General features: G+C 44.6%; 2 protein-coding genes across 3 annotated transcripts; both read right to left on the bottom strand.

Annotated features, from left to right (window-relative positions):
- Positions 1-44836: 44836 nt before the first annotated feature.
- Positions 44837-155560, bottom strand: GPC4 (glypican 4). Of its 2 annotated transcripts, none has more exons than XM_050964412.1 (9): positions 155386-155560; positions 101479-101637; positions 78432-78823; positions 61534-61699; positions 53023-53153; positions 52238-52384; positions 51567-51703; positions 47939-48114; positions 44837-47555 (listed from the first exon to the last, which is right to left on the bottom strand). In XM_050964412.1, exons 1-9 carry the CDS (start codon positions 155552-155554, stop codon positions 47347-47349), a joined length of 1686 nt encoding a protein of 561 aa, XP_050820369.1. In that variant the 5' UTR covers positions 155555-155560; the 3' UTR covers positions 44837-47346. The 2 variants fall into 2 exon arrangements, with proteins under 2 accessions (XP_050820369.1, XP_050820370.1); XM_050964413.1 differs by lacking the exon at positions 155386-155560 and adding an exon at positions 154238-154456.
- A 39586-nt stretch (positions 155561-195146) lies between these two features.
- GPC3 (glypican 3) lies at positions 195147-466125 on the bottom strand. Its single transcript, XM_050964411.1, has 8 exons — positions 465978-466125; positions 451222-451383; positions 341660-342354; positions 290040-290173; positions 283501-283626; positions 269773-269893; positions 236308-236464; positions 195147-195484 (listed from the first exon to the last, which is right to left on the bottom strand). The coding sequence occupies exons 1-8, from the start codon at positions 466123-466125 to the stop codon at positions 195315-195317; spliced, it is 1713 nt and encodes a 570-aa protein (XP_050820368.1). The 3' UTR covers positions 195147-195314.
- Between the last annotated feature and the right edge of the window lie 95931 nt (positions 466126-562056).

The raw sequence follows: 562056 nt of genomic DNA on the forward strand, positions 1-562056 counted from the left end.
ATGGACACAAATCAGATATTAGGAATGGCAATATACAAAAACCTGTAGGAGAACACTTCAACCTCCCTGGCCACACTATAGCAGACCTCAAGGTGGCCATCCTGCAGCAAAAAAACTTCAGGACCAGACTTCAAAGAGAAACTGCTGAGCTTCAGTTCATCTGCAAATTTGACACCATCAGCTCAGGATTAAACAAAGACTGTGAATGGCTTGCCAACTACAAAACCAGTTTCTCCTCCCTTGGTTTTCACACCTCAACTGCTAGAACAGGGCCTCATCCTCCCTGATTGAACTAACCTTGTTATCTCTAGATTGCTTGCATATATATACCTGCCCCTGGAAATTTCTACTACATGCATCTGACGAAGTGAGTATTCACCCACGAAAGCTCATGCTCCAAAACGTCTGTTAGTCTATAAGGTGTCACAGAATTCTTTGCTGCTTTTACAGATTCAGACTAACACGGCTACCCCTCTGATACAAGGGAAAACTTATGTCTAAATCTGAGCATGAAAAGAAGCAATAAAAGACAAATAGCTTTCTTTCTAATACAGTGTTTCTGCTCAAACCCAGGAATGGCTGCTGTGAATATAGCTATTCTGGGACGTAGTACAGAAGTAATCTGTATGAAAACAAAGAGATTCCAGAATGCAGCCTAGGAGGAGCTTGGTATCTCAGTAAATAAAAACAAAACATCTCACATGTCAATGGAAAGCAGCTGAGCTACAGCAGGGGGAAGCCATTCGACAGCACCTGGCTCAGGTATTATGAGTGCCTACCAAAGGATGGCCTTGTGTAAAGGTTCTGAATTGGGCCTCGTGAGACCCAGGCTCAGCGCTTGGCTTGACCACAGATTCTTTAGCAGAGCTTGGGCAAATCACTCGCCGTCTCGGAGACTCATTCCTCATCTGTAAAATGGGAATAATACTTCCTCAGTCCATCCTGTCTATTTAAACTGGAGGCTCTTTGAGGCAGGGCCTGTCTCTTGCTACGGGCTATTACAAAGCCCTAGTACAACAGGACCCTGGTTTTGGCCAGGGCCACAACCTCCCTAGTGTAATCCAAACAATGAATAACACCATAGAATGTAGAGCAGAACCTGGAGCCTGTGTGACCTGAAGCAGATGCTAGCCAAGCCCTGGACACTGCAATCCATTGCAGCACCCCTGGGTAACTAGAAGACACAAATGTGCGCACTGGAAATATCCAGTCCAAGGAGAAAATGGTGCTTTAAATCATCTGGAGTTCTGACTGTCCCTTTTAATGGCACACAGAGACCATGGTACATAATCCTGCTCATACAGATGAACACATCTTATGCATTCCACAGAGCTTTTCTAGTGCATTATTTAACCTCTCCAAAACTATAATATTCAGAAGGGAGCTAAAAAATATAAATATCAAAGTTTAAGTAATTACGGTGGTGGCAATGAACTGTCTTAGAGCTGAAAACATGGTCGCTGGGTGTGACCTTTATAAAAGCCATCACAAGAAATAGCAGACGAGGGAGAATTTGAAACGCCTGTCCTCATTTTGCCTGTTTATAGATCTTATTTAATACAGAAAAAATGCCCTTGTGGAATCATAATGATGTGTGTATGATTTACATACATGAAACGAGACACAGCATGAAGAATGGGGGGCAGAGAGGGAAATGAATGAATATTGATTCAATGATGAGTGATTAAGATTAGTTGGTAAGTGCAGATCTTGCATTTAATCTTTTACTACCAGCCCCGAGGAGCAAGGTTAACATATACAATTTCTGAGAGGGCAGCCAGGCAGAGCAGAAGGTTGGGCCTTAGACATTTTAGCACCTCTAACTGTCAACATGCCAATCCCCCTAGGAAACCCTTGGGAGGAGAAAAACCTTAGAGAAAATCTGTACTTCTAGAGACTTCCCCCGTCCTCAGACACACACACACAGCCAATGGAAAGAGAGCGCCATATCAAGGAAGAGGTCTACAGAAAAGGCAAGAGAGTTTTGGCTGCTTTTACCTTCCCTAGGGAATTTCCAAAAGGCACCATGTTAAGGAGTGGGTCTCATATTTTCTTCTTCATGCTCTGTCTGTGAGCTGAATGCAGACAAGGGCATTACTTAGTTTAACCCCCTGGCTGCTTCTGTTTGGTTGTCACCCGTTGAAATTATCCAAAGATCCAGCTCTGGGGTGGGGGATGGCTATTGCGATGGTGGATGTGACATTAATAAGAACTTCACACGTATATTAACTATAGTATGTCATGGTACTCATCCAATGATCTGAAAGCACTTTATGAAGGAGGGAAAGTGTCATCTCTTTTTTTTTTTTAAATTGAGAACCTCTACACACTGGAGTTCCCTTGAGCTACATGCCCATGCCTAAACCCTGCAGACTCCTAGCCCCCTCTTCAAAGCACAAGACCACAGTTCTAGCCTTAGCCGTGGAAGGCTCCAATTATTGCAGTGAAAAGCCCCACACAGGACTGGGCACTGTGTTCAAAAGTGTGATTAAATGATGGCTCGTAGGATAACTTAACATAGGCAGAGAAGTCTTAAAAAAGCAGTAAAGCTCGCAGTTAGAACCCCCTCCAGTAGACAATCTCTTCCCTCCAAGGTGCCCAATACAATTTTTGTGTGACCTTCAGTTAAAATCCTTTTTACTGGTGCCAGATTTTTTTGCTGACTCTTCCGCTGGTTGCTGAAAACATGTTCCACTGCACTTTGTAAGAGGTCCCTTGAAAATCATCTTTATTGACTACTGTTTGCCTTACCTTTAAAAAAAATGTTGTCTCAAGAGTCTCCTAACCATTAAAATTTATGTCACCTTGTTCAAATATTTTAAAATATTCTAAATATGAGGATCTTGGCTGCATGCCTAGGATCATGAATTTTAGGATAAAAGTTTAGGATAAATGACACTTCCAATTATAATTTCTCCCTGAAGAGGTCATCTCCAATTCAGCTCAATAGTACAGCAGGATAGTTACCTGAAGCGTGAAGTCCTAGAATTTCACAAAAGGTTAAAAATGTGCACAGTTGCTAATTAAAGCCAACAATCTCTATGTCTGACCTAGATCTTTTTTCTGGGTTTCAGGACATTTTTTCCCAGAGTTGCATTTGACCATTTAAAACCAAAAGGAAAAAAAATAAAGATTAATAAAATCATCAGAACCAAATGCTACCAGAGTCCTTTCTAGGTAAAGCTTTGTTTGTGGACAGCACATGCTCCATCGTTGCAGTGGGAACTGGGACATAACTTTAGAATGTCATCCAAGTAGTTGGTTTGTTCCCCTCATTTATCACATAAATGTGCCCTAAATCTATAGCACATTGGTCAGTTTAGGCTAATAAGGTGGCAGAATGTGATTTAGCTGCATCACTCATATGATCTGCACCAATAATAAAGACAGTACGAGATTTTTATGGCGTTATTAAAGGAACCTGAATTATCATGACCTCTCCCCTAGCCCCTTAAAGTTTTCAGTAGGTAAACCAGCAGGTTTGCAGCATTTAAGATCTGGCACAGGAACTTTGTTTTGATGCTTAACTTTGTGTTGACATTGTTAAGTAAACGCTTATTCAAGGAACATTTCATTGTAGGATAATTTTTACTTGACTGCCACTTAGTGGCTATTTAGAGCAATAGTCTGCAGTAAGTCACTAGCAGCCCATCAGTTAAAAGCAAGCTGATATTTCAACACCATTTCGAGCTGTATGGGGAGGAGGGAGGTTCTGTTAAATGTTTTTGCACAATTATTTTAAGAAAATGCATCACCTGAAGACTTTGAAATTCCATCTCATGTTTGTTTAGAAGCCTGCGAGCCAGCCAGGGTGGATGGTCTTGCGAGTTAAAGCACCGGATGGTGTCCCAGAAGATCTGGGTTTAGTTTCCAACTCTGCTACAGAATTCCTGTGTGGCCTGGGGTGCAAGTCACTTCACCCCATGTGCCTCAGTTTCCCCATCTGTAAAATGGAGATAATAAATTCCTCCCTTCCAGCAGTATGGCCAAGATACTGAGGTGCTCTGGGCACGATCAACAGTCATGATTTAAGCACCTCTGTAGATGCCTAAGGAACTCTACTGACCCTGGATAATCCCGTTAATTCTGGTGTTTACGTCTTCAGAATAACTCACCTGGAAAAAGTCTTGTAAACTTCAAACCCATTCACCAAGGTAACTCACACTGCTAAAGTGCCTTTAATTCAGAACAAGGCCCATATTTTTTATAACTGCACACAATGAGTCGCTTTTGCCTGCCACCGGGATAGAAGGTGACAAAATTGTTTAAACCGGGAAGCGGAGCTGGTACCTTAGCTACTGCAGGGACAGCAAAGGCAGGCAGAATATAAATTCCCAGATGGGAATCTTGCCAGGACATTAGATCCAATAGAGTTAACTGGGTGCAGGAGAGAAGCCAACTGTTGACTCTTTGAGGACAATAAAAGGTCAGGTCTAGGGTTGCTTGAAAATTTTCCATCAAAACTGGTTTAAGGGAAACTTCGGTTTTCAACAGCACAATTCATGTTTTGCAAAGTGTCTGCTTTCAGTGGGAAACTTCTATTTTTTGTTGGAAAAACAAACTCACCAAAACCAAAATATTGTAACTTGCATGGCCTACTGGGTGACCATGGGAGTTGTAGTTCTGTTCCTTTATGCCCCTATTCCCCTTTATGGACCAGCTCCCCCGCTGGGCTAGGTTTCCCATGATGCACTTCAGCCAAACTCCTCTTACGCTCTACCCACCTCAATATATCTGAGAGATGCCAGAGATCAACGGTACCCTCTGAAAGACTCTGTACAGCCAGAAAGAGAGAAAGGAAGTGTTAACATGGAGGTTTACTGGAATCTTTGAATTTTCAATGTTTTAAGAGTTTCTTCTGTTCAATGTATATTTGATAAATGTCAAGAAGAATTTTTCTTTAGTGGGGTAAAATAAACAAAGCTAAGTCCCTGTAACCAGACCCTAAACCAAAATTAACCTTCATGTTGTTGCAATAATGTACAAAAGAATAACTTTAATCCTTTAATCCAGTTTTTTCCTGTCTTCCTAACAACTCCTCCTCCCAAAGCACAGAGGCCTTCAACACATTGCAAAGCTACCCTCTCAAAGGGCAGACTGCCATCTAATGACGCTTGCTGATTTTCCTTGCACACTAATGCTTTGACATCTGAAAACAATCACAGCTCAATGGGTTTCCCAAAATTGTACTGGGAACCTTGGAGTTAATTTTCTTTTTGCTTTAATATTTGAGGACTAGGTACCCAGGGCAACACTTGCATGAATTCATTCACAAAGCAGGTACTGCTGATAACTGTTCCTAGACAAATGATCTTCGCTTCAAGTGGTTCAAAATGGCATCCCTATTAACATTAAAAAATGCAGATGCATTCAATACCTGCATGAGGCTGAGTTTTATCCAGGCACATGGTGGAATCCAGAGCTGATTGTCTTGACTACAAGGAGGATAGCACTGTGACGCAGTGAACTCAGAAACATGCCCAAAGAAGCAATTCCTTATGCTGTGGTTTTCTATATATGAATTTTAATGGTACTTCAGATTAGCTCGGCTGCTGAGCGTGCTTTGCATTCTATTCAAACAGATCTACCTGCTCCAGTATAAAGATGAAATGTTTACTTTTCGTATGTCTGCACTTTAAGCTGCGCTACAAGAACCCTGCTATTCAAAGCTGAACCTGACTAAGAATTTAGATTTCATTTCAGTCCCTTTATCATCACTTGTCTCCTTTAGGAAACATTTTGCAGATGATTGGAACCTTTTGCCAACTCTGCAGCTTTTTGAAGGCATGAGAAGTGTTTATTGTAAGGCACTCCTGGATGGAAGAGGTCTCAACATTACCTAGCCCTGGGCGTAAAGCAACGGGGATTTGAGAGTGGGGGGCTCTCACCTGGTTGACCTCTAGACACTGCTTCTGGAAATAACAATAAAGATGCTGACATATCTGTACTTTTATTGTGGGCCAGCCAGGGATTCCTGGATACAGCATAGATGTGGCCCTTACAGAGTTGCAGCCTGCAGACTATTATTATGAGTAAGAGAGAGAGGCATCCTACCTGGGTCAGGCAAGAGGGAAGAGAGGAGTTCAGGTTTTAAGTGAAGGGAGCATTCAGAAGCGATTCAGAGCGCATTTTAAAGGCTCAATCTTGCTTCCTTTGAATTCATGACAAAACATTTGTTACTTTCAGAGGAGCAGAATTGGGGTCAAAGTCAATTTCCCCAGTACACAGCTACAGTACCACCCACCTGGACTTTGGGATAGCCCAGTGATTCATCCAAGATCTTTCATAGTTTTAATAAAAATCTCAGATCCCATCCTCAGTCAGCAGTGACGTGGAGTCAATAGAGTTGCACCTGCTCAAGCCAGGATCTGGGATTGGTTGCTGTGGAGTTCAGACAGAGGTAGAGGAGGACTCCAGAGTATATTCTGGTGAGCGTTCCTCCCTCCCCTCGCCCCCTCCCCCAAGTCAAGGAAGCCCTCCAATAGAGCACCTAGCATTCTGCTAATAAAGTTGGCAAGAGAAGTATTTTCAACACCTCCTGAATTGTGACTTCACTCAACCTCTTTCCAATAACCACTTTTGTACATGGCACAACAGGGAAAGGTAAATTGGGGCAAACTGCAGATGACCCACAGGGTGTAAATCAGCGATACCCCACAGGATGTAATAGCTAAAGGACAGAGAAAACAGGACAGTTCCAAATACAGTACTGAGTGAAAAAATCAGAGTACGTGAAAGAGTCAAGTCCAACAGGAAACATCTCCTAAGCCAGGCCGCAGGGCGCCCTTAGGATTTATGGGGCCCTGTGCAGTATTATTAAACTGGTGCTCCTATGCTGCATTCGGCTCTGTGAATACTGGTGCCCCCATGCCGGTGAATTCAGTTCCTGACTAATAAGCAGACTACAGCGCACACTGGGTGTGCGGGAGCCAACCTGCTGTCCGGTCATAGGCGCAGACTGCGTGAGTGGGTGCTCCAGCACCCATGGGGAAAATTTAGTGGGTGTGGAGCACTCATCGGCGCCAAGCTCCCCCTCTCCGCGCACCTCCCCCCATGCTTTTCACTCGCTGGCAGTCCCGTGCTTACCAATTCCTCCCCCTCCCTCCCAGGGCTTCCGGAGCACCATGAACAACTGATTTGTGGCGCTCAAGCTCTGGGAGGGAGCGAGAGGAGCAGGGACGGGGCACATTCAGTGGAGGAGGTGGGGAAGAGGCGGGGTGGGGGTGGAGAAGGGGCAGGAAGAGGCAGGGGCAAGGGTTTGGGGGAAGGGGTGGAGTGGGGGCAGGGCCTGGAGTGGAGCGGGGGGGTCAAGCACCCCCCCGGCAAGATGAGAAGTCAGCACCTATGGTCCTGGTGGTGCCCCATGCAGCCGTGTATGCTGCGTATGCCTAAGGACGGCCCTGCCAGGCCGCTGCAGACGAAGGCAGCATCTGATTACTTATTGAGGTGACAGAGAGCAACAGTAATAACGTGAAATAAACAATCTCAAATACATCCGATTAAATAAAGGCACTCACACATGCCCTTCATCTGTGTTAAAGTGATTAAACTCGTTTTCCTTGATGGAGACGTTACTAGTTTCAAACTAACCATTGGCTCAAGGCACCACAGGTGACATGGGATTTTTCTGTTTGAAGGATGCCTTACTCTGCCTAGTAACGCTGTTGCCTGTTTTGGTAGGATCTGGGGACTGCTGGAGTGTGGGGTTTGTGAGGAGAAAGAGTAGTGGGAATCCTTGCAAATACATGTCTCACCTCCAAATTACACAGGCCAAAAGGGAACATTTTAGATGGATGATTTTCAAGCGGTCAGCCTCCTGGGGTGTGGGCAGGCCTGTTAGGAGACATTTGGGGTCCGGGCAGGCCTGTCAGGAGACATTTGGGGTTCCATTCCCTGCCATTTCACTTTATTTACACAGACGTTACAGACATTTTGGAGTGGGGGAAGGGAATAATTGTCTCCCCTCCCCCTGCCCCCCATCGCTTCAGCCCTGCAGAACTCAACAGAAGAACAAATATTTAAATTTTTGTAAATACTATTTTCAGGGAAAAGGGATGATTCCACAAAAAGCAGTGTTACAATAGCGTCGCATTAGCCCAGTCTTGCCAGGGCAAGTAATTTTTTTGACAGGTGAATAAAATATCATTAGTTTCTCCACTGTCATCAATCATCAAAGTGAAGACGGGGTGAGTAAACTGTCATGACAGTCTTAGCTCCTGGGTTTCTAAAGAAGCATTGAGGACTCCGCCATGTAGGTCCCATTGCATCTGAACGTGTTGACGGCAGGCAGCTAAAAGCTCTCCCATGTCTAACGTTGTCCCAAAGCGCTGGAAGTCAACAATAGCATAGAAATACAGCATTAATGTTGTCCCTCTGCCTTAGTGCTGATAATTGTGCCCAGGTATCCCAGCAGTCCACACTCAGTACGGTATGTATTGTGTTGCCTGCCTTTCTTGGACTCCGAGGCCAAAGTCAAGGAGAGTGAATGACAAATCTGAATCTGTGCGCTTTTGTCTAAAGGTCACACTCCCAAAGCTTCTTTCCCATCTGAGAGAGTTAATTTACTTTAAAAGAAAAATCTTCACAACAAAGAAAAATGAACAGGAATCTGTGGCTGAGTCTGACGTGGCAGTGAACTTTCAAAGCTCTTGTGATCTCAACAGAAGAAAAGGAGACAGGGCATTGAAAACGCCATTGATATTGTAACAGCTCATTGACTAAATAGACCATAACAGCTCTCATTTCAACGGGGACTGAGAAGCGTCTTAACCCTTTCACTACTGAACGAGAGTATAACCTGTGTGTGACACTTCAAAGGAGTTTTCATGCCCTTTTTCTGTCTCCACCAGCTGCCCTGAGCCTGACTGTCCGCCTCCTTCTCCACTCTGAAAATCAGAACGGTCTGAAACAGCAAATCCTCAGTCAGACAAAGAAAACCCAGGGTTCGATTCATGAGCTCACATACACAAACTATACACCCTGAATAACAACAGCCTGCTCCAAAAGGTATAGCCACATCTGGTATCGCAGCTTCACTGGCAACACTCCATGTTTAAAACCTCTTCCAGGGAGAACTGGTGGCTCCGTCAGTCAAATTTCAATTCTCTATTCCTTTTTTGGATATAAATGGGACAGATCCAAAAACTCTCAAACTTTGGAGGGGCTCATAAAAGGGAGACAATGTTTGCAACACCTCTCTAATTCCCCAAGCTAGGGCCCATTTCTAGTTTTAACAAGTATTGCGTCACCCAGGTGCTATTTAAAAAAAACAGCACTAAATAAATTAAATCTTACACAACCTGTGGCTCCAAGGGGCGAAAAGTCTCGGTCCCAATCCCACATTGAGAACCAGCCCCCACATGGCTCATAGGTTCATAGAGTTTAAATCCAGACGGGACCATTGGATCATCTATTTTGACCTCCTGTATAACACAGGTCATTAAATTTTACCCAATTAGTCATGTATTGAGCCCAATAATTTGTGTTGGACTAAAACCTGTCTTTGAGAAAGACCTCCAGTCTGGATCAGAAGATACCAAGAGATGGAGAATCCAACATTTCCCTTGGAAATTGGTGCCAATGGTTAATCACCATTACTGTTAAAAATTTGTGTCTTATTTCTAATGTGAATCTGTGTGGCACTAGCCAGACAATGGTTCTTGTTCCGCCGGAGTAAAGAGTCCTGCAGCACCTGGTGTTTTCTCTCTGTGAAGGTGCCTGTAAACTGTGATCAACTCACCGCTCAGTCTTCTGTTTAGCTGATCAAAATAGAACAAGCTCTTTGGTTTTCTCACTATAAGGCATTTTCCCCAGCCTCGTTTTTGTGGTTCTCTTCTACCTCCTTTCCATTTTTTCCAACTTCCTTTTTAAGCCGTGGACAGCAGAGCTGTAGAAGTATCCAAGTATCAGTTTTTCCAGCAGTTTATACAGAGGTAAATCACCTCCCTGTTCCTATACCTCACTACTCCAAAGGACCACATTAGCCCTTCTCGCCATCACATCCCTCTGGGAGCTGTTGCCTGACCCTTTTTTAAGGTTAATAATGATTTGATGAATGGCCAATTGATCTCACTGTAAGATGGTTCTTCCCTCACACGGCGGCTTTCAATAACTTGTAGGGTATCTCGGGGTCAATGAAAAGGACACTGACGCTGAGGGCAAAGTAAACCTTAGATACTTGTATTCCAATCATGAATAGAGCTAGCAGACACCTAACCCGCATAAGATACAGATAACACAGGATCATGGTAACCTGTGGTCTCATTCTATGCATAAGCTTTAAGAATTGCATACTTACACCCTTAGTTGAGGACCTGGTGGTGGGAACCCTGCCTCTGGCATGCCACAGTGTTCGATGGTTCAGGTCCCCCAGTGAGCTGAAAGGTCAAGTAGAAAAGAAGCAGACAGCAATGGACAAGGCCCAGGAAAGAACAGCCTCCATCCACATGGTGACTGCCCTAGTATAGGGCCTGAACATCATCTGCTCGTGCTCAGTCCTCCCTGCCCATATTGAGCCTTTTCACCAGTGCAATACTGAGGTGTACTAATTCAGCAGGGTAATATATTGCTATGTGTAACTCCCATTTCAGAGTACAATCATACCATCGCCCCTTGCTTACTCGGATTTGTGGTTTTTACCTCCATGTTCCTTGCAGTAGCACTTACTGGAACATTCTAACTCCTACCACAGAGCAAGATCTTCTTAGTTCCCAAAATCTGATGGTAACCATTGATGTGTGCCAAGGGTTACAGCCTATTTAATCACACTTGTGCTCCAGTGAATATCTTACAGGATACAGGCCTGTAGGTTTCTTGCATTACAACTGAATATAATAGAAGGCAAGTCAGTAAATATCATGGGGACAAACTTATGGGCTACCGAGCTCATGTTCAGTTGTTTGTCCCATATGACCCCTAAATCCAGTTGCCTGGACTCCAAGTAGGGTGGATATTTCACTGTGAAGCAGTGTGTCTCTGGCCCTTGCTTGAGACAATCAGACCTGCTCTGTCCGTGTGACGGACTGAATTAATGAATCCCCATGTTAGGATCACAGAGCAGCCACATTGCTGTTATTGCTCCTCCTCCTCACTAACTTATTTTCTGTGATTTAGGAGCAGGGCCGTCCCCAGGCACCAGCCGACCAAGCACATGCTTGTGGCGGTACCTTGTAAGGGGCAGCCAATCTTGGGGTGGTGGGGGGCACTCAGGTTTTTGGGGGGGAGGTTGGTTCGGTGGAGCAGCGCTCAAGGTTTTTTTTGTTGTTGTTTTTGTTTCAGCGGCATGGCGCTCGGGGGTGTGTGTTATGGCGGTGTGGCGCTCGGGGGGGGGGTTTCTAGGGCAAGTCTTTCAAGTCCCTGTTTAAGAATTTTCTTTTAAAAAACAATTGAGGAACCAATCAGCTTCAGTGACCTTCACTCTACTGTCTCAGACATTGCTAGACAGCTGCAAATTAGGAGATGACGGCAAGAGGGGAAAAAATATTTTGTAGGGCTGTCTGTTAATTTCAGTTAACTCACGTGATTAACTCAAAAAAAATTAATGGTGATTAATTTTTAAAATCACAATTAATCTCTGTTTTAATTTCACTTTTAAACAATAGAATACCTATTGAAATTTATTACATATTTTTGGATATTTTAGTACATTTTCAAATATATCGATTTCAGTTACAACAGAATACAAAGTGTACAGTGCTCACTTAATATTTTTTGTATCACAGATTTTGCACTGAAAAATGATAAAACAGTATTTTTCAATTCACCTCATACAAGTACTATAGTGCAGTCTCTTTATCATGAAAATGCAACTTACAAACAGATATTTTTGGTTACATAATTGCGCTCAAAAACAAAAGAATATAAAACTTTAGAGCCTAAAAGTCCACCCAGTCCTACTTCTTGTTCAGTCAATCGCTGAATAAGTTTGTTTACATTTATGGGAGATAATGCTGCCCACTTCTTATTTACAGCGTCACCAGAAAGTGAGAACAGGTGTTCAGATGGCACTTTCGTAGCTGAAAATGGAAGGCATTTACATGCCAAATATGCTAAACATTTATATGCCCCTTCATGATTCAGCCACCATTCCAAAGGACATGCTTCCATGCTGATGATGATCATTAAAAAATGCGTTAACTGAATTTGTGACTCAACTCCTTGGGGGAGAATTTTGTCTCCTACTGTTTTACCCACATTCTTCCATATATTTCGTGTTATAGCAGTCTCAGATGATGACCCAGCACATGTTGTTTATTTTAAGAACACTTGCACTGCAGATTTGACAAAATGCAAAGAAGGTACTAATGTGAGATTTCTAAAGATAGCTACAGCACTCAACCCAAGGTTTAAGAATCTGAAATGCAGTCCAAAATCTGAGAGGGATGAGGTGTGGAGAATGCTTTCAGAACTCATAAAAGAGCAGCACTCCAATGCGGAATCTACAGTACCCGAACCACCAAAAAATAAAATTAATCTTCTGCTGGTGGCATCTGACTCAGATGATGAAAGTGAACATACATCAGTCCACACTGCTTTAGATCGTAATCGAGCAGAACCCATCATCAGCATGGATGCATGTCCCCTGGAATGGTGGATGAAGCATGAAGGGACATATGAATCTATGGCGTACGTAAATATCTTGCAACACCGACTACAAAAGTGCCATGCAAAAGCCTGTTCTCACTTTCAGGTGACACTATAAACAAGAAGCAAGCAGCATTATCACCTGCAAACATAAATAAACTTGTTCGTCTGAGCGATTGGCTGAACAAGAAATAGGACTGAGTGAACTCATAGGCTCTAAAGTTTTACATTGTTTTGTTTTGGTTTTTTTTTTTTTTTTTTACATAATTCTACATTTGCAAGTTCAACTGCCACAATAAAGAGATTGCACTACAGTACTTATATTAGGTGAATTGAAAAATACTATTTTTATTTTTACAGTGCAAATATTTATAATAAAAAATAAATATAAAGTGACCACTGTACATTGTATATTTGGTGTTGTAACTGAAGTCAATATATTTGAAAATGTAGAAAACATCCAAAAATATTGAAATAGATGGTATTCTATTATTGCTTAACAGAACGATTAATCGCAATTAATTTTTTTTTATCTCTTGACAGCCCTAATATTTTGTTTCATGGAAGATGGAGGTTCCAGTGAGGATAACCCTTTGACCTTGATCTCTGATTAGTCCACAGGGCCAGGGTTTGAGCTACACTGGCCTACTGGGGTGCTTTTCCTGCCCGATTCTGTCCCTCTATCCATTGTCGGAAGGAGAAATCCCACCTCACAATGAAAGGGAAGAACAGCCTGCCAGGAAGCCATAGGAGAGTCCCTAGATTGCCCAGAAGAGGGTGCTGTGAGACTGGAGCAGTTTATAACCCCCTCATCTCCCCAGACAGGTTCAGCTCAGCTCACCAATTTCAGACGTTGGGAAGATGATTCTCCAGATGAGCGGTTGCGTCTGGGCCTTGCTGCTCACCATGCTGCAAAGCTGCTTTTGCCACCTGGAGTGAACGGACAGAATATAAACATCAGTTTGTTTTGCTGCTGTATTATGAGTAAGCAGTCTCCAGCTAAAACACTGATTAGAACATGGTGCTTCCTGACTTTGCTTATTTGCCATTGCCAGAGGGTGTATTTTAATTTTAATACCATTGCGTTTGGATCACAACGATGTTACTTTTCCCAAGGCTCCAAAGGAAACTATAAATAATGGCTTGCTCTCCTTGGCCAACAAGAAGGCAATTGATTCTCACAATTGCTCCAAGATTGATCCCTCTCCTATTTCATGTAGGGCTACGTGAGGGTCTAGTGTAATGAGCAATAAAAACTATATTTTTCAAGGCTTTAATGTCAATTTCCTTCCCATGTGTTTCTCAAGACACTCTCCTCATTTTAGTTTGCCTATAATGAATTGTGACACAATTCCAAACATCTATTCTCATGACCCAATGTTACATATATCACTATAGAGTATCTTTTTTGGCTGCAAAATCTTCTTAGGGAATTGAAAATTGTCCTCCTCTGTGGTACAAACTATGCTGGGAAGCAGCCTGCAAAACAGATGCAAAGAGGAATAACCTGGGGTGAGTCATTTAAACCCATTTGTGTTGAAGTTGACATTTGCCCAGATGCCGGCTCAGATCACATTACATGCAACAGGCCATGTTAATCTGGATTTCATTCAGGGTTTGGAGCTGAGGGATTGAGAGAAAAGCTGCCCCGGTTGCTTTGCTTTCACCTCTTTATAAATGCATTGTGTCAGATTGGGATGGGAGGGTGCTAACCGCAGCCAGGTGAGACATGGAGACATTTGCTTCTCGCCTGTGTTCTGCTCTCACAAGATCTGAGCTGCTTGGATTCCATTCAAACCCAGCAGAAGCCAAAAGTAATAGCAGTCAGCCTGGGAGAAGACAGGAAGGAAGCGTATCTGGTGTCCAAATTGCAGGGGAGGTGCATTCCAGGGAAGTGACATGGGAGTAATCCAAGGGACCAACCAATTGGACCGAGAAATGCAGAAACAGACGTTGAAAAATGTTTCAGCTACACTCCTACCGTGACGGCTGCCGTGGCGGTTCTGGGCCATGACGAATGCCAAAGGCTGCCAATGACAGAGGGACTTTCTCTAGCTACTGCTTGCCTGCTCTGCTTTTACCTGAGCCTGTATTAGTCAGGAAACAATCTTTGCATCCAGCCATTACTCACCCCCACGCCCCCCCCCCACATACAGAAGGTCTTTTTCTTCCTCCCCTTCCACTCCACTCCGTTCTTTTTGTTCAGGGAAGGCGAGCGGGAGTCTCTTCTGCAAGGCTGGCACTGTCAGCAGGCTGCAGGTCAGTCAGCAGCAGACGTCTGCCAACAGAAAAAGCAGGGTACACAGCACCCTGCTCCTGGGAGTCAAGTGTGGTGTTCCTGCCACGTGCCTGCCCACCAGCTGTCTAGGGAACTAGAGTTCTGAGACAACCAGGACAACAGACAATACCCCACTCAAAACTTGTGAAAAGGGGAGTCTACTTCTGTCAGTCTCTCTCTTATTCCGTCCTTGAATTTCTGTGGTCTCTGCATTGCCCTTATTTGTCTATACGGTAGCCCCAGTCACAACTGTGCCCAGGGGAACGCCACACGATGCAGGTGCTCTCTCCTAGTTTTATGCATGCTGTAACACAACCCCCTCTCCTGGAAAAACACAATTATGGATTGTGCTGCAAAACCTCAGGGTTTGCCTGTCCTCAGAAAGTGTTCTGGCTACGCCGCAGCCCATGCTTGCAAACTTCAGGGGGTACTTTCCTCTGGGAAGCATCAGATGTTCTGCCAATGTTGCTCTTTAAAGAGAAAGTGAGAACAACAGTGCATTGTCGATAGCATCAGGGCTTAGGCTGAGTACAACCAGAGGTGAAAGGAAGCCAGTACCCCCCGCTATGGCCTACTGGCAAGAGCTGGTATGCCGGGCCGGGCTGGACCGGATTCCCCAGGAGGCAATTTAAAGGTCTTGGGGCTCCTAGCAGCGGCTTTTGCCCTGGCCCTTTAAATCACTGCCTGAGCCCCACTGCCGGAGCCCTGGGGTCTATCAACAATTTGAAGGGCCCAGGGCTCTGCTGCGGTGGCTGGGAGCCCCCGTCTCTGCTGCTACCCTGGGGCTCCAGCAGCAGGGCTCAGGCGGCGATTTAAAAGGCCCTGGACTTTGCTGTGGTAGTGGCAGCTGGAGCCCCGGGCCCTTTAAATCGCCCCCGAACCCCCAGCCGCCTCTGCAGCTGGTAGCTCCAGCAGTGATTTAAAGGGCCACAGGCTCCAAGCCGCCACTACTCTAGCCAGATCCCAGGGCCTGTTAAATCTCGATGTAAAGGGCCCGGGGCATCTAAAGGCCCCGCCCCCTGCTCAGGACTCCGGCGTACCTGTAAGTCCTTTCAGTTACTTTCACCCTGAGTACAATTGTATAAATGAATCAGCAGCATTACATGGGTGTCTCTCATCTGACTTCAGAGGCAGCCCAAGGCACTGATTCACCTCGAAAGCCGTTACAACAAGGGATTAGGAAAGAAGCTGGGGCTGTGGGGGGGAACTTCACACATTGCAACTCCCAATTCTGAAAACTTCAACTTGGTCCCAAGCTTTTAGAGCAGGACGTCAGCTTAGGAGGTGTTTGGTTTTATTTGTACTGGTATGTTTAATGGGGCTTCTTACCCTCTCGGAGCTTCTGCTGGTCTGCTGAAGGCCACGCAAACGCATAGGTCACTCTGTCAAACGACAGCGTGCCCACCACTCCAACCCTACGCTGTGGCTGCAAGACTGGTCTCTTGTTCAGCTAGCCTTCTTCACATGAAATCTCTGTGGCACACTCATAGTTTAATTCAAGCAGTGTCACAGGCATTCAAGTTAAACATGTGGTCTGAGAGTTCCCCCAGCAATGATGGAACCCAAATGGCTATTATGGGCCGGAGCACACCCGTCACTCCTAGTAAAGACCCCTGGGTGACAGAAGAATCACATCTCCTGCTCTTCTCCAGTTTCAGTGTAGGCCAGGCTGGTGGCAAATCATTCTTATATAATAACCGTTCAATGGCCTTCGTGGGCAGGAGCAAGTCCAGTCCCTAGTGTCCATGTCACATTTGACACCTCCTCCTCCAGGGAGGCCCAGGGCTGAATAATAACTACAGAGTGTTAGACCTCCCCACTTCCTTGCCAGGAGGGCTGATGTGGGGAAGCTTATGGAACAACCCCTCATGTAGGTCACCTGTGGGGAGAGACCCCAGGACTGCTGGGTCTAAAGGCATGAATCTCTACCACTTGAACTAAAGGACTAGGTCCACCAGCCGGGAGGAAGAAGCAGTCCAGAGACCTCTATCTATGACAAAGGCCCAGGGTGGCACCCATGCTGGTTTCACCTGCCTCGTCGCTGCCCATGCTGTGCCTGTTATTTGGAGTGAGAACTTCAGTCTCCAGAGCTGAAAATCCAGCACCTTTCCCAAGAACAGTGTTCAGCTAAAAGACTTTGAATACATGATATATTCAAAGCACCCACAGACAAATTGCCAGCTCAGAAGAGCTAAAATGGAGAGAATATCATAAATCAAGGCAATTCATGTCACCGAAGTGAGATACAACATATCCTTTATAAATCGATATGGCATCTTAGCCAAATAAGACACTAACCTTTTATCTACCTAGCTAAAGCAATACATTCTGTGTTTACTATATATTTCACAGATCTTAAAAGGTATCTATTTGGCTTTTAAATAATGTTCCGTGTGATACATCACATGGAGAGGAATACCCAAGGAGTTCTTTCTTCCACTTTATAAAACAGAATTTGCTCCTCACTACAATCTGAATTCTATATAACCCTTAGATGTGATGGGCTATAGAAGGGGTAGTCAACAGGCAGACCGTGGACTGCCAGCCACTTCTGACCAGACCCCAAAATCTTCTTATTTAGTTATTATGATTATAGTTATTTTGTTCTTTTAGGAAAAAATATTTTTTCTGGTGTTTGGACCTTGACTATACCTTGACCAAAAAATTTGGACCTTGAAAAAAATAATTGACTACCCTGGGCTATAGTGAGCAGCATACTGCTATAGCAGGAGCCACTAGATAGCGCAGTTACAATAGCGTTACAAACTCTTTATCTTAGCTTGCAAGCAGTAAGTCTCTGAAGAAGTGCTGTATTGTTGTTAGTTTTGGGATGCGAAGTCTTTGGCAGGAGCTGTGACAAACAGCAAAAGGCTGCTTTCTGCCCATCTCTCTCCACTTGGAGTCCATTCTAGGAGCAGAGTTGCTCCCTGAGAACCTGGTATTGTTTTTTTTGTTTTTTGCCTGGCATCCCTGAAAGAGGGAATGCCCTGTGTGCTGTTTGCGACCATCTCTATCCAAGGACATGTGTTTTATTTACACAATATACAACTTACACTAAGAAGATATCCTAACTCTGTCTGCTCCTGTGGAAATCCAACCTGCAAGGCCCCACTATGTGCTACTGCTCAGTAGGAGAGGGACAGTACGTTGCCCTAGCATTGTAGCTGATTCGCCTAGAGACATTCAGTTCATTTATTCTGGAGACATATCAGTGCTGCGATCAGCAAGTTTGGATATTGTGCTGCATCTGTTAACTAACCTAAAATGACAGTAGGTTTGGGCAATGGAGATTTACATGTAACAAACCAAAATGGCTGTATGGAGTAACAGTAATACTTTGCATGGCTGTAGCACCATCTCAACACACTGAATTAATTCTCAGGGCTTGTCCACTTAAAACGCTGCGCCGCTCTAGTGCTTCAGCGTAGATGCTACTCACACCAAAGAGAGGGATTCTTCTGTCAGTGTAGGTAATCCACTGTCCTTTAGAGGTGGTAGCCAGCCAACAGAAAAATTCTGCCATGGACCTACCATTGTCTACCATTGAACAACATAGCTGAAGTTGAGGTATTTAGATCTACTCACCATGGTGTCTTCACTGCAGTAAGTCGACGGCTGACGCTCTCCCATCGACTCCGCCTGCACCTCTCATCATGGTGGAGTACCAGAGTCGATGGGAAAGCATTCAGCGGTCGATTTATCACGTCTAGATTAGATGTGATAAATTGACCCCCGTCCATCAATCCAGCGAGTAATGTAGACCAAGTCCTAGGACAGCTTAACTATGCTGCTTGGGGGGCAGCAAAGAGGTGGATTTTTCCCACTCCTGCCTGATGTAGTTAAACCAAACTAATTTTCTAGTATAAACCAAGCCTTGGAAACTTCCAGTATGGAAGGGAACAAATGGTTCCTCTTTCACAAAAGGGAAAAGAGAAGTTAAATAACTTGGCCAATGTTGCACTGGAGTCTGTGGTAGAATCCTATATCTCTGTAAGCATTCTCTGTGTGAGACTCCTATATTATATATATTTAATATAGGAGTCTTACATAATTTTATATATATATGCTTTCCAACAGATGATTATTCCTTATGAAAATTTTAAACAAAATCAGCAGCATTTGGTACCTTTTTATTCTGGTCACTTTCAACCTGAGGAACTCACACTAGTAAAGCCAGGCTTAGAAGAGTTTTTACTTGAGTTTTACGTGTTAAATTTTATATTTGGTATAACAACAATAATGGAACATAGGTTTGTACCTGAGTGGCAGTCCTACTGCTGCTAGAACAAAGATTTCTGCCTCAATATTTTTCTGTCCTCTGATACTCTCTGCTGCTGACATACTCAGATATACCTTAAAATTAGCACTGAAATAAAAAACCTCACTCAGAAGCCACACTTCTACTCTGCATCTATCTTGTCTGTTGAGATTAGAAGCTCTTTGAGGCTCGCTATTTGTTTGTACAGCCCCTAGCACGATGGGGCTCCAATCATTGTTGGTTATCTTTAAGCACTGCCCTAGGACGGACAGACAAAATAAGAATTTTGAACAACAACAGAGACATACAGACAAACATTTTTGTGGCTCACTGACTGAGAGTTACCAAAATATTTTACAATAAAAATAAGTTTGATTTCTTTTGTGTGCAAAAGTAATAAAAGCAAGTTTGGCCTGGTTCTTGAAAGCCCAAGCAAAGGTTCCCAATCAGCTACACAGAGCTGTTTTTCAACCAATCAAGATAGATTGGTGCATGCAGTACGTTGAGCCCAAAGCAGGAAAATATCTTAAGAATGCCAGTAAATGCTTCTCTCTTTGAACTGGTAAATTGTTCATTAAAATCAATGAGAGGTGATTGATTCCTACTTGAGAGAAAAGTTTCAAATCAAACTGATTTCTGGCTGGGTAAAAATGAGTCTCCAGTCTCACAAGTGGTCTTGAGAGAAGAGAGGAATTCAAAATGTTCAGCTTGCAAGATAAACCAAAGTCTTAAGTGGAAAACAGAATCCATGGGAGGTATTTAGAACTGCTTAAGTAATCTCCCTTCCTAGGTTTTGTAAAACAGAACAAGAAGTTACTATCAGAGATTGGTCTGGGCAAGGAAACAGAGCTTTCCTGCTGAAAAGCTACATTTGCTTACATGGCACAAACTATGTTTACAACTTTGGAGTTCCATTGTCGCAATAAACAATCGTTCGCTCTTGAGCGGACTCTCTCAGTGTCTCAAGTTCACGTCTGAGTTTACATCTGATTCTTAACATTTCCCTATGCAAAATTCTTATCTCATGTGCCAATATCCATTTAGGTTTATAAAACAGGCGTGCAACACATTCGGAAGAAAAATTGCACTTGTCAAATACTATACTCTATGAAATACCTGTGCAATTTCACTTTTCACCTAGTAAATATCCAATCATTTTCCAGAATAGCCCTTTCCAGTATTCAAATCTGTTTCCATTAATATTAGAAGTTAGGAGGGCTTGGGAGAAAAGGAAGGAATTGATTAAAAGCAGATGGTGTTCATTATCTTGCTAATCACAATTCTGCCGTTTGTGTGTGCGTATTTCTTTAAGAAAATGCAACATCAAGCAAAAGTCCCACCAGGGCTTTTCAAATAAAACATTCGCTAATAACACTTCCAATGTTTTATTCCCCTCTCATGAGAAAATCAGCTTGTTTCACATCACCGTTCAGCGGTGCTGGGAAAATGTCTTCGTGATCCAGGCGTCAGTTTCACACTTGGAGCTATGACTGCGAGCTTTTGTGGAATGTTTGAGAAAAAGGCAGAAAGGGCCAATGGCAGAATTGCTGCCTTTTCCCCACCTCAGGCCCCTCTGACATTCCTTGAGGGAATCTGGTTAATATTATTGTACCCCAAGTGCATTTCCAATGGGAAATCAAAAAGGGACACTTTAATGGTCCAAGCTGCGCCTAGCAGGGAAGTATGAGGACATGTTAAGTTCAAGCCTCCTGGTCACAGTTGACTTTGAATTTCTTTCTAGTTAGGATTGTCACTATTAGGGTCTGACCCAGCTCTCATTAGGGTCAATAGGAGTTTTGCTATTAATTGCCTGTGGAGAAGAAGAAGGAGAAGGGGAAGCACTGTTACATTTCAGGCCTTGACACTTATTTTTAGAGAGTTCTCACTCAACTTCATTCCACTATGGGCTTGGTGTTGTTCAGAGGACCAAAACTATTTGCAAATTCAGGTCAAACTCAGCAGAGTTTCAGCCCCTTCCCCCTCTTAAAAAAAAACGAACATTGTTTTGACATTTCCAAACATTTTGTTTCGAATCATTGATTCAAATCAACATCAAAGCCTTTCGTTCAACCCCAAATCAGGGTGGTGGGGTTTTTTTTGTTTTGTTTTGTTTTTCTTTTCATTTTGGCAAGAAAAACATAAAACCCTCAGTTTTGGTTTGAAACAATATTTTTTTTGGCTGATTTTTTGATTCAGCCACCAAATCCAAAAATGAATTATCCACTCAACTACTTGCCAAATGAAGAGAGAGCAAGAGAAGATGGTTTATAAAAAGAAATTAATTAGGCCATATTTAAATTTCAGGAATGAAAACGCCCTTTTCATTTATGGTGTTGGAGGCTCTGTGGCTCTTTCTAATTTACAAAATCCAGAAGTCTTTGGTAAAATCCAAGATGTTTCATTGGTGCTGCTGTGCTCTGTTAAACAACGGCCAACAGGCAGCTGCACTTCAGTGGTAGAGGAAGTGATTGCTACCATTTTATAGGTCCCAGTCCTGCATTCAGATCTAAGCAGGTGGACTTGTACCTGCAGGGAGCTCCACTGCAGGATAAAGGCCACCTTTTGTAAAATCAATTTAGAAAATACTTCAGAGCTATTTGAATAATAGGGCCCATAAAAATGTCAATTGTCATTAAAATTGATTTTAAATGAGTCAAATGTGGATACTTTTTCTTTTAAATGATTTAGGAAAAGGTTTTATGGAATGTGGTCGACATTTTCTGCAAGTAGATTCAGTTCAACTGAAGTCAAAAAACCCCCAAACCACCGATAGAGTCCCCAAGCATTCACCAGCACGACACTGTGGTGCTTGGGGTCAGGTTTCTAAGCAGCTATTTATGAGATAAATGTTTTGACCACAGTGACTCAAGACTAGAAGATTCATTGTTAACCGTCTTTCTGTGCCAATTTACATGGCACTCAAATAGCTCAGAAGCCATTCAGTTCCTAAATATGCCTTTACACCAGAGCTAGAAGAGGACTCTATAGAACCGTAATGATCTAGCAGGCCTCCAAATTTGACTCCTTTCAGGCAAACCCCTCTCGATCCTGGATCCCCCTTGATTTCCGTTTGGAGTCATATTGCAGGACTGGGGGGACCTAAGCGAGAAAGCACTTGGTTTTGGCGTGGGGTTAAGGGTGAGTGTAAGGGAAGCAGAGGAGGAAAGTGTGTCTGTACCTTGTCTATAGAGGGGAATTTGGGGGAAAAAATCCTATTGATTCAGTTGTATGCGTGAATAACGCAATCCCTGGGCTGTACCACACATGCCAGAGGGCTTCAGAAATATACCCAGTGCACCACACACTCAATTCTATTTTAACTTGCTGTTTTATGTGGGGGAACTAAACAGCTTAGGCAATCGCTAACAGACTCCGAGCCAGCCCGAATCAGGAAGGATTGAACATTGGTACCATTGCAGTTGGTCCTGCCTCATCTCCACAGTTGGCACTGATTTTATCCAGAGCTTTCAGGATCCCAGCCACATGCTGAAAGAGAAGCCGAAACAAACCAGGAGAGTAATGATGAGAAGGATGTTGGGAAGAAAATATGCTCTGACTATGCAGATGTAGTCATGGGCCAGCTGCATACACGGTAATAAAAAAGCCCTCTAAAGGCACCTATTGACTAGCTCTGTTTTCCTGGGTGTTGCCATGTCAACAGAGAGACACAAATTAGTTGTATTTCATGGTATGGACACATTCATCTGGCTCCAGAGTGTTTAACAGGCTGGTTGCAGCATGGGCCATAGATTATTCGGGTTGGAAGGGACCTCAGGAGGTCATCTTGTCCAATCCTCTGCTCAAAGGGGGGCTAATCCCCAAATGGCCCCCTCAAGGATTGAACTCACAACCCTGGGTTTAGCAGGCCAATTCTCAAACCACTGAGCTATCCCTCCCCCCTGGATTCCCCAGCCCGTTGACCTGAATGAAAGCGGCATGCACTTTGGAGGCAACAGGCTCTGGCATCCATGCCACTGTACGTATCCCTGAGGTGTGTGGTTCTTGTATTTGCATCAGTGGGCAAGTAAAATTAGATTGTCCTGAATACACAGTTGCAGGTCATGCCCGCTCCTTCTGCAGGAGTGCTTGCAACTGTAGGCCAGTCACTGGGTTTCAGTTCCCAGCCCTTTCATTTTGTGCAAGAGGGAAAACAAAAGGCCAGTAACATTAAGCACTGTTTTTCCTTTCAAAGATTCTAAAAAGGGGAGAGAGAACGTGGTTGTGTGTGCGTTAATTACAGTGAAGGAGAATACATGACAGTTTGGAGTCATCTCAGGCTGTGAAAGATGTAATTAAATGAAGAGCAGAGACTAAAGCTATCCCTCCACGACATGCAGTTGTGGTGGATACCCAATGCTGAGCTCACACAGAGATTCAGCCAGCATTTTTTCCTAGTCGGCAACCGCTCAGAGAATCTGGCCTCCATCACCCAAAACTCTCAGCCAGAAGCCTCTTGACTACTTTTTGGTAAAAATACATCACAAGACATTTTCCATTTAGTCAACATCTCATGCAGCTATGGAAGAGCACGGTGAAACACGTGCTTGTGGCTAGGAAATAAACAGCACTGCTATGCATTTACATTATTCCACAGCCCTGTGCGGTAACTGACTAGTCAGTGAACATGTTATATTGTGACTATGCAAAACCAACCTGTCACTTACCATTTGGTGCTTTGGAGAGGAGTTGCAAACAGGTTAGACTCCAGATGAGTTGTCATAGTTTCTCAAATGCAGACAAATCTGTTGCCCTGTCTCTAAAACACACAAGCCAGCTGTGCTGATCTGTTCAGTATCCATGCATCAGCAGTAAGATGACAGGGAGATTGAAAACCAGAGCCAATTATGGGATGGAACTGGAGGAACTGTGGGAAATTCACCACACAATGTTCTGAGAATAGTGCTGGTATCCCACAATGCACTGCAAAAACCCTCCTAGAAGGCAGTGAGTCGAGACTCCAGATTAGTTCAGAGAGAAAGACCCTTCCCTGGAAAAAGTGAGCATGTAAATTCCAGGGGAGGTTGAGTTCTCCCTGGGCAGAAATGTCTTACGCTGGGGTGTTCAAAGGAGTTAGGTGCTCAAACACCACAAATTTAATGGGAGATGGGTGCCTAATTCACTTAGTCTCCTTTGAAAACTGAAGCCTTAATTTTTATTTCTTTTTTTACAGCAGAAACAGCATTTTTCTTTCTCCGTCACATCACTCACAGGGTTAGATTCTCATTCAACCTTTTTAAAATGAGACCGAACATGGAAAAGTTCAGCCAAAAAAAAGACAACTTTTCATAGGAAAAAGCTCCTTCTCTCCGATGGGTGTGGGTGTTTTTGCGGAAAGAGGCAGGACTCCAGCTGTTATTAACAATAGAGAGAGGTGGTGATATTTATTACAGCTAATGTAAACACAGTTCATAGTGGACCACAAGCTTAATATGAGTCAACTGTGTGATACTGTTGCAAAAAAAGCAAACGTGATTCTGGGATCCATTAACAAGTGTGTTGTAAACAAGACACGAGATGTCATTCTCCCGCTGCACTCTGCACTGGTTAGGCCTCAACTGGAGTATTGTGTCCAGGTCTGGGCACCGCATTTCAAGAAAGATGTGGAGAAATTGGAGAGGGTTCAGAGAAGAGCAACGAGAATGATTAAAGGTCTTGAGAACATGACCTATGAAGGAAGGCTGAAAGAATTGGGTTTGTTTAGTTTGGAAAAGAGAAGACTGAGAGGGGACATAAGAGCAGTTTTCAGGTATCTAAAAGGGTGTCATCAGGAGGAGGGAGAAAACTTGTTCACCTTAGCCTCCAATGATAGAACAAGAAGCAATGGGCTTAAACTGCAGCAAGTGAGATTTAGGTTGGACATTAGGAAAAAGTTCCTAACTGTCAGGGTAGTTAAACACTGGAATAAATAGCCTAGGGAAGTTGTGGAATCTCCATCTCTGGAGATATTCAAGAGTAGGTTCGATAAATGTCTATTAGGGATGGTCTAGACAGTATTTGGTCCTGCCATGAGGGCAGGGGACTGGACTCGATGACCTCTCAAGGTCCCTTCCAGTCCTAGAGTCTATGAGTCTAACATCTACATTATGAGAAACAAGAAGTAAGTAAATATTAATTCTTGCATGACTGTAGTTATCAGGCACAGCTGAGCCATATAAACTTAGCCGGGGATTGCTTCTTAGGCTGGGAAGAAAAGAGTAACCAAACAAATGATTAAAAATAATAAGGGAAAATAAGTTTAACTTTGTTTCTTTTTTTCACCTCAAGTCATTTGGGTGTGGTGGTTTTTTTCCTGTCTGAATCTCCTGGTGAGTTCAACACTGGGTGTCCACCACTAAAGCATTCTGCAGAATCTGAACTATTCCCTGTCACTGAGAGGGGTGTGTTCTATATACACACACATAAAATGTTGTGGTGGACCAGTCACTGCTCTCCAACCCTCCTGAACTTGGGGGGAATCAGATCATTGGAAACTGGGGCCAAACCACCAGATGAGGTTTTCCACATCAAAACGTATTAGAGATGTTTCAGCCTCTGACTGTATTAGAGATATGCCAAAATGGGAAATGTTCCTAATGGAAAAGTCTTAAGGAATTTAATAAGGATGAAATAACAACATTCTATGGAAATTACTCTAAAACCAATAGAATTCAATAGAAAATAAGATATTTTCAACAGAGCTTTTTTAAAAAACCTGTCCTTAAGAAGTCAGTAGCAGGGATCGAATTCTCTATTAAATTCTAAAGGAAGGCTACAATAAAAAAAAACAATAGAAAGCTTATTATTTTGTATTCAGTTCTATAGGGCTCTTTCCTATGGGCTTCATTTGAAAATTTCATCCCGAACATCACAATGTGGGAATTCAGCTATAATTTAACAGATCAAGATACATTAAATAGATTTCATACATACAAATGTAATCTCTCAAGCACATACTAAAAATATGCATGTGTATTACATACATTCTGGAAGCATTATTCACAATTCCCTAGTTTAAGGCTGAGATGAATTTTTCACTCAAAGCAGGAATTCAACCCCTTTGTTACATGTGAAGAATACAGTATATGTCCTCCTCCTTACCACCATGCACACTTCCTGAGGACTGAGGCAGTTCCTGAAAATTTACAAGCAGTTCAGTTAGTTGATGTATTAATATGGATTTTTTAGGGAAAGAATCCTTTAGGAAGATTTGCATTCAGGGTCAGACTATTTTTTGACCCAAATGTTATTAGTAATGGAATAACATAGACCCCTCAAACTTCCTAGAGAGTTACAGCCCACTGAAATCCTGTTCTTAGGCTACATTTAAGGAATGTTCTTTATTAGGATTAATTGTCTCTCTCTTCTCCCACTCCTCCACCACCATCATTCTTCATAACAGAGTTTACTCTTCAACCTCTGCTGAAGGAAAATTCCATAGAGCAGCGGTTCTCCAACTGGGCTTCGCGAGGGTACTCCAGGGGGTCCACAAGTCATGTCCAGGGCCGCCAGCCCCGCTGATCAACTCCTCCCACTCCTTTGCAGTGCCTCCTGCATGCTATGGAACAGCTGTTCAGCGGTGTGCAGGAGGTGCTGGGAGGGAGGGGGAGGAGAGGCAGCAGGCCGCGCTCAGGGGAGAGAGTGGAAAGAGGCAGGGAAGAGGAGGGGCAGGGACAGAGTGGGGGTGGGAAGAGGTGGAGTGGGGTGAGGCCCTGTGGGCAGGGGTGGAGTGGGGGGCAGGGCCTGAGGCTGAGTGGGGATTGAGCACCCCCGGGAAAATTAGAAGCTGGCTTGGAGGTTCATGAAAATTTTTAAATCGAAATAGGGGTCCTCAGATTGTGGAAGTTTGAGAACCGCTGCCATAGAGAACTGTCGTCTTTCAAAATGGCTGTCATAGTCCATCCCAACACTATGAGAAGACAAAAAAAAAAATCTAATGCATCTTGAAAAATCAGTTTAACTTGGGACCACAAACACCAGAATGCTGTATCTTGGTTAGTGCAGAGTGGCCACAGGGAAGAGCTAATGTTGTTCGGTTGCCCTGTGCATTTCCAGACTTTAACAAGTTTAGATTTACAAAATTCCTGTACACGTGTTTTCCCTACATTACTAATATGGACACTCAACTCAATTTTAATCTGGGGGAAAAAATTGTGTCTACACACCGCTATCTACAAAACATCCAAGCAAATGTGTTTTTCTGCAGTTTCAAAGAACCACTCCATACTCTCAGTTTAGAGTCTCTTAGTAACTAATGATTCATGTAAGATGAGGCTATAAAAAATATATTTGCTTTTTTCCGTTTCCACACAGCCCCGAGCAATTCAGCCCTGAGATAACCCTTGAGCTAGTGTATTGCATAGACATGCAAGTCTCCACCTCTGGCTATAGGACTCAGCTTCAACTGCTGAATTAATATTTATCCTTGTATGGTTGTAGTTGCCTCTTGTCTGTCACCATAGATAGTATATGCGATCCGTTAAATTTCATAAATGTCACAAAATGTGTTTGCCAAAGTAATTGCATCCAGGCCTGGAAAATCAAAAATGGAACATGTGGATAAATTTAGATTGTTCAAAGGCAGTATATGCTGATGTTGCATTAAGACACTGACAGCATTGTAAAGTAATCAGAAGTGCATGCACTGCATTTACAAATAGCTTAGCAGAGATTAAAAAAAGTGTAATTAAAGTGTATTTCAGAATTTATAATCACAGTGCACACTTTTGGTTAATTATTCAAATTCTAATCACTAGCTTGTGGATGAACAGACACCCTGCATTAGGGTCTGCTATACTCCAAAGGCAAATGCTCATCTTCAGCCTAGCGCTGCTCCCATTGAAGTCAGTAGGAAAACTCCCATTGATTTCAGCAGGAACAGATCTGGGCCAACACTATGTGCTTTGAAATTCCCATCCTGGTTGGATAGGCATAACTGCTATTGACAACAACAATGGGGGGATTGCATTGTTAATGCAAGGCTTCCAGACCCGGTGAATCAGGTTACCTCTGAAGTTCATGGAAAAACTTCAATTGCTTAACTGCCCTGATAGTTAGGCAGTTTTTTCAATCTTCTCTCATAGGTCTTTTTTTTAAAACAACCTTTAATCATTTTTGTTGCTCTTCTCTGGACTTTCTCCAATTTGTCCACATCTTTCCAGTCCTGGGCATCACAATTCTGGACACAATACTCCAGTTGAGGCCTAATCAGCACAGAGTAGAGTGGAAGAATTACTTCTTGTGTCTTGCTCACAACACTCCTGCTATTACATCCCAGAATGATGTTCACCTTTTTTTTTTTTGGAAGTGTTAACATTGACGACTCATATTTAGCTTGTGATCCGCTATGACCCCTAGATCCCTTTCTGCAGTATTCCTTCTTAGGCAGCATTTTGTGTGTGTGTAACTGATTGTCCCTTCTTAAAATGGAGCACTTTGCATTTGTCCTTATTGAATTTCATCCTATTTACTTCAGACCATTTCTCCAGTTTCTCCAGATCATTTTGAATTCTCCAAAGCTCTTGCAACCCCTCCCAGCTCAGTATCACCTGAAAACTTGACAAATGTCCTCTCTATGCTATTAGCTAAATCATTGATGAAGATATCCTTCCTCATACCATGATGCACGATGTTGAATAAGGGGCAGTTCCCAGAACAGGTTGCACTGTGGGGTGCAGAACATTCATCAGACTGACACACATTTTCATACACACCATTTTGAGATGGACCATGCTGGGTATGTTTGTAAATGAATAGATGTAGATCCATCCACTGTGTCTTTATCGCTCATACTCTCCCCTAAACTTTTACACAACAAGGAGAAACTACTGCAAAATCTGGTGTTCATCCAGAAAATCCTGCTCCTACCCACACACTCATGTTCAGCTGCAATTTTTAAATTGCTAACATCTCCCAACCCTCTTCCCATCTTCAATGCCTGACACCAAACTCATAACCAAGACCCACCAAATCATAGGTCTCCTGCTGTAGAAGACGGGAAGCATTCCCTGAGATGTGGTTGAACACCAGCAGGTTTGGGGAAACATAAGAATGGTCATACTGGGTCACACCAATGGTCCACCTAGCCCAGTATCCTGTCTTCTGACAGTGGCCAATGCCAGGTGCTTCAGAGGGAATGAACAGAACAGGGCAATTATTGAGTGATCCATCCCCTGTTGTTCAGTCCCAGCATCTGGCAATTGAAGGTTTAGGGACACCTGCAACGTGAGGTTGAATCCCCAACTATTTTGAGCAATAGCCCTTGATGGACCTATCCTCCATGGATTTATCTAATTCTTCTTTGAAAGCAGTTATATTTTTGCTCTTCACATCGACTGGCAATAAGTTCCTCAGGTTAACTGTGCATTGTCTGAAGAAGTACTGCCTTTTGTTTGTTTTGAACCTACCGCCTATGAATTTCATGGGGTGTTCCCTGTTTCTTGTGTTATGTGAACAGGTAAATAACACTTCCTTATTCTGGGTTTTATCATCATTATCTATCACAGCATCCCCCTCTCCCCGCCCCACTTGTTGTCTCTTTTCTAAGATGAACAGTCCCAGTCATTTTAATCTCTCCGCTGATAGAAGCTATTCTATACACCTATTCATTTTTGTTGCACTTTTCTCAATTCTAAGAGATCTTTATTAAGATGGGGTGACCAGAACTGCATTGTATTCAAGGTGTGGGCATACCAGGGATTTATGTAGTGGTGTTACATTTTTGTCTTATTATCTATTCCTTTCCTAATGGTTCCCAACATTCTGTTAGGGTTTTTGTTTGTCTGTTTGTTTTTTGACTGCCACTGCACATACAGTGTATGTTTTCAGGGAACAGGAGCACTGAGGTCTATCTTACTCTTCTGTCTCCCCCCCTGTAGAAATGTATTAGTTTTCCTATCAAAGCATGGCTTAGCTGTATTATATTGTTGCCCCTTCTTCTGACACTTCACAGGGCCCTGAAGATCGGCTCCCTGGAGGAGGAGAAATCAGTGATGCAAAGTCCGGGTATACTGTAAGTGTAACTTATTTTATTTACATATCCACCAGTCCTGGAACAAAGGTAGCCAAACAGCATGTGCAACAATCACTTCTTCTAGGAATCTCAGACTAGCACCAATGCCCAGTTTCCAAACAGCAATTCTGCTTCATAAATTGAATGTAATCACAGACAAAGGCAGAGAACAAATTTTCCTGTTGGCTGCACAGCTCCCTCTCCAGAAACCTTGCAGAACAAAATTACCACCACATTATGTCTTCCCAAGACTGAACACTTTCTCACAAAGTTAAGAAAAGACTGTGTGTCACAGCTCCACCTGGTGACAACTACTACCATATTTTTTTAAACAGACTATTGGAAGTTTGCACGTTTATGAGGATTGCACCAATATGGGCCATAGCTATGGATTTATGTAAATTTGCCAATGAATGTACAAGTGCATGGAGCAGGACGCTCCTTTCTCTGATCTATGTAAAGTATAGAATAGAGTAAATGCTTCCAAATTAAAAACAAACACATTCCAAAGGCCATGAATGGATGGGGCTGGGATTTTTTCCATAGACCTGACATGAGTGTAAAAGCTATCATAACCTTCTCCAAAATAAAATTGTGCATGTGTATATTGCACACGCCTCTTGCTGAACAGATTCTCTCAGTATCAGGGATACTGGCACAGCCTACATGCTATTATTTGTCTAGAACAATATCAAAACTATAAGCAACGTACATAAAACTGGAAATATGTGAAATACGGTGACCTCAAAATACAGATCATTCATTGCTCCGCTCATCTAGTAGAAATGAATGCATACCGCACGTGAGACGCAACATTATTCTCTGCCCCACACCAACACGTGAACAGCAACTGTGAGAGAAAGCAATGGAGTGTCATGTCACATGATTCACGGAGGGAGGAAAGAAATCAGTGCCAGATGTGCTGGTCAGCACAGGATGCTAACAACAAGACATGCAAGTTTGTTGTATTCACATGAAACTTCTTTTTCAAACTTCCCACTAGTTTTCCTCAAAAAGCAATTACTGAAGATCTAAGTAAACGGTGCCATCTAGCTTATTTGTACTCCCTCGCAGTTTGCCTTTGCACGTCTTCTCCTGTGTGCTGTTGGAAGTGTTTTCACAAGCAAGGCCAGTGACCAACTCCTCCTCACACCTCATCAGTTACTTTCCTCTGGAGAATGGTTACTTATAGTGAAACTCTTTTCGCTAGAGGCTCAGGGGGCTAATCCAAAGCCCATTGAGACAGAATAGTTCACGGGATGACTCCCATTAACGTCAGTGAACGTGAACTACTTCAGATGGGGTCAACTGGGAGCAATTAACTGTGGGGCTATTTCTAATAAAGGCCGAAACCAGCGTGTGTTTGTTTTTAAATGACATGTGGACCATGCCCCAAATTCTGCTTGCTTTACTCACACGATCAGTCATGCTGACCTCACTGGAGTAAAGTGAGCAGGATTTGAGCCATCATCCATCAGACAGGATCATTCAACTGCTGGTCTTAGCTTGTAGCCAATACAGGAGCACCAGACTCATGACTGTATATTCCTGGCTTTTACATTTATATCTATCATAAACCACAATCCTATTATTCTAGCATGGAAGACGTCTATTCAGTAATGAAACTGCAGATTGTTTCATTACTTCTTATGAATGCAATCCAGGAAAAATGAAGCCAAGATTCATTAACCTTCTACTACAGCAGCTTGGAATGTTTGGAGGCTGGGAGACGCTAGGCGCTAACAATACAAAAAACAATATTAATATTGATAACCAGTGGACCTTTTAGCAGGCACAAGATGTTGCTCCCCAAATGCACCTCAAATCAGATTTACATTCCAGCCTGAGAAAGGAAGCTTGAATAAAGAATCTATTTGATCCAGATTTGTACCTAACATCCAGAATCCTTCATTAAAATGACATAAAAGTTTGTCCTTCTCAAAATATGCAATATTTGCAGTGGAATGTCTAGCACTTGTTGCTGGCCAGCTCCATTATATTGCTCAGTTTTAACCAAATTTCATTTTTGAGAGGAACTCTCTAAGCAGTGGTAGAAATTACAACACATTGGTCAGACTGAAGCTTCCTGTTTTTTTCTAAAAGGCATGAAGATCTTAAGAGCTGAATTCTTGCTAAATTTCCAATGTCAAGTGCCGAAATTTATAGAACCATACATATGTATTTAAGCTTCTAACTCTATTCATGACAGATGTTTGGATTTCTGATAAACATTCAAACATTTAGATGTTATTCAGCCTCTTGGATCTCTGAAATTGGGCTGACACTCAGAAGAACAGGCTCTCAGGGGAAATTTCACATGGGGTTCTGTGCTGTTGAACGACAAATCCCACCCAAGAAAAGCTTTTCCTTCCAGGATTTCAGCCTCTTGTTTCCCCACTACACAAATGGATCTGGGAGGCACAGGAGCATGAGAAAATGTCAACAGTTAATGGGATGATTTTGAAGTAACCAAGAGGCTCAGAATCCAAATGAATCCATCTATATTGATAAAAATATATTCCTAGATAGTCAGCCATCCACTGCAGTAGTTTCCTTATTTCTTCTTCGTTACAATCACAATGTATGTCCAGCTCATGCTTTTCCTAACCTTGTTTTTAAAACTTGCTTGGTGAACCCAAACAGACCATCCTCGCCCCACCACTTTGCACCATACCCTGGTGTCTGGTCATTGACTGCCATGACATATATGAGCACTAGGAGAAAGAGGTTGGTATAAATTTCTCTCATGTGGTCCGGGGGTGGAGGGAGAAGAGGAGGAGGAGGAGAGAGAAAGGAAATGGCTTGGCCTGGGGCTCAAATCCTGCCTCTACCATGGATTGCTTGTGTGACTGGCTGAGGCCCCTCCTCTCTGTGCCTCAGTTCCCAGCTCTTAAAATGGGGATAATAAATACTCTCTCCACACACACCCCCACTTTTGTCTGGCTTGTCTCTGTCTCTTGCTACGTCTTTGTGCTTACTTATTTGTAACTATTGCTTAATTTATCGATCTAGTCTATATAAGTAGCAGCTTGGGAATTCACGCACATCTGTGCTCTGCCAGCAAATCTGCACCATTGCAAACTGTGGTGCTTGCTGTGTTTAATACATCACTTGTCTTCAAATTCTCTCCAGTAACAGGAGGTTTTTAAAAAAACGCAGAAACAGTCAGTGTTTAGGACTCTGGCCCTCAGTAATTATCCTTTTTTTGATGCTTGTCAAAGGTTACTCAGGAAGATATTCCCAAAGAGGATGTCAGCGTTTAAAGGCTCCAGCATTCAGACTGTCACAAAGCAGTTAACTGCTTCTAGCTCCTGCTTTGGATCAAGCTTTTTGAGACAGCAGCAGTTTTCAGCTTCTGTTCAAGATCTGATCTGAGACAACAGTGTTTTCTCTTTAACTAAATTGGCAATGCCACCTAGTGCACATCTGGGGAAACAGCAGATTATTAAATGAGTGACGAGCCCGTAAGAAATCAAATGTGGAATGCCAGGGTGTTCACAACACTGGGGGAGGGGGGGCCTCCTACACCTAACATGTTCAAGACCCCGCCGCAGATTCCTGTAGAGTTGTTAATTTTCACAAGAAATTATGTTCCTAGCTCTTTCTGCCAGTGGAAATGTCCTTCTGAGTGTGACCCAATTCGAGTCTGCAGCTGAAACACACACCCCAGCTTGCCCATGGCTGATCAGCTGGAGGATTTGGTAAATAAGCCTGTTGCATGAAGACAGATGCTAGATTTATTTGAAGGGACACCCCTTCTATTAAATATGCAATAAATGTTACATAGATTGGATGTTTGTTTTACCTCAACAGAGGACTTTTTTCCCCCACACAGCCCGTCCCTAACTCTACTCCTTGAGACAGCACATCCTGGATTTCTTGGGAGGAAGGGGAATGCCTTGCTTCCCCAAATGAATCTTCTGAAATGTAGGTCAGTTTAATTGGCTAGTAGCCTTCCTCTGCTCTGAGCTCCTTGGCATCAGTCCCTGCAGTGTGACTAGAGAGGGTAAAAATTCTCTCTTCTAAATATTTTTCTAACAGAATTTATTTTCAAGAAACTGGCAATTTTCACAAAAAATGGCTTTTTTCTACAAAAACTGGAAAAGTCCTTATGAAACTAAATTTTGCACATATATATATATATATGACTGACTTTATCTTTTACTAAAACCTCAGCTTTTAGTAAGTGTGGGTTTTGCAATCAAACTATTTCAATAGTAATTTACATTTAAACTGACATTTTGATTTAAATATATTGATAAAAATATTACAATTTTGTTTTGCAAAAACAATGGGTTCATTTTGACCTCTGCAAAGTGGACGCAGCTTTGAAATATCTCGGCAAGTCATTTTCTGACCCGTTTTAAAAACAATTAACTTTTTGCTGATTGTTTAAAAAATGACATTATAATCAGAATAAAACCCAAAGCCATTTACACAAACTGTGCTCAGTTCTCCAGTATAGCTCAGACAGTAACCAGCACCTTTTAGCTATTTCATAACTATAGGAAACTGAGGAAACATTTAATCTATCTAAACATTAGTCTCACTTTCCTACAGAAATGGGTTTTAATTCATGGGCCTGTATCTGAATGTGTTATACCTTCCCCTGCCGAAATCAATGGGTGTAACAGAGTGGGAGTATTAGGGCTGAAATGGTCATTATAGCAGGATTTATTAATTTGGGGACGGAACAGAGGAGATATTTTACTTTGGCACCAATGTGTTCATTAAGGGTTAAATTCATCCCAGCATGAAGAAATCACACAAGAGCCACATTGAATCCCTGCTCTGAAGCTGCATGAAATGGGCCATGGTAAAGCCTTAATTCAGCTGTCATTGAAATCAGTGGGAGTCATTCCATTTACTTTAATTGGAGTTGGATCAGTCCCCAAATAGGAACTGGATGAACCTAAACTGGCAGGATCAGGCCCTAAACTAACAGCTCCTGACATAGCGCAGAGTTTTAAAACATTTAAATAACTAATATTGTTCCAGGGCCTGTACTTTAAAATAAATTAAAACTAATAATTTTTAATAGACATTAATTCACACCAATGGAATCACTGCTTCAAAAGCTAAAGTTAATAAGCCCAGCTGAAGCACTACATATTCTGTACATTAAAAGATCCAAATACACTAAAATATTGACCACATTCCTTTGAAATTAAATCATATTTCTTTTGAATTACTCACTGATCTTGGCTGAGCAGCGCTTGACATCTGGTGCAGTTAAACTGCAACCTGGATGGCCAAAGTCTGCCACTAATTTTGAAAGAAGAAAACCAATTTAAACTGATGTGTTCTCATAAACACACTCAGACGTGTTATGCAAATATTGCCTGGCTTGGAAGAGGACAGAAATGAAACGACTGCCACAAATTAGAGGCTTAACTAGAACCTTGTCCTCGCTCAATGGATGAGTGCACCATCAAGGTTACACCTTAACAGGAGAGCAACTGTTTGCAGTTATTTGCTTGGGGAGCTATTTAGAAGAGGTTTCTGCTATTCATGTCTACACTCACCTGAGGAAACCTGCATACAGCAGGAGCCCCGCTTCTTATTCTCATTATGGAGATCCCAAGATTCATCCTAGTGGTCTTAATTGCATTCACTTAACACTCATGTCTACATGAGGCCAAGTCTGCAGGAAAAAGGCCTACCCATGGTCTCCCCTGCATCAGTGCCTCCTCGGTGACGTCAGCGGTGTTACCCAATAACCTGTGTCTTTAGTGGGATTTCTCAAGCTCCCAAAGCCCCTGGACTTCCTTTACTGCTGCAGCAAAAGTGACATTAAAGAGACCCAAAGGGAAGAAAGTCCACAGAAGAGCCTTAACATGGTCTGGAATCAGTTAGAGCAGGGGTTTGGGGTTGGGTCATTTGGTTTGTCATGACTTTGAAAATATATGGAAATTTATTTCGTGTCAATATTTTTCCCCCAAAAAAGAAACCGAGTCAGGGAAAGGACTAGAAGAGAACAGGCGCGCCAAGAGGGCACCTAACTGAAGCCAAGTGTAGCCAAGCAGGGTAGCTGAAGATAGTGCTTGTCCCAAAGTGTTCTGCTGATTTTCTGTAGTCTGACTCCAAGATCTCTAACTCGAGATAAAAGAACAAGGATCAGCAGAAATATTAAGATGAGCACATCAATGACACGGAGAAGAATGCTGGTCTTTGAATGATTAGATCTCTTGTTGTTAGTGAGCAGGGAATTCCCTATCATCACCTGTCTGTTCTGGGCCCCAAAGAACCAAGTGCTCCCACTCTCATTCATCCCTGGGGAAATAAATGCTTTTGGAGAAATCAGCAGGAAAGGAAAAAATTAACAAGGCCCACATGCAGGTTTTCAGGCTTACTCAGCCAGAATACCCACGGAACACTATCCTAGCCATGCAAATGGGGTTCGTTGCCTTATGGCTAATGAAACACACATCTTCTTAAGAGCACCAGAAATTAATCCCACCACATCATTTTTAATTCATTCTTGGGCAGCTGGGTTTGAAGGTACTTCAATCTTCATAGCGTTTAAGGCAAGAAGTCTTACTTCCTGCACAACACAGGCCATAGATTCTCAGCCAATGATTCCTGTGCCAGACCAGAGCATAGCTTTTTAGCTCCTATCATTTAATGTTTGTTAATGATTTGAAGGGCAGGAAATAGACAGCATTCAAAATCTGTTAGAGTTAATCCTGGGGGCAACATTTGGGTGAACATTTGTTATGACAGGGTGCCTCAAACCCACTTCAGTTCCTTGCATACTATTCTGACGCAGCCGGAAACCTTTCATGGACACCCAGGTTTATAACCCCGTGGCGCAGACCCCTCCCCCCTCTCTCCCGGTTTATTCTTAAAATCCAAACTGTGATTCAATGGCTCTCCCACTTTGCAATGATGATTGTCAGACCAGCTCAGAATGGGCACGCGTCAGTAATGTGCTTTAGAGAAACATGCCAAGAGAAAACACCCTTGAAACAAAAAGCATAGTCCAAAAAGGATTGTAGCTATAACATTTGTGCTATTTACAAGGTCAGCACCCAGTAGAGGAAACATGAAATAAAATGGATGATGCATATATGGGGCATTACTGCAAAACTCACTAGTAGATTGGCAACGCTAGAAGAAAACCTGCTGCTGCAATTGAAAAATAAATGAGCTCAGCAAAATTTGCCAACATCCATTCACAGAACAGGGAGGCTTTGGTCCTTTAAAACCATGTGCCTCCAACACAGCATGCATGAGTGGGCTAGAGAGAACCGCTGACTTTGTTCTCTGCTTCCTTGCATCTCTCTTGCTGAGAAGTCAGGAGATACCGGTCAGGATTTCAGTTTTGGTTAAATTTAAAATGACATTGTCTTTGGATCCATGCCATGGGTGGAGTGCAGTAAGGGAGGATGGTCACACAGTGAGATTAAAGACTTTGCACAAGGAACAGGAGTTAAACATTCTCAGTGTGTTTTCCCTTCCTGGTCCTTATTTTTTGGTTTACTTCAATCCTCAATGTATGAAAACTACAGCATGCAATTGTATCAACTTCCCTTAGTCCATATAAGGGTATCACCTATTGAGCCTTTCAGAAAGTTAACCTAGGAGCAAGTGTTTACTGGAAAAGAATAGTACATTTTTTTCATGTACAGACCGCAGGTCGGTCCGCCGGACTCTTGGCCAACAGCACCTGATCACTCTGCAGATTGTTCAGCCGCATCAGGTTTCTGTGGCAAAGCAAGACGAAGCATTTATGGGCTCCGAAGGAGACCAAGCCAGCCCATCTCAGCAGAGGAGTTTCTCACACCAAATAAATACCTGCATATTTATTTCAAGGTCCGTTTCCACTGAACGGTAGTGAAAGGCAGTGTGTTGTAGTACACAGGGCAAATGTATCCTTGGACAAGTCACTTCCTCTCGGCATCTCTTTTTCACTTCCAACCTGTCTCTTTAGATGGAAACTCTTGCAGGCAGGGAATGGTCTCTTACTAGGGTTTGCACAGTGCTTCGCTGAACGAGCCCCCCCCCCCATCTCAGCTGGGACCTCGAGGTGCTGCCGACCACTTACCCACGTGCACAGCTTTACACCCAGCCACTTGCCCCACTGAAGACAAGCTACTAGAAGATGCAAGAGCAGCACAGGCTTAGAGAGGTGAGGACAACAGTGGCTGCATTGTCTAGCCACCTACCATATTCCTACAGCTGTAATACCCACTGTCCAACGTTACTTTTTTGCATCAGATTTTAGGGTGAGGGGAAAACTCATGCTGAAGTGTTTCTCTCTATTTGTATTAAATGAAAGCAGCACCGTTAAGGCCAGGAAATCACCAGTCCTATTTGTAATGAAAGAGCCCTTTTATATCGCCATGCGCACCGTTGAAGTGAACCGCAGTTCCGGACACAGTCCCTTTAGCTGTTGATACAAATCGGATTATATACTTCAAGCTGACAATCTATGAAAGCTAGGAGGAAAATACCCCCATGTTTGTAGCATGGGAATATTCTACACTTCTGGGAACACTTATTTGAAGAACACCAAGTACTTTAAAAAACCCACCCGGGTGAAATAATCCTAGCCCCAATTAAGTCAATGGCAAAATTCCCATTGACCTCAATGGAGCCAGGATTTCTTCCCAAGTCTCAATGCAGCACTGATGTCAGTACTGGTCTTATTTTACAAGCAGGTAAACTGAGGCACAGAGCAGTGGGCTTACTTTCCCTAGGTCTCATACAGGAAAACAGCAGCGGAGTCCGTGAAGAGAACCCAAGCATCCCAGCCTTCAGTCCCCAACTCCAACAGTCACTTGAGGCAATGTACTGAGGTTGTGCAGTCCTAAGGCAGTGAAGAAAATGGCCAGTTGTTTCCAGTAATGTATGTCCCTCCTTACACAAACACATTTTCACTTTTGCCTCAAAGTCATCTGAGAGGCTGAATGAGCCTCTGTCTACCCAGCAGCATAGTGCAGCACAAACGAATGACACCGGCTATCTACTTAGCCTGGTGGGGTCAGAGTGCTGGCTTGGCCACTATCCACAGTTTTATGGATTTGCTGCAAGGTCTTTGGTGCCCAAACAGTATGATCTATCATGTCAGCATAGGACTAATTGTACTCTTCTCACCAGATAGCTTCTGCTGCCTGACCTCTGTAGGGAGCAAGCATAGTACTCCTTAATTCTTACATAGCTCTTGTCTTTTCCTGTTTGTATACATAAGGTCTTCGCGATTCTGCTGAAGGAAAACTTCCATTGTCTGTTCTGTCCTCGTTGGAGCACTTGTATCCTTCCATCTGCTGGAAACATGAAATCAGTCTGTCCAGTGGAAGTTTACTGTATCTTGGCATTTAAAGAAAAGGTATAGCTTGTGTGCCAACAGTATCGCCTTCAACAGGAAGTCTAGAGTCAGAGTTTTGCTGTATGTAACATCCAGGGCATTTAATGCATCACATTTTTTTAATGGTAAAAAAACTTTCAGCTAACTAGAGTAGTGATACTTAGACTGAGGCTCCCAAGCCACAAGTGGCTCTTCAATGGGTCTCCTTTGCAGCACAGGGTATTAAATCACGCAGTGTTTTAATTATTAACCAGTCTAAGCTATTAACCAATCAGGATGCTTTTATTCTGTTATTAACCAACTGCAGTTGATAAAATAATACTTGAGCAGTCGTTTTGCTGTGAGAATGAGAGAGAAAATTAAACAATGAATTTACACTACTTTTGGGTAATGCTGATTGCTAATTTGGCTCCTAAATCACTGAGGTCTGAGTATCACTGAACTGGAACACGTAAGGTTTATCCAAAGACAATGCATTTTTGTAATACTTTCTTATTGCCTTGGCCTCTGGCTTAATGCAACACTCCACATACTGACTAACCCTATCAAGGTTACGCTTGCATATCAGAGAATATAATCCACAATTGTTCAGAATCACATGCAATTCAGTGTTGTATCACCCCGTGATGAACTATATTCTCATTGAGCACTGTAGTTTAGTTTCATATTTTTGAAGTCTGCCAATGGGCCAAAATAAACAAACATGTTTTGATATCACAGAAATGTAGGCCTGGAAGGGACGTCAAGATGTTATTTTAGTCCATATCCCATTCTGAAGTATTTCCCCCAAAGGCGGACAATTTAGCCAAATTTGGGCATTTTATCACAGGAACACAAAAGGCTCATTCCTGAACACAAAGGCATCCCTTCAGCCAAATTTGAAGCCCCTGCTCCAAAGTAAGGAGGCACTAGAGTGTCTCAAAGAAATGTTTGGAAGATTTTTTTTTTCTCAACATGGGCTAAAGAATGTATTTTCTCCCTAGGGAGGAATTTGAAACAAGCAGGAAGTTACTGAATACCCTGCGCTCAACCAGCCCACACAACCTCCGTGTTTGTTTTTAATTCCACGAGAGCTGTGGTATCCCCACCTCCTACTACATTCTGGCTTCAGGTGCATCCTTCCTTGGCCTTTGGAGCTCATCAGCTGGTTGCTCTCTGTCTTCAAGGAGGGCTACTGGGCAGGACTTATATGCTCCATCCCATCTCTTCAGAGAACGGGGAGCAGGGAAACAGGCCAGTGGCCCTACCTCTTTTCCTTTAAATGGCTCTTGCTACACTTTTGGATCAGTAAGTATAAAAAGGAGTCTTGATTGATTTAATCCTGTTCAGTCATTTAAGCACAGGTGACCAAACGCTAAAGCATGCCCATGAAGAGTGACATTTATCTCTGCAAGTTACACATCCTTCAACCATCTATGCCAGAGATATTTGTTCAATATGCGGCACAATATGCTGCCATTGTCTTATATGTATGTAGTCCTCACTGATGTCATCTCAGAATGATTTATAAATGATACACAAGGATCGTTTCAAGTCACTGAAGTGCAGCCACTGCTGGGGTAGGACATGGCAGAGGTTCAACAGTGCAGGGCAACACTAACACAACAGCTTAGGGCAGAAAGTGAAAAATACCACACGACACTGAAACAGTAAGAATAGTTTTTGGAGTGAGGAGAATTACTTGAGTTTGGGCAGAACTCGGGGAGATTTATGGATACAGCTGGTCAAAGCTGCCCATATTTTGATGGGGAGAAATGGACATTTTTTAAGAATTCTGTTTTTCATGGAGCCATGCTTACAAAGAACACTGTGACTCATTAATAACCACAAGTCTTTCACTCCCCTTGACAGCTGATGGGAGCAACAGAATTGTCTCTCGCTCCTTTTCCTAGGGTGACAAGGATCCAGAGGACTGAACCCAGGGTTAGGAATCTGCTGATTCTGAATCCTAATCCTCTATTTCTGGGTGATTGCTTCTGTATCCTTGGGAAAGCAAACCATATCTCAAGCACTTCAATACTAGAGTGCTGATTAGGGTATAAGAATCTGTATAGAATGAAGGTGGTATAAGAACCTGCACAAATAGAATTCTTGGTGACTGACCCAGGACTTTAAAACTGCCCTCTGAAAAGGTGCAGGGATCTCACCAACATTAGCACATATTGCAAGACTCACCTTTTTGACATAGCTTTCCTCCTAGGAAATTTTTGGACATCCCTCAGAGGCACCCAGGAAGAGAAGATCACCAGCGGTAAGTCCTTTTGTCTGCTGTGTACCTTGGTCAGACCATGAAATGAGCACAGTACAGCACCCTATACAATTACATGCAGACGGACAAGCAGTCAGAACATCTGTTACTTCACCCCAAAAGTGAGACTTTGGGCACGCTCTGCAATGCTTCGACTATCCGCTAGGACAGCTTAATGTGATCCTGCCATATATAAGATAAAACACCACAGAACAAATTGTAAATGGATACGAGTGAATTTTCCTCACCTCTGGAGGTGGCTATGTGAATGCTCAGATTCGATATAACATTAATTTCCAAAGGCAGGTGCCCAAGCAGTTTGCTCTGTAAGTATGTGACAAAAAAGCACATAGAAAGTGGCATTTAAGTGGCAAACAGGTAGCCTTAAAATAATGGAAAATGCAGTAGTTTTATTAGTAGGGCCCTACCAAATTCATGGTCGATTTTGGTCAATTTCATGGTCACAAGATTTTAAAATTCATAAATTTCACGGTTTCAGATACTTAAATCTGAGATTTCCGGGTGGTGTAGCCATGTGGGGTCTCGACTCAAACGGGTTGGGGGGGGAGGTCACAAGGCTATCGTAGGGGCCTTGCACTATTGCCACCCTCACTTCTGCACTGCTGCTGCCAACAGTGCTGCCCTCAGAGCTGGGCGGCTGCTGCTGACCAGGCACCCAGCTCTGAAGGTAGCAACGCCACCAGCAACAACACAGGAGTGAGGGTAGCATAGTATGGAGGGTGGGTGGGGGCTGGGTTATCCTTGGGGGTGGGCGACGTGGATGACTGTCCAGGGTGCCGTGGTTGCGGGGGGAGATTTCTGTGGTCATTCCCCCCCCCACAGCCAGCCCAAGGCCCCTTTAGCGCTGGGCCTGGAGTTGGGGAGGGGCAGGGCCGGGGTCACCCTGGCTGAAGGCTCCTACGGTATGTTGGGCTCCTGGCCAGGCTGGTGTGAGATGGGACTTGCTCTTCCCCTGCAGGGGCCGCTCCCAGCGCTGGGTCAGACCCACCTCCAGAAACCTCCCCCAGCTGCAGGAAGCTGTGGGGCTGCTGGCTGGGAGCCATTTCCAGCAGTAGTGCCAAAATAAGGGTGTCATGGTATGGTATTGCCACCTTTACTTCCGTGCTGCTGCTGGCTGCAGTGCTGCCTTCAGAGCTGGGCGCCCAACCAGCAGCTGCTGGTCTCCAGCCAGGTAAAAGTACACAAAAGACCAGACTTCATGGGGAAACCAAATTTCATGGCCCACAATGTGCTTTTCATGGCCACGGATTTGGTAGGGCTCTATTTATTAGGCCTCAGGGCTGCAACTACCAACCTCAGGGTATGCCACTGCAGTCAACTTTAACTCATGACCTCTTTACCTCCCATACAGACTGCACCTCACTCCAGGAGGACAGCATAAGGCTTTGTCTACACTGGCAACTGAATGACAAAATTGTTGTCTTTCAGGGGTGTTAAAAAAACACCGCACCCCCCAAAAGTTTTGCCAACGATGAGCGCTGGTGTGAACCTGCCGACAAAGCACTGTCCTGCCAATAACGCAAACACCACTCATGGGGGGTGGAAGTTTTTGTCGGCAGGAGAGCTCTCTCCTGACGACATACAGCTCCCTTTAGTGGCACAGCCGTGTCGCTAAAAGCCACATAGTGTAGACAGCCTAATAAAAGCTAAAGATGACAAATTCACATTGGTAATGAAACAGCCTGCTTTTCACATTCCCTTACAGGGCAGTGCTCTCTGCGGCACCTGGACACAAATTACAGCTGCTAGATCTTTCGATAACAGCAATGTGCCACTGACGCAGAGCAGAACTCCATGACTATTTCCTTTAGATTTAAAAATTCAGGATTTTCCTGAACTCTGAATATGAATAATACAACCAGGACAATAGTCCGTGTTGTTCATTTGGACAACATTTCGTTTATTTACATTGCCAGCACACTGAATTTTCCATCCGCCAGAGATATTTATTTATTTAATAGACAGCACATGACCGTAGAAGTGGTCAAGCAGAAAGCAGACAGCTTTGGTAGCTGGGTAGTGGAGACGTGAGGCAGCTTGGGACATGTTATAAATATCCAACTGATTGCAAGGGTATTTTTGCACCTTGTTCTGAAAACATCTGGTAGTGGTCACTGTCAGGGTCTCTCAGTCAATTAATCACTGGTCTTATCCGGTATGGCAATTCCCATGTTCCTGCTAAAACAATCATTTCAGAAAATGCTGACATTAAATATGGCATCTTCAGGTTTCAGAGTTAACAACCTATCAAGACAACTAGGGGCAGTTCACACCTCTCAGAGGTATTGTTCCAGATCATCTGCAAACTCGGAAGGGCACACGCTGTACTAGTTTGCACTCATGTTTACAATTTTCAGGCTCTCTTTGCAACCACGAAAGCTAGAATTTTCAGTTTTTAAAAGAGAGCTTTGATTCTGGAGCACCAGAAGAGGTGTAAATTGCAACAAACCTTGCGGTCACTTTATCAAAGAATAGAGAGGACTCTATTAGCAGCTTTTGCTGTTTGTCACTAAATGACAGACTGGTCATCACAATACAAAATGACAAACTGATTGTTCTCAAATTAGCCAGTGATTTTGTCTTTTTCCATATTACTTTAATAAATGTAAAGATGGGAGCTGCCTTAAAAAGCCGAGAGAAACAAAGAGGATTCCGAATGCATGTTTCATTCAAAAGGATGCCATCTCACAGTATCACTTTTCCATTTCTCAAACATCTTAAGGCCAGAAGGGACTATTACGATCATCGAGTCTAACCTCCCACATAACACGTCATAGAACCTCACCCGCCAATTTTGGCATCAAGCCCATAATTTCTGTTTGAGCTAAAGCAGACCTTTTAGAAAACTATAGAATCTTGAGCCAAACACTTCGAGTGATTGAGACTCTACCATAGATCTAGATAAGTTGTTCCAATGGTTAAAATTTGAAGTTGATTATTGTGGAGGTGAGAATTTATTCTCAAAAACTCAAGTTATGTTTTAAAGGCCCTAATGTTTACATAAAAATAATTGGGACAAATGGAAAACAAGTGTCTTCGGTTGCTAGCGGTCTCTCAATTTGTATATCTACACATTAAGAGGCCTTCCGAATTTGTACCTAGGGCTGTAAACCGATTCCACACGCAACACAAAATCAAAGCAGAAACACAACTTTCTATCATTCTACAGTTACGTTTACTCTGGTTTCTGTGGCTCCAGATGACAATTTGTCATTTTATATAGTGGAGGTTTGTTAACAAAATCAGTCACTAGACAAGTTTAAAACTCATGTCAGTTCTTTGCATTGTTCGTTTTTACAAAACTAATGAATAATAATTAGTAAGCAATTAGTTGTAAAATGATAAATATCAATTCAGAAACATTTTTTCTTTGTTAGGTACATAGTGGGCAAACTGTTCAAAAGCAGGAGAATTTACAAGTAACTTTCTTACATATGAACACTTGTATGCCAAAAACTGAGATCTTGGAAAAGTCAGCTGTTCTGAATACAAAGGCTTTTGTTCCATCTCATTCTCTGAAAGAATTTAATTTTTTTCTTAGTTTAATTTTCTGATCTGCCAGCTGGGTATAAGCCAGAAGGGTTATCCAGTCAGACCTTACTGTGATAGATTTACAATGGTAGTGTATCTCAGGTTTGTTTATTTCATAATTAAAATTCAAATGGATACGACCATTTAAATAATTAAAGGGCAACAGAAAATATGCCATGAAACCAAACAAATCAGTAGAAGTCATGGAAACCATCAGCAATATTTAATTCAGAAATTCTCTTTGTTCGGGAACTTAGCTGAAAGAAAACAGCTGGCCTTCGTTCAGTGCTCTAAATTAAAAACAATGTAACAAGGTCTACAGGGATAACTCTTTTAGCTACATATTGGAGACCAGATTCATTTCTACCAAGTACATGTAATAGCACTCAAAGTTAGAAAGGAAATTCCTCAGAACTGAGGTAGTTTCTAAGTATCAGCACATTTTCCAATTCCTCACAAGGCAACTTAGCTATTTACAATCCATTTTTTCCCACACATAAATTTATAACCTTTTCAATTTTATGCTTCCGTGATTTGTTTTCTAAAGAAAAAATATAGCCAGAATGTGCATATTCTACTAACATCATGTTTTAATAAATAACTGGCTACTTCTAGTAAAATTAAGCCTCCAGGATTGTTCATATCAGCTAAGAATATTCGATCTTTATAGTATTGCAGAAATTTTGGTGTGAAAATAAAGTTGAATAAAATGCTGACCCTGAGCTAACAAGTAGTTAATGTTTCAATATAAAAATAGAAAATTATCCTTGCAACACAAGGCTGGAATATAACAAAACCCCCTCTCTGTAGATTATTCTCATGGCTAGAAGCATCCAGCCAGATTCTAATGGCTGTCCAAAAGCAGGAAGAGATTTGCAGAATAATTTTTAGTCTTTCTGCAGACTTTTAGTAACTTTTAAAGTGATATCATTCCTTTTAAAAATATATATTTCTTTTATTTATGAGTTGTCACTTACCACAAAACCGTTCCAGCTGGGAACGTGGAAAGGCGGGACTTCCTGCACAGCCAACACTATGGTCACTTGGTGCCTTGGCCAGCAGAATTGTGTGATCTCTGCCAATCCTCTGAAGTGACTGTATGGGACTCTCAGGTGGAATCTGTCAGGCCCACCCATCCAATTCCATTCCTAAACTCAGGCCTGTCAGATGCAATGTGCTACTGCCACGCTACTTTGCCAGTCTTAACCCTTGACCTTCTGATCAGAGGGAAACTAACTCTCACACAAACGCACCTTATATAAAAAAAGATTCCTAAACACTCTCAACGTCCAACTAAACACATTTGCAGACAGAACACATGTTGGCATTGGCATCAGCAACAACATGAGTTGCATCCAACTGAACACTACCTACTGAAGACTGTGTGCACGTGGTTTACAGCTAATCGCCAGGGCCGTGGGGAACAACTGACAGCTCTTCTTAGCTTATATGAAACTGGAACTCCCTGTAGTCCCTTCCAATTTAACCAAACACCCTGTAAAGGAAGTATAACCTGCTCCTGGTATTAATGCTTTATGCAAATAGGGCATATGGTTTATAGACCAATTATGCCTTCACATTCTGTTCTATTGAATAAAGACAAATTACCTCCACTTCTCTCCAGATAAGGCAACTAACATAACATGAATAAATGGGAAGTTAATTACATGAAACGTATCTTTTGCTTGATGGGTTATTAATTTTCCCCCGTAACATAACATGATAAATAAAACTTGCTTTTGTACAGATATTTCATATTTCAGAAACACATACTTGTTACATGCCGAGATAGGACCCTGTTTTTCTTGTAAGAAATGTGGTAAAATAAAAATTTTTTAAAAGGCAAGTGATAACACAAATGCATAGCTAACTACAGGTCTGTATATACACTTTGTTAGCCACCGTTAACATGGATTCTCGTGAACAGGACAAACTAACAGTCCACGTCAGCGTTATTTCCAGAACAGCAAGTGGAAAAAAAAAATCAATACTTTAAACCCAGTGGCCACATAGTAAAAACTGTACACTGTTGTCCATTAACTTAAAAAGCAAAGTCACTAGATGGTATAAAAGTGAAAACAGGTGCCTTTTAATTCTGATGATAAAGTCTTTTCCCCCCTAAGTTGCACAGTTATCTCCATTGTCTTTGCATGGCCAAGAATAAGATGCTGAAGAACAAGGCTGCTTGTGACAGACCAATACTGGCAGCAGCAGAAGTGTTTGTGTTTTTATCAATCTTGTTAGTTTTCCCAGTAACTTCGGTTACATTGAACTCAAACTCGGGAGAACATTGCTGAAATTCACAGCCACTTCCACTTCCTTCCCCGCTGCTTTCATCACCTACAAGAAACAAACAGATTTTGCTTGTATTCCTCTCCAAGGCCCTGAACCAGAACTCCAGCCCCAAAGAGCAGAAAAACCAAGTCCAGTGACTCCTTCCCCCATGTGTTTAATTTTAGGCACTTGCTTCAACTCTGAAATGCTCTAGTGCCTACAGAATATAAGCATGGGACTCCAGCCACTGAAACAAACACTCCAAAAGTTAAGCCTGTGCTTAAGTGCTGTCCCGGAGAGGGATGGATTCTAAGTATTAGGGAAGTTCAGATTGAAATAGTATTACACGGGCTTCATTCCCCGTCCCCATACACTTATATTCTCAGTAGCGCATCTGAAATGTAATTCGCTCCCTCTGCGGAAACAACTCGGTTAAAACCCACACGTACTTATATCAAGGAAGTCAACATCATTTCCATTGTAAGCATTCTTCATTTTATTGGTCATCACCCGAAGGGCCATGATTTGCTGACGAATCACCATATCCGGTTTTGTAATGTCAACTTCTACCTCAGGATTATTCACCTGATTGGCTAACCCATTTCCGGTCACTGCAAAGACATACCTAAAAAGGAAAACTTTCCATTATAAAGATGCACATTGTGTTATAAAGTGTTTTAAGATGTTCAGAGCGTTCTCTTCTTACACCCTTTGAATATAGGCCTGCGTTCACTCAGGATTTTGGAGAAACAGGATTTTCCTTCCTGTATAAAAAGAGAAAAAGACCAGGCCCCCCTGCAGTAAAATGGCTTGTGAGGACAGAAAAGGATTTTCCATCATTTTGGGCAATGAAGAGTCTCTCCATTATCATCTTCATGGCTATATGACACATCAGCTAAGTGTAGTTTGAGCTCAGTGTCAGTCTGGATCAAAGGCAAACTGTTACTCTGCATTTGCACCAGCATAACTGAGATCAGAATTTGCCTGCATGAGTGTTATTTCTCAGGATATGAAAGCAAAGACTTCAGTTTCCTCAATAAACAAAGTATTAGTGATTTATAGGGGAGATCGACAGAGATGTAGTGACTGAAGGACCGAACATCCAACTTACTCAACTCTAGCAGAAAGATGACGCATGTAATCAGATTTATAAGATCAGATGTCGTGAAACAATATTACTTATTCATTTTAAAGGGCGAGATTGGAGAAGAATTTATATTGGTCTTTCCCAAGCACTGGGGTGGCCAGAATCAGTCTAACAAGTGGCTAGAGGGAACATGCTGGTTGGGAGCATGACGATGTACAGCGGAGATGCACTCTAGATCTTTTGTTTTTAAAAGTGCAGAATTAGCATCAATAAAATTAGAATTTATCATTTGCATGAGAATCCTCATCTGAAGAGAAGGACGACTGTATAGCTTATTTAGGAGTCTAGAGCCAATGCTAAGAGAGACTCGTTACTTTAAATCAAAACAAAAGTGAAGAATTTGAGAAAAGTAACTTTTTAAACCTAATTTGGTTGATGATTGTTCATTCATGTCTGTAAGTATCACAAGTTAGATCCTGATTCAGGAAAGCATCTTTATTTAGGCACTTGCTTGACTGCCACTGAAGTAAATGTTCCATTGCCTATAGACTGTGAACATGGGAGGCCAGTCAATTCGACTTAACCACATGCCTAAAATTAAGAGCTGTACTTAAGTGCTGTTCTAAATCGGAATGGATTTTAAGTGTATGCTTAAGCACTGTCCTGAATTTGGGCCTTGATGTTCAGTGTTTACTATCATTGTTGTGGTTAGATGTTCTGAAAAAATTTGGAGGGAGATTTAAGTGAGAGAGTTTATGGATCGTTCCATCCTTTCAGAGCAGTGTCGTATAGGAGGGTAGTGACACAGGATTTGAAACATCCACACACTAAGGTTACAGAATACAGGGGGTGCAAACGGGGGCGGGGGGGATCCTCTACTCTCCCTAGCTGGGGCGAGCAGTGCTCCCCCAACATGCCCCCTCCTCCTCAGCTGATGCAGCAAAAACGCCATCTCTTTCAGATGCTATACTGGCCTACTCACCAGTGACAAGTCAGAACAGGGGTGGGCAAACTTTTTGGCCCTAGGGCCACATCTGGGTATGGAAATTGTAAGGTGGGCCTCTGCTCACGAAATTGAGGATTGGAGTGTGGGAGGGGGTGCGGGCTCTGGAGTGGGGCTAGAAATGAGGAGTTCAGGGTGCAGGAGGTGGCTCTGGGCTGGGGCAGGGGCATAGTGGGGGGGAGGAAGGGGAGAACTCTGGCTCAGGTTCGAACTCTAGGGTGGGGCTGGGGATGAGGGGTTGAGGGTGCAGAAGGATGCTCCAGGCTGGGACCAAGGGTTTTGGAGGGGGATGAGGGCTGGGGTGCAGGAAGGGAAGGGGTCATGGATGCAGGCCCTGAGTGGCGCTTACCTCAAGCAGCTCCCAGAAGCAGCAGCATGTCCTTCCTCCGGCTCTTATGCAGAGGTGTGGCCAGGTGGCTCTACGCGTTGCCCTGTCCACAGGCACCACCCCTTCAGCTCCCATTGGCCGTGGTTCCCAGCCAATGGGAGCTGCGGGGGCACTGAGCAGAGCCCCTTGGCTGCCCCTATACATAGGAGCCAGAGGAGGGAACATGCCACTGTTTCTGGGAGCCACGCAGAGCGAGGCAAACCCTGGACCCCACTCCCCATCTGGAGCATGACAAGCCCCGGACTCCACTTCCCATCAGGAGCTCAAGGGCCGAATTAAAATGTCTGGAGGGCCAGATGCAGCCCCTGGGCTGTAGTTTGCCTACCCCTGAGTTAGAAGGTTTCCCTGGTGAGTAGAGGATCGATAGCATCAAATGCCTGGGATAAGCTACCAGCAGAGGCAGATACTGACACTGTTTATTGAGAAGACAACCCAAAACGCAGAGAAGCAGAGTTTTAGAGGTCCACGAAATTTAAATTATGCATAAAGGGCCTGTTCCTGCTTTCATAGAAGTAAATCGCAAAACTCCCATTGGTTGAGGAAAAGCCAAAACAAACCCCGATAACCATTCCAGAAACATTTCCAAGCTGTTTTCATTTCACAGGGTTCAAAATTGGTCCTTTTTCCACAAAACTTTCAGCAACTTTTTCCTCTGTTTTTAAAAAAAGTTCTTCTTTTGCTTGGGGTTTCATAAACAAAATGCTTTGATACAGGATTTCAAAAAAGTCAATTACAAAATTGGGGAAAGTTCTGAGGGAAAAGAGAAAACATTTCTACCACACTGATAATTTCCCAAAAATTTCTCTTTTCAAAAAGAGAGGTCATTTTAAAAAAAAAAAGTGTGTGAAAAATTTCAGCTGGTTCTTCTGCTAACCTCAGGAGTGTAAGGTCAGACCTAAAACACTGCTAGCGCCATCCAGATTCACTTGTCTCTCTTTCCTGCTCTCTGATTTCTGTTCCTACAATAACCCTCATGAAGGTTCCCAACCCTAGAGGAGACATGTCACTTAAGAAAAACAGGCGGGCATCATCGCGGCTTTCTGGCAGGTTTGATTCTCAGCAGCAATCCCACCTTGGCCTACCTGCTAGAAGTGTTCCATGATCCCTGGAACAGACCCAACACCCCCGAACCTGGATGACCAGCAGGAATCTAGAGGTCAGCCAGATGCGAATCAGGGCGGTCCTGTGAGTAGGGCATCACCCCAAGACTTGAGACACCTGGGTTCAATTGCCATCTCTGCCACAGACTTTGCATGACCCTGGTCAAGTCATTTAGGTACAAAAAAGTTTTTTAAAGCAACTAGGGTGCTTAAATCTTATTGACTTTCAGTGAAACTAAGTTACTAAGGAAATTTTGAAAACATTTCCCTCAGAGAGACTTTGCCTCAGTTGCCAGCTATAAAATGGCACCGTCGTACCTCAAAGGAGGTTGTGAAGATAAATACATTCAAGAGCGAGAGGCGCTCCAATATTCTGGCAACACGCACCACATAAGACCCTGAGCTAGATAAATAGCCAACCCACAAACAGACAGGCTCTGAAGGTCTGAATTACAATGTCAGACACAAAGGAAGTTAGCTCAGTTAAGCTTATCCAGACCTGCTCTTGCCACTTCCGTTCCAACACTCATCCTCAATGACACGCCCGGCAGCCATCTTCTCATCATTACAGATGTTGCCAGGGAGAGATGACCAAAACTTTTTGGCTTGCTTCAGTTTTTCCTTCACATCAGTAACCTATATTAAAAAGGGAACACAGTATAGAATATCAACATGAACCAAATTTATTTCTCAAAAGTAAAGCTGAAAATGGATTTGTATCACAAGAGACAGGTTTAGGCCAGATCCCGAGTTGGTGCAAATCAATGGTGTTTCATCAGAATCAATGACCTCTGGGGAGTTGTTAAATGCAAAATTAAAAACAGATTTTCAAACACTGCATTATTCATATGTGAAACCACTAAGAGAGGCACGTACCTGAAATACAAGTGCTGAGCTAGCTCATGTCTAGCGTGGTAAGTAGATTACACCCTTTAAAGAAAGTTGCAAGTTGCCTCAACTACTTTTAAAAAGACTATCAGGTTATGGACTGGCAAAGATTCAGACTGGGGTATATGCACGCACGCCCCTACCCTCAATTTACTTGCGCCGCTCACCTACACAATCTGCCTTTTAAGCTTGCCAAATCTAGCTGCGAGGGTGACAAAGCACAATATGTTTATTATGAACAGCCTTGTTCTGTATCAGTGAGACAGGTCAATAGGCACTCACCAGTCTATCCAAACTCGTGCCAGCAGCTGTAGTTGGCCGCTCCTCTGGGTTGTAGGGTCTAAAGCGAGCACTGAAGCCACTTTCAGAGACTGAGCGAGAGGCCCGGCCCTGCGTCAGCGTTTTAGGCTGTCCGCATCCTTGGAAAACCTAGGTGATTTGATTAAGTCGCTTTAGAGGACGGATTTCACACCAGACATTTAACACCCCTCAGTGTTCCTATCCAAATAGTCCTTACCCAGACAGAGATGATAAAACAGCACTAAAATACACATGAATTGCAGCTAAGGCCTGGTCTACACTACAGTTAGGTTGATGTAAGGCAGCTTACATTGACCTAACTCTGTAAACATCTACACCAAAATGTAGCTCCCCCGATGTAACTCAGCCACTACCCTGACGTAATAACTCCACCTCCAGGAGAGGCGTGGATCTTAGGTCGACGTAGTTAGGTTGAGGCAGTGCCAGTGTAGACACTGTGTTGCTTACATCGACTGTTGCTGCCTTTCAGAAGCTGTCCCACAATGCCCCATGCTGACAGTTAATTCGGTACTAGCGCTCCTGGGGAGGCCACGCACCCGCCAACACATGGAGCATAGCGTGGAGATGCAAAAGCGATTTAATGACTGCAGTAGCTGTGCGCCGACGTAACTCAGGTCAACTTAATTCTGCAGTGTAGACTTGCCTGAGACAGTTATTTTAATAGGAGTAGATAAATATAAATAGTGGAAGAATTAAAAAGAAAAAAGCTAAAAAGAAAGTTTTGTTTTTTAGTGCTGATGATATACCTTTTGAGACACTTGCACGCTGTTCTCCTGCATGTTCATGATTGCATCCGAAATTTTCACATCGATTGGGTCCATGACTGACTCAATGTTAAAAGGACCCTCTAGCCTCTCAGCCACCATCAACATAGAATCTAATACAGAAAAAGAGATGTTAAGTGCCTTAACATCTTGGAGGGACTTCAAATATGGCACAACTGCACAGAGCAGACTAGGTTTACTCTGCTTTAAGCAGCCCACTTAAATCCTACTCCAAAGTGAAGGAAAATCTCATACACCTTTCTCAGGTATCTTTAGTTTAACACTCTTAATAAACCAACTGCTAGTTGCATTTTGAAACTTCAAATGAATGTTTTGCTCTGTCACAAGATCTTTTATAACAGGTATCACTTGATTCAGTTTGTCAATTGCTGTCAAGGATTAGAGACCCACCTTGTCTGACAAAGCGGAAGGCCTAGGCAAGGACAACAGACCACGCCACATAAGTGCAAAATTTAGCCATTGAAATTCTACCGCTGCATGGTAGGCATCTTTTTTTTAAAGATGTTCTACTTCTGGGTTTTAGTTATTCCAGCTAGAAAAGGGACTGAGATAGAAGCTTGTTGGACCAGTTACAATAAACCTGTATACGGCAAAAACTATGTTTAATGAGGGAGAATAAACATCACAATTTCCTTGAATTCAATCTGCAAATAGCCATTAGCACTAATCTCCACTTATAGAGAGGATATTACAAGTACTTCTATTTTAAACAGGCCTCCATTGTATCTTTTTAAAATATCTCCACAGTTAAGACAAAGAAAAATATCAGCTTCGTTATATTTACTATGAATGAAGAAAGCAAAGGAGATGGTGATTAAAATCTACAGCACTAAAGTTTGTATTTTTTTTATATTAAAGAGAACTTTTCATATCTGAAAAAAAATCAAAAGGTTACACTCAATAGCATTATGCAGTCAGCACAAGGTGAACAGTAAAACTCCATGAGACCATCACTAAAGGCTCTAGACTAAAAATTAACTTTGACATTTCACTTACGAGTGAGGAGATGGAAGAGATCTGTGGCAACCATCAACCCAGTTTTCCTCCCACTCTAGTAAATGTACAGCAGGGAATGATTCTAGTCAAATGTAGCACTAACTGCGCCAAGCTATGGGGCTTCCACCACTTCCTTTGGGAATATTATTAGCAAGAAACTTTTGTAATGTTAAGTTTGAATGTTCTCTTTACTTCCCCCTGTAACGGGTATGCCCTATTATACTATTCTTAATTACTAATCTCCCTTCTTAGTGTTTACTCCATTCAAATATTTGAAGATGTTACCAAACAGTTATATCCTAGCCAAATTATAGTTAACTCTCTCCTCATTTTGTCAGGATACAGCAACAAACTTGTAATTTTTCATTTGTTTTTGGTTTTTAATTCTCATAATCCTAAGGCCTGGGTCATGCAGGAGGTCAGACTACATGATAATCATAATGGTCCCTTCGGACCGTAAAAATCTGTGAATGGGTTCCCTCTTAATTCTGATGATGTGCCTGCTCAGCTTCAGGAAGAGGAAATGGGCGTTTCTCATTCAAAGACCTCAAATCTGCTGAATTCAAGTATTTTGCGTGATACTCAGTCCCCCGTCAGAAGTGGAATATTCCTGTGGATTTATACATGTTTATAAAAAGACTCCATTTAACAGATTTATTTTTGGCTTTGCCCTGACGCTCAATTAATTTTCAACTAAATTAAAATATACCAATAAAAATGCAAACTACAATTAAGCTACCTGTACATTTAAAAACACCAGTGTACTGTATGCAGCAGCAGCATACTGATCAGATAAACCCACTTATTAAAAATGCAAATCAGTATTTAAAAGTATTTTCTGTGGGCTGGCTGATCAGACATTAGCAATCACATATCAAAAATTATCGAAAAAAGACTATAATACTTGAGCGCATAATTAATTTAGACCACAATTAACACCAACCTTGAGAATCACGGCATCATTGAGTATATGCTTTCTCTCAATTAAGCCAAGATGCCAACATTTAAGAACCAAAATCTGATGAAAGCTACAATCCATAGGAACCACACTAGCACAAACAGCAGCAGCATTAATGACAGAACTGCTGCAACGGTGTGGCTGGAATTTAACCGTCAGGGACTACAAACAGGTCTCCACTAAACGCATATATATAGTAGTAACAAATGAAATAAAGAGTCTTAGACTGTATTGTGGTGGCCTCCAATAAGTGATGCTTCAAATCTCTGAGTAATGACTGCTAGCATGAATATACCATTGTGCCAGAGGAGAGAAAAATGCTTTTGATGTGCTAGCAAATAGAGACTTTTGTAAACAAGTGGAGCACAACTTAAATATGTTCATCATTGTCAAAGCTTTTGGGGGTTTTCACGCACATAAAGAACATCCCATCATAGTTTGGAGGAAGCCGCTCATTTCAAATAAAAATATTATGAATAGACAGATAAAAAACACACAAAATGTATAGTTTTTAACAAGAAAAATCTTCCATTTTGTAACTACTTAATACGCCAAATGGCCAGGAAAGGCCCCAGATCAATAAGGTGTTTGTGAAAGACTGAATGGAAACATAAACCCTAATTCTTCTGGCTGTTTGGCGTCTTTGTAAACTTTGAGCTGGGCTGGCCATACACAAGAGCATGGGAATGTAGAGCGAATTGGGGTCTTTGTTACTCATGGTGCCATGGCGTTACATGTATCACAGCTAAGGAATGCAGTCTCTGCTTTGACTGCTGATATAGAAAATGCATTTGGTCTCCAGCAGAGCTGCCAAAGCTGGCTATAAAAGATAAGGAAAGTAATAATTGGCCTTGGAGAATATATTCAACTGTAGCTCTTCAGCAGCAGTGATGGCTGCTGACAAGAAGCACTAAATGAAAATAAACTTTCATTAAAAAAAAAAAGAAAAAAGTGCATCTAGGCCACAGTTTTTATTTGGGGGATATCCGACTGGCTCCAACCTCCTGCCAGGAACTGGCTGGTGTACCCACCAGCAATCATAACTTAACAGTAAAGTCCCTCTGGCAGCAACGGTTGACATTAATAAGGTTGGCTATGATTCAAGCTAATGTTAGCACTGCTACACGATGTGATGGGGAGCAAGCTGCACCTAAGCATAATTTATGGTCTTATTGCAACATGCCTCCTGAAAAAGTTTTCCCCCGAAGTTTCAGGTTCAAAATAATTGATATTTGTACAAATGACTGCAAGGTGGTTCAGAGCGCCTGATCTGTCTCACAAAAAGTTTGGCATAATGCAAAATTTACTCCAGCTCTATTCATTTGTTACAAACGCACTGAGGACAACAAAGAACTTTGGGAAGACAGAAGTGGGTTTGAAAAATATATAGTTCCGTCCCTTGAAGAGCATTTTCCTCCTGCATACATTTGTCCTCGCGTCTGGCATTGAGACGATCCTCAGCAACAAAGCAACTCGATCTCACTAAGGAAAGCAATTCTTGTGCATTGTGCCACCAATAATCAGAAACTCACATCTTCAGCTTCAGGGTCTAACTCAGAGAACAAAAAGGCAGTTTTCAGACTTAACCCCAAGATTTGATTTAAGGGCAGGGAAACCTTGACCATTCATTAACAGCAATCATTTAAAAAAGGAACAAATTCCTTTCACACAAAATAAGAGAGAGATGTATATGGAGACTGAATTCTACAATCTTAGAGTAGATTAAACCCCTGTGAAAAAATCATGAAAAGGCGCTGGAGATTAACATTGTTCATTCATAGGGGGGTTTTCCAATAGCTCATTTGAAACAAAGCATACCCTGTATAACTGTGTCAAGAACACATTTCAAAACTGGCGACATGATTTATAGTTAATTAGCAGCGGAGATGACAATTAAAACATTATTGAACATGTTACAACTTTTGCATGGTGCTTTACAGTCATAAGAGAGAAAAATTCTCTGCCTTGAAGAGTTTACAAATCTCAGGCCCCATCCTGCACAGACTTACATAAATGCTAGACTTAAGTCACTTCATCTCCTCTTGCACTTGAAGGGAAGCATGTGGAGGTTGTTTTTTTTTTTAGAAACTTCGACAGAAAGCACATCTTAATGTTTTCAATTCCTATATTCCAGGCAAAAATAAGCAAACAACGTAAAAAAGTAACTAGCACCCAGTGTGGCCAGCAAATATATATTTCCAAGTGTAGCACTGAATACCTAAGTAACGAGTGGGCAGGTGACATTCTGGGGAGAAAACATTTAGAGAGTTATGTCACCTTTCCTCCTGGGAAATATTTACTTATTTTGTCTCGTTTAATAATCTTCATTATTGTATGCAATTACTGAACATCACTGTGTAGATGGCTTTCCCCAAGTTTCATTTTCACTTGCATATAACCCGCAGCAATTAGCTGCTTACTCTTTTGTCTGCTTTCTAGCATTATGCTTTCCCTTTCATGGGATTCCTCTTTCCTACTTGGACTAGACCTTTGCAAGTCTTCCACTCTTCAAGCCATTTCAGCTACTACTGGGGCTGAAATACTTAATATTCACATCTGTGTGAGCACATGCAAAAGTCAGTATTCTAGAGGATCTCTTGAAAGCCTAATTTAGTGCTGCACTTTCAAACAGTGTTAAAGTGGTAATTAGCTCCCTCCACGGAATGAGCAGGCAAAATTTTCATCTGAAAATATTATGCACACGCACTGTTAATGTAGACAAGTAACATGTGCGTGTGTGTATCAAACTCTAGCTTAAAATATGGTAATTATCAGCAATTCCTTTTTTTAAACATGTGAAATTTAAAGAGTGGAAAACCTTTACGAGCCAAATACTTTTTAAAAATGTGCTATTACTGCATGCAAATGCACCACTGTCTTGTCAATGGCACTCAAGCACCATTTGTGCGCATCAGCACACATTGAATGAAGAGAGAGGGCTGCACCTGAAGGATCCTTTTACAGACACAACAAGACTCCTTTAAAACATATTCTTCATCTTATTCTTAAGAATCATCACTTACTGAGCACCCCAAAATATGCCAGACACCTCACAAAGAGAGAATTTGGTCCCACTCCAGACTGAAAATTAAAATGTCAAACTCAAGTTTGGTATCACTACTAGCAAGGGTCGATAAACAAGAGGGAGAAGCAAGGAACAGGAGGGACTGTGTAACAGTAATAACTTTGCATAGTTACCAAGTAAGGCAACCTGAATGAAATGGAGAGGAAGCAGGTTTGAGTCAAACATATCAGAGATGGGGAGGTTGCACAAGCTGGCTTGAGTCAGTGTGCGGATCGCTGATTTAGCAACAAGGACAGATAGGAAGTGAGACGGGGCTTGGGCACACCATGTACACGGATTGTAGGACAAAAGGATGGCAGTGGCTCCTGGAGGAAGGCGTGATTGCCAGTATCCCAGACAGCAGAAGGTCAAGGGAGACGAGGATGGAACCAAGGGCTTGAGTCTGAGCCAGGAAAAGATCACTTGAGACTGGTAAAGAATGGTTTCCATGCAGCGGAGAGGGTGGAAGCCAGTCTAGTGTGGATCCAGCGGTGGGTATGAATCCTTATCTCCTCAAGGTTTCAATGGCACCCTCTGCTCTCAGGTTCTCATAGATTCATAGATTCTAAGACTGGAAGGAACCTCGAGAAGTCATCGAGTCCAGTCCCCTGACCTCATGGCAGGACCAAATACTGTCTAGACCATCCCACACAGACATTTATCTAACCTACTCTTAAATATCTCCAGAGATGGAGATTCCGCAACCTCCCTCAGCAATTTATTCCAGTATTTAACCATCCTGACAGTTAGGAACTTTTTCCTAATGTCCAATCTAAACCTCCCTTGTGGCAGTTTAAGCCCACTGCTTCTTGCTCTATCATTAGAGGCTAAGATGAACAAGTTTTCTCCCACCTCTTGATGACACCCTTTCAGATACCTGAAAACTGCTATCATGTCCCCTCTCAGTCTTCTTTTTTCCAAACTAAACAAATCAAATTCTTTCAGCCTTCCTTCATAGGACATGTTCTCTAGACCTTTAATCACTCTTGCTGCTCTTCTCTGGACCCTTTCCAATTTTCTCCACATCTTTCTTGAAATACGGTGCCCAGAACTGGACACAATACTCCAGTTGATGTTTTAAGCGCCCTGTATATGCCTGACTAACAAAATGTCGAAGGCCTGGTCTATACCTAAAACTAGCTATGTTGCTCAGTGGAATGAAAAAACAGCTGCTAGGCTGGCAGAAGATTTCTTCCATTGATCCAGCTACTAGTTCTTGAGGGGGCAGATTAACTACAGTGACTTCAGAAGCTGTGAGATATTGTAGGACTGGTACCTCCCTCCATTGATCTGAGAGCAAACTCAAAGCGATGATCACAGAGTTACATTCTGCACAGACCCTACAATTCCTAACCACTTCCAAAGTGAATCTAAGGTTCTGCACTTCAGACACATGAACGATTTCCATGCTCTCTATCACATCTGCATCTACTAGTGTGCATCTGTGACTTGCTGGCAATGCATTTGGCTGTAATGTGGGGATTCCCATGGTTAGATGCTAACTTTGGAACTTTGTCCTCTTGTTAGAGCTTTTCTTCCTAGTATTTAAAGAGCTTTGGTATATTCTTACTGACCTTATAGTATTTTTAAAAAAATCTGTTGCCTTTATTGTGTAGATTGAGAAAGGAAACGCAGGTACAAAACACGCTATTACAGAGGATGTTTAATGCCAGTTCTTGTCTAACCTGGTCATTCATTTATCCCAACCTCTACATATGTTATAAAAGCACAAGTATTATATCATTTTCTTGTGACAGAGATAATTTAGGAGACATTGGAAAGGAGAGGAATAAATGGTCAGTTTTCACAATGGAGAGATGTATACAGCAGGGTCCCCCAAGGATCTGTGTTGGGAGCAGTGCTGTTCTACATATTCATAAATAATCTGAAAAAGGGGTTAAGCAGCAAAGTGGCAAAATTTGCAGATGACACAATTACCCAAGATAGTTAAATCCAAAGCTGGCTGACAAGAGTCACAAAGGGATCTCACCAAACTGGATGACTGACCAACAAAATGGCAGATTAAATTTTAAGGTTGATATGTGCAAAGTAATGCACGTTGGGAAAAAAATCCCAACTATATAACCAATATGATGGGGTCTAAATTAGCTGTTACCACTCAAGAAAGAGAACTTGAAGAATTTACTATGGGTGGTTCTCTGAAAACATCCACTCAATGTGCAGCAGCAGTCAAAAAAGCAAACAGAATGTTAGGAACCATTAGGAAAGGGACAGAAAATATCCTAATGCCACTACATGAATCTATGGGACGCTCACACCTTGAACACTGCATGTGGTTCTGATGACCCCATCCCAAAAAAAGATACATTAGAACTGGGAAATGTACAGAGAAGGGCAATAAAAATTATTAGGGGTGTGGAACAGCTTCCATATGAGAAAGAAGTAAAAAGACTGAGAGATGACTAAGGGGGAATATGATACAGGTCTATAAAATCACGACTAGTGTGGAGAAAGTCAAGAAGGAAGTATTACTCACTCCTCCACATAATACGAGAACCAAGGGTCACCCAATCAAATTAATAGGCAGCAGGTTTAAAAAAAACAAAAGGAAGTATTTCTTCACACACACACAGAGCAAATCTGTGGAACTCATTGCCAGGGGACGTTGTGAAGAACAAAAGTATAACTGGGATACAACCCTATGCTCCAGGTGTCCTAAGCCTCCAACTGTCAGAAGCTGGGACTGGACAACAGTGGATGGATCACTCAAAGTGCCCTGTTTTGTTCATTCTCTCTGAAGGATAGTGGGCTAGATGGACCACTGTGGCTGTTCTTTTGTTAAATAGATGAAAGAGCTGCAAGGTTGTAATAGCAGAGCAATGTGTGATACCAGTGAATGGTCAGCAGCATAAGATGTATGTGTTTTGGGGCACAGAGTCTTAAGAGGTATCAGACCTCTATCACAGACAATCCCCATTACTGCAGTGGAGAATTCCCTGAGGCCGACACCACTTTCACTTTCTTGGATACTGTGTTGGGTTCAGGCTACCCACCTACAAAGCAAATAGAAGAAAGGGTAGAATTGTGATGGCCCAGAGATGAAGTGCTAGCCAGATGAAACGTGTGTGCCATATGTGCACCCTTTTTTTTACCTTCCATTATGAAAAAGATTGGCCTATTGCAGTAACCTTCAAGAGACATAAAAGACACAACACACACCGTTTTGCTCTAAGGAGGTTACTTGTATGCTGTAGGTCAAATTTATTCTGAAAATTGTAGGAACTGGAGAATGGTTTTGATAGAGACACATGGAAGGTCATGAGGTAAAAGTTCCATGTTGGCACCTAGCAGACCCACAGAGAGGAATATAAAGATGTCTGCACTTAGATGAGAAGCAAGAAGCATCTTCAGTACCACACAAATGCAGTGCAAATGGAAACACGCCATGCCAGACACATACTTACACGCACAGTTATAATCCACATTGTCTCACCTATAAAGTTATTCCACTCTGTGTCCAGATCCCCTTGATTGGCTAAACAGCCTCTCATGACATTAAAGCAGTAGTTGTAACACGGCCTCACAGTAACCAGGCCTCGACAATATGGACAATACATCATCTTCAGCAGTGCTCGCTCACCCTGAGGTGTTGGGTTTACCTTTAAAAAGAAGAAGGGGGAAGGAGAAGAAAATTACATGTCAGTCACAAAAGAAAACACACACCCCCTCACCCACCCCCACACACCTACAACAGCATGGGAAAGAACAGTGATGAACAGGAGTAGAAATACCAGTCGGCTGTGGCTCGGAGCTGTAGTTCTACCTGGAACACAGCATAATGGCAGACAGACAATCGATTTATTCTCTGTCTCACACACAAGCACACGCACCCTTACCCACCATATTGGGTGTGCATGGCTCTTTGCAGGACAAGACAGAGTGATGCGTTGCTTCCCTGCATACCTTAATCTAAACTGGATATCACATCTAAATATGTTATTTAGGTTGCAAAGACAAACACTCTGAAGTGAGGAAATGCCAGATTTATAGTTGCTCAGGCAATCTTAATTCCGTCCCCTTGTGCCTCTCTCCTGTGCACTGAAGGAGGCAGGAGTTCTGTGGGAAAGATAGCATGTGACCATGTAAGTAAGGACTATCATAATGAATATGCATATACCTAACTTCAGCTACAAACTGTAAACAATGCAACCTCTGCTGAAAATTATGTCAGAGCTTCTTGGCTGCAGGAGTCTTTCAAAAAAATGGAAAGTACTAGGCAACCTAAGTAGAGCTCCGTGTTTTTCACAGAGGTCACAGATTCCGTGATATTCTGTGACTTGTATGGCTGGCCCAAGAGCCGCCTTAGCAGCTCGGGCAGCTCCTGGGTCAGTCGCACTGGCTGCTGCTGGGGCAGTCTCGGGGCCCCTCACCTCCCAGCAGCAGGAGTTTGGGTGTGGTGGGGGATCACGGCTTGGGGCCGCTGTTTACCAGGAGGAGGGACTCCTCTCCCTCAGCTCCACATGCTGTCCCTGCAGCTCCCATTGGCTTGGGACGGAGCGGAGGCAGCACATGGAGCTAGGGCCGCTGCTTCGCAGGAGCTGGGTAAGGAGCCTGCACCAGCCCCACCACCCGTGCCCCCATCCCCAGCACCTGCGGTGCCCCCAAATCCCCCCTACATCCCCCCTCCCCCAGTTTTAGTCAGGGAGGGGCATTTTTAGTAAAAGTCATGGACAGGTCGCGGGCCTGTGAATTTTTGTTTATTGTCCACAACTTGTACTACAAATACCCGTGACTAAAACGTAGCCTTACCTAGGATTAACCAGCAAGAAACACCACTAACACTGGCAGAAGGTTAAATCTGCTCCTTCCCTCCAGCCGGTGCTGTTTTCATTTCTACTTGCCCGCAAGCACCATTGGGCTTGGCTCTCTCTGGTAGCCTCACCCTTTTACCTCACAGCCCAACCTTCGAACACAATAACTCTACGACAGATACCTCGGGTTAGTCTAGATCTAGTACCTATCTGTGTTAAATAATAGCCTCTCTCTCCTGGAGCCATCCCTATTTGAACGAGGTTTGCAGCTACATGTTTTTCAATAGTGCACAGCAGAGATAAGAGGGAATGAATCTTCAAACTGACTCATCCCAGGTTTTTCACTTATGTTCATCCAAAGGGAGCTCTCTGAAGTAGGCGATGGTAATCCCAGATATCCTTTATAGTTCTGTTTTCAAAAACGGCTCATGATCATTCACATTTTAGTCACTCCTCTTTGGCAAAGTTTCAGATCATTACATGACACAATTTTCATATATAAAGCAAGTCTTAAAAGCCATGATCAAGAGGTACATTACCATGATGCATTTATGCCAATGGAGTTGTATGGTTAAGTGCTACACACCAAACCGAAAATATATCTCTCAAAGAATAAATAAGCATTGATTAACCATGTGAATTATGTAGATGGGAAAACAAAGCAAGATCAGAGTAATACATTTGCACTAAAGGATCCTTCATTGCCTGTACAAATAACACTGACTGAGTATTATCCAGGAAAAGATTGGATTATTACTTTTTTCACCCAGGAGTGAACATTACATACACTGGAAGAGGACTGTAGTGGTTAGAAGTAGCATAACCAGTATCAGCTACTGGAGGACTGGGGTGGGGGGAGAGGGGGCTCAGAAAACAGAACAGAGAAGAAATTGTTTATTGTTGTTTATTTAAACCCTGGAGCCATTGGAAATGACAGTCTAAATCTCTATGCCTGAAATAGATACTACAACATGTAGGAACTGGAAAATTTATCTGTGCCTTACCTGAAATTTTTCCTTTCTGGAGTAATGAGGTGAATAGATTGATGACACTAGATTTCTGCTCTATGAAGCAATGGATGCAGGAGGAGAGTTTTGGCTCCATGTCTGATGATAGCCTAGGAAAACTCTAAATACTCCATATTCGTAAGGAAAATTAAGCCTTAAGACTAAACAGAGCAAATCTCCTGCTAAGCAAGGAATTTGATGAACAACCAAACTGTCAGTGCCAATTAATAATCCCATAGCTTTTCCCAATTAGCAGCCCATTCAAGGTAGGCTGGGTCTGTGGCTCTCATGACTCCAAGAAAGAAAATTTTCAGGTAAGGCAGAGATAAATTTTCCTACTCTTATTCATAAGGTCTACAGAGCCGTGACATTGGGATTTACATAGGGGAGGAATGGGCGAACCATACACAGTTACATACCGATGCAAAAAGGGGCTTATCCTTTCCTAATAATTACTGGAATCCTACAGTAAGGAGCACCCCTCTCTGGAAATCAGAAGCAAATGCCTGGACGTCCAACTTGGAGAATATGGAGAACATATGAACAGATGAGCAGGTGACTGTTCTACACATTTACTCATATGACGCATATGATCTTTCTACTCATGAAGTTGCCATAGCTCAACGAGTGCCCCTTATTTTGGAAGATGGAGTTACACTTTCTGACTTCTATGCTATGAGGTACACTAGCTTAGCCACCTGGAAAATGGAAATTGTTGAAGCTTTCTTTCCTTTTGACACCGGAATAGAAAACACGAACAACGCATGAACCTTTCTGAACTGAGCAGTGCGGTGGATATTCTTTTGAGAGCTCTGTGCACGTCCAAAGTATGCCACAGTTTCAATATGGGGAGCGTCAGAACTGGGCAGAATGCTAGAATGACAATTTCCAAGTCATTTCCTGTGCTCTATGAAGCCTGGGACTAATCTTTGCTATGAACATGGTGTCTGTTCTGAGTACCCACTTGATCTTTAAGAAAGGTGCAATATTGATTGAAATTCCAGGAAAAACAGCTTCAAGTCAGACACTATGTATGCTGACAGAACTGCTATCGAAAGGGCCATTTTAATGGTTAGAAAGTAATGAAACACCTTTGGGAGTGGTTCAAATGGAGATCCTGTAATGGCATTGGGAACCAGGCTAAGATCCCAGGAAAGAACTCCGTGAACTTCAGGACAATGTAGCAGAGATGCTGCCAGCAAAAAAACCAACCAACCAACCAAAAAATGCTTGACATCTGCGCAAGAGGAAATGCACTACTTTCCCACTGCATTCAGAATGCTGGACACAGCAGCAACTTGGCCTTTAAGTGTCTGAATTGCCAGGCCCAGCCTGAGTCCAACTTGTAGAAATTCAAGAATCCATGATACTGATGTAGACATACGGTGAGACCTTTGTCTCGATACCAATGGGCCTTTGAATATACTCTTAACAGATTTATTTCTGGAAGCTAAAAGCACGGATATTCCCTCTTCTGAACACTTTCTTTGGATTAAGATGCTTCGTTCCAGAGCAAGGCTCAGCTGGACTGGATTCTGATACATGATTCTTAATGGGTTAGAAGGAGAAGACTGAGATGATGCTGGTCAGGACCTGACTGTCTGTAGGACCTGTATGTGATAAACATCTCCCCTGGTTAGAAACGCTGAGTCCCTGACCACCTGGAAAAAGTAGCCAAATTTATCTGTGGCAGTGATAAATGGGGCACACTGAGGATCCTTCTGGCCTTATAAATGGAGGTTGGGGTGGGGGGGTTAGAAAGAAAGGGTGCACCACAAGGCCTCTTCTTCCATTAGGCAAACAATAACTTGGACATTAGGACATGGTGACTGACAACGAGATCCCGATACTTTCCTTGTCTTTTCAGCATGGTGGAAAACATCTATCCCACCACTTACACCTTCCCAGGGTGCATGAGGAGGGATACACATTATCCTCATGCATGCATGCATATATAGCTTGGCTAGAGCATATGTAGTCCTCATAACCCGTAAGTTTACAATACTCTGAATACTCTTGCCTGAAAGAGTCTATTTTCTGGGCAGGTCTTTTAGTATATCTTACTATACGAGTCTCTGAGCACTGACCTCCTTCCCTCCCCTAAGGAGGACATATTTCCTCTGTGAGGTAGGAGTGGGAGGTGGTGTACGCATACCTACAGGAATCTGCACAGGCCTATAGCCATGTCTTCCATGCTGCAATCCAGACAAATGAGCTGGGGAACTCTGCACTGATTATTATCCCCCAGGCAGCACTCCATGAAGATGAGCAGAGGAACCAGGCCCTGAGGGTTACACCTGCACTCCACAGATGCACCTGTCTCGAGCTAAACAGATTTCATCCTTTCTGCTTCTCAGAGGAATCTCCTGAATCAGAGTCTTTATAAGACAAAAGTAAGGATCTGTCAGAGAGCACGACTCAATACTGGCAAGTGTTGGATGCACAGCACAAACAGAGTTCTTCAGACGCCTCTTCTGCACTTATGGACAACTGGTGGCCTTCAGGGGACTGACTTGTATACAGTCCTCACCCAGAAGACTTCCTCCCTCCACCCTTGCAAAACTCTGATAAAGGCCCAGCTTTCACAAGGTATTTGGGGGGTTCTGCACTCAGCAGTGCAATGCCTAACTGATTCAGGAGCCTAAGTCATTTTCAAAAAGGATTTAGGCACTTCACAATCAAAATCCCATTGACTGTCAGTATGATTTTGGCTTCCAAGTGCCTAAATCCCTTCTGAAAATAAACTTAAGACATGGTAATGCTAATGCAGAAACCCCAAATACCTTATAAAATTTGGGTCTTAGTCTAATTTGGCAGAGCACAATGCGAAGAGAGGATGGCAGAAAAACAAAAACTCGGTTCTGATGCTTCAAAATATCTAGCCTTAAAGTTTTAGCATGAGAAGACGATCTTCCACAAGAAAGCTTCTCTTGGGCAAGCAGCAGTGCCTCTATATACTGGGAAGTGGTAGAGCAACACAGAAGAACCAGATCAGATGATTTATGGTAAGAAAACTAACAACAGGCAACAGTAAAGGTGTCATCTGCTAGTCAGATGGTTTCTACTTCCATAAAGTTATTCTGGGGAGAACTCAACTTCCCAAATCCAGAGAAGGGGAATTTAAACATGACCAAGTTCAGTTTTTCGTTTCGCAAAAAATTCCTTGTTTCATTCCGTTCAGGGGTAAGCACCAGTGCCATCTCACTGCCTGTCAAAGATCAGTCACAAGATACCATTAAGCCTCAAACCACTTACAAACCTCTTTCCTTCAAGACTGCATTTCATCTGTTTCAGTACCTACGCCTGAGAGTTCTTGCACTTCCCAATCAACCACTCGAGCACCATGCGGCTGTGATATGAATTTGACTGCCGTTCTCACACACACTTCACTTGATCTCATTTCTCTCTTGATGTTTCATGTGTTTGGTAGATTTTTGCATACAGCTTTCCACGTTTCAGCAGAAGACTCAGTAGGATAGACGTCAACACGCTTTTGCATCCTTCCTTCCCTATCTTTGCAAACAGTAGGTCTGACTAATATAGAAGGGAGGAGATCTGTTTAATTTGTGAAAACCAGCACAAAACCAGTGCTATATTTAAACCTCAACCTGTAGTGATCTCTTTGGAAGTCATGACAAAATAGTTACTCACCTTCTGGTAACTGTTGTTCTTCGAGATGTGTTGTTCATGTCCACTCCAACCAGGTGAGTGCGCGCCGTGTGCACGCCAGCTGGAAGATTTTGCCCTTAGCTGTGTCCGTAGGGTTGGCCTGGGCGCCCCCTAGAGTCGCACCTTAATGGTGCCCAATATTGCGCCCTGTTGACCCCCATCCCTTCAGTTCCTTCTTGCCGGCTGCTCCGATAGAGGGGTAAGGAGGGCAGGTAGGTATTGGAATGGACATGAACAACAGATCTCGAAGAACAACAGTTACGAGAAGGTGAGTAACTCTTTTCTTCTTCCAGTGCTTGTTCATGTCCATTCCAATCAGGTGACTCACAAGCCAAAGTTCAGAAGGTGGGATCGGAGTCATCTACTGATTGGAGCACGTCTCATCTACATCGTCTCTGGCCTGTTGTGTGATGTCATAGTGCGTCATGAAAGTGTGTATCGAGGACCGCATTGCCATTCTGCAGATTTCCTGTGTCCAAAGCGCTTGCAGCTAAGAGCGAGGGATGTTCCAGCTAGCCGTCACCAGTCGTGTGAAGGAACTGAAGGGGTGGGGAGTCGGTAGGGCACTATATTGGGCGCCATGAAGAAGTGACTCCAGGGGGCGCCCATGCTGACCCTCTGGATGCTGCTAAGGGAAAAATCTTCTGGCAGGCATGCACACAAACAAGCATTCGAAAAAGAAGGTATTACAGAACTATCAGAAGAGAGACTGCTTTTAGAGTTGCCACTACAGGGGTGTGGGTGGGGGTAGAATCTGTCTATCCAAATTATGGCATTTTGTTACCTTTTGAAAGTGTACAGAAACAAGCAGGGATAATTTATAAGAGACTGTTAGGATGCAGATTTTAAATAATTACACCTCACTGCCACAACAACAAATGCTTAAGTGCTGGGTAGCACTGCAAAGAAAAGCTTATCAAACTGCTGGCAAAAGGCCAGTACCAAGTCCAGCCCAACAGTCCAGTCTACAGGATGTGCCAAATGCCGTCACGGCAATTCTTCACAAGCTTTTAATGCTCACTCGGCAATGCCAGGTGCAAGCCCCGAAAACACAATTGTATGTAACAGTAAACCCAGATATTCCGTGCTGAGTCTGTGTTTATCTTGGAAAGAAATTCCAGTTCATTCAAACTCTGCTCCAGAGTGACCCTCAAAACCAAATAATCTCTTATCTAATAAAACTGAGTTCCCAAAGAAAGCTTTATTTGCTGAAGACGATTTCCTTTAGCCGATCTGAGCTCAGGTGGTACACTGTGCTGCATACACTTTGTAAAAGCTGACAATGGGAGTCACTCCACTCCAAGCCCTTTCTTTAATCCCGTGAAATTTATTTACTCTCTTATGCTGTTTCATGCCACAACAGCAACCCGTCGCACTGTGGGTTCAGCATGTAAATTACAATTTCGCCTGTTTCTACACTTCAAACGTGAGGATTAAAAAAGTTAACAACAGATGTGTCTTGTCACCCATCTAAGCATTGGTCACAAGCTTGCATCTTGTGAACTGATTCTCACTCACTCACACACACACACTTGACAAGTAAACAATTCAATTACTCAAAAACATTTAATCTATTCTCTGTATCAACACTAAGGTGGATAAATTAATGTTTGTTGGGGGGGGTGTTTGAACCGATGTCTTTTTAAGACAATTAAAAAAAATTAAAACACTTATTTATACATTGCTAGTTTCTTTCTTTCCGCTTTATAGTCTTAAATTGCTAAAGCAGGTATTTTATATTTGCTTCTTTAATTTATTGCCTAATTATTAGTGACATTTCTGATTTTACATGGAAATTTCTTCTGCTAAGAAGCTTCACATTAAAATGCTCACGTAGGTTGGAAAGAGACAAGCATTAACACCCTTACTGTGAACACCACAACTCAAACACAAAGCTGATAGGCAAATAGCCCATGCTATATTTGCAGCCACCACCACCTTCTGATAGATTGAGCTTCCACAAGTCAAGAAAGCTACAATTCTTCAACCAGGCTATACTACTCCATCAGGGCTTGCAGTCTGAAGTCTTTGGGACTTGTGATTTATCCCTTAAATGCTTTTGAAAAATCCCACCTTTAGATGGCTAAATATGGGGTTAGCAACCTAACTTGATTGCCTGTGTATTTTTTAAAAAGGGGCTCAATCTACATTACCTTGCATTCCTAACACTGAAACAATTGTCTTTTGTACTGACCTTCGTCACAATAAAGATCCAGTTTTAGTCCTGATGTTGTAAACACTTATGCACATGCGTCACTTTAACCCAAGTAATCCCACTAGAGTCAATCACGTATGTTGCTTTACTTACATAATCTGATTAAGCGTTTGCAGGATCAAGACATTATTTTTCAATATTTTGTTTTTTACCCATAGCAGTTTTGTCAAATTCATAAGACACCTTACCCATCGTAGCATTTTAAAAAAACCAAACGGCATTTATAATTCAGTTCCTTATAAATTCTAATCTGAAATTTTAATTGCACAAATTTTCATATTGGCTTTATACCACTTCAATCTGATTTAAGTCAACAATTTACCATCACTCCACTCTGTCACACTGAATAGCACTTTACTCAGCAAGTAGTCGCAATGCAACTACTTGCAGAGTAGGATACTATTCAATAGGGAGTAAGAGTGGAAGAATCTGACACTACACCAATCTGTAAGAAAGTTAAAAAGGACAGTGTAATATGAAGCAGATTTTTAACAAATTCTCTTATCTGTTACTGACACCTTGTTTTATAAAAGTGACAGGACTTAAAAAAATCTTTCCACATTAATGCTGATTGTTTCTTTTTGGATTTCATTTAAACCTGTGCAAGGAGAATAGATCTGTCAAGTTTAATCTTCAGTTGCTTCTCATAGAGCTGCCATTCTGGGGGCAGAGACCGCAGGAGAATATTTAAAATCAAACATTTTAAAATAAATCCAATGAAAATATTGCACTTAATCTTCAGGGTTCCTCAACCAGTTCTTTTACAAAAACTAAATTTGGCCTCCCATTAAATTATGATCTACTCTGAGAAAAGCTAGGAAAGTGAAACACCTTTCTCTACGAAACGAATAACTGTTTTGTTTAAAAAAAAATCATGAAATTAAGTCATATAAACTCCAAACCCATTTTGTTTAAAGTAGAATCCAACAGTCATTACTTATACAAGCAGACAAAAAATAAGATGTTCTTCATTTTGTAGACAGGAATGTGGTTTCACTTTTACAATTTTTCCTTGTCCCAGTGCGAGTATAGAACCACTGTCCTGTCAAACATTGGTTCCAAAGTTAAGTACATTAACAAAAGAGAAGATTGAGATGTTTCCATTAAAAAAAAAAAAAAAAAACCATTCCAGTAAAAGTATTTTGGAATTAAACCTTCCTTTGCAATATTTAACTAACACTACTGCCCCTGTTAGTACAGGTGTAGTTACGAAGGAAGCTGACTTCATCGCAGGATTCAGACCCCTGGGGTCTGGTGCAGCTATAGAAGTTAAAGGAATTACTTTGCATCTCCTCATCATTTTTTGCCTGTGATAAGGTTTTGTGTAGTTTTTTGAGGTTATACTCACTAACACGGAAGTGACAGTTCAATACTGCACATCAGGCCCAATTCCTTACCTATAGGTTTCCATTTTCTATGCAGGCAGATGTCAAACTGACAGAGAAATAGCAAAACTCTTGGGATTCAACACATTATTTGTTCTACCCACCTAGTTTAGTATTATTTCATCCTATGTAAAGCAGCATGCTATCTTAATGGACAGTTAGCTTGATATGCCTCCATCGTCTTAGCCTGCCTCACATAAAACTATTAAAGTCAAGGCAAGGTATTTTTTTGTCTAATGGTAATCATGTGATGTGAGCAAGTGAGGCTAGAAAATTTGATAGTGCGCATCCCTCCTCTCCCCGTTTAATTTCTGGCAACTACTGATGGAACCCGAGAATCCATGTGAAAGCATATCAGAGCTCATAACTCAGATTCAGAATACGAAGCAGATGGCATTTCAGCAAAGGCTTCTGACCGGCTAGAAAAGGGAATCTCTCCACAGAGATGAAGTTATTTCATTAATGCTTTTGCAAACCTATAAGGAAAGCCAACGCCTACTTCTTGCACCACTAAAATAGAATGTCACTGTTCTGGATGATGTTTTCTTCAACAACAACAAAGCATTCTTTTAAATAAATACTCCCCCACGTCTAAGTACAGTGACTAGACAATATTCCCTTTTAATTTCATCATGAACAATTAGTGCTTTAAAATAGAATTCTGTTTTAGAGACCAAGCTTAACATTTGCCTTCCTTTTGCCCATTGGAGAGAGAAAACTTGGGTCTTCAAAATATCTCAGTACAAACATAAAAACGCAAACCAAAGCAAGCCACGTACATGCAGACTCACATGTAGCCTAGTAAATCCGCAATGACTACTGCTACAACATACTTTGAAAGTTATGCCTCGTATGGTCCCTCAGATGGTCTATTGGGCCGGTACAAGAGGCACAGATGCGACCACATTCTTGGCAGGACCAGTCAGGGTCATCTTTGATGTGGAGTCCTGGCTTGGTATTGTTTTCTACATTGATGTCTGCCCTTGGCACACAAATACAATGCCTTGTGCACGGCTGCCCTCCATTTCGCGCTGTTGCTTGCAACTTGCTCCAAGGATGACATGGCAATGCCCTTGCGTTGAGACCCTGCCCTTCACAACATCGGCAGATTTCTTCCAGTCCCTTCAGCTGGGTTTTCTGGAGCTCAGTTGCCCACGAAGTATCAGCTTTTGCTAGTCTCTTCTAAAAGCAGCCAAGTGACAAGGCCAGATCATTTAATTTCAATTGTGATTTTCACGGCGAACGTTTGCTCAGAGATCTCAATGTCCAGTGTATGGGTCTGTCTGTCAAGCTATCTGGGGCGAATACGTTTTGGACATACTCTCCATAATCCACAGCAGAATCCCAACCAAAGTTACTGGGAGGTCTGCACAAAGGAAGGTACAACCATTCAGTAATCGAGCTCTCAGTTCCTGTTTACTCAGCACCTTTTGATCACATTCAGCATCATGAAGTGGGAAATATGGTTGCCTTTAGCAGCACTTTTATTTCTGCCTTTTCCTACCCTCCTTTCATGTGCGAATACCTGGTCCACCTTCAGCTGTCAGGAGGGAGATGGGGAAGTACAGCCAGCAAAATGGCTCTTTGGAGCCCTATTCATTCCAAACCCTGTGTCTGGGGAGGTCCAAGGAGCAGCTGTCTTTCCAAGTGTAACACGTCACCTCATGATTCACGGATACCTCATTAAAGATGCTGCAGTTTGTGACAGAGGAGTTTGGAGAAAGAATCCAGCAGATTATCTACAATGAAAATGGCTAGCACTTTAACAACTATTTTAGATGGATGTTTTAAAGAAAATTTACTCCATGCTCCCCTACACACTTCATCAGTTATTGTTGCAAGTTACAAACCCATTCCACCAACAAAGCATTGTGGGAGTTTCTTCTTCACTTGTAATTTCCTTGTATGTATTAGCTGATGTCACAAGGTAGGCATGTCATTAAAAGAAACACTGTGCCCATTCCATACATCTCATCTGGACTTCAAATTCTAATGCAATTTCTGATATAAGATTTTGACGTAAAGTTCTCCATCTACAAATTCAAACTGCTATGTTTTTAAAATAAAACAAACACGATTTCCTAAGAGTTGAATAAGCCTATTTCAAGAAAAAAACCTGCTTTTATTGACATATAACTCTTGCTGCTCCAAGAGCATGTACATGTGCAGCTGAAACGTTATATGAGCATGTATTCCATTTTCATAATTCACCACAAGCATTGGAAAGGTCGAATACCATGGCGGCGGACAAATGCTGAAAAACTGACTTATCAATGAAAAATTTCAGAGGGTTGCAGTAGCACGGCTCAGAAAAACAGTTTACTGCATGTGAACATTAATATAAAAGATACTAATATACAACATTTGATCAGCCATTTCTCTTGTAAAACAAAAACTGAAAATCCAAACTAGCAAATTACTAAATTGCTTCTATGATTACCAAGAAAGAAGAAAAACATTTTTTCCACAGGTACAATGCAAAGAAGAGATACTATAAATCAAAAACCTGCTCAGGATACCATGTCTTTACTGAAGCAACTTCCTAACTCATTTTGAATTCATTGTTAAAAAAAATAATGGAAAGAGATAGCTTGGATGAAACGTATGCAAGAGCATCCCTCAAGTATCTTTTAAAAGAAATTGCGACATATCCAACAGATCAGTTCTTTTAAACTCTTCAGCGTTATTTGTTTAAAGTTTATATCATATTTCTGAATGACACACAGCTGTTGTTTCCCTATTTGTGAGACAGAGCAACTTTAAAACCTCACACTGTAGCGCCATAGGGAATTCAGCTCTTCGGAGCTCTGCAAACAATGATTTTGCTACCAACCGCTCATTTAGCTTTAGCCTCAGGTCTCTAATACACACTCATTTCTGACTCTCAGGGTATGTCTTCACTACTTGCTGGATTGGCGGGTAGCGATCAATCCAGCGGGTACTGATTTATCGCGTCTAGTCTAGACGTGATTAAATCGACTCCCGAGCGTTCTCCCGTTGACTCCTGTACTCCAGCGCCACCAGAGGGGCAGGCAGAGTCTACGGGGGAGAGGCAGCAGTCGACTCACCATGGTGAAGACACCACAGTGAGTCGATCTAAGTATGTTGACTTCAGCTATGTTATTCACATAGCTGAAGCTGCGTAACTTAGACTGATTCCCTCCCCCCCGCCAGTGTAGACCAGGACTCAGTCTCAAACCATTTTTTATATTTCAGTCTTCGGGTTCAACTGACCCCTCATCATGCCAGCATGAACTCAAAACACATACACTGAATTCTCTCTGGTTAACTCTCTGTTCATTTGCACAGTGCATGTAACCACTAGAGAAGTGTTAAAATCCCTCTGTGCACTTTGCCCTTGAAGGCAACGTTGCACAAGCAAACTGATAAATAAGCAAAGTATCATGAACCATGCCAAGAAGAGTGGGATAACAGAAAGATATTTAGTACAGCACTGAGAGAGTGAGTGAGTGAGTGTGTGTCTGTGTGTCTCAGTCATATGTTATTAATTAAGGGAACATTTCTTAAGTTTACAAATTGCAAAATATCAAGTTCTAGTCCTCCTTAGTCACACACTGCTCTGGCTTATATTTTTTCCCCCTCTTCCCTTAAATAAAAAAAAAGGACCTCATGGTTATGGCAGGAAATGTCAGTATTCGGCAGCAATTTAACCCTGTTGATTTCAATGTTTGTCAAGGGCTCAATAATAGACACGCAATTGCATGATGGCCAGATTTTCCTCCCTCAGCTGCTAAGGGGGATTGAGGATAGAGAAGCACATTCCAGTCTTCAAGAGATGATCAAAAGATCAGAAGCCTAATTTAATAATTGTTAATAGCCAAACTGGTAAAAGTCAACTGCAGAGTAAAACAGCTGCCTATGCCTAGAAATGTTTTTTTCCTTCAGCTAATATTCTTTCTTGCTATTGTTCAGAACCTATTTAGGGAATTTTGTACTTTAGGCCCAAAGGATGAAATCCTTTGACTCTACAGGAAGTATCAGCAGCATTTCCTACGTACGGTTTGGAGATTATTTTACAGTTCCTCTCTAAATTACACATGTTACAAACAGGAATGAAACATGTTCCTGTGAAAATGGACACAGTCACTATCATAGCTATATTAGAACAGCAGCAGCATGTGGCTTTTCAGTGCATTCGGTTCAGGAAAAATGTTTTCACTAATTGTCTTCATTTGCAGAATTTTAGCTTCAAAAATTAATGTATTTTGCCCCTTCCAGTGTTACCTCTCTTTTCCCTCACCCAAGACAATCACATTCCAAATTCATGTTTCTTCCTTAGAAAAGATGTGAGAATATATAGAGTATTTAAACAGTAATCCAGTCCACACTACAATAAAGGTCTCTCTGCTCTCGTCTACAGCACTATGCGGAAGCGAAAACAGCTGAGCTTCACAACAGTGATTCTCTCTTATCTGGAGAATTCTCAACTAAGCATTTTTCCAATGTCTTGGTTACACAAAAAGAGCATAAAGACTGCATTAATTTTCACTACTCTGGCCATTTTTGTTCAGCAAAAATAGGAGATTTAACCCTCAGGTATCAAGTTAATTCACATTATGAACAAATGCCCCATCTTTTCTTGAGTTAGTAAAACACTAGGCAAACAACAAAAGTTAACGGAGCAATTACATAGAGCTCAGTAATGTTGAATTAAGCTGTAAATAACGTGGAAAACAAAAAAAACCTCACCAAATGTTGTGAAAATATTTCACAAAAATATTTTATTTCATAGACTTTTCTACCACATATTGCAGAAACAAGTTATGTTTCCACTGAAAAAAGACCAAAATATTATAGAAAGGTATTACACCTTGAATCACTGCAAGTAACTATACGACTCTGGAGTTAACTGTAAGGCATTCATCAGCATGCACTGCTATCATTGCTTATGAAAGGAAATCTGCTGTACAATTTGCAATGGGAAATTCTAAAATGTAACCCAACGGTGATTCTCTGGAGAGAACTATTTTTGCAGCTGAATATTTTCCTGCTTAACCTTGTAAACTTAAGCAATTAATTCTAGAATCCAGTGCAATTCTATACTCAAGGAGCTTCAAAGGCAAAAATTCATGATGCCACCTCGAGTTCATGAGTTTGATTCACAACAGATGCAGGAACTGTAGCCGTGGTTACAGTGTTGAGTCACAAGACATTCCAATCAATTCTGATCAGACAGAATATAAAAGGTAAACAACATCTCTCACTCAGACACATTTACTGTCAATCAAGTCAGGGTGTGATCCTGAACTCCTTATCCAGATATACTACACTGGTTAGCTCATAGGTTAATTCCAGTGAGACGTCTAAGTATGCAATGCCAATAGTCTTCATTACAGAACACGGAAATTGCTCTCCATCATTTCCCGCATACCTAAATAATATTCACAGTGAATTTAGTGACACTGAAAGATGCCAGCATGAAAGCAATTGAAACTTAAGCCCTTGGCCAACAAAGCACGCTCAGCAGACTTTGCAAGCTTCCCCCATCCTACCTGGTCAAGTTCCCTTAACCTTGACCTGAAGTAGAGAAAGAACCTCAGTCTCCCTCCTACCACCACCACCCACACCACCACCCGCCATCCAGTCCTTGGACTTTCCATTTGAAGTTATGGGAGACCTTGAACAGGCCTTGAATATCATCAGCTGAAGTGTCTACATATTGTAGAGTTATGTACAGCGAAGTATCACTCCATGAAAGAAAAGTATAAGCCATGGGGAAATTTCTATATAGTATTAATCTTGTTGTAAAAAGACAGACAGACACTTTCAAGATGTCCAAATAAGTAAAACTGCTTGTAATTTATTTATATCCTTCCTCTGAAACTTGGAAAACAAGATGTTCCCTTATTAACATTTTTTCCCTCTCTCTTTCTCTCTCTCTCACACAGGTTTATCAAAGGGTGGAATATATTTAAGGGAGTTTTGGTTGTTTAGTTTTTGCTTAAGAAAAATGAGAGTCTAGAAGCAAATTTTAGGGTTGCTGTATCTTAATATTGTCCTTGTAAGTAAAAGCAATTGGAATGATTACTTCCCTTACAGAATACTATTTGTGTTGCTTCCAATATTATATTTGCAGTTTTAAGCACATCTACAGGATATTTCAAGAGGATATTTAAGCACATCTACAGGATATTTAAACACTTCTGTCACTTGTAGCGTGATTCAAACTTGTCTACCTTGCTTTATAGCTTAACTAGCTTTCAGTATGGTTTAGCAGACACTTTGTAACCAGGTAGATGAGAAGAGAATTCCCCTATGTGATTAAGTGTTGATATTAGATTTTCCAGTCTCTGGGAAATACATTTACATTTAACTTGAAATCACTGGTATTTGTTACTATACACGATCGCCTTACAAGGTTCCTCTAACAAGTCAGATTTAATAAAAAAGCATCTTTAACCATTTCCAAGTGTTTTATGTAAGGCAATGGAAGCAATCATTGAACTGTTTTAGTCATTTAACATTTGAAAGTAATGCACAAATCTAATTTAAAAATTCTTATACAAGATAAGATATTCAAATAAGAGATTGTTGAAGAAATTCTTCAAAGACTATACTTGAGGAGTTCGAAGTAACAAATACATTGTTTGCACAGCATCTACCATGGTGGAGTCCTGGTCCACCACTGGGATTCTTAGGTGCTATCACAATATAAATAGCTAGTAGTGAAAGTCCGACTTTCACACAGTGAAGTCACACAGGTAAAAATGCTTAAAATGGCTGAAAGTTAAACATTGAACTGGAAAAGACTGCAAAACCCAGTGACAACTGAACCAGAGGCTAACTACACAAAAGAGAGTTCTCAGCCATGCTGGTAGTTGGTTCCATCACTTCAGACTGACTCAACAGACATTTTAGGCTTCAGAGTAATGCAAGGAGTGGTCATTCGGAAATCATCTTATACAAATAATTTTGTTTCAATTAGTCATTTTAATTGCCACTTGTGCCTGTTAAATGGAACCTAAGTCAGGAGTTCAGAAGAAATACAAGAAGCTGACTGAACATCATCAGTTATTTGAATTTGAATTACCAGGCAACGGACACTCTACTGCCATGCAGCCAATATCCTTATAATATGACACCGTTCAACTCAGACTCATTCAACCTCCACCTTCCATTTTCAGACATGTAGGACCTGAGCCAGCAAAGTATTTAAGCACGGGCTTAACCTGAAGTTCGTGCCTAAGTGCTCTGCCGAACTGGGGCCGTTGTGAGCAATGTCACTCCAACACCTGCCAACCAGGCTCCCCCTGGTAGGAGAGTAAGTATCAAACTTAGCTCACCGCAGACACTTTGGTAACGACATCTCTTGCCACTGCCAGGCCTTGTGCAAAAGTGCGGGCAGCCACAAATGCGCGTGTCACTTGTAGTTTTAGTTTCCGCGGTACGTCTCCAAATGGCTTCAACTGCTCTGTGTACTTGCTCACGCATTCGAGGTATTCGTCGGTGAAATGGTACTGTGGGTTCACTAATCGAAACATACGTTCCAGGAGACGCGCCCAGAAGTCATTGAGCATCTCTTCCAGGTTTACGTTTCCACCCACATAGTAGCGCTTCAGCTCTATGAAGAGATCCTTAAAAAGTTCAGAGTTCTGCATGTATAAACGACCATATGTCCGCAAAAACATGTCATTCAAGGATTTCTCTGCATTTTCAAGCAGTTCTTTGAAGAATTCTGGAAAAAAGATAAATGAAAATATAAAATAAACAATTTCAGGTTACTCATTTTCACAGTTCTACAAGCTTTTCAAATATTTCCTTCAATAATTCAACAACAGTAACCGCAAATGAAATTGAAAGCCAAGAACTCTTACTGGAACACCACTTAAGTGTTGAAAGGTCTCCCTTAGAGATGTTCTTATTTTTCATTTCTGTTCATATCTGATAAATGAAAAGGACAGATCCTAAGATATGGATGACTAAAATTCCTTTCTATGCACAACTGAATAGCAAGAGGAAAAAAAACTGGAAAAAGACTGCAGTTTCCTTTTTAAAAGTTATTTTGAAACATGGATCATCATGAAGCGGACACACACACACACACACACACACTTAAAATGGATGTCCATAATATCTGGTTCTTACATTTCAGTATTGCTAACCCCAAATGTTTAAAACAAAATCACAAGTTAGGCTGCAAAAATAATGAGATTCTTTAAGTAAGGCTCTCTTAAACTAAATTCATTTGGGGCTCTTTCACTGCCGGCTGACTCTGAGGCTGTACGCTCTTTAAGGTCCTGATTTTGATTGTGGCTTTTACATGCTACCGAAATGCAAAAATAATGCATTTACACAAGTTGGAATTGGCATAAGAGTTAACGGCTACACCCTCGACATTTACAAAGAGTGCCAGGGGATTTTTAACCGCAACAAATGGATAGGATCTTTTGTTTCATCTCATCCAAAAGCCAGCCTCTCCAACAGTTCAGAGTGTCTAGGCAGCATATAGATCTACTTGCTGGGGGAGGGATAGCTCAGTAGTTTGAGCATTGGCCTGCTAAACCCAGGGTTGTGAGTTCAATCCCTGAGGGGCCATTTAGGGAACTGGGATAAAAATCTGTCTGGGAATTGGTCCTGCTTTGAACAGGGGGTTGGACTAGATGACTTTATGAGGTCCCTTCCAACCCTGACATTCTATGATTCTATGAAAAGAGAGCATGTCATCTACTGAATCACAATAATCACTTCCTAGGTGTTCTGTACAGGCCTCTCATTCAAGTCTTGTTCAGGCCAATGCTGCTTAGCATGTGAGACGTACTGGGATGCCTGTACTGCTGAACCCGTTATCTACTCTTTGGAGAGCTTCAATTCTCCTCTTTTTTTATACCAAGCTCCGCACCAGAGTATCCGAGAACCTGTAATTTGCTGTAAGCCTTACAGTGTGTGTGTTCTCTTCCCAACTCTAACTTGGATTGAGTGGAGGGGTGCCCCTCACACTTGGTGACACTAACCTCAGAATGCATGTAGAAGCCTTCATTTCACTTGATTAAGAGTTACATAAAAATATATACAAATTATATCGTATGGTATATGGCACATGGCCTAATTACACATTTAGCTATTGCAACCACCCAAAAGAAAATCTGTTCCTGCATAAGTGGCGAGACAGTTCGAAGCAAAGGAAAACATGGTATTTATTAGGTCTGATCAAAGAGTGACATCATTGCAAACTGTTTGCCTCCAAGGTCTGAACAGGATACGTGGGGGGCGGGGGGAAGGGGGTGAACATCTATTGGGTTTTGGCCATTATGGGACAATATTGCATTTTACATGGAGTCTGATAATTTGATAGGGGTCAAAAATTTACTTTTCCTCTCCTTACTACAGGGACTGAGTATAATGAAGACTCAGTGATATTTTACTTATCTGCCAAAAATAATTTTATTCACCCCAAGCAAATGGGTGAAGGAGTTTGCAAAGCTGATGAAAAGAACTTCAAATCTCTACTAAAAATAGCAAAATATGGGACAATGAGTTTGAGTCCTAACTTCAAGATGGACTCTGGCTGCACTGACTTTTGCCCTAAACTCAAACAGTATCAAAGAGCATGTCTTCTCTAGCAACATTAAAGCGCTGCCTAGTCGTGCACCAGAGCTCTCCCAGTGCTATTAAAAACCACACACACACACACACACACACACAGCCCTCCATGAGGGGAGTGGCTACCAGCGCTGGTGTACTGTCTACAGTGCCACTTTACAGCGCTGAACCTTGCAGTGCTCAGGGGGGGTGTTTTTTTCACACCCCCAAGCGAGAAAGTTGCAGCGCTATAAAGTGCCAGTGCAGACAATGCCTTAGGCACCTTTGGAACTCTTGGGTGTGGTTCAACCAGTCTCCCTTAACACTGTATGTAAAAAGCACAAAGAAACTTATTCTGTAACACATGACACTAGATATTTGCAATACTGACCTATGCTTTTTGGTGACTCACATTCAATAAATAATTTTAATAAAAACACGCCTCTGCGTTTTAATCCCCAAAGGAGTCATGTTTAGAGCCAGAAGTTGTTAGAAGGAGAAAAAAAATCTTTGGCCCAGTTTGAATTTAAACGCTGTTAAAATGTATCAAGTATGTTGAAGTTCAAATTTTAGTCTTCAAAGTGCTCCAATACAAACAAAGACTAACACACAGAGAACATTTTCTGGGAAAACTGAAACATTCTTTGAGTTCCTTATTAGCAAAGTCATGGGGCTTGGTGGTTGACATAGCTGTATATAATGTAGCCTCTTAGGAGTACAAGAGAAATGATCCAGCAAAGAGGAGATTGATTTCAAAAACCCGACATGTCCTCTGTCCAATATCAGCAGGACTCTCTACTTTAATTCCCATGACTGGCATTTCCTGTCTAGGAAGATTTTTCAGTTGAGTTTATACTATAGAGATTAGCTTGGTGGTTTATATTAATTTCTAATTCACTTAATCATTCTGAAAGCTCACTTCCTCCTTTCCTTCAGATTTTTTCAGAGCCTTTAAAAAAAACACCAGATAGGTTGTATATTCAAATGCACTTGAACTGTGCACATAGCTAACATTGATCAAGAAATACTTCGGGAAGGATTTGATTCTGAAATGACACTTCTGTTAGAAACCATTAAATGTTTCCAACTGTCAATCAAATGAGCATGTAGAGGATTGTTCTGAGCCAGAAAAAAAAAATCCTAAGTGATGAATTCATACCAACTTGGCCTACTTATTCTCCTGCTCAAACTCATTTTATTTCTCACACTCCAAATTGACACCAGGTTTCTTTAGAATTTTTTCACGTCTTGTTTTATCAGGGCATATGGCAGTTCGGCTCCCTAGAAACAGGCAATGATTTCCACTTGGGGAAGAACCTGAGAGATTTTGTTTCCAGCTATATCCATTAGAATGAGAATCACCACCACAGTTAGCAGCAAATGTCTACATATTTGCAATCTTCCAAATAGTAACAGGCAAAGGAAGGAAATGAGAGCATCCCAACACTAAAAGTAGTAAATTTCCAAATACCAACCAGTCCCATCACTCAGTGGCTGCCTGAGTCTCTAGCACAAGACCATGGCCACGTTACTTCACCTCCCGAAAAAGTCCTCACAATTATCATCTTGGGATATACTCAGTGACCTTAAAACAAGATGACAGCTCTGGAAAAAAATGGCCTTGAAATTTCAACAGATACTTGGGATGCTAGGTTGCCCATGTAAAGTTAATGGAGTCCCTCACAATTAAAAGGCATTAACAAGAAAAAAGATCAAAGCAACAGATGTCATATATTAAGATATGTGAATCCCTGATTAAGTGGCTAGTCCTGAAAAACAAAGGGCTCTGCAGCCAAAAATAATAAATCCCAGGCATGCTGCAGTATCTGGTTACATATATATTTAGAGTGCTGGTTGCACATTAGAAATTTGGGCAGCATAAGCTGGTTTAAGGGCATTGGGGCTCATACAAGCAGCTTTGATGACACTGGACTAGTTAGATATTAATCCTGCCTCTTGTAGAAACAAGCTATTCACTGATTAACAAACTACAACATAACCTAGAGTTAACCTTGCAACCCTGAGAAAAGAAATGGCAGGTTCCTCTCTTCAATCTTGACTGTTTGCTCGGGAAAATAAATTACCACCTTTCGTTTGGGTTAGAAATTGACTTGTTCTCAAACAAAACCTACATACAAAGGATTACTCTCTCATTTTACAGCATTGTAAACGCATGTTTTACAGTTGTGGTGCAAGCAATCTGTACTCATTAAATTATCACATTGACAGACTTCCTGTGAAATGCTGTCAAATGCAAACATTTTTCATGAACAACAAATCATTCTTTGCTGCTCTCTCAGAAGGTCTGCTATTCAGTGAGATCTTGGGCTCTCTCTACCCCCCAAAGGATCTCTCTTTTTTTTTTGTAAATTAAATAAAAGAGTTTATCCCTCTCCACCTATAAACTGGCAAAAATGGAGAATACAATATTGGTGGGAATTTTAGAAGTGAAGCGGCAACGTCCCCTGTTTCTACCCAAACTCATTGCTTCAAGGGGAGAGGAAGAGTAGAATTTTACATTGCTAACTCTTACATTACTCTAACAGTCTTTTTACGGAATAAACCCACATCCTGTCTCAGCAATCCAGGAGCTAGTTTGCCGTCTCCCTGTGCAATGCTTTGAGAGATGGCTGGGTTTCACTCTGTTTTCAGTTAAGGGAGTTACCACTTCCAACCTGCTCTTTTTATTCTTTATCCACTTCACTACAGTTCCGCTTCTCCTCCCTCAAGTCCTGTTGCGTGCACAGCTTGGGCATAGATCCACTCTGGAATAGGGTATTAGCCACTGGAGTAGCTCCACCAGCGCAAACATCTAATATAGATGCACCGCACTAGTGTGAACTGCATCTTACACATGTGCAGCTCAGAACAGAGGTGAGTTGTTCTAGTGAAAACAAGTTACATCAGTGCAATGCATCTACACTAGGGCTTAGCACCTGCACAGCTGTATCAGTCGCTACAGCCCTACTGCAGACAAGACATTACTTTGAAACAGTTCTTTAGACGCAATGTCACCACACACCAAGGTTAGCCCAGGCAAGCGAAGTCCAGCCCAACCCCGAATTCCCAGAAGCTACAAAAGACATTGTGCATGTTCTCTTTGATTTAACGGATGTCTACAGATTTAAGGACACATGGTGATTTGATTTCAATGTTACAACTCACTCCCTCTGGTAGCGAAACACAGTGCCAGAAAGTTTGCAGAACGTAATGCTGCATGAGGCTCAAATCCTGGTATAGCTAATAGTGCCTCAAGATGCTGCCTTGTTACCATGGCAATTGACCACACTGAAGAGGCTGAGGGAACCCCTGCTCAGTGAGGCCACGGCAGGATTGCAGCAGTTAAGCCCAAGCTGCGGGTGGCAGGAATGGGGCCTGCGCCCTGTGCCTTCCAGGCCCCCTCCCTTGCTTGCCAGGCCCCCTGGAGTGTGCATCGGTAGCCACCGACGAGACCCAGGCCCAATTCATACTCTATCCCGTGCTGGCCTGGGCAGCAGCAGCGCTGGCAGTAGGGTCTCTAGCTCAAAGTCTACCTGCTGCGACTTCATTATCAAGAAGGTAATAGCTTTTTAATTAAACATTGGGCAGGGGTGGAAATAACTATTCTGCAATTTGTGCCTCACCTGTCAAAAAGGTCATGAGCTGCCATTGTTGCAAACCTACTAAAATATGAATGAACAGCAGTCCTGGTCACTATACACATATTCACTATGGCTTTTAAAACACTCACCTATAGATTTATTTCAGGCTCAATTCTTCTAGCTGCACAATTTACCTAACAAATCAATTTAGTTGTTCCCTCCTGATGCAAATACTGCTTTAAAAATTAAATAAGATAAGATAAGATAAGATAGTGAAGCGAAAGGGTATTTGGTTTGAAGGAACTGTAGCATCACGGCCAAGCAGGCACTGATATAATGCTACCCGAACATTGTCTGACATACCGCAGCTGTGCTGGAGGCGGCCAGCGGGGATTTGTTTGTGATGGGCAAAAGGCTGTCGTCTTTAAAAAATAAATAAATAAAATCCTTTTGTTTTTAAATAAACCATTAGAAAAGTAAGACATCAATCCTGGATAACCAGAGAAATGATGACATCTCAAAAGTCAATAGACTAAAAGTTTAGAAAGAGAATGGATTTACAGATTGTTTAGAACTCTGGCTTCTGTTTATTTTTGTTAGTCACAGAAATTTAAATAGATGCTAATTTCAGTGACTAACATTTGGGAAAAGTTCTCAGAGACATCCTGAAGCAGCAGGGAAGACAAGACTTAACATTTCTGAAGTAAAAAATAAATTGTGTTTTTAAACCAGCCTTTCAAATCTGCCTTTATACACCATAAGGAAAATGTCTCCATGTATTTGAAAATGTCTTTCTTCAACGAATAAGGTCCACAGATCCATTACAATGGGTATGGCAGCCCACTTGCAACTTGGGGGCAGAACCAGACCTGGCAGAAGGAAATGCCTCATCTCCTGAAGTTCCCTCCAAATGAGAACTTTCACTGCCAGGGTATTTCAAATCTACTCTCCTGAATTACAGATTGTGTTAAATATACTTGGGGCAGTGGGAACGGAGAAAACAGGATCTCCCACTGTGAGCATGCTAAATTCTACCTAAGCAATCAACTCAACTCCTTTGATGTCGTCAATTTCCACATCTATTTTTGGATGATCCATTTGTCTCCAGGGTGGGCAGTATCTGTGGATCTCATTAATGAAAGAAAGGAAGTTTTTAGGTAAGCATGGATACATATTCTTAGATCCGTTACTATGGGATGGGATTTTCATTGTGATGTGCCTCCAGGGTGAGAAACACGATTATCCTTAAAATTGGGACGTCCAAAACAAGGTAGATTATATATAAATATTAGTGCCCAGAGGAAGATGGAAGACAGACATAGAGAAGACTTCTGCCAAGACAAAGAAAGCAGCATTGGCTAAAACTGGATGACCAGTATGCAGAATCTAGAACTAAAGGCCATTGAGCAGATGCTCAATACAGGAGAAAAGCTTGCTCTGCCTTACTCTCATCAGTTCAAAGGAGGAATATTCCAGTATAATAAATTCTATTTGTTGATCTGCCTTTTGGGGTCCATGGAAGCAACAATGACTTCACCCAATCTAGTGAGGTGCACACTGGGCTGCTCTGGTTTCGGCCTCTGTTGCCCTCTCCAATCAGTCAGGAACCCCTCAGCTTGATGCAACACCAGTGTTCTTTATTTACAGTTGTTTTCCCGCCACCACTTTCCACCTATATACAGGTTTCGCAGCCAACTTTCCCAAGCGCAGGCCTGGCCAGCAACAGACCAGAAGGCTTCCACCTCCCTCTGTGCCTAGCCTCTCTTACTCCCTTCCTCTGGCTAGCTCCCAGCCTTTATAGCCCTGGCTAATGAGGCTGGCAGGTGCTGCCCATGACCAGGAGGACATAGGGCTAACGAATCAGCCCCAATCCATTCCCCTTGATTGGGGCCGGAGTGGCAGAGGCTGATTAAGTGCTGGGGGCTTCAGCCCCGTGATGTGCCAGAGCTCCTGGGAGTTAGAAAATATTTACCAGAGCTCCACTCCAGTCAGCTCCAGCTGGATTTAAGCCCTGTGGCCTTCCTCCCCTGAGGAGGACTAAGCAAACCTAGGGTACATCTACATCTACAGCACCACGTAGAGTACAGACCTATTTACCACTGTAAATGCCCCTCTCTGTGTGTTACGTGGGCCACATGCACAAAATATATATACTACCTGTATGGCTCTGAGGATGTTGTATGGGCCGCAGCTGTGCGGTGATTGGGCCGCAAGCAGACCAGGGGTTGAGAACCACTGATACAGACACTGTATGCCCAGCTAGCAGGGGTATAAAGAGCAGTGGAGCACGGCTTAGGCGAGTGCCCTATGCAGCTGAACCTCCAGGATGTATACTCTACACATCCAAGCAGTCCTTCCCGTTTTTAGCCATGAAGCGTCCTACTGCTGGAGCCTTTCATCACAGCACATAGCTACACACTGCAGGGACAAGTGTGAACACAGCCTGCCTTTCACTGCGGCACGTAGATACCCGTTTAGCGCCTGTCCGATATGCATAGCCCTAGGGCAGTGGTCCCCTACCTTTTCTGGGTGGCGGGTGCCGGGCAACGAGCCACCGAGGACCATGGCTGGCGGACGAGCATCCGCCGAAATGCCACCGAGAAGCGGCAACAACAAGAGGTGTCACCGAAGTAGCGTCATCAAGAGGTGTCACCACTAAAATGCCGCCGAAAACCAGCAGCATTTCAGCGGCGGCGCCTCTTGGTGATGCCGCTTTTTGGCAGCATTTTGGCGGTGATGCCTCTTGATGACACTGCTTTTCGGCAGCATTTCGGGGGATGCTTGTCCTCCGGCCAGTACACGGGCGCACACAGATGCCCCGCTGGCACCGTGTTGGGGACCACTGCCCTAGGGGAATCAGCACATCTACAGCCTGGTCTGTTCTCCATAGATCTGCCATGCTACACCCAGGGCTGGCCAAAGGAGCCAGAAAAAAAACTGGTAGGAACCTTCAGAAGGAAGGGCATTCCCCACCTCTAATGACCGACAGCTCTGGATCTGCACCTAAGCTGTTAGCAGGCCAAATTACTCATCATAATGGATTTGTGGATCTTAATATAAAAAAGAAACCCCCCATCTTATGGAAAATCCTTTGCAGGTCATTGTTAATTAGAATACTCTAAATTCTGATGATCCACTGCTTTGGAATAGTTATGACCTATAAAAGCAATATTTTATTTAAGCAGTGTGTTCTGGGTCCACCTGCTACACTGGAATATATTTTTTTTAAGTTATGTTTGATTTAATCACTTACAAAGAAAACATGATGCAGTGGGATCTACTATCTGTCTAAAGCCATGTGGGAAAAAGTTGTGCTCTCAATGATCTTTCGGGCTGACAAATTACCCCACATCACTCTTCTATGTGACCAAGGCAGAATCCAGACTAAACCTGCATCTGAAGACCACTTCACATTGCAACACTTCTGGCATGGGAAGTCACATACTGCTCTGTGGTTCTGTGAAAGAGCTGCTGATAGGTAAAATGTACACGTTAAGGACCAATCTTCTGCTATGGATACTTAGTGGTTGTCACTTTCAGCTACTGCTAACTTTTAAACATCCTTTCCTTTCCGAAGGCCTGTTAAAGCCTATTGCTGAATCCAAGCACCAAAAACACAAGCAGTCCAGTTTTACACATTTCCTCACACGAGTAATCCCCTTGACACCAAGGGGACTAACTCAATAGATTTGCAGAATTGACCCAAAGGAGAGAGAAATAGTGCTCAGAAGGGCTCACTCAAATGGACTGGTGTATGATACAACAGCAGAAGAAAAACAGAAGAATTAACATCCTTCCAGTGAGAGAGTTTAAATGGGACAGATCCAGTTCCCCAGAAGAGGATTTTCTTCTTCTTAAAAAGCCCCATTTATAGCCTAGGAACTTAAGAGTGCAATACAAAATCAAACGTTTTGCCTTCAACGTTCTAATCATCAGGAATAAATCTGTTACGGAAACCACCTTCTATTTCAGTTACAGGAGCCTACCTCTGCATGGCAGAGAGTAGTTCTTGCGTTTGAACCACACTTTCCAGGCAAGGATTTCAAATCACTTTAAAATCCATTAACAAATTAGATTTCACCACACCTGAGGAAGGTCTTACCTCCATTTTATGTAGGGGAAATTGAGGCACCAAAAGTGAAGTGTCTTGCCCAAGGTCACAGAGGGACTGATAAGCATCTGTGGGGAGGGTGTAGGCAAGTTCATTCATTGGTTGTGTGCTTTGTTCAACTTGTGTTACTCCAAAGAAGGACAAAAAGCCAACACACTGCACTTTTATATTTGCAAAGACCTTTGAACATGCTGAGTTTTATATACACCAGATACTATGGACTGTGTGTTTTAGGGCCATGTTTTCAACTGGCCTTCTTTGCATGTTCAAGAAATACAAGCAAGACATGTAATTAACCAATGCACATTAAAAAAATAGGGCTTGAGCATGCAAAGTGGATACACTCCATTTTTATAGGCACAATTAATGAATGCTTTAGACAATTGGGCACCGAGTGCTTAGGGTGTATTTTTAACATGCTATACCAAGTACCATGAATTAAGGATGTAATGTCATCTCTAAACCCTTAATTTTCTGGCTTTTATGGATGATTATATTTTCTACTGTGTATAGAATAGCATTGCCACATTTTTTTAATATATATAGACAACCTGTGCTCTTATTTTGAGTGCGTGCATGCGTCTCTCTCTCTAAGATGAAGCATGGATTTTCAAATGCACTCTCTTAGCCTAACTGCTCCCATGAAAGTCACCCTTATGTTCTATTTCACTGCTAAGGGTTTTTTATTATTTTATTTTTTAACCACACAATGTCTTTGTGCTGTTCTCAAAAGGTGCATTTGGGGGATCAGGCTCCACCCTGCAGCTGGTTCTACAAAACGAAATAACGATGCGGAGTTTGAGCCAGACAGATAAAAGGAATTTGGAGAAAAGACACAAACCCTCCACAGCTCTGGTTTCATCTCTCAAGCAAACAATCCACAGCTATGCCACATTCTCACCTTCCTCAAAAAAAAAGCCTCATTACTTCTAATATGCATTCACTTCCTTTATTGCATCTACTACATTTGTAATTTCCACTAGGGACAAAAACTGTAGTTTAATGACCTTTTGCCAAAAGTGTTGAGAATGTGATGAATACATAGTGTTAACACATGTACTGAATATGAAGTCGGGAAGGGAGGGCAAGGCAGAGAGCTGTTTCTCTGTCCCATTTTCAAACATGTGTTAGCACTTACCAACAGGGGAAGAGCTCTTCCACAGAGTTCGAAGAAATTTAGGCTTAAATCATACCAGTATCACAGCAACAACCCTCGTGATGGGAAAACCTCAAAGACCAGGGAGGCGGAGTTTAGAAAAGCACCCAGAAGTTCACTTGATTATCAAAAGGTCACAGGGCAATGAAAATTGTGCCAGAAACCTCGTAAGGAAAGGCCCTCATGAGATTTCTGGCACTTCCTGTTTCTGGTGGGTCCAGCGTTTGGGTACATCTGCCTCCAGCTGAAACCCGAGCGAGCACAGAAGAGCTGAAGAGCCGTTCACAATTACAAGAGTCAAGCAAGACCCAGCTCGTTGAAGGTTTGGTGGAAAAGGAGGAGAAAGCACAGAGCAGAGTTACATGGGGCTGCTGTCTACGGCAACATCCTGATTTGAGGAGCAATTGTGACGCAGCAGTTGCTGGGATGAGAACATGATGGGATTAAACATTAGGCCTTAAAGTTATGAGACAAGTACCAGTGAAAGTGCTGCGGTGGGGGGAAGGAGGTTAACTCCACTCTAGATCTGTCTCCTTTTGTACAAACAACAATCTAAACCTGCCTCTCCAGTCAGCTTCAGGGCAACGCAGCTGAAACAGAGCTCTGAACACCCACTTCCCACCAACCATCCTCTCTTAATCACTGTGGGCAACATCAACGCTGAGCTTCTCGCTCAGGCCAGTAACCCGGGCCTCCTCTTCAACTCCGACCTCTCTTCTCTAGCTCCTCCCATCCCCGCTGTAGCTAAATCTTTCAGATTCTTTCCACACAATCTCTCTGGATATGGCCTTTTCTACCTAGTCACACAGCTAACATTCAGCCAGGTTCTCCTCTTGCAACTCCATCACTGCAACACCCTTTTCTCCAGCCTTGACAAATGCCAGCATTTCCCACTCTCAGCCATTCAGAATGCTGCTGCAAAGATCCTTCTTCTGGCCCGTTGTCCGACTCCTCTCTTTTCCTCTCTCCACTGGCTCTATCACATCAAATGTAAGCTCCATGTCTGCACTTCTGCCGCCCTTCAGAGCCTATCCCTCACACTTCTGATCATCTCTCATTCAGTATCGAGACGAGGACTCCGGCCTTCAATTGACCCGTGAGGCCAGCTTCCATCATCCACTTGTTATAGTTTCAAACAAGCCCCTTCGTACTTTCTCCCTGGATGCCCCATACTTGGCAGGAACTCCCCGTACTCATCCACAAAGCGAACTCATTATCCACCTTCAAATCTGTCCTCAAAACTGTCCTTTGCTAGGACTCCTACAGAAAATTAGACAATGGTTAGGCAGCTGGTATGCAGACACCATGCTGCCAGTCATGCTGACCAATATGGCTTCCTTATACTCCCCCACCAACTGGCAGTCTAGCCATCTTCCTGCCTCTTGTGTTGTACTTAGATCGTTAGCAATTTGGGCACAGACCTTCATTTAGTTGTGTTTACACAGCACCTTACACAATAGAGTCCTGGTTCCTGCCTGGGGCTTCCAGGAGTTAATAAGGGATGGATTATTAAGCCATTGAGTTCACAAGCTCTGCGTGGGATTTGTTCAACCAACATGCAGGGATGCTGATTCCAGTATAGACAACATACTTGTGTGCATAAATATTACCAAATTCTAGCCTTGTTTCTTCTGAGAAAAGGAGGGGTGGGGGGCGGCAGAGAGAAAGGAAAGTTAATTTTAAACAGACAAACAATGACTCATTGACTGGCTTGTATCAATCAGTAACTAAAAAACCTCACATTTCCCGGTGTGTGTAAGATTGCTGCCCACGTTTCAAACAACAAAAATAGGTAAAAGCTATGCGATGTGAAGAGCAGGTAATTCTATTACTTGGAGGGAAATAAAGGCAGTGTGAGATTGTTCAAAGCCCTACACGGAAGTTAGCTGTGGCTAAATCCCCAGCATGATATGAAATTCACAACCATATTTTTCTTCCTGTGGATGGGACATTCATTTTGCCCTTGGAGATGATACTGTGCAGCGACTATCTCAGTCCCTAACACCACAGAGTCAGGATCCCTTTTACTCTCAGAAAGGATTCACTCACCGCAGGGAATGATTTGGCACCAAACAAATTCAGAAAAGACCACAATGTGCCTCTAAAGCACAAATGTTTTGGTTCTTTTTAAATAACCTCAGATGGGGAGAAGATAGTGAGAAATGTATTGAGAATAAATATAAGCTCGACTTAGAAACAGGGAAAACAAAGAAGGAAAACAATTTTCATTCATGAAACATGTAAATGTAGGAGAAAAGCATCTCTCTCAGGTATGTAGGAACCTTAGCTAAGAGACGCTTTTGAAAAATTCCACTCAGTCTAAGCAATTTTGGGGTCCTATGAACTCCTATGTGACTGTGAAAATCCCACCCTAAATACGTACAGGTCCAAACTGAAGTCCTAAAGACAATTCCACAGTAGGAGACGGCTGCCTAGGTTAATGAAAGTCTGAGGGATCTAGGCCTTTTTCTATCCTGGTTGCTAGGGCCTGAGATGCCACCTTCTTTTTGAAAGAGAAGAAAGATGGAAACCTGCCTTCATCAGGACAAAACAGAAGGCAGGGCTACATGTGTTCAGGGTTTGAAGAGAAACAAGCCACATACTTCATTTTCTAATGCTCTATTATTAGAACACTCACATACCCTTTCTATTCCCTTAGACATGTAACCGAGTGGTAAAAGTAGCACTCTCCCCAAAGAAACAATTACCGCCAAGACCTACAATTACCGCAAAGTCCTACACTGAGGACTAATGATCCATTTTTTTCTCTACCTTTGGGATTTAGTGTTCTCTAGCTCCCGAGACTTGCTATAGAGGAAGGAGTCCAGTCATACTTATCCTTATTTTTGGAGGGCCCTGAGAAGCAACTTTTCTTTCCCTATCTCCTCCTAACTAAGAACAGTTTCTCATACAATGATGCACAGGGACAGACACAGGATTTCTAGGAGCTGATTGTTTTGGAAACCTTCTTAATTGGCATTAGTTAAAAAACCAGTTGAGAGAGACTGGGAGACTGGAACTAAAGCTAGCATACTGCTAGTTTAGCAGATCCTGCACCTCTTGCTTGTGCCATTAGACCCACTGACACTTATGGGGGTCACACGTACAAGTATGGATTTGCAGGATTCAGCCTTGGATCTCTGATACTGCAGCCAGAGCTGTCGATCAAAGTTCAATTGTCTGATACGACATTCATGTCCCAAAAGGAGAATTACTTTGGCAAGGGAAAGAGGCCTGATTGGTATGCACACTCTCTGGTTACTCCTAGGAAGGGAGGCTGGAACATAGCTGGAATAGTGGCAAAAGAATCTACCTCATTTTACTTTAGTGGACGGAGAGTTAATAATTAGGGGCTGCAGTCCCCAAAAGGAATTTTTACTTCTTGGTTCAGATTCTGCTCACGGAAGAGGTCCTATAAACTCCAGCTGATGATTAATGGGTTGTAGTTCTCCAGCCTGAAAACAAGAGCTTAACAGCTTGCTCCTGAAACTCTCCATTTTGCAGAGATTTTCTCTCAGAAAATTTGCAATTTGAGAATCTCTAACAGAGGCATATGCTCCCCCTTCCTTTGGGGCCCTGTTTCCAGTTTACCCAGGAGAACTACCATGGAACCTCGGCCCTCGTTTGGCTTGTGTTTCTTTGCCTTCCCGGAGAAGCCTGAGGGTCAGGAATAACCCTCAGCATTCTCTGGCCTAATACGGAATGCACAACCGACATGGCCCACTCCTTCTATCTCCCAGTGGATAATGAGCTATGCCCTGTACTATCACTTATTATAGGTACTAGATCCTTGAAATTACCAAAGGACCTGAAATAACTGTGCACCACCATAGAAACTCCCATCTTCTGCAGAAATCCTCAACTGACTCCCCTCAGATACTGCAATTCTGCCCTTGGCAGTGGGGTTCTCTCCCTTATGGCCAGTTTGGCTACCAGAGAACGCAGTCTGCAATTCTTCCAGGGGGCTTCAAGACAGAAAAATATGCCTCCAAGTCACTAAATAGCTTGAATGACCTTTAGCAAGAAGAAAAGAAATAATCCTCAGTAAAATAAATCTATCTAGCCAAGAGACTTGAAAAATAAGGCTGTAATGACTGTTAGATTGCTGGATCCCCCTGGCTCCCAGCTGGCGCTCTTCCCGCCAAGTCTTCGAACTTCAAAGGGGCGTGAGGCACCTGAGAATTCTCAGCTGCGAGCCGACATCTCCGCTTGCACTTTAGAGCTAGCATTACTGTGACCACTGGGAGGAGTCCATTTGCTTGGCTTCACCTCTCAAAGGCTTTCGTTTTACTCTTTTCATATTTGTCTTATCTTAAATGTTAATGGAAAGCTTGGGGTGGGGGCGGCCGGAAGGAGAGCTTCTCAACATTTAATAGTTTTCCAGATGCCGGCTAATGCTGGGCAGTTCTACAGAAATTATTTTATCTCTTGGGCATTGGACTCACCCAATCTACTGCCAGTCCAGCCTGTGAATTGATCATTTCATGTTTGCCCTGATGTATGTATTATCTGAATACAGCATCTGAAGCTCAGCAGAGATTTGAGTCTTGATTTCCCATTATATATCATGGCGAAGGCTAAGTCAAGAGGCAAGCATTTAACGGCACTAAAAACACTCGTAAGGGAAATCATTAGCTGCCTAATTGAACTCACTATCTTTAATACGATTTACTTGTATTGTTGCAGCACCCAGATGCCCCAAACATGATCAGGGCCCCATTGTGCTCAGCTAGATCTCTGCCCTGAGCATCTTACAAATGACAAACAGACCAAGAAATTTTTCTATCAGGACAGTTCAGAACTGGACTAGGCTTCCAAGGGAGGTTGTAGAATCCCCATCACGGGAGGTTTTTAAGAACAGGTTGGACAAACATTTGTCAGGGATGGTCTAAGTCTCCTCCAAGAAATGTATGTAGTAAAACAAGCCTCATCTAAGGAGCAACAGAACAGCGGAGGAAGAATAATTTACGTGAGGCCACCTTCCCATATAAGTATTTCCCACCCCATCCTCATTCTCACAAAAGACTGGACCATTTTTGCTCCAGTCCTGTCTTCATCCCCCTCAAATATTTATCTTTGAGAAGAGACCAAAGCATGGAAAATTTCAGCCTGAAAGATGGAAACTTATGAAAGCTGTAAGCAACTGAAAACAAGGTTAAATGCTTTATGCAACCTCAAATCACAGCAATTACTGTTGCTGCTGCTATGATTCATAGACTTTAAGGCCAGAAGGGACCACTAATCATCTAGTCTGACTTCCAGCATAACAGAATCTCACCCAATAATTTCTGCATCAAGCTGGTAAAGCTTGTCTGAGGTACAGCATAAATTTTAGCAAGGCAACCAGTCTTGACTGTACAGACTTCCAAAGATAAGGAATCCATTGCCCCACTAGATTAAGTTGTTCCGGTGGTTAATAATCCCCACTTTTCAAAATATGTACCTTATTTCTATGTTTTATTACATGCAGAAGTGTTGTTAAAGTGATTTATATTACAAAAGAAATGGTCTGTGGGGAGCATAGTCAGTCACGCTGTCATGTTATACGAGCATGTTTAAATAGGAGATAAAGATATTCGGTTACAAGATCTCCATGTTTTTCCTCCCCCCGCCAACATTCAGAATTTACACAGCTTGATCCCAATTTATAATGTAGATTACAAGGAGCTGAAGTAACTTCTGGTTGGTCATTTACAGATACTAGACATCAGAAGTTTGTTTTGTTTTCCTGACTAAGAAAGATACAGATAGAGTATGAAACCACCCCCTGACATGTGTCACTCTGGAGCCAGATCAATGCAATTCCGATGATCAGACTGTCATTCCAACCACGTACAGTATCAGAGTGTCAGTTTAACAGAAAAATTCCAACAGCCACCATACATTTCATCCTCCATCTCAAGGACACTGCTGCTTCTTGCTACTTACATTTCATTATGGCAACTGTTACAAAGGTCAAAAACACGGCAGTACTTTACATTCGTTGGTCTCTTTTTTCAAATTTGAATGTCAAGGCTAACAGATTAGCAGCTTGACCCACAATGGTTTTTCCAAAGACCCAAAAGGGTTTGAGTCAAGGACACAGGCAGCCGTTCAAAACAAGAAAGCTTCTGCTCACTACTACGAGCCCTTCGGCATGGCTGACTGGAAATGCTTGATCCACAGATGTGACCTGGGAGCTAGTTTTGTTATGGGAATCTAGATTCTTTGCAGTAACCCATTTGCCTCCTCAGTCAATAGAACTGTTGTTATCCAGACTATTTTACATTAGGCACAGAAAAATGCAAGGTTGTTTTCTGTCAACCTTATTTTCATTTGAATTAGTTGACCTCTACCAATTTCTATGAGGCAGCCTAAAGGAATTCCTGCATAATCAAAATAAGAGCAAGGACCCATGGCAAGAACACCAAACTTTGGCAAGGGAGACCCTGCTTTTCAAATCTTACCCTACATAACAGACAGTACATATCTTTGGGCCAGGATTTGTTCATTTTGTGTTCTGGGCCAATTACGTCATATCTGAGAACATGGGAATGCCAACCAAGTCTGAATGACAAGAAATGTTCAGTTTTCCTTTTTAAATGGACTTTATTGGTTTTACTTATTTAGGCCAACATCTGTTAAAAAGGGCACTAAAGTTAAGCATTACAAGGTCATAATTCAGGCAAGTAAGTGGTTGCAAGCTGCTGGCTGCTCAGCAAATTTTGAAAAATCAGTCCATTCAGTTAGGCCAGGGGCGGGCAAACTTTTTCATCTGAGGGCTGCACTGGGTTTCCAAAATTGTATGGAGGGCTGGTTAATGGAGGTTGTACCTCCCCAAACAACCAGGTGTGGCCCAGCCCCGCCACCTATCTGAGCCCTCCTGCTTCTCGCCCCCTGACGGCCCCCCCGGGACTCCTGCCCCATCCAATCCCCCCTGTTCCCTGACTGCCCCCCCACCTCATCCAACCCCTCCTCTCATTCCTGACTGCCCCCCAGGGACCCCTGCCACCATTCAGCCCCCTGTTCCCCACCCTCTGACTGCCCCGAACCCTATCCACATCCCCTGACCACCACCCTGAACTCCCCTACTCTCTATCCAACCCCCCTTGCCCCTGCCCCCTTACCACGCTGCCTGGAGCACTGGTGGCACTACAGCCACGCCGCCCAGAGCACCAGGACAGGCGGCCGGAGCCAGCCACGCCACCGCGCAGCACAGAGCACCAGGACAGGCGGCCGGAGCCAGCCACGCCACCGCGCAGCACAGAGCACCAGGACAGGCGGCCGGAGCCAGCCACGCCACCGCGCAGCACAGAGCACCGGGTCAGGCCACGGATCTGCAGCTGTGCCGCCCCAGGAGCTCACAGCCCCACCGCCCAGAGCATTGCGCCGGCAGCAGGGCGATCTGAGGGTGCGGGGGAGGGGAGACAGCAGGGGAGCGGCTGGGGCGAGCCTCCCAGGGCAGGAGCTCAGGGACCAGCCAGGAGAGTCCCGTGGGCTGGATGTGGCCTGCAGGCCGTAGTTTGCCCACCTCTGAGTTAGGCCCTTAAGTATGGGCTATGGGGCTCCTCTTTAGTCAGCCAGGTTTGAGAGACTTGGCCTTAGATTTTAGCACAGTTTCCTATCATTTACTGTACAGCAAATGTTTCTTCATCCATCAATGAAAGAGTTAAGGATGATCTGTCTCCTACAACAGTTCTTCCCCTGCTTTATCATCAGCTCAAGTTCACATAGTTAAGAAGGATGATTCTTCTTCTTAGACTCTTAATTATCCTGAAGGTTAGAACTTCAGTGGGCATAAAATAAGGACTCTTGTTTAAGCACATTCTCTTGTACTAAAGTTCGTACTTTGAAGATTCCAACTATATTAATTTTTTCCAAAGAGCACTGCAGCACCTCACATCATAAAAACAGGCAGATACACCTAACTGTGCTCATGACAATAGGTGTGCCTGCACCAGATTATATGATAAATTGCATATGCACATATGTTTTCAGCTACAACATTGTTTTACAAAAAGTCTCATCGGTCATCTGAGGTGAAGCTGATGCTATTCCTCTGGTCCCCTTTTAGGGGCTTATCTATGGATTGGATTCTGTTTCATGTCTGGTCCTGCATTTAGTAAGTCTAAGTCTAGACACTTCGGTTGTGTGTTTATCACTCCCTCTGTGCGGCATCAGATAGAGAGAGAAAACAGTGGAAACCTCAAATGAGGTTATATGAGGGAAATGTTTAGCTGGAGCCCGTTTGTGCAATTTCACATCAACTTTCTGACAATTTTAACACCCCTTAACTTTTTTAAATCATCCAAGTTCTGGTGTATTTTGAAAGCAAGGTGCTCCTGCCTCTTTAGTGTTTTAGAAGTGCACACAGTAACTCCCTTATATCTTTAATAAGTAGAAATATGTAAGTTAAAAAAAAATTGTACTGTAAGGAGGCGCCCTGGCTCCCCGCCGCACCTGAGGGGGACGAGCCAGAGCAGGCGCCTCAGTGGGCGGAGTCAGCACGGCCTGTCCCCGCCCCCCGGAAGTCAAGGGGCGGGACAGGAAGTATAAAAGCCCGGCCCCAGCACTCAGTTGGGCGCAGGCTGCCGGAGAGGATAGACGCTGGTGCCCGAGCTCCCACCGGGCCGGACCTGCCCCGCGCCCACTACCCAGAGGAGCGCTGGCCGGACCTGCCCCGCGCCCACTACCCAGAGGAGCGCTGGCCGGACCTGCCCCGCGCCCACTACCCAGAGGAGCGCTGGCCGGACCTGCCCCGCGCCCACTACCCAGAGGAGCGCTGGCCGGACCTGCCCCGCGCCCACTACCCAGAGGAGCGCTGGCCGGACCTGCCCCGCGCCCACTACCCAGAGGAGCGCTGGCCGGACCTGCCCCGCGCCCACTACCCAGAGGAGCGCTGGCCGGACCTGCCCCGCGCCCACTACCCAGAGGAGCGCTGGCCGGACCTGCCTCGCGCCCACTACCCAGAGGAGCGCTGCCCGGACCTGCCTCGCGCCCACTACCCAGAGGAGCGCTGCCCGGACCTGCCTCGCGCCCACTACCCAGAGGAGCGCTGCCCGGACCTGCCTCGCGCCCACTACCCAGAGGAGCGCTGCCCGGACCTGCCTCGCGCCCACTACCCAGAGGAGCGCTGCCCGGACCTGCCTCGCGCCCACTACCCAGAGGAGCGCTGCCCGGACCTGCCTCGCGCCCACTACCCAGAGGAGCGCTGCCCGGACCTGCCTCGCGCCCACTACCCAGAGGAGCGCTGCCCGGACCTGCCTCGCGCCCACTACCCAGAGGAGCGCTGCCCGGACCTGCCTCGCGCCCACTACCCAGAGGAGCGCTGGCTGGACTTGCCTCAGACCCGGTACCCGGAGGAACGTCGGCCTGACCTGCCGTGTGCCCGATACCCGGAGGAGTGGCCTGAGCTTCCCCACGACCGGCACCCGGAGGAGCCCATGGTCTGGGACCCCCCAGACGACGCCAGCAAGGACCAAGTACCCAGAGAGGGGGAGGTTGGAAGTGGCCCGGGGATAGCCGACCCTGGTTCGGCTCCTGAAGAGCCCGAACCCATGTCAGTGTGTTGCGGCCAGGATCCCCACTGACCGCAGCGGGTCTTGACCGCTGCTAGGGCCCCGGGCGGGAACGCAGTGGAGTGGGAGGGCCTGCGTTCCCCCTGCCACCCGTAACCGGGTGGCAGACTCCCCCTCTTCCCACCTATTGCCACTGCTCTGCCCGATCCAAAGGGCCAGACCTAATTAGACTTGTGTTTGGTGCCCCGCCCGGACCAAGGGCTGGGCCCCGTTGACTTTGCCACTGCTCTGCCCTGACCCAAAGGGCCAGAGCTAATTAGACTTGTGTTTGGTGCCCCGCCCGAACCAAGGGCTGGGCCCCGTTGACTTTGCCATTGCTCTGTCCTGACCCAGAGGGCCAGCGCTAAACTAGACTTGTGTTTGGTGCCCCGCCCGGACCAAGGGCTGTGCCCCGTTGACTTTGCCACTGCTCTGCCCTGACCCAAAGGGCCAGAGCTAATTAGACTTGTGTTTGGTGCCCCGCCCGAACCAAGGGCTGGGCCCCATTGACTTTGCCATTGCTCTGTCCTGACCCAGAGGGCCAGCGCTAAACTAGACTTGTGTTTGGTGCCCTGCCCGGACCAAGGGCTGGGCCCCTTTGACTTTGCCACTGCGCTGCCCTGACCCAGAGGGCCAGAGCGAACTAGACTTGTGTTTGGTGCCCCGCCCGAGCCAAGGGCCTGGGCTGATACTGTGTTTGCTCAGCCCCGCTAGAGGCCTGAGCCTGAACTATTGCTGCCCGCCCTGTCCAAGGGCCGGGGCTTATTGACTTTGAGAGCCCCAACCCCGGCTAGAGGGCCGGGGCTCTACCCTGTTTACAGGCCCTGTACCCCGCTCAACACCTGCCGAGGGCTAAGCCTACCTGGACTGCAGAGCGTAAGGAGGCGCCCTGGCTCCCCGCCGCGCCTGAAGGGGACGAGCCCCGACACAATTGGCTTACATGTACCCATTCCAACTTCTGAGCAGACATACAAGATATTCACAGAAAAATCCATGCACATTGGAACAGTGATTGAATGAAAGTCCTGGAAAAAAGTTCTGAGGAACTTCAAAATAAGTGGAATCAGCATTTAGGGATACCCTGCTCCAAAGAATAAACAAACAAAACCAGTGGAATAAAATTTGATATTATAAAACAAAAATACTCAACAGATCTCTGTCTAACCCATCAGAAGATTATTGTTTTCATGATTTGGGCTCCAGCTCATGTGTCCAAAGCACACATTTGAGATAAGTGTCGGAGCCAGAGGATCCCCCAGCTCATCATCAAAACATCCTGGGAGAGGCCCAAGGGGCTTCTCCTGGGCTCCAACCAGAGTGGGGCTCACCAATGTAGAGCTCTCTCACAAGAAAGCTGGCTCCTAATGAGCCTGACGAGTAGAAAGCTCTTATATTACAAAACCGGTTCAGTAGATTAACTGGCACGGCAGCTAGCAGCAAATTCCACGCATTTGAGGCTATTTGGACCTCTTCTGTGGATTGTTTAAATCAACAGAAGACAACGGAACAGCGACGCACCCAGGAATTCTATTGGTGAGCCTCAGTGAAGAGGGGCTGCGACAGGTGTACATTGATTTCTTTGATGTACAAGAGTTTTCTGGCTCTGGATGGTACTTCCTCCATTTGACACACAATACCTGAAGTGATGTCTTTCTTTTGTGTCCTATGACTTTTATCTGCCCCTACTTAGATCAGTCGGAAGAGACACTACACCGCATTTCATGCGGACTATAATACAAATGACATCTTCCACACAGGAACACTTATTATCGAGCACTTTCATTTAGTGTCAGTTTGGCAGCAATTTCAGTTCTTCCTCAGCTTCCTTATCAACTCAAGTTCACATAGCTAAGATGGGTGATTATTCTTCTTAGATCCTTAATTATCCTGAAGGTTAAAACATCAGTGGGCACAAAATAAAGACCCAATTCATTTCACCTGTGACCCACCTCATACCTGAATCCAGGTCTCCATATGTAGGAGTAGTGTATTTTACTCACTGCTCTGCTTAGCCCTGATGACTAAGTTCAATGAATACAAATCCTTTTAGCTCTTACCACACTGGGCGAGTGTCAGCATTCACGTAGATCAATGCTGAGATACATGCATATTGCGATGATACATTTTGCAGAGAGACAGAAACAAAACTGGCTGTGGTCTACATTTATAGCACATTGGATTTTATAAAAATGAATCAGACAGAAAGATATATTGCTATGGGAGACTAACAGCCATAATCAGCAAATATTTCTATTACACTGGATTGCAAAACAAGCAATGTTCTAACCTCACCACCACCAGTCATGAGTCATGATCTTCCCAAGTCAATAGTGAAAGATACAGTGCAAGCAGACTGCATATAAAGGAACATCGATATTATTTGGAATTTGCTGTCATATTGATGAAACTTAAAACTCCAGTACTTACCATCAAACTTTTTGTAACGGGAACTAAACGTTGTCTGTAAGTGATTGCTAAATTCTACAACAGCATTTTTGAAGTCGTGTTTACTCTGCTGACTGTACTTCTCTTCCATTTCTTGAGAGCAACACGTGTAACCTTGTGGACATACTTTCAAATGGTCACCTGAAAAATTAAGAGTAAATAATTTAAAGTTACTTAAAGAATATTTAAAAAAAAAAACACACAAGAAAGTTGCTCTGTAACAGTTATAATGTGCATGCCCTCCTCCCCACACATACCCAGCCTAGACTCCTTATTCTGGCAATACCACTTAAAACTAATGGGATTTTGAATCAATTAAGCATGCAGGATCAAGTCCTCACCCACGAAAACACACTTTGGAGAAACTCAGCAGTACCCATGTAAAGACCCTAATTTTGTCCATTGCTGAGAATGATACAAAGCCTGTCCTCAGTTTTTATTTATTCAGCACATAAATTGAGTTAATACGCAGAAATTCATTTTAGACAGAAATTTACACCAAAATGGCCTCTCTCCACACACACACACACACACACACTTCTTGGTATGCACTTCAATTGCTACTTTCAGTTCATTCAGTTAAAAAAAAAAAAAAAAAAAAAAAGGTATGGATGCAGCACTGACCACCAATGTCTTTTTTGTATACTGGAACCCCACATTCTCAGAATTAAGACTGCCCAGGGTTTTAAAATGCAGAGTAGTTTGATTACATGCTTTGGCCAACTCATTAAGTTTCCCACCCCTCTGATTTTACACAATTTGCTAGCATCATCATAGGTAAGGTCATGACAACACTGTGACTGAGTAAACTTCTAGCTGTGACTTCTGCCTTCAGAGCCATACAGCAACCTGTATCTCCCTTAAACTCTTTCTAAAATTTAAATAGCTTTTTCTTGTTTCATTTTGTTTGTTCAGAACTAATTCAATAATAGAAGGCAATTGATACCTCCCTCTCTCCAGCAACACAGTTTTGAAAGCCTATTGCAACCTTTGATATTCACCCCTGTGACCAGCTCATGTGTTTTTCCAGTAATTTAAATAGCCAGCTAACACTTTTTTTCAATTATTACAGGCACAAGATACTTACTTAAATACTTAAAACATTATTGCTTGCAGTAGGGAAGCTGTTTAAAAGGTCTGCAGAACTTCAGGGACAGACTAAGCTGGCCAGATGTTTTCCCATGTGATCAGCAAGTTGAGTGCCTGAAATGTCAACTAACAGCCAAATGTTGTTCTCAGTTAATTTCAGCCAAGTGACTCCAGTTTTTCAAGTGTATCTGAGCACTGAATCTGGCCCTGCATAATTAGCGGTTAACGATGACATCCTCACACTTCGCAAGATTTCATACAATTTTAGTAAATTGCTTCTTTTCTATAGCTTCATGGACCCAGATACCAGCTTCATATTGTGCTCTGTCACTCCACCTTACTCAAATGATGTGTCTGAAGCAACCTGGGATGTGGCATCCAGGAATACTGAAGTGTGGGAATCTCTATAAAGGGTTGCAGAGGTGATCAGATGAACCCATCACCATGGGAAATTCAGACATCTAAATCCATGAAGTCACCTCCTCTCTTTATTTGAGAATTCTGATTGCACACTGAAGAGCAGCGCTGTACCTCTCCTGTCCGGGCGCTGCAGGCGTGAACTAAAGGAAATTTTAGTTCGCAGCACTTTGGTGGACATTGCTATTCACACTCCACTAGTCCGAAAATCAGGGCAGTGTAGACAAAGCCTTAGGGTCGGTCTCCCCTGATTTTTGGCTTAAAGCATCATATGGAAAAGAAAGGAAGACAACTTTCTAGCGTCAGACTGCAAGTCGGAACGTGGTACAGGCAGACAGCAACCTTAAGTCAAGGATTATTAGAGAGGTTTATAAAGTTATGTTAATCATGGCTGTCATGTTTGCGTGACTGTGTGTACGTGGCCTCTAAAATAGGCCTTGGATTATAAGCATTGCGTTTTCTGTGATCATAACCATTTATAGCGGGGAAAACGGCTCATCTGTTACAGCATTAAAAAATGTTAAAAAATAAGTTACGTATGCTTAACGCAGAATGGAGCTGGCACATCCTTGGCTGACACAAACTCTTCTTCATTTTATGTTCCTTCTGCCAGTGTCTGACAATGTTTATATACAATTTATCTAACTGTGGGCAATTTGGGTCATCTTTCCTGCCAGACTAAGTGTGTTAACGTCTCCCTTTCAGACAGTTATAAAATGCCTTTTTAAATAAATATCATCCTTAGGGATCTCTTTTCCAACATCTATTTTTCTTTTGCACTGCAGGGTTTGTTTGTTTGTTTTCTTTGGCATTATAGCAGTCCTTGGCCAACAGATAATTCTGCAGCAAATGATCTATTGCACAATGCTGCCTACCAAGCTTGAATTATGGAAAGCTCAGGGTCTTGTTAGTACAGTACTCTTAGTTACTAAGAGTCCGTTTTCGGGAAACAAACATCACCAGCCTTATTCAGGAATATTTCCTCTACTTGCTGCAATATACAACTTTCACCGATTTGACAGGGCCAAGGGTACCTTCCATGGTAAATATTCCATTAAAAGAGAAGTAAATGGTGAATGCTGAACTACAGTGAAAGAAGAATATGAGCGAACAGTCTTTATTTACTTGCTCCCCCATTTGCAGCTCTCTCTCTCAACGTACAGGAACTGAATTTAAAGGCATTGCATGTCAGTTACTTTTCAAAAAATGGTGGATTTTCAGACTCCGGCCCCGCTCTTCCCCCCATGCCTCTTCATAATTTAGGAACATACTTAATTTCCAAACAAAGTATAATTCGCCGAAGCATTTCACAGTTAGACCGGTCTTGAAAAGTGCTGATATAGCTATATAAACAAATATCAGCTTGAGTGTTGCACTGTATTGAGGTGTTAAACTCCGGCTAACCATACAATATATTGGCACGAAAAACATTTAACAAGTTAAAACAGCAATACAGTGATGGGACAGAACATCATGCTAAAAGATGTGACTGGGAACTTCTAAATATATCTGTCTTATTAATATACAAAGAACAAAGTAATGATAGGGGTTGTTTGTTTTGCAACAGATGCTGCTGTTATGGCACTTAAGAGCTAGTGAAAAAAAATGAAAATCAGTTTTTGTGAGATGTTCTACAATTTAAATGTTTCATTTCAAAGTGTTCAAAATAGTCCCATTTTTCATTTATTTTAATTTTTTATTATTTAAAAACAATTCAGAAGCAGTACTGAAAAAGTCTATCAACATTTTCCTTACTGAATTATGGTAAGCAAAAAATGTCAATACACTTCCAAGATATTTTCAATTTTAATTGGGGGAAAAAAGGAGCACCAATTTTTTTGTTTAAAAATTTTCATTTAAAAAAAGCAATTTTACAAGTAAACTGGCAAATGCTGATCAGTTCTAATATTCACTCAGTGAAGCAGTTTTGGATCCTTTTATGAAATTACAAGTATTATAATGCTACTTTTTAAAATGTCCATTTCCATTATCTTATTCTATTTTGCATTTTAGAATATTTTATCAGAAATACTATTCTCTTCAGCACCAGGTATAATATGAAAATACTTTTCTGTGATCGCTTTTGTCTCAGACTTGCAAATGGTGTCACAACAGCACATGTGAAAATTTAAATAATAACTTCTTTGTTATGGTTCATAGAGTTTTGATTTATTACTTGGTTCATTGTTACCAAATCATGCTCCCAACCTAAACTCAGACAGTCAAAAATGACCGACCAGCAATCTAATTATGGAAGATATTTCTCAGCCATGTCAGCACTATGCAATCTTGGCTTATGACCAGATATCAGGTCTGTCTGGAGCTTGGGAGATTCCAAAATTAAGTGTTAATGCAGGGGAGGATACAGCCTCTTACTCCATGGTATAGAAAAATACTTTGAGATTGGGTGCTGTTTTTCCAAATAAAAGTATTCTGTCAAAGGGAAAGTGAGACTCATTAAAACATTTTGAGCCATTGTTGTAATGTTGAAAGTCTATGTTTAGCATCTCCATGTTCCAAATTCAAGTACATTTTCACATTCTTGCTTCCCGCTGCTCTAAGAAGGGCATCCAGATCTAAAGCATTCGGGAGGAATTTCATTCCAACCCATTTTGGATAAATCAGCCATTAAAGCATGGGGCATGCCTTACTTCTGGAAACAAATGATTACAAATACAGTTTCTGTTAGGCATTCGCCTGTGATTTATGTTCACACAAATTAATTTCTGGGAAAAGAAACCAAGGGGGGTGGAGACAAAGCGCACACAAACAAAACATGGGAATACTACACCTCTACCTCAATATAACGTTGTCCTCGGGAGCAAAAAAATTCGTACTGCATTATAGGTGAAACCGCGTGATATTGAACTTGCTTTGATCCACTAGAGTGCGCTGCCCCGCCCCTACGGAGCGCTGTTTTATCGCGTTATATCCGAATTCGTGTTATATCGAGGTAGAGGTGCATACAGTTTTCCTAGGAGTCCATAAAATTTTTAGTTATACTTCTCACACCAATCAGGGCTAAAAAGCCATATTTATAGCTACTAAACAACTCTTTTGTAGATGGGACACTGAAAACAATGTATTGGTAAACAAAAGGTGTCACGTGGAACTGTATTAAAATTGTTGTTGCATGCAATGTAATTAAAATACGAAGCTCGGAAAAGCTATAGGCAGAGGTAATACATAATGTGGACGAGTCAGAGCTGTCTACAGGAGATTTAAGTACAGATCAGATGAGGGATCGCTTGTGATGTGGGAAATTAAAATAGTTACTTCATGAAAGTAAAATTAATGAACCATACCAGCTTTTCGATGCACTTATATCTAGAAAAAATGGACAAATATATGTACATTGCCTGTTTAGACCCAAATTAATAAAGATGAGTAGTGATTTCCTACATTATGACTGAAGCACATTCTGCAGTAATCCCTTCTAAGTTAACACTCAGCAAACAAGACCTAGGTAAGAGAACACTTCATGTTGTATGCGGTTTTAAGTTAAACCTCTTTGCGTTTTTTATTATCATTATTTTTACTATCCTACAATACTTTCCCTGCAGTCACACCAGTTCTGCAGTGGCTTCCATTCAAGTTAAACATACCAAGCAATACAACAAAATGCATTACAATAACCACTTGGGTTAATTGTATTGCAAAATCAATTTAAGAAAAAAGTTACAACTATAGCTATTGTCACATGGAATTTTTATATATATTTTTTCCATTGGAATTGCTTGCATCCTACATATCTGTCTATATGATGGACTGGAATGGCTAACAAAGCCTTCCTTGGGGCTAATTAGCAACATCTCTCTTCAAAACATGTATTTTTATATTACTCAAGTTAAAGAAGTCAAGTGGCAGAGTTTAGAATATTGCCTATTCTTACACCCAAGAGAAAGCTCAGAAAATGAAAGTCAAATGAACTTAGGCTTTAAACAATTACAAGAGTACTACGTTTAGATAATGGTATAATGGTGCCACAAACTACACAGATTTTTGCAGTGTGTTGGAAAACTTGTTCCTTCAATCTAATTAACTTGCTACTGAAACCCAAAAAAGGGCCCAGTTATCCTAAAAACAGCTCCCTTCACCAAAATCTGGATTGACAGGCTAGCCTGCCATCCAAACTATCCTGCCTTTTACTTCCAGTCCGGTTTTTGTTTCTGATCAGTGGGAAAGTTGCTTTGGCACACTCAACTGAGACCATACTTTTCAGCAAAAGAACCAAAAAACTGCCAGACAATCTAAGTTTTCAGGGTCTGGTTAATTAGGCTCTTCAACTGGACACAATTTCCATTTGAAACAGCTGTTCCACTGTAACAGGTTAGCTAAGTATCCAGGAGACAATATTGTTCCAGGACCAGGCAAGCAGAGCCAGTATTTCAGACCCATAATATTGTCAGTCTCTCTCCTCTAATACAGTGGTTTTCAAACATCTTAGGCTGCGTACCCCTTTCCAAATCACCTAATCTACTGCATACCCCCAATTAGCAGAGGTGACATGTGGGGGGCACGTGGGGTCACCTTCCCTCCCCGGATTTCTGTCAGGGTTTATCTGAGAGGTTCCCACACTATGGGGTGCATTAAGGTCATAGGGGGACATGAAGACCTGATGAGTCCCCTCTGTATGGCAGGAAAAGCAGTCAGGGCTCAGTGCAGGTGGTCTCGGCTGCCAGGATCAGGCTCCCTGCCCACCTTGCACCCCCACTGCTGCAGCTACAGTGCACCCTAACCAGCAGATACGCTCCTCCGTGGGGGATGTTGGCAGAGACTCTGTGAGCGGGGAATGGAGGCTACACCCCAGGAGTACTGACCCTGGCCCTTCAGCACAGCTCCAGGGCATGCAGCCCTGTCCACTTGCCATGCCAGACAGAGCCTGCACAGGGAACGCAGATAGGGCCACCCTCAAGGGCTGGAATCAGCAACGGGCCTTATCCAGTACTCACTGGTGCATCTTTCCACTCCTCTCCCACCCCTGGCCCTTCAGCACCCACTCAGGGCCGGCCTTTGGGAAAATGGCACCCTGGGCAAACTTGTATTTTGGCACCTCCCAGGCTCCCGCTGTTTCCAGGGGCTCCTTCCATCACCCCCAGACCCTGCTGCCTCCCCAGGCGCCTCCGCCATCACCTCCAGGCCCCGTTACCTCCCCGCCGGTGCTTAAGTTCTAACGAAAGAGGTGCCAGGCTCAAGGTATACACATACCAGGCCACCCTTACTTCTGTGTTGCTGCTGGTGGCGGCGCTGCCTTCAGAGCTGGGCGGCCAGCTCCTCTAGGGTCCCAGCCAGCAGCCGCTGCTCTCCAGCCACCCTGGAACACAAATTTAAGCACTGCCTCCCCCAGGCTCCCTTTCGTGTCCTCACAACCCAGGCATCACACCTCTGCTTCTTACCTCTTGACTACAGCACCTTAGGCAGTCACCCATCTGCTCCACCTATAAGGCCAGCCCTGTATCCTCTTGTCCTGCCTGACAGAGCCGGCACTAGCATGGATCTTTCCACTCCCCTGCCAACCCCGGCCTGTCAGTCGTTAAAGGATTTTTCTCCCATACCCCATTGCGGAGAGTGGAGGTACCCCACAGGTACCCGTACCCTAGTATGAAAACCACAGCTCTACACAGAGCAGCTTGTATTACTACTCAAAATTTTATCACTTCCTCCAAAATCAACTATCAAAAGAATCCAGGACTGTCATGCTGGATTCTAATCCAATTTCACACTAAGCTTGTATTCAAGTTATCACCAAATATTAGGCATCCACTCATCATAGATAATGGACATATTCCAAATCTGAAGATGGCAAAACACATTAGAAAGACAATACCCTTCTCTTTCTCACCCAGGAATGAGAGGAATCAAGAAAACCTGGGATCATACAATACTTGCTCTGACACTGATCTGCTGAGAGACTTTGGACACATCACTAAAGCCAGACATTTTAGTGTCCCCTGAATTTTATCGATGCCAATTTTGGTGGACTGGCCTTGAAGGATTTGGGGTCTTTGAAGTGCCGAGCATCTTCCCTGGATTTGGAATACCATGTCTGATTTGACCCACAACCTCACTACCATGGTAATTTGGATAGTCTAACCCAGTGAAACTTACCTGAAGCAGCAACTTCAATAGGCAACACCCCTTCCTCCCCTTGTCCCAAGAGGCCACATTTCAGACTGACCCCAAAGCTTCCAGTACAAGCTGTTCATCTGTTAAAGGACACCTTTACCAAGCCACTGATTTCTATCCATTGAATGATGACTGTAATTCAGTTCTTCAACACAGATACATCATTCTCCCTTTCTTTATACAAAAAATATTTAGTTTTTAATAGTGCATATAAATCCAAACACAAAGGTGCCAAAAGATACACCTCAGCAGATACCTAAGCTGCTTATCCTTAGCTTTTCTGCTCTGTGAGGCCCCAAGTCAGCAAATTATTTATGCATGTGCGGAACCTTAAGCTACTGACTTTAATGGGACTAATTTCCATGGTTAAAAGTAGACCTCTGTTTAAAAACCTTGTTGCATGGGGGCTCAGTTCTCTGCTCTCCCTATGACTGTTCTCTTGTTCAGTTATTTGCACATGTCAGCTGGCTTAGTAAGTACATACAAACAGTCAGCTTGCAAAGCTAAACCAGACCTGTTATTAGATCGGATTTGAAAAAGAGATGCAATCCCCACTTCTCTCAGGAACTCAGCAGAAGCAATTCCCAAGCAGTCCACACATGCTGAGGTCTAATTACGTTGGCATGATATGCTAATAAGCTCACTGACAGAAGGGCCACCACAAGCTTAAGAGGGCAGTCAGATTGTTCCCTCTTTGGGAGACAAATTAGCGACCTGACAAAGAAACACACTGCTCTGATTATCTTCCTAGCCCCTTCTCGTTCTTCCTCTCTGTGAGCATCCCCTTTGTTCCCTCCCTCACCATCCCGCCCCCCCTTTCTCTTAGCCATATTCCACACTGTCCTTTAAGAGAAGAGTCCCCCTTTTGTGCATCAAATGATCACCACGTCATCAAATTCCTCTTTTGCACACAGGGTCACTGGTACTCCCCTACCCCGTGCAGAGGTGCATTGCTAACAGCATTGCTGGTATTTCAGTCCAACAACAACACGCTTCCCCACCCCGCCCCCGTTCAGAATGCTTTGCGGCCACTTGAGAATGGTGAGAGACCACTTGCATGTAAGTGGCAGCTCACTGCTATTTCTTCCATACCTGATCTCTTTCAATGCACCATTGTTACGCAGAGACTCCACAAGCATGTTCAACTGAAAGCTATGCTGAATACACAGGGGATGCGGCTCCACTGCACAACATGACAGACCTCACTCAGAGCCAGATCATCTGCTGCTATGAATCAGCTCCGACGAGGGTCAGTTCACACCAGCTGATAATCTAGCCCTTCAATTCCAGGGTTCTGTGATTTTACTGTGGGCTAATTCTTCTCTTCTCGCTTTCCTAGCTAACCAGTTGTTTTTAAGACAAAAGACATCCCGTGCAATTCATTCAGGAAGTTTATCATTAGGGCTGTTCATCAAATCATTGGTTTACGGGGGCTTCCCCCCCAAAACACACTTCTTTGTTTAAAAATAAATACATAAAACAAAGTGCAGCCTATAAAGTATCCCATTCAATTAGCATCATCTGTGTATTTGTTTGTTTGCTTTATTAATGTGTAGGCTGCTGGTTTGTACCATTTTTTATTTTAGTTATTAATCAAAATACTTTTCATTTATTTTTGCCGATTACCCAGATGGCACATGACAATTCCCCACACACATTAAAGCCAGTAATATTGCAATGACTTTCTGCAGACATGCCAAGCAGTTAAAAACATACCCTTTGATGCCAAAACCAAAGGCCTTTCAGCCTTGCTTAACAATGGTGACTATGGTCAGTCATGCTTTACTGCAACTGTTAACACAGCTGCTAATGTACCTTGCAGTCCTGGAGAACTGCAGTGCATACAATGCTCCAGTGACATATCTCCCTTCAACACAACAAGCAATCCTAATTATTTCCGTAGTGTGTACCTACAGCTACTAAAAATACCCTATACAACCAAGGTCTGTCTGGTTTTTATTTTTCTATTTTGCTTTGTCGACAGCTTTGGGTCCAGGAATTTACTGCCAGGAGGGTTAGAGAACAAGAGAGATTTATATCCACGTGTATGTTAAGCCAAATGCACATTAGGAACCTAAATTCTGTTCTGGGAAGAACAATTTAGGATGAAGAGAAAAATCCTTCCTGCTCACTCATTGAAGGCCAAAATCCCATGGCAAAGTTCATTTTATAGCCCCTTAGCCCTGCCAATGCACACGGCACGTACTCATGCCAGCAGGCCCCACTAAAGTCAGTGCTACCCACTTGAGCAGGGTGAAGTTATGTCTACAGATCAGGCCCTCGGTCAGAGACAAACCAGCAGGGCATTTACTCTAGTCTGCAGCCCAGCTCACCAGGTCACAAACAACCAAGGAAACATTGACCCCTGCATCACCTCAGCTTTCATTAGCATCGACAATTAATACTGGACTGGCTTTCTCTGCTACAAATGTTCCATAGCAGGAACTATTCTAAAGCGGACTATAAGAACTACAGTTCTCAGTCTCACTTTCAGACTTACGCCAAAAGCTGCCCCAGGCAACCTGCATAAGGCACTACGCGCAGCTTAAGCCGCAGCTACGCTAGGAATGTGAATTGGCAGCTAGCTAATGTAATACTGACTTTTTAAAAAGGCTCCAGAGGCCATTCTGGCAATTACAGGCCAGCAAATCTACCTTCAGTGCCAGGCAAATTGGTTGAAACTATAGTAAAGAATATAATTATCTGACACACAGAAGAACACAATTTGTTGGGGGAGAGTAAACACGTCTTTCGTAAAGGGAACTCGTGCCTCACCAATCTATTGGAATTCTTTGAGGGGGTCAACAATCATGTGAACAAGGGTGATCCAGGAGATACAGTGCACTCGGAGTTTCAGGAAGTCTTTGACAAAGTCCCTCATCAAAAGCTCTTAAGCAAAAGTAGGCAATCGTGGGATAAGAGGGAAGGTTCTCTCAAGGATCAGTAACTGGTTAAAAGATAGGAAACAAAAGGGTAGGAATAAATGGTCAGTTTTCAGAATGGAAAGAGGTAACGAACAGGGTCCCCAAAAGATCTGTACTGGGACCAGGGCTGTTCAACAATCATAAATGATCTGGGAAAATGGGTCAACAGCGAGGTGGCAAAATGTGCAAATGAAACAAAATTACTCAAGATCGTTGAGTCCAAACCAGACTGCAAAAAGTTACAAAATGGATCTCACAGAACTGGGTGGCTAGGCAACAAAATGGCAGATGAAATTCAATGCTGATAAATGCAAAGTAATGCACACTGGAAAGCATGATCTCAACTATACATATAAAATGATGGGTCTAAATTAGCCGTTGCCACTCAAGAAAGAGCCATCGTGGATAGTTCTCTGAAAACACCTGCTTAATGTGCAGCACAGTCAAAAACTGTTAACAATTTTAGGAACCATCAGGAAAGGGACAGAAAACATCTTAATGCCACTATATAAATCCATGGTACACTCACACCTTGAATACCACATGCGGCTCTGATCATCTCATCTCAAAAATGATATATTAGAATTGGGACACGTATAGAGAAGGGCAAGAAAAATGATCAGATTAGGGACCAGTTCCATATGAGGAGAGATTAAAAAATTCTGGAGCTGTTCAGATTAGAAAAGAGACAGCTAAGGGGGGATAGGACAGAGGTCCATATTATCATGAATGTTGTATAGAAAGCGGATAAGGAAGTGTTACTTAACCCTTCACATAACACAAAAGCCAAGGTCACCTGATGAAATGAATAGGCAGTAGGTTTTAAACTAACATGAGAAAGTACTTTTTCACACAACACAGTAACCTTTGTTGCCACGGGTGCTGTGATGGCCAAAAGCGTAAGTGTGTGCAAAAAAGAATTAGATAACTTCAGGTGAGGATAGGTCCAACAATGGCTATTAGCTCAAATGGTCAGGGAGGCAACCTCATGCTCTGCATGTCCCTAAACCTCTGATTGCCAGATGCTGGAACTGGAGACTGAGGATGGATCATTCAATAAATTGCCCTGTTGTGTTCATTCCCAGGCATCTGGCACGGGCCACAGTCAGAGGCTAATGAACCATCAGTCTGACCCAGTATGGCCATTCCTATGTCCTAAACTTACACTGGTTAAAAGTATTAACACCTATGTTTGGGGGAAACTCAAATTAAAGAAATTACATCCATCTCCCTGCACTTTCAGCTGGAAACAACAATCTCCTCTACCCTCCTTTACTTAGAGGGCGTGAGGGTGGGTGTTATCCTGCTGCCCATCACTGGAGTCTCTGAGCACCTTCCAGGTAAAATAGCAATAGCAAAGAGTCTAGTGGATTTCATGCAGTCTCTGGTCATCCTCACTTTTGGGGGTGAAACTTCAGGGGGTATTTTGTTTGTTACAGGTTTTGTTAATTTATTTTTCTTTATCTAAGATGTCATGCAAATATTCCACCAACACACCAAAAAACAACAGGCAGAGACCATGGGTCCCATTAAAGTCAATGGGAAATTTCCCATTGACTTTAGTAGGGCCAGGATTTCACTCCAAAGCAAGGAAAGATTTTGGAAAGTTCCGACTGTGAAGTCAGGAAAGGGAGAATCTAAATGGTTTTGCAATCAGAGATTAAGATAAATGCCTTTTTTGGTTTGTTCTTACAAATCCAAACCATCGATCTGTCCCTACCGGACTGACCATTATGTTCCACTGATCCCCCGGAGATATTCTTATAAGTAAAACTGCTGCTGAATGAAATTTGCCACCAACTTAGGGAGCCTTCCACAGAAGAGGTACAAACAGAAAAAAGACACATAATATCGAGGTTAATTTGGGTTCCTTTCCCAACACAACCAAGTTAGTGTTGGGTAGGAAAAACACAAGTGTTTAGTTTAACACATTAGTAATGACTGAGAAAAGTGGAAAAAATACTTAAAGCTGGTATTTAAAGATCTGTTTAAGCAAAGCTAAAGGAGAATTCAAGTAAAACTGTCACTGCAATCCAACACATTTAACCAAAGCGCTTGGACTGAGAAAATTACAGGCTAGTACTACCTTGGCTTTGCAGAGCTCACCATCCATCATGGTCAAAACAAGTTAGCTTCGCACCTCCCTGTGAGAATAGCTATGACTGGCTATATGGTTTGACAGTTTGAAATCAAAGACCCAATATGCTGTGCACTTTATTCTTCAACTCAGTAAGAACTTGCATCTCAAAGGTTGTTAGAGAGTATTAGTAAAAACAGAAACCTATTTTCAAAAGTCATATCTGATTTCAGATTCAAGTGTATATATTTCTATCTAATCTCCTGCATTTTATTTTTATACTTATTGTTCTGTTCCCATATGAAACTATAAATGACAATCTAAGAAGGGATAGAGAGCTCTCATTATCTTTTGCAAGTTTTTAAAAGATCTTGTGTAGTTAAAAGCTACATTCCTGGGAAATATACTGTTAGTTTTGTATTTTCTCAGTACAACAATCATTTCTTTTGCAATGGGGGAAAAATCCTTGATAAATATGTTACAATAAGGTGCTCTTTCATTTCAAGACAGATGATATTAACTCAGTTAGTGGAACACCAAATGTAAACCAGAGATGAGATTAAAGTAGTTCATTCCTGATAACATCAAGAGAGATAACCAGGACAAGAAGAAATGGACATACAAACAGAACAATAGAAGAGTGAATTCTAGGTGATTAGAACTTCTGAACATTCTCCATCTGTTATGGTAGCTGCGATACTAAACCAACGTTCTGCATTGTGTAACTAACAGCGCCTTCCTTATCCTACTTATGGCTAGATCAGAATATTGCTAACTGCCACTGAAACCTGCGAAGTAAAATCTGCACTGTCAAGTGAACACACACAGAAGGAAGGTTTTGTCCCTGTCACTGCTGAATTTGAAAGATATCGAAGAGCTTTCATAACATACCTCTGAATACATATCTAACCTGGGATGTGTTACGGAATGGATAATTCACATAAAAAAAAATCGTATGTTGGATTTCACTCATCTCCCATGTACAGTGGATGGAGACAGACAGAGCTCACAACAAAAGTTACATATCCAGGATTATTTTGGGAGGCAGGAGCGTTTCCGTTCTTCTCCCATGAGCCACTCAGTGGCAGAAGTTCAGTGTGAAAATCGAAGACAAACTGTTGGTCAGTAAATCTGGCAACATGTGAAAGAATGTCTCCAAAATACCCAAGAGCATATATAATGGCATTTCCACACTTGGAGTTATTACAGAAACACTATTCTAGAAGAGCTGTTCCTGAGTAACTCCATATACGGAAAAATGAGGAGTATGGCACCTTAGAGACTAACAAATTTATTTGGACATAAGTTTTTGTGGGATAAAACACACTTCTCAGTCCACGAAAGCTTATGCCCAAATAAATGTGTTAGTCTCTACGGTGCCACAAGGACTCCTCGTTGTTTTTGCTCATACAGACTAACACAGCTACCGCTCTGAAACCTGTCTCCATATACAGACACAGTTATTCCAGAATAAGTGTGCCTTGTTCCTGTTTGGCTTAAACCTTCTTTGAAAGTGGAGTAAGCTAAACAGAAACAAGGCGCTCATTCCATAATAACCAGTGTCCACACAAGGAGTTATTGAGGAATAGCTATCACACTTTCATTTGATCTGAATTAATTTTCAAAGTGTAGACAAGGACCCTAAATCAGACAAAGATAGACTCTTTACAGGTGTGTGCTATCAGTGACCAGACATTCGAATTTTAAAAAGATAGTCTTTGCCCTGAAGTACTGTAAAGGGAGTCCAAGATAGCATGCAAATAGTGGAGTCAGTAGATGTTGATGGGGAGAGAGAAGACAGAATAATTCGAGTCACCATTTGAAAGACAGTTAGGAAATTAGAGCTGGTCAAAAAAACCCTCATTTTTTCAAAATTCCCCACAAAACAATAAAACCAGAACCTGAAATTTAATTACAAATTTTCTTTTTGTCCAAAAAAAACCCAGAAACATTGATCTACAAATGAAAGTTTGGCATGAAAATTTTCATTTTGATCAAAAACCCATTTTTCAATTAAAAAAAAAAAGTGTTGACCAACTCTATTTCCTCAGAACACAATTTCAGTCTCCTTATTTTTGTCATCTTTAAAATCCATCTACAATGAACATACCTGTAATTTTCTGAGATAAAGTGACAGATCAGATCAGAAAACACACTACACAAAGTGTGGGCAGAAAAAACAGGAACCAGCTTGTCTAACTTTTTTACATGGCTGATTCTGAAGTACCTGGGTCCTAGCTGTTGGTTTGCTTTTAGACTGAATGGCCAGTAGCCAAGATCTTTATTTCATATTGAAAATAGGAATAATAGACGTCAAAGGATGGTGTAGAGAGTGTGTCTGCAGCAGCTAGGAGTGTACTCTCCAGTGCAAGCAGATCAGTGGTTCTCAACCTATTTACAACTGTGGGCTGCATATGCAGCTCTCTGTGAACTATGTGGGCCACATCCACCTAATATATATATATATTATATATATATATACACACACACACACACACATATATATACACACACACACACACACACACACCCCCCCCCTGTATGGCCCTGAGGCCATCACACGAGCCGCAGCTGTGTGCTGATTGGGCCGCAAGTGGCCCACGGGCTGCAGGTTGAGAACCACTGGAGTAGACAGATATACACTAGCTCGAGCAGAACTAGTGTGCTAAAAACGGCAGCGTAGCTGCGGCCACCCAGGCTAGCCACTTGCGTACATAACCGGGTGCTCTGTAAGGATTCTATCTTTGTGACTAGCCCGATTTTTAGCACTATTTCTGGCAGAGCTGGTGCCAGTGCATCTACCTGGACCAAGAAGCCCCAACCCAGCGGCTGTGAAAACATACCCTCAGTTCATCTGACCTACTCCTCTCTTTTCTCAAGCAGTTCAGCTCTTGGCCTAAGGCACCCTAACGCCGTGACATTCCCGGAAGAGGACAACAGTGACTGTAAAGGAGGTAAAGGAGCAAATGAAGAAGGCAGGACTGAACAGAGGAACAAATAAGCAGGGCCAAGCCTTCAAGGGTAAGAGGGACAGAAACCACAGAGGTGGAATCTGGGAGAAATCTGGAGCAGTAGAAGTGGGCAGAGCAGATCAAGTAGAGTCACAGAATCCTGTGTTTTGTTCTTAAAAACCATCCCCCTAGCTGTGGTGCACCTATGCACTACCAACTATATAGAGACCCACATGAGCTCGGCCAGAAGGGTCAACATAGATTTCAATATTCACATGTTGGTCAGTTTAGGAAAACGCACTCTGTTCCCCAAATAATTTTTGGTGCACAGCTACATGTTTTTCTATTACAGGGCTTAGTTTCTTCTGAAACACTTCTCCCATTCGACTCACACAGAGTCCACTGAATTCACTGGCCTGTGTCAGAAGACTAAGGCCATGTCTACATCTAAAATTTTGCAGCGCTGGTTGTTAAAGCTGTATTAGTACAGCTGTATAGGGCCAGCGCTGCAGAGTGGCCACACTTACAGCAACCAGCGCTGCAAGTGGTGTTAGATGTGGCCACACTGCAGCGCTGTTGGGCGGCTTCAAGGGAGGTTCGGGGAACGCGAGAGCAAACCGCGGCGAAGCTGGTCTCCTTTCCCGGTTTGCTCTCTCGTTCCCCGAACCCCCGAACAAGCAGGTCTCCTTCCCTGCGGTTTGCTGGGTGGTTCGGGGAACGCGAGAGCAAACCCGGGAAAGGAGACCAGCTTCGCCCCGGTTTGCTCTCGCGTTCCCCGAACCCCGAGCAAGCAGGTCTCCTTCCCTGCGGTTTGCTGGGTGGTTCCGGGAGACGCGAGAGCAAACCGCGGCGAAGCTGGTCTCCTTCCCCGGTTTGCTCTCGCGTTCCCGGAACCACCCAGCAAACCTCAGGGAAGGAGACCTGCTTGCTCGGGGTTCGGGGAACGCGAGAGCAAACCGGGGCGAAGCTGGTCTCCTTTCCCGGTTTGCTCTCGCGTTCCCGGAACCACCCAGCAAACCGCAGGGAAGGAGACCTGCTTGTTCGGGGAACGCGAGAGCAAACCGCGGCGAAGCTGGTCTCCTTTCCCGGTTTGCTCTCGCGTTCCCGGAACCACCCAGCAAACCGCAGGGAAGGAGACCTGCTTGCTCGGGGTTCGGGGAACGCGAGAGCAAACCGGGGAAGGAGACCAGCTTGATTACCAGAGGCTTCCTCAGGTATGCTGGGATACCTGCTTATTCCACGGAGGTCAAGAAAAGCGCTGGTAAGTGTCTATATTTGATTACCAGCGCTGGATCACCAGCGCTGGATCCTCTACACCCGAGACAAAACGGGAGTACGGCCAGCGCTGCAAACAGGGAGTTGCAGCGCTGGTGGTGCCCTGCAGATGTGTACACCTCCTAAGTTGCAGCGCTGTAACTCCCTCACCAGCGCTGCAACTTTCTGATGTAGACAAGCCCTAAAAGCTATCGACTGAACTAAAACTCAACACTCCTGCAGTGAAGAGAACGTCAAAGATTCACAGCCACTGCCAAAATCCGATTCCAGCCTACCACAGTCTCGGAGATCTGCTTCATGCTCACAGAATCCACAGATTTCATACAGATGTATGAATACAATGCATGGATACAAGTTTGCTTTTGCAGTTAATGCTTTTATAAAGACATTCTTTCTGGTGAATATTTTTCTAGCTGAGATCTGAACAGTTTCATTTATTTCAAGCACTCATAACGGAGTAACCAGTAAACTTCAGTAAAAGGACTGAAGAACTGAAAATACATACAAATCAAATGTCACCATATGCTTACTCAGCCTACTTTCTGGATGTACAGCATTGAAGGCAAGTTAAGATGGAGCTTTTCTATTTGTAAAAGCAAAGCGGGCACAAGCTATTTCACCTAATGAAGCAAACGTTTCTTTGCATTAAAACCACAAAAATTTGATGGCTTTTAAATTGGGAGTGATGACCTAAATGATGACAAAAAAATCCCAAAGATGGTTTTGAATTCCTTAAATAGGAAACAAAGCACACAAAAATTAGCCACAATTTCCTGTTTTCAACTAAACATAATAATAAATAATAATAATAATAATAAAAGATAATCTGGACTTTACACAAGAACCAAACCTATTCTATAAACTGGAATGCAAAAGAAATCAAAAGTTAATTAACTTTCACAGAGAATAATTCTCTGTTTAATAAAGCACATAAATGGCAAGCATAGAGCATGCTGCAAAACTAAGGAAATTGATTCACTGAAAAAATATATAGACTTAAAGATTTTAAAGTCAGAAGGGATCATTATGATCATCTAGTTGGACCTCCTGCACAATGCAGGCCACAGAATCTCACCCACCCACTCCCGTAACAAACCCCTAACCTATGTCTGAGTTACTCAAGTCCTCAAATCGTGGTTTGAAGACCTCAAGCTGCAGAGAATCCTCTAGCAAGTGACCCGTGCCCCACACTGCAGAGGAAGGCGAAAAACCCCCAGGGCCTCTGCCAATCTGCCCTGGAGGAAAATTCTTTCCCGACCCCAAATATGGCCATCAGTTAAACCCTGAGCATGTGGGCAAGACTCACCAGCCAGCACCCAGGAAGGAATTCTCTGTAGTAACACAGATCCCACCCTATCTAACATCCCATCACAGACCACTGGGCATACTTACCTGCTAATAATCAAAGATCAATTAATTGCCAAAATTAGGCTATCCCATCATACCATCCCCTCCATAAACTTATCAAGCTTAGTCTCGAAGCCAGATTTGTCTTTTGCCCCCACTACTCCCCTTGGAAGGCTGTTCCAGAACTTCACTCCTCTAATGGTTAGAAACTTTCATCTAATTTCAAGTCTAAACTTCCTAATGTCCAATATATATCCATTTGTTCTTGTGTCCACATTGGTACTAGGCTTAAATAATTCCTCTCCCTCCCTGATATTTATCCCTCTGATATATTTATAAAGAGCAAGCATATCTCCCCTCAGCCTTCTTTTGGTTAGGCTAAACAAGTCAAGCTCTTTGAGTCTCCTTTCATAAGACAGGTTTTCCATTCCTCAGATCAACCTAGTAGCCCTTCTCTGTACCTGTTCCAGTTTGAATTCATCCTTCTTAAACATGGGAGACCAGAACTGCACACAATATTCCAGATGAGGTCCCACCAGTGCCTTGTATAACGGTACTAAGACCTCCTTATCTTTACTGGAAATAACTCGCCTGCTGCATCCCAAAATCGCATTAGCTTTTTTAACAGCCATATCACATTGGCAGCTCATAGTCATCCTGTGATCAACCAGTACTCTGAGGTCCTTCTCCTCCTCTGTTACTTCCAACTGATGTGTCCCCAATTTATAACTAAAATTCTTGTTATTAATCCCTAAATGCATGACTGTGCACTTTTCACGATTAAATGTCATCCTATTACTATTACTCCTGTTTACAAGGTCATCCAGATCTTCCTGTATGATATCCCAGTTCTTCTCTGTGTTAGCAATACCTCCCAGCTTTGTGTCATCCGCAAACTTTATTAGCACATTCCCACTTTTTGTGCCAAGGTCAGTAATAAAAAGATTGGTCCCCAAAAACCGATCCCTGAGGAACTCCACTAGTAACGTCCTTCCAGCCTGACAGTTCACCTTCAGTATGACCCGTTGTAGTCTCCCCTTTAACCGGTTCCTTATTCACCTTTCAATTTTCATACTGATCCCCATCTTCTCCAATTTAACTAATAATTCCTCATGTGGAACTGTATCAAATGCCTTACTGAAATCAAGGTAAATTAGGTCCACTGTGTTTCCTTTGTCTAAAAAAATCTGTTACCTTCTTTGAGAAGGTGATCAGGTTAGTTTGGCATGATCTACCTTTTGTAAAACCATGTTGTATTTTGTCCCAATTACCATTGACTTCAATGTCCTTGACTACTTTCTCCCTCAAAAATTTTTCGAAGACCTTACATACTACAGACGTCAAACTAACAGGCCTATAGTTACTCGGATCACTTTTTTTGCCTCTCTTAAAAATAGGAACTATGGTAGCAATTCTCCAGTCATATGGTACAACCTCTGAGTTTACATGCAACAAGCTATACTAAAAAAAATGTATAAGTACACAGGAACCAGGACATTTAAAAGATGAATATTAATTCACCCACGCTGAACCTACATTTTTATTAGGCTTAAAATGGACTTGTAAATATAGACACATACAGGCGGTGAAAGGCATGCAAGTTAGCATTACTGAGACTCTTTACTTCTTCCTTGACTTAGGTGTTTAGATTTTCATATTAGATTAAAACAAGATTTTTGCATTTAATTTCTGTGTGGATTTTTATTTATTTATTTGGAGGTTCCTCAGAGAGAAACGTAGATTGCCTGTGTTAACATTAACTTGGTCCCAAGGAACAAGCTCCCAGGCATTCCTTGCCTGACAGTTTTCATTTTGGAATGGAGACCATGCAAACTGAGGAGACAGCATGGCTCTTGCCACTGTATGGAAGCACTTTACAAATCCTAAGCATCCAAGAGTTTTCTGTCAATAGTTGCCTGGGCTGAGCCCTTCCATCTTTGAACAGATTTGTAAGCCCAGCTTCATGGAAAACAGATAATCACCATTAGCAGCATGTTCCTACATAACCATCTTTAAGTCTAGAAGGAGCAGAGTGTAGATCTATGTTGATTTCTCCTGATACAGCAGCTGTGGCTCGTATCCTGCCATCCTCAGGGGGCACACGGCTCAGGTCTCAGCACATTCAGAAGTCAGCGTTCAATACAACTGCCCCTAAATAAGGCAAAACATGCTTTCCACCTGGCTATTGTTCTGCACCTCATGGGTAGTTAATTCAGGAAACGTTTAGGCTCTAGAACAGTGCACCTTTCTACAGTGCACTGCTTCTCCCCAACACACCTATCCACACAACTCTGAGTGCACCACACAACATCTGTGACCCAACTGCACTTCATCACCAAGATCAATGCATTCCTAGAGGGTTGGGGGGGGTTGGTTTTGGTTTTTTAAAACAAAGTGCCAATCTGACAAACTGGGGAGATGAACTACTTCTGATCAGCACAAACTGTTCATTTTATTTAGGTTTGTTTAATAAGGAAAAGATTCTCTGCCATATTTAAGAGCATATTCATATTATGCAAACCCCAGAGTGTCACCCTTAACAAAAAATCCAGCGATAATCTAAACAATCCACTCATCCCATCAGACTAATACCCAACTCCACCTCGAACCCTGCCTCTCCACACTCCCACCCCCTCTCCAAGGGCTCCAGATAAACAAGACAGACCTCGTAGCACATGATGTGACACATTAAAGGTGACAAGATTTGGGCTACTTTGGTGAAATCTAGAGGCCAGGGAAGAATTGATTCACTACTCCCAGAAATAGCCACAGGTTAGTCAGCAACACCTTCTAATCTCCAGCAGTGAAGACAGCAGACTGATCTCGTCAATGAATCACCTCGATTGCTAGAGGCTCACCGAACAAAGTGACAAGGGGAGTTTCTACATCATCACCAGGCCTGCAACCAGACTGATAAGGGTCAAGGAGAACTGAGGCGGCTAGAAATTCTCTAACCACAACTATGGCAATCCCCCACCTCCAAAAAACATAGAAGAGATTAGAAACCAACTATTAATTGGCCAGGTTGTCAATTTAAAGAGCTGATTTCTTGAGCAAAGGGTGCATGCAAACCTCTCTTAGGACCCATAGCATCTAACCCTCTCCAACAGACACAATGATCACCTCCACCTATAAGAGACCTGCACCTTCCCATTGGACTCCACCAGCCAGAAGGAACATAAGCCTCAACATACTGGTTGTTGGCCAAAGATTACCTAGCACCACATGCCGAAACTTGAGTACAGAAGCTGCTGCCTTTGTCCCCTTAGGATATTGCTCCACTTCCACAGCTGCAGATAACTTGCCCCAGCTACTGATAAGTGCTGACCTTTAACTGGACACAATCATATACCGTTATTTTTGAGCCCTGATTTGGAAAAAGATCAATTTCCACTCTGCCTTCAGACAGTCATTCACAAAATTCTGAGCTGCCTCCCATCCCGTTTTTGGAAGGCATCTTGACTGTACTAAGGAAATGCAAAGAAGATTCACATTCCTTCAGTTCAGTTCACTTAATGTCCCTCCCTTACATAGGAGGCAAATCTTGAAAGACAAGGTGGGTGAGGGAATACCTTCCATTTGACCAACTTCGGGAGGCGAAAGAGCTTTTGAGCTTACACAGAGCTCTTCTCCTAGGTCAGGGGAAGAAGACTTCTGTTGGTGACAAAGACAAGCTTCTGAGCTTAAACAGAAGTTGGTCCAACAGAAGATATTACTTCATTCACTTTTCTCTCTAATATCCTGGGACCAACCTGGCTCCAACACTGTAAACAAGCCTTGAAAGAACCCTCCAATCGAATAGTAAATTGGATTGTGGCATCTTAGCATGTCTTACTCAGTTTTCACTAGCTGTATAACTGGAACTTACAGTCTTGGGGTGCCAAGCAAAGTGACTTAAACAAGAAGAATTCCATTTATCTTGACATTTTGTTTTACTGTCGTTCCCAGAATCCTTTCCCAGCTGCACCATTTTCTGCATGCATCCTGCAGACTTGTCTATAGCAAGTTCTACACAATAAATAAAGCCTAAATGTTTACAAATAACTAGTGATTCTAGGAACCTCAGTTTTGGCCAATTTGAGGCTCTTTACAAAGGGCCCCCATTTTCAGCAGGTGATTGGTCAGCCCTTTCTGGAAGCACTTGGAAGGATGTCATAGCTCAAATCTTTGTGTCTTTGGGGCAACAGAAAACAAGGCCATTTTACTTATTTTTGTGCAGCTGATCACCTCTTCTCCATTAGTGAAATTTGCTGTATAAGCGTTGAAAATCCACAGAAGTCAGTTTAGACTGTAAGGACAAGATTTTCAAAAGGAACAAAGGGTAGGTAGGCACCTAACTTGTCTTGGTAATTCTAAGATGCTGACTTAGAGAGGAGCTTTGTTTTCCCACCCTGACATGGGAAGTGGGCCTTAGATGGATTAGTCTAATACATTCCTAAACCAATTTCTAATTAAATTTTTTAAAGGAAAATAAAATATTGCATTTTTTAAAAAAAGAGAAAAACAGCTCACCTACAGTGCACATTTGTAATTTGATTCAGAATCTTCACAGTTCAAATAAAATTTGCAGCCAAACAGAGAATTTGCTTAACAAGTTTCAGATCTGTAGATAAAATAATTCTTAAAGTATGGTTATTTGGTGATGAAATGCTACATTCCACATAACATAAAATCAGTCCCAAACTACATTATCCAATGTGAAAAGACTTAAATACTTTATTTTTGCCCTTTCACAAAGTGGAATAATTCCATATATATCCACATCCTGACATTTCTCCTCGAATCAGGGCAAACAATTAGCCTTAATCCTTGTTAGTGCTGTATGTTTCCTTTAAATCCTGTTACCACATTCCTTCATGCAATCAACTGCCTTTTAAAAAACCAGTATCAGTTAAGTCTGCCTCTTCCAAGAAAGGTCACGACCTCCCTTTGCCCCCAGGCTCCTGACCTCTAGTTCCTGTCTGTGCTGTATCATTCTGTAAAGTTACAACTCTCACAAACTAATCTATTTCAGCTGATAATTAATTCATCCGAAAGTCAGACATGAACTCAAAGTCTGTCCCAACACATGGGAAAAAAGAAGAGGAAAAAGCAAAACAAATATTACCCTCTTCTGCTTTAGGAAATATCTATGAACATTTTGTCCAGAGCACAGAAGGTTTCAAATTGAGCTACTTGAATATTTATAATATTTGAGCCACACCAGAAAATCTTTTTTAAAAAAACAGAGTTGAACTGATGTATTCATTTATTTTGGAAGTTTACCCAAGCCTTTGGCTGGAGATAAACAATCCCTTTTGAACGCAATATGAACATTCAAACCGGGATGCTTGAGCAGTTGGAAACTCCCAGAGGCCTTTGATGTCAATAACTGGCTAGATAATATCAGCAACATGCACAGTATGCGCTGTTTATTCCAAAACGGGAGAGGAAAAACCTTGAGGAATTCATGTTTTCCCTTAAGAGATGTTCTTGCAACATGTGAATGTTACATAAAATATTTGGATTAGAAATTCCAGAATACAATCAGCATGTTAAAGCCCAAATAAATTAGAGAGAGACAGACAGTTGTCAGTTATAGGTGAAATTCTGGCTCCATTAAAATCCAAGCCGGTTCGAAAGGGTCTGTCTTTCACCCAACCTTGGGGAACATATTGATGTTTTATTGTGAGGGGGGAAACTCCATGTAAAATCATCTCTGAGTTTGCAATACCTTCAAGACATTCCCAGACCTCAACATAAAAAAAGATTTTGTTTTAAGCACCTGTAAGATCTCTGGATGTACTTAATAGAGCCAAAAAATATATGTATTGAAACATATTTCGAGTCCATCTCCAACAGAGGATCGTGGAAGAAACATTTCAACAGCAGCAAAACTCAATGGCTCTTTTGGAGCACTCTATTCCTGCTAAAATTCAGCAAAAGCAGCAACATCGCCAGGTGCATAGTCTTTCCGAGAACAGTACATGCAATTGGAGAATGCAAATCCAGCCTTGCAGGGCATCCTTTACCATGCTCTTCTGAGTTGGCGGTATGGGGGGCGGGGGGGGGGGGGGACAGAAACCAAATACTCTTACAATATTCTTTTGGTTACTGATTGTCTAGAATAGTCACAAACAATTAACACATCACCAATACAGAGAAACACCAAATCACATGGCTCTGTTGGTTTTTGGTAGCCTATTTTAAACAAAATTGAGCCAATCGATCTGGAAAATCTGATCCATGTTTGTCATTGTTGCTGCTTTTATGTTTGCTTTCAATTTTCTAGCCCCTCCTCACTCTGTCACCTCTAAATCCAAGATGCCATGTTTAACAGGAAGACAATTACTTAACGATGCCCAACAGTCACACTATTAGCAGATTACATTCTACAGACTGCCTGCGGTAAACACAAGTCAAATGCCTTTCCCAGTGTTCAGCCACTTAACTAAGGCTATGTCTGCACTGGCAATTAAATGACAAAACTTTTGTCTTCTAGACACCCCCGCCGCCCCGAAAGACAAACGTTTTGCCAGCGACAAGCGCAGGGGTGAACAGCACTTTGTCGGCAGGAGCGCTCCCCTCCAATAAGGCAAATGCCGCTCGTTGGGGGTGAAAGTTTTTTGTTGGCAGGTGAGCAGACAAACAGCAGCTATACTGCCTGACTTTTAGCGGCACGGCTGCAGAAAGACAGCCACCTTGCTAAAAGCTATGTAGTGTAGACACCGCCTGGGGCTGTAAGCTTGTTTATTTACGGTCCAACGCGACAATGTCTGGTTTTGTCCACTAATCAGAAATAGTCATCTTAGTCTTCAATATGCATTAGATGCTAATTTGTGAGCAGAGTGCTTGATTTCTGTAGGCCCTTGATCAAATACTGTACTGGCTAACCCCCACTGAACTCAGCGCAGTTCAGAATCCGGCACCATCGCTCTTCAGAAAGGGAATTATTTGTCCATTTCACAGGACACCAGGATGTAGCAAGCAAAGTTTACCAGACGTGGTTTTAATCACCTCAACTTGAACTACTATTTATTTTATAGGAACCCTATTTTTTTTAAAAAAGGTTATCAGATCCCAGTGATTACAAGAGCTTCACTTACATGCCCAAGAGTCCCTATAAAACCTCACATTCAGGGCTTATTAAATCTAAATGTTTTTCAACTTAGAGAAACAAGTTGCAGATGTAACTAATTTTCCCTGTAAAGCTCTGACTGACCACTCACCTGGTAAACTCATTTTGGAACTTTCTCTGCATTTTGAACCAAGTTCCACAAACCCACTGACCAAAAGATATTCTTTTAAGAACAGTTCATTTGGGGAAGGTGGGGGGGAGGAACTTGCAGCAAAAAGGAAGTTTCAATTACTTTGCGAAGTGAAGCAGAACAATTAAGATCCAAGCAAACGTTATTAGCTATGACATGCATGCTGATGCTTTTGTTTCCTGTGTGCAAAAACCTTTTATAGGATTTTTTCACCCCAACAAAATATTTTCCCTTTGTACAAAACCCTGTACTCCACTTGGTTTTACTAAAGTAGTTTATATAAGTATCAACAAATTTACTCAAAACTCCCTCACATTTTGTCTTTTACACAAGAACAAGGAATAATTTAATATAAGAACGGCCATATTGGTTCAGACCAAAGGTCCATCTAGCCCAGTATCCTGTCTGCCAACAGTGGCCAATGTCAGGTGTCCCAGAGGGAATGAACCTAACAGGTAATGATCAAGTGATCTCTCTCCTGCCATCCATCTCCACCAGCTGACAAACAGAGGCTAGGGACACGATTCCTTACCCATCCTGGCTAACAGCCATTTATGGACTTAACCTCCATGAATTTATCTAGTTCTCTTTTAAACCCTGGTACAGTCCTAGCCTTCACAACCTCAATTTACATTCAGTTACTGCTTGCTGTTTTACCAATATCCACAGATAATGTTATTAGTATACACTAATTCTACTGTATTTGTTTATGAGAAAAAAATTAAACCATGAGCTGCCTTCATAGCTTGTGATGGAGGAAGCTACAGCAAGTCAAGAAATACCAGCAACAAGCATATACAAAGTGCCAGATTTTCAGAAATGTTTAACACACACAACTAGGGGAGAGATTTTCAAAAAGGCTTGCTCCCATTGGGCACCGAGATAATGTGACCTAATTTTCAAAAGTTCTCATCACACTACAGTTTCATTAAAAAAAATCTTTCCCTACATGCCTTGCCTCATTGCAATGTAGTGACCTCCAAAGAATCCAATGAGACAACTTCAGAACAGAGAGTTAACAATCTACAAGTACACTGAGTAGCTGTTTGCTTATAAAACAAATTACAGTTTAAATAAGAGTTCTGTCCCCAAGCAGGGGAGAGTAAGAAATAGACACAGGATTACAAGAAAGTAGATAACTTTCTACAAAACATTTTTGTAGCAATAAGAAACAATGTAAGCATTAATGAGAAGAATGTAGTAATCAGTGTCTCTTCCACAGCTGTAGCTCCCCAGTTGTTTCACCTATGTACCAGGCTAAGTTTAGCTCAGTAGAAGAGCCGTTTCAACCGTGAGATTGGCAAAAGCCCTCTCAAAAGGAAGCAAGTTCCTCTTTTAGTCTGAGGTTAGAGTTAGTGTCTGTGGCCAGGGTGATAATGCGATGTTTTCTGTTGCAGACGGGGGTAATGTTTTCAAAAGTACCTAACTGGTGGTGTATTAATTTAGACAGAATAAATTTGCCAAAGGTGTTAACATCACCCATTTAACACTGTTTAATGTTGGACACTGACATTTGGATTTGGCATACAGAGACCTCAGTGGCAAAAGACACTATTAATCCTTTTATTAAAGGAAAACCAGTTAAAGTATTAACATATTAAATGAGGATTTCATTTTAACCACATCCCTTGTTGGCTGGAGAGCGTTTTTAGAAGGAAAAAACCCATCTAATAGTCTCTGAGATGGTATCAAAGATGATGATTTTCCTTTTTGGTGAAAGAGAGGAAGTTAGTTGAAATGGGCTGGAGCTGTCAATGATGCGGAAGCCTGATCTCACGTCATCTTAGATGCATTTGGAATTCAGCTGTAGCTAACAAAGTTGGCGATGGCATCTGAGTGCCTTTCTCTGTGCCCACTGGGTCAGGACGGCTCCCAGGATTAGTACAAATAAGGCCCGAGACTGCAGGAGATGGCGGAAGGGGAGCCATGATTGTGAAGCTCACTCCAGCCGCCTCCAGCTGTTCTTCCCTATTTCCCCCTCCAAAGTCTCTCTTTTCAAAGGACCCAAAAAAGGAGTGAGGGTTGGAACAGCCTTTCCCCTCATTATTTTGAGACTCAATTAGGCCTCGTTTCCAAAACACCAATTTTGGTTCACTGATTTCCAGACCCCCATTCTCTTATTTACCAAGCATGAGCTAGACCTGGAGGCCTTTTCGTTAGACTAATGCAGTCTGTCTCCTTTTAGTACCTTTTCCCCATTAACATTTGTTATTGCAGATTACTGTGACATCTTCTGAACTTTCATGTACTTTTTCCAACTGAGCTCACAATTAGAGTAAATGTGTAGGCCTGACTATCACAAGTGACATAGGAATCCATAGGAATCCAGTGTCACTAGCATTTACCCCAGAAAGGGACAGAATTACAACTCTTGCACTTCTAGGGTCTGCCACTGGAGCGTCTAGAGGACATTTTGTTGTCTTCTTCAATACGTATCTGATCTCTTCAGCACCTAATGCCCCAATTCAGCAAAACTTTTAAGCACAGGAATAACTTTAAGCATGAGTGGCGCCATTCAAAGAGACTTTTCATATCCTTAAATTCTTTCCTGGTTTACCAGCAAACTAAGTCAGCCAGCCTTAAGTTAGTGGCACACTTGATTTTCCATGCTGTACTCTCAGGCTTTATGGGCTGAATAAAGTAACACAACCAACTTGTTATTTTTGTTTCAAATACGAGTCCATTAGCAGTAACTGACTCTCCACAGAGCCCACCTAGTTTGCTGACTTCTTAACCTGAGACATTACTTGGTAGCATTTTGCATCCACAGATGATGCCATTTCTTCCAGAACTCTTCCAGCGGAACTTGTGGGCTCCATGGGGCAAGGCATAGTGCTCAGAGCTCACCGGCCAGCTTGAAGGCATTGCCACTGGAGCTGGAACACTTTTTACAGTAGGGGGGTGCTGAAAGCCAGTTGTCTCCAACACTTTTTACTTCACACCCCCCTTACCTCTCTCTAGGTCCACTTTCCCCAGAGCTGGGGCCAGGACCAGGCTGAGGGTTCAGGAGGGTGGGGGGACACAGACAGAGGTAAGGGGGCTGAGGCTGGGACCACAACTGGGGCAGTCGCAGAGCCCCAGGGCCAATGGCAGCTGGGACTCTGAGCACAGGGCCAGGAGAGGAGCTCCGAGAGCACTGGGACCCTCGGCATGGAGTCGGCAGCTGGGACCTCCCACAAAACCCTGGGGGTGCTACAACACCGTACGCACACCTAGTTCCCACACCGCTGGGCTTCGCTGCTGAATCCGTTTTTACCAACCTTAAAAAACGTCAAACCGCTAATGTTTGCTCCTAGAATTTGGCAAACCTCACACAGTGGGAAGAGACTAGCAAGACAGTGAATGTCTAAATCTATTTGAAAGAGGATCTTAATCCAAAAAAGAGTATATGGTTTCCGTGAGCAACCAGCAGCCCCATCAGATACTCCAACTATGCTATGTTGGGAAGACCCACACCCCAAATTAGTTCAATGACACACAACTAGCTGCTAGGAAGTCTCACATATACTGTTAATTCCAGAAGGAAACAGAGGATCATATGCAGTTTTCTTCCTGTCCATCTTAGGAACGATGGAATAAATCAGCAAACTGACCTTTTGACTTCCTAGCTTTCCCGAAAAACAACCTAAACCACCAACAGAATTCTTTATACGAGTTCCCTCAATGTCTAACCTCAGAACCACAACTACACTGCCCCTTTGCAAACACAGTTTGCCACAACCATTGAGAGAAATGGGATAGGCAATCTGTGTTCTGTAATGTTCTGAGGAAACGCATATGCCTCTTTTCAAATCATAACACCATAATTTAAAATCGCTTTCCAATTTCAAAGCTATGAACTCATGCAAATTATTACTGCAAGACGGGGGGGGCGGGGAGGGAGCAGATTGTTTTCCTTTTGCAAAAATCAGCAACAAAAAATGTTGAAATGCATAAGATATAAATCTAACCAGGGTCATCATAAATTTGCCCCAAAGCCACTGTTTATAAATAAAGGCAGGCAACTTTATACACAAAGCTTGTAGGTTAATGGTGACTAATTTTTCTGGAGGAAAAAGTGTTCTTTTAAGCTGAACTTTCTGAGACTGTTAGTGTAAATATGACAACCCTTTGAGAAGGCGCATGTCTGAACCTGAAATTTCAGACGGGAAAAGGCAAATAAGCAGTGGAATAAGAGACATGGGAAAGAGGGGAACAAAAATTAAGCTGCTACATTCCCAGGACCTTTGAAACACTGGCCTGAAATTCAGTCATTGCACATAACTAGAGGCGGAAGGAAAGGAATTGCCAGCTTCATCCTCGGTCGCAACAAACAAAATTATGCCCAGCCAGAGTAACAATACAACTTCTTCATTCATACTAGTACCTGTGATCCCTAGCAAACGACTGAGTTTTGCATGTTACTGAGTAAGGGAATAACCACCAAAGAACCACTGAGCAGGCATCACAATCTGCAGTTTGATTCTCAAGTGCAGTTTAGTGCTTTATAAAATAGACTTGCAATGAATATCTCTTGCAAGAATTATTAATATTGCAACAACGCACAGAGCCCCCAGCTGAAGTCAAGGCCTCGTGCTGTAATAGCCTGGACAAATGCAGAGCAAGATCCAGTCCCTGCCCTGACAGGCTTAACAGACAAGACAAAGGAAGAATTTGTCCATTGTACAGATGCGGACCTAAGGCACAGAGATATTAAGGTACTGTTCCAGCAAAGCACGTAAAAGCATGTGCTTGACTCTAAGGATGTGACTATATCTATTGTATCTCAGATCACATTCGTTAAGAGCCATTTGAGCGTCCTGTATACCACCATGTCAAGATGTACAGAGCACCCGGAACAGCAGTAGCTTGGGGAGTCCAAAGAAACACACAGTCGCCTTTATTCTCCTCTCATTTCTTAAAAGGAGCCTTAAAGTTCCGGCTGGCAACAAATTAACCAAGCAAGTCTCGAGGGGGCGTTCGCCTCTGCCCACTGCCTGTTTCTTTGGAGGATCACATTGTGCTGCTCAGGGAGCTGGCTCCTTCCCAAGTGTCCAGCATGGAACCAGACAGCAGATGTCTCCACAAATAGGCCTCTGCTGTTTTGTGTCGTCTTTTTCTTGCTGTTAGCGTCTGCCCCGATGACCTCCGGGTTCCTCACAGTTTTTTTTTTTTTTTTAAAGGGCAGTTAGCATCCAAGACCACACTGGGACTCTCAGAATCTGCTGTGGAGGTCCCCCGCTGCGTAACTTCCTTACCAAGGCCAGCACTCAAAACTGACTAAAATGCAGGCCGAGCTGTACTTCCAAGGCCTCCCTTCAGCCCAGATCCATCCATAAAATCTACAGGAGTAGGCTCAGGAGGCAGCCGATTCCCCTCTACATTTTCTGACCAGGATCAAGGTCCACACACGCACACTAAATTAGGGGGTTTAAACATCAGTGTGAAACATTCTAGCTTTGTCTACACACAGAGTTGCATCACTTAAAACCATTTTAAAGGCCAATTTAGTGAAAGGACTGCAAGCCCCTGCGTGGACACACTTACATTTATTTCATAGAATCATAAACTTTAAGGTCAGAAGGGACCATTATGATCATCTAGTGTGACCTCCTGCACAATGCAGGCCAAAGAATCTCACCCACCCTCTCCCATAACAAACCTATGTCTGAGCCATTGAAGTCCTCAAATCGTAGTTTAAAGACTTCAAGGTGCAGAGAATCTTCCAGCAAGTGACCCATGCCCCACGCTGCAGAGGAAGGCGAAAAACCTCCAGGGCCTCTGCTAATCTGCCCTGGAGGAAAATTCCTTCCAGACGCCAAATACGGCGATCAGTTAAACCCTGAGCATGTGGGCAAGACTCACCAGCCAGCACCCAGGAAAGAATTCTCTGTAGTAACTCAGATCCCACCCCATCTAACATCCCATCACAGACCATTGGGCATATTTACCTGCTAAAAATCAAAGATCTATTAATTGCCAAAACTAGGCTATCCCATCATACCATCCCCTCCATTAACTTATCAAGCTTAGTCTTCAAGCCAGATATGTCTTTTGCCCCCACTACTGCCCTTGGGAGGCTGTTCCAGAACTTCACTCCTCTGTCTTAAACGTCATTGAGTAAGGACTAGACAAGGCACTTGTAGCCACATGCTCAGCAGCTCTGAGGCATTCCAGCACATTGTCCTCACCCATGCGAGGCAAGAGACACCCAACTCCAGTTCACATGCACCACCACCATGCACAGTTGCCAACTTTCACGCGGTAAATAAGCACCCTGACTTTCACAATAAGCCAATCATCAGGCTAATCCCATTGCAAAACAAGCCAATCCCTAAGAACCCCAACAATCTATGCGACTAGATCCCCTCGGCATGCAGTCCAGGACTGTGGTGGGCCCGCTGTTCACCTGACTCTCCCTCCTCCTTGCCCCTACCCTTGCTTGCCTCTACCCTTTCCGGGAGCCGATCAAAAAGGAACAAGCTACAAGCCAAACAAGCAACAAGCCAAAAACTAGCCAACAAACAACTCAAGCCAATTAAGCCAAAAACAAGCCCAATTTCTGCATTTTGTTCATGGGTTTTGCATGTCTGCCACCAAGTGTCCTCAGCATACCAGCACACAAACTGCACCATAGCTAAGTCTCAACAACCTACTGGCAGAAAGGGAATATTTGCGGGTTGTTTCACTTTTTCATTTCTAGAGAACTACAATGTTCTCTTAAGGCCTTTCCCCACAGGTAATAGCTTGCGCAGCTACAGTTAAAAGTTTTTTTTACCTGGGAAATGTGCTCAAATTCCTGCCAGTTACTCCCAGCAGGCATTGCTTCTCTAACTGCCAGGGCATCAGTTATATAAGCAATCCAACTTTTACACAAGTAGTTTACTGTACTTACCAGGATAACGTAACCTATGTCAGAAAAACCAACTTTCCTTTGGGACAGGCCTGTAATATTCTCTGGTGCTAATCTAAAAGGATTATAGTATTTCTAGTCAAACATAAGGCAGTGTTGCTTAATCTAATTTAAGGAAGAGGGAAAAAAGAAAAAACTGACTAAAATATTGCAAAATTAACCTTTCTGCTGGATCTAAGCAGTCTGTGCCTTACCCTCAAGAGCTCTATCAGGCATTCTATTACTGCACTGTCTCTTGCTCCAGGCTGGAGCTGTCTGTTAGGTTAGCATGCACCATGAATACTCCTTGTCATATCAGCACACAAATCGTAGCAGAGAAATCTCAACATCTTTACAACAATTAAGAAGTCATTTCTCAGCCCCAAAATTTGCTTTAAAAAGTTTTCCCAAGGGCAGACACTGCAGTGCTCAAGCAAAGCATTCGACTGCGTATGGATAGTTCTTCCCTTCACATAAACTAAAACTGACCAGCCCTACAGAGCGGACTGAGAGTGAGAGTCCAAGGTTCAGTCCTCATCTCAAAGCGGGTAGGCACTGGTGCTCTTCAGAACCAGAATGGAAGTCATTTTTGCCTCACCCCGCTCATCTGACTTGGGAGCGCCACTGACAGGCCAAACAAAAAGAACAGATCAGGCAAATAGGGAGGAGCAGAATACTGGGAATCAGTCTGATTGCATCTGCTGCAGGTATCGAGGACGAGATGGCATTTTCCCACCATTGCTCCCAGCCCCTTGGTATAGAAACAAAATAAATTAAACGCAGATTTGCTATATGAAGGATAGCAGCAGGGCAGCTCGGAGGGCGCGCACACGCTTTCTGATCAGTCACCATTCAACATGGGGACAATCACCGCAAACATCTTTTGGCCCACATAGGAACAGCTGTGGAGTATCTGTTTAAGATAAAGAGTCTTCTCATCTCTTCTCCCGCCTCCCTCCCAAATGTGTGTTACTGCACACTTACCGAATGAAAAGGCTAGGGTTTAATTTTGGGGGGGAGAGAAGAGAAAATCACAGCTGTTGCTCTGCGACTACCCAGAAGAGGAAATATTTCTTCTTGGCAACCACAGTTCAAGGTGGCTTTATGGCGTTCACACGCTAAGTGGATCTCGCAACAAACCCCAAGCCTCACAGGGCCCATACAGTTGCAGGACAGCATGAAAACACTTCCCCTTACTAGGAGAAACAGAGAGTCAAAGATTACATCTGCCTTCCAACCACAGAAAAGCCACAAACCCTGTAGTCCAGGCACTCCATCTTCTTGGCAACTTTTGAAAGAATAAACCTGGGAGAGCCTAATACAAGAAGGTAGCTTTCAAAAAGCAGGCAGAGAGATGGGGCAGTATTCATGACTGCTTCCTACACATCTGGAAACCCATACTTTGGCCTTGTCTACACTTAAAACAGTGCCTCTAAGTATGCCTGCATAGTTAAAGCAGTAAACCTACATGACAGTAGGTGCAGTAAGACACCATGCTCTTGCAAAGAGCACTAAATGCCCAGTACAAAGGTTAACAGCCTTTGCTGCACTGCAGCCCACCTTTGCCAGGGTTTGAACAGCTCCAGTACGTCTATTTCTACCCCAGAAAAGGTGGAGTTATAATTGGACAATGCTCCCTTCCCAGCAATAAAAGGGACTGGGATTCTTAACCTGCCTGTTTACATGACACTGCGGGAACAGTATATTAATTTATTATGACTCAGACCTTTACCACTAATTCGCTTAATCTCACCCTAGTCTTGAATCACACATGGATCCACTGAACTGCCACAAGGAGTAAACTCAAACACCCACAGCCAGTCTGAATTACAAAAAAATCGTTTCTTTTTTTTAGGCCCAGTCTACACTGGGGGATGGGCAGTGTCGGGGGGAGCGGTGTCGATGTAAAATATGCAACTTCAGCTATGGGAATAGTATAGATGAAGTCGATCTATCTTATTTTGACTTACCTCCCGTCCTCATGGCGTGGGATCGATGGCCGCGGTTCCCCCATCGACTCCGCTACCGTCACTCGCCCTGGTGGAGTTCTGGAGTCGACAGGAGCATGTTCGGGGATCGATATATCGCATCTAGACGAGACACGATATATCGATCCCCGATAGGTTGATCGCAACCGGCCGATCCGGCGGGTAGTCTGGACGTACCCTTAGTCTCAAGTTAAAGGAAACACAGTAAGAATGAGCTCATCTGTACGTCTTTCAGGACACAAATGCTCGAAGATCAGTTACACAAGAGGTCTATGCACTCCAAGGCCTCCCACTGCACCAGAACAGAATTCAACGGGGCTCCATGCCAGTCCAACAGTAAAATCCTTCAGACAGGGTCACATCTTCCTATACATCTATACAGCACCTAGCCATCATCCTGATCTGAGCACATGGGAACTGCCACAATACAAACTAATCGCAGACAATGCTGAAAGGCACCTGAGGACACGGAGAAATAGGACACCCAAAAAAGAAAGTCACTGATCATCTTCTGGGTTTTTGTTTTTTTAAACTGCAAGTTGAGCCTCACCCCACTTCTGCCCCCAAAACACAAGCCCTTTTCCTCTTCCTACCATCCGTGACCTGCTCAACATACAGTCTGTCTCGGGATCAGCCTTGAATTTCAGTTTCCAAGGCCTTGCTACTCAGCTAGAGTTGGAAACTCAGGAAGGAGGCAAAGAATGTGTGCGCGCGCACAGGGGGTGGGGGAGTCTGCTCCTTTCTCAGGGCACTGTGAAGGGGAGGCTGTCTAAAAGGTCAATTGCTTGTAGCAGTTACAGTACTGTATTTATCGCTAGTCCTGGCCAATAGGCAGAGGAGGACCACCCAGCATGCTAGTATCTGTGCTCCTACACACTAGTGCTTTTGTAATGTTGTCAGTGCTACCAGCCACCGAGGAGGGTGACCCTAATCACTTTCATGGTGCTGGTGGGGTTTCATTGAACGCAGGGTCGGAGGAGATCTGCAGGATTGACCAGCTTGAATGACTGATCGTAAGCACCATATTTTCGACTTTTACAACATGTTTCCATTGGGGAGGGGGGAAGGTTTATATACAATATAGTCTCTCCAAATCACTTTGCTCTCCCTACAATGCCTCTGCCCACTTGGGAAGACACAGATTATCATCACACAAAAGTGAGCTCCTCATTAACACAAGAACTCTATCTGGGCACTGCTGGGTCTAACCATGGTAAATACTGATAGTTAATGGGAGCATGTTTACTTAAATGAGGCAGAGAGTATGACAGTCCAGCTACACAGTTCCTGTGAAACAGTTATACACCTGCTAAAATCAATTTTTTCCACTTATTAAGTAAAGCCAATGCCAAGTTTCAGCCCAGTGAGTTTTTATAGCAGAGTTATAAACCCTGGACAACAGAGGCTTATAATGGAAATTCTACTGCTGTGGCATTACCAGTCACTGCAACAACTTTTCCTTCTTTTGTCTGAATGACAGAAGTTGTTCTTGCCATTTGCTGTTGCAGTTAAAAGCCTGAAACAGTTACTACTTCTTAATTATCTTACAGCGTCACTGGAGCAAGCCAAACAATTGGGAGGAGAGGGGGGCAAGGAGCTCTCAATTTCATTTCATGTGAATCCAAATGCTGACCACTAGTACATTTTGGGAGGGATAAAACACAAAATTGCTGTGAGAAGTGCACAGAAAATTCATTTTTATCAGTTTCTCCATTCCCCTACCCAGCAGGGGGAAGAGAATGATTTCTTGGCCCTGACACTTTATGACAAGAAGCGTGTATATTTGCAGTAAGAATAAAAAGAGTTGAAGCACAGATAAGAACTGACCCGGGCCCTTCAGGTAAGCAAACAATTTAAGCTCGTTCCTGCTACTAGTACATAACAGGAGACCCTAAGTTGTTCCACGCTGTTTTCACACCTCAGTATTTTCCAGCACACAAAGCATCATCCAATTCCTAAACAGACATACTTTAAAAAAAGAAAAAAAGAAAAAAAAAGGTGCAGTTCTCCTCAGTCAGTCATGAAGCGTAATAACCAAAATAACCACCAGCACAAGACAACACATTCACTTACCCCACTATTTATGTGCTCCTGAAAAGGAGAGACTAGAACCTCTCTATTGCCTCAAGTTCTGGATTACTACATAGCAAAATTTGCACGTCCAGTAACAGTTACTCAGTGAGAATTTTGGAAATTCACTGAAGCTACAGCGTTCACCCTTGAACATTACCAGCTTGGGGGTAAGTGATACTTAGCTTGATTTGGGTCTACCAGACCTATCTCCTTCAATTCACTGATCCATAACAGTGACTCTATTTATCTATTTAACTTTAAAAAGAAATGTTCTCATGTTTCATCTGTTTTTCTATATGTGGATAGCTTACGATATCAGAACAGAATCTCAATTAAAAAAAAAATACAGCAGAGCTTAGCATGTGTTTTCTGTGATTAAACTGTTCTGCATTAGACAGTGTAAGATGCTCCAATTATTTAAAAGAAATCCAGTTGTTTCCAGGTACTACTAAAAGCAAAAAAACAGGCCTATGTCAAAATGTAACTGAAGTCAATAAACCACTCTGCTCGGAGGGGCGAAGGGGAGGGAGTAACGAATGTGAATCAAAGCGCAGGGAAGTTGATTTCATACCACAAAACTCCTATTTTAAACTGCCCAGCAGCCTCCCTAACCACCAGTCCAAAGGCAACATGCAGCAAAATTTACATTGTGTGGCCGTACACCCAGACATCTGGAGCAAAGACTTGCTCTTTAAAATATAAACCCTTAAAATGGTTCTGGAAAGGACACACACACACACACACACACACACGCCAAACCACTGTCTGAGGCAGAACAGCTGAATCACAGAAAACACATTAAACTCTGCTGTACAGGCCTATTAACAGTATTTGCGGACAGCACGAAGGGTTGTTGCATGCATATACAGCTAGAGAATGAAAGGCCTATATAAAAAGAATCAGAATGAGGAATTTTGTCAGGTTTTGCCCCTGATAAATCTGCATTCCAGTCTGTCAGCTATCTTGTTATCCCCAGAGCTGCTGAAGTGTCTCTGGCTGTAACTAAGCATGACTCCTACTTTGGGTAATGGAAATAAAACGTGTGTACTGAGCCTATTCAGTGTTCCTGGTCTCAGACTTGAAAACCACAGTAGAAAAATATCCCAGGGTAGCACAAGGGAGCTCACACAATACAAGGCAGAACCCAGCTCCATGTATTTCACTCAGGTAGTTAACGATTCATGGCAAAGTACAGGAAAGGATAACTTGGAGCAGTCGACAAAAGGCTGTCCAGTGCGAAGTTTTGGACACTAAAAACTGCTGTTAGGCTACACAAAATAATGTCTCAAATTCACAGGCCCAATTTACTTGACAGCCCCTCACCAGCACACATTTTGAAGCAGTGTTATAAAATTAAACAAAGCTATCATTCACAGGAAACGCGGCCTCCAGTACAAATTATAGTGTTATTAAGTTTATCTGGCAATGCCTGGCTTTTAAGTGCTGTATAATTATTTCTAAATCTTTCAGGAAATAATGTGAATATTTTAAAGCTATAACTCACTAACAAGGAGGAAATCTCATTTAGCCTTTGGTGCATATTTTGTTCTTCAGAAATTAACCTTTACTCATCAGAACTATTTTTTTCAGTTTCCTGTTAGGTTTTCACTCTTGCAAAAACACTATAAAGACAAGGAATTAATGATCATACTCACGTCTAAAATGCTTTGAACACTGGACACTCAGTTTCTAGTCACACAAGACAGCCTGAGCTACTTCCATACTGCATTATAGGAACTGATCCGAGAATAGATAAGAAAGTATAAAAGCAGTTCCACCTCCTCTGAGGTATTACTGGCAGCTCTTCTGGTAGCTACCTTGAGTTTCAGATCTCTGGAAAGCTGGCTGTTCTCATAAGCCAGGATGTGTGTGTGATGACGTCTGCCTTATAATGGAAAAGGAGCCTTTAAAGAAGTAGAGGAATGAGTTCAACTAATTTTATTAGCTATATCCCTGCAAGATCACTGCATGTATCCATTCAGTCGGGCTCTGTGACAAAGCATTAGGACTTCAGTGGGGGCTCCCTCATGGGAAACAGCCTGCAGGATCAGGGCCTGTATTAGGAGAGAATATTCTCCCTGTTTGGCAGCTTCAAGTCCTGTGCAGGGTTCTCACCACCCACCCCATGAAGGATTTCACAAATCACCCCTAATATTCACCAATAAGCTTGTTTTAGGCTCAGGGTATGAGTGACCAAAGAGACAATTAGTGCTCTCCATTACCCTGTTTATATGCAGAGTCACTGGACTTGAGTGACTCCGGATGCGCCCAGTGGGGAGGCCTGCAATTTCCCCTGGGGCAACAAAGCAGATTTTGGGCCAAAGATTCTATATAACTGTTAAATTCTCCTTCCCTGCCAGTGGATTTCTGCCGTCCCTTATGTTTGCAGTTCCTTTCCTTATTGATCAGCATTTTCAAGAATGGGCTGATGGCCAGTCAGCAGCAGAACAAGACACCACACCATACTCCATAGGATCTCGGTGCTTCTCAGATTTCAACTGTCATTATTAGATTGTTCGGAACCAAATGGGGCTCTGCTTAAAGTAATCAACCCAGAGAGAAAAATGGAACATGCATGTGAGGTCCCAAACTTGCACTGTGCTCTGTAGAAGCGGGGTTTTTTTGCGGGCTTGGGACCTGGGTTACTAATTTTTTATTAAACATTAACAGAACTGCGGACAGTAAGTTACTTACATAAGTAAGAAGAGAGACTGTGGCAGACACAAGAGATAAGACAAGAGAGTAGAGTTGAAGCAACAGATGAGGTACATTATAGATATACAAAGTGTTCAAAAGAAAAAAAAAAAAGCCCCATTCATCCCAGTTGGCCCATCTTCCCTTTAGTAGTTGAGCTGTTAATCTGCCACGGGCAACAAGTTGTTCCAAATATATTTATAAAAGATAATTTGATGCCAAAGGGAGGAAGATGCATGGCTGCTGTGATTCAGGCCAGCAATAATTTAAAAACTGACATTTAAGTACTTCCAGTATTGCATCTGCTTTTCCAACAACATGCATTATGTTAGCAGCCTCCACCACCCCACAAGTGATTCATGCCACCCCAAGGCACAGTACAGAGCACCTTGATAAGACTCCCACTCATTGATACTAGTTTACCGGCATTTTAAAACCTTGCAAGAGAAAGAAATAAAACTGGAGTTAAAAATCTCATTTTCCCAACTCCCTGCAACTCTGCACTTCTATTAGCTTCACATCATAAAGGCCTTTTATGATTTAAACCAGTAGGTAGGGGGGAAAAGCCAGTGTTTGAAGGGTTTTCACTTACCATTATTTTGTTGCTGTTCTTAGCCTCTAAACATTCGGTATGAAGAAACCTATCTTCCACAGTATGACTCCAGATACCGTAAAGTGAGTGAGTTATTAGATAAAATAATAAATGAGCTATTTTAGGTTTTTACCCAACCCCTGTCTGTCTAAGTGCTATTATTGTTTACACTTACTGGCTGCAGGTCACCAATCGTAACCTATAGTGTAATACCTCCACCATTCAGAAATCTTCAGATACAGCAAGCATCCAAGTATTAGATCAAGGCCAAGCTGTAAAAGCTAATCCAGCAGTCATGCTGTACTGTCAAAGATTAGTGTTTCTGGAATTGTGGATCTCAGAGATAATGTTACCAGACTATCCTCCTACATGCTGATGAAATTTGTCAGTGGATTTCCTCTCGACTGACAGGAGCTAAAACCAAGTTTATTATAAAGGGATTAGAACTGTACTGAAAAATTACGCAAAGTGGATTTAACACTAAACTCACTATTCCCTGCAATTATAGAAATTGCTTAAAGTTGTGCTTCCCAACCTTTCCAGCCTACTGTAACCCTTTCAGCAGTCTAAGGCCCAATCCCTGCCACCCAGGGCTGAAGCATGCAATTTAGTTTTATGGGGCACCCTTACTTGCCACCGTCGAATGCCAGCCCTGCACTTGCAACCCCCCTAAACCCGTCCCATGACCCCCAGGTTGAAAAACACTGATCTAGATGAGGTGACCTATCCTCTGGAAGACCTCTGCATACCCCCGGGGTTCGCATACCACTGGTGGAGAACCACTGGCTTAAAACAATATCAAACTCATTTCCTCTCCCGCAGTTAAAAGTTTTGAGCTTTTAGCCAGGGTCTTTTGGAAGTTAGGGAGGGAGGTTAAGACTCAAAAGCACTTACAGATTGTCTGACCAGCAAGCAAAAAGTAACGTCCTTTCACTTGAGACACCAAAGTTTCAGAGCAGAGAGAGGAGATGGGAGTATGCAGAACTGAATCAACAAATGACTGTGCTAAGGGAAAGTGATCTTATTATGAGAGCTACTGTAAGTAAACCAGAATTGTAATGTAAATAGAACTGAATCTGGAACTGGATCAGTACTGAAAATGCTGCTGGAGCATTTCTTTTTCCACTGGGCAAATAAAAAAAAGAAAAATGTAGGGTCTTAACGGTGCCAACAATTTTATATCAGAACCACACACTAAACAGTGGGGAGTTTGGATTAAGGAAAAATAAATAAATAAAAATCAGTGGCATACAGCGCTTACTCCTCACATGTACGCTGGTTTCTGCCCGTTTCATACACCATGTGTTTCTTCTCTCTTCCCTTCCTAACATGGATCCCCCTTAGGATTCCACTGTTGGACCCCTACTGTAGTTTAACAGCTTTTATTTGGTTGAGATGAACTTGAAGTGGTGCCCAGGGTTCACGCCCAACTAACCCTACAATTCGCCCTGTCTCCAATAGGATTTTAAAACCCAATAGCCACCACATTTTAAAAGCACACCTTTCACCCGAGTGTGGACAGGTCCTTGGCTGCTCTAGCCCTGCCCCATTCAATCATTACCTTCTTTCAGGCAAACACCTATGAAACAAGTAATAAATTAAGGACAGTCATCTCCCACAAAATAAACCCAAAGGGAGAAAACCCTTGGAGATCTGTAATGGTGGCTCCAGTTACCCAACCCCCTGGATTAAGTTGCTGGGTAGGAAGAAGCCCAGAGTAGGACTGTGGAGACCTTGGTTGCTGGTTACAGGATCCCTGGGATTGAACTCAAAGATACAGCTGTTTCCTCTCCTGCAGTTATAAATGGAGTTATAAATGCAGGAGGCTTTATGCCACTTTGCCACTCGGACCCTCCCTCTACAGTAGAGGGAGGGTCTGGGTGGCAAAGTGGCATAAAGCCTCCTGATCAAAGGGGACAAGGACATGCCAAGAGGGTGCCTAGATCATGGGTCCCAGAGTTGATGCTAAAGACCTGTTGTAAGGGCATTAGATTATTTGTCAAACTTTGTTACCTCAAAAGGGGAAGACAAATACTGCAACCTGGCCGGAGGGCCGAGTTATGGGAGAGAGACCTGGCCACAACAAGATGCTGTCACAGTGAATAAACCTCTTTTTACACAAGTTTTTTCTGATCTCACAGTCTCTCCTCTGCAATGAACTTCCCATAGCTGTCTTGCACAGTGACAATTCCCCTAAAGATGGCCTGAGTTTGTAGACTGGAACAATTGGCTTAAAACAAATTCAGCGTTCTTCTTGTATGAAGTTTAGGCTTAACCTCAGACAGACCTTTCGAGGAGCGAGGGGGGAGCGCAAATCTCTGTGGTAGCCGAAATACACACTAAGACAAAAGGCACTGTTGTAACCACTTTACTGTACAATTTAGTGTGTGTTTGCACAGTTTATGAAGAATTATTTTGTAACAAGTTCACAACTGCTCCAGTCTCCCTGACTGAATAACTTCTCACCTTCTTCGTTGTATTGGAATGGCCCAAGACAACTCAAAGTGTTGAAGAGTTTGCATTTATAACTGCAGGAGAGGAAACAGCTGTATCTTTAATTTACCAAATGGCCAAATTTATAGCCAAATTTAGCTCCTTTTAACAATGCTCATTTTGAGTAGAGGGCATCTACTTACCCTTTACTCTTCTATGGATAACACCTCCTTTTAAAAAAAAAGTATTCATAGTAAAAAGACTATTTCTGGCCAATTGGTTATAAAGACATTCAAACAAGAGTCTCACGTTTTCACGAGGACTAGTAACTTCACTCCAGCCAGTAAAACCCTAACACGGTCATTATGTTCCAAGAATGCTGCACTGAACCAGGTTCATTAAAAAAAAAAAAAAAAAAAAAAAAAAAAAAAAAAAAAAAAAGAAGCCCACAAAGGACAGTGTAAAGAAGTGAAACATTCGAACTGAAATCCATGTACTCTTTTAAAATGCCATTATTAGAACCTGCAGCATCCGCTGCGTATGATTTACAACCTCTGGCTGAGACCTGGAACATGGAATTTTCTATATCGATTTGTCGATGCCACCAAGTGAAGAGTTCAACTTATACTTTCGTAAAGTTAGATTCCTCTGCTAGCATATCCCTTGAACTCCTAGGGTACGTGGAGCTGGGGGGATTGCTGCCTTTCTAGGAGAACATTAAATCAATTCCATTCAAACACACACACTAAAGACAAGTAATTGACATTTGAAACTAGGAGAAGTAGAGCGGTGCCTTTAGCTGTCTTTGGACCTTTGCTTTAGATGCCTTTTTGGTTTTGGCTCCATAAAAAATCCTCTCTTCTTATCCCCCTTCTAAAACGCTGCCATCAATTCAAGTTCTCACCCACGCTCAGCTGTGTGTGCACGATGTTCGACAGCAGCTAGTCCAGTTCCGTTCCAGAAGGGAAGAAGCGTAGGTACTCACTACAGTGAGCTCTCACAAGCAAAGTATCTGGGGGCGTCAGTTACATGGAGGACAAGCAGCACTACTCTTCTCTACTGTTCATATTTAATCATCACTCACCTCCGTTCTTGTTCTTCCAAGAGTGAAACAATAACCCATCCTTGGGCCTGCCTACCTTCAGAACACCTCCAGCATATGTCAGGTCATTAAGGTGTACTCAGTGGGACACCACTAATTCCCCCACACAAAAAACACGCAGATATCATGTTTTGGAGGCTTAAAGAAAACCAGACATACCACTGTTCCTACAGAACCAGACACACAGAGACATCACAGAACTGTGCGAAGACAATACTGGCAGGGCACAAAGGTGTTGTGATGGGGTAAGTCAGCGTAGTGGAACAAGTAGACATTTGATTTCACCTCCATTCAAAAGAATTGGTAAAGCCTTTATGGACCAACTTTTCATGAGTAGGTGCATCAATTTTTGAGGGCACAGACACACCAGGAAGAGCCTGTTTTTTATAAAATGTGACTCAGTGCTTTCTGCAAAATCAGGTCCCTTTCAGGTTCATTCGTCACTTTTGAAAATTTAGGCCAACATTTCTGGAAGAGCAATACAAACTATGAGGAGTTAAATACAGTACTTACTATATTCACTAACCCAACAGTGACCTTTAGAAGAAAATAGCTATTGGTTACTGTGGTTCTTTACAAATTCAATTTCCTATGAATATGCGAAAAACCAACAGCATTAAAATGAACACGCAATGTTGACAATGTGGAAGTCTCACAGACTTTTTGCTTTCTGAATACTTCAGGATATTCTCTATAAAAAGAACCCTTAGTCCCACAAACTGCTAGAAAACATTTTACACATTTTGTCATTGTTTGCACCCATCTGCATTTGCTTAAAAAAAACAGACAATTCTCATTTTCTAAACTGGTCAATGTGAAGAGAAATACTTGCTCAAAATGTTTCATTCTGGAGCAACTTCTTTTGTCTGAATGCATTCCCTTATCTAAAGTGATAAAGCGCACATTCAAGAAAGTCAAAGTCAGTTATTATGAACACAAATACGATTTATTCTTTCTGGTTTGCAAATTCAACAGTAGATAAAATTTCTATCAAGGTTGAAGGGACATATTTTGCACACCTTAACCAAAAAAAAAAAAAAAAAAAAAGCCAAAGTATTTCATTTCCTACAACCTTCCTGAGTCCAGAAAAAATTGATTTTACTTTGAAAAGTTAGTTAGGTACCAAAATATTGTTTTTTTAGTAAAATCAGTATTGGGGAACCCTAAAAAAATACATTACATACATGCTCACAATATATATTTAAAGAGATGCATGCATGCTGCCATCTCCACAATTAGACAGTACTAGGACAGTGCATTCCTTCTCACTTCTTTTAAACGTAGAGATGGAGAAGTCCTTTGAGGGCATCTGGTCCATTCCAGAGCCAGTGCAGGATTGTTCCCTAATTTGCTCTCATACTTTGCTTTTTCCAGTCTGGCTTTAAGATTCTCAGGACCTGGAATTTTCCCATTTCTCTTTGGGGACTCCAATTGCATAGATCTCACTGTGCAGCCTTGCTAGTTAGCCTAATTTCACCCCTCCCTCCTTGTTATACTCCATCCTGCTTGGGGTCTTTTGTGGCCAGTGCTTATGCTGCCACGCAGGCACAAAACCCCCCTCCCACCCACCTGTGCAAAGGCTGCTCACAATACAAACGTACACACGTCGATTACAGTGAACTGCACATGGTCGTCTCCCAGGCAATGGGCTGAACGCCGCAAGGGAACCTGGCAAAGTACAATGGATATTTTAGGGATTTGGGTAAGAAAAAAAAAAAAACAGTTACCTTCATAATCCCAAGAGAAAAGCACAAAGAATGTGAAAAATGTTGAGAGAGATTACTGACTAACATTAACAAAATCAAAGTCCTCATAAAAGAAGTTCTCAACCCAACTGTACCTAGTTGAGTTCTTTTCTCTGCACCCAAGGAAGTGGGACCCATTAACATACCTGTCATCCTTTTTGCTCAAGCAAATGTCATTGCTTGTGAAAGGTGCTGGGTTAACAAATGTTAGACAGAGAAGTTATGTATTAAAAAAAAATCACAGAAGTTGTTAGATGTTAAGATTCAAGGCCCTTGTGATCATCTAGATGGACTTCCTGCGTAACACAAGTCAGAGAACGTCACCCTGAGATTCCTGCCTCCAACCCAACAACTTGCAACTGAACTAGTGTCTCTCTTTTAGAAAGACATCCAAGCTCTATCTGAAGACATCAAGTGATGGAGAACGTAACGCATCCCTCCATAATCCGTTCCACTGGTCAGTTACCTGACTGTGCAAAGGGTGTACTTCGTTTCCATTTGCACTGTATTGGGAACAGGCTTCCCGAAGTTACTCTGCCCTCAAGGAATGAGAAGGCAACTTAGCCGCACGTCCCTTCAAACCTGGCCTCTCTACCCATCCTACTGCTGACCAAGATATCAACTGTTAAAGGCCGTTTCTCCCTGCATGTGAACTCCAGTGTGCTATGGAAACCAACAACTCACTTTACATGAACTGGGCTCCAGAAAATTTACCAAACACCTGCTAGCCACAGGTGGAGATGTACATCCAACCAGAGCTCTATTAGGGCAATGCCAGGTGCGCTCAATGTTGCTGGGAAGGAGAAAGGCCCTGGGATTCCTACCAGGCTGTGCGTCTGGGCTCTGCTATGGGATGCTCTTTTTTGTATTAGTCTCTTGTTCAGATGTGACTGATAACCTTGAAGCCCCTTCCCGGATCTAGCTGCAGGAAGGGAGGAGAACCTCTCACCTACCATTCTGAACCCTAAAACCTACTGGCCGCTGTGACTGGTACAGTAGAAGGAAGTGGGTCTCCCACGACTAACACTTGGCCGCTGTGTCGGATGGAGGTCTCTGCTATTCTTCCACCCACCCCCAGCCTCTTTTGGTGAGAAAGAGGGGGTGCTTCTCCCAAGGGTATTTCCAGCACTGCCATCGGCTGCTGCTCATGCACTGACAGTCTTGTGTTGACTTCATTTCCCTCTTCAGTTATAACGGATAAGCCACCAAAAATGCAAAATCGTTTCACGTGCAGCCACCGTGGGTCTGAAATTTCAATGGAAAGCACTACTTCTGTCCTCCACTGCCCAAGAAGTACCCCTTCCTTCCACTGGCGCATGCAAGCGGAATCCCAAGGCTGCGTGCAAACCTGCTTCTGCAGTAATATGCCCGGTGCTTAGCCACTGCCCTGGTCTTGTTGTAGTTCACTTTCAGTGGAAAATAAAAAAGCCTCTCGACATATGAAAGCCACAGAAAGTCTCCCAGAAATTACAAGACAATATTAAAAAACACTGTTTGTGTAGATGAGGCCTCATGCACACGGTCATTCAGTCTTAACCAAGGTTACATATCTAAGGACACATCTGATCATTTCAGGCAATTTTAACCATAGATAATAATTTGACTATAAATTGCATGGAATGTAATAACTGCTTATTCTGGCACAAGAAACAGTACTTTCTACAAAGTGCCTGCCAAGGAAAACGATACTCCCACTCAGACCGGACCATTGCAAGCAGTTCCTGTGAACCACATGCTTAACATTGCAGTTTGCGAAGGCGCACACTGCTGCAGTCTAACAAAACACTGCTCCAAAAACTTGAAGTGGAGAAAGTACAGTTCAGTGCAAACAACAGTCAGAGAAATTAGTCATGTTATATCAGTGACTTCCTAAAATTAAAAAGATGAAGGGCAGAAAAGTTTTACATCCTGACCTGACAACTCGGGGCAGAGGGAATAGAACTCTTATAACAAAAAAAAAAAAAAGAAAAAAAGTAATTTTCCATCACAGTCACTAACACGCATCTTGGGACTAGTCTTATCACCCCTACCCCAACCACGAGCAGTGACTTACTCTGGGAGCAAGAAGAACCTCTCCTTACTCTAAAGCGATGCCATGCTAACCAGTTTAAAGTAGCAATGGCATCATCTAGAACCACACGGATTCAATACTGAATGATACTTTCAGTGTCTGAACTTGGAGATTTGCAACGTGCTATGGGAACAGAATCGTAACAAAGTATCCTTTCTTAAGGAAACAAAGAAAAATATATATCATTTGGTCAAATAGAAAAAAAAAGGCATCGTACTTCAACAGCATTTTATGAGCCATGTACAGGAAAGGTGGCATCCCTGCCAGAGTCGATTTAGTAATAATCACAGGAGGTAAAAACTACAACCAGAGGCTGGAAAATCCCACTCGTGGATTCACAGACTGCTTCTGGGAGAGGAGAAGGTCTCTAGAGCACGAGACTCAGAACCCATCCCAGGGACATGTTACAAGAATTCTATCCCTGACAACCTTCAGGCCATGGCTTTACTTTTTCAGAAATGTATCATTGCTGGACTGCACCGCCAACAAAATACAAGCCAGAACTGATTTGTGCAGAGTGTCCCTAGACCTGACATCGCCATAAGCCTCAAAACATGCATCCATCATTCCTATTTCTCACACTGAACATTACATAATGAACCACCTTCAGCAGTTTCTCTGTGAACCAGAAAATACAGTGGTGGCCATTAGTAGCAGTATAAAAAGGAAAAGGCAAAGCTAAGAATATGTATGGGAATTTTAGGTTTTTTGGTTTGTTTAATATATGAAAAGGTACATATTATAAACACATGCCCGCAGGCTGTGCACAGGGCTGCATTGGCTCTCAGGGCGCCCCATCGATTCCCAATATACTCAAACTGCACTCTTGTGATATGTGTCATCACTAGAGCCACGAGTGAATTACAGCCTGTGTTCTCTCCCAGCCACCTATTATTTTATATGTAAAGAACAAGTTTCAGAAACTGACAATCTGTCAGTATCAAAGGGAGACTCCTAATCCCACAATTCCTGGGATGTCCAGTAACAGACTAGATGTGTTACTTATTACTCCTATCATAAGCTTCAAGACAGCAACAACATTGTTGGGGCTACAGGTGGGATCTGGAATAGGGTGTATCTCATTGATACAATTCCACAGAGCAAAGCCATCTGCAGAGGGAATTATAGAATGCCTCCATAAATATTTGTATGTCACATTTTGTTACATCTGAAGGAGGTACTTAACATAAAAAGAAAAGTTTCATATATTCTACTCTACAAGTAAATGTATCAGACTTTTACTGATCACTAAGCAAATATGAATTGGTCAGCAGCATAGCTGTTCTTAGTAATACTTCTTATTACCTACTGAAAGGAAATGACCATTTACATTAGCAAGAAAGATTACAGCATGTTCATAGATAATAACCTGCCATTTATGGATACTGTAATTAGGTTCTAAACTTGGTCTAAACCAATTTTAGATCTGACTCCTAGGTGACTATGAACAGGCAATCCCCAGTGAATATTAATATTGTGGAGAATAAAACACCGAATATTTTTTTAAAATTGTCTGGTAGAATTTGACTGTTTTAGTTAGAAGAAGTGAAGAAAAAGGAGAGTTATGCATACCTAGTTCTCCTATGGGAAATAAATATGGTCATAATATATACATCAGGTATGGAGATATACCTGTCTCACAGAGCTGGAAGGGACCCTGAGAGGTCATTGAGTCCAGCCCCCTGCCTTTACTAGCAGGACCAAGTACTGATTTTTGCCCCAGATCCCTAAGTGGCCCCCTCAAGGACTGAGCTCACCACCTTGGGTTTAGCAGGCCAATGCTCAAACCACTGAGCTATCCCCCCTACTAAGTTAGAGAGTCATTTTATATCCACTTCTATTAAGAATGTGAGTGTCATGTGCTTAATTAGACAGAATTATATTAATTTAATAACTGCTAACTGTTCATCCTTAATTTTAACAATTGCTGAAAGTGCAAATTAGGTGCTCAGCCAGATGAGCTGAGAAGAATATCAAACCACCTAAACAAACCTAGACAAGCTTCATAATCCAATGTTTCCTTCCTCCAAGGCACCCATCTACCTAAGGCAGTGGTGGGCAACCTGCAGCCCATCAGGTTAATCTGATTGCGGGCCAGGAGACATTTTGCTGACATTGACCATCTGCAGGCACAGCCCCCCACAGCTCCCAGAGGTGGCAGTTCACTGTTGTGACTGTAGAGATGGCACGACCGGGGGGGGAGGAGGGGAAAACCCCACAACCAACACACACGCCACAACTTTCAGGAAACGTTTCAGAGGCTTAGTCTATACTACTACAGCAAGAAGTTTACAAGTGACTGAAGAATGAAGCAAAATCTGATTGTCAAACTGGCAAAAATAACCTAACTGATTTCAATAATAAAAATTCAGTGTGGCAATAAACTGCCCTATTTCTGTGTTTTGTATACCACCACCACCACATCACAATTGCTCCCTGAAGCATCCCCTTTTAAATCCCTTCCTCCACGTACATGTTTTAGTGAGTTGTTAAATTCAGGCAGACAACACTCTTAGTAGTTTGCATAAATGCCCCAATGGGATACAGGTTAAAAGATTTATATATAAAAATTACCGTGTTGCTGAAACTTGGTTCTTGCCACGCAGCCAAGATTTTGCATATGGCGTTTTCAATTCCCTTTGCTTACTACACTTATGAGTGGACGAAAATATGCACCCTGCACATTCTAAAGCAAGCAAATTAATATCAGGGGCTTGGCAAATTGACTTACTCTTAAAGAGTTACAAAAAACTAAAACAACTTGCCCCCATCTGAAAACGTAACAAGTAGTATCTAAGATTACTGCAACCTCTATTTTTATCCACTGTATTCATATGAGAACGCTTTGCATCACATTCACTATTTTCTATGTAATTATCACCTAGGCCCAATCCTACATCAGATCCACGCAGACAGATGCTTAACCAGCATGGAGACCCAATGACGACGATAGTGGATAGAGCTCCAAGGGGTCATATAAAGATATGTTTGTGTGGTTCTGACTGCAAGATCGGGACTTCAGTTTCCCCTGTTCATGTGGGATGCTGAAACAGCAACAGGGGAGACAAAATTGGTGAGGGGGGTTAAATACGAAGATTAGGCAAGTGTAGTATCTAAAACTAGTTTTAACTTTAAAACTAACTGGATTTTAACGTGAACTTTCCCTTTAAGGCAATACAGTATTCACAGACCACTCAATTTTTTTTTTTTTAAAAGATTCTTGGTTGCCTCTTCTAAATAGGCTTAAACCATAGATGTCATCTTAATGCTAAGTTTCCAAGACTTGTCACTTTGCGAATAAGGCCTGATGCCATGCTTTCATTTATCCCTGGGGAGACAGGGACATAACCTAATTAACACTTTCGATGAGCAAGCTGAACAAGGGGACCCTCTTTTTGTTAAATAATCTCTTGTGATTATCACATTTCTCTGACGTCTTATTTCAAAAGCACAGGGTCAAGCTGACAGCCCCGTTAGGACCTCAAATGGAAGTCCTGTCAGCATGATGTACTCCTGACACCCTCCAAAGCACATCAAATCATCTTAATGATAATACAGAAACGAAGACGAGGTCAAATCCTCAAGATACAGTGGCTTCTGGGAAGCCTGCGCAAATCCTTAGTGTTACACTGACCCAAGTGCTGATCTTAAATCAACACAACCATTTTAAAAAGCACAGGGGTGAGGCGGTAGCAGAGTATTTTAGCTCAAAGCATTCGGGTGTTTCTCATTAAAACATTTCTTGAAGAAGCAAAAAGACCCATGCTTTGATTCCAACAGCTGTATGCTAAATGCATCTCATGACGCTGACAACATAAAAGTACAACTGACTGAAATCATTTCAGTTTGTGTCAGTGAAGGGGATAATATATGCATATTTGGAGGGCACAGCAATGGTAAAGATTACCCCTGCTTCTCTATTAGCAGTCTAAAGGTATTTACTTGGGTCTGTCTGTGTTGTGACAGTGTCCTAGACTCAAATGAATGCCTCTAACACTCCACATTTTTGAGCCATTCAGTCATGCATTTTTGTTATTGTTGAAAGTAGTGCCAAATTGCAGAGCATGAGCTGGAGTCTTTGGTGGTCTCCCAAGGATTCCAGCTAAAAAAGCACTTCCTTTGTTCCTCAGGAGAATGCAGTCCAGTAGGTCATTCAAAAGGGGAAATAAAAGCAGCAGCCCTGGGAGGGAGATGAAGGATGAAACAAAAAGAATAAAATGTTTTGGGTGTGAGCACATTAACTACCATTTCCTACTGCTGGCTACTAATAACACTCCTGTCCCTTCAATGGGCAAATATTTGTGGACCAATGTGCAAAATTGTTTCTCGAGACGTCATTTTGCAAAAAAAAGGGCAGTTTGACTTCATATGATGTCACTGAAATCTTAGTCTATATACTCAAAAGAGCCATTTCTTGCATATTGATTTGTTTTAAGGACTCCTGCCTAGACAAAACACCACAGATACATTCACCACCAGCAGCTGAGCAACAATTCACATTTTTCTCATGAATAATAGTCAAGGATTCAAAACCCACTCTTGTTGGCATCATGCAACTCTAACAGAATCGCCTCTTTGAAGTATGACAATGAGACACAAACTTAAAGACAATACTGTTCATAAATGCATCAAGGGTAAAAATGCATTCCCTATTTTCCAGGGTGAATCTTGGCTAACTCCACTTTTGCCAGGGGAGGGCTGAAAACGGCCTTTAGGACTAAGTAATTTTTTCACATCTTAGTACTAAATTGTTGCAACATCAGCATCTAACTGAGTTTGCTAAAAGAAAGACAGCTTAAGGGCAAACAGTGCCTTATCAGTTATGTACAAATCATTTGGTAACTGCAAAGGTAGAGCAAAGTGACATAATTTGGGGAAAAGAGGCCTGGGTCACTCACATTTTAAAAAGTCATCCTGTTGTCTAATAAATAGACAGCTAGCTCAGTGGTTTGAGCATTGGCCTGCTAAACCCAGTGTTGTGAGTTCAATCCTTGAGGGGGGGCCACTTAGGGATCTGGGGCAAAAATCTGTCAGGGATGGTACTTAGTCCTGGGACTGGACTCAATTCAATAAATAGACAGCTAGTCCAAGTCACCAAAGAACTTCATTAAGTAGAGGAAACTGTGACTGCTAAGTAAAAATGGTGGAATTTAGCATTCTGAAGGCACAAAATTCCCCTCCATTATTTGCTTTCTGAAACCACTCCAGGAACTCTTCATTTCTTTTCTCTCCTCCGTCCTCACCACTTTAACCGGGAAAGGCTCTTACTAACTGTAAGGAAGTGTAGTTCTCAAAACTCCTGAGATGTTTCTTAAACCTGTTACTCTGTCAGAACCAAGATTAAGGATTTTCTGGAGCTCCTCAGAGTCAAGAACCCAAACCCAGTGTGGAGTGGACACGGTTTTATGGCATCAGTTATCGCGGATTCCATCCATAAATTCATCCTCACAGTTTGCTTTAGATCATGCAGTAAGCTAGGAGGAGATTTGGGAATTCCTCACAAAATGTCCCTGTGCAAAAAAAGTCATCGCAAATACCCACCAGCAAAAAGGTTCTCTCTAAACACCTCAAGTGCAAAACCGTGAGCAGGACTAGCCTTTCCTCATTTGCATGACCATCTCCAAACAAAGATTAAGATTTCCTGCAATCCGTCTTTTCAAATGCCCGTAATTGCATGTGCAATTAACCCGAAGGTCAGGAGAAAAATCTTTCAAAATACCTTCCTGAATTCTGTCCACATTCTTCAAGCTTTTTCCACTGGCTGGTTTTGACTCAGCTTTCAAACCACTCTGCAGGCAGAGAAGCGCCCCCCCGCTTTTTTCCCTCCCCTGGCGTGGGTTTCCCTGCCTTTGCAGAGGGGAATTATAACCACACATTTTAGAGCTACAAACTCATTTGCCACCGCCGAGTATTCCCCGAATGCAAAGAGCTGGGGCCTGATTACGCCCCTTGGACAAAAACACACCCCGCCACTTAAGAACATGGTAAAACTTAAACGGGAAGGGGGTGGGGGGCCCTACATTCCCAAGGGACTTTCTTCCTGCCCGGCTCTCCTGGAGGAGCAGGGTGCGGGGGGAGGCAACGTCTGCCCGGGAGCCTCCCCCCGTCGCTCGGCGGCTGGCTGGGATCGCTCCCGAGCCAGGGCAGAGGAATCCCAAGCCCAAAGGATCCCAGCCCGGGCTGACAAAGGGAAGGAGCCCGGAGACACGGGAACGCCACCCGCCCGGACCCCTGCCCCAGCCTGCGCGTCCCACAACGCGTATCGCCCTGCGCCCCCTGCAAACCCCCCCGCCGCAAACCAGCCCCGCGCCCCCCTGCAAACCCCCCCGCCGCAAACCAGCCCGGCGCCCCCCTGCAAACCCCCGTCCCATGCAACCCCCCTGCAAACCAGCCCCGCGCCCCCCTGCAAACCCCCCCGCCGCAAACCAGCCCGGCGCCCCCTGCAAACCCCCCCGCCGCAAACCAGCCCGGCGCCCCCTGCAAACCCCCGTCCCATGCAACCCCCCTGCAAACCAGCCCCGCGCCCCCCTGCAAACCCCCCCCGCAAACCAGCCCTGCACCCCCTGCAAACCCCCCGCCGCAAACCAGCCCCGCGCCCCCCTGCAAACCCCCCCCGCAAACCAGCCCTGCACCCCCTGCAAACCCCCCCCCCGCAAACCAGCCCTGCACCCCCTGCAAACCCCCGTCCCATGCAACCCCCCTGCAAACCAGCCCCGCGCCCCCTGCAAACCCCCCCCCGCAAACCAGCCCTGCACCCCCTGCAAACCCCCGTCCCATGCAACCCCCCTGCAAACCCGTCCTGCGCCCCCATGCAACCCCCGGTCCCATGCAAACCAGCCCCGCGCCCCCACGCGCCCCCCGCCTCACCGCTGATCTCGTGGCTGGGCGCATCGCCCTGGCTGAAGCCCTTGGCGACGTAGAGCCGCCTGACTTCGGAGCAGTTCTGGGACGCGGGCTCGGCGGCCAGCAGCAGCGGCAGGCTGCAGGCGGCTAAAGTGCACAGCAGCGGGGGCAGGCAGGCGCTCCGCCGGGGCATGGTGGCGCGGGGGCGGCAGCGGGGCGCGCTCGGGGCTCACTGAGCGGCGCCGCGGGCTGGCCGAAGTTGGGGCCGGGCGGGCGGCAGGGGGTGGGGAGAGGGGAGGGCGCGTAGGGCCGGGACCGGCCCCCAGGAAAATCAGGAGCCGGGATCGCCCGCCTGGCAGGGCGGAGCCGGAGCTGGAGCCGGAGCCGGCCCCTCCCACGGCCCGGGGACGGCGGCTCCCTACGGGAGAGGAGCCTGCCCGCGGCGTGACTCCGGAGTAGCCTGGGGGGCAGGGAAGGGGCCAGCTAAGGGGGGTGGGCGCCCCCCGGGACGTGGGCAGCTGGCCCTGCGCTGCACGGGGCTCCCTCCTGAGGCGGGGGCAGGACCAGACCCAAAGCAAAATCCCTTATTGCTGGAGGAGGGGCAGATCCACAGGGGAACCTGCAGCTGGGGCCCAGCCCCCGGCAGCTCTGGCTCTGGATCAGACCTTCCCAGCTCTCACCTGGCTCTAGGCAAGATGGAGCTAGTCCAGCCCCCTGGCGCCAAGCTCCCTCAAGCTTGGGGGAGGTTCACACCCAGCTGGGAACTCCCTGCTCACCCTAAAACAAAGCAAAGTCACAAGGTTTAAGGTGGAAAATGCTGGTTTTCTACCTCCAACTATAAATTGGCTCAGCCCTGCTTCGAGGCTGGACCAGGAGCACTGCCAGATGGCGAGCCTCAGTACATCCAGTTGCATGCTTGCACTGAAAATTTTTTGTTCAGGACTAATCAAAACTGACTTTATTGATAGGGACCCTCCTCTGGGAGGTGGAAGTGGGCTCTGAACATTGACACCCCTCTGCTTTGATACTCCCCAGCTCCCCTCCTAACCACTGGCAGTTTATATCCCTGTATTTGCTGCTTGCTTTGATTTACTAAAAGAAACGTAAAACACGTCATGCTACTGCAAAGATCATGTGAAGTATAAGGGTCTCAACCTAAAAAAAGCATTTACACGCTGGTGTTGTTCAAAAGGTAACGCTCTGGTTAGAGCAAAGGCTAAAATAGTCTAGTAACGAAGAGAAATCCTAAAAGGACCAAAAAACCAATTCTCTTACAAGAATACCCAGCCTCATAGAAATTTTGCATTCCTCTGGTGAAAGGTACAATATATGCAAAACATTTCCACCAACATGATATTTATGACAATACATATAGACAAGGGGGTACAAAGCCATAGGCTTGTGCTAGGTCCAGTTCACAGCTCTGCCAGGGTCTTTCTGTGTGACCTTGGGCAAGTCACTTAGTCTTTGAACTCCTCAGTTTCTCATCTGTAAAATGGCAATAAGGTGCCTTCCTTCCTCCCACCCTTTATTTGTCTTATCTAGATGGCAGGTGCTTCAGGGCAGTGCCTGTTCCTTACTATAAGTCTGTACAATGCCTAGCACATCCAGGCTTTGCTCACTGAACCTATCAGCCCAGGCTAGGAGGCTTGTTACTGCAGGCTGTGTAAATACAGCCTTAGTGCTACTGCATTACATAATAATAGATTGCCATACAGGCAAGTAACACCTTCCTTCACCCCACCGTACAGTTGGAAGCTGCGTATTTCAGTATGTCCAGGAGTGAATTTCCTGCCCCATTAAGATGCAATGGCTCACGGGTGTCATTTGTTAAACAAGCGTAGTGTTTTGTACAACATACATAACAGTATGGCTCTAACTCACATACATCAGGGATTTCCTTTTCTTCTCCCTGCCTCTTTTTCTCTGTCCTTCTCGCTCTAACATCTTTTTACACTGGAAACCGCGCACAGGCTGAAAAACAACAGCAAAAAAAAAAAAAAAAGAAAAAGAAAAGAAAGTTCTCTTTTGTTAGGTGAAATGTAATGCCCGTGAAAGGTTAAGAGACTGTCAGAATTGGAAGATGAAGTCCTCTATTCATTTCCCTGCCTGGGGCCACTCGTACAGTAAAGGCACTGCCTTTTTGCCCTATCAGTGACCCCCTATGGGAACAAGATACTTGTTCAGCTCCAAGCTTTTCATGCGGGCAGAGTGCACATCCCACAAACGTATGTGGGGCACGGTGTGTAACGCGGACTATTGTAAACTAGGAATTAAACCCAAAGCAGCAGAAAGCCCTTCTACCCCCACCAGCTTCTACTGGGATAACAGGGGTAAGGAGACCCCTTCTTTTGTCATCCAAGGCCTGGCATTCTGTTTGGAATGGACCAGGTACGCTGAGCTGCCCCCAACCTGCTGCACTGTTCGCATAGTAAAGAATAAAGATTCTTCAGCTGGCTAGCGTGTGTTAATGGCCTGAGCAACTCTGCCCCAGCCCTCCAGGGACGCGATGCTTTATTTTTAGTGCAGATGAAGTTTCTTCAAACATTTGGGGGAAATCCTCCAGTCCTCACAGAGTCACCAAGGCCTTCAGGTTGCCATGAGCAGTTCAAGGGATCTCATTGGAGGCCCAGGCCCCAAGTCCTCACTCAGCCCAGGCTTCCCTTTCAATCAGTTGAAATCTGCATTGCAGGTGGATGGGCATCTCACCCTTATTTGCATGGAAGTTGCTCTCTCACATGTGGGCTGACAAACTGGGCCACAAATTCTCCTGAAGTTAGTCTTGTAAGAGTATAATCCTCTAGCATCTGCTCCTTGCAAAGTATGAGCAAGTTCTGTTTTTCATAGCTCTACCTCATCACCATTCCAGCCTTCCTTTGGAGAGACAATGCAAGTTTTAAAGAGAACTCAAAAGGGAGCTGTGTACTTTTTATCCCAAAGTGAGAGAGAAAATGAGGGTGAGAGTGCAGGATCTGAGCCAGTTTGCCATTTGCTGCTTCCTAAATCTGGGAGAGAGGGGCACAGTATTACAAGAAACCGCCTGAAAAACAGGGGAGTGAAGCAAGTACCTATGTCAAAGGTAGAAGTGAAACAATAAAGCTGAACAACATTTTTTATTCAAAACTGTTTTTTTCTGAAATTTGTGGTTTTTTTCCCCCAAAAAATTTCTGATTTCTTAAAAAAAACACTCCCCAAACTCCCAAAATGTCCACCTTTCTGTTCTGGGTTTTCCTTGTTCCCCAACCCAGTCCTCCCTTTTTCAGTGTCAAAAGGGCAGAGGACACAAAAATTGGGGTTTGGGTTTTAAAAAAATAATAATAATTGGAGATATACCAATCTCCTAGAATTGGAAGGGATTTTGCAAGGTCATTGAGTCCAGGCCCCTGCCTTCACTAGCAGGACCAATTTTTGCCCCAGATCCCTAAGCGGCCCCCTCAAGGATTGAGCTCACAACCCTGGGTTTAGCAGGCCAATGCTCAAACCACTGAGCTATCCCTCCCCCACCACTGAATAACCATGGCTTTTTTTTTTCAGCTTGAAATTTTCTGATTTTAATATGGGAAAAGCTCCTCAACATTTGTCCACAAGCCAGACCTTCCCACTGCTCAACCAGCTCTATGAAACATATCCTGGACATGGAGGGCCTGAGTGTCAGAGATTCTGAGTACCAGCAGCTCCCAATGATTTCAGTTAGTTGCGGATGCTCTGCACATTAAAAAAAATAAAAATCAGGCTCTAAGTCTTGCTTTACTAATTAGAATGATTACTAATGCTCCTGTCATGAGGAGGACTGGACTAGATGACCTCTTGAGGTCCCTTCCAGTCCTATGATTAGGGGATGATACCCCAGACCAAGACACACTTGGACCTTTTGAAAGTTTGGATACAGCTCCAGATCTGCTGGCTCAAGCCTATCTTTAGTTATGGTGCCAGAAAGTGTAGACAAGGTGACATCATTCACATGGCACCTTCAAGGAACCTCTTCCAGCAAATGCCATGCTCTTTGCACAACTTGGCATTTCAAATGTCCATTGTCTGAGTGGGCTGATCTGCAATTTTTCCTTTCTTCCCACTGAAATGCTGGTGAAAAGATGAGAAGCAAGGTTCCTCCTCCTCCACCACTTTTTTTATTCATGTTTTCCCATCCTGGCTTGCATCCCAACAACCTGCTTTCTTCTCACTCATCAGCTTATGTCCTCTCCTCTCCCTCCCCTGCATTTAATGATTCCACTGGATTTAAAAAGCCTAATCACTGCTGCCACCAGTAAGCCAATGGTCCCTACTGTTCTGCAACAAAGACCTTGTCTATATTAGAAAGTTGCAACAGTTTAGTTAAAAATTAATCTAGATGAACTGGTGCACACCCCTCATGTAGATCCTCCTAAATTGGTGGAAATCTTGTTGATACCAATTTAGTTTGCATGGGAAATGCATCAGATTAAGCTGAAATTGATAACAGATTTGTGCATCTATATGAGAGATTTGCATGGGGAAATTGCAGCAATTTTCTAATATAGACAGTGTGTTTACAGCAGGGACCAAACCAACAGAAGAGCAACAGTACCAGTTGGGCCAAGTATGTACTTAGGCATCCATCCCACACACCCCTTCCACCAGGTGTTTTGCTGGGCTCAGCCTCAAATTTCAAAGTTCTTTCTTGCTCTGATTTCAGAGCACAGCCTGCCAGGATTCCCCCTGGCTCAAGCCTCCCCATAGTTCTGACTCCAAGCCTCCTAGGCATCTCTCAGCCTTTAGCCCAAGACAGGAAGCTCTGATCTACCTTCCTCCTCCTACTGCTCTGTGCTCCTTTCTTTATGAAGCTCCAGCTCCTCCACAGTTGGGTTTGATCATCAGCTAGCCCTAACATCCCTCCAGGTGCCAGTCAGGAGCCTAATTTGCTCAGGCTCCTGCTTGACCCACAGTTAACCGGTGTGGGGTTTGTATGTCCCATCGCTAGCCCCAGTGTTTGGGGGTGAGAAGGTCTGGAGGTGTTGAACTAATTAATTTCTATTGCAGTACTGAGTGTTAGATTGTGAATCCTTTAGCCCCACGGTGAGCAGAAGCATCATGCAAGTAACTACTCCTCACTCGGGTAAGGGGTGTACTATCCGGCCCTTATTCATTATTTGCTTTGAACACCCACCTGCTCATAATTGAAGCCCCACTGCGCTAGGTGCTGTACAAACACATAGGAAGGCAGAGCCCCTTTCCCAAAAAAGTTTTGCCATCTAAAATGAGACAAGATGCAACAAGCGAGGAGGACGAACCAGAGCAGGAGAGAGCAAGGCTGGGTGAGGCTTGTAATAATAAGATTACACGGTTATGTTGGTTACACCCAGCTTGCTGGGCCCAAATTATCTTTTATTTTACGTTAATGAATGAGGGTAACTTGGTTTGCTGCCATGGATGCAGGCTCCCTCTGTCCATTTTAGGAAATGCTCTGACTCGTCTCCCCACCAAGTTGCATTAGTCTGCAGACCCAATGCAGCAGAGACCCAGGGATGTACTTCTTTAGCAGGTACAAAAATGTATTCACTTTCCCAGATTTACATTCCTGTGCTCGTCAGCTCTCACAAAATGATGGTGGCAGATGGTTTTGACATGCGTCGTGCTTACACCCAGCAGGCAGGAAGCTGATTGAACAGATCCTCTGCCAGCTAATGTCAGCCAGTGCCACTTCATAACCGACCGCTTCTCTCCCTGCTCCCCTACACAGCCAGCTTTCTGAGTGCTGCTGGCAAAAACAACAGATGAAACCCCCATGGATCCCTGTTCCCCAGAGTGCTCCTCCCCAGCGTTAGCAGCACACCTCACTAGTTCTAAGAGGGTGGCTGCGCCCCCCTCTGATGGGGTTCAGAGAACGTGCAGCGGGAAATAACGCTGACTCAGTCAGCAGGAACCTCCATGGCCACTTGCAGCACCATTTTCTCAGGGGATTATGCCATGCACGGCAGCTGCTCAAGGGCCTCCTCCCCATTCTGGGTGGCCTTGTGTCTCTTGGCTGTATGATCTTCCCGACGCATCCAGCTGATGCACAGGAGGCCAGGTGGGCTGCGTAGCTGCATGTGCCCTGGAAAGCCCACCCAGGCCTTTCTCTATAGGAATTACAGCTGGGAATGTTGATTCTCCATCCAAATTCATAGAAGAGCACAAGGTGTGTGGGGGGAACGGTTTATATGGCATGAGTTAAGATTTGTTGCATAGCTCAGGAACGACTGGGAAAAGCAGACCCACAAGTCATTTCTGCATTTTCCTCCCTTCAATTGCAATCCTTTGTTTAAGCCTCCCCCTTGTCTTCTGTGGTTTATTTATAGCAGGTGCCACCACCTTTTCCTTCTTAAGTGAACGCTTGCACTGCTTTCATAGCTGCAGAAAGCAAAGTTCTGCAGTCAGAACAGGCACAGCACAAGGAGGGCAGGGCAAGTTTCCCCTCATGCCGCCACCTGCCCTTTGGAAGGACCTTTGTGTTGGGTAAAAGGCACTTTGGACTCCATGGTGCATTCCAGCTTTGGACTCTGGGCTACAAATGCCAGCTTAGTACCAGCTATTAATTTATGGGGTGTTTGTCTTATATATAATATTTTAATGCACGCAGAATAAACAGAAGCGTGGAGAAGAGCACGAAAGTTGGAAATAGTAGCCAAACCCCTGTCAGAGGAATCCATGCAAATGCAAACTCCAGAGAAGAGCTGGTGTACAGCTCTGTTAGCTCATCATGCTAGGGGTGAGGAGCATCAACCTTGCAGAAGGCCAGCCCTTAGCATGGCTGGGACTAGCCCAATAAGAGGGCCATCAAAGCTCCACATTTTCTTAGTTTGTTTCTTCTCTAAAATGCAGGATTTCTTCCATAAAAGCCGAGTGAGACCCGTCATCGTTTGCTCATGAACATGTCAGGCAAGCAGCATACCTCTCTAGTGCTAGACAAGGCCTCACTTCAGCCTGAAAGGAGGAGGAGAATGGATGACTGGGATGTATGCAGCCAAGGGGATGGAATACAGAAGATGTCGTCGGGGGTACGTGTTCCTTTTCAGAGATGTAGACATGGGTGTCCAATGTGAGACCATCACAATATATTTCAAGTGAACCCCAATAACTAAACCGTAATGACTTTTAATCACTACTGAGCTAGGCTGTACAAGAACTGACCACTTAGAAGTGAAAAATTCCAATCACCAGCGGTGAGCAGTAGATAAGAAACTACTGAGGTGGCTAGACAGATTAGATACATTAATATGCAGGATGAGAGATAGATTAAATAGATATGTATGGTGATAGCAAAATGGATTGGGTAAGGTAAGACCTCCTTATTAATCACTGATCTCCCCCATGCCATAATGTAGAGAGCCACTCTGCAGAGGCTGGGAATAAGGTAGGAAGATTGTGGCTCTGCAGACACAGCCAGCAGTTGCTAGAATGACAATCTCAAGGAAGCAGCTGGGGAAATCAGGGGTCTCTTAGGCACAACCTCCCGGTCATCACTTACACAAATTGATGCAGTCACCCTGTTGTCACATTTCAATGGCACTTTTCTTCCTTCTTGCTGGAACGTGCCAATTCTAAAGGGGTGGACGCAGTTTGTAAAGCTGCCATTTTGATTTATTATCCACACCAGATGAAACCGTTTGAAATTGATTTTGGTTTTCCTTGCCCAGCGATGGAGCGACGTTCAGAAGAGAAGTAGAAATTTGTTTATGACCTGAAAAATCAATAAAATGAAAAGTATTGAGACACTAGTTACATCAGACACTTATATAATCTCCCTTCAAAGTGTTTTACAAGCTCAGACCCCGATGCAGCAATAAGAACCTCATATATGGACCCCTGGAACTTGTGGGTGCATAGAACTGTCTTGAGGTTTTCTCTGCAGTTGGGGAAACTGAGGCAGAAGGCTAAACAACTTAGTCAAGGTCACAGAGGGAATTTCTGGCAGCGAATATAGAAGTTACTGGTACTCAGTTCTGTGCATTATGTTTGAAAAAATCTTTTAAGCATGAATAGTCTGCTCAGCACTTTCCTCACACTTGGTATGATGATTCTTTCAGACAATATCCTCGGACTGATTGGTTTAAAGGTTATTTCAAAGGAATTTGTAACCATCAAGTGAAAACTCCTAGTGCCAGTAAAGCTGTCAGAAAAAAAATCCACATAAAATGGTGACCATTTTAAGCATCACATATTTTCAATGCCATGCACCTATTGTGAGTCACCTCAGGCTGCTTGGGTTTGTGGAAAGAGCTCAGAGAAAGCACAAGTATGGGCCTTTTTGTGATTTTTGCCGTATTCTCTCTCTCTACTGTGAGCTCATTTGGAATATTTTAAGAGCTAGATCTAGCCTGATGCCATGATACTCCGGGGGTGCAGGGATATTGCAGAAAGACTGCAAGAGGCAGATGCTGTCATCAGCTGTCCAGAGCAGCACTGAAAGATGTGGAACACAGAGTGTTTATCTTAGCTAAACTCTTGTGTACACTGAGGTTTTTTGCACCCTGTACCCGCACAAACCACTAAGGTGCAGGCGATGCTCTGGGACCTGGCACTGATCCATCTCATCTCAGTTTCAAAGCGAGGTTAGCTGCATGTGTGGAAGTTGTATTTTACCCCAGGGCAGCACAACTATGTGACACTCTCTGAGGCACCTCACCACTACCTGCCCTCAGCATGAAGGAGTCTTGCCTGTGCCTGCTGAGGATCAACTCTCTGAAACTGCCAGCCCCAGGCTGCACTAGCCCTGCCTTCCAGGCTCTCACAGGCCTCACTCTCCCTGGACAGGTAGTGAGAGGCACACACCCACTCCCCCTAGCCCTCAGAGCGTTCCCTGCAGTGTCCACCCCTCCTGATTGCATTGAGAATTACCAGCCCTGCTGTTCCCAAAGGAGAAGGATGCACCAGCTTGTAAGAGTCAACTCCAGACCAGCATTCAACTTAGCACCACAGCACTGAGATACATTTATAGTGAAAAACAGAATAAGTTTATTCTTAAACAACAGAGATTCAAATGACAGTGAATAAGGGTATTGGAAACAAATGGCTACATGTAAAACAAAATCATAACTCATTTTCTCAAGACTAAAAATAACTAACGGGTTAACCTTTGGTGTAAAGAAGCTTCTCACCCAAAGATCTCGCCAGTGTTTTCTGCCAAGCCTGGCTGAGACCCCTGCTTTCATGAAGCAAAACTGCTGTCCTATTACATCCTCAGTGAAGGGTGTCAGGGCATGTGCGTGCATACACACGCACACACACTCGTACACGCGCACATGCAGACACACACATATGCGCGCACACAGTTTTTCCTTTCCTGTTAGTTTATTTCTGAAGTCCCATAATCCTTCATTTGCATTCAGTTCAGACTGGGCGTGGGAGACCCACTGTGAATGAGACAATACTCAGTTTACATGTAAATAGATACACATTTCCTGAAGATAGGAAACCTGCTTTTCACCTTTCCTAGTGACCTAGACACAGACTTTAAGAAGTGTCAGTATACACACACATAAATTCCTTACACAGTATCTGTACAGATATTTCACAAGGATATTGATGATCAGAGCGGCACAGGTGTTTATTCAAGACCTCATGTGACACACTTTGTGGGAGCTAAAATGTAAATCCCAGAGTCAGAATAAGGAGGGATATTTCCCAGGGAATCCCTTACTGACAAACGATGGACTAGCACTCGGCTGAGCACTCAAGGGTTAACACATTGTTGTTAATGTAGCCTCACACTCTACAAGGCAGCACAAATGGAGGGAGGGGAGACAGCATGGCAGTCAGAGACAGAGACACACACCCCGTGTGTGTGTGTGAGAGAGAGAGACGTGCATTGCCCCTTTAAGTATGCTGACCCCACTCTAAGTACATTGCCTTTTTAAGTAGATCAGCAAGTTGAGAGAGCAGCTGCTGCCAGCAAGCTCCCTCCGTCCTGAGCCCTGTCACGTCCCCCCTCCCCTGCTCTGTGGAGATGGGGTACAGGAGTGAGGAGCATGAGCTGGGGGAGGGGTCACCCTGACATTAGCACCCGTCTTCCCTTGCACAGCAAGCAGGAGGCTCCCGGGAGCAGCTCCACGGCAGAGGACAGGAGCAGTGCACGGCAGTGGTGGGAGGGACACCTGAACTGCCTGGCAATTGATAGCCTGCTGGGTGGCTGCTACACAGGGAACTTAAGGGTGTGGGGAGCTGGTACGGGGACTTCCACCCCACCCTGGTTCCAAGCCCCCACCAGCTATCTCCAATGGGCTGCTCTTCCTGCAAGCAGTGGACAAAGCAGGCGGCTGCCAAACAACTTTATAAGGGAGCATTGCGCAACTTTAAACAAGCATGTTCCCTAATTGATCAGCAACGTAACACCAAAACAATGTTAACCGGGACAACGTTAAGTGAGGAGTTACTGCAATTTATTTATGTAGGGTTGGTTTTTTCCAGACTCAATAACAAAGATAATGCTGTGAAAAGTGATATTTGTACGTTTAATATCACTTTTCTCAGCACACTTGTTAGCTAGCTGTGATAAGTGATATTTGTATGTTTAATATCACTTTTCTCAGCACACTTGTTAGCTAGCTGTGATAAGTGATATTTGTATGTTTAATATCACTTTTCTCAGCACACTTGTTAGCTAGCTGTGATAAGTGATATTAACAAACATACATCATTTACAGCAGACTTACTAGCTAGTTGGGAGGCTGTGATGAATAATGATACTTGCAAGTTTGTTAATATCACTTTTCTCAGCAAGCGGGTTGGAGTGGGAGGTAGCAGGGGCCAGGGGTGAGGGAGCGGTGGCAGTGAGCCCCAGTGCCGTGCGGTTGGACTCAGGGGTCAGTGCCTGGTGCCGTGTGGTCAGGGCCAGCTCCTGCCAGCTGAAGTTGAAACCCACTGCTGTGCAGCTAGGCCTGAGCGTTGGTACCTGGGGCTGCAGCCCTGGACCAGAGTGGCTGGAGCTGGGGGCCAGAGCCTGAATCCCTGCAGCTGGAGGCCAGAGCCACATGGTCAGAGCTGGGGTCAGCACCCACTGCCATGCGGCTGGAGTCAGGAGTCGGTGCCCGAAGCCCCGTGGCCAGGCTCCTGAAGTCCTGCTGCTGTAGTCTGCCCCCTGCAACCACCTCTGGGCTCAAGTCCAAGCCCCACTGCTCCTCTCCTCCCCCCCACAAGGTGGGTCAAGAGCTCATTTTGCTGCTGCAGCGTTGTGCCCCAGCTGTCTGCAGAGGTGGTGCAGAGCAGCTCATCCAGGAGAAACAGGGAGGGAGGGGGCAGGACCTACCTTGAAAACCTGTAGCACTTGAACCTGCATCAAAATGTTTCTCGGGTGGTTTATTATTTTCATACACCCGTGGGCTTCCCCCGGGCCACTGCCCTGGAGCCTCACACAGGATGGGGGTTCACCATAGGGCAGTGTGATGAGGTGCTCTACTCACTGCAGGTAGAGCGCCTCCTCCTGGCCATTCTGGGGAATAGCTCACCAGGTCAACACCTCTCCCTGTGCTTGTCTCTTTGTCTGCAGCCTCTCTAATGCTCCAGGAGCTGCTGCAGCCTCTTCATGACTCAGCCCTCAGGCTAGGTCATTATCCCCCCTTTGAGGGGAGAGGAAAGTGTCTCCTCCCAAACAGACTCAGGCAGTCTGCCTATGCACTGCCCTGCCAGTGCCACTTCCCTGGTGACTGGTTGGGGAACCTGGACATAGGCACTGACTCCGTGGGTGCTCCAGGGCTAGAGCACCCCTGGGGAAAAATTGGTGGGTGCTCAGCACCCAAGCTCTCCGCCCCAGCTCACCTCACCTCCGCCTCCTTCTCACTTCTCCTCCCAGCGCTTGCAGCTGCAAAATAGCTATTTTGCACCGTAACAAGCTGTGGGAGGGAGGGGGGAGGAGGGGAATGTGGCGTGCTCAGGGGAGGAGGCAGGGAAGAGGCAGGGATTTGGGGGAAGGAATCCAATAGGGGCAGGGAGGGGGCAGAGTTGGGACAGGATCTTTGGGGAAGGGGTTGGAATGGGGGCAGGATGGGTGGAGTCAGGGTGGGGGGGTGGAGCCTACGAACCTGGGCTCACTCTCTCCTCTGGGTTCTGGCTCGGGGACAATCTAGTCAACAGCCAAGACCCTTTCCCTCCCAGACCTTGATTCAGTTCCCTGAATCCTGTCCCAGCCTTCTGGCTCTCCCTCCCTTCTCTGCACTCCTCCATCTTTCCAAGGAGGGACTGCAGCCTTTCCCAGCAGCCCCTTCAGTTGCCAGTTTCCTGGCCTATATAGGCTCCACCTGTTCCGCACAGGTGAGCTTCCTCTAATTAAGGCTTCTCTCTGTTTTAATTCCTCCCAGCTTGCCGCCTAATAGGTTAATTGGCCCCACTGGCCTGCCTTAAGCTCTTCAGGGCAAGTGTGGGGAAGACACCCCATCGCAGGCAGCCACATTCCTGGCACTGTGTTACACTATGTTGCCCTGAGTCGGTTTGGGGATGAGAACAGGGCACAGATTCCTTTCCCAACCTGGCCTGGACCAGCCCTTCCAGAAACCCCCTGGAGCTCCAGGGAATCTCTACAGTGTGAGGGAAAGTGGGTGGAGAAGTGTACCCCTGTCTCCAGCGCCCCAGAGTGAAGGGGTGCTGGATCGGACTCCCCAGCCCAGGGGCAGAAGCAGAGGGGACTCCACAGCTTACAGAATTCAACAGCAATTGTACTGCCGCTACAAATCTTTTTTTTTTTTGTTTTTAACCTTGTTTTCATTTCTCCCAGTGGTTTCAAGGTTTTCAGAGAAAAGTCTGCGAGTCTTGACTTGTGGGTAACCAGTTAGGGCTTGTAGGGAAAGCGAGAGGGGAGGAGAGGAAGAGAGAGATCTGCTAGACGTGCCAACAATTGCTTTTATCCCTTCCAGATGAAGGGGAAGATCATGTTATTTGTACAGCACAAAGTTCCAGATTTTCAGGAATGAAATCTGAGAGCAACATGTCGACATACTGCTTGAACTGTCTTGAAATCTACAGTAGATGTTGTTCTTTGTGCCAGGAAACATTCGAGAGGCCAGTACACTCAGCTAAGAAAAAGGCCTCATTCGCACACTCCCAAGTGCTGGCATTAGATATCCTGCCGATAATAGGCTCCATGGCTGCCCCGAATTCTCTTTCCCACAGACTGCCCCAGGGTGCACGACTCTGATGTGCTCACTCACTTGTTCTTTATTTTCACGGATAATGCTTTTTACCCAATATTCTGGTTTGGGCAGAGCGGAAGGGAGGAAGAGGGAGAAAACAAAACGGCCATTTACGGCAACTGATGATGAAAAAAGTCAGTGGCTTGTTACCCAGTGGCTTCCGAGGCTGCAGAATTCACAGGAAATACCCCAGTCCTGGGAATTATTTGTGAGTGCTAAACATCTGCAGGCTGAACATTGTAGAAATGGTAAGGTCTGTATCATTAGTGGTGTTGCAGAAGCTCCTACAGGGCACAACAGAGATCAGGGCTCTGGTGTGCTAGGTACTGTACATACATTGTAGTACCAGAGAGTCCCTGCTCTGAAAAGTTTACAATCCAATGTGAGGAACCAGAGGCACATGCCCACAGTCAGCCAATGGCAGGGCTCGGATTGGACCTTGGTCTCTGTAGTCCTAGCCCACTAAACCACACCTTAGCAGCCCTCTCCAAGAGAGGACATGCCGGGGCCTAGCAGATGTGCCTCTCAGTGCAGGTTTCACCAGATGTGGAAAGGAGCAAGCCAGAGAACCAAACAAACGAGGCTGGCAGGCGCTTGAAGAAGGCACCTGCCGGCCTTCACAGCCACAGCCTGGAATCTGCTTCGGTGCTTCTGAAATCCATGCCAGGTGTAAGAGAAACCAACCCCTCCAAAAACATCCAGGAGAGGAGGGAACCTCCTCCCCTAATCGCCTCCTTCAGCTTTGCAGGCAGAGCCCCACTGAAGAGAGTGCACCTGGGAATAGCCCTCAGCAGCCCATGCACCTCGGCAGGGAGCATTTGCCCAAGTTCCCTTTTGTTCCATCTCTGCCCAGCCTGCAGCTGCGGAAGGAGAAGGAAAAAGTCTCTCAGACACTGGCCACATAGACCCCGCAGGGATGGAGTCAATGCTGGGAGGAGGGTGGTTGAGGGAAAGAAGATGCCCCTGTGCCAAGCTGGGCGGAGGCCTCTCCGGCTGCTCCGCCACCACATGGTTACGAGTGCTTTCAGGGCTGTGGCAGTCTGGACAAGCAAGACTTCAACTGTCTCTGTGAAACACAGAGCAAAATCCCTCACTGGATGGGGGAAGATATTGAATCCTCAAATCGGCAACAAGCGACTAAGAGGAGTTCTTTCAGCTCGACCACGAGGAGTTCTGTCAGCCCCTCCAAGTCTCGTTCGGTAGGATCAACAGCTGATGTTCATCTAAGAGGGATCATCCTCCGGATTCTATTGGGGAGGCCCCACACCCCTGAAGCGTATTCACAAGCCTCAAAGTCGTCTTTGGCGCACGTGGAATATATCAGCATCTATCGCAATGGGAGGGCAGCTTGACCCATGTCGCAGGATGAGAACAATCAAGTTTGCCCCTTATTCAGAATGTGGAAGCTCTAGGAGCAACTCCCTCAGTTTGAATTAGCATCCAGGCAGATTCCAAAGTGTCTCGTTATTGTTCCTTGCTGTTTTCTTGAGCTGTTGCAATTTTCATTCCTCATTGTTTTGGAATATGGCCCATTAAAACCATCACAGCTTGACAGCCTTTCTCCACCCAACAGCCGCACACAGTTTTGTTGGATATTGTTCACACAGAGTTTCTTGGACATCATTCATCTGCTGTTGAATGTTGAGTGTGAAAGTACCAGAAAGAAAATTCTTATCCAATAGCTTTTGGTCTGAACAATTGGGTAAAGGTTATCGATGGATAATTTTTTTAGTGACACACCAACATGTTTATTTGTTGAAATGCACCCAGCACTGGTAAAGCATCATATCCTTCTTCTATACATCTTGCTTTCTCATGACAGAGGTCTAAAAGTTGCAGTCATTGTTGCCAACTCTCACAATTTTATTACAAGCCTCCTGATATTTAATGTTTTCCTTGAAGTCCCAGCTCATAAAGTTACACGAGAATCTCAGCTATTCCTGATTGCAGAGAAAAGCTTGAGAACATGAACCCTAAAGGTGAAAAAAACCAAAAAGCAAAAGTGAAATCACCCAATGAATGAGTTTTGAAAATGTCATGATTGTTATGCTAGTCTCATGATGTGTTGGGGCCTAACTCATGGTTTGAGAATGTGCCGGGGTGACAATGCTGAGACATTTATTTGCAACACCGAGTGCAATAAGTACTTAGGAGCATGAATTCCAGTGACTTGCAGTGTGCTTCTAAGTCACTCCATGAGCTTTTGCAAATGCCAGTTTTGATCACAGATAGGAAAGCCCTTTCATTTTAACCCCTTTTTCCTGTGGTTTGTAATTTCCTCATATGCTCCTGTTGGGCTGAAAGAAACACAGCAGAATTCACACTTCACTGAATCCTCATTTCTCTTTGCAGACTTGCGCTCCTCCAGCCTCTCAGGGAAGATGCAATAGCAGATGCTGCCATGAGGCCCCCCATTACCTAACAGTTATTCTGTTCCCCAAATAGACTGCAGTTGAATGACTATAATTGTATGAACCGTGACCATAGGTAAACTAAGCCAGCGTTTCTCAATGATCAGTCCATGGACCAGCGCCGGTCCCGGAGATCTCTCTGACCCAGTTTAGGAAGGCAGCAAGCCAGTCCCTGCTATCAAAAAGGTTGAGAAAAATGGAACTAAGCTACAATTAAAATGTACAAACAAAGTACATTTTGTGATCCTCACTTTATTGCTTTGCGCTCACTTATTTGCCAATTTGCACCATTTGGTAATTCACTCAGGTCCCTCGGTCACTGGTGGAATGCAGAGATGGATCCTGCACTACTGAAGTCACTGGGAGCTTTGCCATTGACTTGAATAGGTGCAGAATTGATCCCTGAGTGAGGTTCTGCTCCTTGGCTAGCAAATTCTCTCTGCATTGTTGTGCACTTTCTGACGGTCTATGAGCTTTTGAACATAAGAAACACGGAGGTAAGAAAGTGAGGTTTTAATGAGCCTCTTTATACATACAAAAATGCAAGGATAGGACAGCCAGTTTTGCCAATGCTTGCAATTTTACTGTGAGCCATGCACTACTTAATGCTTTTCTTAAAACTCCATCTCCCAGAGTCCTGCAATCACATGACAATCTCGGCTTTCTTTAAAAAAAAAAAATTCCTACCTCTCATGGTTGCAGAGAAAAGGTTGAAAACATGGCCAGATTGTGGCTCAGAAACCAAAAGGCAAATAAAAAGCTCCTCCCCCCTTTTTTTTAAAACACTGCAGGATTTTTAAATCAATCTCATGATATTTCGAGTCCTGACTCATGATTTTTGAGCACTTGGGTTTGAAATTCATCCCTGTGCACCTTGACTGATACAGGATCCTTCACAAGAGAAAAGCTGGGTTTTGGCTGGTACTTTTGAGCATTATTCTTTGTGAAAGTTGTAATCAAGTCTTTCTAGCTATGTTACTCGATACCCACATTGTGCTGAACCATCAGCTCCCGCCTGGTTCGCCTGAATCTTCCTCTTTACTAGCTTTTGCCAATTATTGAGTCTTGTAAGGGTTTCTTCTTCCGAACCCTAATGAAGCTGATATTGAGCTCTGCAGCACAGCTGTTTAAACTGAGCAGGAGCGGATGGAACTCTCTGCAAAGTCAATCAGTGCCACTTCTTCATCAGTTAGGGGATTCACTCCTTGCTGCATAAGAATGTAAGGCTCTAACATGGCTGCTGTTAGGCTAAGGGATAAGAAAATTGGATTGAAAGTAATTAAGTCATCTACACAGCAGCAAAGCACAATTAAGCCATAAGGAATAGACTAGGAGTTCAGTCATAGAGCTGAGTGCTAGCGACTCCTGAGATCTGATATTGATGCCCACTGTGGCGTTGGTCACACCACCTTTGCCTCTCTGCCTCAGTGTCTTTATCTGTTAAAAGTACTAAGCTGTTCAACAGATTGTTTTCTTGCTGCAGCAATAATTCCCCAGCAATGGGAGTATTTGCTCAATCCCCAAAACATAACGAAAACATTTTAAAAAGAGAAGCATCCGGGATATTTGTGTTGATCTCCAACTAAACCTTTCAAAAGATGCTCTAGAAAATGTAAAAACCAAAGTTCAAATTAGCTTGGAAAAAAGTCCTGGTACGTATTTGCACTGGGTTAATCCATCCCCATGGAAGGACAGAACATTGATTACCAAGCAAGAACTGAAAAACAACAGGGGGAGGGGAGAGAAACCTTTGCAATTCCTGCAAAGGCTTAGAACCGCAGAGCTAATTGCACCCAGGGATGCTTAACAAATTAACTTTTGATTAGCACTTAGTATAATTAAAATACGTAGCAGAAATGGAAAAGGAATGCTGCTTATCATACAGATCCTTTTGCTAAACATCACATTTATCTGAGTAACCTTTGCTTCATTTATCAAGGTAATTAGCACCCTGGGCTCTGGTGAGCAGAACGAAGAGGCCCTGGCAGGAGCGGTTGTCGGACTGCTGTGCTGGACTAGCAGAGATATAAGGAAGTAGCTCTCATGTAAACACACAACACCCGTTGAAAAAGCTCAGGGCCTCATTTCTCTCTCCCTTACACTGGGAGGCATTGCAGTCCATGCAGTTATAACAGTGCAAAGAGCAGAAGAAGTGAGGTCAAAAGCAACCTGTAAATATTTACACTAGATTTCCTGATCTACCTTGAAAACCTGTAGCACCTGAACCTGCATCAAAATGTTTCTCGAGTGGTTTATTATTTTGTGTAGTATATTTAGGCCTGAAGTGATTCGCTCACAGCAGAAGATTTTTAAGTAACTTCTCACTGTCAATGATTTTTTTTCCCCAACTAGAATCAATCAATTTCTTAGCTCTCAGAAAAAAAAAAATACCCAACAACAACAGGGCTTAGGGAAGAGTTTTCCAACCCAGCTATGATGGGCTTCTTTAACTACAATGGAGTTGTGCCAGTTTGTACCAGCTGAGGATCTGGCCCCCAGGTTTCATGATACTATTAAGAAGCAGCTTTAGAGAGATTTTTTAACAGAAGCAAACCTCTTCCTAATGGACTGTACCCAGGTGTGATTGCCAGGCAATTTTGCCAGCCCTAGAAAACATGGTAGCTACGTTTTTATCTCACACTATCAAAAAAAGGTCAAGACCAAACTGCAAAAAGTTGAACAAAATATCAAGCGAAACAATGTAAAAGACCTCATTAAAATGCACTCAGATCCATTTGAACAGTGTCTGGGGAATGTACCTATCTCTCACAATCAGACACTAGAGTCACAGAAAGGCGTTAAATTGGATTAGTAGATTGAAATCACAATAAGTAGATGCTTCTATCAAATATTTGCCAACTGTTAATTCTGGCAGCCCATCCCGCCATATGCCGTTAGGGTAAATCACAGTCTCTATAAGACACTCACCATTTAAAAAAAAATTTAAATGATCATTTTTAAAGTTTTGGAGGAGCGTCAGCAAACAAGAACATTTCAGTCTGGCAGCCATGGGGGCTGCATTTGCCAGATCATGCAGAGGATATGAGAGATGGTATATACAATAGTACATAGTCATATTATAATGCCACGTATGTTTCTCATCAGAAGTGCCCCTCACCCCAATCTTCAAGGCTGGAACATGGATTTGGCTGGATGACAACACGGTACGTTTCACAAATGGCCCTCACGTGGGAAAAATCCTGCCCTTCTTCAGAGTTGTAGCCAGGGACACTGGAGAGGCCAAACTGCTGGCACTGGAGGAGTCAGAACTCCAAGGGCTCATAATTCAGATGAGACCTGTTTGCACTGACTTCAATAGGAGCTGAATCAGGTCCCAAGTGAACATGCAGGGCTAGAGTTGAGGTTAACCCCCTACAAATGGCACAGGCTCAAAAAGCCCTACTTGCAGGTTGGGACAGTTAGGTCTCTGTATACTCCCTTTTAGAGCCGCTTGTCTCCATGCAACCACAGGGTTAAATCCTGCCTGGGCTGACTCAGCCTTCGGAGGTAGAAACACTGAGAAGCACTGAGATGTAGCATCACCTCCCCCGGAAGCATCTGCCAAAAATCTCTGTCCTGTACAGAAGAGACATTGTGTTCGGGACCCAATCCTGCCGTTTGCTGGTCCTCAGCCATTGGGAGTAGAAGGTGCTTAGTTATTCTTCAGCTTTGGGGCCCTTCCTTTCTTTCCAGGAATTCAATCACAAACCACACGTTGTGGTGCCTGGGGGCCATTGGTGCTACTGGTTGTTGGCCTACACGGATCGTTAGCATACAAACCTCAGCCTCATGATTCAGCAACAGTGGTAGAGGAAGTGAGCCTTAGACAATAGCTTCCCCTTGGCCATCACCACGGATGCTGGGGGAGGTGAACTGCTGGCTAGAGGAAGTCCCTGCTTTAGTTCCTTCCTTTGCAGTCAGGCGTTTGTTGTTTGCCGGGCAACTTCAGTAAAGGTGCCGCAGCTTATATAACACTAAACAGCACAGCGGGCCAATGCCAGACCACACTTCACCATTCTGCAGCGTGTGAGGTTTCACAGCTGACACACCTTGTGCTCACGTTTATTTCTTTGACGACCGCAATGTGGTCGTTTCAACTTCAGCTGCCAGCTGAACCCATAACCCAGGCTGAGTTATTTTCCCAATCGATCCTTCTGTAGGTCTATGGGAAAAGTCTAGGATGCTCATGCATTTTTTTCCCTTTGATTGGATCCTTTCATGGTGGGCCACTTAAAGTAACTGGTGAGAGCACAAACCCTTTTATATTCAAATGGAAATGACCAGTGCTCCGGCAAGATCCAGCTAAGCATGTGGTCAAGGTTCTCAAGCTGGCTGCATCCCCAGTCTAGGTGTTTGCCTTTCAGTGGTTCATTATAAAGCTTAAATCGAAAAGGGGAAGGTGGGAGGCAATGTTCAGTTATCCCTCTGCTCGGCACTAGAACTGATCAAAGGCCTGGCAGCCTTTTCTCTGCAGCCACATAGCAGATGGCTCCATTGGTAACGTGGGATGTAACATGCAAGAAGGCACCATTGTTAAGGTGACATCCACAGAACTGGTTGTAAGACCTTAGGTCTGACTCTGTGCTTTACGCCTCCCCCTCAGATTCTAGGCTGCTCTAAAACAGCCCCTGGTGTAAGTTAGAGGAGTGCTTCTGGCAGCACATGCTACAGGCCAGGCCCATCCCACCCCAGTCGGCTCTGACATCCACCGTACCGTGGCGGCGCTTGCAGGGAGAGGCAGAGTAGGGCCACTTGCAGTGGTTCTAGGCTCAGAGTTCATGGCCAGAAGGAACCACCAGATCATCTAGCCTGGCCTCCTGTGTATCACAGGCCACCGACACCACGCAGCGCCCCCCACACACACACACACTAAACCCAACTACCAAAATCAGACCGTAGTATCACAGCTCACAGGAGACCAGCCAGCCATGGCCATAGGCAGAGCCCTGGGGGGACCAAGGTGCACCTGCACCCAAGGCCCCAGCAATAGAAGCGAAACGATTAAGTGAGACACACCCAGAGAATCCTGGCAAGTGACCCGCGCCCACATGCTGCAAAGGAAGGTGAAACCCCCACCAGAGCTTTACCCCATGCCCGCCCCACAGGCGTTCTCCCCTGGCTTGTCGTGGTGCGCTAATGGCCCCTTACTCTGCCAGCTAGGAGAATCCCCAGTTGGCATAAGAGCAGCACAGCGGCTCCCAGGAGCACCACCCCCGGGCACAGGAGGCAATGCCAGCGTCTGGCTGCTCTCCATCTGCTGGAGCCAGCCCCAGGGCACACAGGCAGCTAGGGACTGGACAGATTCCTGGGTGGCCCCGGGAACTGGGAGGGCATACAGGTGACTGACAGCCGCTTTTGTCCATCACCTCTCAAAGGGCTGTGCCAAGCCCAGCTCTCGACGCTTTGAAGTGCACAAAATTGATTTCTTTTAGATTGCAGACAATATAGTTAACCAAGGAGGGGCACTCTGATGGGTCACACAAATCAAGCCTGGTTCAGAACCAAAGCTCTGCTCGCACATCCAAAAGCCTGCATGTTAAAAATGCACCTGGCTTGGTTTTAGATCTAGACGCTAGGTATGAGCCATATGCCTCACAAAGCACGTCTCCTAGCTGAGCGTTACGCCGCACGGACAACCTGATCCACTGCTACTAAGGATACTACAGAGGAAAAAGCTCACACCCCACACCAATCCCATCATGCTGCTTAACGTGGAGATTAGGCACAGTCTCTGCGGCGGCCGCAGAATGTGCTCCTAGTGCTGAAATCGAGAGCTGGTCTGTAACAAACGCAGCTGTCAATTTAAGTATTCTGGAGGCACAAGTTGCTACATTTTACATTGCCCTAAATCACTCAGTGGCTGGTCTCTGCCTTTAGACAGTGGATGCAGGGAAGTTATAAATTAATCTGTACTCCCCCCTCAACTCCCACGTTTGACCTTAAAGAATGATTCCCATCTTGTTTTTAACGGGATGGCAAATTTGCTTCATCCTCTTTCTGATGGTTCCCTCAGGATTCCTGCAGCTCAATAGTCTGAAATAATGAATCCCAGCCATGCTCCTAGTGCAGTCATTACACACAGCGTTGACATTTACATGTTGTGCTGAAGATGTTTCCACAAACCGGAGGACTCCAAGAGAGAGCATCCGTACACTGCTCCATGAACAGCATATCTCACGATCTTCGGCCCGGAGCGGTAAGGTTATTTAGTTAGTGCTCTGCTCAGTCTTGCAAAGCCTCAAAGGTATTTAAGCACCTGAATACCTCTGAGGCTCGGGTCCCAAGTGACTAAGGAACCTATGCTTAGGAACCTACATTCCATAGACTCTTAGTGAGACGTGGGTACTTAAGTGCCCTTCGGAATTAAGACCTTGGTCTTGCAGCATTAAATGGATCAATGCTTAAATACTGTGACAGACCCAGACCAGTGGCGTACAGGGGTCTGGTAGAGGGCAAATATACTGGTCACTGGATGAGTAGCTTTCTGTTCCCTGAGTGACCAGAGCAGGGGCTGCACTAGAGTAATCAGGAACCTGCTAGAACCAATTAAGACAGGCAGGATAATTAAGACACCTGGAGTCAATTAAGAAACTGCTAGAATCAGTTAGGACAGGCTAGCTAATCAGGGCGCCTAAGTTTAAAAAGGACCTCACTTCAGTTTGTGGTGTGCATGCGAGGAGCTGGGAGCAAGAGGCACGAGGAGCTGAAAGTGAGAAGACATATTGTGGGAGGACTGAGGAGGACAAGCATTATCAGGCACCAGGAGAAAGGTCTGGTGGTGAGGACAAAAAAGGTGTTGGGAGGAGGCCACGGGGAAGTAACCCAGGAAGTTGTAGCTGTCGCACGGCTGTACCAGGAGGCACTCTAGACAGCTGCAGTTCACAGGGCCCTGGGCTGGAACCCGGAGTAGAGGGCAGGCCCAGGTTCCCCCCAAACCTCTCAACTCCTGATCAGACACAGGAGGAATTGACCTGGACTGTGGGTTCCACCAGAGGTGAAGGTCTCTGGGCTGTTTCCCAACCCACATGGTGAATCTGTGAGGCGAGCAAATCCAATAAGTGCAGGACCCACCAAGGAGGAGGAACTTTGTCACAATACAGGTAAAATCTGGGCCTTGGTCTCTGAGGACTGGGGTCTGTCAGGGATCTGCCAATACAGCGCCTAGGGGAACAGGTCGGAAAATTTCTGTCAAAACAAAATTTTGGCCAAAAAAAAAAAATGAAAAAAAATCATGATTATTTTAGCCAAAGCTGCTTTCTGTGCTCCCACAAGCTCTAGTCCCTGCACGTGTGATAGCACCATGCAGTGTAGACTAGCATAGTGGGCTCTAGCCAGTCTCCAAAGCATCACCTGAGACACCTGGACATGACACGTTGGTGGCAGTGCAAGGAGCTGCTTTGCATTCATAGCTGAGTGTCCCCAGACTTCCAGCTTTGACACAGTTTCTGAAGCTGCGGCACCCTCCCTTCCGGAGCTTTGCGAGTAGTGGCCCTGGTTTTCAATGTCAAAACACTTTTTATGGCAACAAGGCCACAAGATACTGATGCACCTTGCATCCCAACTCCTTTCCTCGATCTGGAGCAGCAGAACAGATGAAGTACTGAGCTCTGCCTCTGGTCCCCTCTTCCTCCCATCCTCTGGTGACCAAACCTACCCACCCCAATGGCTGTGTGCTGACTAGGCCAGCAATCAGACTCATACTGAGCTGCTGTCTCCCGCCACATGAGGACAAGCTTTCGCCTTAAACAAGGACTGGCTACTTGGTGAGCATGAAACAGGGGCATTCAAAACATTTCATCCTGGAACAGCAATACGTGTGGAACATCATGTCGTTATAACACCCCAGCATTCTGACTGTTGACACAAAAAGTGGGGTCATTCTAGGCATCCTGAGGACTTAAAAGCTAGTGCATTGATGAGCAGACCCACCCCTCTGAAGTGCTCTGTCACAAGGCCTACCACCAAATCAACACAGGTACATACCAGAGGGAGAAGCCGATGATAAGCCTGCCAAAACTCAGGGTACTTCTTCCAGCGCAATAACTTGATAACTACCAACAATCAGGGGAAGTGCGGCACGCTCTTTGCCATCATCTGTGAGGAAATTAGCCTTCATAAATGGCTTCTGGCCAGCCCTTTAAATATGTTGTGCAGGTACAGTAGCGTGATTGCTCAGCAGTGAGCTACTTCCTTTCTGATCCTCTGTGCCACGCTGAAGCTGGGTCTTAGCACAATGAACATCAGCTGGAAACTACTGCCCAAGGTTAGGCAGGGCTTCCGGTTTGGTGTTCAGACACATGCTAAATCTGCCTGTGCCGTCTCTCTTTCTTCTTTTGCATACTGTGAGTTATAAGGGATTGGATCTCCCTTGGCGGGAAGCATATCCTGATAGCGCTGGAGTCCCCTCTCGAACGGTCACTGTCATGCTTCGTAACAAAGGCGATTAACGGCTGCTGATAGCCATGCAGCGACGCACTGGAGGGCGCGATATTCAGCACAGTGGTTAAAGCAAGGGGATCTTTACAAGGATTAGAAGGAAGTGAGAAGTCCCAAGCTTCGATGCACTAGACACGCCGTCCGTCTCAGTATTATGCAGCCTTGGTAGCTGTTATGTGCTAGGGCTGGTCCTGTGGCTCTGTGTGAACTTGTGAAGAGCAGCGTAGATCTCGACAGCGCTTGCAGCTCTCAGGGCCCCGTGGCTGCTTGTGCTGGTGCTGCTCGCCCGCGCCTGGGGAAAACGGCATTGGGAGCCAATTGGCAGTGATGAAACGGTGCCATGGAGGCTGCTCGGGGGGGGAGGGCACATCCTACTGTCCTATTGCAGTCTTGTAGGCAATAGGTTCCTGATCCAAAGCCCACTAAAGTCCATAGCAGCCTCAGGGATGTGCTGGTAGCAACCCCAAGACCATTATGCCAGCCCAGGGTAAAGGGGCTGCAGCAGCCTCAGGCCATACACCATTCCCAGACGCCCCCTGCACCGGGGGAGGGGAGCCCTGCTAGGGCAGTTCCATAGCCCCTGTGTACTGCTGCAGCAGAGCCGAGCAATGGCCCCCACCTGGCCCGAGGCGTTTCATGCAATGCCAGCAGAAAGCACATGAAGCGGGACGGGCCTGAGTCAAAGCCCATTATCATTCATTGACTCCAGTGGGCCTTGGATCAGGCACTATATCACTGCATAGTCACAGAGCTGAAGGCCAGAAGGGGCCAACAGAGCATCTGGCCCGACCTCCTGTATAGAACAGGCCACCAACACCCTCCAGTGCCCGCACACTAACCCAGCCACCAAAGCCAGACCTAAGTCTCAGCTCTCAGGAGACTAGCCTGCTCCGTGCCACAGGCAGAGCACTGGAGCGGCCGAGGGCCCCCAGTGCCTGAGGCCTCTTGCAGTGGCAGGAAATCATGAAGTGAGATGTACCCAGAGAATCTTGGCAAGTGACCCCCCCCCCCCCCCCCGCTGCAGAGCACAGCAGAAATCCAGCGAGGTCCTGCCAATCTGACCTGGGGGAAAACTCCTCCTCAGCCCCACACAGGGCGATCAGTTAGACCCTGAGCAAGAACCAGCCAGAAGAAGCACTTGAGAGAGAGAGAATGCTCAGTACCACCTCAGAGTCCTGGCCCTCCCCATCCAATGGCCCAGCACTGTCCTTTAGCTTAACTACCTCTTCATCCTTCCTGGTGTTTACCTCCGGAGCAATCAGCCCCTCTTAACCCATTTTTTGATTAAGGCTACACAAGCCAAGATCTTCCAGTCTCCTCTCATAAAGTAGGCCTTCCATTCCCCTGATCATCCTAGTAACTCTTCTCTGCACCTGTTCCAGTTTGAATTAGCCTTTCTTGAACATGGGTGACCAGAATTGCACACACTGTTCCAGCTGAGGTCTTATCAGAGCCTTGCACAATGGCATGAATACTTCTCTCTCTCTCCTGGAAATGCTCGGTTTGATACAGCCTAGGATCGCATTTGCCTTTTTTGCAGCCACATCACAGTAGAGGCTCATCACCCTCTGTGATCAACCCACACACAATGCTTGTAATCACCCTCATCTGCTGCAATTTAACTAATTATTTCCCATGTGGTATCATGTCAAATGCTTTACTGAAGTCCAAGACTATTAGATCTGCTGCATTTCCTTTATCTAACAAAATCAGTTATTTTCTCAAAGAAGAAAATTGGGTTGGTTGGGAACAATCTATTTTTGGCAAACCCGTGTTGCATTATGTCCCCTTTTCCACTTACCTCCATGATTTTAATTATTCTTCCTTCATAATTTGTTCTAAAGCCTTGCATACTACTCCGGTCAGACAAATAGGTTTGTAATTGTTTGGATCATGTTTTTTCCCTTGCTTACATATAAGTCTGACATTAGCTATTCTCCAGTACTACCCCCACATAGATTGACTAAAAGTCCTTGCTACTCGACTAACAATCTCTCTCATGTGCCCCTTCTTTCAGTGTTCTGGGATGGAAATTATCCAGTTCCCCTGATTTGAATGCATTAAGATCTTAAATTTGTCTTCCATCGGATGTGGTAATTTCCATTTCTGTACAGTCATTTCCATCATGCCCATGTTCCATATTATCATCCATACTGAAAACTGACACACAGCTTTCATTTAGTTTTGGGGCCAGACCTGGATTATCTTTAAGCTCCTTCCCATCCGTACTGCATAGCAGCCCAACCACATCCTTTCTTATTTCTTCCTTATTTATATATATCTAAAAAAACCTCTTTCAAGTTCCTTGACATGAGCTAATTCAACTTGACTTTTAGCAATTTTCACTTTATTCCTACATTTTCTAAACACCAAGATGTAGCTTATCCATCCCTTTCCCCATTCACTTTGGCTTTGCTTACTCCTAAGAATAGAGAAGCTGGGTCTGGAGACTCTCTCTTCAAGCTTTTTGCTTGGGATACAAATTGCAGGTAGTAGTTTTTGTGTAGATGAGTTAAAGAAATTCAAGTTTACTCCACATTTAAGTCTTTGAGCTCTCCAGTCCAGCTGACTTCTTTAACTAATTCCCTTCATTTCCCACACTCAGCCCTTTTGAAATCAAAATCACAGTTGATGACCTGGTTTTAAGGATTCAGTTTAAATTAAATGGAAGAATCAGTTTGTGATCACTCGATCCACGGTTATTTCCCGCAACCAGTTTTTCTGTGATGGCCTCACTACGTTCCAAAGCCACATCTAAAATTGCATTTCCCCTTGTTGGTTCAGTGATGATTTGACAAAGAAACTATCCAGGAATAACTTGGCCTTACTAATATCCGTAGCATTTATTCTCCGATCTATAGCTGGGAAGTTAAAGGCTCCCATTACGACACAATTGCCAATAGTATTCCTCTCACTAATAGTATAAAAGAGACCTCTATTCATAGCCAAGTCCAAGGGGAGGGAGGTTCTGTAGCAAACCCTTAACACTACTCCAGTAGAACCTCAGTTACCATCCCTCCCAAAAGTGGTTTTGGCCCAAACATTCAGTTTTGCCCATACTGCTCCATCTTATTTCTTTCAGGTCAGAGTATCACTGATCTACAAGGCTACCCCACCACCTCTCTCCTAACCAGCACATCCACTCCAGCGTCTGTATTCCAGCACTGAGTGCTATTCCCCCATGGCTCTGGGATCCCTATAACAGCCAGTTTGACCTCCTGTACCCATAGCTCCTGCACTATGTTTTTGGCTTCACTCAACCTTATTTGAAACCCAAGGGCAGCCTGGAGAGTTTCTGCACACCAAGAAAAACAGCAATTTGTGAGCCAGGTGGTTAGCAGCAATCAGTCTATGATCATATCAGGAGGAGCAGCATTGTCTATGGATAGAGCACTGGATTGGGAGTCAAAGACCTGAGTGAGTTACATTCCCAGCTCTGCCACTGACATAGGATGGCCTGGGGCACGTCCTTGCCCTGCTCCCTGCCTCAGTTTCCCCTCCCACCATTTGTCTGTCTTGTCTATATGACTCTTCATTTTCATTTGGAGCCTTGAGGACCTATCATACTAATGCAGATTAATAATGACATGTCAGATCTACATACATGTGACATGTCTACACATCTGTCTCTGCTCTAGCTACAGTGGCAATTAGCTACTTGTCGTAAAAGCCCTGACACGTCTGGTATTCTACTACAAAAAAAATAATAAATCAACATTCTGAGTCATTTATGCTGCTACTTTCATTTTTTTCCAGCTGTCCTTCCCACTGGAACAAACACCCCAAATGGTGAGAACTACAGGCCAGGAATGGCAAGTTTATCAGATAAAGTCCAGATGAGGCTTGCTCAGAAAACAGCCTCGGCCATTAAGATTTAGCTTCCACAGACATCATCCAATATTAAACATAAACATTGAAGGCAACAAAATGTCTGGCAGATCTTGACCTGACATGGCTGTCTGCACCGCACAACAAACTCGTTTCACAGCGAGTGAAAGGTCACGGCTTTAATCCACTTCCTTGTGGAATGTACACAGATGTCACTCTGCTTAACATATGTAATTAAACAGCCCCTCTGTTTGGTATTCATTCCATGTTTATTTTCCCATTTGTAACAAAGTGGATTTTAATATAATATGACACTGAAGGAATACAGGCTGCTGCCGACAGTCTAGATGTTTCAGTAATTCACAAAATCTGTGGCCTATAAGGCTGCGGACTCTAAGTCTGTCGTGGTTCAGTTCAAATCCATCAATTCTTTCTTTCTAGGGGGTGACAAAGAGAGGAGAGGTGGGGTGCGGTGGCATGAGGGGTCTTAAATACCCAAATAACTGGGAAATGACCTTGGAAAACGCAAACCAGTCCCAGAGTTATTAAATGTGTTGGAGATACTATGAAAATAATCAGTCCCCGAGGCCCCTATTGTAATGGTAATTGCCACAAACCTGGAGGTCTGTGGGAGATTTGGATCAGTACTTCTGCTACAAAAGGCTCTGTTTCTGGGCGCTGCGAATGCAGTGCAGTGTAAAGCCCGGATAGTCCTTCTGGCTTCTAACGGAGCTACTGTAACTCTGAGAGAGCAAGGAGCTGGTGGGCAAACGTGTTGAAAAGATAGCAGCTATTCAACAGTGAAAGAAACGCAGCTGCAGACAGGGCTCCGCTTGAAGAAAGACAGAGGGTACAGATAGGGGCTGGTCAAAAAAAGCCTCTTGAAACTGAAAGGCCTGTGGTTTAGGCTGACAGGAAACATCAGTGCGTGAAGTCTGACAGAGCCTTCACCACTGCCACAGAAGCCACTCTGCAAGCGGCAGTCTGAAAATCTCTGCTCCAAAATGACACTGAAGTTATCTGAGGCACTAAGTTGATTGTGTTCCTCAGACATTTGTTTTCATTAACATTAAAACTGGTTTATAATTTGACCATGACCTCTAAATAACCCAGTTTCCCATCACATTCTGCCATATCTTATTTCTCTTTGACTCATAAAATGCTCACAAGCCAAGAATCGCTTAAAGGAGTCCTCTCAGCTTAAAACAAAACCCAAAAGCTAAAAGGATTTTCTGATAATGCACCTGCCAATAGTTGTGATTTCACAGTCACGTCCTCCAGTTTTCACGTTTTCCCTCACTTGTGTAAAACAGAGAAGAAAGTGACTGGCTGACCATACAGAAGAAACTGGAAATTGACACTACACGAAGTGTACAAAGGGAACAAACCGAAAAAGACAATGGAAAATGTTTTTTAAGTCTGATCTCTTTAAGTTACAGCCATCTTAGGAGTTACTTGTAAGAAACATAGATAACAATCTTTCAAAGAGAATGTCAAGTGTTTTTAAAGGTGAGAACAACACACATTTTTTCAAGGGATGTTTTTAAAATTGTAATGAACAATGTGTGACATGGCACCTGGCGGCCTAAAACGCATAACTCTGTCCCTAGGGCTCCAGCAAACATAGAGCAAAACAACATCAAGAGGTTTATTTTCAAAGGGACCCAATGTTTAACAAAATAAACCACGTTTGATTCACACAGACTATTTTATTTAAACATAGTAAAATCACTAGCTATATAAACACACCACGAGCTCTTCGTCTGCTTAGAGCAAAATCTCAATGACCTCATCTTTGGGGAATGTCCTCATTGTCACTGGCTGGTCAGAATTTGCTTATTGAGTCAATTTTTGCTTTTACTTATTAATCAGGTTTGCCACAATGAAGAATAAGTCTCAGTCTTCAGTGTAGAATAAGGATCATGGAGCCAACACACTAACCGTACAAAACCAACTATCCCTCCTAAACCATAGAGCCTGAATATTTTGTTAGGTGCCATATTTGCTTTATGCCAGTTGGCTTCCTAATAGTCTAATGTTTGTGAACAAAAAAAACAAAGCAGACCAAAAAACCCAGTGTCCTTCCTTGGACTTTATGGTTCAAAATTTCTGATGGCTTCAGTCCAGCTTCTGATTTTGCCCCATGAAAAATCCTTGCATTGGTGTTTTTGCCAATGCACTGGCACAAGAGTCAGTATGTTTGTGCAAAATGGATACACACACCAGACTTCACCCCTTGCACGTGCCATTTTATGAGCAAAATGGGAGTTTACAGTTGAAGATTTGGACCAAATTTTCTACACTGCCAATGCTTTTCTCCCTCCTCTTTGAACATCTATGCTTGAAATTTCTGCTTCTTCTCTCAGTTTTATTTCTTGTTCTTTCAGGAATCTATCCCACAAATACAGAGAGATTTTGTGTCCCTAAACATTCCAGGCAACCTCATCCACTCATCCCACTGCACCCACCCACAGGAGAACGGCTCAGGCCTGTTATTACTAGCTAAAACAACAAACAAAACACAAGTATGATTTTTACTTACATTGGCAGTGCACATAGTTACTTTAAGGATCTATCACAGCTTGCATTACAAAGCACCGGTTTTCAGGCTTACAATTTGGTACTTGACCATTCTGCACATATTAGGCTGCAATTTGGTAACACTTTCGTCAATCACTAAGCTGCAGTTTAACGCTAAGGCCAAAGAAATGGTTTTCTGTAAATGGAGGTACTTTGGGAACAAACTTTTATGTTTAAAAAAATAACTTACCCTAGATGTTGAGCTCCTTGAAGCGCGGATTGTGCATTGTGTCCTGCGCATAATATGAATTAATCACCGAACTGGAAGTGGCAGAGGAAAGACTGAGAAAACGACATTAGTCTAAGGAAAAGGCTGATGCAGCCCGCACAGTTTGAGAACAGCTGAGCAAGGCAGGGGTTATTCATAGGTTCATAGACTCTAGGACTGGAAGGGACCTTGAGAGGTCATCGAGTCCATTCCCCTGCCCTCATGGCAGGACCAAATACTGTCTAGACCATCCCTGATAGACATTTATCTAACCTACTCTTAAATATCTCCAGAGATGGAGATTCCACAACCTCCCTAGGCAATTTATTGATGCAACAGACCCTTTTGTACTAGAATGGAACAGGAGGAGACCAGGAGGAGCTTAGCTGAGGATGTTACTCTGCAACCCTGAAGAATTGACTAGGGGATGAGTAGAATTGTCTATTCAGTGCTCTCAGCAGGTGCAAAAATCATCTTGCCAGTCTGTTCTGGGGGTCTTTTCTGTAAGGGTAGGTGCGTTAGTTTATTTCAGCACATGCTGGGCTGGACTGGAGTCAATGAGAGCAAACCTGGCCCCTTAGTGCTAGTGTCCAGTTGAATGGAGCAAGAGGAAGAAGAATGGGCTTGCTGAACACAGGCTCTGGCAAGCAGGGAGGATGGGCTTTGGCGAGGTTCGAAACAGGCACAAGGCACAGTGGGGGCAAACACTGACTATTCCCCCTCTTGGAGCAAATGACAATTACACTGGAAACAAATCAGCTCCTTCCATTGTGCAACAGTTTTAAATTGCATGAAAAACAACCCACCTGCGACGGAGTGGCCGACTCTGCGCCCCTAGCTGGGCAATGCAGGACTCCCTCGCCGAACAGTCTGTCAGGACGCAGGGTAATTATACCACATCAAAGTGGAATGAGCATCTTTTTAACTCCAATCAGGTTACACGAAGGGCCGTCACAGCCTCTCTGTAGGCAGAGGAGGTTTAGAAGGGGACCAGGCAAGCCTGTGGCAACAGTCGAGCTGAGGGCTGTTTTGCTGAGTTAGCCATAAAGCCCAGCAAGGGGTAAGGTGGGGAATATGAAGGGCAGGATTTTCAGAAGCACTTACACCCAGAGCCACAAAGAACATAAGTGTCTAAATCCCAGAGAGGTGGGGCGTAGGCCACACCCCCTCATTGGCATCTGCTATTGACTCACTTAAGCAGCTCCACCCCCCCTCCCCAGAGTGCTGGTTTTTGTGAATCCCATTCATAGGAGCCTAGGCACCTAACTCAGAGCCTATGGATTTCACCTGGGTGGCACTGCAACGCTGCAGTCCCTTGGCAGATCTGGGCCTTAGCATTGGGCCTGTACTGAGTGCTTCTGAAAATCCTAGGTCCTGTTCAGAGCAGGCCTCCGCCTGCCTCCATTGCTCCATTAGGCAACGAACAGCAACTCTGGTCGTGTTCCTCTCCCTGGGCCCTGAGCCCCTGGGCCCATCTCGTGGTTGGTCACAGTGGTGATGTGGCTGCTTTGTTTGTAACATTTGAACAGGATCTCTGAACTTCTCACATTGGGCATGTTGGCAGCATTACTCTGGGGACAGGCTTTAAAGGACCTACGTGACCCAAGGCAGTAAGAAAGCCCATTGGTCTATTTCAAGCAAGTCTGGTACTGTAAAGTTTCATCTGTGTGCGCGTTGGGAACTGGTGACAGCCCGTGTTCACTCGCCATCCTCTTCTCTCCCAAATGTCATTCTGCCTTCTTCAGGCTGCCCTATCTGCATGGAACAGTCCTTCCAAACTCTGTGGGGTCGGCCAGCTGCACCTGCTGAAACATTCCTCAGATCTCATGGTGTTTGCACACTTTTTTCTTTCCCCTCCTTTTCTTCAAAGCAAGAAAGAAACCAAGTCAGTCTCCCGGGGTGTGGGCCTAAACTGAGTACCCAGAGTCAGGCAGGGCTGCCCGGAGGATTCAGGGGACCTGGGGCAAAGCGGGGGAGCTGCGGCACTTGTACTCACCTGGCGGTGATCCAGGTCTTCAGCGGCATTTTGGCGGCAGGGGTCCCTTCGGTTGCTCCATGTCTTTGGCAGCACTGAAGGGCCCCCCGCCGCCAAAATGCTGCCGAAGATCCGGATCGCCGCTGAGCCAGGGCTTGCAGGGCCTCTGCAGGGCCCAGGCCCTGGGGCAAATTGCCTAACTTGCCCCTCTCCCCCCGCCCCCCGCCCAGGCACTCCTGGAGTCAGGTCTGCACCTGGTCACCTTCCCATAGGTTGGGACATTCGCTCACATCTGGCAAGTCCATCACTAAAGACCCCATCTTACAAACATCTCAGCACATGCCTCGTGGCCGTATGAGGAGTCCTACTGAGCAGTATAACAGAGCAGGATTTGGCCTGTAATTTCACTTTATCCTTAGATTTAATGAGGCCATCGGCTATAATGTGATTGCTGTTTCTAATCAGATTTCAAAGACAGTTACTTTCAGCAATTTGAAAAATGTCTGTCGGATCAAAAGGAAACAGAACAACTAACACTGGCTTGTATTGTGCAGGATAATAATGACCATTTCTGGGCTAAAATCGACAAATGCCTTCTGTATACCTCTTCTGCTCTGGCTACTCTGGGCCACTCCAGCGACACAAAGCAGCCGTGCCACGTTACACCACTGCAGTGGTGCAAACCAGCTAGTGCACACTAGTGAATTTAGCCTTACATGTCATCGCCCTTTTAAACCTACTAAGACACTGGATGCTGCTTGATTTGGTTCTTTCAGCGTGTGAAGCCCTTAGCAAGGCACAATAAACACAACTTTTGAAAAACAGAACAGAAGCACTGAGATTTTAAATCTCAAAAACAAGAGCTGTATGCACCAGCTGTTTCAAGCAGCTGTTAAATTTGTTAGATTAGGAAGTCTCTAGCATTAGAAAATTAGCCAATTGATTAATGGACTAGGATTTCCCTTCCAACAAAAATGTTTTGTTTTTAAATTCTAATTGATGCCTGCTAGTACATAGACAGCTTGCACGTTTGGTTCAAATAACGGCCATCAGGTGGAAAAGATGCTGGATCCTTCAACTTTTTTTAAGGAAGCTTGCAAACCTGCGTGGAGAAATGATGCATGTGCATAGGGTGCTTTGCTATTTATTTATGGCCCTTTACATCAAATGCAGATATTGGGCCAGATGCTCAGCTGGTGTACACTGACGTAGCTCCATTGGCTGCCATTAAACTGCTACACCCATTTACCCCAGCCAAAGTTCTGGCTCACTGTAGTTTAACAAGAACTAAACAGGGCACCATCATTTAAATAGACAATGAAGCCATGCTGGGTGGCTCTGGGATGCTGCAATATGGAATAGAGCCCTTTTCAGCAAGGTCAGCAGTTCAATAACCAGATGTTAGATCGAATGCCAGTTCTGCAGCATGTCCCCTTAGATAAGGACCAATCAGAAAGCAGGAAATGGGATGTGACTAACTGGTGGAGGCTCTGGAAATGGAGAATTAAGAGGTAAAAATCAACTCTGCTTTTTTGCAGGAGATGAGAACATTTCATTCTAGATCTGGCACTTATTTAAGGTAAAATGTTCAAAAAGCACCTAAGTCCCATTGACTTCCATTGAGACTGAGGCTCGTAGGTGACTTAGGCACTTTTAAAAACAGGATTTAGGCTCCTAGCCACCTGGGTGCTTTGAAAATTTTACACAGTCTTTAAGAAATACGGTCCAAACGTATCCCAAACACAACCCCACTCCAGAGAATCTCTGTTGCATGCCGTTGTGGATGAATTTGGCACCTGGAGTCCGTTCATCAGTGGGAGCACGGAAGATATTTGTACCTCAACCCCAGTGACATTAGAAAGAGTTGAAAGAATAATTCCTGCGAACTAATAGGAGAGTGGGACCCTATATACACATAAGCAGGCAAAGATATAACACAGTTCAGATGGGAAGTAATACACTTTAAAGAGTGAGGGGAGTTAACTATTGGAACAACCTACCAAAGGTCCTGGTGGCTTCTCCATCACTGACTGTTTTAAAATCAGGATTGGATGCTTTTCTACAAGCTCTGCTCTGGGAATTATTTTAAGAAAGGTCTCTGGCCTGTGCTGTACAGAAGTTCAGACTAGATGATCACAACAGTCCCTTCTGGCCTTGGAATCTATGAATGTTTCTTAGAGGCCAGGCTTTTTGGGGCAGTTGGCTGTTACTCAGTGATCTGTAGCTGGGACGTTATTTGGATGTATTCTCCAAGGAAGCCCTGCTTCACTTACTCCCATCTACTTGATTTTATCTCCCTGTAGATTTGTGTGTCTGTTGTAATAACGCAGTTGCTGCTCGGCGAAAGGAGAGGGGTGGTTACTTAGAAAAACAATTTTCTTCCTTCTTACCGTAGCTTTTGCAGAAGCTGTAATTGTAACGCCTAGGAACTGGGTTATACATGAGTTCATAACTTTTAAAGAAAGAAAAACAAACCCAACAGAGATTATCTTCTGCTTACTAAATTTGTGAGCTCTGGGGCAGGAATGGGTCTTTGTGTTTACATGTGTGTGAGACAAATACCAGAACAATGGGGCCCAGATCCAGCGTGGTGCCTGTGTGCTCTATTGTTAAAGACGTAACAATAAACAGCGAATTCCAACCAGGTTGCTAGTAACCAAACATGACCCACTGCTGGCTATTGAATAGCTTTATTGCACTATTATTTATATTACACGGTGCTGGGTGCTGATGAAATCTTGGTGGTCTCAAGGCAGTTCTTACTGGATAAAAAGTACTATCATAAACCATCCCATTTGCACCTTTCTTGGGAATCTTTAGCAACAAGAGCAAAGACTGAAAGGGCACGACAATTACGCTCAATGTTAGAATTTGCCCATTCAAAGTCAGGATAGCAACACATTCACAGGGCAGAAGGGAGAGACTGCGTAACTCAGCCCAATATGGCCCCTGCCACCAGCACGACGTTCACTGCAAAAATGTAACAAAATCAAAAAAGCCCGAACGCGTCTGTTTTCTGACTTCCTCTCAATGGCTAGGCATTGCAAAGAGCCAATGGAGCAGGAAGGGAGTCATACTGCAGAGTCGGTGATCGGGAAGTTTAGAGGGTAATATGAAGGAGTGTTATAATGGTTCCAGAGACTATTTTTGACAATAGCAAGAAGTTTTTGTTAAAAAGAAAAATCCACAAGAAACATTCCAAAATCACTGTTAACACACACACACACAAAAACACCACAGGGGAGAATTCAACAGGCTTTCTAAGGTTATAATGTGTTGTTTTAGAACCTTGGCAGATACAGGATTCAAGGACTGGGTTTTGTGATCTATTATCATAACAAGGTTTCAGAAAAGATGGCTTTGCTTAACAGCATGTCCGTACAAAGGGAAAACAGGATCAGCATGCTACAGAAGAGACTGTCAACAAGTATTACTATCACATTGCAGCTTGGGATGACTAGCCAGGTGTTACGGAATACAGAGAAAGGTACAGTAGGTATCATTTTATCAAGCGATATATTACATTAGAGTCTCATCAGTGAAAAGCTGACGTCACACACCATACTGCCTGACTACTTAGCTACAGAACATTTCAGTCAGGACAGAAAAGCCCGGGACAATCCCCTGCTTTGGTACACACCATCATTATTCGGCAGCCGGCAGGTTCCAACACACAGTGTCCAACCCAAGAGAATGGTCCATTTCCAGGCTCCAAACCCCCAAAGCCAAAAGGAGCGCTCGGAGACGGAGGAACAGAGGGAGAATTGGATTGCCCACTGGTAGCCTGAAGGCTCTGGCAGCCAACCCCCTTGAGAGAGGCAGGGCTGTGCGCCACAAGGCACGCCCTTCGCACGGGGTCTGTTTCAGTGTCAGTTCCAGGTGAGAAAGAGCAGGGGGCAGCAAGAGGGTTAGAAAAAAATCTGTTTAAAAATATGGCTGAACATGGCTGGTTCCCTCCCGGCCCCACCTCCTGCCACTGCTGAAGCCAACGGGAGCTCTGCTGAAAAGTGGACTAGATTGTGGTTTGCCCTTATGTGGCTTTGGGCCTAGGGTGTGGGAAGGGAATAAGAACTCCCCTCCCATCACCCCCATTGCAAAGCTCAAGTAAGGGCCGGACAGAACCGCAGGCCCTGCTACCCAACCGCTCCCCCCGGGAGCAGCTCAGCAGAAGGGGGGCAGGGAAAAGGGGGGGTAGTTGCTGCACTCTTTACAAAGGCCGTAGCAAATTAACCCCTCATGCAACCACGGAGCTCTGGCTGTCACCAGCCCTGAGACACACCATGGCTCCCGGTGCTCTCCCTGTGGCAAGGGCCTTTGTGCAGCCCTTCCTACATGCTGTGCTTAGCAACACAGCTGAGTCCAGCATCGGTGCTTAGCTCTGCTCCTGCACGTCAAAACCCAGGGCTGGGGCTCCTCAGCCCTCACAGTGCTCCGCTGACCTTGGGCGGGCTCTGTGCTGCCACTGGGGCCTGTCCATGCAGAGTAACATGCAGGGTTGGGGCCTTTATAAGAGCGGCCTTGGAAACCGGGAAGAAATTTGCGCTCTGGAGTGAGCCTTAGGGGTATGGTTTAAAAAAACAAGCAAGCAGGAGGAGGCTGACTGGAAAAAGGCAATCCTCTTTCTTGTGCCTAGAACTAACTGCGCTTCTTAAACAGCTGTGAGAAATAAAGACCAACCAGTATTTGATGTGTGTTTAAGGCAGAATCCGGCATCCTTGCTTCCTCCCCAGGCCAGTTAATCTGAATAGGAACCCAAGACCACCAGTAAAATGAGATGAGAAAGAAGCTTCAGGGTCAGAAAATGAGTCAGAACACTGCTGTTGGAAGGGTTATCTCTGGATTGGTTGATATTATGGAATTTGTCTTCCACCTGGAAGATGTAAATACTGAGGGATAGATGCCGTCATCCATTCTCACACTGAGCAGCTGAGTCCTATTGATTTGGATGTTTAAGAAGAGTAGGGGGTGGCAGCATCAGACCCTCACTCATAAGACATTGCTTGCACCACAAAACCTCAGTTTTGAAAGTCCTTAACGTTCTGGAGGTGAACCGCAAAGATGTTGCTGATAATTAAAAGCTTTGTAAAAATTAAAAGCTGCTTTGTAATAGTTCCAAAATGGGGGAGGACAGACAGGGACCAAGAGAATGATTTGAAAAGGTCACCTTTAAACAAATGTTTATGTGCAATGAATTTCTGTACAAGCATCCCCAAAGTTCACTTGAGCATGCTAAGGGGAATTTTTTGGGAAAGTTCTGCAGGAGGGAACCTGCCAGTTCAGGACAGAATGGATCTTCTATAGCACAAACACCATAACCATGGGCTGACTCACCCAGGCAGAGAAACCATGAGATTGATGCTAACAACCTGATGCTCCTATCCCCCTGGTACAAATATGGAATAATTCCATTGCAGTCAGTGAGTTTTAGTCAGGCCCATCAGTTTAAAATAACAGCTGGATATTTTTCACCTTTTGAAGTTATCCTTTTAAAAAACCTTTGCAGTTCACTTTTCAGACAGATATTTACTTAGTAGCTTTTTAAAGCATTTAAGCTCTGAGACACAAAGTATTTAAAGCACACAGATAATACAGCGCTAGGGCTACCAACACCTTCAGCTGAAATATACAGCTGTTTTGGCCAGGAACCAAGACAAACTTTCCTTGCCCCAACCCAAAAATGACATTAAGTTCTAGTCCAAAAGCATATGCTGTCCACTGTGCTCTGAAGACCACCAGTCTGTGTTGCTGATGGCCTTCTCCAAGGCAGTCAGTTTCAGTTTCCAATTTAAAACTTTCCTATGCTTTAAATGTGTGAAAGAGGGATTTTGATACGTTGTCCACCAAGAAAATCATTATTTTAACAAAAATAACATACACGAGAATGTTCAAATAAACGTCTTATTGTGCTGTGTGTGTGTCTCCTGCCAATCCTTGCTTTTAACCTATGCACTGGGTTGGAGGCATGTTATTCAGCCCTGCAAAAGTATGGCACAGCATCACCCTCTGTCCTTTGTCAGGAGCTGTGCGTGCACATTTCCTAAGGAAGAAGAGGGTCTGTTCCTGCAGTGTGCCAAGACACACGCACCAGGTCCAGCTGACCCACAATTCGGAGACAGACTGGCTGACTGCCTCAGAAGGGGCTTCCCAGGAACTGTTCGGATTCATGGGAAGTGAGCAGCAGAACTGCCTGAAACACAATGTGCTGATGTTGTGCCCTCTAATGCCAGAAGTACTGCTCTCCTCATGTACTGCCATTGCTAATACATCCTCCTTGGAGACAGGACAGTGGCACGGTCTGAGTGTTCCCATGCTACCATGAGGATAATCAAAGAGACCATGTCCCAGAACAAACTGCTGTCAGCAGAGCTGCTTTGATTTAGCCATTTTTTATTCCAGGGTAATTTAGTCTTTAGGCTCAGCCCAGGAATAGCTTAAGCCCAGGATTAGCCCCAGGAGGCAATGTGCCACCTCTCAGACACAGCTCTGCCTGGCGCCACCAGTCGCTGGCTTCCTGTTTTCCCTGTGCTGCCTGGTATGTTAGTTCCATTTCCTGCCCACCTGCTCTGGTGGGTGGGAGATAAATAAGCACCTACTCTGAGCCCCCAGACTCAAGATACAGTAGTCTTGCAAGGCGGAAGGCTGGTTCTTACTCCCCTGTGTAAGTGCGTAGTCATAGTCTAGCCCTAAATGTTTAGGGTCCACCCTTGCTCCCTATGAAGTCAATGGGAGTTTTCCTACTGACTTCACAGGTAGCAGAATCTGGATCAGGGAGAGGAGAATTTCTGAAATTTGATCATTTGGGCCAGTGGTTCCCTTCTCTTCCTTGATCTCCTTCCCCATTTTGGACTTGCACTCTGTTTCTCATGCCACTCCCATGGTCTCACCATTATGTGCCTGGCAAGTTTCCCAGGAATGAGTATTAAATTTGGAGTTGGTGCCAATGCTATTTAAACTATAGACAAAACCTGGGTTAAGTCAGACAAGAATGGGGGGGGTCTGATCTTTGATGATAATATTCACTAAACCTTAGATGCTACTCTAGTCCATGCATGGTAAATGAACTCAAGACAAAATATGGATTTCTGCTTAACAGGAATGAAAATTCAACCTTAGTAAACTGACATGAACATAACGTAGTATCACCCTTCCGAATTATTTTTAAAAGCACTACATGGATTTACTAACACTAAAATACACCATGAACCAGCCCCTGGTGGTACAGGTACCATTTTATTTTACAAAACAAATGTAAGTCATTCACTTAATCTTTGGAAGTGTGCCTATATTGCAGGAGGAGCGCGGTTCAGAATGTTTTCTTCAGAAAGAAATAAGGAGAGAAATTGATCCCCAGGGAAATCTGGTGTGGCTACTGCACAGTGTCAATGGGCCCACAGAAGGAAGACTGCCATGAAAATAGCAGTGACGGGAACATGCTTCCATGTGGTATTTCCTGATCCCATGTTGTGAACCGCGGTATCACCTTTGCTTTGCTGATTCAAAAGTTGTTTGTTTGAGGGAACATCATCCATATCCAAATCATAAGCCAGCTCTGAAAAGGAGAAAGAGAGAGATCGTTACTGAGCACAGTGTACCAACATCTGGCCTGACTCTCTGTATGGATTCTATATTATTATGGGACGGCCTAGGGTCCTCACTGGGACTGAGGCCCCATTGTGCTGGTGCTGTACAAATACCCAGTGAAAGAAAACATATTAACTCCATTTTTCAGATGAGTAAAAAGTGCAGAGAGATTAAGTGACGTGCCCAAGGTCATGCAGAAATTGAACACACATGTGCTGAGCCCTATGCCAGTTTGCCAACCACAAAGCCATCCTTCCCCTATGGAAAACTCCCTGTCATTAGGGATACCACCAGATGCTCCCAATGGGTGAAATCCACCTCTGTGCACAAGGCCAGCACAGATTTATGCTCTGCTCAAGTCTCAAGACCAGGCGTAAGGGAGACCTAAGTGGCAGCTAGGCCCTGAACTAGTTCTCAGCTCGATGGCAGAGGTGACCCATTGAAAACCTGCATAACAGATGTAAATCTCATACCGGGCCCAGCCTAGCAGAGTTTTGGCAGCATATTTGGTAACATTAACGTAACATCTGCCACAGCGGCAGGGACTCAACAGGTGGGGTCTATAAAACCACTCAGCGCTGGCTTCGTTTTGTTCCCATTGGATTTTTTCTCAGCAGGGTGGGAGAAAGGCCACCACAGATATGAATGGGGGAAGAGCTGGGCCAATGCTGGGCACACTTGAAAATACCACCCAATGTGAGCTTCTCACATACGAGAGCGTTAATATCCTTTGTTCTTCCCACGGGCGTTAGAAGCATTGATCCCTCCATGTTTGCCCAGTGCTTCCTGAACGTCTGTCCCTGTGGGAGTCGGGGGCTGCAGAGGGGAAGGGGTGTCACTGGAGAGCTATTGCCAAAGAAAATCAGCTGGGCTTTGTTTAAAACAAAAATTGTGTCTGCTTCCACACCGCCCAAGTTTGCAGAAGCGGTGAAGAAATCCCTGTCACACTAGTTCAAAGCAAACATCCAGCATACGGCCGATGCACCACTTACGTCCTATTAGAAGAGTTTAGGCAGGATGGAAGTGGTGCACTGCTCAGGCCTTGCCTAGGGGTGAATTTCACCCCCTTTTTCTTTTTTAGCTTTAAAATACGCGCTCTCTGACACCTGTTACGTTGTCTGTGCACATTTTCAAACTGCAGGGCAGTTAGAGCAAGGATACTGTCACCGACCAGATGCAAAGCAGGACCTAGTATTGTAATACAGGAACCTCCAGACTAACAGCCTCCCGCTCAAAGGATGGGGAAGAATTCTTCTCAAGCCAATGTCCCATGTAAAAGAAAACCCTCTTCAAATCTCGGAGACACCTGCGCAGCTCCAGCTGCTGCCTGGTAAAGGCGCCTGTCCCCTGACAGTAGTTGCAAAGTCCCATCGAACAGTAAATCCTAGATGCCAGAAGGGACAGAGGGAAAGAACAACAACAAAGCCAGACAGAACAACCCGAACGGGGACCATTTCCTAATACTTGGCTGGAGAAGAAAAAGCAAAGGCAGCCTTTGGCCAGCATCGACAAAAGCCTCCCAGACCTAGAGCCGATTTGCAGCAGTGGAGAATCAGGCCCTCAGTGCGAAGGGGATGTGGAGTTTTCTAGGCTATGCGGATGGGAGGGAGTGCAAAGTTTCCCCAGTTTGTTTTTCTTTCTGCTTTGCATTTTTGTTCTTGCTTTTTCCCTCCATCTCTGCGCTTGGGGCCAAGCCTCCCACGATCTACTGTCCACTGCGAGCCAATTAACCCATTGCTAGGGAACACTGATTGCATTGTCCTATTTCGTGTCACTAGAGGCGGAGTCCCGCTGATTTACACTGGCTGAGACTCTCGCCCTCAATCCGTTCAGTGGCTTGGCTCAGTCCCCTAAGACAGAGTCAGTCTGGATCACCACTTGAGCAGACCTAGGCACTTACTGGCTAGTGTCAAAACACTCGCCCACCCTTGAGAGAGAATCCAAGAGACTAAAACACTCAAGCAAAAAACCCAACCCTATAAGCCTAATAAACATCACTGCCAAAGCAAAGACACAGACAATATGTCTTAACCAACGTACCCACACACACAGCAAAGCAAAGCAGAAAGACATTAGCACGGCAAGCGAGTCAGTCATCAAAGGAAATAATAATCGACAATTATTGAAAGGACACACACATGTGCGCACACACACAAATGCCAAGTGTCAGTCTCTCTAACTCATCCAAGAGATTCCCACTGATTGCCCCCAAATTGTCTTCTCCCACAGTCCTCTTTTGTATACGTTCTCTTGCTCCAGAGAGCTGAGTGCAGATCCAGCAGCGTGTGAGGCAAGCAGAGCTGTGATCCTGAAACTGGTACGCAGATATAGCTCATCTGTGCCCTGTAAGAATAAAACTTCCATCGGCCTTGCAGCTTTAAGGATTCAGGCCCTCGGGAGACAGAGAAATGGGAGATAGCATCTTTCACCTTTAACAGCTCAAATTTATCCCAGGTCAGTAGTGACCAAAAATTGTTACTATAGCATGACTCTTTGGTGACCTGTGTTGAACGAAATGGTCTCAGTTCAGATCTCAGTGGAAAGGGATCTGCATGATAAAATCCAGAAGAACACTGGCAGTCTCAGCAGACAGGCCAAATATATTTATTTGTACTGTCACAGTGCCTAGGAGCCTTGCTCATGGACCCGGTCCCCTCTGTGCGGGTGCTGTACGAACACACAGCAAGAAGATACTTTCTGCCCCAAACAACTTACGATCTACGTATAATGCAAGAGGCAACTGCTGGAAAGGCAGACGGACTGATGGGGGAGTACGAGTACGGACTCAGTGAGAGACAGGAACTTCAACACACGAGCAGCCTAACTGGTCGAGTTTTTTGTAGGCTTCAGGCACAGGAGAATTTTAAGGAGGAATTTGGAGGAGGACAAGGAGGTAGCTTGGTGGATGTTTATGGGAATCACCTCCCTGTCAGGAGCAGCAGCAGGGGAGAAAGCATAAAGGGGCTTGTTTGAAGCTCTAACAAGTTGGCGATGGAAGCCAGCATCGTGGGTCGACGGGAGGCGGCACTGACATCTCAGTACTGAAGGAGAGACGATAGGTAGAGTGGGGATTGACCATGAAGGCCTTTGAAAGTGAAGAAAAGTAGCTTATTGCCCTTGGACATCAAGAGGTGGTCCCATCAGTCAGGTTTGAGTCACAACGGTAAGATAGCACAACTGTTGCCTCTGCCATACCTAATCCGTGGAGAAATAAGCATTTTAGGCTCCAGAACTGACCATTTGGTACCTTTCACATGGACCCTGGCCTGAGAGAACAATGAGAGATCCTGTTCCTCATGGCAAATTCCTCCTTGGGATCCATGACTGAAGCAGTTCTAGAATCATTTGGAAATACAGACTTCCTACCCAGAATGTTACGCGCAGGCACAAGTGTGAGTGAGGTTAGGATGATTTCATGAGCTCTGCTCATGGGTAAGGCTAAGCTCGTGTCATGGATATTTTTAGTAAAAGTGAGGGACAGGTCACAGGCAAGAATGAAAAATTCACGGAAGCCATGACCTGCCTCTCACTTTTACTAAAAATATCCATGATAAAATGAGAAGGCTGGGCAGCTGCGGGTGTTCTGGGAGCTCCAGGTCCCCCTCTGCTGGGGGCTCTGAACTCGGGAGCTCTGGGGGTCCAGCGGACAGCTGCGGTGGTTTCCGGGCCACCTGGAGCTGCAAGAAGCGGTGGAGGCCCATGGCAGCAGGGAGCTCAGGGAATGTTCTTGCCGCCCATGGCAGCGAGGAGTGTTAGGGATCTCCCCCCTGCCCCGCTGCCCGCGGTGACTGGGAGTGGCGGGAGGTCTGCCTGACACCGGTGGCAGCAGGGGACCCTGCAGCTCCCAGCCAGGGCTGGCTGAAGTCATGGGGGTCTTTGGAAGTCATGGAATCCGTGACCTCCGTGACTAAATCGCAGCTTTACACGTGAGCCACTCTTCTAAGACAGGGCCCCTCAAGCAGTTTGCAGGAGGGCAGAGGATACTCAGGTAGCTGTCCAGGAGGACTGCCAAAAACAGAAGGGGGAAATGAGCTGGAAAGCAGGGGGTTCTCCAGGAAGACCTCACTTGGGTAAAGGAGGTGTCTGGGGGTGAGTCAGGAGGGAGGTCTGTGAGGTCCTGCTGGGAAGGCAGCGAGGATGCAGGCTCAGGCTGCCAAAAACAGAAGGGGGAAATGAGCTGGAAAGCAGGAACATTCAAACAGCAAAACGTTAAGCTAGCAAACAAGACAAAAATCTCTGAAAGCTGTGCCTGTAAATTTGGTAAAGGGATATCTCACCATGAATGATGATCTCTGTCAGATCAGCGGCAACGGTTATGGTCAGCTTTCAGTCATGAAATACCACTCTGGCATAAACAATCATCATATTTCAATGCAGTTTAATAGACATATGGCTGAATCTGCTTAAACACCAGCAACTTACATCTTCACTTGCAACCTATTTTCAGAGGAATGATTACATGGTTTGATTTAATAAATAGGCAATTAGACTACTTTGCAGTTAGCCTTTTATGGAATAATCAAATGACACCACTGCTGGTACATTATTCCACTAGAGTAATGAAAATCTAGCTAAGAAGAACGGAAAATATTTACCAGTAATTGCTGTTTTCTGAAGATTGTTCTCATGTACACCCGTACTCCCACCACTGGTGCTTCTGTGTATATAAATATTCCATTGCACAGTTTTCTAAAAAACATTAAAGTGCCTCTCCAGACGGTGGTGCATGCCTCTCTACTGCTGTGGCAGAGTCCTTACTAGAGCCAGTCAACATTTTTTCCAGTGGAATGTTTTTCTGTCAGAATTGAAAGTGTCCACACACGTGTGTTGATTTTGACAGAATTTCATTCAATTTTTTTAAAAAAAGATTTAATAAAGTCCTTCTCGGAGCAAAACATTTTGATTTTTTGTTTGAAATGATTGTTTTTAAATTGATTTTTCACATTATACTTAATATAAAAAGTTAAAGGTCCAAATCAAAACATTTTGATTAACCTTAAAAAATGTATTAAAATTTTATTTCATGGGAAATTTTGAAATTTGATAGTTTTGTTCCAATTTGGACAGAATCAATTTTGAATTGGTGGAATTTCCTGCAAAATGGAAATTCTGCTTGCTGCATAGCAGTTGTCTTTACCAAATGTCATGGTTCCTCTTTGGCCAAATTAAAAGGAAAAAACAGACTTTGAAAAAGCACACTAAGAAATTCAGAGAACTGGTAGGTAAGGTGCCATGGGAAGAAATCTAAGGAAAATGGAGATCAGGTGAGCAGGCAGTTTCTCAAAGAGATAATATCAAACACACAACAGCAAACTATCCTGATGCTAAGAAAAGATAGGAAGAATTGTAAGATGCCAATCTGGCTCAATCAGGAACTCTTTAATGCCTAAAAATCAAAAACAAATTCTACAAAAAGTGGAAACATGAACAAATTGCTAAAGATGCACAGAAAAGTATGTAGGAACAAAATCAGAAAGGCTAAAGCACAAAACCATTTATTTCTAGCAAGGGACATAAAAGACAATAAAAAGAGGTGCTATAAATATATTAGGAACAAGAAAAAGACGAAAGAAAATGGAGGTCCACTACTTAGTGGGGAAGGAATGACATCAAGAAGGCTGAGGTGTTTAATGTCTATTTTGCCTCAGTCTTCACTAAAAAAGTTAATTGTGGCCAGATGCTTGACACAATTAATATTAACAACAAAGGAGGAGGAACAAAAGTCAGAATAGGAAAGAACAGGTTAAAAATATTTAGATACGTTAGATATATTCAAGTCAGCAGGGCATGATGAAATTCACCTGCAGGTACTTAAGGAACTAGATGAAGCAATCTCAAAACCATTAGCGATTATCTTCAGGATCTCATGGAGGATGGCAGTGCAACTGTGTGAAGCGGCTTGTTTAGCAAATTTCTACCACTGCCCAGCTACCTTTGAACTTCTGTGTCTGGGTAGAGCTTTGTTTTAAAAAGACTCTGTGTTGCTTCCTTCTCTAGGTATATTTATGGCTGATTGAGTGTTTTTAGGCAGATTGATTTTGTTGTTGACTTTTGTCCCTATTTTATTGCCCGATTTTCATGACACAGGACATTATAGCTAATTTTTGTACGAATAAATAGTATTTTTGTAAATGTATATCTGCTGTTCTGAGTCCATTCTGCTTAACTTCCAATAAGCCTGTGGTGTTACAAAATCTACTTCGCTACCCTAGTCAAACAATCAGGAGGGTGTCCCTGGGGTTACCAGATAACCTATTTCGGGCATAACTCTGTTAAAAAGAAGCTTAACAAATGAAATCAAAGTTCTAAAACACAGAACCCAGAGTAACTATTTTCCCAAATCAGATCAATTCCTGAAATGGCCCCCGAGAGAGGCAAAAAAAAGGATATTGTATTGATCAGAATTGTTGCCCTTATATTAGTATAGACATATACAGTGCCACCTACGGTATATTATCCTAAGCAAACCTGTGACAGAGACTTACAGTATCTAAAAAATGTCACCTCCAAGGAAAGGGGGGCGCGGGGAACCAACTACATACTTGAAATAATTATAAGAATAATCCATCTGTGTTCACTACAGTAAAATAACCAAATAGGCTTCTTATTCACTTTCCTACTTTTACATCTGCACTTTCTAGCTATCCCCATCTTCACACTTGTAAACTGTCGGAGTTGTTATGCACCCTGTAAAATGCAACAGTTTCTGCTACAAAGCAGCCTTTTGGTTTTGCAAAAGAGATTTTTTCATTTACACTCCAAAAATCTCTGTCTGCTTATAATCAGTCCAACGCTGTCCAGAGGGTATTTCCAACAATCTGTACTAATTACACACTCAGTCTTCATTTGTTTTTTGCCCTTCTTGTCCTCTGTGCTGCAGATTAGATAATCTGCTTAAAATAATAGTCAATCATTAGCACTGCTGGTGTTTCTGAGGGAGGTTTGGGGGTTTTTTTTACATGCAAACAGGGCATACTATGCAGAGTCATCTACAGTCCTTACCTAGTTTATGAAACTTCGCCAGCTGAGCACAAATGACTCCCAGTATCTTTTGCAACAAAAGCTACTTCTAACACAGAGCTGCTGTGTGTTTGCTCCTAGCACATCAAAAGCTGCAATCATCATTCTTGCTGCAACATGCAGTATGGATGACACCCATGAACGACGTAAACTTTAAAATATGGGCTTTCCAGGTCTATCGAATGAGGTGTGACATTCTGCCACAGATTAGTATTAGAATTATGTGTGTTATCTCTGCATGAGTTTATCAGGTACCAATCATTATAACACCCTCCTTCCTGAACAGCAGTAATTTTGGAAGCATCTTCAAAGTCAGTTAAAGCAGAGTAGATGGTTTTCGAGTTGGCATAATAAGTTCCATTGCAGCTGGCATAAAAAAGCCAGGAGGATAAGTATTGGCATGTAGGCAGCATTATAGCAGGCATGCACACTCATGAAGAAACCATATTTATGCCTGGTGAAACACCATAAATGGGTAATGTATTTTTAAGCAAATAAATGGAAGCAAATGCCTTGCAAGCAAAGGAAAATGACATCAAAGAGGACAATGCGTTGCTAGAGCAGGCTCCCCGAGACCGATAGCCAGATCTCCTAGCAAAGCTGGGAAAGAAGAGCGATCTCTAGATGCCAAAGCTAGAGAATGTCATTCCACAGCCAAGCATCTGGGCCTTTGGCTGCCAAGTTTGCACCAGCAGATGGCTTCAATGTTGGACCTAATATAGTAACATCCAATAACTGATGTCCAGGCATGAAAACTGCTCAAAGTGAGGCACTTAATAAATCTATCAGTGCTCTGCCACTGTGCTGGGTGTAGCGTGAGCTCTCTCTGCTGAAACAAAATTATTTTTGTCTAACACCCTGGCTCCTAGAATGCGGTCTGTGGAGCACTAGTGGTGCACGAAGCGCTTGCTGGGGACACGGTGTCAGCTCTCTTTGCAGATGAGAGAAACTCAGCCGACACCAGGGCAAGAGGGAATGGAGAGCAACAGTGTGGCGAAATGTTCTCAGAGAGGACACAACGTGTATGACATCAACAGTAGCCAGAAATAGCGAGAGGGTCAGCCCGGAAAAGTCGGCCCCATGCACTCTGCCACCATTACTGCTCCACATAAACACTTGCTGTCATTGTCAGATGGATGTTATGAGATTTTGGCATGGAGGGGCTGGAGCTTCCCAGGTGACCCCAACCAAGATAGGATGGCCTACAAGATACTTTCTCTATTCATAGAATCAGAAGACTGGAAGGGACCTCAAGAGTCCCCTGCACTCAAGCCAGGACTAAGTATTATCTAGACCATCCCTGACAGGTGTTTGTCCAACTTGCTCTTAAAAATCTCCAACGATGGAGATTCCACAACGTCCATAGGCAAGATTAAGATGTGGTCTGCACTTAGGAAAAGTTTGGTAAAGACTGGAGCACAAATGTTCAGGGCCTATTAAAGATGAGCACATATTCTAGTACCATAACAAAAAAATATGATAAGTGATGGACAGGGTAGTAAGTACCTATGGCCTGACAGTCGAGTGGTGGAACAAGTGAATAGGTTCCCTTACTCAGGGAATCTAATTACATTGGATAGAAGATGTGACAAAGAAATTCAGAGAAGAATACAGTTTGCCAAAACTGTATTCAGCAACTTCCAAAGACTTCTATGTTGTCGAAAGTTAAAACTGCATATCCACACTAGACTGCTTAAGTGCTACACAGGGTCAACTCTCCTGTACAGTTTTGAGAGCTGGACACATAAAAAGGACACAGAGACGACTCAGAACATTCGAGTTTTGGTGTTATAGAAGAATGCTAAAAATTAGCCGGATAACCAAAACTACAAACAAAGTGATGACGAGAAGGATGAATTTAAAAAGAGCACAATTACTTGACACCCCTCAGTAAAAGAATAACATCTTTTTGTTGACATGTAGCTCACCAATCGTACAGTGCTTCGCTTCCATATTCATACTATCCAGCAAGATTGCAGGCAGACCAGGAAGAGGAAGAAGAGAGTCAGAAACATCGGAAATATCGTCAGATGAACTGGTATCCAAAGGAGAGTGGACGTTTTACAACTCTGTAGAGACAGTGAAAGATTGAAGATGGTGGCCGACAACCTCCACAGTGAAGAAGAAGAAAGAAAAGTCAAACCACTGTAGAAAACTGCATTCATGCCAATAGCTCTGCCCTTATCTCCTCCTACACCCCTGCAGTCCTATCTGGGCCCTTCGTTTCCTTTGTACCTCTATCCACAGCATTACTTAGATCTAGAACATCAGCCCAAAGAATGTATGTAATGCTTTCCCCGCTCTGTTCCTTCAAGGAGCTGAAATACCACCTGTTTCTCAAGGCACTAACGTTACACTGACCATCAGCCAGTTGTTTTGGTGATTGTATGGGTCTGCATTTTACCAGCTTGTGGTCTTACATGACTAGTCTTTGGGAGCAGGGAACCTGTTACCCGTCACAGTTCTCTATCTGGACACTATGCAGTACCCTGAGTCTCCTTACAGGAAGAGACCTAAAGAGCTCATTGTGTGACCAAAAAGAAGGTCAAGAGATGGCTGGATTACAGTGTACAGGTATCTTCCTGGGGGCGGAAATACTGACACTAAATGGCTTTTTACCCTAGCAGAGAAAGGCAGAACAAGGACCAAGGGTTGTTAGCAGAAGCCAGACGAATTCAAATTAGAAAAAAGGCACACATTTTTAACAGCATGGGAACAAACTACTCAGGGAAGTGGTGAATTCTCCATCTCAGGATGTCTCCAAATGAAGACTGGTGCCTTTTGGGAAGACATGCTTTAGCCAAATACAATTTACTGGGTTCAATACAGGGTGAAATTTAATGGCCCATGAGATGCAGGAGGTCAGACTAGATGACCATTTGGCCTGAAGACGTAGGATTCTACATGACCCTATTTACTGGAAGGTATCAGTGTATGTACATCTCACGTACATGCACACATCCACAATTTATAAAGATAGACAATTTCATTAAACTCCACTTCTTACATTAAACAGATGTAAGTACTGTTGAGAACATCAACATTTCTGCTCACTCCTACCCCAAAATTACAACACCGTGGCTTTCCAGTACAAACAGATACTTAAGCAGGAGTATGTATTTGCATGTTTGGCTTATAAAACTGATGTCAAGTAGGCTCCTTGTGCATTCTTTACACACACACACAATTATCCAGCGGTGCTGTACCATGATACAGTAGGATACCACTGCACATCTGCTCCTCCAGGAGACCCTGAATGTTCGTAAATAGACAAGAATGATTGTATTTTACCGGGGAGAGTTTACCCCGCAGGCTGTCAGTTATAATTCACTAACTAGGGCATGGCATATGCTGTGCCAGTCCTGATTCTTGTGCATGTCTAGTCATATTTTGAATGAGCATCCAGACTGTCACAGAGCATCTATGTGGTTTTGTGGTTGTGTCTCTCCACCTCCTCAGCACCAATTTATGGGGCGTTCCTCTTGGTTAATGGTGAGAAAATAAAAATTCATCTAGCCACTACAGGAGGAGAGGGAATGAAGGAACCAACAAAGAACTCCACGAGCTAAACACCACTCATCCATCATCTGTGATCTGGCCAGAGAAACTCCTGCTCAGAGGTGAGGTGAGAAATAAAACTGCCTTCCTGGTAAGAAACCCATGTGAACTGGTCTCAGATTGACTGATCTGAAAACCAAAAGCCCCTTCTGACATGTACAGCTCATGAGCTTCTGATTGGTCCATGGCATGTGCAAACTGCCCATCAGAACATGCTTTTACGGACAACCCAAAGGACACATGTATTATTCCAAGGACACGACTGATTCTGGGTGAAGATCACCAAGGACAAATACAATGCCATAGCAACACCTCTGCCCTACGTTGCAGTTGCACAAGACAGCTACAGGTGGAGACACCACACAGTGGGTCTCCACCTCGCTCATGTGCCATGGAACAGGTATCCACCCAGCCCCTCGAGCCACCTCTGGGGTGGGGGAGGGATGGCACCCATGGGCCCAAGATTCCATGATTCAAGGGGCAGAAGGCCTGCAGCTGTTACGCCATAAGTGCTACATATAAGTATTATTACTGCTTCCCCTCCCCATCAAGTAAAGGCTGTTGGGGAGGGGATGCCATACTGCAGTCCTGTCCTGACCAGGGGCGGGGTGGGGGGTATATGCATTTTACCTACATAAAGCTTTACTATTCTGACCTTACGCAGGTTAAGTGCATTTCACCCTAAGCGACCAACCAATTATTTAAGCAATGTCCGTGCATTCTTTGGCTGGACCTCCATTATATATGCCTCACACAGCGACCTCCATTCCTTCCGATATCACACGACCCCATTTTCCAAAACCACTCTGGTCTCCAGAGCATCCATTATGAGCCGCTCCCTTGTTTACTTTGCAAGGAGCACTCGTTACATTGTTTTTCAGACCTCAGTGTTTTTCTGGGTTTACCCTAAAGATAATCTGGCACCTGCATTTGCATTAATGATTTTTCTCTGGCAGTGAGTGAAAGAGTTCCTGAGTTGCTCCACAGAGTGGATTAAGGAAAACAGGTTTAGCAAAAGGACTTGGTGTAATCTATTAAAAATTAACACATGCCATTTGCATTAACTGGAAGCTCTGGAGTCCTTGTGTTGTAACAACATAGGCCAGCAGTCTACGGGTGCACTGTCGGTGCAAGTGCTGCTTCCTGATCTGCACATGTTAAAGATTAAAGGGGGAGGAGAGAAGCAGAAGAGGGAGGCACATGGGCAAGAGCGAAAACTAAGAAGTAGGGGAGAGAGAACACAATAGTACACACGGAAAGCAGAAAACAAAGGAGGGGGGAGGGGAAGAGAGATTAAGAAAAAGGGCAGGAAAAGGCAAGATAAATGACAGGAAAACAAGATGGAGATGTGACGACCACACCACCTTACTGTGCATGGAAGAGATGGGGAGCATGCAGGGGGTGGATCAGTCCCAAGATCCATCTAGCCCAGTATCCTGTCTCCCGACAGCGGCCAGCACCAGATGTACCAGAGAAAGCTGTAAGAATCCTGCTGTACCAGCTGTGGAGTAATCTGCCCCGACATTCAACCTCGTCCTGATCTCTAACAGAGAGCAGCTTATGTCCTGGAGCTGATCTCTTCATATCTGTTCGAATAATGCTGTTATTCATTATGATCACTCTGGCTATTCTTGTTATCCATATAAATGTCCATTTTGAGTCTTACTGAGTTCTTGGCCTCAATGTCATCCTGTGGCAATGAGTTCCACAGTCTAATTGCATATCATGTGAAAAACTATTTCCTTTCATCCGTTCTGAAATGAACATATGTGCTAAACTTCCAGCGGAATAAATCCTAATTGGAAGAGTCTTATGGAGAGCCAGGTGTCTTCCCTTGAGACCATCCGCTCCAAGCAAAGGGAAGTTTTTCAGCTCCTGGTCAAGAAACTCACTATGGTTCCACTGAACCTATGAACATTTGACATTTTTCTTTGTGACTCATTATACATGGAAACTAGACTTGAGCCTTGTCCAGGAGTTGGCAATTTTGGTTCTTAGAGCTATTATGTATAACATATGGGTACCAGAACCATGTCCTTTTGATGAGAGAAGGCCCGTTGTAATAATTGGGCCTACATATTTACCCTAATTGTGCACTCAACTGTGAAAAATAACGGAAAGTTCATAAAATGTCACAATAACTTAGAACAACAAACACTGATGGGAAAGGGTGCAAAAAGAGACAGTGAGAGACTGAATTCCTCCACACCAAAAGGCCTATTGATCTAGTTCAAGGATTGTGTAAGGGCGTGCCTGCTAAACAAGAACAGCATAAGAATGAAAAGCAATGAGCCAAATGGGGTATGTCGGAAATTAGGCCTCATCATTGGACAGAATGGTGAGAAGATGGGCCATTCCCCACCCATCACTGCCTTTTCAAGTCCTTAAGAAAGGGGGAAAAGCCGGCTTCTGTGGCAGGGGTTGACTGAAAGACAAAAGAAGAGGATAGAGCAAGATTCACCATCACGGCTTCCACCCCGACCATCTACTGGGACCATGGACCTTCTTCATCTTAATCCTGAGAGATGTCCTGAATAGACCTGGCCAGAGAGAGGGAGTCATGTGAAATCGCCTTGTCCACTGGCTCTGACTAAAGCCCGAACACCGCCCGGAAGATGAGATTCTGTCATGCGCTCACACAACCTGTGCATCCTTTCCCCACCCCACCCTATTTCCTTTCTTTCCTAGCCCTCTTCTTTTCCCTTTTGTTTAACCAGAGTCTGGTTTACTTGGCCAAGACTGTATATTTTGCAACACTGATGTAAGCCCATGACCAGAAAGACGGCTAAATGCAATGCCTTTCCCAGTTCGAGGCGGGTGCAAGGTTCCCAGATCTCAGAGTGACTGATAAGACCGTGGGCTGGGCCTACATTTTTCCAGCAGTGAGGCTGCAAGTGAGAGGCAACACCAGAGACAGAAGCTGCATTTTCTAGCTGTTCTTTTCACTCCCCTCCCTCTTACATTTGTGTGCATCTTGTTTTATCTCAAAGCAAGCAGGATCAGACTTGAACTACAGCTCCAGCCCATCTCAACTAACTTCTTCTCTGTTCTCCCAAAGGACAGTTGTTATCATCTTTCCCATCAAACAAGGGGAGATTCTTTCCAAAAGCACTCTCCAGAGAAAAGGATAGGGAACAGGGATGTGGTTAAAAGGAAAGCCTTATCTAATACCTCACATTTCAACGCTTTAACCTTCTCTCCAGCCTTCTTTCCTGTGCTTTTAATAAACAGTCCAAAAGATTTTTAATGGTGTGTTTGCTGTGGTACTAAGCAGGCTCAGGTGTCTGTATATCAAACCCCAAACCTTGATTAAAACTGTTTAACGTTAGACAGTCACCAGGCCATGTCAACACCTTTTGGGCCCTGTATTCCATCCTAATTAATACAACAGGACCCAAGACTTTATGCAATGTATTGATTTCATCAGAAACCCATAAACACCCATCATCCCCGTATACTTGGAAGGAAAAAAACCTATAAGTGCTGCCTTTTCATAGCTACATGTTGGAACATGCACGTAAATCAACTTCCTAAAATGCATAATTAGCACTGGCAATCTGTCAGTCAGATTCCAAGGGGCAAGAATGGTCAATGCCAAGGAAAATATCTATGTTAAGTATTCGGACTATGACCCAGGTATGTAGGATGGTAAACAATCAGCTGGGTAAGGACATACCTGCTCAGCCCACGTACCCTGCCGGCAGGTAACCTCATGCACAGCGGTATGCAAACATCTGCTACAGGCTTTAGCTTTGTCTCAGCTACTGAAACATTCCGGGAGTTCTTGGTATTCTTAACCCCACCGGATCAACTGAGTGGATGAAGATAAAGCTGGTTCCTATTCACTTTTGGAAAGCCAGGCTAACCAGGAGGTATGTTTTCAAAGCTCTGTGCAGGGTAGAAGCAGCAGGTGGCCCATTAAAGTCAGTGGGAGTTGCAAGGCTAAAATAATGTACAACTTTTTAAACAGTATTAAGCTATTAAAAATCCCCACCCTGTATTCAAAGAATGTTAAAGCAGCTGACTTCAATCTATAAACACACAGAAATGCCGAATGCAGCATAAAACCTTTTCTTTACCTGACTTCCCTTTGTTATATAGAAGAGGAGGGTTCAGAGGAATCTTCCCTTTAAAAATAAATGGTACCAAATGGTGTAAAGTAAGAGCTATGTGGAACTCAGCAGACTCTGTAGGCTGCTCACTGGAACCTTTCCCCAGTTTCAGTTTGCTCCAAAACGTCCGTTAGTCTATAAGGTGCCACAGGATTCTTTGCTGCTTTTGCAGACTTTGTCATGGGAATGGATCCCCAGCTGAGGCCTGGTTTCAGAGCAGAACCAGGTAGCTTTGCATGGTTTCAGTGACAGACAGACCCAAGTTAAAACCACGTGCTCCCCAGAGTCTTGGAAAGTTCTGACCCAGAACCAGAGCTGAGCTTTGCAGGTGCTTTCAACTTTTGCAACAGGCTGAGCTAAAACCCTGGTTCTGAACCTCCCTTCACCTCCGAGCGATGGAAGTGTTGCAACCCAGAACTGAACTCTGTGGCTGGGGCCCATTCCTATTTCTAGTTTTGACCAGAGACTGTCACTCACACCAGGTTAACAAAACTGCTCTGGCTGAGAGGCAGTAAATGAACCGAAGATGGGCTGAGTTTCACCTGGCTTTGCAGAGCTCAGCCTGTTGCACCAGTGTGCAGTGCCCATGCTGTCTATGACCCACTAAACATTCGGAAACTTCTCCAATGGGTGACCCATGGGCCTGTTTTATTTTGTGGCAGATGCTTCATCTTAGACGCCCAGTCCCACTCTGTGTGTCCATATGTGCAGCTATTTTCTAGTGTAACCCACACACCTCCTGGGTGTGGTGCTCTGTCCCATCTAGTGGCACTGAGACCACTTAGCGAGAGATTAACGAGTCTGCTCTACAGCCTTACCTAAAGGTTGTGCGGCTTTTGGCTCATGCAGTAGAGGCTCCTGCACTAAGCTCCAGAGGTCCCAGATTCAATCCCACCCATGGATGACCCAGGTCTGTCAGTGTGACATTAGCACATCTTGATCCCATGCCTGACCACAAGAACATTACTATACTCACACGCTGCCTCGGATGCCTGTGGGCAGGCTAGCCAGTCACCAGTTGAAGGCAGAAGTGCTGCTAGTTTGTCTCAGGGGTGCGGTACCCTGGAATTAGGGGACACTGGATGCCAACAAAGCTTAGGAACTGCCAGGTGCTGGGGAGGCTCCTTTTCGTTTGGGGGGTGTTTGTTTTAAAAGTGCCCTTGCTTTTCCTATACAGAACAGCTGCTTGCAAGATTCTTTCTTCCTCTGTATCCCCCACTCACACCTCTCTCATTTCCTTCAGCCTCCTCTGTGCTAGAGCTGCTAGAATAATGGCTATTTCAACTTCTTCTGGTTAATTATTTAATTGAGGCTTCAGTGGCTCATTTCCACCAGCCCCCCTACCCCGGCAAATACCAGACACTCTTCTGCTTTTTGGGTCTGTCCTCTTTTACTCACCTTCTATGCTCCCATCTCAACTTCCTGGACTGACCCTGTAGCTTCTCCTCTCTGCATTACTGGGGTCAGGGTGAATGGGCTGCTCTGTCGGTCTTTTTTCTTCCTGGCAACCATGCAGCATTGAGACTATGCTCTCCCTCTTTTCTCAGCTTCAGAGTCAGCGCAAGGGATAGTTCCTCTAAAACTTCTCCTCCCCTCCCTATTTAAGCACCTGACTGCCAGGAAGGCCAGATAGGAGCAATCTGATGGAGAAGGGAGCTAACCCAGTGCAGGTTGGGCTCAGTCTCTGCTTCCAAGCAGCCCCAAAGCGCCTGTATTTTCAGTTCCCAAAAGAAACCAAAAAGAGAACAGAAGAAGCGGAACAAAGAAAGAGAATCAGTCAGCTCCCAAACTCTATGGGTCTGATCCAGTGCCTATTGAAGTCAATGGGAATATTTTAATGGCCTCCACTGAGCACGGGATCAAACTCTATATTTCTATACATCTGGGGATAAACTGGGAAGGAGGTTATCGGATTCTGAAATGAACAAACTGGGGAGTTCTAAAGAGCCTGACAGTGTCCCATCTGTGACCAGCTTGTGAACAATATCTTCTCTAAAAATCCTGGCGCAAAACAATATAAACTTTTGATTGTTCTTATGAAAATAAAGTGGTATCAGGAATTCTGAAAAGCCACAAAGGCTCTTTACTCAAAGTTCTTACACTCAAAAATGGAGAAAGATGAAAGAAAGAGGTGACAGCAGAGCAGTGAGAATTTGCAAAGCAATGTGGTTACAATACTGATTGGTTGAAAGGTGCGAATAAAATAAATGAACCACGTTCTCCAGCTCATGTCCATAATGATGCTCCGGGGTCAGTCTTTGGCATGCAGAGATAGGTGAAGTTCCACAATCTCAGTGGAAAATCAAAATAAAGAATCTGTGTAAACCAGTTTGTAAATCCTTTACAAGAGTATAAAATCCTTTATAAAATGGATTACAGAGATTAAAGATAAAGTTTCCTCAAAAGCAAGCCCGTGCCCAAGATCTCACTGCAGCGTAAGCATTGCAGCTAGCCAGCGCATTCTGTTCCTGGTGGACGGTCAGCTTCTATCATCCCTACCATGGAGACAGAGCAGTCTGGAATGCTGGGCCAGAGTAAGGCTCTGGACAGCTGACTTCTTCCAGGATGAGGATTCAGAGCCCCTTCCCAGCTAACAACAGATACTCTGTTTATTGTTTGGAATTAGCACAGCTTTTCCCTTGCTGTTTTCTCCTGGTAACTGAGCTAACTGCAGGAACTGCCTCTATTAGAATATTCACGTAGAAAGGACTACTTCATACTGACGTGCCCTTTGGCTTTTCCACTTGGATTTTACTGTAGGGTTCCCCCAAGTGAACCGAGCTCTGAGCACAGTGGAGGACATTATCTGGAATGCTTCCTTTGTTTGAGCCTTTGAACAGATTGCATTTGGTTTGTACTCAAGTCTCCTTACACTTGGAAGAGCTCTTTAATGCCTGCCAGTTTTCTAAACTTACCCTGGCATGTTTTTGGTGCTGCCTTCCTCGTATCTAAACGTTTAACCCCATTTCAAGTGAAGGAGCAGTGAGGCACTTTTGTTTTGTGAACACAGAGATAGCGCAGGCTAACAGAGCTGGTCAAAACATGTTTTCCATAAAAAAAAGCTATTGCAATAAAACTGAAACAGTTCACAGGAGCATGCTGATTTCAACAAAATTTTGAGCTAGAAAAAGTGAACATGTTTCATTTCAGCTTTAGAGTCATATTAAATATTAATTTTATTAATATCATTATAATATAAAAGTTAAACAAAATATCTCGATGGTTCAGAATAAATTTTGGGGTGGAATTTTCATTTCACAGGATATTTCAACTTTTCATTCCATTTGGAATCACAATTTGTTGAAGTGTCAGAATTTCCCATACAATGGAAACTCTAGTAACAGTAATTATGCAGCCATCTATGTGTGTTCTATGGAGGGTTTAGATTACCTTGCGTACTGCTCTCAGAATAAGAATTATAATACTCAGATGTAGATTCAAATGGATATTTTTATTAATCTTTCAGCTGGAGTTATGTTTGATACAAAATCCTAATTCCTAAATTACCTAGTCTACTATTCTAATAAAATTAATACCCTTTCAAATAAAGTATATAACTTTCCTATCGATTGATAAAAGTTGTGTGAACACCTCCCATATGGTGCTGAAAATTTACTCTGCAGATTCCTCCAGCATGCCGTGAATTTCCAGCCCTATAAAACACTCCTTTTTCTTTTTCTTGGGCTTTGCACTGCTTTTCATTGTCACACCACCAGCTCTTCCACTAATTCATCCATCAAAGAATGTTTCTTGCCCATGAAAAAGCCCCCAAAATCATTACCTAAAAGTGCACAATTAAAAAGTGAACCAAAAAAACACCAACAAAAGCAGAATCAATGTCCTGCTGAAAGAATAAATATGACCAAAAAAACCCAAGACAGTGAAAAATTTTGTCTCGTGTTCTAGCATCTACATGTTACAGGAAAAATGAATTAGCAGCCTGCTATAGGAAATGTCTTATTGATGTAGTACAGCCATGTAACTGCTCTGTAGAGATACTAATCTCAAAAGGCAGAACAGAGAGTGTATTTTTCCATTTTTTTTTGTATCAACTCACCTTAGCTGAAAAGCACATTCAGATTGTAATTATGTGAATGTCTCATCTGGTAGATTTGTAAACTCAGCTATCAGCTTGAATTACTGAAATTAGCAAGGCTAATTTAATGTCACTATTCAAAATTGTGCAGATTTGGAATTTCTTAATGGCTGTAGGAAAAGGAGTCTTTATGCATACTGCAATCTAGGCTTCATTCTTACCCTAAATTCCTTCTCATAGATTTGGTGAATGCCCTGTTTTGTAGCCAACACAAACTCTGTCCAGTAAAATAATGTAAGGACTCAGAATGAAAAGAGATTAGCTGTTCCCTGCGCCTGTTATTTTAAAGCAGAAATAACTTTGGCTTCTACTGATTCATAGACAAAGCTTGAAATGCAAAGCATGCTCAACTCTAGATTCAGCATGAAAAGGGCCTTAAAATATTCCCGAGTGCAAGTAATGGACTTATTAAAGGGATGAAAAGAGGCACTTTTCACAGAATCCCGAGCTCTTTAGTCCTGTCATATCAATAATCTTGCTTAAGAATTTCATTCTATTTACATTTCTTCCCCTTCAAAATATCCTCACTGACTCATGTGGAATAAAACATTTACACTTGTAAAACATTAATTTATTTCTGTTACTGCTCCGTGGCAAGCATTGCCAAATGTTCGTGGATCACACCAAAGTGACAAAATGTGTAGCTTGTATAACGATCTGTATATTGTGTGTCATATAAAGATTCTGTCTAACATTTAATTTTAAACCTCAGAACTTATGAACAAGAGACCAAATGTAAAAGGCTTTGTTAAAAGTATCACCTTTACATAATGTCAGTTGATTGCATTAGAACTTCAAGTACATGCAATCTGTTCTCTTCTCCTCGATGTTTAACACCCACAAAAATGATGATCTTTATGAAGTCTAGCAAAGGGAAAGCTGTACAGACAACTGAAAAAAATCAAACAATAAATTCTTTCTGGCTGCACTTAAACCTATCAGTAAAATCTCAGAGCGTACAATATTTTTTCCAGTTTACTTAACCTTTGAGGAGCAATATACTATCAGGCCAGTGCAGAAAGGCTATTGGTAATTATGTCCCTTTGTTTGAATGGATGGATGCAAAATAAATACATTTGGGGACCACATTACAAAACGCTGCAGAGAAATAACTGGAAAGCAGATAGAGTTGTTCCCTACTCACTCCTTCCTGGGCAGCAAGGGAGATTGCTCTGGACTAGGCTCAAAGTCCCAACTACAATTTGCCAGGCTAGCCGCCAGAATGGTAATAATGGTTGCCTTCACTGGACAAATAATATATGGGGAGTCCTTACGAAGGGGGAGAAATGACAGACTCAAAGAGAGGCTCCTAGAGAAGTTGTCTGCAGCCTTGCCGACCCTCTAGTAGATATTCTGAAGACCATGGTGCAGTACAGACCCACTCGCCTTGACAAACTTCACTGTTCCACCAGAGGGGCTAGGGACCTTAGGGAGAACGGTTAGAATTTGTCATCAAGGGATGCCTTGCGCATTTCTCCTCTCTGGGGATGGGGTGGGGGGACATCTGCAGTGGCTGTGTTTGGAAGCACCTTGCCAGCACAGCACCTCAGGAGGTCGCCAGGGAACATGCTGAGTGTGAATTCCTCCACGTACCCTGTGTCGCCCAGTGGAGGAGGACGTGGCCCCAGAGATGGCAGGCCCCCTGTCTGTGTGTGGGAGCAGCGATGGGGAGCCACATCGAGGGGGTTCCCTCCACGCAGGGATCCTGGAGCACACGTGGGCATAGTTAACTGCCTCTCTCTATGACACTCATCAGCTCCTTTGTTCAGACCCCCATCTCAGTATAGGCTAGGGAATACTTGCAGCCACTGAACTCAATGGAAAAAACTCCCAGGCACAGGATCGGCCCAGTTGTGTCTTAAGCCTGCTCAGGTGAAACTTGGGCCCTGATCCTGCAAGCTGGTCCGTACAGGGAATCCCTGGGCCAGTGTGGAGCAGCCTGCCGGATTGGGAGAGCGGAGGGGTGACAGGAAGAATCTTCAAGCGATGGGCACAGAGACAGCCAGGGAAGCTGCAGGGAGCACTTTCCTGTGGTGAGGAAGCAGAGTCTGACTTGTTGCGTTATACCGAGCTCCTATTCGGAAATGCCACATGGCAGCTTTTGAAACATAAAACATCTGGGCCCAATCCTGCGCCCAGCATTTTACTATTGACTTCCATGCCCACAGGATTGGGCCCTCTCTTTGCAGCCCTATTACAAGGCGTGGCAGAAAGAAGAAAACCAAGGAAAGGAAGGTTTTTGCAGGAGCCAGGTCTCTGTAATGTGGTGGCAGCCCCATTTACTTAGCAATGCAGTGTTGTTTGTGCACGGGGTCCCCTGAGTTTTACTCCAGTAGCCGTTCACACTCAGACCCATGCGCCAATGAGCACTTGTTCCAGCAGACTCAACGCCTTTACACTTCACTCCAAGATCTACTGACAGACACGGCACCGCCGGGTTACCCTGCTTCCAGGTCATACAGCTGCTGGACACCAGGCAGCCCAAATGGGAGAAGATTCTGAAATAACTGGCCTAAACCCCACCATGATCTAGTGATTTTCATCCACAGATTCCTAAGAGCCTTATAAAGGGAAGAATCCTCATCACCATTTTACAGATGGGAAACTGAGGCACGGAGGGATGTAATTTGCTCAGGTTTACACAGAGATTAAGGTGGGAGTAGATTCCAGGCCTCCTGACTCCCAGGCCAGCATTCTAGCTACTGGACAATACTGCCGCTCTATGCCCATATTCCCTAAAAAGCATGATTACTTCCAGTGTGAGGGGTACAGCGCTTGGCTTACAATTCACTCCAGGCTGGAATAAGGCAGGTTGATTTTGCATGTCACTTGTGTCTTCTTATATCCTTCATCTCTCTTCAAAGTGCTTTGCTGTTTTATTTCATCCTTTACCCTCAATATTTATCTGAGTTCTTTTACAAATAAATACAATGCTCCTTTCTTAATTGTACCTTCGGCACTTGTGGTAAACCTTGACCTTTGATACGTGCTACAACAAACTGCACCACACCGTATTACAGGCATGGCCAGTGTGCACCGGTTGTGCAGACTGTTCTCCGAGATGCGGCTGTCACCCAATTATAACAATTTTCATAGACAACTATCTACATTGTGGCTTTGAAACATAATAATAATATTGCTTTGCCTTTACAATACTGCCTTTCAGCCGACCATCTCAAAGCCCTCTGCAAACATTAAGTAACGGCCCTTCACAAAAAAGAACAGTGGATGGGGTCCTTTGGCTAGTCACATCCCTCTCTGTGCCTGTTTCCTTAATGACACTAACCTCCAATGTGAAGACTTTGAGATCTATGGATGAAAAGTGCTGGATAAGAGGTAGGTGCCATCCACTGCTCTCCAGCTACAACTGGTTTAAAGGGAGGCAGGAAGAGATTGCAATAAGTGATTTGCCCATAGCAGAACTGGGAATAGTACGCAGGAGTCCTGCGAATTGTTTTCCAAAGGAGGCATCTCTTCCTTGATTTCTTTCAACTCCTTTGCACAAGCCTGTGTAGCTATGTGTCTGAAAAGCCTGTTTACTCAACACTTTGTGCAAAAAAGTCCTCCTGAAAACAAAGGAAAAACCAACACACACAAGGGAATGACTCAGAAGCATAATTCCCACTTTCCAGATTCCTCTTTCTTGGCCGGCGCACTTCATCCTCTGCACCAGCACTTACACAGACCACCCCAAAAAGCTGCTGACAACGTATGGGAGAGTTTAGGGGATCATCATGGTGAACATTAAAGGGTTGATTAAAAAACCTGCTTCCGTGTTGGCCAAGGGTGGTACCATGAGGCCCACAGAAGCCCTTCAAATCAGCCTCTGTCTTCCCTACTCCTCAATGCACTGGGTCCTGACAGCCACATTCTGGCTGGTGACTGTTTCTTTGTTCATGCCAGAAAAGCCACAGGCCAAGAGAAAGGAACAGGCAGAGGTTTTCTGCCCCATTTCAGGATCTGTTCCAAATCCATAGAGGTCACTCCACAAGACTCCAGAACAGGCACCAGGGAGAAGCATCCTGAGGTGGGAGGCAGGTCTCAAATCATGCACATACACCTGGCAGTGCCACCTCTCTCCTGCAGATTAACCCTGTCCTGGGCTGTCACAATCTGCATGGAGGGGAATCCGCACAGCTGCATGTGGCCAAGCCCGTGTGCTTCTGCAATGGCAGTGGTCTCCGAGGGCACGTTCCACATTGAATTTAATCCTGAATGGGATGGAGAACCAGTGGCTGAGATATTCAGCACCAAGGCTGTTTTGTTACCGAAGATCAGCAAACAAGGGTTAAGTGCGTGGTGGCAGCTCCCATTTGAGTCAGCTCAGGATAGCCAGCCTCCTGCCTGAGCCCCCTCTCCCCATAACGCTCATTTATGGGTTGTTGGCTGCCCACCCTTATTTCCACCTGTTTGGATGACTTTGGGTCTTCTCCGAGCCATGTGCCTGCAGCACAGGTGCAAAGCAATGATGGATTTAGATGGGCAGCCTGCTCGACTCTACAAATAACTGGCTCCTCAGCTGACAAGAGATTAGGTTCACACGTGTGTGCCCCAATTAATACCCGTGCAATGGAGAAACGGAAGGCCAGGGGCTTGCTAGCTTTTGTAGCTACCAAAACCACTACTCGTACGGCAGCTGTAGCCTGGGAAACCTGGAAAGGCCGAGGGTGTCAAGATGTATGTAACATGAATGTCGAGCTTGCAGGCACTGGGTGTAAACAGACACCGGAAGCAGGGCATAAGGTGGACCCAAATGCCATGGATATGACAAGGCTTCTAAACCCAGTGGTGCACTTGGTCTCGAGCTGTGAGGAGAAAAGGTGAATGGGCATCACCACAGAACAAGGCAGGGGAAATACAAAGGTGAGGCAGGCTGGCTGAATGCCCATACCAGGGCTGGGGACCAGGTCACGGGAAAGGCAGAATGAGACGGACGGAGGAATGGTCTCATAGTCCCAGTTATGCGATGGCTAAAAGCAGATTCGCGTGGGGGAGGGATCACAGCTGTTCTGAGGAATGCCCTGCACATGTCTGCTCGCACTGTGCAGGTCACTCTCTGAGCTAGGTCTGCTGGCTTCACTTTAAGAGTGAACTGCCCCAGCAGTGAGTGCAGTCTCCCAGGGAGATCCCCCCTTCTATCTGCGATGGGGAAGAACATGGGAAGGACTGGGGGAGCTGATGCTATGCACTGTGGGGAAAGAGAGGAATTGCATGTGCTGTGGAGGCTACTTTAGCTCTGTGAGACTGGAGAGGCAGCGATGAATTCCTCCCTAGCCCGGAAGGAGACCTCAGCACACATGTGGGATGTGCCCCCGGGGAGAGGATTTGGGGCTAAATGCCAAACCCATCAGATTAACAGAACAGCTAAACCCAAGGTCACAAAGATGATACCTAGACCCCTCACACACAAGTCTCAACTTATTTACCAAGCCCGAATGAATCACCATACATCGCATGCCAGCCCGTGGAGGCAGGGAAGTCCTGCTGTCCCTGTTTCACAGACCGGGAAGCTGAGACACAGAGAGATGAACCAAAGTGCCTGCGGCACAACTAAGATTGGAATCTAGCTCTCCTCACTCCCTGGTCTTGTGACATAGAGGGGAGCATTCCATCATCTAAAAAATAATATATGGAGATATACCTATCTCACAGAACTGGAAGGGACCCCGAAAGGTCATTGAGTCCAGCCCCCTGCCTTTACTAGCAGGACCAAGTGCTGATTTTGCCCAGATCCCCAGGTGGCCCCCTCAAGGACTGAATTCACAACCCTGGGTTTCGCAGGCCAACGCTCAAACCACTGAGCTATCCCACCCCACTACTCTGACCACTAGGCAGTTTAGCCACCAGACTCGCCTCCTCCCAGTATATCAGTGTAATGCCAAAGGCCTTCTGGAATGCAAAGGGTTGTAACCCGGCTTTATAAAAAGCTAATGAGGAATCTCAGGTCCAAAGGAAGGCCCACTCCATTCCTTCTGCCCCCAAGACACCCCCAGGCTCCAAGCAGCCCTCGCAGGGTGGGGCTGGGTACAGGGAGCAAGGTGCCCAGGAAGGAATCTCAGTTGATTACCCCTACTGGCTGTTTAAATGCATGGGCAATGAAACTCTCCAGAGTTCATTTTCATGTAAGATCAGTTTGAGATAGTACAGCGGGGCCCAGATGCGGGCTGCCATTAGCCACAACTGAATTGGTAAGGGGCCTGAAATCATGTGGAAATTCAATAGAGTAAATTAAGCGTTTTAGAAACCGGGGGTAGAATTCTCAAAAGTGTGTAAGTGACTTCGAAAATCCCACGCTGCCTTTCTGTGATTGCCCTGAAAAACAGAAGCTGGTTCAGCATTTTTACATTAAGATTTGGGCTACTGAATGCGTATAATTTGTGGGTATTTGCCTTATGTTTATTCACACTTGCAGGATAGTTGTCTTTAAATAGGCTTCCATAAATCATTCTCAAACCACTTATTCTCCCTCAGCGTTCCTCAAAGTGCTGGAGCTATTTTCACCCAACATGTGGAAATGCATTCTCGGGATGTATTTTATTTTTAGATTTTTTTAATTTTCTTTTTTTTTTGGTATGCAGAACCCCCTCCCACCTCCCATTTTCTAATAAGTTTTGGCAGCAGGAAGTTGTTTGTAAATTACACAAATATTTGTTTTACTGGAAACATCTGCTTTAACACATTTGTCTCAAAATAACATTTTAAAACAAAGGTATTAAGCTGTAATGTAAATTGGGCACATCTGCTATGAGTCAGAGCCCAGGCAACCACATTCCCCCTCAGTGCATCAGATCCCACGGCTCTCAGGGGGTCTGATCCAGCAGAAATTGGGCACCTTTCATGCTTTCGCTGCTCTCTTTTCTGGTACTACTTTTCCTAGAATATTGCTGACAGATTTAATAAATTCAGGCCACTAAATAACCTATTTAGCATCTGCTAACAGCGTTATAACTTTGGCTCCAGTTCAGCAAGGTATTTAAGCATGTGCTAAACTTCATAAGCACCTCAATATTGTCCTTCAGTGGGACTGCTCATGTTTTAAGGAAGGAATGCTAGGCCCATATATATGTTGCTGAATCAGGACCGTTATTCAGCCTCCAATGCCTTTGTTCTGCAGCCGCTTATATCCTACCTGGTCTGTCTGTTAAGTATTTAGAAAGAAAACCAGAAGGTAAGTTATGATCCCCATCATCCAGATCTATCCATCTCTAGACAATGTGTGTTCTGTGGGACTGGGCCAGCATTTTAATTTTATTGTTTAGTTATAAGGCACTCAGCAAAGCACTTGTTTCTGCACAGCTTGAAGGCAAACAGACTGGTATGTATCTTCAAATATATCAGATTGATTATTTTGCATTGTACAACGCACTCTTAGGCAATCCATTCAAGTCAGTACCATTCATCAAGAGCGAGATTAGTATGACTAATGACAGACCCCAGGCATTGCCATCACTGGGAGCAACACATTTCAATTAAATACTAGGCCTATGGTGCCTTGGGTACACATTGTATCCTAAAACGCTTTAGAAAGTTAAATAAAGTGATACCATGTCACGGCAGAGGGAAAGGGAATTCAGAGGCGAGGGCAAAGGAGAAAATGCTACTTTCAGCCAAGATTGGAAACGTGATGGAGAAAGACAGGATACGGGAAGGCTGTTCCAGATAGCAGGTAGGTTTCCCCGGTCCAGACATCCTGCATTCCCCTCTGCTTGTGCACACACAAATAACATCAGCATAAAAGGACTTGGTTACTGCTGATGGGTACCAGCCAAGGAAACATGGCAGCTCCCTCCTCCTTCATTCCATCAGTCAGATCTCAGGCTAAACAAACTTGATGCCTCAGAGTTAACCAGGTGCCCACCGTAGTTTTCATCAGCTCAAGGCCAATGACAAACATTAGCAGATGGACGAACAAGGTGACTTCATACGTCTTTTCCAGCCCTAATTTCTACAAGTCTAATTCAAAAAACCCAGTGTGATGCCCAGAGCTGTGGCTGTCTCAAATACAGGTAACCAAATGACAGCACACCCAGCTGTACCAGGGTGACACACTGTCACTCTCTCCACAAACAGTCTGTACGTTGCCAGCTACATCCTCAGTCAGTTCATGTTCCCAGGCACTAGAAGCTGAGGACTTCAACTACACAGGCACACAAGATACAAAGCAGAATGTGAGGGGGTGAACACCAGCCCTGAAGGGGTTAAGTTGCGCAGGTAGCAGACAGTCTGGCTTGACTGACATGGAGAACAGGAAAATATTTGGTAGGGATGCACGTCATTAGATTCTGTACAATGATTGCTGTAATGCAAGATTTATGAGGGCAACTAAACATGAAGAGATATCTCAGAATGCAACCTAGAGCAGCTAAAACCATGAGCTCAAAAATGGCTCTTTTTTTTTAAATAAATGATTTTGATTGGCATTGTCAATAAAGAACAGAGCAATGCAATTATTGCACCAAATTAGCATCACAGAAAAAGGAGGTATCAATGGAGGCAAAGGATATTACTCAAAGCATGATGATAGTCAGTAGTTCCCACCTGACAACTACAGCCCATATAAAGACCCAAAGTCCAAAAACATGCTGCAAGCAACAGATGTGTGAGAGGCTGCGTCCCAGGGCAGGAAATATCTCCGGGATCCAGGGGACACAGTCCTTTCAAAAATAGCTTCAACTCCAGCAACAGTATACAGGCCTCAAAATACATTTGACCTAAAACAGGAGGAAGGAGGGGGGGAAAAAGATGTGTATCATGTTGCAGTTGCAATTTACATTTTATGAATCCTGCTGGGACTCCCTGACTGGACAAAAGATGATGACATTTGCACTTTCAGTCCGGCTACCTGCCAAGCCAGCTACAACTCAGATGAAATGAGTTCCCAAAGCAGCAATGTGTAACAGTCGTTCCATGGTGTGTGCACCAATGAGTAACCTGAACACCAAACAATAGTGTAAGATGCACATGCATGCAAGAGGACTGGCCAATGAGCACAGCAGCTTCCCAGGCAACCAGCAAAGTGAGGATTTTTCTACTGCACAGTGAACAGGTAGGTCACTATTAGCTGAAAGAAAAACACACAACCTCTTCCCCATTGGACTTGTTCTGTTCCCTTCTTCAGCCTAGAATTCTGGGCCCGTCCCTGACTGTGCTGAGGACATAGGAGATTTTGATCCACACGAAGGAGCCTTTGTGAAAAAAAAATTCTGGGAGAGGAAATGCGCGGCTGCCAATCGGCTTCCTTTGGCTGGGTTTGTATTTCAGGTTTCAGCAGGGTCCAGGCCCAGGACCAGCCCATTCCTGTGGGTGCAATTAGGGCATGAAAAATTCACACCCACAAAAAGCAACAGCTCTTCATTATCTTGAGGATCCAAAGAGACAGCCAGGGTAGAGTTCTGATGGGCAGGAAGGGCCTTCTCTCGGTGCAGCCCATGCATTGCTCCTTATGGACCATGGACAGATAATCATCAAGTGATCCATCCCCTGTCGTCCATTCCCAGCTTCTGGTCAAAAACTTAAAGGGTAGCTTGGTGATTTCCGCCTAGTGATCGGGAAGCAGAGTCACTACATTTTACCTCCATGTTTCCCCTGACCTATTTCCCCTTCCACATTCCCCCTGCTGCATTAGTAGTGACCACATCGTGAACTGAAGCCAATGGACAGTGCAAGCTTTCATCTCAGAGCCGAGCTTCGGCTCTACTTCCAATGAGACCGTGTTAGAGGACGCAAAAAGCAACACGTTGCTCTGGCCTTTGGCAAAACTCATCAAACTGCCTCAAGAACAAAAATAATAATAATAATACAAAACAATGGAAGAGGCAAAATATTTCTGACAGTTCTAACTGCCAAGGCAATGACAGCTAATGAAAACTTGGAATTTCTGTTGTGTGAGAAATTCAGAGGTTTTAAAATGTGTTTTTGTTCTGAATTGGAACAGAACCAAACATATTTAGAATTTCCTGAAAAAGAAAATTTTAGATTTTTTTTCAGGTCAACGGAAATGTTCCGTTTCCATAAAATCTGAATCTTTCAGTCTGATTTTGACTTTTTTCAGTGTTATATCTGTAATATAATAAAAACAAAACATTTCTCAACAAAGCCATTTTGAAATGCAAAATTGAAACATCTCATTCCAATAAGGCTGCAGTGGAATGTTTCAACCTTATCACAATGCCCCCACGTGAGACATGCCAAACACCTAAAAGTTCCAGCAGGGCCTTGTAAATTTGACTCCTGCAGTTCATTAGTACTTGACTGTACGCGATTTATTTATCCAGGTGAAACCTTGCTGCTGCCCTCCTCTGTGGGCTCCAAAAGCCCTGATAACAGAGGAAGCTGTGCAGCTCGGATGTGGGAGGCTGGAGCACTCAAGGTGTCCAACACCTGCACACCCCTCATGTGAAGAGCTGCATCTCCCCACAGCTCACAGCCCACTTGTCTGGGCCAGGTGAGGGGTCGAGGATTGGCTCCTTGTGGTGGAGATTCCTAGGGGAATTATCTGAGCCAGCATTTGGGCTTCACCTGGTTCAGTTCACATTACTACTGGTGTTAGCTTCAGCAAGGGTGACAGATGTTTGTGCAGCAGGTCACAGCTAATTCAGAACAGTTGAGGAGAGCTTCTTCCTGACAAATGATGAATTCCCCAGTTTCTGAAGCACGTTGAAAGTGAACAGAAAGATGTTGACTCAGTAACTGATCGTGTCCAGGACCGATGAGTGATTTGTAGAGCATACCCCAAGATGTATTATTTTTTAATCACACCTACAGTTTATCCAGGAAGCTGACAGAGAAATCTGGATCCAAAACTACGTTCCCAGAGATTTCGTTGCTGGAACCTTTCTCTTCCTCTCAACTGTAGTTTTGACAATGGCTGGAAAGGAAGGGTTCCCTCAGCAGAAGTCTGCCGGTGGCTGTGGTGGAGCCCAGTGATCACAAGAGAGTGAGCTTTAAATGTCAGTCTAATATACGACATACAGGTTAATATACTATATAAGAGGAGGGTCTCTTTACGGAGCCTACTCCAAAGCCCACTGAAATCAACGAGAGTCTTTCCAGTCAGGAAAGGAATCAATCTCATGGACTAAGCTCCACCCGCTACCTCAGGAGTCAGAAACCTGCAGCACACGGCCCATGAGACAGTTCCTTTATGTTGCCCATCTGCAGGCATGACCTCCCTGCAGCAACCAGTGGCTGTGGTTCACCGTTCCCGGCCAATGGGGGCTGTGGAAGCGGTGGCCAGCACATCTCTACAGCCCGCACCACTTCCTGCAGCTCCCATTGGCCTAGGGAGGTTGTGGAATCTCCATTACTGGGGATTTTTAAGAGCAGGTTAGTCAAACACCTGTCAGGGATGATCTAGATAATTAGTCCTGCCATGAGTGCAGGGAGCTGCACTAGATGACCTCTCTAGGTCCCTTCCAGTCCTACGATTCAATGTTTGGCAACCAGCACTCACTCATTCATCTCTATACAGTAACAGAGCTGCAGATGATGCAGTGAGGTGCAGCAAATCCTGCATCTTGGCAGGGGTTTAGATGAGGTGACCCTTGCAGTCCTGTCTCACCCTATGATTCTATACACAGTCCCGCCCAGGAGGGAAGGAAGTTGGCAGGATTAGCTTCTGCTACCTGGCCAAGGAGCACCAACTCCGACTCCTTGAGAGAACCAAGCACTCTCGGCTGAAGAGGGAAGTCCTAGAGAGCGAGAAGCAGGTTTTAGCTGCAGAGAGACCCCTGGGAAGCATTCTGCCACTAACAGAGAAGTGCTGCTACCTCCAACACCAAACCCTGCTTCCTTATTCCACATGCAGGAGGCATTGCCTATTTTCGGATTCAGGGAAAGGCTGCCCAACCCCAGATAGCGTCACTCCCTGAGAGGTGGGCATAAAGTCAGGAGAGCCCCTGACTGATCCTGCCCCCGAGGAGTCAGGGGGAGCATTACCATTGACTTTAGTTGGTGCAGGATGGAGCCCTGGGACTGGACAAGCAAGAGTCTAGCAATGGGAAGCAGAGCTATAGCAAGTAAACTCCCTTGCAATTCAAAGTGCCACAGACACAAAAGGGTTTCTCGCTGGGGCTCTCAGCACTAGGAAATCGCTGGACTGTTTTTCAGCAGTGGTACAGACACTGCCAGTGGTGCCAACTCGAGTGCTGACCAGGCAAGGCCGTTCCCCAGGGGGCGAGGTGCACACAAATGCCTGTGTGCACTACACTAGTGCTTACACTGATGGCACTAGCAGTGCAGCTGCATCATTGCCTAAAAGTAGGGTGACCAGACAGCAAGTGTGAAACATCAGGATGGGGGTAGGGAGTAATAGGAGCCTATATAAGAAAAAGACCCCAAAATTGGGACTGTCCCTACAAAATCGGACCATCTGGTCACCCTACTTAAAAGTGGGTTCAAAACTCTGCTTCGTGCAGGCAGGACCTGTGTGTGCCACAATCCCTTTTGTTAAACTCCTTCAATCGCTCCTATCCGTCAGTTTACCTGCAAGACGGCATTAGTAAAAGGCAAGTTATGCATGAAAGGGAGGCCCTATCCAGTATGCACGGAGTCAATCAGTGGGCTGTATTGTTATCAAGCTCGCATACAGACTCCTCTTTGTACCTCAGCCTGAAACAAGCACAATGCACCAAGCTATCTATGTCAGGTTGTCTTGTCAGCCCACTAGCAAGCAGCACCTGGCTCGCATCTGTTCGGAATGCTCCTTTAGCATTGTCTTAACCAAAAGACTGTTCCATTCGTTTGTCCTCCAAAAGAAAATGGCCTGAAGTAAAATGCCGGGGTTCCAGCTGAGCTTGGGAGAAAACTGACTAGTGTGAGGAGGTTTGGTTATTTTCAGCTAGAGAACAAGATATTTGCGATTCCTTCAAAATGCAGGTGGACTTCAAATGTTGCAACTATGTGGACATCTGCAAAACAGAGGGACATTTTTTAAATTGTTTTGAAACCTTCTGTCATGCAAAACACTCTGTTCTGATAACAAGTTAGAGAGACACATCAGCCCCCAAAATTTCACCGTTGAAAAGCATCTCTGAAAACATGTGGGTAATATACAGGCTATTTCTAAAGTTAACAAGCTGTGTTCAAACTGAAATGAAGGTGAAGTGTTTCACAGCAGCAAAGTGGTATTACAAACATTTATACATCTCGGGTGGATGAGCCATCTCAGGGAGCCGTTTTCAAAGCCTTCATGGGACATCAAAACTCTTCCTTTTGTGTCATAGGCTACGTCTACACTACAGGATAAATTCGAATTAGCTTAAACCGATTTTATAAAACAGATATTATAAAGTCGATTGTGTGCTTCCACACTAGGCACATTAATTCGGTGGTGTGCATCCAAGGCCAGCGTCGATTTCTGGAGCGGTGCACTGTGGGTAGCTACTGTAAAATAATGAGGCTAATAACGTCGATTTGCGTCCACACTAACCCTAATCCGATATAGTAATATCGATTTTAGCGTTACTCCTCTCATTTTGTAGGAGTACAGAAATCGATTTAAAGAGCCCTTTAAATCGATATAAAGAGCAGTGTAGTGTGGACGGGTGCAGCGTTAAATCGATTTAACGCTGTTAAAATTGGTTTAACAGCGTAGTGCGGACCAGGCCATAGTTTCACTGAGTTTAAGGGCAGAAGAGACCTTTAGATCATGTAGTCTGACCTCCTTTATATTATAGGCAGCATTTCTTAAACTGGGGTCCGGGGCATTGAAGGGGTTTTTAAAAATGACCAACAGAAACAAAAAGAACATAAAATTGAACCGAATAGCAGATTTGCTTGTTAATATAACTGATGCTTCTGTGCAAATATGACTTTCTCTGTCTAATCTGCAAGAGTATTATAACAGATGCCTCACCTGTCCAGTTTGGTGAATTATGGATTCAACGTTTTTCTAAAGAGTCTGGCAACGTAGGAGTTACAACAAACCCGTCAAACACGTTACACTTAGTGTATGGGCCTGATAGTATTATTGCACTGAACACGCTTCACTGAAGTGGAAGCTAATAGCGACCCTGTCTCTGAAAGCCACTGCTAATTGTATCAATCTGTCAATAAATGGATTCTTTTTTGCTGACAGCACTAAAATTCATTGTTATGTGTCTTATATCCTTCAATTAAAAAAGCAAAACAAAAGTGAATTCATGAATTTGCCATTCGATACAATTAGGGATTCAATAAATTACATGCGACTCCTCCTCCATCTTCCATAATGACACAAAATTCTTGACTTCCAACCAAATCCTCATTCAGAGGAAAACAAAATCCCAGCAAACACAAACACTCGCATTAGAACAGTGGTAATAGTGCCACTGCACTGTGTAACTGGCCTGGATTCAGGTCTCATGTCAGAATAATCTAGCTGGCATTTGGACCATTTTTTCCCTCACTAGGACAGAATTAATGTCTTGTAGAACAGCATGTCTGTATTATTATGGCTTCACTCAAATATTAAGCCATTCATAGACAAAAAACAATTAATTTACAATTAAAATTGCAGCTAGGTAGATTATGGTTAAACCCCCCTCCCCCCCCCGAAAAGTAGTCAATAGTGTGGAAAGGGAGAAAAAAGAGAATGTAGATACTCCAATCTGAACAGTTCATCTGCTCTGGTAATACATGTATACCTATAAAATGTCACATTGCATCTCCAGATACCGGTTAGTTACATAGTATTGGAAAGGCTCTTCCTAAGCAAACATCCAAGGGATTTTTTTTTTTAAACAGAAGATCTGGATTTATTCCCAAATCAAGCAGAAATGGCTCTTTAAAAGTCTTCAGGTATAAATATCTCAGAACACAAAAGATATGGCCAAGCAGGGAGGCAGTCACAGAAGAACAATCAAAATTATAAAGCACTTGACAAGATTATCTTATAAAAATTAAGAAGAGTGTAGGCCCTTCTTCCAGCGTAACAACCCCCAGTCTAAAACCCTCCGCTGAACAGAACCAGGTGTCTACGGCCTTGCAAGCCGGCTTTCCAGTGGAGAAGAGATTGGTGACATGGAATCTGGGTACATTCTATGTGAAACTTGTTTCACTGGTGCACATATCAGTCTTGGAGCAGAGAGGGCCGAACAGCATGCAGAGCAATCACTGCTTTCAGGGAATTTCAGCTTAGTGCCAATGCCCAATTTCCAGGGGCAACTCTGCCTCAGAAATTGGCTCCAATCACAGACACAGGCAGAGAGCACACTGCCCTGCTTCTCACACAGTTTCCCATTCAAGAGCCACTGCCTCCACACAGAACCATGAACAACAAAAACTAACACCACCACAGCATGACTTCCCAAGCCGGAAAATCCTCTCATGTGCTCAGAAAAACAAGTTAGAAGACCACATGTGCCATCTGCTGGCCCCTGCTGCAACAGTGAATATAGAGAGCTTGGATCAATGACACCTAAGAGAGACATTTAGGGGCTGAGGATTTAATGAGATGAAATTAACCAAAGGAAAAATCTGTGCTGAGTATCAAGAATGAAGTCTTAACAGTCTCACGGAAGACCCATCATTAGAGACATTTAGAAGTGAACTGGGAAAAGAATTATGCATAATCTATTTAGGTTTTGAAGAAGCTTTTAAAAAGAAGATGCCTAGAGGAAGAATAGCTCAGGTGTATTTGTTTACTTCTGCCACGATACAAGACAAAGCATATGCCCTATCATTGAGCACAAGTACTGGCTTGTTGGCTGGGAATCTAACAAGACACAGCTGCTTTTATTATTTAACACATCTCATTGGACGTAACATTCAATCTGCAGTCCTGTTTCAGGGATTCCTCAAATAAACAGCTTTAATATGTGACCATACTCGGCAAGTGCAATAGGGTAATTTTTAAGCCTGCAGCCTTGAAAGTGTCCCTCTAAGCATTCCCATCCAAGGGCTAAGCCATTGGCAGAGCAAGTAATAGGAATTACAGAGATGAGGCATGGGCGGGCTTGGCACAATTCAAGTTTTATTTGTTTTATCATTTTGATGGATTAGATCAATGTTTATTTTTAAGCATTTTTTTATTTTTATCAGTTGAAATGTTCACAGTTACAGAACATTATGGGGGTTTTATGATTTTTCCTTGATTTTTATCAATTTCAATTTTCGCAGTGGAAGGGAATTATGGCGAGAGCAGACAACTATTTAATGACAGTAGATGCTGAGTTTCAAAAAGTTACAGCTTTATAACCTTTAAAACATGAATTGTCAACGTCACGTCAAAATATACAGTAAGTGCCCTTAAGTCAAACTCCGATAAGTTCTCAAGTAGCATTTTTCTTGCTTTGCCTATCCGTAAATTTAAATTAATACTGATAGAAGTGGTTTTTTGTCAGTTTGGGTGGCTTACTGTGAAGTCAACATTTACCGATAAAATGCTGATCAACCCAAGCCCTGTTATGGGCCACTCTGGTACAAACAAGGGAGGCTCCATAGACGTCTCTAGGCTTGGGTACCAAGTGCATCTCTAGTAAATAACAAAAACACAAGATAGGCCCAGACAAGGTGGCTGGGCGTTGCTTGGTGCTCAGGATCCTCTCAGAGCCAGTTCTGCTCCCCTCCCACCATAAGCACTGATTTATCCCTCTGTAGGGGGCTGAATGTGCAAGAGGGCGCACATATCTCCAACCCAAGCCAAGGGAACTGTGCCACCGGCTACACTGCTCCTTTGATAACGCAGGGAGACTTACGGCTGGCAGCTCAGCAGAGCTTGCTGGAGCAGAAGAATCCATGGCGCAGCAGTGAAGAGGTGGATGGACACTTCGGACCCTCAGCTGTGGATTCTTTTTCCCTAGCAGGAACAACCAAGGGGCAGGTGGCATGATCAAAGGGGATTAATTAGCTCCTTGGTGCAGCAGGAGCAGCCAGCAGGTGGTGCTGTTATACACGGGCTGCATATACCTTTATCACACACATCTACGTCAATATCTGTTCACACCCACGCCTACTGCTGTCTGAACTGCAGATGGGATGCAGCAGATTTCCATGCCCAGGACAGGCTTCACTTCTACTCCATATTGCTCAGCTTCTCCCTTCCAGGGACAACTTATGCTACCTCTGAACCTTCCCTTCCCCCATCCCCCTTGGAATCCGCCAGATTGCTCCAAATGGCAGGTATGTTCCTAAGTGTCCCCAGGAGATGGGTCCTAAAAGGGATTTATTTATCCATCTTGGGGACTATTGCTATTTTGGGGGTGCTGCGACATTGTTGTCCAGGCAGCCTGCAATTGCCAAGTCACCCCTGGGCAAGCGAAGTTTGCTAGGCCGCCATCCTCAGTAAACACAGCGAAAGGCGATCTTCACACTCCACTTACGTCATAGCCACTCGCCGTAGCGTGTCGTCTCCAGTGCTCGCTGTTTTATTTTCAGGTTTCCTGGCAGCAGGCTGGCTGGTTATAAGTAGCATCTTGACAGAGAATTCCAGAGGTGAGTTAATTAGTGGGTGACTATTTGGAATGTCAGCAATTTGCCAGCTAGCAACCAGGCTGCCTGCTTTGGGTACAAGTGCAGAATGATTGATTTCAGAAGTGGATGAATACACGACTCTGGAACACATTTGCGGTACCTCACAATTTGCAGGGGAATACTATAATTTATTCGTAGACATAATTTGCCATTGATGTGGAGTAAGTGAGTGAGTGTGTGTGTGTGTGTGTGTGTGTGTGTGTGTGTGTGTGTGTGTGTGTGTGTGTGTGTGTGTGTGTGTGTGTGTGTGTGTGTGTGTGTGTGTGTGTGTGTGTGTGTGTGCACAGATCTATTTTAGGGTTTACGTAGACATGGTGCAGATTCCAGGGCTTTCCCGTTGAAAAACAGGAAGTGCTGCTCATTGATCTAGAAGCTTTTCAATCATTCTCCTATTGTAAACATTATCTGCCTTCAAAATCTTGAATGTGTTGCAGATGTGACAAAGGATAAAAGGTCCATCATAAAACCCCTCTATCTCGGTGCTTTTTCCAGTGGGGCAACATAATAATGAATTTATTAGCATATAGAGCTCGCCAACATATGCTTATAGTCACTCACAAACTTTTGACTTGATAGTTTACAAGTATGTTTAAATCATTAAGGTTTCAGTTGACAATGCCGCTATTATAGGGTCATTATAAATAAGAAACAAAGGTTGCACTTCAGAGAACAGGAGATAAATCAAAACTAGTATATTGGAAATAACATGTGTTTTTCTCTGTTTGTTTTTATTTCTCCTGATTTTCAAAACGATTCAGGGTGACAGCTGGTAGGGAAAGGGGTGGTCAGCAGCTGTTAGTAGTTAAACTGGTAGAACCAGAGGCACCCCTCATATGAGTAACAGGTGAGCAGGAGAGGTTTCGATCACCAATATCTACATACGATCAATCCAAGCTCCTTGAAAGGTCTTTCAGGGAGCGTCTCCTAGCTGGCAAACTTTGATCATATTTTGTGTTAACTTCTGATCAGGATTCTGCCTTTTATCACCAGCCACTGTGTCTTCCCAGGCTTTTAACCATCTACTGCCACAATGGGACGCTGGTGCCTCATCTCTCCTTTTGCAATTTAATTAATTAGGGAGAAGCCACAATGCTATTTAAGGTCCTTATGCTTCTTGGGAGCATTTTGACTTTCTGCATGTTGACCCTACAGCAAATTAGACGTCAGGGTCAAGGAAAGAGAATATCCACTGAACTGAACATGGCCTTGGAGAACAATTTTAAAAAGGAAGAAAAACAACTCGACAAACTATCAATTGCTGATTTTGAACCAGAAAAGGGTCAAACAAGACCTCAAAAATCCACTTTAAGCTATTTGACTTGTTTGATCACTAACCTAACAATACTCCACAATGCAGAGGAATAACAGCATGCTCCGCCACCCAAAAGCTTCCCCCGTCTTCAACAATATAAAAGTGTCCAGTAATTAGAAAAGGGGAGCCATCAATAATTTGAGAAAGCAACCCTCCTTGTGCCTCTTTACCCTCCTCGGTAGGCAAGGAGATAAACCCACACAAGCCTGCAGGCCTTGCTGTATGCACATATTTGCAGAGCTGTGCCAAGGATGGAAGAGTTCGAGATTTCCGAATCTGGCTCTGTTTCAAATAAGAGCGGCCACTGAACAGTTCAAAATTCATATCAGAAAGTTCGGAAAACATTTCAACGAGGGTCAATCAAAAGGTTTGGTTTCAATTTTGACTTTTTAAATTTCCTACTAATTTATAATATGTAATAAATATCACATAATACCAAATAAAAAATTCAAAACAAAAGTCATTAAAAAAAATCTAAATGTTTAATTCTGAAAATGTCAAAACGAGATGTCAAAACACTTTTTTCTGGCTTTCAGCCCAAATCACAAAGCATTTCTCATCTTTCCACAGAAATTTCTCCAACCAGTCTGCATGAATGCTCTAAAGTTATATTACATCCAAAAAGCTACATTAAAAGAACATTAAAGTTGCAAAATCAAGAACTCAAAAGTTAGGAAATGCCAGAACAGCCCTATTCATTTCAATGGGACTGCTCGTGTGCTCAACTGCTTTGCTGGATCCTGTGTTGCAGGGTGAAGCCTGAAGAGATCATAATGCCAAGAACATCTCGCTCAGACTTCACTCTTTACCAGAGATATTTTGCTATTGCAAGGAAGGAAGCTGCAATGTTCCTGGCATACAGAGAAGTTAGATTAAAACATTAAATATTCTTGCTGTAAGGTTGCAACATAACACTCATTTATTTTTGTTAAAAGCAGCAAAGAATCCTGTGGCACCTTATAGACTAACAGACGTTTTGAAGCATGAGCTTTCATGGGTGAATACCCACTTCGACGGATCCAGAACCGTAACATACAAGAACCAAAAACAGAGAGAGACTATGCAGGCTGCTCCCTAAGGCAGAGGGGCCCAACTCACCTCCATCTTGCTCTAGGCTGGCTCTTTGCAGATTTACTCAGTTTGCATGCCTCCCTACAGAGCCCCCTATCCTGCACACAAGACCAGAAAACCCTTTACAAATTAAAGCGATAGCTTGTCATTGTAACAGTTTTCCATACACCACAGAAGTAAGCAACAAATACCCCTTCCGCCAGACAAAATGAGAGGGGGAATCCTTCTGTTCCTTTTTTCATTTAATGTGTTCACATACCAGGGTGACAAGAAAGATATAAACACCAAGACAGATAGGGTATCTGGGAGATCAATACAGTGATTAGACCAGCCTAGAGAGACAGAAAAAGGTAGTGAAGGATTATGCATGTCTTCCGAGATCAGTGATACTATTAGGCTAAAGGAAATTTAAAATGCACTGAAATAACATGAAGCTGTGACACAAAGATTTAATATAGGATGAAACCTGCATCTCCAGGCTTAGCTTGATACAACGGGGCATAGCTGGATCAATTGTATTTCCCTTACATATGTCTTGATGTTTAAGTATTTGACGAAAGAAAGTGCGTTTCATCCTTATCTGAATTAGATTTTTATTTTGTTGTCTAACATCAATTAGGGTTGGACTAGAGGACTTAAACGGTCTTTTCTGTCTCAACTGATATTTGAATATAAATATTTTATTTACACATTTATGTAAAAACACAATCTTAGATCGGAGGCTGCTATTAAATCTCTCAGTCCTCACTCCATTAGGGATATTTTAATTGTCCCAGATCAATGGAAGGGAATTTATAAACATCTGGGCTTAGTTTAAGCGTCCAAATTTGCCTCTTAAACTTCAAAGCCGCAGGGCTGATTTTATCCAGGTTCAGTTGTCTGGTCTTCAGGAAGAGACGCGTACAGCCCTCAAAACGGAATTAAATTGGCGTAAGCCGGTGTAGCTCCACCAAAGGTCAATTTTCATTGGCCCCAGATCAGGCCTAAGTGGATATTCTGGTCTGAGTATATCAGGGAAGTGGCTGGAGTTCCTGCTTTCAGTGGAGCTGTACCAGTCTGGGTTGAAATAGAAACGGTCTGGTTTGCTTTAGAGCGGTGGTTCTCAAACTTCTTTGCATCGTGACCCCCTTCTGAGAACAAAAATTACTACACGGGCCCTGGAGGGGGAACCGAAGGCTAAGCTCCGCCGCCCCGGGTGGTGGGAGGGGGGGAAGGGGAGCAAAGCTGAAGTCCAAAGGCCACTGCCCTGGGCAGAGGGCATGTAACCTTAGCCCTGGGCAGTGGGGCTTGGGCTTCAGACTTACTGGGACCCAGGGCCAATATCAGCTTCAGCAACCCCATAAAAATGGAGTCGCAACCCACTCTGGGGTCCTCCTCCTTTTCAATACTTTTACCAGACAGAAAACAGACCCCCCAGAGTCCCGCGCTCCACAGGGTGTTGGGAGCACAAGGGGTTAGGGGTAGGGTAGAGAACTGGATTTTGGTCACCACCTGTGCATAACAACATTTAAAATCTCCCGCTGAACCTGACTCATACACATGGGCCTTGAAAAAGGAGGCGCACCACTTCAAGGCACTGGCCTCTTCCCCCATTTACACTGAGGCCATCCTACACCTCCTAGGCTGTGTAAATGGTCTTGGGGGAGCAGTAGGGGGACAAAGTACATAATATTGACATCTACTTGGTCCCTTTACACTGTCAGAGCAGTGTACACGGGCCTTAGTGTGAATGAGAATTAGCCCCAAGCCCGCTTTCCCTTCACTAAGTGGCTATGGCACCTTTCCATGCTGTGGAACACACCACACACCTGCAGGGCAATGAAATCAGCTACGCGTGGGTGTAATGGAGCCCCTCAGAGGGGCCATGCAAACCACCTCCCAGTTACAGACAGCTGAGGGGCAGCCAACTTCCCCACAAAGCTTGACGTATAAGAAAGCACACAGCTCCCGTCCTCTCCTCTCAGATCACTGGCGAGTTATTCTAGCCACCCTCACTAGCGTTAGTGAGGCTAATATACAAAATCTGCCATGTGTCTGCTGAAGAAAAGACTCCCGGGGGCTGATTCATCCCTAGCATCATTCCATTAAGTTCAGTGTTAATGGACCCTTGTGCCCAAGTACTAGGTAACGTTCAGAGCGGGAATGAAAACTCAAGTCATTATTCTCGTCACCTGCTAAGAACCGGAGCTGATTCTTAACCCTTAGTTCCCCATTTCCGGAGCCGCCGCTGCAGTCATCTTCATCATCGCAGTCTCCGCTTTCTGACCCATCCTCATCTGTGGTTTTGTCTGGAGCTTTTCGCCGGGATATTGACATTCCTTTCAACAGCTGAAAGACACAACGTGGCACAGAACAATGGAAAGCTCCCATTTCACAGGGCTTCCCCCATCTCAGGTGTTGATTCATTCTTAACAGCAGAAATCAGACTTTAATAATGTCAACTCCTTCCACACCCTTTGCTTGAGACATGCATGATGGAGGAATGGGCCAGGCAGGAGGGAAAGTTAATTACTCATCAAGCCCAAGTGTCAGCTCGTTAAAGAGCTCAGGGATGTTCCTGTACACAATTGAGATGAGACAAATGGCAAAAAAAGTTGCATTGAAGAATTTTGCCCTGAGGTCGCCCCCAACATGCCCCCTACACAGAGGAATTGGCCTAAGCCTGGCTATGTGCCACAAAGAGCATTCCCAAACAGGCTTTCTAAACGAGCTACATATGGCCCCGTTGCTTTGTCAGAGTGGGGCTCAGGATGCAGCCCTCAGAGTGGGATTTCCTGAAGAGCATCCAGTACTGGTCCAATTCCTACCGAAATCAGCCAGGCTCCCACTGACTTCAGTGGCAGCAGAGCTAGTGCGTTGGAACCCTAAGTTAACACCTGAAGAAGTCGATGGGGGTTGTGCATGCAAAGCCTTGCGAGACTGGACTCTCAGTCTTCTCAATCTAACAAAAATCTCTATGAAAATGACAAAATGCTGGTTGGAGAGAGAACTGCCCCACTTGAAGTATCAAGTATGAAAAGAGAGGATAGATCTTGCAGGATTTTTATCCTTGTGTATCACCAGGCTGGAGACACATGGTGCCCCCCATATGCTATACCAGGGGTTGGCAACCTCTGGCACACAGCTTGCCAGGGTAAACACCCTGGCAGGCCGGGCTAGTTTGTTTACCTGCCGCATCGGCAGGTTTGGCCGATCGCGGCTCCCACTGGCTGCGGTTCACCGTCCCAGGCCAATGGGGGCGGCAGGAAGCCATGGCCAGCACATCCCTCGGCCCACACCGCTTCCCACCACCCTCATTGACCTGGGACAGCGAACCATGGCCAGTGGGAGCCGCGGTCGGCCGAACCTGCCAATGCGGCAGGTAAAAAACTGGCCAGGCCCGCCATGGTGCTTGCTCTGGCAAGCTGCATGCCAGAGGTTGCCAATCCCTGTGCTATATAAATAAGCAAAAATAATAGCCCAGATTTGCAGAAGTGCTGAGAAGTCCAATCAAAGTCCAGGGGATCAGCCCTTTAGAAAATCTGGCCAGCAACAGTACTGTTATAGCTAGGGAGAACTGTTTTAAGGATAACCTGGATGTCAGAATTCAACTGTCCAATAGAAGGCAGCCATCCTACTTTAGAACCAAATCTCATTTTCAAACAGGTCAGCAACAAAAGTCCTATCACCCCAGGGTCAGAGTCATGCAAAGTTCACAGTGTGCACTGCTCCTGGCGTGCAGTACAGGCGACATGGGCCAGAGAAGGAACACAGCAAATCAGCAGGCCGGGTGGGCAAATCAGCCAGCTCTTTGCAAGGAAAAGGGGGCTGGAGCTTTAGGCTGGCTGTTCTGGTCATTCAGTGCACCCAGGATTGTTAAGGGCAAGTGAGAAGCTTTTGGCCCTGCATAATTTCATTTGTCCAGAATGGGGTTTTGGCTATCCTGGGATACTAGAAAACAGCAATGACTCTAGCCTGGTTAAATGGCAGATCCTAGCACATACAGGGTGAGATTTTCAGAGGCACGCAGCTTTGTGCTAAATCCCATCAAGAGAGCACGTTTTGTAGAAGTGACTGATCAAGACAGAACCTGACATATATGGTAGAAATAATGCAGCAAAAGAACTTTTAATTCATCCAAAGTAATTGGAAGCATCTTCAAGCAGTAAAATTGCCTAGATATCTTTGTGTAAAGCCTTAACCAGTGCTTAATTTGTAATGAAAGAGGTGCCAGGGCTCAAGCAATTTTTTTTACATTCATAATTAATGTAGCAAACCCAGAGGAGCCAGTGCTATGAACTGCCAAGCCCAGAGGGGCTGGGGCTTGGCCCTGACAAGCCCTGGTGCAAATTAAGCACTGGCCTTAGCTAATCAGGATACGCGCCACAGCTAAAAACACTGAGTAAAATCAAATGTCTCTAATGAATGTAAGACTAAGATCACTATCAAACACACACTTGGAAATTCTTGATCCTGCCACGTTAGTTAGGGTGGAAGGAAACGGGCACATTTTGGGTTACTGGTTTCCTGCTGCTGATCTTTCCCATTTACTGTTTCTAAAATAACCAGACAATTCCATCATAAACAGATTTGTTTTGAAAAGTTTGAGTCGGCCCATTCATATATGCTGAAAAATTCCATCTCTACCACTACATAGCTAAAAGCTTGAATTTAAACTCCTGACATTAAAAAAAAAGAAAGAAAGAAAAGTAACAGAAAAGATATTGCAAAATAGAAACTTATTGCATTCTTTAGTGGTTTAGTTCGTTTCATCTGTTGCAGTGATGTGCATACTTCTCAAGGCATTTTTAATATCTGGAATCCGGGTTATACTTTTAAACTATTAAACTGGTGCTGGAAAACAGCTCCCAAAATATTTAGTTGCTGGAGTTTATACAATCTTAGAGAAATGTTTTCAGCATCTGGCTTCACATGTCCACAGTAATGTAAACACATATGTTACTGTTTCTATTAGACTTGCATAACCTAATAAAAAGCAAATGGTTTGGACTCAAATCCACTTCATTTTTGCATTTCATGCCACCATATTTACATGTTGCACACATTTAATAACCACCAATATAAAACATGTTTGCTTCACATATTTATAAATATAATGTATGGAAAATAGCTGTGAAATATTTTAGATATGTAGGAGCTGGAACAAAAAATTAAGGTGGACATTTTTGGACAATTAAATAGGCCGTTTTGCTGGGGGCGGTGAGACTGCATTCTGAATGCCTAATAGAAAAAGCACCTACAGATGGAATCCTGTGACGTTCATAAACCTATTTGCATTTATAGAAAGACGATCACCTGTCACAGCTGATGTCTGCGTGGCTCTCTATTAAAGTACCAGCTATCTGGGTACACTCCCATATGGTAACACCACAGAGAACTCCCACATCACAGATATACTTCCATCTGCTCCTTAGTTTCACACCATTGCTCTTCTTTCACAACAAACTCTCCTTCTCTTTTCACTTTTTTTCCTTTCTAATTTATACAGCTTTCAAAAGACTTCTACAAACTCAAAGTGAATTAATAAATTATTGTGGAAAGCGGAGAAGACTGAGTTGTCGGAATGGTATGACTTCATACACCCTTTCAACAGCACCTACAGATCATCTTGTCACATACTTGGAGCCTGATTCAAAACACACTGAAGTCAAGGGGAGTGGGGAGAGGGGGTTGTTTCCATTCACTTTAACAGACTTTGACTTGGGCCTTCTATGGGCGTTCCTGAAGAACTTATTTTTCAGACGTTTGAACTCTTTCCCCAGAAAACTGCACGACCACTAAAATAACAGCCGTTGTGGCTGTGGGCATAGCAGAGGGAAGATTTCACACTGGAGAGTATACTGTGCTCATTTAAGGCCCTTACACCTTTATTTTGATTAATAGATTTTCCCCTCCAAACCAAGTCAAAAATGGTCATGGAAACGACTTAGAAGAAATCATGTTAAAAATAAACCATGTAATAGCTCCTAATATTGGTCTCATCGGTATATCACTGACCTAGAGTATTCTCAGAGTGGCATGTTAATTTGTTGTGTACAGTCCATTCTCGGATGTGGGTGAAATAAGTTCATTTTGCAAGAGCAGAATTAGTATATTTACTATCAGGAGTTGGTGGGTGAGGTTCTGGGGCCTGCAATATGCAGGAGGTCAGACCAGATGATCATGATGGTCCCTTCTGGCCTTAAAGTCTATGTGTCTGTGTAGTGGGGGGGCCATGGCCTCCCCCCGAGACTGAGAAGAAAAATCTGGCTCCACCCCTTGGTGGGTGGAGCCAGCAAGCCACACCCCTTCCAGAAGCAGAGGAGCAGGACAAGCCCTCAACCCAAGACGGAGCTCTGCTGTGCCGAGGACCCAAAGGAGGTGCCAGGACTGCCGACCAACCAGTATCCGGAGGAGCTACTGGGATTGCCACTGGCAGTGTACCCCAGGGAGATGGAGACACACTCAGATGGGGTCACAGGAAGTAGCCCAGGGATACTAGATATTATTCTGGTTGTGTTGCCAGAGTCTAGGTCAGCATGTTTCAGTGGGATCCCCATTGTTGGGGCCCTGGGCTGGGGCCCATGGAGTAGGGTGCACTCAGGTCCTCTTACCCCCTGCTGCCAGCCCCACCCTGGGGCTGGCAGCCAGACGGCCCACCTCAGAGCCCTGAGACTGTTTGTTGCTCTATCCCCCCCGAGGATCAGAGCCTTTACACCGCCTATTGCTCTGCCCTGCCCAGAGGACCAGAATCCCTAGCCTGCTAATTCCAGTGTTGAGCATTGCATCCATAGGCACAACACAGTGAGGGGGTGTGGCCTCTGCCCAAGACTGATGGAGAGGAATGGCCACGGACCACTACACTATTGGGTTAAAAACCCGCGGCACCAAGTCTGAGAGCCTGGGTCAGCTGGCTTTTGGGTTTGTGGAGCTAAAAATAGCAGTGTAGGTGTTTGAGCTCACAATGGAACCTGAGGTTTGACACCCCCACCCCTCTTGTGGGTCAGAACCAGAACTCCAGCATGAGCCCAAACATCTACAATGCTATTCACAGTCCCACAGAACAAGCCCTGCAAGTCCAAGTCAGCTGACCCAGGCCAGACGCTGTGCCGTGGGTCTTCTACTGCAGTGTAAACATACCTTATGAGTCTAAGAGCTAGAAATTGGTGCAATGAGTAGCAACCATGAAGACACACACCCAGTGCATCCCACAACCTCACAGATGATTAAATGAAATTAAGGAGGTAACTTTATAGCCAAATTCTGCAGCTGATATTTGGGGGGAGGGGAAACTACACAAAACACAAACCATATGACGTTGTAATCTCACCTCTCCATGGCAGGAGAGTTCCCACCCCATAAATCCAGCAGACCATGGAAGTTCGGCTGAGCAGGGAAGGAGCTCAGGCTGCAGAGAGGCTGCACCGGGGGAATCTTTGCACCCCCTGAAGCAGATTTCCCCCAGTGAAGCATGGCTGGAGGCTTAGGCTGAGTATGGCCATGTGGTCCAAGACAATTTCGATCAACTACACTCCATGGAGAGGGCGCACAGGCCAGCAAATCCTACTGAGGGCACAGAGCAACACTGCTGGTGCTCCATTCTGGGGCAGGGAGGATGACTCCATCCTTCCTGACCTCCCCAGAGAACCTGTGAGCAAAGCTTGTTCCCTCATCCGTGCACAGGAGCCAGAAGTCTGTCCCCACGGAAGGACAGCAGGATCAGGCTCCTGACACAGTCACTAATGGGCCCTTACTCTCAAAACAGGGTACTATGGGGGGGTGTCTTTCATTGCGACACATAATGCTGCAAGGACGAAGTGAGGTACCCATCCTGCAGCTGCTCCAGACACCTATGCAACCACTCAGCTCTGCTCACATGGAGCAGCTTGCAGAGTCAGAGCCTAGATGGAGTTTGCCATGGCCCACTCCCAGGTAAAATGTTCTCCATGGGCACTCCTTTAGACTGGAGTTATAAAATACCAGAGCCTGGAGAGTAACACCAGAGACATTTCTTTCTTTACTGACTTGAAACGGTAAACGTCTGGGAAACTTTAAGGCAGAGAATTAAGCCCTTGGAGATGTTCAGTGTTAATAAGCTGTCCTAGGGAAGGAATGTAAAGATGAGATGGTCTCCAGTGTGTGTTTTCAAATATTAAATTATGGAGGACTTCCTAAATAGCTGTCTTTTGCGGAGGGAGGAGGAAGTCTGCAGGAAACTAATAGCTTAATCTCTCTGGATTTACAGAGATAACGTAACAGGAACTTTGCCAGAAATGCTGAGAGAGTCCTGACTTTGAATGCTGATATTCAAGGGGCCGTAAGTGTAGGCGCTCAGGGCTCCAAATAATGAGGATGTATATCCCGTCTGCTCTTCGCACAATGTGGAGTCTGAAGGGGTGACAGGGTGGAGGGGAAAGAATGTGAAATGTGAGCACAGTACTGGATTCCTAGCAAGGTGGATGAAATCAGAGCCCTAGCCTAGAGAAAGAGTTTGGGGTTACCATTTGCAGGCTCACCTTAAATGCTGTCAGTTAACTCGGCTTAGCCATTCTTGCCTGAGAGGAACAAGTAGAGGATGCATTACAGTTTAATCATGAGGATGTAAAGATCTTAGTGCACCCAACCAGTGCTAATTTGTACGCTTGATGGGCTAGATCCTGATCTGAGGCCGCCAAATGGACACAGCATGGGCACGATCCTGCCGAGTTCAGGCAAAACTTCTATTTCACTTCATGGGAATAATTCAAGAGCAAGCCCTCTGAGATGTAGCTATGCTGATAGAAGTTCCCACCGTAGACCAGCCCTTAGTCTGCAGCAAACTGGGGTGTAAATCTACTTCGTGCTAGCCTGCCGCACGCCGAGGGCCTGGGTGGGCCTCACTGCCACCCACTGGAAGTTCCCTGGTGCACTTTAATCACCTCTTGTTACCAAGCAGGGTAGATCAAAGCACACTCCGGGACGTATAGCAGGCAGCACCAGGCTCCTCAGGGACACAGCACACGGCAGCCTACAACGCCTTTGACACAAACTGTTTGTGGAGACACGCTCTTAGGCAGCACTTGATTTAGTGGTTTTCAATTCAAGCTACGTTTTATTACATTGGAGCCAGGGTCACAGACCAGACCCTGGGCTGCCGGGTGCTGTAAGGCACAGAACAAAAAGTGCTCCCTGGTAGACGTCACGCCATTGAAGAGTATGGGTGGGGCTTGCACAAGCATTTAGTGTTCACCTACCTCTGCTCACACTGAAGTCAGTGGTAAAACACAAACTGACTTCTCTAGGAGCAGTGTGAGGCCAGCACTGAAAATCCCTTTGATAACGTACCGCTCCCATGTCAATACTGTTAGGTGCTTTGACTTCTCCAAAAGTAACATCCACAAGTCATTAAGTAACAATTACTACAGTCTATATGCCTTGTGAAGTTATATCTGGTGGACTGAACATAGTTTCTTCCTCTTTAAATAGCAACTAAACCTAAATGTTACCCAGCCATTAAAGCTAGTTCACATCTTGTGGTTTCAAGTCTACGGTAAGAGGCAGAAAAATATACAGTGTAATGATCAGAAAAATGGTATGTAACAATGAGCAAGTTTCAACTTAAGCACAATTTATCCAGCTGTAAGAGTTTACAGCCATGTGTGATCGCCTCTCTGCCAAACCATAATGACAAAAATACACCACAGCCCCATAATGCACCCAATACAAAATACAGAATAATTTGTGTGTGTGTGTCTGTGTGTGTGGGGGGGGGAGGTATTTTTAATGCACTTATCCCTTTGGTATTTAAACACTGAATATATATAATATCACAGAATCATAGAAATGTAGGGTTCAAAGGAACATCTAAAAGTCACGTCCAGAGCCCTGCACTGAGGCAGGAACAAGTAAACCTAGACCAGCCCTGACAGGTGTTTGCTCAACCTGTTCTTAAAAACCTTCAGTGATGGGGATTCCTTAGGGTAGCGATCCATCTATTGGGGATCGATTTATCGCGTGTAGTGTAAACGCAATAAATCGATCCCCAATCGCTCTCCCGTCGACTGCAGAACTCCAGTTCAGTGAGAGGCGGAAACAAAGTTGATGGGGGAGCGAGGACACAAAGTAAGTGATTCTAAGTTGATCTAAGATACGTCAACTTCAGCTACATTATTTCTCGTAGCCGAAGTTGCGTGTCTTAGATCGATCCCCCCCTTCCCTCAGTGTAGACCAGAGTCAGAAAGTTTTTCCTAACATCTAACCTGAATCTCCCTTACTGCAGATTAAGCCCATTGTTTCTTGTCCTGTCTTCAGTGGGAATAGAGAACAATTGATTCCTGAGCCCTTTATAACAGCCCCTAATATATTTGAAGGCTGTTATCAGATCCCCCTCAGGCTCCTTTTCTCAAGCGCAGCCATGCCCAGTTATTTTAACCTTCCCTCACAGGTCAGGTTTTCTAAAGCTTTTATCATTTTTGTGGCTGTCGCCTAGACTCTCTCCAATTTGTCCACATCTTTCCTCAAGTGTGGTATCCAGAATTGGACACTCCAGGTGAGGCCTCATCCGTGCTGAGCAGCATGGGACAATTACCTCCTGTGTCCTAATACAACGCTCCTGTTAATGCACCCCAGAATGATACTGCATTAGCCTTTTTCACAACTACATTGCCCTGTTGAGCCTATTTAATTTGTGATCCACTATAGGCTCCGGATCCATTTCAGCAGTACTACTGCCTCGCCAGTTATTCTCCATTTTGTAGTTATGCATTTGATTTTTCCTTCCTATGTGTAGTACTTTGCACTTCTCTTCACTGAATTTCATTGTGTCGATTTCAGACCAATTCTCCAATCTGTCAAGGTCATTTTGAATTCTAATCCTGTCCTCCAAAGTGCGTGCCACCCTTGGAGTTTGCTGTCATTGACAAATTATATAAGCATACTATAGTGTCTCTCTCTCTCTCTCTCACACACACACACACACACACACACACACACACACACACACACACACACACACACACACACACACACACACACACACACACACACAGAGTAACTAACAAATGGGACACATCCTCACCTACTGAAAATCAACACAGCTCCATTACATTCAAAGGACCAATGCCAGTTTGCGTCAGCTGAGAACATGTCCCACTTGTATCTTTCCCAGGAGGGGATAGGACACACATGAAGAAAATAATCCAGTAGCTTTAAAGTTTGAACCTCTAAGGTCGACATGGCTGAGAATGTTGGCCCACCTCAATTCGGATGCCATCCCAAAAAGGAGATTTAAATATAAACAATCCTGTTTATGGCAATGTTCATAATGTGGCTTGTTTTGTGGCTCTGATGGAGGTTTAAAAAACTCAAGCCAATTCTGAACTGTTGATATGGTAACTTACTGTAAGGAAGGCTGTCTAAGGCAGTGGTTCTCAGACTTCACTGCATCACAACCCCCTTCTAACAACAAAAACTACACGACCCCAGGAGGGGGGACAAAAGACTGCGCCCACCTAAGCCCCACCACTCTGGATGTAGGGGGCAAAGCTGAAGCTCAAGGGCTTCAGTCTCAGATAGGGGGCCTGTAACCTGAGCCCTGGGCGCAGGGGCTTGGGATTCAGCCCCGGGCAGAGGGACTCCAGCTTCAGTCCCAGGCCACAGCAAGTGTAACGCCAACCCTGGCGACCCCATTAAAACAGGGTCGCGACAGTTTGAGAAGTGTTGTTCTAAGGCATTCCCATTTGTTGTACATTATATACAGGTTTAATCGACAGATAATTCATAACTGCATCGTGACCAGGTTTACAGACAAAAACAGAAGGGGCAAATACGCAACCAGAGTTATGACCCAGCTGGATTTGAACTGGCCACTGGTGAAAAGGTTCTATTGCTCAGCCTTCTTAATGCATGCTTTATACAGAACCTTCCACCCTACTAACCACCCACCCAAGACACCCTGCCCTGGCTGTTTTCTCTTCTAAATATAAGCGCAGTAACAGTCACAACACATTTTTAATCATATCTTTATAGCCCTTAAACAGAAATCTGCATTTCACTCCTTAAACTGTAGCCTAATTTTGCATTCTTATCTTAAACTGGAGATTCGCAGCACTGCACACCACCCACTTCAGTTTACGATAACAAACACTGAAATCATGCCCACAAACCCAGATGACAAACCAAAACTGAGCCAGAATTACCCTGCCCTTTTAAGCCAAAAATAATCATTGCAACATAATTTTACAGAATAAAATATAAAACAAACTCAGCAGTGAAATGAATTGTTTATTAGAATACAGATGATTTCTTTCAAACAAACAATTCCCTAAGGAGCCGAGGGAAGTTTGAATTCATATTTTTAGTCTTCTGGTGAACATATCTGTCCTTTAATTTAGTTTGCATGACTGCAAGAATTTAATAAAAATGTTCCAAGAGTTTTGCTGAAATTCTTAGCATATTTGTAGTAAGCCTTTGGAATATGATCAAACGCATACTGGAAAAGACTGAGACTGAGCTTGCAGCTAAAATAATATTCAGAATTCTCATGGAAATTTAATAACCAAATCTACACAAATACAGGAAAATGTAATGCAGAAACTGTCCTCGTTTTGGATGCTCACTTCTGCTTCTGATGCTGTCGCTGTGTCTCAAGGAAGGGCATACTAGGGATAAGTCACAGCATTGGGGTTCAGGAGATATAAGCACTCAAATGGTCAGTAGCATCCACTAATTTTGGGTGGCTTCTTCTAGGCGACTCAAGGGTACTTTAAATTGATGAAACTAGGATTCCTTTTGCACCTCTCACAAACAAGCCTACACCCACTCACTACTGGAGATATAATGCAATTGGCGGAATTCAGAAAACACTCCTGAAATGCTAAGTTGGGGTTTTTCTCTTAAATACCCAGCTTCTGAAAACATTACTTTGATCCAAAAAAAAAAAAATAAAAAAAAAAATCATGAGTAGAATCCTAACCTTTAAACCCGCAAGATTTAACAATTTATGGGGCTATTTAAATCATGGCTGAATCATTGGAAAGTTGCCGATTTTAATGTGATGCTTTCCCCTTTTACAGGCTCAGTCTATCATCCAGGAGTATATATGAAACACAGCTGTGGCTGTTCTGCTTACAGAGATCATTATCTGGTCACAAGACCGGAGAGAAGTGACCCATTTCAAAAGGTGCAGTTGTTTTTTAAACTCATGTGTTTTGAGCATTGTGGCCTGATCATATACAAGCATGTAACAAAAAGAACCAATCCTTCCACCACCACACCCACACCTACTAGTCCTAGAAATAACAAGAACCATATTTAGTTCTTTTATTCACAAGTACCAGTTAGCATTATATAGTCCACCAGCTCCAGCCAGAGGAGTGAGGGATATCCTTCACTCCATTCCTTTCCCATTCACTGGCTCCACTCAGATCATCCCCCCTGCAGATGGAGGCCCCAATCCTGCAAGTGACGGCACATGGGGAGAATTCTGCACCCATGCGGGGCCCCATCGATGGCATTTTTGTGCTGATATGGCGCAATGTATGTAATGCAGCAGGACTTATTAAACCAGAGACATTGCTCAGTCTTGATGGCAGTAAATTATCGATTCTGTTAAACTCAACGTCCATTGCCAGCATGCGCTAAACAAAAAAGCAGGGGGTGGGTCATTATAAAGAAAACAACAAGGAGCTCATTTTTTTGGGAGAGGTCTGAATTGTGCTTGACTTGGGAGAGTCTGACTTTGCTATACCTTGGCAGTATATAAGAGGCAGAGAAGAAACCTGCTCTTAATTGTACTCCTAGTTCAAAGTCAGCACAGTAAGGAGTAATTGCTAATCAAATGTTAATAACATGGATACAGACACTGGGTCTGGAAAAGTCATTTTCAGCACTTAGGAAAACAACCAGCAATGTCAGCTGTTTTTTCACCTGCTCTAAAAGGAAATACTTGGCTGTTACCCACGACACCCGCCTTTAGCCCACTGTACAGAAATCTGCTAGCAATCTCCAGGTTTGAATTATACACAGACAGTTAAAGAAAAGCATCTTTCTGCTAAGCTAGAGATCACTGCTTCACTTGCCACTTATTTCTCAAAATTCAAGATTTATCTCCCTGCATGCCCAAAGGGTATCAAGAAATGGCATATCACACAAATGGAAATTTTTCCCTGAAGGAATTTCACATTTCAGTAGACTCCAGTCACAATAACAAGATTCCCCTATAAATACCCTCCACAAAGGATTATACTCTGCCCAGTAGCAGTTTAGTATTTACGTTGTGTTCCTAGACAAAAGTAATTGTAGGGGTAATTTTAGCTGCCTTCATCCCAAAAGAAAAACATTGCCTAACGAGGCCTTCACTAATGAACCAGCAGAAGTTTTCATTCAGGGTTTGGTGGTCTCTTCCACAATACCAGTTTGTTCTTTGACGAATGCTTAGCAATGAGTCTCTGTATACGATTTCACTGGTTAACAGAACACCCTTTTTTAATGTTTGCATTCTCCAATGAAAAACAGACTCTCGGTGAATCATGACCTGTAGCATCTTTGCCATCCACTTGTGTTCCTTGGAGTAGGAATGTGACACCTGCCAGGCTGGCACAAAGCAGTGACACATTTCATCTAGTACTTGGTCTCATACCAGATGTTTCAGAGTAAGGTGCAAGAAAGCTCACACTGGACTATTACAGAATAACCTGCCCCTACCCAGAGTTTCTTTTTAACACCTTCAATCAGAGGTTGGCTTATACCCTGAAGCACAAAGGTTTATAGCCCATATAACAGTGGCTGTTCCCATTACATGTATTGATGGAGAATCCCTTCTCAAATCTGACTGACTGCTTGGCCTCAGCGCTATCCAGTGGCAATGAGTTGCATGGGGTACTGATGTGTTCAGAGGGGAGGGATAGCTCATTGGTTTGAGCATTAGTCTGCCAAACCGAAAGCTGTGAGCTCAATCCTTGAGGGGACCATATAGGGATCGGGGGAATTGTCAGGGATAGTACTTGGTCCTGCTGGGAAGGCAGGGGACTGGACTCGATGACCTTTCAAGGTCCCTTCCAGCTCTATGAGATAGGTATAGCTCCATATTAAATGTGTTCTGTAAAAACAAGTATTTTCTCATGTCAGTTTTAAATTTATCTTTCAGTTTCTTTGACTGACCCATTGTTCTTCTATTATAAAACAGAGTAAACAGAAGTGGCCAATTTAGCCTTTTTACACCCTGCGTTATTTCACCCCCTCCTAAACATCCCATTCTTCCAACGCAAGCTCACCCCTGTACATCCAGCGCCTGTCTCTCAAACTCCCTTTATTTGAGAGAAGGTCACTGGTCCAATTCCATACCCCACACACACCAGCATGGGCTCTGCTCTCTGCTGCTAGCCCAGCAGGAGAGGCATGCGAGGGTGAGGTGCTACTGTCGTAATGCTTCTATTTCTTTGTCATCTCGCCAAGCCGTGGGGCAGGGTAACCACCGACCACTGATAAACTGATTTTTCTGGCCTCTCCTGATAGCATGAAGATGCCGATAATGGTGTTGATTTACGGGCCAAATGGACACATGGTTTTTATGAGTCCTTGGCTTAATTTGAGCTTAGCTCTTGAAACTGACATCATCCCCCCAGGTCAAGGAAAATGGATACAGATCCCTAACCACATACTAATTAAATCCGGTCCGTATTGGTTGTTTAAATCGATCTCAGCAGGAGGAGTAGCTGACAAGCCATTCTCAATTCCTTCTCGATGAAATCCAGTGTCTCTTACCGGCAAGTGATGGAGGGGACTGGACATGATTACTGCTCTCCGAGGAAGCGATGGTTAGTTAACTTTTACTGGCACCTTTACAAACAGGATGATTTAATCCTGGCTGCCCTTGCACTCAGATAGGGAAGGTGTTACTTCCCCACCACATACACACAGTGATACATCATGGGGCACATGAGAAAAATAGATTACCTGGGATTTACGACCAGCTCATTTGCTTTCTCTTGGCCATTATTCCGAATCAGCAGTCCCTTGCCATCTCTCTTCCCACGTCTGTGAATAAGGTCTATTTATGGTTTGTTTTGAGGTTAAGATAGGAAGGAAGAGGAGAACATTAAGGGTAAGGAAAGAGGCCATATGGCCCGAGCAGGTCTGCTACAAAACCAGGAAGTAAAAATCTATTCATGACTCATCATCTGGACCTCAGCTCTAGTCCAAGGTGTTAGCTGCAGCAGTAACCTCTCTCCTTATGAACAGTTCAATGCTCTCGCTCCCTCTCTCATTTATTTCTCCCACAGTATTTGATTTTAATGCTCCACTTGGCATTTTGTTCCATCTCATGTCTGCCTTATTTATGTATGTGTCTCCTCCTCCTTACCTGGAGCCTGACCCTGATTCAAAGCCCACAGAACTCAATGGCAAGACCATTAATGGGCTTTGGATCAGGCCCTACATGTGTTTTTCCTCTTCAAATGAGTTACTAATGCAAGCCGCTTATCAGAATCACACTGGCGCCTTAATGTAGTCCAGTCCCTTGCATACAAGGCAGAACTAAGTCATCTCTTTAAGGCATGGACTTGTCATTTGTTACATACTTGGACAGCTCCCAGCACAATGGGGCTCAGCCTGGTTGTGGCCTGCTGGTATTATCGCAATATAAGTGTTAATTAATAATAGCTACTACTAACAGATCCATGCACTCCTTACCCGATCAGGTTTGTACCAGCGATCCTAAACTTCTGCTCTCTCCGATGCTCCCCAGTCTCACCACTAGGAACGCCACAACCCAATCTCCCTTCTGTTCCACTGGTAATTCTCTTCCCCAAAACAAGGGCTTCCATTCTAAGCCTTCTATCTTTCATGCACCTCACTGCCCTGGCTGACAGCCATGCCTCTCTTCTCCAGGATTATGTGAGCGGCACTATCCCAGGGCAAGGTTAGCTTTAAAAGTAGCTCTTCAACTAGTACAGTAGCTGGGTTGCAGGAAGGGGATAAAAAGATTGTATATTATATAAATATATCTGTAACGGGGGTCGGCAACCTACGGCACGCGTGCCAAAGGTGATATACGTGCTGATTTTTGATGGCACGTGGGGCGGGCTGAGCCACTCTGGGGTTCCCGCTGCTGACCCCTTGCCAGCTGAGGTCCCCCCTGCCGCAGCCCCACTCGGCACCCGCTGCTGGCCTAAGGGAAGGAACCCCAGGCTGGCAGGAGGCTGAGACCCCAGCTGGCAGGAACCGGTGGTGGAAACCCCAGAGCAGTGGCGGGCTGAGCCACTCAGCCTGCCGCCGCTCTGGGGTTCCCGCTGCGGGCCCCTTGCCACTTGGGGTCCCTGCCTCAGCCCCACTCACCTTGCACGGGCCCCCTGCCAGACAGAGTCCAAGCCTCCGGCCCTACTCAGTCCTACCAGCCGCCAGCTCCGCTCACCTCAGCTGCCAATCTGGGGTTCCAGTTGCTGACCTCCTGCCAGCCAGAGTCTGGATCTCCAGCCTTGCTCAGCCTCCCTTCTGGCCAGGAGTCCCTGCAGGCCACTCTGGGCTCTGCTCCTGGCCTTGGATCACTGCTCTGCAGCCTCCCCGCTGTGGCGCGCTGTCCCCAGCCTGGGACAGTGAGGGTTGCACACCAGGCAAGAGGGGGTGCAGCTCAGCACCCCCATCTTAAAATTGCTTATCTCAGGCCACACTGCATTTGACCTTGTGCCTGCCTTCTATCGCCATTTTTTCCCCCACTGAAAGTTGAAGGGAACATTTGACAAAATGGCAGCTCCTAAGAAAGCGAAGCTAGATGTCCGATCATTTCAGCCTGCTTGGACAGACGCATTTGGATTTATTGAAAAGAAGGACAGTGCTATTTGAGCTTTCTGTTATGAAAGTGTTGTTTGTCGCACATCAAGTGTTCGACAACATTTTCAAACGAAGCACGAGAAAACCTTTCTTGACAAAACAGACAAGACTGAATCAATCAAAAAGGCAGTAGCAGCCTATGAGAAGCAAAGCAGTGTTTTTAAAAGCTTAAGTGTAAGTAAAAATCAAGCTACAGAAGGAAGTTACAGGATTGCACAGTGCATTGCAAAAAACAGAAAGCATTTACAGATGGGGAATATATAAAAAGAGTTTTTCTCAGCAGTTCAGAGATTTTGTTCAATGATTTGCCAAATAAAGATACAATCATATCTAGAATAAAAGAACTGCCCAACTCTGCCTGAACAGTTCAGAGATGCATAAGTGAAATGGCAGAAAACATTAAGGAAAAGCAGATGACTGCATTGAAAGACACAGCAATGTTTAGTGTTGCAGCTGATGAGAGCGTGGATATAAACAACGTTCCACGTTTGGCAGTTGTTGCAAGATATTGTGCTTTCGATGAAATCCAAGAGGAACTTTGTTGCCTAAAACCCCTGCATGACACAACAAAGGGGGAAGATATACTGGAAAGTTTTGTAAACCATTTTGAAGAACAAGGAGTTGACATCAGAAAAATATTTTGTGTGACAACAGATGGTGCTCCTGCCATGGTCGGAAAACAGAAGGGATTTGTGAAGTTACTTGAAGATCTAATTGGCCGTCCGACAGTCAAATTTCACTGTATCATCCATCAAGAAAACCTGTGTGCTAAAATTTCTAATTCAGAGCTTAATAATGTGATGAATACAGTGGTGTGAATTGTGAATTTCCTTGTTGCTCGATCTGCTTTGACTCACAGACAATTTCAAGCACTGCTAGAAGAGATGGACAGTGCTTATAATGACATCCCACTTCACAGCAATATTCGGTGGCTAAGTCGTGGCAAGGTTTTGGTGTGCTTTGTAAACTGTTTTGATGCAGTCAAGGCCTTTTTGTCGGAAAAAGAACAAAACTACCCCGAACTGGATGGCGACAGATGGCTGTGTAAGCTCATGTTTCTAACTGATGTCACCGCTCACCTAAACTAACTCAACCTCTGTCTCCAGGGTGCAAGGCAAACAGTTCTGGATCTTTGGGTATGGCTACACTTACAGTGGTACAGCGCTGGGAGTTACAGCTGTCTTTGTACAGCTGTGTAGGGAAAGCACTGCAGTGTGGCCACATTTGCAGCATTTGCAGCGCTGTTGGGAGTGGTGCATTGTGGGCAGCTATCCCAGCGTGCAAGTGGCTGCAAAGTGCTTTTCAAAAGAGGGGGATGAGAGGGAACGTCGGGGAGAGAGAGAGAGTGGATTTTTGGATCTGTCAGCTCCCTGCCTTGCAAGTTCTAAGGACTGGAACATACACACCACCAACCTGCAATCAATTTAAAAGTTTCGAGCCCTTCCCGCACCCCTCTCTTATTCACTGAATGCAAATTATGCACTCCTAAATAGCCTTCAGACCACATAAGCAGCTGCTCAACACGGACTCTCCCCACCCCTCTGCCGTGCGACTTCTCTCTTCAAGCAAACAGCTGTGAACCTTCCAAAGCAATTCCCCTGCCTGCCTCCGCTCGCTCGCTCGAGCAAACAGGAGCTGTGTTTGGTTTTTAGATAAGCAGCTCCGGGGTGCCCAGAGTTCAGCCACTCTCCCAGTTTGTTGTGAACAGGCATTCTGGGATACCTCCTAATACCCTGGAGGCCAATAACAGCACTTTTGGTGGCCACACTTGACGAGCAGCACTGTATCGCCTGCGCTGCACTCGTTATACCCCAGGCAGACCAGGTGTACAGCCAGCGCTGCAGCCAGGGAGTTGCAGTGCTGGATGTGCCTTGCAGGTGTGGTCAGTTACTAAGTTGCAGCGCTGTAAACCCACCACCAGCGCTGCAACTCTCCAGTGTAGCCAAGCCCTTTATGAAACCTGAAAAGCATTTGTTGTGAAACTAGCAGTTTTTTCCAGGGATATTCAAACTTCTACTTTCTGCTATTTCCAACTCATAAAAGAGATATGGACACGTTGCACTGTCAATGTCGATGAGATTGGAAAGTAAATGCAAGAACTGGAGTCAGAATTTTCTGAGAGATTTCAAGATTTCCAGCAATTTGGCCCAATACTTTCTTTTCTAATTAAACCTGAAAAGTTCAGCGAAAGCGACTTGGATTTGTCTGTATTTCAGTGGATGGGTGTTGAAGATTTCGAAATGCAGCTCATTCAGTTAAAAATCTCAAAATTGTGGACATCAAAGTTTGTGGATCTGCGGAGTGCACTTGAAGCTACCAAGGGAGATCATGGGGCCTCTATTCTGACCTGCTGGACGTCCCTGCCAGTTAAATTTAACTGTTTGAAGAAAATTGCGTTTGCAATGCTTTCAGCATTTGGATCCACATACCTGTGTGAACAGGTATTTTCACACATGAAATCTGTCCTCTGTCCCTCTCGGAGCCGGTTAACAACTGATCACTCAGAAGCCTGTGTGCAGCTTAAAATATCCAAATACATGCCAGACATTGGAAAACTCAGCAAGGAAAAGCAAGGGCAAGGATCACACTAAACTGACAAGATCTGCATTTTAATTTAATTTTGAAAAAAGCTTCTGAACGTATTGAAAACCTTGTTTACTTCACATATAATAGTAGTTTGGTTATATATTATAGACTTATAGAGAGACTGTCTTAAAAATGTTACAACATATTAGTGACATGCGAAGCCTTAAATTAGAGTGAAGACTCCAAATACCACTGCTGAAAGGTTGCCAACCCCTGATCTATAAACAGATCTAGAATTCAGTGAGTGGGTAAAATGTATCCATTTATCTTTCTGATCTGAACTGTTAAGAGGGCTGATGTATAAGCTTGTCTGTTTATTGGACCGGATCACTCAGTCTTCTTTCACGCCCTAGGGGACTGTTTTTTATAAACAGTTTGTCTCTTTATAGATGCAGCGTCTCAGATGCAAATGCTAGCACCAGACTACCTGGATGGATCCACAAATCAGATAGACAGGCATCTAGGCACTAGGATCTGCTCTCACAGTCAGTTGTGGGTGCAATCCTTTGTTGACCAAAAAGAAGGCCCTTTTCAAAATCAGGCCCAAGAAATACACTCTGTATGCATGGGAGCAGAGTCAAGCCGCTCAGCTAGGAAGCTGATTCTCTCATCATTTTAGCATCCAACTGAAACATCTCAAACTTTTCTTTCTGTTCAGTGCTAGTGACTTTATACCCTTCCGCTGATGCACTAACAAAGGCACTTAAAGAGCAACGCCCTGTACCCAGCCCTAGAGAATTAATCTGCTGATGCACAAGGTTAATAAAACCTCCTGAGCGTACACAGGAGCTGGCCAAGAAGAAATTTATACGAAAAAGTTCCTGCTGATCATCAGATCTCTTGGCTACTTTAAGGAGCATCTTCTATAATCCCCCGGGGCAATTTTATCCCACAGCCAGAGAGATCTCTGTTTCACACACAACCTTCTTATACATGTTCTCAGAAAGAACAACCAATAAAAACACAATTAGTCATTTAAATATTGTACAACAATAATCCTCAAGGCATGGGCGTTGTCATAAACAGATAAGTAAGATTTAATAGAACAGAAGTACTTCATATCTCTTTTGCCTGGAAAGGGTTAACAAGATCTGTGAGCCTGGCTGTCACCTGACCAGAGGACCAATCAGGGGACAGGATACTTTCAAATCTTGAGGAAGGGAAGTTTTTGTGTGTGCTGTTAGATTTTGGTTGTTGTTCACTTTCTCTCCAATCTCTCTGATACAGGCTCTTATAAGTTTAGAATAGTGAGTACTAGGTAAATAAAGCGAGTTAAGCTTATGTTTGTTTTTTTTTATTTGCAAATGTGGATTTGGCTGGGAGGAGTTTAAATGTGTATTTGGCTGGAAGGATTTTAATTTGTACTTGTATCCTTAGGCTGGAAGGGTATTCCCAGTGTCTATAGCTGAAAGACCCTGTACATATTCCATTTTAAATTTACAAAGATAATTTTTATTGCTTTTTCTTTCTTTAATTAAAAGCTTTTCCTGTTTAAGAACCTGATTGTTTATTTATTCTGATGAGACCCCAGGGGACGGGGTCTGGATTCACCAGGGAATTGGTGGGGAGAAAGGAGGGACGGGGGAGAGAAAGGTTAATTTCTCTCTGTGTTAGGATTACTTTCTCTCTCAGGGAGTGTCTGGGAGGGGGAGAGAGAAGGAGGGGGGAAGGTGAATTTTCCTCTCTGTTTAAGATTCAAGGAGTTTGAATCACAGTGATCTTCCAGGGTAACCCAGGGAGGGGAAGCCTGGGAGAGGCAATGGTGAGGGAAAGGGTTTTCTTTCCTTCTGTTAAGATCCAGAGGGTCTGGGTCTTGGGGGTCCCCGGGCAAGGTTTTGGGGGGACCAGAGTGTACCAGGCACTGGAATTCCTGGTTGGTGGCAGCGCTACAGGTCCTAAGCTGGTAATTAAGCTTAGAGGAATTCATGCTGGTACCCCATCTCTTGGACGCTAAGGTTCAGAGTGGGGAATTAGACCATGACAGGCGTATACAGACAATAAGTGCTCTTGCAGTTTGAACTCCTTAGCTTGGTCTCAACATTTAATCAACTGCAAAAGCCATTTACTGCTACATACATCACAAAACCGTGGGCACTGGAGCATCACAAACGGCTTTTGCACTTGGTTAAAAGTTGAAACCAAGCTGAAGAGTTTAAAATGCAAAAATTGTTATGGGTGTTATACATCAATGCCTTAAAGATAGATAGAGAGAGAGAGAGAGAGAGAGAGAGAGAGAGAGAGAGAGTGTGTGTGTGTGTGTGTGTGTGTGTGTGTGTGTGTGTGAGAGAGAGAGAGAGAGAGAGGGAGAGAGTGTGTGCATGTGTATGTGTGAGAGAGAGAGAGAGGGAAAGTGTGTGTGTGTGTGTGTGTGTGTGAGTGTGAGAGAGAGAGAGAGAGAGAGAGATACACATGCACACAAGGAAAATGTGTAATATATAAATACTAAAGCCCAAATTTACAGTGGACTTACTGAGTAGCCAGTGTATCAGTTATGATTCAAAACACCTGCTTTAATGTAAATACCTAGGATTTCTGCAGGTGTCACAGTAAGAACATGAACATTGTCAATCATTACTAGACACTGAAAAAACTTCCATCCATTCTCTGGTGACAATATGGATTGGCTGGAAACTTAAGTGGCTGATGTCATTCCACCTCAAGTTGTGATCTGATCTGGTCTCACAAACTAACCAGAGTCAGGTCTGATCAGTATGTAGAGAGGATACCTACAAGAGAAACCTCCATGCTATAGAAAGTGGCCTCCGTTCTTTAATGGGTGTCACACTTTCTCTCAGTCAGCACTGAACCAACACTCAGCATCAGGCTAAGGAGCAGAAGGTTTTTGGATGAGATGCTAAACTGAGTTCTCGACCATGTATGGTCATTAAAGAGACCATGACACCTTTTGCAAGAGTGCAGTTGTTGCGTCCTGGCCTCCCTACAATTTCCTAGAAGCTTAAAGTAGATTCATAGATTCTATGGCCAGAGGGGACCATTGTGATCATCTAGACTGACCTCCTGTACAGCACAGGCCATAGGACTTCCCCAGAATAATTCCTATTTGAACTAGAGCAGATCTTTTAGAAAAACGTCCAATCCTGATTTTACCCTATTCTTCTTCATTTCATCTCCTAAGCTGTGCATAGCCCTACCATGCATGGTTTAAACCCTAAAGATGGCTGGATTTCTTTAAAGTGAAGTGATTACTGCAAACATACATTGCTAGTAAAGCACTTCCAGATCATTCAAGATGAAAGGCACCATATAAATGTAAATAATAAATAGCTACAACAAATTAATACCAGGTTGTGTTATTAGAGAGAATCAAGAAGGTGGATTCATCTCTTTGACATTCCCTACTAGCATCTGGAAAGGACATGTGGGTATGTACCAAACAAGGATACATACTAATGTTTCTGGGACAGGAAAGACATGAATTTGCCTCATTCTTTTCCCCAGCTGACCAGAGAATAAATCAGAGGAATGGACACATCACATTCATGAGATTTACAGCTCAATCATTCAAGATTTGTGAATGAACCCTCTAGAGGAGGGAACAGGTGTGGCCTATTCTAGTGTTTCAGTTTGGGATTGTCACACCAGCCACTAGAACAGAAACTATAAATGCTGGAACTGCCAGATCTAGTGGAAGGTGTGGCAGAAGGCTCTTTTGAAGCAGGAGCTCACTGGTTTTATCCCCAAGGCCACAAGTATGAACCTAGCTGGCAGCTGGGCTGTGTGTGTTTGGGGAGGGCGGTAGAGAGGGTTTACAGATCATTATGTACACTCTCCCTCTCAGATTTGCCAGAAAACCGACCACATTTAAAAATGAAGACATACAGCTCCGTCCTCTAACCCATTCTGTGTTGTAAGCAGCTATTAGCATCAATCTTCCTGTCTCAATGCACAATTAGGGTTCCCCCCGCAACCCCAGAACTTAAGCTATCGCTCGTCTTCGTGGGCTAGCTTTGCAATGTGACACTCCTAGTTTTGGGTTGTCGTTCCGCAGATCCATTCCCCATGGTGGTTCCTCGGTTATGCCAGAAGCTGGGAATGGGCGATGGGGATAGATCACTTGGTGGTTACCTGTTCTGTTCATTCCTCCTGGGGCACCTGGCATTGGCCTCTGTGGGAAGACGGGATACTGGGCTAGATGGCCATTGATCTGACCCAGTCTGGCAGTTCTTATGTTCTTAAATGTGGCAGTCTCCCAGTGAAAGACCCAGAGGCAGCAATAGCAAGGATTAAGAAACTTTGCTGGTGAATCCTGCCCAGCCTGCTGAGAAGAGAGCCGACATCCCTGCTTTTTTCCTCACTCTCCCTACTGCAGCTGTCATGAGGCTAGTTGTTAGAGTAACAGATTGCAATAACTGGCTAATATGCAATCAACTTCATTTAAAAAATATTACTCCTGTTACTGGTTCCTTTTCTTTAAAATGTAAGAAATCAGATTGACCTTCAGGTCAGACAGCAACACAGGCCCACGCTGGGCCATGGGCAGTAACACACAGCCATGCAGTCACGCGCTACACAGAAATATTCCGTCGCCAGAGATGATCAACACTTACACATTTTTACACAATTTAAATTTGGAAAATTTTCAGCAAATCTCCATTTTTAACCAACTCTAGAACTAGCTGAAATTTTGATAATTTTGATTACATTTTCATGTTCACAAAAGATGGTTAAAACATTTCCACAACATTCGTTTGTGACAGTTTTCCCTAGCCATCTCTAGCTGATACCATTTCTACTGGAAAGTCAAAATTGACAGAAGCAACAGCCTGTTTAGGGACAAAAATACAATGAAACCCCCATGCTCAAGGCAGCACCAAATATGGCTGCTTATTGGATCTGGTTTTTCAAGTAAGTATTTATCATTTGAGAGGCTATCGCATGAACGATCTTCTACAGTATCAATAAGAACTTTCTTCTAAATTATGAGGACTAGACACAGAGCAAGAAGCTATTCGATATGATGAATTGAGCCCCTAGTAACTAGTGTAGTCTCTTAATTGGACATCTATGCATCCAGTTGTTGGTGGAATTTGTGATTTAACAACAATTCCAAGTTTATTTCCTTCATAACAGGATAAAGTCCAGCTACATTTACAGGATATCTGGTGTTTGTTTTCCAGCGCCATTGTGCATCAGCTGCATGTTTTGATGCAAAGAAAATTAATCCAGTTTAAAAGGTATTTTTTCAAATGATTTCCACTGTATTGTTTCAAGCACACACTCTGCAGGACACACCTGACCCTCTTTGTATGAGCAGCAATTAAGCACTACAGCTGATATTAGAATTGAAAACACAAAAATGGAGTTCTGCACCTTTTCTCATGCTATTATCTAGTTACAGAGCAATATAGATTAGAGGCCATTGTAAGGTGAAATGGCTTAACTAGTAATATGTTAACACATCAAACTTAACACGTGGGGTGAAATCCTGGTCCCATGGAAGTCAATGGCAAAACACTGACTGAATTCCATGAGGCCTGGATTTCTCCCCTGGAGTCTACAGCCTGAAACCCTACAAACGCTAGTTTTATTATATCCCAAAACCCAGCCCTTGTTGATTCCCGCTGAACACACCTCCTTAGTAAAATATTGGTTTTGCCATGAAAAAGAAATAAGATTGACTGATTTGTCGTCCACTAAGAAGTCATTGATCCAAATGTTTGATTTGATCCTAGGCTACAGGCAAATAATCCTCGCTGAATCAAATGATCCGTGGAAGGGAATGAGTGATTAGCAAGAAGAGGTGTGATGGAGCATCCACCTCACACAAAGTCTCTTAAGCTCCTAGGCTGCACCTGATGAGGCCTAATGGCTGAAGAAGCCCAGCTGGGGGAGGAGTTGAGCTAGAGGTATAAAGACAGGAAGTTGGTGGTAAGACAAGGCTGCGAGGAGGAATGCTGCTGTCACTGCCTAGAGAGAAGGGGAGTTGGCTAGGTGCAAAGAGGAGATCTGGGGGAGAACGAGTAAGTCCTGGGGCCCTGCCTTGGACTACAGACTCTGGCAATAACCCAAGAGGGGGTGAGGAAGCTCCAGTGGTAACTTTGGGATGGGCCTGAAGATAGGGAAGACAGGTAGGAAAGAGCCAAGAGAAACAGCGACACAACTGGCACTTGAGCAGACTGTGGCTGCTAGGCACAGGGTCTCTGGGTTGGAACCCGTAGTAGTGGGTGGGCCCGGATTCTCCTGCTGGCCACTGGGAAAGTGGCACAGAGTGGGAAGAGGATTGGAAGACTGTCTGAGACTGCAGAGAGATCGTTTGGGTGGTGGGCTTGGAAGGAGAGGACTATAGTGACCTGGCCAGAGGGCTGAGTCACAAAGGGGGAGCAGAGGGAGTCCAGAGAGATAGAAGTGAAAGGCTGAACAACCCAAGGAGGGGAGAGTCAGACCAGCTGAGAGCTAATCCACAGATAAGCAACAAGGAGACACCCCAAAAGTGAGCGGTTAACCCTGTGACAAAGCGAGATTGAAAATCTGGGGGGAAAATTTGAGATTTTTCTTTTTTTGCCTTTAGTTTTTTTTAAACACAGGATTGTCCCTTTTCTGGTCCCCTCCCATCCCTATCTGAAGTTCATTCTGAGGGAAAGTATCAGGGGTAGCCGTGTTAGTCTGAATCTACAAAAACAACAAGGAGTCCGGTGGCACCTTAAAGACTCAGATTTATTTGGACATAAGCTTTCATGGGTAAAAAACCTCACTTCTTCAGATGCACTCTCGGTAGATGCAACCAAAGAGGATACTTCCTTCACCTATTAAAAACCACCTCTCCATTCTCATTATGTAAAAAACTCTGGATGTGACAAAGGCTCAAAGTGCTTTGGGGTTTTATGGTATAATCCAACATGTTTATGTCTTTCCAAAACCCATGACCAATCTGTGTAGGAAATAAACTATCCATGGCTGGATCCTACTCTTACTGAAGTCGACGGGTGTTTTGCTATCAACTTTAATGATAGTAGGAGTGGTTTCTTCTACCTCTCACTATTATAGGGTTAATTTCACATGTGTACAGAGGGCCAGTGTGAGGAATACGCACCACTAAAATCCTGTTTTGTGTGCTAAATAGGATTTACATGGTGCATAGGACTCAGACCAGTTCTCTGCACGGGGTGAATTTCATCCTTAGTGAACAATGTTAGACTGTTCGCTGCACCACGGCATAGTATTATGTTTACCATGGCATTTGTACTGTCCCATAGACTTAAAATGGGAAATACCTCAAATTCCAGAGACCATTTAACTGCTGCAGCACTCTATGATTCTATATGTGTAAGGGAAGATTGTCAGTACAACAGTCAAGAAACCTAAGTTTCAGTAAATTGACTAGAAAGTCAGATAGAGGCAGATTATTCCTTAGCCAATAATAGTTTAAAAATCAATTCAATTAACTCAAGGCTGATTTAGAAAAAAAAAACCCACTCTGGGTGACCTATTCTTAGACTGTTCTCACACTAAACCCAGTAAAGCCAGGATGTTTGTAGACGGAGTCCTGACATGCGGCAATAGTTTGTAAAAGCCAGTGTTATGAAAATGTCCAAGGAAAGAACATTATTTTTGGAATTAAAACGAGATCTAGTCAAACCTAATTGTGTTTTAATTCACGCACGTCACATGTCCCCTAATTTAACTGGCCTAGCAGATCTCTTGTAATTGATGCTTGCATATGCAGTCAGAATCGGTGAGCGAATATTTACAATGGTGCCTTAACGAGAGCCAATGAATGGCTGCTGGGTCACAAAAGGACAATGTAGTTAGCCTTTAAAGACCAGACCTAGACTTGGTGGAGCTATAGATTATTTCATTTAGTAGAAAAAGGAATTAGCTGATACATCCCAAAACACATTTATCATTTAAAAAATCTTCTGTCATTTTATTTATTAGTCTTAAATATAAATAATTGTGAAGTCTGGTTGCTTTCAACTGCATGTGGTTTTAATATTTTAATTGCTACAAACACTTTCATAATGCTGCCCAAAAAGGCATACCCAAGTAATTATTTTGTTTATTACATTTCTTGTGAGGATTTGATCAATTATATTCTGTATATGCAGCAATTTGAGTAATGTAGTACTAATACATTCATTTCAAAACTGAAAAATTAGCCAGCCAGGACTCATTTTGTTATGCGCTGTTAAATACTGTATGATCACTGATAAATATTGGGTATTATTTTATTTTAAAATCAGGCAATTTACACATTTTGCTAATTATTATGCTATCATATGGTTACCAGATTAAAATGCAATGTTAGCGGGAGATATGGCAATGTCTAATACAATGCATCAGGAGGGGATTTCATCAAATCTGTCTCTAGCTTTCCAAAGTGGAAAACACATTTCTGAAAGACTTGTGAAATCCTCAAGGTCTCCCATAACACATTTAGATGCCCACTTGAAACCATCTCCTGACATTATCCAGGAAAGTCGTTTTTACAATACCCACACTGCTCTCTTTTGAATATCACCATCGGTGTGTGCACTGACACAGGTAACATCAGGCACCTGGCACCAACACTGATCATTGCCAGCATGCTGTGATGACTTTACATGGAAGAGCTACAGTTACTGCAGGAAATGATAGTCTCTCTAAGTCCACCTCACCCTTTCCCCTGAGTAGCATCATGGCACCTGCCAGCCCTTGTAAGGAGAGCAGCAATCTCAACACCATTTGGGCATCATACTTGCTGGCTTTCTATCTGCTAAAGGTTGGGCAGACAGACTGACTTCCTTTGCCTGCAGATGTGCCAATTGCTCAGCAAACGCATGGCTGTCATTACTCTGCGTCCACAGTATATGCCAGGGATGTATTCCCAGCCACTATGTCAGGATGGTCATGCTTTACCGAGGGCGGGATTGGAGGGAAGCTAACAACCCCACCTTGGTAGGTCCCTTGAGACTCAGGCATTCCAACAGGGGATAGAAGGACACTTAGGCATAAGAGTGTGATAGTTTCCAGGCCTGTTTTGTTTCTATTAGATTCCGTAACATCCTAGTCTTTTGCCCACTTTCCAGATGACTCCGTGCGAGCACGGCCTCCATCGTGACCGCTCTCAGCAAGTACTGAATACATAATGTTTGTCAATCCAACTACCTTTAAACACGCCTGTTGAAGCTTTGATTCCCATTCTGCAAACCCTCTGTGTGTTTTGTGCCACTTGGCGGCCTTTCATCTTTACGGGCCTACTTGTCCCCTTCTAAAATGCTGAGTTTCACTGCCTCTTGCACTTCCAAATTTTGACTCTGATCCTACCTTGAGACTCAGGTAGGGAGCTCCCCCTGCAGAACCCCAGAAGCAGAGGTGAAAGTAAACCGGTCCGGTCCAGTATGGCATACCAGCAAGAGCCAGTACCCTCTACTGGACCACACCGGCTTCCACAGCAGAGATTGAAAGGGCTCTGGGCTGCCCGCAGCTGCGGGCAGCCTAGAGCCCTTTGATTCCCGGCCACGGCTGGGATTTAAAGGGCTCAGAGCTCCCCACGGCTGCGGGCAGCCCAGAGCCCTTTGAATCCCGGCCATGGCTCTGGCAGCCGGGCTGAGGTCGGGATTTATAGGGCTCAGAGCTCCCCACCGCTGCGGGCAGCCCAGAGCCCTTTGAATCCCGGCCTTGGTTCTGGCGGCTGGGCTGGGACCAGGATTTAAAGGGTTCGGGGCTCCCCTCAGCGGCAGGAGCTCTGGGCCCTTTAAATCCCTACCCCAGCCCCGCAAAGCTCGAGGTTCCCCCTGGTGGCCGGAGCCGCGGGCCCTTTAATTTGCCCCTGAGCCCCAGGGGGCTCCCAGCCACCTCTTCAGCTGGAAACCCTTGGTTGATTTAAAGGCCCTGGGTCTCCCAGCCACAGCTGGTGCCCCAGGGCCTTTAAATCTTGAGAGGCTACACCTCTTCTGTATGAGGCCACGTCCCCCTCAGGACTCCAGCAGTACCGGTAAGTACTGTAAGTTACTTTCACTCCTGTCCAGAAGGCCCAATACCTGGACCTGACTGGAGGATAACGGCCTTAAACTGGACATAAGAAAAAAGACACGAAGGTTTCACCTTGTAAAAGAAGCATATTCCTAGAAATCACACAGTCTCTTTATATCCTAGGGAATCAATCAAAGTTAATTTCCCAGGGTTTGTGAAAGCCTATTGCCTGGACTGTGATTCCCAAATGGGTTTTTTCAAGAGCTTAGATGGTTGTTATATTTCTGGCTAAAGAATATGCAATATGATAAAAACACAGTCTCTACACAGTGTAATAAATTACAGATCGTTTGATGTGCAAACCAAAGATCTGTCAAGCTACAATATATTTTAAATATTTTAAATGAGTCCTGCACTCCAGTGTCTGGAAATTTAAAATATGTTTCCAGGCCTCTCAATTTTCTAAAGACAGATCTTGCCCACTTATTTTCCTTTTGGAGGTTTTGTTCCAATTTTCACCAAGTATTGGTTCAAAATAATGCTCCTCTTCCTGGAGACAGTCCCACCAGAAAGGGGGCTTATGACTGGTCCAGTGGTTAAGACGCTAACCTAGGACTTGGGATGGCTGCATTCAAGTTCCTATTCTGGCAGAGACTCTCTGAGGGTCCAAGCCTCTCTATGCGGCTGTTCCCCAACTGCAAAATGGGAACAGTAGCAGTGCTCCACTTCAGAGGGGTGCTCTGAGAAACAAATATTGAGATCAATTAAAACTCACTTCCGTGAAAGAGATCCCTGACTTCCCAAATGTGATAACGCTAATGTTTATATATGAGCCATCCATGCTTCTGGGCACAGAATGAAAGCAACTCAAATCACAAGTAGTCTAAAGGCAAAGGAATCTAAAAAATCCCAGTACCAACATGATGACGATAAGATACCAGCTCGCCCACCAACCCACAATACACAGAGCCACCCACAAATCACACATTAAAAAGAAACATAGAACAGCTTGGCGTGTCAATCTTATTATCAGGAATCATGCTGCAGAAAATGCACTCACTCCAAAAAGATCTGACCTGAGACATTAAACTTACGCAGACTGCTGTGTGTTTTATTTTTTAAAGACCATTAAACCAAACCTAGTAAATTCAGACAGAGCTTTTCATTGGTTTTATATAGTTTCCCCTTCTGCTGCTTTCCTTCCAACCTCTGGGTATTCCATTTTAGCGTACGAATGAAGTCCACATGATTGCTTGAAAAGCATGCAAGTTCTACAACACGGAACACAACCTGGGGGTAGGGGAGAGGTGCTTTATTGGCTATGAATGCATGTATTTAGATTCAGATGAAGACTGATTGGTTAATGAGTGACAAAACTATACAATTTATTCACCAAATCTGAACAAGCTCCAGAGAATTCTGAAACTTTGTCATGCTTTTGGAAAAGTATGCATTTTTATAGCATGAACAGCCTATAATAAATACAAGCTAAAACATCATAAAACATAAATTACATCTATTAGCAACATCCAAGAGTTAAAGAAAATGTTTTGGAACTCAACTAACTGGAAACAGAATGTACATATGTCTCTGGGCTCAGAGCTGCATCTCCTCTGATCAAACCAATAGACTGGGAGCCATTTGATAGATGCTTTTGCTATCTACTGGATCCCTACAGAGAATGCATTTCAGAAACCTGAGCGCGAAGAGCTGATAGCTGAAGTAGTTCTCATTGCCCCTCTTCTCCAACAGACACTGAAAGCCTGAAGAAACCTCCTTTAAAAGATGCTCTCCAGATGAGCTACTTTTTGTCTCTCTTCCAGTTTGGGAGTCCACACTGCATTCTACAACATGACTGTTGACTCAACCAGAATTGCTGCTTTTCACATCTCCTCTTTGGAAACCCATTGTCAGGGTAGGCATGAACGAGATAGAGAAACTTTCCTGGGCCAAGGAACTAAGCACAATGGTGAGATTCAATCCCCAAAATCTCAAGTCTAAGAAAGATCCAAATTTCCTTTACCAGGATCCGCGCCATTTACCTTGGCGTAATGTATTTGGCATGAATAGCTAGTTCATAAGCAGCTCTCAGGTATTATCTTCTGCCTTCAAAATGTTTTCTTCTGAACTCTTTTCCAGTGACAAATGGCCTTTCCCCAAAAGTAAACGTTTTCACAAAGGCCTTTGATTGTTCAAAATGTTCCCACTCTGTGTATTTACATGTGTTAAAAAAATGCAGTTGAACTGAAGTGGATAGTGGTAAAGCTGCAGACTTTGGTTGCCATCTACTGGCCTGGTTTTAGCACTGATAAGTGGCTGCCCTGTGGTCTTTCCACATCCTTTTTCTCAATTTCTTTTTTTCAGTTTCAAAACTGAAAAATTTGGGAGTTATTTTATTTGGTTTGGGTCTTTTAAACTATCTATATTGTGGCTTTACCACGACACTGTTCAGTTCAACTGACTAATTGACCCTTTGTCTCCTAGTCCATGAATCTTAGCCTCCCTGCAACCTGAACTGACCAGCAAAAGACCTGACTTGACTCAATCTGGCAGCCAGCATTTCCCAACCATTTTATGTCAGACGTTTCAAGTACGCTAATGAGCATGTTTTGTTCAGTGTGGCTTTCTCACTGTGAATAGCGAAATACCACCACCACCAGCAGCAGGCTGAAACCTGCCTTCTTCCAAGTTTAATAGGGAGCTGATTATGCCTTTTTCTCCTTTTAATAAGCCAGACCTGTTACCCTGTATTGTAAAGTACTGCAAGCTGGCATGCATGAATGTAAAGGAAAACTGGGTCTGTGCCCCAACAGGAGTTCTGCTACTCTGTGTCAGGGTGCATATGGCTCACCTTCACATGAGCACAGAAAGAGTTAATTCCTATGCAAAACTGCCTGCTACTTACACCCACACAGGAGGTAACAGAGGTGTGTCTCGGGACATAAGGCCTCAAGCCAGGGAATGCTAGGAACACAGTTCCCTGGTGTTCACTGGAGCAGAAAAGCAGAGGTCATCAACAAACCAACTCAGCAAGGAACTTCTGCCAGAGGAAGGCCAGCCTTGAAAGTGTGGTTTTGTTTTAGCCTCACTGAGCCTTTTTTAAACCTGTTTGTGTTTGAAAGCTTATGAAGAAAGCTCACAAGAAAGCTCTCCCTGTGTAGACTCTGCTCTCAGGCTAATTTGGGAACAGCCATATTACAGGGCACATTATTATTACTTGGATAGTTCAACCCACAAGGCCCAAAAACAGTCTGTGCCCAGAAATGGTAAAGGCTTAAGCCCCCAAGGGCTGCATTTAAAAGCACCCACACGTCGCTCCACACTAGTGTCACAGGAATGAGAGCAGAGTCCATGAGTGGACAGGAGCTCTGCTGGTCTGGGGAAGGCAAGAAGCCAAGAAACCACACCACCAGGAAAGAGAACCCAGGGAAGTTAAGTGGTCATTTTAAAGAAAGCCAGCCTAGGTTCTAATCCTGAGCTGCTGGGCCAGGGACTTGTGGTGGTGGTGCTCAGGCTGCGTGTTTCTCATCCCGCTAACTCAGTGTTTCTCAAACTGGGATTGCCGCTTGTTTAGGGAAAGCCCCTGCCGGGCCAGGCTGGTTTGTATACCTGCCCCATCCACAGGTCCAGCCGATCACGGCTGCCAGTGGCCATGGATCATTGCTCCGGGCCAATGGGAGCTGCTGGAAGCGGCACGGGCTGAGGGACTTAGTGGCCGCCCTTCCGACAGCCCCCATTGACCCAGAGCAGCGAACCGCGGCCAGTAGGAGCCGCAATCGGCTGGACCTGCAGACTGGGCAGGTAAACAAACCGGCCCGGCCTGCCAGGCGCTTTCCCTACACAAGCAGCGACCCGTTTGAGAAACACTGCACTAACTCAAGGCAGAGCAAATGGAAGCAAGGGGGAAGACAACCATATTTCTTCTATCAGTGCAATCCTGATTTAAATGGTCACATGAATATCTAGATTGGAAACATCAGCTCAGACTGGGGCCCGTCATGACTGGTAAACTGCCTCCATCAAGGCCAATACCCAACACTCCAGGTGCACATGAAAACTTCCCATAATGCACCAGGAAAATTGGGCAAGGCAAGAAAATTTCTTCCTGGCCCTTGCAGTGATCAGTGTGTGACATGAAGCTTGAGATCTGATGACTGTTTTGCTACTCCAGTCTTAGCATGGTCCTTATGTTGATGTGTCAGTCATCACATCAACATCAGAGATGCAGCTGCAGTGTTTGACAACATGCTTCTATGCAGGAACAGATTCTGCAGACTGGCTCCCCCGGACAAACGATAACAATCATCTTCACAAGCCTCATCCGTACAACACAGAACAGCTGCCAAATGTGCGGAGCATGGCGGGGTTTGCTCCAGAGAACTGACACCAGCCTAGCAGGAGAAACAGAGACATAGGGCCAGATCCACGGGGGACATTCTGGTCCCTGCATGTCCCCACTGAGGAGCGGGAGCTAGCTGGCTATGAGTTTCACCCAGCATGGGGTCGCTCACAGCTGATGTCAGCTCCTGTGCCGTTTTCTCTGTCAGACCCAGCATATGAGGCGGGAAGGGGCATGGCCCGAGTACGCTGTGCACCGGCTATCCCCAGTTGGTGGCCACTGCCTGCTGGCAAAGGTGAGTGCAGCCCAGGCTACTGTACCTTACATGGGAGCCAGCACAGACCTGTCCCGAGAGGGGTGATGGATGCAGCCTCCCCATTCAATGGGCACACACCACTGCTATCTGCCTCATCCTTGCCCTGCCGAGGGGACACCAACCACCCTCCGCCCAGCACCCCGACCTTCATCCCAGCCCACCATGTCATCACGGAAGGGTGGCCGGGCCAACCCCGAGCAGCGCTGCAACTCCATGTGCCAGGCCCGGAGCAGGGAGCTGGGCCCAGCCCTATGGCACAGGAAACACTGCTGTGGGGGGAAATGGGGGCAGCTCGCTCCCAACCCCCACCCCTCACCTGGCCCTCCCTCTCCACTGGGCTTGGATTAGGGTTGTGGTGCTGCTGTGGGTGGTCAGTGTCCCCAGGTTGCAGTGCCTGGCACGGGGAGCTGGGCCGAGTCCCCTGGGACAAGAGACAGTGCTCAGGGGTCTCTGTGGGTGCACCCCTCCTCGAGACTGCATTGAGTTCCAGTCAGGACCATAAGGGGTACTGGTGGAACTGGGCACACACCTGTGTCATGGCCCTGGGTCCCATACTCACCACTGACATCATGTGACTCCTTCGCTGTCATTTGACTGAAACATGACAATAAAATCCAAGGAATGTATCTAACTGAGCAAAGCAGGGCGGATTTGGGAACCCCCCTTCGGAGCAATTCCCACTCCTGCCCTCACACCCACCTGGTTGATGTGTTTCAGTTTGTCGATGAGCTGGCTGATCATTGGCTCGGGACCCTTAGTTTTCATCTCGTGGGTGCCAGCTTGAGCTTTCCCCCCGTTCCTCGCTGCCTGGTGACTGTACCTGCGCGAGTGAACACAGAAGACAGCATGGGGCGATGGACTGGACTCAGCAATCAGAATTATTTATTGATTAGACCACAGCATGCTAGCTGCCTTCCCGTCACAGAGGAAGACACGGTCTCTGCCCTGAGAAGCACAGGATGTTATTATTTCTCCAACACAGCACCTACGACCACAGTCTGGACCCCATGGCGCCAGGTGCTACATAAACACAGAACAAAAAGGTGAAGAAAAACAGCCCAAGGTGGGGGAAGATACGACACACAAGGCAGGCGAGCTGCATGACAACCGCTAGGTGTCTAATGTAAGTCCAAGTCTGCTGTGGTGCTGGGCTAAGTTAAACGTGAAAAAGATTCCCACTCTACAATTCATCCCCTTGTGGCCCATCTGCTCCCAGAGTCCACCCCAGTGACCCAGCCCCCTCCCTCCACAGCAATGGTTCCCTGGCTAACAGGTTCCCAGGGGCAAATGGAGGAGTCAGCTCATGTCTCGTAGACTTTGCAGTGGAAGTGGGTACTTCAGGGGGGATTTAAAGGAGGCTAGGTGGGGCCAGGGTGTAAGAAAGCCAGGAGACAGCTGCAGGGGAAGCAAACACCCACTCCCATGAGGCTGGCAGCCCTGGCAGGGCACAGCGGGTGGGAAGGGGATGTGAGGCCAGCTCGGGGCAGAGAAGGGTGGCGTTCGGTAGGACCTGCAAAGCAATCACAAGCAGCTCAGATGCAGTGGAGAGGGGGAACCAGGCAGTGGAGAATTCATAGCAGGGGTCTCAGCAGGTGCAGGGTGGTGGTCAGAGGAGCTGCATGCTATGCAGGTTGCAGAGGGCGATGCGGGTGTCGGGAGCCCAGGGAGAAGGATGCTGCGGCAGTCAGGATGGGAGGCGGGGAAGGCCTGGGAAGTTCAGCTGTGTGGATGGAGAGGAAAGGTCAGGGGTTGGGAATAGTATGAAGGAAGTAGCAGCAAGATTTGGACACCAGCCCAATGTGAAGGGAATGGCATCCAAGATGTCACCAGGTTCACAGGCCTTCATGACAGGGGGCGTGTGGGATGTTCGGCGGTGAGTGACAGAAGGAAGAGGGGAGGTGGCTTCAGAAAAGGGACCCGGAATTTGGGTTTGGCCAAGTTAACAGCATGACATCCACAATCTGTGCTCAGTTCTCCCCAGAGCCGCTTGCGTTCCTGCAGATTTACACCAGTGCACTAGGAAACGGGCCCCAAAGCCTGAAATATTAGCAGCTTTTCAAATACAACCGGGGCCAGGTTTCAGGGCAAGTGCTGTTCAGAACTGCCTGCGTTTGATTTACATGAGATCCGTTACACCGTATTGTTACATGACAGTCCCCAGCTGAGATCAGGGCCCCACGATGGCAGCGGCTGTGCAGACATAGCGAGAGTCAGTCAGCTGATGTCTACACCGCAGCGGGTAGTGTTTCTTCACGCCGGGCAGACAGGCACGCTCTAGCTCTACTCGAGCTAAAAACAGAAGTGCGGAGGTTGTGGCACAGGCTGGCTGCAGCCCACCCAGCCCCGCAGGGGGCACAGCCACACTGCTATTTCTAAGCACATTAGCTGGAGCAGAGCCAGTGCGTGTCTGGATACCCGGGCTGGGAGGCTCGCCCCCAGCTGCAGTGTCGACATACCCCGAAGCGCTGTCACGCCGAACAGCTCAGAGCCTAAACAGACAAGGCAGAAAAAGGCCAGGCAAACAAGACAACTGTTTCCATTTTACAGATGGGGAACAGAGGCAGAGAGAGCAAGGTCACAATTCAAGAACGTACTTCCACCCTATTTTAAAATCGATCACCATTCTGGAAATCACTTAATCACCGCTTGCCTTGAAGCTCGTGCTAACAGCGAAGCACGTTGTTAAGTGGCCTTCAATCAGGCCCTATGTAACTTGGCCAAAGGCATCTGTAAAGAGCCAGAGCAGATCTCCTGAGTCCCAGTCGAGTGCCTTCACCTCAAGGCTACCCTGCCTATACATTTAATCTCTCTTGTAGCACTCCGAATTGCCACATTTGTACCGGGGTGTTACCCAAAGTACAATTAAAACATCGTGCATCTTTCTTGAACAGCTTTTATTCAAAAATTAACTTGTGCACGATTCATGTGGGAGTCAACATTTAACGTTAAACATACAAACCTCCATTTATATTTTGAAAAATCTTGTAGTAGGATAATCACCATGAGCTTTGGTGGAAAGTACCAAACACAGATACTCACACAAAATAATAGGCACTGCTGCAGCACAGCACAGCACTTAAGCACATGATCAGGGGCTACTTGCCTGCTCAAAGTTAAGCATGTGCTGAAATGCTTTGTTGGACTGAGCTCATGATTTCCACTGAGGTTGAAATAACCAACGTTTCTAAATAATTAGCTGGCTTTCAACAAACACACACTACATCAGAATCAATATTCTCAGAGCACCATCTTGTGGAAAGACACATTACTACATGCATAAAACCATTTAATTATTACACTCAAACACTTGTTCCTGCAAGATCTGTGCCTAACTTTACATACATGCATAAATGTCTGCAGGACTGAGGTGCTAGAACTGTTATTTTTTCACACAATCACAGAACACAACTAAACCAAGCCAACACTTCTATAAAACTATCGACTACGTTAGCAACATGAACATGTAAAGGCCGGACTTTCTAGATGCCTACGAAATTGCCACCTTTGCTGTCATTATGTTAAGCTAATTTTAAAATGCAGAGACAGAACATTAAAGTACGTTGCTGAAAAGTGTTGTGGCGTTTCAGTAAGATTTAACTCCTGGGTTCTTAGACTTCAACAAGAGCAGAACTGAGCCCCCTAAATGGAGCATACCTAAATCAAAGGAACCCATGCAAATAAACAGCTCTTGTAATCCCTGAGCAGGCAAAACTCACGCTGAAGTCAATGGGAGTTTTGTCTGGGCAAGGACTGGAAGACCAGAATCTCTGCACTCTAGTACATCATAGATGACGGAGAACTGTAGATGTGGTAGGGCCAGGGGACATAATGTCCAGTGGCGAATGTTCAATGAATGGGGAGAACATGGAAGGCACAGTGAGTGGCCCTGGTTAACTCCATCAGAGACAGGGTTGGAGTCAAAGGCTACCAATGAGACAGAGAATATGTCTTCACTGCACACTAAGGATTGAGCCCAAGCACCCCTTCCATCCACACACAAATCAGTCTGACTTGGGTCAGTGAGCGCTCAGGATCCAGGTCCTAGGACCCTGCTGAAGGGGGGAGTCATAGCCCGAGTCGCACGGAGACTCAGATCCAAGCCCTATATTTTGCAGTGTGGACCCAGCTCAAATCGCAGACCCGAGTCAGACGGTCTGCGCAGTGTCCCACAGAATGGACGTTAGCACAGTTGTGGGTCCCACAATTGTAAAACCTGAGTTTTGCAATGCAGTGAGGATGCTCAAACATGGGCTTGGGAACACAGAGTCCACAAGCCAAGGTCCCACAGACCCAGGTTTACAATGCAATGTAGACAAACCCTAATGGCCACGCTACCCTCCCGCACAGGAAAACTCATGAGAGAGGACCTGAATGTTGGGAGGAAACTCCAGGAGGTTTCCCTTTGGGGGTTCTCCCTAGAACTGTCTTGCTATCTGGGCTGTACCCAGATGCACAAGGCTTTCAATCCATGGGTAGGCAATGCAGCCCTTCCTTCTCCCAAGCAATGAATTCACGGGCACAGAACTAAACCTAAAGAGAGCTGGTTTGCTCACGAGCGTACAGACCTGCCCTGCTATTACACTCCAGCTCACGAGACTTCAGCCTGGGAAAAGGGAACACACCTTGTCAGGGGACAAACGCCCAGCTTTTATGCAAAAGGATGTGGCGACAGGAAAGCAAAGGAGGAAAGGCAGAAGGACAGAGGCTGAGTCACCTCTTCACTCACAGTTATTGGGCTCAATACAGAGGCCGGTGGAGACAGGAGGTCAGAGTAGATAATCGAATGGTCCCTTCTGACCTTAACCTATGAATCCAGGAATCATTTATAAAGCCCACGTATCCCATCGGATGCAAGGCCTGATTTTCAGGGAGCCCAATCTCTGCCTTTGGAGCTGACGGGAATTGTGGTCTCTGACAATCAGAGCTGTGAGGCTCAAAGTGCATCTCCTGCTATTCTGAAGCTGACAGTATCATTAACACAAAGAAAACAGACATCCCAAATGCATTTCCTTGGCCTAGGGATGGAGTCAGGTCCCTCAGGCAGACACTGACACAGATGCTGTAAGAGCATTTAAGCATGTTTCACTCCATCCCTATTCAGCAAAGCACTTAAATGCATGCTTAACTTTAAGCACCTTGGGGGAAATTTCCAAAAGTCCCACTGACTTTCAGTGATCCTCAGGGAGAGATTTTCAAAGGCACAAATGGTGGTTAAGTGCCAAACTCCTATGTCACTTTTGAATACGACACTTGGGTTCCTAAGTCATTCAGTGCTTTTGAAAATCTTAGCCGTGATGATTAGCGTGTTTTCCTGAACTACTATGTCACTTTTGAAAATGACAGTTTGGTTCTTAACTCACTCGGTGCTTTTGAAAATCTTACCCAGGATGATTAGCATGCTTTGCTGAACAGGGCTGGATTGCGGAGCTAGGGCTTTCATTCTCTCAGTTCAGCTGGAGGGAAGGTCAATGGCAGAGCCCCATCAGTGTCACAGCATGGCTTTCTGGAAGCCCGGCTGCACCTAAGGAGTGGCAGGACTGTATGAAGGGAGCCTGGGCATCTTTTCTGAGCACACTCAAAGATCGTGTGTGAGCTGAAAGAGTTTGAAACTTAGCTTCAGTAAGGGAAGGAGGAAAAACAGTTCTGAAATCCCTGCTTGCCTGGAAAGGGCAGCGGGTACCATTCCTGCAGCCTGGTCTCCCAAGATTGACAGCCATCAACTGCTAGAGGGCTTACTGGGTCCTAAAGCCAGCCCCACACCCATACTCACTGAAAACAAAAGTACAGGCAAACCAACAGCAAACACACCCTACTTTTCCCAGTGTTCTGGGACTTAGGAGAATCCTGCCAGTAACTTCCTTTTTTGTCTTTCCATTCAATTCAGCAAGTGAGTGTATTGAGCGTTAATTAGCATGACAGTGGCCATGGTAGTGCACAAGCAGGGACTGCATGACCTCACCTTATAGATTTACAGCAAATTTACTGTCTAAGAATAAAGTGTTTTGCGGAGCAGGGACAGCATTTGGCATGTGCTTAGCTGCCTTTCCGAACTAGGGCCAAAGACGGCCAGGTTGTTCCTGCATTGCCTCGAGTGAGAGCAATGGGAAGTCTCCAGGCCAAACTGACCAAGGGATGAAGGCAAGACAGACACAGAAAGGCACCTAGTGACGGATGCAAAACATTTCCAAATTAGCTCTGCAGAGTGTAGGCATCTTCACCGAACCTGAGCTGTTTTGCAGATACGTCTGTTCCATACACGAGCACTAACAATCCCTGATTCAGATCCCGTGCTCTAAGAACGCTGTCGGCACAGACTATCATACTGCTATCTGGCATAAATTATTAAAGTCCTCCGAGCTCCGACTGGGGCCCTGCCTTTTGAGGCACCGATGCTATAACAGAAGCATGTGCTCAGCCTCCACTTCATAGGCAGCACAAAACCAAAGATCCCTCCTTTTTTGATCTGGTACCCTGTAGTAGGATGTCATTCAGCAAAGTAACCCGGGTTTCCCTCCCATAGTTCCCAGGTAGGAGCTACTGTTTGTCATGAAATAATCTCAGAAGGAGAAATGTCATATTGTTGTAAAGCGTGTTGATACATGGCTGTCACTAAAGATAATTAAAGATAATCACGTGATGAAAACATTACCAAACTAAAGCCTTGCAAGGGTTACATATCGAGCATTCATTCGTAACTCATAAATATTTGGCGTTAAACTCAAATAAGGGGTTCGCCCCAACCCCCGCATCCACTCAAAACTCTCACCTTTGAAAACGCTTTCCCACTCCAGCTCCATTAGCTTTAACCAGTGGGGTCCCAGCAAGTTTTACCTCCAGGTTTTCATTTCATGGGAGTCCAGACAACAAAATGTTTTTTAAACGTGTGACAATAAATGTAGTGGCATGTTTTTCTTCCCCACCGAATCTGCTTTAGCATTGAAATGCAGAGAGACAGCTGGAGCCAACTCGGCTGTGCTCAGTGTGGAAATAAATTACTGAAGTGCAATGTATGATTTATAGAAAATAATCCTGCAAGTCAAACGTAAAGTATTCTATATAAAAGAGGAAAGAAACGGTTTCATTCAAACACCAATTAATTTATGCCTGCCTCCTGGCTACAAAGTATTTATTCTAATGCAGCCACACATTTTAAGCTGGCTAGAAGGGAGCAGAATGTCCTGTCTGGTATATTTGATTTCTTCACTTTGATGCTCCTCAATGAACCTTCGTTTCTTGGTAGTGCCGGGGGACACCAAATGCAACAGAATCCGACTGCCCCACGTGTAGGCAAGGCTTTTAAGGAAAGAGGACCCAAAGGAATGGATCCTGAGACATCAATTCTGCAATATCAAAAGGTGCTCTGCATTGCAGGACCTCTTCTAGCCAATGGAATGCTGTCGATTTATACCAGCTGGGGGCCTGGCCCGGAATCTTTGAAGTGTTCACCTTCTCCTGTGGGATACAGTATTGCCAGACCTCAAGCAAAACTGGAAGGGGGGTCTTTTCTATTTTGCTTGGTAACATTAACTGCCCTGAGTCCCAATCAGCCACACCAACAGCATCTTGCAGGGACCTGGGCCACCGAACCAACGCCCTCCTTTCAGATGTACAGCCCCATTGACTGACTGTCGCAACAGGACAACCAAGGGGTGTGCATTGCCCCTGCCAGGCACTGCCATTCAATCACGTCGGGCTGGTAAGCACTCCTGACACTGTTTTAAATAGGAGCTGAGATTCTCAGGTAATAGCCTGACTCCAGGCGCGGGGGCTTTAAACAAAACACTCCCACCAAATACGGCAAGAGTCACAATAAAATCATGAGAGTTGGCAACCTTGGGGATGGTACAAACTCCTTATCACTTCATTTAACTTTAATTCAACAACATTAGAGACATACTAATGATGGAAGTTTTGGTCGGCCTTTGGATCAACAGGTATGTTTAATGTATCTAGAGAGAGACCCATGATCTCCATTCTGGGAACAACCACTGAACAACCCACTACATTTGCCTAATTAAAGCTTACATATGCTAGGAAACTTTGTTTTATGTATCTAAAAAGTTATAAAATCTCCTTCCATTATGGGACTCCACTGTGCCTGATATTCTGTAACATTGCCAGAAATAACTGTCCTCTTCATGAGTTGAATGTTCATTACTGGCATGGAGTCATCCTTGTTACAATACACACGTTCTCTCTCTGGCATCCTGCTGTGCTTTTATTGTTTATTATTTGTACAATTAAAAAACCCTGAATATATTGGTAATAAAAAGGAAATCTGAAACTTTTCCCTGCAGGAAGTGAAATCAGGATAGTTTAGCGGGGTGCTAGGAATATGTTAATTTGGATATGGTATAAAAGGAGTGAGGATTAAGAGACACACAGATAACTTAGGTTAATGTAGAATTTGTCTTGTACAGCTTTGAAATGATAATACTTGAATAATTTGCTTAAAAGTTTTGCAAAGGATAAATGTGTCTGACATGCTATTCAGAGGAGCTTTAAAGGAATATACCAGTATAAGCACATTATTAAACTTTAAGAATCTGAACTTTTAATAGGCTTTAAAAATTAAATGCTGTGAAATCTCGACACTCTGTATAAAAACCTTAAATTAGAAAGTTATTCTATGAAACACAGCAACACTTCTCACAGGCTGGCAAGTGCGCAGTGAAGGGGCTTTTTCTGCAAAGGTTGTGCTTCCCATCAGTGTCTAACACATTTTAATATACCTTAAAGGAGTGTTTTGTTCCGCATTTCTTTTTTCTTAATACTTCCAGCATATTTTCCCCTACTGTGTAGCAACTGTACAGTTGAAGACACTCATGCCCAGGGCATCTGATTAGAAAATCAACTTCTTTCGGAGACTGCACATCTTTGCAACATGCATGTACTTCCTGATAGCGCTGCATCAGCTGATGTTACTAAAATAAGAAAAGGAAAGGGGCCATCAGGATGACAACCCGCTAATCAAATTCATATGATACCAAGTTAGGAAGGAGAACAAATTATTTTCGGATCTGGACAGTACGATCTTGATAAATAAGAGAAATAGACTGAAGTCTATAAAATCAGATTCAATAAAGGGAAATACAAGTGGGTCACAATGGAAAGAATAATCCAATATGCAAAATGGGATGAGTCAGTCAATAGGAACACTAAATTCTTATCATCGACAATGCTTGTCATCTACACAGCAATTTATTAATCCTAAAAGCATTCCTGTGAGTAGGTAAATGTTGGGTCAGCTCCTCGACTGATGTAAATAAGCATAGCAACTTTGACTTCAGCAGTGGTGTGACTTATAGCAGAGATGAGTTTTCATCCACTGTATTTATTATCTCATTTTAGGCAATATCCAGTAGAGCTAGCATGCGAGCGGGGGTTAGAACTCAGGGGTTCCTGGCTCCCCATCCTGCAATCATCCCTCTCTCTGCTGCTCCCAAGGATCTACGGTAGCAATGAATATGGAGTCAACCACATGATGTACTTGTGAAAAGCACAAAAGTGATGTCACATTGCACTAATGGGAGCACCAGAGGGAAAAGCAAGACAAACAGTTCACCCTGCTAAGCCATAATTAGGCCAAAAAGGGAGTGTCGTGTTCAATCAAATTGGAGGAAGTTAAGAGGAGAGAAATGAAAAATTTGATAAATGATTTGGGAAATGAGAGCCATTGGGAAGAATAAAAGGCACTGGGTATATGTAGCCTGTGAAAAGGAGGGACATGACAGTGGTCTGCAAATACATAAAGCAATATTATAAATAGGACAGAGCTAGTACTAACCAAGAGGACAAGAAGTGAAGAGGTTTAAGGAGCAGAAGGGCCAGTTTAGGTTAGATTGTAGGATAAATGTTATCCTCAGGAGCAAGGCACTTGAACAAGCTCACATGCTGTTCGTTGCTGGACTAGATACACCTACATTAAAATGGGTTAAGAATAATCAATACATCCTGCCACAATGCAGAGGGCTACACTGGACAAACGCCTAGAGGCCCCTTCTGCTAAGATACCCTGTTAGAGGCGTGGCTACTACAGCAGCCACAAATCCTATAGAAATTATCTATAACCACAGACAAATGTGCTCACACATACCAAATACATGGATGTGATAAATAAACATATCACACCCCAGGAACTGAATCACCTGCCCACAGCTCCCCAGCACTCCGTGCAATAGCTCAATCCCCTTGGCAGCTTTGAACGGCCACCTTTTTAAATACCACACTGATTAGAACAGCTTTGAGCAGCTTTAACTGGCATGGAATTAAAAACGTGTCCAGGCAGAGAAACTTTATCTGTATGGATGCACCAGTGTTAGCAACAGGGGTCAGCACCACGTCCCTGGTAAAGATTTTGAGGTCCACGATAATTTTTTCAAAAAATTGAATGACTGAATGACACAATCCCCCAACAATATCCGTCACTAACTATGGTAATTCTGTCAAGCGTCCATCACACAACATGGTGGTGCCAACCCCTGGTTAGCAAGGGTAGGACTCTTGTAACGAATCGTCCCTAATGTGGATAAGGCTCAAGTAATCGGAAAATCTGAACCCAGACAGTTTTCTCCATAGTATCAGGACTCTTTTAGCAATGTAGCAGTTATGAATGTCTCTCTGCTGGCTCCCGTCCAACTCTGGTACATGGAGCAGGTTAACTACAAGGAAGAAGGAAAGTCTAATCTTGTCCAGCCTGCTGTACACTTCACTCATGAGTATCTGAGCAGGCAAACATTGCATCTAGGTTGCAGCATCAAAGAGCCAGGAAAACAGAGAGAAATATAAATCTGAGGTGACAGAATTTTTGCACTCTAAGTACATGGACACTCCAGGTCAGGACTTTCTTTTCTCAGCTCTCCCAGTAGTTAGCTGCTTAGGATGGCTACCAGCTGATAAATGACTAATATCCGGAAGATGACTCCAAGGTTCAGTATTTCTTGTAAAAAGCTGAAAGCCAGGTCTGGGGGAAAATTACAAGCAAGTATCAGCCTAGCACACGGAAAAGTGAAGTTATGCCGGAAGAATTAGCATGTACAGCTGATGTTTTTTAGGTTTCACCCCGTTTGGGGAAAATAAAGTCCAAGACTGTTTAAAGTGACTAGTGATTCTGGGAGCCCAACTAGACACACCTTGAAGGGGCCTCATTTCCAGACAGGGCTGAGCACTCATGTTCTGAAAACAGGCCCCTTTAAGGGATCCCAATTTGGGTACCCCCAAAATTGAGGCAGCAAAAAAAAAATCACTAGTCACCCCAGTAATTAACCAATCAGATCATTCTTATTTCAATTTAAAACTCATTCTGTAAATGGGAATGAGGAGAGAAGAGTCATTTATTTTCATCAGTGTGACTTTATTCAGATTAGTTTCTATTTCTAATTCCAATAAGGGAAACACCTTTGTGTACTGCTCACACCCCCAACCCAAGGAGAAGTCAGACAGTCATTCCGAGACATGTTCGGGTTGTATAGGCTTAAAACATGAGGCGGGAAGAAGGTAAATCAATCTAAGACACAACGTTGATGACCTATTTTCTGATTGTGTATGTGAGTCCCATGAAACCTTGGTCCTTTCTGAGGTTTTCTGCAGCTCAGTACTGCCTCTCCAGCAGGACAGATGCAAAGCAGCCCTTATGCAAGCAGCCATCTACACCAATTCATGACTAGTTAGCAAGTGGTTTGCTACACAGAGCAGCTGGTCTTTCCTCCAGAGGACACCACTGACATCTCTGCAAGGGGATCCAATTTTTCACACTCGTCTGCCATCGCTGCCACTTGGCTTGGAGTGAAACATTTAAACTTGGGCTCTCAAGAAGGTAGTTGTTAATATTTCAGATCAGCTGGCAGAGGAGGTGATGTGTGTTTGACAAGAGAGAGTGGGAGGGAGAAGCCGACAGAGAGCAGCGTGTTCACTTGAGGAGGAGCAGTGCAGGAGATAACTTTCCTCATGGCACTGCAAAGTTGTTCATTTCATCATTAATTCAGTGGCAGGCAAGTGGGAAGAGAAACTTCTGGTTTTCTGCTTAACTCTGTTCACATTACTGTTATCTCCATCCTCCCAACCCCTCTCCCCATCCTGTCTGTCTTTTTCAGCCACCTGTCATGTCCCACACCAAAACTGTAAGCTCTCTGGGGCACAAACGGGCTTTTTTGTATTTTGTCTATACAACACCTAACACAATGGAGCCCTGATCCTTGATTGGGGTTCCCAGGTACTGCCATAATAGAATTTTCTTACAGGTTCCAAAGTCAAGCATTCAAGCAAATGTCAGAATTCAGGTTGCCTTTTCACCCTTACTTTGGCCCCTTTGTCCATACCCACATGATACAGCTGTACCCAACATCACATCACAAATCTGTGGCAGAGCCTGGAATAGCCAGGACTAGAACCCAGCTCTTCTCTTGGCAGGCTGACGCCTTACCCATAAAATGCACCCCTTTTCCTCTTGCAACCCTCCGTCTCATTCATTGTTCATCCTGTGCCCTGACTAAGGCAGGTGTCTTGTAGAACAAACACTATGTGAGCCTGTACTTGAAGACTGCATCATGATGCATATGCACAAGGAGGCCAAATTAGGATTGCACAGGCAACCTTCGTTCAGGGATTTCCTAACTTCTAAGTAAGTGACTCTGCAACTTGGGTGACCTTTTAACATCATTTTTTTAAAATGTACATGTCTGGGTATTTTAAGCTGAAAAAGAAATTCCATCGTAAGGAGCCATATTGATTCTGCCAACATGGGTAATCATCTGAGTCTGAAACCAGGACCCACACTGATAGCACAGTCCTCCACCACTGGCTTCACTGGGACTCTGTGTGGTCTAAGTTAGGACAGTAGAACCAAGAATATAGAATTTCTTTCTTGATCTGCAAAGACCTCATCATACTTAAACATTTCACATTCTCCAGGCTACAGTGTTTAATAGCATGATTTCATGTGCTTTTTAATTAAGAAGCAGAGAAATATTTTTTTCAAATCCTTTTTGAATTGTTCTTTTCATTAGGCATGGAGACGAAAGTTTTTCCAAAAGAAGGTACAGACAGAGGGCACATTTTTTCTGAGGCAAAGTGACTTCATATTATTAAATGCATAATCGGCAATGCTTGAGTAATCTTTTAAAAAATAGTTTGATGTCATTTTCTGGTCCCTTCAGTGTTCTGGGTCAGTACTGCAAGTACAAGTTAATTATTTCCTGAGGTTGCCAACCAAGAAGAAGCCACACTTTACACTGCATTATTTTTGCCATGTCTTGATATTATTTCTATTATTTTCCTTATGTAAACTACTTTAATAGTAAAGGACATTTTGCAAAGTAGGGTTATTAGAAGAGCAGTCTGGTGATATTATTTGTAATTATAATAAGCATTACTATGCTGAGTTCATACATTCTTGAACATTTCTCGGGATCAGTGTTTTGCAAAAAAGGTTTTTTCATTATCACAGCATTTTCCTTTCTAATATTAACCCTGCATTTGTCATTCACCATCAGTCTCACAGATAATTGTCACAACACGCAGGGAAGCAACGAATGTACTTAATATATTACATATGGAAGCAGGAGGAAACAGAATGGGGAAGAACCACTCTGCTGACATCCCAGAGTGACACCAAGGGTGAATTTGGCCCAGCGCTTAAGACTTTTTATTTAAAGAACCATCAGCAGAAACCTCCTACTGGTCACAGTGCAAGTAGATCATGCAAAGGAAAACAACTGCACGCTTTGGACCGAATTACACACACACATATGCATGTATGCAGTTCACACTGAAGTGCACCTGAGGACAGAATTGAGTGTTTTTCAGATATTACCATGTCCACAGGGAACCTACTTAGCATTTGTCTATTTCCTAATGTTAATGGTTCATTCTAGAATGAAAGTCAGATGTTCAAGCTGAAAGAAAGTCAGCACAAACCCAGAAGATGTATTACCAAAACTCAGTAGCTCAGATAACCATCAGTGTGAAACCACACCAAAGGTAAAAAGGTAACTGCAACCTCATTGATACCTAAATTGTCACTAAATTAAGCCCTTTCCAAAGAGAGTGTTGCTTAGTAAAGCAGTTGTTCCTCATCCTTGTTCCTGACTGGTCAACACCCACCTACCCTATTCTCCACTGGGTCACAGCAGCATGTGTTTCACACCAAGTGGCTTCCACAGCTCAATAACGCATGAAGAGTAACCTTCTGCTCCTCCCACACGTAGTTTTGGGCCCCTCTCTGCTCCATCGCTCTGCTAAACATCACGCAGAAGACTCAGCTTCTGGCCTGATCGTTTTTAAGTTTTGTATAAATAATGAAGATCGCCAGCGAAGCTATTTGAGAAACCTCAGACATCAGTGAATTCAGTAGGCCTCAGTCCGACAAACACTTACATGCTCATTTAACTGCTTATGAGGAGCACTGAGGAGAAAAAAAGAATTGTTCACCTCTCCACAATTTCTTGTCCATTCCAGCAAAGGGTGTCATTCTGAACAGCAGAACCATGGCTGCAGATGTACTCCGGCAAGCTGCTATAAAAACTGCTGTGAGATTTTAGTTTCATAATGAGCTCCCTGAAAAGAAAGCAAAAAGGTATAAGTTAAAGAGGAACAGATGATCATCAGTTCAGCATGTTTTACCAGCAGGCCTCACACGGCTCTTATAGCAACCATCAGCCTTGTTTATGGAGACATCTGCCACTCTGCATCACACTCTCTCTGTCATTTAGTCATTTCATGTCAGCTACTCTCAAACGGTAGATCCAAGCAGCCCTTAGTCAGGCAAAATTCCCCCTGGTTTCAAAGGCTGCAAGAAGCAGTGGGCTCGAAGCCCCTGATCCTGCAAACACTTAGGTGACAGTCATCCCCTTGGCTGGACGACATCAGGGACCTCCAGAGCTAAAAGCATGAGCTGCTACAGTCTGAGCTGAAGAGCTACGGCTCAGTAGCTGGGACCTGTAACACACTCACCAGTAGATTACATTTACACACATGCTTCACTTTACACACAAGTAGCCTCACAAGTCAATGGGACTACTCACCTGTGTAAAGTTAAGCGCTTGTGTCTGCAAGGTGACGGCCCGAATTTGTAACTACTGTAGTACAACACGGCCAAGTTGATAACACAGGCAGTTACTGTCCATGCACAGTGCATGCTATGTAATATGTAACAATGAGCCAAATTCAGTACTGGACACATTTCCCAAAGCAGGGTGTATTCAGTTCTGGGGCTTTATATGAGCCCATTCTTGCTCTCGCCCTATAGATTGCTCTGGCAGATTTAAGAATCCAAATGAGCTGCTTTACGGGAGAACATCAAGATTAAAGGCCCAAATTTCCATCAGGACAGATGACTCCAGACTCAGGGCTGCTGGCCAGCCTCGCTCTGCTGCTGCACACAGGGTAGCAAAACATACAGCTACATGATTTTGCAAAAGCCTGTTGGCCTCTGCACATGTATGACTGTGAGAGATTTGCAGACACAGGTCTGAATCCCATCTGCTTCCTGCAGTCGAAGAGGCCAGCAGCATATACATTTTTCTCCAGGAGGGAAGAGGGAGACCAGCTGTCGCCAGAGATGCAGAAGTGGGGTGGACGTGAACTGGGCAGAGCCCCTGTTCATGCCCCTGGCTCTAGCACAAAGGATCATCAGGTCACTTGATCCAGGCAGCTAGCCTACAATAGAGCAATGTGGAGGAGGAGCCCCAGCACCACCACTCCTCGAGAAGGGGCCTGAACCCCAGAAGACTCTGGCAGCTGCTGGACATGCAGCCAAGGCAGACCGAACAGGATGTTCAGCTGTTCTCAGCTTAGGGATGTCTCCTTTATGGGGAAAAAATAGGGACACCAAGCAGCTGTCGTGCAAAACTCTTCTGTGCTTTAATCAACGAGAGCTGCGACGGGCACAAGAATATTACTTGGACTCAAGGCCTCTTGGCTCCCAGAGCAGCGCACCTTCCCTTAGGCTCTGGGGTACTTTGTGACCGTCTCTGTCGCCTCCCTCCTCCCCCAGAACTGAGACTCCTCCTCCATTTAAGTCCTGCGGTGGCAATAAGCTCTCCCGCTTGCTCCCTAGGGCATCATCCACAAAGTGCACCTTTGACTCTGCACTGAAGGCTGGGACCGAGGGGTCGTCACTGGGTGGCGGGAGAACAGGGGTTGAGCAGTGAGTGTGTTTAACTCAGGGCCGGGGGGGGGAGGGGGAAACCAAATGGAAAATAACGAAAATAAATCAAGGCAAAATGCATGAAAAGAACCAGAGTGTAGCCTATAAAGCAAGGGGTTTGGGGCTGCAGGAGCACTTTGTTAATGGGCCGGGTGAGGGGGTGGAGTTCTAAGCTCCATAAGGAAGGGAGGATGCTGGGATTTGCTCGATACCTGACATCGATATTGTTGAACCACAGGCTGTGTGCATCAGACCAGATGGTGCCTTTCCTCCCACCCTTTCCCTCCTCCCTAGTATTTTGGCCGTCTCCTGATCTGTAAGCATGTCGTCGACCTGGGACCAGGGACTATCTTCTTGTGCGTGTCTGTACGGCACCTAGCGCCTCTGAACCCGCCTGGAGCCTGTGGGCACTCGTGCAATGTCAATCATCCCTGGACTGGTAGAGTCTGCCTTTGGGCACGTACCACTCCTTATTTTGAAAGCAGTGAATCCACTTCAGACTGAAGTAAGCTGTTACAGAGATTAGCTGTGAGCTACAAACCACCCAGCTGGGGGCAGACAAAACAAAGAGAAAGATGTCTGGATGCTATCAAAAAGAGCCTTCATTTTTTATTTCTTTATTTTTAATAAGGCATACAGCTTTTCACCCATAATCAGATTCACACAGCCTGTGCACACAGCCTCTATTGCTAACAGAGAGAGAGCGAAAGACGATTCCTTTTCTTCTCCTACAGTATTGATGAGGAGTAACATAATGCAGCTTTTCTGGCTATTGAAAGATGTCAGTGCTGCTATTTATCTCCTCATCTCCACCAATATACAAGCTTTAGTTAAAGAGAAAAGCCTTGCTAATGTCATTAAAAACACATCACACAGCCTGAGCATCTTCCCCTGCAAAAATACACAGGATGATTTATGTCTTCACTTTTGGCAGGCACTAGAATATTTTGTGGTCGCCATTTAGGGTGACCAGATGTTAAGGGGAAAATATCGGGACTGCTGCGGGGGGGGGGGGTGGATGTTTTGGTTTTTTTACACTCACTTGTCCGGGAGTTCGGCAGCAATTCAGCGGACAGCCCTTCAGTTGCGGATGGTCTTCGTTGGTATTTCGGCGGTGGGTAATAAACCTTGCCGCCAAAGGCAGAAGCACCTGCCACTGAAATACCGCTGAAGACCGTCCACGACTGACGGACTCTCCGCCGAATTGCCACCGAAGACCTGGAAACAAAATATTGGGACAAATGGCGTCCTGACTGTACTCTGGTCAGGATGCAGGACAAACTCCTCAAAATTGGGACAGTCTTGATTTTATTGGGATGTCTGGTCACCCTATTGCCATTTGTTAATATATAGAGAGAGAGATATACCTGTCTCATAGAACTGGAAGGGACCTTGAAAGGTCATTGAGTCCAGTCCCCTGCCTTCACTAGCAGAACCAAGTACTGTCTCTGATAGATTTTTGCCCCAGATCCCTAAACAGCCCCCTCAAGGACTGAACTTACAACCCTGAGTTTAGTGGGCCAATGCTCAAACCACCAAACTATCCCACCCCCCAGACATTTCTTAATGCATTTCTTGGAGGGCTTTATTTCTTCATGGGGCCATCCGGGAGGCTGAAATAAGTCAAGATTCTTCTCATGGCATCTCTGTGCTGAATTGCTACCCCTTGAGAAGAACAGCACTCACCTTACATTGTACTTACATGGCTCCCTATGGTATGACTAATGCGGAGCTCTCATCCTCTGAATACAAGACCCATTTAAGGTGCACGAAGGTGGGAACCCAAAAAATTGAGGGACTCAGATCACTAGTCACTTTGGAAACCTTCGACCAAGGTCCATGGCACGGTGCAGGGCACTCCAGTGCATCTAACCCCCATGCCAACCCAGCTTCCCCATTGATTCTACTCGACCCCCCCCCCAGTTTTCATTTTGTTCCTTTCTCCTCCCCATCCCCAATTTTTCTAACTCTGGTTAGGTGGTTTAGTCTCTGTTACATCCCTAGCCCTAGACTTACCCTTCTGGAGACAGAGACGGACCAAAGACTTGCACCATTTCCAGCAGGATGGATTTTCTTATCTACTTGGGTTTCCCTCAATCTTTTCTCCTTTTCTGTCTCCCCTTTCTTTTCACTTCTTTCCCACACTATTCAGTTCCACAGAACCATAGAAATGTAGGGCTGGAAGGGACCTAAAAATTTCATCTAGTCCAGCCCCTTGTGCTGAGACAGGACCAAGTAAACCTAGACCATCCCCGACACCCTTGAAAGCCTATTCCAGAATCTACCCCTTATAGCAAGAAAGCTTTTCCCTCAATATCTATTCTATATCTCCCTTCCTGCAGATTAAGCAAGGGATACCAGAACAGGGGGCCCCGTGACTCCATCACATTTTACCTGCCTTAAGGGTGAACAATGAGGGAGGGGTGAAGAAGAGCGAGAGGGGGTGGGGCTCGAGGGGAAGGAGTGGAACAGGGGGCAGGGACACAATTTAGGCATCAGTGGCCCCCCCACTTCTAGGGAGCTTCCAGCGCTCCTGGATTAAACCCATAATTCTCGTACTACCTTCAATGGATATGGAGAACAATTGATCACCCTCCTCTTTATGAGGGCTGTTAGCATGTTTGAAGACACTTCTCACATTTCTTCTCGGTTTTATTTTCTCAAAATTAAACATGCCTCACAGGTCAGGTTTGCTAAAACTTTTATCAGGTTTGTTGCTCTTCTTTGGTACATAATAGTCTAATGTCCTGGGGGCTGGAATACTTTGTTTTATGATGGCTGTTATGCAGAAGGTCTAACGAGATCATCTGGTGGTCCTTTCTGGCCTTAAATTATATGACTCTCACTAATTTGTCCGCATCTTTCATAAATCATGGCACCTGAACAGGACGCAGTATCCCAGCCAAGGCCTCACCAGTACTGAGCAGGATGGGATAATTACATCCCGTGTCTTACATATGATGTTCCTTTTAATACACCTCAGAATGATATTAGCCTTCTTCAGAATTGCCTCATATTGTTGTCTCATATTCAATTTGAAATCCACTATAATCCTCAGTTCCTTTTCTGTAATACTACTGCTCAGCCACTTACTCCACATTTTGTAGTTGTTCATTTGATTTTTCCATCCTAAGTGAAGTACATTAAACTAGTCTTTATTGAATTTCATCTTGTTGATTTCAGACCAATTCTCCAATTTGTCAAGGTTGTCTTGAATTCTAATCTTGCCCTCCAAAGTGTTTACAATCCCTCCCAGCTTGGTGTAATCTGGAAATTTTATAAGCATACTCTCCACTCCATTATCTAAGTCATTAATTAAAATATTGAATAGTACTGGACCCAAGAGAGATCCCTGCAGGACCCCACTACTTACATCCTTCCAGTTTGACAGCGAACCATTGATAATTATTCTTTGAGTATGGTTTTCAACCAGTTGTGCACTGACCTTATAATAATTTAATCTAGACCTCATTTCCCTAGGTTGCCTGTGAGCCTGTCTCATGGGATTCTGTCAAAAGCCTTACTAAAATCAAGATATCTCACATCTACTGCTTCCCCCAACCCACTAGGCCACTAATCCTGTCAAAGAAGGAATTAGGTTGGTCTGACATGATTTGTTCTGACAGATCCATGTTGGCTATTCCTTATCACCTGGTTATCCTCCAGGTGCTTATAGACAGAGTTTGTGACTTGTTCCAGAATCTTTCATCCCTCCTTCCTTTTCATTTCCTCTCTTGTGCAATCAGGACAATTTCTCGTCTCGACCTTGGGCTACGAGGTCCCATCCTGAAAGCAGCTCCCATCGTGTTACTGTAAACCGAGGGAGCGTTAGGTATCAGATCCAGCAGGAAGAGTACTGGAAGGAATGACGTTTTATGTCGGCTGAAGCTGCAAGTGATCCTCTCCTCACAGCAGGAGGATGGGAAACATCAGTGGCAAAGTGGAGGAGAGAAACACTTCCAATGTCAGTATGTACAGGCTCTCTTAAATCCCTAAGTACGTTGCAGTGGGTTTCACCAAATCCCATACTATTCAAATGACAATAATGTATCACTTCCAGAGCCTGTATAGTCTGCTGACACGGGAAGATAATGGAGGAACAGAGATGCTTATAACACACTTACAAGCAGTCTCCTCTCAGTCCACCCTGGTGAGGCCCGACTGAAAGCACAATGAGAATTAGGCCCCATAAATATTTACAGGTGACTTTGTCCATGTCACCTTTGAGCGTTTCCATGTTTACAAAAAAAATCAAATTTTCTCATTTCATTTCTGCAGCTGTTCTTTTATTTAAATAAATAAGTGCGCAGGCACGCTCCTAGTCTGCTTTAAAAAGCAATGAGAGAGAAAAGAGTTTTTCCCCTTCATACCAGTATGATCCCACTAAATTACAGCTTCTATTTACCGAGTTAAACCTAGCTGGAATAACTGCTGGGTGCCATGCTATGAACACAGACGCCTGCTCCAATTTTCAAACGCTTAGAAACTGCTGTGAACATTCCTTGATGTTTTAAAAGTGTTAGATAAAAAAAATCCTTCCATACAACAAGGTTGGAAACTTTGTGTGCCATGCTTCAGGCTAAGGTTAATATCTGCCTTGGCAACCTTTAAAAACAGCGTTTCATACAGCCCCCTGGAATATCAAAGACGAGAATCAGGAGACAGTTTTATGCTTAAAAGAAAAACACATTGACATTTATACAATTGCTGTGAAAACATGTAACCCTCACCCACATGGGTATATTTCAGAATTTTAAGTCAGAGTAGTTTCCTGACTCATAAACACAACAGCCGTGTATACTCAGAGTCAAAACGGTCTCACCTTCTCCGGCTGGACAGGGTTTCCTCGTGTCCTGTGTAAGCCACCTTCCGTACTTTCTTGTCAATGAAAAGGTCTTCAGGGTCATAAGCTGATCTATACTGTCTCTGTTGAGAATGGCCACAGAATTTGCTAATCTGAAAAAGCAACACAAAAGCATGATGAACTAATGTGCAGCATGCAACACGCTAGAACCAAAAGGCTAAGAGATGGACTTTCCACCACACAGATACTTTTTTGAAAAATAGCATAATAAAGATACAGGGTAAAATTTTCAAAAGTACCTTAGTGACTTGGGAGCCAAAGTCACATTTACAAAGTGACTTGGGAGTCAATAAGGAGTTAAGTGCCTAAACACCTTTAAAAATCTGGGCCTGTCTCACACTTGTGAAAATCAGATGTAGGCTCCCAAGTCACTTACGTGTTTTTGAAATTTTCACCTATTGCATCACCCCAGAGGAATTTGTGGGGGCAACCTGGACAGCAAAAGAACTTGGAGCAGAATAACTCAAATATGTCAACCAATTTCTTCCACTGGGGAGGCTGGACTCAACCTATTTCTGGTTCTCACACAGTAACAAAGGCTTTTTCTCAAACGATGAATGAGCTTGAAGGGAAAAGTCGAAGGATTGTGTGTTTTGTGCCTCTGTACAGAAGTTCCTGGTCAGAAATATAAAGCTCTGTTTTCCAAGAGCAAGATATTTTTACTGACCTTTCCTGGCCAGATCCTCAGCCGGTATAACTCAGTATTAAAGCCAACAGAGGTATGCTGAGGATCTGGCCCTTTGAGGGCTAGTTTTTTTTAAACTAGTTCATCTGGACAGCGCTCCAATCTGGCAAATATGTTTTGCTCCAAGACTGAAACAAGCTCATAAAAGAGAATTGTGAAGATCACAGAGTGCTCTTGTAAGGATACCAGCCTTGTGGGATCGAAGGCAACGCACAGAGAGCAATCACCTGACAAAACCCTGAGCTGTAAGCTTTTTCTGGCAGAATTCCACACTGACAGGTTAAATATTCTCTGTGTTATCAGCCGTGGTGCTTCAGAAGTTCCTCTGCACTTTCTTTTTTGAAAGTCAGAGCAAAAAAAGATATAGATATCAGGGTAGAGTTAAAGAAGAATTAAATATTTCTGGTTGTCAACCCCTTTAAAAAGAAGATCATTTTGCTTTCCTGTCACAATCGGTAGCCACGTATGCTCCCTTTGATCACTTCACCTCTGTGTGGAAGGACTGTGCTTCCCTGAAAGCTTACTTATGCCCTCAAAGCAGAGTTTGAGTGGGATCTGAGAGGGAAAGGGTGGATGCTCTGGAGAGCCCTGGCCAGATGAGGGCATGCATGAGCCAACGGGCTTGGTACCAGAGCTGAGTGAACACCGCAGAGTTTCCCCACAAACATTCACTCCACTTGAAGAAATGGATTCATTGTGGCTGTGCTCGCTTGTTACTCACATGAACACCCCTGGAAAGCACACTTACAGCTTGCGCTCTTAGGCATTTACACCAGAAATGCTCTGTTTTATATGGGATCAGTGCAGCAGAGGGGGAAGGGCCCCTGGCAACCACCCTGGCTCACGCAATGGACGTTACAGTATTGTCAATCTGAAGCACTCAACAATCACAAGTCAGGCTCCAAATAAAACATGAGATTGGCTTAAAAATCCTGAGATTAAAAAAATACTTTTCAGCTTCTGTTTACTAGTCTTCTGGTTTGAGAGCCTTTAGGATTCATGCTTTTAAGCAATCCCCTTCAGAAATTAGGGACAGAAACTTTCATTTATTAACAAATAAAAAATAAGCAGAAATTGGCATGTAATCACTAGACTCCAGGAGGTGGGACTTTTAAGTACAGCACCAAATAGTGCAAGACTCGTGACAAACCAATGAGTTATCTGACTCATTTAGTCACAGTGTTGTTAATAATCTGCCTGCAGATTTTGCAAGTAGTACAGATTTCACGCTAACTTTGCGGGGATGCGACAATGGAAAGTTTCATCTTAAAACTATTCTACAGCCAATCAGTGAATCTGAGGAACCACAGAGCCACAATGCCTAATTTTAGCCTATTGCTGCCTATGGGACAGAATTATGGTATGGAAGATGTGACCAGAGATAACTAGAGATGAAAACCACAGAACAGCATCTGCTGCTCTTTGACTGCTTGGTTTCCAGGCGGCCATAAGCTTGACTTGTTTGATAATGAAGACCTGTCCACCAATGCAAGAAGACACTAGCTAAAGACAATAAATCTGAAGAGATAATGGGTTTCACATGTGACAGACTGACTGCAGCAGTTTGGACTGGGTTGAATACTTTAAAAAATATTTCGTAAAAGATAAAGAGAGAGACAAGCAAATTACATAGACTAGAAGAGTTTATGACAGGTACATGTGCTGGTTCTTTGAATTTGTCAGCCTCTGGTGATAGAAATTTCTGTAGCATGATCAGCAGTAAAACTCTACAGTACCACTGCAGACTAAAAAATGGGGCATCTCCACTTCCCTGATGTAACTGCTGTGGCAAAGTACCTGTCTCTCCTCTCCTAGCTCAGTCCTCAGCCTTGGAGACACAGGCTTGGGCAAAGTAAAAGCCCTTCACAGTCACGCAGGGTCTGGCTGATCCCTTCTCAGTCAGGCCCTTGTTCTGTTTTCCTCTCCTTCTGGGGAGAGTGCAACCTGCCTTGCCAGAAAAGTTTTTAGAGTTCAGCTGCCTCTACTCGCTGGCAGCTACTCTACTTCTCTCCTCCCGCACTGCTTCCCTGCAAGGGAGGGTTTAAAAAAGGTCTCCAGCCATTGGGGCCAGCTGAAACTAATTACCTCCCTGGTAACCTCTGTTCCAGCTGAACCTTATTCCTCCAGGGTTAAGCCTTCTGGGACTAATTACTACCCCACGCTTGGTAGCTAAGTGTCCTGAGTTTGCCACATATCCCCCCCCTCCCCGCTCAACACTATGGGGTTGGGCTACTTGGGTCAGAAAGCAGTGCACCCTCGACAGGCCATCCGCATTGCCATGTTGGGCTCCCGACCTGTGTCGTACCGTGAAGTGGAAGGGTTGAAGTGAGAGGAACCACCTCGTTACTCTCGCATTTTTGTCCTTGTTTTGGTGCATCCACTGCAGCGGGGCATGGTCCGTGACCAGGGTAAACCTCCGTCTGAGTAGGTAGTAGCGGAGGCTTTCAACTGCCCATTTTACCGCCAAGCATTCCTTTTCCACTATGGCGTACTTCCGTTCCCTAGGCAGGAGCTTTCTACTGAGGAAGAGGACGGGGTGTTCGTCATCTCCGACCATTTGTGACAGCACCGCTCCCAGCCCTACTTCAGAGGCCTCTGTTTGCAGGATAAACTCCTCCCTCCAGTCTGGGGCTATCAGTACGGGGTCTGTGCAGAGGGCCGTTCGCAGATCTGCAAAAGCGGCTTCGGCCTCAGCAGACCATTTTACTATATCTGGGCCCCGAGCCTTGGTCAGGTCCGTGAGTGGGCATGCCCTGGTGGCGAAGTGGGGAATGAAATGTCTATAGTACCCCACGAGTCCCAGGAATGCTCGGACCTGTTTTTTTCGGAGTGGTCGGGGCCACTTCTGTATGGCGTCTAGCTTGTTGAGTTGGGGGCCTCACCACGCCCCTCCCCACAACATATCCAAGGTATTTGGCCTCAGCTAATCCGACTGAACATTTGGAGGGATTCGCAGTCAGTCCGGCCTTTCTCAGGGTATCCAGGACTGCCTCTACCTTTCTTAGGTGCGTCTCCCAGTCGGGGCTATATATGATGGCGTCATCAAGATAGGCAGCAGCGTACTCCCCATGGGACCGTAACAGTTTGTCCATCAGCCGCTGGAAGGTAGCGGGGGCCCATGCAATCCAAAAGGAAGAACAGTATACTGATATAGTCCTTCTGGGGTTGCAAAGGCCGTCTTCTCCTTGTCGGCTTTAGCCAGGGAGATCTGTCAATAGCCCTGTCACGGAGTGTGGGGGAGTCCAGTCCTGCACCCCTCTTCCTGGGACCCACAGTGACTCTCAGCCAGCCAGTAAAACAGAAGGTTTATTGGACAACAGGAACACAGGTTACAGCAGAGCTTGCAGGCACAGTCAGGACCCCTCCACCGAGTCCTTCTGGGCTTTCAGGGTGCTTGGATCCTAGCTAGGATCCCCTGAATTCCGCCCACACAGCCCCAAGCCCAAACTCAAACTGCTTCCCTCCTGCCACTCCCTTCCTTTGTCCCCTTCCCGGGCAAAGGCGTTGACCTTTCCCCTCCCTTACCTAGCTCAGGTTACAGGTCCTGGCATCGTCCATCCCCTAAAGTCCTCCCCTGCTCTCCCACTCCCCACACAAACAGTCCCTACTGCATCACAAGCCCTTAGTAAGATCAAGGGTAGACATGAAACGGGCTTTTCCTAGTTTGTCAATCAGCTCATCTATCCTGGGTAAAGGGTAGGCGTCAAATCGGGACACCTCGTTTAGCTTGCGGAAGTCATTGCAGAACCTCATACTGCCGTCTGGCTTAGGCACTAAAACCACGGGACTGGACCATTGACTATGAGACTCTTCAATGACTCCTAAGGCCAGCATCTTCCTGACCTCTTTCGTAATCTCTTCTCTCTTGGCCTCTGGGATCCGGTATGGCTTAACGTGCACCTTCACTCCAGGTTCTGTGAAGATGTGATGGTGAACCTCAGTAGTCCTGCCTGGCTTTTCTGAGAACACATCTTGGTTGCGTTTGATCAGGCTGACCACTTCGGATCGTTGTTCCGGGGTCAGCTCCGGGGATATTCCTACCAGGTTGGGCTGATCGCCTTTAGGGGATGGTGCCCCCAGCGCAGCTACCAGAGCTTCTCTATCCCGCCAAGGTTTCAGCAGATTTATATGATAAATCTGCTCCTGTTTCCGGGGACCTGGCTGCAGGACCTTATAGTCAACTTCTCCTATGGCTTCGATTACCTCATAGGGCCCCTGCCATCTGGCCAGGAGCTTGCTCTCCGCCGTGGGTATGAGCACCATCACCCGGTCCCCCACCTGGAACTTCCGGGACCGTGCTTGAAGATTGTAGTACGTCCATTGCGTCCCTTGGGCCTTCTTCATGTGTTCGCGCACAAGAGGGGTGACTCTGGCCATTCGGTCTTTCATTTGCAGCACATGTTCCACAATGTTTCTCCCTGGGTTCGGCTGCTCTTCCCAGTCTTCTTTAGCCAGGGCTAGTATGCCCCTGGGGTGTCGACCATATAACAGCTTGAAGGGGGAGAATCCAGTGGAAGCCTGAGGAACTTCCCGTACGGCAAACAGTACATAAGATAGCAGGGCATCCCAGTCTTTTCCATCGCGGCTAATCACCTTTCGTAACAGGCTCTTCAACGTCCTATTAAAACGTTCAACGAGGCCATCGGTCTGGGGGTGGTAGACTGACGTTCTGAGGGTCCGTATGAGGAGCATGGTACACAAGTCCGTCATCAGTTTAGAAACAAAGGGGGTCCCTTGGTCCGTCAGGATCTCCTTAGGTATCTCTACTCTGGAGAATATCTGGACTAACTCTTTGGCTATGGTCTTGGACATGGCGTTCCGTAGGGCGATGGCCTCGGGGTATCGGGTGGCGTAATCTAGTACTACCAGGATGTATTGATGGCCCCGGGCCGACCTCTCCAATGGCCCCACTATGTCCATAGCTATTCGTTAGAATGGAACCTCAATAATTGGCAGAGGTACCAGAGGGGCACTTAAGTATGGTCTGGGCCCATGTATTTGGCACTCCGGACAGGAGGAACAATATCACCGGACGGTCACATAAATATCAGGCCAAAAAAACCTCTGTAGGATCCGATCGAAGGTCTTATCCATCCCTAGGTGGGCCCCAAATAGATGACTGTGGGCCAGATCCATTACCGCTTTTTGATGCTTCCGGGGGACCAAGAGTTGTTCGATGACTTGCTCTTGGACGTGGACTACTCTATACAGAAGATCTTTTTTAATCATATAATATGGCCCTGGGCCCTTAGTTCTCCCCTCCACTGGGACCCCATTTACCTCGACTACTTCCTTAAAAATGTTGTGGTATATGGGATCATTGGCCTGATCCTGACCAAAAGTCGCACGCGCGGTCCCTATTGGCCCTATTTCGGGGGGGTCTACCACCGTCTCCCCCTCAGGGACAGAGCCTGGGGAACCCGGTCCAACAATTGGGTTGTAGTTGGCCGACCCCGTCCCACTGTCAGTTGAATTCCTTCTTTCTCCTGCTAGTGTAGGCGTCAGGTACCGTGTCAGGATCCTCGTCCCCCTCCTTTTATCCGCCCTCCGTTCCCTCCGAGTCTTCCTGGACTTCCCCGGTGGGGAGAACACATCCTGGCTAAACTCATGGAAGGTGGGGAGAGGGTCCCCGATCTGGGCCACCCTTTGGATCCCAGAGTCCTTCTTTCCTTCTCCCTCGTCCCCGGGGAGTAGGCCATCAAACCCCGGGAAGTCTCGCCCGATAAGGACAGGGTAAGGGAGTTTCGGGACGACTCCCACTGTCAACTCAGCGGGGTTCCCTAGAACTTCTATGCGTACGGGGACGGTCGGGTAATAGCTGATATCCCCATGTACACAGAATATTCCCGAGCGCTTGGCCTGGGATAGTTGGCCCGGCCTGACCAGCTTCCCTGAGACCAGTGTGGTCTCTATATTAAAGCTGTGGTCTCTATACCATTCAGCTTAACGGGCCTAGTGTACCTATGGGGGACCATCGCAACCCCGACTAGACTTATTAGTTCGCATGGTCCCCCTACATCTCCCAGTTCACACTGCATGGGCTCTCCTAGATTAGGGCATTGGGCAGCAATATGCCCTAATTCTCCACAGGCATAACAGCGGTACCCCCCTCGGGGCAGCCCCCTATTTTTCGGGCTGCTGGGATTTATCCCCTGAGCCTTTCTTCCCCAGTCCTCCTGTCTCTCCGGGACTGCCGGCGGCTCTTCTGCCTCCTGCCTCCCCTCCATTTTCCAGCCTGGAGCTGGGGCAAACCGGGGCCTCGGTGCAGAGGCTGGTCTCCGATACTGGCGCCTTCCTCCCTCGGGGGTCTGAGAAAGTTCTTGGGCTGCCAAATGCCTCTCCACGAGAGCAACTAAATCGTCATAAGAGGAGGGATCATTTTGGCGGACCCACCCCCGTATGTCCGGCGGCAACCCTCTCATGTACCTGTCCAATACCAGGGTTTCTACTACCTTCTCTGGCCCACGGGCCTCGGGGCGGGGCCACTTCCGCGCAAGGTGTATCAAATCAAATAGCTGGGACCTCGGTGGTTTGTCCTCCCGGTACTTCCACTCGTGGAAGCGCTGGGCCCTTATGGCTGGCGTCACGCCTGCCCTCGCCAGGATTTCCGCCTTCAGCCGAGGGTAATCCATAGCTGCTTCTGCGGTCATGTCGAAGTAGGCTTTCTGGGCCTCCCCACACAGGAATGGAGCCAGCAGACCTGCCCACTGGTTTTGGGGCCAGGCCTCCCGCAGTGCCGTCCTCTCGAACGCGAGGAGGTATGCCTCTATATCGTCATCCGTTGTCATCTTCTGTAAGTAGTTGCTCGCCCGTAGCGGCCGGGTCCCCTGGGCCGCATGCGTCATCATAGTCAGGGCCTTCAACTGGTTCACTACCTCGGTCAGGGTGGCTCGATCTTGCGCCGCCTGGCTCATCAGCAGCTGGTTGGTCTCCTGTTGCACCCGCACGGACTCTCGCTGGGCCGCCACCTGTACTCGGGTAGCCTCCTGCTGAGCGACGGTGGCCTGCATCAACGCCTCCATTTTTCCCAAAGAGGGAAAAAAAAAAATTTTCTCTCTTTTTTTTTTTTTTTTTTTTTTTTTTTTTAACCTTGCCCTGTGATGGCTTGCCATCAAGCCACACTCACTGGTACATCCTACTCCTGACACCACATGTGGCAAAGTACCTGTCTCTCCTCTCCTAGCTCAGTCCTCCTCAGCCTTGGAGACACAGGCTTGGGCAAAGTAAAAGCCCTTCACAGTCACGCAGGGTCTGGCTGATCCCTTCTCAGTCAGGCCCTTGTTCTGTTTTCCTCTCCTTCTGGGGAGAGTGCAACCTGCCTTGCCAGAAAAGTTTTTAGAGTTCAGCTGCCTCTACTCGCTGGCAGCTACTCTACTTCTCTCCTCCCCGCCTGCTTCCCTGCAAGGGAGGGTTTAAAAAGGTCTCCAGCCATTGGGGCCAGCTGAAACTAATTACCTCCCTGGTAACCCCTGTTCCAGCTGAACCTTATTCCTCCAGGGTTAAGCCTTCTGGGACTAATTACTACCCCACGCTTGGTAGCTAAGTGTCCTGAGTTTGCCACACTGCATATACATCAACTTCCCAGTGTCTGAAGTAGCCACTGAGTGAGAGTTTTCCTCACATCAACATACAACCTGAAGCCCTGATTCTACAACCTGATTCCCCTGCACCTCTGCAGAGCCACACCAAATTCCATGGAACAGGGGTCTGAGATCAGAGCTCAGTTTGTATCTCATATGCTGACCAATATAAAGAGTTGGTATCATAAATACATTAAACAATGCAGCTGCAGCCATATAATACCGCACAAACTTTTATGTTAACATCACAAATCAGCTCATCAGACATTGATTTGGTAACTGAGCAAGTAGCAAGAAAAGAAAGTCAGGTGCCTCACATGGTCTCAAGTAGAGCTGGGAGGGCATGATTTTCCTATCCCACGAAAGGTTGAGATTTTGAATTTTTTTTTCCCCCCAATCGGACCCAGGATGAAAAGTTGAAATCTCAAAGATTTACATGAACTGATCATTCGGAAAAAAATTCCAATCAGGTTGATTAAAACGTCTTTTCAACATTTTGCTTCCATTTTGATTTTTTACCTTTTTTAGTATAAATTAATTAAATTTCAAAATGAAAAGTCATTTAAAATTGAAAAATGAAACTTTGGTTTGAAAATGTCAATACAGGATGTTTGGACAATTAGAAACTTTTTCCCCCACCCCAAACATTTTTCTAATCAAGAGATGACTCGAAACTGACCCTTTCTTAGGAACCATTTCGGTTTCCACAAATCAGCAACCCTCCCCAGTTCTGCCCTCAAGCAAGCAGCTACTCTCGTTGCTCGGTAAGCACAGAACAAGCTGCCAGGCAACTGTGTGCATTCTGCGGTGTAGATCCTCCCGTCAGAGCATAGACTGCTGTAAAACAGCATTTACGGAGATCTGTTCCTCATCCCTCTGTGGGAGAATGACAGGACAGTAATAGATTGTTTTCCTATTCCAACTTCATTTAGCCCTGACCCTGTGTTTTCTTTGTTTACATTAGCGGACTTGCCTCTCAATCATAACGTGTTATTTATTGTGCAAGAATTCCCCAGGTTCATTCATGGAGACAACATGCTGACTTCACTGATGTTGTGACCCCCGTTCTCCAGGCCTTCCCTAGCCAGCAGCTCCTGAGAGGGTGACACTGGGTGAATGTCACTCAAGTTCAGATTGTGTTAGCACTTAAACTACTAGCAAATCCGGTTTCCTAGGGCAGCTGGGGGCCTGCAGTTAGGCTCTTATATCTATAGTTTTAGGACTGCCTAATTTATCTTCACACTGCAGTGAACTAAGCAAGCCTGCGAAACTACCAGTTAGCAACAAGCTTGAGGCTAAAAGCACACCCACTGCCTGGTGCTCCTGCCATCTGATGAGTAAGGTGGAGAAGAGATTAATTCCATTCTATTACATCCTACTTTTCCTTTGGTAAATAAATTAGTAACGTCACCTCTTTCATTATCAAGAGCAGCACAGTTTGTTTGCCCAGGCTGCAGTACAATAACGAGCAAGAGATAAACCACCTAGGAACGTCATGAGCCTGGATTCTTAACTGTTGGTTTAAGACATACTGGGATGACATGCTGCCACAGGTGCCTTTTTTGCAGCTCTTGCTCCCATTTCTGACGTCGTTCTTTCCACAGCTGCTGTTGCTTTTGGGGCATTGCTTCTTCGGTCCTTAACTTTTTCCTATTTTCACTTCATTGCTCTCCAAGCTGCTTCCTTTCCAGCCTTGCAAAGTCCCACGTGCTCAAAAATAATGTGTCAGTCCCCCAGGAAATCATGAGACTGGCTTAAAAAGCATGGTGTTTTTTTTTTAAATAATGCATTTGGGGCCTTTTTATTTGTCTTCTGGATTTTGAGCCTTTTGGGTTCACATTTTCAAGTTTTTCTCTACAAGCATGAAGGCTAAAAACAATTTTTAAAAAGCTGAGATTGTAACAATCACATGACACCAGGAGATGGGGCTTTATGAAAGCAATCGAATATTAGAAGACTTACAATAAAATAGCAAGTTAGCCATTCTGGCAGCACTCCCTCTCTTCTCTTTTATGCGCTGTGTATATTTCCCTGCAAATCCACATGCAGAACAAGCATTTAAAAAAACAGTTATTTTGCTCAACAGCAGCAAGCAGAAAAGTGGAAGAAGGGGACAACACGGATATACCGTCATACCAGTGCCCATGTAATGCACTGTGGTACATAATTTAACAAAATATGGAAGATCCCTGCACAAACAGTAAGGGATTTAAAGCAAAGAGGAGGAGCAGGTAAAGGTCAGGTATTTTAAGCAGTCATTTGTGAGGACTTAACTTTGATTTTTTTCACTGACACTGTGCAATTCCCTCTCCTTTTGCAGCTCTGTTCTTTAAGTCTGTGAACACTGTTGATCCTGACATGAGTAAGGCTGGATCAAGGACTTGATAAAAACACGCTGAAGCATAATGAAGGGGGGTGGTGCCAATGGCATCATCCAGGAAGGCACTTCAAAAAAAGAAGGGCCAGGCACCTGCAGGTCTCTTAGGCTTTATCTACATTGGGGTTTTTCTGCATGATAACTGCACTGCGGCAAACCTCTAGTGTACATGTGCTGCACTGGGGTGAAACCTATTATGGGGCAGCTTGTGCATAGGAGTACCAGTGCAAACCCTAGCTAGAAAGTGAGGTAAACTACATCAGTGCAGTGGGTTTACAGTAGAGGTTTGCACAGCAGCAGATACACCAGAGCGCGGGGGTAGTGGGGAATCAAATCCTAAACCCCAGTGTAGACAAAGCCTGAGTACAGCTGCATCCCTTCTTAGGGCTTCTCTACCCAGAAACACTGAGCATGTGAACCTACAGCTCACTAGCTTGCCACGTGCTAACCAGCCGGGTGGACCCTGCTACCACATACTAAAAATTCCCTAGTGCACTTTGGACTTTGACATACTGCTGTCTGGCACTTTCAGCGTATAGAAGCAGGATCCACACGGCCATTTAAAGTGTAGCAGGTTAGTGCACTATAGATTCACTCCCCAGTTTGCCATGCACTAAGTTGGGGAAGAGCCAACATGGCTTTTGTAAAGGGAAATCATGCCTCACCAATCTGTTGGAGGGTGTCAGTAAGCATGTGGACAAGGGTGATCCAGTTGATTTAGTGTACTTGGACTTTCACATAAGGTTCCATACCAAAGGCTCTTGGGCAAATTGGGATAAGAGGGAAGGTTCTCTCATGGATCGGTTACTCATTAAGAGACAAAACAGAAAAGGGTAGTGTCACGGAGTCCCTGGGCAATTGTCATAGTATAATTCCCAAATCTGGACCTTAGCGTCCAAAATATGGGTACTAGCATGAATGATCTGGAAAAGGGAGTAAACAGTGAGATGGCAGAGTTTGAAGATGAAAAAAATTACTCAAGATAGTTAAATCTGAAGCTGACTGCGAAGATTTACAAAGGGGTCTCACTAAACTGCATAACTGGGCAACAAAATGGCAGATTAAATTTAGTGTTGATACATATCAGGTAAGACATTACTGGGAAAAAATATCCCAACTCTATATACAAAATGATGAGGTCTAAATGAGCTAATACTACTCAAGAAAGAGATCCTGGAGTCACTGTGGATAGTTCTCTGAAAACATCCACATCTATATAAATCCATGGTATGCCCACATCTTGAATACTGCGTGCAGTTCTGGTCACCTCATCTCAAAAAGATGTATTAGAATTGGAAAACATACTGGGAAGGTCACCAAAAATGATCACAGGTTTGGAACAGCTTCCACATGAGGAGAGATTATAAACACAGGGCCTGTTCACTTAGAAAAGAGACAGACTCAGGGGGACGGAAGTCTATAAAATCGTGAGTGGTGGGGAGAAAGTGAATAGGGAACTGTTATTTACCCCTTCACATAACACAAGAACCAGGGGCCATGCAATGAAATTAATAGGCAGCAGGTTTAAAATAAACATATGGAAGTATTTCTTCATATAACACACAGTTAACCTGTGCAACTTGTTGCCAGGGGATGCTGTGAAGGCCAAAAGCATAAGTGAGTTCAAAAAAGAATTAGATAAGTTCATGGAGGATAAGGTCATCAATGGCTATTAGCTAAGATGGTCAGAAACACAACCCCACGCTCAAGGTCTCCTTAAGCCCCTGACTGCCAGGAGCCAAGACTGAATCACTCAATAATTGCGCTGTTCTGTTCATTCCCTTGGAAGGGTCTGGCACTGGCCACTGTCAGAAAACAGAATACTTGGCTACATGGACCATTGGTCTGGCACCAAACATCCGTTCTTATGTTCTCAAGTATCCCTGTAGACAAGCTCTACGAACAAGTGGCAGAGCAAGCTGAATGTGAATGTTCTGTTCCTCTCCTGTCGACATCAAGGAAAATGCAAACTAGTACAGCAGAAAACTTCTTTACAAATATTTGCAGAGAGAGGGGCCACTTTTTGTGAAACCTGAGTAAAGGAGGATGGTGCCAGTCATGGCTGCATACGAATGGGGTTTTTTTTGGAAAACTAGCTCTACCATGGACTGTGAACCTCACTGGATCTGGTCACTTCCCAAACATTCTCGTCCCTTGTCTTCACTGCTGTGCAGTATGCTGGGTACCCATCAGCTACTGCAGGGGTCGGCAACCTTTCAGAAGTGGTGCGTGGGCAGTGTGAGTGCCACTGAAAATCAGCTCGCGTGCTGCCTGCGGCTCCTGTACCATAGGTTGCCTACCCGCGAGCTACTGACTTCCCCCTCTGAGGAAACCCTGCACTTCCCTGGCTGCAATGCTTTGGGGTTCATCTCAGAACAGCAAGCGGTTGTGTCACCATGCACCCTGAGAGCCACTGTGCTATGCAGCTTTGGCGAAGAGCCTGATGCCAACAGCCTGCTTCACAGCACCCTGGCTTCACCCTGGCTTCCACCAGCCTGGTTACACTTTGCAGGGTAACACCAGCATCCTCCGAGTCCTGAGTTCTTCCCCAAAACGTGTTTCTCTGCAGTGGTCAAGCCCCTCTTACCATAGTACTCACAAAAACTTACCAAGTTTGCTGTTCCTTTCAATAGACATTACACAGCAGTTTATTAACTCAACTGAGATTAAACAACCCTCACCTTCAATCAAAGCAATGAGCTGGTTTGTGGTAAAATTAAAACACGTTTATTAACAAAGGGATACAGGTATTCATGATACCAAGTAAAAGGAATATGGACAGAAATTATTACAAACAAACAAAAGTAAAAATACTCCTCTAAAGGCTGATCTACAATGAAAATTTACCTCAGCATTGCTATGTCTCACAGGGGTGTGAAAAATCCACCTAGCCACACTGTTGGCAGCACTAGGTTGATGGAAGATCTTCCATAGACCAAGCTATTGCCTCTCAGGGAGAGGGATTAACTACAGTGATGGAACAACCTCTCCCATTGGTGTGGTGAGTGTCCACACTGACATTGTGTAGCTCTATAGCTTTTTCAGCGCAGACGTAGCCTCAGACTCAAACTCAACTTACCAAACTACATTCTTTTGTTCAGAGACGTTTCTCTCACCTGTATTCAGTTTCCAGAGACTTTCAACCCTCTTTGTTGAAAGGTTCCAGATTTCTCAGATGTACAAGAGCTCTGGCCTCTTGTATCTGCCCAGAAATGCATTGTGTTCTGGATCCAGGCATCATCAATGGATTGTTGACTAACTTCCAGGGGCAGAATCTTTGTTTCTGCTGATAGGGCTAGATCCAAAGTCCACTGAATTCAGTGGAAAGACTCCGATTGACTTCAATCAGCTCTGGATTGGTCCCATAGTGCATGATCACAGAGAACCCAGCTTGACTTTCAGATCACAGGGCATGTCAAGAGCTGGTAGTTTAGGGAGGCAAGGGGGGGAGTCTTCTTATTCATAAACCAAGCACATTTTATAAGGAAATCATTGCAAAACAATGCACGTGTAACTCCTAAAGCCATTGAGAGATTCGCTTTAGAGACTATAAGTGCATTTTAAAAGTAATTTTCTAGAAGCTATTTTTTAAAAAAATTATCAACTTTCCCCTGGAATTGAAATGAGTGGATTGTTAGATGTTTTACCTTTTTATTCAGACCACGAGTTTCACTTTGCTCTAAAGAATAACTTGCAACATTTGACCTTTGCTTAAACTTTACATGGAGTTTCCATTTGTCTTCTGTATGAATTTCTGTTGCTTATAAATTCTTTTCCATGAAGGTACAGGGTTTTATTCCTCAAGGGAATGGCCTCATTTTTAAAGATTACCTCCTGCAATCTTCTCTGTTCTCAAGTTCACATATGTCATTTTATACCTATTTCTGAGTTTCTTCTGGGAGAAACTGCACATTAAAATGAAAAGCAATTAATCATTGTAACTGATCTGAATACAGTATCTTGAAGGATGATTTGATAGAGAATTCTGCTACACACATAACTGGCTAGCACAAACCTCAAGAAAAACGCGCTGTATTTATAGAACTGGATTCATTGCCCTCAGACTACTGTTTATTTTCTTGCTGTTAGAAATCCAATTTTGTCAGAAGTCCAAAGGATTTCAGTAAAACAAGCTCTTCCCTTGCCTCCCCCCAGTTTTAGCAAGCAACTTTATTAAGTGTTAGATGTATTATTAGCATTATAAACACAAAACAAGTATGTTCCTTGTGTTTAAAGTTACCATCAAAGTGAACCTGAAGTCTGTTACTCAAATGCTGCTATAGAAATCAGATTAAACTCCAAATGTCTTAAAACAAAATATAACATTGAAATTACGTGGCATAGAACATAAACTTTTTAATAGTAGTAACCAAGCACATTTAACATTTCTACAGGTATAATAAAAATGCTAATATATGTTAATGTTTAGTCTGTGGTTAATGTTTTGTCTTGTTAATTTCCCCAGAGCTTTTATTACTGATTTAAATCTACCATACTACTCGAGTGATTGCAGTGCTCTCCACAAACTGCATGGCACGCTCTCAAACGAATACTGATTAACAGAAGTGAATAAACACTAGGGCGAACGTTCATATTATATGCTTGTAATCATTATATATATTTTGTCATGAAGATGAGGTAGGCAGATGTTCCCCCGTCTTCCCCCTTTGACAGACAATATGATTGTGGGCATAAAAATGAAAGTATAATACTTTATTTTAAGAAGCACATCATTATTAACTAATCATTGTTCTTCTCGCACTGAGCACTAGAGGAGAAGGAACAAACTGAGGGGGATAATCCAAATGTCGTCTTCTACAAAAGCATCACTGGAATTCCCCATTAATTGACTCTCAAATGTTACTAACAAACTTCAGTGCACTGCAATTGCAGCAATTCAGACGTCACTGCACAGATTACATAAGAGACAGTAGCCTAAACACTGGACACAGAATCAGGAATCAGAGGAAGTGACCTTGTCTTCACGCCTAGGAATAAATGTTCAATAATACATTGGGCTTAAATAATGCAACACTAACCATGTCAAATGCATGGAAACACAAATGCTTAGAATAACACAGCTTTTGTCACCCCACCTCACAGAGTGACTCCTCATACATGCTACCAACCGTGCTACAGCAAGTCAGTGGCGAACACAGAGATGGGACTAGATTACCCTGTAGATCATCAACACAGCTTTAAAACCTCCTACAGACTGAAGTGGGACTAGACGGGTACTTAATGGGAGGAAATATTACCATGCAATTCATGTGTATATAGCACCCTTCATGCAAAGTAGACACTTTGCAGCCAGCCAGAGAAAAGGGGAGGGGGGAATAGAAAGCAAAGAGGTTTTAAGAGAGGAGGGACTCAGCAGGAGAAGAAAATATGTTCTTCCCAAATGGAGCAGCTTGAAGGCAATCATATTTTTATTGCATTTATTAGAGTAGTGCCTAGGGACCCCCAACAAAGAATAGAGCCCCACTGTACCACATACTGTACAAAAAAAGGCCTCTTCTGATGGTACATTTTTCCCTGGCAAAGTCAGACTATCCTGCAAACAGCATGGGAAGCTTTCTGATTTACCCCTCTCCTTCTAGAGGAGATCTCATAAGCAGCTCCAGGGAAGCAGTTCAGGGAGTTTCTAGGTTAGTTTTCCCCTTCTACCACAGGCTATGCTACAAAAATGTGACCCTTCTCCTTTGAAGCTATTTTATTAGTGATTTCAGTGGGTGCCGGATCAGTCCCTGAGCATGCAGTATCTAGTCCAGGGGTGGGCAAACTTTTGGCCTGAGGGCCACATCGGATTTCTGAAATTGTATAGACAGTCAGTTAGGGGAGGCTGTGCCTCCCCAAACAGCCAGGCAAGGCCTGCCCCCCCATCCTACACCCCCCTACTTCTTGCCCCATGATAGCCCCCCCAGATTCCTGCCCCTCCACACACACGCCGCTCCACGCACACACACCCCTGCACTCTGTCTCCTGACCACCCCCGGACCTCCTGCCCTTGACTGCCTCCCTTGCCCCATCCAACCCTTCCTCTCATTCCTGACTACCGCCCCCCCGGGACCCCTGCCTCCATTCAATCCTCCTGTTCCCCACCCTCTGACTGCCCCAACCCCTATCCACACCTCTGCCCCCTGACCACCACCCTGAACTCCCCTGTCCTCTATCCAAGTCCCCCTGCCCCCTTACCGTGCTGCCTGGAACACCGGTGGCTAACAGTACTACAGCCTCGCTGCCCAGAGCACCAGGACAGGCAGCTGCACCGCCTGGCTGGAACCAGCCATGCCACCCGCAGCACAGAGCACCAGGACAGCAGCTGCACCGCCCGGCTGGAACCAGCCATGCCACCCGCAGCACAGAGCACCAGGACAGCAGCTGCACCGCCCGGCTGGAACCAGCCATGCCACCCGCAGCACAGAGCACCAGGACAGCAGCTGCACCGCCCGGCTGGAACCAGCCATGCCACCCGCAGCACAGAGCACCAGGACAGCAGCTGCACCGCCCGGCTGGAACCAGCCATGCCACCCGCAGCACAGAGCACCGGGTCAGGCCAGGCTCTGCAGCTGGGCTTCCTGGCAAGAACTTGCAGCCCCACCGCCCAGAGCATTGCGCTGGCGGCGCAGTGAGCTAAGGCTAGGGGGAAGGGGAACAGAAGAGGAGGGCCCGGGGGCGAGTCTCCTGGGCCAGGAGCTCAGGGGCCGGGCAGAAGGGTCCCACAGGCCGGATATGGGGCCAGATACACTGTTATGAGCCTGCACTCTCTTACTTCAGCGTGGATGTCATGGCACAGGCAGTGGCACGGACTAGCCAGCGAATACAAACCTGCCCAGTCTACTGAGGCCCTACTTGGGTGGCTAGCCCGCAGCACCGCTCATGCCACAATGTCCCTATGGCTATTTTTAGCACGCTAGCTCGAGCAGAGGCACACTCCCAGCTGCAGTGTTGACATACCCTAGTTTCAGAGCGGGAGCCGTGTTAGTCTGCAACAGCAAAAACAACGAGGCGCTCCAACGTGAAGCGGCAGAACTGGAATTAACGTTCAAACTGGACACCATCAGATTAGGCCTGAATAAAGACTTGCAGCGAGGAGTGGTTGGGTCATTACAAAACCTAAACTTAATTTCCCCTATACTAATTTCTCCCTGCTGTTACTCACACTTCTTGTCAACTGTCTGTAATGAGTCACTCTCTATCACTTCAAAAGTTATCTTTCCTCCCTTGGTATCCTGCTGTTAATTGATTTATCTCGTTAGACTGACCTCACACTTGGTAAGGCAACTCCCATCCTTTCATGTATTTATACCTGCTCCTGTATTTTCCACTTCATGCATCTGATGAAGTGGGTTCTACCCCACGAACAATTATGCCAAAATAAATAAGTTTGTTGGTCTCCAAGGAGCCACAAGGACGCCTCAGAGTCTTCTCTGGCTCCCTTACATTGGACTGTATGCTCAGGGGCGGCAAGTTATATGGGCTTGTGGTGTCTGTGCTCCAGCAATATTCAGGGCCCGGCTCCACCAACGTCCCTCCCCCAGGCCACACGTCTCCCCAGAGCGTCCCTGCCTGGGCAGTGGGCAGTTGCGCTGCCACTCTGCGCTGCGCTCCCTCGCCAGCCGCTGCTGGCTACAAAAGGGAGTGGCTGAGGGTTTGGGTGGAGGTTCAGAGTGTGAGTGACTGACTGCAGCAGCTCCAGGAGCCCCAGGTGGCTGCTCAGCCTGCTTTGGACTTTTTCTTCTGCCCTCTTCTTTTGCTAGTTTCTGTTCTTTGTGGCTGTAGCCAGGGCACTCCACGCACACGCCCCTGCTTTCTCCTCCCCATCTCCACTTTGAGGGGAGAACTCAGGCTGTTTTCCTGTCTCCTCGCTGCAAACAACTTCACCACTTCTCCTCCGCACACCCGGCACACACACATTGAGCCAGCTTCTCTCCCCTCTGTCTCCGTTGGTGCAATGTAGCCTCCTGCTGCCCCATGGTCAGCCCAGCAGGACTGCTCGCTGCACCACCTGCATGTGGGCAGCTCCTTTCAGGGCTTCTCCCGGGGGGCAGCGTGAAGTCTCTCTCCCCCATTTCACACCCCCCAATAATCTCTCTCCAGAGTTGAGGGTGGGGAAAAGTTGTTGATTGCGGGTTTTCCCTCTGAGCTTGTCACTCTTGTTTTTGAATGAGGATTTCTTGCTCTGGGGAAGTGTAACCCCCAGACCTGAGAGGGGCCCTAGGAGCACATGCAGTGACAGTGGTGCAGGGTGAGTGTGCTGCCAGTGGGGAGAGGGCTGGGGGGAGTCCTCTCTGGTCCCACCCCAGAGAGGCAGCCTGGCCCCAGGACAGCCTGTCTGCACCCCAAACGCCTTATCCCTGGCCTCACCCCAGAGCCTACACCTCCAACCAGAGCCCTCACCTCCGATCACCTCAACCCTCTGCCCCAGCCCTGAGCCCTCTCCCAAACCCCTCCTCTCTGGCCCCACCCCACATCCAACCCTCTGCCCTAGCCCTGAGCCCCAGCCAAGCCCTTCATCCCTGGCCCCACTCCAGAGCCTTTGTGCCCCCAGCCAGAGCCCTCATCCTCCCTGCACTCCAACCCTCTGCCCCAGCACTGAGCCCCCTCCTGAACCTCTCATCCCCACACCCCAACCCTCTGCCCTAGCCCTGAGCCCCCTCCCACACCCCAAACCTCTCATCCGCAGCCCCACCCCGCAGCCCTCACCCCTCCCCCACATTGTGCAATATAGGGAATCTGTTAATTACTTACTGTTTCCAGTTCATTTTTACATTATATATATATATATAATCGGCTTACAAGGGGGGGAAGGAGGGAGACTTGGACCCTGTTCTAGGCACCACCAAAAATTACACAAACCTGTCACCCCTGTGTATGCGGTTAGCAGAGCAAGCAAGGGCACGGGTTGGGTAACACTCAGTGCTTGTTAATTTGACAGCTAATGAGAAAGGCTTTAGTTCCTCAAGCGTAAGAAATGGGCCGCTCTGCACTTATCCTGCCACGCTGCCCAGATTCGACTGCTCATTAAGGCTACTGCATATATTTGCATGACAATAGCATTGACATCAGAGAAAGAAATAAAAGGTTAACTGCATTAAGCATATGACAGAATCACTCTATTCCGCTGCCTATTTAAGGAAGCAAATTCAGTGAGTCAAAAAAGCAGCGGAGCACACAAGGGACTTCTTAAGGGTTTGAAAACCTGTGCTAGCCTGTTGAAGCCAGATGTCTTTGCTTCCACTGAATCAGGTCTTGAATAACTATGGTAGGTGTATAAAGAGATTCCCCTTCCATCTCCACTCCTGCTGGAGTTGTGCTTCTCCTTAAGAGAAACTATAGCTCCCCTGAGAGATTCTCAAATCCTTACTTTCAGCTCTGCCGACCCGTCAAGACTGAAACCCCTAAACTCCCCTTGATTTCTGTGACCCACGTCTACACCTAGCTTAGATTCTAACGGACTCCTAGACTGACCTGATTCTCCTACTGCAGTCAGAGGATGGACTATTGTTCCCAAGGACTGTGACCTCATTTTGAGTCAAACTTTTTTTTTTTTAAATGTCTTTGATGGAAACAAGATTCTTCTTCTTTTTCATGTCTGCAGCATTCAGGGTTTAATGAAGGGAGAAAGCTACTGTGTGTTTTAAGAAAAGGCCAGCTGAGACTTCTGCTTATTATGCTAAACTCTGCTTATTTAATTGCTGTCTTCTCTTCCCAACCACTTCCCAAGGAGGTGCGACCTAGGGCAGGGGTCTCAACCTTTTACTCTCTGAGGTGCCCCCGATGGGCTATAAAAACTCCAGGGCCAAGCAGGGGTGGGGGCTCAGGGCAGGGGCCTTGGACACAGATGTAATTTGACTTCTATTGGGGGGCAGTCCCTGTGGTCCAGGGAGGGAGCATCACCTCCAGCCCCTGACTCACTTCAGCAGGCCACCCATCTGCCTGCACCCAAAAATTATAACTCAAAGGTTAGGTGAGAATTTCAAAAAGTTTGAAGACAGCTTAGGGCACAGGGCTGGAGTAACTAGGGGCTGTGTGCAGGGTGGGGGTAGCTCAGGGTGCAGGGTAGCCGGGGCTTTTTGCAGACGGGGGTAGCTCACAGTGCAGGGAGGGCATTGCTCAGGGTGTACAGAGAGAGGTATGAGGGGCTGTGTGCTGGGAGGGTCCCCCTGCGGTCCCTGTTCCGGAGGGGTCTGCCAGGCTTGGAGCCAGGTCTACCCACCCGGGCGGCTCTTACCAGCTGCCTCTGTGGGAGCAAAAAGGGGCTAGGACTCGGGAACTAAGTACTACAATGACACAAATACATAATAATAACGGTGAAGAGCAACTCAGAGTGTGAACGAGATCTCACCATTTCTCCAGGGCTCCATGTCGCTGCTGGCCTGATTACAAGGAGAGCTTGCCTCTAAGAGACTTTTAATTCCTGGGGTTTTCTTGTCTTGTGGAGTTTACATATTTAAGCAACAGCTGGTCAGGACAGAGGGCAGTGAGAGATTGCCTCCCTCTCTATTATATCTTTGTAAGTCTTTGCCTTTGGGGGCGGGGGGAAGGGAGGCACCTTTTCAGTGTTTTAGATCCATTATGGATGCTCCTACACCATTTTATGGTTGAATTCTATGTAGAGAGACTATGATACAACTGAAGTGGCTGATGGGCTTGAAGATACCTCACCCCTAGCCAGCTCTTACAATGGCATTGCTAGCCTTACCATAGCTGATGTTTAAAACCCCAGCTCCTGGAGTCAGGTTATGTGAGAATTTCTGCTTTCACATAAAAAATAAATAAATTCCTAGTCTTCCTGGTAGCAGAGAAAGGCATAAAACCAAGATCCAAGTGCACCCTGAAGGCTCAACAAGCAGGAGGCAAAGAATAAGAGTCAACTTTATTCTAATTGTTTTTTTTAAATCTTATTTTAAGCCAATCTCATAGTTTTTGGGAGCCTGACTCCTCGTTTTTGAGCATTTGGAGCTAGGAATCCTGGTGCCTATCCAGATGACTCCTGTTTGCCTAATAAATCATCCTCCTACTTAGTACTACACAGCACTTTCCATCTGTGGATCTCATACAACTTTACAAATGGAGAGGAGCAGCTTGGTTCTTATTTTACAGTTGAGGAAACAGACACAGAAGCAGAATGATTTGTTCATGGTCATTCAATAACTGCCAGTTTAATTTCCTGCCATCTATTCCACGTTTTGTCCACGTACTCAGGCACACTAATTTAAATTTATGCTCATTGCCTCTCCTCTGCTAATATGATAAAAAAAATTCTTCACAATAAATAATTTCATTCCAGTCCAGTCTGTTTTTTCCTATTATGTAGGTTGAAAAATAATATTTCCACTATCACATCATAGCTTATTGCAGGACAAATGCATGCATTTCATCTTGGCCTGACAAACCAGTTGTTCAGAGGAGATCTGCTCGCAGGAACAAAAGTTCACAGCATTGATAATCATTGCAAACAATATATTATGCTGTAAATGCAATTAAAAGTGAGACATTTGAAGTCACGGTGTATTTCCTATAGTGCTTTTGCATTTTGTCACTGCCCGCTTTAATATCAAAATGTTGAGATTTCATTTCTCATGGCTGGGAGCACTCGACAAATTATGCAACCAGTGACCCACCTGGTTATTCCTGTATTTATCACAGGCAGCTCCTGAAATTAGTATTTTAGACCTGCATTCAGGAAAGGACTTGAGTATGTGCGTAACTTTAAGCACGTGCTTAAATATCCTTTTGAAATAGGAACATTTTTCTGAACGGGAGCTCCTTATTACAATATTCCCATTTTACCATTTTATTGTACACTGACCATATACAAGATTTAAGCCAATCAAAATGATGATATTTTGTGTCTTACCTTTTTTCACTTTTGCCTGACAGACTGAAACAGCATGAAGACAAGATGTGGGATTATGAGGCAGATGTGGAAAAAGAGGAACATGGGGATTTACTGTAACTGGGTGGAAAGAGGGCAGATTTATATTTACACAGATTTCAAAGATGGGTAGGGGATGTAGGTGGGTGTCTAAAGCTGCAAATCCCCTAGTTTTGAACATCTCAGCCTATGTTCTTAAAATTATCAGTAAAATAATCCACTTGTTCTGAAATGTGGACATGGAGTAATGAAATCAATCTCCTGCGAGGACATTAAATGTTTTAGATAGGTGTACTGCTAGTTACAGTAAGAAAAGCACCCCTTGGGAAGAAGGTATACCTTCCCCTATCTCAACAAACAGAGAACCATAGCAGGAAATTCACCTAAGGGATTACTGGAGAAGTATCCCAAAATAACCTTCTGCTTTTCCACTTGCTGCTGTTACTAAATTAGAGCATACAAAGCAAACACAACCAGACAATTATCCCTTTGCCCATGGTAATTCAGCACATGTTGCAAATACAGCCCCGTTAGACATGGTTGTGGAGCAACATAATTCAGACATCAGAGGGACAGAACACTAGGTCTCCAAACCTTTCAGCCCAGGTCCACTAAAGTATTTAGGCTCCTCATTTCCATTTAAATCAATGGAATTTAGGGACTTCAAAACCTTTGAGGATCTGGGCCTTCTTGACTTCTGTCTCACAGCAGGAAAAAGAAAGGCGAAGAAGCTCGTCACAGTAGCTGAGGGCAGACCACCTCCATGCAGAGAAGATAGCTAGAGTGGGAGGCAAAGAGGTAGGATGAGAAGGCTGCAGTCTCACATAGGGGCAGGGGTGTCTCGCAGTGGTTCTGAGGACTTCGGAGCAGGAGGGTCTGCTCCTCCTGGTGGGAGAAAGAACAAGGAAAGAGACACAGGTGGGTGAGTTTGTTACCAGTGGTGGTTTCCTTTGCACATCTTTTGTGCATTTCTAGTATTGTATCATCTAGGTGCCTAGGGCATTACGGGAGCAGTTTATAAATTAAATCAGCTGTATTTCCGCACTAAAGAGGAGTATATTCCTAGCAGTTTAAATTAAAGAGGAAAAGAAGATCTCTGTCATCTCATTCCATTCTGAAAGGTGAGCCAGACATCTGGAAATGGGGTATGAGTGGTCATTAAACAGCAGTGTCAACACAGTCACACAATCTGCTCTAGCCGGTCTGTGTTCATTAGCTCCAACACTTCCTCTCTGCTCCTCCATACAACGAGTATGGGAGATTTAATGATTCCAGAAGAAATACACTTTTAAACAACTAAATTACTTCATGGCTTTTTTCTTTTAAAACCAGATGGATCCAGTTCTAGAAGCATGAGGCCACTTTAACAACGTAGCTAACAGTTATCTTTTGCATACTCTTTATTATTGAATATAATCTTCAGGTAGAAGGGAAATATTCTCGGAATCGCAGCATTAACTTGTTCACCAAAGACTTTAATAAGGCTCTTTTCAAATTACTGCTCATAAAACCACAGTGAAAGAAAGCTACTGATGATACCTCATCTTCTTAATTAGTTCTCTCTCTTTCTGTCGATTAGCAACTTAATAGCAAGTGTACATATTTATATAAAACAGCTCAAGTGTGGCTTACCAGCTAAACTCTATCATAGCTGGCCATTTCATTACAGGCAAGTAAAAAGAGATCTCAGTTTTATATTGTGTATCTGCACCCTCAGATGTATGTATGAGAAGAGATGGGGTCCACCTGACCAAGAAGGGGAAGAACTTCTTTGCGCACCAAGAGGGGAGGTTCCATGGGGGCAGGTGACAAAACCCTACAGGTAAGTATAAAAAAAGGTGACCTTAACAAAGGGTTAGGTGTGGGGGAGGGGGAACCTGGAAAATTGCAGTTGGGTCAAGGAATGTTGTAAGCAAGACATGAGTAGTAATTCTTCAGCTGTAGTCTGCGCTGATTAGCTCTCATCTGGAGTATTGTGTCCATTTCTGAGCACCACATTTCAGGAAGGATGTGGACAAATTAGTGAAAGTCCAGTGAAGAGCAAAAAAAGTGATTAAAGGTCTAGAAAAGATGCCCTCGGTGGAAAGATTGAAAAAATTGGGTTTGTTTAGTCTGAAGAAGAAAAGACTGAGGGGGGACAAGATAAGAGTTTTCAAATACATAAAAGGTTGTTACAAGGAGGAGGAGGAGGAGGGTGAAAATTGTTCTCATTAATAACTAAGGATAGGACAAGAAGCAATGGGCTTAAATTACAGCAAGGGAGGTTTAGGTTGAACATTAGGAAAATCTTCCTACTGTCCGGGTAATTAAGCACTAGAACAAATTGCAAACGGAGGTTGTGGAATCGCCACCATTGGAGGTTTTTAAGACCAGGTTAGGCAAACACCTGTCAGGAATGGTCTAGTTATTACGTTGTCCTGCCTTGTGTGCAGGGGACTGAACTAGATGACCGCTTGAAGACCTTATCAGTCCTACACTTCTCTGAAAAGCAAACTGTGAAAGTGATCATGAAATGACAGATTTCATGATTCTAAGGAAAGGAAGAAGTGAGAGCAGCAGAATAAGGATAATGGACTTCGAAAAAGCAGACTTCAACAAACTCAGAGAACTGGAAGGTAAGTCCCCTGGGAAGAAAATCTAAGGGGAAAAGAAGTTCAGGAGAAATAGTAATTCCTTGAGGAGACAAAATTAAAGGCACACACTGCAAACTATTCCAATGCAAAGGAAAGATGGGAAAAATAGTAAGAAGCCAATATGGTTCCATCAGGAGCGCTTTAATGACCTGAAAATCCAAAAGGAATCCGACAAACAGTGGAAACATGGTCAAATTGATGAGAAGTACAAAAGAACAGTACAAGTACGTAGGAAAAAAATCAGAAAGACTAAGGCATAAAACGAATTACACCTGGCAAGGGATATAAAAGGCAATAAAAAGAGGTTCTTTAAATACTTTAGGAGCAAGAGGCAGATGAAGGAAAGTGTAGAACCCCTTCTTACCGGGGAAGAGAGCTTATAAGTGATGACATCAAGTAAGATGAGGTGTTTACTTCCTATTTTGCTTCAGTCTTCACCAAAAGGTTAATGACCCCCAGTTACTCAATACAATTATTCTTAACAATCGGGGGAAGGAATACAAGTTAAAATAGGGAAAAAACAGGTTAAGGCAGTGTTTCTCAAACGGGCCCCACTGATCAACTCCTCCCCCTCCCTCCCAGTGCCTCCTGCACACCGCTGTTTCCCAGCGTGCCGGAGGCGCTGGGAGGAGGAAGAGGAGCGGGGATGGGGCAGCTTGGGAGATGGGAGCAGAAAGAGGTGGGGAAGAGAAGGGGCAGGGGTGGAGCAAGGGCAGGAAGAGGTGGGGCAGGATGGGGCCTTGGGGAAAGGGTGGAGTGGGGGTGGGGCCTAGGGCTGAGCGGGGGGCTTAGGGCTTAAATTAACGGTTAAAGAGTACTTAGATAAATTAGATGTATTCAAGGCAGCAGGGCCTGATTAAATTCATCCCAGGGTACTTAAAAACAGGCTGAAGCAATCACAGAGCCCTTAGCAATTATCTCTGAGAGCTCCCGGAGGATGGGAGTGGTCCGAGAACGCAGGAGAAGGGCAAACATAATATCTATCTTTATAAAGGAGAGCAAGGAGGACCTAGGAAGTTATAGACCAGTCAGCCTAACCTCAATATCTGGAAAGATACTGGGGCAAATTATTGACCAATCACTTTGTAAGCACCTGGAGGATAACAGGCTATAAGGAATAGTCAACATGGATTTGTCAAGAACAAATCATGTCAAAGCAGCTTCATTTCCTTCTTTGACAGGGTTATTGATCTAGTCGATATGGGGAAACAATGGATGTGATGTACCTTGATTTTAGTAAAGCTTCTGACATAGTTACGCATGATATTTTCATAAGCAAATTATGGAAATGTGGTCTAGATGAAATTACTATAAGGTGGATGCAAACTGGTTGAAAGACTATACTCAAAGAGAAATGATCAATTATTTCTGTCAAACTGGAAGAGCATATGTATCTAGTGGGATCCCACAAGGGTCAGTCCTGGGTCCTGTACTGTTCAATATTTTCATTAATGACTTGAATAATGGACTGGAGAGTATGCTTATAAAATTTACAGACAACACCAAGCTAGGAGGGGTTGCAAGCCCTTTGGAGGACAGGATTAGAATTCAAAATGACCTTGACAAATTGGAGAATTTGTGTGAATTCAGTAAGTGAAATTCAATAAAGAGAAGTGCAAAGTATTTCACTTAGGAAGGAAAAATTAATTGCAAAACTTCAAAATTGGGAATAACTGCCAAGGTGACAGAACTGCAGAAAAGGATCTAGGGGTTATAGTGGACCACAAAAAAGACTAATATGATTCCAGGATATGTTAACAGGTGTAAGATACAGTAGGTGCTGACTGGAGCCGCCAGGATCCCTTTTCAATTGGTTGTTCCAGTTGAAAACCGGACACTTAGTCACCCTATTTGGGGTGCTGGTTCCCCTCATTATATTGAGGTATGCTTCCCAAATAAAGCCTAAAATAGAAGTGTCGCAATTGTGAATAATGCAAAATAATAAAAATCTCTGTACTGAGATTAGCTGCTGGTAAAATTAATCCATTCAGGGCCAAGGAAGGTCTTATCAAAGCCCTACATTCAACAGAAAAAAAAAGAAAGAACCTATGGAAAAAGATTTTTCTTATGTTTGAAGCTACCAGATCTATATAAAAATGTTTTTTCTTAAAATTGGTTCCAGTCTAATCCAATTAAAGGTCAGTACAGAGATAATGTACTGAAAATGTGGCACGCAAGGTAGAAAAGACTCATTAGATTTTTCACGATAAAGGGATTAATTCTTTTTTCAAAGACAAATCCAGTTTATTGAAAATGTAAATAATTATTTTATACAAATGTTTCTCTCTTAGGGACTTTTTCCAGACTTTGTTGTCACACATCTTGTTTTCATGTGTAGCGTAGTTAGTACAACTGAATTACAGAATGACATACAACATTAGATTAGGTTCTGCTTGATTGAACATATCTTTAAAGTGGAAAGCTGTGCACACTTTTAACCTTGTTATGGTGCTGTCTTGCATAGGAGATTAAGACATAAAAAGTGACTCACACCTACCAGCATGCTATTTGTATGCAACTGTTTTGGAAGATGGATTTGACTTTCTTACAGCACCTTTATTAACTTTGTCAACCTGTAAGTAATAAACCCGATTGGCAACAGTGAATTCCAGTAAATCAGTATTAGTGACATGATTCAGGATTGAGAGGAAAGACCTCAGTGATCAACTGAACATTTTAAACCTGTGTGTATCTTTTTAGCTACAACTCAGTTCACACGTTGCCCATGACATTTCTCACTTGTAAATTATTGAGGAAAATTTATTGCAGATTTGTTTGGATTGAAAACATGCACACTTATTTTCTACAGCTGCCACGCCAGCAAGCCACTTTTACGGAGGGCTTTCCCCCCACCCATCTCTTTCAGGGTAATTGGCAGGCTGACCAGCTGGAAAATAGCCCTGTGCACAGATAGGACTTTCCATCTGAAGCTATCCAAGGGCTTTACATTCCTGAATTAATTAAAGCTACACAACCTACCTCTGGCCATTCTGGCCTTTTTGAGGAGTGACCTAATACCACACATAGCAGTGATTGCTTAGGCAGCCTGCCACCCCAGGGGCACTGACAGAGGGCAGAGAGCCAGCAGAGCAATGGCTCCAGTCCCTCCATGCGGGCCAGCAGTGCTGAGGGGATGATGACGCAGGGCTCTGGGCCATGCTCCCCTTCCCAGACACCAGGGGAATTCTAGGCAGCGTTGTGTCTCCCTGAGGGAGAAGGCCTCCCGCGCTCTCCCTAGCATGGGGCAGCTCTGCAGGCTAGGCCACAGCAGACAGATACTGAATGGGTTCATATTGAGGTTACTAATCAGAGCTGCCACAGCCTCCTCTATTATAACTCCAGGTGGGACTCTAGACTCCTGTCCAACAACAACGGGCTGGGTGGAGGAGGGGAAATCCAGCCTAGAGACAGGGCACCAGCACAAGCTAGTGCTGCCACTCACCAGTGTATCACCACAGCTCACAGACCCACTGGCCAGAGACTGCTGCTCCCCCTTCTTGTAGAGAACAGCAACCATGGAGCTCTTCAGAGGGAGGGATAGCTCAGTGGTTTGAGCATTGGCCTGCTAAACCCAGGGTTGTGAGTTCAAGCCTTGAGGGGGCCATTTACGGATCTGGGGCAAAAATCGGTCTGGTTTTGGTCCTGGTTTAAGCAGGGGGTTGGACTAGATAGCTCCTGAGGTCCCTTCCAACCCTGATATTCTATGATTCACCACGAGGGCTGAGTTCCCCTACATGACCTACCCCACTTCCCTGTGCCCCATGCAGTGGAACAGAGCCACCTACACTGCATTTTGACCCCACTCAAGCTGCAGTGGGACCTGGACCCTCAGGCCTTTCAAACTTGACTCATCTTGACAAAGCTTCTTGTCAGGTATGGGCCAGTTTCTGCCACGAATGCAGGTGTCTGGCTTCCACTGACCTCCATGGGCGCCTGTGACAATTCCACTTTGTCCCCATGCATCTGTCATTGAGCATCCCCTTGTGGTGGGCGCGATACATGCAAGAACCTGGTCTCTGGGTCAATTTTCCCACAACCATCTTCGGTCTGCTCCAGCCATAAGGGTGACTGGGCACTCCGGTCAGGTCATTTTAACGCATTCAACTCGACCCAGGGTAACAGAGGGTACAGCTACACTGTTTAAAAAAAAAAAAGAGAGCTAATCTCAGAGCCTGGGTCAACTGACTTGGGATTGCACTACAGAGCTAAAAATAGTAGCGTTGGAATGCCTGCGCAGACTGGATCCTGGGCTCTGAAACCCAGCCGGGGGGTGAGGGAGGTGGGTCTCACAGCACAGGTTCCAGCCCAAGCTATTCTTAAACCCATGGCACGAGGCTAAGTTAATTGGCCCGGGCTCTGAGACTCGCTGCTGCGGGGTTTTGTAGCAATGTAGACAGACCCTAAGTCACTTGGTTCAAATCCAAAAACACACTAAACCAAAGTCCAGCCGGGCTCAGCGATTCGGTGACCGGCTCCCATGGCTCTTCTCCAGCTAAATAGTCTGGGCCAGCCCAACCTGCTCCAGAGGGATCCAGGAGGTCACAATCCGCCCATAGCTCCTGGTCTGAGCCAGGCCCCGTATCCCACACAAACACAGCCTGTCTGCTTTCCATCACCAACAGCCCTCGTCTGCTGGGTTTCCTCCTCTTATGTCAAACACACAGCACGGCTATAGCAGGGCCTAGCTAAATGAGCCCAGGGCTGCTCTTTAACCCCTTCCTAGCAGGTGCAGGGATTGTCTAACCCATCACAGAGCTCCGGTCACAGCAGCTGAGCTCAAGGTGCACATCCACCATCAAGATTTGCTCCTTCACTGTTAAAATAGAACAAGAATCAAATGAGACCTTAGCCATGCCTGTGCCATGCCACTGATTTACATAGGGCTGAGCAGCACTACAAGGGGAACACAGTATGGCTCAACCTGCTTCAAGGGAGATGTGTTGAGCTAAATACTAAACCCAGCTTGTAACTTTATAAACAGGTTTTTTCTTTTCATACAGGATCACACGAGTGACACAGAAGCACCCAGTCAAGGGCTGTTACTGTCTTTACATAAGGAACACTAGGTCAGGTTCATCCCTGCTGTGACTCCACTGATTGCAACGGATACAATGATATTACCAACTCGAACACCAGTTTTTTATGCTATGCTGGTTATTTCTACCCCAGAGATTCCTGAATTATTTCTGCCTACGCTGGGTTGAAAAGCTCAAATAAGATAGGACACAGCCTTTTCAGGGGCTTGGCACTGGGCCAGACTAGTGCTTGATTGTTTTATTTTAGCCAGAGTTTCTCCTTCGTTCTGAAAGGCATAAGAAAGCTATTGCAATTGGACACCTTCGCTTGCGGTTGCTTAGAACCTCAGCAGTGTTTAGCTTTGACAGCCAAACTAAACGGGCACCGTTTTCCCCTTGCTATCTCATATAAAAACCAGAAAGTAGTGGGATGTAATATGAGAATAGCAAACTAGCAACCCATAGCCACCATCAGAAAAAGCTGCTGAAGAATTCAGGGCCAGATCCTATAAGATGTTCCATCACCACTGCAAGATAATAGCAGTGGAGGACGCCCAGCACCTCACAGGATTAGGCAGACCCCTTAAAGCCTACCATAGCCTACTGGTAAGTTAGTTACAAAAGAAAAACAAAGGCATCACTGTCACAGAGCATTCAATTTCCAGATCAATATCTCACCAACATGCAGTCAGAGTAAACAAACTCAACAAAGAAGTAATGCCAAAAATTTAAATTATGCCTTGCATTACTGTCCCTAACCACAAGGCTCTGGGCTCACGCATTGCACACTACCTCTCCAGGTCAGTGCTTAAAAAGCATTATTTCTACTAGGGAAGCTAGAGTGCTAAAGAAATAGGAATGAAAACTGATTAGGTTAGAAGGATGCACCTGCACAAATAATTGCTGAATTCAGCGGCTGCTCTTTTTAAAATGGAAATAGCTCTGCCAAAATAGCTGTAGGCTATAGACCCAGCTTCCTGAAGTCACGTCTCAACCAAATGATCCTGTCAAAGAATAATGCAGTTTGAGGCAAACTTTGCCCTCCTGCACACATCTGAGGGGAGACTTTGCACCCCTGGGAGTTTATTAGTGGGCAAAAACAGGTTAGAGATGAAAAATGGCACCAAAGAAACTCAGAGCTCATTTAGCACTAGTCAAGAGAGATTATTCTGGAGTTCTGTTAGCAGTGAATCTGTGCACTCACTGCTGTGGATAACTGGAAAGTCAACCTTTATCATCTTCCCATCGTTTATTTCAATTTATTTGTATGTAGTGTCTTTTGCGCACAGTTTCTTGAACCACTTTACAATCAGAGTGGAAAGTGAGAGAACATTTTACAGTGCTGAACGCAAGCCACTCCTACAGATAATTTTAATTTAAATGGAAAATTCATTGCTACCCAGAACTTTATTTTCTAGAGACTAAAAAAGAAAAAATAACTGTACCACTCAGAGTATATGCTTTTTGCATTGCTGAGGGCCTCTTTTACATTTCTGTTTTATTCTCAGCACATTTGGCAGCATTGCTAATGGAAGAGTTAGTTATATTTTAAGATAGCAGCACTCCTGGGGATTACTGTCATTGGAAGTAAACTCAGAGCAGCTAACACGAGAGATGCCCTGTGATTGACCTCAGACGGAGTTCTTAGTGGAAATTACAGTCATAGATAATGAGGCCAAAAGAGGTTTTAGTGTAAAAAGCATAAATAGATGGATATTCATGAACATGAGTCTAGCTTTCCAAAGCAGCAGATCTTAGCAGGGATAAAATCTTCACAAAAGGGAAGTAAATTTTTTTAATTATTATTATATTTTTAATAGGCAATTTGTATTAATAGAGGTTTGCGGAGGTCACTGCTATTAGGATGAGAGCCACAAAAATGTTGTTTGGACAGCTATATTAGCATTTTCTACATCCTTTTTTGAAAAAAGTATATGTGGGCAATTAAGAAACATAAGCCAGCATAGTCCCACCAGTCCCAGGAGAAAGGATAAAAAGTTGACTGACTGCATTCGTTGTAACACACAGCTAGGGTTTGTTTCGAGCTCCAAGCTGTGCAGCTGGTGCGAAAGGGAAGGGATGGGCACCACACAACGCTGCCTCAAGAATCCCTGGCTCTAAATTTACTTCCTGCCTTCAAGCCCCTCGAACCCAAATTGGTCAACTGAGACCACAGGTGAGCACTTGGGGGTAGGGTGGCCAAGGGTGCTTGTTAATGCGTAGGGCAACTGAGTGGGAGAAGTTGAGGAGTTGGTTATTCAGGATCGCCCCTAAGATCAAATACAGGACCTGATTAGCTGACCTTGACAGCTCCTCTTGGCTCCAGTGAGGTTGTGCATGCTCAACACCCTTGAAAATCAGACTAGGTACTTCAGTGTCTCACTATGGCCTCATGGGCCTAATATTAGACATCCAAAGCTGAACATTTTGACCCTTTCCCACTGTGGTCCTCCACTCCCCTGCAGAGTCTGATTCACAGCCCTAATCATTTTTTTCTCCAGTTGTTTAACTCTACTTTTCCCCTGATCTCTTTCTGCTGCTTCTTTCTCCCAAAAGAAGAATGAAAAAGTCTCTTTGACTTGCTTTCATGTTCCCTGAATTAATCAGCTGGTATCCAAAGCTCACGACGTCTTAGAGCAATTGTGACTGTTCTGGTCCCATACAGTGAATGGGGTGGATTCCCAAAACGTTGGCGTTGATTTGACAACATAACTGAATCTTTCAAAATGATAAAGCTTCTCAAATGCTGCAGAAGTATTGAAACAAGCCCTTAAATACGTAATTCTAGTCAACCCTGGGAGTTACTAGTCCAGTACTAAAGGAGACTTCAGTTCAGGGAAGTTCCTGGGACAGAACGGTACCAGGTACGTCACTGGAGTCCTGTGCCAGGGCTACAGGAGCCCCTCCTCCGTGGGTTCATTGAGTGGGAATGGAGGAATGCCTGTCCCACCTGGGCAATAGGAGGAATGCACAAGTTACATCACGTTATAAGAGGGAGGGAGATTGGGGTGAGAAAGCCAAAATTGTCTGCATCTATAAAATACAACTATGAGACGCGGGGGGGGGGGGATTGTTTATGTGGTGAAAGCAGTTGGTGAGCGTACAAAAAGTTATGCAATAAAACCACATTCATTTCATTTCTGATATTTTTATTTGCTTTATATCACAGAGTCGCCTTCTCTAGCACGGGCTTCAGCTGTGCAAGCTAACATCATATCACGAAGTGGGAGCACGTTAGAACAAAAGAGCTTCTGAAATGCTCAGGATCTCAGTGTAAAGCAGCGGTGGCAATATACTCTGACTCTCCTCTGCCACTGGAAAGGGTACGACCTCACAGATGCAAAACACAGGCATTAACTAAAGTGGATCCATAGGCTCCTTCTGACATTGGCTGGGAATGTTTGCAAGGCATCCTGCTGTTTATAACTTACATGCACCTTGCACTTACTGCACACAATGCCTGCTTTAAAAAGTGGAATCAAACCGTAAGATACACTCTCCCTTAAAATATAGTAGCCTCTGGAAGCTCTTTTTACTCTTACAGCATAAACTGGTAGAGAGCTGCACATCATCGAGGACCTGATCCAACTCCTCCTGAAGTTAATGGAAAGATTGCTATTGGCTTCAATGGTTATTGGATTGGGCACCAGCTGAGTTCAACAAAGGAACTTTTATGCACTGGCCATGATGTGTGTTCAAGACACTTCTAAAAGCTACTGATAAAAAAAGAAATAAACTTTTTTTTTTTTTAAGTGGCTGCCGCTGCCAACTCCATTCAAGCGGAACAAGGTCTCAGAGGACAGAACTCTTCTATTCAAAAGGATAGGGACATTTACAATTCTAGTATATGAAGCAAAAAAATTAAGATGGAAATTTACAAATCACATCTGTCATCAGCGAACTCACTCCATTTGTTTTTATGCTGACAGGTTTAATCATCATTTAGCAGTGGTATCCCGCAAAAACAATTTAACATTCTATTGTACAATGCACAACCCAAACAAAGGAGTCATAAACACAGCTTGACTCCTCTCTTTTTTCTTCCCAACTATGTTAGCACTAACAGGAACAAAAGATAAGTCAAGTCCAATCGGACCCGCAGGAAATTCAGATGCACTGCACCATCTCTGCAGCTCAGTTCCAAAGAGCCAGACACTTTTAGTGTTCTCTAAATGGTGAGGGTATAACAAAGATAATTTGAATTGAGTGTATTTTGTCAGGAACCAGGAAAGAGGTAATGGGAGGGGGTATTTGAATGATGGTGTTATCAGAGCTTTTGGACAGGGGGATCCTAGAATTAACCACAACCAACACTCACGTGTTAAAAGGAGTTAACTTTGTGTACACTTGGGACAAAGTCATGGATGATGGACAATGGTGGATGAACAATGACCTCTTTCCTCAGTCAAGACATGAGGTAAAGCCAGGGCCGGTGCAACCATTTAGGCGACCTAGGTGGTCACCTAAGGCATTAGGATTTGGGGGGCACCATTTTCTTCAGCAGCGACCACAGCAGCCAGATCTTCAACCACCCCAGTAGCCACTGGCATTTAGGCGGAGGGAGCTGGGGCAGGGGAGTGTGGGGAGTACCACCTGCAGCAAGTAGGGGGGTAGGGGGTAGCATGCAGGGGAACTCCCTGCCCCAGCTCACTCCTGCCCCACCTCCTCCCCGAGCACACCGTGGCCGCTTCACTTCTCCGGCTTCCCAGGCTTGCGGTGCCTAAGCTGATTGGCACCACAAGCCCGGGAGGCGGTAGAAGTGAAGCGGCCACGGCGTGCTCGGGGAGGAGGCGGAGCAGGGGTGAGCTGCTTCACTTCTCCCACCTCCCAGGCTTGCAGCGCCAATCAGCTTAGGCACTGCAAGCCTGGGAGATGGGAGAAGTGAAGCGGCCATGGCGTGCTCGGGGTGGAGGCGGGGCAGGGGTGAGCTGGGGCGGGGGGAGTGCCTCAAGGCAGAGGGTGGGGGGTGGCAGCTTCTGCGGGGGGGGCACCTCAAGGCGGAGGGGGGCAGCTGCTGCAGGGGGGGCACCTCAGGGCGCAGGTGCTCGGGGGGCAAAGGCGCAAGGTAGAAATTTCACCTAGGGCGCGAAACATACTTGCACCGGCCCTGGGTAAAGCTTTCAAGAGCATATAAGTGACTTAGGAGCCCAAATCCCAATTTTGAAGGTGACTTAGGAGCTAATGATGTTTAAGATAGATCCCATTTTCAAAAGTGACATATGCACTGCTGTTCCTAAGTCACCGAGAGGCTTTTAAAAATTTTATTCAAGATTTAAGTGCCAAAAAGGTTATACCAACATGCTGGATTGCACAAAAGTATTCACGAATAATTTTCCACTCATTATTCTCTCAGCTCCAGCCAGGGCCCAAACAAAGCAGGAATGTATAGCTTGAAATGCCTATACAGTTCAATACATTTGCAAGGTGCCATCATACTTATTTAAGAAAATCATTAAGATCAAAACTTCTTTAACTAAATAATTTTAACACTTCCAAGATATTTTTGAAGCAACAGGAATTTTACTGAGATTGTCTTCAAAGACCAGGTTTCTTTTTCATGTTGCAGAGTTGACAGACATTGCTTTAATATCTTACCTGTTACATCAGTCATGTTACAATATATACCACAAAGTGACCAACAAACCCAGGCATGGAAAACCCACCTGGGAATTGCAGTGAATGCGTGCTGGTATACTGAACAGTGAAACATCCCACATTTTTCTAATGTATTTGCAGTGAACAGAACTAGATGCCTGAATTAATAACAGAGCAGTTTGAAGATTAAACCTTTCCGATAATGAAACGGAAAATATTGCAGCAGTATGGCCAACTGACAATTCCGAGAGCTAATGTAACACAAAGAAACCTGCACTAGCAATGGTACACAGAAACTGATTTTAGAAGCCCTAATGGAAAAAAGACTACTTGAACGATGCCATAATTTCAAAGCAGTTACTGGAGCTTTCCTTAGACATTTCTCACAAAGTCCAGTGTAGAAAAATCTCACTATTAGCAGAGAGGGAAACTCGTAAGAGCCCCTGCTGTGTCGCTGATCACACCTAGCACTGTGATCCTACTCCTAGAAGAGATGCAACTTCTAGCAGGTCACCAGGAGAGCCATGTCAAAAGGAAGATTGGTCAAACAGAAGTTTAAAAAGGCGCAATCAGCATCTAACGAATGCTGGTAAAAATTACATCACTACCATTGTGTGGACAGTAGGCTCCTTGGCCGAGAGCTCCAAAAATACCTTTGAATCACCATATGCGATGACAGAAGACATTTTCATCCTTGCCTGCAGAAGTCCTTTTAATTTAGTATTACTGAAGTTAGTTTTCATGCAACATTCCCAACCAACTGAGGCCAGCTTTAAGCACGTTTCAGTGGTGTCATTGACACCAAAACAGAAACTCTCGTTTCTGCACTTTCATGAGCTTCCCATCAGGATTCTAAAGAAACCGCCTCCCACGCCGAGTAATTGCAGCTCGGTCGATTAAATTCTGAGTACCTGAAATTCCCCCCCTGCAGTTCCATTTGATTAAGGCCATATATAGGCTTGTACCAAATCTTTCAGCTTGCACCCACCAACACTAACACTTCCAAATCTGTATCCAAACTTTGCCCCATCTGCAATTCAGGTTGGCTTCATTTCCTATCCTAAACTGCAGCATAGCATTGCCACACGCTGTTGCATTTTACCCCACAAGTGGCTGCTTTTTTACATGGTGGCTGAGGTGGTGCAGATGATTTGGAATCTATCAATCAAAAAAGCTCCTAAAATTGATAAGCATATTTAGGAGAAAAAGTTGATATTTCCATGTGGACTCTGTATACCTTTTCTAGAGTATATGCTTGCTTCGCTTCCTGATGGTATCTGCAATAGACATAACATATTCTGCTATATTTATCCATCTGGATTTTTGTTTACCTTGATGTTCCAGCAATTCATCCATGAGTTAATCCCAGTGCAGAACAAGTCTCCTGCTCTTTTTTGTTCTAGATGATGCTTCGCAATTAGAGAGCTATTGTAAGGCACGAGTATTCATCAGACTTTATCCCTGCTCCAAAGTATATTATATTTACAATGTGAATGGAAATGCCCACACATTCTTATCCCACATTTAAGCAGCACATCCTTGTTTGCAAGGCCCTGCACAACTTAGCTCCACCTCCTTCTTCATCTCTTTTCATTTCCTCCTTGCACTTTTCAGTCTGCCCAAAGAGACCAAGATTTGGCCCTCAAGGATCATGACAAATCTATTCCTGGATGAGATGGACATGATGGTGGCATTGCCAACTCTTCAATTTCATCATGAAACTTTGCTATTTTACAAGAAGCACCAGCTCCTGGAGTCACGTTATTTACATGAGAATCTCAGCTTTCCTTTTCAAAAATTAACTTTCTGGGTTTCCTGGCTAAGAAGAAAAGTTTGAAAATGTGAACCCCATAGACTCAAAAATCATCAGGCAAATAAAAAGAACCTCACATTATTATTGTTTTGAAGTCACCTAGCTTGTAGGAGAGCTGACTCAGGATTTGTGAATGCTTGGATTTGGCAGTATTGACTAGCCAAATATGGCTGTCTAAGGGCACCAGAATGAGTGGCCTAATTTTCAAAGATGCTGACCACCTTCAGCTCCCAGCATCTGCCACAGACTTCAACAGGAGCTGCCTAGTTCTCAACATCTCTGAAAAAATCAGGCCATTGATATAGGTACCAAAAATGAAGATTTAGGTGCCTAACTTAAGGCACACACGTATGACAGTTGTGGATGAACTGAAGTTTCCTTCATGCATCTGCAGGGTTTGGTTGATTGGTTGTTGGGCTTTTGGTTTGTTTTGTTTTAGAATATTCTGTTTAATTTATTAGTAATCAGAAATATCCTATGTTTCTTTATAGTCTGCTACCATCCCTTGATTTCATCAAATTAGTGAATGTGGCAAGCCACTGGTATTATTTATTATTAATATGATACTAGCAACTACAGGCTCCAATTGAGATCAGGACCCTATCGTGGCAGGCACCATACATAGACATAGGAGTCATTCCCTGCTTACAACAATCCAGATAGACAATAGGGTGGGCGAAAGTGTTATACCCATTTCAAAGATGGGTAACCGAGGCTCAGAGAGATGGAGTGACTTGTCCAAGGTCATATGATGAGTATGTGGCAGAGTCAGGAATTGATACCATTCCTCCTAAGCCCCAGTCCTGTATTTTAACCACAAAACCATCTTCTTAACAGCGGTATAGAATCATAGAAGATTAGGGTTGGAAGAAACCTCAGGAGGTCATCTAGTCCAACCCCCTGCTCAAAGCAGGACCAACCCCAACTAAATCATTCCAGCCAGGCCTTTGTCAAGCTGGGCTTTAAAAACTTCTATGGATGGAGATTCCACCACCTCCCTAGGTAACTCATCCAGTGCTTCACCACCCTCCTAGTGAAACAGTGTTTCCTAATATCCAACCTAGACCACCTGCACTGCAACTTGAGACCATTGCTCCTTGTTCTGTCATCTGCCAACACCGAGAACAGCTGAGCTCCATCCTCTCTGGAACCCCCGTTCAGGTAGTTGAAGGCTGCTATCAAATTCCCCCTCACTCTTCTTTTCTGCAGACTAAATAAGCCCAGTTCCCTCAGCCTCTCCCCACAAATCATGTGCCCCAGCCCCTAATCATTTTTGTTGCCCTCCACTGGACTCCCTCAAATTTGTCCACTTCCTTTCTGTAGTGGGGGAGCCCAAAAACTGGATGCAATACTCCAGATGTGGCCTCACTAGTGCCGAATAGCGGAGAATAATCACTTCCCTTGATCTGCTGGCAACACTCCTACTAATGCAGCCCAAAATGCCGTTAGCCTTCTTGGCAACAAGGGCACACTGCAGACTCATATCCAGCTTCTCATCCACTGTAGGCCCCAGGTCCTTTTCTGCAGAACTGCCGCTTAGCCAGTCAGCCTTCAAGCCTGTACTTCCTTCCTAAGTACAGGACTCTGCACTTGTCCTTGTTGAACCTCACCAGATTTCTTTTGGCCCAATCCTGCAATTTGTCTAGGTCACTCTGGACTCTATCCCTACCCTCCAGCGTATCTACCTCTCCCCCCAGCTCAGTGTCATCTGCAGACTTGCTGAGGGTGCAGTTCATCCCATCATCCAGAACATTAATGAAGATGTTGAACAAAACTGGCCTCAGGGCCGACCCCCGGGGCACTCCACTTGGTACCGACTGCCAACTAGACATGGAGCCGTTGATCACTACCTGCTGAGCCCAATGATCTAGCCAGCTTTCTATCCACCTTATAGTCCATTCAGCTTTTTTCCTGTTTCTAGGTCCCAAGACATTAATCCCCTATGTTTACACTGCACGTTTTGTGATTTGTTTGTTGCTTTCTGTTCTACTGGGGTGGTTTTGAAAACTTAGAGAGTTAAGGAAAATTACAAAATAGATATTTAGGTTGACTAATTAATTTTTATCAAATCAACATTTTCCCCTCCAACTAGACTTCATCTGCTTTAATGCTAAAAATAACTTACAGTGCAAGTAAGGTAGGAAATCACAGAGAAGACCAACTATTAGCTGTATAAGAATACCCAGACCTATTTCCTCTTTTGTGCTTTCAACAGCAGATAGTACATAAACTTTAAGCAGTGTTTGGGCTGCATATTTATAGGTTTATTTGTACTGAAAATCTTTGATGGTCTTTATTTATGGCAGGAAATCCAGACATACACTGATTATGATCATCCTTTCCTATATTCATGAACAAAATTAACGATCTGCAAGGGGCAGAAACACTTTTAACCAGAGAAAGGCAATAAATAGGAGAAAAATATATGTACATGCATACACACGCACACACACACACACACACACACACACACACACAATGACAATGTGTTTTCCTGACAAAGCAACAATAAAGAATTTTTTAAGAGCATATTAGAGGGGTGACATTTTTAGGCTCAAATTCTGGCAAAAATTAAAAAAGCAAACACTAATATTATTGGCAAACCATCAACCATTTAAGTAAGGACATCAAAGCACTCAAAGTAAGCTAGTACGGCAACTGCACAGCATTCAGCACTCAACTTCCCTGTAAAAATCATCTTTCTGCCACTGAAAAAAATGTATGATTAGTTATGGCCATTTATATGCTTGCCTCATTGTGGCCCCGATTAAGGATGGTAATTAAGCACAGGCTTAACTTTAAGCATGTGCTTAGGAAAGCAACATTTGCAACTGCTCCTAAGTCACTTAGGAGCCTAAAATCCATTTTCAAAAGCAGCTAAATCCCTTAGAAAGTCATTCTGGCTTGGCCTCCTAAGTGACTGAAGATTAAATTTTCAAAGCTCCTAACTGACCTTGGTGGGACTGAAGCATGTGCTTCACTTCCTGAACGTGCAATTCCTGAACCATTCTCGAATCGGGGCCTGAGTGTTGTCAAGGAGAGTTCTAGAATCTTCTATCACAGTTCTAGTGCAGACGAGATAGCGAGAAGGGGGAAAAGCAGCGAAGAAGATGGCAATTCTGAGCACTGCTCTATAAGGAGTTCAAGAAGCAAGAGGCAGAAAAAAGCTAGGGGAAGAAGAGAGAATGTGGGAGAGCTGTTATTCAGGGTAAGTTCTGTGGCCTGGATTCTGAAAGGTATTTAGCCACTGTGGCACTGAGTTTTGCAATGCTTAACATTCAGTTGCCTAGAAAAATCCCAGGACAACTTTGCAATCCATAAAGCCTGAGTTAAGCACTGAGGTTCAATATGTAATGCATGGGGACAGAGAGGCACCTGAGAATGGGAGTCACAAAAGCCAGCATGCTAGGCAGGGAGCTGATGAGAGGAAGGGGGTTTTAAGCCCAACCCCCTCACAGAGATAGGCTCCTAAATCCAGACTGCAGGGAAGTGCTTACCACTACTAGCTATGCACAAACGGGAACCAATCTCCTGGAATCTGGCAGCTTAGGCGCCTGGGGCGTTTCTTGTGAGGATCACAATGGCCAGAGGAGGGGATAGTGGTGGTGCCAGGTGATTAGAACATTTACCTGGGATGTGCTTGAGGGGGAGAAAGGATCTGAACAGGGATCTGCCCCCTCTGAGGCAGGTGCTCCAACGACTGAGTTCTGGGAGATGCTGACGGGGACTGGCCCTGGGTCCCCCCTACTCACCTCTCTCTCCTGCCCAGTGCCTCTGAGTGTTTATACGCAGTGGACAGCTTCAAATACCTAGAGTGTTGGGGCCAGAGAGGGAGCTCTTTAAGCACCTTTGTGAGTCCAGGCCTATGTGCATGGGAGATGAAATTAGCTGAAATCATGGAGAACTCAATGACAATTAAATAAAAACTGCTGTCATTATCCTCAATAACCTCAACAATGGCTACAAAAATATTTGTGGCCACAGCGAATAATGAAGGATACCAAGATGAACAATCAGCATTTAAACAGAGCCCCGCACTTTCAGGGAGTACCCCTGTGGCATTATATAATTCGATATGACAACAGTGTCTAAAAACCAATCGGATGTATAGGATATGGTAAATATTACTGCTTGCTTCCAGGTATATTCTTTGAAATTCAATGTGTGCTGATAAATGTAACAGAGAAACTTTCATTTAAACATTGTTAAATCACTTAAGGGCAAGAGATATGTATCTCAGATGCAGATAGAGTATCAAAGCTGAGCAATTTGCAATGGTACAGTTAAGATTTGGCAGCACTTCCATTATAAACCTGTTGAACAGCGGATACCTCTACTTGCGAACGTTTGCTCTGGGCTCAGGTTTGACAGAAAAAAGTCTTAGCTGAGCAGCAGCAACATTTTAAAAATAAACTTGAAAAAAAAACCAACCCTCACTTGCCATTCTCTTTTCAGTGACGATTGCAAGGCAATGGGCTTGCAGGATATGATTATTTCTTTTGTGTTCCTATCATTCAAACATCTTCACTGAATAAAAAAATCACTCGAGTATTAAGAAAAATAGTATTTCACAGAAGTGCCCAACTATGTATGGAGCTGAAGAATTGGCATGCTATTCACTGGCAAGTGGAGGGCGGGTTGTAATACTCCATGGTTTTTAATTTAGAAAAGGAAATTTTGGCCCTAAACCTTCAATTGATAGTGCACAAAAGGACTATCATACTGCTGCCCTCACCCACCATTGACTTCAGTGGGACCAGGGGCAGCTCTACACATTTCGCCGCCCCAAGCATGGCGTCATGCTGCGGGGGGCGCTCTGCCACTCGCTGGTCCCGCAGCTCCGGTGGACCTCCGGCAGGCGTGCTTCGGTGGAGCTGCGGGACCAGCGGATCCTCTGCAGGCAAGTCTGCGAGAGGTCCACCGAAGCTGCGGGACCAGCAGACCTTCCGCAGGCATGCCACCGAAGGCACCCTGCCTGCCGCCCTCCTGGCGACCGGCAGAACACCCCCCGCGACATGCCGCCCCAAGCACGCCTTGGCGTGCTGGGGCCTGGAGCCGCCCCGGAGTGGGACTCTGCACTCACGCAGTCACCCAAGCAGGCACGTGCTATCAGTCGAAGGACAAGATCCACATATTTAACAGTATTACTGGGAGCCATGTTCTGCCACTGGATAAATGCATATTCTGTGGCAGAACTGGATACGTCATGGAATTAATTCACAGAAGCCCTCAGACCTGTGTTAGGCAGGGAATCAGACTAGACGAGCCCAGTCATCCCTTCTGGCCTTAAAATTTATAGATCTCTGCTGTGGCAAAAAAAACAACCAAAAATGAGGAGGCAAAACCCCAGATCATTAGGTGCTTAAGTTATCAAGGCCACGAATTTCCACACACATTGCTCATGCCTGAAAACCCCAGCTGGCCTTCACACAGGGAGAGTTGTTCTGGCAGTTTCCCGTGAGCACATCCGGGTTTGCAGGTCAAAGGGTGTGTAATGCTCTTAAAGGAACACATGTACCCCCAGCTGAAATTCTGGCCTTTAAGAATGTGCTCCCACTATGATAGAGTCGGCAACCTTCGGCACGAGGCCCATCAGAGCAATCCACTGGCGGGCCACGAGACATTTGGTTTACATTGACCATCCACAGGTACATCCTCCCACAGCTCCCAGTGGCCACGGTTCACCGTTCCTGGCCAACGAGAGCTGCGGGACACGGCAGCCAGCACGTCCCTGAGGCAGTCGACCTCTGCACTATGAAAAACCGACTTGTGGGGTTCTATGGTTATTGTCTCCATTATTTCCAGGTCAAATGAGCTCAGTTTACAAGGACAAATAAGTTTTTCCTCTAACTTCAAGCCATGAAAACTCAAACTGGGCTCCAAGAGGCAAGATGGAGTCTTTCCTTGTGTATCACCACCTATAATAAAGGTTCTGCGCATCTCACATGCCTTCAAGCGTGGAAAAATTAGGTCACTCCAGGGTGTGAAAAAGCCACACCCCTGAACAATACAGTAAAACTGACCTAACCCCCCTAGTGCAGACAGCACTAGGTCAATGGGAGAATTCTCCCACTCGCCTAGCTACTGCCTCTTGGGGAGCTGGACTATCTTCGCTGACAGGAGAAGCCTGGCCTTTGGCGTAGGTAGCGTCTTCACTGAAGCGCTACAGCGACACAACTACAGGGGTGCCACCGTGCCCCTGCAGTAGTTTATGTGTGGACAAGCCCTTACCAATCGCATGGCTTTCAGAGGGGCTGCAAAGATTAAAACTCATTGGTACTTAGTTAAAATTCTGTTTATGGTGAAGAAAGAGGAACCGAATTTTGCAGAAGAAAGAAGCACTGAAGAATCAAGGCCAACACTTTTGAATTTGATTTATACAGTTGTTTCTTTTAGCCAAACACTAGCGATTAAGAATCTAAGTATCCAGCCTAACTCAGAATTTCAGGCTTTGGCAGGTTAGATTTACAGTCATTTATTGAAGCTGCTCGGCAGGGTGTTATTTACATTTGCGGTACAGTAGTAGGATTTCCCATTTTATCGTTAGTAATAAGGCACTGACCCAAGGCAAGGACATGCCTAGCCCAAATCTGCTGTTATATACAATGCACTGTAGCACAGTTGGCACATGAGAGTTCTTCCGGCTGTCAGGAGTGAGGTCCTTGGGTACAATAGAGCAGTGAGAATTACAACAAACTTTAAACAAGATACACTGAACATTGTTCCCGGGACATCGCGGGGGAAGGCAGGTGCCATCAGCCCTAGAACCACTGGTAATAGCAGCTTCTACCTTCCTCATCAAACTTGTCACACGTCCACATGTAAGCATGCTCTAGAGCACAGTTAGTACCAAGAGACTTCACTATACCACTACGCTACTAAGAAAGATTAATCCTATACTGGTTTCTGTGGGCTTTAGGTCAGACCCTTGCATCTTGGCTGAGAAAGGGAAAGAGCCCATACCTTATTTGCGCCAACTACCAAAGGGGGCAGGGTTGGCACGGTCCTAACCACGCAGTTTCACAAACAGAATTAGCACCATGTCATGTTTCGTGCTTGGGGGAATTTGATAAGGGCTCGGTCATTATTGAGCAAACGTGGCACATAACGCGGCTTAAATGAGTAAAAATGGCAGAATGCCAAGCACAGCTCAAAATCCATTTTCATGGCCCCAAAACAGACAAGAATTACTTCCAGTGAGAGCACTACAATGACCTATATAAATACAGCTCTTTTGTAAACAGCAGTCAAAAATGACAGGAACAAGCAGCTAACAGCAGCCTTCTTATAACCAGCTTTAAGCAAACAATGATACGATTCTCACAATCTTCTCACATGCTCTACAATACCTGTGCTGAGCAATTCAGTCTTGTCTTTACAACTTTCCTTTGCAAAACAAGTCTCATATTACTGTGTTCCACTTGTCCCTGGAGTTTAAAAAAAGCCATGGTATTTTCTGAACAAGAAAGCCTCACAGTTTCCAGAGAAGTTCAGAAATTCACACAGTATAATTTAAGAGTCAGGACACGTCTAATAAATAATACCACACTCCCACGTCTGAGCCCTGGTCTACACTACGAGTTTAGGTCAAATTTGGTAGTGTTAGATCGATTTAACCCTGCACCCGTCCACACAACGAAGCCATTTTTGTTGACTTAAAGGGCTCTTAAAATCGATTTCTGTACTCCTCCCTGACGAGGGGATTAGTGCTGAAATCGACCCTGCTGGGTCAAATTTAGGGTAGCATGGACTCAATTCGATGGTATTGGCCTCCAGGAGCTATCCCAGAGTGCTCCATTGTGACTGCTCTGGACAGCACTCTCAACTCAGATGCACTGGCCAGGTAGACAGGAAAAGCCCCGTGAACTTTTGAATTTCATTTCCTGTTTGGCCAGCGTAGCGAGCTCATCAGCACAAGTGACCATGGAGTCCTAGAATCGCAAAAGAGCTCCAGCATGGACCGAACGGGAGGTACTGGATCTGATTGCTGTATGGGGAGATAAATCCATGCTATCCGAACTCTGTTCTAAAAGACAAAATGCCGGAATATTTGAAAAAATCTCCAAGGGCATGAAGGACAGAGGTTATAACAGGGACCCACAGCAGTGCCACGTGAAGCCTACCAAAGAACCAGAGATGCAAACAGTTGCTCCAGGTCAGAGCCCCAGACATACCGCTTCTATGATGAGCTGCATGCCATTCTAGAGGGTGCCCCTACAACTACCCCACCCCTGTGTTTCCCTCCTCCTCCACCCCTCCCAGGCTACCTTAGCAGTTATCCCCCCATTTGTGTGACGAATTAATAATGAATGCATTAATTTGAAACAACGATTACTTTATTGCCTTTGCAAGCGGAGATCAAAGGGGGGAGAGGAGGGTGGTTGGCTTACAGGGAAGTAGAGTGAACCCAGGGGGTGAGTTTTCATCAAGAAGAAACACACAGAACTTTCACACTGTAGCCTGGCCAGTCAAGAAACTGGTTTTCAAAGCTTCTCTGATGCACAGCATGCCCTGCTGTGCTCTTCTAACCACCCTGGTGTCTCGCTGCATGTAATCAGTGGCCAGGCAATTTGCCTCAAACTCCCACCCTGACATAAACGTCTACCCCTTACTCTCACAGATATTGTAGAGCACACAGCAGGCAGTAATAACGATGGGAATACTGGTTTCGCTGAGGTCTAACAGAGTCAGTAAGCTGCGCCAGCGAGCTTTTAAATGTCCAAAGGCACATTCTACCACCATTCTGTACTTGCTCAGCCTATAGTGGAACTGCTCCTTACTACTGTCCAGTCTTCATGAGCCACGGGAGCAAGGAGCAGGCTGGGGTAGGTGCAACCGCGCTGTGCTGCCGACTAGGGGAGCAGCCTGAGGCTGAAGCCTCCAGCGGGCATGATATTCCAGGCAGGACTGAATCTCCATTAGACAAAACTTAAAGAATAGAATGACCTGGAGTCACTCCCATTTATGTTCAGGTGCCCCTGACTGACCTCACCAAGGTCGGCCAGGAGCACCCATGTCTGCCCAGACGCCCTGACCGACCAGGAGCACCCAGGAGACGATGATGATGGCTAGCAGTCCTACTGCACCATCTGCTGCCGCAAAGGCATGGAGCTGCTGCTGTGTAGCAGTGCAGTACCGCGTCTGCCAGCAGCACCCAGGAGATGTACAGTGACAGTGAGCTGAGCAGGCTCCATGCTTGCCATGTATGTCATCTGCATGGGTAACCCAGGAAAAAAGGCGAGAAACAATTGTTTGCCATTGCTTTCATGGAGCAAAGGAAGAAGGGAGGGAAGATGAGGGTCCTGATGACATGTTCGCAAAACCACCCACAACAATGTTTTTGCCCCATCAGGCATTGGGAGCTCAACCCAGAATTCCAATGGGGGGCAGAGACTGTGGGATAGCTACCACAGTGCAATACTCCGAAAGTCGACGTTAGCCTCGGTACTGTGGACGCACACCGCTGACTTAATGCGCTTGGTGGAGACACACACAATCGACTGTATCAAATCCATTTCTAAAAAAATCGACTTCTATTAAATCAACCTAATTTCATAGTGTAGACATACCCTGAGATATGTAACCAAGACTGAGAATGCGTTAGCAGGAGAGAGGACCCCTTACCTACTGTAGTAATGCAGAACACAGAGTGGATTGATTTAAATCTTCTATTGTAATCCACTTTTCTATTTGTAATTCAGTTATTTTCTACTTAGAGGTGCATTCTCATTGGTTGATATAATCATTAAAACATGTTGAATTACAATTAAGTAGAGCTTTTACACTAGATTGGGTACTTTGTGGGGGGACTACCTCGCAGGGTGCACTATAACTATATATATTTATGAAGCAATTATATAGCTTAATATGTTCAGATTCTTATTGATTGTACATATTTAGTATGCTAGGAAATGGGAATGATTTATTGCTTCTTTACTAAATCATTGGTTCCCAAACTGGGGGGTGCACCCCCTTGGGGGGCATGAAGAAATTCCAAGGGGAGGCGTGAGGCTGCCCGGCCCTTGAGCACCTGACCCGGGAGGCTACCCCCGGCCCCTCCCCTCCTGTCCCTCCCTCCCCCGCAGCCACGTAGCTTGCGCCCACTCACCTCCCAGGCTTTCCAATAAGCGCCCTGGGCAGGGGGTAGGGAGAGGGGAGGGGAGGTTGGATAAGGAGCGGAGGTCCTGGGGGACAGTCAGGGTTCAGCGGTGTGACTTGCTTTAAAACAGCATCAGCAAACGTGTCCTGCTCGAATGGTCCCCTCCCACCCTGAAAGCTGTTATGGCTGGCACGAGCGGCTGGTGATTATTAGATGCCCAGGTCTTAGCAGCATCTTCTTCAGCAGCTCACATCTACCCTGGTACTTTGCTTGATCCAGCCGCCTCTTTCCTGCCAGCACCTCTTTTGTCAAGGTCCCTCGAAGTCCTTTCCAAATTTCAGCAGCATCGGCAACCCAGCAGCAATCTTCCTGCCATTTGTGGAAGGCTCTGGAAGCAGGTTTCGGTGTATTCAGCCCATCTTCTACATTGCTCTCCAGTCCAGTGCTGAGTACTTTGGCTGTGGTAGTTCCATCTGTTTGGTCACAATTTTCTTCACAACCTGTCATCAGAATAGGCCAGTTCTGAACACATAGTTCAGAACAGTCAACCACTGAATTCCACTGTACATCCTGGGGGAGAATTCATCTGGCTTCGCCTTCTCTCTTCAGTGAGGCTGAAGCAGAGTGGTTGTCATGAAAGTATTTTGCAATGTCAGCACAAGACACTAGCTAAAAGATGCATCAAATGAGCACTGCACCCATGCATTACAAGTTTCAGGTTCCCTTTGTTACCTTCTTCTCGATTTCTTCTCATCTTTGCTACATTTGCTGCAGTGCCTGTGACAAAGCTACACAACTGACACTTGAATTTCTGTTCAGTCTGTGACAGCTTTCACTGCTACTTCTTTTAAGTACTCTACGGTATGGGCATTTCCTGATGTCTCAGTTGTTTCTGTAAGACAGACACCCCACTTTCTGTTGTCACACTAGCATGTATTGCTGGATCATTGTGTACATTGCTCCACCCATCAAGACTCAGGCCAGGTCTACACTACAAACTTACATCAATATAACTACACCGCTCACCACACCCCAGAGCGAAGTGGTTATACCGACCTATCCCCTGGTGTAAACAGCACAATGTCAACAGAAGAACTTCTTCCATTGAAATAGCTACTGCCTCTCGGGGACGTGGATTAACTACGCCAACGGGAGAAGCTCTCCTGTCAGCATGATAGTATCTTCACTGAAGTGCTTCACTGCACTGGTGCAGTTGCTATGCTGCAGTGTATTAAGTGTAGACCTGCCTTCAGCTTAACGAAGTTCCTGTCGATGTTTTTTGCACACTGTTCAGTTTCCCTTTCATACCCTGTATCCAGCAACCTTCCTGTAATGTCTGCTCTGCCGGGTGGAGTGTAGCTGGTCATAATGATTCAACCACGTCAATGAAAAGTTGGTTCTGAACAAGAAGAAAAGGAGAATTTATTGCATAAATGAACCCAGCCATCTTTTCATCTAAGAGGTCTGCCTGGAATTTGATGGTCCTGGTTACGAACTTACTGGATGATGAAGAAAGTATTTTTTTTCGATCCAGGTAATTTACTGTTTGACAAGTGTTTAGTTGCAGCAGGTGATTCTGAACTTGCAGACGTTGCGGATGATGGACGTTCACAACCTCTTATGTTTAAGCTGGGCACTGAAACAAAATCATAAAAACAGGTCACTCTCACTCACTGAGCATTACTCTGCACTGCTTTAAAAATGGGATTGTAAATGGAGGATTCCTCCTACTGCAACTGTTAGTACCACTGTTTAAATTATTTAATTTATTCTAAACCTCGTTAATAAATCATAAGGATTTTCAAAATCTATTTAAACTCTTATCTGTAGCAACCTACCAAACAACTTGGAAATTTTTTTTCAAAAGATTTAAATTCATAAACGCCTAATAAAACTTTATGTTTAAACAGGTTATCTTCACCTAAGATGTTTGATTATACTGAGCAACAAAAAATCATGTCAGAAGTCCAGCAGTAATAGTTCAAATGTACTTGGTAAATACTCCCATAACAAACTAACATACCAATTCTATTCTGAACACTAACATTTTGAAATTCAGAAATAATCAAACAATCCACTCAAAACACTAACTTATGACCATAATCTAAGTTATCATCATAGCACAGTAAGGACGTGGTAGACAGGCCATAAGAATGGTACAAAAGTAAGTTTACTAACCAGTTCATCCAGGTTGTTCAGATACATCCACATCATCATCTTCGAAGTCACTGCCATCTGAGGAGCATTTTCCATTATGGTGTTTCATTCCGACAGCCAGGCCTTGTCGCACCATTTAAATTTTACATTACACCTGTTCCTTTTTCACCCAGAACTACAGGAATTTCTTGAATATGTTCCCAGAGAAGGTCTCTTTATGATCTGCAGCCATGACAGATTTTTTCTCCAGTTCCCAGGTGTTGCAATCAATCCCAGAGGCTGCGCCCTGAAGAATATTGTCTCTTCTTCCCACAGCTTTCACACCAGTGTTGCTCCTTTCCGGTTGCATGCTCTGCCCCCTCCTCCCTTGTTCCGTAACTCCCCCGCCCCCCAGGAAAACAAAAGAACTAACAACAATCCAAGACTTTTGCTCACGTAGCCCATAAGCCTTTGGCGCTGCAGTTTTGTGTGTGTTTAGAGACAGAGAGGGAGGTGTTCAGAAATCAATGGATTTCTGATTGCATCTCTCTTCGTGTACACATGCAAGGAGATAGAGCAAGGCCACTTACCTGACGTGCCCAAAACCATCTACCCTAATCATTTATGGGCAGATCAGTGTTTTCCCATGGACTACAGAGGAAGTTTCCATGGTGGGTGCAGTCATAAATATTCATAATTTGAGAACTGAGCCAATCAAAGCTCAGGTAGGGAGAAGCTATAGAATAGGAGTATGAGACCACCCAGGTGGGCTCAGTGGAGGACGCCAATGAGACACATGATGGTGTCTCCTGGGGTCAGAGGCCAGGTTTCAGTGCCTGCGTGGACTTTGCCAGTCTTCTGTACCGAACAGCACGGACCCTGGGGCCCTCAGAGGATCAATTCCTTAGTACAGTATATGACTTACTCTGACATATTTATCAAGCTAGATGTTCCCTCTACCCCCGCACCCTCTCTTTCTGTAGAAGAGCAACCTTACACTCAAAGGTTTTGACAGAGGCTCATGGATTCAGCATATTTATTTTTATGTAAATGTTGTAAAATATTATAAGTAGTTTAGGCTTTGACATATTTTGTATTGAATTCAGATTTCATTTTAAACAGGGTTAGTTTTTAAAAGAAAAATGTTTATAATTTAAACACGAGCATCAAAAAATCCAATTTAAATAAAAGAAATGTGAAATTTTAAAAAAATCATGGATTTTTACCTGCCCTGGACTGTACAATACAGGATGCACTGCTCTCGCTGTTTGGAGCAACCATACACCAGACAGCTAATGTTAAACTAGGAAGGAATGTGGTCCCTCCTCCACCATCTGCAGTGCTTCACACCCCAGCTGAAATCCTGTGGATCCCCCACTGATTTCACAACTCATACTGACACAGACGGAATGAGGCTCCTTTGTCTGTGTGTCTCCTATAACCCCTGAAATCAGCTGGTTGGATCGCTCAGCAGCAGTTCCTAAGAGAAACTCAGTCACCACTGCACATTCCCAGCGCCTGACAACCTAGACCGTAGGTCCAAGAGCCTGAGCTGGGAATTAACCCCCGTTCTGCGATACGGCAGTTTCAGGTAAGTCTTAGAAGTCAGAATGAATCGAGGGAGGGAGCCGGGGGGAAAGAGTTGTTTGTTTTACTGGAAGTTTTTCTAAAATACTCGAAGCTCCCATGTTCAATGGATAGCCTGATCACATGGAAAAAGACAGTTGTAAGAACCAGTACATAGAAATATTTAAAAGAACTCACTGTTGCAGACAGCTTCCCTCCATTCTTCTGAACATACATGACCGAGTCTCGTATCAACAAGAAGAGACTGAGCAGGACATGCTCCATGTCATAGATTCCATACATGCCTTTGGTCAGCCCTTCCAGGGACCAAATATATTCTCTCCAATAGTTATCTATCTCCACAACGCTGGCCAGGCACCCTTGCATGACAACACTGCAGTATCCGGCACAAGGCTTCGCCATCAGTAGCCCTTGGCAATGAGAACAGTACCACATCCTCAGCAGCGCACGTCCACATTCCTTGCTGAATTTTAAGTGGTCGGTAGTATTTATTACTTCAATCCCCAGGTTGAGTGCTTGTAGGAAGGCTCGCGTGGTCTGCAATGACTTTGACACCTGGGTCATCATAATTTTGGGGTAGTTACCAAACACCCTGAGGTCTCGTCTTGCTGCCCGCAGGCATTCTATCATTTCTCCGGAGGGGTCAGGGAAGCCTGGGTTCATCAAGTGTGAGTAGACTAAAGGGAACAAGCTGTCAAAAAATTCATTGACCATGTCATTCACATTGATGTCAGAGCCCAGTATGTAAAGAGAGATATCTGTAAAAAGTTCTCCGACAAACTTAAGAGCTCTGGACCCCATGTTCTGGTAGTGGTTCCTAAACATGGTGTTGGTGTAGTTTCTTGCATGCCGTATTACAATTTCGAAGGCTTCTGAAAATAAAAACAAAACAAAACAAAGAATTAAAAGAAACTCTGAGATGGGACAACAAGTACTATAATATGTTTGTCACTAAGACTGAGGTCCTATTCACACTGCTGTTCATCCACTGACATATCCACATCTGTAGCTGTCACTGCTAGAACTATATCATATCAGAGGCAGTGTATAAGATCTGAGGAGTTTATAAACTCTTTAAACACAAGTGACATTTCAAACAACAAAAGCTATGATCTAGTTGAATTTCAATTTTTAAAGAAAATATTGATTACAAAAATGAGCTAGCATTGCAAGACCTCTCTCTCTCTCTCTCTCATATTGATTTGAAATTAACCGGAATTCTATATCAAGTCTCTTAATTTAAGATGGATACATACTTGACACCAAACTGTATAAGATGTCAAATCAGGAAATATTAAACTCTGACATTCTACCATGGAAAGGAAAATATTTATAGGTTCATAGAGGTTATCGGGATTTAGCTTTCTGCACTGATTCTTCTTTTGACATTTTTTTTAGTCATTTTAATTCCTGTGAAAGGTATTGGAGACTAGATTCTCTGCTAGAGTACATTGGCACAACTCCATTAACTTCACTGGATTCATACCAGTTAAGTACCCAGTTCCACCTCCTCCCCATTGGAAAATGAGTTTATCCATGGAAGAGCCCAAAGAAGGAGCATTTCCACAAAGAAGGCAGCTAAGTATCCATTGCTGATCCCTCCATGGAAACAACCAGCAACGGTGCCAAACATGAGGGTGAATTTTTGTGAGGCTCACCATTAGGTTCTGGACGTAGACCACCGATTAGTTCAGACAGACCAGAAAAGGCTACCCAATACCACTGAATTTCTCTGTAGCTCCCTAAACCACATTAATGTCACATCAAGCAGAAGTAAATGTTAAACAAAATTCCATATGCTCATGAAAACATAAGAATGGCCAGACCAATCATCCATCTAGCCCAGTATCCTGTCCAGGATTTTGAGTGATCCGCCCCCTGTTGTCCAGCCCCCGCTTCTGCAGTTGGAGGTTTAGGGTCACCCTCACCAATCAGTGAAGTGCTGCTGAGATTATAACAGGGGGCTCGCCTCAAAAAAAACCTTTCCATGTGAGAAATCCTCTGGGGAAAATATTCTTCCTTCCCTTCCTCTTGAAATCCACTCCACACCTTGTCCACCTCACTCCTAGCCAGCTGCCCAGGTTTTGGTGGCTCCATACATGACATTTCTCAACTGAGAGAAAAATCTGTGATTCTTCTGCTCCCATGGTCCCCTCAGCAGTGGAACAGGCATGGAGGAGGAGTTGGGAGCCAGTCCCTTCTGCAAGCCCCAGAAAGACGTGGTGAGAGACAATGCCTGTGCACAAACACCCTGCATCTCTAGGGATGGCAGGCGGGGCAGCTGGAGGCTGCTGCAGTGGTGGTGGAAGGTACCAGGGCTTAGTTGCAGGCTGGGTGGGAAGGACAGGAGTTACCTGGCAGATCTGGGTGTGAGGGGGAATTGCCAAGGGCAGCTAGCTGAGGGGTGGGGGTTATGAAAGAGGAGTCTGGGGAGTTGGCAGTCTGGCTGGGCAACTTGGGAGGTCACTGAGTGAGGAATGGGCAGAATAGGGGAAGGGATGGGGTAGCGGAAAGGGCCCCTGGTGTCAGTGGGGCCAGTGGTTTTTCCCAGGCCATGGTGGTGCAAATTCTGCCTCCTCCCCGTTCTCAGTGCTACTCATGTGGCCAGGCACCAGCGGGATGAGGGCAGAGGTCAGCCAGAGGGAAGGTAGAGAGGCTACCTAACAGTTTGGAGAGCAGGTACGACAGCTGCCCCAACTGCAGCACAATCCCCAGGTGGTCTCTCAGCAGGGAGGGGAGATAGGGCTGCCCCAGGTACACCCACACCTGCTGGCAGCCCTGTCTCAGCACCTCACAAAGATAGCAGGAGGGTGACCCCGAGGCCTTTGCCTGCTGGGTGACTGGTTGGGTGGGGAGCAGGTTACGCTAGCCGGTCAGTTGTGATGGCTGTTGCTGTGGAGAGGGACAAGTCTAGGGAAGGCAGAATCACCGCCTAGCGATTGAGGGGTGGGGTTCAGGGAACCCTGCCTGGTGCATGTGGAAGGGGTGGAGGGAGAACTACTTGCAGAATGAGGCTTCACTCAGCATAAAGGATCTAGAATCTCCCATGCTTTCCCTGCACTCTGGATTTTACCTGCTTTCCACCAGGCAAGTTCCTTAGGAACCTTCCAGCCCCAGGCAGACACCTACGGCCAGGTGAAGTGTGAAACCCCAGCCCTTGTGAATGAAGGCAACAGACTGACCCCTCATGAATTATGTTGCAAAATGGGATGTCCGTCTCGAATGCCTGGCAATATTAAAGCAACAAGGGCATATGACAAGAGGAGCTCACCGAAATATTAATGTTTCTTTGCTTGAAAACACAAGCTCCCTCTCCCCGCTTTTGTTCCTTTCAAGTTTTTCCACGTGGTTTTATCGTTCAGATGAAGTTATCTGGAGAGGATTCAATATAGTACTTGGACATCTGTATTCAGGGCCAAACTACCTTCAGATATACACACACACACACACACACACACACACACACACAACTCCCATTGACTTCATGAAGGCTGCATATGTATTTCTGGAGTCAGAATTCCACATTTTCCCAATCCTCTCTCCAGGACCCAGGGACATTCTGCATGTATCTCCTTCACACCATGAACAGGACTAATTAAAAGCACCTCCAGTGATGGGCTCACTTAGCAGTTGTGGCCTAATTGTATATCGATCAGTATTTTCCTGCGCAAATGGTATCAAGCTGATATACCCCCAGTTCCTCTCTCTAGATATGCACGTGAACAAGTTAAAGAGCAGCAGATATCCCAGCAGACAAAAATGCAAGTCTTTTTTATGCTAAACAGCTACACTGTTCTAGGTCCCTCATCCTCCAGAGTACTACTAATAAAATGATAAAAATAACGAACAGCCTCTTAGTTCACAGGTTGCTGACATTTCGCAGCATAACTCCTTTGATCTGTGTCTGTCTGGAAACACGAATCCAGGCTCGATTTGCATGACAATTATTCATGTTTAATAATTGAAGGAAATGTTTAATTTTTAATCCATAGTGTTCTTTTCCCATTTGTTAAGTCTGTACTGGAGCAGAATGGAAACCGATGAGCACTGGCTCTCGATACCAGCGGGATCACAAGTTACATCACTTTTCCACAAGATGGCTGCCATCAGCAGGGCCGGCTCTACTGTTTTCGCCACCCCAAGCAGCACGCCAAACTGCCGCCGCTGACGGCGGGGGCAGTCCGTGTGCCATTAGGACGGCATACACATTTCCGTGGCGGCGGCAATTCGGCGGCAGCTTCTATCTTCAGCCGGAAGACAGAAGCTACGCCACCACGGACAGCTGAACATAGAAGCTGCCGCCAAACTGCCGCCGCCATGGGAACGCGCGTGCCACCCTAATGGCATATGGACTGCCCCTGCCGTCCACAGTGGCAATTTGGCATGCTGCTTGGGGCAAAAACACTGGGACTGCCACCCCTTGCAGATTGCCACCCCAAACACATGCTTGGAAAGCTGGTGCCTGGAGCCAGCCCTGGCCGTCAGCTAGATCAGCGACCAGCCCTCTGCCAGGAGATGGGCCCACCTGGGGGAGGGGCACTAGCCTATATTACAGAGATCGTTTCTTAGACTGTAAGGGCCTCAGGGCACGGATTGTGTCTTGATCTGTGTACGTACAACACTTAGCATGCTCGGGTCCTCATCTTGATTGGGATCTGTAGACGCGACTATGATATAAATCTTCAATTCTATGCAAAAAGCTACATTATGAGAATGTTAAAGCTGAAAATTCAGGTACCCCAAAGGTTGAGAAATGCCCAAGTTAGGACTGCGTATGCAACCTCAACCCACCCCCACATTAATCCATTGTGATAGTTCTACCCAGCCTCATGGAAGATGTCTGCAGCACAGCCAGGAAGAGAACCCGCTCTGCTTGGTGTCCCTCTCGTTACGCAACCTGTGGCAGGGGCCCTACGGAACCCATAGCACGTGTATCATAATGTTTCTGCACAAGGAGGACAAGTTAAGCTTGTGCCAGCAGAAACGCCTGAAAACAAGAGTTTCTTTAAGTAGGGCATGGCAATGAAGAAACTTTTCTTCTTTACTCTCAAGAGCACGGCGAACAGCTTCTGCCTTGACACAAACTATAAGCACCTTTTGGGCCAATGTCTTTGAGCGCCTTGTATAACCTGTAGCAGGTTCTTCATGCTGTCTCACCCCGTTCACTTTTAACCTCTTCTTGGCTGGTTGCCTCAGAAACTTCCTTTTTCCGTTTTCCCATACCTCTGTGCCTTGCAAGCTAGCATCAGAGCTAAGGGAATCTTCACTGATTAGAAAATATTCCAGACTCCTATGCAAACCGCCTACAGCTAGGGATGCTTCAGAGAGGACTCAGGGGCAGTGGTGTAACAGAAGAGCAAGCACTCAGAGTCCCGTTGCTTTAAGGGTCAAGAGACTTACTTAATGTTTTTCATAACAACTGGCAAAGAGTCTCTGTTTTTTGTTTCTTGGAACCTTTGTCTTCACCCCTTTGAGAATGTAATAGGGAAGCAGAGGACACATGTCAGCGCCTTGATTGGCATTCTGCTGCCACGGTAGGAAATTTAAGAAGTTACCCAGTGAAGGCTCACAGATCCAAATTATCCTTCCCCACCCAGCTCCACACTAAAAAAAACACCACCACATTTTCGGTTTTAAAATATTCCTCCAAAGCCACAGATAGTTTTAAAACTGATGCCAGCAAGTGACCCACGGTCAAATTCCAAGTACTTCAAAGAGGAGAAAACTTTTGAGCTTCAATCCCCTGCAAGTTCACAAGAATGGATCGGTAGGGAGAGTGGAAGGGAGATGTAATGCTGCAGATCCCCGGACTTCTCATTCCCAGCAAATTCAGTGGCCTGGGTTTGCTGATGGTAAAAGTAGCCCTGCCTACAACATGGGGTGGTTGAAACTCTTGCAACTTTAGTTGGAGGAAGGTAGCTTTAGAAAGTTAAATAAAACTGCTTGAAAGACATTTTCTAAGAGGACAACTCAGGGTGGCTTGCAGGTCTCGCTACGGCACAATGTTCTGTAAACAGAACAGTGACAAAAATCCCTGACATCTGACAGCAGTGACACAAATTCTGTGCTTGGAGATGCACTCAGAACTTCCAATGGACATGGGTATCAAAGGACAAACTATGGCCCACCAACTCTTTAAAGGGGAAGTTCTATTTCAGGTATCACCATAAATTCCGAAAGGCACAGACAATACACCTTGATCATGCTGTGCAATTTTTAATCGCCTTTTAAGCTATTTCTCTTACAAGAAATAACTGCATCAAACACCAGGCATTAAATATGGCCATGGATCCATCTTTCTGGTGTCAGCGGATCACAGTTATAACCTAATGACCAGACTATAGGCTACGATTCAGGAACGTAACCCTATTCAGGGCAGTAGTTATGTATATGCTTAATGTAAAAGTATCCAAAAGTGCTTTAAAAATAGATATGCAAATTATACACTGAGGTCACTTTCATCCAGCACTTCATCCAGCTCTGGGGTCAAACATGGGCGTTGTTTACCAATGAAGTGAAGAACATTGCTGTACCCAATTGGAATGTGGAGGGAATTCAGACAGAATGTTAGCAGCTGTGTTAGCAGCTGAGGACCAAGCCCTCAGCATCACATTTGATGCACTTATGCTGTATGATCCTTTGACTATGGTAATACTAATACAAAGGGCAATTTATTATGGATGGCAGAGTACATGCTTACAAAAATGGCTGACCCCTTACTCTAGAATGCAGGGAGCTGGCAACAATTGGTTTGAATGGATATACTAGTTATGCAATCAGACCTTCCATCCAGCAATTTAAGGAGAGTTACGACAAGGTTCAGGGAGACTGTGAGGCATGACGCCAAAGTCTGAATGACTTCAGCTACTTAAGTGCAATAACTCCCCAGATCTGCGGTGCACTGAGTGTCCTATTGCCATTACGAAATGGAAATGATAAAAAAGAAAATAAGTAAAAAAGGTCATAACAGTCCATTGAGTGGGGAGTATTGACATAAGCATGAAATCACTCTGCTCTCAGCTCAGCTCATAAAAATATGTTGCTTAATTGAAAAGCCAGCTTTTCTGAAAAGGGTAGGTGCTCCCTTGAGCTGCAGCTACTGAAAACGGCTGTGGCAGGAGGCAGAATGGCTCAGGATTAAACTGGCAGGATCTTGACAGCTTCTACAGGCTGCAGGCTCAAGCAGAGTTCAGAAGCACACACAGGCTGAAATCTTGTTGAGGATACAGGGCATGGGATGGGGGAAGAGAGACAGGAGAAACTGGCCTTTCCTAGTCAAGGGTTTGGAAGTAGAGTAGGTCCCAAAATGGGGTTCAGCAAGAAAGGCTCAGAAGCAAAAGACAGGACCTGTCAATCTTTCTACAGCTGACTGAGAACAGTATGGCTGCTGGGAATGCTGAAGAGTTGCCATGGAATGATGATACATTTGTTAAAATCAGAGAGACAATAAATCGCATCCAGAATTATACTGTTCCCAATTTCCAATATCCTCACCTCAGATCATTATTTCCACCACTTTATAGTCTCAGCACAGAATCCACTGAAGTTTCCCTGTATAAACCTTAAACCTGCACAAGAAAGCATTAAGGTGACACAGCTAATTGCTCAAAAGTCAGGAAATGCCAAAGTTAAAGGTGCACTTGTAACTTTAATCCTGCCGCTTGTGCAGATTTATTACAATGCTCTTGATTATATGGTCCAAGATAATGTCTCCACTACCTTAGATTCACATGTACAGCACTTCCTACCCGGTATGTACCAAACAGAATCCACTGAAGCTGTTTATTTACAAGGTGCACAGACAATGAGGGAACAACCCTTAGCAGAGCCTGCTGCACGAGCAATCCACCAAACATGGTGCATTTTGCAAATCTGCAGAAAAAAATTGCATGCAAGTGTGCGATCATGCAGAGATGGAGACTATTCTAGTGTATGAACACAAAGGGACAGAGTGAAGGCTGCATGTGCAACCTCCAAGTGGCACTGAGACCACTTAGAGAGGGATTAATGAGTTTGCTCTGCAGCCTTAGCTCATGCAGTTAGCACCAAGGGTCTGTCAGTGTCACTCACACAACCGTAACTATAGCTCTCACTATTATTCCTGCTGCACAAACACAACTAAACCCTTAGGCTGTCAGATTCCATCAGCCTTTTAAGTAAAGCGACTCCAAATCAGCTAGATCTCTGTCCATGGTTTTCACATGGTTAACTTGCTTTGCACCCTGTTTATTCAGAATGCTTTTCAGAAATGAATTAACCCCTGGTAAAAGACCAATCCTGCAGTCCTTATTTAGACCAAATTTTCTCTGAAGTCACTCGAGACCTGGTCCTCTGAACACACAGATGAGTAACTTTACTGACATAAGTAAAGTTACTTACGTGTATAAACATTTGCATAAATGGGGCATTCATGAGCAGCTTTCGGTTAGGCATTGCAAGAACAAACAGATTTTGTGTTTTTCTTTACAAATGTATTTACTTTCCTGGCTCTGATGCATAAAATGTTACTAAACACAAAACAGATTTTGGATGCCTTATCGGTGACATTGCCCCCACACAACAATGTATCATGAATATATATCGCATGTTAACAACAGGAAACATTTCCCAGCATATGACATTTTTTCGTTTAGCTTTGGTTATAATGTGCAATTTAACTTCTAAGGAATTATTTTTGATTCACAACAGCCTTTTTGCCTCTGACTTCTATCCTCTTTTTGAAGCATGAAAATAAATACAATAAATACATACATAAATACAGGCCAAAGGATGGCTAATTTACACACACTGGTTAGAGAGTACCCAGCAGCCTCACTAGAATTAGGGCATCCTCCTTCCACGGGTTTCTGTCTTGGCTGTTTCAGACTGCATCAGAAACTCAAGCTGGGATTTTCCAAGGAGACTATAAGAGTTAGAAGCCAAACTCTTTTGCCTTTTTGAAAAACCTGGCCCCAGTGAATAAGTAATAAACCCAGCAGCAAATTTTAGCATTTTTAGGACCTTTCTGCTTTACCTTACGCACCCTCATTAGTAGCTTTCGCTGCTGATCCCCACTCTGTCACCTCAACATGTACGTTTACACTCATTTTGATCACCCAGGGAATGCCAAATCAATTCACATTTCTCTACCTTGTCACTAACACTGCAGTTTCCGTCAGCACAGAACCAGGCCCTGGGAATTCCTTAGCCCATGGAAGAGACCATTCATGACAACTAGAGGTTTTGCTTCAGGGTTAGAAAGTTGGAGAAAAATTCACCAGTGAAATTAATTTACTCTCAACACAGCACTTAGACCCCGGCCCGGTGCTTTCCACAGCCATGTTTCTGAAACCTTTCAAGGCCACATATACTTTTCCTAGTGAATTTTCAGTTGAAGCAAAATTTATTCACCAGGGGAAACTTGACTATTCATCATGAAAATGCCCAAACGTTATGCTTTCTGTCAATTTGCCAAAAAATATAACTTCTGGACTGGGAATATTTTTGCACTGTTCTAGTCTAGAGCATGTACCCAAAGCAAAAATCATCTGGGACGAGTGACAAAGCAGGAAATACTTCTTCAATATCTGATGAACTAGACAACTTCAGACTTATTGCTCAGGATTGTATTACAGAAGCACACGGACAAAATCCTACTGGGAGAGCAACAATGGTTGGCAAGAAAAGCCAGGCTGTTAGAGGAACAATTTGTATGATCCAGTGCTAGTCATTTTTCAAACTGCTCAAAATATTTTGTTACAAACTTGGAAAAGGTTTGCAATATATTGAGCAGAAAGGAAATAAAGCCCAAGAATGTTTCCCTTGGCAGTAATAAAAGAAAATTCAACAGATTTGTTCCATTCTGATTTACACTCTACTGCAAGTTTTTAAAAAGGACACCAATCAGATAGACAAGGCTAAAGTTATGCCTCTCACACGTGGCATAAGTCACCAGATGGTACTATTGCATATCGTCATTTCAATTTAGTTTCTCTTACTGCACTGAGTGATAGATCTTAAAAAAATGCTTTTTGTCAGCTGTGGTGCAGTTCTTTTTCCATTACTGACAATCCCAAAGATTTTTTTTTTTTGAGTCAGGTCCCAAAAAATCATGAGATTGGCTAACAATTATGAGAAATTAAAAAGCAACAACTTTTGGGTTGTTTGATTTGCTTTCTGGTGTCTGAACAGGTACATGATTGTAGTGCTTTTCTCTACAGTTCTCAAGATAATTCTGGTGGATGGATAGTAGTAGAGTGGTTGCCATTAAAAAGTTAATCCAGCTACCGTACAGCAATACTGCCTGCGTTTCCCTATGGCTAGAAGCGGGAACAGGGTAGTGTAGTAACTGCGGTAAATACAGACTTTTTTCAGTGGCAACTGCTATATATTAAAATGTACAAGAATCCCGTTTCTTGTTCTCAGAATAGCCTCACAGTGAACAAAGGATCGACCTGGTGCCCACTTGCTATGACAGAAGAACGCACTATTTGCATGCATGTTAATTCCCATGATTAAAGACAGATGCTCCCAATCAGGATTCCCTTTTCTCACACGTGTCATCACACAGGTTGTAATTATCTGGTTTCACATGTATGGCAAAAACAGTTTTTAAATCACTGTTGAATTCCTTGGATCAGTTTTATTTCATTAATGGACACAAATACAGAAAGTTTAAAAAGATACATTCTTGTGGCATAAAACTTTAGGTAGCTTTTCTCTGGTCTAATTAACATCCAGTGTTACAATGAACAGAAAAAGTCCTAATTAATTTTTACAGTTTTCTGTAGGAGGAAATTTCTTGTCATAATTTAGCACATTAACATGGAAGGAAACAAACGGAGTCATGTTGCCAGTCAATTCTTAAAAGGCTGAAAAACAAGTTAGCAAAACTGAAAACCTAATTAAAACTAGTTAAGAGCTCCAGCAGCTTTCACTGCTCTGTTAAAAAACTAAGGCCTCAGTTTAGCAAATATATAAACTTTAGAATCCGACTTTAAGGTGATTATCTAGTCCGACGTCCTGCACATCACAGACCCTCACTCACCCACCCCTGTAACAGAGCCCTAGCCTCTGAGTTACTGACGCCCTCAAATCACGGTTTAAAGATTTCAAGTTACAGAGAATCCACCATTTACACTAGTTTAAACCACAAGTGATCCATGCCCTATGCTGCAGAGGGGGGCGAAAAAATCCCAGAGTCTCTGCCCATCTGATCTGGGGGAAAATTCCTTCCTGACCCCAAATGTGGTGATCAGTTAGACACTGAGCACGTGGGCAAGACCCACCAGCAATGCACTTGGGAAAGAATTCTCCATAGTAACTCAGAGCCCACCCCATCTAGCTGACTGGGATATTTGCTGCTAGCAGTCGCAGATCGGCTTCATGCCATTGTAGGCAGTCGCATCCTACCATCCCTTCCATAAACTTATCAAGCTCAATTTTAAAGCCAGTTAGGTTTTTTGCTCCCATTGCTCCCCTTAGAAGGCTGCTCCAGAACTTCACTCCTCTGATGGTTAGAAATCTTTGGCTAATCTCAAGCTTAAACTTGTTGATGGCCAGTTTATATCCATTTGTTCTTATGTTAACATTGGTGCTTAATTTAAATAACTCCTGTCCCTCCCTGGTATTTAACCCTCTGTTGTATGCTCTGAGAGCAATCAGATCTCCCTTAGGGTTTCATTAAACAAACCAAGCTCTTTGAGTCTCCTCTCATAAGGTAGGTTTTCCATTTCTCTGATCATCCTAGTAGCCCTTCTCTGTACCTGTTCCAGTTTGAATTCATCTTTCTTCAACATGGGAGACCAGAACTGCACACACTATTCCAGATGAGGTCTCACCAGTGCCTTGTACAATGGTATCAAGTATCAGGAGGTAGCCATGTTAGTCTGTATCTACGAAAACAACAAGGAGTCTGGTGGCACCTTAAAAATTAACAGATTTATTTGGGCATAAGCTTTCATGGGTAAAAAACCTCACTTCTTGCATCTGAAGAAGTGGATTTTTTACCCATGAAAGCTTATGCCCAAATAAATCTGTCAGTCTTTAAGGTGCCACCAGACTTCTTCTTGTTTTTTCATAATGGTCCTAACACTTCCCTGTCTCTACAGAAAATATACAGCTTTAATCACATTAGTAGGTCTAGCCCCATTTACTTCAATGGCACTAATCCAGCCCTAAAGTTACACATGTGCTTAGGCCGAATCAGGGCTGAACTGAAAGCTTGCAAGACCGATACCTACTCCAACATACGCAAAAATGTGTATTGAGAATTCATGGTTGCTCTTGTTCCTTCAGATCTAAAAGCTGTAATCACTGCATTTTCTGAGCATAATATGGTGTAATCCAAAACAAGATCTAATCTCTACCAGTGTTTTAAAAGCAGCACTGGATAATTCTAAGAATTTTAGTTTGTGACAGATCACTCCATCCACGATTAATCCTGAAATGCTGCTTCACTTAGTGTTTACAATTTGTATGCAGTTTTCTGCTGCCTTGCTGATGTTTATAAGAGTCTTCTCTGCAGGGTAGAATGAGCAGATAAAGGCACCAGACGTGCCCTGACTCATTCCTTCTCCCCACTCCTCCTGTATGTGGCCTCTTCAGCAGTTGTACACAGGAAAGATACTTATTAAACTTCTCCCTGACCAGAGACGTGGGCTGTGAAGAACACCTGCCCTCCCCAGACTCCCACTTGGCCCATGCAGGAACCTGGAAAGGGAGGAATGGGGCTCCCCCTGGAATTGTTCCTTCACCAGTTACAGTCGTTCCCTGGCCCCATGCAAGGGCCCACAGAGCTGAGAAGCTCCCCACCTGCTCCCCCACCTTCCCCAGTTCCCAATAATCCCCAGCCCATTGCAAGGGAATAGCAAAGGAGGAGTTCCTACAGCTGCTCCCAAGCTCACCCCATAACTCCTGTTGCTCCCCAGCTCAACACAGGGGCTCTGGCAAAGGGACACACTTTCTAGAAAGCTGCCGAACTCATGTATCCGGGTATTTGTGCACTTCTTTGAGAAGGCATGTTACAGGGAGGAACAGGAATAGGTATAAAAGATAGAGCTTGCGGTGGAAACGTACTGAAGGGGATAAAGAGGATAGAGAAGATGGAGGCCAAGAGGTATGAGAGAGGGGTATCAGCAGAGATGGAAGACGACAAGCCTGTGAAGCCAGAGCAAAGCCTGTACTCACCAAGGTGAAAGTCACCCCGTACAGAGGTACTGCACGAGGCCTACACACCTGTGTGGCTGGCGAGGCTTAGGACAGGAAAGACACGCCTGATGGGGTCTCCTACAGGGCTCCCTTCTTGCCCAAGCCATGGCTCCCTGCCTATCCTGCTATCTTCAGTCTCCAGCTGCCAGAGTATTTCACTGATACATGTAGCTACCCACCACAGCATGGACGCAGCCTGCTTTTCACTGTGGTGTATAGCTACGCACCCCTTTCATGCCATCGACACTGGCGCATTGTGCAGACGTAGCTATTGGGTTCCAAGTAGCTGAAACAGAAGGCAGGGTGAGTACAATATGTTGGTTTGTTCTTGCTTCACTTTTGCAGAAGTGTGGCCAGCCCCTCCCTGGCATCCCTCCTAGTGACACCCAGACACTACCAGGCTGGTCTACAACCATGAACCTCCAAGAGCCCTCAGCCTAAGTTCTGTCTGCTCCCCATGCCGGTGCACGAGGTAGGGAGAAGGGCTCTCTGTATCTTCTCCTCACTAGCTCATCTGCACTGGAGCAGCCATGCTCTGGTTCAACATCTTTTCACTAAGAGCTACGCAAAAAGTTTTAAAGCAAGTAAGTGCCTCTTACAGCTGCAGCTAACTCTTGCTCTGATCATTATTATTCTCCTGTCAGAAATGTTCTTCCCCTAATTATATCTGCCCAACTGCACGGCAGGCTCAGAATCCATTTATTTTTAATTGTTCAGTTCGTACGGTGCCCCACATTTTGAAATACAGTCCCTGAAATTTCTAATAAAAAGACTGTGTGTTAACATCTCATTAGGCCCACTCCAAACACTGAAAATGTGTTTCCATTATAGTCCAGGCAACCGACTGACTGCTAGGCAATTAACCCCACTGTAGTTCATCCATTTATTATTGATATCCCACGCACAGAAACTTTGTCACATTGAGTTAAGGTCACTAGACTTCTCCAGCCCACAACACAAGTTAGTAAGAGCCGGGAAGTAAGCGGCTGAGTCAGCTTCCTAACATTCCCATCTCAAACTCTGCAAACTCCCCTTCCACCAATGACAGCCCATGTGTCTCTGACCTCACCTGGAGCAGCCAGTGGGGAATCTTAGCTTCAGCCATGTTTATTGCTATGGGCCACCTTCTGCGCTGGTATAAATCAGTGTACTTCCACCCCTGGAGACAGGGAGTCTTATTATTCCTGTTTTATGGGTGGCGAACAAACACAGAACATGGTGAAGTAGCTTCCTCAAGGTCAGATAGGAAGCCAGTAGGAATGCTGGGAACTGACCCAGATCTCCTCAGCCCCAGTCCACTGTTTTAACCACAAGAGCATCCCACCATCAACACTCACATAATTTCCAAGGCATCCAAATTCCACTCTCAACACACTACAGTTAAACCAGAGCAGCTACACTGATTTCACTCCGGATTCACCTCAGTACAACCGGGAGCAGAATTTGGCCCAGTGGATGCTGGACGGTATAGGAGCCGCCAACGGCAGCTTCTGGCCTTTGGTTATTGGTTAAGTAAAATCAGTATGAGCTACGTTAACACCGCCACTGAGATCAGCCAGCCGCCAGTTTTCAGCTGCGTTCATCTCCTCGAAAGGACGCTGCCTGGGCAGAAGCTGCGTCACTGTGGCTGAGTGCTCTCACAGAGCTGAGCTTTCAGGAGTTATCAGAGATTATTTTAGTCAACACAAGCACTTAAGGGAAAGGATTTAACTCTTTCTATGAACCAATTGTCACATGCACAGAGAAGCTGGCTGCTGAGATCACAGAGAGGGGGAATAAAATCTCCTCCCTGGAGAACACGACTGAGGCTCAGCACATATTATCTGCAGACACTCTAAATAAAGCCAGATGCCGGGAAAGTAAACAGGGCACTATCAATAATAACAGCAGCAACCCGCATTTCTCCGAGCCTTTCCGTGGGGGGATCTCAGAGCACTTCGCAAACATTAATTAGGCCTCAGCTTGTCTTGTCTGTATTTGCCTTATACAAGGGAACCTATGGTGCACCAGCTGGATCTGCGGCTTTACACCTAAATCCTGGGCACAGGTTTAATACTAGAGGGCCTGATTCTGCAATCCTTACTCAAGCGTGCAGTCTCACTACAGTTAATGGGACTACTCCCATGAGTAAGAGTTGCATGGCTGGGCCTCCAATGTTCTCTCGTTACGTTCTCTTTTACAGGTGATTACACTGCCTCTTCTTATGGCTGGGACTGTGAAGGTTTGAGGAAGCTGACAGGACACCAGCAAATTCCTGTTCCAGCCCTCCCACTAACTAGGAAAGCATTACGCTCCTGCTGGCACACTGTGACGTGTTTTGTCACAGTGGTGGTCGGACACAGACTGCCCACTGGTGGGAAGGGGCATTTCCTCCTAGGATCCTGAGACGTAGCAGCCCCAGCCTCCTCTCATCCTTACATCCACTGTCCCTTCATGTGGCCTACGACAGGGGCACCAAGCGTATGCTAGGCTTATCTCATTTTTCAGTTTCTTACTATTTTGGAGACACACCACTTAGAGACCAGTTTTCAGCAGTGCTGCACCCTAGCAGCTCCCACAGACATCAGCTGGAACTGTGGGTGCTCTCAGCAATTCCACAACCAGAATAGCTTATGCACACGATGAAGGGGAAAACAGCTGGAGAAGGACACATTTCAGTTTTAAGCTTCTGAAGGACTAGAAAGTTATTTTAAAATTGTTAACAAAAGTCTTGATAGTAACAGGCTTTACCATACTGGCACAGCCCCATGGTCTGCCTCATCTAGCATCCTGTCTGTGCCAGCAGCTAGCTCCAGATGTTTTCGTTTAGAGTAAGGTACAAGCAAACCTTCGAGGTCAGTTATGGAATAACGTGCCCATGAGAGAATTTTCTTCCTGGCCTCATCAGTAAAAGCTAGATTTGTGCCGTAACATCGGAGGGTTTATATCCTATCTAATATATATGTTCTCAATTTCCATCCAACATCTAATCCTCTTTCAACTCCTGTGAACATAATTTTTGGCAGTGAATTCTTGTGACACACCGTACCTCAAAATAACACTGTATCCATACATTCACCACTGTTCTAGGATGATATGTTTTGTACAATGCATGCCTTGTGAGGCATCATTTGAAAAGTCATGATCTGTTGAGCATTGCTGTCCTGTTGCATTGTATGTATTACTGTTGTATGTGAAGTTAGGAAGTTTTGCTGCGTGTGGTGCTGAAATATGGGGTGAGTTTGGAAAACACCCACAGCTAGCCTTTCCGTGGCAACAAAGGAGCAACTGAGACGCACAAGACAAATTTACATCAGGACTAGCCAGCCATGTGTTGATGGCCCATTAAGGACAATCTACTCTCTGAGTGGGCCCCTCCCGAAGACTCCTCCATGAGCACATAAGCAGTGGAGGCCCAGTGACTTAGCAGGGTACACACAACATGTGACCCTGACTTCATGTTTGAGACAATATCTTTCCATGCACATGGATTGGAGGAATCAATTGAAGATGGTGCCATCAACCCAGGGCCTCTCTCCTCCCCAGCTCAACACCTAAAAGCAAGAATATTTGGAAAACAAAGGGATGCCTCCTTGAAGTGAGGAGAAGGGATGGTGCTAACTAGGCTTTCAAGTTAGTATGAACTGTGAACTGAATTCTGTCTGCAAGATCCAGCAGGGTGAGAAAAACTGCTTGATTCAAATTTTGCTTAGTCTGATAAAGTTTCAGATTTAGACTGCGACTTTGTGTTTTATTTCTTATGCAACCAACTCTGACTTCTATGCCTAGCACTTATAATCACTTAAAATCCATCTTTCTGTAGTTAACCTTATTTTAATGTTTTATCTTTACTAGTTAGTCTAAAGTGGGGAATCTGCTCAGATTACAGAGCTAGGGCATGTCCACTACCCTATGAAGGAGTGGCAAACTAATTAATGAATTTACACTGATCAAGAAGGTTTTGAGCAGTGCAACGCTGGGGCTAGGGGGATTTGCTGGTGTCTGCCTGTGTATAGTTTCTGAGTGGCTGTGAAAGCCTGCATACACTTTGGGTGCCTGAGCGCGAAGCCTGAAGGGGCTGATGGTCGCTAGCAGAGCAGTGTCAGATGTACCCTGGTCCAGAGTGTTCCCACAGTCCAGCTTGTACCCCGGAGGGTGTCACAATTCCATAGATTAATTACACATGGAGTAGTTAAAAAAACAACAACCTCGTTTTGAATGTGTCACTTTTTAATGTCATTGAGTGTCCCCTTATTCTTTCATTACGAGACCTGTTAAAAAGGAGGCACCTACGTGACTTCTCTAGAGCATTCACTATCATTTAGGTGCTTTCCCCAGACCCCATCTCTAAACTAAGTTGGCCCAATCTTTTCTCTCTCCTCTTGTATGGCAGTCTCTCCATGGCGCTAATTATTCTTGTAGGCTCCATTTTTTTTTAATTCACTCTCTCTCTTGAGACAAAGCGACAACCCATATTCCAGATGAGGGCAGAGCACTGATGATTTCTTGCTTGGAAAAAGGGGATGTATTTGATATCCCTTCTCAGATGTTCCTGAGTAAAACTTTTAATATTCTAACACCACAACAGTTACAGTCAAAAGCTTTCTGATGAAAGGCTCCGATACCAAACATATTTTCTGTGGTTTTATTCCCCAATATTTGGCCATTTTGAATGACTGTGGGTTACGACATGCATCCGACAAAGTGGGTATTCACCTACGAAAGCTCATGCTCCAAAATGTCTGTTAGTCTATAAGATGCCACAGGACTCTTTGCTGCTCTGTGGGTTATGTGTCTCTTGTGGAACCTGTTCTTCCTAACGACAAACAATATTCTGCTTTGTATCTGACAGATGGGGGGATGCTTAAGAGAATGTTGAAAATGTAATAAATGGTAAGTTAAAAATGCAAGGAGTCAGTGCTGGAGTAAATGGCAAAAGAACACAAGTCTCTTGAAAAGAATCACGGGGACAGGGGTGAATGATTGCACCAAAAAGAGAGGTGTCCATGACCCAGTGTTACCCCGGGGTGCCTGAGATACTACAAGGGAAATGACACACACATACCAGGAGAGATGGAGGCATGCGTAGCTCTCCTGCAGCTACCAGGGAGCTCTACGTTACACGCATGGTGAATTAACAGTGAGACATTAGTTACCACTCTCAGGTAGAGTGGCCAACTTTCTAATCGCACAAAACCGAACACCTCTGCCCCGAGCTCCACCGCCCGCTCACTCCGTCTCCCTCCCTCTGGAATGGGGCCAGAAATGAGGGGTTCAGGGTGTAGGAGGGGGCTCAGGGCTGGGAGAGGGGATTGGGTGTGGAGGGGGGTGAGGATTCCGGCTGGGGGTACAGGCTCTGAGGTGGGGCCGAGGATGAGGGATTCAGGGTGTAGGAGGGGGCTCCACTGAGGCTAAGGGGTTTGGAATGTGGGACAGGGTTTGGGCTCCAGGAAAAAGTTTGGGTGTGGGAGTGGGCTCAGGACTGGGGCAGGGGTGCGAGCTTCGGGAGGGAGTTTGGGTATGGGAGGGGACTCAGATGGTTGGGGTATGCGGGGGGCGGGGGGCGTGTGCAGTTCCCAGCCAATGGGAGCTGTGGAGCTGGTGCTCAGGTGGGGGCACCATGCAGGGCCCTCCCTCCCCCCCCCCCGGCCATCCCTGTGCCTTGGACCCAGAGGGACATGTTGCTGCTTCTGTGCAGCCACACGGAGCCAGGCAGGGAGCCTGCCAGCCCTGTGCCAACTGGACTTTTAACAGCCTGGTCAGTGGTACTAACAGGAGCCACCAGGGTCCCTTTCCAAGCAAGCGTTCCGGTTGAAAATCGGACACCTGGCAACCCTACGCTCAGGCACTGTGTAACACGCCACTTGCAGAATGTAACCACAAGCCAGAGTGGCCAGCAAACTGCTTAAATAAGTAAGGAAGGAGGCAAGACCTGCTGCTCCCCAGAGAACAAGGGATGAAATCTTGGCCCCGCTGAAGTCAATGGCAAAACTTCACAATAGCCAGGACTCCACCTGGGAAGCGAGCTGAGAGAGCAGCTAAGCCAACATGAAGGGAACCTACAAATTCATGAGCATATTCAACATTGTGTCCAGTAGAGGACAGTGGCGTACATACACAGTCTGGGATGGGTCTGCAGGGGAAATGCACAGAATATCAGATACCTCCCCCACAATGGCGTAAAGACAGATTTATCCTTGAGGCCCTCAGGGTGACTCTCACTTCCTGTGTCCCAAGTAAAGTGGGGCCTTTGTCTCAACTGCCTGGGGGAAGAGCCTTGTCCTCCGCTCACTCATGTGACTGTGAATCTCATTCCCATGGGGATGGAGGAAGAATCTGTTATTTTACCTTCTCTCTCTAATGCGCAATTAGGGAACTAAGTGATGGAGCCTGGCCCAGCCAGCCAACGATTTGCAATAAAGAGCATTTCTGAGAGATATTTCTGAAGGATTTTGAATAGTTTTTCTACCCGAGTAAACCTGTTCCAGCAATGCCATGACCTCAGTCCTGGTACCAAAGCCTAAAATGAGGATCTAAGAGTAGTTTTAAAACTCTGCGTTGCTATAACATGCTATGGTGACATGCTGCCCAATTTGTCCACATGATTTGGCTTTGCTAGACAGTAATCCAGGTAAGCAACAAGGAGCACAACAGTTGGAAAGAGAAGCAGACAGAGCTTGTGAGAATACATTAGTGTGTGTCTGTGGGGGCGCGAAGACGCTTTTAATTGTCTGCCTCATGCAACAGCACAAGACATGTGGAAACACAGCTTGGTTTAGGAAAATGGTTTTTGTCCATGTCATCCCAACAACCCAGACCCAGCTGACATGGAATACACCAGATTTATGGAGCAAGGATTCATTCCAAATGCAAAAGCTTTTAATCCTTGTTCAAGGCTCCTGGGATCCTCAGGAATTTGTACAACAGAAAGTAGGAGGAAGGCTGCTGATCTCCACACAAAGGAGTCTGGGTTCAAAGTGACCTACCTGAAGCAGACCCCATGAGAAAACCCGAATGGTTAAACGGCAGCACAGAATGGTGTGCAGGCAATGCCGAATCAACAGAACAAGATTTCACTTTTGGAGACTCACACGCAAAAAAAAAAACCCAACCTAATGTTTCCTCTTTCCCTCTGAGAAAAATTAGTTAAAACAACTCAGCAGGATAGAAAATAAATAGCAGTCAATGGCACCAAAGAGTTTCCATTCTCTCATAATTATTTCAATAGCATTCTCAGAAAGAATGGTAGCTCATCAGGGAACTTTTGCCTTCATACTGTTTTATTCCAGGTATTTACTTGATTCCTTTCAGATCTCTCCCTGATTCACTGGCAAAGATTTCACAGTCTTTACAACACGCTAAGGTTTTATTTCCTTTGCACACTTGAGGCCAGATCCTCAGTGAGGGCAAAGGGAATGGCTGGAGTTCACCATGCCACAGCAATCACAGAAACGTAGGACTGGAAGGGACCTTAATAGGTCATCTAGTCCAGTCCCCTGCACCAGGGCAGGACTAAGGCCTGGTCTACATTACGCGTTTAAACCGAATTAGCAGCGTTAAACCAATTTAACCGTGCACCTGTCCACACGAGGCCCTTAATATCGATGTAAAGGGCTCTTTAAACCGGTTTATGTGCTCCTCCCCGACAAGAGGAGTAGCGCTGAAATCGGTATTGCCATGTCGGATTAGGGTTAGTGTGGCAGCAAATCAACAGTATTGGCCTCTGAGCAGTATCCCACAGTGCACCATTGTGACCGCTCTGGAGAGCTATCTGAACTCGGATGCACTGGCCAGGTAGACAGGAAAAGCCCCGTGAACTTTTGAATTTCATTTCCTGTTTGGCCAGCGTGGAGAGCTCACCAGCACAGGTGACCACGCAGAGCTTATCAGCACAGGTAATAATGCAGTCTCCTGAGAATCGAAAAAGAGCTCCAGCATGGACTGCACGGGAGGTACTGGATCTGATCGCTGTATGGGGAGAGGATTCCGTGCTAACAGAACTCCATTCCAAAAGACGAAATGAAAAAACATTTGAAAAAATTTCCAAGGCCATGAAGGAGAGAGGCCACACCAGGGACTCAGTACAGTGCCGTGTGAAAGCTAAGGAGCTCAGACAAGCCTACCAGAAAACCAAAGAAGCAAACGGAAGGTCCAGGGCAGGGCCGAAAACATGCCGCTTCTACGCTGAGCTGCATGCAATTCTAGGGGAGTCCACCACCACTACCCCCCAATCCCCATCCTTGGATTCCGTGGTGGGGGTTGTAATCTCAGCCATGCCTGAGGATTATGCAGACGGGGAAGATGAGGAAGAGGAAGAGAAGGATGAGCTTGCAGAGAGCACACAGCACTCCGTTCTCCCCAACAGCCAGGAGCTTTTTCTCACCCAGACGGAATTACCCTCCCAGCCCTCCCAAGCCACTAGCCCAGACAATGAAGCCATGGAAGCGACCTCTGGTGAGTGTACCTTTGTAAATAGAAAACATGGTTTAAAAGCAAGCGTTTTTTAATGATTGATTTGCCCTGAGGACTTGGGATGCATTCATGGCCAGAACAGTTATTGGAAAAGTTTGTTAACATGTCTGGGGATGGAGTGGAAATCCTCCAGGGACATCTCCATGAAGCGCTCCTGGAGGTACTCCAAAAGCCTTTGCAGAAGGTTTCTGAGCAGGGCAACCTTATTCCCTCCTCCATGGTAGGACACTTGACCACGCCATGTATGTAGCAAGTAATCTGGCATCATTGCATGACAAAGCCTAGCTGCGTATGGTCCCGGTGATTGCTGGCATCCAAGTAACATCCGTTCTTTATCTCGCTGTGTTATCCTTAGGAGAGTGATATCGTTCATGGTAACCTGGTTGAAATTCAGGAATTTAATTAAGAGGACAGAGATGGCCATTCCTACTGGCCTGTTTGCCTGTTGCTTAAAAGAAATCCTTTCTTGCAGGTAGCCAAGCAGGGGGAGGGGAGTAGGGGGGAATGGCGCTCAGCTTTTTCACGTTTGGCTAGCAGTGATCTTCCATGATACCAGCCACGCAGTGGGGGGAGGGGTAAAGCAATCGTCCCAGAGAATTGGATGGGGAGGTGGTTTCTGCTGCTGCATGTTAATAGGAAAGACGCAGCACTGAACGGGCTTTGCTTGGTATTTGGGAAAGGAGGGCACTGTGTATACGAAGGCTGCAGAAGCCAAAAGACAATGGCTTACCATGGCCGCATGCAAGCTGAATTCTGCTGCCCGGACCTGCGTCTGTGAGATCTGTAACACCAGAGCTGCAGGCACTCAATATTAAGATGCAAAATGTGACCTTGCAGTGAAATGACATGTGCTATGTAAGGTGAATAGTGTTGTTCACCGTGAAAGAGTATAACCATTGTTCTGTAAAATGTATCTTTTTAAATAAATACTTCTCTCCCTTTTTTCCCTCCCTCATGCAGCCGCAAATTTTTCAAGCCTCCCTACTCCATCCCGAAGGCTAGCTCAGATAAGGCAGCGGAAAAAAAAGACAAGAGACAAAATGTTCTCGGAAATCATGGAAGTGACCCGCAATGAAAGAGCTCATCTGAATGAGTGGAAGGACGTGGTATCAAATTACAGGAAAGATGCCAGTGAACGTGAGGACAGGAGGGACCAACGTGAGGATAGGACGGATGAACGTGAGAAGAGGAGAGACGCTCGAGATGAGAGGTGGCGGCAGGAAGATCAGAGGTGCAGGCAGGAAGATCAGCAGTGGCGGGATGCAACGCTGGGGCTGCTGCGTGATCAAACTGACATCCTCCGACATCTGGTGGAGCTTCAGGAACAGCAGCAGGGTCACAGAGTGCCACTGCAGCCCCTGTGTAACCACCCTCACCCCTCACCATGTTCCATACCTTCCTCACCCAGACGGGTAAGAACGCGTGGGGGGAGGCTCCGTGCGCCCGCCCACTCCACCACCATGGACAGCCCAACCAAAAGGCTGTCATTACTTTGAAATTTTTTTAGTGGCTTTTTCCTTCCCTCCTATCCTCCTCCCAAACCACACCCGGGCTACCTTTGTCAGTTCTCTCCCTCTTTTTATAATGATTTAATAAAGAATACATGATTTTTAAACAATAGCGACTATTTCCTTAAGCAAGCTGTAATTGAAGGGGCAGGGTGGGTTGCTTACAGGGAATCAGTCAATCAAGGGGGAGTTCATCAAGGGGAAACAAACACAGCAGTCACACCGTACCCTGGCCCATGATGAAACTCATTTTCAAAGCTTCTCTGATGCGCACTGCTTCCTGGTGTGCTCTTCTAATCGCCCTGGTGTCTGGCTGTGCGAAATCAGCAGCCAGGTTATTTGCCTCAGCCTCCCAACCCGCCATAAAGGTCTCCCCCTTACTCTCTCACAGATTGTGGAGCACACAGCAAGCAGCAATAACAAAGGGGACATTGGTTTGGCTGAGGTCTGAGCGAGTCTGTAATGTGCGCCAGCATCCCTTTAAGCGGCCAAACGCACATTCTACCACCATTCTGCACTTGCTCAGCCTGTAGTTGAACAGCTCCTGACCACTGCCCAGGCTGCCTGTGTATGGCTTCATGAGCCATGGCATCAAGGGGTAGGCTGGGTCACCCAGGATAATAACAGGCATTTCAACATCCCCAACCGTTATTTTCTGGTCTGGGAAGTAATTCCCTTGCTGCAGCCGTTTAAACAGAGTAGTGTTCCTGAAGACACAAACATCATGAACCCTTCCCGGCCAACCCACGTGGATATTGGTGAAACGTCCCTTGCAGCACCTTTGAAAAGTACCCCTTGCGGTTTACGTACTGGGTGCCCTGGTGCTCCGGTGCCAAGATAGGGATATGGGGTCCATCTATTGCCCGCCCACAGTTAAGGAATCCCACTGCAGCAAAGCCATCCACTATGACCTGCACATTTCCCAGAGTCACAACCTTTCGTAGCAGCAGCTTAATGATTGCTTTGGCTACTTTCATCACAGCAGCCCCCACAGTAGATTTACCCACTCCAAATTGATTCCCGACTGACCGGTAGCTGTCTGGCGTTGCAAGCTTCCAGAGGGCTATTGCTACTCGCTTCTCAACTGTGAGGGCTGCTCTCATCTTGGTATTCTGGCGTTTCAGGGCAGGGGAAAGCAAGTCACAAAGTTCCATGAAAGTGTCCTTACACATGCGAAAGTTTCGCAGCCACTGGGAATCGTCCCACACTTGCAAAACTATGCGGTCCCACCAGTCTGTGCTTGTTTCCCGGGCCCAAAATCGGCGTGCAATGGCTAGAACCTGCCCCATTACCAGCAGGATCTCCAAAGTGTCGGTGCCCGCGGTTTGAGAGAATTCTGTGTCCATGTCCTCATCACTCTCGTTGCCGCGCTGCCGTAGCCGCCTCCTCCTCGTCTGGCTTTGCAGGTCCTGGTTCAGCATAGACTGCACGAGAATGCGCGAGGTGTTTACAACGTCCACGATTGCGGTCTTGATCTGACCAGGGTCCATGCTTGCTGTGCTATGGCGTCTGCACAGTTCACCCAGAGAAAAAGGCGCAAAACAGTTGTCTGCTGCTTTCACAGAGGGAAGGGTGAGGCTGTACCCAGAACCACCCGTGACAATGTTTTTTGCCCCATCAGGCACTGGGATCTCAACCCAGAACTCCAAGGGGCGGGGGAGACTACAAGAACTATGGGATAGCTACGGGATAGCTACCCACAGTGCAACGCTCCGGAAATCGACGCTAGCTTCAGTACATGGACGCACACCGCCAAATTAATGTGCTTTGTGTGGCCGCGTGCACTCGACTTTATACAATCTGTTTTACAAAACTGGTTTATGTAAAATCGGAATAATCCTGTAGTGTAGACATACCCTAAGTATTATCTAGACCATGCCTGACAGGTGTTTGTCTAACCTGTTTATAAAAACCTCCCTAGGTAATTTGTTCCAATGCTTAACTACCCTTACAGTTAGGAAGTTTTTCCTAATGTTCAACCTAAATCTCCCTTGCTGCAATTTAAGCCCATGGTTTCTTGTCCTATCCTCAGTGAATAAGGAGAACAATTTACCTCTCTCTGCTTTAGAGCAACCTTTTATGTTCTTGAAGATTGTTATCAGGTCCCTCTCAGTCTCTTCTTCAGACTAAACAAACCCGGTGCTTTCAGTCTTCCCTCACAGGTCATGTTTTCTAGACCTTTAATCATTTTTGTTGCTCTTCTCTGGACCTTCTCCAATTTGTCCACATCTTTCCCCAAAGCATGGTGTCTAGAACTGGCCGCAGTGCTCCAGCTGAGGCCTTATCAGTGCTGAGTAGAGTGGGACAATTACTTCTCGTACCTTGCTTACAACACTCCTGCTAATACAGCTAAAAACGAGGATCACTTTTTTTTTTGCAACACTATTACTTTGTTGACTCTTATTTAGTGTGTGAGCCACTCTGACCCCTAGATACTTTTCTGCAGTTCTTCTTCCTATGCAGTCATTTCCCATTTTGTATTTGTGCAATTGATTATTCTTTCCTTAGTACTCTGCATTTGTCCTTACTGAATTTCACTCCATTTATTTCAGACCATTTTTCCAGTTTGTCCAGATCATTTCAAATTCTAATCCTGTCCTCCAAAGCACTTGCAACCCCTCCCTAGTCAGTACCATCTGCAAACTTTGTAAGTGCACTCTCTATGCCATTACCCAAATCATTTATGAAGATCCTCACAAGCATAATGGCCTTCCATTCCTTCTAGCAGGAATAACTTATAAAATAGCTGGAAGTTTAACCTGCTTTTGCCCAGCACAGCCAGAGCACTCTGGGCCTGTTTGTCTCATCACTTAGTATCCACTGTATCTGTATTTTGCAAGCATGATGTGTTTCTGAATTGAAAAGAGAGCATGCACAAAAGCCATGGAAACCAGCAGCAGCACCAGCCTCGTTGTGCCAATTAATTATATCTATAAGGTCAAATCCTGTAGCAATATTTTAGTCATTGGAAATGGCAATATCCACAGTTCTCCCACATAATAGCGTTATAAAGATAATATTGAGAAAGAAAACTGTCTCTTAAATGATAAACTAATTTTCAGCAACTGGAAGGAAAGCGATTCCTTACATACCCTTCCCAAATGTACGGCAAGCGTGATTTAGCATTCCTAAATAGACAAGCATTTTTAAAAAGTTAGGCATATCCATTTGTATAGCTTTTTAATTTATTTTGAGGTAAAATTTATTAGCACTTTCTGAAAAATGCATGTGCAGCAAATTGCTTTGCTCATCAAGATAAATCAAGTCACTTAGTCAAGTTTAGCTTATATTCAAAATCTTTTGTTCTAAGAAAACCACTGGCCTCAATAAAGCTGGGCACCGATGTGAAACTGGTTTTTCAAGCCTCACTTTCATTTAAGTACGGAGTCCTCTTTCAAGCTGTTAAGTGTGATACAATGGAGAGAAGCAGATTCTTCTCTCTTATCTCTCCAGGCCGAATTCTCTTTTAAAGTTAGCTCATAACAGTCCGATGAACAGCAAAGAGCAGCAGTTCAAATTCTTGACCCCAGCAGTAATATGAAGGAGACACTCTAATATTAACAGCACCTATTGACCGTTTTTAAGTGTCCTTGGTCGAGGGCCCATAATTTCTGAACTCCAGCTTCTTTCCTTCTCGCTCATCTGAAATTGACATAAAGTGAGAAGACTTCCTCTCGTGCTTACCAGTTTTGCTAACAGTTATTATGCCCTTCCACCCCTAGCAGGCCCCTCCCCAACTGTTTGTTAAGGTTTCGCTCATTCCGGTTCGATACAGGAGTTATTCTTTGCAGAATCTTAAAGGAAAACATGTTTTTTTTACTGACTCTTCCCCTCCACTGCCCACTGACCGGATGCAGCTTTTACACATTGAGCCTAACATTACATTTCACTTTTAAAATTAAGGTGCACTCACGCACCTGCCCAGAAGGTGCTTTGATGTAAGTAAGCCCTGATTCAGCGAGGCTCTTAAGCACATGCCTAATTTTAAAAGTATAAATATTCCCCTTGAAATTAATGGTGTTACTCATGCGCTTAAAGTTATACACAGGCTTAAGTCCCTTGCTGCATTGGGAGTTTGCATGTTCAGCCAAGTTCTTAGTAAATTAAAATTTAGCTGAGTCTTTCTCTAAAGAAAAGTGCAGTGTATATCAATCGATATATTTTACCGGGATTATATGGCTGACAGCTTTCCCAGTAATACAGCAATTGCTGCTCATGCATGGCTGAATGTATAATCTCCAGATCAATACAACTTTTGATTTATAAATAATTCTGACCAAAAGACCAAGGACAAAAAGGGTGGGAAAAGTAAATGCCTTCTCCAAAAGGATACTTTAAAATGTAATCCTGTCAACATAAAGAATGCATATTTCATAAAGTAGGTTTGTGGAAACCAACAGAATATATTATTGAACAGAGTTAAATATTCATCTCCATCATTAAGACGTTCAGACTCAGGTATTTTGCTACTGTGGAGACAAAATGGTTGATATATGCACAGCAACCCAAACAAATATTATTTACTGACTGACAACACAGATATTTTAAACAGAGAGAGACACTCAGAGACTGAGACACAGACACGTATGATGAGTTATGGGGGGTTTACTGGTATGAGTTTGGATGATCGTAGGTGGAGAAGTGAAAGATACAGAATAAATTCCGTTTCTCTCTTGAATAATCACCATCCCACGTGTGATACATACACATAGTACTGGAACCCAGCTTGGCTTCAGAAGCTGGAGGGTTGGAAAAAGTTAGCATGGAAGTCTCCCTCCATGTGGAGAAGTGCCTCTGAGCATTCCCCAGAAAATGGCTTGGATTCCATCAAGTTACAACACTTTTAAGAACAGCCTATTGCAATCATTTTCCTCTGAGCTTGTACAGTGCTGAGCATGCTGGCCCTGATCCAGCAAAGCTCTTAAGCACCTGCTTAACTTTAAGCCCCTTAAACACACAGAGCTAATGCAGTGGGACCTCACACATGCTTAAAAATAAGCATGTGCTTAAACATTTTGCTGGGTCAGGGCAAGAGTGCTCAGCACCTTGCAGGACTGAGCCCAGAAAGAGCATCTAACAAAGCCAGACTTAGTTCTATTCCTTTCTCGGTATCTTTCTTTCCTTCTAACTACATCGCCCCCTTCTTTCTCTCTTTCCGTTCTCTTGTCACACTCCCTCCAGTGATCTACGGCCGCTTTCTGTCTCCCCACATCTCCAGTGCTGTTCCCCCAATTGCTTCCCATTGCTCTCCAGTTCTTAGAGAGAAGAGAACTCAGAGTTATACTAGCTGACTGTGACAGTGAAACTGAAACATAAAAGAGTCCAGGTGCTTCATGTTTGTATCTGAAGCTGTAGTAAATGATCACACAGCTATTCCCAGTTGAGAAACGGCTGGCAGGGATGCAGTCGAGGACTATACTATCACAAACACGTTCGGGGGTCAGAGTTAAGGTTGCACTTCCTGATTTTTGAGAACATCACGATTCATCCTTGACATCCCGTCACCATTGTTTTGTACGGATTACAGTCCACTGCTGGGATGTTTTCTTCACTGCACACTACAGCTGTCTCATTGCACTGCACATTTTACTCAGTCATCACTATCCACCTCAAACCACTTACAAATTGTCTCTTCCACTGACTAAAACTGTTCCACGATTGCAGTCTCTCTCTTTTCAGTGGGGGCTGCTATTTAGAAGCACCACTGCACTGAATACTTTGATATTATGCCTTCCCTTATTCTGAAAATATGCTCATTATTAAAGCTTTTCCTCAGCTCGGCATAAAAAATACACATTTTTTTCAATTACTGTGCACTTTAAAAGGATGCTACTACAAACAGATTGCAAGGGAGCTGCTGAAAAAAGTATTAACTTACTGTAGATCTATTTATGTTGGAAATTCACACTCTGCAGAATTTTCCTGTGAATTCTAAGAATTATTTTATTGCTGGGCAGAACTGGCACGCCAGTCCATGAGGGTCCTTTCAAAGACATGGCTGCACAGTAGCTGAAACACCCCAGGTAAAAGAAGGCCCTGATTCAGGAAAACACGTAAGTGCGTGTTTAACTACATGCTTCAGTCTCAGTGATTTCAACGGAACTTCGGTATGTGCTTTCGACTTTTCGGAATAGGGATGTTCTCCTGAACTGGGGCTGTAATGAGCAAGGGGCTTCTTCGCATTTTCACTCTCTCTTTCAACATTGCTTTCATCCCTCTTCTCAGCCTCCAAAGGTCTCAGGAACACTCCCTCCAGCAGGGAAGACTTGGGTAACAAGGCAGGCAAGTCTCAGAAGGGTAAGTGCACACATGCAAGTATTGGAAAACACAGATCAGGGGATGCAACAGTGGATTTTTAAGTCCAAAGAAATGGAGAGAAGCAATGGGGAGAAGACACAAACTTGGGTTTAAATCCTCTGTGTCTCGGAGACCTGGACAGGGCAACTGAGCAAGAAACAGCCAGAAGAAGGGTGTTGCAATTACCAGACAAGTCGTTTTGTGAAGCTGTTTAGAAAGTTTCCATTAAAGGCAAGCAGTCCTGCAGCCCCACGCATATTTACAGTCTGAGAGTTGAGCGAATCAGAGCTCACTGCAGAGGAGGAGTTCAAGGCAGCCTCAGCAGCTGATTGAAACAGGACCAAATGATGTGTTGTTCTCAGGCTTGGGCCCCAGTTAGAGCTAGATTTGTACCTAGGTTTCCCAGCCACCAGACTGTCAAGTCAGTCTCTCTCTCCAACAGAGATTGAGAGGAAGTCCGGTGTTTGGGACACTCAGCTGGGATGTGGGAGACTCAGGCTTAAGGCCCCACGCCAAATGAATGCAGTAATAGCGCCAACTCCGCGGGTGCTCCCGGGCTGGAGTGCCCTCAGGGAAAAATTAGTGGGTGCTCTGCACCCATCAGCAGCCAAGCTCCCCCCGAGCATGCAGTGTCCCCGTTCCTTCACCTACCTCCCAGCGCTTCCTGCCTGGCCGCCACCAAACAGCTGTTTGGCAGCATTAGCACACTCCGCTGGGGGGGGAGGAGCGGGAACATGGCCCACTCTGGGGAGGAGGCGGGGCCAGGGGTAGGGATTTGGGGAAGTAGTCGGAATAGGGACAGAGAGGGGTCGGAGTTGGGGTAGGGACTTTGGGGAAGGGATTGGAAAGGGGGCGGGGCAGGGGTGGGATGGGGTGGGGAAGGGGCAGGGCCTCATGGTAGGAGTGGAGTCGGGGTTGGGCTGGGGACAGAGGGGGCATCAAGCACCTACCAGGGGAAGCAGAAGTCGGTGCCTATGAGTCCAGTAATCACTGGGCCATTGGCAATTCTGGGGTCTCTCCACCACATACAGACCCCAACTCTTTTTTTGTGAAATCTTTTAAAGGTCTTGGCTTATCCCAGTGAGGAACAGGAAAGATTATAAATCTCAAATTTCATGGGATTGGAAAACCACTTCCCCGCCAACTCCTTTGCAGTATCTGTACCGCTTTGGACATAGGTTCCCTGTCACACCAGATACTGAGGAGACCAGACAACTGTTCACCCCAGGGCTAGAGTGCCGCACAAGGATGCCAAGATTTTTATTTACTGACAAGACTCCTGGACGAGGTGTCTGGAAACAGAACAGAGATGCTTTCATTCTTCTCAAGCCTCAAAGAGAATCCAGATGACACGCACTCCAGTTTGAGGCCCCCCCTTACAGAAACTGAGATCCCCTCTCTGAACAAAGCTGAGAGAGGAATGTGAGCGTGTGTGTTTGTGTGTGCACACTGAAGTGTAAATATGACACTGAAACCGTACCATGTAATACCTGCAACAGCAGCAGGGTGGAGAAAGTCTAAGGGATGTCGGTGAATTTATTACTTAACAGTTCATGTTTAAAAGCTATTCAGAAGTATTCCAAATACTGTTGTTTACAGGGTCTGGGTGTGTACTGAATGCTTCTGTCATAGGTACTTATATGGCCCCCATGACTTCAGTATCATCAACTTGAACGTACTTATCCTCACACCGCCCCCGTGTGGGAGGGCAGCGCAGTTACCCCCATTATACAGTTGGGGAGCCAAGGCACAGAAAGTGACTTGCCCAGGGTCACAAAAAAAAAACGGTGGCAGAGAAGGGAATTGCACTTAGCACTCTCCTAAGTCCCGGGTTAGTGCCCTAACTGTTGCACTCCCCCTTTGATCCTGACTGGGAGCTGTTATTAAAACCTCCATTCAGCACTTTGCACACAACAGCCCTGAGGTTTACCTCCGAGGAATGCTCTCTGAAAAGGCCGAACTCTGGGCTGTGGCTCAGCACGGATACACTCCCCTTTCCTGCACCTCGGTGTAGCAGAGTCCGACACGATATTACCTTCAGCAGCACCAGTTGCACATGCACACTCAGACACATGTGCTCTTGAAAGTCTGGCCCAGATAATTTGCCCAAGGCAGGCCCATATCAACTCAGTATGAGAACCAAGAGTGGGAAGTAGAGGTCAGTGCTCTCTCCTCTCCACCTTCTGTTTGCGTTTCAGACCTCAAGCACAGTCTTGCTCCTGCAAGGATGTTTTAAAGCTCCGTTTCTTAGGAACCCGCAAAGCTGTTCTTTCTCGACTCGCTGTCAAGAATTTAAAATTTCATATCCACTGAGAGGTCTGAGCTTAATGGACTAGCTCAGGCAAGCCGGAGATGGCTTTTTCCTGGTAACAGCGATGAGAGATTTTACAGCCTCTGGAGGTAAAAAGAAGAACTGGCCCATTTTGCGCTACTTGAGCTGATCATTCTCTCTCTGTCTCCTAATAGTGCTGGCAAAAGGAAACTTGTGTATTGCTGTCAGCATCAGTCACCCAGGAGATGCTACTGAGCGTCTGACCCAAAGCGTATGAAGAAGAAGGGCGAAAATGAAAGCAATTAACAAGCAGAGATCAGAAGTTATCTGGACATTCCTACCAAGACTTTGAGAATCTGTGCAAGACTTCATTATTTCAGCCTGACTTATAGGATTGTAGAAAGTGAAGCACCTGCATTCGGATCCCCGGAGCCTGGAGCTGTAGCAAAGTCTATTCAGTTGAGAAGACAGAGTCAATAAGACAGCCCAGTCGAAGGTTTTAGGGTTATTTTAGAAAGGACAAATGATTGTAGATAGGGAGGTTTGCAGCCAAAATAGTATCAATGCAAACCATCCCAGTCTATGACCACATTCCCGTCACGCAGTTGCACTCCTTACAACTCCAAAACAAACCATAAACGCTAAAGGAAATTAAGAGGGCTGCTCTCCCGTCTCTAAATGGCCCTATGCAACAGTGACAGGAATTAACAATTCACTTTTCACAAATAAATGGGAAAACATAGAATCACAGGACTGGAAGGGACCTCGAGAGGTCATCTAGTCCAGTCCCCTGCACTCATGGCAGGACTAAGCATTATCAGACCATCCCTGACAGGTGTTTATCTAACCTGCCCTTAAAAATATCCAGAGATGGAGATTCCACAACGTTCCTAGGCAATTTATTCCAGTCCTTAACCACTCTGACAGTTGGGAAGTCTTTCCTACTGTCCAATCTAAACCTCCCTTGCTGCAATTTAAGCTCATTGCTTCTTGTCCTGTCCCCAGAGGTTAAGACGAACAATTTTTCTTCCTCCTCCTTGTAGCAACCTTTTAGGTACTTGAAGACTGTTATCATGGCCCCTCTCAGTCGTCTCTCTTCCAGACTAAACAAACCCAGTTTTTTCAATCTTCCCTCACAAGTCATGTTTTCTAGACCTTGAATCATTTTTGTTGCTCTTCTCTGGACGTGCTCCAATTTGTCCACATCCTTCCTAAAATGCGATACCCAGAACTGGACACAATACTCCAGTTGATACCTAATCAGCGTGGAGTAGAGCAGAAGAATACCCAGTGCTGGGACTGGTATCTGCTCTCAGTAACTGTTGTGCTTGTCATACTGATTTGCAAAGCAGAATGGTTCTTAATTAACATCCCAAACATCCACTGGTGTTTAAAGAGACTCAGAAGCAAGAGAGGAAAGGAAACCAAATGATGCAAAACCTAGTGAATAAAAAAGTGTTTTCCTCAAAATCCTTTATATTATTAGTTATTGCTCTTAAGGTAGTACCTAAAAGATCCCAACCACAGGGCCTTACAATCCAAAAGTGTCAAGACAAAGTGTGAGTGTGGGACAGAGGCACAGAGAAGTGATGCGACGGGTTCAAGGTCACACAACAGGTCTGTGGCAGAACTGAATCTCAGTCTTTTCCATTGGATCACACTGCCCTTCAAATAATTCTGTGCAAAAATTGCCACGCTGTGTAATGTTATTTACTTCAAATATAAATGTTATGCACCATTTTCAGAAAATGGCCATTTTCACAGCAAAAATTTCAATTTTTTGCATTTTGATACTAAAACCCATCTTCCTTAAAGGGTCCTGGCTTTGCTTCAAAGTTTAACATTTAAAAGCTGTTAATTCCTTTTTCAATTTTCCTCCAAATAAGCTCTCTCTTAATTTGTAAGGAAATGGGAAAAAGTTCGATTTTGATGTAATTTTGCATTACACTGAGGATTCATCATATGCAATATGTAGGGCCTTTCATTTTCAGTTTTTATTTTATTTAATTTTTCTCATGAAAATTATCAGTGTTTATTACCACCACAACAAAAACAATTGAAAATCAGTGCAAAAAACTATTAATTTTTCTGGGTAAATATCAGGGTTGATTTTGGTGGATGGAAAGACAGTGGGCGGGGGGGGGGGTTGGGGAGTATTCGGTAGATTAATGTTTTGAATTCCATTCAGCAATGTGGTTTGCCCCAGAACTAAAACAATACTCAAGGCCATCTCTGAATTTAAGAAAACACGATGTCTCTAGCCCCTAAACAGAACTTTTCATTTGAATAAGCAGTTACTGGTGTAGACTTAGAACTATTAGCCTATAAATATTTACAGTTAGTAATTGGGCCACACCATTGGCAGCGTGTACACAACTTCATCCTTTTCTCCTGTTTTTCTTTTTTAAAAAACACTTTCAAATACTTCTGTGTGTTCCGGAACGTATTCTGAGACAGATTTTCGTTTTCTTCCCATTTTTGTGTCTCAGATCTTTAAACCGTTATCTGCCAACAGTTTGAAGTGTGTATATGGTGGGCCGGACAGAAGATTCATCAGTACATTCAGAGGACAAGCACTCCAGAGCTTGCGCGTGGGCCTGTTCGTTTATTGTGTACGTCTTCTAGACTAACATGTAACTTTACTTCAACAGGCAGCTTTGCACATACACACAGACTAATGTATTATCGTACTACCTCTCTCTCATGCAATGTGTTGTATTTTCCTAATAAAACAAGTTAATTTTTAATATATTTTAATGATACAAAAGAAGGGTGAAAATCAGAAAAAAATGAATAATACTTTTTGCAAAACCCAAGAATTTGTGAGTAAAAATCAGTTTAAACTGAAAACAAAGGGGCTTAGAAATGTGTCATACTAGACAATTCTGTAATGTAAACACCCTTTAGCATATACCCCATCAATCCCGGAGGGCTAGCTGGGCACATCTGAAAGCTGACAAGGAAACCAGACAGTGAAACACACAGATAAATGCATATTCAGAACCACAGCTGCTAAAGATCACACTGTAACTGACCCAAAAACAGAGCAGGCGATGCCTCTCCTCTACCCAAATAAGCTAGTGCTGACATTCTATTCAACTTCAGCCCATATGCCGCATCGTTTGTAGGTACTTTTCAAAACCATGTACATTAGTTTATCCAGAGGTAAGTATATAGTACATAGCTACATGGGAATACTGCCACCGACAATGATTTACCCAATCCCTATCGTCAGGGACAACGAAGACAGATAATGATCACTAAAGTCCACTGGAGTTGAAAGAAAAGCTTGACTTCAGTGGACTTTGGATCTGGCCCTTTGTGGATTGCAAGGGTCCATCGTCTTTGTGAAAATGAATCCTCTCCCTCTAAATACAACCAAATGGTGACTTTCAGCGCCTGTTTGTGTTGTGTATATTTTGCCCTGGTTTGCCATCGTTATGTTTATTATTTGTGTATACCTTTCTTCCTTTGCTGCTGCTGATTTAACGGCACTTTATATGCTTCAGCAATATAAACTACAATAAAAAGCACAATGACCACACATACAAAAGAACTACAGAAAAAGCTTTTTTTTTGCCTATGTGGAGAGTTTGTTTAAAATCCCACTGCAGTGAGTGTCATTAAAGTCAGTAAACATGCAACGCTGTGATAAATCCAAATACCAGCCAGATCCCACAGTCCTTGTTCCGATAAGGAGCCCATGGACGTTAGGATTGCAGGATCTGCTCATAAAAGCTTTCAGTTTAAGTGATTTTAATTGAAAAGATCAAGGCCAGTAAAAGGGCACAACATGTATTAGTGGCTATCTGTTAAACAGAGAACACTCAGAGACACACTGGTTAAAGCTGTAAAGATGCTCTGTACCTCAGGCACGCAGATGAACCTTGCTAATAGGTCTCCTAAGCTTTGTGTTTTATGTGCTGTCTCCATGCAGTCTGCATTCTTCGTTTAATTGTGTATGAATGAATTAACCATCAAGGTAAAGAGAGGGTGCAACTGAGAAAAAAAAGCAGCAGCAATTTAAAATAAAAAAAGAAGTGCTAACATCTACATCTCTGTTGTCCAAAGCAACTGTTGCCTCTATCATGAACTTCACTTTAATTGTCTCCTGGTTTGTGCATCCACTGGGCAGATTCTCTGTTTCCCCACTGCAGGCTCAAACACAAATAGAGATGAAATATATCGTTAATGAGCAAACTTCTTCTTTGTATCTTAAAATGTTTTTAGTGCTGTTTTACTGTGAGAAATGCCCTGCTTAAAGCGGGCTAGAATTAAAACCAGAAGTATGAATTGCTCCATCTCGTCCTTACTCCAGTCACAGCAGCAGATACATAGAAGTTTCACTGCTGGTAAAACAGTGTTGCCAACTCTCACAATTTTGTGATGAGTTCTGTGATATTTGTTCTGTTTCTGAAAGCCCCACCTCCTGGAATCAAGTGATTACATTAAAATCTCAGTGGACTATTAAAAAGCTTTAAAATGTGACCTCTAATGCTTGAGAAACACGAGGTCAAATAAAAAGAACCCACAATATATTATTTTTCAAGTGCTATGACTTAAGCCAATTTCATAGTTTTTTGGGCCTGAAATCATGACTTTTGATCCTTGGGGTTGTCAATATCGAAACCCACGTTCTTAGAGTTTAACAAGATAGCACAACATTTTGCAGGTTCACCTTTAATTTTAAGATTGGTTTTCGCCATGATCTCTGCCCCATTAGGACAAAAATCTGCACAAGTCCCACAATTAAATCGACAAACTTGAGCTAGAGAAAACATGGGGAAAAAATCCCACAGAGGCCCTTCCCTTTCTGGAGCCTTTTGGGTTGAAGGGGCATCCCAGTGCTTTGAATGGTTCAGCTCTACTTTGTATAATGCCACACCACAGATCAGAGCAGTGCGATTACCCACTCTGCTTTTCATGACAGATTTTTTGTAGGGCTGTTGATTAATCGCAGTTAACTCAAAAAATTAAATTGCAATTAAAACAATTATTTGCAGCTTTAATCGCACTATTAAACAATACCAACTGAAATTTATTAAATATTTCAGATTTTTTCTACATTTTCAAATATACTGATTTGAATTACAACGCAGAATACAAGGTGTAAAGTGCCAATATATTTTTATTACAAATATTTGCATAGTAAAAATGATTTTTTCAGTTCACTTCATACAAATACTGTAGTGCAATCTCTTTGTTGTGAAAGTGCAACTTACAAATGTAGATTTTTTTTTTTTGCTAAATAACCGCGCTCAAAACAATGTAAAACTTCAGAGCCTACAAGTCCACTTAGTCCTACTTCTTGTGCAGCCAATTGCTAAGACAAACAAGCATGTTTACATTTACAGGAGATAATGCATTTATTTAAAATATCATCTGAAAGCGAGAACAGACATTCGCATGGCACTTTTGTAGCTGGTATTGCAAGGTATTACGTGCCAGATATGCTAAACATTCAGATGTCCCTTCACGCTTTGGCCACCATTCCAGAGGACATGTTTCCATGCTGATGACGCTCATTAAAAAAATAATGTGTTAATTAAATTTGTGACTGAACTCCTTGGGGCAGAGTTGTATGTCTCCTGCTCTGTGTTTTACCCACATTCTGCCATATATTTCATGTTATAGCAGGCTCGGATGATGACCCAGCACATGTTTGTTTTAACAACACTTTCACTGCAGATCTGACAAAACGCAAAGAAGGTACCAATGTGAGATTTCTAAAGAGAGCTACAGCACTCAACCCAAGGTTTAAGAATCTGAAGTGTCTTCCAAAATCTGAGAGGGACGAGATGTGGAGCATGCTTTCAGAAGTCTTAAAAGAGCAACACTCCGAGGCGGAAATTACAGAACCCGAACCACCAAAAGAGAAAATCAACTTTCGGCTGGTGGCATCTGTCTCAGGTGATCAAAATGAACATGAGTCGGTCCGCACTGCTTTGGATCGTTATCGAGCAGAACCGATCATCAGCATGGACGCAAGTACCCTGAAATGGTGGTTGAAGCATGAAGGGACATATGAATCATTAGAACATCTGGCACATAAATATCTTGCAACACCAGCTACAACAGTACCATGTGAACACCTGTTCTCACTTTCAGGTGACTCTGTAAACAAAAAGTGGGCAGAATTATCGCCTGCAAATGTAAACAAGCTTGCTTGACTGAGCAATTGGCTGAACAAGAAATAGGACTGAGCAGATTTGTAGGCTGTAAAGTTTTACATTGTTTTATTTTTAATACAGTTATTTTTTGTACATAATTCTACATTTGTAAGTTCAACCTTCATGATAAAGAGATTGCACTACAGTACTTGCATTAAGTGAATTGAAAAATATTTTTATTTTTACAGTGCAAATATTTAGAATAAAAAATATAAAAAGTGACCACTATACACTATGTATTCTGTGTTGTAATTGAAAATCAATATATTTGAAAATGTAGAAAACATCCAAAATATTTATATAAATGGTGTTCTATTATTGTCTAACTGTGCAATTAATCACATAATTAATCATGATTAATTTTTTTAATTGCTTGACAGATCTAATTTTTGGGGTTCTGAATTTGTATGTTACTTTCTAAATTGGTTTGTTTTTAAAAATTCACTTTTCTCTGCTTTTCAGGCTGAAATGTCATTGCTAACACACATCTCACTAGTGACATTCAAGCACAAAGAAGCCATTCATTATAATATATGGCCATCAATAAAAGGCCCGATCCTGCCAACACTGCCTACAGGATGTAGCACTTCTTACTTTGAGTAATTTCAGGAGTGCAAAATTCATACATGTTTTCATCAAGTGCTGATCAAAGCAAGAATCAAAGGATACATGGTTCTAAAAAGTGTATGTGCAGGAACTTTGCTAATTTTGCACAGATTTAAGAATTTCGCATTTGCTGAAACAGACAAATTTCAAGACTCACATACAAATCTGTAAAGAGAAAAATCAAGTGGAAACGCTAATTTTCCTTACTCCCAAGTGAATTACTATCTACAACTACTTTCCCTCCCAAAACATTTCTGATCACCCAAGCGATGTTAAGACAATACAAACCAGACAGAAAAAGAGAAAGGGCTAGCAAATGACAGAAACAATGGAAGGTTTGTGTTTAGTCATGCCAGTACATTACAAGGATTGTCTTCGGGTTTGCTGCCACACAAAAGTTGTACCACTTTAATTACACCCAGTACCAACACCCTAACGCGGATGCAGTTATGCTGGTAAAAAGGTGCTTGTACAGAACTAGCCTAGCCTATTCCCAAAAGGCAGCTTTATACTAGTATAACTTCAGCAACAGTAGCACTTGTACCAATTCAACAAACTCACACCCCTACCCGAAATAGTTACACCAGAACAAAATCCATGTGCAGACCAGGTCTTTAGAAAATACAGTTAAGAGCATTTATGCATCAAAATCCTCTCTCCCAAGAATGATAGGAGGATTTATGTAGAGATTTACCTTAAATAAGCCTCCGAAATGGCACCCAAGTCACTCAGCTGGAGCCCACCTACAAGCGGATGAGCTCCCTCAACTCCCAGGACTTGACAGCATGAAAGCTGAACGGCAACAGACTTTTTAAAGATTGCGCTTGCTCTGCGAGTTTCTTTCTTTGTGCTGGATAAAGTGTGTGCGCGCAGTGGGGGGGGAGGATGCTTTGGGAGTATTTGTAATTTTTACTCATGTATTTATTTTGAGGGGCAGGGCTCTGGTAGGGGTCAGTCTAAACAATGCCTCCTTGTGGCCTGCTGTGGCACTACTCACCAAGTCTCAGGTCTCCCTCCCCACTCCAGGAAACTCCTCCTGGCTCTACTCTCTCCACACCAGCCAGTTAGATGCTGGTAACGAAATAGACAACAGCCCCAAGTGCAACATAACCTTGAGGGTCTTCCCCCCCCACCCCGAGATTCAGCTCTCAGATCTTTCCTGCTCTCCTCCAGAGCGTTGACTCTTAGGGCTTTTCCCCTCTGGAATTCTCCCTTCTACCAGGGCTGGTCACAGGAGCCAGCCTCCTTCATCCTCTTCTGGGCTATGCGCTTGTTTATAGCCAAAAATTGCACTGGATTTTCTTACATCACTACAAACGCCTCAGGTGGACGCACTTGACATCAGTTGAAGAGTACTTAATCGGTTTAGGGTTAATCTAAATTGGTGTAGCTGGTGTGTGTAGATACAGCCCAATGTAAAACAAAACATAAAAATCTTCCCTGCCCCAGTTTGTTTTGGCCGCTGAAGCAGGGACTGTCTTTGTTCTATGTCTGTGCAGGACCAGGCACAATGGGGTTCTGCTCTATGATTGGCCTTTCTAGGCACTACTATAATATAAATAAAATCAGGGCAAGCTTACTTTACGCAGCATAAAGCAGTACAAATAAAATAAAATAAAATAAAATAAATAAGGTCAGGTCACTTCTAATGGTGCACTGCATTTCCTAAGGCATCTCCAGCACTTTGCTTGATCAGATCTTTAAAATTTGGCCATCAGGAACTCTAGTGTATGAACCACTGGCACCAGAAAAGAAACAGGGTGAAAGCACCTCTCCCTTTAGCCATAGCAAGAACTTAGGAGCTGGACAAACCTAACATGGTTTGTGGTTCTCAAGAGATTGTCTTTCCCCCGGTGCATTTTCTCCAGCCCTTGCCCTATCTTTCAGAACCGTTTCTCCTACCCGCAAAAGAAAACCTCCTGGACTGGTACAGCTTTGCACGCTGATATTATGTCAATAACAATAGCAAGAGAGGAAGGAAGGATGGGAGGCACGAGTGAGCATTAAAGAAAAGTAAACAGCAGGATGCCATGCACCCCGCTGAGAGCTACACTCGGGGAATGAGAGAGGCCTGTTAGCAATGCTGCACACACATCTCATAGGGAACTGGGGGCTGTTTATTCAGAAGGCTAGAGGCCGTCTGTAATTTTCTTCCTCTGCCTCATCTGCCCAGTAGAGCAGCCTGACGTCACACCCAGAGCTCACCCCTCCAATGCGCAACGCTCAATGAGAGCGAGGGATAAATAGCGCTCAGGCGCTGCGGTACCAGAGTGCTGTAATATAGCCTGGCGAGCTATCCTGTGCTCGCAGTTACGCAAACCCACTTGTGTCAGTGTTACCGTGCCTTTCCTCCCCCAGCTCCTGGAGCTTGCACTTCACCAAGACTGTAAGCTCCTTGGGGGAGGAACCAACTTTTTACTGTGTTTATGTCCAGCAGAAACGGAGAAAGAGTCTGCACGTGTTCCAGGTAGAGATTTCTGCAAGCACGAGGGAAGATATTACTTCACTACTTCAGGCTCAACAGCCTGCATAGAGCTAACGAACAAAAGACTAACGGACTCAGGTGAACTCAACCTAAGCTTTTGGAACTGCTGAGTCACTTATTGTGTGACCTGTTTAGATTTAATTTGTTCCTTTTGTTTATGTATAACTGTGAAGATAACGTATGTGGCTTATGAAGTAGCTTTGTTACGTAGTAGAAATTAAGCTATTATTGGTATAGTATCATTCAGTTCATTCCTTCTGTTCCCTTTGGACTTGATTGGGGGGAGGCTGACCCTGTAATCCTTGCTGAAAATCCTCAGTGACTGAATTCTGGGTCTCCAGGTGCTCTTCTGAAGGAGTTGTGTTGAAGGACTAGGAGAAAGGCAGGGTAGTAATCTCTTGCCCATCCAAGCGTTACACAGATACACAAGGGGGCCTCGATCCCCAGTTGTGGTCTTCTAGGAGCTAATGTACACAAATAATACAAGTGAATAAAGCTGCTGCAGCATTTAAGGTAGGTAATGACAAACAAGGTGAAAAGTTTATGGGAAAGGTCTGTCGAACCATGTGTCAACACAGTACACTGGGGTATCTGGGTCTGCTGTACCTTGGTGCAGTATAAAAATAACTGGTATAGCTTGTCGATGGATGGGTCAGGTCAACAAGTGTAAGTGAAACGTTAAACTAAATTTTCTATTAATACAAGTTGTTGCTTTTGGGCACGTGTTAGAGCAATATGGATTGGTATGTTTTAAATGAAAACTCCTTATGGTAGAGGTCTCTGACCCAACAAGAAAACTGGCATTAATGGGTGAATTCTTACATATTAAATAAACCAACTCAGATTGTGCTGATACCGCAGAACAGACCATCCACTGACGATTTCTCTACCCTGGGTCTTGCCACAGAAATTCTTCACTCCTCTTCCTGTTGCAACAACGGTATCTTGCTGTAATTGTCTCCCTCCCCATCATGTTCTCTTCCCAAGCAATCATGCCATCTACAACAGCTCTCCCTTCTCTTCCTCATAGCACATAATGTGTCAATACTCCCCTACACTAGGTCTTCATCCTATGTACTAGATCAGTGATTCTCAATCAGGGGTATGTGTACTCCTGAGGATACGCAGGGCTCTTCCAGGGGTACCTCAACTCAGGTAGGTATCTGTCCAGTTTTACAACAGGCTACACAAAAGCACTAGCCAAGTCAGTACAAACTAAAATTCCATAGAGAATGATTTTTTTATACTGCTCTGTGTACTATGCACTGAAATGTATGTACAATATTTATATGACAATAGATTTATTTTATAATATGGTCAAATATGTCCAGGAGAGACACAGGTCCTATACAAAGTCTTAGAGCTAGATCCTCAGCTGGTGCAAGTCAGCATACGTCCACTGAAGTCACCTTACACTAGCTACGGATCTGCCCCCAGCTGACTTCAGAACACAGAGCTCAACTCTTGTTTGCCATAAACAAGAGCATTTCCCAGCCCAGACAACAATTTATGGCAGATTCTGATCTCATTTTCCCTGAGACAGTAAATGAAACTAGAATCAGGCTCTTTTTAGCAAGTGTTTCCTTTAAATCCCACACATTCCTGTAATGCCCACTTTGTGAACGAACAGTAGAACTGAACCTTGGACCTCTCCTACAGCGTAGTAGCAATTGTATTAGCCCCTACCAGATTCCCAGTGAAAGCCATCTGTATCTCATGGACTCCGAATTATACTTGAAAACAAATTATAATGCAAGGTTTCCTTTTCCTTCGCTCTCTCTCCAGCTCCAAGAGTGTCCAAATATTTTTGCTTTGGAAATTATAACACAGCAGCCTGGCTTATTGGTTTACTTTGTATCAAACTTAGTGGGGCTTCCAGGCATTTACACTGTCAAATCTCCTTCCCTTACTGTAAAATCTTTCTTTATTGACAATTCAATCATGTCAGGTCTGCAACAGTAGAAGCCCTGATTTGATCAGCTATCATTGGATTTACAATATATAAATGACAGCACCATATCTAGCCTGCGTCTGAAGCAGATGCCTTTAATCGATTTGTATTCCACTAGCAGGGAAGAAAAATTGCAGCACAATGTAGTGGGATAGTCTAAGATCAATACCAATTTTTTTCTTAATGATGTGAAGGCCAAGATAAGGACAGCATAAGTCAAAGCTAGACAGATCAAATTTACCCAATATCCCTTTCAATTACCGAAGTACATATACAGGGATGTGTAACATTAAAGCTGAGGGGAACACTACCAAAATGGTTTAAAATTACAATAGACGTTGGCAAGGTTGCCTTGTGTCCTCATTGGCATACTTAGCATTGTAATGGACTGACAAACAGCCAGGATCTGGACTGAAAAAAACCTTGGGTTTCCTGTGCCTAACCAACCAATGTACTGGTTGGGAATTGCCGACATTTCAGCGTAAAGAGTGGATACTGGCCATCTGAGAGCCCTCACAGAACAGATTTGCAGACATCAGAACTCTGCCCTCAGAAGTCTACGGTTTTGCTCTTGATCCTAATGAAGTCAGTGGCAGTTTAAACTATTGTTAATAACAACATTTGCATGATGGTAGCCTAATCATGGATCAAGATCCTACTGTGTTAGGCACTGTCCGAACATGGAAGAAAAAGGTGATTCCTACATAAGGCACTTTCAGTGTAACTTTTGCCACTGACTTCAGTGAGAGAAGGATAGGGCTCTAAAGCAGCAAAACAAAAACTGAACGGAACAATGTAAGGGTTAAAAATGCTCAGGACTGAGCCACTCCTAATTCCTATTTCTCCTCAAGAAAAATGTTACTTTGTCTACTGACAGACGGCGGAAATCTGAGGCTGCAAACTCTCTCTGAAAGCTGGACAAACACAAACAGATGATACCATCTCTGCCTGTTCCTGTACGTTGCCCCTTGCCAATCCCCATCACTTCTGGGTTTGAGTCACACAAATGCCTTCTTTAATCCAGATCCCTGTCATAGACAGGTACTGGCAGACAAATGAGAGAGAAGAATCTGAGTTTAATGAAACAGACACGGAGTTGCTGATGGCTGCAAGCCAAAACATTTCATGAGCAACTTTTCCAGCATTAACCGGGAAATTAGACAAATCAGAACCCTACAGACCCCAACAAGTGAGGGTTTTAGCACAGCCCCACCATCCATCATCTCAGGAAATAAACCACTGAAAGACAACTCTCTCCACACACATCTCCCTGCCCTGAAAAATTTACTGTCCAGCCTGGAAGAAGATGCAACAAACAATACCAGGAAAGGAGGAAGAGAAAGACAACACAGCAGTAATAGGTAGCGCTTGCCAGTGGTGGTACATGGAGGAATCACCACGTAAGACGATGAGTGTGCAAATAAATGGGTCTGTACGTACACAGGAAAGCAGTGGATGCTAGAATAGAATGTCACCTGTTACAGTATCTTATACAGACCTTCGGTGCTAAAGGAGATCTTTCCGCCAATATCTGAAATTGCCCACAAGTCGGCATTCAACTAGGCCCCAATTCAGCAAGTCTTTTAATCAAGAGTTCCTAATCCAATGCCCAATTGAGCTTGCGGCAAAAGGTATCCTGCTACTCGGTATTTTTCGTTTTTAAGTTCTACCTTACATTCACCATAAATGGCACGATACCCCTCCAGTATACATGAAATTGATGGGTCAAATCCTGAAGGCCTTACTCAGGCAAAACAAAAATATTGTGACAGTCCCACAGAAATAATGCATTGGGCCAGTTCTCTCTTTTAAGTTTTCACTTAGCAACAACAAACATGCAAACCTAATTTTTTAGATTAGATTAATTGGAGATATACCTATCTCCTAGAACTGGAAGGGACCTTGAAAGGTCATTGAGTCCAGCCCCCTGCCTTCACTAGCAGGACCAAGTACTGATTTTGTCCCAGATCCCTAAGTGGCCCCCTCAAGGACTGAACTCACAACCCTGGGTTTAGCAGGCCAATGCTCAAATCACTGAGCTATCCCTCCCCCATTATTCCAGCAATGCCAACGTTTCACAGATCCAGTGATGACCTAACAAGAATTGATGAGCAAACCGTCTCTTCATTAATAGCATTTCTGTGACACCTAACTGAAATTTTCTAGACAAAACCCTGAACACTGAGACAGCTTAAATTCACATACTTAATTAGTTGCTAAAAACCAGAACAAGTCATGATTTATACATCATCCATTTTCTAAGTACTGATAATGACAAGTTCTGTGCGGTTCATGATTAATCTATTTGTACTGTATGAAATACAAATCCAGACACATTTGGAAGTGAAAACTCACATGCTAGCTCAAAACAGAGGCAACATGACAGTGAAATACAAAGTACAGAGTAAACACTGCAGCAAAAACAGTCGGGGTAGAAAGCTAGTTCTGGAGACTTAACTGCATATTGTTTGAAGTTTTTTCTGGAGGCAGTTAGAGGAAGGGCACTCAGAAAATTATTAATTTATATGACCTTCGTTTTTGCATGCTCACTGCGTCTCCTTAACACTTGGAACAGCTAGTGAAAAAGCAGCTGGGCTAGAGCATTTAACGAAAGTTTAAAATATATATATATTTAAAGGGAAAAACAGAAAGAAAGTCTAATGACTCGTGTTGATTATTCCTGTAAAAATAAATTACCCATCACTATTAATTGATGCAAAAGTCTTTTAACCTTTGGGGCTTCGTGTACAACGCTGACCAGGGCAGCAAAGTGACATTTTAACCGAAGGTTGGCTTTGGAACATTAATACAAACAGGATTCTGTAAATCCAGCTGGCTTGCACCATCTTTGAATGTACTGTGTGTCTAAGAAGCCTGCACGCTGTGTAATGCAAGGAGGAGGATTCAGGCCCAATCCTGTTTATGCAAGTGCTTAACTTTTTACACAGGAATAGTTGCACTGAATTCACAGGGCTTGCATGTGTAAATAGGTGCAGGGGTTGGGCCTAATTTTAGGAATTTACATTTGGGCTGGTCCTGATTTTAAATTAAAAGGTAAGCAAAGCTGACAGTTATTTTCTTCTCTCTCAGATACTGCAGTGATGGGGCTCCATAAGTATCTAAACGTCTCACAACCTTAGAACAGTAGGGCTGGAAGGGACTTCGAGAGGTCATCTAGTCCAGTTCCCTGCACTCCTGGCAGGACTAATTATCTAGACCACTGGCTGCGGTTTGCTGCTCCAGGCCAATGGGGGCTGTGGAAAGCAGTGTGGGCCGAGGGATGTGCTGGCCACACTTCCCGCAGCCCCCATTGGCCTGGACTGGCAAACTGTGGCCAGGGGAGCCGTGATCGGCCGAACCTGCGGACATGGCAGGTAAACAAATCAGCCCGGCCCGCCAGGGGCTTTCCCTGAACAAGTGGCAGCCCAAGTTTGAGAACCACTGATCTAGACCATTCCTGACAGGTGTTTGTCTAACCTGCTCTTAAAAATCCCCAATGATGGAGATCCTACAACCTCCCTAGGCAATTTATTCCAGTGCTTAACCACTCCGACAGTTAAGAAGTTTTTTCTAATGTCCAACCTAAATTGCCCTTGCTGCAAGTTAAGCCCATTGCTTCTTGTCCTATCCTCAGAGGTTAAGAAAAACAATTTTTCTTCCTCCTCTGTGTAACAACCTTTTACATACTTGAAAACTGTTATGTCCCCTCTCAGTTGTCTCTTTTCTAGACTAAACAAACCCAATTTTTTTCAATCTTCCCTCATAGGTCATGTTTTCTAGACCTTGAATCATTTTGATTCTCTCCAGTTTGTCCACATCCTTCCTGAAATGTGGCACCCAGACCTAGACAATACTTCAGCTGAGGCCTACTCAGTACGGCATAGAGCAAAAGAATTACTTCTTGGGTCTTGTTTACAACACTCCTGCTAATACATCCGAGAATGATGTTCACTTTTTTTGCAACAGCATTACACTGTTGACTCATACTTAGTTTATGGTCCACTATGACCCCCCCCCCCCCAGATCCCTTTCTGCTGTTCTCCTTCTAGGCCAGGGGTCGGCAACCTTTCAGAAGTGCTGTGCCGAGTCTTCATTTATTCACTCTAATTTAAGGTTTTGCATCCCAGTAATACATTTTAACGTTTTTAGAAGGTCTCTTTCTATAAGTCTATAATATATAACTTAATTATTGTTGTGTGTAAAGTAAATAAGGTTTTTAAAATGTTTAAGAAGCTTCATTTAAAATTAAATTAAAAGACAGAGCCCCCCGGACCGGTGGCCAGGACCGGGACAGTGTGAGTGCCGCTGAAAATCAGCTCGTGTGCCAACTTCAGCATACATGCCATGGTTGCCTACTCGTTCAAGGCAGTCATTTCCCATTTTGTATTTGTGCAACTGATTGTTCCTTCCTAAGGGGAGTACTTTGCATTTGTCCTTATTGAATTTAATCCTATTTACTTCAGACCATTTTTCCAGTTTGTCCAAATCATTTTGAATTTCAATTCTATCCTCCAAAGCATTTGCAACCCCTCCCAGCTTGGTATCGTCTGCAAACTTTGTAAGAGTACTTTGTATGCCTTTATCTAAATCGTTGATGAAGTTATTGAACAGAACCGGACCCAGAACTGATCCCTGCTGCATCCCACTCGTTATGCCCTTCCAGAAGGACTGTAAACCACTGATAACTACTCTCTGGGAACAGTTTTCCAACCCATTATGCATCCACCTTATAGTAGCTCCATCTAGGTTGCATTTCCCTAGTTTGCATTTCTTTACTGTATTTGTCTTCACCCTACCTCTGTTATCATCTGTACTGTACAGATGGGAAACTGAGGCAGGGAGAAAGAGTTGCCCAAGGACACACAGGGAGTCTGTGGGGGAGCAGGGAATTCAACCCAGGTTGCCCAAGCCCCAAATTAATGCCCTAACCAGTGGACCATTCTTCCCATCTTATACCAGTAGGGCATGTCAAAAGCACAGATTCACCTGGGGGTCACAGCCAGCCCAAGCCCCTTTGCCCCATTTATACTCCATGGTAGTGATTGGTGGGAGGTACAGGAATGCCAGGTGGAACAGTAAAGCAGGATCCTGCTGGTTAGTAGGGGTATCCATGACAATCCCATATAAGCCAATGGCAAGGCTCACCATGGGCAGGGCCGGCTCCAGGCCCCAGCACACCAAGCGTGTGCTTGGGGCAGCATGCCGCGGGGGGCGCTCTGCTGGTCGCCGGGAGGGTGGTAGGCAGGGTGCCTTCGGCGGCATGCCTGCGGAGGGTCCACTGGTCCCGCGGCTTCGGTGGACCTCCCACAGGTGTGGCTGCAGAGGCTCCGTTGGTCCATGCCTGCAGGAGGTCCTCCGGAGCCGCGGGACCAGAGGACCTTCTGCAGGCACGCCTGCGCGAGGTCCACCGGAGCCGTGGGACCGGCGAGTGACAGTGCGCCCCCCACGGCATGACACCATGCTTAGGGCGGCGAAATGTCTAGAGCTGCCCCTGACCATGGAGAGGGACAATGGCTTCCAATCGACCCACAAATGGATCCAATGTCCCTAACAACACCCCCCCATGCAAACTGTGGGGAAGGGGTTGCAGACATCATGCCTGCCCTTCAAGGATGAAGTAGCTGTTGCGGGGGGAGGGGCCTGTGTGGCCATCCCACACCTTGTCCCTGGATTGGGGGCTTTATCCCTTTCTCTTCACCTGCACTAATTCCAAGTGTTTGAGCATTAGGCAGATGTAATGAATTTCATGCTAGCAGAAACTCAGAGGAGTGGAGGCGACATGGAGAGAGGGAGTCACAATTCACAGTCTGGGATTATCAGAGGCCACATCTACACTTGAAAATGATGTTGACCTAACTTACGTCAGTACAGCCACCGCAGTTATTAAATCACTTGTGTATATGCATACTCGCTCCTTGTGTCAGCGCTGTGTGTCCTCATCAGAGTGCTTGTATCAACTGTGCTGTCAGAGTGGGGCATTCTGGGACAACTCCTGAAAGCCAATAACAGTCGACATACGCAATGCAGTGTCAACACTGACACAGGGTCAACCTAATTACATTGACCATGGCTCTACGCTGCTCAGAGAGGTGGCGTTACTGAGCCGATGTAGAGATGCACTTACGTCGGCCGGAGCCAAATTTAAATGAAGACGCTCCCAGAGCCAGGTTGATGCAAGGCAGCTTACATCAACCTAACCCTGTAGTGCAGACGGGGCCAGAATTACCATCAGGGGGCTGATTTTCCAAAGAAGCCCCCAGAGGTAGGAGAGCAATGGCTCTGCAGCAGGCTCCCTCCAGACACAGAAAAGGCCCTTCAGCTCCATTTTCAGGCTGTATCTGTTCTTGGGGTAAGACCCCTCCAGGGCTGTCAGCCTGGTGCTGTCATAAAACCTCACCAAAGTGAAATGATACAGAGGTTTTGACTTAGGAAAGACACGATACTCAAGAGTCAGGCTCCCCATGCACCCTGCACCCTTAACTCGCTGCTGTCCACGGGTGTTCCAGGCAAGCGAGGAAAGTGAGCAGCAGCATGTGGGAGGAGTGGGGAGGCCGAGCAGTGTGCAGCTCTGCTTATGCCAGCTGACATCAGCCTGGAGCATTCAGCAGGGTTGAGAGAGCACCTACATGCACGCAGCCTATTGCAGATGGTACAGGTCCCTGCTCCAAGGAGCTGACAATCCAACACACAGACAGCACAGGAGACGTCAGGGAGAACAACCCAGACACACAGAACCGCAGCCAGCCGGGGAGGTGGGATGGCAGAGCGGCTGAATGGCGATGGCTTGTGTGTTATTCAGGGAAGGTGAAGAAGACTGCAAAAGGAACAGAGGGCGGAGACAAAATGAGCAGGGCAGGGAGGAAAATGAGAGCACAGAGGGGCAGGAACTCAACTGTGCAGAGCTCGGAAAGAACAGAGAGGAAGCAGAAACTTAAAGAAGAAAAAGCACAAGCCACAGAGACACTTAGAGGGAGCTGCTGTAGTCAGGAGAGGCAATCGAGCTCGGACAGATGGAGAGAGGAGCCAGGGAGGCTGGAGTGGTATCATGGTTTCCCTCTCCTATTTCGACTTAAAGAGGGAACAAGAAGAAAGGCCAAGAACAGTTTAGGAAAGAAGTGGTTATTTCAAGAGAGGTTTTGGGTTTCCTCTCAAAACAGCTTAGCATCACTGCCTGCAAAAGTCCCCTCATGGTAGCTGCAAGCATGCCAGGCAAATTGCCAGGGGCACCAAGTCTGCCACAAACAAGAGTCAAACCCGGCACTCCAGCCTCCGTTCACTGCAGCATTAAGCTACAGAGCACCATAGCAGAGTCACTACAGATGGAGGACTGGAATCAGCCCTGGTGCAACTCCTGTGACTTCAGCAGGGCTACACCAACAGTGACTGTGACTCCATGGGCCAAATCAGCCTCAACTTTAAATCTACTTGTTCTTGTCTTTGGGCTTGATCCTTCTCCCGCACATGTTAATGGTTACCACCGATTTCAAGGACCCTTTGTCAGAACTGGAATAGCTTTCCAATTTATTTTTTTTTAAATGGGAAATTCAACGATAGAAAACAAAACACTACAGACAGAGCATGTAGCACTGCCCACACTTAATGTTGGCTGCCATTTCCCATTGTAAGACCCTGTTTTCAGCTGCTTGTCATTTTGGCCAAACTTGCATTTTCCATGATGAAATTTTTAGGGGGAGAGGGGTGTCTTCCCAAGTCTGAATGGTTCTGGAAAATTTCAGGAAAAAGGGCTCAGCTGTTCCTGAGAAGATGACTAAGGAAACATACATTATTTGCTCATGTAAAAAAAAAAAATCTTACAATTACTTTGTTGAGAAGCTCTTGCACCTCCATGCTGTGGAGCAGAGACTTGAAATGTGGCAGACCATGTCCAGGCTGTCTCTTTTGCTGTTCCCATGAAAGACTGCCTAACTTTGATCAAGTCATAACCCTCTGAAAACAATCTTATTTCAGGCATGCACAGTAGAGACTTTTTCAAGTTCAGCAGCTAAATTCTCTGAAGATTCTATCTGCACTGAGCATGCTCCATCCTGACACTGCACAGGACTCGCTTGCAATTACTCCTGCCATTTCCTGGAGGCCACTGTAGCACTAAGCTATTGATGCTTCCCCTGCTGGTGCCCAGATGGCACAGAATAAGAACTAGATGCTAATGGACTTGAATGCAGAGGAGATGAGGTCTGGACTCTCTGTGGGAGAGAAAGGCAGGGGGATTGGGACAGAGTTGGCCAGCATAGAATGGGGGACGGGAACTGTGACAGGACTGACTGGGGGGGAGAGGTGAAAGAGAGGGAAGTGTGAGATCATGCAACTAAAAAGACTACCACAATGCATACCCCCCAAGAAGGATGAACTGAGCAACCTTAACTCTACCAAATGCTAACTTGTGTGTGCTTGAGTTTGTAACCCTGATGTTCTTCAATGCCGTTTTAGTTTAAGGCTGAAATTTAAGGAAGTTAGGTGTCCACTTCCCAAAGAATTTCAATGACTAATTCCTTCAGCCTTCTTTGAACATCACAGCCAGAAGTAGGGGTGGGAGGACCCCAACTTTCATATAAGATTCATCCTCTAAATCTGACCATTTACAGAGAACACTCCCACCCCACCAATGTTATTATAATAAACTATACTCATTACAGATCATTGGATCCCTGATTCCAAATTTTCTTTTCAGGGAAAAGAGAATCATAAATCCATTGTTGGGGCCTTAGGGGAGGTTTTCCCCCCTTTTTGCTTCAAGCTCGTTATGTCACAGCGTGTCCTTTTAGTGCCATTACACTGAAGAAATACAATGCACCATTTCAACTTCTTATTGGGCAATGGCCTTGTTCCAAAACACGTTACTTCCACTCTGAAAAACAAACAAATTTTAAATTGCCTAAAAGTCAGAGATAATTTTATTTAAAATCTGTTGGCAGATTGTTTCTTTGGTATTAAAGTTTTACAAATAGCCACACCACACTTTTCGGAGTTTCTTTTTAAAATATGCATGTCTTTCTATGGGTTATGTGTTCCCCATCCTAAAAAATGCAAGCTGCATTTCTCATTCATGAAGGTCTCATTTTTAATCTGCTGTCTCAGAATTCTTGGTTTGTATTTGGGGAGATAACAGGAAAATAAAACTCTTTCTTTTCAAAAGAAAATGATTTTAAAAAGAAAAAAAAACGCCAGGCTCCTGCTGCCTTTGCCCGAAAGGATCCCAAATGTACTTGTGAAAGCAGATGTAATGTGATGCTCACACTGGGTCCTTGAATCTCATTACTCCCACAGCACGTTAACTTGACATTTAGAAACATTGTTTTTGAAAGCTATTATAACACTTAAAAGTTCCTGACAATTTCTGATCTGCAGGGCATCAATGGAAACAATGGTGTGTAATTAGTTTTCACAAAAAAACCCTCAAACCCTACTCCACACTTCTGCTAGAAGATGGCAAAAGCAAGCACTCCAGGCAGCTACAGAGATATACTGACTCTTTATCCATCACGCCAAGCTGTCTGGCGTGAGTGCTGGGGAAAAAAGCTCTTTTCCGTGCCCCGCTTTTCCAGTGCTCTTATTGAATGTACATTGGGGCAGCAGAGAAACGGGTCCGTGGCTCACACCCACCACACCACAATGAGGAGTGCAATGGGAGTTCTGCACATCAGACCCAATTCTCAGTTACATTAAGGCCCACTTACATCACTCAGCCAGCATAAAGGAACTGCAAAGCAGGCAGAAACAGCACTCTGAGAATATGTCCAGCACATACCTTCCTGCATGGTGGAGAGTTTCCTACAGCAGTTAAACCACCACAGTTGGCCAAGACCAGCTGACTTGGGCTTGCAAGGGTGTTCAGTTTTGTGCTAGTAAAAAGCTGACAACCCTAGGCTGCAGGGGCAAAGGGAAGCAGAGCATAAAATCAGAGCAGCTACGAGGCTGCTGCAACTTACACCAGAGGCCAGATAGGACCCTGCAAGGCCCCCGAATGTGGCATGTGCAAAAGTTAGTTGAAGCAACCTTCACCCCCACGCATCAAGTCAGGAAATGGACAGAGAATCAGGACCCTCATGTGCTCTGGAACAAGCCTGCCCTGCTGCTTGCCTGGAGAAGGGCCTTTTCACCCCTTCTCCTACTTCAAGCCCAAAACAGAATACAGCCTTTGCTACTACCCCAAGCAATGCACAACTCCACATGCAAGCAGACAAAATGGAACCTTTATACTAATAGCATTAAAAATTTCACATTCCAACTTGTAGGTGGATAAAGACGAAATCATGCGCTGGAAAAATTATGTATCTGTATTTAAAATATATCCCAGGACACATCTCTGTGGTATTTATTTATCAAAGTGAACTTTCTGCAGCTGGAGGACTAAGACTATCCCCATACTGTATGGGTAGAAAAAGTACATACTGTGTTTTCTGTCCACTTTTCCTGTGTTCTTTCACCTACCTGCCAGACAGGTTTGCTTTATCATCATCCACTCATGAATGTGTTACATTAAAACCTGGCCTGGATTAAGACGAGTACAATAATGCACCTTGCTTTCAGCAGAGATTCAGATAACCGAGTCCTCTGTTTGCTTCATGTTGCTCTTCCATCTCCCAGCATGTGGAACGGAGTTCTGGTCTTTCCCTATTTTTTTAAACAGCAGTTCATCCATCCCAAACAAACAACACATGCTGTATTACATTTGTGCGTGAGTTACAGATAATGGATTCTTTCTGCAGTGTTTCTACACTTGAGACTTGAGATCACATTTTAAAACCAAGACTTCAGAACAAAAGCAGAGACTTTACTCTCAACATTCCTTCTGTGTGTTCCATTATCAGATTCAGACATGCTCCCCCCTAACGGGGCTTAATGACTGACAGGCTTATATCTGCCTCTCTTTACCTAAAACAACCAACACCCAAATCACATTCCAAAGGAACATCCCAGGATCTTTGCTTCAAACCAAAGAGAATGTGAAACTAAAATACTACTTAAAATCCTGGTTGTTTAGGGGAGGAGGCATGACAACCAGCCAGCTATGTAAACGCATAAAACTTATCAAGATGAAATGGTGTAACTACAAACGATACCACATAGGGGCATTTCACTGCAGTTGGCCATCTGCAGTAGAGTATTTTTTTTTCTCTCTCATCAAAATGGTAATTTATAATCTCTTCCTCCAAGTTTGGTCTTCTACACCTATTTATAACACTTGAAAAGGAGCTGATTCCTGCTTTTATTCAAAAGCTTTCTTCTTATAATTTACATTATTCAAGTAAAGTGCTTCTAAAAGGAGATTCTTGACCAGTTAGAAACAAAACTGCATTTAACGCACAACAAAAAGAAGACAGGATATGGGAAGGATGAGGAGAATCACAAACCAAAAGAAAAGGGAAAAAAAAAAAAGGAAAAGTTTTGGATAGGGGATTTTAAAATGAGGAGAAATGGGCTAAGTTCTGCACTGAGTTGAACTGTGGTAAATCTAGAGAAATTCCCTTGATCTCAGTGGTGTGGCTTCAGATTTATAAAAAAAGCAGTAGGTTTATGTATACTTAAGAGCAGAATTTGACCCAATATGTTAGAGTAGTTGTCCTTTGTTCTGACACTGAAGATGTTAGTTTAAATATAAATTCCAGGTTACGGGCCAAATTCTGCCCAACACAACTGATTTAAATTGACATAACTGATCTTTCGGGGTGTAATTTGACACAAATTTGACACAAATTTTCCATCGGTTCTTCTACTCAATAAAATAACCTTTAAACTTAAGTTTGGAAAGCATTAGTCTTCTCTGTGGTTCCAACACTAGTAACCATTTAAAGGCTGAGAGACTCCAAACTAATGTACAGAATTCCTTATGCCTTTATACAGGAGAGACCAACTCATCTGTTAGTGTTAGTGCAGTGAGCTTTTTGGTGCACTAGACACACCCAACTCCAGTTACATATCCTGTAGCCACAAATTTCAAATGCAGACTTGAAGGGGGAAAAAGTTTCAATGATGCTCTATTCTAGGGAAGCATGACTTTAAAAACCCCTATTTATTGATTAAGGAACTAGTAACAGGTTTACAAATCCTTGCCATGTAAGTATCGGAACCAAAATAATTATTACAAGTGAGCTTTGCATAAAAAGACATTATACAGAAATATAGTTATCAGCTCACTCTGCTTAAGGGGATGTTACCACATTACTGAGCATGCATCACCTCTGACATGTTTCAGGTGATTTTATGAAATTGTGTGACATCTCATTATACATATTTAACAGACCCGGCACAACTATCATATGTTAATATATTTTTTAATGGACAGGTGTGATGAGGTGGTTTTTTGGTTGTTTTTTCTTTTTTGCAGGTAAGCGTACTTTGTCTGAGTACTAAATAAAAGGTAACCAAATCTCTATTTTCCTCTGCCTATTTTGCTGGCTATATAATTGATGTGTTAATTTTTCCCATCGCAACAACCTCCCATATTTTTTGAACCGTTTCTCTGCGGTTCCGCTATTTCTCTTTCCAGTGAGGGGTTACCAGGAGCTGAGCAGCTAGTAGCAGATGAGAGATAAATTCTTCATTTCTTTTTCTGTGACCATTTCTGCTAGAAAGCCGCAGGAAGATTGCCAAAGGATCACTAGGTAACAAATATCCAACTATGTGTGGTATTTGGGTACAGATGGGAAGCGTGACTTTTCCAGAAGCAGCAGTGAAGTGAGAGTGCCTCTGAGCACTGCTAAATTTTAGTGACAGAATGGACCTAAATGAAGGATGAAGTTCAGGAACGGTGGCTGATGTCCTTAACGTGGATTTTTTCTCCTTACACCAGTACTCTGTTACCTTGGCAGGCTGTGATATTGTTCATATTTGTTTTGGGGTTTTTTTACTCCAGTTGAGCATTCTCAATAGAAGTAACCGCAATGAATCTTCCTAGTGCTTGAAGTGCAGCATCTGTCAAAGTGACAACAGTAGTTGTGCAACTCCCTTTGGTCTTAATAAACCAAATGATGTTACTGTGCCTCCAGTGCATCTAGGATTACTGTCCACTTTCAACCAGTACATGAAGAGCCAGAGCTGACAGAGGGTGGAGCTGGGGTTCACTTTTGAAAGAGGAAGTCAAGGGGTGCATACACAACATGTAGTAAATTCCACTCCTAGAAAGATTTCACAGCATCTCTCCACTGGCATTCGCTTACGTTGTAGCATTACTCTTACAAGTATAATTTTCAGAGGTGGTACCTCGACCTGCAATTTTAAAAACATAGATGTAGCAGTATGTGATGGGGTGTCCACCCCACACAGGAGTGGAAGGGGTTAATGGAAGCCAGATGGGCCAATTAACCTAGTAGACTGAATGCTGAGAGGAAAGCCCTGGTTAGGGGAACAGGCTCACCTAGGCAGGACCAAGTGGGGCCTGTGTAAAGCCAGGTAGCTGGCTACAAACATGGGGGCTGCTGCTGGGAAAGGGAAGTAGGCTGCAGTCACTCCCTGAGTGGAAGGCATTGATGGCTGGCAAACCCAGAGAGGTGGGGAAGCCAGAGAGGTAGGAAGAAACCAAGGAAAGAGCAGCAAGAGGCAGGACATTACAGAGACCTTGGCTGCTTGTTATAGGGTTCCCCTACCAGCCACTGGGAAGTAGTCAGGGCCTTGCAGACACCAGCCCGACAGCAGGTCTGGAAAGACCAAAATTCCCAGGAAGAGGGAGACTTCAGTGAATCTGGGAGCTGGGGCTTGCAGGCACACGTGAAATATCGTGAGATGTGTGATAAAAGCAGAGCATGGTCAGCACTGTTTACATCTGCACTGTTCAAACTGAATTACAGTTCTCTCTAATGGCCCGATTCTGCCCTTATTCACACTTGCAGTACTGAGCTCTAGGAGTGGCCCCACTGATCTGCAGAGTAAAAGTCTACTCCGTTTTTACAGCTAGGAGAAAGTTTTAAGGTTATTAAGTCAACTTGAATTACTTTTGCAACTTGTATTTCAAAGGACAGAATTCAGGAACCCTAATACGTTTCCCTCTAACTTATAACCAACCAGACTGCACAGGATGGATTAATCTCAATGTCATGTATCATTCCCCAACAAATGTACTGTTCTACTGTATCCAGATAGTTGACCACGTTTGCCAGTAGAGCATGGCTGAGATTATCTCTCTTACTGAACCAACTTCTGTTGATGGAAGAGACAGAGACAAGTTCCAAGCTCAGTCTGGTATGTGGAGTAGTTTGCTGTGTGACCAAGTCAACATACATGTAAAATTTAGTAATAATATAAAAACTAATATAGAGATATAGGTATAAACATATATAAAAACAAACCCTCAAGCCAGATCCCACCACACTGCCACAGTACATCCCCAGTGCGGTACAAACAATAGGACCTACCAGAAATGTTCAGTCTTATTGCTACTCTTCGTAAGCCTTGCGCAGTTTTTTGTCAAGTCCACCAAAGAGACTCATTGCATCTTAGACACAACATTTTTTACACTTGCCCAAATTCACACGTTTTTGCTAAAACCTCTGGATTCCTGGTGGGAAAAAATGGAAAGTGAAAACTTCCCAATTCTGTACAAGCCCAAGGTATTTAGAAGGAGGAGGAGGAGCTCTATCTCTGCATGTCAGATCGCTACAGAACATGAAGTGCACAAATCTAGTACTATGATGGTCAGTGCTGTCTTCTTGCACCTCACTGTAGTTTAGAACAGCTGCCTCATTCAGACACAAAATGATTTACACAGAGACCCAAGAAATGCTGATGCTGCTGTAATAACTGGAAAAGAAGCTACATCAAACAATGGTAACCATGACAGAAATTGCCACATAGTGCAAATCTGTTTTGGGGGTCTACCACTTACTCCGGCCAACACCAAGTGATCAGATATACAGATGTTTAAAAACACAGATACTTTTGGGCGCCATCTTGTCCAGTCCATGGCCACTTAGCAGCAAAACCTTACTTTTGAGCAGCTATGGAACTATCCATGGTATTGAGCACCATGCCTGCTACTGTTTGTTGGATGCAGTGCAAACCTCCATTCTAGGACTGATACCGGACACCACCTGGGTGCACAAAGGGAGATATATTTGAAGACTTTCTGTTAGATATTCCTTGTTAAACAATTGTTTGAGTGATCCAAGTTTAGCTATTAAGTAACATTAGTTTGCCATTTTCCCGTTACAGAACAAAATTCAAACCTTTCCAAGAAAGAACGCGGTCAAGCTATTAGCACTGGGTTACAGCCAGACTGCGAGTGATTATCTGGTTCCAGTTGACTTGGTCACTGAATGCAGATAAAGATCAAGCAATTTCTTTTTTTCTAGTATTACTTACAAGTTTCTTCATCTTGGGAAGTAATAAAAATCACTTATGAATTTTGTGTTGATATGAATATTATAATAATATTTGGCTAATAAATTAAGTAGAAAAGAAAAAAATCCTGGTCAGGAAGGGATGCTGCAGGAAAATAAATAATGAGGAGGGTAGCCAGAAAGAAAAAGAGTTAGATTAAATAAAGGCTTACAGATTAAACAGAAGTTGAGCACAGATAAATATATCGTAATGATGACTTTGATGAGTCTTCATCACACACACCTCTGTGCATCACCAATGAAGGATGAGAAACAGAAGGGATGGAGTGAAAACAAATCTCAGTGCATGGAATGAGAATGGGAGACTTCAAAGAGATTTTATGTTTGGAGATCTCTATGTAGGGGGAGTGGGGAGAGCAGTCCTGAGAAAGAAAGTGTTATCAGACACAGAGGTGAGCTAGAGCCGGTTCCCACAGGTTCCCAAGAACCGGTGGCTAAAATTAGACCTCCATGGAGAACCGGTTGTTAAAGGGCCAGGGGGTGGGCAAAACCCCGGTACGCAGGCCGGACCATCTTGTTGCTCCCAGAGGTCCCAGCTGAGGAGACTGAGGCTCCCCCGGCCCTTCCCCAGCTTCCCCCCAGCTGCAGCGTGGCCAGCCGCCGGCACCAGCTGCGCTGCTCAGCTGAGCTCGGGAGTCATCCTGCAAGAAGGGGGGGAGGGTCCTGCTGAAAGCTCCAGGGCTGGCCAGAGGGGAGGGGGCAAGTGGGGCAATTGGCCCGGGCCCTGCAGAGGCCCCTGGCCCCATGAAGATGTCTCCCCCAAGCTCTCCCCAGCTTCCCCCACCTTGCAGAACTGCAGCATGGCCAGCAGTTGGGCAGCTCAGCTGAGCTCTGGACTGCCGGCAAGCTAAAGGGGCTGCAAGCTCCAAGGCCACGGGGGAGCAAGTGGGGCAATTTTCCCCAGACCCCTGGCTCCACAAGGATGTCTCCCTCCAGGCCTCCCTGCAGAGCTGCAGCATGGCCAGCAGCTGGGCAGCTCAGCTGAGCTCCTGAGTCGTCCTGCTGCTTTGAGCTGCCAGCAAGGTACGAGGGGAGGGGGCTGCAAGCTCTAGGGTTGCTGGGGGGGGCAAGTGGGGCAATTTGCCCCAGGCTCTTCAGGGGCCCCCAGCCCCACAGGTATGTCTCCCCCCTGCCCCTCCCCCAGTCCCCCCCCTTTTTATAGGGAACCGGTTGTTAAGATTTTGGCAGCTCATCACTGCGGCCATTCCATCCAAAATCTTCAGGTTTCCCTCCAAAGTCCTTTACAAAATTGTCCTAGCAACGCCATGTGTGCTTAAGGCATTGCTCACTGGAATCAGGGATTAGATCAGTTGAAGCTTAAAACCAGCTCCAAACAAACCTCTGCTTAGCTTCAGACAGACTAGTTTAAACTGAAACAAGGGAGTGTCCACAACACCCTTGGCTCTAGTTTAACTGCAAGTGTGATTTTAAATTGGAGCAACTTTGCCCTGTTCAGAAGCCCTGACTTTTCAGCCACGGGCTAATGGTGTTTACTGCACAGTCACATCTTCACAGTCTTTTATCATTTGTACAAAAGCTGTATGAACATGGGGTCCAATACCACGGGGGCTCAACTTCCTTAGCCCACACTGACCTCAAGGAAGGTAGATTCTCCCCATCTTCCCATGTGATCAGATCACCCATCCAACAGAGATTAAATTTCAAATATCAACGCTCACCACAAACTACTAGCAAATTATCTATGGGCTCGGAATTGTTCGAAATCATTCAAATAATTTAAACAAATATATTTGAGGGACACCACAATCTGATCCATGTCAGTTCCCAAAGAGACAAAATTCACCAAATAAAGTACTGGATATGAATTATTTCCCCTTCTCTAGTCATTTCTTTTTGGAAAAGCAGCAGGTGAGTGATTACATGAGCTTCTGCCCTCAGCTGGATGGCACCAGAACTATTCAACTGATTTCCATGCCTGGCATTCTCCTTTAAGGGAAGAGGTGGGGCATCTGCTTTTGGAGTTTGTGAAGCAGGGTTCTACCCCTGCTGTTGCCAGGAAGTTTCAAGAGGCCATGGTGCACAGCACCGTGAAATGACTAGAGGACCTTGGATATTACAATACGCCATCCTTAATATGGAGCACCACCTCTAAAATCAATAGTCTCTATTCTTATGTAAATCATGCACCCTTCCTCCTCACCTATAACAAAATGAAATTAGGGACTAAAAGCTACAGAGGGTCACAAAGCCTGCAGGGGAGAGGATTATTAACATGGATTCTTTTTTGTGCTCACTTTTTTTTTCCTATTTCCGTAAAATCTGTAAGCAAGCAAACAAGATGGCAGTTGCAGAGACAGCATCCAAAAGTCTAGCAAAGATGGTTACAACATTAAAGTAACTCTCACACACCACACAATTAGGAGTATTATGCAATTTATTTCCCTGCATCAACCACCTCCCTTCATCCCACTCTCTAACACAAGTAGGAGGTTAGGCATGACACGCCTCATTGGTTTTACTATCTTTCTACTGGAAAATGTTGTTACATCAATGTCTGGGGGAGGTTTTTAGAGCAATATAAGTAGTTCTCTACAGTAATTGTTACTTGTCATGCAAATTTTAGCTAAGCAATAGCAGACTGGAGTGTGTATGTGTCTCACACACACAATATAATAGGCTGTCACCTATGAAGAAATAACTATCTGGGCTACTTATCCACACTTATATGCAAATGTTTACACCTTTGTTAAGTGTGACGAATAAAGAGGAGAAAGCAGCTATCTAAACTGGACAAACTAAAAAAAATAGAATGACCTCATGTTACATAAATTTATCTATTTCATACATAGCAAATGCAACTGTCGGAGTGTCCGCATGCAGATTTTAAATATAAAACAGAGTCCTCATTAGTGCACAATCTGGCATTAGTTATCTATTTTAATGACGAGGTTTTCAGTAAATTGCACATTTAAATCTCACTGTTATGGGAAGCGGTCTCCTTTAGCTCTTCAAACTCTTACCTATTGCTGCTATTAATGACCACTAGCAATGCAGTGACCCTTAGAATGTGTGATTTCACAGTGAATATTTAATTTCGGAAGGTGAAAAGTGAGATGCTCCCCTGTAACACCTGTCTTTATGGATCTCTTAATTCTTTAAAATTTACAGTCTCCACTAAAAGCACACAACATAATTGAAATAGATTTTCCAAGATATATTTCTGGATTATTATAACCTACAGATTTCTAGCCATTCATATTTTACACTAACACAGAAAACAATATTTTCAAACAGCTGAACTAAGGGCATTTTTTAAAATTCTCTAGATAATCTTAAATGAGTTTTTTGTTGGCTTTTGCAGAGGTGGTTTCAGAAATCAGGATGTCCAAAAACAAAACATTTGGAGCTAACTCTACACGGATTGAAAGAGTACATCAGTGACCACAGTATCACACTTCTCTCCAGCCTGCAAAAAAGACTGATTTTGACTTGGACTAGCTTGTCCTGAATTTCATGTTTATCAAAGGCTAAGCTAGAGTAGCACTGATCTATTCCAATTTTTCCATCTTTGAAACATGTCCTTCGTGACGTCTCCTCATGTCTTAAGTATCCACAGATATCTAAAGGCAGGGTTGCACCTCTGAACTATAGTGGATTAAAAGTGCCACAAGATGCGTTAGACAAAACCTTCTACTCCTAAGTGTTTGTCACTGTTCCCTTAGAACATAATCGCTTCAGTCAATTATGATGTCTTATGGGCTACTGTCTACTCACAGAGAGAAGAGTGTGAACCAAAGTGTGCAATCAGGGCCCTGATTCCAAGCTCTTCAGACAAGGTGCAGGGAGAATTTGACTTCCTCAATTGCAACCAGGCTTCACGGTAACCGCTGTGAAGTTTGACATTTTCACTGACGAGAGATGCATGTTGTCAGTGTGTTTTAATCCAAATACGAGGCTATTGGACTTTGGTAGCAGAAACTCATGGGTCTCCAACTTAAAAAGTTACTGACAGTGTGAAGCAATGCCTGAAGCCTCAGGCTGAAGGCCTCATTACTCACTGGAGGTCACTAACCCAGAGACATAATTGTTCTCTCTCTCTAAACTAAAATTCCCAGTCTGTCTCTCTGGTGATGTTCGCCAAGTCATCCAGCACAATTCTATCCAGGTACAGTCTACTTACAGCAGGTCAAATGCATTCCTGGTGTAAAGCCGCAGGACTCAATGTAGTACGGCCAGAGAGAATGCTGGCCCATTATTTGCTTTTAAAAATGTTCTGACCTTATTTGTATTCCAGTTTCATATAGCTTTGTTCATAGTGTCATGTGACTCAGCAAAGCTCCAGTTGTTGGAGAAGAAGTCATCTTGCCTTCACGTAAGACAATTTCTGTCTCTTCCAGAGATTTTTTTTTTTTTACATAGTAAGAGTATTTTAAAGTAATATTATGTTCGTAGTGATTCACATTATCGCTGCTTCATCTTCCCCCCTACGACTGGTTTTCTGCAGAGTTGAGGGGAAGCCTAGCACAGCAGGAGGAGGAAATGCATCCCCAGAAGTAGTACTAAGTGCCAATTTCATACAATACCAGGACTGACCAGTCACAGCACTGACCAACATGTCTTGTAGCCCCAATACACCCATCATTGATCGAACATTTTCTCAGCCAATGCATAACCACTCAAGACTTTTAGTGTCAAAAACAGAGGATGGATTGACGCAGTTTGTGGCAATAGACCAAACTGGCACTCTCGTAATGGCCCCACGAAAATTAAACTTTTAAAAATTAAACTTTTACATTGCTTTTAAAGTGAAAGTTTCTAGCCATTACACAGCAAGATGACTTTTCAGATGTGAATACATGCAGTGTGGAATCTGCAACTTGAGAGATTATATTAGTCCAGCTTTCCAAGAGGGATCAACGGTCTCCATTCATCTCAATGGGTCATCAACTCTGAACCCTAATGATGGCAATGGAACAAATCAGCGGTGTTTACTATTATTGCTGTGTATTTCAACAGAAATGCCCAGATATTCTGGAATGTTGAGTAGAGTTTCACCATTCTTTTCACCCTCTGAACACTTGTCAAAAGATGTTGCCTAAATAGGTCACCACTGCAAAAAACTTATTTTGCATCACATGATCCTTTTCAGCCCACTGGATTTAAAAAAAAAAAGAAGAACCAAAACCATTTTGAAAAATGAATGCTTTCTGTGACTTATCACTGCAGCAATAGCAACATATGGGGACTCAACAAGAGCTCAGGTCTGATTTATGTCTTATCTTTAGTTTAACTGAGTCACGCAAAAAAACTCTGTTTTCATTATTGAGAAAGGGACCTCCCATCATGTACCAATTGCACAAACCAAATCAAACGCTCAAAATCTACCTCATTTAGCAATGACACTTCTGGAATGAACAATGGCTTTATGTATAAATTTGCTTGTTTGGCTGCCAAAAGGTATAAATAGAATTGTCAGAACATTTTAGAATAAAAAACATGACATGACAACGTAAATCTATAGTCGAGCTAATCTAAACGCCATCTTTTAAGCACCAAAGATGTTTACACGATGGATTTAAAAGAAGAGCATTTATTAGCAAGCATGTAAATTGACAGCAAATATATGATACAACTAGAATGCAGGAAAAACAGGAATCTAGGTAAATATAAGAAATAATTTCTCTGAGCCCATTTATCAGGGCGGGAGAGATCTCTCTAATTCATGATAGCGTAAGCAACACACACAAAAAACCACCTAAAACAATGCTTGTTTAACATATTAGACTGCTTATAAAATTCTGGTATCAGTCACTATCACTATCGTATATTAGAATAATATTGCTATAATTTTCTTTGAAGTGGAGGAGCTTTTCCCCAGCTTTTCATTAAGTTTTACTAGGTTACTAGTGTTCAATCTGCAGAGCACACATTTGTATCATTAGGAACAAAATTGAAGTTTGCAGCACATTCCGATTTATGCTCCTTCAACAGACTGGAGTTCTGATTTTCTGAGGGTAGTGTGTTTCTGCTACAAAAGCAGCAAGTAAAATTGTATTTCTTCTAGATTATAAATATAACAATGAAGAAGTGGTCTAGAGGGAAAATGTACAGTGCACCTAATGAGCATTCGTTTACCTTCATCAGGTAGCACCGGGGCTGAGAGCCAGAAGAACAGTGTTTGATGTTTGTAACATGCCTAGATCAGCATTGTTTACCTGCTAGTGGTGAATCTCTAGCCATGATCTAAGGCTAAATGCTCACAAAATACAGAAATACTCAATGAAATACGAATAAAAATGTATTCAGATATATGTATCAGTAAACCAGAGAAGGCTCATTCCAGTACATTAAACTCTCCAGTGGAGCCGCTCTGGATTTTCCATGCTCCAGACACAGGTTAAATGGGCTGCCACAGTTCAGTTCCACAGACACAAAGCCTGGTCAAGGAATCATATTCCTGTATCTAGGTCAAGGGGTCTCGAACTGGGGGTCAGGACCCCACAGGGGATTGCGAGGTTATTACATGGGGGACCGCAAGCTGTCAGCCTCCACCTCAAACCCTGCTTTGCCTCCAGCATTTATAATGGTGTTAAATATATTAAAAAGTGTGTTTAATTTATAAGGGGGGGTTGCACTCAGAGGCTTGCTGTGTGAAAGGGGTCACCAGTACAAAAGTTTGAGACCTCCTGGGTTCCCCTGATCTGCACTTCCCCCCTGTGCACAGCCGGAAGACACACAGCATGCATCAAGATAACAGCGGGGATGAAGGTGGGGGCAGGGTGGTGCAACAATACTGACCACAGCAGCCCCCTCCATGATGAGATTTGTTCCTGGTTAGCTGCTGGTTAAAAACCAAACGTGCAGCAGGAATGAATGTCGGTGCCCAGCACCAGCACGCTGACCAGGCTAGAATACTTCGGTGCCATGAAGGGTCCCTGGTCAGCAGCAGCCCTGCACAACAGGAGCAACACGGAGCCAGAAGCAAGGCACTTGCAGAAGCTGGTCAGGGAGACTTGTAGCCTGTGCTTTAGCCAAGGCTATTCCTCACCCTCATCCAAGGGCACCAGAAACCTAAGCAAGGAAGCGTGACATCCTTGTATAGGGTGAGCAGACGGGCCTTGATGGGCTGAACCAAATGCAGCGAGGTTGCCAATGAACAGCTATGCCAACAGGCATTTTCAGGGTACAGAAACCCCTGCATTGCCTGACTGGGGCTCTTCCCCACCATAAAGAGAGGAGCCCATCCAGTACCACAAAGCACCCGTTCCAACTCTGCCCACATGAAAGGGTGTCAACTGCCAGCCAGGGAGTGGGAGGTAACAGTGACACTGGGTAACTACAGCTCTACCCACTTTGGCTCAGATACGGATTTCAATTTGAACGCAAGGGGCATTCGGGAAAAGTTGATTCTTTGTTTTTAAAGAGGATAGTGTCTCCTTAACTGCACTTGGGTGGTCCCTGAAGCCACTGTCTGACCAAGCACGGAACATGTGTAGGTGTAACAAACATTTCATCACTCCAGATAAGCTTAAAAGTTTTCCAAGGCTCCTGAGGGAACACAACCCATCGATATTTCTGGGGCTAGGACTCCCAAAACTCGTGTCTTTTCTTCTCCTACTCTTCAAGTTTCCCAAGCTGGTATTTAAGTGTCAAGGCGTAGACACGACAAACTACTGCCACAGAGTAGACGCTTCTTGCTGATCAGAACCCAGAATTGGGAAAGGTACATCCACCTTTAAGCAAAGGCCCGGAATAACCAAGTCCTATGCCAAAGACTTATGGAACTTCAATGGGATCTGCACAAATGAACCGACTTTTACACCCACAGAGACACTCACTGGGGTACATGGAAGTCAGCCTGGGAAGAGAGAGTCCAGCCTCCAGGACCTTACCGCAGTATCAGAGCCCTAGCAAAACTGGCTGAGTGTGTCAGTTATTGCAGTGAGCTTGTCAATTCGGTCCCAGCTCCAAGCCTCTGCTCTCAATCAAGCTTCACTTGGTATCGCTGTTCATCTTCCTTGGTTTGATTTAAGATTTCACACGTTTCTCTCCTGCTTGCTTTGCTTCCTTAACTCTCCAAATACTTTTGCGCCTATTTCTACCTGCTTTTGCCTTTCTGTTGTTTCCCCATGCTTTTCTGTTCTTCGCTACTGCCGTGCACTTTAACTCAGCTTTGCTCATCTACATCTGTCACTAGTTAATCTTCTGGTCCTTGCACTCGGTTCCTTTTTCCGTTTAGTTGTTTCTTATATTCTCCTGTTCTCTTCCACCCTTGTCTTGTCATAGTCACTGCTGCTCTGCACAGCTCACTCCCCCGTGCCACCTCCTCTAGTTTATGTCATCAATCAGGCATTTTAGCATCCTCCAGTTACTGCTTTAATGGAAAAGTTTCACAGGATATTTCTCAGCCCATTCATTTGTTCCCCTTTCACTACAGGACTTCTGCTGTTTTCAGTCAGGTTCCTCTCCCTCCCTGCAAACATCCGCTGTTGGGCTTTGCCCCTCTCTGGGGCGGCTGCGAACCGGGCCACCTCACTACACGAGTCCAGTGCACCGGCGAATTAGCCTGGTGGGGTAGGGAACAGCCAGGAGCTCAGGCCCTCAGGCAGGGGCTGAGCAAATAGTCTTGTATTGGAAGCCCAGGCCCTAGGTCAGGGCGGGACACCAAACAATAGTTCAGGGCTCAGACCCTCAGGCAGGGGCTGAGCAAACAGTTCAGTATATTAAGCCCAGGCTCCTGGGCCTGAGCGTCGGGGCGAGGGGGAGACTGCCACCCATGAGTGGGGTGGCAGGGGGGACGCAGGCCCTCCCACTCCTCTGCGTCCCAGCCTGGGGCCCTAACAGCGGCAGGCAGCCTGTTGTGTCAGTGGGGATCCTGGCCACATCACACTGACATTGGCTCTGGGTGTGCTGCAGCCAGACTAGGGTCAGCTGCCCCCGGGTTACTTCCGACCTCCCCCTCTACCAGTACCTGCGTCTCTGCGGCGTCTTCCGCAGCGTCCTACACCATGGGCTCCTCAGGATACTGAGCCAGGGGTAAACTGGGCAGCTCCTCGGGGTCCCTTTGTACCGGCCAGCCTAGGGGCTCTTCCACCGCCTGGTCGGCGTTCAGGCTCCGCAGGTACGGCCAGTCCTCGGGTTGGTCGCAGGCAGCAGGAGTCTCCCCAGCAGGAGCTAGGGCACCAGCGTCTGGCCTCTCTGGCGGCCAGGCAGCTTCTGAGCCCTGAGGCTGGGCTTTTATACCTCCTGTCCTGTGCCTTGACCTCTGGGGGGCGGGAACAGGCTCCTGTGGCTCCGCCCACTTTGGTCCCGTAGGGACTCGTCGCTCTCTGGGCTGGCTGGAAGCCAGGCTGCCTCACTACACTCCTTCATCTCAGTTTTCATTGGTCTCACGTCTCCTCTCGCTGTCTCCACTACTGCAAGTCCTTGGAGCGAAGAGTAAAATCCCACCCTGCTCTGCTGTCTGGCCCTACTTCCCTCCCCTCCTCTAGATTGTTACAGAGTCACCACATAAAAAAGAGACACCAGAGAATTCCTTTTAACACAGACCTCCCTTTTCCAGTGAGTGGCAAACATCTTGTAACTGTACCAGGAAAATAAAACACGTGCCAGCAACTGAGGGTTTGTATAGACAGATCTGCGGGGCACTGCTGCCCAGCAGATACACACACTTTGTAAGACAACGGTTTCAGAATTTAGAAGCTCCAGATAAGGAAACAGTTTACCTGCAGATGTTATAAATTCTTCAGGCTTAAGTCTCTAGAGTCTCCAGCACAGTTTTCTACTTAAAAGAGCAAACAGCGTGCACTCAAATCCAGCTGTGGGCTATAAAGACAATACATGGTGGGCTACCTGTGCGGTGAGCAAACTTTCTGCTACCTGAAGTTTGAATATTTGAGGGTCCAGAGGATCTCTATTCTATTGATATTTGTCACTGCATCTAGGACAGAGTTCAACTGAACATGTCTGTCTGTATGATAAACAGATACATATATATGTGCATATTAGGGTGACCAGATAGCAAGTGTAAAAAATCAGGACGGGGTGGAGGATAGTAGTCACTCATATAAAACAAAGCCCCAGATATTGGGACTGACCCTAATAATTGGGACATCTGGTCACGCTAGTGTACATGTTGTGACAAAGTTCCGCCTCTACCTTGGTGGGTCCTGCGCTTATTTGTGGATTTGCTCACCTCACAGATTCACCCTCTGGGTCGAGAAACAGCCCAGAGACCTTCCCCTCTGGTAGAAGCCACAGTCCAGGTCAATTCCTCCTGTGTCTGATCAGGAGTTGGGAGGTTTGGGTGGAACCTGGGCCCACCCTCTACTCCAAGTTCCAGCCCAGGGCCCTGTGGACTGCAGCTGTCTAGAGTGCCTCCTGGTACAGCTGTACGACAGCTACAACTCCCTGGGCTACTTCCCCCTGGCCTCCTTCCAACACCTTCTTTGTCCTCACCACCAGACCTTCCTCCTGATGTCTGATAACGCTTGTACTACTCAGGCCTCCAGCAGCATGTCCTCACTCTCAGTTTCCTGCACACCTCTTGCTCCCAGCTCCTCACATGCACTTCCTCTTCTCTGGCTCCCCCTAACCTAGCTGGAGTGAGCCCTTTTCTAGCATCAGAGGGGCCTTAATTAGAACCAGGTGCTTAACAGCCTCACCTGACTCTTGGCAGGTTAATTGGAGTCAGGTGTTCTCATTAGCTTGGAGCAGCCGCTGCTCTGGTCACTCAAGGAACAGAAAACTGCTTATCACAGTGGCCAGTATATCTCCCTTCTCCTACCCTGCTGTTCCCAACTGGCCTGGGTCTATCACAATACACACACCCACTCCTCAAAATATATGATAGCATTAGAAATGACAGCGTTCAAGTCCTTCATTGGGCAGACCAATTGGCATTGCTAAAATAGATTTTTAAAGTGTTATGTTAACCTTGCACAATGATGATTTAAAAAACCGGCACTATTGCATTGCTATGGCTATGCTATAGTGTCAGTTTGATTAGGATATGCTAGCAGCAGTTACTTGCTAGATACTCATCATTAGCAAACTTGTCATTCAGTGAACTGGAAAACCCAATAGTTCCAAATGACTGGATACTTTTCACTCTCCACATAGAACAGCTGAAAATAACGTTAGTCACTTTCCGGGCTTTGCCTTAAGGATAGCTTCAGGATAACAATTTGTTACTTCTTAAAATCTTGTATTGCAGCTATCAGGCAAAGACATTGTCAAAAAGAGTTTAATCAGCAAAAAGCAAGACAATAAATCAGAGGCTTAACCACTGTTTCACACACAGAGGCAAAAAAAATGGCTGGACTGCAGAGATAACACATTCATGTTCTTAAACCATATGGAATTCTTCCAGATGAGCATTTCAGATCGCTCTGTTCATCATTAACCTACACATTCCAGTCCTGCAGACAGCTTTAAGGGTTAATTTGGTAACGAAAAGGAAAGTCTGAGCGTAGCTCACATCACCCACTGCAGATCCTCTGCTGATATCAATCAGCACAATGTCCTTTCTCTTTTAACTACCAGCTGAGGATCATGCCCCCAGAGGACACTGCCCCAGCGGAAGAATGGTGCATGCCATTTAACACAATACATACAAAGCAACTTCTTAATATGAAGACCCCTTCTCCCCCTCCATCCACTGCCACGCCAGCATCAGATTAGAAGTAAAGAAATGAAATGAAAATGAAGAGGGAAGAGAAAGAACGTGGAGATGCAGCTCAACTGCCCCATTCCAGGCCAGCATTTTGCTCTTTCACTCCTCTCATCCCAGGTTACGCCACTTCTTTTGTGGCACAGCAGATCCAGAAGAGTTACAGAACTTAGGCCCACCAGAGACCCTTGTGATCACTTAGACTGACTGCCTGTACAACTGGCAGTGAATCGTCACCCAACGATTCCTCTATCAAGCCCGTGTCACACTGAACAAGAGCATCTCTTTTAGAAAGACACCCAATCTTGATTGAAAGTTCGACTTTTATAAGCTCCAAAATGCACAGTCCATTCCTTTGGGGCTGTTTCTTTAGTAAGCGCCCAGCAGGGCAGGGCGAGAGGGACAGCCACCCAGGGCTCAGAGCTGGCAGGGAGACAAAAATGGGGCAGTGGTAGCCGCTGGGGCTCCCCCATTAAACCAGCCATCTCCCCATCCCCTGCAGCACTTGGCAGCCCACCTCCAGTGGGTTCCCTGCCACAGGTACCCCCTCCAGCACCTCCCAAATACTCCCTCCAACACTCCCCAAAATACCCCTTCCAGCTCCTCCTTCTCTAGTGTTGTCAACCCTCCAGGATTGTCCTAGAGTCTCCAGGAATTAAAGATTAAAGATAATGTTGTGTGATGAAACCTCCAGGAATTTATCCAATCAAACTTGGCAACCCTATCCCTCTCCTCCCCCAAGCTGTGTCCTCTATTTTGGAACTCGACCCTAAAAGATGTCGTTGGGTCTGGAGGACGTATGGCTAGTATTCAAACTAGACAACATCGAAAAGTTGTACTCATGAGATTTTGGCCCTTAAGATGGTAGAAATTCCATGAGATCTGCTGTCCTTGTGAAGTTCTGATCACATCTAAATTAAAATCCCAAAAGGGCCCTCTTCTCATCTGGGAGCCAGACAAGCACCCAGAGATCCACCAGGCAGGTTCTGGGTTGTGCCCATTTCTTTGTGCCACATAGCTCAGGCTCTGACATCAAATCAACGGGAGTGAGACCCACAACCATGGATCTCCCATTTACAACTCTCTCCCTTTCCCCTCCCCCAGCACCTCCACCCCGGTTCTCAAGTGTTCTACTCAGTACATCTTCACCTGGAACACCGTGGCAGTTGCACGGGTGCTCAGATAGGTGGTAAAAGCTGATCTGGGTAGCAGTTAGATCAGTGGTTCTCAAACTTTTGTACTGGTGCCCCCTTTCACATAGCAAGCCTTTGAGAGCGACCCCCCCTTATAAATTAAAAACATTTTTTAGTATATTTAACACCATTATAAGTGCTGGAGGCAAAGCAGGGTTTGGGGTGGAGGCTGACAGCTTGTGATCCCGAGGGGTCCCGACCCCCAGTTTGAGAACTCCTGAGTTAGACTGAGTCCTATTCCTGTTTTCATGGGAAACTATATTTTCAAAAATAAAACGTAGTTTTCAACTAGAGAGAGAAAATCTGTGTCTTTCATGACTGACATTAAACTGCTTCATCATTTGCATTAGATATACTGCATAAGTGGCTCCGTTCTCAAATAAGTTCCCACTGCAGCTCTGATCCTTCTGTATAAAACGAATATTGGTGATTCTACTCAATGATCTTGACACGGTTTTGTATTACTATATGCTATGCCAATTGATTTTTGAATTTTGAACCAGCGTTTTGTAAAAGCAGTTAAATAATCAAGGCTTTCATTATGATAAAACCACTTTACAGCTAAACTGTTGTCACTTACGTTCAATTGTTTGGATTTTTGGTTTTTTGATAAAAAATTGTCATCTCCTAAAACAATGCGATTCTGCCACATTTGGAAACATTAGGCTATTTACATCTTTATTACTAAAACCACTGAGATGTACAGTCTACAGAAAAAGCTGTTCAATCAACAAGGAGCAAGTGAAGTGAAAAAGCATTAATGTTACATTTCAGGCAATTATTGAAAAATGATCAAAATTCCTATGCATCTTAAATTCTTTGCAAACACCACAGAATTTATATTACATAGATCCCAGTTTCATTAAGATAATACGATTTGTAATAATATGGGAAAGTGAAATGGAATCCAGTCTCCTAGGCACTGCTCTCCCTAAAGGCATATCGGTGCACAAACTGGGGTTTCCAGCACAGCACTTGTAATCTCAGAAGCCACTGCACCTATTAAACACTTAGCAGGGCTCCAGGAGTAAGACAACACCAGAGACAACACAGTCCCCAGCGAGATAAAAATCAGATCCCTGCTTTCAGGATTTGAACGCTGTTTTAGTTCCATTGAATGTTTTTTCTCTCTGGAAATCCAAACAGGCAAGAATGTGTTATCAAACCAATCCTCTAAGGAACAGAGCAGTGAGTCTCTGTACTAAGCTTGATACACAGGCAGTCTGGAATTTGTGATTGGTCTGGCATAAGGAAAACTGATAGCCTGGTGCCACTTATGCTGCTAAATGTCTTGGCGAGAAAGTTGTTGCATCCCGTACATGTTCACAGAGGATGTATCCAAACTGAAAAAGGTGGCTTGAGCTGAGAAGCAGAACTTAACTTTAAGGGCGCCATCAAATTCACTTGCCAGAAGAGTGGACTGGAGAGTTGTTTGTTTAACAAGAAAACAAATGAAAAGCTTTAAATCAAGTGGACTGCTGTAAATGGAAAAATGTATTTGGCTATTAATTGTTGCTTAAATGAGAGATGTGCTCTTATCTAAATGCAGGAAACCTTTGTTATCCTCCCAGTGGAATACCAGCTAAAGTACTGATGAAGATTTAAAAACACATCATTTAACCAATCAGTTGCAAAACTTCTGACACAAAAGAAAAGTCCTTTTAAAAATGTATTAGATTTTCAACTGCAAAAAATGCAGTGGACCACAAACCTGATGAAAGTTGCACAAAGCAGACTGCAGAAACAGAAAACTGTGGTGCTAATTTTTAACCTTTTTTTAAACTTGTATTCATATTTAAGGGACCTTTACAAAAATCTAAAATTTTCCCATTATGTTCAAATCATTAATTAAAAAGTATAATAAAACAGGAAATAAATATATGTATATGAGCTGATTAGAATGAAAAAACTACATTAGGAAGAAAAACAACGGGAACTGCAGAGTAATATTCAAAGATGATACAAAAATGGTGATAGACAGCCATAGCTTTTCTGCTGATTTCTGTGTACGTGTTTTCCCCTCAGTCATTCATCTCCATTTTGTTTTCGTACCTCTTTCGTAAGAGGTCCATCTATCTCACCGCCTGTTGCTAGCTATCAAGCAAGTAGCAATAGGCTATGATTCAGGAGGGCCCTTAAGCACATGTTTATCTTTAAGGATGGCCCTACCTGAATTGAGGCCTGGAGGAATCAATAAGGTGCCTCCAGAATGGATTATTTATGGAGCAGTGGCTGGGAGGGCCATGTTGCGCGCACCCACAAGGCGTAAGACAACACTGTCCCGTCTCCCTTCCCCAAGGAACTTGCAAACTAAACAACTGACTCTGCAAGTTCTCCAAGAAGAGCAGCCATTGACTTCAATGAGAGTCTGATATATGGAGAGTTTTATGGATTAGGCCCTAATTTGGGCCATACCAATATATGCAACACCCCAGATCACACCTCCAATTGGAAAGGGAGCAGATATTATAGAGAGGGTTTACGTCTCCATCATACACCTTACAAAGCCGTCTAGTTAGACCCACTACAAAAAGAGGATCCCCTCTGCTGCAAACAGTTCTCCTTGGGCATCAAAGTAAAGGCACAGAGGATCTGCCTGATGTCCCTCCCCTAATGCCCCAGGTGAAAGCCTGTACTTAATTTTATTAACAACATACATTTAATATTAAGGGCATGATTTCCATTTACACTGCTCCTGATGTGTAAAAGTGCCTCCAAGTGGGTGCTAATGTAAATGGTCCCCAAATTAAGACCCCTTTCACGCTGCCAGAACAAAGAGGACTTAAAGTAAATAAGAATCAGGCCATATATTTTCATGTTGGCTTTTTTGTTCAAATGTAACTAGTTCTCCAGGAATTTGGATGAATTATCTGGACTGAATCACTGCAAAAGAACACAACAATGCTGAGTTTTGATCAGCAGGGTAAAGACTGAAACATGCACACAGCATGTATGGTTTCCAGTAATGCAAAGGGCCAAATCTTTCCATCCTTGCTCTGGGAATTGAGAGAAGACTGCAGGATTTTGTCCATCACTTGCAAGTTAAAATGTTTCCTTTAGAAAAAAGAGTGTTTAAAACAACAAACAAACAAACAACAAAAGCCAAAGGTTTGCATTTCTGACTCATTTCACTGTCTTGGCTTCATTTCCATTTGTTAGCTGTAATGTCAAGGAAAATTATATTATATGATGATGTAATCCCCAGTAGTAACACATACACCTAACCCTTCCCGGACATGGTGGTAATGATACACACTGGCATTTAGTAAGGCATAAATGCGCCAGGGAACCTTGGGGGAGCATATTGAGCAGAGCCACTGTCACACATCTACAAGTCTGGGAGCAGGTTCTCCACACCACGCTAGCTGGGGGCTAGCACTCCCTCCCCGAACATGGCCCTTTAGGGGCAGCATGCAGACCCACCTTTACATTCAGGTAGCACAACTGACTTTGTCCTGTGCACACGAATCGGGTGCTGCCTCTCTGGCTTCGCATGTAGACAGAGCTGTGATTCTACCCTAAAATCTTATTCATCTCAAACACTCCAGTTGGGTCTCCAGTTTCAGGTCTCAGAGAACAGCATTAAAGAACCTTTTTATTACAAAAAAATAGATTAAAAAAAAACCACTTTCATTTTGCATTCGTCTCAAAGCGGCTTTGTCTCACATACAATCTTCTGAAGTAAAACATACTGAAAACACATTTAGCTGCCATGTGCAATTAACCATGTGTAATCGGATCACAAGCCTGTAGGCCTGCCAGTTTCTTGCTGAGCTCCCCACAACTCGAGAGGTTCTGGTCTCCCTTGATGTGCACGCATAATTCTCTTTAGCCTTAAACAGGCGCTACCAAGACAACCAGGGGAGGAGGGAAGACGAAAGAGAGGAAAGGGAGAGAATTTAAAAGTTATTTCTGGGCTAATATAGAGCTGGCAGAGGAAATCTGCAACAAGACTTCTGGGTGTTCTACACACACGTAGCCACAGGAATATTATTGTCTGTGGAATAGGCGCGTAGAGGTGAGAAGAACTAACTGGAGTTCCTGAGCCCACCAAAAAATTACCACACACACTAGCCCCCTCTCCAGTGGACATTTATTCAGGCTGGAATTTGCCAAGGTTTTTACAGAAGCCACCCCACTCCCACAGAATTTCAATGGGGGTTGAGCACTCAACTTCCTTATGCTCTTTGGAAAATCCCCAATTTATTTAAATAGATTCATAAAACATGCTCTCTCCCCCCCTTCCCCCTCCCCCACGTCCCATGCTCTGGGCAGATTGAACATAATTTATTTCCACAATAATAACTGATAACAACTGTTAAAAAAACAGAAGAAAAATAACTAAAAACTTGAGAGAAAAAGCTATAAAAAAATATGAGGTACAGCAAGCCCCATGGCTCAACTAGCAGACACGGCGATGCTCTAGCTCAGGCTGCAGGTATTTGAGAAGGAACTGCTACTGTGCTATTCTTAGCACATTAGCCTGATCAGAGCTAACATAGGTATGTCCCCTCGAGCTGGAAGTTACACCTTCAGTTCCAGTGTAGAGACACCCTAAAACAGTCGCCTGACCCTTCCTATACGAGACCTTATACAATCACTTCACACAATGACTGGATTACAGGCTAGGGAAAAAGACACACACACATCCACACACCCACAATGGGCCAATCCTTCAAGTGCTCCATATGTAGGAAGTCAGTGTCTAATACTGAGCATTTACAAGATTGGGCCCAACATGGCATTTTCACTTATGAATATAAGTGGCTTGATATTTTAGTTCAATAGCACCAAATAACTAGAGCTGAGCAGCTTTGTCCTCATCCTGCATTGACAAGAAGGGCCTGCTACCTGTGGTTTAGTGCTCAATGGGTTGCATCTCACTCTCAAGCCAGTGTGGGCGATCCAGCAACAGGATCTTTCAACACACAACACCGCTGGGCATTAGCACTAGAGTTGGTAACGTTATTTTCCCAGTACTCCAGGGTTAAACAGAGGGTCAGATTTTCAACATGACTATAACTTTATTTATAAAGAGATGGTGAACACCTGACTTGAGCTCAGACCCTCCAGCCAGCCCCTTTCACAGTGTTCTAACCACCTCTCCTGACCCGTGCCCCATGGTTCTGATTTGCTTTACTAAGTTTTGGCCCAATCCTCATTCAATATGATACTTGTCATGCTACAAGGCACCAGTCTCTGGGCAGTTCTTGCTCCTGTTTCCCTGGTCCCTTATCCAAATGAACAGCCCCCTTCGTTTCACAATGTCAGTCAATTTCACATCTGAACACTTGGCTGCATCCTCCAGATCACTGATGTACAACATAAGCATACTGCTCCCCTTGGCCCTCCATCTCCCTCCCACCAGGTGCCTGCCGATCACTTCCTGGCTTCTATTACTAAGCCAGTCTCTTAATCCAATTGAATACTTCATCAATACTGCACTTCCTAACTCCCCTACATCTACTACATTGTGGTACTTGTTAAATTGCCATTAAGTGATTAAAACAAGACTCTCTGGGCAATGTGTCAAAGAGATGTTAAATTGCCTTTTTTAAATGTTAATTATTTAGCTCCTGCAATCATATTACACAACACTGATCGTAATCATTCATTAACCTGTAGTTTTAAATGGTGATTAGCAGGACTTTACAATGCTAATAATGTTCCTTCCAGTCACATTTTAAAAGTTTATTAAATAGTACAAAGCAAATCAAATACGCACGCCCAATCCCAGGATATCCAACCAGCAACGAGAACAGGAAGGAGAGGATTTTAACTCACGGGGGAGGTGTACATTTTGCTATCAGGCTTATACAGGAGGTGTCCATCACAATAAATTGGCTGCAAAACAGTCAAGTATCAGTTGAACAGAAACACTTCTTCCCCAGTGTGGCATCAGATCTGTAGCGCATAGAGGACCCCCTACTTCTAATTAGCTGTATTCCCTTGCATGCAAGTCAACCCACAAGTTTCTCTAGAGGCAACTCTTTCTTGCCGGTGTTCTCTGACAAGGACTGCATTAGTCATCTTATGCTCCAAATAAACTGTGCAAACTGATCCACACCAGAGAAACTATGCTGCTTAAATTACTTGTAAAACATTTAGTGTTCACATACAAAGGCCTGAAATGCTCTATATCTGGTTAGCACAGACAAACATTTAGTAATTATAGTTAAATCCTAACCAAGTCAATCTGGACCAGCATGGACAGAAACAAAAATGAAACAGTTCAGCTAGCTTTCCATTCCCGTTCTACACCATGAACCTGGGGCTTGTCACATCATCCAGAGCACAATGCTGGGGAGGCCCTGTGCAGGGAATTGTGGGATACGTACCCAGAGGACATAGCAACTGCAAGAGTTCGGAACAGGTCTTACGTGGACGTGAGGAGAACTTGCAACAGTGCTGAAGTAGATTCCATGTGGCTAGAGAGGAGGCTTAAATTGGTTTAGTTCACTTCTCGAATGTAAACAAAGCTAAGGTTGTCTCAATATATCTACCTGTGGGCACCTTCTCCCATGAAAGTTCCTCCCACAACTGGTGGGCAGTTAGGAATGCTGCTATGAACCAGCTCTGAGGGATTAGTGCTTAAAAGTCTCCACCCATATCGAAGCAGCAGAAGAAAGTTAATAGGCTGAGGGCCAAACAAACCCACTAAATTCAGAAAACAAATTGCTACTTTGTTCTGAACTCATCCTGTTATTCTGTATAATGGCTCATACTTCTTCAAGGTTACTTCTCAACAGGGGACCATTTTAAAAATATGTAGAATATATAGGATAATATCTAATTATATACTTTGTGTGTATGTTTGTATTCTAAAACTACAGTACTCAAGAGGACAAGTAATACCTAACCTCTGCATTTGAACAAGAGCCTACCTTATTATTTTGGTACTTAGTGTTCATATAAACCTAAAAATAGTTATAATGGGCTGACACCCTCTGGTGAAGTTTTTCTTTTAAGGAAAGACAACTGAGCATAAAAAAGGGTCAAAATGGATCACCAGGGCACTCCTATATTTCTACCTCTACTTGAATTTTTTACTAAATTAGATCTCTGTAGACTTTAAAACAGCTGCTTTTCCATCACTATCACTCAAAATAGTAAGTCAAGCATGCCCAAAAGGAGTAATACATGCTTCCATACGGCCACGTACACTTGATGGGTAAAGAGGCCAGGAAGAATATAGAAAGATATCACTGGAGAGTACGAGAGCTATACCCTGTTAACTGTAATTAGAGAAAAGACTAGTTTATGATCCAAATGAAACTCTAGGATATAAATTTGCTCAATACGATAATTGCAAGGAACGCAACCCTTTCCAAAAGTGTTTACATCATGTAGCACCATGCTGATAATCAATGCTTAATTAGATCCTTTTACCCTAATGCAGACCTTTTTAATGTTACTGTCATCCTGTTACCATCTAATCTTTTTCCCTCTCTTGAATGGTTTTGTCCTCTTACAAAAACCCATCATGAGGAGGAAAGTGCCAAGATAATTAATTTTTCAGTAAAAGCCAAGTTGTTGTTTTCTCTGAACATCTAACACTTCAGGAAATGTCAGAAATGTCAGAACATATGAGTGGAAATAAATTCCGTTTCTGCTTTCCTATTAATACTGCATGACCTCTTCAACTGCTTCACTTAGTGAAAGAAAACTGGACACTCCCACGGAGAGAGGGGGTGAGGAAGGGACAACCACTGGAAGAGGGGGAAGAAAGGAAAGCATGGCAAGATGAAATGACTGCTCACTACCAAAATATTGGTCACAGGCTGGTTTTAAAAGCAACTCAATTGCAAAAACTTAAAATCAAGAGGGTCAAATCAAATATTTACACTTAGCAAACTAAAAACGGTGTGCAAAAAAATTGCTTTGTCTTTAAACAGTATCACCAATTATTTATATTACAGCAGCACCCCAGAGAGATCCAGACCCCACTGCCCTACGTGTTGTACATACATATAGTGTAAGGTACACCCCTGGCCCTTAGAAATTAAAGTCTTAACAGACAACTGTGGGAGAAAGGAACTGTTATTACTATCCTCATTTATCAGAGGGAAACTGAGGCATGGAAAGGGTAAGGCCCCAGTTCAGAGCAAAGCACTTAAGCACAAAATAAAGTCCATCCCTTTTCAGTATACCGCTTCAGTGCTCTGCTGAATCCAGAGCCAAGATCATACAGGGGGTCTGTGGCTGAGTTGGGAACTGAGCCGGGATCTCCTGCATCATAGCCCTCAGCCTTTACCTTCCTCTCTGACTCCTGGTATATTCAGCTGCAGCAACAGGTAATAATATTGGTATATAAAGAACATAAGAGCTGCCATACTGAGTCAGACCAATGGTCCATCTTGCCCAGTATCCTGCCTCCGAATTGGCATGAAGTGCCACTGGCTGGCACCACACCCACCATTTCCAGATCTCCCCCATTTTTAGGAAGTGCCTCAGAATGTACCGTTAGGGATGAACAGCTCCTTTTCAGGGTGGCATGTGACCAGACACACCTAGCCAACAAGCACACAGCACCCGTGCTGAGGTTTTGCTCCCTCCCCAGAATGCTTCAAAGTGACACGGTCCCTTTTCAATGACGAGTTTCACCTTGGCCAATTCTCTTAGCTGCTGGATGGCATGAAGCTTCCTATTACAAACAACGTGCAGAAGCTTAGACTAGAACTCAGCGCTAGCTCCCCACAAAGAGGAACAGCCTCTGAAAACTATTAGTGAATTAAATCAATGTGACTAGTCTGCTGTCCAAAACACACACACACACACACACAAGAAAGAAAAAGGCACTTAGCTCTGTTCACTTAGACCTCTGCTCACCGTTTCAGCACATATCTAAATCAGTCCGATGATAGGGAGCACAGTGTTTATGTGAGGAACCTATAGATATATGAAACCATCATTTGGAGTTTTCCAGCTCCTGGAGCGCCAGATAGAGCCTCTAGAGGGGCCAACCCTATAGACTACAACAGTAATGGCTACCAGCACCCTCTGACAATTTCCTAGCATGCATGGAGTCACTACGGGGGACAGAACGGACAAGATGGGAACAGAACCGAAGAGGAAGGCTTCTCTATGGGGTGATCAAGACAAGTAGTTTTCTGGAACAATGCTGAGCCCAGGTGGCTCTGCCCTATGTGGGAGGGGCAGCCTGACTCAGAGACAAAGAGATGAGTTTAGTGTCAGTGTGGGACTGTTTGGGTTTGGAGCCGAGCAAGAATCAGAACAGCTCAGGGAGTCTCTGATTAATCTCCCTCCCACACCCATCAAAGGGAGACACTGAACTACAGAGAGATTTAGTGCAGGGTCAGGCAGTTCCAGCTCCCGATAGATCAGCATCCAGAGAGGCAGAAATCCCAGTGCCAGCTATCAAGAGCCAGCCGAGACTCAAGCAAGACTCCAGGCCAGGGAGCCAGAAGAGGACCCTGCTGCACCCAAGGGTGAAGACATCATAAGAGAACTCTTTGCTTAAGCTAGCCAATGTTCACAGCACTGCAGCACTCGTCTCTGGACTCATCCTCAGTGCAGTACCTTCCTGGGCAGGTGCCAGGGAAGGAACTGGGGGATTGGGAAGAGCTCTGAGTGTTGGGAAGTGGAGAACTTGTTGCATTGTTAATGTTTAGTACTTATTAGTGAATCCTACCCTTTCCAGCCCAAATCCTATTTTCCTGCAAGTCCACCAATGTTATATGGATTTTGGTGTGCCATTTCTCCACTGGGGTGTGTGTGGATGTGTTTTACTGTTTCCTGTGTACTGAGTTTTATACTCCCAGCCCGCCGTGTTACCATTATTCATTTTCCCAATGGACATCATTTCTGTGTGTCTCTGGCACAGCGAGGAGTCACACTGGGGGGAAGCACCAGGCATCACAGAAAGGAAACCCAGGATGCAATTCATGCAAGGAGAGGGAAGAAGTCATGCCAAGTAGCAAGAACCACAGTGGAGCCTCCAACCTGGGGGGAACATGCAGGTTTACCAGCTGCGACGCATACACGTAACATCAGAGGTAACACCACTGGCTCGGAACGTAGCACTCCAACTAGTGCAGAGAGTAACCACTGCCATTAGCAATCAGTAACAGAATTAGGGTTGTTACCTTTGGTGATTCTGCCTCCAGGGGGCAGCGATACACAGTGTAGATGACAGAGACGGTGGCATTTGAACCAGAACTCAGGACTCCTATATGTATTTGCATACTGCTTTACACTAATCTCAGCTCTAGCATGGGCACGGTCATTCCTGCTCTGTGCCTCAAAATGCATCATAATGAATTATGCACATTTTCAGGCTGCAATGAAAATGTTGGTTTGCAAGGAAGAGAGGATATATTCATACAGGCACACAAAAAGCTAAGCTGGAGAGCAACTGGCACGGATTACTCATCGGTCTCCACAAGAGATCATCAGTCCCATTTTTACAGGGAACAAGCACTTTTTGGCACTGGAGAACAGAGCGTTCATTCCACTGCTTGGGTTCTTATTGGGTGCAGCTAATCGTTGGTTTTACGACCAAAAGCCTGTGTTACTGCTACTAAAATGGCAGATGAGCTCAAGTCTATTCACTGTTCTCCCCACTCCCAACCAACAGCAAACTTCGTGAAATGTGGTTCCTTGTTTTCAGTGCATCTCACAGATTTGCTCCAACTTGCCTGACAGCCATTCCGTTCTTTTTGGGCTCAGTTCTGCAATCCTTACTCACCCTGAATAGTATCTGACTCCACGAACAGAACTTCTACTCACGCTGTCAAGCACTGCTCCACATGAACAAGGGCGGCAGCTAGGACTTCAGCCCATTTAGCCTACCATACATCTTCGTCACTGCTTGCAGAAGAGCTTTTCGAACACCTCCTGCTATCGGAAACAGGCATGGCTATCTCTGCCCTTTTCTTCTGACAACAAACTCAGTTTCTCTCCTTACTCCACTTTGTTTTTCTCTTAAAAAATATATTGTAAATGCATTATTTCACTCAAAGCATTTTGAGTTACAATATGTCGATTTTATGGTCTAATCCTATAACTCCCAACATAAGTAATCTTTCCTTGACTTTGAAGTGACTTCTCACATAGGTTTTCTCCCTTCAGTATGACAGTTGCAGCACTGGACTCTAGGGCCAGTGCCCTGCAAAAAAAGTACATATATACTTAACTTTACTCAGGTTGATTAGACTGGCTCTACTCCTGTGAGTGAAAAAATGCATGCTTAAGTGTTCGCAGGATCAGAGCCGACATTTGAATTGAATCTGCTTCTGGTGTAGCTGAAAAATTGAAAGGAGATTAAAATTTCGTAATCTAAATTCAGTCCATTGCACAGGACAGTTACAAGGAGAAAAGCAACAAAATAAATAACCTGAGAAGATTTGTGATGCACAGCAATACTGTTTTAACTAAGTCTAGTTGTTATGAAATAATGTGCTATTAATATTCCATATACTAAGGATAAAAATCCACCTAGGATTTGCAAAGAATCTCAGTTTAACAAGCACATGCATGTCTCTGAGACAAATCTCAAAATGAATAATCATGTTTGTGGCTCGATACCATGATTGTACTGCAACGGCTAATAGAACAGCTTTCTACAACGGATATTTAGATTCAATTTTAGAATAACAATAATTATTATTATAGGTGGAGCTGGCAGCAGCATCTGCCTAATGTTTGTGATCATAAGACCCTGTTTTCAACTGCTCGTAAGTTTGACAAAACTTTAGCCATTTGTGTTTAAATTTTACATGCCAGGTATCTGTCTCAGGCAGTTTATTAGTTTATTTTTGTGAGCTCCGTGACCACTCTCACTGGGCAGCATGGAGCAGGAAGCCATCTGATTTGAATGCAGAAAGGACAAGAGTTGGATGGAGGGAGGGCAAGTAGCAGATTGGCACAAGGAGTTTGGTGAGATTGGGACTGGAGGCACAGGGGGAGGGGGTGTAAGAGAAACTGGGCCTGGAACTAGGGTTGCCAATTTTGGTTGGATGTATTCCTGGAGATTTCATCACATGACATAATCTTTAATTCCTGGGGACTCCAGACCAATCCTGGATAGTTGGCAACTCGACGGGGAGCTCGAGGGAAACAGGAGATGGATGAGGCAGGGGTGACACTGAGCTCAGAGGAGGAGCTGGGAGAAGAGGACTCAGACTGGGGCTGTGGAAGACACAAGGTGGAGAGTAGGGGCCGAGTAAGGATGCTGAGATTGCACAAGGAGCTGTGGGAGACGGCCGGGCTGGACAAGGAGACTGGGACTAGGAACCAGGGAGAGGAGAGACTGTTGCAGGAGGAGCCCAGAGGGGGAGACAAGGACTGGGATGAGAAGCCTGAGGAATGCAGACTGGGACGGCAAGGAGGATGGGGCTTGAACAAGAAGCCAGAGGTAGGGCAGAGACAGGATCTGTCTCTGTCCCAGTCAAGAGCCAGGTTGCAGGGGACAGGGCAGAAGAGGTCAAAGGGAAATACATAAGAGTCTGTGCCCACTAGAACCTGGAAAGGAACGCAAGATTCTTGAGTCTCACCATTCCTCTGCTGTCAGCAACCACCTGTGAAACCCACTGGTGAAGTGTGTGTCACATTCTCCGCTAGTCCACATAGAGGATGACAACCTACTACTGCTACCACCTACTCCAATAGCTCAAGTAGCAAGGGTCAGTGCAGTGGATCTACAGGTTCCAACCCTGCTGACGAACAAAGGGGGAGTCAAATATGACCTCACGTGATGGAATTTGTTTTTACAGTTTGCTTTTCTAAAACCTAAGGAATTACACACCAAACACTGCGCTAAAGAAACACGATTGAAGGTTACAAATTCAACCATTCAGAAAGGTAGGAGATGGCCTGGTTAAAGGTTGCCTGTGCAACATTATTTTGGCCTCCTTTTGTGTGTGTGTGTGTGTGTGTGTGTATAGAGTACGATATAGCATTTAATTACTTGTTTGTTCCACAACATCCCTGCCTGACTCACTGCACACAACAAACCTGCCTTGGAAATGAATCAGGATTGTGTTGTGAAGGATGCTGTTGGCTGTAGAAACAGTGCTTCATTTCTGGCAAAAGTTGGAAGGTGGCAGGGGATGGCAGGAAGAGAAAGGACTAACTCATAGTGAGGGCAGTTGAATGCTGCCCTGGAGAGCTGGATTCTAGCTCTGTTCCTATGTGATGCTTGGCAAGTCACTTCAAACAAAAACTTTTCACACAGGGGTCACGAATTGTGCGTCCTCATTTTCTGGGTGACAACTTGATACCCTGGGCTCTGATTTGCAGAAGCATTGAGCACTCACGGCTGCCACTGAAGTTAATGGGAGCTGAGCTGGAACATACAAAGTGCTATATAATGCTAATACTCCGAAAACTCAGGTCTAAGCTTCTCAGAATAGGTACTGAAAATTAGTGGATATTTTTGACCTTATTCTCTCTACACTTCTGCTTCCCATCTGTAAAATGGTGTAGTACCACCCTTGCGCCTCACAGCGGTGTTGTGAAGTTAAGCTTGTGAAGCACTGGGATGCTGTAATGATGAGCGCCATAGAAAAGCCCATGAAGAGTGTAATAATTCTGCCTTCAGAGCAGGATTTGATTAGTGTGCAGTAGGGCCCCACTTTGAACAATGAGGAGAAAACAAAATATTGAATAGCTGCTCATTCTGTGAGCTACCTCCATTCTGTGCACTGAATGAGGCAGGGAAAAAATAGTATGTGATGGTGTAATTAAGGACTGTATCACAACGCATGCACACAAGGTGGCAAACTAAGATTGCACAAGCAATCTTAATCATGGCATTTCCTAGCTTCCAAATGGCTGACTTCTCATCCTTCATAATGTTCTTCTAACATAGCGTTATATGTAAACTCAGGGCTTGTCTACATTACCCACTGGATCGAGAAATAGCGATCGATCCAGCAGGGGTCGATTTATCGTGTCTAATCGACCGCCGAGTGCTCTCCAGTTGACTCGGGTACTACAACAGAGTGAGAGGCGCAGGCAGAGTCAACAAGGGAGTATCAGCTGTCGACTCACTGCAGTGAAGACACCACAGTGAGTATATCTAAGTACGTCGACTTCAGCTACGTTATTCACGTAGCTGAAGTTGCATAACTTAGATCGATCCCCTCCCCAGCAGTGTAGACTGGACCTCAGAGTCAGGTCATTTCTACAGAATTTTGCAGTGTAACAGAATTCAAAGAGAACCATCATGTGTCTGGACATATTAACTTCTTCCAGGTCCGATTCTTCATCAAGATCAATTTCAAGATCCATATTTACTTCATAGCCTCAGTTAATTTTTTGTTGGCAAACTTATGTCACAGACAATCACCACAAGGTGAAAAATATAAGCGGATTTCAGTTTCTCGCCGGTTCAAAAACTTCATTCCCATTAGATGTTAAACATCTGCTTTTACTTAATCCTAGTCACGCACAGCACTTCATATTGTGTCTTTAAAATAAAAAATTGCATGTAACCTAGCAGAAAAAATTGGTTATACTGCCCATCAGTTCAAGACTCTCAGTCTGAGCGGTGTCTCTTTTTTTGGGGGTGGGGGGCAGGCGAAGGGGCAGGGGAGAAGTTACCTGAGAACATCAATTAACTGCTTACTCTTTGCTTGCGGCAGAATTTGATCAACATAGTCACAAATATAATTTCCAGATAGATTATTTAGATAATCTAGAAAATAGAAAAAGAAAAGCCTGTCATCTCCAACTTTAAAGCTGCTGCACATTGAAAAGCACAGCAGGGGCTGTCTCTCAACAAAATATGTCAGCCCTTCACATCTACAGCACATGCTGCTTTTTAGACGATGTTAAAAACTATTCAAGAAATAACCTTTTTTTAAAGCCAGCTCAGAAGTGACAGCCAACATTGAAACAGGTCTTTGAACTAGGCAGAGAACACGTGAAGCTGCATCACAAACTAGCAGCAGATGTTCCCCCACTTGGGCGATCCATTTAAATGCATGTGCTGTCCGTTTTTCTTACTATATTGCATCTTACAAGTAAAGCAACTGGCTTTCAGTGGGAAGTGTTTGACCCACTAGTCAACGTGTTCTGTGCCCAACTTGTAAAGGAGTGTGTCCCAGCCCCTACAAAGGATGAGGTTTGTACAGATCTTCACTTGAGTCTGGCTCTTAAGCGAATGATGCAGAGATTCCTAAAAAGCATCTGTAACAGACTTGCATCCCTAGCCTCTGTTTGCCAGAAGCTGGGAATTGGCAACAGGGGAAGGATCACTTGGTGATTCCTTGTTCTGTTCATTCCCTCTGCAGCACCTGCCATTGGCCACTGTAGGAATACAGGATACTGGGCTACATGGACCTTTGGTCTGACCCAGTATGACCGTGCTTATGTTCACTATGGATCAGACTCAGAGGGAGATGCAAAACACTCACTGCCCAGGGAATTACAAGTGTGTGTGCACGCATGTACAGACATACCCCATCCTTCCTTTCCCAGTCCCTACATGCTGACCCCAATTTTCAAACATGGCACTTCCCAACTGCCCCTCACCACATCTTAAATGGGCATTTTACCAGCCTAGGTGCCCATTCAAGGGCTAGATTCGTTCCTGTGTCAAGCTATGTTTGGTGCTGGAAAGTGGAGGCGCCCGTCGGAGCTCCCTGGTCCTCAAGCTGTGCCAATGCCAGCTAGAGCAGCCTAGAGACTGCTCTACTTTCAAACAGTTCACTATGGTCCCTAGGGCACCATACAACAAGTGGAAATTAACACAGGAGAGTGGGGAACAGTGCTGTGCCCTCACTGTAGATATGGTGGAGGTCTGAGCAGAAACCAGCTGTGGTTAGATGTTCGGCTCCATGTGTGTTCTCTCTTCTCCCTGTGCGCTGCCCCAGCTCTGCGCAGACAGACAGCACAACAGATATCAAGCAAACCACCCAATGATCACAAGATCCATCAAGGTACGAAGGCACCAGGCCAGATTTATTGTTAACGAAGCACAGTACTAGTATCCCGCAGACTCTACCGGACCGCTAATAATGGACCTGCTCAGTGAACGGAGGGACTTTCCGTTCCTCCCTAGGCTAGACAAAAGACACTCCCTCTGAGATACATCTTTATACCCCGATACAAACAAGTTACATACTGCCCCTCTGACATAGCTTCTCACTGCCCTCGATGTGGCTAATCATCACCCATCACCTTGTACATGTTGGCTCGATTAAAACATCTCTATCACGTACTGTCATCCTGACCTTATGTTCTAGGAGGGGGTCAGTGTGTTCCTTTATCCTTAGGGAACGTTTTTGTACCATCCTGGATATCAGGATGTTCTGGTACTACTTGGTATCAGGATGTGCTTGCGTGAGCACTCTGTGCCTAGCAGTTCTTAGGAATGCGTATTTCTGCAATATCAGCCCTGTTCTTGCCAGATTCTGCATGGGTTTAGTAAGCAATTTAATTTCCTTTCCCTAAAAAGGAAAATCATTTTTCACTGTAAGAAGAAGAAGAAGTTGACCGACTACAGCAGTACAAATATGCTGCATTATTATAATCAGTTACTTACCAATTTCCTTAAAAATGGGCATCCAATCTATGAGCTGAGGTCGTACCTGCTGCTTTACTGCTCTCCACCACTTTTAAATTACTTCTTTATGACACTTAGTCATAGATTTTCTGACTTGGGAGATGATACATTTTGGAAGGACTAATCAGCAGCAGCACCATTTTACAATGGATCAATGTTTTCCTTCTATAGCTGTATTTTGTCTTTTTAAAATCCTTGCTTTTTGGGCATTAGATTAATAGAGTTTTTCAGGCATATTCAGACACCTTAAGATTACAAAAATGCCTAACAACTTTAAATAAAAATCTTACACATAAATACTTACTGCTGCCTACATTTCAGCAATAGCTATCATAAAAGATTAATTCGATTTGTGTGTCTATTAGATATCTACATTTTGCACAGATCTAAAATCATTTGCTATGTAATTACAGTAAAGATTTTGAGAAGCAGCTAGTGCTTCTGGGTGTCTCCGTTTTGGAGTGCCCCACTGATGACTTAATGGGGTCTGATTTTCCAGGGTTGATTAATCAACACTTTCTGAAAAATCAGGCTCCTTAGGAGTAAACAGTTTGTCACCCAAAAACAGATGCACCCAGAATTACTCGTAGGGGTGAGGTGGGGGCGGGTCTGTGGCAGAGTGGGGAGCTAAGCATCCCCTGGCAAATCACGAAGTAGGTGCTTCTGCTACACCACTTCTGCTGTCACACACAGTCCCCTCACACACACAACTGACCCACCGACCAAGTTACAGACGAGGCCCTAAACTTCTTGCATCAGAAAGTGTCCTGCAAAGACGGAGCCCTGAGTGCAGGTAGGGTGATCAGATGTCCCGATTTTTGGGTCTTTTTCTTATATAGGCTCCTATTACCCCGCACCCCTGTCTCGATTTTTCACACTTGCTGTGTGGTCATCCTAAGCGCAAGTAAAAGTGAGCATGACATTCAAACCAACCGTTGCTGTGGCTAGTGCAGAACAGTAGTTACCCTTTTATGACCATAGACAAGGAATATTTTCCTGCCAACATTTGAAATTTAAGATTTGGCCCAACCAAAATGTTACAGTCCAGCTAACATCACTTCTAAGCACTATAGCGTGGCGGGGGAGGAGGAGGAGATGCTTACACTTTGGCACACAAGTAACTCATCTCCATTTTGTAGCAGTTGTGAATTGATTTGCAATGCAAAACTAAGAAGAAGATATTCTCAAGCGTGCCTTTAATTCACCGTAGGCTGATTGGAATTGATTTCAAGGCCTCTGCCCATGCCGCATCATTAGCACACAACACACGTAAGACCCGGGATAGGCTGCACTACCCTTGAAACTCATCAGGATTTTGTACCCAGAAGTTTTGTGATGGGGAAGGGAGTACCAGAAGCCCATCTTGTATAATTGGCTAAGAAAACATAATAATCAGAACCAGAGAATGAATTTCACTATTGCTGTTTTTAGCTTGGAACTCTATGACCAATCCCAAGCATTCAAAAATGAGTCAGGCCCGCAAACCATGAGGTTGTTTGGTTTGGTTTTAATAAATAGTTGGGGATCTTTACATTGACCTTCAGGGTACTCCTGTGTCACATTTTTTTCTCTGCAGCCATGAGAACTAGGAACTTGCAATTTTCAATTAAAGATGTAACTCTGATGTTCTTTCTTTTCGCCAGCAGCTGGAACTCTAAGACGACACTAAACATGGAGAGACTCGATATACTATGGCAAGAGATGGCAACACTGTACTGGCGGGGAAACTGGGGGAGGTCTGAGGATGCTACAGATGAAACATCTGTAGTGCGTTGGGACTAAGTATTCACAGCAAGAAACATTCACCTTTGTACAGAGAGATAGCACAGGCCTATGCATCCCTATACCCACACTGACACCTTCCTTCCCAAAAGCTGGAGTGAAATAAGTGGGCCTTGCAGCACAGCTCAGACTCCCCACTGAACAGCATATCCCACATTCCCGCAGGGCATTCTTCCTATCGGAGGCCTTCTGGGTCCCTTGAGCTACAGCACTGATGTAATCACTGGATGTACACAAAAGGCTTCCTTTTCCCCAGGGGTGGCTCTAGGCACCAGCAAAGCAAGCAGGTGCTTGGGGCAGCCCATTTGCAGGGGCGGCAGCTGGCAGGGATCCAGCCTGGGAGATGAGATCCAACAGGAGGCCCTGAGAGCTGTAGTTCCTTGGTTAGCTCCCTGCCTAGAAAGCCAGCTGTGGAGCAAGGAAAGAACTACATTTCTCAGCATTCCCTTGGCTGATATCAACAGGAAAGCAGGGGGAGTGTGGTAGCTGAAACCCCATGCTGCAGCTTGCTGTGAATGGAGCACTCACTGCTAGAGCGGGGTGGCACTGTGAATGGGGAACAAGTGTGTCCAAGGAGCAGAAGGCGTTGGCCCAGATATCCCCTTCAGAAGACATCCCCAGACTGGCTTAGGGATACTGGTGTGACCTCACCTTGCAGCCCCCAAAAGAAGGAATTGGGTGGACAAAATGGACAGAACCTCTCTCTATCTGAAGCCTCGCAAGGGAGGTACGTGGATCCCACTAGAATTTAAAATGAAAAGTAAGGGAGGGGAGGTTCTGGACTTGGACAGCTTTAGATACAGTACCAGGCACGTAAGAGGATTTCCACTTCTGAGCCACGGAAGCAGAAATTGACTTTTCCTTTCCAGATTTAGCTAATATTCAGAAAGGTAGTCTAGCACCTGCCTTCCAGATTTGAACACCTCAAAATTCAGGAGTGCTCAGGCTCAATTTGAGCAGCTCTTACTTCATTTCTCCCAAATCAAATATACTGATCCACTGTAACTTGCTGTAGAAAAAGTAGGATAAAACTGAGCAAGAAATGCTTCCCAGTGGTTTTTAGGACTGGAATTGCTATTTTCAAGAGCCATTGCCTTTTTTTTTTTAAGTTGTATTTGTTTAAAAGGAAGACAGTAATATTGCATTGGCAAATTCCCCATAGAAACAAAGAGTGGAACAAAAGAATAATAAAGGCACCTCAACTTTTCCTCATTTATGGAGGACAGTCTTATAATATGCATCCAGATATCCTCCAATCACACAAGCTGAAAATTGTTCCACTTTACTGCAGTTCTGTAACCATATGGGAGCCAGTCCTGTCTGTGTTCCGTGCACATCCAAAATTCCTGCTGAATGACCCACCCTGGGAGCAAGTTACCAGTGACCAGGGCTGGGGCGGAAGGAGGGTGCAGGTGTGGGGGGGAGAGCCCAGGGTTGGAACAGCAGGGGGCGTGGGTGGAGGGGGCAGAGCCCAGGGGTGGTGCGGCAGGGGGTGCGGGGGGGGGGGAGGCCCAGAGCTGGGGCAGCAGAAGGTGCAGGGGGGTGCGGGGGGGCAGGGGGACAGCCAAAAACTTTTTTGGTTGGGGCGGCAAAAAACCTAGAGCCAGCCCTGCTTTTCCGTCAGGATACAGCAGATTTGCTCTGATGAAGCAGACCCATTCAAACCACTACATATGTTAAAAGCCAGGCTGGGGAGAATCTTTCAATGACTCCTACAGGCCTGACAACTTTACAAGGTGCTAGCAGAACTCAGGGTTGCCCTGCTAGGGTTATCGCCTCGATATCCTGTTAACACAGAGCTCTAACTACAACAATGTTGGCACTTAACATGGCCCTCCTTCCATCACTGTAGAATTCCTGAAACCTGCAAGTAGGCCCTAAAAGGGAGGCCCAGACACGATGCAGATCATATTCCCAAGTCAGTCTACAGAACCACAGGTCTCCCTCTCAGGAAAGGCTACTTCTCTGTCTGGCATCTCTAAGTGACTCCACAGATGATAAACAGGGCCTCAAGTTCCCTTAGGGCACACGTGTTCATTTTCAGGGAATCCATAAAGCTGTCAAAGCTTGTCATTTATTCATGGAGCAGCAAATGTCATGGGGGCCGGGGTAGAGAAGGAGCTTCAGAAAAACAGCATCGTTTCCAAGGTTCTCTCCCAACACGTATTACCAAAACACAATAGAAAACCAGAAAAGTGGCCGTTATGGTGCCCAAGGTAGGATCTAAGAGGTGTTTCTCCAAGTCAGACAAATGGCCCAGATGCCCACACTTCACTGGACAAGTCATCACCTTATTCAAAATGATGGTGCTGCACAGGGGCACCAGAACAGGAGGGACCGGGGGGCCATGGCCCTTCCACTTTTTACAGGCCGTAAGGGCAAGTGATGGGGGGAAGGGGGCGGAGAGGAGCAAGCAGGGAGCAGGGGCTCAGGGGAAGAGGCAGGGCGAGGGTGGGACCTCAGGAAAGGGGCAGGACCTCTGTACAGTAGGACTGCCAATTTTGCTTGGACATATTCCTGGATGTTTCATCATATGACATAATCTTTAATGAAAAATTAATCTTTAATTCCTGGAGACATCAGGACAATCCTGGAGACTTGGAAACCCTAGGCCTCAGGGAGAATAAGCAGGGCGGTGGCAGGACCATGACTGGGCCACCAGTGACCCACACAAACTTTTAAGGACCTTGCCCTTTTTAAAGTATTTAGGTGTTGCTGCACTCAACATTGCAAACCCTAACTGATTTAGGAGTCTACGGGTATGTGTCTATACTAAAAATGCTACAGCGGTGCGGCTGCAGTGTAGACACTTGCTACAGCAATGGGAAGGGGTGTTCCATCGCAGTAATAAATCCACCCCCTTGAGAACCGGTTGTTTCCATCAACCTAGCAGTATGTACAATGGAGGTAGGTCAACCTAACTATATCACACAGGTGCACATTTTTTAACAGCCCTGAGCAACCTAGCTTAGGTAAACCCAAGTTTTAAGCATAGACCAGGCCTATGTCTCATTTTCAAAAGGGACTTAACCACTTCAGAGCCTAAACCCCATTGACTATCGATGGGATTAAAGCTCCTAAATGCTTAAATTCCTTTTAAAAATGAGATTTAGGCTCCTAAATCAGTTAATTGTTGCCACACAGCGTAGCAAAGCCTAAATACCTTTACAAATCTGGGCCACAGCATCCGGATGCTGCATCCAGAAACAACAAACATGGAGCCAAAAACCCCACTCCATCAGTACTGCTCTAATGCTAATGATATACAGATCTGGTGAGAGCAGGTTTCTCTCCTATAGCCCTAACAAGCTTTGCGTATTGAGAATCTGTCATATATGTTTCTTTATTCCTCTTCAATACAAGAGAAAAGGTGCTTGTTAGGGGTGGAATGAGTAAAGCTAATTTTAAGCTTTTAAAATTAATGACAGATCAGAGTAAAATGCTTCTATTATTAAATAGTTATTAAGGACCCGGTTTAAACCTACCAAAGAGTAAAGATTCAGCTCTAAAATTTAATTCCACCATGGCCCCTTCCACTGTGCCTAAGAATTACGGTGACCTGCAAAGATTGGCTAATTGCATCACTTTTACGCTACAGACCGCAATGCCTCAGCACGCCACAGTGGGAGGGGGTCCCATCTGCCCATGTTTTATTTCAATGTCTCTTTTTACAAATTAATCTACTTTCATAATGAAATGTAAGATTATAAATTGCTAAATTGATTTTGCATCAGCGGTAAAAGTCACGTAAGTGAGTAACAGACCTGTGGCGACCCAGTTTGTTAGAAAGAATCTGAAACCATAGCATATTGACAGTTTAATTGGCTCGGCAAGAGTTCATATCACTTGGATGAAATGCATCATTGGCCTTTTTATTGCTACATCTTATTGCAGCTTGAAAAGTGAAGTAGATGACAATGTAGTGGGATGTTTCCTTTCCACATGCTGCCTCCTGTCCTTGACTTTATTGCTAGGTCTAGGGGTTTTTTTCCTCCTCTTCCTCCCCCGCTGCTTCCAAAGCAATGTTTACACACTGGCTCCTCTCTGCATTTTGAATACTTAGCGCAGTGGGAGAATTTATCTCCTTCCTTAATCCTTTCAGGCCAGGCAATGAAGAACTCTTGCACATCCATTTTTGTATTGGGAATACCAAAAATTACAGCCCCGTGGAGTTCCATAAATACCATGCTGGATGGTAGCGTGACATTTACAGCTGCCTAGTGCAAACTGGAAGACATAATTTGACTATTTTATAGCATTATGGGGGGGAATTAGATGTGTTAATATTTGAACTATGGACGATAACTCCTGACTCAAGACGTAATTACAGAAAACAAGACAGTTCACTGAGTTTGTAAATGCTCCAAAAGCAGAAAGCTCAAACGAATGTACAATGCTCCCTCTCTCTGATTATATTGCAATCACCACCCAGCAATTCGTTTTCTGACGGAGGAGCATGTCCAGAAGGCGTTTTGCCAGAAAGCTGCTTGACGCAGCACATTATCCAGGGAGTGATGTGCCTGCCTCACACCCCAACAGAACACAAGAGAAGTGGAGATGTAGAAGGCAGGGGCTCTGTCTGGGAGATTTGAATTACACCTCTACCCTGCTATACCGCGACCCGATATAACACGGGTTCGCGCATAGCATCGTAGCAGTGGGGCTCCACGGTACTTTAAAGGGTCCAGGGCTCCGATTGCTGCGGGGACCCCCGGGCCCTTTAAATCCCGCTGGAGCCCTGCCACTGTTACCCCGGGGCTGCAGCAGTGGGGCTCACCAGCGATTTAAAGGGCCTGGGCTCCCTGCATCGGCTGGAGCCCAGAGCACTTTAAATCACTGCCAGAGCCCTGCCGCCCCTACCCCGATATAACGAGGTTTCAGCTATAACACAGTAGGGATTTTTGGCTCCCCATAACTGCATTATAGTGGGGTACAGGTGTACTGCCCTCAGCCAGCATTATGCTCCCTTCCGTTGCTGACTGTCCCACAGAACACGAAAACCTTCTCATAGAAAAACACTCGAAGTTTTTGGCAAACTTGTTTCACATGATTTCACTCCCCTCCGAATTCAGGCTGCCCCCAGTGCTGGGAATTATTTGCAGCAATGCATGCAAAATAAATGCTCACAGCAGCATTTTCACAGGAAACACTTCATTTATGAAGTCTGCAAGTGCCACCCAGGGCTTGTCTGCACTATGGAGACCACACCAGCCTAGCTTCCTCGACATAACTGTGGTGACCTAACCCCCTAGTGTAGACGCAGCCTACAGTGACAGAAGTGGCTTTTCTGTCACTGTAAGAAAACCGCCGTCCTGAGCAAAAATACCTCCCTCAATGGAAGCACCTTCCACCACCTAGCCTACAGTGAGGGTTAGTTTGTAGGGTTGCCAACCCTCTGGGTTTGACCTGGAGTCTCCCAGAAATGGCATTGATCTCCCTGTGACTACTGAAAGCAATCCATGAGATTTTAAGAGGATATTTTAAGAAAATTACATTACATCGTGTTGGGCGGGGGGAACTCCTGGACTAGCTTCAGTCAGAGTTGGCAACCTAAATAGCTGTCACTCCAGGGGGTGGATTTTTCACACCCCTGAGCACTGCAGCTATGTCAACCAAACCTTTAAGTATAGGCCATGCCTTAGCCAAGAGGATTAAGTCCAGGGATGGGAGCCAGGCCTGTCTCCACCTCAACCACTGATAGGCTTCAATGCCAAACTCTGGCTAGGCCTTGCCATGTCCCTCTGGATTCTCTCTCTTTAACTCTAGTTCTTTCTTAGCTAAGTTCTTCCTTTAATTGCTGTATTAGTTCACCACTGGAATCTTTATTTCTTTGCTCTAATTCTAGGGACAGCTTTTGAGCCTCCCAGGAAGAGGCTATAGCTAAGGTGAAGGCAGATGCTCGGTGAGATCTTTGGGATGATCTGGTGAACACTCAACAAGAGACCACAGGTCACTAGGACTGAACTCTTGCTATGATTTCATCCATTCGTATACTTCTGCCTCCTTACCATGCAGGCCTTGGTGCAGCAGGCTAAGGACCTGCCTTTCTTGGCAAGGAGGCTCATTTTCTTGCAATCCATGGAAGACAAGGTTTCCCAGCAAGGAAAGCAGCAGCACACGAGAGACAGCAGACATGCTCAAAGTGGCAGCAAGTCAGCGACAGAAACATGAGCAGAACCCAGGCGCTTGTTTAGTCCACTCTCTGTCCAGCCAAGTCGGTGAACCTCAAAGTCTCTGTCTCTCCAGCTGTGAAATGGAGTCAGCAATATTTAACCTCAGAGGAAATCCAGAGATGCAGCAGATTTAAAGGGGCAGTACTCTGCCATTAGTCTATGCAGGACTCCACTGTGACTGCAACAGGGAATTGAGCTGTACATGTTATCACTAGTCTGAGAAGCCAGGCTCATTTTGTCCTTCTCCCTGCGTTGCCTTGGGACCCCTCCAATATCAGGGGTAACCCCTTAAGCTAATTTTTCACCCTCTGGATATTCATATTCCCTTTTCCAATATCCCTACCCTCCTCCTCCAGGACTGGCCTTTAGAGGCCACAAAACCCATGGCAACAGGCCCCTGGGGGGAGCATTGGAGAGTGTCCCAGACTGATTTGGGTCAGTGGGGGCAGAGCAATCTAATCTGCTTATGATTAGCAGGGAATCTGTAGGAGCCCAGCCCAGTCAGCTATCTCCCCTGCTAAGCACCCAGTGCGGCCTCCAGCCACAGGAGTCATGTCTACAAGGGAAACGTAAAGAGCTAAACACATTCGGTTCCCCTCTCCACAGAAGAGAACAGCAGCAGCAGAGGACAACGTGTTGGAAGCTATGGAAAGTGGGAGCCTTTCCACCCTATCTGCAGAGTACCAAAGAGGAAACCTCTCCAAAATAATGACATTAGGGCCCTGACTTTTCAGCCCTCATGGATCCTACCATATCCAGTTTTGCAGAAAGACTCCCAGGACGTGCGTCAATCGTGTTCGACTGCCCATACCTTTGTTATCTGCGCAGCAATGGAGAGCTGCAATTTAAACTCCAGGCAGAGAAAATGCTAAACAAATACCTTTAAAATCTACTTTGCTAGTAGTGAACATTGTCATGCAATACATCCAATATTAAGTTTTATGTGACTCAGGAGGGCAATTACACAGCCTTAACTCCTCAATGATGGATTTTACAATTTGTTAAAGAAGCTCATCAATTCTCAGTAGTCATTTCTTAAAGCCCAAGGCTTCAACAAAGTTCTGCATTTTGCTGAGCCCCAAAATTTCAAATCATTTGACACTGCTGTTACAATTCCGGCTCTGCTTCTAAAGCAAAGCATTAGGGTGCTTTTCAGACTCTACTAGACTTGTAAAAAACAGGTTACCTTTGATTTATGAACAAAGAGTTCCGGTTACTGGAAGGAATGGTGACATTTCCCCCCAATGAATCTTATAACTAGAGTTATATATATTTATACAAACAAATCTACACCTATACATATATATCTTTTTAAACACAATCATCAATCTGTGGAACCCATCACCATAGTTAACCACTACCAAGTTTCTTGCACCTTTTCCTGAAGCATCTGGCACAAGACATTGTCAGAATACTGGCCTGGATGGCCCAATGATCTGATCAAATCTAGCCATTCCTATGTTTTTATATGCACATCACACACACCCCAAACAGGAGGGTTTCAGAGACGTACATCAAAACTGATGAGATGAGGAGATACTGAGGCATCGAGAGTTTAAATTCCTTTCTAAACTAATAAGAGGGGCTACGGCAAAGGTATACAAATCAGTGGATGACCTAGAGGATGAAATCACAATGCTTATATATTTGTATGCACAAGTTTGAGACTTAAAACACTCATCTAAAAAAAATAAACTTCCTTCGGTTTCTCCCCTCTCCACCTGAAGATGACCTGAATCACTATTTGACTGTACATAAGTGAGAATTTGCTATTTTCTACAGAAGCCGGACATGCTCTGTAAAGACTCAAGAGGGATAGCGGTTAGACAGCCCTCTCACCATTCACAACACAGCTGTGTTTCTGACCCCTACAGACCCACCCCTGCTATTGTTTGACTATAACTAAGAGCTTTTTTATTTTTTTTAGGTTAGTGCTTATCCTTTAACAATCCCCTACTCTTCTGACCACAGACCTTGTATTATATTTACATAGCAGCCAGGTCTGCTAATCAATTACAACCTTCTCAGTCTTCTCAGGGGTAACAAAGTTTTGCAACATTTGTCTTAGGTATTGAGGTTCTCTTGCCCTGGGCAGAGGCAATGCCGTGGTGAGATCCAGGTGGAAAAGGAAATAGCATTTGACGGTAACTGTTTCCATTCTATGACCAATTCTTTCCCTTGTTCACCATTGTTAAAATCAGAACCACCATCCTCTTCGCTGGGAATGAAATTCAACCCTCCCTACACACTGGAAACCAACGTGGAGGAGACCAGAGAGTGGGACAGGGGCATAATCCACACCCAACAGCAGACATTGCATGGGGTTGCATAGCCTCTCCCTGGTTGATGTTCCAGCAGAGACTGGAGCAACGGCCCTAGGCCCACCACAACCCAGGACTGTTGATTACGATATTATATATGTACAGCATATAGCACAGAGGGACCGCAACTTCAGTTGGGGCCACTAGGTGCTGCTGTAATACAAATAATCAATTCCCACCAACTCCTCCTCCTCAGCTCTGTATCCACATGGCTGGAGAAGCCAACAGGTTCTCAAAGCATTTGTAGACGAAGCATCTTTAGCACAGCTTTCCCAAATGGCTTTAAACAGCAGTGCAGCCCGGTGAAATATTTCAGCTGAAAAACTCTTTTAGAGAAAAAAAATGCAGAGATGGCAACACTATAAGGTTTGTGCATTTGTATTGGTTTCATCACATTGTTCATTGGGGGAGGGGAGGGAGAAAAAAGACCCCTAAAAAAGTTAGGTATTTCAATTTCAACTTTTTGAAAACCAAATATTTCTTTCATTGTTGTCTGAAGTGTCTTTTTGTTTCAAATTTTTAAAAATTCATACACATGTCAAAGTGGTCAAAGCTGAAACAAAGCCCCAGACTGATTCTATTGACGCAAAATGTTTCCTTTGACCTGAAATTATTTACATATTTGACTTTTCAGAAGTGCCAACCAATCAAAAATTCTGTGGGATGCTCAACTCTAGCTGTCAGCATCTCACAAACCGCTCAAGAGACTGGGATCTCCTAAGCACAAAGGTCCCATCTACACCACAGGACACTCCCTTGCAGCATGGTAAATGCAGTCACTTTGTAACATCAGCTCAGGATTAAACAAAGACTGTGAATGGCTAGCCAACTACAAAAGCAGTTTTGCCTCCCTTGGTGTTCACACCTCAACTGCTAGAAGAGGCCCTCACCCTCCCTGACTGAACTAACCTCGTTATCTCCAGACTGATTCTTGCGTGCATATTTATATCTGCCTCTGGAAATGTCCACTACATGCATCTGACGAAGTGGGTATTCACCCACGAAAGCTTATGCTCCAATACATCTGTTAGGCTATAAGGTGCCACAGGTCTTTTTGTCACTTTTTACAGAGCCAGGCTAATGGCTACCCCTCTGATACTTTGCAACATAGGTTAGTTTTGCATGGCTATCAGAGTTTGGTCCCAATCGTAAAAGAACCAGACTACAACCGTGATCTTTCTAGTTCAGGACTAATTCAGATTCCTGGTCTTTCACATTCTCTGGGATTGTCACCTCTGTTACGTTTCACTTTAAATTCTTCTGCTCTTGTTCCATGTTTTCAGGCAATGCCTCCCCCCGCCACCCTTTCCCCTTTCAATCTCAACAATCTTGAAAAGTTTCAACATTTAAGTACAGTAAATATGGTGCTAAAGCACACACGAGTCTTCCTACTGCCAAAACCTGAAACACCCTCCTGCACTGTCAAACTTAATTGGTTTTAAAGTGTTGGAGTATTAAATTATACCAAATCATAAGCTGTGACTTCTACATAGCAGCCCTGATACCAATGATTTCATTCTGCAGTGATTGACTAGAGTACTTAAAACAACTCCCTAAAGCACATCCAGCCTGATCGCTTCTTACCTAATTGATGCTGCAGATATCTTAGATTTACCAGTAAAAGGCATAATTAGTAAAGATAAGAGTTTTTCGTATAGTTAATGTGTTTTTTTTTTAATTCTAGAGGCTTAACTCTCTCACCTTGACTTTAAAGTAGCAACAGCAGCTTGTGACAAATTAAAAGCCTTGGAGGAGACAGAAGAAGAATCTTGGAGAGACTATCACTGATCTTTTATCTTCCAGACTTCAGGCCGAATCAACTTCTTCAAAGAAAACCCAATAAAGCCCAGACATTTTCATCATAACAAAATAAATAATTCAGTCATACTTGAGAGGGCTCCGACAATAGGATTGGCTATTTGATATGTGTGTGTGTCTTAGGCGCTGCTAAACCGATAAAAGATAACCTGATAGAAGCTCGCAATGTCAAAGCTGCTTTCAGCCCTGACAGATACGAATGGTTATAGCGTAAATAACTATAAGTAACCAAAATATCTGCATTTATGTCTAATGGAAGATTTACAGCCCTCCGGGCCGCCTGATAGGGCTAAGAATTACAGCTCTCTGATATCCTACTGCAGAGCATAGAGGAATAAGTCTGATCCCTCTTTATAGCAGCTGTTTAGCCACAATCTAGAGAGATTACAGGTCTGGCAGTGAGAAAATATTCTTCTTCCTTTATTACAAATCCTGGATTATCTGGGTTGAGTCAGTCGTTGTTTTAAAGAGAGACTAGAGACCCAAGTACACTCAAACATCCCCAAAGCCTGCAGTCCTTACTCAGGCAAAATCCCCTTTGAAACCAGTTGGAGGGGGGTCTGAGTCTAGGCCAGCAGTTCTGTTACGACTAAGGATAGTGAGGTTATTGCTGCTGACTTTAATGGGAATCGGGCAAGGCCGCACGTCAGGACTGACGGATTTGGCCTAAAAGAAGTTAACTGCAGCACCCTGGCCAGGTTCCAATTCAGATAATTGCGTTCTGCATCCCTGTGCCTCCGCTGCCGTTCCAGTTGAATGCCACATTCGATACTCGCTGTCCTCTCAGCCGTGCGGTGTTGCGACGTGTGACTGAACAGCTGCCACATCTCACCATCGGGCGGTTGTATTTCGGGAGCGGGTTGAAGGGAAGCAGAGCTGTATATCAGTTTACATTTGTAAAGTGGTTTCAGCTTCTGCAAGATAAAGGGAGCTGAGGAAACACAAGCTAACCTTGCTTGTTAATCTTTCTGCGTGGAAGTCTGTGCTCTGGAAGACAAATTCCTCCCCTGCTCTGGGCCTGAATTTTCAGAAGCCAGCTCTTGCAAGAAACTGCGGTATCCACCCACAGCCAGGTCCACCTGGTCCACCACATGGCAGGGAGCCAGACAGGGCCTGGGTGGCGACCACCAGCTAATAATCCCCACCCACCCAGACACAGAGCACACAGAAAAACACAAGAAATGCAGCTGGTGCTTGGATGGGCATGGCCAACCCCTGACAGACAGCGGTTGCTCCAAGAACTTGTCAATGCCCCAGCCGGGAGGCCAGCCCGTCAGCCACACCCCAGCCTTCTACCCTGGGAGCACCCAGCACCCAAACCTCTTAGGGGACCTGGATATGACTGACCATTTGCTCAGAAAATCCTTTCGACATCCAAACACGCTCCATACGTGGTCCACCAGAGCTCAGTGGAGCAGGCCACTCACGCCAGCGTGGGAAACATTCTGGTCCAAGCATTTACAGAAAGATAGACAGCATAATGTTTTTACCATGGATACAGAGATCCTAATGCATGTGGGCCTCTCTAGAGCCAAACGTACAAGCCCATTAGGAAGCTAATATCTGGTGCATGAGAATGTGCAGAAATAGAACCGTTTGCCATGCCCAGGTGTTCAAAAGCCACAACCCAGCTTTCCCAAAAATCATGAGATGGTCTTAAAAATCGTGTGACTTTTTTGAATAATAAATGTTGGGTTCTTTGTCACTGACTTCAGGTTTCTGACCCCTTTGCGTGCATTCAGGTCACATTTTCAAACTTTTCTTGGCAACCATGAGGGCTAGGAACTCTCTTTTAAAAACAAATAAAAGTACGCTAAGAGTCTCATGTAATCACATGATTCCAGGAGCTGGAGCTTTAAGGAAGATATCAAATATCCCAAGAGTAGACAATATGGCAAGAGGAAGCGTCTAGGACAGTATTATCATTACTGCCTCTCGCATCCAGATTTGGATTCCCACCTTGGCTGCCTGGCTGGATTGGTTGGCATTCCACAGGGGCTGCACGGCAGTCTCTTCCCCACACATTTGGCAAGATGCCTACCGGATTGAAGATTTTCTGTTTCTTTGGCTGGAGCATGGTAGGGAGATAAGAGTTTCCATAGCAAGATGAGACCCTTCGTGTTGGTTACTAGGCTACTGATGTAAGAATTCTAGAGCACAGGATGAGGCGCCTTGTCATAAACAGATAGTTAAGGGTTAATGTCTCTTCTACCTGTAAAGGGTCAACAAGCTCAGTGAACCTGGCTGACACCTGACCAAAAGACCAATCGGAGGACAAGATACTTTCAAATCCTGGTGGAGGGAAGTCTTTGTTTGTGCTGTTTGTGTTGTTGTTTGTTCGCTCCTGGGGCTAAGAGGGACCAGACGTGCAACCAGCTTTCTCCAATCTTTCTGAAACAGTCTCTCATGTTCAAAATAGTAAGTACTAGCTAGAAGGTGGATTAGTCTTTTGTTTGTTTTCTTTATTTTGCTGGAAGGATATTTTACCTCTGTTTGCTGTAACTTGTAACTTAGGCTAGGGGGGGAGGGAGTCACTCTAGTCTATGTATAGCTGAAGACCTTGTAAACATTTTCCATCTTGATTTTACAGAGATATTTTTTACTTTTTCTTTCTTTAATTAAAAGCTCTCTTTTTTAAGAACCCGATTGATGTTTTTCCTTGTTTAAGACCCAAGGGAACTGGGTCTGAACCCACCAGGGGATTGGTGGGGGGAAAGGAGGTGGGGGGAAGGTTAATTCCTCTCAGTTTTAGGATGCAAGGAGTTTGGATCACAGTGATCTCTCAGAGAAAGTCTGGGAGGGGGAAAGGAGGGGGAATGGTTTATTTCTCTCTGTTTTAAGACCCAAGGGGTTTGGGTCTTGGGTCCCCCAGGAAAGGGTTTGGGGGACAGGAAGTGTACCAAAAACGCTATATTTTTGGTTGGTGGCAGCGCTATCAGATCTAAGCTAGGAATTAAGCTTAGAAGGGTACATGCAGGTCCCCACTTTCTGGACGCTAAAGTTCAAAGTGGGAATAATACCTTGACACGCCTGTTGGTGGCATCTTATAAATCTAAATTAAAATAATGGTGTGAGTGATCATTTCTGTCAAAAAAATTTAAAATGCCACTTATAGCCATAGCTTTAAGAACTGTGTGCAACCATATAATGCAGCAGGTATATACAATACATTAGTGTAAGAATTAAAGGGTAAATAAACTAGAAATGAGAATATGGAGGTTAGAGAGGATGGAATCCCAACCCCATACAAGCCAATGAGCTATTCATCTTACCGGGGACAAAATTTCATCCCAAGCGAAAAATCCAAATTTCAATTCAGATTGATTAAAACGTGTAGGGAACATCCTAGGATGCATTCGGTTCACGGTAAACAAGCTAGAGCAGGTCATCATCACGACTGTCTCCAAGAGGAGACTGTGGCCCAGCAACTGGCATGTGGTTACAACCGACCTTTTACGCTGCTTCACCGGCATAGAGCAAGACCTGAACATGACCTCTGCTCTCTGACTAGTATTAGCTGAGGGGGGTGGCGAACGAGCAGTCATTTCAAATCACGAAAGCAACTTTTTCCACAAGTGCACTGCATTAGCAGTCCTCTCTGCTGCTACCCACAGCACTGTGGGGAGAGCAGCCCTGCAGCAGTTAGAACTGCCAGCCCCACTTATGCCATAGGGCCTGCTGGGGGCCAAGATTTCTAGCAAGACTCATGGAGCAAGGGGGGGGGTCTACCCTGCCTAAAGGTCACTGCAAGAAAAGAAAGTCCCTTTGTGCATCTACAGAGTATTTTAAAAACCCCAAAAGATATTTCACGTTCAAAAGACTACATTAGAAATCTGAGGTTTTCCCTCACCTGATTTTTTTTTTTTTTGCTGGAAAACTCATGGGAGTACATCACAAGAGACTGATATGGGAGCACTTGAGTAAGGGTGACCAGATGTCCCGATTTTATAGGGACAGTCAAAATATTTGGGGCTCTCTCTTATATAGGCTCCTATTACCACCGCCCCATCCTCTGTCCCGATTTTTCACACTTGCTGTCTGATCACCCTAACTTGAGTGGCTATGACATTTCTAGTTTGTTTTTGTTCACTGTTGTGTAACTCAGACTCCTAGCCAACATCTGGGAGAAAAGTTTTCTTTGTGCAAAGCCTAAATCACCTGCCTCTGCTTTCAGAGAACGATGTCACCCCCACCCCTAAACAAAAACAGGGCAGATAACACCAGGGGTTACTAAAGTAAGAAAAATCAGCTTGAAGTTGTTCACAGCTTTTGTTTGTTTGTTTGTTTTAAACACATTATAAACAAACAAAAATAGACACCCTTCTTTGCCTTGCCGTTCACCTTTAAGGACGCTTTTAAAATTATATTTATATTTTGTTATTTAGAGGATGGGAGGGTTTTAAGAAAGGTCTGGGTAGGGTTGTCAGGATTGACCTGGAGTCTCCCGGAATTGAAGACTCACGTTTAATTAAGATTACATCATGTGATGAAACCTCCAGAAATACATCCAACCAAAACTAGCAACCTTAGACTCTGCGGGGAACCTGAAACCCCAAGGCAGGGATCGGATCCAGAAGCCAGAGGAGAGGGGAAGCACCAAGCATCATAGGACCATCGTGGCATTAGCCATCAGAGCTAGGATATGGAGGTCATTGTGCAACAAGAAAAGCAGCCTGAAACACCCTTGCCCAGCGCTGAGCTAGTGTGTGTTAGCACTGCTCCCTTCACTATAGTGGAGCAACAATGATTCGCACCAGCTGAGGACCTGAACCACAGGGTCTACATGTGCTTGGTAACAGGTAACACAGCACAATCCTGCTATGTACGTAACCTGCCATTACAAATCCTAGAGCACAAATATACCACAGTGGATGCTAGCTCCGTTCCATTTTAAAACAGTCAAATTCAGCAAGTTTCTAAGGTAACAAACACTATTTAAACCACCTCCATAATTTTAAAAAATGCCTGTAAGACAAGATCAGGTCCTAAATGTACCACTTTAATTTTGTGAAGATTGTTTTTTTGCTGTGTTTTCTTAAAACTGCAATAAAGGAAGAGCTCAAGGGTCTAAAACTCTAATAATCTAATAACCCTTGCTAAGTGAACACTGTAACAGATATGCCTGGATGAGATTTTTGTGAATGCCAGACAATTTCCCCTGATCTTTATCAGCAGAGAGGCTGCTAGAGCTTGGGCAGGAAGAAATTACATTTAGTGAAAAAAACCAACAACATCTGGGCTAGATACTGGTCGTCAGGCTAATGGTCCCTTCAGATGTCAGGCTACAAATATTAAAATGAACTCTGAAGGGTTTCTTCTTTTTTGTGAGTGGGCAGGATATGTTCCCACACCAACATATTACACCCCTTCAGGCAGCGGCACAATTATTTCCTCCCAGCAAACCACTCTCAGGAGACACGCAGGTCAGACCCATGGAATCGGTGACATTTTGTCAAAGTAACTGATGAGGACAAGGGACAGTTTTTCAGAATAACTTTTAAAAAAAAAAAAACCATCTCTACACATTACTTGAGCTTTTTCTTTTAACTGTGTTGCCAACTCTCACAACTGTATTGCAAAGCTCACAAAGTTGGGTTTTTTCTTGAAGCCCCCAGCTCGTAGAGTCATGGAACCCTCCACTTCCCATGCATAGATCCATTTTGGACAAAGCAGATACAAAGGGATTGTAGATACAGATTTTAAAGAGGTATTTAGATGCCTAAAGATGCAGAGAGGCACCTCATGGATTTTACAGAGCCCCTAAAGACATATCTGCATCTTCAGGTGCCTAAACACCATCAATAAATCAGGCCCAAAGCCCTCTGCTAGTAGAGTAACCAACACCAGGAGCAGGACAACCCATCTCTGTTCTTTCACATCCATCCCATGGCAGATTCTCCAGAGTCTGTAAGACACATTGCACAGCTGTAACTGGGAATCAGAAGGTGAGAAGGGTTAAGAAATCTCTTGCACTAAGCACTACAACTCTAGAAAAGACTCCTCCCCATCACCTCGACAGTTTCCTGCCTATGAGAGAGTCGGCCTTTCTGTGGCTTCTTTGGCCTTCATCATCTCTTCCCAAGTCCATATGTGGGGTCAAGGCCCACTTTTTGCAGCTCTCACAGCCTTTGGTGTGTCACCAGCCAAAATATTTTTAAAAGAATGGAGACCCATGTTCTACTTTAAAAAAATAAATAAATAAAATATACACCAGCTTTTAATTCCAAAGATAAGTAAAGAACCCAATTTTTGAACATTTGTAATCAGTCTTCTTTGAGTCCAAAATAATTTATACAGAGCTAATTGAACTGAGTTGCTCTTGGACTCCAGCTAGAAATATACCCTTTGATAATGGTATCACCAGAGCTCTGCTCTAGCAGTGATTAGTTTCATTAGTCGAGCTAGTTGGGAATTTTTCAGCAAAACATTTTCTCATCAGGAAATGTGGATTCATTGAAATTAAAACTTTTTATGGATCCACGTCAATTTCAGCTGAACCTTCTTCATGACTGTTTTGCAGGTCCAGGATGAAATTTCTGGTCCAGATTAAAGAGAGACACTTCCCTCAACAGCCAATAGCACAGCGGTTAAGGAAATAACCTAGAACCCGGGTCTCGCACACCCAAGTCCCTACTCTGCCTGATCCAGAGGCGGACCTTCCACATGACCAGATGAACCCCCTGGCTGCTGGCCTGTTGCCTTTTCTTGGAGGAGGTGAGGAGAAGGAAGATTAGTCAGTCTCTCTCTCTCTCGCTTGCTCTTTTTCTCTCTGTGCAAATTGTTTTGAAAGATCTTGGTTCCATTCCAACCTGGAATGAAAGCAGATTCTAAAATCTCAAAATTTTTCACAAGAGGAAATTCTTGTTTTCCAGCCAGTCCTATTCATTAGCTATGCACCATTTCTGACTATGCCTCGCGTTCCTCCTGTACACGTCATCTCATTCTCCCAGGAGGTTTACCTTATTCTATTTAGCACTCATAAAATACATTCTCATTTAAAAGGCTCCAAAAACCCTTCTATCCATTTATTTTTTTCAGAGAAATAAAATGTGCAGCACACGTGCCGACAAGCTGAGTACTGGACCGGAGCAGGGCTTTTGTTAGGGTCTGATCAGAAGTTCATTACAGACTCTCATTGACTTCAGTAAGCTTTGAATCTGGCCCTTAGCAAGACGTGGTCAAAAATAAATGAAATACCTGTCCTTAGCAGGTTACTCTGCAAAGAATACTAGCATGCTGGGAAAATGCTTGATTGCTCATGCCTTTTTTTTTTTTTTAAACAGAGCACAAAAGTTATTCAGTTAGAATGACTGAATCCCAGTACTATGCTGGTCAACATTCACGCAATCATTTCATCTCACATTAGCTGTGGAAGAAAAGATTTTGCTTGAGGACAGTCCATGAAGAGCAATTGCAAGCACAAATGACTATACCGATTGCTGTACTCTAGCAATGAAATGTGTTCATCAAAAGGTCAGTTTTGCTGAGAACAACATATCATCAAATTAAAGAGGGGGGAAAACCACGGGTAACTGAACAGAGCAAAACGCTACTCCCATGGGCAGAGACAGTATTTAACTACCTCAGTGAGACTTTCATTCTGGACTGCAGCCTGCAGTAGGTATGAGCAAAATTATTACACACACACATTTTAATGGTGGGTTTATGAAGTCTGATACTGAAGGAATTGTACAAGAATCAGCTTGGTTAATTCTAAACAAAGGGATTTTTAACGTATTTGCACATCACAAAAAATGTTTGGTCTTAGAATTTATATGCACTGTTTCTATTAGAGGGATGCTCAAATCTCTCTTTACTCCTTTGAAATGACTGTTTGTTAGTGGTTCAGTCCAGAGACTGTGCATCAGGAATAACAGCCTTGCTACTGACTTGCTTTGTGATCTTGGGCAAATCGTGTCTGCTCTGTGCGCCTCAGTTTACCCATCTGTCAGGTCAGAATAATACAGTACTTATTTGCATAGGGTCAGGGGAGCATTGTTCAGTGTTAGTAGTTAGAGCTGTTGAAGTACGCTGGAACCCTCAGAGGAAAGTTATTATGAAAGTGTCAAACGGAGCCATTCTGGCTGATGCACCTCCAGCATCATCCAAACACAGTTTTAGAAACAAACCTGGTTGGGGGCTTGTGCACAGGTCAGAAATCCTTGCCACAAGAGCCACAGGCAATATGAGAACCAAAGAAACACCTGGGATAGTCTCCTCCCATCAGCTTGGTCCGGGGCAGCTTCTATATTAGCCACAGAAGAGCCCTTATGCTTTTCAAACTAGAGGCTATTTATAATTTTACCAAGGTTTGGAAGCGAAAACCGGATCTAGTACGGAGCAGCCCCTTTGGATTGGAAAGTGGAGATGATGTGCCTTAGAGAAGCAGTTTCTAGCCATTCTTCCTAACCCCCTCTCCACATCCAACAGGGATTAGCGGCAAAGAAAACTTCCATCACTCTTCCGTAATGCCCCAGGACACTGAGAACGACCTCATAGAGGTATCTCCTCGGGCCACTCACACCTAGGTTTAACCAGCTCTTTCTCTTTTCCAGCTGGTCCACAGTGCTCCCCACCCCATCTCCCACCAAAATCTGCTCCGACACTGCCCAGTTCTTCCTCCAGCACCAGCGGGCGGGTGGGGAGGCTCGGCTGCTTGCCCCTCTAACTCTATCCTGCCTACAGATCAGAAGTGCACTGAGTCACCTGTCCTATGGAAGGGGCAGGAACCAGGGGGCGTAAAGCATCTGACAAAGGGGATTTAAAACAAAATTCAGACACACTGGCAAGGAAGCCCCATTCCCAGCTTTCTGGAGCTCAAAATGCTATTCATCTGCAAGCTACACAACACTTCCTCCACTAAGCCAACAGCAACAGAGCACAGAAACCTGTAGCTCTTCCAGATATCAGCTACTGGGCCTTGTCATTTCTTACTGGCAATGGTGAATTATTCCACATGTGGTAACTGTCACTTCTGGGGCCTGAGCCGCTTGATCGTTAGAGACCTCACGCCATGAAAGTTCAGAAAGAAACTAAGTGCTTCCACAGCAGATTGTCACAATGAATTAATTAGCCAGGCATTGAGAACCTACAGTGCCGCGACCATGTAGCTACTGCAGCTCGGCAACAAGGCATGGCCCAGACTGAGCCGCGTGAGCATTTATTTAATGCTTCATTCGCTATCAAAGAGAGACCCCTGAACACAGCCGCAAAGCCTCAGAAGCCCTACACGCTACACCACAAATTTTTCCCTAGTACCATTGAGAGGAACTATATCCGTAAGGTCTGCTAATTAGGCAAGAGTTACACGGCTTGTCCTCCATTGGCACTAAAGCGGGGTGGGAAAGAGAGGGAGGCATGAGGACCCCCTTCTCTCAGCCCATACCCCCAGCAGAATGCTGCAGCTAGCACGCCGCAAGCTGCAGGCAGGGGCCAGGGCCGGCTCTACAGTTTTTGTCGCCCCAAGCAGCGCGCCGAATTGCCGCCCTCGGCAGCGGGGGCAGTCCGTGTGCCCTTAGGGTGGCAGGCGTGTTTCCGCAGCGGCGGCAATTCGGCTGCAGCTTCTATGTTTAGCTGAAGCCGCCCCGGACAGCTAAACATAGAAGCTGCCGCCGAATTGCCGCTGCCGCGGAAACACACCTGCCGCCCTAAGGGCACACAGACTGCCCCCCCCCCTGCCCGTGGCAGCAATTCGGCGCGCTGCTTGGGGGCAAAACAAGGGGGATTACCACCCCTTGCAGAATGCCGCCCCAACCAGCTTGGAATGCTGGTGCCTGGAGCCGGCCCTGGCAGGGGCAGTCCCAGGTCAGGGGAGTGGCTAGTGCCCCCCTGAAGGAGGATGCGGGGGATAAGACACTACACTTTCCTGGTGTAGCAAGGGCTGCTGCTAGCAGAGCTCAGAGGGGACAAGTCCCATTCAGCCTTAATCCTTATTCCCGAAGCCGAGCATCCAGGACACCATAACGCTCCCTGATGGCCGTGCAAGGGAAAGTCGTTCCAAACACTTACCTTGGAAGACGGCGGCGTTTTGAATTATGAGGAACTTCAGCTCTAAGCTGGCAGACTGCAGGAGCTGCTCCATGGTCAAACGGGCCGTTGCTTGATACTTCTCCTCCATTTTCCGCGAGCAGCAGGTTGAGCCCTTCGGGACACACACTTGCAGATCTGCCCCTGCATATAGAGGTGAGTGCGTTAGAAGCTGACCTTAGCATATGAAAGAAGAAAGCAGCTCCAGAGTCTCGTACCATCGCAATAATTGCGTCAGGCAGATCCATTCAGTCTCCTGATTTAACTGCAACACTCCGGATTTCGTGCATCCCCTACTGTGCTTCCAAGCAGATGCAGAGCTGAGGGAAGAGGCATTCTAGGCAACATGGATACGGGAGGGGAACCATCCCGACCCCACCATCTGAGGATAGTAGTCACCAAAACCCTGCTTAAAGCACAGGCCCCCATCCTGCTTTGCCCTAGAGACATAGCTAAGCTGTGTTGGGCAAAGTGATGTTAGAGCATCATTCTGCTCACATCTCTATGGCTGTGGGAACACTGGGAGCATGCAGCAGGCGGGAGAGGGCCAGAGATAGGAGAGAACCAGATTGGGGTCGAGGATGTGGGGAAAATAAGGGGCTTGACAGGAAAGAGGAGCAAAGATTTGATGGAGGGGAGTTTGTGACACTGGGGTAATGCATGCCACTGAATATACAATTCACAGCATTACCATATTTGCATATGCTCTCCAGCCTTCCAAACCCACAGCCTTAACTGGAATGGGCTTAGGACAAACCAATTATTTTTCAGTTTTTAATGTTAGCTAAGAGAAGTCTATTCAAATACACAGGGCAGGCTCCAGGCACCAGCTTATCAAGCAGGTGTTTGGGGTGGCCACTCCGGAGGAGGGCGGCACGTTCAGGTATTCGGTGGCAATTCGGCGGAGGGTCCCTCACTCCTGCTTGGAGCGAAGGACCTCCCGCTGAATTGCCATAGATGGCGAACGATTTTTTTTTTTTTGGGGGGGGAGGGCGCTGCTTGGGGAGGCAAAACCCCTGGAGCCGGCCCTGCAAATACAGTGTTTCTCCTACTGTGTGAGCATTACTACAAGCCAAATCCTGTTACCTTCATGGGACCGGCATGAGCTAGGCAAGCAGGATGTGTGTGGCTGGACCCTTACGCCTACATGGAGCACCGTAAGAGTCAGTGGGCTTCACATACCCAACTGCAGGATCAGGGACTATTTGCAGAAGTCTGGGCAGAACTGCACATACAACACAGTCTATGAAAAACAGTACTCACGCACTGGGCAGCCTTGTACTGAAATGTCCGGAGCAGAAAAACATGTAATAGGTTTTCCAAACAATAAGTCATTTTAGCTACCTCACTTTTTAGGTGCCTGATTTTTAGAAAACGCTGAGCTCCTGCTCTCTAGAAATAAGGCCCCTTACGGTATTGCCAACTGAATATTCAGAACACTAGTCCTTGGTGTTGCCAAGTCTCCTGGTTTAATTGTGAGTCTCATGTGATTTGGGCATTCTGGAAAAGCCCCAGCTCCTAGAGGCATGCGATGAGCTGAGATCCTGAACTTTCACATTTAAAAAAAAAATAAACTGAAATAAGTTTGTAGCCCTCATGGTTTCAAATAAAAACTGGAAAACACGAATCCTGATAGCTCAAACACCAAACAGCAAACGGCAAACAAAAATAACCCAATATATTTAAGGGTATTAAATCATTGCGGGGGAGGGAGAGAGGTTAAGTCTCATGATCTTATGACTGCTTGGCAGTGGCAAAACCAAGTCACTTTTGCAGGTCTTGGACTCATTTTTTTTTAATATAAAGTATGTGTGTGTGTGTGTGCGCGCACGTACGTTAATATGTACATGCGCGTGCACACACACACACCTCAACTATGTTCCAACAGCAAATTGTAGGCACACAAGATCAAACAGAATAAACAGCTCATATCAGAATCAAAAGCCTTGATCATAAAAATAATCTAATCCACTGCTGTGGTTTATAATACTGGGTGGATACACAGTACTTAATGGTCCATTAAAAAGCAACTTGAGGTGCAGAGACCCAAATCCAACCACCACTGAAGTCAATGAGAACCCTTGACTTCATCTCCCAGAACTGTCTTACTTATTAATTACTTGTACTGCAGTAGTGTCCAGAGGCTGTCAAGCAAGGATTAGATTCCCATTGTGCTACGCACTTGACAAACACAGTACCAAGATGCAGTCCGTGGCCCAAAAATTGTGCAATCTTAACAAAGTCGTACATAGCAGTTCCACTAGTTTCGCAAGAGTGGTTTCAAGTTTAGTCTGTAGAACATGTTTTTTAAATGGAAATGAAGCAAGTTCTGATTGATTTTGACATTACTCCAGTAAATTATCACTCTGATCTGAGGATTAATCATCCTTAGATTTATTGGGTTCTTCCTTTAATATCTCTACTAAATTCACTTTTCAACTAATCACGAACAAGTGTCAAAAATCACTTTTGAAAAAACATGAACATTAAAGAACAAAATAAATAATGTAAACCTTCATCTTCCACTTTCCTAAGAGGAGATTAAAAAAAAGATTCAAATTGTCAGGGCTCAGGAACAACGAAAATTGAAACATTTTCCCCACTATAAAAGGTGATCTGACACATTTCATTGCCAACGCATGTTTTATGCACAGGGAAAAATTTTTACTAACACAGATATTACATGTTATATTAAAACTGAGGCTGATTAAAGTGGTAAAGTGTATTAATGACATGTAGGATCGATTACTTCATAGAAGCACGGTGACACCGTATGTGCGAAAAACTAACAAAGGCTGTAAAATTGCCTAAATCACTAAAATATTAAGAAATAAAATATTTTAATGAAATATGAAAAGATATACGACTAACACAAGCTGTTACATAAAGGCACTTTTATAAAGGTGGTTTAGAATTAAATCCCAGTCAATCTGCAACCCAAGGTACATAGCACAATATGTTTAACTCTACTGCACAGCTTTCAATGTCCTGCTACTCCAGGGTGCTAGTAAGTGCTCTAATTTCAAACAAAACACAGAGTTGATACCGATACAGAAATATTTCTCAAATCTAGCAGTGAAGAGAATTGTGAGAGGAGAGAGAGAGAGAGAAATGAATGGAAAACAGCAATGTCATCTAGGCACCTCCCTCCCTCACTGTGATCAGCTGAGCTATTTCATATCTCAAATTGGTTTTTTACTTTTAAGCAAATGACACACATGTATCCCACATGAGAGCAAACACAAAAGGGGAAAAGCTGGGAGTTACTTTGAATGGCCCAAAAATTTGTATGGTGGGAGCCAAAAACATTAACTATCCTGGAGGTCAATAAGGGCAGGCCAGAAATTTCAGAGTGAGATGCTGAAGGTTTAGGGCGTTGCTGTTTACAGCCCAAAGGGTGGGGGTACAGTTCAGTGGCCACAGTACAGGACAGAGTCAGGCACTCTCGGGTACTATTCTTGACTGGTACAGTCTTGCTGTGTAACATGGAACAAGTCAACTGGGGGAAGGGGCGTTAGACTCTGAGTCAATGGGAAGTGAGCAGTTAACTGCTTTCTGTGCCATTGAAAACTCTTCTGTCGACTTCCTTATTATCCCCATTTTCTAGGTGAACAAACTGCTTTTCTACTCGCCCCCCCCCCCCAGCTGTTAAGGCTTGTTTGTGAAGAGCTTGGAGAGCCTCTCTTATTTGTATCGCCATTGACCAGGGTTCCATTGAGGGAGGTGCTGTACAAATCATGTGTGCTATGGAAGACCAATGTATTATTGATGTTGCATAAAATGCTCTATATACAAGTCCGGATTGTGACAGATCCGGACCAGTGGCAGACAGGGGTCTGGTAGAGGGCAAATATACTGGTCACTGGATGAGTAGTTTTCTGTTCCCTGAGTGACCAGAGCAGGGGCTGCACTAGAGTAATCAGGAACCTGCTAGAACCAATTCAGGCAGACAGGCTGATTAGATCACCTGCAGCCAATCAAGGCAGGCTAATCAGGGCACCTGGGTTTAAAAAGGAGCTCACTCCAGTCAGGGAGGGGGGAGCCAGAGGAGAGGAAGTGCGTGTGAGGAGCTGGGAGTAAGAGGCACAAGGAGCTAAGAGCGAGAGGGTGTGCTGCTGGAGGACTAAGGAGTACAAGCGTTATCAGACACCAGGAGGAAGATCCTGTGGTGAGGATAAAGAAGGTGTTTGGAGGAGGCCATGGGGAAATAGCCCAGGGAGGTGTAGCTGTCATGCAGCTGTTGCAGGAGGTACTATAGACAGCTGCAATCCACAGGGCCCTGGGCTGGAACCCAGAGTAGAGGGCGGGCCCGGGTTCCCCCCAAACCTCCCAACTCCTGATCAGACCCAGGAGGAGTTGACCCAGACTGTGGGGAAGATCACTGAGGTGAGCAAATCTGCCAATAAGCGCAGGACCCACCAAGGTAGAGGAGGAACTTTGTCACAGGATCAAGAAACGCTCATCCAGCAATGTACTGATGTGAGGGGACAGGGTGACCAGATAGCAACTGTGAAAAACCAGGATGGGGTGAGGGGGACACAATAATCGCCTAGATAAGAAAAAGTCCCAAAAAACAGGACTGTCCCTTTAAAAACCGGACATCTGGTCACCCTTGAGGGGATGAACATCTGGCAACATATGACAAGCGTAAGGTCGACCCAGATATGCATTTAATATATTACTGCATATTCCTGGAGTCCTACATTAGAGGGACTACAAAGTCCCATGGGTCATCCAACCCAACCCTCTACAAATGTGCTACTGCGAGTATTTTATCTAACTCTTAAATATCTCCAGTGATGGCTCCTGACTGGGGAGACAGTTAAGATCATTCCATTGCTTAATGGTCCTTACTGTTCGGATTGTTTTATCTTCCAACCAACATTTTTCCTTTTTTTAGTTTCAGACCACTGCACCTTGTAATGCTATTCTCAGCCACCGCAAATGAGCTCTTCCCTTCGTTATAGATCATCACAATTTCGTTGTGGAGAGAAAAATCTCTAGGAAGTTACCCTGACAGGTTTATTTAAAAACACATTTAGATGTTCAAGTATTGATCTTCTTTTCGTCTTTTTCCATTTCTAACTGGACAATATTAGGCATGCGCACCTGACCCTGCAGAACACTATTCCTGCGGCTAAGGGGCTGCAGGATCTGGCCCCGTAGGTAGATGTGTACAGATGAAGGAATGTTACAGTGCTGTGGCATTTATGCCATCTTGGGGAATAGGAGTGTAAATGCTCCAGTAATTTTGCACACATTCACGGCAAACAGAACTACAGCATTTCTAGAACTGCAGCCATCTCCACTACTACTTTTCCCCACTTTGACACTGGAATTTTAAACTTCATTCTTCAATCAACTGCTACTCAGCACGTCATTCAAATTCTCGCCGAGAGAGAACTGCGGCCATGAAGGAGCGTTTAGTAGATCAGCGGCTACCGCAGCCACATCGTCTCCATGCAGTTGATGTCAAATTCTTACCAAGGGCTTAAGGACCAAATTCTGATCTCGGTCACACCAGAGCATGACCCCAATCCTGCCATCAGAGACAGGCAGATAGCCACTAATTTCAGCAGGGCCCTCCAGGGGCACCAACGTCCATTTGTCCATCCACATCAAATTGCACATGGTGGCCTAGAGTTACAGTAAGCACACTGACGTTACTCCAGGTTTACGCACAGGCTACAAGATGAGCATCTAGCTCTAAAAGTTGAGCAACATCACACTGCAACTGCCTTCACAGATAACAGGTCAAGGAGGGTTCTTTGGACAGAGCTTCAGGGGCACTGCACCAAGTCCTGCTGCTCAGCAATTCCTTCATGGGTCTTGTTTTTACTACCAACACCGCACAAAAGGAGAGCATTCTTCTTCTGAATACTTTAGGGTGACTAGTCAGAGAGACAAACCTGGCTCACACTTTTAACAACTTAGGTTTGGATATTTTTTCCCTTGCCAGTGCAATATTTTATGTTTAATAAAAAGTTATTTAAACCGCATGAGAAAGGGATTCAGCATCTGTCACTGAATATTAATGCTTGACATTGTGAGAAGGGAAATGCAGCTGTTCAGAAAACAGGTCAAGTGCCCATTTACCTGTTTTTTTTTAAAACCTAATTAAAAAGATATAAATTATAAACCAACCTCACTGAACAGGTGATTAAAATCAGAACAGTATGGGTATCACATGGGATATTTATTATCCCTAACTCTCTGCACCATCTCTTCTTTCGCAGGACTGTCTGACGCTGGATTCTTATTCAAGTCTTGCAAAGTTGGGCACACAATTGCCACAACAATATGACAGTGCTATAAAAAGCATTTTAATGAGAGGTTATAAAGAAAACACAAGTAAATTGATTTTATTTTTCTCTACTCAACAGTAGCCCATGCTCATTTTAAATTACACCTTCAAGAACATAGAGTTTGACTTACAGACGTGTGTACACAACATATGTATTTTAATTACACACAGTGTCCTAGAGGCATCAGAAAGTCCCAGAACAACACTATTCAGGATGTTGTTAAAATTAACCCCAGGGGGGAAATGATTTCACTATAAAATCATTGCCTTAGGAGGTTACCAAATTCTAGGGTTCTCCTCCTGTTCTTTACTATCTAGAGAGCAACTTGCAGGCCTGAAATAATTAAGAACAGAAACTCAATTCTCCAGTAAACTAACATCTTAAACGATTGTGCTAGGCTAAATGGAAAAGCAGCCTGGATGAAAGCATCATTAGTCCTACTCAGATTTAAAAAAAAAAAAAAAGACACAAGGTACAAAGCAAGCATCCCCTTGAGCGATGGTGCGGGAGGCCAACAGGAAATGTTTGTTTAAAGCTGTTCCCCGGCTCTGTTCCAGTGCCCACAAACCCAGGCTTTCCACTCAGTGCGCCACTTTTAATACCTTACTCCAGGAAGCCAGGTGTTAATCTCCTCTGAGTTCCTCTGTGCTTGCCTCTCTCAAAGGGAAGGACCTAGGAGCACTGGAAACTGAATTCCATGAAGGGAGGGGAAGACAATGTAATCACTCATGAATATTTCTAGCCAGACAGATATTCCTCAGCCTTTACATGGAACAAGACAGAGACTCTCCCACTCCCTCACTCTTGGAAGGGTGGAATCAGCACCTTCCCATCCCACTTCACAGCATACTGAGGAGGAAAGGGAAGTTGAGCAAAAATCCCACTCTTATGGCCCTAAAACCACCAGAGGAATGGGAGGGGGCCCAGTGCGACTCCATCCCCTTCCCACAGAGCTCACCGAAGGTCTCCCAAACATCCGAGCTCTGTTGCTTTAGGGGGATGCCTAAGAAGGGCGCCTCCATGGGACAACCATTGTTAAAGCTACAAGAGAACACCCAATGGAGTTACTGCTGACTCCATCACAAGGGACTTGATCGAGAGGTCAGGGGCTGGCCAAGGCCCACTAGGGGATGCAATGGCAGCATGGCTTGTGCCAGGATGGTCAAGGCAAAGAGTTCCCAAGAAAGAGGACCCATTCCCCTGCACAATTTTGAGAAGCTGTGCCCCTGAGATACATATGGCTGAAAGTTCCCCCCCCCCCCCCTTCCACTGAGCACCCACCAAGGGTTGATAACTAGGAAAGTTCACAAGCTGCACCAGAACTGGGATAAGATCTGGGCCATTACATTTTTAGGAAGCCACATTCTGTTTTCTAACTAACAGGCTTAACCTCCCACATCTTGTGTCTGTGCTAAGATTGCCAGCAGCACTCAAGGAAAGACAAGATTCCCAAGCAAATTTCACAGGAGTCAGAAAAGGTTATTTCTACAGGAGGGAGGAAGCAGACCTCTCTTCGCCTGGAAAGATCAAATGAGTTCTGTGGTTTTGCAGAAAGTGAGTCTAAACCAGGGGCGGCTCCAGGCACCAGCACACCAAGGGGTGCCTGGGATGGCAAGCCACGGGGGGCAGTCTGCCGGTCGCAGTGAGGGTGGTAGTCAGGCTGCCTTCGGCGGTTTGCCTGCGGGAGGTCCGCCGGTAATTCGGCACGGGTACGCTGAAGGCGCACGACTGGCTGACCTCCCGCAGGCACGCTGCCGAAGGCAGCCTGACTGCTGTGCTTGGGGCAGCAAAATACATAAAGCCATCCCTGGTCTAAACACTCAGACCCAAATGGGTGAAACATGCAGATTCAGCCATTTACGTCATTTATTAAGCAGGCACAGCTCCTGTGGGTGGCTACAGGATGATGTTCTAATATGGCATTAGTTACCAAAGGCAAAGCTTTCTAACCTGGGGACCCACAGCTAAAGACATATTTAGGCACCTATATAAAAATGGTTTGACTTAGGCACCCACAAATCCCAGTGATTTAACTAGGAGCTATGGGTGCTTAGCACTTTGAAAAAAAAAAATCAGACCACTTCTATTTAGGTGCCTGCATATAGCTTTAGGAGTCTAACTTCAGACACCCACGTTGGTAAACTTTGGCATAAGTTTCCAATCTACCAACCTATCCACAAACTGACCTGAAAGGTTAAAAAAAAAAACCAAAAAAAAAAACACAACACCTGCAAAAAACAAAATCCAAGTAGCTACTGGAAGAGAGAGAGATAAATCGACACAAAAATGACAAAGGAAGAGAGAAATAAAGATAGTAGAAGAAAATACAGGACAGACAATTAATTTACTTATTACTGTTTTATGTAGTGATGTAAGTTATCCCAGCACAGAATTCCACATCAGCTCATGCTTTTGCATTCAATGTTTGTTTCAAAAAGATCTTTTAAAATATCTGTACATCAGAGAAAAACTCATTTGGCATCTTAAGATCTTCCTGAAGAGGCCCCAGTGTTCAATGTTTACCCCTCACTCCCCAATACGTAAAAAGAATTTCTTCTCTAAATCAAATCTAAATTCTAGCATAAATTACTCCATGCTGCTCCCTTGAGTAATAAACTCTCTTTGATGGTAGCTAGGTCAGGAGGTCTCTAAGTGCTATCAGATATGCCATCACATGCTCTGGTGTCACAGAAAACATAATGCCATTCGGAAGCTCAGTCCACCTTTCTGCTCTCTAATGGATTCCTTCAATTAATATTGCTTCTGTTTCCTGAGACGTATTAAAGTTACAATGGGTAACTTACTTACATTTCCCGAGTGTGATCCTGGAACCAGAGCTACGTGCATGGATACCTGTACCTTCAAGGCACTTCACCAAAGTGACAATGGATCCAGAGACCCCAGGTCTGTAACACTAAGTACCCTGAAGTACTAACACCACACTATTTCTTCTGTCTGCCATGAGATACAACTGCTCATAAAGCAAAGCGAAGTTCCTAGAAATCATTGTGTCTGGTTTGCTTTAAAAATGTGTTTTAGGTAAGTTATTTAAATACTCAATTTCTCTAAGTTGATATAAAATGTAAATTGACAGTTTCTGGTACCTGTGACAGGGAATTTCAGAACTTGTGTTGTTGGTTTTTTTTAATTGACAGATGTACGAAGGGGAAAAAAGCAATAAACAGAAGGCTAGAAAATACTACTTGAGTGATGTTTCTCCTATTACAGAGATTTATGCAGCTGGCATTAGAAGCAGAGGATGCTCTGAAGTGTCATTACTCTTACAGAGGCATCCAATATGGGTCAGATCCAAAGTCTAAGCAAATAGTCATTACTTGAATTATGATCCAGTTTCTGTACTTTGGCATACAGAAAATCCATTTTACAGCTGATAAATTGTAACTTTGTGATTGTAAGAAGTGGGCAGTGTTTCAGGTAAACACCCACTCTGTTAGCAGTTACTGGTACAGCTAGTAAAGAGTTAAGAAGATTCTGCAGACTCGCCAAGGTAAATGGCTTCTAACTCCGCCTGAAAATAAGGGAGGTGGAAGGGGCTCTTAGGGGAAAGAGGATCTAGTGTCAGGGCTGAGCAGTCTGCAGTGAGGAACTCTAGGAGCAGCCAAGCCTCAGGAGCATGGAAGACCTGAACTTACTTTATTGATTGATTTCATCATTAATAAATTCAACCTCCAGAAAGGGGGCAAGTTTAGACTCTATAAGTATGTAAACTGTGTTTGCAGAGCAGGCGGGGGAGAATGCCTGCTCACCAAGCAGTATATATAGGAAGAACTTTATGAACCAATTTTGCATCCGTGTCTGTGGCTTAAGGCTTCAAAGTCATGGCTACCGGTATATGAAAGCCAACTTGTCCAGGGAAAGTTCATCCTGCTGCAGAAGAACAAAATACAAACCAGTTCTGCAATGGGAAGTGAGGGAACTGCAGGGGATAGTAAACATCCATCTCCTGGCATTCAACCATTCCTGAGACTGGGTTTGGTCCTTTTCTCTTCCCACACCACTAGGGTCACAAAGCTGATTGGAATCCCATGCAACACAACACCCCAGTGGAAGGAGGGCCAGATGGGAGTCCTCTCTCATCTCCTGCTAGAAAGGGGAGGTTTCTTCAGGCTGCTGAAAGCTCCCCCAAGAGATCTGCTGCAATGAGTTTTCCTTTGGGGAAGCCCCTATGCAGTTGCCAGATTTTTATAGCACCAGGCAGTAATCTTCGGGGCCACATAACTTATCTCCCTGACGGAGACCATTTGGAGCTACAACTTATCACTCCCTTCAACATTTCTTTCCTGGCTGACTGGTCTTTTGCTTGCCAAGGGGCGGAGGGGGGGAGGAATAAATCCGCCCACTGCATGACAATGTCAGGGTTGGACAGTGTGGGAGGGAAGAGGGAACCCTCAGCCACTCCCCATCAAGTCCCAAGCATCTGATTGGTTTGAGACCGCAGCCTAACACCTAAGAGCCAAATTCCACAAACGAAACTCCCATTGACATCAAACGCAAACTTTGGGGTAGAGTTTTCCTCTTTAACAGACTTTGTTTCTCTGCCCAGTCTCAGCTGCTGCAGCCTGTTCTATGTTATCTGTATACCCACCACATGTTTGTTATCTCTATAAACTCACTTTAGCACACTTCAGAGAGTTCCTTGGATGTGCAAAGCCCTGCCTGTCAGCCAGATTACACTTACTGATGCAGATAATTCACTTTAAGTACTTGGAGGAAAGTGACATTCAAACAAATATGGTTTCTGACTAGAAAATATAAAAAGAGGTCCTAAATGTATTTATAGTCATGCATGGCATATAAACACACTCCCTCAAAAGGTGCAACTGCATGAAAAAGCTAGGGGGGCAGGCAGCTGTTCTGAAGGGAACATAACTGGACAGCACAAAAATCTGGGAAAGGGGGAAGTAGGAGAGGGGGACAGGAGAGAAAACATGTCCTGACCCCACCAGTATTTGGGTGTATGTTCTCTCCAACGACTATCACTCATTTAAAACATTGCTGAAAAATGACAAAGTTCTGTCTAGCTAAGGACTCAGAACTCACAGAGGTTAAGACCAATATTCTGAAGTCTCAAACTAGACACATACGTATTCTTCTCCACTTCCTGTCCCAAATGCTTGAAGTATTCTGCATCTCAGAGATGGATGAAGCCATTCTTGTATCTATAGTATGGCCAGTGCCATGAGACTCTCAATGAAAGGTGCTATATAAACATAAGACAGCATTTTTACTTGTGACCACTGCTTATCATGCTGCTCATGATCACCCCATTGTTCCTTTGCCCTCCCCTAGCTGATAACTGTTTGCACCTGGAGTCTCTTGTCTTTTATGCTTAGATTATAAACTCTTCAGGGCAAGGACTGTCTCTTTGCCGTACGTTTGTATGCGGCCTAGCACAAGAGCGCTACTGTAATACAATAATATTTTAGCTCCAGTATTTTATGGTCCACTATTATACGGTTCCCCAAAGCACAGGCAGCAAACCTTATGGGCGGATAGGTAGAGAGCTAGACTGGTTTTGAGAGAGAAAGTGGGACTTTAAAGAGTGTGAATTTCAGTTTTTTTCCCCCCATGTACATATTTTTTAAAAGGTAAAAAAATATTGGAGAGAGACTTCTCACAGTGCAAGAGTTGAGAGGAAGAGTAACATGCCCTCTGCAGCCATTATCTGTAACTAACACCCAGGCAATTTTGCAAATGTACAGTGTACCCTGTGGGTTGTAACAGCTCTTTCGTATGTATAAACGTCTATCACATACTAATACAACATGTTCAGACAAAGGCATGCTACAGCCCTTCTACTTTAGGCCAGCACTGATCCGATTGTGTAGATCTGTATGTAAGCACTAAAATGCATCTGTAGCTCCTTGTGTGCAGTTTCACATGCAGTTTCACATGCAGTTTCACATGCTTCACATCCTTGTGTGCAGTTTCACATGCCCTTGCCGGCCTGGCCTGCAAACTGCACAGCAAGAGTCCATAGGAAGTGCTTTGAGAAGGAGTTCCCCATGCATTCATAGTAGCCACCTCGAAGACGTAAAAGTTCTGGGTTTAGGCCCCTCTTGTGGGTGCCTCTAACTTTAAGGGCCCACTGACCTCAGAGGGACAATTCACACCTTCAATGTCAGGCATGTACGTAAGCATGTCACTGAACTGGGGCCTGAATCCTGATGCTAACTGAAGCCAGCAGCGAAACTCTTACTGCTTTCAACAAGCCCCAGATCAAGAGGCCCCCTTCTCCATTAGCTCTTCTTATCCATTTGAAGTATCAGAAATCATTAGGTCACATTATAACCTGACCATTTGCTAAGTCTCATTTTTCAAAACTGAGCTCTGCCTACAGCTTAAAGAAGGGACGACAGGGCTAATCTTACTGATGCTTTGCAGATAACGATTTCCTCTCCCGTACTGACCGTATGTCCCAAGCTGCCACCTAGCAAACATTCTGATAGACAAAGCATGACGACAGGTTCCATACCCCTGGAGATGTGACTGGGTACTGCTAAGATACAGGGTGCCCCAGGGCACCACAAGGAAACCAGACCTTGTGACTTAAGTGTTCTGTTCACTCGTGTTGGAGCCCAGTGTCGCTTTCTGGTTGCAGTGAGTTACTCTGCCAGGGGACTAATTTCACACCTGGTTTTTATGCTGTTCAGTGTTTGTATAAAGGACATCAAACAGATTTGGGTAAAGAAGAGATGAATAGCCATCCTTAGCAGTTAATCCAAATCTTCCCTAAATAAAAGAGCTTTTAAAAAAAAAAAGCTCATCACTAATTCCGTTTTATGACAATTATTGAAAGTCTCTCTTTTGACCCAGTTCAGCATAATTAGCAATGCATTTTTAGTGCGCTGTTGCATATGAACCGTAAGAGCCAAGTGGTCCCTGCTGTTTAAAAACTAGCATGCAACTGCTGCTCTGGTTTTCTGCTATTAAATAACAGCAACAAACTATACACTAGTTATTCCATTTGAAGTTACACAAGAGAATTCATTACACCTTGGCTGGGATATAATTTTGCATGATCACTGAACTCGGAAATACTGATGAACCCTTTCTGCAGGGTTTCCTTCTTTTTCTCCTCTTCCTGTCCGTTACCAACACACTTGACACTGGCTTTTCCTCCGGTGCTTGTCAAAAACGGATGTTGTATAAATTGTAGGTACAGTGAAGGAAGCTTTTCAAGAGTCTGTTTTTCCCCGCGGAGTTTGTGAACCGCAGCGGGGGAATCAAAGCGATCTCTTCTCCATCCCAATACGCTGCTCCGCACAGGAAGGGATGTCGCAGGAGAGGCAGGACACTGCAGAAAGCCGCAGACAATGAACGCAATTGTTCCCCGTCACGGCCCGGTAAGAACGCGGGGAGCTGGGTGTCCCCGTTTTCTGGAAGTGTCAGAGATCGGCTGTTGGAGGCGCATTCACGCTACAAAAGCGGCGGCGGCGGCCCACGTGAAGTGAACTGGCAATTCCTCAGCTCCGGCTTCTCGTGTACTTGTACCCGAGACATTCCCAGAGCGGGACGCCCGTTTTCCGCTCCCCGCGCGCTCTAGTCAGCCCCAAAACTGGAAAGCAAAAGCTCGGCTGGCAAACGGCCTGGAGACCCCGGTGCCACCGAAGTGTCTGAGCCGCTCAGGGAGACCGGGAGGGAGTGAGCGTGGCAGGTTCCCCACACTGAAGCCGGGGCTGGAGGGCTGCAAGGGGCCGGGGGAGCTCGGGGCACGCTGCGCCGCTCCGGGTCAGGTCCGTCCCCAGGTCGCTCTTCCAGCGGGAGCGCTCCGCCTGCCCGAGCCGCCGGCGCGGTGTGACTCCGGGGTAAGCAGCTAGCCAGGGCAGGGGCACCGGGCTGCGGTGCGGGGCTGAGCGCACGCGGGGAAACCCTTCTCCTTCCGCCTCCCCCCGCACCGAACTCACTCCCGCCGCGACGCGACGCGTTTTCTCCGAGCAGCCCAGCGCCGGCCGGGACCAGCAGCGCCTTTGCCACCGCCCGAGCGGGAGCGGGAGCGGGACCGGTCCCCGCACAGGGACAGCGGCCGGAGAGCCACGCACCCGGCCCGAGAGCCAACCCCGAGCCCCCAGCTCCAGGAACCCAAAGCGTCTGCCCCCAGTCGGAGAGCCCTGAGCCGAGCCGGGAACGCTGCGAGCCCGCGGGAGGGGATCGGAGACTTCCACCAACTTTCCCAGCAGCCGGGGAAGCGCCCGCAGGCCCGAGGGGACGTGGATGGCCAGGCCGCTCCCCGAGCTCTCCCGGGCCGCTACCGCCGCCCCCCTGGGGCCGCTTCTCTCCTTCCACAGCCCCCCGCGGGGCGAACCAGGCACCCGCCTGCCCCCGTCGGGGCTCGCTGGCTGCAGCCGCCTCTGGGGGCTCCGGGGCCGCTCGCACCTGTCACCCCCCCACCCCCGGCTGGCCCCGGCTCACCTGTCACCGGGCTCTCGGGCACCCCCTTGGCTCCCGGCTGCAGCAGCTGGAAGGCGGCGCGGACGCGCTGGCAGGTGGCGTCGGGCTGGCCCCAGCCCCGCAGGCAGAGCGCGGCCAGCAGGGCGAGGCGCAGGGCGCCCCCGGCCATCCTCTCTACAGCCGCCCGCGGGCGCTCATCGCCGCCCGGGCCCAGCTCCTCCCCGCCAGCGCTCGGCGGCTGCCCCGCTCCCCCGGCTGGCGCAGGCAGGCGGCCCGGTCCCGGGCGCTCCCAGCCGGGCTGCCCCGCTCTGATTGGCCCGGCCGGCTGGCGCCGCCACTGGCTCCCGGCAAACTTTTCCCGGCCCGCCCCCTCCGCCAAGCTCATTGGCCGCTGCGCCGGGGACTTCGCCAGCTCGCAGCCGCCCTGGCCCCGGCACCACCCCCAGGGCTCCCGGCTCGCTCCGAGCCCCTACGGGCAGCGCAGCCCCGGCCAGGTGCAGGCGGGGCCGGGGCGTGGGGGCTGGACCTGGGGGTACGACCTGCCTCCCCTTCTCAGCCCCTGCCTGCCGCGGCCAGGAGCCGCAGCGGGTTCCTGCAGCCCAGCGGGACGGGGAACGGCAGAGACCTTGCCCCGTCCCCCGCCCTCCGCTCCTTTTGCGATAAAAACTCCGCGGCCGGGCTAGAGGAGAGGCGGTGGGGGGAGGTGCTTGCAGCCGGGGGGATCTGCGTTTGGAAAGATGGAGTCGGGGCAGGGGGCAGGGAGAAGGCCTGAAATCTGTACTCTAAAAATCCCCGGGACCCCAGCCAGCGTCTCGCCTTCGCTCAGCTCCGCGACGGCCGGGAAAACCGAGCCCCGTCGTATGGACAGAACCCGGTACAACTGACCCCAGGGGAGCAAAAAAGCAGCGCCGATCACCTTGTTTCCAGCCAGGCAGGGCTGGCCAGGGGCGTGGGCAAGTGGGGCAATTTGCCCCAGGCCCCACAGGGTCCCCCCCCAAAGAATATAGTATTCTATAGTATTGCTGCTTTTTTTTTTATGGAAAGTGCCCCCCCCCCGAAATTGCTTTGCCCCAGGGCCCCTGAATCCTCTGGGCGGCCCTGCAGCCAGGCAGTGGTGGCTTTCTGCTCTGGCCAGCAGCAGGGAGTAGGGGGGGCAGGAGAGGACTAGGGACTGTAAGGGGAGAGAGGGGACCAGGGTGACAGACACACTAGCCTGCGGGAGCAGGGTAACCCTTCCAAAAACAAAGGAGTGTTGGGAACAAAAAGGCTGGTTTGAAAATGTCAGGTGAAGGTGAGAGTGACCTTTACCTAAAGCCTGGGTGCTGTCATTAGATGGGTGTGCAACAAATCCTCGGACAGAATAATTTTGAACACTAACCCCTCTCCCCATCTTTATCAAGGAGTCTGTCAATTCTTTGCTTTGTCATTAGCCACCCCTTAGCTTATTACAGCCGAGCTTTTCAAATCCAACCTTCTCTGCAGCATTGAGAGACTGTTAACTAGGTTCACATTTCACTCTCTGGTCAAACAAGGACATGGGGCAATTTTGCTTTTGATGGTAGTGACTTTCTAGTCAGTTTTTCCTTCTGGCCCTAGTATAATGGTGTTGTTCCTGTTCACACCATTTCAGAAGGACATGTTAAATCCAAACAGAACCGTTTCCTTTGCCATTTAAAAGATACATGCAACCATCCCTATTCATATTAAGTAGGTTTGCATAAATATATAAAGTTCACATAAATATACACCTCTACCTCGATATAACGCTGTCCTCGGGAGCCAAAAAATCTTACTGCATTATAGGTGAAACCGCGTTATATCCAACTTGCTTTGATCCACCAGAGTGCGCAGCCTGCCCCCTCGCCCCCCACCCCCAGCACTGCTTTACCACGTTATATCCACATATGTGTTATATCAGGTCGAGTTATATCGAGGTAGAGGTATATAATAAATAGGTCCTAACAGTCATTTCTGTTCTCTGTACTCTGTGTACGGACTGTCCTACATGATGCACTATAGGGAATAACCATTTCTTATCAAAAATACATTGATAGCTCTTAAACAGTTCATTTATTATTTTTAAATCTATTTAAAATTCTACCATTGGGAAATGATCCTGAAATAGGTATTGATATTAGAATCCAATTCCCACAAAAGTGAGTAATTTGCACAGGTAAATGACCAGCTGCATTATTTCTGCACTACTGAATTGTGTATGTAAATGTACTAGTTGCGCACACAACTTAGGTACACACACATTTAAAAATCTGGATCCAGAACTTTAGAGCTAACAATGTAGAATAGAATGTAAAATGAGGAGCCATCACAGACTGAACAGCCAGCTGAGAAAGGATGAGAGAGAGGTTTTTCTGTAACCTGCGAAACTGAGAACAGAATTTGAAGAATAAATATTTTCTTGTTTGCACTTACACACACATCTCGCCAATCAAGCCTTTGCCTTCTTGTGTCCTTCATTTCAGAAACATTTTTTCTCCTTGCTTCTGCATCTCCTTCTGAGCCCTCAGGCGCTCCTTGTTTACTGTCTCCTGTTTGATTTGCATATAGAAACTTTCTACGCACCCACACACTGCTCCTTTGGCCAGTAATCTTTTTATCTTCAGACTTAAGTGAGATTTGTGACATCTCTGGCACTTTTATGGACTTTACTAACATTAACTATTCTGTAAGGTAGGCAAGGATCCTTGTATTATCAGTGGGGGAACTGAAGCAGAGAAGTTTAATGACTTGCCCAAGGCTACCAAGGAATCTATATCAAAGCCAGGGCTGAAACCCCAGGAGTTCCTCACTCTTTGGCCTATTTATCATTATTTATATTATAATAGCATAGAGGCCCCAGCTGACCTCAGGGCCCTTTTGTGCTAGCCCTGTACAAACAATATGAGACAGACCCTGCTCTGAAGAACTTACAGTCTAAATAGACAAGAGAGAAACAACGGTAGGAGAGGAAACAGAGAGAGATGACTCATCCCCAAGTCACACAGCAGGTCAATGGAGGAACCAAGAATAGAATCCAGACCCCCTAACCAATCTAACGCCACATCACCTAGAAGACCATAGCTCTTATCATTCTAGGACCACTAACCAGCATCCGTCTCATCGTAGATGAGTCTTTGAGAGCATTCAACAGTATTAGAGAAATTTAGAACTGCAGTCAACTGAGGGGGCCGGGGTTCCTTGTAAAAATGATCACTACAAATTTGCACAGACAGCCTCTGAGTAAGGTCTCAGAAACATACCCAGCTAGTTATGTAAAGCCGTGGGTTTCAACCTTCTTTTGATTTGTGGACCCCCTAAAACTTTTCAAAGGTAGATGAGGACCTCTTTGGAAATCTGAGACATATGGGTTTGTAGACCGCAGGTTGAAAATCATTGATGTAAAGTATGAACATATTGGATCAAGCCCTTTTGGAGAGAGAATCTGACACAAGAAAATATATGGTAGATTTGGGAACAAGAAAACAAAACCTTATCCCAGCAACATATTGAAAGGAGAGGTGGGGAAGTCAATTAGTACCCAGAAACCAGCTGGTGTGGAGCAGTCAGCCCTGAAATTTTCACCTTATGGGCATGCTGGTAGCCCTTCCTAAAGGAAGCAAATGCAGGAGATTGACGTGACCTCTCAGACCCCTAAACCCTTGTTATGAACTAACAGAATTCCATCCTTAGGCAGTGTCAGACGTGACCCTGCTCTAGCTGTGCTTACAGTTTGTTAAAGGGTGCTTGAGAAAAGGTGTCAGTCAACACTCCTCTTTGCCAGCCCTTCTCAGCTGGTGGTGGAGAAGGTCGAGTGCACTCCACACCTGGGCTAGCAAACCATGGTGGAATGAGGTTTCTGGGACACTTTCACCAGCTGAGGAATTACCAGAGGTGTCGGAGGGCACTTTAAGAGAATGTTTTCACTGCAGATAAAAGGTGTGCTCTTAAGTCAGGTTAGCTGACCTTTATTAGCTAACTGAGGTTACAACAGCAGACCTCAAAGTCGCAATACTCCAACAAAAAAACTTCAAAAACAGACTCTAATGAGAAACTGCAGAATTGGAATTAATTTGCAAACTTGACACCATTAAATTAGTCTTGAATAAAGACTGGGAGTGGATGGATCATTACACAAAGTAAAACCTATTTCCCCATGCTAATTTTTTCTCTACTGTTACTCACACCTTCTTGTCAACTGTTGGAAATGGGCCATCCTGATTATTACTACAAAGATTTTTTTTTCCTCCTGCTGATAATAGCCCACCTTAACTGATTACCCTCCTTATAGTTAGTATGGCAACATCCATTTTTTCATGTCCTCTGTGTATATATAACTTTCTACTGTATCTTCCACTGCATGCATCCAATGAAGTGGGTTTTAGCCCATGAAACCTTATGCTCAAATAAATTTGTCAGTCTCTAAGGTGCCACAAGTACTCCTGTTCTAATAGCAGCAAAGACATTATGAGTCTGGCTTTAATGGAGGTGAGCAGCTCAAGTTCAAATCCAAGCACCCCTCCTGGCTTTAACTCAAGATGCTAACCCCACTTAAAAGGCAAGTTGCCATGTCTTCACTACTGTTTTAACTCAATTTAGCTAACATGAGTTAGATAACCCCTGCTAAGATCATACCTCTTTTGCAGCAAAGACATACCTTGAGTCACGCAGCTGAAAGTCCAATACTGGGGAGAAACTGGTTCTGAGGCCATTTTAAAGCCTGAAGGTTTGATGTTACTTGCTTTCATGACTGACAGATCAGACTTTCTGGTGCTCTGTTAGACTCCTGGTGAGCCAGGATCAGGACTCAAACTGGGGCACACCGGGAAACAGCGTTTGCAAATATGTCTATGGGCAGGAAAACCTATTTTGAGCACCTCGGGTTTTGTTCACTTTTTGCAAAAATTCATATGGGCAAAGGTTTGTTCCTGTGAAAGTTCAAATAAGTGAAGGTTGGGCCCATTGCTGAAATTAGTAGGTGCTGAAGCTAAATTTGTTTTGGGCAGAAGAAGTTTGAAAAGCTAGGTTACCCACTCAGTGATCCCAACCAATCCTGCATGCCTTTATTGATCCACCACACAGCTCAAGTAGCAAATTCCAAATGGCAGATCATCAAATGTAAACTCGACAGAAACAGTACACGTGCACTCCACTGACTGACATGTGGTCGTATCAAATAGTCAACAATTTGGAATAAATCACACGTTTGTAAAAATCATAATCTGTGTGTGGACAATTTGCAATCAGTCGAATTGCAGATTTCACCACATGCATTTTTTTTACAAGTAGTCTGACTGGCTTTGTCTGTGACATTCCTGAATTTGCAAAATCCTAAAGAGCTTTTCTGCAGGGTGTTGTGTTCCTTTCCAGTTAACGAAGATTCCATTGTAAAACAGAAGTGTGCACATTAAGGATACGTACAAATTGAGATTGGATTTTTTTTCGCCTCCGTTAGTGGGACTTCCGCCGAGATCTCCTCCTCATGTGAGCAAACTCACCCCAATCCCTAACCCTGCTGCTATTAAGCAGAGAGAAGAACAATTAGGGTCTGAACGTAAGTGGGTGAACAGAGAAAATCCATTTAAAATTTTTCACTGCAGATATAGAATCAAATTATTGCTAGTGGCTCTCCAGCAGCTTTTATTTTTTACTCCCAGATTTTCAAAAGAAATGAAAAATGAAAGTCGGCTCTGCACGTTTGTTCCTGGGAAATGCCTGGTTAGGGAGAGGTTGTTAAAATGTTTTATGGATATAAGACTAATAAACCAGAATGAGCTGCTTCTTTCATTGGTTAATGGATTGTCTCTCTCTGCTTCTGTCTAGAGACTGCACTCTTTTCTGTACATTCACTGCATCTACTAAACATGCCTAACAAGACCTGTTAGTCATGCAGGTAAAAATACAACACTAGCAGGATCTTAGAGCAGTTTGGGAACTTCATTTAAAGTCTGATGTAAATTAACACAGCTCCATTGACTTCAACTGGCAACATCAGATGAGAATCAGCTCCCTCCTGATTCTCAGGCAAGAGCAAATCTAATACAGTATATGCCTTGGTTTGCATGAGGCTGTACTGATTTAGATGCCTAAGATATTTACTCTACTTCTAGCACAATGATATGTTGTTTGAGATTAATATTATGTTTACATCATATATTGCTTTTCAAAATATCCCCGGCTTTTGGTTTGATGAGGAACCAGCTAGACTGAAATGTAAAATGCAAAAATGCAAAGATTGGTATTTAAAGGATTGCTTAATATGCAATATTGCAATCCATATCATATTTATGGTGTGAATTATAGTTGTCTATAATGTGTTCAGGCATATCAAGTATTTATTTTCATGCCTGATGCGTACATTTAATATAGCCTGCTTATGCTGGTTCATATAAGTAAATTGCTATTGTGAAGCATGCTATTATAATAAGGGATTATATATAGTACACAATATACAGTATTTTGGTAGCTATTGAGAGTCTCTAGTGCTGTAATATTTCAAACCAAGCAGAATAAAGATTATTATTGTTCTTTACAGGATCTGACTTTATAGACTCAGACTTTCAGGCCCGAAGGGACTATCATGATCATCTAGTCTGACCTCCTGCACGTTGCAGGACACAAAACCTTACTTATCCACTCCTGTAATAGACCCCTAAACTCTGGCTGAGTTACTGAAGTCCTCAAATCATGGTTTAAAGAGTTTCAAGTTACAGAGAATCCACCGTTTATGCTAGTTCAAACCAGCAAGTGACCCATACCCTACACTGCAGAGGAAGACAAAAAAACAAAAACAAACAAAAAACCCTGGATCTCTGCCAGTCTGACGTGGGGACAATTTCTCCCCGCCACTATATATGGCAATGTTAGACCCTGCGCATTTGGGGGAGACCCCCATCCCCCCCCAGCCAGACCCCTGGGAAAGAATTCTCCATCGTAACTCAGAGCTCTCCTCATCCAGTGTCCCATCACTGGCCGTTGGGGATATTTGCAGACCCCTGGGGAACACCACTATTTACCTCTCTCTATCAACAAGCATACCTCCCTTGGCCTTTGTTAGGTTCAGCTAAACAAGCCAAGCTCTTTAAATCTCATCTCCTCAGATCATCCTAGTAGCCCTTCTCTGCACATGCTCCAGTTTGCATTCGTCTTTCTTAAACACTGAGGACCAGAACTGCACACAGAATTCCAGATGAGGTCTCATCAGTCATAACTTCTGCAATGGTACTAAGACTTCCCTAAATCTCCTGGAAATGCTTCACTATGCATCCAAGGATTGTGTTAACCTTTTCCATGGCCGCATCACATTGGTGGCTGATAATCATCCTGTGATCAACCAATACACCCCAGTCTTTGTTAGCCTCTGTCACTTCCACCTTATAGTGAAAATTCTTCTTCTTAGTCCCTAAGTGTATGACCTTGCACTTTACACTATTAAATTTCATCCCATTTCTATTACTCCAGTTTTCAAGGTTGTCTAGATCCTCTTGTATGATATTCCAGTCCTTCTTCATTCTGGCAATATCTCTAAACTTTGGGTCATATGCAAATTATATTAGCACACACCCACTTTTTGTGCCAAGGTCATGAATAAAAAGTGTTAAATAAGATCAGTCCCAACACTGATCCCTGAGGAACTCCACCAGTAACCTCCCTCCAGCCTGACAGGTCACCTTTCAGTATGACCCACTGTAGCCTCTAATTCTCTCTGGTTCCCTTTTAAAACCAACTGCTTCTCTCTGCTAAAAAGCCCTTAGCAGAGAAAAGAAAAATACAATATTTCCACTGGCTTCTGGATTCTGTCTATCCCGTAACCGCTGCTACACCATGTCCCAGATTTGGACCTTAGCGTCCAAAATATGGAGGTTAGCATGAAAACCTCCAAGCTTAGTTACCAGCTTGGACCTGGTACCTGCTGCCACCACCCAAAAAATTAGAGTGTTTTGGGGCACTCTGGTCCCTCTGAAAAACCTTCCCTGGGGACCCCAAGACCCAAATCCCTTGAGTCTCACAACCAAGGGAAATAATCCTTTTTCCCTTCCCCCCTCCAGGTGCTCCTGGAGAGATACACCGACACAAGCTCTGTGAAACTACACAGAGGGACTCCCCCTCTCCGTTCCCAATCCTGGAAACAAAAAGTACTTTCCTATTCCCCCAGAGGGAATGCAAAATCAGGCTAGCGATCCAACACACAAATCTCCCCTTGATTTCTTCCTCCCACCAATTCCCTGGTGAGTACAGACTCAATTCCCCTGAAGTAAAGAAAAACTCCAACAGGTCTTAAAAGAAAGCTTTATATAAAAAGAAAGAAAAATAAGTACAAATGTTCTCTCTGTATTAAGATGATACAACACAGGGTCAATTGCTTAAAAGAATATTGAATAAACAGCCTTATTCCAAAAGAATACAAATCAAAGCACTCCAGCACTTATATTCATGCAAATACCAAAGAAAAGAAACCATATAACTTACTAGCTGATCTCTTTGTCCTTACACTTAGAAACAGAAGACTAGAAAGTAGAACTACTTCTCCAAAGCTCAGAGAAAGCAGGCAGACGGAAAACAAAGACAAAAGACTCAGACACTCAATTCCCTCCACCCAAAGTTGAAAAAATCCGGTTTCCTGATTGGTCCTCTGGTCAGGTGCTTCAGGTGAAAGAGACATTAACCCTTAGCTATCTGTTTATGACAGCCTCTCCTTTAACCAGTTCCTTGTCCACCTTTCAATTCTCATTAATCCTCATCTTCTCCAATTTAACTTCATGTGGAACTGTATCAAATGCCTTATTAAAAGCCACGTAGATAAGATCTACTGCATTTCCTTTGTCTGCAAAAATGAGTTAATCTTCTCAAAGAAATCAGGTTGGTCCGGCATGATCTACCTTTCATAAAACCATGCTGATTTAATCCCAATTACCATTTACCTCCATGTCTTTGACTACTTTCTCTTTCAAAATTTGTTCTAAAACCTTGCCTACAATTGAGTAAAGTAACAGGCCTGTAGTTTCCTGGATATTGTCTTGACAATGGAACTTTCTCCACAAAAATAAAGCTTATTTATCAACAAAAATTCATGTTAGAAATGAGTTAAATAAAATGGATGAAAACATACAATGAAACCTCTGGTAAAGAGCACTCCCTAAAGGCAACTTCTTATCTTGAGCAATTATTTTCCAGTATCTCCAAAGTTTGTTATAAAATTTTGTTCAACTTTTAGCTAAAAGTTCCTTCTTAGGCAACTGATTTTTGCTCATTACTTCAGACATTTTTTCACCATCATGTTATTGACTTATCCTTGGAGTAGTAAGATCAATAGGCTGATTGTAGGGGATTGTTTGTTTAGGGCTTCTCATGACTTATCCTGGGCACTTCCTTGCCCATCCATTCTTAATCTAGGCAGATTAATACTGCTATATATTTTAGCCCATCAATGACACAATGACTCAAATAGATAGTAGTATGCTTCAGGCCCCAAAGTAGTCAGTCACACATGCCCTTGTATTCAGTGTCCTTTTGCCATCTCCAGGTACCAGCCCACTCTTTGATTATCTATATTGCAATAGCACATAGACACCCCACCAAAGATTGGGACCCCATTGTGGTAGGTTCCTCATCGCACATACTCATAGTGAGAGACAGTTCCTGCCCTGACAACTTATCAATCTAACTAGACAAGACAGACAAAGGAGGTATTATTATTATTATCCTCATGTTGTAACTGGAGAATTGAAGCACAAAGACATTTTAAAGGCTGTGATGCAAAGTCTACTCATAAGGGAGTCTCTCCACTGACTTCAGTGGACTTTGGATCAAACCTGAAGTGATACGCCCAAGGGGTAGATATCAGAGCTAGATGAACCCAAATCTCTGGAGTTCCCATCCCGCGCCTTAGCCACAAAACCAACTTGCTTTCCAAAAAGCGTGTCTTTCTTTTCATTCGTCATTGTGGGGAGTGCAAGTTTATCCTAATGAAAAAGGTAGATAATTTCCTCCAAGATCAGAGAAAAAGTCATGCTGTCAAATGCCTGCCGGTGGTTGCTATAAGAGCAATTCTTTATCTCACATCTGGGATGGTAATTTTCCTTGTCATAACTGCTCGCATGATAAGAATTTCCTTTAATCGTCTACCTGCCGCCAGAATCCTGCTAACAAGAGGCAGGATTGTGTGTAGCTGATCTGATCTTACTGAGGTCTCCGTTGGGAAAACATTAGAGAAAATTCAAGAGCAAAATGAAAGAATGGAAAAGGAGGCATTCATGGTGCCACAGAGTGTTTCACCAAAACATTCCATTGTCTCATTAATTTCTACAGGGACTGACTAGCTCTGGCCCCTGAGGCACAGAAAGCACCTGAACGGCTGCCTTCCACAAAGGAAGTCCTTTTGTGCTCATGCTGGGAGAAGAGCTTATGAAAGTTGTTAAGAGCTATGGTTCTCACCGTTGTGACAACTGGACAGCAGACAATCCCTGCGCTATATTTTTAGCATTGTGTTCCAAAAGTGCTGATGCTTCTCAGAGGTGGGAGTGTTTTGTTCTGGCTTTCTCACCCCTATAATAATCTTGTTGCATTAACTGTGGCCTTGATGCCAAGTGTTGCTGAGCTCCTGCTGAAATCAGCGCATTGTTCTCAGGGTCAGGTTTTATGCCAAAATATCAGTCTTATTTTAAATCCTTTGGAAAGTGGGAGTTGCGGTGGTTCATAGACGCTCATGACCCCTACTATAACTGTGGGGAGAAAAACAACAGATCTTCAGTATAAAACACAGCGTACAACACACATTGATGTAAAACACAACTATCCTAGGGCACTGGGAGAAATAATCGATTGATATGCAGCAAACATTCCCTCCTCATTTTGGCAGGTCAGTATACATGTTAGCCTGGGGTAACTGACAGATCCATATAACAGTAGCTGCTACTTCACTCAGAAAAAGCTCCTGGTGAACCAAGGAATCATTAGCTTTCACAGAGTGTAATGGGGATCAGTTCACATGTAGCAGAGACACCTTCAGGATGGGACATAGCATGAAGGGACAGTTGCTTTTCATGATCACACTGAAGATGTGGATAAGACACCATGAAATTGACAAAGGGGGGATGTGCAATCGGGAAGCCCTCACCCACACTCAAAACTAAAATCAGTTCCGCAGAGAAGGAAAGCCAGAGTTATGGCCAAATGTACAGAAGTCTGTGTAGTTTTATGATCTATCCTTTGCAAATTAAAAAAGCCCACCAACTACAGCAGTACTAGTTAGAAAAGCTCTTTTCCTGTTCACTTCATGTTTGTGTAGGAATCTAAAGTGCAGCAGTGATGCTGTTTCTCTAATCTAAAGAGCCTACTCTCAGACACCTACTTAATGAAATTTGTGCTGGCAGCTGTGGGATTGGACAGACTACACAGCAGCTCTTCAGGAGACTTATTATTGCTAAGTAAAAGGTTGGAGGGGTTACAGGGGTAGGAGAGGAATGGGGCTTGGCACACGTACACTGGGAACCTAGACTTTGACCGGGGGGGAAGTGGGGAAGACAACCTACCTTGTATCCTATGGATGTGCACTACCGACTCTGCTGGGAATGCAGAGCGGAAACTCATCAAGCTGCTATTCTTCATTTGTCACCTACCAGTGATTATTCCAGAGATAAGACTTCATTGCTGGGTCGTTCCAAAAGTGATACACAGAGAGCAGCCACTGCCCAGATCAAGCATCTCCAGAAATCACAAGGTGAGTGAAGCCAATCCACGTGGACTCAACTTTCAGCAGCTTAGTGCAAACAATGGCTAGGCAAAGAGCTAAGAAGGGATCTTTACACATCATGGGACTGTGTGAATGCAGAAAAAAGTGATACGAGAAATGCCTGTCTGAGTGAGAAGTCTTGTCTGGAGGTTTTTTGAACAACATGGAAGTTTTGAGATAGGACTTGCAAGTGAACTGAAAAACAGTGGAAATTGTTCTCATTCCAAATGGTGCCAGCATTGATGCTAGTTCTTCATCAGGAATGTCTTTTTCCTCTGCAGAGATACCATACTAAGTCCTGATTACATCTTACTTAGTGATTTGAATACTTATTATATCTCCCCAGAGTATATGCATACATTACAAAGGTTTTTCTGAACAAGGTGGGGGAGATAATATCTTTTATTGGACCAACTTCTGTTGAGAGAGATGCTTTCAAGCCCCACAGAGCTCTTTGCACGTAGCCCGTCTCCAACTAGTTAGTAATGAAGTTTATCATATTTATGCTTGTGGAGTGATCAGCTGGGCTAATGAGACTTTGTGAAAAGTTCCCAGCGTATCCCACTGCTCTTCGATGAAGAGGATTTGTCTGACATGCAGAAACCCAGGGTTTTAAGAACCTGATTCTCCTCTCACCTTTCAGGGTAAATCAAGAATAATTCCACTGAAGCCAATGACTTTGCACCAATGTAAAATTAGTGTCAGTGAGTGCAAAATTATCAGGCCCTGACACATGAAAAGAGAAGAGAATGTGGCACAAAGCAAAGCAGCATAGGGAGAGGACAGCAGTTTGAGAAGTCCGCTAACCTAATAAAGGTTCTGTTCCTCGTGAAGGGCAAACAGCAGCTAGCACAAATATACGCAGAGTTCTTGCAGTGGTGTTGGTCCCAGGATATTAGTGAGATGAGGTGGGTACATTTCCCAGGCCTGGAGAAGAGCTCCGTGTAAGCCTGAAAGCTTGTCACTCTCACGAACAGAAGTTGGTCTATAAAAAGATAGCACCTTGTCTCTCAGCTAGCACAAACCCAGGGCAGTGGGTCTTGGACCTGCTATAGACCGACCTTGCTGCGCCGATCGATTTCCTATAGTGCAGTGATATTGCAGTGAGGGCCACGTGAGATGTGTTTCGAGAGGGTCAGGACCAAGAGGTAATGTATGTTGCACCTGCTGGTGACAGTTATGGGTGAAAGGGCAGGGCTATTGACTCCCAGCATCACTTAAGCAACATGAGTATGCAAGAGGCTGGTAACTACAACAAGGAGAGGTATAAAAGCAGGTGCTCACCTCAGTAGCCACACTGGTTCTCTGGTGCCACATTATCAAAGCTTGCTGAGGGGTCACTTTCTGCATATCGTCAAGTTATCAACAGAAAGGAGGGAGAGAAATTCCATTGTGCCAGATCAATAACACAGCATTGGATGGGCATCCCCGCGGGCCACTTGCTGTGAGGCAAAGAAGTTCAGCTACATGAAGCAGATAAAAAAATAAATCCATACCAGGTTTCAAACATTTGCCATGAACTGGTGTTAACAGCCCTCTGCTGGGAGATTCTACTAGCCCCAGAGCAGAGAGGACAATTGAGGGGCCAGTGCCTGGGTTAGCTCTGAGTGACACACCCACATAGAAGTAAAACCGATTTAGTTGTTTCGGAGCCTGTGTGGATGTTTTTTCTGAAACGAGAGTTCGGACACAGAGAGATTGGCACTGCTGTAACTAAATTGGTGTCAGTTTGTGTGTCAACCAGCACTGACACGAATATGAGAAACCTAGGGAAAGAAGAATTGCAGTGATTTACACAAGTGATTAGAGCAGGTGGAAAAGGATAGAATTTGGGCTGGATTTTTTTTTTAATTGCCCGCCAAGCTGCCATGCAAAACAGCTTCATTTTTTTAAATCAAATATGGGGGATTGTTCTCATCAAACACTTTTTTTTGCCAAAAAAATGTTGGTTTGTTTTTTTAATCACACCAAAAATGTTAGTGGAAATTTTCAGGGTGGTCAAAGTTTTTCATTTTTTGTTTCCTGTGCCCTCCTTTCTCCCCCCCAAAAAAATTTTTTTAAAGGAAGGTGGGGAGAAATGGCAAGCAAAAATATTTAAAAATTCAGTGAATTTGTTTTAACAAAATAAAGGTTTTTTTTAAATGTCTGCAAAAGATACTTCCTATTTTGAGACCTATTGTTAAGGTGGCCCTGCCAGAGACAAAAAATCTTTGGAGCATATACAAATATTTTTACAATGGGAGCTGCAGTGCTCAGCACCAGTGGAAATCAGGCCCCTGAAAGATGCACTTACCACTATTAGAATGGCCCAGATTGCACCGTGTGGCAAATATTTTCAAGACGCTTTCCCGGGGAGAAAACTCCTGCACATCAACATTTGCCAGCAGGTAACAGTGTAATTAAAGAAAAAAGGGAAGGATAGCTACTGGCCAGTCACCGGAGATAGTGCAGCCAGCCGGTGTGTAACAGGACAGGTGTATTGCTTGCTCAGGTACTCAGCAAAAAGAACACGAAAAATGCATGACTGCAAACCCTCCGAATGGTAGAGCCAAAGAAGAACTGTAGTGTAAACTCATCACCAACCCAGCACGCTCAGTACTTGGCTAAAACTCCCATTTAATATGAAGTAGCGCAGGCTTGAGTCTTCCACTGGAGTTGAGGGAATTAACTATTTCTGTCCTTTAGAGATGCCAGCTCAACTTCCTGTGCAGAATCTGCTCCCTACCTTTTTCTCAGCAGCAATGGAGAAGCCACGCACCAGATGCCCGAAGAGACAGGGCCGCATTCTCATTCTGGCACCTGGAAGAGAACTGCTTTTACCAAGCGCACGCTCACTGCTGCTTTGGCTCCCGGTCTTCGTGCAGCTGACCCCTCTCCGAACGTTCAAGAGGCACCCTTAGAATCGGAACATGCCACAGCACGAGGAGGAAGTTTAATTGCCACGACAAAGACCCAGAATGGTTCTTCGGCAACACAGTAGCCGTAAAAGGGAAGCCTGCACAAAGGATTTCCCCAGCACTAGGGGATAAACATAACCACCAATTGTCTGTGGGGCCTGAGGGTGGAGCCTGACATGTCCCAGAGCCTGTGCTGGAGGGTTTCTGAGTGAATGTAGCCAAATGCCAGTGTCTGGCAGTGTCCTGTAGGGGGATGATGATCAATTTCTATTGTATCTGTTTCTCCATACAGGCTGTCTGCCTCTTTCCCATGTGCTGTTCAAAATCCCCAGCAACAAGTGTTACTGTTAGTTCTACTTAGCTGCTGACAGCTGGGCCAGGACACATATCTCACAGCAGAGTTGGTTAGTTTCATTCCAGTATTCGATCCCAGATGCTGTGTCTGATAGACAAACACACACAAGGATAGTTTTACTTTAAAAAACACCCAACACTTGGGAGTGTATCTGCTATGGATCCCACTTTATCTGAGCTCCCTAGAGTCAGTCTGGGCAGCCACGGAGCAGATCAGCGCTTCCTCTTTTAGGCCAGGCTGATGACAGTTATTGGCTGCTTTATTTTTATTACATAGAATCATAGGACAGGACAGGACCTCAAGAGGTCTTCTAGTCCCATCTCCCGCACTCAAGGCAGGACTAAGTATTATCTAGACATATTTCAGAGCAGTAGCCATGTTAGTCTGTCTCAGTAAAAACAATGAGGAGCCCTTGTGGCACCTGAGAGACTAACACATTTATTTGAGCATAAGTTTTTGTGGGCTAGAACCCACTTCATCAGATGCCTGAGTGAAAAATACGGTAAGCAGGATAGATAGTTAGATAGTAGATCTTTTCATGTGCTGTATATATATTCTGCTTACTGTATTTTTCACTCCATGCATCTGATGAAGTGGGTTTTAGCCCATGAAAGCTTATGCCCAAATAAATTTGTTAGTCTCTAAGGTGCCACAAGGACTCCTCATTGTTTGATCTTGATGTACTTAGTTTATTTTGTTGCAAAGCAGCATTATCCACTCCTAACCAGTTTCACCTTGCGTTAATCTACTCATCCCATGTATGAACTCAGGCTCAGCTGCTGAGAGATACTGGCTTGAGTGGGAGTCACAAGGCAGGCAGCACTGGGCCCTGGAAACATGGATCAAGATTCAGGAAGAGGGAGAGAATCAAATGGTGCTGCAGGGTAATTAGCTTTTCTCCCCGTAAGGCAGTTCACTATTAGGAAGGACGCTCTCCTGCCTGGGGAGTTTGGCTAGTGAAGATTCACTGATTGATACATGCAATTACTTGTGGAAGTGCTAATGGGGCAATTTCAGCAAGAGGGAGCACAGGGGCCCCAGATCCTCTCCCCTGCTTCAGAGAGAGTAGAGGGAGCTACCCCATCCTTTCTGACCTTCTCCCAAGCTATCAGTCTCCAGCCCACCAGCTAGAAGATTCAATTGGCCAGCACAGCCCTTGCCTGAGTTTGGATGAGGCCTCACATAAATCTGAGTGTGCAGCCTCTTCCAGGATATCAGTGATGAGAGGAATGAAAACAAACACAGACAGCAGGCTAGAGTGAACCGAAACCCTGCAGAGCATTTCCATCGGAGTATGTTAGTGTCTTGCCGTAGGCTGCTGGCTGACTCCTCAGCACGTCACAAAGTCTGCTCAGGCCCTCGCTTCAAAATTCAAAGTTATTCCTGTAATCATGGTAGGTTGCTGGGCCCCGGAGGCCTCTCCCTTTGCATCTCCCCCTCACCTTCCAGGACAGCTGCAGGAGCCAACCATCTTCCTGCAGCTTCCTCCAGCTGAGCTCTCCCAGTCCTTTGTAGCCACCTCTGATCATTGATCAGGGCTGGCCTCAGAGTGCTCTGGCCTTAAAGGGGCAAACCACCCTGTTACAGGTGGCTGTGATTGGCATCTGGTCTCCCCAACAATGGCAATAATTGCCTTAAAATGGAACCATTTGGGAGTCCCAACTCTGTGAGCTGGAACTATCTGAATTCTAGTGTTAAATCAAACCTCCCCGGGACATTGCACTGAAATAGCAGCAGCAGTGCAGCTGCATTTACTGACATTCTCCACGGGAATCCACTCTCTCCCAGATTTCATGGGCATGGCTCGAAGGGGCTGTCACCACTAAGAATTAGCCTAGAGCTTCTCTTGGCTGCTCAAGGCCATGTGAAAATATCCTGAGGGGTCATCTTGTTACACATGCCTGTAGCATTGTCCGGCTAAACCCAGGGTTGTGAGTTCAATCCCTGAGGGGGCCATTTAGGGATCTGGGGCAAAAATCTGTCTGGGGATTGGTCCTGCTTTGAACAGAGGGCTGGACTAGATGACCTCCTGAGGTCCCTTCCAACCCCGACCTTCTATGATTCTAATTACCATCCTTATCCCAGCATCCAGGCTGGTTGACATTAGGCTAAACCATCTGGCAAGTAACAGCGATGAATCAGATGAAAAAAGTGTTTCATCACAGAAGGCACTAAAATTACCAAGACAAACTTTTGCCCTGTCCCTATGGACTCACCAGTTACTCTTCAGGAGGTTCTCACTCCAGCTAGTCTATGTCTCCCATGCACAGAGCCAGGGCTGCTCTGATGTGTGTTATGTCCTAGGCAAAGATGGGATTTGGTCCCCCAGAATGGCTGTCTCCCACTCACCCGGCCCAACTTAAACGCCTCAATTCCTGCTCCAGAGGGCTGGCCCTGGTTCTGCTCAGTGATAAGGACAGGACAGGGAGCAGGAGGGCACAGGCTGCTTCTGGTCTGCTGGTAAGTGTCACAGCAGTCACCGTTCAGCATGATGCTCATTAGCTGTTGAGTCCCTAGCAGCAGCATCCCCAGCCTGTGCTTAAAAGTGCCCTACTGCAGCGATCTCTTGAAAACAATCTAGCCCTGCACGTCAGTATATGCGTGTTCTCCAACTGTACACACGCCCTTACAGGAGGATTGAAGTGCTCATAAAAACCCAATCTGATTGAGGTCTCCATTAATTAGCGGCCAAATCCTGATCTCCTGGCACTCAGTGGCCAAGATTCCCATTTACTTCAGTAGGGCCTGGGTTTGGTCCCCAAAGAATATATCCATAGATTCAAAATTCATTTAAAAAAAACCCTAACCTGAAAATCCGAGTCTTCCTTCACTTCATGGGCAAGTGCCAAGTCAGAAACACTGTAGGTTCCCTGCCAGAAAGGATAATATCACAGCTCTGGATTAACTCCATCTTCAGACGACTTTCAACAGGACCTTTTAGGGGCAACGTCATCCCTAGGTTGGCAGAGACTGGTCACTGGGGCCGATGCAGGGCCTGGCCAGCAGTCAGTCCCAAGGTGGGTTTGTTTCCATACTGGCGCTAGGCCTTATTTACTGCTCCCTACTGGCCCACTGCAGAATATCCAAAAGTGACAACAGAAGCTGAAGGGCTCATGCCGAGAACGCTACCTGCATTCACTGAATGTCCCAGGAAACCTGAAATGCATTGTGTCTCTCACGGTCTCTCTCAGGAACCCCACAATCAGGATGGTTATCCACAGTTTCCAGCTAAGCCAAGTGGAGCCCAACACGTGTGCGCACAAGGGGAGAATTTGGCCCTACGGTCTCAATCAAATTGACAAGGAAGGGTATTTTTATAGCCAGGATGTTCTCTGTGTGACAAGGCTGTTTTTGAAATGCAAGTTCCCTTGCTCCCCTTTATTTGTCAGGTCAACCTCCAGCCTTTTCATGTATGCCCAGCAGCCCCCGCCTTCAGAGGACAGCACCTGGTTTACGTTTTCTCCAATGCTGGCATGCCAGGCTTTTTTGACACTGGTAAATTGCACTCTCCAGATCCTGCTTTTGAAATACAAAGGCTGGCTGTGCGACAGCTGATCAGTCATCCCTGAGCACCTACTTTGGGCCTACTGAAGTCAGCAGCTCTGGCACTAGTCCTCAGAAGTAGCTTTGAGTTTTGAACAGTCCTCTTGCTCCAGTTATTACCGATTATCTATATCACAGTAGTACCCAATAGCCCAGTCAAACCCATTGTACTAAGCTTTCTACAAACGCACAGGAACACAGCCATCACTCTGACCAGGTGGATTAGAGCATATTAAAACCTTACCTTCCCAATGGCCTCTATCCCTCCGAATAGCACATTTAGACAATGCTTTGAAAAGCAGAGCATAGCTTAGCCATCGGGGGGGTCTGCGTCCCCACTGCCTCATTTACATCTGTGCTAAGTGCTTCCAGATCACCCTGGCTGTTTTACACCCATTTTGCAGGGGTGTAAATGGTAGTGCAAGATGCAAGGCAGGGGGGAAAATCAGGTCCGGAGAATCTTGAGTTTTTCAAATGTAGATTTGAGTGAGCCAAGCTTGCAAGTACTAACCAGTGGACAATGCTGCAGCAATTCACAGAGTTGGCGTCTGCCCTCAGTGGATACCCAGTAACTCATTGGTGCCCTGACACAATGTGTGTCCCATCACGTTCTAAAGCCATGACCTTCGACTTCTGAATTTTTTTTAGTAGCAAGTAAGTCCTATCAAGCTGCAGTTATGGCCTGACCTTTCTCCAAGGTGATCTGAGTGCCAGCTAAGTAATGAGCTGCTACAGTATCTTCCTCATGGCCAGTCAGATCACATATGCTGAAAGTTGTCTTTGGAGTACCTGTTATTAGTATCCTGCTTTTATCTGGAAGGCCACTAACAGATCTCAAAGGGTTTGGTTAAGATTATTTGGTTTGAGTGAAAAGAAAACAAGCTTATAAGATAAACAATAAGATTTAGCACGTGTGCTTTTTTGAAAGTGCTTTCCAAACATACACTAATTACTGCGGTATCCTATTAGCTACAATTTCAGAGACATGTCTGAGCTTTATCCCCCAATGGAGGAGGACAACCTATCACTACAAGGGGAGTTTTAAAAGGAACCTCATTAAACTCGCAGACGAGTCTCATCTTTACACAGCGACATCAACAGAGAACACACAAAGGTTTAGGTGGTTTTTAAATACTACAGTTTTTCAATCCACCACCCACAAACGTTGGGTTTGGCAAACAGAAGGCATTTAAAAATAATTCCAAGTTTAGCCCAGATTGGGAAGCAGATGAGAGATGAGTCTGAAGCAGAAATCATTCCTCTCCCCACCCCTCACCTCCCTCAAAAGCGATTTTGAAAAGGTTTGGCTCCAAACCCAGGTCCAGGTTCCACAGCCAAGCCCATCCTGACAGCCGACGCGTGTCTGGGACAGAAATTCTGACTGCTTGCAGAAGAATCCTTCTGCACTATCAGCTTCATCACAGACTTCCCGCAAGTCACGGACCGTAGATAAGTGCTGTGTTTATTTGAATCCCCTTCGAGATGGAGGTTTTTGGCTATTGACAGTGGTCCCAGTAAGATAAAAAGACTAATTCACATGCTGGCAAGCTCATATATTGAATTCACTTCCAGACATGCTCTGTGCTGACTGCCAATCCCACATGATAAGAACTTCCAGATTATATATATTATTCTTTTCACCTACCAAGATCTCAAAGCACTTTACAAGAGAGGTAAAATATCATTATTCCCCTTTTGCCGATGGGGAACGGAATCACAGAGAGAAGTGACTTGCCCTAGTTCACACAGCAGGTTATTGGCAGAGCTGGGAACAGAATCTACATCTCCGGACTCCTAGGCCCGCGCTCCATCCATTAGACTGCTTGTTTTCTTTGTTCAATGCTTGCCTGGCACAGCTGGCAGGAAAGGAATGGGTGCAGGTAGCAGAGATTTTGAGGACAGTGGCTATCAAATGGATACGGTGTGTGAAACACCTGCACGAGTTGCCCTGCCTTAAAGGGGGTTCACACGCCGGATCTCGCTCACCAGACAGGAAATTCAGCAGGAAAAGACCAAAGGGCAGGTATCAATGGGGGTTGGGCACCTCCTGGTGCCCAGCACCTCACAGTAACTGGCCCAGACAGAGCAACAAGTCTGAACTGCATTGGCAGGGAGGGGGCTGGATCGTCTGTCAGGGCTTTTCCATCTCCAGAGCCTATGGGCTTAGCGGAGTTACTCCTGCGTGCCAGCAGCGTGAGAGGTGACCGGGCCCTGGATTCCAACACAGAAATGGTCTCTGGGTATTTTTGTTGTCCTGTTCAGTGCTTCTGTCCTGCCCATCTTCCTCCTGTTCCCTTCACTGCATCCTGTGTAGAGACATGCTCACTACACACAGATATTTCTTCCAAGAGGCTTCTTGCAGCAGATTCTCCCACGTGGCCAACCTGCTTCCCTCGATCAATGTCTTCCCTACACACAGAGCAGAATGCGCCGCTCCTGCCGTCTTTGGATCAGGAGAGACAAACATCTCATGCCAGGGACATTCTTCCCCCAGCAGACTACTTCTCATTCGTAAATAGCACACGGGAACTTGCACCGACTCAAGCCAACCTGCCTTGGTGCTGGTGCCACCCAGGGCTTGAGGGGTCTTTGTTCTTCAGCCAAAGTTTGTTCCTTCTGCGAAGGGACACCGGCCCCTCACTCTCCTGGGGTGAACCTGTGGCCTCAGTGAAGACAATGACCAAACTCCCACTAATGTCAATGGAACCGGGATTACAGTGTTGAGCTAGCTTTCCTGCAACGTCTTTGGCTGGCAGGCACTAAGGACTGGATCTGAACACCACTAAAGTCAATCGGAATCTTTCTAATGGTCTTCCACGGGCTTTGGATGAGGCTCCATGCCATCCCGTGTGTTACCGTAGCCCAAATCAGAGGCTTCCACGTCCACCCTGCACTGGTGTGAATGACTAGACATGGTGCAGGGCAACAGAGGCCTCTATAAACCTAAATACCTTCCTCAATAGAGAGATACCCAGGGTCTGATCTGGCATCGTGCTGAATGCCTCCTTCAAGGAGCCAAGTGCCCTCTGCTGCCATGGCCTTCGTCAGGAGCAGAGAGCTCTGCACGTTTCAGGATGGGGCTCTTAGTGTAACGAAGGGCCTGTTTACACTGCAATGGGAAGTGTGAATGCAGCTCGGGTAGGCGTACCCACACTAGCTTTAACCTAGCTAGCGCTGCTAAACAAAGCAGTGAAGACCCAGGATCACAGGCATCAATGCAAGCTGCAATACCCTCGCAGAACCCAGGGCCACATTCCTGGTCCACTGCGCGGCCTGCACAGCCATGTCTTCGCAGCTCCTTTTAGCTGCGCTAACTCGAGTCAAGCCAGCATGAGCAGCAGCCGCAGCTCTGACTGCTGTGTAAATGCACCTGAACAGCCCTGTGTGACCAGTCTGCATTACAGCTGCCCCGCCCCCGAGCCTCAGCGCTGCCCAGAATCCCATGGCATGCCCTCGGACATGCCCCTCCTGCCCCCACGGCTTGCAAAGGGGGTCCTTTGAGGGCAGCCTTATGGCTGTCATCTGCAGCTGCTGTGCCCAGACCATCCTCCCTGGGCCAGATCCAGGCCTTTTAGAGCTTCTTTACTCCATCCAGCCTTTACATCCAGCACAGAGAGAGCAGGGTTGGGGGAAGGACTGGTGGAGCTTCTGTGGCCAGAACCATGGTCTTGCCACCTCTTGCAATTTTATTCCAAGTTGCATGATATTTGGTGTTTTATTAAAGCCCCAGAGCCATGTGATTATGGTGAACGTCCTAGCTTTTATTGAACACAGAAGTGTTTCTAGCCGTCCTAGCTGAAAGCAGGATTCCTGACAGCTCAAGCACCAGAAGGCAACTATCAAACACTACATTTTGGATTCTTTTCATCTCATGATTTTGGGAGGGGATCAGCTCATGACTTTTGAACACTTGGGGTTGGCAACCCAAAACATGTTTAAAATCTATAGCCTTAAAATGCGTGTGGGGTTTTTTTGGTTTGTTTGTTTTTTTGCAGCTGAGAGGGGAGAGGGGTAGTTGCTTAGATCAGGGAAGTACTGGGCACATCCTTAAAGGCAGTACCACAAATGAGTAGCACGCTAAATGAGTGGCCCCAGCCTTTTTTGCCATTTCAGTTTAACTGCAAGCATTTGGACTGAAAGGAAATACAATGCATTATTCAAGAGGTTGTTTTAACAGAAGTCTGAATAATTTAAGCCACACACGCTTAAAATCAAAGTGAACTTTTTTCCTCCGCTGTCTTATCGGTCCCACTCCTCTTGAGGTCAGCGGCAAAACTCCCACTGACTTCAGCAGAGCAGGCCCAGCCATGCAAGTCCTCACACAGGTCAGGCTTATTTATACAAGTTGTCTCATTGGCTTCAGTTGGACAACTCACCTGAGGACGTGTCACAGACCTGGCCTCCCACAGCGCCCCATGGGGGGGTGACCAGGCTCTGTGCTCACCCATCCTCAGTCCCCAGGCAGTCGGCAGCATAGGTCTGGGGACGGGATACTCAGCCCTCTGAGACAGGAGGATTGAAGGTCTGTTCTGCTAGACTGGCCACTAATTGATCTGGGTTTCCCCTCTCATAGGCCATTCTTCCAGGTGTGGCAGGCCATGGCTTCTTGAACCCATCATGGTTTCTTAAGCCTCACCAGGCTGGTGCAGGGTTTGTACAGCCCATCACTGTAAGGATTGAAACATTACAGGGAAATATCTTTTGCTGTAGTAAAAGCTGCTCTCACAAAGAAAATTGCTGGATACTGCATGACAAGGAAGCCCTTGTTATTGTCCTGCTGCTGACAATTACGAATATTTAGTAGTGGCTGGGAGAACGCTGATTATTCTGATCTGTCCTCCACCAGAAAGTAAGTGTCAGGGTCTTGCTTTATCATGGCTAAGAAACAGGCAGTTACTTTTCGCTGTCAGAGTGCATGACACTCCTGGCTTATGGAAGGCTCATTACCGGAGCCTTTGTTCTAGTGAGTAGAATGCTAACAGCCTTATTGGGACTGTAATGTCACCAGGAAACATTTTAGCAAGGAAATAGATTATCACTCCATCTTAACGGGAAAATAAATGGCTAGTAGGAAATATATCTAGTTACTTTCTCAATACAAACCATTTATCTGGAGTGAAAAACCCGTTCAGGATCAGTCCTTGGAAATTCTCCAGACTGTCTCCCCAACCCTAGCAGATTGACAATTTGTGTGACTCACAACAACAGGGATGCTGAAAGCAGAGGGAGCACGGCACAGCTCTCGCTTGCCGTGTAAGGCGGTGAACAGAAATCAGTGCATTCACGCTCCACAGAGATGTCAACAGCTTCCTCTCTTCCCCTTCCCCCCCGACAGAGCACAGGACCCAGCACTGCTACGTCAGTGCATTCTGAGCAGTGGAACGCAAATGACCCTAAGTGTCCCACTCTGAGGCCCCAGTGCAGCAAGGGACTTAAGCACGTGCTGAACTCCAAGCAGGTGAGTAATCCTATTAAAGTTAGGCATGCGTATAAGGGTGTTGCTGAACTAAAACCTGATTCTTGAAGGTCCTGCACTGTATCAAGATCATCCTTCAGTGTCCTCCCCTCCCCGCCCCCAAGCACAGGAATGCACAGAACCCTGCTTTGCCCACTGAAGGCCCCTAGTGTTCTCAATAAGATCAGCCATTTCCCCACTGACTCTTCCAGTTCCAATCTCCAACGACAGTGAAGAGGGTGACAGAATTACCTACATCAGTGACAACCCAACTGCAACATACCAGTTATGTTCCCTTCAACTTACTAATGCAGATAAATCAGATCATCATTTAGCAGCAGTCTGACAATTGAGAGTCAGATTCTAATACATTAAAAAGGTCTAGCTAAAGCTATGAACACGCCAGCTAACGCTGCAGATTCGCTCAGAAGAGAGGATATTCTGTTTGGGTGCATTCAGCTTGCAACTGGAAGCCAGGAAAAATTGCTTGGGGTTTTGAAAACAGTAAGCAGACGGCCCTTGTTTCCAAAATGGCTTTCTAAATGTATTAAGTATTCCTGATAGAAATACGTGCCAGATATGACCAGAGTAACATAGATCAAACCAGTGTACCTATTGCCTGGCATTATGAAATGGGGCCCGGCTAGAAGAGCATCAGTGTTGTGGGAGAAAGCACCGCCATCAAACTGAAAATGTAATTTAGCAATTTGAAATGAAATGGACAAATCCTCTGAGAAAACTCTAGCTTTTTACCAGGTAATATAAGCTCACCCATCTAGCATGGGAAAACACCTCAAGCACTAAGGCAGAAACTATGAAGTTTAGTAACAAAAAAAATTAAAATTCTCATCTCCGCATCAATGTTTTTAAACACACGTCAAGCTCCGAAAAGAGAAAACATCGGTGTGTCTGAGCAGGGCTCACCCCAAACTCCCACTGAAAGACAGGAGAGTGTCTGGCTGAGATAGGAACACCCACGGGGCCGAGCCCCTCACTGGTATGAACTGGCACAGTTCCACTGCACTGACAGCAGCTCCCAGCCACAGAAGACACGTCTCTTTTCCTGAAGTATTTATGAGTAAGAACCTCAGGCTTATATCGCTACACTGCAAAGAAATGCATTTAACGAATAGATTTTAAAGCCAGAAGGGACCATTAGATCATCTAGTCTGACCTCCTGCATCTCAGAGGCGAGAGAATTTCAACTAGTTACCCCTGGATTGAGTCCAGTAACTTGTGCTTGACTAAAGCAGATCTTCCAGAGAGAAATCCAGTCCTTATTTGACGATATCAAGCGATGAAGAATCCACCCCTTGACAGTTTGCTCCAGTGGTTAATGGCTCTCACTGAAAAATTTGTGCTTGATTTCTAATTTGACTTTGCCTGGCTTTAACTGCCAGCCATTGGTCCTTGTTCTGCTTTCTCTGCTAGAGTAAAGAGCCCTTAGCATTGGGTATTTCCTCCCTGTGAAGGTGCATGACACAGAGGAGCTGATCCAAACCGAGGAAGGGAATTACATTCAGAATAAAATTTCTCTCTCACATCTGTTAAGATTTTTTTGTAAAATCTGCTGTCAGGGCTGTTGAATGAATCACAAAATCGGATGGATTGCTCCACACAAACAAAGCAACGATCCAATAGAAGGTCTTGATAAAAACAAATATATCAATAGATCTCAAGGTGCTTTACAAAGGAGGTCAGTGTCCATTATCCCCATTGCACAGATGGGGAAACAGAGGCACAAAACGTTGATGTGATTTCCCCAAGGTCATACAGCAGGCCAGTTGCCAAGCCATGAATAGAGCCCTGAGTCCCGGTCCCATGTTCTATCCACTCGGCTCCCTGAGCCTATGCCAGCCTGGCCCTGGCACATTAGAGAACCTAGGAGCTGCAGTAACATATAATGTTGATCTAAGGGCCGTAAAAGAGTAGAGGATTGATGTAAGGGAACAGAGCTCTGACATGGCCCCTCTGTCCCCTGCCATGCGCCTATGCTGAGGATGTGGGGCAGCTGGCTGCACCAAGTGAAATTAGGAATCTAGTCCACTGGGAAGAGACTCTTGAAAGGCCATACCCTTCCTCTATGCCCCAGCTCATATGGAAAACACAGGAGAGTTTCCCCATGGCTTTCCCTTGTAGCTCCTCTTTCATCGGACAGCAAGTGGGGATTGAAAGAGGATGAGACAATAAGAAGGTTAATTTCTCCAGGAACTGAAGACTTGACTCCCCACAGAAAACATATGAAGTGAGCCAGGCTACCCAATTACCCTCGGGTATTGTAGTAATTTCAAGGATACCCAGCAGGAGCTTTACGCTGGTGTCAGCTTCGTAGGGACAGAAGGAATAGTGAGATGTTAAGATGAGGCTGATATTGTATCAAGAGGAAGCATCTGTCATGCAAAGTTTTACTGCCCAAGGAACTGATGCTTCACCCTGCTGGGATAAGTGATCCCAGCAGAGCATGCCACCTCCTCAAAGCCAATTCCTGGCATTACATCCCAGAGGGGCGTTCCTTCAAGACAACGGCTCTGGCAGCATGCCTCTTTTAAATAGGGTGGCCAGATATCCCCATTTTATACGGGCAGCCCCGATATTTGGGGCTTTTTTTTATATGGGCTTCTATTACCCTCCACCCACGTCCCGATTTTTCACACTTGCTGTCTGGTTACCTTATGTTTAAAGGAATCAGACGTCCAAGCACAGAAAAACTGGGAAAGCAAAGCGGATGGATTTCCCCAGGCACCGCCTCCAAAGAGCGGTAGCTTCTGAGCTCCCATCACACGCCCCCAGCAGGGGGCAGGACTAAACCTGCAGCCTTATTTGAATCCACACAGTGGCACTTTGGTGGTGCAGGTCTGAGAACGGTGGTAGCGTCCCTGGTAACACACGGTGCATGAGGCAACGTTCTGTATCTGGGGCCTGGACTAGGAATCAGCGCCCTGCATCAATGGCTTCCCCTCTTCTCCTTCCAATCACTGCCCAACACCTCCCTCTTCCCGGTGAATTTCACTCTGTATTCCAAGAGTGGCCAAACGGGAGCTTGTGAGCCACATGCAGCTATTTTATAGTTAAAGTGCGACTCCTGCTCCCCCCCCCCATTCTCCACCTGTCACACTAGTGGGGCAGGGAGCTCAGGAGGTGGGGTGGGGTGGTGGGGTGGTGGGGCTAGGGGCTGCCTGGAGGTGGGGTGGTGGGGCTAGGGGCTTCTGCTAGAAGCGATTGGTGCCTACTGAAAGTGGGGAGCACAATTTAAAGGTTTGGGACCCCAGGCACACACCTCGTCTTACCTTACGTGGCCCCTCCCTGCAGCTCCCAGGTGTTAGCTCCACCTGGAAAGACAGCTGGAAACAGCTGGGAGCTGTAGGGAAGGGCCGCTGCTTTAGCTGCATGGGGAGAGGCAGAAGCAAAAGCAGCAGCTCTCCCTGCAGCTCCCAGGTGTTTGCTGCTGCCTCTCCCCAGGGCTGCAGCTCCTGGCTTGCCGGCTCCAGCAGCTGCCATGCAGGGAGGGGGCCTGGTAGCATCATGTGACTGAGTGGGGCCAGCAAACCCTGGCAACAATCTGGGGGGGGCTCATCCCCCCATTTCTCCCCATGCGTTGCCTCTGGCTTCTGCCCAGCAGGGAGGGGAGTCTCAGGGCATCAGCCCCACAGGGTATGCCCACTGGGGCTCAGAGCTTCAGCAGGAGTGGGGCTGAACCTCTAGGCCAGGGCAGGCACCTCCTACGGGGCTGATGCCTTGAAATCCCGCTCCCCACAGGGCTGAAGCCCCAAACCCTGGCAGGCGCTCTCAGACTTCTGAAGATTCAAATGTGACTCAGAGGGTCAGTAAGTTTGCTCTGTTCTCTCTCCTTACCCAAACCACTCACTGACATTTTCTCCACTGCCGAGGAAAAGGATGAAGTCTCCTGAAAAGTTCCAGGCTGGGAGCAAAGATCATGTGTCTGACACCATGTGCCATGGTGACTGAGCGGGCCCAAGCACAACCCTGGGAAAGCATTCACCATTTGCAGCAGTAAGGTGTTCTGTGGCAGAGTGAATGCTGAGTACATTACATTTCCACCTGCCAGATGAGCCATCGAGCTATTTACCTGATCTCTCAACTGGAAGTAAGTGCTGCAATAGCAGTACAGGGCACAGAAACGTTTCAGAGAAATCGCTGGAGATTAAAATAATGTAAGGAGTGAAAAGAAGAAACAAAATTAAAAGCTGTGCCAGGTGTTTTTGAATTGCATTTGGAAAGAACTATAACTTGCCTCAAATTAATCATGGACACGTATCATTTAGATCTTTAAACTCTCCACTACCAGCTTTTCCTTGCTCAGCCTCTCTACACTTCGCTTTCTCACTGTGTGAAGGAAGCCTCCCATGGCACTGAATCCATAGGTCTCAGTGCATCCGAGTGCAGTGGTAGGCAGAAAACCAAACTTGATCCCAGAATGCATGTAATTACTGATTTCAAAGAAAACATTGCCCTCCAGCTGGCCTACTTGTGTAGGTTATAATGTCTGGAAATGGAATTAATTAACCGAGGCAGGTCTCTAATGCATGTATAACCCACTGCAACCCATTTACAAACCTGCTTAGCAATGCTGTTTTTGCAAACAGCCAGTCAACTCTAAATACAGCTGCAGATGGACTCTTTGAAAATTTAAATGGTATATTTTGGATGGGAATAACTTGACATTTAATTCTGGAACAATAGCAAAATGTCAACATCTGTTGTTGCACTATAGAATAATGATTAATGCCATTGAGTTTATTAAACTGCAGGAGCATGAGAATTTACTGGGCAACAACATTCTGCACTTTGAGAAAACTGAGCATGTAATTAACTTAAATTACAGAGACCAGTGACTTGATTTGAAGTTCTGCAAACTCCAACCCCAGTTCTGCAAGTGACAATGCACGGGCAGAGCCCAGTGGGCTGCTGGATCAGGGCCTTGAACTGTACTGATATCAAATATTAAAATAGATTATTCACAACCTTTACAGCAGCAAAAGTCAATAACTATCCTGACTTGGTCTGCCTCTTATGACCTGTAGCAGTCGGACTGTGATACATCCAAACAAACCTAGGCTGTGTACACATTTTACTATTACCTTTTATAGACCTAAATGCCTTTAAAAATTACTCAGAAGGTTCTGCTTCCATTTTCTCTCTCTTTCAAGTTTGCTGAATTGCCTGACCTAAAATGTGGTGGTGATCCCTGAGTGATGACTTTATCAGTGGAATATCTGCCCATGTTACGATGGTGATTCAGGGAAACCACATTGAAGCGGGTGGGTGAGACAGCTGCCCTTAGTTCAGGATAAATGTAAGAAGCAGTTAAGCTCCTTTTTGGAGCAAGTTTTGTGAGTATTGTTGGATAGAGGGGTGTGTCTGTCTGTGAGAAGCAGCAGCCAAACAACAGGCAGAGAAAAGCAGCCAAAAAAGCCAAGCAGAATGCAAAAGAAGCACTGGAAATGCAGCCCTAAGAGAAAGTGAAAAGAGGAAGTTTTAGGGCAGAGTACTGGCTGGAAAGAGGCTTGGAACTGCAAGAAAAGTAACAGCCTCCTGTATGGTTCCTTTGAGTTCAGGAAAACAGGACTTTGCACATTCAATGTAAACAAAGCAGATTGCATCAATGATAAATTGATGTTGGAGTCAAGGGTATCTTAACAGAAACAACCTGCAAGACCCAAAGTATTGGCTAACCGGAATGGTCCAGCCGGGTTACACCAAGGGTAGTCAATAGGCAGACTGCAAGCCAAATCCGGACCACCAAGGACTTTTGAATGGACCCCAAAATCTTTTCATTTACTTTTTTATTATTATTATTTGCTCTGCAGTCTGGACCATGACTATACCTTGACCAAGAAATTTGAACCTTGATAAAAAGTAATTGACTACTCCTGGGTTACACCAACAATAAGATATTAAATGACTTTGTAACAACACTTATTTGCATTGGATACAATAAAGCACATAGATGATGTTGGATTTTAACACTGAACCTGAGGCCTTGACCTACATTTTATCAATCAATTCTGTGTGAAGGACAAAAGTATATACCATACTCAGTTAAAAATTCCTCATTGATTTCATATCAGTTCCATGGATATTCTGTCTGAGTGAAGACTACACACAGGCAAACACTACACAATTAAGAATATTTCCACATTTTACTTCTTATAGGTTTTTGTTTTCTGAAGTCAACGAAGTACAGCCTGAGTAGGGTCAGAACATTAGCAGTGCTATTGTGTTTGGCTAGCAATCTCTGCATAGAGTGCATTGAAAATTCAACCTCCCCAGTTTTTACCTCAGGTAACAGTAAATCCAGGAAAACCCACAGCATCTAAACCATGGATTTCTTTTTAGACTTTGTATAGTTCCCATTTCCCTGCCGATTTTAGTAAATGTGGAGAAAAAGCACAACTGGTCACTCATAGTTCTATAAGCCACAGAAACAAGGGGAAAATAAACTTGAATTTACGTTCTGTCCCAGGCTAAAATCCTCCCCTTGGAAAAGAGCCTGTGTGCCATGCACATCCCATGTGGCTTGTAGGTTGGGGACTAACACAGCATAGGCATTTTGCTAGGGGAAGATTTCACCATTTAAGGATTGTTATTAAGAACTTGGCCATAATTTAAGTAATAACATTTACAGCGCTGAAAACACACACACACTGACATAGTCTTTATTTCCTTTAATCTTCCACAGAGGGCACTGTTAACTCTTTCTCTGCCCTTTTCTTTAACCTCCAAAATATTTACATTTGACAAATGTGTTTATAAGCCACAGCCATATTCAAGACCACTCCTCTTCCCATTTTGCTTATGCAGCCAGTTGTTTATATGGAGTGCTTCTGCTTGGAAGGAGAGAAGTGCATCTGTCAAATCAGAAGGTGCTGTCCCTTTTTTAACTCTGATCAAAAATGAAGTAGCTGCTATATGAGGACGGGTGAGTTTGTCTCCCTAGAATCTTTTCCCCTGTTCTTTTACTCCATATAAATAGCTAGTCTTTTTCTAACTCATGCCAAGCTCTTGGCTACAATAATATCTTGTTGCAATGAGTTCCATAGGCTATAGCCATATTGCTGTCCACTTAGATTTGCATACTCACACCTCTAAAAATGTGTGATGATCCTATATCCTTGCATAGGAGAGTGGTACTTATTTGCCTGCCTAGATTTGGTTTTCAGGCACATGTCAGTTTCTTAGCATTTTGAGGATCTTGTTTTTTATATCCAACCTATTCCTACCCAAGGGAGGGCCTCAGCTGAGCACACACAGCTCTCGTTGAATTCAGTAGGAGTAGCATGTGGAGAATAGATCTTAAATTAGGTTTAAACTCTTAAAAGCTTTTGTACATTGCCTGGAAGGTATTCACATACCGCGGCGCTGGGAGCAGCATTAGAGCCTACATAGAAGAGAAGATCAGATTTAATGTGGCTAAATTTGGTTTTATTTCTTGCAATTGAGCATCAGTTCTGAGGAGTTCAGATCTGAGTATCAACGGGCTCAGCTGGCTTCTGACTCAAGAGTTTAAATCCACTCGGCTGAACACAGCTTTACCCTAGATGAAATCCTGGCCCTGGTGAAGTCAATGGAAATTATGTCATTGGTGTCAGGGAGGCCAGAATTTTCCCCAAAGCAATCCATGGAAAGTATTCCTCCACTTGTATAGAGGTCACTCAGCTATGTTTGAGTTCCTACTTAATTTTGTTCTTATTACTTCTTTAGATTGTAAATCTTAGCTATCAGGCTCAAAAGACCTTAACAATATATCAGACCAATAGGAAACTCAGTATATCAAACTATTAACAAAAACCAGCGCACATATAGCTATTATACTGTAAGCCCCAGGAAGAGTCACCTTTAGCAACAGTGATTGCAATGCAGGTGTTCACACCAAGCAGTCCCACTTGTTTATTGCAATATGAATAACTTCATTTCCACACACACTGTTACATGATTATATATTTTACAGAAGTTTGTTTGTTGTAATAATGGTGCTTCTTTTAAAATTACTATTGGAAATTTCAAATTACTATTGCTCTTTATTTGTTAGTAGACCCAATGTATTTGCAGGGGGGCTTTCCTTGGAAGAGTTATTTGAAGAAGTTATTAATATTGATGGGGGGGAGGAAAACAAAAAGTTTTAACAGTTTCAGTCTGTTAATGGTAAAGCAGAGTGTACTGTGGAGTTCCACATACTGAATAATACTCAGTGGCGTGGGACTCCACTGAGGAAAAGCTACAGTTGTGTTACAACCTGTCACTTCCAGCTGTCACTGCTGCTAACATGCGTGTTCAGAAGAGTGACAGGCCGCGGTGAAATTAAAAATAAAATCTTGACTCTCAAAAGCAAACATTCAACATAACTTAGCCTTTTCCCCTCTGCCACTGTTCTGATAAGATTGTAACTGAATTTTTCAGATGTAGTTCTTAAACTCTAGCAAGATAAGACAACTGTTTACCACCATAAATCTATAGGAGCGATTAAATTGAGGGAGAGACTAATTACCTTTAAAAAAAAATTCTCCTACCCCTGCTGGGGGGACTGTATCCTGTCCTGGTAGAGGGATGAAATTGACTAGCTGAGCATTTCAGTTCTGAACGTCTATTATCCTACTGAACTGATTGCACACAAAGTAGAGAGCTAAAGCGGTCAGTGAAACCTCTGAGTTCCACAGGGGTAGTGGAGAAATTGGCACAGCTAAAGAGAAAGAGTCAGATTCTCCTCTCACTCCCACCAGTACCAGCTCACTGGCTTCAGTGAAATAAAACCTACTTTACACCAGCGTGAGGATTTACTCCGCTGTAGCCAGGGGAGTCACTTCACTGTAAATGAGAAGAGAAAGACCAAGCTAACTAGTGCGAGACAAAACAACACTGGAATTACGAGTTAAATGTGTCAGGTGATGATTTACACATCCCATTATTTCTCCCATAATAAAGTATACGGGAAATCTCCATGGTACTCGTTCTTCACCCTGGATGCCATGATGTTCTGGTCCCACAGACGTGATTGCAAACACTCCACTGACTTCAATGGGGCTGGGACTTCCCCACAAGTGGTTAGCACAGTGGAATCTGGGAAAGAGGTCATTTCTTTTCAGAGAGTAAATTTCTTGCCATCAAATCTAGGATTAATGGATTATGGTAATCTACTTTGATTTACCAAATTAAACCCCAGCAGATCCTTCAGATGCAGTCAGGTTTAGACTAGAAGTTGGATTTTAAACTGCAAAACACGCAATTCAAGCTTCCACAGCCAGACTGATGTCAAGGTATTAAAGTCCAAGGCTTCTCCTTCCAACAGATCCCAGTTACTTCCTCCAAACAGCTCAGGTTAGAGTTTTCTTTTACTCATAGCTCCAATTCTGTGTTTGAAACAGCCCACCTCAAAACACAATTCAAAGCCAGATGGGTTCTGCACATCAGAATTAAGGTCTTGTAACAGAGTTGTAAGGAAAGACTAACCAAGTAAACTTTATAAGACACATGTAGTTCTGAGGCCAGAAATGGATAAACTCCTGATCATAATATTTGCCTGCCTAGAACTGAAATTGAGGTTTATCATTTTCCTTTTCTGTTCACAGTAAGGCCTGGTCCACACTACAGCATTAAATCAATTTAAACAGCGTTAAATCGATTTAACGCTGTACCCGTCCACACTACAAGGCACTTTAAATCGATTTTAAGGGCTCTTAAAATTGATTTCTGTACTCCTCCCCAACGAGAGGAGTAACCCTAAAATCGATATTACTATATTGATTTAGGGTTAATGTGGACGGAAATCGAAGTTATTGGTCTCATTCTTTTACTGAGCTACCCAGAGTGCACCGCTCTGGAAATCGATGGTAGCCTAGGACCATGGCCGCACACCACCGAATTAATGTGCCCTAGTGTGGACGCGTAAAATCGATTTTATAAAACCAGTTTTATAAAACTGGCCTAAGTATCAGGAATGCCTGTTCTCATGCATTTGAAGATGGAGACGATGGAGATGGAAGGAGAAACCACATGTATAATTTTTTTTTTACCAACATAGTGAATATAGAGGGACAAGAATAAGCATTTAAAGAAGTCATTGTCTACAGCAGTCGCAGACGAAACTATTAGCTTAAACAACACAATAACCTTAGAGCAATCTAAAAATTGTAAACAATTATATGTAATCTATTTCATTGCAAGCAGGATACATCACCATATGTATCATCAGAAAGGGTGCATAACTGTGTACCTGATGTGAATCTTCACTCCACTGTGGCTACGTCTACACTACAGCATAAAATCGAAATTACTAAAACCGGTTTTATAAAACCGATGTTATAAAATCGATTTTATGCGTCCACACTAGGGCACATTAATTCGGTGGTGTGCGGCCATGGTCCTAGGCTACCATCGATTTCCAGAGCGGTGCACTCTGGGTAGCCACAGTAAAAGAATGAGACCAATAACTTCGATTTCCGTCCACACTAACCCTAAATCGATATAGTAATATCGATTTTAGGGTTACTCCTCTTGTTGGGGAGGAGTACAGAAATAGAATTTAAGAGCCCTTAAAATCGATTTAAAGTGCCTTGTAGTGTGGACGGGTAAGCGTTAAATCGATTTAACGCTGTTTAAATCGATTTAACTGTGTAGGGTGGACCAGACCTGAATGACACTCTCCTTCTACCATCTGTGACTGGCAGGGTATAAACACTGCAAATCCAAAAACTATACATATTCCCATAAGCCCTTTACATGTATAACCCCGATTGCAAACAACATCCTATCTTACTACAAAGCAATCTTGGAAACTCTTTCCAACTACCACAGTATGTGTCTCCATACTTAACTAGAGAGACTCCAGAGCTTTACAGAAATCACCAAGGCAATGACTGTTTCTATTAGAGTTTCGTAGACTCCAAGGCCAGGAGGGACTTTTGTGATCATCTAGTCGGACCTCTTGTATAACACAGGCCAGAGAACTTCCCCAAAACAATCCCAAGAGCATAATATTCCTTAGCAAAACAGGGCACTGAAGGGCTCACTTCTGATACAGGCCAGACTGTGAATTCTCAGCTTAGAACAGACAGCAATTGACTCGAGTCGTCACATTGAGTCCAGTCACCTGTTTAACTAAGGATTTCATAGCCTGTCCCTTTGGTATAGGGCTCCCCAAAGAGGGCCTGCTAAGTTGTCCCCGTGATTAGTTACCCTCCCATGGACTTCTGTGGACTTTAGCTCAAACCCCTCCGGAGGCAGTCAGTGCAAGAGAAGATAAATTAACCCTTGGTGGAGGTAGGAGGAAAAGTTACCATGCCATGTGCTATTGGACACAAAAGCTGCTTAAGAGGCAAAAATTAAATGCTGCCTAATTGCACCTTGTATCTAAATATACTGAGGAGAATTGCTGACTGCATTTGATTTGTCAGGGTCTCCTCTCACCCTTTGCAGAGGGTATGCCTACACTGCAATAAAAGACATGTGGCACAGCCGTGGCTGGCCTGGATCAGCTGGCTGAGGCTCACAGGGCTTTGGCTGCAGAACTATAAAACTGCAGTATAGACCTGCAGGCTTGGCCTGGAACCCGGGCTCTGAGACCCTGCAAGAGGAGCAGGGAAAGAGTCCCAGAGCCCAGGCTCCAGCCTGAATCCGAACATCTTCATTGCTGTCTTAAGCCCCCAAAAGCCTGGGCCCTGAGACTTGGTGCCCCTGGTTCATTATTGCAGTGTAGAGGATTTACATCAGGAAAATGCCATTAGCATCACATCCCCCACATCCCAGCTGGAAAGAGAGATCCTAGCATAACTGGACATGTCTACTGTAACTCCTATCAGGCCTGATAGGCACACTATCCCCAACATACTGTTCTAATATGTACCCAAGGGGGACCTTGTAAGGTATTGTATGTAAACTAGTGACCCGCTGGTCAGGAATATCACTGGGCGATGTATGTACAGGTTGTGTATAAAGAATTATGTATGGATGCTGGAAATATGTTTGTAAAATGCAGTTTGAAGGCAGTGTGTGAATCAAGCCCACCCTAGGCAAAGGAATGTGGATATCTGGGTCTGACTGGGTTGATTACAGACAGCAGACAATAACAGTATATTTACATATAACGTAAGCAAAGCCATCAAGCTAACAAATGGTGGAGAAACCAGTTTAGTAAGCAGCACAGCAGTGGACAGAGTCCACACCTCCAGGAGTCTTCCTGGTTTTGGAGGCAAAGACAATGGACTTTGGGAAATCTAAAGGGAGCAAAAAGACACTCTAGGGAACAATACTCTCTGAGTCTGTGAAAAGTGGATCCTCTGACCTGAACGCCTGGAATTTCTGGTAACTTGATGCAAGTAAAAAACGTGCTTAGGCAAAGATTGTAAGCTGCTAACGTTAAGTTTTAGTCACTGGAAAGCCTGTATTGTTTTGTTTGTAACCAAGCTGTTGCTTTTTCTCTTAATTAATATCACTTAAATCTGTTCTTTATTACTAAACTTATTCTTGTTTTATTGCAAAACCATCTCAGTGCTGAATTGTAGTCAAGTGTGAGTCCTCAGCTAAATTCACAAGGGTACTAGTGTTGCTTTGGCACCGGCGACTAATTTGAGTGTCCAGTGAGGGGGTCTAGACACCGGGTTCACTGACTGTTACTTACAAGGCCAGACTAAGGCTAGCAGAGTCTTCAGGAGTTTGCTGGGGAGGGGGACAGACTGCTGTGGCAGGAAGCAGAGACAAAGGATAAGTTCCAGCAAAGCTCTCTCTTGTTAAGGCAGAAAGGTAACACAATGCTTTACAGTTCCGAGTGTTCTTAGGAGGGTGTCACAGTGATCCCTTGGTGAAATTTACGGAAGTGTTCTAAAGAAGAGAGGGGCCTGTATATACGCGTAAACAGTGAGTTAATACCTAGGGTGGGTGTAGAAAGCACTCAAGAATATGCAGCATTGTTCTTGAGTTTTGTAGGACCAACAGAACTACTTCTTGTGCATCACAAATGTCGTCTTCTGAGTTACTTTTTACACACATGCTACTGCCAACTGTCGTGATTCCGTTGCAAGTTTTGTGATATTTGAGCTTTTGTTTCTGCTAGCTCCAGTAACTGGAGTCAAGTGATTACACGAGAATCTACGATTTCTTTTCTTCCCATTCCCCCTCCCCCATTTTTTTTTTAAACAGTAAGTTTCTAGCCCTCAATTGTGGAGCAAAGTTTGAAAATGTGACCTACAGGCTCAGAAACTAAGAAAAAGAATTCCAGCTTTATTATTTTTATTTTCATTATTTTTATCTAATCTCATGGGTTCTTTGAGGCCTGATTCATGATTTTTAAACTCCTGTGGTCAACAATACTGCACCCAGCACGAAACAGTCATGAATAGAAAATGTTACTATGGATTTTTTTTAAAAAGTCACACACAAAAAGCCATCTCATATTTTGAATAAAAAAGTGAATAAAGATTTTCCCAGGTACTTGCACTCAGTTCTATCAGAGACGTGTTGCAGAGACAGGACTAAGAGTATCCCCATTTTTTGACTGTCCTGTAGCAACTTGCCTAGTGCATGCATGCCAGCTGTCATGAATCTAACCTTTGGAAAGATTATTTAAACAAACTGAATGCATGGGATACCTTCAGTCCTCCCTGCTTGTAATCATTGTCGCTAAAAACCACAGAACTTTTCCTTACGGAAGATAAGGATCAAATGTGAACAGTTTCTATAGTTATACAAAAACTACTCTGCTCCTAGAGACTTTACAGTGTGATAGTATTGAAATTATATTCCGTTTTTAAAGTGTTTTAGAGATTTCAAGATAACTCTGCTACCAGTTTCAACTTTACCAGACCACACGACAGACATTTAGAACTGGCTTTGCTTCTTTCCATGAAACAGCTCATAAGCGTCTCCAGTTTCAGTTTTCAGCAAGGAGATAGACAATCAGCTACAGCTAAAGAGATTCATAATTCATCCGGAATGAACTGTACACCACCAAAATGTACCCAAGAGTAAATGTTTCTTTAATATATATATAGGGTGAGGCGACTCTTGGAAAAACTCTAAGCTGCTGTCCAGTGTTTATGATACTCCTAGGTTCCATTTGCTTGTCTTTAACAACAGTTTCTCAGCTCTGTTGCTGTTTTTCGAAATAGACTCTAATTCTAAGCAAAGCCATGTGTCTGCTTACCCCATAGAGCCCCCGCCCCCAAACACACTGAAGCTTCCTACAATTACAAAACTACACATGACTCAACCCCAGGAATGCGCGTGTAGAGCCCAATTTTGTTCAGCTCTTATCCTTTGGCCAAACCCTCAGTTGTGGCCAAAATAATCTCAGGACAGCTGAGGTTTGTAGTGGATACTGTAAGCCACCTTTCCTTTCCCCTAATTCTGGGGCCAGTCCAATCCCCAACATAGTAAAGGGCCTGATCCAAAGCCCATTGAAGTCAATAGAAAGACTCCTCTTTACTTCAATGGGCTTTAGATCAGGCCTTTAGAGCAGCCCAGCAGCTGCTCTAAATTACTGCCAACTCAAAGGGAGCATCCCAGTCTCCAGACCTTCCTCCCTTTGCAGCAGGCCAAGCTCCAGATCTGCTTCCCAGCAGAAGTAGCCTTTGGGCGTGGGAGAGTGGCGGGGGTAGGGTAGGTTTATGGATGGAGTCAGGATTTTGAGTCTTCGATCTGTCTTCAAGAGGAAGAAACAAAACACCTATCTTCTGCAGTGGTGACTCCCTCCCCAGATGGAGGGGATAGAGTTGGCCAGCTTGTGTCCTCTGGATTGCGGACAGCCATCCAGCTCCTTCTACCAGTGGGAGATGCCGTAGTTGGCAACAGCTTTCTAAGGCTCATGAGCACCAGCCTCTGCCAGGGTACACACATCTGGGTGGCACTATAGTCCTGCTGCATGGGCCCATGCTCTGTCCTGGAAACATGACAGGGACATCTTATGCAAAACCAGTGGTTTTCTATTACAAAATACCTGCTACATTGAACACAGCTAATCTACAGGGAACACTTACCCCTTGCCTCCCGCCTTAAATTTGCTACAACACTTTCAGCTGAGGACTGCAACTCCCATGAGCCCGCACTTCAGGGAACTGTACCAGGACTTGCAGGATCCGCACTTCAGAGGACCCACAATGCACTGGTACAGTAGAAGGGAATGGTGAGTGTAGATGGACTGAACCTGTTCATAGGGGGCAGGCTGGATAGCGGGAGACTTTGAGCCTCCATTTCAGAGGCAAACCGCCCAGTAACCAGCTATCAAACCATTTTGATTTGACTTGAGGCTCCCAGCCCAGAGCATCCTTCAGCAGAGGAACAGCCAGGGTCTAACTGCAGTGATGTGACTAGTTTTAAAACAGTGATTCCTTCACCATGAGGGGAAGCTTTGGGATAGTTAATTAGTACTAGAACTGCAGTACTGAACATCCCCTGTGCATAGGATGCCTATTAACCAAGTGGCAGGATGTCTGTTCTCAAGGATGCCACTGATCTCGGATCACTTGCCATGGAGATTTTCCTTTACAGATGATTAAGTAGCAGCAGCAGCACCCAGACAAAGTCAGGTTTAAAGCACAGATGTGCAGAAAGGAAAAGGCGGTTCCAGCAGCAAAACCCTAACGGTGAGAGAGCTGGTGGGTTTTGTAAAAACCTGCACTACTCTGAGACTAGACAATCGTCATCACTTTGTGCCTCCATGCACGGCCCACTTCTGAGCGGACACTAGTTCTGAGGCCAATGGAATCACAGTGGGACCAGTTCCCCACTGCATCACCCTTGGGAATTGTCATGTACTTTGATTCAAAGTGAATGTAAAATGCAGCCATTCTGATTGGTTCAGCTCGGAATCCAGCCCAGAGTATGTGTGTGAGTTTGATTGCAATTCCTTTGAGGCAGGGTCCACGGCTTCCTGTTTTCATAGCACCCTGATCACACTTTACAGACACTAGGGAATAATTTTAACAACTAAACATGAGAGATACTTCGCCTTGACCTGAACCTACTCTCTGATAAGTCGCCAGGCAGGCAAAGCTACACTTTCTTTCGGTAATGGCAAAAATCTTTTGAATTAATGGTAATAAGCATGATAAAACTTGATGAAGAGCTCCTTGTTACACCAGTGGAAACTCCTAATGTTGACACACTTAAACCAGTTTCGCATGGTCTGGTATTGTACCCGTTTTATGTATTCAAAGCAAAACCAGTTTAAGCACATCTAACATTAGGGGTTTTATTTTATTTACATCAGTTCAAGTATTCCAGTGCAAACAAGGCCTCGAGCTCAGCTGCCAAGTTGGGAGCTGTGACTTCTTACCTCTGTTTAAAACAGGTGGGGACCTGGCTGACTCCAGGATCTGAACTATTAGGGGAACAAGGAAGATTACTAAGCATTTGAGACACAGAATCCAAATGAAACACTGAGAAAATGAACCCACCTGCATTTTCCTTGGTCAAAACAGCAGATTATGTACGTTGGCCAGAGTAGAGCTTAATGGCCCTTTTATTTTGGCCTATTTCCCAGCACTCCACTGAGGTCAGAGAAAGGAGGACAAAAACAACACAGGACATACCAGTGATATAAACAAGATGCCCCCAAGCTTGGTGGCTAATTCTGTGGAGGAATGTGGATCCCAGCGCTGCTATCCTGAGTCAGGAAGAGCTCCCACTGAAGTCAGTGAATGATGCCAATGAAAGTTTTGGCTAAGTGAGGATGGCAGGATGGGGGTCATCCTGAAGTTGAATTATTGAGTCCTTAGGAGCAAGATTTTCAAAGATCACTAATGATTCAGAGGGCCCCAATTTTTAGGTGCCCAGCACGTCCTGAAAAGTCAGCCATTGCAGGTGTCAAGTGGGGCCCTCAGAATCAGTGTCCTCTTTGGAAAATCTTGGCCTACACATCCACTGACTGAAGAAAAAGGCTGTGATACAACCTAGTCCTATAACTCCAGCTTAGCGAGGCGTAGGAGCCAAGAGGTAAATCCTTTTGTGATGAGTTGTTTACAAAGGGATGAATATTTCATCTGTCTCCTCTGAAGTGACATTACAAAATTGTAAAAGGCAGAAGATTTATCCATGCTCTTGGAGAGCTGGACAAGTCAGTGGTGTTTGGGATTCCCATCTGTATCTGTTGACTGCATCATGCTCAAAGTAATTGATTGAGGCTTTTGTTTTATTCCAGCCACTATGTTGTGCATGCCATTTTTTCAAGCATAAAGCTATTTGCTAAACTTTTCTCCACAGGTTATAACATCACCCAGCCCTCGGGGTTTGGATTTGATCTTGATTTCTTGTTGGTCTATTGCTGTCATTTCTGCTCAAATGTTATCAGACCCCTGTCACCATATCATCCGATTGTGAGTTGAGGGATTTCCTATGCACTGTAAGTTGTACCCTGTCCCATCACAAAGTTCTTGCAGGGCTAAACATTTTGTCAGAGACCTAAGGAGGATTTTGGAGAGCTGCAAACAAATTCTTATTCAGCAGTTTATTACATTTGCATCCAGAGGACCCACCCAAGATCAGGGGCCATTGTGCTAGGTGCTGCATAAACACAGAGGAAGAGGACAGTCTTTATCATGAGGAGCATATGCAGTGATCACCCTTTGGGTTGAACCAGAAGCTCCAGAGCTAAGAGCTGGAGCTGCTACAGCATGAATTAAAAAGCCAAGGCTCTGTAACTGGGGCATGTAACTACTCACATCCCCTGTGGATCGTCACAGAGGGGGAGCTGTAACTCACACTCACCAGTGGGTTACAGTGATGGTCTGAATGGACAAGACAGACAGCAGACGGTGGGGAAAAGGAATTACTATCTCCCTTTTACAGATTGGGAATTAAGGCATAGCAAGATTAAGTGACTTGTTCTAAGTCACAGAGAGTGTCTGTGGAAGAGGCAGGACCTGAAACCACATCCCCCAGTTCCAGTCCAGTGCATCATCCTTCCAGTCCCTTTTTACCTGAAGGTTTTGGCTTTTTTCAGCCTCCTAGCCTGTCGGCTGTTGTTCGCTGCTCTAATAAGGCAGCACAGTTTCTCTAAGGCTACATCTACACTGGAACTGGAAGATAAAAATTCCCGCTTGCAGAGACATGCCCGTGCTAGCTGTGCTTGGGCTAGCGTACTAAAAATAGAACTGTAGCCAAGGTGGTGAAAGTGGCAAGAGGACCTAGCTGCACCAAGTACGTACCTAGGGTCTAGGGTTGCCAGGTGTCTGGTTTTCAACTGGAACCACACAATCAAAAAGGGACCCTGGGGGCTCCAGTCAGCGCAGCCGACTGGGCCATTAAAAGTCCGGGCGGCAGCACAGCGGGGCTAAGGCAGGCTGCCTGTCTGCCATGGCTCCGCCAGCAGCAGCATTTCCTCCCTCTGGCTCCTACATGAAGGGGCAGCCAGGGGCCTCCACATGCAGCCCCTGCCCCAAGCACCGGCTCCGCAGTTTCCATTGGCCGGGAAACACAGCCAATGGGAGCTGCGGGAGTGGCACCTGCGGATAGGGCAGCGCATAGAGCCGCCTGCCCATGCCTCCGCATAGGAGTCGGAGGGTGGACATGCCGCTGCTTCCAGGAGCTGTTTGAGGTAAGCGCTGCCCAGAGCCTGCATGCCCAACCGTATCCCTCACCCTCTTCCCACACCCCAACCACCTGCCCCAGCCCTGATCCCACTCCAGCCCTCTGAACCCCTCGGTCCCAACCCAGAGCACCCTCCTATACCCCAAATCCCTCATCCTCGGCCCCACCCTAGAGTCTGCACCCCCAGCCAGAGCGCTCACCCCTCCTGCCCCCAGCCTGGAGCCCCCTCCTGCACCCTAAACCCCTCATTTCTGACCCCACCCTGGAGCCTGCACCCCCAGAGCCCTCACCTCAACTCCCTGAGCCAGCCCAGTGAAAATGAGGGAGGGTAGGGAGAGCAAGCAGCAGAAGGAGGGGTGATGGAGTGAGCAGGGGCGAAGCCTCAGAAGGGGTAGGGCCTCAGAGAAGGGGTGGGCGGGGTCTTCCAGGAGGGGCATGGCAAGGGTGTTTGGTTTTGTGCAAATAAAAAGTTGGTAATCCTACTAGGGCCTCACATGGGATTGTGCTCAGGGCAGCTAACCCCTCCCATCACTCCCATCGCTGTGGCAACACTTCTATTTTTAGTATGCTAGCTCCATGAGAGCTAACAGGGGTATGTCTCCCTGAGCTGGAATTTACCTCTTCCAGCTCCAGTGTCAATAAACCCTCAGTGACATATTCCCACCTGTAGGTTTACTGTTATTGCCCACAAGCTATGTTTCCACCCAAAAAGTTAGAGATTATTTAAGAAAGGAAGAAAAAGACTCAAGTCAGGTGCAGAATATTTCTACAGTTGTCTTAACTTTTTGTACCAAATTTATCTGTGGCATAAAAAGACCCAACTTCTATTAACAGTATCAACCTTCCCCTTAAAAATCAAAGGAAGTTGTGTCTGCTTATACTAGGGCAGAATTTGGCTTACGTGTACCAAATGTCAAATAAGTAAATCTATAGCTATCCACAGATGGAAAAGCTGCAGGCACGAGCTGGGAAGGAATCAATAGTCTTGGTTCATGCCAGAACCAAAGCCAAGACGAAAGGAGATTACAGACCCTGCAAACCATATTGTACAATGAGCAGGATGTAGAACCTATATAGTATAAAAGATTGTCCTGTAAGCAGAAAGTACGCTTAAACAGAAGGACTTTAGGGCTGTATTAAAAATTTATGCCACCCTATAGGCTAGACTAATATACACCAATTAGAAACCTAAATGCACAAGTAAAATTCAGGTGCAAATATAGGATGGTTATTTAGGAAGGACTTCTCCCACAATTGCCCTATGAGATTCCACTAGGCTCCAGGTTATTCAGAGGAAGGCCTGGCTGGAGGCTACCTCCTCTCGCCCAACCTGCCTGCTACTCCTCCCAGTATTCCTGGCTGAATTCCATCCCCAGGGTCGATGAAGCTATGAAACCGCCATGCTAGGATTTCTAAGTGCGCTGCACCTTGGCATTTCTGAGAAATCAGCCTCTGGGCACAGCCAGCAGCCGTTTTGCCTTCCCAATTGCCAGAGCCTGAGCAGAACACAGACACGGGCTGTGCGCCCTCCTGGAGACTTTACTTTTGTCCTTCTTGTTTTTCTGAAGCTAAACTGAATATCTCCCCGACTGAAAGCACGGGGTCGCACTGACCTTGTGGTCTTCCAGCCGAACCCATGAAAGGTTCTGTCGGAGTTCTGCAATTTCACACTCTAGAGCAGGTGAGCGTTTTGCCAGTCAACTGGGTGCTGCAATGCACCTTTGTGAAGAGAAAGCAGGGGCTCAGCATTATATCAGGAAGTGACCCCTCCTCAGCTGAAAGGAAGTTGAGCCAATTAACCCAGAGACTCACTGATCAGAATCAGGAATGCCCTGGGCAATGGTGAGTCTAACTAAATTCAGTGACCACAAGTGCTAATCATTTACAGCTGGCAAGCAGGACATGGGGCTGAATGGAGAGGAAGCTTTCCTAGATGTTTATTTTGAAGAGGGACCATTTAATGGGGTGATTCAAGGTCACCCCACTCCCAAATTCTCCTAGCTGAGATAACCTCAAAAAGATGCATGTGAGGGAAGCCTGGTTAGCTAATGCCGTGGGAAGGAAAAACCAGAGATCTTCTAGAAGCTGTACATTTTTATCACTCAACTGCCAGGTAAGGTAATGGAGCTGAAACGCTCGTAAATTCTGTGCCAGGAAAGCACAGTGATGAAATTGCATACAGATCTGCCCTATAAAGCGTGTTGGATACAGCTTGCACTCCCCTTCCCGCACAAGCTAGTCCTTGTTTTTGGGCTTCTTACCTCATAAAAGGGCCATAAATACTTTCTAAACCATCTGGCAGTCTTCACCTTGCCCTCACATGGAATGGCTCCGACTCACCCATTGCTCTGGTTCTGTAACGTCTGTTTGTAGCCAAGTGAGGGGGGAAATAAAGAACCAGAAGTAATTCCAGAGGATTAGACTGTGCCTAACTTTGTGCAAAAGTAGGTGGAGAGGGTACAAAGAGTCTATACACACACACACACCCCTACACACCTGCACGGGGCAGGCCTAGTCTCAGTCCTCACACTACTGACATGCAAGCTCTAGTGGACTCTAATGCCAGCAGCAGCTCTAGAAACACTAGGGAGCAAGGACAAGCAGCGTGAGGCATTCAGGCCTCTAACACTCCCCAGGATCCTGTTTGCAGAAGCCGAGCCCACTGAAACTAATGGAAATCTCTCACCCATCAGCTTCAACAGGCTTTGGATCCGGCCCAGCAGAACCGTTTTAAGAGGAAAACTGCACCTCTCAGTGTCCTTTTGTCATATGCCCTTTTATTTTAATTACTGTCACTCATTCTGCAAGAGGGTTATGAAATTAAATCCTCCTAGGACACTAAGTCCTCACTGTGAAATGGAGTGACATCGCTTTGGGAGAATTGCTGGGCCAGTGGCTTTACAAGAGGAGAATTGGGAAGGGTCTGCTGGCCGTCTGAAAAAGCAGTTAAAGGGAAGAGAGTGCCACTCACGGTTCTGGTCTACACCACTAGCCTACAGTCTGCGAATACAATACGTTATTATTTAAGTAGTGGCTAAATGAATGCATACAACCTGTGCTGCAATGTGATGCGAAAATTCATTTATTCCGCATAATTAATACCATTAGGACATTTGCCCAGAGGAACAATGAAGCAGTATGACATTTACTAACAAAATCCTTGAGTGTTTTTCTTTTTGGGCCTTTCTGCCATTCATCTAACACTTTATACAAATATTTAATCAGCAGCAGCACTGTAGCCACGATTCGGCAGCGTGCTACACCCCAGCTTGACCTGTGTTGGCCCGCTGCTGGAATCCTGAAGGAGTACTCCAGTTCATTTCAGCAGGGCTTTGCCCTGAGTCAGGGTAGGTTGCGGCTTCACAGCTTTTCTTATACAAAATAGACAGGCTTTTTAGTGTATTTTATTTAGAAACAGCCTGCCCTCATGTGGTGGGAAAAAACAAGAGCATGAGAAGAAAAAGACGGTTACTCACCTTTGTAACTGTTGTTCTTCGAGATGTGATGCTCACATCCATTCCAGTTAGGTGTGCGCGCCGCGCGTGCACGTTCGTCGGAAACTTTTTTACCCTAGCAACTCCAGTGGGCCGGCAGGTCGCCCCCTGGAGTGGCGCCGCCATGGCGCTCAATATATATCCCTGCCGGCCCACCCACTCCTCAGTTCCTTCTTGACGGCTACTCCGACAGTGGGGAAGGAGGGCGGGTGTGGAATGGATGTGAGCAACACATCTCGAAGAACAACAGTTACAAAGGTGAGTAACCGTCTTTTCTTCTTCGAGTGATTGCTCACATCCATTCCAGTTAGGTGAATCCCAAGCCATACCTAGGCGGTGGGGTCGGAGTGAGAAGTCGCGGCATGGAGCACTGCAGATCCGAAGGCCGCATCCTCTCTTGACTGCTGGACCAGGGCGTAGTGGGAAGCAAAGGTGTGGACCGATGACCAGGTCGCTGCCCGACAGATTTCCTGGATGGGCACATGGGCGAGGAAAGCCAGCGACGACGCCTGCGCCCTGGTAGAATGCGCAGTCACACGGCCCGTAGGGACGTGGGCCAAGTCATAGCAGGTCCTGATACAGGATGTTACCCATGAGGATAACCTCTGGGAGGAGATAGGAAGCCCCTTCATGCGGTCCGCTACCGCCACGAAAAGCTGGGGGGATTTGCGGAAGGGCTTGGTCCTCTCCACGTAGAACGTGAGAGCCCTACGGACATCAAGCGAGTGGAGCTGCTGCTCCCTGCCTGAGGAGTGAGGTTTCGGGAAAAAAACCGGAAGGAATATCTCTTGGCTGATGTGGAAGGACGAGACTACCTTGGGGAGAAAGGCAGGGTGTGGCCTCAGCTGCACCTTATCTTTGTGGAAGACTGTATACGGGGGGTCTACCACAAGAGCCCGGAGTTCCGACACCCGCCTAGCTGAGGTGATAGCTACTAGAAAGGCAGTCTTCCAAGAGAGGTAAAGCAGGGAGCAAGTAGCTAACGGCTCAAAGGGGGGTCCCATGAGCCGGGACAACACCAGGTTAAGATCCCAGGTTGGAGCAGGGAGACGGACGTTAGGGTATAAACGTTCCAGTCCCTTAAGGAATCTAGACACCGTCGGGTGAGAAAAAATAGAGCGACCATCCGCACCCGGGTGAAAGGTGGAGATAGCTGCCAGGTGGACTCGTAACGACGATATCGCCAGACCTTGCTGTTTGAGGGACCAAACGTAGTCTAAGATATCGGCCACCGAAACTTCCATAGGGCGGAGATTTCTCTCCACGCACCAACAGGAGAAACGCTTCCACTTGGCCGAATATGTCGCTCTCGTGGAAGGCTTCCTGCTGCCCAAAAGCACCTCCCTCACCGGTGTGGAGCAGCGCAGCTCAGAACCGGTCAGCCACGCAGGAGCCACGCCGCTAGGTGCAGCGACTGCAGGTCCGGGTGACAGAGGGTCCCGTGCTCCTGGGTAATCAGGTCCGGGTGAAGGGGCAGGGGAACTGGGTCGGCTATGGTCAGGTCCAGCAGCATGGGGTACCAATGTTGCCTGGGCCATGCCGGGGCTACCATGATCACGCGAGCCCTGTCCCTGCGCACCTTCAGAAGGACCCTGTGGACCAGAGGGAACGGGGGAAACGCGTAGTACAAGTGGGTCGACCACGGAATAAGGAAGGCATCCGCTATCGACCCGGGCTCCCTGCCCTGAAAGGAGCAGAACGCTTGGCACTTCTTGTTCCCCCCGGACGCGAAGAGGTCCACACGGGGATAACCCCACCTCCGGAAGATGGAGAGGGCGACGTCCGGGCGAAGGGACCACTCGTGCGACAGGAAGGATCTGCTCAAGCGATCCGCCAGCGTGTTCCGTACTCCGGGGAGGAAGGAAGCCATGAGGTGAATGGAGTGGGCTACACAAAAGTCCCAGAGTCGCATCGCCTCGTGACACAGGGGAGAGGATCTGGTGCCGCCTTGCTTGTTGATATAGTACATGGTCGTCGTGTTGTCGGTAAACACCGCGACACAACGACCTTGAAGTTGATGGCAGAACGTTTGACAAGCGAGGCGGACCGCTCTCAACTCCCGCATGTTGATGTGCAACCCCACCTCCTTCTGGGACCACAGGCCCTGCGTTCTCAGGGTCCCCAGGTGGGCCCCCCAGCCTAGATCTGAGGCATCCGTTGTGAGGGACACCGAGGGCTGAGGTGGGTGGAAAGGGAGCCCCGCACATAGCACGGACTGGTCTAGCCACCAGCCGAGAGAATCTAACACCCCTTGGGGGATCGTGATCAGCATGTCTAGCGGCTGTCTTGCCGGCCGGTAATGATCGATGAGCCACAACTGGAGGGGCCTCATACGGAGCCGAGCATAACCGGTCACAAAGGTGCAAGCCGCCATGTGGCCTAACAGGGCTAGACATGTCCGCACTGATGTCAAGGGGGCTGCCCGCAGTCGTTGAACGATCGCCGACAATGCCTGGAACCTCTGCAACGGCAGCAAAGCCCTGGCCACAGTGGCGTCCAGGACGGCCCCGATGAATTCCACCCTCTGCGTGGGGATCAGGGTGGACTTGTCCATGTTTATCAAGAGGCCCAAAGTAGCAAACATGCCGGTGATCACGCGGACATGGCTGCAGACTTGCCGTTCCGACGTGCCCCGAATCAACCAATCGTCTAGATAAGGGAACACGTGGATACGACTGCGTCGAAGATGTGCCACAACAACTGCCATGCATTTTGTAAACACCCTCGGGGCCGTAGAAAGGCCAAATGGGAGGACTGCAAATTGGTAATGAAGGGGGCCCACCACGAAGCGAAGGAAACGTCTGTGGTGTGGCCAAATGGCAATGTGAAAATACGCGTCCTGCATGTCGAGGGCGGCGTACCAGTCTCCCGGATCCAGGGATGGGATAACGGTCCCCAGGGATACCATGCGGAACTTCAACTTCACCAGGTATCTGTTGAGCTCTCGCAGGTCGAGGATAGGCCTGAGGCCTCCCTTGGCCTTGGGGATCAGAAAATAACGGGAATAAAACCCCTTGCCTTTCTCGTTTTCCGGAACCGCCTCTATAGCTCCTTTGCTGAGGAGCGTCTGTACCTCCTGCCGAAGGAATAGCTCGTGAGAGGGGTCCCTGAAGAGGGACGAGGAAGGGGGGCGGGAAGGAGGAAATGATACAAACTGCAGGCAGTATCCCGTCTGCACCGTGCGTAAGACCCAGCAGTCCGATGTTATTTGGGTCCACGCCGGGAGGAAAAACGAAAGGCGGTTGGAAAATGGGGGGGAAGGATCCATGGGGGGAAACTGTTACTGCGCCCTCGGGCGCACCTTCAAAATGAAGGCTTGGGTCCAGGCGGGGGCTTAGAGGAGCCTTGGTTCTGCCCCCCTTGGTTCCCCGAATGCCTGCGCCTTCCATTCCTGCCACGGCGCCTGTTAAGGTCCTGCCGTTGGCGGAACTGGGAATATGGCCTGCGCTGCTGTTGTTGCTGTGGCCGGAAGGGTCTGCATTGCGTTCCCGGTGTGTGCATCCCGAGGGAGCGCATAATGACCCGATTGTCCTTCAGACTCTTGAGTCTGGGGTCTGTCTTTTCGGAAAACAGGCCCTGGCCTTCGAACGGGAGGTCCTGGATGGTATGCTGGAGCTCCGGAGGAAGGCCAGAGACCTGCAGCCAGGAGATGCGGCGCATCGTTACTCCCGACGCGAGGGTGCGGGCAGCGGAGTCTGCAGCGTCCAAAGAAGCTTGCAAAGATGTACGTGCAACCTTCTTGCCCTCATCTAAGATGGCTGCAAATTCCTGGCGGGCGTCTTGCGGCAGCAGCTCCTTAAATTTGTCTGCTGCCACCCAGGAGTTGAAAGCGTACCTGCTGAGCAGGGCTTGCTGGTTCGAAACCCTGAGCTGCAGCGCCCCAGCCGAGTATACTTTACGGCCGAGGAGGTCCATTCGCCTGGCCTCCCTGGATTTGGGAGCTGGAGCTTCCTGCCCATGACGCTCTTTGTCATTTACTGATTGTACCACCAGGGAACACGGTGTCGGGTGTATATGGAGGTACTCATAGCCTTTAGAGGGGGCCATGTACTTCCTCTCGACGCCCCTCGCCGTAGGGGGGATGGAGGCCGGAGACTGCCAGATGGTATTGGCGTTGGCCTGGATGGTCCTTATGAAGGGTAGGGCGACCCTGGTGGGAGCATCCGATGAGAGGATGGTAACAATCGGATCCTCTATTTCCGAGACCTCCTCGGCTTGTAGGCTCAGATTCTGAGCTACTCGCCTGAGGAGGTCTTGGTGCGCCCTGGGATCCAGCGGGGGGGGGGCTACTGGAGGAGGTACCAGCCACCGCTTCATCAGGGGAGGAGGATGAGGAGACCCCTGGCAAGAGAGTGTCTAATGGAGGGTCTCCCTCGGCCCTCGCCTCTGTCTCAGGAGCCAGAGCGGAGTCTTGCTGCTTGGACCCTTCCTCCCCATCCGGGGAGGGAGGGGGGCGAGATAATGAGGCTTCCGGCACCCTGTGCTCCGCCGTCGCAGGCCTAGCAGGAAGCTGTTGGGGCCCCTGGGCTTGATGGTATGCCCAGGGTGTCCAAAACCCCCATTGCTGCGGGCCTTGGTCGTGTTGTGGCGGGTCGTGAAATAGCGCCGCCTGCCGGTCGGTGCCCAGCGCATACCCACTGTCCGTTTGGGAGGAGACCGACGGCTGCCTAGAAGGCCACGGCGGGGCAGACCCTGGTTGGTAAGGGTCTGCACGGGTCGGCAGGGACGATCTTCTCGGTGCCGGGGATCGGTACCGGGAGTCAAAACGGTGCCGGGACCGGGACCGGGTTCTGTCTCGGTGCCGGGATCTGGACCGGTACCGGCCGCCACTTCGGTGCCGGGATCGGGACCTGCCACCAGCTCGGTGCCGGGAGGTCGACCGGGACCGGGACCTGCCACCAGCTCGGTGCCGGGAGGTCGACCGGTGCGGCGAGTGACGGCGGGACTGGCTCCTGGAGTCACGGTGCCAGTATCGGCGGCTGGAGTCCGACCGCGACCGCCTTGAGGCCGACCGGTGCCGCGAGTGCGACCGGTACCGCCGAGGAGAGCGGTGCCGGGACTGCGAGCGGCGATGAGATCTCGATCTGCCGTGACGTCGGGACCTGGACCGTGAGCGCGAGTCCCGAGACAGTGCCGACATCATGGGCTTGCCTCTAGACACGACCCGCACCGGAGGTACCGGGGGTGGCAGCTGAGTAGGCTCAGTTAAGGCAATGAGGTCCCGAGCCGAGGCGAAGGTCTCCGGCGTGGATGGGACCAATATCTCAACCCCAGATCTCATGGGGGAGCTTGGCGGCACCGGACTCGACGGACGCGCCGGGCCCGGAGTCGACGGTGCCGGCGGCGCCGCGGCCGATGTTGAGGCCGGGCGCTCCAGTCGGGTCTGCCTGGCCGGAGCAGCAGACTTTGACGGTCTTGGTTCTGTCCCCGGTGCCGGAGAAGGTCGGTGCCGGGGAGTCTTTTCGGTGCCGGTGCGATCCGGTGCCGGTGCCGAGATCACGGCCTGCGAAGCCGCCGGGTCAAGTGCCGCCTCCATAAGGAGAGTCCGGAGTCTTTGATCTCTCTCCTTTTTTGTTCTTGGCTTAAAAGCCTTGGAGATGCGGCACTTGTCCGATCTGTGCGATTCCCCCAGGCACTTCAGGCACGCGTCGTGGGGGTCGCTGGTGGGCATAGGCTTCTTGCAGGCCGCACACTGCTTGAAGCCCGGCGAACCAGGCATGAGCCCGGTGCCGGGTGCCGGGAAGGGCTAAGCCCCCGGCGAACAACTATTTACAACCTATTTACACTTAATTACTACTATCTATACTTAACAATCTAACTAACAACTATAACAATACGAGAGATAACGAGAGATAACAAGGAGAGCTAGGGACGTGGAGGACAGCTATGCCGCGCTCCACAGTTCCAACGACCGACACGGCGGTAAGAAGGAACTGAGGAGCGGGTGGGCCGGCAGGGATATATATTGAGCGCCATGGCGGCGCCACTCCAGGGGGCGACCTGCCGGCCCACTGGAGTTGCTAGGGTAAAAAAGTTTCCGACGAACGCGCACACCTAACTGGAATGGATGTGAGCAATCACTCAAAGAAGAACTGATGGCTTTTTATCCAGAGGAAATGTTGTACATCAAATGTGTTACAGCGTAAGGCATTCTGCATAAACTATAGGCTAGGCATCTGAATGCATGTTTGGGCACAGTAATGGTCTGCAGTAGAAAGAAATCACCTGAGTCCATCTAATATTTGTATCTTGCGCCCTTTCCTTGGTTCCAAGGGCTTCCCTAATTCTTTTATAATACGCATTTGTTGTAGCATCTATTGCAGTCTTTGAGCCATATTGTATCATAGCAATTTTTAAGCAGAATGCCCAGTTGAAATCAGTGAAAGGTTCTGCCTAAAAATGTGTAAGCCTCTGGAGGAACATAAGCTGGTACTAACCCTGCCATCTCTATTTAGGCCAAATTCCCACTGTCCTCACTGGGAATTCCCCGTGTCAAGATCAGGTCCCTCTGCACACAGAAAATTCTCTTTAAGTCATGGGATGCCTAATGTTTGTAGGAGCATTAGCTTCTGCCCTCATGTTTTTGAGCCTATTCCCCTTCCCCAATGGGTTTCTGGCACCTACCTTTCCTATATGCCTCTGAGTGACAGTCAAGTACCCTCTTTTGGACAATGAAGATAAGCCTGGGGTTTTTTTTAAACATCTTAGAGGATCCCTACTTCTTGGCATGGATTCCCAAGCACTCAGGTTTGGAGTTCCGCCATCACACAGTGGTGAACAGAGCAAAAGGCTGTCCCCTTTCTATGCGCTTCTCAAAATTGGGTGCAGACATGCTGCCTTCTTCCTTCAAAGGGCCTGAGGGAGCTCTGGTGGGCCCAAGCTGCCGGCTCTTGGACAGACATCAATTACCCATAACTGACTGTTAAAATAATGGGCCAGATCCTCAGTTGAGGTAAATGGGCATAGCTCCATTGAAGTGTGTGTCTATATAATACACTGCGTTCATGTACGTAAAGGAAACAGGCCTTGTCCAGCACCATTTTAGTTTAGATTACGAGTGGGTTAAGAAGAACTCTAATAGATTAGTAAAACACGATTTCCCTTTACAGAAACCATGTTGACTTTTGCCCAACAATTAATGTTCTTCTATGTGTCTGACAATTGTATTCTTTACTATTGTTTCAACTAATTTGCCTGGTGTTGATGTTAGACTTACCGGTCTGTAATTGCTGGACACACTTACAGAACTGCACAGCAGTCAATGTGGTGTCTTACCATCCAACATGCAAAATGGAGCCAGACTGGATTTCTGGTCTTACTCTTAGGCAAGTCTACATTCAAAATGTTGCAGTGGCAAAGCTGCACCAATGCTGCTGGCTGCACTGTGTTGATGAAGATGCTCTCCACCACCTCCATTGGCTTAATCACCTAGGCAGGTGGTGGAATCTCCTTCCTTACAGGTTTTTAAGGTCAGGCTGACAAAGCCCTAGCTGGGATGATTTAGTTGGGAATTGGTCCTGCTTTGAGCAGGGGGTTGGACTAAATGACCTCCTAAGGTCCCTTATAACCCTGAGATTCTATGATTCTAACCCTGAGATTCTATGATTCTAAGGTAACTGTGTTGATGTAGTTTCACTTACATAGGACGTTTGACTTAGTCTCACATGACATTCTGATAAAAACAATGTAGCCCATATTAAATAGATTAAAAACTGATTAAATGATAGATCTCACTGAGTAATTGTAAATGAGGCACAATCTTTCTAGGGGGGTATTTCTAGCAGGGTTCTGCAGGGACCTGGTTTTGGCCCAATGTGATTCAACGTCTTTATCAACAATCCAGAAGAAAATATAAAATCATTGCTGGTAAAATTTGCAGATCATAATAATTATTGGATTGGTAAATAATAGTGGATCCAGGACTGTAAAGCAGCCTGAGCTGGAGCGCTTGGTAAGACGGTTCTTTGTACAACCTACATTTTCATATAGCCATGTGCAAAGTCGTGCATCTAGGAACAAAAACGTAGTTCACATGCACAAGTTGGAAGACAGTATTCTGGAATGAAGTGAAAAGAACTTGCAGTAATGGTAAAAAGCCAATCTGAAGCTGCGTATGAACTCCCAGAGCAATGCTCTACCTAAGAGGGTGAATGCTCGAGGTATAAGCAGGGGAATATTGACTAGGAGTAGGGAGGTGGTATTAGCTCAATAAATGGCATTAGTGAGACCAATACTGGGATGCTGTGTCCAGCACCAGGGTCCACACTTTTCAATGGATTTTGGTTATTCAAGAAAAGATTAAGAAGTGATTTGATCACAATCCACAAGTACCTACACAGGGAAGAGATTTCTGACAGCGAATGGCTCTTTAATCTAGCAGGAAAAGTCATAACAAGAGCCAGTGGCTGGAAGCTGAAGCTAGACAGGTTTAGACTGAAAAGGTGCAAATGTTTTAGCAGTGAGGGTGAGTAACCATAGAACAGCTTACTTATGGGTATGTTCTTTCTGTGTTCAGAGACTCAGGACTCGGTACATTCCTTCTAAATAAGACTGCATTAAAATTACCAGACACCATCAATTTCTGCTTCCAGCTGGAGCATTCCCAGGGTCCCACACTCTGACTAGCTGCTCAGATCGAAAAGGGGCAACATTACAATCTAAAAAAAAAGACAAGACAGAGACAGGGTGGGAAGGGAATGTATGGAGAGGCGAAGAAACTTGACCAGGGGCAGCCAGCATTTCAGTAGCAGAGCCAAGAATAGACCCCAGGTTTCCAGAGTCCCAGTCCAGCGCTCTACCCACTAGAGCACACCACCTCAATACCTTGAGGTAAAATCCTTTTGCCATTTCTCTCCCCTAACACCTTTTTGCTGTATTAAATTGTTTAAGCTACTCGTCAGCCCATGACTACTGTCTGCCCAGATCCCTTTACATTTAGTCTCTCTCAGCTGGCCGGCACTTGGAGTTTTTGTCTTTCCTCCAGTGTGAGCAAAACCAGGATCAGCCCCAATCCCTGTAGCCCTCCCGTTGTCAACACCTCCCTCACTACTTCCCTGATCTGTACTCACTTACCACCTCTACTCCACCAGCCTCTCCAGTGTAGCCAATTTTGTTGGAGTCAGCTGAATGTGCCACCAATATCAAGTCACTGGCAGCTTGCAGAGTAGAGCTGATTGGTGCAGAAGAGATTCCATTCCAAGATTCCTTTATTTGTTTCTCTCGCTAATGTTTTCAAAATAGTATGTCCAGAGTTGTGCCCGAGCTGTCCTACTGACACACATGCTGATGTTAGATGCACCAGATTAGGACACCAGACTCCTTACACTCAGGTGCGGGCTACACTATAAACTTATTTCAATACAGAATCATAAAATATCAGGTTTGGAATAATCACATCTCTCAGGGGTGTGAAAAATCCACACCTCTGAGCGATGCAGTTATACCAAGCTAACCCCTAGTGCAGACACCACTCTGTTGACAGGTGTGCTTCTCCTCCTCGACAGCTACTGCCTCCTGGGGAGGTGGAGCACCTATACCGACAGGAGAAGCTCTCCCATCAGCATCGCAGCGTCTTCACTGAAGCATTACAGTGGTGCCTCTGCAGCGTTTTAAGTGCAGACTTGCCCTTAGACAAAATTCTCTGGGCCAAATTAGTCTCAGTTACACCTGGGTGAATTCAAAGGAACTCCATTGAAGCTGGTGCAGCTATTCTGGGCATATACAGATGTAACTCAAGACTGAGCGTAGCCCACCATTTGGTTTGTCCAACAACCATTCATAAGCAGAAACTTGTAAAAGAAGAAAAATTGCTATTATGCAATTTAGGACCAAATTCTGCCCTCGGATGCGGGCAGAGGGGCTCTCAGTGACTTCACATGGAACATGCCTGGCAGATATACAGGCAGAATTGGCCCCTAAGACTGCAGTCTGTCCCCCTGCAATCCCATCTTTGTAGCGTAGGAGCAATATACACCAAGATACTAATTAATAGTAATGCCTTCAAAAACACACTGAACATACCATAAACAGCGTTTGTCAAGATTAATGAAGATTGTGAGTATTATTACAAACGGCAAAGAACCATTCCCAGGGTCTGGTTGCAACAGTCTCCTTCCTACTATTCTATTCTCTCCATGTTCTTCTACCGCCCTCATCACCATATATCGGCTGGATAAAGTTTACTCTCAGAGTTCCCTGACAACCTCCGACAGACCAGGGTCTGCTTTGAGAGTTGCTCTGTTGAGGAATGTGTGTTGAGGTCCAGATCCATGTTTGTGGAGTTCAAAGGCCAACCAGTGCTTCTCTCTGGCTGACAACCTTCCAGCAGCAGGAACGTGAGCATTGGGGATCTCTGCAACACAAACTATATTTGTGAGCCACCATAAAACCCCTTGCAATAAACCTGCCCTCCCAGGAGCATGGGCTCCAATTCCATTTTATCGACTTGTCACCACCCTTTTAAAACAAACCAGGCACATGTTTTATTTGGAGAGGAAAGTTGAACTGGCGTAAACAGAGTTTGGGTACATAAAAATATGTTGAATGGGTCTGCTTACTGTGTCAGTCTCTGGGAATTGTCTTATCAGAGAGGCTATGTCTCAAAGCACTAAATGAAGGGTGATGTTTTGTTTATTATTGTGTTAGCAAACTTATACGTAGGCCATATCTATCCATCCAGCACCGCAGCAGCACAGCTGTACTGATATAGCTGCAACACGTCTGGTGAAGATGCTCTCTGCAGATGGGAAAAAGCTCCCCCGTTGGCATAAAAAAATCCACCTCCATAAGCAGCAGAAGCTACATCAACAGGAGAAGCTTTCCCGCCGACATAGCGCTGTGCACATAAGCACTTAGGTTGGTGTAACTTATATCGCTATGGTGGTGAGGGGGGTATTCACATCTACCTGGTTACAAGAGACTATGAGTCAGCCCAGCTATACTTTGATACAGGCTTGGAGCCCAGGAAAACAATTTTTAGAGAACTTTGACCTATTTGGTTGAGATCTGAGACTTGTTCTTCGAGGGGAGAAAAAAGACCCACTTGCACATTTTTGCAAGAAATAAGCATTCAGTACAAGCTTGTAGCATTTAAGGAAAACAAGAATATTCAGAGTTATAATTTAAACACCAATAACTATTTTGGAAAGGGTATAAGCCCTCCTGCTTCAGGATGTAAACCAAACTCTAACTTAGAGCTCAGGGGGGAACTTTTCCTAGGGCCAGGTTATCCCACAAATGTCAGGTTTCGTGCATCTTCCTCTGAAACATCTTGTCCTGGCCAGTCAAAAGCAGGATACTGCACTAGATGTACTGCTGCTTGATGGTCTGAAAATGATACGGCTTCCTTGGAGAAGCTGGCTGGTTTTCTATAAAACTCAGGGCAACTGGGTGGATAAAATCCTGGCTCCCTAAAGTAACTGAGGCCAGGATTTCACCCTCAATATTGGAATGCCCAGTTTTTTTAAGGTTTCAGGTACGGTGCCCCCTGACGCATCCCCAGAATACTGGACATTTGCACACAATCATTATACCAGCAGGGATGAAGCAACACACTCTTCAAAATGGCGTCCTGAATACGTGACACTAGACAAAACCACGTCCGGTCTTACATCAGTACCGAACAGAGGACAAACCACACAAAAAGTGGATGCGTGGCCAGCCTAGTTTCAGGTGTGCCCAGAGTCCTTTGCGAATTGGAGAGTCTGTAATGTATTAATCTACTTAATCCCCCACAGAGTGCTTTACAAACATTAACTATTTAATATACACCTCTCCTTAATATAGCGCTGTCCTGGGGAGCCAAAAAAATCTTACCTTGTTATAGGTGAAACCATGTTATATCGAACTTGCTTTGATCCACGGAGTGCACAGCCCCGCCTCCCTGGAGCACTGCTTTACTGCGTTATATCCAAATTCGTGTTATATCGGGTCAAGTTATATTGGGGTAGAGGTGTACATGGGAACAGCTGGAATGTGGCATCTTGATGCGTTGTTACACAATTCATTAAAAGATCTGCTCACTCTTTTCATATACGCATAACTTCATTAGTTTTAAAATAACTTTCTTCAAACATGGCAAAAGCTCTAACTGAAGATTAACTATTTGCCAAGATTTTTAAGCTATTTTGAGCTGAAGGTTAAGAAGCCTTAAGTTTTTTCCCCATATATGTGTTTCTCAAATTCAGCAGTTTAGCTTTCAACAAAAAGAAAATGTACTTCCAGGATATTAATTAGCATAAGGATTCTTTTTTTTTTTTTTTTTTTGGAAGATGGAATGTCCTGAAAATAGAGATTTTTCATGATGCTGCCTTTTCAGAATCGCCGCTATATCTCTGCCACTGATACCATCATAACAAATGAGAACATAAAAATGGCCCTACTGGTTCAGACAAAGGTCCATCTAGCCCAGTATCCTGTCTACTGACAGTGATCAATGCCAGGTGCCCCAGAGGGAACGAACAGAACAGGGAATCATCAAGTGACTCATCCCCTGTCGCCCATTCCCAGCTTCTGGCAAATAAAGTAAAACATTTTTGAATCCGCAAATCAAGTTCCTGCTGGTTGGAATGAAAGACGTGGTTAAGATTCAGATATTCTATAAGGCTGCTCCAAAAAATGGACAAAAAAAATTTGTACATTTTTTTCAATTAAATGAGAAGTTTTTGTTTCGTTTGAAATTTCCCCAAAAATTTTCCAATTTTTCAAAAAACAGGCAAAATAAAATGTTTTTTGCCTGAAACCAAATTAAAGCGAATGAAGACAAATTTCTTCTGAGTGGAGTTTTTTCCTGTTCTGTCCTTCCCTTCCTCTCCAAATCAAATCATTCCAAACTAAATTTCATTTAGGCAAAAATTGGAAAATTTAAAATGATACAAAAGTTTTCATGACATATATTGTATTGTTCAAAGAGGAATGTTTGTCAAGAAAACCTTTTCAACCAGCTCTGCCATAGTAACAGAAGCCAAATCCATAGAAACAGCAACAGTAGATGCCCAGAAAGTGCAAGCCAGACTCAAGCATGTCTCTTATTTCTGAGGATAGCATTCTAGCACATGTCCTCCTCATGTCTGCGGCTGCCGACTGAAAGCTCATTAAGACTAGTGACCTTTGAAGTCGTAGGTAGCAACAGATATGTTAGAATAGTTTTCTTTCAAGTTTTGGAATTGATCTTAGAAATATCTGCCACCGTTTCATAACACTCATTGGGTTGCCTCTACCAACGGAGACTGGCATCATACTTTGCACTTACTTTTGCACCAAATAGGGCCCCTGCCGCAATCAGCATTTCTATACACAAGCCAGTCACTTTACTAATGCTTTAAATCATCAGATTAATAAAACATTCATTTCCTGTTTCATGGGAGGGGAGGGATTAAATTATACATAAAACCATTTCCTTAGTGACTGACCTTTTCATGATTCAGGATAATGATTCCCCATCGTGTGTATTATACAGGCACTTCCCTTTCAAAGGGGGTCAGATGAGATGATCACAGTGGTTTCTTGTCAGTAGCATCCCTTGGGAGCTTTGACAGGGTTGTACGCTCACCCGCACTCTGGTCGCTCAGTAGCGCTCTGCCAGGGACAGGTTCTCAGCCCTCTGACCTTCCAGCATCCCAGAGAACAAACTGAGGAGCAGGAAAATTCAAAACAAGAAAATACCATCAGTCCCAGCTGGGCCCTCTCCCTCCAGAGGGGCCTTGGCCCACTTCAAGTCAGGCTCAAAGTCCAGCAGAATACGGCACAGCCCTTTCGCCTCAGAGAATTTGGGCCTTCTTTAAGGCAAGGGAGTGGGCTCTGCCCCCCCAGCCAGGCCTCTCCCTGGGAGCTGGGAAGCTCAGTAATGTACTCTGCTCACCTCCCAGAGCTGCCCACCCCTCAGCTGACCTTCTCCCTTCTCAAACTCCTCCTGCACTCTGGACATGACTTGCACATCTGGCAGGTGCAGGGTTTATATCTTCACATCCTTTCTGGCCTGAAAAGCTGCCACTTTACAAAAAGGGTGAGAAGCAGACCTAACAATCAATGGCCCCCACTGGGAGAGATACCAGGCAAACTGGTGGTCAATATGCAACAGACAAGCTGAAAAGCTTCACTACAGAACAGCAAAAGCACAAAGAACAGTAATTTAAAACAACAGGTAGCTGTACAAAGCCCAAAAGGACTAAAAGTATATGGATGTTATCACTGCAGGTGATTATAAACCCGTAAGTACCATGAAACTTTGGAGAAAAAAGGCACAAAAGAGTTAGTAATGATAGCCATAATACGTAGTTACTGCCTGAACCTATGGGTCTCCAAAGCTACTGGGCTCAGAGCTGGTTTTGATCCGGACAATATTTGATTCAGTGACCAAGACAATATGAGCATATTAGAAAGGCTTACACCTTTATGTCCAGTGATGACAATCTGATTAAAGGTAATCTAATCTGAAAATCAAAACCAATTATTACAGAAACACATTGTAATTACTTTGGACAGGGCAACTTGGAAACAATGCAAGATGAACTGTGGCAAGTATACTGGATATAAATTCTAAAAGATGCTTCAGCTGGAGAGGGAAAAAAAAGTTTACCCAGGCTTAACCCACTGATTTAGGCAGGATTATATAGACCAGCAACAGACATTTTAAAAACCAAAGGTAGTCAGGAAATATTAAGAGTAATTTTAAGAGTTTATTTTAATAGAAAAAATGTATTTAGTGAATGGCCTTGATAGACAAAATGTAACCTGGGTAGGGAAATAACTGTATATTATGTCAAGATTTTGTTTTGTGGCACCATTTCAAAGAAAGGAGATTTAAAATAATAATATAGAAGCCTTCCCAGCCTGTAATAATAGGCTTGCAGGTTGCATTTTAGATGCTATTTGAGATTCCCAAAACAAGAATAGTTTCTGTCCAAGTAGCCTTTACTTCTCAAACAATATGTACCTTTTTCAATTTATTCTCCCCAAAATGTCCTAGTGCCTGCCTTTCTTCCAATATCCTGTCCTCTATAATAGGAAATATATATTTTTAAAAATTTAAAATCCAGCCTACAGTCTAGCATTGGCAATGTTAAATAGCCCCACATCTGCAATACCTCAAATGGAGAACTATAGATTTGAAATATTTTTGTTTAAAAGCAAATATAAATATCTTAACAATCCAGACAGCAAAATAATTTACAAGAATAAGAACACTAGAAATACAAAGATTTCTTCCTCCTCTGCTGAGCCAAAGCATTAGAGCTAGGCCCAATTATCCATTCCTATGCCCTTGCTATCAAGAAATCCATCTAGGTACCCATCTGGCTCCCAGCACCATAGCACTTCACAAATATTGATGAAATTGTCCTCAGAACCCCCCTGGGAGGCAGGGAAGTAGCATTATCACCATTCTATAGAAGGGGAACTGAGGTAAAGCAAAATGGGATGACTTCACAGGCACACAGGGAGTCTGTAATAGAGCCAGAGGTTGAACCTAGCCTCTTGAGCCCAGGCCAGTATCTTAGGCCTGGTCTAATGTTTGTACCAGCAAAGCCATTTTGGTTACAGGTGTAATTTTTTTTTAAATCATTTTTCACTTATTTTAACCACAGTAGTTCCGTGGGCCGAGTTATACCAGTGTAAAGGGGTAGGTAGCATACCAGTATAAAGCACCTTTATACCAACGTAACAGCATTCACAAGATGTTGGTTGAACTGTCCCTAAACTTCTAACTCCCAGCTGCTGGACTCAGACATTAAGGCAAAAAGGGGCCATTGTGATCATCTAGTCTGACCTCCTGCACATTGCAGTCCAGATGGGATGGATCACTTGATAATTGGCCTGTTCCGTTCATTCCCTCTGAAGCATCGGGGACAAGCCACTGTCAGACTGAGGATACTGGGCTGATGGACCATTGGTCTGATGCAGCACAGCCATTCTTATATTCTTTAACTATAAAGTGGTCCAACTTTTGTGTTCAGACAAGTCCTGAAGCACAAGTTTGTCTTTCTTCTACGTAACGTATAGTTTAGTAGTATACTTAGATTTAGGCTTTTTGGACAGGGAAGAGCTTTGAAGAAAAATACCCATATCTAAGTTTCCTATTTAGATACACAGGAACTTCAGTCTTTTGGGTAGTTTCAGTACAATCAGGACTTTTGGGGTTCTATTATTTTCACTTTTTAAAAATTATGTAAGATTGAGAACCTCCATAGCTCCCCATTCCCCATGATAAACTCCCACTAAGCATGAAAGACGCATAGGGCCCAACTGCTTCCAATACCACAAAACTGGCAGATTTCAGATAACTTGAATGCGTGTTTAACTCCTGAATGTTTGGTCCCACTGGGGTTACATCAAATTAAACATAAAAGCTAAAATCCCAGATATCTGCATAAAAATAAAGCCATCTTTTAAAGATCTTTAACACATTGGATGTAAGGCACCTCCGTAGAGTACAAAGGTTGATCTATTGCTTTAAAACAAAAAAAGCAGCCAGTTTGCACACCTCCAAATATTGCCAGTGGCAATAAATTTCAAGATATACTTTGATTGGAGTAAAATAGCATATTTGAATTTGAAAAACTGTGCTGAGCAAGCCAGTGTTGGTTGGCTACTGTTAAATAGAGATTTTTGTAATTGGAGCACACCATTAAACTTGCCATATTTTAAGAGCTGAATCAGGGCTGTGACAAAACAAGACAAGTCTATGTATAGCTGGAGTGGATGAAATAAACAAGTGTTTAGGATAATCTAATGTGGAAGCTTACAGCTTCTGAATAAAAATGTTCTTGCCCACTGACCTTTAAAGATTTTTAAAGGATGACAGTAGAGAGTGTGTGTGCTTAATGTCAAAATCTTTTTTCCTGCTGCCAGGTATTTCAATACCCTGCAATTCTGGCCTAACATTACCATTTGATAACTGACACCATTGATAAACGCAACCATTAACGAAATACAAGTCCTGGAAACAAAGGGACAGAAAAACACTCTGCCTTGCCTTAGCTTGCTTTGGTGTAATCCAACAATAAAAACTTACTATATTGTGTAAATGGTACAGAGGCAAGTAGTTTGCAGAAGCCTCTTGTAACATAGCCTTGGATTTTTCTATTGTGCTCATCAGTGTGTGGACTTTCATGCCTGATGTAGTTTAGGATTAGAGAAACTCAACATTTGAGACTTTAATAGTGCAAGCAAAGACAGTGAGCTTCCCACACACCAAAATTGCAGAAACATGGACATGTCATTTAGAACCAATTGTGTGATTTATCAGCAAGCCAAACACCTAGTAGATCGCTAGCCCAGTTACCACACTCTCATCAGTAGCTCCAACTGTCGGTTGCTGGACACATATTTCAACTTTGTTATGTGAATGCAGCAGCTTTAGTATCTCGCCCATACTTTAAACTTTGTCAGCAGAGCAATGTATAGGACAGTGACACATTAGGGTAATTTAGGAAAAAAGCTCAACAGACATGGTGTGTTCTTGCAGCAGCTACAGGGGAAAATTGTTCCATTTAATGTCAGGTCCCGGGCACTGGTCTCCTGCATTTGCCACTGGGCTTGATGCTCTCCATTAAGTGTGCTGGTATCAAGATTTTTCTGCTATACTAAACAATGGTGAGATTGGCATGTCCATTTTTATTTAAGCATCACCACCTCCCAGGGTCTTGTAATTTAACGGGGAGCCTAGCAGTCACCTGAGTTTGAGATGTATGACATTGCAATTTTTCCACCCTACAAAAAAGGTCATGATTTATGAATACTGTAGCCAGTTTTTCTAGCATCAACAAGCCTGGAGCAACTATGCTCTAAAGTTAGTGAGGAACGTGGTCTAGTATTTGTGCAGTGGATTGAAAGTTGCAGACAAGTGCTCAATTTACACAAAGATTAGAAAGTAAACCTACAATTAAGAGTCCAGGTTGTGTAAGCAAATTCTGAAGACCCTCCCCACGAATTTCTATTGTCCCAGTAAGGACAATACCAAAACTGCCATATATAGTCAAGCTAAAATTAAGCAAACTATTTCAAACCACCACAGTGAAGAGTATTTTTTCAAGGCTGTTTTTGAAATGCCTGATCATGCCAGGAGTTTGGGTAAGCTCCAATCCTGGACACTGACTTCAAAGTTCCTCTGTGTAACATGAACAAAAAGCCTGGGGGATTCCAGACAACCTTAAATTCCACATACACTCAAGACACCTTTGTAGGAAACAGTGTTTTAGACCGAAGTGTCTCCCAACCAGGCATTATATGGGGAAGTAAATGCCTTCCTTGTACCTACTCCGATGTCTTAAGCAGGGGGGAAGGTGCCTGTGCCTCTTAAAAATCTGGTATCCATATTAAACACTGGAAGAGGGGATTGGAAAAGCCACCACTATTTCTGTGACTCTCCTCTCAAGGACAGCACAAAGTGGATTAGAGGCCAGTATTGAAAAAGCCAGCTTTGTGGTGTACCAGTATCTGCCCTGCAGCTCCCCCGCAAGCTTTTACTTTTTTTTTTTTTTTTTTTTTTTGGGGGGGGGGCGGTGCACCAGAACTTCTCTCCCATCTTGGAACTGCAGCTTGAAGTAACAGCAGTGGCTCAGTCTTCAGAACATTGCATCCCTCCTGCTTTCCCAGGAGGCTCTTCCTCCAGACAAAGGAGCATCTAGTTTGCTGGGGAGGTGCAACAGAAGGAGGTGCTGCAAGACTGAAATTTAAAGGCCGATCAAGGGGGACTCCCTCATTTTCCTCGCTGTCTGCTGCAGTAGAACCACTTGAATGAGATTTTTTATAAAGACAAGACTTGTTTAAATCCACTTTATTGACAAGTCCACTACACGGCTATTTACATTCAGTATTCATACAAACTTTCTTCACACACAAGTTCCACCCTGGACAGTCCTAACTGCATCTGATTTTCTATAGTGGATTAGTGATAGAATTTTGAGACAACTGTCCCTCCACCTTACCCCTTCATAAAGCCTCAATTTTCAAAATAAAACCAAAACCACTTAAGACAAAATTACTACAATTTTCACACCATTACATCCGAGTACTGACAAAAACTACATTGTCAGCGATGAAGGTCCTGCGGTTTACAGATGGATACCGTGCAATTTTTCTCCTGCTAAACTAATCAAAATTGCATCGTGATCCACCCGACAACAGCAAAACAAAGCTTAGCATACAGGCAGCTTTTAAACAGCAGAATTGGCGATAAGTCCTCCTTTCCTCCACAGGCCGGGACAAGTGCAATACTCTACACATAGCTACAAGTAATGCAACAAATCCCCACCCATGGAGAAACCAGTGCAAAAGCCTTCTTCAAAAAAACAGTGTTCAGAAACCTATACCTCACAACCGAATGAATGCAACCACAGTCAGTTTTGCATGGATTTGCACAGCGTTTGAAATAAGCTGGAATGCAATCCTGCAAAACTGACTGTAGTCAGCACTATCTTTTCATGACAGCCACTGGCCAAGATGCATTTTATCTGGCAGTACTGTAAGTGCCCACATTACAGTAGATCCAATTCAAAAACTACCTGCACTATGAGCACTTTGATACTGCTAGGACAAAAATCAGTTTTATTTCTTTTGTAAGAACCTTAAAGAAAAAAAAAAGGACACCCTGGGTTTTAATTACAGACTATTTTAATGGCTAATTTAATATATGGAGTATGAACAAACCTTTTCAAGATGTACAGTAGGCAGCTTGTGCCAGAAGGAGCATTTAGGGCAGTAGATTCTAAGCTACTTCACTAACTGCACTAGATGCACCTTAACACAAGGAACACTAACAACGCAGATATAAAGCAGCAAAGCAGGCTCCATTGTGGTGACACATCTACAATCCTACAAGAACATGGGACTGAATTGCCATTGTAATGCCAGAAGTGCTTCCACTGCAGTAGATACCAAAATGCTACCTGCACTGTAAGCACTTTTGCACAACTCAAGGCCCTTCCACCAGGATGAAGCTCCTCAGACTTGGGTCTTTTCTCCAGCACAGTGAAGATTAGGTAGAAACCTGTTCCAGTATTAATGCTGCATTCAGGGGAACACCTGCCAAGAGAAAAAAAACAGAACATTACCACCAGGCACAGAAAATACAGCAATTAAGAATGTACGCCAAGAAGATCTTGAGGGGAACTTATTGCTGAATTTTGGATTCAGTGCAACCTTTCCCCCACTGTTCATTCAAGTACAGGTTTTGAGTAAAAAAGTCAAGGTACCCAGTAAAGCTGAAGCAGGTTGTTTAGCAGGAATTTAGTGAATCCGATTCCAAAATTAAGCTAAAATAAAAAGCCCACCATATGGCTTGCTTTGATTTTTTTTTTTTTTATTCAGGGGTTTAAAAAACAGGTGATGTTATTTTAAGTCTTCTGGCCCATTTACTTAGGTGCCTCCCAATAAGAAACCCAATACTTAGCATGTATTTTACTTTAACGTGACCAAGTGCCTCTAGTACTAAATATTAGCTCCCTTTTACTCACCCTGACCAATGTGCTCAAAGTTAACCAGTTTCCCCAGCAGCCTGAACAAAATTCTGTCATGTCATTTCATTCACTGTTTCACCATTGTCAGAATTTACAGGACTACATCTGTAGCTAGTTACAATAGATTAGAAATTCAAAGACGACCCCTCAGATATTCTGTTATTTAAAATTAATGCAAAAGCCACGCTCTCAATACAAGAGAGACTCACAGGTAAAGTTACTGTTGTGTACCTTACATTATCACCCTACAAGTGGGAAGCTGAAGACAAGATGCCCTCAGATCTGGGTTATTTAGGATCTAGATACAGCATATGGCAGATGTGTTCAGTTTTTAGTAGATTTTTCCATTAAGAATCATAATAGAGGGAGTCTTACCAGAGGTTTAATAGCAGTCTAACCATGTATTGGTCACTGTTCTCCATTATGCTAAAGGGGCAGAATACCTATCCCATCCCCCAACAGGGCATTATCTCCCCCTTAGCCATTCTGCCTCTCCCATTTCCAAAGGCTCTGAGGCACTCCTATCTTGCCATAAGTGTTATCTCATGGCAGACTGACCATCTGCTTGGCTGGGGGAGGGGGAAGAGAGATTATTCAGCATTATTCTGTGTTCATGCAGACCACTCAACTGAGCTGGGTGCACCCACATTAAGACAACACAACCCTAAATAAAATAAATGCTTTATAAGCACATCTGAGCTTATTTCATAGCAACCCCCACCCCAGCTAGCTAGCTATTTCAGCAAAAGGTTATAAAGTACACAGTGTAGTGTTGCACACAAGTGACAATGAAAAGTTGATTCTGATTAATATGGAATAAAACAAACACATTATAGTGGCTGTGGATTCAGTTTATGAATTGAGGCACATTTCTAGCACTTAATGCCTTATACAACCACATGCCACCTCAGCTACCTAGTGCTGGTAATCAAATGATTGCCTGAATAACATCAGATAAAAGAGACCACACTAGATCACTTATGTAAAGCAGATCTACTCACCACATTCCACTGCCAACATTAAAAGAAAACAAAATCTAATCCAGAGTTGATTTGATCTCTAAAAAGTTGCCTGCAGATTAATTTTACCCCCCCCCCTTTTTTTTTAAGTTTCACTAGCTGCAAAGTTGTAGTTGCTATTTGTTACCGTAAGAGCTGTACACTGCATGCAGAGCTTCAGAAACACTAAACAGGTTAACCCTCATGCCAAAGGAAAGATAACATTATTCAAAAGTGCCTCGTTCAAATCTCTGCGAAACACCCATATAGGGCAACCCAGAAGTTGGGTTTGCAAATCCTGCTGCCTCTTGAATTAGAGATACCCCCACCCCGGGGGAAAAAAAAGTTGCAGAAGGACAACTTAAAAAAAAGATCCTCCCCGCAGCCCGGCCAGATTTGCGCCCTCCCCACACACACAAAGCCCGCCCGTTCTCCGCAGAACGCCCCGGGCCGGCGATCGGACCCGCACCTGCCCCCCAACCTCCAGCGGTCCCGCCTCCGAACGGGCGAAAGGCGCGGGGGCAAGGCCGAAAGCTGCGACCCGGGGCGGATTCCCCGGGGGGCTGGAGCCCCCCGTCACCTTGGGCTCGCTAACAGCCGCCCCCCGGCTGCACCCTCGCCCTCCCGCCATCCCAGGCTCCCCGGGGGCGCGGCCGCTGCACCCCGGCCCGGCAGCCCCCCACCACGTGCACGGGGGCGGGGAGCGCGGGGCGGCTCGCTCCGGCCCTCGTGCTGCAGCCGCGGCGATTAAAGAGAAAGGCGCAAGGCATGGTGGGAAATGGAGTCCTCCATTCAAAGTCCCAAAAACGCGCCAAGCAGCGCCCCGCCCCCGCGGCCGGCGTGCAGCCCCCACCCCGCTGCCAGGGCCCCCCTCGCCCCCGCCCCCCCCGTTTGTGGCGCGGGGACCCTGCCGCCCGCCCCCCGGGGGAGCGCTGCGTGTCCCAGCAATGCCCCAGGCACGGGGGGAGGGGCAGGTCAGCCCCCCCCCCAGGAACACCCCGCGCGGGACTCACGTGGGAAAGTTCTGCAGCGGGGAGAAGTTCGAGCCCTGCGGCACACGGGGGGAGGGCCAGCAGGAGCCCCCCGGGGCCCTTTGTCTCCGTGAGTTACACAGGCTGGGGCCCCTTCTCCAACCCCGTTCCCACGGCAGCGCTCACTCCGATTTACCCGCAGCCCGCGCCGGGTGTCCCGCGTGGATCGGCGAGCCACGGCCGCAGCCCAAGGAGCCCCGCGCGCTGCCTCTCCCGGCGAAGCACATGGCCTGCCCCCCCCCCCCGTGGCGCCGCTGCCCTGCGCGCGGGAGGCCGGGACTACAAGCCCCACAGTGCCCCGCGGCGCGGGACTGCCCCACACGCATGCGCAGTGAGCGGCTCCGAGCGACACGAGCCCTTGCCAAGGGCCTGAAGCAGGGAGAACAGGCTTTAACCCCTGGCGCCATGTGCTCGCCTGGCCCCCCCGCCCCCGGGGCCCGTCCCCACGCGGGGCCGCACCGCGCCGCGCGCGTGACCGGGCGCCCCGGGCCCGACGGCTCCGCGCGCCGCGGAGAGGCCGAGACAAAAGAAGCGGGTTTCACGCGGAGTCACCCCGCGCCCGCGGCTTGTTGTGCCAACACGCACGACAAAGGGGCTGCCCGGCCCGGCGGCTCCCACGAGGAGCCCAGAGCGGGCACACGAGCACCTCCCGCCCGCTGAACTTTGAAGACCCGCGCGCCCGCACACACACACACACAGTTAGCAGCGTGCACCCCCCCCCCATTGTTACTGCGGTTGCTCGTTGCACCAGGAGCCACCATCAGTAGCAGCCATAGGCGCGGTGTGAGTTTCACAGACTCCAGCCTGCAGGGAGCCGAAGGCAGTGCCCTGCCAGACACAACACAACACGCGCACACACCTACACCGGGGGCACGTTTAGCAGCGAATCGGGCTATTGTATCACCCCCTGCCGCGGCAGGGAGGCGAGCAACGAGGACCGAGCCAAGCCCACTCCCACACGTGGGTCTGCAACGATCCGCGCCAAACACATACAGAGGCGCTGCTTACAAGACACCCGTTCGCTACCGCCTCCCCTGCTTTTTATTTACACCATTCAACCTCTGCCCCCCGACACCCTGCAGGGCTGCACGGATTACAACGCAGCCCGGCCGCTCACGGGGAAGAAAGGAGCCACGCCAGAGCAGAACCGCGCAACAGAGAGAGGAGCCTCGCTTTTCTTTAAAACAACCCGAAAGATAAACACGGTACCTTTTAGCTCGAGCAGAAACCTGGAATAAAAGGGGTTTACGAAAGTGGCGCGAAGACAATATCATGTGATCCCAACCCAGGGCGGCTCCTTCCCCTTTACCAACCAGCCAAAAAGAAGAGAGAGGAATAAAGAGGGGGAGTACATCCGCTCCCCCACACACACAATTAGCATAATTAATTGTGTCCTGCAGCTGCAGCCAAAACTACCAGGCCAATGGGAGGAAACAGAACCTCCTCCTCCTCCTCCTTCAGTTTTCTCCCTCCTTACATTTTTTTTTAAAAGACACATTACTCTGATTTGCAAATTTTTCAAATATTGCTTCTCTCACAATAAATAAAGTAAATAAAAAAATGCACCGAGCTTCTGAGCAATTTAATTATTCAGCGGGGGTGTATGATTTTGTTTGGGAGGGGAAGTGTTTTACCAGGATTAATGATTATGTTTCCCTTTTGAAATTAGTTTGCATTTATATAAACTTAATGCCTTCCTGGGCAATGCGTGTAGGGGAAAGGGGTTTCACTTACTGCTCGAGTTTGGAATGATCTGAAGAATAGGCATTATTTGTTAGGCTCAGCACTTCCCTCCCACAACGAATTGGAACAATACCCAGCACACATACACACACGCAGCTCCTTCATTTTATCTAGAAAGGCTGGAGAAATGCATGCATTTGCTAACACATTGCATAACTTAATCAGATCCCCTGCCAATGGCTTTATACCCCCATGGATTTCAGCGTAGTCCAGATAAATAATCAGATTAAAAATGTGGGATAAAGGGAGGAACTTTTTAGAACATTAAGCTTAGAGAAAATGATAGGTTGGGGCTTTTTGTCTTTCACCTTGAAATATATGAAACATCAGTAAAGGATGAGCCAAATATTTTGAGAATCGAAAAATATAGAGAACAAAGCAATTCTCCACAAAAATGTGTTCAGAATAACTAACAGCCCAAAGCAAAGCACGTGATCTCCTCATGCTTTAAAAAACTTGTGGTCATGCTGAGGCTAAAAGCTAAGAGCTTGTGACCCCTCAACCCTTCTCCCCTCCCCCAGACCACAGCCCAGAGCTCCCACCAGGCTCCAGCCAGCTCCTTGGATTGTTGCAGGGACAATACTTTTTAGGCACTTAGAGAAATAAAGGCGCACCAACTGCCAGCCCCATGTCACATCACACAGGTCTAAAACAGGTTGTACACAATCAAAATATATTTGTGTTTGTGAGCACTTGATCCCATAGTGCCCCAGATGTTATATAAGTCATAAAAGAGGTATTAACATTTTATCTTTGCTGATAATTACTTTCCAAATTATTAATACCTGAAATTCCTGTAAAAATCTGATTAATGGAATCGGTAACCTTTTATGTAATAAGGACTGTTAAACTTTGAATGCTTCAGGGAGTACAAGAATCCCTTTTATCCTTTGTCATAAGGTATTTCTAAATCTGACAGCAAAGTATCTGAAGTGCAGATTCTGTAAACTTTTATCTAAATTTCTTTCTAACTTTATAAGAATGATCAAGAATGTGCTAATTGTGCCTTGCTAGAGGGAGCAATTTAAAGAGGATTAGATGTAATCACCTTTAAAAATATCAATAAATAATTAACAATTTCACCCAGTTGGAGAACCATTCCATTTGATTCAGAAATAATATTAGGTGCTTCATTTAACCCTAATCATTGGTATCTTAACTTACAACAAAAAAGTCCCCATGGAAACCAGAGAGTAATTTATCAGTGTTATGTTGGTTACACAATTAGAAAAGAGCTTTTGTTCAGGTTGTATTTACTACTGTTTAATTTCTTTTTTAAATTCTAGAGCCAAGTTCTTTTACATTTTAACTGAGTTTTGCAGAGCTTCACTACTTTTCAGTGTGTGTGTGAGGCCTAAAACAAAGCAACCATATCAAAGCACTCCCTGAACAAGACGGGAGGGATTTCTACAAGCAAAAATATTTCAGATGCTATTTTGTTATTTGATCCAGGAACAGCAATTTGTGTCTTCATTACAAGCGGAAGTGCTCTTTAAAATCGTTCATTCTAAAACATAGCTCATGTAGATACTAAAAATTAATTATCCACTCATTTTGAACTGCAAACATATTTATACAACTCAGAGTAGCATTCTGAATTTTTTTATAAAAAGCTAAAAATAAATTTATGAAAGCCCAGGCCAACAATGGTAAAGAAAATTAACTAATTAAATTAAAGTCAGTCATGTAACACATACCCATGGGCATATTTATTTGTTATTTTATGAGTACATCAACATAAATAGAGTAATATATAAATACAATAATGCAAAATATGAACATATCACAAAAGTTCATGAATTAACGAGTATGTTTAACCAATTTATTCTAGATATCATCTACAAATTAAATATAGATTAAGTATAACTAGGTCATCATTGTAACTAGGTCAAATATCATTTTTTAAAACTTGTAGCAGGTAAATATTGTTAAGAAGGACACACATCACAGAGAAAGTATCCAACAAAAGTATTTATTTTTTTACATAATACGTACAAATAGCATGTAGCATATACTCTGCATTAATATCTGAAATTATTTTCTATGGAACATTTGCTCTCATAATGTTATTCTTCTTCCAAGTGACACAGAAAGAAGAAAATATATAAGAACAACATGCTTTGCACAATACTGAAAAAGGATTATGCATCTCTGTTTTCTGTCAGTTCAAAAATAAGTTATACGATCAACAAACACAGACTGGAGACAGTGAAATAAATCCATATGAAAATGTTGCACAGATAAGGTTAAATGGTATTAACATTATTTTTACACTCTTTTACTAAATTTTAACTTTTCTTTTTGGAATGGAATCCACTAGTATTGCAAATATATCACATACCACAAAAATGTAATAATCAAAGAAAATGTCTGTGAAGACTATTTAATATAAAGCTTTCTCCACTGATAGTATTCAGGCTGTGTAAATTAGTTGAGAAGAAAGTTATTCACTTTGTGGACAGCGTTTTCAAAAGCACATATGATTTATAGATTATTGCACACAAAAGTGACATTAGTAAAACACATTATTTACGATAGCAATATTTTGTCCTAAATTAAGAAAACAATTGTAAAGATTAAGTGAGGCATTTAATTGTATACATGGTGGTAATGTTTACTTATATATTATATTCAGAATTTATTGTGAATATATTAGGTTTAATTATTTTCCTTGTATCAGATATACAGAAACTTGGCATTTTGTATAATTTAGCTATATACCTACACACAGGCAGAGAAGATAGGGCAATATTACTTTTTTTCAGTGCTCTTTTTTCTTTTCAGTGTTACAGATAGTTTCCTGTGTTCTGTCTCAGCTTGCTTACTGATTCATAGCCTAACTGCTAGGTTCAAGATTCCCTTGGACTGTCTCCTCCACTTCTCTTTCCTTCAAGAGTTAATACTATTTTCTGACCTTCTGAGAAATGCTCACTGCAATGTGTTGAACTATCCAGATGCACAAAAGAAAAGAAGTGAAAACTAGAAACAATTTAAATAGCTGAGATTAATATCTGTGAATAAGCAAATCATCTTTCAAATCAAACTACACTTAGATACATATTTGTTCTGATAACAAGAGACTACGTTTTTGTCAAGTGACTGGAATCTACTTTGCTTCTTAAAACTAAGAATATTTACAAGTTAAACAAAGGACTTCTTCAAAAGTTGTAGGACTAACACATAAGAGCAATGTGTAGAAAACCAGATTATTTTATAGTCATGTCGGCAGTCTTTCAGATTTAACTCTACTTTTGGAAAGGAGGATTCAACAAGGGGCATCTTATCACAAAACACAAAATTAAAAAACTGTTGGAATTACTACTTTAACCATTCTCCCCAAAACGTGATCAATCATATCTAAAACATGACCCTGATCCTGTGAAGATTTACACATGCTTAAATTTTACAAACTAGGAGTAGTCACATTGAAGTCAGAAGGGCCAGGATTTCACCCACAGTGCTTAATAAAGTTAAGCGTGTGTGTAAACCTTTGCAGGATCGGGGCACAGGGGAGTAACATCATATTTGGACTCTTGCACCTTCTATACAGTATGAATTATTCTTGTAAACTATGACTGAGGTATCATGTCCTGCTGAATTTACCTTGTTTTAAAACAATATTCAGTTGCAACTGATTAAGAATCAAATAACTTTTCCCTTTGCAAGGACAGGGTAAAAACAAATATTTTGGGATTATAATTCAAAATTTTCGTAAGTGTCAATTAAAAATGAAATGCATTAAATCATGTTTAGACTTCTGAGCAATTTAATATAGTAACATATATTTTGTACAAATCTCTATGAAATACTGAATGAAGTTACCTTTTAATTTTTGTATTACACGTTTTAAATTTGTATTTGTCTTTTAATTGTTAATTTATTATTTTTATTTTGCTATTTCATCTACTCTAGCTTACTCTGTTTGTAGACCAAGCTATTTAAAATAGCAAATATTAAGGATAAAATTATATACTACTAACATACAAATTACCTGGAATTTTGTACAAAATGAATTATTATCTTTCTAAGGAACAATACAATCTTTATTCTACTAAATAAAATTAATCTAAATGCAAAGGATGTTCTTTATTTTAATTGAAAAACAAACTAAATGTATACATAGTAATGTGGAGTTCATTTCTAGTTTTAGAGTGAATTTTTATACTATTGATGGCTACAATATGTAATATAACACTTGATACATATCTGATATGCCTTAAAGCATTTTCACATATTAAATTTTAGCCATTATTTTTAGCCATTATCTTTGGTAAGTTTACTATATGTATGTTTATGAAAGCAAAATTGAAATGGTTGGCATGAAAACACTATTTTTTCCTGTATTTATTTTCCTAGTTTGGCAGAATGTACCTCAGCAGAGTTAGAAATCTGCATGCAGCTCTCTGTAATCCTGACTTCTATTCTGTATTCTATATTCTTTTCTAGGGGTTTCTGTACTGCTCTTTCATGGAAATGTGGTTGCTATAGGAGCTGATTCTGCAAGGCTCTGAGCGCACTTAATTCCCACTGACTTTGAGAGGTGCAGGGGTCGAGGGACCTCAGACCCACACAGGATTAAGATGTGGGGATACAGACTGTCATGGGTTAAATCTTGCAAATGGGTATGTGAATGGCCCCAGTTAAGATACTACTATGCTCATGACTAAATTACTCATGTTGCCTTTGCAGGATAGGACTCTGTTGAATTTCTATGCTTGGTAATACATCCCATGTAGAGCAGGTCCTGAATTCCTCGCAGATTCAAATTATCCCGCTGAAGCCAGTTAGAGTTTTGGATGCACAAGGAATGCAGCATCAAGCCCTGTGTTTTCTCTTTTGGATTCTGAATAGATAAACTAATGTCTCCATTTTAAATATATTTTCATCCGTGTTATTTCTTTTTTCTACTTCATTGACTATACCTCTCTAAATTACAAACCATAGTCTTTCATGCATTTGTATAGCATCTCATGGTTTGAGAATTATTTTTCTTATCAAAAGGTTTCTTGTTTGTTTTTTCATCCTGACCTGAAGAAGAGCTCTGTGTGAGCTCCAAAGCTTGTCTCTGACCAGCAGAAGTAGCTCCAATAAAAGATATTACCTCACCTACCTTGTCTCTCTAGTATCCTGGGACCGACATGGCTACAACAATGCTGCATATAATAACTAATAGTCTATTACAGGGGTAGGCAACCTACGGCACACATGCCAAAGGCAGCACGCGAGCTGATTTTCAGTGGCACTCACACTGCCCGGGTCCTGGCCACTGGTTCAGGGCGCTCTGCATTTTAATTTAATTTGAAATGAAGCTTCTTAAACATTTTTAAAACCTTAGTTACTTTAGACACAATAATAGTTTAGTTATATATTATAGACTTATAGAAAGAGACCTTCCAAAAACGTTAAAATGTATTACTGGCACATGAAACCTTAAATTAGAGTGAATAAATGAAGACTCGGCACAGCACTTCTGAAAGGTTGCTGACCCCTGGTCTATTATATGTATATTTCCCTCAAGTATTACTTCTGAATTATATATTTTGTAATAATATATAATATTTACTCAGCTGCAAAAACTAATTGTGGTATTTAATGGTGTATGTTCTGATTTTTCTTTCGGTTTTGTATAAATGTGTAAATATAGATATATACATTTTGTAAGAATGTATTTTGGTATTAAAAATAGAAAATATTCCAAATGATGATCAAAACTTCTAAATGAATTAGGCACTCTGGCTTTTAAAACTGCAATTTACTTAAATGAGGGCTATATAATGTAGTAAAACTCTTTCTCTTGGGTAGCAATAATGCTTTCCATAAAAGCAAACTGCAATACAAAGGCAGGCTCTGGTAGAGCCTTGATCCTGCAAACACTTAAACACATGATTAACTTTACATCTGTGAGTAGCCCCACTGACTACTCAGCACATTGGGTGTTTGCAACCTCAGGAAGGCTAGGTTGGTCCCAGTTCAGCACAGATTTACACATGTGCTTAACTTTAAATTGATGCCAGTGGGACTAAACGGGAAGACTCACAGTGTGTAAAGTTAAGCATATGCGCAAGCGTTCGCAGAATCAGGCTTTCATATGCAAAATGTTAGGCTATCTTTCATAAGGAGTGACATGTGAAAGGTTAATCAATAACCACCTACTTTACTATAGGTCACAAGTATGTACTTGTAGATGGATCATATGGCATATGGAGCATTTCTGGGACCTTATTTCTGTCAAACATCAGAGCTCATTCTCTAAGAGCACTGACAATCTCAAGGACAGATAAGTCACATCTCCTAGAAGGAGACCTGCAAGGTAGCCACATAGCCATCTACATACATTCACCAAATTCTACAGATTGGTCATCTAGAACAAGATCTTCACCTCCAGTTTGGCCCCTTTACACCAGGTCAGAGGGACAGAGCAGTGTAAAGCAGCCCTAAAAGCCCCATATCTGGCCAGCAGAGCATTGCCTTGGTGCAGATATTAAAAGACAGTCATGAGGCTGCCCTCCAATGGCCCCACTTGCAAGCCCCAGCACAGGGGGCATGTTGGGGGCATGAGGGGGATGTTGGATGAGGGGGCAAGCATCCAATGCTCATAGATTTTGGTCAGTGCTTGGCTCATAGGGCAGCCATAACAAATAGACACACCCTCCCGAGGGCTATCAGAATTTCACCGAGGGCTTCTCCAGGCCTCAGAGCAGCAGAGGATCAGGACAGGAGGGCACAAAAATGGCTTGAGGCTACCTTATGCCCTCCCTTTGAGCTTAGAGGCATAGCACAGAATCTCAACCTTAGTGTTCAACAACACTATTTGTCAGTAGAAGTGTTGTCTATACTCAGTAAGGAGAAGATGACGTGTATACATTTTGCCACATTTCTGGATGTCCACAATTAAAGGATAAGCCTGCTTTCCACCCTGGAGCAATGCTGCTATAAGAATACCACAATAACAAATCTGTGGACCTTAGTTGTCAGGATACTGGTCTGGAACCCAGGCCCAAAGGCAGCAGCCTTAGCCGCTGCACCGGTCTGGTGCCTCTGACCAACAGCCTTAGCGCTAAAGGCCTCTGATTGGATGGACAGGCAGCACTCTCGTTGAGTACCTGGACAATACAAAGGTCTCAGTAGGAAGAGGATGCTCTCTGAGTTACTGACCCAAACCTGCTGGTTGCTCTCCAGAATGCCTGGCACGGCTGTCTTGCCTCCCCAATCCTTGACCTGGGCCCTTGGATTGGATTTTCTGGCTACTGAGCCCTATGAGAACTCAGACCATTGCCTTAAGCTGCCTCTGAAATGGACTGACTTGCCAGCTACCCAACCACCTGAGTGCACTTGGCTACTTGTTCTAGACTGTGCCCTAATCCGCTTCGGCCACATTAGCACAATGAAGAATAGGAACATTTTATCTGAGCCTACTGAAAAATTTCCTTTCTTTACATAATAAGGTCCACAGTTTTAGCCTAGTCTGGCCACAGAGATGGAAATTGACTTCCAAAGATTCAGATTTATTTTGTTAGTGGAAATTATCACCTTCCTCTGCAACAGGAGAGGCTGTTTTGGTTTTCTAGGTAAAGTGACACAATCTCTAATTTAGGAAAGTAGGATGAAATTGTCCTGCTGCCCATAGAAGTTGTCTCAATAGATGGGAACTTCAGCGGGTGGGCTTCAAAGTCTTGTTCTGAGCCATGCTACAAGCAGGGTGAAGAGCATGATTAAGAAAAAAGTGCAAAGCATTCCAATCGTTAAGTGACATTCAGCTTTTTTTCTCTTAGTAAATACATCAGGAGAAAACATTTTGGATATGAGCTCTTGGTGCCGAAAGGATTCCCCACAAAGCTGGGGTACATGGAATTCCATGAGCAATATGGGCGTTGGAGTTCAACCTCCAAACTGTGAACATGCTGCAGGGCTGCAGAGTACAGCACCTCTGCAGCAGATAGTTACAACTATTGTCTGGAATAGAGGCTACCACTCCTCTGCTTCTCCTTGGGTAGGGGTCCCCAGCCACTGAGCCCATATAAGTTCAGATACAGTGCACTCCTGTAGTCTGAGCTGATCTGTTCAGATTGGCATCCAATCACTCCCCGCCAGCCCTATCCCGAGACTTTAGTTGTGAAGATGGTCTTGGGCAGCCCCTCAGTGCTTGTATGAATTTCATCCATTTTGTATTAATAACTCTGCCTATCTTATTTTAAAACTAATAAAAACTTGTACATGATAATCTTGTTAACCCAAATAGGACTGGAGTGATGGGCTTTATTTGCATAAAAAGGTAGCTTTTAATTTAAGTGGTATACAACAAAGCCAATGTGAATTCCAGGGCTTGTTAAAGATGGGTTCTACTTACAATATACTAAATTCGTTTCTGTTGATAGTTAAAAATCAGCTGGATGCGGCTAGCCAAAGCTAAGCTGCAAGTAGCGTATGGAAGTTATGAAACTTTGCAAAAATGGTTTAAAAAAACATTTGATTATTACATTTCAACCACTGAAACAAACGCAGATACATAGCATAAAATTATTTTTTTTAAATATAAGATTTTGCCCTTTTATACTTCAGTGGATAAAATAGTGGATAACGATTATTCCAAATGTATGAGTTCCTTAGAAGCAGTAATGTTACCTAGTGAGAGTTACTGCTTAATAGAATTAATAAATCAACTCACTCGCAAGTCTTACGATTATATATTTCTCTTAAGTAATGTAGTTAATGAAGAAAAGTCATATGAGAATAGTTTTTCCTTAGAATCTCATGGACACTCTTGACCAGTCCTGCAAACACTTAAACACATAAGTAACTTTATGTAGGTGAATAAAGATGGGACTCATCATGTGAGTAAAGTTAATATTCCAGCAACTACAGATTAATTCTTGGCAGTACTGAGTCTCAAAAACATGATACTCAATAGCTGCAATGTTTGCATGCCTTGTAAAAATAAAGGGAAGGATTTATTGACTTCTGCCTTCTACACGATTCAGACAGAAGAATGTTAGGTTAGTATTAGTGGGGTGACCCAAACTGAAAATGTCATACATTCTGCAAAATACTCAATTATAACCGTCAAACTTTATACTTAGAAAATATGCCATGTTCTAATATTTCAGCTGATTGGCAACATTTTGTTTTCTTCCAAGCAATCATTAGAAGGAGCTTAAAAGAATTAAAAAAAAATAATTTAAAATGAAATATTCATTATTAAATTTAGCAAATTACAGTTACTGATGATCTTGAATGCCTCATAAAACATTTTAACACTACTTAAAGATAATTGCAGCAGCAATTATTAGCAATGAAATCATACTTAGCATAGTTGTGAATAAGTTTATAGCAAATCATAAGATTTTATGGATCCTGCACAGGAATGAAACTCTAGCTGAAATATATATTATACAAAACAAACTCCTCACCATTTCAGTAAAGAAATGCTTTTGAGGTATCTTGTGGCTAGGCACTGGGTCATGACCTAGGTCTTGAGAAGCTTGACTTAGTAGTTGTTAGGTTTTCGTTTATCATGGACTTAGACATTTTGTATTATTAAGAATCTGTGGCTTATGAGGACATTCTATTTATCTTACCAGCCTTTTTTGATGGAAATGCCTGAATTTTCTTGGAAACAGGGATTTTATTGTGGATTCTTGGTGCCCCTTGGAGAGGCTTATTTTTCTGGACAATAGTTTTCCTTAGTGTCACCACCCTTTTTATTTCCCAATGGTCAAAGGCTCCCAAGGTCATGCAGAGTGCATCCTTTTGTTATAATGAACCCTAGAATTGTATATAAAAGGCACCAAAAATTTTTCATTAGTAATTTAAATATATTTACAGTCATGTATCTCTGTATTAGAATTTTGCTGGTCTGACTAAAAACCTGAAAAAAAGGAAAGGTGTGAGATGTAAAGGCAAATTGCAAGAATACAATTAATACAGCCATATCTTAAAAATCACGATATATGCTCCCGTATGTAACTGAAATGAGAATTCTGAAATAAGACTTTCTAAATAAACTTTTGTACCATTTAAAAGTTCTGTGTAATCAGTGATACTGTTTCTTAAACATATTTGCAATGTAAATATTAAACAATATGCCTTTCTTTTTTGTTTTTTTCTTTTGATTGTTCCCCCCCCCCCAAAAAAAATGTGGTCATTTAAATGATGCTGCTTCTTTTAAATCTTTGTTGTTGGTTGTCTGTAGTAGAAAGTGTTGATCATTGTTATGGCTCACTGCATTTTATTAAGATGCTTAACTTGCCTAGAAGATTAATGGCTTCTCTTAGCACTGATCGGAAAGAGCAGAACTCTATGAAGGTTGAACACTCTGTGAGATTAATAAGAATTTTAACTTGAAAATTTCCCTTAAGATTTGCCTGTTTGCAATTTCCTTTTGACCTCAGTAGCATCAACTCTTGATTAAACGTGAGAAAACTGTGTCATCCTTCAGGAGTATTTCCATTCTTTATCTTTTCCTTACCTTTTCTAGCAAGATTACATGGAATTCTCTATAAACTTTTTCTCTGCTTAGATGGGAAGTATATTAAATCTACTAAAACACTATCTGAAAAGATGGCTAGCAAAAGGTATAAGCACAGTTCTTCTTTAATACATTTTTTGCCTGCCAAACCAGAATAAATTGTCCAGTTGCTTAATAAGTCATTTATGGGTATTATTACTAAGTTTTCATTAATCATGGTAGACTGTACTTTCATGTTATTTCTTCTGTTTTCCATAATCAATTCAACCAGTTTTGTATACTGTCAAATGGATTGCCAAATAAATATAATGCCATTCCATAATCTGCAACAGAAGAATTAGCGCCATCAGAAATACAAAGATTTCCTGTTTCCAGAACAGAGGTATGGATTTCGCCTTTAAACTAGTGGTTTTACTTGTTTCTGCAGAGATGATCAAAAATTACAGCAGAATTTATGTGTTTTTTGCAACGTCTTTTGCTTGGCATTGTTCCTCAGAAATAAAATTAAAATGGCCATACATTATTTTGTATATTCTTTTTAATTTTTATGATTACATCTATGTTGTTTAAAGGGAAACTGTCAGGTTTTAAATCATGTGTTTCAAAAAATATTTTTCCATGTCATTCTATTATGTAAATCTAAAATATTTTATAACTACTTTCCACCAAATAGACTTTTGTTTACTTTTTTGCTATTACTTCACTAGGCTTTGAAACTGTGAAGAGACTAGTCAGTTTCACTTTTGCTTACAGCATGCCATAATTTTCACTCTCTACAGCTAGTGAACTAGCTGATAAAGCTGTAGGGGAATGTTTATATCCAAATAAAACTGCTTTAATTTAACATTTTTAGCTGTAAACATTTCCAGTAATAGATTTTTGCTTAATTTAAATAGAAACTTAAATTTGATGCATAAACTATCTGGCAATGTCCCTTTAAGCATATGGTGTCTGATCCAAAGCCCACTGAAATCAATAGGAGTGTGAGTATTTCCTTCCATTGATTTCAACAGAATTTGGATAAGACCCTTGAGAAACAATTTTGGCAGATTACACTGTAAGATTTGCAAAATGACAACACCCACTAACATATTTTGCAACTACACAAAACGGTGGCTTATTCTATGAAAATGTAGGGTGGGGTCCAGTTGTGCAGTCCTCTATGAAAAAAATGCCATTGGCTTCAGTGGCAGCTTTGCCTGATCAAGATTTTCAGGGCTGGTCTCTCTTTTTGTATTTGAAATGTTTTCAGGTCAAAGAAGAATTCATTCAGTAATTAAGCTCCTAGGGTACTAGTAAGGATAGAGATACTAGATGATGAATTCTGTATATCCTCTATTCTTGACAAACCAAGTTATTCCCACCTGCTCCTATTTGCTAGAAGCACTCATTTAATCTACCTCTGTGATTCCCACAGAGTAGCAATTAGGATTTTATTTACTTTGGATTTACACATTTCATATGTTAAGAGACAGTGGCTTCTGAAAACATTCTCTTTAATTTAGTTGGTTTTGAGGAAATGCTGAATTTTCTTGGAAACCAAGATTCCTTTTCAGTTTCGAGCCTTTGTTGAGCTTTTTGATGATCCAACACATAGCCATAAACAGCCACACAAAGGCAACAGGGATTTTATTGTGCATTCCTGGTGCCCCTTGAAGAGCTTATTTTTCTAAACAATAGTTTTCCTTAGTGTCACCAACCTTTTGATTTCCCAATGGTCACAGGGTTCCAAGGTCGTGAAAAGTGCATCCTTTTGTTCCTCCTAACCTAAAATTTTGTATAAAAAGGCAGCTAAAGGACCCTAAAGTTGGTTAAGACCTGGAAGAGTGCGTTTTGTATTACAAAATTTTGTATGAAGAAATGTTTAAACAATTCCATGCAGTTAAATGTAAAGTTAATATTTTCCAAATATGCAACTGCTGATGGAAGAGTCTTTCTATGTTATCTCTTGCAGCACTTCTAAATATCTGATTTGCTTTAAGTGCAAGAACGTGCATGGCTTGAAGAAAAGCTTTCATTATATGTTTGGTTTTAATGACACTTTTTTTTTGTTAAAATACAGTTAAGGTTGCAATTAAAGAAAAGATGTCCTTAAATATGTCCTTTAAAAAACCCAAATGTTTAACTCACTGAGCAGCACCTAAGCAACTTTAGCTATAATTATTTTTAAAATTGTTATTCAGTTTTCTAGGATTATTTTAGAAGTTTTATGATGTTGCATTTTAAATTCTATTAAGATGTGTTAAAGCGATGGGAAGTTATATCCATGGCTGACGAGAGGGAAAGAAAAGAGGGATAATTGTATCAGCCACAAAACGCGAGTAACATCTGTGTAAATAAAGTGAAGTGGGAGGGGGTGGGCCCCAGAGAGCATGATGTACTAGGCCCCCAACTTTCTCCCAACAGCCTTGGTTATGTCTGTTCTTTAACCATTTAGGGTGGTAGCTCTTAGGGTACGTCTACACTACGGGATAAATTTGATTTAACATAAACCGGATTTATAAAACAGATATTATAAAGTTGATTGCGCGCGGCCACACTAGGTACATTAATTCGGCGGTGTGCGTCCATGTACTGAAGCTAGCATCGATTTCTGGAGCATTGCACTGTGGGTAGCTATCCCGTAGCTATCCCATAGTTCCTGCAGTCTCCCCCGCCTTTTGGAATTCTGGTTAGAGAGCCCAGTGCCTGATGGGGCAAAAAACATTGTCGCGGGTGGTTCTGGGTACAGCCTCACCCCTCCCTCCGTGAAAGCAGCAGACAACCGTTTCGCGCCTTTTTTCCTGGGTGAGCTGTGCAGACACCATAGCACTGCAAGCATGGACCCTGCTCAGATCAACACCGCGATCATGAACGTTGTTAACATCTCACGCATTCTTGTGCAGTCTATGGTGAACCATGAACTGCAAAGCTAGGCGAGGAGGAGGAGGCGGCTACGGCAGCGCGGCGACGAGAGTGATGAAGACATGGAAACTGAATTCTCCTTAACCGTGGGCCCCTGTGCTTTGGAGCTCCTGCTGGTAATGGGGCAGGTTCTACCCATTGAATGCCGATTTTGGGCCCGAGAAACAAGCGCAGACTGGTGGGACCGCATAGTTTTGCAGGTGTGGGATGATTCGCAGTGGCTGTGAAACTTTCGCATGTGTAAAGGCACTTTCATGGAACTTTGTGACTTGCTTTCCCCTGCCCTGAAACGCCATAATACCAAGATGAGAGCAGCCCTCACAGTGGAGAAGCGAGTGGCAATAGCCCTGTGGAAGCTTGCAACGCCAGACAGCTACCGGTCAGTCAGGAATCAATTTGGAGTGGGAAAATCTACTGTGGGGGCTGCTGTGATGCAAGTAGCCAAAGCAATCACTAAGCTGCTGCTACAAAAGGTTGTGACTCCAGGAAACGTGCAGGCCATAGTGGATGGCTTTGCTGCAATGGGATTCCCTAACTGTGGGGGGGCGATAGATGGAACCCATATCCCTATCTTGGCACCGGCGCACCAGGCCACCCAGTACATAAACCGCAAGGGGTACTTTTGAATGGTGCTGCAAGCAATGGTGGATCACAAGGGATATTTCATCAACATCCACGTGGGATGGCCAGGAAGGGTTCATGACGCTCACATCTTCAGAAGCACTGCTCTGTTTAAAATGCTGCAGCAAGGAATTTACTTCCCAGACCAGAAAATAACTGTTGGGGATGTTGAAATGCCTGTAGTTATCCTGGGTGACCCAGCCTACCCCTTGATGCCATGGCTCATGAAGCCATACACAAGCAGCCTGGACAGTGGTCAGGAGCTGTTCAACTACAGGCTGAGCAAGTGCAGAATGGTGGTAGAATGTGCATTTGGCCGTTTAAAGGCGCGCTGGCGCACATTACTCACTAGCTCAGACCTCAGCCAAACCAATGTCCCCTTTGTTATTGCTGCTTGCTGTGTGCTCCACAGTCTCTGTGAGAGTAAGGGGGAGACATTTATGGTGGGGTGGGAGGCTGAGGCAAATCACCTGGCCGCTGATTACGCGCAGCCAGACACCAGGGCGATTAGAAGAGAACACCGAGAAGCGGTGCGCATCAGAGAAGCTTTGAAAACGAGTTTCATCACGGGCCAGGGTACGGTGTGACTGTTGTGTTTGTTTCCCCTTGATGAACCCCCCCTTGATTGACTCATTCCCTGTAAGCAACCCACCCTCTCCCTTCGATTACAGCTTGCTTAAGAAAATAAAGTCACTATTGTTTAAAAATCATGTATTCTTTATTAAAAAGCTCATTATAAAAAGAGGGAGAGAACTGGCAAGGGTGCGGTTTGGGAGGAGGATAGGAGGGAAGGAAAAGGCCACTAAAATCATTTCAATGTAATGACAGCCTTTTGGTTGGGCTGTCCATGGGGGTGGAGTGGGTGGGTGCACAAAACCTTCCCCCACGCGTTCTTACACATCTGGGTGAGGAAGATATGGAACATGGTGAGTGGTGAGGGTGGTTACACAGGGGCTGCAGCAGCACTCTGTGACCTCGCTGCTCTTCCTGGAGCTCCACCAGACATCGGAGGATGTCAGTTTGATCACGCAACAGCCCCAGTGTTTCATTCCGCCACTGCTGATCTTCCTGCCGCCACCTCTCATCTCAAGCGTCTCTCCTCTCCTCATGTTGGTCCCTCCTGTCCTCACGTTCACTGGCATCTTTCCTGTAATTTGATATCACGTCCTTCCACTGATTCAGATGAGCTCTTTCATTGCGGGTTACTTCCATGATTTCAGAGAACATTTCATCTCGCGTCCTCTTCTTCCTCCGCCTTATCTGAGCTAGCCTTTGGGATGGAGTAGGGAGGCTTGAAAAATGTGCAGCTGCATGAGGGAGGGAAAAAAGGGAGAGAAGTATTTAAAAAGATACATTTTACAGAACAATGGTTATACTCTTTCACAGTGAACAACACTATTCACCTTACACAGCACATGTGATTTCACTACAAGGTCGCATTTTGCATCTTAACTTTGAGTGCCTGGGCTCTGGTGTTACAGATCTCACAAACGCAGGTCCGGGCATCAGAATTCAGCTTGCATGCGGCCATGGTAAGCCATTGTCTTTCGGCTTCAGCAGCCTTCACTTCCATTCACAGAAGCCACCCCCACCCCGCTCCAATTCTCTAGGATGATCGCTTTACCCCCTCCCCCCACCACATGGCTGGTATCATGGAAGCTCACTGCTAATCACCTCCCTTTCCCCCCACCGCATGGCTGGTATCATGGAAAATCACTGCTAATCACCTCCCTTCCCCCCCACCGTGTGGCTGGTCGCTGGGAAGATTCCTGCTAGCCAAATGCGAGAAAGCTCAGTGCTATCCTTCCTCCCCTCCCCCTGCTTGGCTACATGCAAGGAAGGATTTCTTGTAAGCAACAGCGCAGTAGGAAAAAGGCCATCTCTGTCCCCTTAATTAAATTCCTGAATTTCAACCAGGTTACAATGAACGATATCACTTTGCTGAGGATAACAGAGCGAGATAAAGAACGGATGTTTCTTGAATGCCTGCAATCAATACGCAGCTATGCTTTGTCATGCAATGATACCCAATTACTTGCTACATGCATGGTGTGGTCAAGTGTCCTACCATGGTGGACGGAACAAGGCTGCCTTGCCCAGAAACCTTCTGCAAAGGCTTTTGGAGTACCTCCAGGAGCGCTTCATGGAGATGTCCCTGGAGGATTTCCGCTCCATCCCCAGACATGTTAACAAACTTTTCCAGTAACTTTACTGCCCGCAAATGCATCCCAAGCCCTCAGGGCAAATCAATCATTAAAAAAAGCTTGCTTTTAAACCATGTTTTATATTTACAAAGGTACACTCACCAAAGGTACATTCACCAGAGGTCGCTTCCATGGCTTCACTGTCTGGGCTAGTGGCTTGGGAGGGCTGGGACGGTAATTCCATATGAGTAAGAAAAAGCTCCTGGCTGTTGGGGCTAACAGAGTGCTGTGTGCTCTCTGCAAGCTCATCCTCCTCTTCCTCCTCCTCACCGTCCCCGTCTGCATAATCCTCAGGCATGGCTGAGATTACAACCCCCACCACGGAATCCAAGGACGGGGGTTGGGGGTAGTGGTGGCGCAGCCCCCTAAAATTGCATGCAGCTCAGCGTAGAAGCGGCATGTTTTCAGCCCTGCCCCAGACCTTCCGTTTGCCTCTTTGGTTTTCTGGTAGGCTTGTCTGAGCTCCTTCACTTTCACTCTGCATTGCACTGAGTCCCTGGTGTGGCCTCTCTCCTTCATGGCCTTGGAAATTTTTTCAAAAGTTTTTTCATTTCGTCTTATTGAACGGAGTTCTGTTAGCACTGAATCCTCTCCCCATATAGCGATCAGATCCAGTACCTCCCGTGCAGTCCATGCTGGAGCTCTTTTTCTATTCTCAGGAGACTGCATTGTTACCTGTGCTGATAAGCTCTGCGTGGTCACCTGTGCTGATCACAGCTCCACGCTGGCCAAACAGGAAATGAAATTCAAAAGTTCGCGGGGCTTTTCCTGTCTACCTGGCCAGTGCATCCGAGTTCAGATAGCTCTCCAGAGCGATCAGTGGTGCACTGTGGGATACGGCCCGGAGGCCAATACCATCGATTTGCGGCCACACTAACCCTAATCCGATATAATAATACCGATTTTAGCACTACTCCTCTCGTTGAGGAGGAGTACAGAAACCGATTTAAAGAGCCCTTTATATCGATTTAAAGGGCATCGTAGTGTGGACGGGTGCGGCGTTAAATCGGTTTAATGCTGCTAAAATCGGTATAAACACGTAGTGTAGACCAGGCCTTAGAAGCCCTTCTGTTGTTTCAAAAAGAAAATGGTGATTCTTATAGGAGTTTCAGCAGCCATTATGGAGATTTTCTAAAAAGACATCAGTGCATTTTCTTACTGAGGTGTACCCCATGTTGGGAATAGAACCAATTGTTCTGATTTTGAATATTTCTGTGCCTAATATTACCGTATCCCTCTAAAAGGGATACCAATCTCTCTTTAATAGTACAACAACACTGTTCTGTAGCATAAGTCAGTGGCATCTCCTTAATACCATCTCTCTATGAGTGACAGGCCTTTCCATGGGTGGCCATTTCAGGGAGAGGGTACAGGCCTAGTGGAGACTGTTCTAATTTCAGCCCAGAACATCGGAATTCTAGGGAATGTAATTCTCAGAACTCATGGAAGTTGAAGGGTTAGCAGCAATGCATTTTGAGAAAGGGGGAGGGTTATCAAATAGCTCCTTCCCCCTTGCACCCTGAGAGAGAGAGAGAGAAAGAGAGAGAGAGCTGGACGGATGAGAAAAACAGGACTGACTAATGTTTCCCTCCAGCCAAAAGGCCTGGGAGGGGCTTTTAAAGAGCTTCAAAGAGACCTTGAGAGAGCAACAGCTGCTGGTGGGGACTCTCCTGTGAAGAGACCAGAGTGGCCATGGAGAGTTATGCGGATAAGTCTGGAATGGCTATGCAGAGAAGCGAGAGAAGGTCTGGGGAGAAGGCCTAAGAGACAGGGAAGTAAAACAAACCTAGGGAATAGCACAGAAACTTGGAGAATGGGGAGAGAGTGAAACAAGGATGCTTGAAGCGGGAGTGGACAGCTGCTTCATTGTTTAGGGTTTCAGGACTGGAGCTTACAGTAGAGGAAGGACATGGGCTCTCCCTTATGCTTCAGTAATAGTGCTGGTCACAAATTTATCATCAAAATTGGTTTTTGATGGAAAACTCTTTTTTTGACCACATGAAATGTTTAATGAAAAGTATCTGCTTTTTGTGGAAAATCTCCATCTCCATACCAGCCCGGCCATGGTAAGAGCCACATCACGGGCAGCTGTGAGGAGCCACGGATCTTCCACCTGCCCTGGGTGAGGGTCCCGGGGGGCAGGGACACAGGCTGGGCGCTGCTCTCAGGCCTCTCCCCAAGGGCAGGCGGAGCTTCCACTGCGGCTCCCACAGCTGCCCATGCAGGTCTTATCATGGCTAGGCTGCAGTTGTGAGGCCCCATCCCTGGCCAGAGCCAGGTCAGGGAGAGCCATGTGGACAGCTGTGGGGATCCTGGGTCCCTCCACCTACCCTGGGCGGGCAGGGTGTTGCTTTCAGCTCCCCGGCCTCACTCCACCTTCTGGCTTGGCCAGGGAGGGGGCTTTGGGAGTTTGGGAGGGAGGCAGGCCCTTGGGGGGCGGGTAGTGGCTCCCGGCCCTTCCACTTTTGGGAAGGCTCCGGTGCCCCTGCCCACCAGGGAGGCCAGCCTATAGAGGGATAATGGAAACATGAGGCACCAAAACTACAATTTCCATCAGACACTACGGCAGCATTTCCAAATTGAAATATTTCAGTTTACAGGTGAAATATTTCAGTATTTTCATTTATGTCAAAAACAATCAAACATTTCCATGGAAAATTTATTTTTTTTAATTTTCATCAAAATTTTCCATGGGAAAGAAATACTATTTTTTAAACAGTTCTATTCAGCAGTGCCACCTTGAAGTGATATATGCTGATCCACCTGTATCAAGAGGAGGGCATCCCTGAAATCAAGAAGCAAAGGCTGCATGGTCTCTGGGAAAAGGGCTTTGTCCAAAGGACTCTTGCTTTGGCCAGACTTTTTTGTTACTCTGCAAAGGGAGGAGATTTCCTAATGTAGTTGGAGGGCTAATTTAAACCAACCAGGCCAGAGTGGGACTAGTTTGCTAACCAGAGAAGCGCTGGATTGGGCCTCCCCATTGCTGGAACAGAACTGCCTGGTGTTAATCAATAGGAATGCCTTCCTGCAAGCATTTTCCACAATTTTTGATGACCTTCATCATCAGGGATTAAATTAACTTAGAATATTTCCCGGACCCCCTCATTTCCCCCCCCATTCTCTGCCTACCAGACAAACGAAAAGCTACTCAAGGAAACTCCTCAACTGTATCATGTTGTTTTCATACATTTTTTCTTCCCTGACCTTGCTCCTGATATCAGCTGCAGTGTATCTTCCCTTCCCGATCCAGGATCTCACATATGGCTCAGCACTGAACTTTGTGAGAGGTGGTCCTACCAAACTAGTGAAAAGTAGCATTGATATGGTCTGCACTTTCAGAGATGATCACAAAAGTGGTCACGACTCACTTTACAAGAGATTTTACAGGAGCTGGCATTGCCTTCTGGTCATTGTACTCTGTGAACCCACATACTACCCCTCTCTCATCCAATTTCTATCTACAGCAGAGAGCCTGGACTTCACATTCTCCTTGGAGTATATCGGCATCCTGTGGCCAGTTCTAGGATATAGGTTTGACAGCAGCAGCAAGTTGCTCACCTGTTTCATCTAAGAGCTTATGCTGCAGCTGGTTTGCCAAATTTACGTAGAATTGGGATTGGTCGATTGATGTGACGCCCCTTGTGTTTGTGTTCAGCGAGATGCCCTGAAATTCCATCACAGCTTTGGCTTCTTGCACAAGCCTCTCTTGCTCCCCTGGTCCTTGCATTCTCTGCTCAAAAACACAAATCTGCCTCAGAATTTTGACTTGTGCACTTTGGATATTGATTTCCCTGGACTATAGCTCAAATGACAGTTCCGTTAACTCTTGTAGAGTATCAGAAAAGTATGCCCAGGTTGAGTACATATGATAAATAGGTCACGTGTTCTGGAGTCTATTGAACATGTCTTTTTCTTTACCTTGTGTTTCTGCAGACTGCTGGAAGTGAAGAAGAGAGCAGCACGGTAATTCTTCCAGACTGCTGTCACTGCATGGCTACTTGATGCAACCCATCATGTTCCCAAAATGTGCCCAATTTTCAAGATTTCTACATGCAAAGTCGCCGCACATTCTTGACGTTCCCCTGCACTTTTAGGGGAGACATTTGACAGAGAGTACAGTTTGTTTGTCCATAAACACTTTAAAGTGGTTGACTGCATGAACATCCTGCACAATGTCGTGAACAAAGAGTTCTAATCAGTGGACAGAGCAGTGCCAATTACCTTTGGAAAATACAACTGTATCAGAGTAACCTCTCTGCTTTTCTGACTTAGCATGACTGCAGCTCCATCACAAGCAAGAGCCACCAAGTGCTCCTTCAAGTAAGCCTCTGTGAACCCCACTGCAGCCAACTTTAGCAGCAAGATTCTGGCAGTGGTTGAGGCGACAGTGGCTGGAAGTTCAGTTAGGTCAACAAACATGTTTACAGGCTGCTCCAGCTCCTCCGTCGCAGATGGTATGTAGGTGGTAAGAGTGGAAGCCTGGCTCAAACTAGTTGACTCATCAATTGTTACTGTGATTTTGCACTTACAAAATATTATATTTCAAGATATTTTTTCTTCATTTCCTCCGCAATGTGCTGCTGTATGCTACGGCAGGGAACGTTTCAGTGCAAAATTTGCCCCATATTTAGTCCCTTTAACTTCAGATCAATTTCTGTTTCAAAATCATAGGATAAATAATTTTGTTTCGCCAGTTTGTAACAGAGTACAGAATACTCTGCACATAGCTTCAATATGCTGTGACTGCCCTTGCACTTAACATGCTATCAATTTATCTTTCTCTGCCTCACTCTGAATATTTTCTGCAGCTTTGTGACTCTCTGAGATTTTGTGCTCATATATCTTTTCCCTCAGACACTTAATTTGTTTTAATTTGCTGTCCCCATAGCTTGAAATATCAGAATTAGCCCAGGCTTTAACAATCCTCAAGCCATGATCTCTGCTCATATCTCCAAGAGACAGTACTTTTGAGCAGATGCTGCAACCCAGCTTACCTTTTCTAACATTTAGCCACATTTTTTTTTTCGCAAAAATCTTTTTTTGGGGGGGTGGGGTGGGGGGAGTGTTCTGGTTCATCATCATGTACTTCTTGCTCATCAGGGATGCTGTGCACTGCTTCTTCATCCTTCAACCTAACGCACGTTTGGACAGAAGATGAATAGCAGACTGCCTTTTGAACCTGCTATAGGTGTTTTGAATATTTGGTAATGCCATTTTGTTGGACCAATGCTCCCACAACCTTTCAACATCCTGGACCAGTACGTAGTCATCTATCTCAATGACATACTTTGTTTGCAAATAACTGTGAGCAGCATTGTTATCACATTTGTTCAATCCTGGAAAGACTATGGGTATGGCTACACTTGAAACTTTAAAGCGCTGCCGCGAGTGTGGTCGCAGCGCCAGCACTGGGAGAGAGCTCTCCCAGCACTGCACGTACTCCACATCCTGATGGGATTTAGCTTGCAGCGCTGGGAGCCGCGCTTCCAGCGCTGGGGCACTGTTTACACTGGCGCTTTGCAGCGCTGTATCTTGCAGCGCTCAGGGGGGTGTTTTTTTCACACCCCTGAGCGAGAAAGTTGCAGCGCTGTAAAGCGCCAGTGTAGCCAAGGCCTATGGAAGCAAAGTCTGTACATGAAATTGGAAAAATGTACCTTTGACCAATTCTTCACAGAATATTTGGGTTATATCCTTTCCTCAAAGGGCATTAAGATGGATCCCCCAGAAGGGGGAGGTCAGCCATAGCTGAGCAGTGCCCAGGTCCCATTGGGAATTACAGCGCTTTCTGGGCTTTGCAAATTTTTACCAGCAATTAATTCCTGGCTTCTCAAGGCAAACAACCTGCATGACAAATCTTCTCCGTAAGGCTGTCAAATTTGTTTGGATGCCCGAAACTCACCATGCCTATGACCAGCTCAAAGCCACTTTCACCATCACTTCCATTCTAGCACATCTGGACCCGGCCCAAGCATTCACACTGGAAGCCAATGCATACAAGTAGCATCAGGGCCCCCATTCTCCTCTTCAGGCAGGCTCCCCTGCCAGCCTTCCATGGCGCACCATGGTCAGAAGCTCTCATGATGTACCATCTGGAGGATGATAGGGTTATAAGGAATTGCAAGCATAGATCTGTCAAGAATAAATCACACCAAACCAACCTAATTTTCTTTTTTGACAGGGTTGGCCTAGTCGATGGGGGGAAGCAGAAGTAGTGATATATCTTGATTTCAGTAAGGCTTTTGACACAGTCTCATAGGACATTCTCATAAGCAAACTAGGGAAGTGTGATCAAGATGTTAATATAAGGTGAGTGCACAACTGGTTGAAAGACTGTATTCAAAGAGTAGTTATCAAAGGATTTCTGTCAAACTGGAAGGGTATGTCTAGTGGGGTCTTGCAGAGGTCAGTCTTGGGCCTGGAACTATTCAATATTTTCATTAATGACTTGGATAATGGCATGGAGAGTGTGCTTGCAAAATCTGCAGAGGACACCAAACTGGGAGGGGTTGCAAGCATTCTGGAGGAACACGATTAGAATTCAAAACAACCTTGGCAAATTGGAGAACTGGTCTGAATTTAACAAGATGAAATTCAGTAAAGCGCAAAGTACTTCATTTAGGAAGGAAAACTCACATACACAACTACAAAATAGGGAACAACTGGCTAGGCAGTGATGGATTCTCCCATCACTTCAAAAGAAAAGCATTCAGCTAGTACTGACTTAAGTTTTGGATTTATTTGTTTTTATAGCTTCTCACATGGGAAACGAGTCCAGTCCTGTATTTGCAAATGCAGCTGCATGTCTTGCAAATGTAGTCATCATTGAGGGGAGGGTTTGAGGAGCTGACCTTACGACATGCTCTCTTCTCCTGCAAAGACGTCATACACCACTCCTCAAAAGAGGACAAGGCCTTATGGCACAGACCTCTTCATCTATGTCTGTCCAGTGCAATGTGTTTCCAGGTTTTGATGTCTATCTTTCATGCTTTGAGGTTGGCCTTTAAGGTGTCTTTATATCTGAGGTTGACTTGACTTTAGAGCAGGTTTCTGTGCTCAGCTAACTGTAGAACACTGCTTTTGGTATACAAGAAACGTCCATGCAGACTATGTGACCAACCCAGTGAAGTTGAGCCCTGATGAGCATATTCTCAATACCAGGACTTCTGTGTTGGAGATCAGACTCTGAGTCACTGTAAATAGAATAGACCCCCCATCCAATCTAAACTGAATGTGTATGCTTCTATCAGAGTCCTACAATGTGAACAAGAGTAAGGCTGAGAAGACAATGGCAAAGAGGACTGGAGCCATTATGCTTCCTCGTTTGGAGCAGTTGGTTACAAGGAAGACTTCTGATGAGTCACCCCACTCCATCACCTTGGCTATCATGCCATCATGAAATGAGCAGATGACAGCAATCATCTTCTCTGGACAACCACACTTATGAAGACGTTTCCATGGGCCCTCACAATCCAGTGTTGAAGGCCTTGGTCAACAAACAAAATGTACAGGTCCTTGTTCTGTTCACTAGCCTTCTCTTGTATTTGTCGGGCTGCAGAAATCTCCATAGTGCCACGGCCAACATGAAAGCCACAGTCTGACTCTGGATGCATCAAGTCCACAAGGCGTAGGGTGACCAGATGTCCTGATTTCATAGGGATAGTCCCGATATTCAGGGCTTTTTCTTATATAGGCACCTATAACCTCCATCCCAATCCTGATTATTCACACTTTCACCCTAATGAGGCGAGAGATGAGCCTGTTGAGGACAAGTAGTGCAAGGAACTTTCCTGCTATAGACAGCAGTGAGATTCCACAGGGTTGTCACAGCTCCCTTCCTCTTGTATAGATGGACTATGAAGGCATCTGTATACTTCTGGGGCACAATACTGTGTTCCCATACAGTCTTGAAAAGATTGGTAAGTTTCCTGACCAGGTGGGCCTCAGTAACCTTATCTACAGAAGGATCCATGGACAGCTCCTCCAGGACAGGATGCTGTGGGAGTGAGCTGATGGATTCATAGAACATAATGGATTGACAGTTCAGGAGACTATCAAAGTGCTTTGCTCAGTGACATAAAATATAACTTTTTGTCTGTGAGTAGCCGATTACAATCTGCTGTGAGGATAGGGACTGTACCACTGGATTTTGGGCCATACGCAGCGCAGAGACCTTCGTAGAGGGCCTTCATGCCATGTTTGTCAACCACTTTCTGCAGCCTTCTGCTCCTACCTGTGACTCTTCATTAGCCTTAATTGGGTTTGTAGTATATGTTTGCTCTGATATATCTGGCCTTCTTCATTACTGATTTCTTGTCCAAGATGTAGTTTTCTGGTGCTTCTGTCTTACAAAGCCAAGAACCTTGGATGCCGCATTATATGTGACATCTCTGAGCTTCTGCCAGGTTGCCTCAACATCTGTGGAGTTCTCTGAGACATCAGCTAACACAATCTCCAACTCTGTTTCAATTCATTTGTTTGCTGGGGTCTTTCATGGCAGCCACACTGATCTTCTAGGATGGTTTGAGGAATCTTTGGAATGCTTTGGTGAGAAATGTAGCGACATGATGCTTTTCACACGAGCCAATGGTCTGACCACCATTCAGCATTTCTCAAAGAGTGACTGATGTACACATCTTTAATGTCTTTAGACCATACAATTACATAGTCCAACACGTGCCACTGTTTTGACCTCAGATGCATCCATCTTGTCTTATATTTGTTTGCTTGTTAGAAGTCTGGGTTGGTAACAGTGAGATTGAACTTGGCACTCTTGGAAGAAGAAGCTGGCCATTGGAATTTGACCTTCCAATGCCATGATGGTCTTGTGCCCTGCTCCATGTATCAGAGTCAACTCCCACACAAGCAGTAAAGTCTCCAAGCACAAGTTTGTCCTGGTGTGGCACCCCTCTGATGACCCGCCTGAGATTTTCATAAAATACCTCCTTGGTTTTGTCTGCATGAATCATTGTCGATGGATAGGCGCTGATGAATGGTGGCATACTGATCTCTGGGTAAGTTGATGCAGAGTACCATTAAGTTAGTCATCTCCCTTGGGGAGCGAGTCAAACTTGTGGGCAATGTCAGACCATATGCTGAACCCTAGCCCCAATGGCTCATCCTTGGCCTTGCCAATCCAGTAGTAGGTGTAGCCTGCTTCCACTTTCTCAAGGTGGGACTCATCAGCAAGTCTGGTTTCACTGAGCCTAGGCACTGGTACTACTGAAAATGATCTGGGAGTTATAAGTGGACCACAAATTGAATATGAATCAACAATATGATGCAGATGCAAAAAAGGCTAACATCATTCTGGGGTGTATTAACAGGAGGGTTGCATGTAAGACAGGGGAGGTAACTGTTCCACTCTATTTAACACTGGTGAGGCCTCAGCTGTAATACTGTGTCTAACTCTGGGGACCATACTTTAGGAAAGATGCGGACGAATTGGAAAGAGTCCAGAGGCAAGCAACAAAAATGGTAAAAGGTTTAGAAAACCTGATCTATAAGAAAGGTTAAAAAAATGGGAATGTTTAGTCTTGAGAAAAGAAGACTGAGGAGGCACCCAATAACACTCTTCAGATACATTAAGGGCTATAAAGAGGGCAGTGCTCAATTGTTCTCCATGTCCACTGAAGGTGGGACAAGAACTAATGGGCTTAATCTGAAGCAAGGGAGATTTAA

The sequence above is a fragment of the Gopherus flavomarginatus genome, chromosome 8, assembly GCF_025201925.1.
Source record: "Gopherus flavomarginatus isolate rGopFla2 chromosome 8, rGopFla2.mat.asm, whole genome shotgun sequence".
NCBI classification, from domain to species: Eukaryota; Metazoa; Chordata; order Testudines; family Testudinidae; genus Gopherus; species Gopherus flavomarginatus.

Excerpts from the sequence above, each read along its gene's own strand:
- GPC4 (XM_050964412.1), bottom strand. The coding sequence starts at position 155,554 with ATGCCCCGGCGGAGCGCCTGCCTGCCCCCGCTGCTGTGCACTTTAGCC. Across the intron at positions 51,704-52,237 it reads GCACGAGTTTGGATAGACTG|GTTACTGATGTGAAGGAAAA; the intron begins GTGAGTGCCTAT and ends TTTTTAATATAG. Across the intron at positions 47,556-47,938 it reads TGTTGACTTCCTTGATATAA|GTGATGAAAGCAGCGGGGAA; the intron begins GTACGTGTGGGT and ends TGTTTCTTGTAG.
- GPC3 (XM_050964411.1), bottom strand. The coding sequence starts at position 466,125 with ATGGCCGGGGGCGCCCTGCGCCTCGCCCTGCTGGCCGCGCTCTGCCTG. Across the intron at positions 342,355-451,221 it reads AAACGCCGCCGTCTTCCAAG|AAGCCTTCGAAATTGTAATA; the intron begins GTAAGTGTTTGG and ends TTTTATTTTCAG. Across the intron at positions 290,174-341,659 it reads GAGGGAAGCTGTCTGCAACA|ATTAGCAAATTCTGTGGCCA; the intron begins GTGAGTTCTTTT and ends TTGCTTTTTCAG.